Source organism: Ranitomeya variabilis, chromosome 2 (assembly GCF_051348905.1).
Source record: "Ranitomeya variabilis isolate aRanVar5 chromosome 2, aRanVar5.hap1, whole genome shotgun sequence".
NCBI lineage: Eukaryota > Metazoa > Chordata > Amphibia > Anura > Dendrobatidae > Ranitomeya > Ranitomeya variabilis.
In genome coordinates, this window is record NC_135233.1 from 633,821,363 (window position 1) to 634,398,078 (window position 576,716).

Sequence of the window (576,716 nt, forward strand, 5' to 3'; positions counted from 1 at the left end):
TTTATGTCTCTAAGTACACCATCTATTTTTGGTCTGTATAAGGTTATTCAAATCTTTATTTCTGTGATGGGCAAACTCCAACTCCCGGTGGGTAGGAGGATGAATAATTTCTTTGTTTTCTGTCAGCTTAAAATGTTTGAGGGGACGTGTAGTCCTAAGGACACTATTGAGATTGATTTAGAAGGGGCTCAGGAGTTTGAAGTAGAGCAAGTTTTGTGTTCCAGACGTGTCACACGCCAGCTGCAGTACTCTATTAAGTGGAAGGGTCACTGCCTGGAGGACAAGTCCTTGGTTAACGTGGAAGATCTGTATGTGGATCGTCTGATAAGAGTCCTGGCAGCAATGTTAGGTATTGGGCATCTCCGGCGGGTCCAGCAGCCCCTCAGAGGGCCTGATTTAACCATTTGTCTACCATAAGCATAACAAACTCTTCTCTATTTTATTGATGCTGTTCACTCACCAGTGTGTAATTGTAATGCCTCTGGATTTGATCTGGGGGTCCAGTGCTCTTCTATCCGAGTCTCTGTCCGCTGAACCACTGCAGGCGCTGTCACTGTCTGGCTGCTGATTTACCTTTTGCAGTTTTACATTCCTTTCAGACAGCAGGTGTTTTTGATTTGTTATCTACTCCTCCCCATTGATGGTCTCCTATACTGGTGCTACTCTTTAGTGGATTCTGCTCGGAGTTCTGTTCATACTTCTGGCTACCTAGGCCAGTCAGATAAGTTTACTACTGGGGTTTCTTTCTAATGCTGCATTCTTCCCCGGTTCTTTAGGAGGTATGAGATGCACTCAACAACCTTTCAGGGAGTCAAGTCTGAGTGGTCATCTATAGTTTTACCTGCAGGAGTTATCCAGGTTGCGCTGAAGCCGCTAGTCCTACTCACTGTTCCATCGCCTTCTGTCCTTGTTGCTCACTCTGACCTGCTAATTAGAGAATACACCGCACCAGGTGAGCCCATAATATATTGATTACATGAATTTGAATAGCTGTCAAATAAGTTTACATTTCTTCTGTGACAGTTGTTCAATTAATGAGAACCTACATTTCGGGGGACTGTGTACAGTATAAATATGTATTGTTTATGATGGTAGCTATTTCAGCTGTTCATATCTTGTAATATGCCCATTTACATGAATCAAATTAAATGTATCTTTTACATTCTAAAATAATATCAATATAGCAACGAAATAAAGTTGTTTTTGACAACCACATGCAATGTTGATCTGTTAAATAAAAAGAAGGAAGTGGAGCTGTGAAATATATGGTGAAAAGGGCCAACAGGAAATGTTAGTACCATTAACTTGAGTAAATGTCATAACAGAAAAAAACAATGTAATGTTAAAGCATACTACAGATATTGCAAATTCAGTTTATTTTCTGAGTTGCTCATCCTGAAACATAATTGTGGTGAAACCTTTACTCATACAGGTGGCCCACTTATCATTGCAGGCCTAGCCATAAACATATCATTAGAAAGATCTGTGTAGCGTCTATTCATATATTTGTACACTGTTATTGGAGCATCCCTAAGGCTGGTTTCACATTTGCGGTTGTGTCCGCAGCGTTTGTGCCGCAATTTTCCACATGCGTTGTGTATTCCTATCTTTAACATTAGGGACACAGGTGTCTGCGATTGGTTGTGTTTTGCCGCATTTGACGACGCATGCGGCATTTCATCGTCTGCGGTTTGGCGCGGTAAACGGTGCATGTAGTAATTTTAGAGACGTCAATTTGCCGCCTAGAAACGTATGCGATTGTTAGCGCTAGGAATGCAGCAAAAAAACGCATTACTGTCTATGGGAACGCATGCGTACACATGTCTTTGCGTACGCATGCGTTTGATGCGCTTGCATACTTCGGACTGCGCATGTCCAGGAACTGATTTAAACCTGCCCATTAAAGACACACCCTCCTGGAAATATCAAACGCATGTGCATAAAAAGCGCAAACACATGTAAAAACGCATGCAAACGCTGCGGTTTTTTTAACCATCATGTGTAAGCTGATGTGGATAAAAAACGCTGCGTTATTAGACATATGCATGCGTTTTTGCATGCGTTTGCGGTAGCGGACAATACGCTGCGGACTTAACTGCAAATGTGAAACTAGCCTAAGCTGTCTTGATTTAACTGAATATCAAGTTTAATTAAATGCCTTGGTACTGCAATCTAACCATTCCTTTAATTACCTTTGGTGTCCTGCTCTTCACCTGCTCTTGTTCTGTTATGACATTATTGCTGGTGCCCAACATTGTAGTGTACCAAGTGTACTTTGAATAGTGATTTGTAGGAAAAACTATGTTCTATTTTTTTTAATTTGTCTCAAGGATTTGAATTTGGCAGCAGGAGCCTGGGACTGGTCACGAAAGTTGAGTTTACTGTTCACTACTATCCCCAAGTGTTTTCCAAGGACATTTTCCCCTGTTTTACTATTTAAATGGGAGCCTGTACGTTTATTTACTGTTCCCAAACCGCCGGCAGTATGAATCAGAACCTGGCTTCACAATTGCAGCCAGGTATGTCTACGCCCCGATGTTTGTCGAACATACCCGAACTCCATTTAATTCAATGGGAGGCAAAGCCAAACACATAGACAACACCTTTAGGGGGCTAAAAAGCTGTTAAAACAGCTCAAATTAGGGGCACACACCAGGAAAAGTGGCATTGATGCATGGGACAGTGCCTGAGATAGGGCTTGTACCAGCAGTTCTAGCTGAAACATTGATCAATAACAGGTGAATGAGTGATAGGTGTAGGCCTGGTGCTCTTAGAGGCCTGCCAAATTCAGACAACACACATGATGGAGACCCAACTTGGAATCCAAACATTTCCAAAAATTAGGGGCAGATACCGGGAAAAATGGCATCAATTGACCACAGTAGAAATTTGACTGGGCCAGCATTTACAGCTTTGAATTTCAGTTCAAATTAGGAGGTGGGTGAGAGATCATTGTAAGTCTGCTTTGCTGGGAGCTCAGATACCTCATGCAACAGCTGAAACTGTTTTTTTGCTCAGCTAAACTCAGGTGGCACAAATAGCAGCAGTCAGCCATGGCCCATGCATGAGGTATCAGGGTCTGGGCCAGAATCTATAACTTTGAATTTAAGTTTAAATTAAGATGAGGTGGGTGAGGGACTGGTGTAAGCCTGCTTTTCTGGGTGCCCTGATACCTCATGCAACAGCTCAAAGCTTTTTTGCTCAGCCACACTACGGTAGCACAAATATCAGCTTTGTAGACTACTATTGTTAGAAACATTTATGGATAGTAACACAGGTTGTTGAGTGAATGTATGTGCAGGTTTGCTGGTCTGGAAATCCAACTGCTACAGGCAGCACACATAAAGGAGACCCAACTTGGAGTGCAAACATTTCCAATAATTAGGGGCAGACACCACTAAAGTGGCATCTATTTCAACAGAGTAAATAAAGCATAATGGGGCTCTGACACCCCTTCCCCTACGGGCAATCAACCAAATAAAGACACAATTTCGAGTCATCACATTTCAAAAAATTGTTTGTAACATCAGCAGCAGTGTAAGGAGCAGGCACAGAAGCAACAACAAAGAGTCACAGGCTGTAATAACGCAAGATCAATGCAGCACACAAAAAAAACTACACTATTGACCAGTCTGCCCAGTCTGCGACTGGGGTACAAAAGTCATTGGAGATCTTTGACTTGTTCATCTTGATAAGAGTTAGGTGGTCTACACTTTTAGGGGACATCCGGATTTGCTTATCTCTCAGGACACCACCAGCAGCACTGAATAGACATTCTGAGAAAACGCTGGATGTCGGGCATGACAAAACCTCCAAGGTGTGACAGGCGAGCTCAGGCCACTCTTCCATTTTTGAAGACCAAAATACAAAAGGGTCCAAGCCACCCCCCCGATGGGCTTGATACTGAAATTGAGATATGCCTGCACCATCCTCTCTATTTGTTCACAACGTGTCAGACTTGTACTCTGTTCTTCTGGGGCATGCGCTGGACTAAAAAATGTGTGAAACAACTCACTGCTGTTGCTGTTAATGTTTTTGCATTGACAACTCGATTTTCCCAGGGTGGAAGCCTATAACTGCGATGCACACTGTCTTCCTCATTGCTGTCTTGGGGAAAACCACTGTTAAGCTTGCCTACAAGCATGTTTCGATAATCCAGCATGCATGCATCCCTTTCCAGGTGAGAAGCATCTGGCAAAATTTATTCTTGTACTGTGGATCTAACAGAGTGGCAACCCAGTAGTCAGCACTATTTCTAATCCTAACAAAACAGACATCATGTTGCAGATAGTGCAGCAAGAAAGTGCTCATGTGTCGGGTGCTTCTGTGAGGTCCAAGTCCATGGTGTGTTGGTGGCTGGATAAAACTCAAGATTGCTTCCTCCATCCCCTCCCGCCAACCATGGACAACAGATAGGTGAACACTATCATCTTCATCTCCTGACTGTTGCATGCCTATCACCTCTTCAGCCTTGTCCTCCTGAATTTGTTCCTTGGCTTCTTCACCTTCCTTAACAGTTTGTCTGGTACCTTGAGACCACCTTGATCACTGTAATCCACCCTACCATGGCATCCGACTGTGCGACAGTTCGGAACTTAGAGATATTGATATCCCTTACGCATCTTCCTCTGCTTCCACCTCTTCCTCTGGGACCACCTCCTCCCGCAGACTATTCAAAGTGTGCTCCAGCATGTAGATGACTGGAGTAGTGATGCTGAGGACAGCATTGTCTGTGCTAATCATCTTAGTAGCCATTTCGAAATTGTGCAGAAGAGTGGCGAGGTTCTTGATCTGTGCACACTCTGCAAGCCTATGAAAAAAGACAAACTGCAACAGGGCTCATTGTTGCTGCAACATGTGCAGAGTGGAATTCAAACCTTGTCAGCACATTGCATATCAAACGATTAACCGGTAGGCCGAAAGACCCCTGTAGCGATGCAAGTTGATTACCTGCGGGGTGCAAATGGCCGAACTGTCCATACAGCTTTCTTCAGCAGCACATCCAGGCTGGTATAGTGGCGGAGAAATTGCTGTATCACAAGGTTGAGCCATGGAAAGCACGTGTGTGAAGTTGCCCATAGGCCGCCATCAGGTTTGCACCGTTATCGCACACGGCCTTCCCTGGTTCCAGGTTCAGTGGAGACAGCCATTTCTCAAACTCGACCTGGATAGCTGTCCACAATGCTTGAGCTGTGTGACTGCGCTTTCCAAGGCATATTAATTTAAACACAACCTGATTAAGGTGAGCCCTGCCTGCGCAGTATGGAGGAGTGGGCATTCTTAATGCACTGTGGAAATGCATGTCTCATTAACGGAGATAATATTAGTACAAACAATTTAAATTAGGACATATGCCCTCCTGCCTGCACCACTATATGAGCACAAACGATTTAGATTAGGATATGTGGCCTCCTGCCTGCCCCACAATATTAGCACAAATGATTTTGATTAGGAAATGTGGCCTCCTGCCTGCATCACAGTATCAGCCCAAACTATTTAGATTAGGACATGTGGCCTCCTACCTGCACCACACTATTGGTGTTAGATGCTGGAAGGTCGATTTCACACAAGATCTTATCTAGCTGAAGTAGCTGACAATAAACTGCTTATTTAACTATCTGACAACTTGCAGGAGCAGGCTCTCTGCACTGTTAAGGCCCCGTCTCACATAGCGATTTACCAACGATCACGACCAGCGATACGACCTGGCCGTGATCGTTGGTAAGTCGTTGTGTGGTCACTGGGGAGCTGTCACACAGACAGCTCTCTCCAGCAACCAACGATCAGGGGAACGACTTCGGCATCGTTGAAACTGTCTTCAACGATGCCGAAGTCCCCCTGCAGCACCCGGGTAACCAGGGTAAACATCGGGTTACTAAGCGCAGGGCCGCGCTTAGTAACCCGATGTTTACCCTGGTTACCAAAAAAAACAAACAGTACATACTCGCCTTTCGGTGTCCGTCAGGTCCCTTGCCGTCTACTTCCTGCTCTGACTGAGTGCCGCCGTACAGTGAGAGCAGAGCGCAGCGGTGACGTCACTGCTGTGCTGTGCTCTCACTGTACGGCGGCACTCAGTCAGAGCAGGAAGCGGACGGCAAGGGACCTGACGGACATCAGATGGTGAGTATGTACTGTTTTTTTTTTTTTACATTTACGCTGGTAACCAGGGTAAACATCGGGTTACTAAGCGCGGCCCTGCGCTTAGTAACCCGATGTTTACCCTGGTTACCAGTGAAGACATCGCTGGATCGGTGTCACACACACCGATTCAGCGATGTCAGCGGGACCTCAACGACCAAAAAAAGGTCCAGGCCATTCCGACACTACCAGCGATCTCACAGCAGGGGCCTGGTCGCTGGTACGTGTCACACATAGCGAGATCGCTACTGAGGTCGCTGTTGCGTCACCAAACTTGTGACTCAGCAGCGATCTCGCTAGCGATCTCGCTATGTGAGACGGGGCCTTTACACACAAAATGGCTCCACTAAAACAACATGTCCACTTTTTATATGGAATTGGGCATGTGACAATGGCAGCTAATGACAGAAGCCCTTGTATCTGGACATTGTGGATGGTTTCTGCAGCCTGATTGGCTACAGGAATCTCAACACTTTAAGTTATTAAGAAAAAATAATAATTTACCGAACTATGCCCAAATTTTGCCAACTTTGAGGGAAAATGCTTGGGAATCTGAACACGAATCCAAATGAGCTAAGTTCGTGCTGAATTTGAGATTGTCAAAAGTTTTCCGAATAAGTTCACTCATTTCTAGTCCTATAATAGAAGTTATGTTTTATATTGTACCATTTCTTTATTAGGGCTTTTTTAAATGTAAGTATTTGGAAAGTATTTTGCATCAGTGTTTGTATGCCAAAACCAGGAGTGGAACTTAAGGTACCGTCACATTAAGCGACGCTGCAGCGATATCGACAACAATGCCGATCGCTGCAGCGTCGCTGTGTGGTCGCTGGAGAGCTGTCACACAGACCGCTCTCCAGCGACCAACGATGCCGAAGTCCCCGGGTAACCAGGGCAAACATCGGGTTACTAAGCACAGGGCCATGCTTAGTAACCCGATGTTTACCCTGGTTACCAGTGTAAATGTAAAAAAAAAAAACACTACATACTTACATTGCCGTGTCTGTCGCGTCCCTCGCCTTCAGCTTCCCTGCACTGTGTAAGCGCCGGCCCTGACACATTCAGTGCAGGAAGCTCTGAGCAGCAGCGCGGACGCCGGGGGGACGTGACAGACATCAGAGGGTGAGTATGTAGTGTTTTTTTTTTAACTTTTACAATGGTAACCAGGGTAAATATCGGGTTACTAAGCGCGGCCCTGCGCTTACTAACCCGATATTTACCCTGGTTACCATTGTAAAACATTGCTGGCATCGTTGCTTTTGCTGTCAAACACGACGATACACGCCGATCTGAGACTTTCAGCAACGACCAGCGATCTCACAGCGGGATCCTGATCGCTGCTGCGTGTCAGACACAACGATATCGCTATCCAGGACGCTGCAACGTCACGGATCGTTGTCGTTCTCGTTGCAAAGTCGTTTAGTGTGAAGGTACCTTTACTCTAAAGGTACCTTCACACTAAGCGACTTTACAACGATAACGATAGCGATCCGTGACGTTGCAGCGTCCTGGATAGCGATATCGTTGTGTCTGACACGCAGCAGCGATCAGGATCCCGCTGTGAGATCGCTGGTCGTTGCTGAAAGTCCAGAACTTTATTTCGTCGCTGGATCTCCCGCTGACAACGCTGAATCGGTGTGTGTGACACCGATCCAGCGATGTCTTCACTGGTAACCAGGGTAAACATCGGGTTACTAAGCGCAGGGCCGTGCTTAGTAACCCGATGTTTACCCTGGTTACCAGTGTAAATGTAAAAAAAACCCACATACTCACATTCGGGTGCTCGGCGTCCGCTTCCCTGCACTCCTCCTGCATCCTGTGTAAGTGCCGGCCGTAAAGCAGAGCGGTGACGTCACCGCTCTGCTCTGTGGGAGATGCCGGAGATGTTCGGCGCTGACACAGGATGCAGGCGGAGTGCTGGGAAGCGGACGCCGGGCACCGGAATGTGAGTATGTGTTTTTTTTTAAACTTTTACAATGGTAACCAGGGTAAACATCGGGTTACTAAGCGCGGCCCTGCGCTTAGTAACCCGATGTTTACCCTGGTTACCAGGGGACTTCGGCATCGTTGGGCGCTGGAGAGCCGTCTGTGTGACAGCTCTCCAGCGACCACACAACGACTAAACAGCGACGCTGCAGCGATCGGCATCGTTGTCTGTATCGCTGCAGCGTCGCTTAGTGTGAAGGTACCCTTAGTTCACACTAGAGTATCTGTGCACAGGGTATCATCTGCATAATAAAACACCTCCAGTAAAGGTACCTTCACACTGAACAACTTAACAACGATAACGATAGCGATCCGTGACGTTGCAGCGTCCTGGATAGCGATATCGTTGTGTTTGACACGCAGCAGCGATCAGGATCCTGCTGTGATGTCGTTGGTCGGAGCTAGAAGGCCAGCACCTTATTTCGTCGCTGGATCTCCCGCAGACATCGCTGGATCGGCGTGTGTGACACCGATCCAGCGATGTTTTCACTGGTAACCAGGGTAAACATCGGGTTACTAAGCGCAGGGCCGAGCTTAGTAACCCGATATTTACCTTGGTTACCAGCGTAAAAGTAAAAAAAAACAAACACTACATACTTACATTCCGCTGTCTGTCCCCCGGCGCTGTGCTTCTCTGCACTGTGTAAGTGCCAGCCGGAAAGCAGGGCACAGCGGTGACGTCACCGCTGTGCTTTCCGGCCGCTGTGCTTACACAGTGCAGAGAAGCAGAACGCCGGGGGACAGACAGCGGAAGGTAAGTATGTAGTGTTTTTTTTTTTTAACTTTTACGCTGGTAACCAAGGTAAATATCGGGTTTCTAAGCGCGGCCCTGCGCTTAGCAACCCGATGTTTACCCTGGTTACCCGGGGACCTCGGCATCGTTGGTCGCTGGAGAGCGGTCTGTGTGACAGCTCTCCAGCGACCAAACAGCGACGCTGCAGCGATCGGGATCGTTGTCTGGATCGCTGCAGCGATCGGGATCGTTGTCTGGATCGCTGCAGCGTCGCTAAATGTGACGGTACCCTTAAACACCCATTACAACTTAACTCAAGAATACAATACACATGTGTGTTTTCACATAAAGACACAAAGAAAACACAGGGATTGTGCAAACAAAATACAAATTTTATTTAACAACAACCATAACCATCTGTTTATTTTGCATTAAACAACAATTGGTTTTATGTTCGGGGTCTGTATGACGGTGAGATACTGTGGACCTTGGGGGTGTGGAGCTGTGATGAATGGATAGCATTCAATGATGAAGGGGTTACAGGGGAAGGGACAATAAATTGAAGGATTGGCTCCTGGACTGGACACATTGGGAGTAGACAACAGGAGTTGAACTGTGGAAAGGGATAGACAAATTGGAAAGGATAGAACCAAGGGAAGGTAGTGACATATTAGACAACATAGACACATTGGGAAGTCAGGGTGGATGCTGCTTGTTGCAGGGATGCTGCACTCTGGAGTATGGTGGATGCTTCTTGCTGCAGGGGTGCTGCACTCTGGAGCGTTGTGGATGCTGCTTGCTGCAGGGCTGCTGCACTCTGGAGCGTGGTGTAGCTGTGAACTGTAGGAACAGGCCGGTGATGCTGTGCTTGTTGATGCTGGTAAAATCCGTCCTGCGGCTGATAGCTTCGGGGCTGCTGCTGTAATGCCTGGCTGTAAGCAGCCTAGTAGGCCTGCCTGACGTTCAGCTGAAATTCAGGCATAAGGTTTTCCAATATGCCCAGCTCTATTGCTGAAAAAAAGTCTCGCCGGTCTCTGAAGGTCAGCTTCCAGGCAGTCAAGGCGTCTGTGGACATCCTGGAAAAGTGTGTTCACCTGAGTGAACCCACTGTCCAGTCTATCTCCAATCACGTTCATCCCATCCTGGAAGACTGAGCTTAAGTGAATAAACTCGGGCATGATTGACCTCTCCCAGGCCCTCTGCCGCTGATGAGAAGTCCCAACAAAAGCAGTGGCAGAGGGCTGGGAGAGGGGAGTACCTGATGGATCGGCTGCCTGTTCCACAGCCTGTGAAGCCTGCCTGGTTGATATATCGCTGGTGGATGATTGGGACAGTTCGCTGGCTGGTCGATGAGGGGCCACTCCAACAGAGGAAGATCCAGGTTTTATAGTGCTGCTCCAGGCTCTGTGTGGAAAATAAAAGAAAAACATTACTAAATTTTTTTTTATAGTTTATATAAGACAACAGAAAAGATACTCACGTTCGCTGAGCAATGGCAGGCCTCAGAAAAGAAAGCATATGGTTGTATTTATACACTCACCGGCCACTTTATTAGGTACACCTGTCCAACTTCTTGTTAACACTTAATTTCTAATCAGCCAATCACATGGCGGCAACTCAGTGCATTTAGGCATGTAGACATGGTCAAGACAATCTCCTGCAGTTCAAACCGAGCATCAGTATGGGGAAGAAAGGTGATTTGAGTGCCTTTGAACGTGGCATGGTTGTTGGTGCCAGAAGGGCTGGTCTGAGTATTTCAGAAACTGCTGATCTACTGGGATTTTCACGCACAACCATCTCTAGGGTTTACAGAGAATGGTCCGAAAAAGAAAAAAAATCCAGTGAGCGGCAGTTCTGTGGGCGGAAATGCCTTGTTGATGCCAGAGGTCAGAGGAGAATGGGCAGACTGGTTCGAGCTGATAGAAAGGCAACAGTGACTCAAATCGCCACCCGTTACAACCAAGGTAGGCCTAAGAGCATCTCTGAACGCACAGTGCGTCGAACTTTGAGGCAGATGGGCTACAGCAGCAGAAGACCACACCGGGTACCACTCCTTTCAGCTAAGAACAGGAAACTGAGGCTACAATTTGTACAAGCTCATCGAAATTGGACAGTAGAAGATTGGAAAAACGTTGCTTGGTCTGATGAGTCTCGATTTCTGCTGCGACATTCGGATGGTAGGGTCAGAATTTGGCGTAAACAACATGAAAGCATGGATCCATCCTGCCTTGTATGGAGCATCTTTGGGATGTGCAGCCGACAAATCTGCGGCAACTGTGTGATGCCATCATGTCAATATGGACCAAAATCTCTGAGGAATGCTTCCAGCACCTTGTTGAATCTATGCCACGAAGAATTGAGGCAGTTCTGAAGGCAAAAGGGGGTCCAACCCGTTACTAGCATGGTGTACCTAATAAAGTGGCCGGTGAGTGTATTTCGAGAGCTTTGGAGCCGCACCACTTTTAATCCGAATCTCCTGTCTGATATCCTTATTGAAGCGATCCTTCATCGAACGCCAATATACTTTTACTCTCTTCATTGTGAAGGGGGAAGAAAAAAAAATAATTGTAAAAAAAGATACCAACTGTAACGGGGTCTACCGTGCTGGAGTACCTCTTTCAGTACCACCCCGTGTTTCAGGTGGTCCACTCTGCTTTGGCTGGAGTCTGAATGAAGGACGCTGGCTGGAATTACTTGGTTACATGGATGCATATAAAAGATCACTGCTTCTCCACGTATTTCCAGTGTGACAACACTTTACTCACAGGACGCAGAATATATCACACAGATACAGAGGGCGGGCCCATTGAAAAGCGGCAGGCCAGACATACATTATAATAGCCGCAGGTGGCCGGAGCCTGCCGATATTTACTGTGGGAATTACAAAGGTGGGGGAGGTCAGAAGGGGGATATCTTGTCCCCTCTGCCCATGGGCACAGCCTCACATAGTATATAGCACAGCTCACATAATATATAGCACAGCTACGTAGTATCTAACACAGCCCATGTATCATATAGCACAGCTCACGTAGTATATAGCACAGCCACATAGTATGTAACACAGCCCACATAGTATATCGCACAGCCCACATAGTATATAGCACAGCCACATAGTATATAGCACAGCCACGCAGTATATAGCACAACCACATAGTATATAACACAGCCTACATAGTATATAGCACAGCCACGTAGTATATAACACAGCCACATAGTATATAACACAGCCATGTAGTATATAACAGCCCACGTATTATATAGCACAGCCACATAGTATATAGCACAGCTCACATAGTATATAGCACAGCTACGTAGTATCTAACACAGCCCATGTAGCATATAGCACAGCTCACGTAGTATATAGCACAGCCACATAGTATGTAACACAGCCCACGTAGTATATCGCACAGCCCACATAGTATATAGCACAGCCACATAGTATATAGCACAGCCACGCAGTATATAGCACAACCACCTAGTATATAACACAGCCTACATAGTATATAGCACAGCCACGTAGTATATAACACAGCCACATAGTATATAACACAGCCATGTAGTATATAACAGCCCACGTAGTATATAGCACAGCCATGTAGTATATAACACAGCCATGTAGTATATAACACAGCCCATGTAGTATATAGCACAGCCACATAGCATATAGCACAGCCACGTAGTATATAACACAGTCATGTAGTGTATCGCACAGCCCAAATAGTATATAGCATAGTCACAAAGTAACCAACACAGCCCACATAGTACATAGCACAGCCACGTAGTATATAGCACAGCCCATGTAGTATATAGCACAGCCACATAGTATATAGCACAGCCCATGTAGTATATAGCACAGCCATGTAGTATATAACAGCCCACGTAATATATAGCACAGCCATGTAGCATATAGCACAGCCACATAGTATATAACACAGCCACGTAGTATATAGCACAGCAACGTAGTATATAACACAGCCCACGTAGTATATAGCACAGCCTTGTAGTATATAGCACAGCCACGTAGTATATAACACAGCTATGTAGTATATAACACAGCTCACATAGTATATAGCACAGCCACGTAGTATATAACACAGCTGTGTAGTATATAACACAGCCCACATAGTATATAGCACAGCCACGTAGCATATAGCACAGCCATGTTGTATATAACACAGCCACGTAATGTATAGCACAGCCCCATAGTATATAGCACAGCCACGTAGTAAAAACCACAGCCACATAGTATATAGCACTGCCACGTAGTGCTGACACCGGCCCTGAGAGCAGGAATTTTATAGGTGGTGAAATCATTTACTAGACATGATTAGTGTGAAACACGCATGCATATCGAACGCATGCGTACGCATGTCCTTGTGTACCAATGCGATCCCATAGACAGTAATGCGTTGTTTTGACGTACTCATCCGCATGCATATGTCTGTGCTAAATTGACACCTCAAAAAATGCAGCATGTTGCGTTCGCCACACACCGTGAAATGACGCATGCGTACACATCCGCAGGCGAACTGATGCTAACGCATGTCCCTGCATACACAATGTCACATACACTGCTTAAAAAAATAAAGGGAACACTTAAGCAGAATATAACTCCAAGTAAATCAAACTTCTGTGAAATCAAACTGTCCACTTAGGAAGCAACACTGTTTGACAATCATTTTCACATGCTGTTGTGCAAATGGAATAGACAACAGATGGAAATTATTGGCAATTATCAAAACACACTCAATAAAGGAGTGATTCTGCAGGTGGGAACCACAGACCACATCTCAGTACCAATGCTTTCTGGCTGATGTTTTGGTAACTATTGAATGTTGGTTGTACTTTCACACTCGTGGTAGCATGAGACGGACTCTACAACCCACACAAGTGGCTCAGGTAGTGCAGCTCATCCAGGATGGCACATCAATGCGAGCTGTGGCAAGAAGGTTTGCTGTGTCTGTCAGCTTAGTGTCCAGAGGCTGGAGGTGCTACCAGGAGACAGGCCAGTACATCAGGAGATGTGAAGGGGGCTGTAGGAGGGCAACAACCCAGCAGCAGGACCCTTACCTTAACCTTTGTGCAAGGAGGAACAGGAGGAGCACTGCCAGAGCCCTACAGCAGGCCACAAATGTGCATGTGTCTGCATAAATGGTTAGAAACTGACTCCATGAGGATGGTCTGAGTGCCCGACATCCACAGATGTGGGTTGTGCTCACAGCACAACACCATGCAGGATGCTTAGCATTTGCCACAGAACACCAGGATTGGTAAATTCGCCACTGGCACCCTGTGCTCTTCACAGATGAAAGCAGGTTCACACTGCACACATGTGACAGATGTGACAGAGTCTGGAGACGCCTCGGAGAGCAATCTGCTGCCTGCAACATCCTTCAGCATGACTGGTTTGGCAGTGGGTCAGTAATGGTGTTGGGTGGCATTTCTTTGGAGGGCCACACAGCCCCCCATATGCTTCCCAGAGGTAGCCTGACTGCCATTATGTACCGAGATGAGATCCCCAGACCCCTTGTGAGACCATATACTGGTGCGGATGGCCCTGGGTTCCTACTAATGCAGGACAATGCCAGACCCCATGTGGCTGGAGTGTGTCAGCAGTTCCTGCAAGATGAAGGCATTGAAGCTATGGACTGGCCCGCCTATTCCCCAGGCCTGAATCCGATTGAACACATCTGGGACATCATGTCTCGCACCATCTACCGACGTCACATTGCACCACAGACTGTCCAGGAGTTGGTGGATGCTTTAGTCCAGGTCTGGGAGGAGATCCCTCAGGAGACCATCCGCTGCCTCATCAGGAGCATGCCCAGGCATTGTAGGGAGATCGTACAGGCACGTGGAGGCCACACACACTACTGAGCATCATTTCCTTGTCTTGAGGCATTTCTACTGAAGTTGGATCAGCCTGTAACTTCATTTTCCACTTTGATTTTGAGCATCATTCCGACTCCAGACCTCCGTGGGATATTAGTTGCGATTTACATTGATCATTTTTAGGTTTTAGTGTTTTCAACACATTCCACTATGTAATAAATAAAGATTTACAACTGGAATATTTCATTGAGTGATATCTAGAATGTGGGATTTTAGTGTTCCCTTTTTCTTTGAGCAGTGTATATGTACGCAAGACGCATGAAGATCGGTATGAAGGTATACGCCGCACACACATATGCTAATGTGAACCCGGCCTTACAGAGGAAATCTATAATTGGAAGATTGCTACATGTTCTGTGTTTTGCAGACACTCCTGGTTTTGGCATACAAATACTGATAAAATACTTATAGAAAATACTGTGTGAATAAAGCCTTAAAGATGTTTCAACTTAGTCTGTTTAATGTTTTGGGTCTACACCATGGTGAATTTGTTAGTGAACTACTGCTAGTTTTTTATTATACTTTTTGAGGTGCATTCTCTGTGTGAACACTGCCGCATGCAGATTATCTGTTTGCACTGGTGTGCCAAATGGCCAATCCCTGATTGTAGGCTGGCTGTCTCATTTGGTATTACCGCACCTGTGTAGTCGCCATCTTTACTTGGGTGTGTGGCACCATGATAGTGCATTTGATTTGAGGCCTAGACAGGTAAGCATCTTTGCCTGTTTTTTGGTGTTTTCTCTAGAATAGTGGATTTGTATTCCCCTTTTTTCCTCCATTTGTTTTTTTTTGCTGTTAGAGTAGGACTGGCAAGTATGAAGACCTTTGATGTGGATTGCCAGCTTATGTACTGTGGCCATAATATTAAATAATACCTTACATATTTTGATATGTTCTTGTGCATTTTGTTTATTTTTACTTTTTGAGGTGCAGTTGGGCCAAGATGGCTTTGTAAGTTGTGGCCTCTGTTCGCACAGGACGCAGTACAGTTAGCACTCAGCAGCCTGCCACAGGGCAATTATTAATAGGCTATGATCCAGATGCTGTGCATACTCTGTGTGAACACTGCCACATGTAGATTATCTGTTTGCACTGGTGTGCCAAATGGCCAATCCCTGATTGTAGGCTGGCTGTCTCATTTGATATTACCACACCTGTGTAGTCGCCATCTTTACTTGGATGCGTGGCACTATGATAGCGCATTTGATTTGAGGCCTAGACAGGTAAGCATCTTTGCCTGTTTTTTTGGTGTTTTCTCTACTTTTTTTTATTGGTAATGTCCAGGTTCTACAACTAGTTATAATATAATGATACTATACTAGTTTTATTGTAAGGTTATTTTATCACAGTTATAGTATTGAACTATAGAATCTTCTGCTAACTTGGCCACTAAACAATGTAAGGAGATGCAGAGTTACGCTCTATACATTGCTTATCTCCACCTGTTTCTGGAGCAAAAAATGATCTCCTTCGTGGGGTTACTGGATGTTGGCCACCCACTGATGTCATGTTGATGATCTACTCTGTGGGTGGCTCTTCAATATGTTAGTCACAGAGAGTCCTTTAAGCCATTCTTCCATGGGTGGCAACTACCTGCTATTTATTTGTTTCAGCTGCTTGGTTTCTCTAATTTTACATTGCAAAAATATAGTCATGGTCAGCTAGTCAGGAAATCGAATGTAGCCTGAAACATTTTCCCTTTCATCAGTGGTAAGACTGATGTTCTGCACTGTGTTCAGAATTATTAGGCAAGTTGTATTTTGATCACATGATACTTTTTATACATGTTGTCCTACTCCAAGCTGTTCAGGCTTGAGAGCCAACTACGAATTTAATAAATCAGGTGATGTGCATCTCTGTAAAGAGATATGTTGTCTAATGACATCAAAACACTATATAAAATGTCTTGTCTTGCAGAGGGATGTAGAAGTCTTGAAATTGACAAACTTTTGAAGCGTGATCACCGAACAATCAAGTGTTTCATGGCAAATAGCCAACAGGGTCGCAAGAAGCGTGCTGGTCAAAAAGGCGCAAAATAACTGCCCATGAATTGAGGAAAATGAAGCGTGAAGCTGCCAAGATGCCACTTGCCACCAGTTTTGCCCTATTTCAGAGCTGCAACGTTACTGGAGTAACAAAAAGCACAAGGTGTGCGATACTCAGGGACATGGCCAAGGTAAGGAAGGCTGAAAAACGACCACCTTTGAACAAACTTAAGATAAAACATCAAGACTGGGCCAAGAAATATCTGAAGACTGACTTTTCAAAGGTTTTATGGACTGATGAAATGAGAGTGACTCCTGATGGGCCAGGTGGATGGGCCAGAGGTTGGATCAGTAAAGGGCAGAGAGCTCCACTCCGACTCAGACGCCAGCAAGGTGGAGGTGGGGTACTGGTATGGGCTGGTATCATCAAAGAATAACTTGTGGGACCTTTTCGGGTTGAGGATGGAGTGAAGCTCAACTCCCAGAACTACTGCCAGTTTCTGGAAGACAACTTCTTCAAGCAGTGGTACAGGAAGAAGTTGGTATGGTTCAAGAAAAACATGATTTTCATGCAGGACAATGCTCCATCACATGCCTCCAACTACTCCACAGTGTGGCTGGCCAGTAAAGGTCTCAAAGAAGAAAAAAATGACATGGCCCCCTTGTTCACCTGATCTGAACCCAATAGAGAACCTGTGGTCCCTCATAAAATGTGAGATCTACAGGGAGGGAAAACAGTCCACCTCTCGGAACAGTGTCTGGGAGGCTGTGGTGGCTGCTGCACGCAATGTTGATCGTAAACAGATCAAGCAACTGACAGAATCTATGGATGGAAGGCTGTTAGTGTCATCATAAAGAAAGGTGGCTATATTGGTCACTAATTTTTTGGGTTTTGTTTTTGCATGTCAGAAATGTTTATTTCTACATTTTGTACAGTTATATTGGTTTACCTGGTGAAAATAAACAAGTGAGATGAGAATATATTTGGTTTTTATTAAGTTGCCTAATAATTCTGCACAGTAATAGTTACCTGCACAAATAGATATCCTCCTAAGATAGCCAAATCTAAAAAAAAAAACACTCCATCTTCCAAAAATATTAAGCTTTGATATTTATGAGTCTTTTGGGTTGATTGAGGACATAGTTGTTGATCAATAATAAAAATTATCCTCTAAAACACAACTTGCCTAATAATCCTGCACACAGTGTATCCTTCATACTTTACACTACAGCGTTATATGCTCAGCTTTTTAAGACAAAAGCTACAGTATCCAGGAGTTTCTTCTTCAGCAGCCCTCTGATCTATTATATTTCCTTTCTCTCATAGACAATAAGGTCAATTATTCTAGAGGAAGAAATATGTGGCATATTAACGTGATAAATATAATTGTGCATCTACTTTTTGAAGGGAATCTGTCACTTGTTTTTTTTCTTTATCATCTGAAAGCAGCATGATGTTGAGGCAGAGACCCTGATTCCGGTGATATGCTACTTACTGGGCTGCTTGCTGTAGTTTTGATAAAAATGTTTTATCTGCTGAGTTATGTACAACTCTGCCCACACCACTTGACAACTAACGGTGTATGCTGTGCATAGGCAGAAAGCTGTTAATTAGTGGTGAAACAGTATTATACAGATCTTGTGAATATGATGGACTACATGGCAGCAGGTTTTAGTGATAATCTCCTGCTTAAAAATCAGAGATTTTATTTATACAGCAAGCAGCCGTATAAGTAAGACATTACTGGAATCAGTATCTCTGTCTTTATTGTATGCTGCTCTCAGATGAGGTAGAATAAAAGCCCAGTGACAAAATCACTTTAACAGTCTTGAGGCTAAGCATAGACTTTGTTTCAGTTCCCCTCTTTTTACATTAGGTAACATTTAGGTTTAGACTCTGTGACAATGATTTTTAGAAAGTGACGTATTGGCTAAATCTACATAGCGTGCACATGCTGCTTTCCTCTTAAGCAATCTTTGTAATGTAACCAGCTTGTGAAAGGTTTCCTGTCACTGAGATGTTTGCAGTGGATTGTACAACTTGATTCTTGCTGGTGCGAACAGCTTCAGGGTATGTAATTTATTGTGTTTTGTTACTTATGGTCTTTTAAGCGCTAACATGATATTTAAATTACAGGTTTTGTTATTTGTCTTCCTACTATCATCTCAAATTGGCTGTTAAATGCTGCGCACACATTTGCTGAATAGGAGGAACAACTCACGTTTATTATCTAGCTCAGAAACTGAACATTTCCATTCTGCTAAAATGTAAAGCTACAGGCTCCTTCCGTTATCTTATCTTATGTTTGTTTGAGCTTAAAGCAAATTTATCCAACAGGAAATAGGTGCGCTTTATAATGTAAAATATGAGATATACTTACATTTAATGTTTTCCAACATACTTGGAATAATTTAAAGGGAACCTGTCACCAGGTTTTCCTTGTATAAACTATATCCACTGCCTTCAAGTCATCTTTCCTAGCACTCCAGCACCCTGTTTATGAGAGCCCAGCTCCCTAAAACAACATTTATAATCCTCCCATGCCATACAAAATAGGCCGATGAGTATTGCTGTTCTGTGCTCTGTTCCTCCTCTATTCCCACAATCGCCGATCTTACTGCCTTGGTTGACAATCGCTGACATCTCTTACGTCATCCACAATCTGTTGTGCCTGCACAGCTCCTATTCTCTACTGTGCAAGCACAAGAGTTGATCAGACTGTGGATTACATAGAGGTTGGTCCACACATCGACTTACACTCAACTAAATACTTCAGTCCATGAGCCAATGTATAAAGCAAAGCTATTCATGTATCAGGGCCGACCCGAAAGTATAGGCGAACTAGGCGGCCGCCTAGGGCGCAGACCCTAAGGGGGCGCCAGAGAAAAAATAGAAAAAATTATAAAAAATCTTTTCGAAAGGCAAAAGGTGTATGGAGCGGAGCTGAATGTGTATGAGGTGTATGGAGCGGAGCCGTGTGTGTATGAGGTGTACGGAGCGGAGTCGTGTGTGTATGAGGTGTATGGAGCGGAGCTAAATGTGTACGAGGTGTATGGAGCGGAGCGCGTGTGTACGGAGCACAGCCGCGTGTGTAGGAGTAGCTATGTGTGGCCATTATACGGTACGAAGTATCATGTGCGGCCAATATACAGTATGGAGCATCATGTGTGGCCATTATACAGTATGGAGCATCATGTGTGGCCATTATACAGTATGGAGCATCATGTGTGCCCATTATATAGTATGGAGCATCATGTGTGGTCATTATACAATATGGAGCATCATGTGTGCCCATTATACAGTATGGAGCACTGTGTGGCCATAATTTTTTGTTTATAATTATTCTTTAGGAAACAGTGTGATCAGCAGTGCTAAATGGGTGTGGTTGGGACGTGGATATGGGTGTGGCTAGTTATGAATGGGTGTGGTCAGAGGTGTGGCCTAAAACTTTGTCCCTCTTTCCCATCTTCAAAAGTTGGGAGGTATGTTAAAAGTATGTTGTGGATTCTGTTTTTGGGCTCCCTCTGGTGGTTACAGCTGGTACTGGGTGACTTTGGTGGGTTGCGGTCTCTGGTTTCCACCTGTCCATCAGAGGCTGGGTGTTTCCTATTTAACCTGGCTTTCCTGTCATTCCCTTGCCGGCTATCAATGTATCAGTGTGTCTCTGTTACCTTTGCTACCTGCTCCTAGGCCTTCAAGACAAGCTAAGTCTGGATTTCCCTGTTTCATGTTTGCTTTCATGTTTTTAGTCCAGCTTGCAGATATGTAATTCTCTGCTGCTGGTTGCTCTAGTGGGCTGAAATTACCACTCATGTACCATGAGTTGGCACATGAGTTCAAGTAATTTCAGGATGGTATTTTGAAGGGTTTTAAGCTGACCGCGCAGTTCACCTTTTGTATCCTCTGCTATCTAGCTTAAGCGGGCCTCATTTTGCTGAATCTGTTTTCATAACTACGTTTGTGCCTTCCTCTCATTTCACCGTCATTATATGTGGGGGGCTGCTATTTCTGTGGGAATATTTCTCTGGAGGCAAGATAGGTCTGTGATTCTTCTGATAGGGGTAGCTAGATCTCCGGCTGGCACGAGACGTCTAGAGTCCCCCCAGGAACGTTCCCCGGCTGCTGTTAGTTGAGTGTTGAGGTTCAGGATCGCGGTCAGCTCAGGTTCCATCACCCTAGAGCTCGTCCTGTTTTTGCCCATGTTATGTGTTTAATTCCCTGCCATTGGGAACATGACAGTATAGCCGGCCCACAAAGTGTTAATTGTTTGGGCTGAAGCAGGAGAAAAAGAAGTGTTGAAGGGAATTTTTTTTTTTTTCCCTCAGAGTTTTGCTGCCTAGCCCTTAATTGCTGTCTAGCTGCTTCTTACCTCCTCTTAACCCTTGAATGGCTCTGACCTTAGCTGTTTAACATGGATGTCCAGAGTTTGGCTTCCAGCCTGAATAATCTTGCTGCAAAAGTTCAAAACATACAGGATTTTGTTGTTCACACTCCTATGTCTGAACCTAGAATTCCTATTCCAGAGTTTTTTTCTGGAGATAGATCTACCTTCCTGAATTTCAGGAACAATTGCAAATTGTTTCTTTCTTTGAAATCTCGCTCCTCTGGAGACCCTGCTCAGCAGGTCAAGATTGTAATATCTTTCCTGCGGGGCGACCCTCAGAATTGGGCATTTGCATTGGCACCAGGGGATCCTGCATTGCTCAGTGTGGATGCGTTTTTTCTGGCACTGGGATTGCTTTATGAGGAACCTAACCTGGAGATTCAGGCTGAAAAGGCTTTATTAGCCCTCTCTCAGGGGCATGATGAAGCGGAAGTATATTGTCAAAAATTTCGGAAATGGTCGGTGCTTACTCAATGGAATGAGTGCGCCCTGGCTGCAAACTTCAGAGATGGTCTTTCTGAGGCCATTAAGGATATTATGGTGGGGTTCCCTGCGCCTACAGGTCTGAATGAGTCTATGGCTATGGCCATTCAGATTGATCGGCGTTTACGGGAGCGCAAACCTGTGCACCAGTTGGCGGTGTCTTCTGAACAGGCACCTGAGACTATGCAATGTGATAGAATTCAGTCCAGAAGTGAACGGCAAAATTATAGGCGGAAAAATGGATTGTGTTTTTATTGTGGTGATTCAGCTCATGTTATATCAGCATGCTCTAAACGCACAAAAAAGGTTGATAAATCTTTTGCCATTAGTACTCTGCAGTCTAAGTTCATTTTGTCTGTAACTCTGGTTTGTTCACTGTCATCCATTTCCGTCGATGCCTATGTGGATTCAGGCGCTGCCCTGAGTCTTATGGATTGGTCATTTGCCAAACGCTGCGGTTTTAGTCTGGAGCCTCTGGAAGTTCCTATTCCTTTGAAGGGAATTGACTCTACACCATTGGCTATGAATAAACCGCAGTACTGGACACAAGTGACCATGCGCATGACTCCCGTTCATCAGGAGGTGATTCGCTTCCTTGTACTGTATAATTTACATGATGTACTAGTGCTTGGTCTGCCATGGTTATAAACTCATAATCCAGTCCTGGATTGGAAAACAATGTCTGTGTTAAGCTGGGGATGTCAGGGGGTTCATGATGATGCACCTCTGATTTCAATCGCTTCATCTACTCCTTCTGAGGTCCCTGCGTTTTTGTCTGACTATCGGGATGTTTTTGAGGAGCCTAAGCTCAATTCGCTCCCTCCTCATAGGGATTGTGACTGTGCTATAGAATTAATTCCTGGCAGTAAGTTCCCTAAGGGTCGTTTATTTAATTTGTCAGTGCCAGAGCATACTGCTATGCGGAATTATATTAAGGAGTCCTTGGAAAAGGGACATATTCGTCCATCTTCGTCCCCTCTGGGAGCAGGTTTTTTTTTCGTGGCAAAAAAAGATGGTTCCCTGAGGCCTTGTATAGATTATCGCCTTCTGAATAAGATTACAGTCAAATATCAGTATCCATTGCCATTATTGACTGATTTGTTTGCTCGCATTAAGGGGGCTAGGTGGTTCACTAAGATAGATCTTCGCGGTGCGTATAATCTTGTGCGGATAAAGCAGGGTGATGAGTGGAAAACCGCATTTAATACGCCTGAGGGCCATTTTGAGTATTTGGTAATGCCTTTTGGACTTTCTAATGCTCCTTCAGTCTTTCAGTCCTTTATGCACAATATTTTCCGTGAATATCTGGATAAGTTTATGATTGTGTATTTGGATGATATTTTGGTGTTTTCTGATGACTGGGAGTCTCATGTTCTACAGGTCAGGAAGGTGTTTCAGGTTTTGCGGGCCAATTCTCTGTTTGTGAAGGGCTCAAAATGTCTCTTCGGAGTCCAGAAGATTTCTTTTTTGGGGTACATTTTTTCTCCTTCTACTATTGAGATGGATCCCGTCAAGGTTCAGGCGATTTGTGACTGGACACAACCTACATCTGTTAAGAGTCTTCAGAAGTTCTTGGGTTTTGCTAATTTTTATCGTCGGTTCATTACTAATTTTTCCAGTGTTGTTAAACCTTTGACTGATTTGACTAAAAAGGGTGCTGATGTTGCTAATTGGTCTCCTACGGCTGTGGAGGCCTTTCAGGAACTTAAGCACCGGTTTTCTTCTGCTCCTGTGTTATGTCAACCAGATGTTTCACTTCCTTTTCAGGTTGAGGTTGATGCTTCCGAGATTGGAGCTTGGGCGGTTTTGTCACAGAGAAGTTCCGATGGCTCGGTGATGAAGCCATGTGCGTTCTTTTCTAGAAAATTCTCGCCCGCCGAGCGCAATTATGATGTGGGTAATCGGGAGCTTTTGGCCATGAAGTGGGCATTTGAGGAGTGGCGTCATTGGCTTGAGGGTGCTAGACATCGTGTGGTGGTCTTGACTGATCACAAAAATCTGATTTACCTTGAGTCTGCCAGGCGTCTGAATCCTAGACAGGCTCGTTGGTCGTTGTTTTTTTCTCGTTTCAATTTTGTGGTTTCATACCTGCCAGGTTCAAAGAATGTGAAGGCAGATGCTCTTTCCAGGAGTTTTGTGCCTGACTCTCCTGGAGACTCTGGGCCTACTGGTATCCTTAGGGATGGGGTAATATTGTCCGCCGTCTCCCCAGACTTGCGACGTGCATTGCAGGAGTTTCAGGCGGATAAACCTGATCGTTGTCCACCAGAAAGACGGTTTGTTCCGGATGATTGGACCAGTAGAGTCATCTCCGAGGTCCATTCTTCTGTGTTGGCTGGTCATCCTGGAATATTTGGTACTAGAGACTTGGTGGCCAGGTCTTTTTGGTGGCCTTCCTTGTCAAGGGATGTGCGCACCTTTGTGCAGTCTTGTGAAGTGTGTGCTCGGGCTAAGCCTTGCTGTTCTCGGGCCAGTGGGTTGTTGTTATCCTTGCCTATCCCGAAGAGGCCTTGGACGCACATTTCCATGGATTTTATTTCAGATCTCCCTGTCTCACAGAAAATGTCCGTTATCTGGGTTGTGTGTGACCGCTTTTCTAAGATGGTTCATTTGGTGCCCTTGCCTAAGTTGCCTTCCTCCTCTGAGTTGGTCCCTTTATTTTTTCAGAACGTGGTTCGTTTGCATGGGATTCCGGAGAATATCGTTTCTGACAGGGGATCCCAGTTTGTGTCTAGATTTTGGCGGACGTTTTGTGCTAAGATGGGCATTGATTTGTCTTTCTTGTCTGCATTCCATCCTCAGACGAATGGCCAGACGGAGCGAACTAATCAGACCTTGGAAACTTATTTAAGGTGTTTTGTTTCTGCTGATCAAGATGACTGGGTTGCCTTTTTGCCACTGGCCGAATTTGCCCTTAATAATCGGGCTAGTTCTGCTACTTTGGTTTCTCCTTTCTTTTGTAATTCGGGGTTTCATCCTCGTTTTTCCTCTGGTCAGGTGGAGCCTTCGGATTGTCCTGGAGTGGACGTGGTGGTGGACAGGCTACATCAGATTTGGAATCAGGTGGTGGACAATTTGAAGTTGTCTCAGGAGAAGACTCAGCAGTTTGCTAATCGCCGTCGCCGCGTGGGTCCCCGACTTCTTGTTGGGGACTTGGTGTGGTTGTCTTCTCGTTTTGTCCCTATGAAGGTCTCTTCTCCTAAGTTCAAGCCTCGGTTCATCGGTCCTTATAAGATCTTGGAGATTCTTAACCCTGTATCTTTTCGTTTGGATCTCCCAGCATCGTTTGCTATTCATAATGTGTTCCATCGGTCGTTATTGCGGAGGTATGAGGTGCCCGTTGTTCCTTCGGTTGAGCCTCCTGCTCCGGTGCTGGTGGAGGGAGAATTGGAGTATGTTGTTGAAAAGATCTTGGATTCTCGTGTTTCCAGACGTAAACTCCAGTATTTGGTTAAGTGGAAGGGTTATGGTCAGGAGGATAATTCCTGGGTGGTCGCCTCTGATGTTCATGCGACTGATTTGGTCCGCGCCTTCCATAGGGCTCATCCTGATCGCCCTGGGGGTTCTCGTGAGGGTTCGGTGACCCCTCCTCAAGGGGGGGTACTGTTGTGGATTCTGTTTTTGGGCTCCCTCTGGTGGTTACAGCTGGTACTGGGTGACTTTGGTGGGTTGCGGTCTCTGGTTTCCACTTGTCCATCAGAGGCTGGGTGTTTCCTATTTAACCTGGCTTTCCTGTCATTCCCTTGCCGGCTATCAATGTATCAGTGTGTCTCTGTTACCTTTGCTACCTGCTCCTAGGCCTTCAAGACAAGCTAAGTCTGGATTTCCCTGTTTCATGTTTGCTTTCATGTTTTTAGTCCAGCTTGCAGATATGTAATTCTCTGCTGCTGGTTGCTCTAGTGGGCTGAAATTACCACTCATGTACCATGAGTTGGCACATGAGTTCAAGTAATTTCAGGATGGTATTTTGAAGGGTTTTAAGCTGACCGCGCAGTTCACCTTTTGTATCCTCTGCTATCTAGCTTAAGCGGGCCTCATTTTGCTGAATCTGTTTTCATAACTACGTTTGTGCCTTCCTCTCATTTCACCGTCATTATATGTGGGGGGCTGCTATTTCTGTGGGAATATTTCTCTGGAGGCAAGATAGGTCTGTGATTCTTCTGATAGGGGTAGCTAGATCTCCGGCTGGCGCGAGACGTCTAGAGTCCCCCCAGGAACGTTCCCCGGCTGCTGTTAGTTGAGTGTTGAGGTTCAGGATCGCGGTCAGCTCAGGTTCCATCACCCTAGAGCTCGTCCTGTTTTTGCCCGTGTTATGTGTTTAATTCCCTGCCATTGGGAACATGACAAAGTAGTAGGGGCGCAACAAAATAGTTTCGCCTAGGGCGCCGTAATCTCTCGGGCCGGCCCTGTCATGTATAACTCTCACTCCTAAACAGGGGACCCCAGAGTCCAGTTCTTAAAAATTACCAATTAGCAGCCTGGACCCTTTTTATTTAATAAGAAAGTGGACAGCCTCAAATTGATGATTTTTCTAAATATGATCTATTAACATATGTGCTCAAAAATAACTTTAAATCTCCTGTCACGGGGTTACTGCAACAGAAAGGAGCCAGAAGACCACAGTGTCTGATTGCTCCTACTCCTGCGCTGAAAAGAAGCTCTTCACCTTCTTTTTAAGTGGTGTTAATTTCTTTTGGCAGAACATGGGTTAATCGGCCATGTTGGAGACTCTGGGAGTATGACCTTCCAGCTGAGCTTGGTTAGCCAGTCGCATCCCCTTTATAATCTGGGTCCTGATTTAAACCCATGTCAGAGCTAGCTTTTGCTGCATGGCTTGGAGGAGAGGTGTTTATATGAGAAGGCATTTTGGAGGAGTTATCTGTGACTGTTGTGTGGTTTGTAAGTGTGATAATTCCCTTCCCTCCTCTTACTTTGTTTATTCACCTGTTCTTCACTCCCCGGTACATTCCTCTGTTATATGAGAGTAAATATTTGTATGCTTGCTATTTTAAGTTACCTTTGTCCGTGTTGTCTTTTTGTTAGTAGGGTTGATCTACTGCGGTGCACAGTAGTGTGCCTCTTCCTTTGGTGTGGGAAGTGAACAAACTGAGGGCTGAATCAGGAGATAAGGCGAGGGTGGAGGCCCCGGCATCTTCACCTTCAGAAGTATCCTGGGGAATAAGGCGAGTTAGGGTGCCTCCTAATGGTAAGGACCGGGAAGCTGCCCCTGGTCCCAGGTCACCCAACAGCTGGGTCGTGACACCCCTCCTTTTAGCAAAAGTCAGGACCAATCTTCTGGGTTATAGGATCCTAACATGCAGAGGGAAAGCCAACAACTCTGCAACCCCTCTGACAGTGAGAGAGCAAGATCTTGAACTAACACAGCTCTGCCGCATACTTTACTAAGCTGTTACCAAATAGTAAGAGATCTAATGATGTTACCATTCAATAACAGACTGGTAAAGTATATGGCAGCGACAAGTTAATGAAAAGAATGAGGTCTCATGAAATCTCACTGTGAGAGTGGCCACAAAGTTGTGGGTTCCCACTCTGCATGCCAGGGACCCACAACTCAGAAGTTTGGATCTGGCTTTTAGTAAAAAGTGGGATATTAGGGTTACATCTGAACACTTTTGTTAAAAAAGGTTGTACTAACTTTGTGCTAAGATAGCTGACTGCAGCATTTGGCTGGTCTTTGGCACTCCCATTCAGAATTAAGGGTCCGATGGTGTGCATAATTGACCACCAATCAATTCACAGGGGGCTCTTTAGAACCTTGGTTCTCGGGATCAGTGGGGGTCCCTATGGTCAGACCCCAAGTGATCAGGAAGTTATCCCCTACCCTATGGACAATGGGTAACTTCCATACTTAAAACAACCCATTTAATAGAGGATATTTAAAAAAAAATCACCAACCTGGGGCTGCTCACTCTGTTATTAAATGAAAATGTCAGCCCTTTTATTGATGATGGGTACTCTTTAAAATCGGTGGAGGTTCCAGCAGTTTGACTCCCATCAATTAAAAATATTTGTCCAACACAAACTATAGAGACTTAAAAATTATACGGAGAATAGGTGATAAATCGTTATGGTTGGCCAATCTCTTTAATACCTCTCTGTCAATTTCATATCTATCTCATTACTAATATTTAAACATTTTCATGTCATTTTAATTGTAGTCAAATAGCCATCTTTAGTCATATTAAGAAATAGGAGGTGGCACCCTTATAGAGATGAGCCTGCAACATGCCACAGTAATTATACTTCATCTATTGCTGTAAAAATGTTCTAAGAAACATTTTCAGTGTGCAAAAATCATTGCTTCATTCAAGAAACCATATAGCCTATACTATACCATAAACACTATTATTATAAAACTTTTCTTCACATGCTATTATTTGTCTACTACGCCACCCACACTAGACTAAATGCGGCCTGTGACTACATATTCCAATAAGATGACACTCATACGCCCACAAAATTCTTTTTGCTAGAACTGTGTGCAGTGCACAGACCCTGCGTTGTGGATAGTCTGATTTTACTCATTGCAGTTAGCACCTATTTTAAACAATTATTCTCTTTTTAAATGCACAATTGGTGGAAAAAGGTTGAATTTGATGGACTTAGGTCCTTCTTCAATTCATGTAGCTAATAGGTATGAGCGAACCCAAACACAGTTTGGGGTTCGTACCGGACACCTATTATTCAGTACACAACCCTGAACACTGACTTAACAGGATATCCGGTTTAATGTTCGGGTTCAGATGCCTAATAAAGTTTGCTGAAAGGCTGTAGTGCCTGAACCTGTATAAATGCCAGATCACAAGTGCTGCAGCCATTCTACTCAGATTAGTTTAGGGACAGGATGCAGTTGAAGTGAGGGACGGAATTACACTGCACACTCTGCAAAAAAAGCCACTGTGTGTATTTTGCACATGCCCAAGTGGGAGTACTGTGCCAAAATGCCACTGTCTACTCTGCACCCCTGCCTGCGGGAGGACTGTGCCAAAAAGCTGCTGTCTGAACTCTGCACGTGTCTCAGTGGGAGTACTGTGTCAAAAAGCTGCTGTGTGTACACTGCACCCCCGCCTGTGGGAGTACCATGATAAAAAGCTGCTGTGTGTACTCTGCACCCCCATCTGTGGGAGTACCATGATGAAAAGCTGCTGTGTGTACACTGCACCCCCGCCTGTGGGAGTACCATGATAAAAAGCTGCTGTGTGTACTCTGCACCCCCATCTGTGGGAGTACCATGATAAAAAGCTGCTGTGTGTACACTGCACCCCCGCCTGTGGGAGTACCATGATGAAAAGCTGCTGTGTGTACTCTGCACCCCCATCTGTGGGAGTACTGTGCTAACAAGCAGCCGTGTCTTCTCTGCACCCCCGTCTGTGGGAGTACTGTGCCTATTTAAATGTAATGTCCAGCTCAAAGAAAGAGAGATCACACCATCACCTGCACATAATGTAGAAACTTGAAACTAAATAGGTAAAAATTAACTGGAGTGTAAGTTGGTATGCATGCAAAATAGGAGCATGTTCACACTGGCCACAAAACACACAGCCAAACAGCATGTGGTGAGCTTTTTAAATGTAATGTCGGTTTAGTTTCAAGTTTCTGCATCATCTGCAGGTGAGGGTGTAGTCTCTCTTTCTTTAAGTTGGACAGTACATTTAAATAACTTCCCACTATCTGTGTGTCCATGTTTGGGACCCGAGCCTGCTCAGCCCTTATTCACACACGATGTCACTATGACACCTGGTAAGGTTTTAATACTGAAGGTTAGGACCATCCTGAATTTGGGTACACTTTGAAGTTATTATAAACCAAAAATATCCCCAGTATATATGCGGGGAAAAAAAAAAGAGGCATAAGCTATGGTTACAAATCCATAAAAGATATTTCTTTAATAAATCAATTAAAATATAGAATGTACACAACAGGGAAATACTCATAGTACATATAGACTGGGAACAAAGGTCCAAACCAAATGGAGCCACAATATAAATAGCAGTCCTATACCAATAGCAGCAACAATCAGCAATAGCAAATTCAATGTAATATAACTCAACCTCAGTAAAATATTGCACAAATAACCATGGAAAAAAATTCCTAAGGTACTGCATCTAGTCAAGACTGAGTGGTCTACTCTGACCTATAAAGTGCATAGTGCATAAATAAACGCTGACGTCTCCAATGCAAGTTAAAAAATGTAAGCTTACATGACTGATTCTCCTGGAATGGATTGTTCCACAGCGACCCTGACAGCGCCGTTTCGCCTGACTGGCTTCCTCAAATAGGGGGCATATGTGCCTATGTCTAACTACTCTGTCCTTATATATGCTAAAAACAGCTGAGGTACGCGTCGGTGTGATTGGTCTGCAACAGCGCATGCGTCGATCCATAGGCTTCCCAATGTAAATGTGACTTCCGATGCTCTGCGCCTGGAACGCAAGCGTGAAACGCTTCGCCTCCCCATGTGCGCAGACCCGGAAGTCACTAGGCCGTCACTGACCGGCGCATGCGCAAACCAAACCACCGAGGCTGCAGCAAAGTGTATGGATGCGATGGCAATTTGAGAGCGTGATAGAACTAAGGACAGATGGCCCCATATGACTAGACATGCCACCGCCTAATATATAAAAAAGGGAAAGGGGACCGCAGCAACCAACTACCAATTGAAAAAATATGTTTAAACTAGTGAACCTAATTAGCACTAAAATAAATGTGGATACATAATTATTATTATAAAAATATATATAAATATGCAATAATTCTGATCATATAAAGTGAATTGTGTAGTAAAATAACCATAATTCAGTGTATTTACAATAATATAAATAAACACGTGACTATGCATAGCACAATAAATTAGAAATATGAATACAAATATAAATATACAAATATATAATAAACATATTAATGTGAAGTGCACAGAAAAAAAATAAATAAAACAAATATGATATATCCAATAGTGATAATATATAGGGTAATCTTCCTTAGTATATTTTCTTCTGAAAGTTATTCAAAGATGCAGTTTCACCAACATCCAACGATCCAAAGGTAAGTTGTCACTCACATGATTCATAATCACTAAATAAAAAATATATATATAAAAAATTAGTAAACATATAGACACACACAAAATTAAAATATTTAAAACAAGAAAACAGGAAACTAGTAAATAGACTAAGGACTAAAGATCAAAAGAAATTAGTAATAAATGGATAGAAACTAACCAAACAGAGAGCACACATGGTATTACAATCAAGGGGCTACAAAGAGGGGCACACCAGAAGATGGACCCTCATGCATATTTACAAAAAAACCAACCACAACAACTAGAAACATGACCAGCCAAAAGAGTGTATCTACACAAGAGATCAATATAAATAGCCTTTATTAAGGTGAAAGTGGCACAACAAAAATATATAATTATTTTATATCAATTAAAAAGATGTAGTACTCGAAATTATGACAGGAACATTTATAAAAAAATCTTAATATAGAAATATCATAACTGATATTGGTGACCCCAGTATAGAAAATGCCAACTAAGTGCAAAACATAGGGAAAGCGAAAGATAAAAAAAGGAATTAATGAGATGCCTGTAGTAAAAAAAATAATTATATATGTGAGACTAGTGCTAAGAATAAATACACTCAATAAAAAACTCCGCAACTACTGCAAGGATTAGTGCAGGAAAAAATTAATTCATATAGGTGTGGAGCCGCAATATACAAATCAGACCTGCGGGCCCAGTGAGAAATAACTATAAAGTGCAGAGTGCAAAGTGGCAGAAACCCATTGAGGGAGGCACTTCTGTCTGCAGTATACCTTTTAAGGGTCACCAAGTCCCATCAGCCGCGCACCCCTCAATGGGTTTCTGCCACTTTGCACTCTGCACTTTATAGTTATTTCTCACTGGGCCCGCAGGTCTGATTTGTATATTGCAGCTCCACACCTATACACAATTCACTTTATATGATCAGAATTATTGCATATTTAAATATATTTTTATAATAATAATTATGTATCCACATTTATTTTAGTGCTAATTAGATTCACTAGTTTAAACATATTTTTTCAATTGGTAGTTGGTTGCTGCGGTCCCCTTTCCCTTTTTTATATATTAGGCGGTGGCATGTCGAGTCATATGGGGCCGTCTGTCCTTAGTTCTATCACGCTCTCAAATTGCCATCGCATCCATACACTTTGCTGCAGCCTCAGTGGTTTGGTTTGCGCATGCGCCGGTCAGTGATGGCCTAGTGACTTCCGGGTCTGCGCACATGGGGAGGTGAAGCTTTTCACGCTTGCGTTCCAGGCGCGGAGCATCGGAAGTCACTTTTACATTGGGAAGTCCATGGATCGACGCATGCGCTGTTGCAGACCAATCACGCCGACGCTTGCCTCAGCTGTTTTTAGCATATATAAGGACAGAGTTGTTAGACATAGGCACATATGCCCCCTATTTGAGGAAGCCAGTCAGGCGAAACGGCGCTGTCGGGGTTGCTGTGGAACAATCCATTCCAGGAGAATCAGTCATGTAAGCTTACATTTTTGTACATGCATTGGAGACGTCAGCGTTTATTTATGCACTATGCACTTTATAGGTCAGAGTAGACCACTCAGTCTTGACTAGATGCAGTACCTTAGGAAATTATTCATGACTCTAATCGGCGGCCCCACGTGACCGCATACAGTAGAAGGTGCCGCCAGGACAGGAAGCAGCGACAGCCAACGAGGGAGCCGGGTGAGTATTTTCGGAACAGCGGGGGGGGCGCACAGGGGGTGGGAGGGCGGCGGACAGATAGATCTTTCTTTTAAACACTATTATTCATATCTTCTATGCAGCAAACGCTGCTGCACAGAAGATATGAATCGCGGCTTCAGCACCATGTGGGGGGGACAGCGCTTACTGTAGCGCTGTCTCCTGCACGCCACACGGACTGCACACGGAGAAGGTCCGTGTGCGGTCCGTGTTTTACACGGACCCATTGACTTTAATGGGTCCCTGTAATACGTGCGCTCCCATGAACACTGACATGTCTCCGTGTTTGGCACACGGAGACACGTTCCGCAAAAAATCAATGACATCTGCACAGATGCATTGATTTTAATGGGTCTACGTGTGTCAGTGTCTCCGGTACGTGAGGAAACTGTCACCTCATGTACCGGAGCCACTGACGTGTGAAACCGGCCTCACCCTGCAAAGTCTGTGTGGATACTCTGCAATACACCTTTTTCTTCTTTTTTTGTGGTTTTATTTTAATTTGGGGAGGCCCCAAAACTTTATGAATGGAAAATAGAACAAACAAACTGTGGTGGAGTCTAACATTGGATGGGTACGGCTGGTATAATTCTATATTCAGCAAAAGGTACGGACAAGTCCTGTGAGATTCACGCCTGGTTGATTTTAATGAATGTGAGTTTGCCCATGCTGTCTGTTGACAGGTGCATGCTCCTATCTGTGATCACATCTCCTGCCATGCTAAACTCACATTCAGACAGTACACTTTCCACAGGGCTGACCAGTACCTACAAGGGCAAGCTCAGGCCATGTGAACAATTTGGAGACCCAGAAGTTAAGTGGGCCACAGCCTACGACCAGTATGTGGAGACATGTGGACGCATACTCTTCCACCAAGTTGTTGAAACTGTTATGCTCATGGATTTGATCACTTTAGTTTGTGTTTTGTTTGTGGCTTCTTTTTCTACCAAGCCATAGGAGACACACCTTTTTTTATGAGTGTTTGGGTTCTGTTTTCTAGCTGCAATCTTTGTAGCGATCACAGAAGATTTCATATGTCCACCCATCACCTTTTGGGTGCAGCTTTACATTCTGTCCCTCAGGGGGTGTTTCCTGCTGGTGATAGATTACTTTAGGTGGTCTTACATTGTTTTGATGTTTGGAGACAGTCTGAGCTGTGAGCTAAAGATTTTCACCTTGTTGTTTTTTTGCTATACTTTGCACCTTTCTTCTGTTTAACTTTAGTAAGGTGGCTGTATTTTTATTAAGAGTAATGGCTTTTTCTTGTTCGGTATTTAGTCTTATACTTTACTCTGAGATCTTTTCCTTGTTCAGCACACTTCTCCTCTTGCAGTTAATTCACACTCTGCTCTGCTTCTTTAGAAGGAATGTGAAGCAACTCGACGACCGTTTAAGAAGTTTAAGTCTGAGTTGCCATCTAATAGTTCTTTAGCTAGACAAAAGAAATTGCACAATTGCAATGCACTAAGCACTTCACTATATTAAGGATGTGGCACTATCTGGCTGGCATACCGTTATCTACCTGACTTTCTTGCTGAACATGTATCGCTATTGTTGTTCTACTATATGTATTTTATTGTAAATATCTATGTAATAAATTTATACCTTTTTACTATTTTTTGGACTTGAGCTCCATATTTTCTTTTGTTTAAAATATTCACATTCGGAGTGTCCTTTTGTTGGTGTTCTGCCTGCTGCTTCCTCAAATGATGTGGAGCATGTGTGGCAGTTTTGTATCAGTTCCTGTTTTGGTCTGTATTTATCTAGTTCTTTAGTTAGGGCTATCTTTGTACCCATCAGAGACTGCGGTGTCAGAATATCTAGTCTGTACATGCACCAGCAGGCTCAGTTGTTTTTTTTTAGTGTCTAACCTATTAATCCTGAGTGAATTGCTAAACTGGCATAAGCTAAATGCTGCCTCCTGTGCTGAGATAGGGCTTCCACATGTCTGCCATGCTAACCCTCCCTTCCAAGGTGGTGGTGGTGACTAAGTCCTCTTCTGCCTTGTGCTTCCACTGAGCCTCTGCTTTTAGGTTAGGATTCCGTCAGTAGTGCGTCTATGTAAAGGGCTGGCTGATGGTACCCCTGTGCCAAACCCCAAGGAAGACCTGGAGGGGCATGACTAGGAGTCTCACCCAATCTGATCACGGACATGCAGCAGCTAATGACACAGATGTCCATGGAGCGACAAGGGAGGTGATCCAGGTGCTACTCCAGAACTGACCTTGGGTAGATAGCAGCTGACCCCTAGGAATGGGTAGCTGGGATGGCCCAGGGGAATGTCCAAAAGATGCAGGCAGGCAGAGAAGATGACAGGAACCGCAGGTGCAGGCAGGACAGTCTGGCAGAGAGATGAGCACTGGCAGGTGCAGCTGGCTCAGCTACCATTGAGGTGAGCACTGGCGGGTGTAGCTAGCTCGGCTGCCATTGAGGTGAGCACTGGCAGGTGCAGCTGGCTCGGCTGTTGTTGAGGTGAGCACTGGCGAGTGCAGCTGGCTCGGCTGCCATTGAGGTGAGCACTGGCGGGTGCAGCTGGCTTGGCTGCCATTGGGGTGAGCACTAGCAGGTGCAGCTGACTCAGCTGCCATTGAGGTGAGCACTGGGGGGTGCAGCTGGCTCGACTGCCATTGATGAAAGCACTGGCGGGTGCAGCAGACTCAGCTGCTGTAGAAGAAAGCACTAGCGGGTGCAGCAGGCTAGGATACACGTTCTGGGACCTGAGAACTGACAAGCATGTTAGGAACAAACACAACATTTCACAGGCACCTTCAAGTTGGAGGAGGAGCTTTAAATAGTAAGAGACCTCCAGGTAATGGCTGGGGTCCCTTTAGAGGAATGCGCGCAGCCCCATTAAGAAAGAGGAAGTGTGCACGTGCTCTAAGTACAGTGCCTGGACACCTGCTAGGAGTGCACACACCCCGGGCAGCAGCAGACCCGGAAAGAGCAAGACAGGAGCCTCGGCAGTGAGTACGCTGATGTCTCTGCAGGAAGAGAAGGACTGCAGGCAGAGATGCGGGTGCTACGGTCTACCAGCTTGCTCAAACAGGAGAGCAGCATCGCGATGATTATGCACAAAGCCCCACACAGACTGCCTGCACTTTTAACAGCAACTCTGACATATCTTTGTAATTTTTAAAGTAGCTCTGCACCACCAAATTCAGCACATGGAACAGGCAAGTGATGAATGTCAAACTGGCCAGGCCCAGAGTTGCTAAGAGATTTCGACCGTTATTGCACACCATCAGGCCGGGCTTGAAGTTTAGTAGCACCAACCACACATCTGTCTGTTCTTTGATCCCCACACACAGCTCCTGTGCAGTGTAGGATTTTTCCTTCAAATAGATGAGTTTCAGAACAGCCGGCTGTAGTTTATACCCTGGTTGTGCTGAAATTGATGATGCAGGTGTTATGCTGACTAGATGAGGAGGTGTTTGAGGAAATGGAGTAGGAGCAGGATGCAACATAGACAGAGAAACATCCCAAAAACATCCAGCAATCCTCTGTGGTGGTAGGACATGCACCAAAGCGCTTTCTGCCTTAGGCCAAGCTAGCACATTTACACAGTGGGCAGTTAGAGATATAACGCCACTGCCCCTGCTTACTGGTCCATGTATCTGTGGTTATGTGGACTTTTACAGTGATGGTGTTGCACAGTGCATACCTGTTTTTATCCACAATATGTTTGTGCAGGGCAGGGATGGCCTGCCTGGAAATGTGCTGGCTGTGAAAAACGTACCGTGGTTTCAACTATCACAACATATTGTTAGACCTTTAGAAATCGCTCTTGAGGCCACATGTAGAATATGGGATCCCGTGTTTTGGGGAATGTACAGCTCAATGCTTCAATGGGATGGTGTGAGTATGCTCGGTGACACTGCTGGTGGTGCTGTCATCAAATCCTCTTTGTGGGGAGCCAGGTGGCCCTGTTGCTTGGGAGGGGGAGAAAGAGGCCAAGACCGCAGCAGAAGAGGCAGCAGTAGGAGGCTCAGATCTCTCCTGGTTTTTCAGATGTGCACTTCTCCGCTGCTTGTGCTTTGCATTAAAATGCCTCATCATGCTCAGGTTAAGAAAATTTATGCTGCTCTTCAGTCTCTGACATCACAGCACAGCATGCAAACCACCTGTTTATTGTCCGGGAGCTTCTTTGAACTGGCTTTGGTGTGCTCAGTTCATCAGCTTGGTAGCCAGTTGTAGCCCACATACTGGTTAGGGGCTGCCCACGGTACTTTTTCACCCTGCTCCCTCTTTTGCTGCGCAGCTGGGGCACCATGACCACCATCTTTTCCTCCAAACTGCCCATGTCACTGGGATATCCGTGACTCTATGTGGGGTCTAGGACCTCAACATCTCCCATTGCTCCTCTCTGGTATGTCCTGGACTCTGCTGCTCTACTTATCCATTTCTATCCTCACTGTTGCTCTGCTTAACCCCTCTAAAAATTCCTTAATTGTCTCCCAGTTCCCTAAAGTATCCATTTACACCTACTAACCCTGACTTGTAAAGATGTCGATAATCAGTGTCCCCATATATCTCTAAACTAATCTTCCTTCTCTTCCTGCTGTGACAGCACCTGACCCATCATTGCCTGAAGTGTAAGCGTTTTTTCAAGGAAGCATAGAAATTGGATAGTAATGCTGATGATGGCGTCATCAGCGCTGGCGGCCATGTGTGTGGAGTACTTGAAGCAGCGCAACACGCACACATGTCCCACATGTAGTTTCACGCGTTGGTCTTGAAGTAGTGTTGTTCCGGAGAGCTACTCACACGTGCTTTCTGCAGCTGAAACTCCATTGATGTGTGCTGCTGCTCGCACAGTCTCTCCAGCATATGCAAGGTGGAATTCCACCTTGTGGGTGTGTAAGGGATTACCAGGACTGTCTTGTACCCCTTCCCTTTTACTAGTTAATGTAATGTAAGTATTGACATTTTCCTGTATGCTGCTAGGTGTAATGTGATGTATATATATTTGTATGTTATTTGGCTAGGGAAAGCGTAGTTAACTAACAGGTCCACTAGAGGGAGCACTTTATAGTTTAGCAGCCACTACCCTGTTAATAGTTAATTTAGGAGGGGCCACTGTGGGATAAGAGGTAAAGCATTTCCTGATTTTGGGAGAGAGGCGCCAGGTAGCTGAACAGCTCAGGAGAGACTGAGTGCCTAGAAAGTCCCGATGGGCTTAATGCCCGGGACCGCACAGTGACCACATAACATTGCTAAGGGAGAATCCCAGCCATCCAGGGCAAATTGGCCAGATCAGCAGCAGAACAGCAACAGTGACAGCGTTAGTAAGAAATGGAGCTGCAGGAGAAGTCACAGCAGTAATGAAGGGCAGGTTGCTCACCATGTGGCAGATTATCGCATGGGCTGAGAGTCTGAACAGGGAGGACACTGAAGAACCGTATGATGCAGTCTGTTCCAGGCACATGCTGTGTGAGAAGTACAGGGAAAGAGAAAGAAATGTGCATTGTGGAATCTGTTGTTGAAGCTGTAACGAATATGGGTGTGCAATGAAATCAAGAGAGTAAAGTTTTGCATTAGATGTTGGAAACAGACTCTGTGTCTTTGTGTGCAACAATGGCAGCAGTGGATCTTCAGCCAGCCCCATGGGACCCTGACGGTACAGAAGATGAAGCGGAAGGTATGCTGCAGAGGGGACACTATTTTCATGTGAAGGGAGACCAGGACGTGTTAAAGTATAGAAACTCAGCCATGACTATGGCCCTGGCCCTCCCTCACACTTGGCATAGTTGGCTGGATCCCGCAACCGTGCCGTGTGGGAATGCCGTAGAAGTTGATGTGACCAGAAAGAGTAAAGTTGAAGATATTGCTGATGTTACTGAAAAACCAGATGTGACTGATATACTGGACTTGTCTAGAACCTCGAATGTGACTGACAGTATGGTGGCCAAGATGGTGGCTCTAAAGATGGCCAAGTTTGGTGCCAACAAGGAGAACAAAAACTATGACTTGACCCTTCGTGGGCATGACCCCCCAGTTATGTCAAGAAAATCTGTCCCACCACATCCCTCACCGCACCCATGGATGGTGCGCCACAGGAGGAGAAGGCCTTTCCCTTATACACACGCTACTAGGAAATGGGTGGAGTGGCCGGAATTGACCCCACCCTGGAATGAGTGGGGCCCACAAGAAAACCCTGCGTGCTGTTGCAAAGTGCCATTACAAGACATGGCACCGGCAACAATGCACCACTCCTGCGCTCATCACTGCAGGGACATAGGCCACATAGATGGAAGTGGTGGCAGGAGGAAGAGAGGGCCTGACCCGGGCAACAGAGACGATGCTGCTGAAATGTTCCCGGTATCTGTGGAGGAGAGTCCCTGGCGGCTGCCGGGGCTGGAACACCGTCCTTGGGAGCCATCGCCGGAAGCGAAGGCCAAGCCGGAGCCACGGGTCATGGAGCCGGAACTTCAATGATGACCGGATCAGGAATATCACCAGCAGGAACTAAAGCATCGGGAAGCATAACCCCTTCGCTCAGAGCCAGTTCTCCACCATCAGCGCGGACCAGAACCAGTGACAGCCCCGGAGCAGCCTGAACCGGAAGTGATGGTCCAGCCGGGATATCATTATCAGTAGCCATAGTGCGCAGCAGCTTCCGCGGAGGGATACACCAATCGTGGGATGGGCACGGCCGGACCACGTAAGACAACAGCGGTGAGTGCACCTCGGCCCTTGACCCCAGAGGGTTGGTCCCTACCATGGCCTTCTACCCCACCAGGCTGGTCTGTCCATTGATATCCTATCTCAGGGAGTGAGTCTCTTGATCCGTCTTGCAGCCATCAGGAGCGGGAAACTAGACCCACGTCCAGTACAGGCTCAGCGCTGGCACTTCCCATTTCCACAAGACAGTGGAGGGCCCATTCCCATCCCCCGGTCAGTCCTCCTGGATTACAGGTGTTATTGAGCAAAAGAAACAGCGAGAGAAGGAAATCTGGGCCCAGATGCGTCAACAAGGTGAAGGCGCTATGGCCTGGCACCATACTCACGGGAAGTTGGTCTACACCAACAATGACCAAGGATACGGCTTCATACGAGAGGCAGGAACTAGTGATAAGGTTCATGTCATTGCCGCCTCCATCAAGTTTGGGAGACCCCTAGTAGAAGGGAACTGGGTCTCCTACTTCAAAGAGGGCTGCCCCAGGGGCTATTTTGCTGTGACGATGACACTGTGTACGGAGGATGATGACTCAGAACTGTACGCAGGCCTGAGTTATGAAAAATCAGTACCCCATGCTTGTAGTCCTCTACAACTCGCATAGACTAGTTGTGACAGAGTGGCACGGGACACGTGCCGTTACACTAAGACTGTGCTGGATGAAAGAACTTTGTGCTCATTGCACTGTACTAAATTTCGGGACTGTTCCACATCCCTATGGGCAGATGGCGCCCTGAAGCACCCCCAGAGATGGGTGTGATGTGGCCGGATGGCCAGAAGTGAACGTTGATTTTTTTCTTTGTTTGTTACGCCTGTTGCACCCCTTCTTCTGGAAAGCAGGAATATGCCCCTGGGACTGTGACATGGACTGTGTGCAACTGCAGCAAAAGACTGTTCCTAGGACAGGCAGTGCACCTAACATTCAAGGGCAGTACTCAGTTTTAAAGGGAGGGAGACGCCTCTCTTAAGTACAAGAAACTGTTGACCTTTCAGAAAAGGTCAAATGCTTGTAAATACGTTGATTTTCATACTCGGGTGACATCTGGAGGACTGTGTGCCAGGCTCTCGATTTCAAGGAAGTGGATATTCTCTTCAAATGGACTTGGCTCACGTTGAGCTTCTATGGACTACCTCGTTTAACCGTTTACCTCCTTGCATGGAGTATTATCTGTACATACTAAAGCACTATATGGTCAGGAATGACCATAATTAAAGGAAGGGGAAATGAAAGGGGTGTACCAGGACTGTCTTGTACCCTTCCCTTTTACTAGTTAATGTAATGTAAGTATTGTCATTTTCCTGTATGCTGCTAGGTGTAATGTGATGTATACATATTTGTATGTTATTTGGCTAGGGAAAGTGTAGGTAACTAACAGGTCCACTAGAGGAAGCACCTTATAGTTTAGCAGCCAGTACCCTGTTATTAGTTAATTTATCAGGGGCCACTGTGGGATAAGAGGTAAAGCATTTCCTGATTTTGGGAGATAGGAGCCAGGGAGCTCAACATCTCAGGAGAACCTGAGTGCCCAGACAGTCCCGATGGGCTTAATGCCTGGGACCGCACAGTGACCACGTAACGTTGCCAAGGGAGAAGCCCAGCCATCCAGAGCCAGTTGGCTAGATCAGAAGCAGAACAGCAGCAGTGACAGCGTTAGTAAGAATTGGAGCTGCAGGAGAAGTCACAGCAGTAACGAAGGGCAGTTCACCGCATGGGCTGATGCCCTCATATCCGGTGCAAAATGGCTGAAGGAATCCCCAAGCACAGAGTGTCTGAACAGGGAGGATGCTGAGTAACCGTATGATTTGGTCTGTCCCGGGCATGTGCTGTGGGAAAAGGAGAGAAGTACAGGGAAAGAGAAAGAAATTTGCATTATGGAATTTGTTGTTTAAGCTGTAACGAATATGGATGTGCTGCGAAATCAAGAGTAAAGTTTTGCATTTGAAGTTTGAAACAGACTCTGTGTCTTTGTGTGCAACAATGGCAGCAATGGATCTTCAGCCAGCCCAATGGGACCCTGACGGTACAGAAGGTGAAGCAGAAGGTATGCTGTAGGGGGGACAGTATTTTCATGTGACCGGAGACCAGGGCATGTTAAAGTATAGAAACTCATGACTACGGCCCTGGCCTTCCCTAACAGGTGCATCGCATATGGGGCAGGGAGCAGGAATCAGAAATGATGCTGAAATGCAGAAAGGTGAGCAGCAGCAGGGTGAGAACGCCAAAAGCGTGCACAGTCAGCCCCACTTTCTGACCGGATTTGAGATAGTGGAGGAAGCAGAGTAGGAGGAGGAGGCAACATGGACAGAAAAGCCTATGGGCCACCCGCAGTGAGCAGTAGCAGCCAACTTAATGGCTAGGGGCTGGCGTCTGCGCTATTGCATTCATTTGCTGTGCAGCTGGGACAGCGTTACCACCACCTCTTCCTCCGCACTGTCCACATCACTGGGATGGCCTTGACTCCATGTGGGGTCTAGGACCTCATTATCTCTATTGCATCATCACACCTCTCCAAGCTGTCTGTATCTTTGCTGCTTTACTAATCCACTTTAATACACTTTTTGTGAATACACTTTACTAATACACTAATACACTTCTGTCCTCGCTACTCCACTCCTCCTTTCGGCAAATCTCTTCATTGTCTCCCAATTCCACAATGTATTTACTTCAAGCTACTAACAGTGACCTACAAAGCTGTAGATAACCTGTCTCCCCCATATATCTGTGAACCAATCTCCTGATATCTCCCACCACTTAATCTCTGGTCCTCTTAAGACCTCCTTCTCTCCTCCACAATTGTACTTTTCTTATTCAATCCATCCTGTAGAATTCTGTGACCTAACACATCCTATTATCCTCTATATTCGGAACATGCAAGTGAAACTTGAAAACCCATGTATTCAGAATAGCTTACAGTGGGTACGGAAAGTATTCAGACCCCTTTAAATTTTCCACTCCTTGTTTCATTGCAGCCATTTGGTAAATTAAAAAAAGTTCAATTTTTTTTTCACATTAATGTATACTCTGCACCCAATCTTCACTGAAAAGAAACAAAAGAAACAGAAATGTAGAAATTTTTGCAAATTTAATAAAAACGAAAAACTGAATGATCACATGGTCATAAGTATTCAGACCCTTTGCTCAGACACTCATATTTAAGACACATGCTGTCCATTTCCTTGTGATCCTCCTTGAGATGGTTCTACTCCTTCATTGGAGTCCAATTGTGTTTAATTAAACTGATAGGACTTGATTTGGAAAGGCACACACATGTCTATATCTGACCTCACAGCTCACGGTGGATGTGAAACCAAATGACAATCATGAGGTCAAAGGAACTGGCCAAGGAGCTCAGAGACAGAATTGTGGCAAGGCACAGATCTGGCCAAGGTTACAACAGAATTTCTGCAGTACTCAAGGTTCCTAAGAGCACAGTGACCTCCATAATCCTAAATGGAAGAAGTTTGGGACCACCAGAAGTCTTCCTAGATTTGGACGTCCAGCCAAACTGAGCAATCGTTGGAGAAGAGCCTTGGTGAGAGAGGTAAAGAAGAACCCCAAGATCACTGTGGCTGTGCTCCAGAGATGCAGTAGGGAGATGGGAGAAAGTTCCACAAAGTCAACTATCACTGCAGCCCTCCACCAGTCAGGCCTTTATAGCGGAAGCCTCTCCTCAGTGCAAGACATATGAAAGTCCACACAGAGCTTGCTAAAAAAACACATGAAGGACTCCCAGACTATGAGAAATAAGATTCTCTGGTCTGATGAGACGAAGATAGACATTTTGGTGATAATTCTAAGCTGTATGTGTGGAGAAAACCAGGCACTGCTCATCACCTGCCCAATACAATCCCAACAGTGAAATATGGTGGTGGCAGCATCAAGTTATGGGGTGCTTTTCAGCTGCGGGGACAGGATGACTGATTGTCATTGAAGGAAACATGAATGCAGCCAAATACAGATATATCCTGGATGAAAACCTCTTCCAGAGTGCTCTGGACCTCAGACCAAAGGTTCGCCTTCCAACAAGACAATGACCCTAAGCACACAGCTAAAATAACAGAGTGGCTTCAGAACAACTCTGTGACCATTCTTGACTGGCCTAGTCAGAGCCTTGACCTAAACCCAATTGAGCATCTCTGGAGAGACCTGAAAATGGCTGTCCACAAATATTCACCATCCAACCTGACGGAACTGGAGAGGATCTGCAAGGAAGAATGGCAGAGGATCCCCAAATCCAGGTGTGAAAAACTTGCATCATTCCCAAGAAAACTCATGGCTGTACTAGCTTAAAAGGGTGCTTCTACTCAATAATGAGCAAAGGGTCTGAATACTTATGACCATGTAATATTTCAGTTTTTCTTTTTTAATAAATTTGCAAAAATTACATTTCTGTTTTTTTAAGATGGGGCAGAGTGTACATTAATGAGAAAAAAAATGAACTTTTTTGAATTTACCAAATGGCTGCAATGAAACTGTAACAAGGTGGCACGGGGTGGTAGTCATGGGCGAGTCCACTAGGTTACAGTCAGTGAGCACCCCTGCCCCTTGCACATGAAAAGGAAGATAAAGTCCTAGCCCTGTGGCACAGTTAGTTACCTCTGACACACGATTGCTCTCCACACTGGAACGGCATCCTCTGGATGCACCACATGTCACATTTTGGTAACAACAGTGGCAATCTTTTAATAACGATGAGATAAAAGAGATAACACTTCCTGCGCTTACCCTATCCAGATATTCAGGATCGTTGGCTTCCATCCGGTTCCTGGGAGAACACAGTCCTTTGGGGGTACTTACACAGTTCCAGTGCCTGTTCCCACTGCCCGGCAGTCCTTGGCAGCACTTTCTCCTCCAGGGGATATACTATGCTCCCAACAAAGTAGCATGTCCTGCCTCAGGCAAGACTGCCTGGGCTTTGCACCAGAAGCAGGAAATTACTGCTTTTTCAGCCTACTGGGCCAACCCCCTTTCTTTAATTAACCATTTCTGTCCCTAATCTTAAAACATGCAATAGACAATATACACAGTACACACTGATACAGCACATTACATTAATAAAACAGTAATACATAACATTATCTTACAGGTAAACCCTCAGGATACCGCACGGGGCACACATGCTCGGCATATAGGAGAGAGGAGACAAATTAGTGTCTCCACCATCTCCTTACACCACTCCCTCCTAAAATATTGTTGTTCCCCACCATAATTGCCCCTGAAACAGTAAAATAACATAGTCCATTAAAATGAACGCAGTCTCTGTCTGCTGCCGATGGATCGAACGGGCGCAACTAAAACTTGGGGGAGGGGAAAACAAAATTTTTCCACTGTAACCATATTGGCTACCACTGGCACCTAGCCCTTGGAGCGATATAGGGCCCTCTGCCCTTTTAGAGATGCAGAACAGTCTCTGTGACTTAGCAGGTGCAACTGGCACAATCTTTTCAAGGGGCCGCATCAATCAATGCATGGCCGTTGGTTGGTATAGTGGGCCGCATGTGGACCCTGCACCACGATTTATGTATGGGATGAGGATCTGCTGCAGGAGAAGTCTCTACTATTTCTTCTGCTCTGCACCCCTCCAGCGGTAGCCCCATGGCTCCCAGAGCTACCGGCTCTGGTGATTCATCTGCGGCCGCCTCTCTTTCCCGGCGATGCTTCCTCCTGCCTAGCTGCAGGAACTGAGACCATTGCAGTCAGCCGCTCATAACAATGAGCCTCCTGTGGTGGTCTTTCCTCCTGATTGAAGGCCATCCTCACTGCCACAGCATATGTCCCTCGGGGTCCTTGCTCCTTGATGATGGTGACACTGTCCCTTAACTGAAGAGGGCCGTTAAAAGTAATGGACCCCACATTAACAGACTTTATCCCCAGTACCGGTCTCCAGGATAAAGCCATAACCCCTCCTGGGGTCCAAGTGCCAGATCCTACTGCTGGTCATCCGTCCAGCCAGAGCTCTCCCACCGGGGCACTGTAGTTGTCTGACAATGCTGCGCTCTTGCCACTTCTTTGATCACATTTTGGATCCACAGAGCCTCTCCAGCAGTGGGCTCCAAGTTCTTCTCCAAGTACACGTCGCTGGTGCCAGACAGAACAGGCGTGGGCTGAGAGGATGCAGGTGTCACCAACAGTGGGGATGACGGTGGAATCGGGAGATGGGATGTGACCGGGAAGGATGGCGGGGCCACAAGAGGTGAAGGAGCAGGGGTTGAGGTGACAGGTCGGTTGGCAGGAACTCCCTACTCGCCGCCTCTGCATCCGGTGACAACCCTCTTGAGTGGCTGCGGGAGTCGGTGATCACAGTCATGACAATCCCCCTCAGGGCAGCCTCCAGCATCTACTGGGCCCCCTCTGATCCAGTTTGGGTGTTGCCTGTCCTGCTAGCTCCTCATTCTCCACCAGCTGCTGGTTTGGCTGCTGGAAAGGGTGCCACACCTCTAGCTCTTCCATTCACCAGGCCTCGAAGCGCAGGCCCGTCGCCAACCGGGCCACAGATTGCCTCCTGTCCTGGCAGCCGATGCCGTCATGGAATGACATGCTGCTCCTCTAAATACCGTATTTTTCGGACTATAAGACTCACCGGTTGATAGGACGCACCCCAAATTTTCAGAATAAAAATAAGGAAAAAAAAAATGTTTCAAATGGGGGTACGTCTTACAGTCCGAATTCAGCTTACCAGTGAAGGGATCGCCACAGGTGGAGAAGTGGTCACAGGGGCCTTTCGGTGGTCCAGGCTGGTGCGTTGGCCTCCAGGAAATCCCATCCCAGGCTGGTGCTCTGTGCTTGGTCAGGGGTGAAGGCTCTGTGTCCGGGGCAGGGGCTGTGCTCCGCTCCAGAACAGTGGCTGGGCTCCGGGGCACAGGCTGGGCTCTGGGGCACAAGCTGTGCTGCGGGCAGTGGCTGGGCTCTGGGGCACAGGCTGGGCTCTGGGGCACAAGCTGTGCTGCGGGCAGTGGCTGGGCTTTGGGGCACAGGCTGGGCTCTGGGGCACAAGCTGTGCTGCAGGCAGTGGCTGGGCTCTGGGGCACAGGCTGGGCTCCGGGGCACAAGCTGTGCTGCGGGCAGTGGCTGGGCTCCTGGACACAGGCTGTGCTGTGGGCAGTGGCTGGGCTCTGGGGCATAGGCTGGGCTCCGGGGCACAGGCTGGGCTCCGGGGCACAGGCTGGGCTCCGGGGCACAGGCTGGGCTCCGGGGCACAGGCTGGGCTCCGGGGCTGTGGCAGCAGCTCTCTGGGCTCAGTGGGGGCTCCGACGGCATTTCTTCAAAGCCCGGAGGCCCCCCGCTCATCCGGCATGTTGCGGTGGCCTCCGAGAACATGGGCGCCAGGAAAATGGCCACCGGGCTGGCGCACGCTCAGATTCAGATCTTGTTGCCGAGATTTCGCCCCGAGATCTTAGGAGACGAGATCTCGTTGACGAGATTTGAATCTGAGCGTGCGCCCACCCGGCGGCCATTTTCCTGGCGCCTATGTTCTCGGAGGCCACTGCAACATGCCGGATGAGCGGGGGGCCTCCAGGCTTTGAAGAAATGCCGTCGGAGCCCCCACTGAGCCCAGAGAGCCGCTGCCACAGCCCCACAGCACAGCCCCTGCCTGCAGCACAGCCCCTGCCTGCAGCACAGCCACAGCTGCACCAGCATGGGAAGGGAGGCTGCATCGGGACCGCCGCCGCTGCCGCTGCCACATAATTTGTAAGTATATTCCGACTACCAGACGCACCCCCATTTTCCCCTTACATTTTTGGGGAAAAAAGTGCGTCTTGTAGTCCGAAAAATACGGTAATATACAGCAATGGCGCCTCTTCTTCTGACATGCTGTCTTGCTTGGTCGGGCTCCTCCAGTTCATGGGCAGAACCTCTTCCGGCTGTTCCACCCATTTCCTTACACTCTGTTGCATGGGCGGCAGCCTTTCCTTTGCCCGCACCCATTTTGGGTGGGCCTTGCTCACAGTGGGACGTGGCATCTTTCCTTCTGGCGACACGTTGTTGTGAATTAGACTTTTTTGGCTCCCTCTTGTGGTCACTAGTGATATGACTCTGGGATTGTCTTTCCTCAGTTTGGCACCCACCTGGGCCGTTAGTCCAGGGGTGTTGCTATATAAACTTCCTGGATTCTCAGTCCAGTGCCTGGCATCGTTGTAATCAGTTCCTTTCTGTTTGCTCCTGTCTGCTGGTCCTGGATCTTGCAAAATTAAGCTAAGTCTTGCTTCCTTGTTTTTTGGTTATTTGCATTGCTATTATTTTTTGTCCAGCTTGTACTAAATGTGATTCCTGATTCTGCTGGAAGCTCTAGGGGGCTGGTGTTCTCCCCCCGGGCCATTAGACGGTTCGGGGGTTCTTGAATATCCAGCGTGGAAATTTTGATAGGGTTTTTGCTGACCGTATAAGTCATCTTACTATATTCTGCTATTAGTCAGTGGGCCTCTCTTTGCTAAATATCTAGTTCATTCTTACGTTTGTCTTTTCTCCTTACCTCACCATTATTATTTGTTGGGGGCTTGTATCCAACTTTTGGGGTATTTTCTCTGGAGGCAAGAAAGGTCTATCTTTTCCCTTCTAGGGTTAGTTAGTTCTCCGGCTGGCGCGAGACGTCTAGAACCAACGTAGGCACGTTCCCCGGCTGCTGCTATTTGTGGTGCTAGGATTAGATATATGGTCAGCCCAGTTACCACTGCCCTATGAGCTGTTTTTTTGTGTTTGCAGACTTGGTATGTATTTTTGAGACCCTCTGCCATTGGGGTCATAACAGTATGCCAGGCCAAGGTTGAATGTCCAGACTTTGATTACAAGTGTGGATCAGCTTGCTGCTCGTGTGCAGGGTATACAAGATTTTGTTACCAGTAGTCCAATGTCTGAACCTAAAATACCTATTCCTGAGCTGTTCTCTGGAGATCGATTTAAGTTTAGGAATTTCAGGAATAATTGTAAATTGTTTCTATCTCTGAGACCCCGTTCATCTGGAGATTCAGCTCAGCAAGTAAAAATTGTTATCTCTTTCTTACGGGGCGACCCTCAGGATTGGGCCTTCTCGCTAGCGCCAGGAGATCCGGCATTGGCAAATGGTGATGCGTTTTTTCTGGCGCTCGGATTGCTTTCTGAGGAACCCAATCTTGAAATTCAGGCAGAAAAAGCCTTGTTGGCTATTTCTCAGGGGCAGGATGAAGCTGAAGTGTATTGCCAAAAATTTCGGAAATGGTCCGTGCTTACTCAGTGGAATGAGTGTGCTCTGACCGCAAATTTCAGAAATGGCCTTTCTGAAGCCATTAAGAATGTGATGGTGGGTTTCTCCATTCCTACAGGTCTGAATGATTCCATGGCGCTGGCTATTCAAATTGACCGGCGTTTGCGGGAGTGCAAGGCTGCGAATCCTCTGGTGGTGTTGTCTGAACAAACACCTGATTTAATGCAATGTGGTAGAATTCAGACTAGAAATGAACGGAAAAATCATAGACGTCAGAATGGGTTGTGTTTTTACTGTGGTGATTCTACACAAGTTATATCAGCATGCTCTAAACGCCTAACTAGGGTTGTTAGTCCTGTCGCCATTGGTAATTTGCAACCTAAATTTATTTTGTCTGTGACTTTAATTTGCTCATTGTCCTCCTACCCTGTTATGGCGTTTGTGGATTCAGGTGCTGCCCTGAGTCTTATGGATCTGTCGTTTGCCAAGCGTTGTGGTTTTGTTCTTGAGCCATTGGTAAATCCTATCCCTCTTAGAGGTATTGATGCTACGCCATTGGCGGAAAATAAACCGCAGTTTTGGACACAGGTAACCATTTGCATGACTCCTGAACATCGGGAGGTGATTCGTTTTCTTGTTCTGCATAAAATGCATGATTTGGTCGTTTTGGGTCTGCCATGGTTACAGACCCATAATCCAGTCTTGGATTGGAAGGCAATGTCTGTGTCAAGTTGGGGCTGTCAGGGAATTCATGGTGACTCCCCGCCGGTGTCTATTGCTTCCTCTACTCCTTCAGAAGTTCCTGAGTATTTGTCTGATTACCAGGATGTATTCAGCGAGTCCGGCTCCAGTGCTCTTCCTCCTCATAGGGACTGTGACTGCGCTATAGATTTGATTCCAGGTAGTAAATTTCCTAAGGGAAGATTATTTAATCTGTCTGTACCTGAGCATACCGCAATGCGTTCGTATATCAAGGAATCTCTGGAGAAGGGGCATATCCATCCATCCTCTTCCCCTCTTGGTGCGGGATTCTTTTTTGTGGCCAAGAAGGACGGATCTTTGAGACCTTGTATTGACTATCGGCTTCTGAATAAAATCACTGTTAAATTTCAGTATCCTTTGCCTCTGTTGTCGGACTTGTTTGCCCGGATTAAAGGTGCCAAGTGGTTCACCAAGATAGATCTTCGTGGTGCGTACAACCTTGTGCGCATTAAGCAAGGAGATGAATGGAAAACTGCATTTAATACGCCCGAAGGTCATTTTGAGTACTTGGTGATGCCTTTCGGGCTCTCTAATGCTCCTTCAGTGTTTCAGTCCTTTATGCATGATATTTTCCGGAAGTATCTGGATAAATTTATGATTGTTTATCTGGATGATATTTTGGTTTTTTCTGATGATTGGGACTCGCATGTAGAGCAGGTCAGGATGGTGTTTCAGGTTTTGCGTGAGAATGCTTTGTTTGTTAAGGGCTCAAAGTGTCTCTTTGGAGTACAGAAGGTTCCCTTTTTGGGTTTTATTTTTTCCCCTTCTGCGGTGGAGATGGACCCAGTCAAGGTCCGAGCTATTCATGATTGGACTCAACCCACGTCAGTTAAGAGTCTTCAGAAGTTCTTGGGTTTTGCTAACTTCTACCGTCGTTTTATCGCTAATTTTTCTAGCGTTGTTAAACCTTTGACGGATATGACCAAGAAAGGTTCTGATGTTGCTAACTGGGCTCCTGCAGCCGTGGAAGCTTTTCAAGAGTTGAAGCGTCGGTTTACTTCAGCGCCTGTTTTGTGCCAGCCTGATGTCTCACTTCCCTTTCAGGTTGAAGTGGATGCTTCTGAGATTGGGGCAGGGGCCGTTTTGTCGCAGAGAGGCCCTGGTTGCTCTGTAATGAGACGATGTGCTTTCTTCTCTAGGAAGTTTTCGCCTGCTGAGTGGAATTATGATGTTGGCAATCGGGAGTTGCTGGCCATGAAGTGGGCATTTGAGGAGTGGCGTCATTGGCTCGAGGGTGCTAAGTATCGTGTGGTGGTTTTGACTGATCACAAGAATCTGATGTATCTCGAGTCTGCTAAACGCCTGAATCCTAGACAGGCCCGTTGGTCATTGTTTTTCTCCCGTTTTGACTTTGTGGTCTCGTATTTACCAGGTTCAAAGAATGTGAAGGCTGATGCTCTTTCAAGGAGCTTTGTGCCTGACTCTCCTGGAGTCGCAGAACCAGTTGGTATTCTTAAAGAGGGAGTAATCTTGTCAGCCATTTCTCCGGATTTGCGACGTGTGTTGCAGAGATTTCAGGCTGGTAGACCTGACTCTTGTCCACCTGACAGACTGTTTGTTCCTGATAAGTGGACCAGCAGAGTCATTTCCGAGGTTCATTCCTCGGTATTGGCAGGGCATCCGGGAATTTTTGGCACCAGAGATCTGGTGGCTAGGTCCTTTTGGTGGCCTTCCTTGTCACGGGATGTGCGGTCATTTGTGCAGTCCTGTGGGACTTGTGCTCGGGCTAAGCCTTGCTGTTCTCGTGCCAGCGGCTTGCTCTTGCCCTTGCCTGTCCCGAAGAGGCCTTGGACACACATTTCCATGGATTTAATTTCAGATCTTCCGGTGTCTTAAGGTATGTCTGTCATCTGGGTGGTATGTGATCGCTTTTCCAAGATGGTCCATTTGGTATCTTTGCCTAAACTGCCTTCCTCTTCCGATCTGGTTCCCTTGTTCTTTCAGAATGTGGTTCGTTTACACGGCATTCCTGAGAATATCGTGTCTGACAGAGGATCCCAGTTTGTTTCCAGGTTCTGGCGATCCTTTTGTGCTAAGATGGGCATTGATTTGTCGTTTTCGTCTGCCTTTCATCCTCAAACTAATGGACAAACGGAGCAAACTAATCAGACTCTGGAGGCTTATTTGAGGTGTTTTGTTTCTGCAGATCAGGATGATTGGGTGACCTTCTTGCCGTTGGCTGAGTTTGCCCTTAATAATCGGGCTAGTTCCGCTACTTTGGTTTCGCCTTTTTTTTGCAACTCTGGTTTCCATCCTCGTTTTTCCTCGGGACATGTGGAGCCTTCTGACTGTCCTGGGGTAGATTCCGTGGTGGATAGGTTGCAGCAGATCTGGAATCATGTGGTGGACAACTTGAAGTTGTCACAGGAGAAGGCTCAGCGTTTTGCCAACCGCCGCCGCGGTGTGGGTCCCCGACTTCATGTTGGGGATTTGGTATGGCTGTCTTCTCGATTTGTTCCTATGAAGGTCTCCTCTCCTAAATTTAAGCCTCGCTTCATCGCTTCCTTACAAGATATTGGAAATCCTTAATCCTGTGTTCTTTCGCTTGGATCTTCCGGTGTCGTTTGCCATTCACAACGTGTTCCATAGGTCTTTGTTGCGGCGGTACGTTGTACCTGTGGTTCCTTCTGTTGAGCCTCCTGCTCCGGTGTTGGTTGAGGGCGAGTTGGAGTACGTGGTGGAGAAGATCTTGGATTCTCGTCTCTCCAGGTGGAGGCTTCAGTATCTGGTCAAGTGGAAGGGCTATGGTCAGGAGGATAATTCCTGGGTGGTTGCCTCTGATGTGCATGCGGCCGATTTAGTTCGTGCCTTTCACGCTGCTCATCCTGATCGCCCTGGTGGTCTTCGTGAGGGTTCGGTGACCCCTCCTTAAAGGGGGGGTACTGTTGTGAATTAGACTTTTTTGGCTCCCTCTTGTGGTCACTAGTGATATGACTCTGGGATTGTCTTTCCTCAGTTTGGCACCCACCTGGGCCGTTAGTCCAGGGGTGTTGCTATATAAACTTCCTGGATTCTCAGTCCAGTGCCTGGCATCGTTGTAATCAGTTCCTTTCTGTTTGCTCCTGTCTGCTGGTCCTGGATCTTGCAAAATTAAGCTAAGTCTTGCTTCCTTGTTTTTTGGTTATTTGCATTGCTATTATTTTTTGTCCAGCTTGTACTAAATGTGATTCCTGATTCTGCTGGAAGCTCTAGGGGGCTGGTGTTCTCCCCCCGGGCCGTTAGACGGTTCAGGGGTTCTTGAATATCCAGCATGGAAATTTTGATAGGGTTTTTGCTGACCGTATAAGTCATCTTACTATATTCTGCTATTAGTCAGTGGGCCTCTCTTTGCTAAATATCTAGTTCATTCTTACGTTTGTCTTTTCTCCTTACCTCACCGTTATTATTTGTTGGGGGCTTGTATCCAACTTTTGGGGTATTTTCTCTGGAGGCAAGAAAGGTCTATCTTTTCCCTTCTAGGGTTAGTTAGTTCTCCGGCTGGCGCGAGACGTCTAGAACCAACGTAGGCACGTTCCCCGGCTGCTGCTATTTGTGGTGCTAGGATTAGATATATGGTCAGCCCAGTTACCACTGCCCTATGAGCTGGTTTTTTGTGTTTGCAGACTTGGTATGTATTTTTGAGACCCTCTGCCATTGGGGTCATAACACACGTTTCCTCCATGACACCCACAAAAGGCGGCACCATCCTCAGCTTTCATGCCAACGGCCACCATCTTCTTGGCAGCAGTTGGCGCCATCTTTAAATCATCAACAGCTGCTATCTTTGACTCTTTCATGGCGGTAAACAATCCACAAATCCCGGGGATCCTCTCTGTCAATCTTGCAGTTGCAGGGCTGCTGGGGTTGATCCTGCCAACTACGACAAATGTAACAAGGTGGAATGGGGTGGTAGCCATGGACGAGTCCACTTGGTCACAGTCAGTGAGCACCCCGGCCCCTTGCACATGAAAAGGCAGATAAAATCCCAGCCTTGTGGCATAGTTGCATACCTCTGACACACGTTTGCTCTCCACACTGAAACGGCGTCCTCTGGGTGCGCCACACGTCACACTTCAGTACCAACAGTGGAAAACTTTTAATAATGATGAGATAAAGAAGATAAAACTTCCTGCACTTTCCCTATCCAGATATTCAGCATCATTGGCTTCCATCCGGTTCCTGGGAGCACACAGTCCTTTGGGGGCACTTCCACAGTTCTAGTGCCCATTCCCACTGCCCGGCAGTCCTTGGAAGCACTTTCTATCCCAGGGGATATACTCTGCTCCCAACAGTGGAGCACGTCCTGCCTCAGGCAAGCCTGCCCAGGCTCTGCTCTGGAAGCAAGAAATTGCAGCTTTTCAGCATGCTTGGCCAACCCCCTTTCTTTACTTAACCATTTCTGTCCCTAACCTTAACACACACAATAGACAATATATACAGTACACACAAACACAGCACATTACATTAACCCCTTAGTGACAGAGCCAATTTGGTACTTAATGACCGAGCCAATTTTTACAATTCTGACCAGTGTCACTTTATGAGGTTATAACTCTGGAACGCTTTATCGGATCCCGCTGATTCTGAGATTGTTTTTTCGTGACATGTTGTACTTCAAGTTAGTGGTAACATTTCTTCGATATTACTTGCGATTATTTATGAAAAAAATGGAAATATGGCGAAAATTTTTAAAATTTTGCAATTTTCAAACTTTGTATTTTTATGCCCTTAAATCAGAGAGATATGTCACAAAAAATAGTTAATAAATAACATTTCTCACATGTCTACTTTACATCAGCACAATTTTGGAAACAATTTTTTTTTTTGTTAGGGAGTTATAAGGGTTAAAAGTTGACCAGCAATTTCTCATTTTTACAACACCATGTTTTTTTTAGGGACCACATCACCTTTGAAGTGATTTTGAGGGGTCTATATGATAGAAAATAACCAAGTGTGACACCATTCTAAAAACTGCACCCCTCAAGCTGCTCAAAACCACATTCAAGAAGTTTATTAACCCTTTACGTACTTCACAGGAACTAAAACAATGTGGAAGAAAAAAATGAACATTTTACTTTTTTTTGCAAACATTTTACTTCAGAACCATTTTTTTAAATTTTCACAAGTGTAAAAACAGAAATTTAACCACAAATTTTGTTGTGCAATTTTTCCTGAGTACACCGATACCCCATATGTGGAGGTAAACCACTGTTTTGGCGCACCGCAGAGCTTGGAAGTGAAGGAGCACCGTTTGACTGTTTCAATGCAGAATTGGCTGGAATTGAGATCGGACGCCATGTCGCGTTTGGAGAGCCCCTAATGTGCCTAAACAGTGGAAACCACCCACAAGTGACACCATTTTGGAAACTAGACCCCCCAAGGAACTTATCTAGATGTGTGGTGAGCACTTTGAACCCCCAAGTGCTTCACAGAAGTTTATAACGTAGAGCCGTGAAAATAAAAAATCTCATTTTTTCTACAAAAATGATATTTTTGCCCCCAAATTTTTATTTTCACAAGGGTAACAGGAGAAATTAGACCACAAAAGTTGTTGTGCAATTTCTCCTGAGTACGTCGATACCCCATATGTGGAGGTAAACCACTGTTTGGGCGCACCGCAGAGCTTGGAATTGAAGGAGCACCGTTTGACTTTTTCAATGCAGAATTGGCTGGAATTGAGATCGGATGCCATGTCGCGTTTGGAGAGTCCCTGATGTGCCTAAACAGTGGAAACACCCCACAAGTGATACCATTTTGGAAACTAGACCCCTTAAGGAACTTATCTAGATGTGTGGTGAGCACTTTGAACCCCCAAGTGCTTCACAGAAGTTTATAACGTAGAGCCGTGAAAATAAAAAATCTCATTTTTTCTACAAAAATGATATTTTTGCCCCCAAATTTTTATTTTCACAAGGGTAACAGGAGAAATTAGACCACAAAAGTTGTTGTGCAATTTCTCCTGAGTACGTCGATACCCCATATATGGGGGTAAACCACTGTTTGGGCGCACCGCAGAGCTTGGAAGAGAAGGAGTGTCGTTTTACTTTTTCAATGTAGAATTGGCTGGAATTGAGATCGGACGCCATGTCACGTTTGGAGAGCCGCTGATGTGCCTAAACAGTAGAGACCCCCCACATATGACACCATTTTGGAAACTAGACCCCTTAAGGAACTTATCTAGATGTGTGGTGAGCACTTTAAACCCCCAGGTGCTTCACAGAAGTTTATAACGTAGAGCCGTGAAAATAAAAAAATCGCATTTTTTCTACAAAAATGATCTTTTTGCCTCCAAATTTTTATTTTACCAAGGGTAACAGGAGAAAATGGACCCCAGAAGCTGTTGTACAATTTGTCTTGAGTACGCCGACACCCTATATGTGGGGGTAAACCACTGTTTGGGCGCATGGCTGAGCTCGGAAGCAAAGGAGCGCCATTTGACTTTTCAATGCAAAATTGACTGGAATTGAGATCGGACGCCATGTCGTGTTTGGAGAGCCCCTGATGTGCCTAAACAGCAGAAACCCCCCAAAAGTGACCCCATTTTGGAAACTAGACCCCCCATGGAACTTATCTAGATGTGTAGTGAGAACTTTGAATGCCCAAGTGCATCACAGAAGTTTATAATGCAGAGTCGTGAAAATAAAAAATATATATTTTTTAACAATAAAGATTTTTTAGCCCCCAAGTTTTTATTTTCACAAGGGTAACAAGAGAAATTGTACCCCAAAAGTTGTTGTCCAATTTGTCCTGAGTATGCTGGTACCCCATATGTGGGGGTAAACCACTGTTTGGGCGCACGGCAGAGCTCGGAAGGGAAGGAGCGCCATTTTGGAATGCAGACTTTGATAGAATTGTCTGCGGGCGTTATGTTGCGTTTGCAGACCCCTAATGTACCTAAACTGTAGAAACCCCCAACAAGTGACCCCATTTTGGAAAATAGACCCCCCAAGGAACTTATCTAGATATGTGGTGAGAACTTTGAATGCCCAAGTGCTTCACAGAAGTTTATAATGCAGAGTAGTGAAAATAAAAAATATTTTTTTTCCCACAAAAAAGATTTTTTTAGCCCCCAAATTTTTATTTTCACAAGGGTAACAAGAGAAATTGGACCCCAAAAGTTGTTGTCCAATTTGTCCTGAGTATGCTGGTACCCCATATGTGGGGGTAAACCACTGTTTGGGCGCTCGGCAGAGCTCGGAAGGGAAGGAGTGCCATTTTGGAATGCAGACTTTGATAGAATTGTCTGCGGGCGTTATGTTGCGTTTGCAGACCCCTAATGTACCTAAACAGTAGAAACCCCCAACAAGTGACCCCATTTTGGAAAATAGACCCCCCAAGGAACTTATCTAGATATGTGGTGAGAACTTTGAATGCCCAAGTGCTTCACAGAAGTTTATAATGCAGAGTAGTGAAAATAAAAAATATTTTTTTTCCCACAAAAAAGATTTTTTTAGCCCCCAAATTTTTATTTTCACAAGGGTAACAAGAGAAATTGGACCCCAAAAGTTGTTGTCCAATTTGTCCTGAGTATGCTGGTACCCCATATGTGGGGGTAAACCACTGTTTGGGCGCACGGCAGAGCTCGGAAGGGAAGGAGCGCCATTTTGGAATGCAGACTTTGATAGAATTGTCTGCGGGCGTTATGTTGCGTTTGCAGACCCCTAATGTACCTAAACAGTAGAAACCCCCACAAGTGACCAAATTTTGGAAACTAGACCCCCTAAGGAACTTATCTAGATATGTGGTGAGAACTTTGAAAGCTCAAGTGCTTCACAGAAATTTATAATGCAGAGTAGTGAAAATAAAAAAATATATTTTTTTCCAACAAAAAAGATTTTTAGCCCCCAAGTTTTTATTTTCACAAGGGTAACAGGAGAAATTGGACCCCAAAAGTTGTTGTCCAATTTATCCCGAGTACGCTGATGCCCCATATGTGGGGGTAAACCACTGTTTGGGCGCACGGCAGAGCTCAGAAGGGAGGGAGTACCATTTGACTTTTTTAGCGCAAAATTGGCTGTCGTGTTTGGAGACCCCCTGATGTACCTAAACAGTGGAAACCCCCCAATTCTAACTCCAACCCTAACCCCAACACAGCCCTAACCCTAATCTCAACCCGATCCATAATCCTAATCACAACCCTAACGATAATCACAACCCTAACCCCAAAACAGCCCTAATCTCAACCCTAACCATAACCCTAATCAAAACCCTAAATCCAACACACCCCTAACCCTAATCCCAACCCTAACCCTAATCCCAACCCTAATCCCAAACGTAACACTAATCCCAACCCTAATCCAAACGCTAACCCTAATCCCAACTCTAACCCTAACTTTAGCCCCAACCCTAACTTTAGCCCCAACCCTAACCATAACTTTAGCCCCCGTCGTCACAAAAAAAGTTCAATGTAACCTTTTTTTTGTACGTCGCGTCCGCCATTTCCGCGGATGCGTGGCCGTAACTCTGCCCCCTCCTCCCCAGGACATAGACTGGGCAGCGGATGCGTTGAAAAACTGCATCCGCTGCCCACGTTGTGCACAATTTTCACAACGTGCGTCGGTACATCGGGCCGACGCATTGCGACCGCCCCGTACCGACGCAAGTGTGAAAGAAGCCTAAGGCTACTTTCACACTAGCGTCGTACTCGGCCCATCGCAGTGTGTCGGGCCGACGTACCGACGCTAGCGTTGTAAGCGCCGCACAACGGGTGCAGCGGATGCTGTTTTTTCAACGCATCCGCTGCCCCATTGTGAGGTGCGGGGAGGCGGGGGCGGAGTTCCGGCCACGCATGCGCGGTCGGAAATGGCGGACACGTCGCACAAAAAAGTTACATGTAGTTTTTTTTGTGTCGACGGTCCGCCGAAGCACGACGCATCCGTCGCACGACGGATGCGACATGTGGCAATCCGTCGCAATGCGTCGCTAATGCAAGCCAATGGAGAAAAAACGCATCCTGCAAGCACTTTTGCAGGATGCGTTTTTTCTCCAACGACGCATTGCGACGGAAGCCAAAAAACGCTAGTGTGAAAGTAGCCTAACTCTAACCCTAGCCCTAACCCTAAATTTAGCCCCAACCCTAACCCTAACCCTAACTCTAACCCTAACTCTAACCCTAACCCTAACCCTAACCCTAACCCTAACCCTAACTCTAACCCTAACCCTAACCCTAACTCTAACCCTAACCCTAACTCTAACCCTAACCCTAACCCTAACCCTAACTCTAACCCTAACCCTAACCCTAACTCTAACCCTAACCCTAACCCTAACCCTAATTTTAGCCCCAACTTGTCTTCTCCTGCCGGCCGGCAGATGGCAGCAGATGGCGGGCGCACTGCGCATGCGCCCGCCATGATGAAAAAGCCGGCTGGCAGGAGAAGACAGAAGAGGACCCAGGGACCCCGGGTGAGTATGATAGGGTCCCCGAATCCCCCTATTTCTCTGTCCTCTGATGTGCGATCACATCAGAGGACAGAGAAATAACTGATCGGTTTGTTTTTTTTTTTTTTGCGGTCGCCGGTAAACTGTTAATTACCGGCGATCGCAAAGCAGGGGTCGGTGCAAACCGACCCCGATCATGTTCTTTGGGGTCTCGGCTATCCCCGGCAGCCGAGACCCCAAAGAACATCCGGGTGCCGGGCGGCGGGCGCACTGCGCGTGCGCCCGCCATTTTTTCCCGGAAAAAAGATGGCGGCGCCCATGGGGAGACACGAGGAGCACCGGGGGAGGTAGGTAAGTATTGGGGGGCTAATGGGGGCCATCGGGGACCACATTTCTCTGTCCTCCGATGTGCGATCACATCGGAGGACAGAGAAATTAAACGGCAAATCGCGTTTTGTTTTTTTTTGTTGCGACCGCCGGTAAACGGTTAATTACCGGCGATCGCAACTCGGGGGTCGGTAAAAACCCCCCGAATCATGTTCTCTGGGGTCTCGGCTACCCTCGGCAACCGAGACCCCAGAGAAAATCCGACTCTGGGGGGCGCTATTCACTTTTTCCACAGCGCCGTTAATTAACGGCGCTGTGGATTAAGTACCCTTAGCGGCCGCCGTTAAAAGGCGTATCGGCGGTCGTTAAGGGGTTAATAAAACCATAATACATAACATTAGCAAGCAGGTAAACCCTCAGGATACCGAAAGGGGCACACATGCCCGGCATATAGGAGAGAGGAGACAAATGAGGGTCTGCGCCACCTCCTTACAAAAGAGTGAAAAATTTTAAGGAGTATGAATACTTTCTGTACCCACTGTACATGACAAAGAGGTGGAAAGCCATTTTAATGACTGCAGTCTGCCAGTGTACCTGCATCTTTCTCCTGTCCAAGATAATTGCTGGTCAGTATCTAGTAACAGCCCATAGTCTGAAACGTTTACTGGTAATGATATGGCGCAAGTGTGTGCATACAATAAATATTTGCTATAGACATTTCTGCACCAAATCCGTATCTCTTGGCAGGAAAATCGCTTTGATATTGCTGCGTTTTTTATGAGATTTTTTCCCATTCTTTAGAATGTGTGAAAAATGTTGCAAAAATGCTGAAAGAATAAATGTTACAGACAGGAAACTGCTTCAAATCTGCAAGGAAAAAATAAGCTGATTTTCCATGAGATTTCAGATCTCTTGTTCACTCTTCGGGCTCATTCCCACTTGCGATAAAATCGGACGAATGCAATCCACTTAAAAATCAGATTGCATTTGGACCAATTTTATTCTATCATTGTGTGTTCATCTGCGTTTTCTTTTCCAGCTCGGATCGGATCACGTTCGGACTGGAAAAAACTCGCAGCATGCTGCAATTGTAATCGGAAATCGGATCGTATCCCGCAAGATTAGTCAATGGGTGTGAGAAAAAAATTGCACACGACTTGGACCATGTGAGTGCTGTCCGATTTTTACACACCAATCTCCTTGGAAAAGCTGGAAATTCATGTACCGCGTACAGTAACATCACAGGTTACAGGTTAGAATAGAATAGATAGATATATTCACATAGAAAACATAGATATATAGATGTCAGTGACACACACATATACAAAATTAGAATTTCATCAAAAACTTGCCTGTGAACTCCTATTCCCTGTCTGAGGGCACTGCGAGAGTGAGAAAGTTCTCCTGCTCGCCGGTACCATCAGACAGGTCCTGTGAGTTTACAGCCAATGAACGCACTTCACCTTCATAAAAGGACTCTAAAGGTGAACCTGGAAATTATAGGCCAGTAAGTCTAACCTCTATTGTTGGTAAATATTTGAATATTCTGAGGGATGTTATTCTGGATTTTCTCAATGAGAATAACTATTTAACTCCATATCAGCATGGATTTGTGAGGAATCGCTGCTGTCAAACCAATCTAATCAGTTTTTATGAAGAGGTAAGCTATAGACTGGACCAAGGTGAGTCATTGGACGTGGTATATCTTGATTTTTCCAAAGCGTTTGATATCATACCACACAAGAGGTTGGTACACAAAATGAGAATGCTGGGTCTGGGGGAAATTTTGTGTAAATGGGTAAGTAACTGGCTTAGTGATAGAAAGCAGAGGGTGTTTATAAATAGTATATTCTCTAATTGGGTCTCTGTGACCAGTGGGGTACCGCAGAGGTCGGTTTAGGGACCTATTCTCTTCAACATATTTATTAACGATCTGGTAGAAAGTTTACACAGTAAAATATCAATATTTGCAGATGATACAAAACTATGTAAAGCAGCCAATACAAGAGAAAATAGTATTCTGCTACAGATGGATCTGGATAAGTTGGAAACTTGGGCTGATAGGTGGCAGATGCAGTTTAACAATGACAAATGTAAGGTTATACACATGGGAAGAAGGAATCAATATTACCATTACACACTGAATGGGAAACCACTGGATAAATCTGACATGAGGAAGGACTTGGGGATCCTAGTTAATGATAAACTTACCTGGAGCAGCCAGTGCCAGGCAGCGGCTGCAAGGCAAACAGGATCATGGGGTGCATTAAAAGAAGTCTGGATACACATGATGAGAGCATAATACTGCCTCTGTACAAATCCCTGGTTAGACTGCACATGGAGTAATGTGTACAGTTTTGGGCATCGGTGCTCAGGAAGGATATAATGGAACTAGAGTGAGTACAAAGGAGGGCAACAAAATTAATAAAGGGGATTAGGGAACTACAATACCCAGAGAGATTATAAAAATTAGGATTATTTAGTCTAGAAAAAAGATGACTGAGGGGTGATCTAATAACCATGTATAAGTATATAAGGAGACCATACAAATAAAAAAGAAAGCGGATTGGCACATACCATCCCGTGCAACAAAATCCTTTATTGTGGCATCATCATACCAACAGCAGGCAGATAAAACAGTGGAGCAAATACAGACGACGATCGTTTCACGCTTACATTGCGCTTCAACAGGTCACAAGGGGGCATTCTCTGTGTCTGGAGGAGAGAAGGTTTTCCACCAACATAGAAGAGGATTCTTTACTGTTAGGGCAGTGAGAATCTGGAATTTCTTGCCTGAGGAGGTGGTGATGGCGAACTTAGTCAAAGGGTTCAAGAGAGGCCTGGATGTCTTCCTGGAACGTAATAATATTGTATCTTACAGTTATTAGGTTCTTTAGAAGGACGTAGATCTGGGGATTTATTCTGATGGAATGAACGCTGAACTGGATAGACAAATGTCTTTTTTTGGCCTTGCTAACTATGTTACTATGTTACCATTCTGACATCAGCATGAGCACAGTGGGAAATTTTCCCACGGCACTCACGCTGACCTCAGAAAGGTGAAGTGATTTCATTGGCTGTGATCTCGCAGGACTTGTCTGAGCACACCACGACCTGGAGAACTTTCTCACTCTAGCAAGTGCCCTCAGACAGGGAATAGTAGTTCACATGGAGACACTGAGCACATGGTTCTCAGTGTCTTTGCTGGATGACAGGCTGTTTGGTCGCATCATGTGACCATGCAGCCTGCTATCTAGATGTAGCAGAGCTGGACCCGTCGTGGGATGAATGGATTAGCAGTATCTCTGTGGAAAGGTGAGGAATAATGTTGTTTTTTATTTTTAACTCTTTTGCAGATGACAAGGGCATCGAGGGAATGGGTGAGGTCATAAGCATGATTCAATTAAGATTTATTAAAGGAGTCTGTGTCATTCTTTCACTTAAAGGACTTTATTCTGTGTGTGTGTGTTTTCATGCAATGTGACTATGGGGGTGGTAATGGGGGTGTCTTATTGACGCCTCATCATTACTAACCTTGGGGCTTGATGTCACCTGTCAATACAAAGGTGTCATCAACCACTCCAACTATCACCCCACTTGCCACCGCTACAGGGAAAGTGGGAAGAGCGAGGAAGAGCCGTGACATCATCTAAGGCCCTGAAAGCGCTCATTCTTAGGAAGGAAGGCTGCCGGAAAGAAGCCGAGGGTGAGTTTATTCCTATTAGGTATATACTCACCCTCGGACGCGCCCTGCTTCTTTCCGGCAGCCTTCCTTTTTAAGAATGAGCGCGTGAAGGGCCTTAGATGACGTCTCGGCTTGTGATTGGTCGCGGCCGCCCATGTGACCGCTCACGCGACCAATCACAAGCCGTGACGTAATTCTCAGGTCCTAAATTCCTAGAATTAGGAATTTAGGACCTGAGAATTACGTCACGGCTTGTGATTGGTCGCGTGGCGGTCACATGAGCGGCACGCGACCAATCAGAAGCCGTGACGTCATGGAAGGCCGTAAATGCGCTCATTTTAAGCAAAGAAGGCTGCCGGTTACCAGCGGCGATGTCCAGGGGCCTCCGGAGAGGTCAGTATATCAATATTTTTTATTTTAATTCTTTATTTTACACTTAAATGTGGATTCCGATACCGATTTCCGATATCGCAAACATATCAGAACTCGGTATCGGAATTCCGATACCAGATTCAGAAGATTGCCGACCTCATGGCCGACCCCACACAGGGGTCGGGTCGGGTTTCATGAAACCCGACTTTGCCAAAAGTCGGCGACTTCTGAAAATGGTCGACCCGTTTCGCTCAACCCTAGTGGTAGCAAAACAAAGTTACTTATCTGCCGCTCGTGTTCGCTTGCCAGTTCCTGTGTGGCTTCTGCGAGCGCCGTCCCGGCCGGTGACGGGAGCTTGCGCGATCAGGGATCCTTGCGCAATGTTCAGCAGGACCTTCCTGTTATTCGGTTCATGTGATCAGCAGTCACATGGTGCCCCTGAAGAAAGTACGGATCGTAGTGGGAGCCAATAACCTACGAGTTTTGGAATTACAGCGGATTCCTTCATCAGGGTTGGCTCCCCCTGTGCTGAGTAGCCTTAAATACCTGCTGCCCATCCTGCATAATTTATTCAACAGCAAACAACTCCACCTCATTGTTCAGACCTTTCGGTCTCAATGTGTCCAACTCAAAAATGTACTGGGTTTCTTCACGAGACATTAGTTTTATAAAATCCCCATTTCTCCAGTCCTTTTGGACCACTTTAATACCAGTTACCTTAACTCCTTGTACTGATCCCTTATGATAAATTGAGAAATGTTTGGACAAGGGGTGTTCGTCGTATTTGTTACGTATATTACATAAGTGCTCGTTTATCCTTTTACATAGGGGGCGTTTGGTGCGTCCTACGTATTGTTTTTTACACGGACACTCAATAACATAGATAACCCTCTGTGCATGTTATAACATCCGTAATGTCAATTTGTGTGCCATTGTGAGATAGCACAAATTTTTGTTTGGTCAAACTTAGTGATTTGCACATTTTACATTTTTTACATGGTAAGAAACCCTTTAGTGTCTGTTTGAAAGGTCCCTTTAAATTACTTTGTTGGTTAGGGTTCTTTACTGTTGGGGCAATGGACAAACCCAAATTGCGTGCTTTCCTTTAGACAAAACTCGGTCGCTTCGGTAATTTGTCCCCAATTATTTTGTCCTCCTTTAGAAGGTCCCAATGCTTATTTACAATCCTTTTCAATAACTGAGTATTCGAACTGTACTGGGTAATGATTAGTATCAAGATTTGATCCTGCTGATTGAGGGGGACTTCATTGTCTCTCTTACTATTCCCATCAGATAGGAGTTTTTCCCTAGGTATCTCCCTTATGTTGTTTCTTGTCTCAATCAGGAGTTTATGATCATACCCTTTGTTCAAAATTTTTTTAATCAGAAAGTCTGTCTCCCTAACATAATCTAAGGAGCTGATGCAGTTACAGTTTGACCTAACAAATTGACTGTGTGAGCATAAAAAGAGCGCATTCCTTAATAAAATTCACCTTCTCTGGGCAAAACTGATCTGACACATTTAAAAAGTGACCCATTGCTTCTGTTCCTTTATATCCAGTGTACCCAGAATATAGTGGTCTTGCAATTGTAATTTGTCTAACAGCTGTAAAATATGCTTACTCTTTTTAAGATAAGCTGGTAAAGAGGGCACTATTCTTTGTAGGAAACAATCTACATAGTGAGATAAATTTGAGGTTAAATTCCCAATCCCTGAGACAATGGGTCAACTAGGTGGATTTATAAGGTCCTTGTGGATTTTGGGTAAATGATAGAATACAGCCATTCTAGGGTATGGTGTATAAATATATTCAAATTCCTGTTTATTTATTAATCCACTATCTAGGCCCCTAATCAGTAGATTTTTTAGTTCATCTATAAATTTGGTTGAGGGGTCACTAGGCAGTTTCTTTTATGTCCCTGTATCATTCAGGAGGTGTAGTGACTCTTCTTCATACTGGGACCGGTCTAGAATAACAATACCCCCACCCCCCTTACTTGGTTGCAACTCACTATGTTCTGTTGGTGATCTCTCACCGATCGGGTTTTTTTTGAGAAAGTGCTCCTTTATTGCTAATTTACGCACGAATTGTTTGATACCTACAAATGCTTGAAGTGTATTACATTTGGATGCCGGAGCAAATTTTAATCCTTTCTTCAATAGAGTCACTTCATCCTCTTTAAGTACATGTGTGCTAAGGTTAAAAATGTTTGGTTTTCATTGTTTACCTCTTTGTATTTTTTCTTCTTTTGGGAGAGTCCCCCCCCCCCCCCCCCCCCGCAACCCCTATGGTGCTTTTTTTTTTTTGCCTAACTAAAAAAACGTCCACCTGGTCGACCCATTGTCTCAGGGATTGGGAATTTAACTTCAAATTTCTCTCACTATGTAGATTGTTTCCTACAAAGAATAGTGCCCTCTTTACCAGCTTAGGCTACTTTCACATTGGCGTCGTGCACTGCATTGCGTTGACACATACTGACGTTGACGTTGCATTGCACTGACACATACTGTGCAAGCGCCGCACAACGGGGGCAGCAGATGCTGTTTTTCTACGCATCTGCTGCCCCATTGTGAGGTGCGGGGAAGCGGGGGCGGAGTTCCGGCCGCCCATGCGCGATCGGAAATTCTGCAGACGACGCACCAAAAAACGTTACATACAACTTTTTTTGGTGGCGACGGTCCGACGCAACACGACGCAACCGTCGAACGACGGTTGCGACGTGTGGCAATGCATCGCACTGCGTCACTAATAAAAGTCTATGGAGAAAAAACGCATCCTGCAAGCAATTTTGCAGGATGCGTTTTTTCTGCAAAACGACGCATAGCGACGTGCAGTGCACAACGCTAGTGTGAAAGAGGCCTATCTTAAAGATAGTAAGCATATTTTACAGCTGTTAGACACATTACAATGGCAAGACCACTATATTCTGTGTACACTGGACATCACATCATTATATACAGTAATCCAACATGATAAAGGAACAGAAGCAATGGGTCACTTTTTAAATGTGTCAGATCCGTTTTCCCCAGAGAAGGTGAATTTTATTAAGGAATGCGCTCTTTTTATCCTCACACACAATTTTTTTTAAATATGGGGAAAACTACTACACCCAGCAGTGGGGTACAGCCATGGGAACCAGATTTGCGCCCAGCTACACAAATCTCTATGTGGGTAGATGGGAGGATATCCACATCTACCAGGGAGGCGTGCTGCGCGTGGGTCTGGCCCTATGGCTACGTTTTATTGATGAGATCTGTTTTTTTGGGGAAGGGAATGAGGATTCTTTAAAACAGTTTTTAACCCTTTTACCCCCAAGGGTGGTTTGCATGTTAATGACCGGGCCAATTTTTACAATTCTGACCACTGTCTCTTTATGAGGTTATAACTCTGGAATGCTTCAACAGATCTTAGCGATTCTGACATTGTTTTCTCGTGACATATTGTACTTCATGATAGTGGTAACATTTTTTCGATATATCTTGCGTTTATTTGTGAAAAAAACAGAAATTTGGCGAAAATTTAGAAAATTTCGCAATTTTCCAACTTTGAATTTTTATGCCCTTAAATCACAGAGATATGTCACGCAAAATACTTAATAAGTAACATTTCCCACATGTCTACTATACATCAGCACAATTTTGGAACCAACATTTTTTTTTGTTAGGGAGTTATAAGGGTTAAAAGTTGACCAGCAATTTCTCATTTTTACAACACCATTTTTTTTAGGGACCACATCTCATTTGAAGTCATTTTGAGGGGTCTTGTTATGATCCGGTGGTAGGATCTCAAAACTGACCTGACACATATAACCAGAATGATAGGACAAGTTCTGGGGATGTGGAAGCTATACTGACCGCAATCCTGAACCTATCCAACACACTAAAGGCAGCCGTGGAGCGTTACCTAAAAACCTAGACGCCTCTTCACAGCCTGAGAAACTGACTGCCCCTAGAGAGAAAGCAAAGACCTCACTTGCCTCAGAGAAATAACCCCAAAGTTATAGACAGCCCCCCACAAATAATAACGGTGAGTTAAGGGGAAAATACAAACGTAGAAATGAAACAGGTTTAGCAAATGAGGCCCGCTAACACTAGATAGACAGAAAATAGATAGGAATCTGTGCGGTCAGTACAAAAACTATCAAAAATAAACCACGCAGAGAATACAAGAACCCCCACACCGACTCACGATGTGAGGGGTGTCCTCTGCACCCCAGAACTAACCAGCAAGCAAAAAATCACATAAAAGCGAGCTGGACTAAACTCATCATATACTGAGAAACGTTTTCAAGGAAATAATGAGCAAAATGAACAAGCAAACTTAGCTTCTCCAGCAGGAGACTGGTCACAAGGAATATTCAGGAGAGCTCAGAATCAGGACTGAATACACCGACAGCAGGCAACAAATGAAGGTCCAGGTGAGTTAAATAGGCCCAGCATAGAAGGAAATGCAGCAGCTGAGCCCAGCCATATCGCTAAAGGCCACAAGAGGGAGCCCAAGAACAAACTCACACAGTACCACTCATGACCACAGGAGGGAGCCCGAGAACGGAATTCACAACAGTACCCCCCCTTGAGGAGGGGTCACCGAACCCTCACCAGAGCTCCCAGGCCGATCAGGACGAGCCGAATGAAAGGCACGAACCAAATCGGCCGCATGGACATCGGAGGCGACAACCCAGGAATTATTCTCCTGACCATAGCCCTTCCATTTAATTAAGTACTGTAGCTTCCGTCTCGAAATACGAGAATCCAAGATCTTCTCCACCACATACTCCAACTCCCCCTCGACCAAGACAGGAGCAGGAGGATCAACAGAAGGAACCACAGGCACCACATATCTCCGCAACAATGACCTATGGAACACATTATGAATGGCAAACGATGTTGGGAGGTCCAAACGAAATGACACAGGGTTGAGGATTTCCAAAATCTTATAAGGACCGATGAAACGAGGCTTGAACTTAGGAGAGGAAACCTTCATCGGGACATAACGAGAAGACAACCACACCAAATCCCCAACACGAAGTCGGGGACCCACACAGCGACGGCGGTTAGCAAAGCGCTGAGCCTTCTCTTGGGACAACGTCAAATTGTCCACCACATGGTTCCAAATCTGCTGCAACCTATCCACCACAGAATCCACCCCAGGACAGTCAGAGGGTTCAACCTGACCCGAGGAAAAACGAGTATGAAAACCAGAATTGCAAAAGAAAGATGAAACCAAAGTAGCAGAACTAGCCCGATTATTGAGGGCGAACTCAGCCAATGGCAAAAAAGTCACCCAATCATCCTGATCAGCAGAAACTAAACATCTCAAATAAGTTTCCAAGGTCTGATTAGTTCGTTCGGTTTGGCCATTCATCTGAGGATGGAAGGCCGACGAAAAAGACAATTCAATGCCCATCTTAGCACAAAAGGACCGCCAAAATCTGGACACAAACTGGGATCCTCTGTCAGACACAATGTTCTCCGGAATACCATGTAAACGAACCACATTCTGAAAAAACAGTGGCACCAAATCGGAGGAGGAAGGCAGCTTAGGCAAAGGTACCAAATGGACCATTTTAGAAAAACGATCACAAACCACCCAGATGACAGACATCCTCTGAGAGACAGGAAGCTCCAAAATAAAATCCATGGAAATATGCGTCCAAGGCCTCTTCGGGACAGGCAAAGGCAAAAGCAATCCACTGGCACGAGAACAGCAAGGCTTGGCCCGAGCACAAATCCCACAGGACTGCACAAAGGAACGCACATCCCGCGACAAGGAAGGCCACCAAAAGGACCTCGCCACCAAATCCCTGGTACCAAAAATCCCAGGATGACCTGCCAACACCGAAGAATGAACCTCGGAAATAACTCTACTGGTCCATCTGTCCGGGACAAACAGTCTCTCCGGTGGACAACGGTCAGGTCTATTGGCATGAAACTCCTGCAACACCCGTCGCAGATCAGGAGAGATGGCAGACAAAATCACCCCCTCTTTGAGGACACCAGTCGGTTCAGAAACTTCCGGGGAGTCAGGTGCAAAACTCCTAGAAAGGGCATCAGCCTTCACGTTTTTCGAACCCGGAAGATATGAAACCACGAAATTGAAACGAGAGAAAAACAGCGACCATCGAGCCTGTCTCGGATTCAACCGTTTGGCAGACTCGAGATAAGTCAAATTCTTGTGATCCGTCAAGACCACCACACGATGCTTGGCTCCCTCAAGCCAATGTCGCCACTCCTCAAATGCCCACTTCATTGCCAACAACTCACGATTACCAACATCATAATTCCGCTCGGCAGGCGAAAACTTTCTAGAAAAGAAAGCACATGGTCTCATCACAGAGCCATCAGAGCTTCTCTGCGACAAGACAGCCCCTGCTCCAATCTCAGAAGCATCAACCTCGACCTGAAAGGGAAGAGAGACATCGGGCTGGCGCAAGACAGGTGCCGAAGAAAATCGACGTTTCAGCTCCTGAAAGGCCTCCACGGCCGCAGGAGACCAATTCGTCACATCAGAACCCTTCTTAGTCAAATCCGTCAAAGGCTTAACCACACTAGAAAAATTAGTGATGAAGCGACGGTAAAAATTAGCAAAACCCAAGAACTTCTGAAGACTCTTCACAGATGTAGGTTGAGTCCAGTCATAAATAGCCTGGACCTTGACTGGATCCATCTCAATAGTAGAAGGAGAAAAAATAAAGCCCAAAAAGGAAACCTTCTGGACTCCGAAGAGACATTTAGAGCCCTTCACAAACAAGGCATTGGCATGCAGGACCTGAAATACCATCCTGACCTGCTTCACATGAGACTCCCAATCATCAGAAAAGACCAAAATATCATCCAGGTACACAATCATAAATCTATCCAGATACTCTCGGAAGATGTCATGCATGAAGGACTGAAACACAGAGGGGGCATTAGAAAGCCCAAAAGGCATCACCAAGTACTCAAAATGGCCTTTGGGCGTATTAAATGCTGTTTTCCATTCATCGCCCTGCTTTATGCGCACAAGATTATACGCTCCTCGAAGATCTATCTTGGTGAACCAACTGGCCCCCCTAATCCGGGCAAACAGATCGGACAACAGTGACAAGGGGTACTGAAATTTGACCGTGATGTTATTTAGAAGGCGATAATCTATACAGGGTCTCAGAGAACCATCCTTCTTGGCCACAAAAAAGAACCCCGCACCTAAAGGGGACGAGGACGGGCGAATATGCCCCTTCTCCAAGGACTCCTTTATATAACTCCGCATAGCGGCATGTTCTGGTACAGATAAATTAAAAAGTCGTCCCTTAGGGAACTTACTACCAGGAATCAGATTTATAGCACAATCACAATCCCTATGAGGAGGTAGAGCACTAGATTTGGGCTCATCAAATACATCCTGGTAGTCCGACAAAAATTCAGGGACTTCAGAAGGAGTAGAAGAAGCAATTGACACCAAAGGAGCATCGCCATGAATTCCCTGGCAACCCCAACTTGACACAGACATTGCTTTCCAATCCAGGACTGGATTATGAGCCTGCAGCCATGGCAGACCCAACACGACAACATCATGCAAATTATGTAGCACAAGAAAGCGAATCACCTCCTGATGTGCAGGAGCCATGCACATGGTCACTTGGGTCCAGTATGAGGTTTATTCTTGGCCAATGGCGTAGCATCAATTCCCTTTAGTGGGATAGGGAACTGTAAAGGCTCCAAGATAAAACCACAGCGCCTGGCAAATGACAAATCCATCAAATTCAGGGCGGCACCTGAATCCACAAAAGCCATAACTGAGTAGGATGACAGAGAGCAAATCAAAGTAACAGACAAAATGAATTTAGGTTGTACAGTACCAATGGTGACAGACTTGGCGAACCTTTTTGTGCGCTTAGAACACTCTGAGATAACATGAGTAGAATCACCACAGTAAAAGCACAACCTATTCTGACGTCTGTGGTTTTGCCGTTCAACTCTGGTCAGAATCCTGTCGCATTGCATAGGCTCAGGTTTCTGCTCAGAAAATACCGCCAGATGGTGCACAGGTTTGCGCCCCCGCAGACGCCGATCTATCTGAATGGCCAAAGACATAGACTCATTCAGACCCACCGGCGTGGGGAACCCCACCATAACATCTTTAAGGGTTTCAGAAAGACCCTTTCTGAAAATCGCCGCCAGGGCGCACTCATTCCATTGAGTGAGCACAGACCACTTCCTAAACTTCTGACAGAAAACCTCTGCTTCATCTTGACCCTGAGAGAGAGCCAGCAAAACCTTCTCTGCTTGGTCTACCAGATTAGGTTCCTCATAAAGCACTCCAAGCGCCAGAAAAAACGCATCCACATTTAGCAATGCAGGATCTCCTGGCGCCAGAGAGAATGCCCAATCTTGAGGGTCACCACACAACAAAGAAATAACAATTTTAACTTGCTGAACAGAATCACCAGAGGAGCGAGGTCTCAGAGAAAGGAATAACTTACAATTATTCTTAAAGTTCAAAAACCTAGATCTATCTCCGGAGAACAGCTCAGGAATTGGTATTTTAGGCTCTGACATAGGACGGCAGACTACATAATCCTGAATGCCCTGTACCCTTGCAGTGAGATGATCCACACTAGAAGACAGACTCTGAATGTCCATATCTGCAGCTGAGTTCAGAACCACCCAGAGATTAAGGGGAGGAGAGAGACTAAACACAGTGCAGAGAAAGAAAAAAAATGACTTCAGGATTTCTCTTCTCCCTCTTCTGCTGCATTAACACTTTGTGGCCTGCTGTACTGTTATGATCCGGTGGTAGGATCTCAAAACTGACCTGACACATATAACCAGAATGATAGGACAAGTTCTGGGGATGTGGAAGCTATACTGACTGCAATCCTGAACCTATCCAACACACTAAAGGCAGCCGTGGAGCGTTACCTAAAAACCTAGACGCCTCTTCACAGCCTGAGAAACTGACTGCCCCTAGAGAGAAAGCAAAGACCTCACTTGCCTCAGAGAAATAACCCCAAAGTTATAGACAGCCCCCCACAAATAATAACGGTGAGTTAAGGGGAAAATACAAACGTAGAAATGAAACAGGTTTAGCAAATGAGGCCCGCTAACACTAGATAGACAGAAAATAGATAGGAATCTGTGCGGTCAGTACAAAAACTATCAAAAATAAACCACGCAGAGAATACAAGAACCCCCACACCGACTCACGATGTGAGGGGTGTCATCTGCACCCCAGAACTAACCAGCAAGCAAAAAATCACATAAAAGCGAGCTGGACTAAACTTATCATATACTGAGAAACGTTTTCAAGGAAATAATGAGCAAAATGAACAAGCAAACTTAGCTTCTCCAGCAGGAGACTGGTCACAAGGAATATTCAGGAGAGCTCAGAATCAGGGCTGAATACACCGACAGCAGGCAACAAATGAAGGTCCAGGTGAGTTAAATAGGCCCAGCATAGAAGGAAATGAAGCAGCTGAGCCCAGCCATATCGCTAAAGGCCACAAGAGGGAGCCCAAGAACAAACTCACACAGTAGCACTCATGACCACTGGAGGGAGCCCGAGAACGGAATTCACAACAGGGTCTATATGATAGAAAATACCCAAGTGTGACACCATTCTAAAAACTGCACCCCTCAAGGTGCTCAAAACCACATTCAAAAGTTTATTAACCCTTCAGGTGTTTCACAGGAATTTTTGGAATGTTTAAATAAAAATGAACATTTAACTTTTTTTCACACAAAATTTATTTCAGCTCCAATTTGTGTTATTTTACCAAGGGTAACAGGAGAAAATGGACCACAAAAGTTGTTGTACAATTTGTCCTGAGTACGCTGATACCCCATATGTGGGGGTAAACCACTGTTTGGGCGCATGGCAGAGCTCGGAAGGAAAGGAGCGCCATTTTACTTTTCAATGCAAAATTGACTGGAATTGAGATGGGACGCCATGTTGCGTTTGGAGAGCCCCTGATGTGCCTAAACATTGAAACCCCCCACAAGTGACACCATTTTGGAAAGTAGACCCCCTAAGGAACTTATCTAGATGTGTGGTGACCACTTTGACCCATCAAGTGCTTCACAGAAGTTTATAATGCAGAGCCGTAAAAATAAAAAATCATATTTTTTCACAAAAATGATCTTTTCGCCCCCAATGTTTTATTTTCCCAAGGGTAAGAGAAGAAATTGGGCCCCAAACGTTGTTGTGCAATTTGTCCTGAGTACGCTGATACCCAGTATGTGGGGGTAAACGACTGTTTGGGCGCATGGCAGAGCTCGGAAGGGAAGGAGCGCCGTTTGAAATGCAAAATTGACTGGAATTGAGATGGGACACCATGTCGCGTTTGGAGAGCCCCTGATGTGCCTAAACATTAAAACCCCCCACAAGTGACACCATTTTGGAAAGTAGACCCCCTAAGGAACTTATCTAGATGTGCTGTGAGAACTTTGAACCCCCAAGTGTTTCACTACAGTTTATAACGCAGAGCCGTGAAAATAAAAAATCCTTTTCCCACAAAAATAATTTTTAGCCCCAAAATTTTTATTTTCCAAAGGATAACAAGAGAACTTGGACCCCAAAAGTTGTTGTGCAATTTGTCCCGAGTACGCTGATACCCCATATGTTGGGTAAACCCCTGTTTGGGCGCACGGGAGAGCTCGGAAGGGAAGGAGCACTGTTTTACTATTCCAACGCAGAATTGGCTGGAAATGAGATCGGACGCCATGTAGCCCCTGATGTGCCTGAACAGTGGAAACTCCCCAATTCTACCTGAAACCCTAATCCAAACACACCCCTAACCCTAATCCCAACGGTAACCCTAACCACACCCCTAACCCTGACACACCCCTAGCTCTAATCCCAACCCTAATCCCAACCGTAAATGTAATCCAAACCCTAACTTTAGCCCCAACCCTAACTTTAGCCCCAACCCTAACCCTAACTTTAGCCCCAACCCTAACTTTAGCCCCAACCCTAACCCTAACTTTAGCCCCAACACTAACCCTAACTTTAGCCCCAACACTAACCCTAACTTTAGCCCCAACACTAACCCTAACTTTAGCCCCAACACTAACCCTAACTTTAGCCCTAACCCTAGCCCCAACCCTAACCCTAGCCCTAACCCTAACCCTAATGGGAAAATGGAAATAAATACATTTTTTTAATTTTATTATTTTTCCCCAACTAAGGGGGTGATGAAGGGGGGTTTGGTTTACTTTGATAGCGTTTTTTATAGCGGATTTTTATGATTGGCAGCTGTCACACACTAAAAGACGCTTTTTATAGCAAAAAAGTTTTTGCGTCTCAACATTTTGAGACCTATAATTTTTCCATATTTTGGTCCACAGAGTCATGTGAGGTCTTGTTTTTTGCGGGACGAGTTGACGTTTTTATTGGTATCATTTTTGGACATGTGACAGTTTTTCATCGCTTTTTATTCCGATTTTTGTGAGGCAGAATGACCAAAAACCAGCTATTCATGAATTTCTTTTGGGGGAGGCGTTTATACCATTCCACATTTGGTAAAATTGATAAAGCAGTTTTATTCTTCGGGTCAGTACGATTACAGCGATAGCTCATTTATATCTTTTTTTATGTTTCGCGCTTTTATACGATAAAAGCTATTTTATAGAAAAAATAATTATTTTGGCATCGCTTTATTCTGAGGACTATAACTTTTTTATTTTTTTGCTTATGATGCTGTTTTGTGGCTCGTTTTTTGAGGGACAAGATGATGTTTTCAGCGGTACCATGTTTATTTAAATCCGTCTTTTTGATCGCGTGTTATTCCACTTTTTGTTCGGTGGTATGATAATAAAGCATTGTTTTTTGCCTCTTTTTTTTTTTTTCTTACGGTGTTCACCGAAGGGGTTAACTAGTGGGACAGTTTTATAGGTTGGGTCGTTACCGGTGATACTAAATATGTGTACTTTTATTTAGGTTTTTTTTAGTTAGATAAAGAAATGTATTTATGGGAATAATATTTTTTTTTTGTCTTTATTTAGGAATTTTTTTTTTTTTTTTTTACACATGTAGAATTTTTTTTTTTAACTTTTTTACTTTGTCCCGGGGGGACATCACAGATCGGTGATCTGACAGTTTGCACAGCACTTTGTCAGATCGGCGATCTGACATACAGCCGTGCAGGCTTACCAGCGCCTGCTGTGGACCCGGAAGTAGTCCCTGCAGGACCCGGATGCAGCCCCACGGCCATTTTGGTTGCTCTGGGGGTCTCAGGGAAGCACGCAGGGAGCCCCCTCCCTGCGCGATGCTTCCCTGTACTGCCGGAACACTGCGATCATGTTTGATCGCAGTGTGCCAGGGGTTAATGTGCCGGGGGCGGTCCGTGACCGCTCCTGGCACATAGTGCTAGATGTCAGCTGCGATAGTCAGCTGACACCCGGCCGCGATCGCTATGACGTACTATCCCGTCGAGGGTCAGATAGGCCCAGGTCACCTCGACGGGATAGTACGTCTAAGGTCAGAGAGGGGTTAATAGATATAAATAAAAATGAGTATTATTTACAATTTTTGGCTACAACTAGTAAGGAGAATGTACATTTTTTAGATTTCAATATTTCTGTTAATGAGGGCAAAATACAAACATGCACCTATATAAAACATACAGACTCCAACAGTTTCATTTCTATGAGTAGCTGTCACCTACCAAGATGGTTACTCAATGTCCTCCATAGTCAATTTGTTAGGTTAACCCCTAACTGCACCAGCACCTTAGATTATGGAGTTAGGGAGACAGACGTTCTAATTCAAAAAATTTTGAACAAAGAGTATGATCATAAACTCCTGACTGAGACATGAAACAACGTAAAGGAGATACCTTTGGAAAAACTCCTATCTGATGGGAATAGTAAGAGACAATGAAGTCCCCCTCAATCAGCAGGATCAAATCTAGGAGGGGGTAGGAGTAGGCACGGCTCAATGTAGGCCCCCCATGACTGTGCTTGGCCATAGGCATTATTTGAAACTGTGCTTGAATAGGATGATTGGCTAAAAGGGAGCGTAGGGAGGGGTTTTGTAGTGGGGGGGCGTGGGTATATAAGGGAAAAAGTGTGGGAAAGGTGTCACTTGACACCGGAAAAAGCCAGAGTAAAGAGAGAGAGAGAAGCCCCCCTCACCACACAGCCTGTCGGATCACCTGTTTTCTGTGATGGAGTCAGTGGATGACTTGGTGGGGAGCCTGAGAGACGTCGCTAGGTCCAGAAGGGGAGGATGGTTGGAGGAGCAGCTCGCTTCGCTGCTCGGTAATGCAGGAGGCCAGGACACCAGCAGCAGGCGTGGCAGACGGAGGAGGCCACCTCAGAGACTCTCACCGGAAGTGAGCACGTGCGGCAGGCGCAGGCCCAGGAGCCCCTCCGGGGACCCTGCGGAGGCTGGGTGCAGCGGTGCGGCGTCCCCCCGCTGTGCCCCCTCTGGCAGGAATCCTCCTCGCCGGCCGGTTGGCGCAGGTCCCTGGAGCGCAGCACTGGAGAGGGCTGCGCAGGAAGCAAGGGCCGCACCGGAAGTGAGGCCTGTGGCACCTCGGCAGGCCGCATTGAGGACCCGGGGAGCTGCTGGGAGGAGACCGGACTCCAGGAGTGGCACCGCTGCACCGCTGTCAGGCAGACGCACGCCTGGAGCGGCAGACACCGGGCACATTGGCACCAGAGCGGCGTGCCCCAGCAGCGCGACCGCAGCATCGGGGCCTGTCAGCAGGAGCGCGGGCAGGAGGACTCCGGCGGGCACAGTGGTACAGGGGACGTCCCGACAGCAAGGTTTAGATGATGGGCACCGGACGGGAGGCGTGGCGGGCAGTGGGGCCCCACTGCCTGGCAGATGCAGAGGACGAGAGCCGGACAGGGATCCACGGCCTGCGGAACAAGCGCGGTCCAGATCCAGGATGAGGTCGGTCGGAAGAGGCACGGCAGACGCTCCGGTCCCCCCTGGTGACGTGGAGGCCAGGGGTGCGGGCCAGGAGCAGCGCAGTGGTGCTGAAGACTTTTTCTGACAATGATCCAGAGGTTGATGGGGAGCGGCAGGATTCGGGATGTACGGCTGGCAGGGACAGCACCTGCGCAGCTCGGTGAGTATCAATCCATGTTTAGTTTGTTGCCCATGGGGGTTTTAGCACCCGAGGATAGGGGTCATCAGGCATCGAGTGGGATGGTGTCGGATTTAGGAGGCACCGGTGGGTCGGTTGAGCCCCGGCTGCGAGACGTCTTGGTTAGTGTGTCACAACTTTTGAGCAGATTGCAGAGCGGGGCAGCAAGGGAGGCGGTGGCACCACCGGTCGGGGCTTGGCTCCCGGGGGCGGGGATTACGGCGCAGCTGACAACTGAACAAGATAGACCGGTAGTGATTGAGCAGTCGCCGTCGGTGTCCGGTGTGTCCGTATCCGTGCAAATGGAAAAAGATAAAGGGGACACAGTGAAGTTGGATGATAGAGGTAAGGGTGAGGTGTATGTATGTTTTGAAGGGCCGTTAGGGGCTCATTTGAAGAAGGAGGTTAAGGAAAAAATTTGGCGCGACGACTATGTGGAGATTTTTTCCCTACTCCCATTAGAGAAGTTTAATCTGGACAAGGGAAAAAGGATGACAGCAAGAAGGATTATGAGGGAAAGAGGAGGTGGCGGCTTATCCCACAGACGTTTATTAATTGGTTGCAAGCGTTTGCAATCCTAGCGAGTGTAATAGGCAAGAAGTCTCCTGAAAATTATTCAGGCTTATTCTGTTATCTTGATGCGATTGGAGAAGCGCACCGTACTTATGGCGGGCAGGCCTGGTTGCGTTATGATGAACAGTTTAGGCAGAGGAAGGCGGTCAGGCGTGAGATACGGTGGGACCAAAAAGATATAGGACTTTGGTTACAAGTGATGGCGCCGGTTAGGTATGGGCAGTCCTTTCACGGGAGCAGGGGGAGTGGCACCCAGCAGGCAGGCCATGGCAGTAGTGGTCAGGGGTCACAGGGAGCAAAGGAAAAATCAGGAATGTGCTGGCAATTTAACGAGGGCCAGTGCAAATATGGAAATACCTGCAAGTTCAAACATGTGTGCTCCCACTGTAATGGAAGTTCCCATGGGGCCTCTAAATGCTTTAAGAAAGTGAGAGGTAAGCTGGCAGTGGGTGCCAGTCAAGGGGGAGACGCCAGTGAGGCTTCAAAAGATGGCCCCCTTTCTAAGTAGGTACCCTCATCGTGACAAGGCGGGAGTTATTAGTAAGGGTTTTGCGGAAGGTTTTCACATCCCCCCCCTGACCATGCGGTTCCGTCTTAGGTTAAGAATTTGAGGTCGGCTGCGTTACATGCAGCAGTGGTTAGTGAAAAGTTAAAAAAGGAGGTGGAGTTAGGGAGAATGGCTGGTCCGTTTTCAGGTTTACCTGTTGAAGGGATGATTGTTTCACCGTTGGGGGTGGTCCCGAAAAAGGAACCGAATAAATTTTGTCTAATTCAGCACTTGTCGTACCCGAAGGGGTTGTCTGTTAACGATGGCATTTCGCAGGAATTATGCTCGATGGTCTATACGTCTTTTGATATGGTGGTGCACTGGGTGCGCAGTTACGGCACGGGAGCTTTGTTGGCAAAGACGGATGTGGAGTCGGCCTTTAGATTACTTCCGATTCACCCGGAAAGTATTCCGTTGTTGGGTTGTTTTTGGAATGACGGTTATTATCTAGACAGATGTCTGCCGATGGGTTGTGCCATTTCATGTTCCTTCTTCGAGACGTTTAGTACCTTTCTAGAATGGGTGGTCAGAGAGGTGGCTGGTGTTCCATCCGTCATTCATTACTTGAATGATTTTTTGTTTATAGGTCCTCCCGATTCTAATGTGTGTAGCAATACTTTGGCCGCCATGGAATGGGTGGCGGAGCTTTTTGGTGTCCCCTTGGCTAAGGAAAAAACTGAGGGCCCTTGCATGGTTTTAAGTTTTCTGGGTATTCTGATAGACTCTGAAAAAATGGAATGTCGGTTGCCAGAGGAGAAACTGTTGTTTTTGAAACAGGAGGTCAGTCGCATTGTCAGGCTCAAAAAGGTGACTTTGAAAGAGTTGCAGTCTTTGCTCGGTCGCTTGAATTTTGCGTGTAGGATTATGCCCATGGGACAAATTTTTTGCCGTAGGTTGTCCAACGCGATGGCGGGGGTACGGGCCCCGCATCATTTCATTCGACTGCGTCAAGAACATAAGGACGATTTGTTGGTGTGGCAGAGTTTTTTGGTACACTATAATGGTCGCTCTCTGATACAGCAGCAGTTGGTGAACAATTTTGATTGTGAGATTTACACGGACGCAGCAGGCAGCGTCGGTTACGGGGCCTATTGCGCAGGCCGATGGAGCATTGGAACCTGGCCGGACGGTTGGAATAAGAGCGGTCTCACAAAAAACCTTGCTTTGTTGGAGTTGTTTCCCATTGTGGTGGCTGTTTTAATTTGGGGTGACGTGTTTGCGAATCGCAGAATTAGGTTCCATTGCGACAATATGAGCGTGGTGTCGGTGATCAACACGCTGTCAGCATCATCGCCTCCCGTGATAAAGTTGGTGAGAGAACTTGTCTTACGATGTTTGGAGATCAATGCATGGATTTCAGCGGTGCATGTACCTGGCGTGCAAAATTCGTTAGCAGATGCCTTATCTCGTTTACAGTGGGAGCGTTTCTGGGAGCTGGCACCAGAAGCAGACGCAGCAGGAGCGGTATGCCCTTCGCACTTGTGGGAGATTCCTACGGAGGAGCGGGACGGTTGATTCGGGCCTCAGTTACAAGTCAGACTTGGGCGGCATATGAAGCATCATGGAATATTTGGCAGAGTTCGGTGTTCCAGTGGGGTGCGTTAGGGTCTGAGGAAGACAAGTTGTTAGCCGTTTTGTGTTTGGTTGGTAGGGCGGCAGATTCAGGCTGGTCTATCTCTAAGGTGAACAAATTTGTGGCCGGATTAGCTTTTGGTTTTAAGCTAGAGGGCTCAGTGGATGTGACAAAAATTTTTTGGGTACGGCAAGCATGGAAAGGTTTTCGGAGGGGTAATGGGAGCGTTGACGGACGCCGGCCTATATCGTTTAATGTCCTTGAACGTTTAGGTGGCATATTGGATGGTATTTCCTGCTTTCATTTTGAAATGGTATTGTTTCGTTTGGCTTTTTCTTTGGCCTTTTTTGGGGCTTTATGAATAGGGGAGTTGGTGTCTCATAGCAGAGTTAGTGCGGGTGGATTATTGGCTCAAGACGTTGATTTTTGGACTGGTGGTATCGTGTTCTGGATCCGGCGTTCCAAGACGGATCAAGCTGGGGTGGGAAAACGGGTAGTGTTGGGCAGAGTTGCGGGGTCATTGATGTGCCCGGAACAGTGTTTAAAGGCTTATTGGAGTTTGTGGTCCAGTTGGGCGGGCCCATTGTTGTGCCATCAAGATGGGGTTTTCCTGTCCCGTTTTCAGTTTATTGCAATTCTTCACAAAAGTTTAAGGGTTTTGGGTTTTTCACAGGACGAATTCAGGTCGCATTCGTTCAGGATCGGGGCAGCGTCGGAGGCTGATAGCCTTGGCCTGGGGTCGGAAGTGATCAAGCGGATCGGACGCTGGAGCTCAGGCTGTTATTTGTCTTATGTACTGCACTAATTGCGGTAGCTTTGTAGTGTAATGGTCCTTGCTTAACGGTTACTGTTGTTATTATATTTCAGGTCGGGGCCCATACCTTGCCTGGATTTTTGGACATTCGTTTGTCTATTGGGGGCGCTTCGGGCGGATGCCAGGCCGGACGGTAGGCAGTTGGGTTTCCGTAGAGAGCAAGTTGTTGTTCGATGGCTCGGTTTTTGGGGAATGGTTACACGTGCCCTCCGTTCTACAAACGACCTAAGACTAGCATCCCCCATAATCCGAACCTCACACCTCCGTCTCCAAGACTTCTCTCGTGCTGCGCCAGCTCTCTGGAATGCACTTCCCCAGACGATCAGACTGATACCTAGCCCCGACCTATTCAAGCGCGCTCTAAAAACCCATCTCTTCAAACAAGCCTACTACATCAACTACTCAGTAAACTAACTTTGCCCTGTTCCCTCCTTCCAAATATCACTCTAAATCTGCACCCTACTATTCATCTGTCTCCACACCCTCTATGCACACGATAACTGCACTTGATACTTGACTATTGCACTTAAACACACGGGCTGATGACCGGATCATGCAGCTTTATACGAAAATCCCTATGTATTATAATTGCCAGACCTGAAATAACAAGCACTTTTCACCTATTGTGTCCCCCCATTGCCTTGTAGATTGTAAGCTTGCGAGCAGGGACCTCACTCCTAATGTCACTGTTTAAATTGTCTTAACCTGTATTGAATTTATTGTTTGTACATGCCCCCGCTTAATTGTAAAGTGCTGCGGAATATGTTGGCGCTATATAAATAAAAATTATTATTATTATTATTATTAATGGTTTGGAGCAGGGTGATTCCTTATTTTTCACATGCTGCCCATTTGGATAGAGCACCCGATATTCTGGTGGTTCATTTGGGAGGGAACGACTTAGGCTACAAACCAGTCAGAGACTTGATAAGAGACATTCGATTTGATTTTCTCCGGTTGTGGAGGGCATTCCCGGGGGTGTTAACAGTCTGGTCGGATATTGTTCCTCGTAAGAAGTGGAGGTTAGCGCGATCTTTTAAGGGGATCAATAGAGCTAGGGTGACGTTGAACAGGGCGGTAGCAAAGTTTGTATCCAGGAATGGGGGTATAAGTGTGTGGCATTTTGATTTGGAAGCGGGTGTTGGTAATTATTGGAGGGGAGACGGGGTTCACCTGAATGAGATTGGTGTTGACTTGTGGGCCCTGTCAATACAGGAAGGAATTGAGAGAGCTGTGGTGGCGTTGGGGCACTCACAAGCCTGAGGTGTTCAGGGCTGTGAGTTTGTGGCGGGGGGTGGGGTTCTTGGAGTTGATGCGGATTAAGCGGGGAAGGAATTTGAAGGAAATTTCGGACAGTTAAATGGCAGGGCAGAGCTTCAGTTCCAGTCCTACCCTGCCTATGACTGAACCATAAGGAGCCTCAATAGGTAGGGTTTGCAAGAAACAAGAAGAGCAAGCAAATAATACAGGTGCTTCTTACAAAATTAGAATATGATTAAAAAGTTAATTTATTTAGTTCTTCCTTACAAAAAGTAAAACTCATATGAGTCATTACAAACATATATTTTTGTGTTCAAGTCCCAGTAGCCAACAGGACTTTTTTTCTAATTAATTAGAAATCAATATAAGATGTCGGATGTCAAAGACAGTTCTCCAAAAGGGTATTTCCCCTCAAGCTGACATTATTCTGATATTTGACTGTGATATCTGATCATGTCCTAAAAATGACACTGTAGAATTGCTTGCTATGGCTGACAATGTTTGTATTAGAACATATTGCTGGTAGTAGCTGCTGGTATACTGAAAAATTATGGATTCAGAAGAGTTTTGCTTGCATTTGTAACCAATTTTTGTTTATCATAGATGCTTTTTTAAAGTATATTTTTAATGTGTGTAAAGTACCTTTTGGTAATTCATTACTGTCGCTTTAAGCTAAATTAATAGTCATTGTCAAATAGATTAAAATATAATAAACATTTCTTATTTCAAATTTTTAATTTCAAGTTTTTCATGACGAGCAATCATGTTAGAATACTGTGGAATTTTTTAAAATGGGATCTCAGTACATTTTATTCTAACCAGCAAAAAAAAAAATAATGACATGGAATGTTATTTAGTTCTTTTCAAATTGTGACAGGAGAACCTTTCATGCATTTTAAGTCTTTTCAAGTTATTACTTTTAGATTGACAATTTAATAATAATAGTATGAGATGGAGTGGGAGGACAGTAAAAGATTTCACATAAGAATGTTGATAATAGACAGTATTAACTCTGCCATTCTTACTTTACCTGTGGCATTTCTGATGTATTTATTTATTTATTTATGATATTATAAATCATTTACAACAGATATCTGAAATATTTCTTTCCTTCAAATGCAATGCTTTAAATTCTTGTAAAGGTACTTGTGCCAAAATTCTGGAATGAAACACATAAATAGTCACAATATGTTTGCACAACTGTGAAGTTGCACAAAAATATTTTGCGACATTTGTTGTTTGCACACCAATCTCAGTTCTCTATGTCAATATGGGTGTAGCATGCTATGCTGATTTAGTGGTGGAACTCACTCCAGAAATGTACTTTTGTACATGACAGTAGGACATTTGCATGTCACTTAACAAAATGACAGTATTAATGTATTGACTGAGTCTTTATGTAAAAAATGGTTTAATTAGCATTGCAAATGATTATAAATAATGACAGTCCTTTTTTATATAATCTTATGACCAGAGCAACCAGCAAGAATTCCGGGGCCCCATACAGTCAAAAGTTCAGTGTTCCTGCCTCTCCTAGTAAATTTTGAGACAGTAACAAACTAGATAGCAGGTTGGAGAGGGCTGTGCAAGCAGACACAGACTCTGGCTGAGAGTGTTCAGTAGTTAGATTCTAAGTGAGGAGTTAACTCCTAACATACCAGACAGCTCTCTTGAATCCATTTCTATACATCAGTTAGCTGTTCAGCTCCCTTCACCTACTTTTCAGTTCATGACAAGCTGCTGTTTTAAATCCAGCATAACAGAAAATAAGTAACCTTCCTTATCGACACTAAGTCACAATACCGAAGCATTACAGGATGCAGAAGACCCCTATGGTAAAGATGGGGGCAGCAGAGATGCAAAATAGTGATCAAACAAACACAAACCTACCATTCATAGAAGGGGTGGTTGCTTAGTATTACAAATGCACACTGATGAGTAGGGTTGAGCGACTTTTATTTTTATAGGATCGGGTCGGGTTTCACGAAACCCGACTTTCTCAATAGTCGGGTCGAGTGAAATCGGCCGATCCTATAAAAAAGTCGGGGTCGGGGTCGGCCGAAACATGAAACCCAATGCAGTGCAATGGGATACTATGGTTCCCAGGGTCTGAAGGAGAGGAAACTCTCCTTCAGGCCCTGGGATCCATATTAATGTGTAAAATAAAGAATTAAAATAAAAAATATTGATATACTCACCTCTCCGACGCAGCCTGGACCTTACCGCTGGTAACCGGCAGCCTTCTTTGCTTAAAATGAGCGCGTTCAGGGCCTTCTATGACGTCACGGCTTCTGATTGGTCGCGGCCGCCCATGTGACCGCCACGCGACCAATCACAAGCCGTGACGTAATTCTCAGGTCCTAAATTCCTAATTCTAGGAATTTAGGACCTGAGAATTACGTCACAGCTTGTGATTGGTCGCGTGGCGGTCACATGGGCAGTCGCGACCAATCAGAAGCCGTGACGTCATGGAAGGCCCTGAACGCGCTCATTTTAAGCAAAGAAGGCTGCCGGTTAAAAGCGGCGATGTCCAGGGGCCTCCGGAGAGGTGAGTATATCAATATTTTTTATTTTAATTCTTTATTTTACACTTAAATGTGGATTCCGATACCGATTTCCGATATCGCAAACATATCGGAACTCGGTATCGGAATTCCGATACCAGATTCAGAAGATCGCCGACCTCATGGCCGACCCCACAAAGGGGTCGGGTCGGGTTTCATGAAACCCGACTTTGCCAAAAGTCGGCGACTTCTGAAAATGGCCGACCCGTTTCGCTCAACCTTACTGATGAGGCTTGCATAGAGCACCAGCCACACAGGTTCGTGTGATGCACAGTGTCTGGCTTACAGCCTATCAATGATACCCATATTATCAGATCAGGGGTTCGCTGCATCTTGTAGTGCTTTGGTTTTGTGGTTTTGTGTCGGTAAGGAAGGCTTCTTTTTTTTCTATGATGTTTTAGTGTCCCACTACCTCCTCTTATCTGTTGCAAAATATAGTTGTTGGGTGGTTACCAAAAACCTATGTCCTGATATGTGGTTTATTTGATAATTGTCCTATACTGCCATCTACTGTCCAAAGTGTAGATGTGCAAGAGTTTGGTCACATGACACTTTCTCAGCCCGAATTCCTGCATAAGCCTCTAGAAGTTGCTGAGGGAGGATTTAGGGGGGAATTCCTCTCCTTCCTGTGAGGAGCAAAGGAAAAAAAACAGCCTGAGTGACATGGGGAGAGGTTTACTTCTTAGGCTGCTCTGCCTGCAGCCTAGGTCCCGCTTCCCTTAAACGTCAATTGGCCGGGAATCTGTGAATCTATTTTTTCATAAAAAAAATTTACTTTAGACTCAAACTTTTTTATTTTCTCAAGGCTATCAGGAGAAAATGGACTACAAAATTTGTTGTGCCATTTCTCCAGAGTACGCCGATACCCCGTATGTGGGGAAAAGCCAATGTTTGGGCGTGTAGCAGGGCTTTTAAGGGACGGAGCACAGTTTTACTTTTTGAAGTAAAAATTGTCTGGACTCAAAGGTGGTCACCATTTCACATTTGGAGACCCCCTGATATACCTAAACAATGGAAACCCACCCAGTCTTAACTCCTACCCTAACACAGCCCTTCTCCTTACCCTAATCACAACCCAAACTCCAACACCATCCTAACCCCAACACCCCAACTGTAACCTCAACACATCCCTAACCCCAACATCACAATCGTAACCCCAACACCACAACCATAACCCCAACCATAACCTCAACACAACCCTAACCCTAACACAACCCTAGCCCCAACCCTAACTCTAACCCCAACCCTAGCCCAAATCTAACTCTTACCCCAGCCCTATCCCTAGCCCCAACCTTAACCTTAACTGCAAAGAATAGAAAAAATACATTTTTTTATTTTATTATTTTTTACCTAAGAAGGTGATGAAAGGAGGTTTGATTTACTATTTTTTTATGTTGATCACTTTGATAGGGGTTCCGATGTTAAAAAGCAGCTCTGAGGAATAAGTACCCTTAACTGCCGCTGTTAAAAGGCATATCAGTGGTGGCTAAGGGGTTAATTAAACCAGTATTAACAAGAATACCACCTCATAAGTGATTGCTACTACTATCATACCATTCCCACATAAAATTACCACAAAGTGACAAAATAATAACACCATGCTGATTAATATAAAAAAAGTACTGTATTGAAGGAAACCTGACTGCTGACACTGCCCAAGACAAAAGCAAAATAAGCAAATACCTTGAAGTAAATGAATAGCAATAATGCATGACAATAATATAGCATAATATCATCAAAAATGAAAACATATTGAAAATCATAACTATATCTTAAGGTCCTATGACTCAATTAACAGGACCTTACATAGTAACCATAAGGACGCTCCTATACTGATGTGAATACAAAAAGCTTGGAGTGTGTAGTCCAGATTATAGTTCAAAAAATTTTATTAAACATTCAAAGACATACTGTATATACAAATAAAAAGACATGTATCAGTTCAAAGTCATTTAACCCCTTCCCGACCTGTGACACAGCGTATGCGTCATGAAAGTCGGTGCCAATCTGACCTGTGACGCATATGCTGTGTCACAGAATGATCGCGTCCCTGCAGATCGGGTGAAAGGGTTAACTCCTATTTCACCCGATCTGCAGGGACAGGGGGAGTGGTACTTAAGCCCAGGGGGGGTGGCTTCACCCCCCGTGGCTACGATCGCTCTGATTGGCTGTTGAAAGTGAAACTGCCAATCAGAGCGATTTGTAATATTTCACCTATGAAAATGGTGAAATATTACAATCCAGCCATGGCCGATGCTGCAATATCATCGGCCATGGCTGGAAACACTAATGTGCCCCCACCCCACCCCACCGATTGACCCCCAGTCGTCCTTTCTGCCCAGATCTCCTGTCCGCTCCCCTCCTCCCTCCTGTCCGCTCCCCCGGTCCTCCTGTCCGCTCCCCCGGTCCTCCGATCCAACCCCCGTGTTCCGATCCCACCCCCCATACTTACCTAGCTCCGATGTCCCTCCCGGTGTCCGGCCGTCTTCTCCATGGGCGCCGCCATCTTGGAAAATGGCGGGCGCATGCGCAGTGCGCCCGCCGAATCTGCCAGCCGGCAGATTCGTTACTGTACATTTTGGTCGCTGTGATAAGTTCTATCACAGTGATCAAAATAAAAAAAATAGTAAATAAACCCCCCCTTTATCACCCCCATAGGTAGGGACAATAATAAAATACAGAAAATATAATTATTTTTGTTTTTCCATTAGGGTTAGGAGTAGGGGTAGGGTTAGTGTTAGGGGTAGGGTTAGGGGTAGGGTTAGGGGTAGGGTTAGGGGTAGGGTTAGGGGTAGGGTTGCACTTAGGGTTGCACTTAGGGTTGCACTTAGGGCTAGGGTTGCACTTAGGGTTGCACTTAGGGTTGCACTTAGGGTTAGGGTTGCACTTAGGGTTGCACTTAGGGTTGCACTTAGGGTTGCACTTAGGGCTAGGGTTGCACTTAGGGCTAGGGTTGCACTTAGGGTTGCACTTAGGGTTGCACTTAGGGCTAGGGTTGCTGTTGTGAATTTGGATTCTGGGCTCCCCCGGTGGCTACTGGTGGAATTGAACTTGTGACATCATCTTCCCTGTTCACCTGTTCTGATTAGATCTGGGTGTCGCTATATAACCTGGCTTCTCTGTTAGATGCTTGCCGGTCAACAATGTTATCAGAAGCCTCTCTGTGCTTGTTCCTGCTCCCAGACATCTACTAGATAAGTTGGACATTCGTCCATGTTTTGTTTTTGTATTTTGGTTCCAGTTCACAGCTGCAGTTTCGTTACTGTGTCTGGAAAGCTCTTGTTGATCAGGAATTGCCACTCTGGTATTATGAGTTAATGCCAGAGTCCTAAAGTAATTTCTGGATGTGTTTTGTTAGGGTTTTCTACTGACCATGAAAGTATGCTTTCTGTCTTCTGCTATCTAGAAAGCGGACCTCAAATTTGCTAAAACTATTTTCCTGCTGCGTTTGTTGTTTCATCTCATATCACCGCCAATATATGTGGGGGGCTTCTGTCTCCTTTTGGGTATTTCTCTAGAGGTGAGTCAGGTCTTATATTTCCCTCTGCTAGCATTATTTAGTTCTCCGGCCGGCGCTGGGCATATAGGGATAAAAAGTAGGACATGCTACCTGGCTACTTCTAGATGATGCGGTAGGTTTAGTTCATGGTCAGTACAGTTACATCTTCCAAGAGCTTGTTCCTATTGAGGCTTATGCTAGTTCTCTGGCCATGGAGATCATGACAGTTTGACCGGCCCACTAAAGGGTTAAAATCCTTGGCTGAGAAAGGAGAGAAATAAGAAGTCTGCTGAAAATTTTTTTTTTTTTTTTTTTTCTCTAGTAGTTAGTGTGCTCTTAATTGGATCACTTGCCAGTCTGTCTATGCTGCAGTCTTTCTTTTTTTTCTCTCTCCTTCTAATCTTTGAATGGCTCTATGTTCACCTGTCTATAATGGATCTACAGAGTGTAACTGCAGGTTTGAATAATCTCGCCACGAAAGTACAAAGTTTGCAAGATTTTGTTGTTCATGCTCCGGTATCAGAGCCGAGAATTCCTTTGCCGGAATTCTTCTCAGGGAATAGATCTAGCTTTCAGAATTTTAGAAATAATTGTAAGTTATTTTTGTCCCTGAAATCTCGTTCTGCTGGAGACCCTGCACAGCAGGTTGGGATTGTGATTTCCTTGCTCCGCGGCGACCCTCAAGATTGGGCTTTTGCATTGGCACCAGGGGATCCTGCGTTGCGCAATGTGGATGCGTTTTTTCTGGCCTTGGGCTTGCTGTATGAGGAACCTCATTTGGAACTTCAGGCAGAAAAAACTTTGATGTCCCTATCGCAGGGGCAAGATGAAGCTGAAATTTACTGCCAAAAATTCCGTAAATGGTCTGTGCTTACTCAGTGGAATGAGTGTGCCTTGGCGGCTACTTTCAGAGAGGGTCTTTCTGATGCCATTAAGGATGTTATGGTGGGGTTCCCTGTGCCTGCAAGTCTGAATGAGTCCATGACAATGGCCATTCAGATCGATAGGCGTCTGCGGGAGCGCAAACCAGTGCACCATCTGGCGGTGTCCACTGAGAAGACGCCAGAAAACATGCAGTGTGATAGAATTCTGTCCAGAAGCGAGCGGCAGAATTTTAGACGGAAAAATGGGTTGTGTTTCTATTGTGGGGATTCTACTCATGTTATATCAGCATGCTTTAAGCGTACTAAAAAGCTTGATAAATCCGTTCCCATTGGCACTTTACAGTCTAAATTTATTTTGTCTGTGACCCTGATTTGCTCTTTGTCATCTATTACTACGGACGCCTATATCGACTCTGGCGCCGCTTTGAGTCTTATGGATTGGTCCTTTGCCAATCGTTGTGGGTATGATTTAGAGCCTTTGGAGACTCTTATTCCTCTGAAGGGGATTGACTCCACCCCATTGGCTAATAATAAACCACAATACTGGACACAAGTGACTATGTGTATTAATCCGGATCACCAGGAGACTATTCGTTTTCTGGTGCTGTATAATCTACATGATGATTTGGTGCTGGGATTGCCATGGCTGCAGTCTCACAACCCAGTCCTTGACTGGAGAGCTATGTCTGTGTTGAGCTGGGGATGTAAGGGGACTCATGGGGACGTACCTTTGGTGTCCATTTCATCATCTATTCCCTCTGAAATCCCTGAGTTCCTGTCTGATTATCGTGACGTCTTTGAAGAACCCAAGCTGGGTTCACTACCTCCGCACCGTGAGTGCGATTGTGCTATAGATTTAATTCCGGGTAGTAAATACCCAAAGGGTCGTTTATTTAATCTGTCTGTGCCTGAACATACTGCTATGCGAGAATATATAAAGGAGTCCTTGGAAAAGGGACATATTCGTCCATCGTCATCTCCCTTAGGAGCCGGTTTTTTCTTTGTGTCAAAAAAAGACGGCTCTTTGAGACCATGTATTGATTATCGGCTTTTGAATAAAATCACGGTTAAATATCAATACCCATTGCCGTTGCTGACTGATTTGTTTGCTCGCATAAAGGGGGCCAAGTGGTTCTCTAAGATTGATCTCCGTGGGGCGTATAATTTGGTGCGGATCAGGCAGGGGGATGAGTGGAAAACCGCATTTAATACGCCCGAGGGCCACTTTGAGTATTTGGTGATGCCTTTTGGTCTTTCTAATGCCCCTTCAGTCTTCCAGTCCTTTATGCATGATATTTTCCGCGATTTTTTGGATAAATTTATGATAGTGTATCTGGATGATATTCTGATTTTTTCGGATGATTGGGACTCTCATGTCCGGCAAGTTAAGAGGGTTTTTCAGGTTTTGCGGTCTAATTCTCTGTGTGTCAAGGGTTCTAAGTGCGTTTTTGGGGTTCAGAGAATTTCCTTTTTGGGATATATTTTTTCTCCCTCTTCCATTGAGATGGATCCTGTCAAGGTTCAAGCTATTTGTGATTGGACGCAGCCCTCTTCTCTTAAAAGTCTTCAGAAATTTTTGGGCTTTGCCAACTTTTATCGTCGATTTATTTCTGGTTTTTCGGATGTCGTTAAGCCATTGACCGATTTGACTAGACAGGGTGCTGATGTTGCTAATTGGTCCCCTGATGCTGTGGAGGCCTTTCAGGAGCTTAAGCGCCGTTTTTCTTCTGCCCCTGTGTTGCGTCAGCCTGATGTGACTCTTCCTTTTCAGGTTGAGGTCGACGCTTCTGAGATCGGGGCTGGGGCAGTGTTGTCGCAGAAAAGTTCTGACTGCGCCGTGATGAGGCCTTGTGCCTTCTTTTCCCGTAAATTTTCGCCCGCTGAGCGGAATTATGATGTTGGGAATCGGGAGCTTTTGGCCATGAAGTGGGCGTTTGAGGAGTGGCGCCATTGGCTCGAGGGGGCCAGACATCAGGTGGTGGTATTGACTGACCACAAAAATTTGATCTATCTTGAGACCGCCAGGCGCCTGAATCCTAGACAGGCGCGCTGGTCATTATTTTTCTCTCGGTTTAATTTTGTGGTATCGTACCTACCGGGTTCTAAGAATGTTAAGGCGGATGCCCTTTCTAGGAGTTTTGAGCCTGATTCACCCGGCAACTCTGACCCCACAGGTATTCTTAAGGAGGGAGTTATCTTGTCAGCCGTTTCTCCAGACCTGCGGCGGGCCTTGCAGGAGTTTCAGGCGGATAGACCGGATCGTTGTCCGCCTGATAGGTTGTTTGTTCCTGATGATTGGACCAGTAGAGTCATCTCTGAGGTACATTCTTCTGCATTGGCAGGTCATCCTGGAATTTTTGGTACCAGGGATTTGGTGGCAAGATCCTTCTGGTGGCCTTCCCTGTCACGAGATGTGCGAGGCTTTGTGCAGTCTTGTGACGTTTGTGCTCGGGCCAAGCCTTGTTGTTCTCGGGCTAGTGGATTATTGTTGCCCTTGCCTATTCCTAAGAGGCCTTGGACACACATCTCGATGGATTTTATTTCAGATCTGCCTGTTTCTCAGAAGATGTCTGTCATCTGGGTGGTGTGTGACCGTTTTTCTAAGATGGTCCATTTGGTTCCCCTGCCCAAATTGCCTTCTTCTTCCGAGTTGGTGCCCCTGTTTTTTCAAAATGTTGTTCGTTTGCATGGTATTCCTGAGAATATCGTTTCTGACAGAGGAACCCAATTTGTGTCTAGATTTTGGCGGGCATTCTGTGCTAGGATGGGCATAGATTTGTCTTTTTCGTCTGCTTTTCACCCTCAGACTAATGGCCAGACCGAGCGGACTAATCAGACCCTGGAGACATATCTGAGGTGTTTTGTGTCTGCTGACCAGGATGATTGGGTTGCTTTTTTGCCATTGGCGGAGTTCGCCCTCAATAATCGGGCCAGCTCTGCCACTTTGGTGTCCCCGTTTTTCTGTAATTCGGGGTTCCACCCTCGATTTTCCTCCGGTCAGATGGAATCCTCGGATTGTCCTGGAGTGGATGCGGTGGTGGAGAGATTGCATCATATCTGGGGGCAGGTGATGGACAATTTAAAGTTGTCCCAGGAGAAGACTCAGCTTTTTGCCAACCGTCACCGTCGTGTTGGTCCTCGGCTTTGTGTTGGAGATTTGGTGTGGTTGTCTTCTCGTTTTGTCCCTATGAGGGTCTCATCTCCTAAGTTTAAGCCTCGGTTCATCGGTCCGTATAAAATATTGGAGATTCTTAACCCTGTTTCCTTCCGTTTGGACCTCCCTGCATCCTTTTCTATTCATAACGTTTTTCATCGGTCGTTATTGCGCAGGTATGAGGCACCGATTGTGCCTTCCGTTGAGCCTCCTGCTCCGGTGTTGGTTGAGGGTGAGTTGGAGTACGTTGTGGAAAAAATCCTAGACTCCCGTGTTTCCAGACGGAGACTCCAGTATCTGGTCAAGTGGAAGGGATACGGCCAGGAGGACAATTCTTGGGTCACTGCATCTGATGTTCATGCCTCTGATCTGGTTCGTGCCTTTCATAGGGCCCATCCTGATCGCCCTGGTGGTTCTGGTGAGGGTTCGGTGCCCCCTCCTTGAGGGGGGGGTACTGTTGTGAATTTGGATTCTGGGCTCCCCCGGTGGCTACTGGTGGAATTGAACTTGTGACATCATCTTCCCTGTTCACCTGTTCTGATTAGATCTGGGTGTCGCTATATAACCTGGCTTCTCTGTTAGATGCTTGCCGGTCAACAATGTTATCAGAAGCCTCTCTGTGCTTGTTCCTGCTCCCAGACATCTACTAGATAAGTTGGACATTCGTCCATGTTTTGTTTTTGTATTTTGGTTCCAGTTCACAGCTGCAGTTTCGTTACTGTGTCTGGAAAGCTCTTGTTGATCAGGAATTGCCACTCTGGTATTATGAGTTAATGCCAGAGTCCTAAAGTAATTTCTGGATGTGTTTTGTTAGGGTTTTCTACTGACCATGAAAGTATGCTTTCTGTCTTCTGCTATCTAGAAAGCGGACCTCAAATTTGCTAAAACTATTTTCCTGCTGCGTTTGTTGTTTCATCTCATATCACCGCCAATATATGTGGGGGGCTTCTGTCTCCTTTTGGGTATTTCTCTAGAGGTGAGTCAGGTCTTATATTTCCCTCTGCTAGCATTATTTAGTTCTCCGGCCGGCGCTGGGCATATAGGGATAAAAAGTAGGACATGCTACCTGGCTACTTCTAGATGATGCGGTAGGTTTAGTTCATGGTCAGTACAGTTACATCTTCCAAGAGCTTGTTCCTATTGAGGCTTATGCTAGTTCTCTGGCCATGGAGATCATGACAGGTTGCACTTAGGGCTAGGGTTGCACTTAGGGTTGCACTTAGGGTTGCACTTAGGGCTAGGGTTGCACTTAGGGCTAGGGTTGCACTTAGGGCTAGGGTTGCACTTAGGGCTAGGGTTGCACTTAGGGCTAGGGTTGCACTTAGGGTTGCACTTAGGGTTGCACTTAGGGCTAGGGTTGCACTTAGGGCTAGGGTTGCACTTAGGGCTAGGGTTGCATCTAGGGTTGCACTTAGGGTTGCACTTAGGGTTAGGGTTGCACTTAGGGTTGCACTTAGGGTTGCACTTAGGGCTAGGGTTGCACTTAGGGTTGCACTTAGGGCTAGGGTTGCACTTAGGGCTAGGGTTGCACTTAGGGCTAGGGTTAGAATTAGGGTTAGGGTTAGAATTAGGGTTGCAATTAGGGTTAGGGTTGGAATTAGGGTTAGAATTAGGCTATGTGCACACGGTGCGGATTTGGCTGCGGATCCGCAGCGGATTGGTCGCTGCGGATTCGTATCAGTTTTCCATCACGTTTACAGTACCACGTAAACCTATGGATAACCGAATCCGCTGTGCCCATGGTGCAGAAAATACAGCGCGGAAACGCTGCTTTGTATTTTCCGCAGCATGTCAATTCTTTGTGCGGATTCCGCAGCGTTTTACACCTGCTCCATAATAGGAATCTGCAAGTGAAATCCACACAAAAAACACTGGAAATCCGCGGTAAATCCGCAGGTAAAGCGCAGTGCATTTTACCTGCAGATTTTTCAAAAACTGTGCGGAAAAATCCACACACAAATCCGCAACGTGAGCACATAGCCTTAGGGTTAGGGTTGGAATTAGGGTTAAGACTAGGGTTAGGGGTGTGTTGGGGTTAGGGTTGTGGTTAGGGTTGGGATTAGGGGTGTGTTGGGGTTAGTGTTGGAGTTAGAATTGAGGGGTTTCCACTTTTTAGGCACATCAGGGGGTCTCCAAACGCGACACGGCGCCACCATTGATTCCAGCCAATCTTGCGTTGAAAAAGTCAAATGGTGCTCTCTCCCTTCCGAGCCCCGACGTGTGCCCAAACAGTGGTTTACCCCCACATATGGGGTACCAGCGTACTCAGGAGAAACTGAACAACAACTTTTGGGGTCCAATTTCTCCTGTAACCCTTGGGAAAATAAAAAATTGTGGGCTAAAAAATTATTTTTGGGGAAAGAAAAATGATTTTTTATTTTCACGGCTCTGCGTTATAAACTTCTGTGAAGCACTTGGGGTTCAAAGTGCTCACCACACATCTAGATAAGTTCCCTTGGGGGTTTAGTTTCCAAAATGGGGTCACTTGTGGGGGGTTTCTACTGTTTAGGCACATCAGGGTCTCTGCAAACGCAATGTGACGCCCGCAGAGCATTCCATCAAAGTCTGCATTTCAACACATCACTACTTCACTTCCAAGCCCCGGCATGTGCCCACACAGTGGTTTACCCCCACATATGGGGTATCAGCGTACTCAGGAGAAACTGGAAAACAAATCTTGGGGTCAAATTTCTCCTGTTACCCTTGGGAAAATAAAAAATTCAGGGCTAAAAAATTATTTTTGAGGAAAGAAAACGTATTTATTATTTTCACGGCTCTGTGTTATAAACTTCTGTGAAGCACTTAGGGGTTCAAAGTGCTCACCACACATCTAGATAAGTTCCTTTGGGGGTCTAGTTTCCAAAATAGGGTCACTTGTGGGGAGTTTCTACTGTTTAGGCATATCAGGGGCTCTGCAAACGCAACATGACGCCCGCAGAGCATTCCATCAAAGTCTGCATTTCAAAACGTCACTACTTCCCTTCCGAACCCCGACGTGAGCCCAAACAGTGGTTTACCCCCACATATGGGGTATCAGCGTACTCAGGAGAAACTGGACAACAACTTTTGCGGTCAAATTTCTCCTGTTACCCTTGGGAAAATAAAAAATTCAGGGCTAAAAATTTTTTTTGAGAAAACAAAAATTATTTTTTATTTTCATGGCTCTGCATTATAAACTTCTGTGAAGCACTTGGGGGTTCAAAGTGCTCACCACACATTTAGATTAGTTCCTTGGGAGGTCTAGTTTCCAAAATGGGGTCACATATGGGGAAGCTCCAATGTTTATGCACACAGGGGCTCTCCAAATGCGCCATGGTGTCCGCTAATGATTGGAGCTAATTTTCCATTCAAAAGCCAAATGGCGTGCCTTCCCTTCCAAGCCCTGCCATGCACCCAAACAGTGGTTTACCCCCATATATGGGGTATCATCGTACTCAGGACAAACTGGACAACAACATTTGGGGTCCAATTTCTCCTGTTACCCTTGGGAAAATAAAAAATTCTGGGCTAAAAATCATTTTTGAGGAAAGAAAAATTATTTTTTATTTTCACGGCTCTGCGTTATAAACTTCTGTGAAGCACTTGTTGGTTTAAAGTTCTCACTATGCATCTAGATAAGTTCCTTGGGGGTCTAGTTTCCAAAATGGAATCACTTGTGGGGGAGATCCAATGTTTAGGCACACGGGGACTCTCCAAACGCGACATGGTGTCCGCTTAAGATTGGAGCCAATTTTTCATTCAAAAAGTCAAATGGCGCTCCTTCCCTTCCGAGTTCTGCCGTGTGCCCAAACAGTGGTTTACCCCCACATATGAGGTATCGGCGTACTCAGGAGAAATTGCCCAACAAATTTTAGGATCCATTTTATCCTGTTGCCCATGTGAAAATGAAAAAATTGAGGCTAAAAGAAATTTTGTGTGAAAAAATAGTACTTTTTCATTTTTACGGATCAATTTGTGAAGCACCTGGGGGTTTAAAGTGCTCACTATGCTTCTAGATAAGTTCCTTGGGGGTCTAGTTTCCAAAATGGGGTCACTTGTGGGGGAGCTCCAATGTTTAGGCACACGGGGGCTCTCCAAACGCGACATGGTGTCCGCTAAAGATTGGAGCCAATTTTTCATTCAAAAAAGTCAAATGGCGCTCCTTCCCTTCCGAGCCCTGCCGTGCGCCCAAACAGTGGTTTACCCCCACATATGAGGTATCAGCGTACTCAGGACAAATTGGACAACAACGTTCGTGGTCCAGTTTCTCCTTTTACCCTTGGGAAAATAAAAAAATTGTTGCTAAAAGATAATTTTTGTGACTAAAAAGTTAAATGTTCATTTTTTCCTTCCATGTTGCTTCTGCTGCTGTGAAACACCTGAAGGGTTAATAAACTTCTTGAATGTGGTTTTGAGCACCTTGAGGGGTGCAGTTTTTAGAATGGTGTCACTTTTAGGTATTTTCAGCCATATAGAACCCTCAAATTGACTTCAAATGTGAGGTGGTCCCTAAAAAAAAGGTTTTGTAAATTTTGTTGTAAAAATGAGAAATCACTGGTCAAATTTTAACCCTTATAACTTCCTAGCAAATAAAAATGTTGTTTCCAAAATTGTGCTGATGTAAAGTAGACATGTGGGAAATGTTATTTATTAACTATTTTGTGTCACATAACTCTCTGGTTTGACAGAATAAAAACTCAAAATGTGAAAATTGCAAAATTTTCAAAATTTTCGCCAAATTTCCATTTTTTTCACAAATAAACGCAGAAATTATCGACCTAAATTTACCACTAACATGAAGCCCAATATGTCACGAAAAAACAATCTCAGAATCGCTAGGATCCGTTGAAGCGTTCCTGAGTTATTACCTCATAAAGGGACACTGGTCAGAATTGCAAAAAATGGCGAGGTCATTAAGGCCAAAATAGGCTGGGTCATGAATGGGTTAAAGCAAATGATTGGGTAGAAAAGCGTATGTGTCACATATAGGCAGAGGGAGCTTCTGGACAGGAAGTGATATGTGCTCATGCCTCTGACATCTTGTGTACTGGAGCATCACTGACAGTGCCTGATCATGACGCGTGTGGGTCAATGACACCATCAGGGAGTTCACCATGACCCGCATCGTCATGGGGCAGCTGGATGTGATGTAATTTGAAATGCGACACATGCACCACTCGCAAGATACTGCGGTGGGGATTATATAATGAGTAGCTGGGATGCACATCTATCTATGACCCCCTGAGGAAGCCATTGAGAAACGCGTGTTAGGGCTGCTGGCGTGGGAATAATGGCTGAGTCTATAGTAGATGTATTTATGGATGCAATAGTTATGTTAACTATGACACATTTTATAGGTGTATATACACACATGGTCAAAATTGTTGGTACCCCTAGTTTAATGACAGAAAAACCCACAATGGTCACAGAAATAACTTGAATCTGACAAAAGTAATAATAAATAAAAGATCTATGAAAATGAACAAATGAAAGTCAGACATTGCTTTTCAACCATGCTTCCACATAATTTTATTAAAAATAAAACTCATGAAATAGGCCTGGACGGAAATGATGGTACCCCTGAAAATAAAATGACAAAAGGGACATGTTAAATCAAGGTGTGTCCACTAACTAGCATCACAGGTGTCTACAATCTTGGAATCAATGAGTGGGCCTGTATATAGGGCTACAGATAATCACTATGCTGTTTGGTGACATGGTGTGTATCACAATCAACAAGGACCAGAGGAAGCAAAAGAAAGAGTTGTCTCAGGAGATTAGAAAGAAAATTATAGACAAACATGCTGAAGTTGAAAGTTATAATACGATCTCCAAGCAGCTCGATGTTCCTGTGATTACAGTTGCACATATTATTCAGAAATTTAAGATCCATGGGACTGTAGCCAACCTCCCTGGACATGGCCGCAGGAGGAAAATTGATGACAAATCAAAGAGACTGATAATACGAATGGTAACAAAAGAGCCCAGAAAAACTTCTTGTCATGGTTAGGACATGGCTAACATCCTGTTCTCTCAGGGTTAATTTTGCTGGCCTCCCTTTGGATCTGGGAGGGGTATTTATACTCACTTCCGACTAGGATTCCCGGTCAGCTATAATGTCACGACTCCCAGTTATTACCTCTGCAGGGAGAGCTGCACACAGCAGCAAGGGAGCTGAGCAAAGCGCCAGGTTACTAACCAGGTAACTAACAGGACCTGAACCATGTTACAGTGGGAGGTGATCGGAGGAGATGATACACACAGGAGAGTAGTCAAAGAAGCTAAGATCAGAACCAGGAGATCACGAGGTACCAAAGGGGTGAGACAGGGGATGGTCAGAAAGGAAGCCAGAAGTCAGAAATCCAAAAGAACTACAAAGCAGAGTAACACACAGAGAGCAAGGAAAACAATTGCAAATTGGGCACACACTCCAGGGGTCAGGCACACAGACTAGAACGAAAGTATAGCTGACCGGGAATCCTAGTCTGGAGTGAATATAAATACCCCTCCCAGATCCAAAGGGAGGCCAGCAAAATTAACTGAGAGAACAGGACATTAACCATGTCTTAACCATGACAGCAGCACCTTTTAATGGTGGGCCACGGGACCCCCAGGCTTCTCAGGGTATCTGGCATGAAAAGCCCGCACCAGTCGATCAGCGTGCACAGAACTGGCCAGAACCAATGACTGATCCTCAATGGAATATCCCTTCCAGTGGATTAGGTACTGAAGCCCTCGGTGCACCCACTGTACTCTAGCTGACCCTCTATCAACACTGGGAGAACATTTATCTCCGCAAGATAAATAGACACGCTGCAGTCTATAAAGACGCGCCACATGTGCGTATACGCCACCTGCGTCTTTGTACACTTAGTGGCTATGGGATTTCATAAAATTCCCTCCACTATGCTGTAACATCTGGATGCTGTGGATTGGATGCTGCGGCTGTACGCAGCGTCCAATCAGCAGCAAATATGCCACATGGAAACATACCCTTAGAATCTGGTGCAGCCAGCGTTTTTTGTTCACAATGGGAGCACCATGAAAAATATGTTATCACATCTATTAACTAAGCACACAACATGGATTTAATCTCTTAATGACCACTGATATACATTAAATTGTTTTAAGCAAATAAAATCAGAATCGGGAATAAGGTTATAGTTCCCTCTCTCCCCCCCATGTATTGGAAAGTCTCTAGGGTTTCAGCTACCGGGCTAGCTTAAACTCTGGAGGAACATGATCAGGACCTGTTTTTCCAGTCCTCGATCACGTGATTGCCATATTCAATGAAAAACGGTGATCACGTAAAAAAAGCGTGCCATTCATCAAAAACATTTCTCTTTCTTCTGACATGATATACATGTCAGAGGAGACAGAAGTGAGGTCCCCAAGCTCCCGATACTTCTGCTTTCCCTCGGTCCCTCCAGCTTTATCCATTCTCTGAGACGTCTTCCTGAAAAAAATGCGCATTGCAACTGCCAAGATCTGCCGTTCGGCAGCCAGCAACAGCAGGGATTTTTACTAATGGTTCATTTTGATTACTTTGATAGACCCTATCACAGCAATCAAAAGTCTGTAATTAGTATGTCATTCCCACCTGTGCCATCCCCTTAGTCATGTTATATGTTTTTTATGTTATAATTTTTATTTATTTCATTCTTTGCATTAAGACTTAGGGTTAGGGTAGTTTTAGGGTTGGGCTAGTGTTAAGGGTTTATTGTTGGGCTAGAGTTAAGTTTAGCATTGAGGTTAGGGTTTTTTAAAAAGTAAAAAATGATCACGATTTGACGACTAGTGTTGAGCCCAAGTGCTCTCTATTCATGTTTGCATCGGGGTTGCTCGAGCACCCACAATACTTGGTGCATACTGGAGCACCCTGCTGCAATTCAAACAGTCAAACGGTTCTTCCCTTCCGAGCATTGCCGTGTGCCCAAACTGTGATATTTCCCCATATATGGGGTATCGGCGTACTCCGGAGAAATTGCACAACAAATTTTAGGGTCTATTTTCTCCTGTTATCCTTGTGCAAGTAAACATTTTAGGCAGAAAGCAAAATATTTGTGAAACAAAGGAAAATGTTAATTTTTTTCTTCCACACTCCAATAATTCCTGTGAAGCACCTGAAGGGATAATAAACATCTTGAATATAGTTTTGAGGACTTTGAGGGGTGCAATTGTTAGTATGGTATCACTTTTGGATATTTTCGGTCATATAGGCTCCTCAAAGTCACTTCAAATGTGATATGGTCTCTAAAAATGGTTTTGTGAATTTTGCTGGAAAATTGAGAAATTACTGATAAACTTTGAACCCTTCTAACTTCCGAACAAAAAAAAAGTATGTTTTAAAAATTATGCTGATGTAAAGTAGACATGTGGTAAACGTTATCGATTAGTTATTTTGTGTGGTATAGCTATATGATTTAAGGGCATAAAAATTTAAAGTTCGAAAATGGCGAAATTTTCTAATTTTGTTGTTAAATTTTAGATATTTTCATAAATATATGCAAATCATATCAACCAAAATTTACCACTGTCATAAAGTACAATATGTTACAGTAAAATAAACACAGAATCACTGGGATCCTTGGAAGCGTTCCAGAGTTATTACCACATAAAGTGACATTGGTCAGATTTAAAAAAAAATGGTCATGGCCCTGGTCTTTAAAGCTGAAAATGAGCTCCGTCACTGAGGTGTTAATGTTGCAAGAAACTAAAATATTCTATGACAAGATCAAGACCACGTGTACCAATGTGCCAACTTGTAAACAATGGTCATGTGCAGTTACCTCCAAGGCCTGAATAGACATCTTTAGATTTTTATGTCTTTCTTCCATATATTCAGTGAGGATGAACTCAGATCATCCTCCAAATCTCAAGATGCATCACAAACTTTGAGTTATTACTTCAAAAGCTCAGCAAAAAGACTCCATGTGTGCACACAGCCTCATTTTCAGTGCCAAAACTAGAGTCTGATAAAACCTGGTGCAAAATTTAAACCTAGACCCCTCTGTATGCTGCTCAGATGTATAGGACCTTGTAATGTTCTAAATCCTATAGAGATATACGTATCCACCCCCCTTTTTCATGATGTAGTAATGTCCCCTATCTTGGTATATATGCATCACACCCTGATATATATATATGTCCCCCATCCTGGGTCCCTTGCTTAAATATATGTCCCCCATCCTGGTATATATGCCCCCATTCCTAGTATATATGTCTCTTTTTTAGTATATGTCCCCTATCCTGAGCCCATCCTGTTGTGTATATGCCCCAATCGCTGGTTGATGTCCATCTTCTTGTTATATACGACCTCCATCCTGGTTTATATGTCCCATATCCTGGACTATATGTCTCCTCTCCTGGGCCCATCTTGGTGTATATGTCCCCCATCCTGGTATATATGTCTCCCTTCCTCCCTTCCTGGGTCACTGCCTGGTATATATATGTCCCCCCTCCTGGACCCATCCTGGTATATACGTCTCCCATCATGGTATATATGTCTCCCATCCATGAAAAATATGTCCCCCATCCTTGTATATACAGGTGCTTCTTACAAAATTAGAATATGATCAAAAAGTTAATTATTTAGTTATTCAATGCAAAAAGTGAAACTCATATTATATAGTCATTACAAGAGTCATTAATTGACAAAAAAAACCTGCAAAGGCTTCCTAAGAGTTTAAAAAGGTCCCTTAGTCTGTTTCAGTAGGTTCCACAATCATGGGGAAGACTGCTGACTTGACAGATGTCCACTAGGCAGTCATTGACACACTCCGTAAGGAGGGTAAGCCACAAAAGTTCATTGCTAAAGAAGCTGGCTGCTCAGAGAGTGCTGTATCCAAGCATATTAATGGAAAGTTGAGTGGAAGGAAAGAGTGTTGTAGAAAAAGGTGCACAAGCAACCGAGATAACAGCATCCTTGAAATGATTGTTAAGAAAAGGCCATTCTAAAATTTGGGAGAGATTCACAATGGAGTAGACTGATGCTGGAGTCATTGCTTCAAGAGCCACCACATACAGACGTATCCAGGATATGGGCTACAAGTGTCGCATTTCTTTTGTCAAGCCACTCATGACCAATAGACAACGCCAGAAGCGTCTTACCTGGGCCAAGGAGAAAAAGAACTGGACTGTTGCTCACTGGTCCAAGGTGTTGTTTTCAGATGAAAGTACATTTTGCATTTCATGTGGAAATCAAGGTCCCAGAGTCTGGAGGATGATTGGAGAAGCACACAATCCAAGCTGTTTGAGGTTTCCACAATCAGGGATGGTTTGGAGAGCCATATCATCTACTGGTGTAGGTCCACTGTACTTTATCAAGACCAAAGTCAGCGCAGCAGTTTACCAGGAAATTTTAGAGCACTTCATGCTTCCCTCTGCCGACAAGCTTTTTGGAGATGGAAATTTCAATCTCCAGCAGGACTTGGCACCTGCCCACACTGAGAAAATTGCCAATACCTGGTGTAAAAAAAACAGTATCACTGTGCTTGATTGTCCAGCAAAGTCACCTGACCTTAATCACATAGTTAATCTATGGGGCATTGTCAAGAGGAAGATGAGAAACACCAGACCTAACAATGTAGATGAGCTGAAGGCTGCTATCAAAGCATATCATAGCATCTCAGCAGTGCCACAGGCTGATCGCCTCCATGCCACGCCAACATTGATGCAAAAGGAGCTTCAACAAAGTATTGAGTGCATTTACTGAACATACATTTCAGTAGGCCAATATTTTGAATTTTAAAATCATTTTTCAAGCTAGTGTTATAAAGTATTCTAATTTACTGAGATAATGACTTTTGGGTTTCTTTGGCTGTAAGCCATAATCATTAACATTAACAGAAATAAACACTTGAAATAGCTTACTCTGTTTGTAATGACTCTGTATAATATATGTTACACTTTTTGCATTGAAGAACTGAAATAAATTAACTTTTTGATGATATTCTAGTTTTGTAAGAAGGACCTGTATGTCCACTATCCTGGGCCCCTTTCTGGTATACATGTTCCCCTTTCTGCTTAAAAAAACAAACAAACAAGAAAAATGTTCTCAATTCCGCCACTCCCTCTACGTGCAGTGTCCTCTTTGTTCTGCTCTTCAGGGCCCATGCTGAATGGGGGCCCATCGACTCTAGTGTCTGCTTCAGCTGGATGTGCTGCGAGAATGCACATCCAGCTGAAGTGTATTGCTGCGTGGGGATTCTACGGCTCCCTGTGCTACAATACATGCTGCCAGTCAATCAGAGGCCAGAAGCTGACATTGGCCGGCCAGCTATGGTGACCCATGATGTGACCCATGCCATGAGATGCCAATAACAAAATAGGAAAAAAAACATCACCCCCATGGAACTCCAAGGAAAACTTCAGGTCGGTTTCTGGGCAATGAGAGTCATGGATGGAAGAAGAAAAAAAAATTCAGCAACCTCAGAAAAATATCGCAAAAAGTATATATTAAAACATTACATATACTGTATTTGTTATGTTAAAACCAGTGATAAAAATAAAAAGGTCAGGACTTAGGGTATGTGCACACGTTGCGGATTCTCTGCGGATCTGCAGTGTTTTTGCAGTGCAGAAACGCTGCAGATCCGCAATTGATTTACAGTACAATGTAAATCAATGAGAAAAAAAAACCGGCGGAAACGCTGCTGTTTTAAAGAAATAGCATGTCAATTCTTTTTTGTGAATCTGCAGCGTTTTTGTACCCATTCCATTATAGAAAACCGCAGGGGTAAAAAAAGCAGCAAATCCGCAAGAAAACCGCAGCAAAAATGCACAAAAAAACACTGTGGAACCGCACAAGAAACCGCAGGTGCGTTTTCTGCCAGGAGACACAGAATCCGCACCAGAAATTCCTAAGCCGAATCTGCAACGTGTGCACATAGCCTAAGAGTTAGTAGCTCGAAATGCGTAGACCTGATGTCTTTTGTCTCCTTTCATATGGTTTTATTTTTATCCCTTGTTTTAGCGTATCAAATGAATGTGATGTTTTAATATACACTATTTTCTATTTTTTTTTGCAGTTGCTAGATTTTATTTTCTCTTCCTTTCATGAGATGCCAATACCTTGCATGCCGACACCGGCTGCCGGACTCTGATTAGCTGGTGCTATGTAATGCAGTGCAGGGAAGCCAAAGGTCAATGTGCTGCAATACATTTCAGCTGAATGTGCATCCTTGCATGTAAATTCAGCTGAAGCAGGCACGAGTCCAGTCGTGTTCACACCCTCTGCAACCGCGATTGCTAAGCCCCTGTTCATATTGATTAGTGAATCTGTCACCAGTTTGTGCTATCCCATCTGAGAGCAGAACGATGGGGCAGAGACCTATTTTCTATTTATGTTTCACTTACTGGGTTAATTGTTGCAGTTTTGATAAAATCAGTCTTTTATCTGCTGCAGATCTTCCAGTTCTCCGATACTGAGCTGTTTTACCATGCCCACAGCACTGATTGACAGCTATCGGTGTACACTGAGGGTGTTATTATACAAAACTCATGAATATGGAGGACTACCTGGCAGCAGGTTTACTAGTCCTCTAGTGATAATCTCCTCCTGATATTCATGAGATTTAAGGTCTCTGCTCTCAGATTAGGTGGTAAAACCTGGTGACAGATTTCCTTTAAAGTCTGTTTTAATATAAAAATAATACTTATTGTGTTCTACTAGTGTATGGTGGTCATTTTGGAAGTATATGTATGTAGAACCAAAAACATTTTAAAAATCATAAATGCAGTTTAAATAGCTGCTATTCATTTTGTTTTATTGCAGGTGTAATGATGGCTTCAGCGGGGACTGAAGAGGTGAGCGAGACAATGCTGTATATTTACATACATGCTTGCAATTAGTTATATAGCATTCGCTTCCAAACTTTTCTGCTCAGAGCATAGTCAACAAAAAATGGCAATTTCTAGCTGAAGGATAATTATCATTGCCACACAGAGGTACTTTAGTGGGTGTAATTCTTTGTTTTCTTTTTTAATACAGTTAATAGGGACCTGTCCACAGCCCTTGCCCACCTAAACTGCAACCATCTCTCTCCTCCACCCTATTTCTACATTTTACCAAGCTTTCTTATTCCTTTACGATTACTCTTTAATTGTAAAATCAACTTTTAATTCTTACTTTCATTATGAAAATTGGTGAGAACTAGGTTGGCAGAGCATTCATTCCCCAGGATTAATCCTCCCTTCATCCTGTAAGTAAGCCACCCCCAACAGGATTGATTGACATGAACTGAAAGCGCAACGTCATCGTTGTATTTTTTCTGTAAATTTCACGCATGAGCAATGTTTTGCCTCCCTGGGAATGAGCAATGAAGCTGGGTGGGCAAAATATCGCACACATGCACAAGATTTCCAAAACGCCACCGGTGATATCGCTCTTACATATCTTAGCAATCACACCCCACAAGATTGGAGGGAGGATTAGTCAAGCCCAACCAGACTACTCCTAACAGTTTTGTATATCAGTCTATTTGGATCAGGTAGAATGATAGGTTACTGTTATGACCTGGTGGTTAGGAGCACCCGAAGTGACCTGATGGTTAAAACAGAAAACCTGGGACAAGCTCTGAGGAAGTGGTAGCTCTACTGACCGCAATCCCTAATCCTATCACACACACTAGAAATAGCCGTGGAGCGTACCTAACTCTCCCTAGATGCCTCTTCACAGCCTAAGAGCTAACTACCCCTAAAGATAGAAATAGTAGCCTACCTTGCCTCAGAGAAATTCCCCAAAGTAAAGGTAGCCCCCACAAATATTAACTGTGAGTTAAGAGGGAAGTGACAAACACAGGAATGAAACAGATTTTTAGCAAAGGAGGCCGAATCTTCTCTAGAAAGACAGAGGATAGGAAAGGGAACTATGCGGTCAGTATAAAAAACTACAAAAACCACGCAGAGTGTGCAAAAAGACCTCCACACCGACTCACGGTGTGGAGGTGCAGCTCTGCACCCCCAGAGCTTCCAGCTAGCAAGGAAATATCATAATAGCAGGCTGGACTGAAACATAGCATGTACTGAAAAATATATTCAAAAACCAATGAACAGCAAATGACTAGCAAGGACTTAGCTTCTGCTGGAGTAGTCAGGTCATCTGAGAATTCCAAGAGAGATCTGAACCAGTACTGAGACATTGACAGCTGGCATGAACTAACGACCTGGGCAGAGTTAAATAGGGAAGCGAGCAGAAGCAATAAACGAGGGCAGCTGAGAAAGCCAACCTCAAAGATCAGCAGTTCCACTCAAAGCCACCAGAGGGTGTCCAAGGACAGAACTCACCAAAGTACCATTCACGACCACAGGAGGGAGCCCGAGAACGGAATTCACAACAGGTTACATCCTATCTTCATTATTAGAAATGTTTTACAGAGACTTTTCCATATTGTATTAAGTTAAAGGAAAACTAAATAAATGTAGAGTGAGCCTTTAGCTGCTTAAAAAAGAGCAGATCTAGTCATTTACACATAGATGAAAATGATTAGAAAAGCTCTCAGAACTTTTACATGTGAAATAAATAGTGCCATTTTTCTGCACTTTCTATTAATTCAAATCCCCTGGGTAATTTCAAAGCTGTGGGAAACAAAGCATTAAACTGGAATTATGTATGACATAAATCGGGCATAATGCTTAGTCTACTCTCACACATCTTTCTACTTTTACATTCATGTAAAACAGTCCATTTTTCTCTTCTTTTATACACAAGATTTGGACTTACATTCCAATGGCCGATGTAGTAAGCAAAGGTTAGATATAAAATTAAATTTTATTAATCATAATTAAAAATACGTATAGGTTAAAAGAGTGCTCAGAAGGGGGGAAAAAAACACCATCCTGCCACTAGTTTTTTATATATACATTTGATATTTAGTTGCCTGGGATATTTTCAGTTTTTTTTGCAAACTTACTAGTGAGACATATGGTAGGCATATTAGCACATATTCAATATTTATTAATTATTATTTATCAATTTGATTGGCCATCTGATTTCACTGTATCTTTGCAACTTTTTCAGATCCCTCATATTGTCTCATTTGGTCCCTTATATGAACTGTTATTGCTAGGATTATTGTTATGATCCTTAGTGGCTGAGGATCACGAATAGACCAGCAAGTGAATAAACTAAGGACAAGCTCTAGGGAGATGGTAACTGGACTGATCACAAATCTGAACCTATCCAAAACAACTAGAGGTAGCCGGTGAACGTGCCTAAAAAATTCCTAGACGTCTCGAGCCAGCCTGAGGAACTAGCTACCCCTAAAGAGAAAGAAAGACCTCGCTTGCCTCCAGAGAAATAATCCCCAAAGATATAGAAGCCCCCAACAAATATTAACGGTGAAGTAAGAAGAAGGCACATACGTAGGGATGAAATCAGATTCAGCAAAAGAGGCCCACTAGTACTAGAAAGCAGAAAATAGAGCAGGGGTCTATGCGATCAATAAAAAACCCTTACAAAATATCCATCCTGAAATTTCAAGAACCCACGCACCAACTAATGGTGTGTGGGGAGAAACTCAGTCCACTAGAGCATCCAGCAAGCGAGGGAATCACATTTTAGCAAGCTGGACAAGAAAACATGATAAACACTGCTGATCAAAAAAATGAGCAAACAAAACTTAGCTTGTCCTGGATGGACTGGGAGCAAGGTAGTCAGAAGGAATCTGAGTAGCACTGATTACATCGACAGCCGGCAACAAGTGGAAGTAAAACAGAGCTATATAGGAACCTCCCAGAGGATAACGAACCAGCTGATAGCCAGAGACCAGCAGGATAACAAACAAAGCCACCAGGGGGAGCCCAAAGCAAAAGTCACACCATACCACCAGTGACCACAAGAGGGAGCCCAAAAACAGAGTTCACAACAGTACCCCCCCCTTAAGGAGGGGTCACCGAACCCTCATGAAAACCCCCAGGGTGATCAGGATGAGCCACATGGAAGGCACGAACCAAATCGGCCGCATGAACATCAGAGGCGACAACCCAAGAATTATCCTCCTGACCATAGCCCTTCCACTTGACCAAATACTGGAGCCTCCGTCTAGAAACACGAGAATCCAAGATCTTCTCCACCACGTATTCCAATTCTCCCTCAACCAGCACTGGGGCAGGAGGCTCAACCGGAGGAACCACAGGTACAACATACCTCCGCAACAACGAGCGATGGAACACATTATGAATAGCAAATGATGCCGGGAGGTCCAGACAGAATGACACAGGGCCAAGGACTTCCAGAATCTTATAAGGACCGATAAACCGAGGCTTGAACTTAGGAGAGGAGACCTTCATAGGAACGAAGCGAGAAGACAACCACACCAAGTCCCCAACGCGAAGTCGGGGACCCACACAGCGACGGCGGTTGGCAAAGAGCTGAGCCTTCTCTTGTGACAACTTCAAATTGTCCACCACATGATTCCAAATCTGATGCAACCTATCCACCACAACATCCACTCCAGGACAGTCAGAAGGCTCCACCTGACCCGAGGAAAAACGAGGATGAAACCCTGAATTACAAAAAAAAGGAGAAACCAAAGTAGCAGAACTAGCCCGATTATTAAGGGCAAACTCGGCCAACGGCAAAAAAGTAACCCAGTCGTCCTGGTCAGCAGAAACAAAACATCTTAAATAAGTCTCCAAGGTCTGATTAGTTCGCTCGGTTTGGCCATTCGTCTGAGGATGGAAGGCCGACGAAAAAGACAATTCAATGCCCAACTTAGCACAAAAGGTCCGCCAAAATCTAGACACAAACTGGGATCCTCTGTCAGAAACAATGTTCTCAGGAATCCCGTGCAAACGAACCACATTTTGAAAAAACAGTGGAACCAACTCGGAGTAGGAAGGCAACTTAGGCAAGGGCACCAAATGGACCATCTTAGAAAAACGATCACACACCACCCAGATGACAGACATTCTCTGAGAGACAGGGAGATCTGAAATAAAATCCATAGAAATGTGCGTCCAAGGCCTCTTCGGGACAGGCAAAGGTAACAGCAAACCACTGGCACGAGAACAGCAAGACTTCGCCCGAGCACAAATTCCACAAGACTGCACAAAGGAACGCACATCCCGTGACAAGGAAGGCCACCAAAAAGACCTGGCCACCAAGTCTCTGGTACCAAATATTCCAGGATGGCCCGCCAACACCGAAGAATGAACCTCGGAGATGACTCTGTTGGTCCATCTATCCGGGACAAACAGTCTCTCCGGTGGACAGCGGTCAGGTCTATCCGCCTGAAACTCTTGCAGCACACGTCGCAAATCTGGGGAGATGGCAGACGAAATCACCCCTTCTCTAAGGATACCAGCCGGCTCTGAATCTCCAGGAGAGTCAGGCACAAAACTCCTAGAAAGAGCATCAGCCTTCACATTCTTCGAACCCGGCAGGTACGAGACCATGAAATCAAAACGAGAGAAAAACAACGACCAATGAGCCTGTCTGGGATTCAGCCGCTTGGCCTACTCGAGATAAATCAAATTCTTGTGGTCAGTCAAGACCACCACACGATGTTTAGCTCCCTCGAGCCAATGTCGCCACTCCTCAAATGCCCACTTCATAGCCAACAGCTCCCGATTACCGACATCATAATTCCGCTCGGCAGGCGAAAACTTTCTTGAAAAGAAAGCACATGGCTTCATCACAGAGCCATCGGGGCTTCTCTGCGACAAAACAGCCCCCGCTCCAATCTCGGAAGCATCAACCTCCACCTGGAAGGGAAGTGAGACATCTGGCTGACACAAGACCGGAGCCGAAGAAAACCGACGCTTCAGCTCCCGAAAGGCCTCCACAGCTGCAGAAGACCAATTAGTCACATCAGAACCCTTCTTGGTCAAATCCGTCAAAGGCTTAACAACGCCAGAAAAATTAGCTATGAAGCGACGGTAAAAATTAGCAAAACCCAAGAACTTCTGAAGGCTCTTAACAGATGTAGGCTGCGTCCAGTCATGAATAGCCTGAACCTTGACTGGGTCCATCTCAATAGTAGAAGGAGAAAAAATGAAACCCAAAAAAGAAATCTTCTGGACTCCAAAAAGACATTTTGAGCCCTTCACAAATAAAGCATTGTTACGTAGGACCTGAAAGACCATCCTGACCTGCTTAACATGAGACTCCCAATCATCCTAAAAAAACAGAATATCATCCAGATACACAATCATAAACTTATCCAGATATTCACGGAAGATGTCGTGCATAAAGGACTGAAAAACTGAAGGAGCATTAGAAAGTCCAAAAGGCATCACCAAGTACTCAAAATGGCCTTCAGGCGTATTAAATGCAGTTTTCCATTCATCACCCTGTTTTATACGCACAAGGTTATACGCACCACGAAGATCTATCTTGGTGAACCAACTAGACCCCCTAATGCGAGCAAACAAATCAGTTAACAATGGCAAAGGATACTGAAATTTGACCGTGATTTTATTCAAAAGGCGATAATCAATACAGGGTCTCAGGGAACCATCCTTTTTAGCCACAAAAAAGAATCCTGCACCAAGAGGGGATGAGGACGGGCGAATATGTTCCTTCTCTAAAGACTCCTTTATATAACTCCGCATGGCAGCATGCTCCGGCACAGATAAATTGAAAAGTCGTCCCTTAGGAAACTTACTACCAGGAATCAAATTTATAGCACAATCACAGTCCCTATGAGGAGGTAGAGAATTGAGTTTGGGCTCCTCAAATACATCCTGGTAGTCTGACAAAAACGTAGGGACTTCAGAAGGAGTGGACGAAGCAATTGACACCACAGGAGCGTCACCATGAATTCCCTGACAACCCCAACTTGACACCGACATAGCTTTCCAATCCAGGACTGGATTATGAGTCTGCAACCATGGTAGACCCAACACGACGACATCGTGCAAGTTATGCAGTACAAGAAAGCGAATCACCTCCTGATGAACAGGAGTCATGCACATGGTCACTTGTGTCCAGTACTGAGGTCTATTCGTAGCCAATGGTGTAGAATCAATACCCCTTTGTGGAATAGGGAATTGCAAAGGCTCCAAATCAAAACCACAGCGCCTGGCAAATGACCAATCCATCAGACTCAGGGCGGCACCTGAATCTGCAAAAGCATTAACCGGGTAAGAAGACAGGGAACAAATCAGGGTAACAGACAAAATGAACTTAGGCTGTAAAGTACCAATGGTGACAGATTTATCAACCTTTTTTTTGCGCTTAGAGCATGCTGAGATAACATGAGCTGAGTCACCACAGTAAAAGCACAACCCATTTTGCCGTCTATAATTTTGCCGTTCACTTCTGGTCAGAATTCTGTCACATTGCATAGATTCAGGTGTCTGTTCAGAAGACACCGCCAAATGGTGCACAGGTTTGCGCTCCCGCAAACGCCAATCAATCTGAATGGCCAGAGTCATTGACTCATTCAGACCTGCAGGCGTAGGGAACCCCACCATGAAATTCTTAATGGCTTCAGAAAGACCTTCTCTGAAATTTGCAGCCAGGGCACACTCTTTCCACTGAGTAAGCACCGACCATTTCCGAAATTTCTGGCAGTACACCTCTGCTTCATCTTGCCCCTGCGAGAGGGCCAATAACATTTTTTCAGCCTGGTTCTCAAGATTAGGTTCCTCATAGAGCAATCAAAGGGCTAGAAAAAACGCATCTACACTAAGCAATGCAGGATCCCCTGGCGCCAATGCGAAGGCCCAATCTTGGGGGTCACCACGCAAAAAGGAAATGATAATCTTAACTTGCTGAACGGCATCACCAGAGGAACGAGGTTTCAAAGAAAGAAACAACTTACAATTGTTCCTAAAATTCAGGAACCTAGATCTATCTCCAGAAAACAACTCCGGAATAGGTATTCTAGGCTCTGACATAGGACTGTGAACAACAAAATCCTGAATACTTTGAACCCTAGCAGCAAGATGATCCAGACTGGAAGCCAAGCTCTGGACATCTATGTCAGCAGCTGAACTCAGAGCCACACCAAGATTAAGAGGAGAGAAGCTAGCCACAGCAGCTAGACACACGGCAACAAAAAAAAAAAAAATTCTCAAGGCTTCTTTTCTCCTGCTTCTGCCATGCAATTAACACTTTACTGGCTGTAAAGGAGTTTCCTCTCCTTCAGACCCTGGGAACCATCCAGGATACCTTCCGATACTTGAGTCCCATTGACTTGTATTGGTATCGGGTATCGGTATCGGCGATATCCGATATTTTTCGGGTATCGGCCGATACTATCGATACCGATACTTTTAAGTATCGGAAGGTATCGCTCAACACTAGTCACATGGATTTATGTCTTTTTACATTAACTAAGGAACTTGCCCATCAGACCATGTGGGGTCATCACAACAGAGACCCTAATCACAGGACAATAAAACAATCCTTATCTAAGAATTGGCCCAATATTTATGGACGTAACTGTTTATCACCCATGGTAATTCTGCTTCATGTCACCTGGCTTATCCATGGTTTTTTCCCCTCTTTTTTTTTCTCTATACTATGTTGTGCATAAATATGTGATTCTTCAGAATTTGTTTTAGTCTTTGCCTGATGAAGAGACGTACACTCACCGGCCACTTTATTAGGTACACCTGTCCAACTTCTTGTTAACACTTAATTTCTAATCAGCCAATCACATGGCGGCAACTCAGTGCATTTAGGCATGTAGACATGGTCAAGACAATCTCCTGCAGTTCAAACCGAGCATCAGTATGGGGAGGAAAGGTGATTTGAGTGCCTTTGAACGTGGCATGGTTGTTGGTGCCAGAAAGGCTGGTCTGAGTATTTCAGAAACTGCTGATCTACTGGGATTTTCACGCACAACCATCTCTAGGATTTACAGAGAATGGTCCGAAAAAGAAAAAAAATCCAGTGAGCGGCAGTTCTGTGGGCGGAAATGCCTTGTTGATGCCAGAGGTCAGAGGAGAATGGGCAGACTGGTTCGAGCTGATAGAAAGGCAACAGTGACTCAAATCGCCACCCGTTACCACCAAGGTAGGCCTAAGAGCATCTCTGAACGCACAGTGCGTCGAACTTTGAGGCAGATGGGCTACAGCAGCAGAAGACCACACCGGGTACCACTCCTTTCAGCTAAGAACAGGAAACTGAGGCTACAATTTGTACAAGCTCATCGAAATTGGACAGTAGAAGATTGGAAAAACGTTGCTTGGTCTGATGAGTCTCGATTTCTGCTGCGACATTCGGATGGTAGGGTCAGAATTTGGCGTAAACAACATGAAAGCATGGATCCATCCTGCCTTGTATGGAGCATCTTTGGGATGTGCAGCCGACAAATCTGCGGCAACTGTGTGATGCCATCATGTCAATATGGACCAAAATCTCTGAGGAATGCTTCCAGCACCTTGTTGAATCTATGCCACGAAGAATTGAGGCAGTTCTGAAGGCAAAAGGGGGTCCAACCCGTTACTAGCATGGTGTACCTAATAAAGTGGCCGGTGAGTGTATGTAGTCTCGAAAGCTTGCAATTTGTTACCATCTTTTCAGTTAGCCATTAAAAGGTATCAACCACTGAGGACTCTCAATTCTAAATATTTTCCTTGTAGGTTAATTGTACATGAAGGAAAACAACTAAGAATACTGTAGGATGTTTGGGGGAGGTGGAGGAGACATTAAAGGCATAGAGGTTTAGCCCAATCAAATGGAATAGCAGGAATTATTATTATTTTTTTTAAGACGTTCGGAGTTACAAAGATATTGACTATGTTAAGATTTTTTATATTTTGTCAGATATTTATGTTTCACTACTTCCATGCTCTTCACCTTCTTTTTTACTTCTCCCACACTTTCTTCTTCATCATCCTCAGCAGCAGCATCTTTTCCATCAACTTCTCCTTCACCTTATTCATCTTCTTCTTCTTCACCTTCTTCCTATTATTCTTTTACATTCTTCATATTCTTTTTATTCAACTATTATTCTTCTTCATATTCTACTTCTTCATCTTCTTCATATTCTTCTTCTTCATCATCATATTCTTATTTGTGACAGGCATTCCTGTAGTTGTTATCTATCAAAGTTTCAAGATTACACCTTCCGTTCTGACTGTCACAAAAGATTTACAACAGGATTTGTCCATGTTCAGTTTGGCCTGCAGCAGCAGGTATTTTCCAGGGGCACCACGAGGAGGAAAGAACTCACCCCCATACACTACTTAGTCTTCTTCTGCTTATAATTTAGATAATATCTTTTGCTCTGATTTTTAGTCTTATGCTTAATGTTCTTCTGCTTTTTGTTCTGCAGCTTCTTGTTCTTCTGCTTCTTGGTCTTCAGGGTCGTCGTTTCCAGGGTCGTCGTCTCCAGGGTCGTCGTCTTCTTCAGTGTGGTCTTCAGGGTGGTCGTCTCCGGGGTCGTCATCTTCTTTGGGGTGGTCTTCAGGGTGGTCGTCAGGGAGATCCAGAGTGATTAGCAAAAACCAGTTCCAAAAGCTTGAACTTGGAAATGTAGCAGAAGGTACAAAGAGGCTGAGGAACTGCTGAGAACCAGCTGACGGTACTGGAACTCGGTTACTAAGCAGGAGGTACCCATGCCAGAAAGCACTACCAAAGGCCACCAGATGTTGGTGGAACTCGGATACCCAGAAGGAGGCACCTAAGCCAAAGGCTCTGCCTGGAACTAGCTGACGGTACTGGAACCAGGATGGGGAGCAGAAGGTACAAGAGCCAATGGAACTACCGAGGACCAGCTGACGGTACTGGAAACCGGTTACTAAGCAGGAGGTACCTGTGCCAGAAAGCACTACCAAGGACCACCAGACGTTGGTGGAACTCGGATACCCAGAAGGAGGTACCTAAGCCAAAGGCTTTGCCTGGAACCAGCTGACGGTACTGGAACCAGGAGGACCTATTCAAGATTGTCTTCCAAAGAACCAGCTAATGGTGCTGGAACTCAGATAGGCAGCAGAAGGTCCACTTGAAAAAAAATTGCTTGGCCACGAGCCAGCCGGAGTTACTGAAAACCCACAGTCCTACAGGTGGAGCTTGTCCTATTGGCACTACAGAACCAGCCTTGATTGCCAGTTCCCGCAGGCCACATAGGAAGCACCTAAACTGCAGGCACCATAGAGTTGGCTAACCCGACCGCAACCCAACAGGATAACGTATTGGAGGCAAAGTGACCTTGACACTACCCGGAAACAGCTGGTGTGCTGAAACCAGGCTGGGCAGGAGTGAGTACCCCTGCCAAAGACACTTCTGAGCAGCAACTGGCGGTATTGGAGCCCAGGGATTACAGGAGAAACAGAGTGTAGGCTGAGGCCTAATTGGAGCCAGTTGAAAGGGGACCTTTAACACCCCCCAGGCGTTTGTAACTAAAAGAGCCACCTTGTGCAGCACTAATGCTGCACAAGGAAAAGGAACTTATGCTCCTTTGAAACGCTGAAGTTAACAATTATAAAATGTGCCCCCTCATACCGTGAAACCGTCCCTGAGGCGGGACTTTCCTTCCTAATCAGACGTGGCACAGCTGTCATTCATACCCCCTTGGCACCCTGCGCCGCCTCCTAAACGTCGTTTGAATCTGTCCTGGAACCTGCGCTATCCCTTGGCCATGTGCAGTTAGCGCTGCCCGTCTTCTGACATCATTTGATGTCAGGCTTACTGTGCCTGTGCGGACGCACTGCCCGAGATCCCGCCCCGCAGTGTCTTCTGATTTATTCACACTGCGGGGCTGGGATTCATGGGCATGCGCTGTGCATATCTTCGCCTCTCACTCATCTCCTTCTGCCTTCTTCAGACTGTGCGGCGTCAGCTGATCCCTAAGCACATGCGACGGTCTGTTAGTACACCACCTGTGGCACTAAAGACGCATTCAGATAATACACTAGCAGCAGGGCAAGCCAACACCTCCAATGCATACTGGCTAAGCTCTGGCCATGTATCCAGCTTAGAAACCCAAAACTTGAAGGGGGAAGAGCCATCTGGGAGTACACTGAGAGGGCAAGACATGTAGTCTGTCACCATCTGACGGAAGCGTTGCCTCCTGCTGACCGGAGCCGTCTGTGATGGTGTAGACATGTGTGGCGGGCACACAAAACTTTGCCACAGTTGGGCCATACTGGTCTTGCCTTGTGCTGAGGCACTGCTTCTGCTCCCTGTTTGTGCAGAGCTTCCTCCACTGCCTCGATGCACTGAGCTGCTTTGTAAAGCACTAGCAGCACTGCTCTTGGTTGTACTGGAGAAGATGATGGAACGCACCAGTGTGTCTTGGTACTCCCGCATTTTACGCTCCTGATTCAACGGTGTTATGAGGCTTTGTAAGTTGTCCCGGTAGCGAGGATCTAGGAGGGTGTACACCCAATGATCAGCCGTGTTGAGAATGTGGGCGATGTGGCGGTCGTTTCTCAGGCACTGCAGCATGAAATCAACCATGTGCTGCAGACTGCCAACTGGCCAAGAAATGCTATCCCCTGCTTGAGGCATGATCTCTGCCTGCTCTGCATAACCCCACCCTTGCTCTACATACTGACTACTGGAGCATTGTGTAACTCCCCCCTCTGGACAGATGTCTTCCTCCTCCATTGACTCCTCCTCATCCTCCTCACAAAGTGTCCCCTGCCTAGGCCTTTGTGAGGAACCACGTTGCGCAGACTGTCCAGAAGCAGATGGCATTTGTGACTCCTCATCCTCCACCTCTTCTACAACCTCATCCCTTAGCGCTTGCAGGGATTTTGAAGCAGGCAGATAATGGGGATAGTCATGCTGACTAGTGCATCATCTGCACTCGCCATCCTTGTGGAATCATCGAAGGCACGCAAAACCTGGCAGATGTCCTTCATAGTGGCCCACTCAGTGGTTGTGAAGTCTGAATGGCGCGCAGTGCGACTTCTTTGCGCCTTATGCAGCTGGTACTCCATTACTGCTGCCTGCTGCTCACACAACCGCTCCAACATATGTAACGTTGAATTCCACCTGGTGGGTAGGTCACATATGATGCGATGTTCTGAAAGGCGGAGTTGGCACTGCAGAGCTGCAATGCGCGATCTTCCCATGCTGGAACGCTGCAAATGAGCACACTCTAGGCGGACCTTGTGCAGCAATGCATCAAGATCCGGATAGTCCCTCAAAAAACTCTGCACGACCAAGTTGAGCACATGTGCCAGACATGGGATGTGAGTGAGGTTGCCTAGGGCAAGAGCTGCCACAAGATTTTGGCCATTGTCACACACTACCATGCCTGGCTGGAGATTCGCTGGCACAAACCACACGTCGCTCTCCTGCTTGATGGCATTCCAGAGCTCCTGTGCTGTGTGGCTTCGATTCCCCAAAGAAATTAAATTTCAATACGGCCTGTTGACGTTTGGCCACGGCTGTGCTCATTTCGGTGGGAACAGGTAAGCGTTCACGGGTCTATGTGGAGGTGGACTGTGACGGCTCCTGCAGGGCTGATTCAGAGGAACTCGAGTATGAAAGCAAAGCAAGACACAGAGTGCAGAGCCCAGAGAAAAGTAACAGAATGTAGAGCAAGGAGCAAAGCAAGGTCGCAGAGAGCAGAGCCAAAAGCAGAGCAAAGCTAGACACAGAGTACGCACAGCAGGGAAAGGAAACCAAGGCAGGGATATAAACGGACACAGGAACAGGACTAGGCTAAGACAAAGTCAGGAACAGGACAAGGCACAGAGACATGGACGCAAGCCAGGGTACGACGCCCCTCTGGGTGGCTACACAAGGACACAGGCCAGGGTGCTAAGCCCCACTGGGTGGCGACACAGGACACAGACCAGGGTACAATGCCCCCCTGGGTGGCAGACACGAGAGTAACAGAGACAGGGCCTGGTACCTCAGCAGCAAAGAACCGACCAAGGGAGCAAGCCGCACAGGCCCCCAACAACGGGCGGGGAATTCTTAAATACAGGAAGCCTCATGACAATTGACCGGGGACACCCTAGCAAGGGGCACACAGTCTGAATAAGACACAGGAGTTGCCAGCGCCGCCCCCTATGCACACAGACAGAGCATGCACAGAGCAAGCAGCAGACATGAGGCACACAGCATGGAGCCGGCAGCAGAGAGAAGTCACAACAAGGCCCAGAGAAGCAATTGAGTTTGAGTGTAATGCAGGTGGGAGATGGGAGGCCATGCAGTGATGCCAGCAGGGTTGTTACACCCCATTGCTGCTGGGTTTTTCTTTGCAAAGAAGAAAGATGGGATTTATGACCCTCCCTAGATTTCATGAACTCAATCAGATCACGGTCCATGATCCGTATCTGCTCCCTCTCATCACGGGCCTCTAATCAGATTGTAGGAGCAAAATGGTTTTTTAAACTGGATCTCAGGGGGTGTATAATCTCATTCGTAATAAAGAGGGGGATGAGTGGAAAACAGCATTTTATACGCCTGAGGGACACTATGAGAACCTTGTGATGCAGGTTGAGTTGATGAATGCTTCCGCCATCTTTCAGAACTTCGTAAATTACATCTTTAGTCACTAGGTAGGTAGATTTGTGGTAATCTATCTTGATAACATACTAATTTATTCACCTGAACTTGAGTCACATCAGGCACATGTCAGGCAGGTCTTACAGATACTAGGAGACAATTTATTTGTCAAACCAGAGAAATTAATACTCTCGGTGGAGGAGATCCCTTTTCTAGGATATGTTTTATCGTCCACTGCTTTTCGCATGGATCTGACGAAAATCCGGGTTGTACTGGATTGATATAGTCCTGAGTTTTTTAAAGGGTTACAAAGGTAATTGGGTTTCACCAACTACTACCCTAAGTGCATCAAAAACTTTTCGATAGTGGCCAAACTTCTGACAGATATGATCAAGGAAGGGACAGACTTTTCCAAGTGGTCTAGTCCGGCCAGGGAAGCATTCAATACCTTGAAGGAGTGTTTTGCATTTGCTCTGATTTTCATGCAGCCTGGCGTCACTCAGCCTTTTATTATAGAAGTTGACATGTCTGAAGTGGCAGCTTTAATGTAGCAGGATGCATTTCCTGGTAACTGGCATCCACATGCATACTTTTCTAAAAAAAAAAAAAAACCTGTCAACTGAGGAAAGTATGACATTGGCCACAGGGAACTCTTGGCTTTTAAGTGGGACCTTGAAGAGTGGCATCATTTTCTGGATTGGGCAGTTCATTCGATTAGGGTAATCACGGTTCACAAAAATCTTGTATATCTAGAGTCTGCGAAAAGACAGGCAAGATGGGCATTGCTCTTCACCAGTTTAACTTTTTTGTTACATATAGGCCAGGGAACAAGAATATTAAGGCAGAGATGCCTTATCTCGTTGTTTTCCTGGGGGTGGAGAATGACCTTCCCTTCCAGGTGAGAGGCTAATCCCCCCACCTTTCATTGAAACATCCCAATTAAACCACCTGGTGCTTCTCATGCTGCGCTCTTCCATGTTTATTGTCTTACAAGATTAGTGTGAGGTCCGTGGACAAAAAATATCCAAGACCATCTTCATGTGCATAAGATATCCGCTCGCTGAGTTCCCCAGCTAGTCACACCTTTCCAGAAGCAGGAACGAGTCGAATGCTCTCAGGCTCTATTGACGATGTGCCATGGAAACCAGGAGGACTTTTTCAACAGACTGATCACACAGGATGAAAGCTGGGTCCAACACTATGATCCTGAGACTAAAGTCTAGTCGATGCAATGGAAGCATCATGATTCATCACCTCCAATGAAGGCACATGACCAACCCTAGGTAGGCAAGGTCATGCTAACAGTATTTTGAGACCAGCACGCAGTAGTATTAATGGATTTCCTAGCAAAAGGGTACCATGATCACTGAGACATACTATGCTTCACTGCTGTGGAAATTGAGGGAGGCCATCAAAACCAAGAGATGTGGCATGCTCACCAAAAGTTTCCGCCTTCTGCAAGACAATGCACCAGTTCACAACTCACATGTTGACCAAATGGAAGCATGCTCCTATTGCTTTGAAATTCTACCACATCACCCTTATTCTCCCAACCTCACACTATCGGACTTCCACCTCTTTCCAACAATGAAGTTATTTTTGAAGGGCAAGCATTTTCCACATGATGAGATTCTGATTTCCGAAGTCACAGCGTGGCTTTTGGGGCAACATGTCGACTTCTACAAGTGAGGTGTTTACAGTTGCTTAAAGGGAACCTGTCACCCCCCCAGGCGTTTTTAACTAAAAGAGCCACCTTGTGGAGCAGTAATGCTGCATTCTGACAAGGTGTCTCTTTTAGTTCTGGTTGCTGTAACTGCTGAAATAATCAGTTTTGTAATTTGTCCTAAATACCTTTTCTTCAGTCAAGGAGGCAGGCCTTTCCCCCCTGCTGCAGACGCCACACAGCCATCACTCAAATCCTCTTGGCGCCGGGCGCCACCTCCTCGTCGCTGTTTTGAAATGAGCCGGCGCCTGCGCTCTTTTCTCCTGCCTTGGGCAGGCGCAGTGAGCGCTGCCTGTCCTCTGTGCTCATATGCAGTCTAGCTGACTGCGCCTGTGTGGCCACCCTGCCTGTGAATCCCAGCCCCGCAGTACGAATAAATCAGAAGACACTGCGGGGCGTGGATTCACAGGCAGGGCGGCCGCACAGGCGCAGTCAGCTAGACTGCATATGAGGACAGACAGGCAGCGCTCACTGCGCCTGCCCAAGGCAGGAGAAAAGAGCGCAGGCGCCGGCTCATTTCAAAACAGCAGTGAGGAGGGGGCCAAGAAGATTTGAGTGACGGCTGTGTGGCGTCTGCAGCAGGGGGGAAAGGCCTGCCTCCCTTTAAAGAGATGGGAGAAGTGTGTGTCCCTAGGTGGCACCTATGTAGAGAAGAACTAATAACTGTATGAAGTTTCATTGCTCTCAGTCCACAGGAAGTGGTTCAGGGGAACTCTTTCATGAATGCTCCTCGTACCTCTAGATGAATTTGAGGTAAATAATCATTGTCATGAGTATACTGGTAAGTTCCCATTTTTCGGGGTATACAGGTTTCTTCCTCAGTTCAGCTCATTTAATAGGCATTGTTCTTGTGGAATACAACAACGACTGACTACAACTGACTCTTTTTTGATTTGCGTTCTTGTGGAATACCTAAAGAGGAACTAATTGCATCATTAATTATGTCTGTGTGGCAAGGGGTTATTTATAATTTGAGGGAGATGGGGTCCAAATTTAAGAGTGTGGCTGATCGGAGACATTTGGTGGGTCCAGAATTGTGTGTTGGTAACTTGGTGTGGTTGTCCTCAAGGAACATTTAGTTGAAGGTTCCCTCTTGGAAACGTGGTCTCAGGTTCATCGGTTCTTATAAGATTATAGTCATCATCAATCCCGTACCATTCTGGCTTGCTTTGCCACCCACTTTTAGAATTCATAATGTGTTTCATCGATCTCTACTCAAAAAACACGTGTTGTCATCTGTACCTTCACCGCTACCACCATCTCCAGTCATGGAGCAAAAATAATTGATTCTCAGTTAGTTGGTCGCTTCAGTATCTGGTACATAGGAAGGGATACTAGCTTTACAAGTCTTGGGGTACTGTCACACAGTGGCACTTTTGTCGCTACGACGGTACGATTCGTGACGTTCCAGCGATATCCATACGATATCGCTGTGTCTGACACGCAGCAGCGATCAGGGACCCTGCTGAGAATCGTACGTCGTAGCAGATCGTTTGGAACTTTCTTTTGTCGCTGGATCTCCCGCTGTCATCGCTGGATCGTTGTGTGTGACAGCGATCCAGCGATGCGTTCGCTTGTAACCAGGGTAAACATCGGGTTCTAAGCGCAGGGCCGCGCTTAGTAACCCGATGTTTACCGTGGTTACCAGCGTAAAAGTAAAAAAAACCAAACAGTACATACTTACATTCCGGTGTCTGTCCCCCGGCGTTCTGCTTCTCTGCACTGTGAGCGCCTGCCGGCCGGAAAGCGAGCACAGCGGTGACGTCACCGCTGTGCTTTCCGGCTGGCGCAGACACAGTGGAGAGAAGCAGAACGCCGGGGGACAGACACCGGAATGTAAGTATGTACGGTTTTTTTTTTTTTACTTTTACGCTGGTAACCACGGTAAACATCGGGTTACTAAGCGCGGCCCTGCGCTTAGTAACCCGATGTTTACCCTGGTTACCCGGGGCCTTCGGCATCATTGGTCGCTGGAGAGCTGACTGTGTGACAGCTCCCCAGCGACCACACAACCACTTACCAACGATCACGGCCAGGTCGTATCGCTGGTCGTGATCGTTGGTAAATCGTTTAGTGTGACAGTACCCTTGGAGTCCCACTGCTTCCAAATGGGGAAAACAAAATTTCTGAGGCAATCTTCTACATGTATTTCAGGATATATTGCAATCACTTAGGCTGGTTTCACACTTGCGTTTTGATCTGCAGCGTTTGTACAGAAAAAAACGCATGTGTTTTTTTCCCCTATGTTTAACATTAAAAACGCATGCTTTTTTTTGTATGCGTTTGGCCGCGTTTAACGACGCATGCGTTTTTTTGCTGCATGCATTCTGTCGCAGAAATGCAACATGTAGTAATTTCTAGAGGCGTTTTTTTGCCGCAAAAAAACATATTGTTGTCTATGTAAACGCATGCGTTTTAAAGCACATGCGTTTGCTTGCGTTAAAAACGCATACGTTTTTATAGAAAAAAACAAGAATACACCCTGATAAGCCACCCCCCACCATCAAGGTGATAAAGGGATCCTACCCCTAACCCTAACCCTACCCCTAACAATATGACAGTGAATACTCTACAAGTTAATATTTTTAGTACTCTATAGCAATACCGTATATCTTGGGGTGTCCACATTGAACAAAGCTTTTTATTTGAAGAATGTCCTGGTCACCAGGTCAACATAATAGCCAATCCCTATGGATCACTAGGATCCCTAGGGTTAGGGGTAGGGTTAGGGTTTGGATCCCTAGGGTTAGGGTTAGGGTTAGGGTTTGGATCCCTTTATCACCTTGATGGTGGGGGGTGGCTTATCAATGACCTGGTGACCAGGACATTCTTCTAATAAAAAGCTACCCCTAACCCTAACCCTAACCCTAGGGATCCTAACCCTACCCCTAACACTAACCCTAACCCTAACCCTAACCCTAACCCTAACCCTAACCCTAACCCTAGCTATTTCTATTTATAGTGGGTTTTCTAGTTGATTTTGATGATTGGCAGCTGTCACACACTTCTCAGCATGTGTTTCAAAAATGCAAACGCATGAAAAAACGCATGTAAATGCGTCAAAACGCCGTATTTTTTTTACCGCATGCAAAAACGCATGCGTCTAAAAAACGCAGCGTTTGTACGCGTTTACATGCGTTTTTTCACCACCTGCGTTTTTTTTAAAAAAACGCTGCATTTAGAAACGCAAATGTGAAACCAGCCTTATTTCAATTTTTGATAAGCCTTGCAATTAGTGAATAGGTATAACCAGTCTAGGAGTCCCACTCCTTAGAAATGAGCACAAAATTAAGAAATCTCATGTACACGATCTCTTATTGCTTTTTTATTTTCGTTACTGAAATGGAGAACTGCTGATTTTTTTTTTAAAAAAAGGAGCATGTCAATTCTGTCATCATTTTTGCAGCTTTTTTTTACCATTGAAAGCAATGAGAAAGTGGAAAAATGCAGCAAAATGCTATGTGTTAACATAGGCAGAGGGGTAGAGAATGCATTTTTTTAACCCCTTCATGACCGTGGGATTTTTTGTTTTTCCATGTTTGTTTTTCACTCCCCTCCTTCCCAGAGACATAACTTTTTTATTTTTCCGTCAATTTGGCCATGTGAGGGCTTATTTTTTGCGGGACAAGTTGTACTTTTGAACGACATCATTGGTTTTACCATGTCGTGTACCAGAAAATGGGAAAAAAATTCCAAGTGCGGTGAAATTGCAAAAAAAAGTGCAATCCCACACTTGTTTTTTGCTTGGTGTTTTTGCTAGGTTCACTAAATGCTAAAACTAACCTGTCATTATGATTGTCCAGGTCATTACGAGTTCATAGACACCTAACATGACTAGGTTATTTTTTACCTAAGTGGTGAAAAAAAATTCCAAACTTTGCTAAAGAAAAAAAAAAAATTGCGTCATTTTCCGATACTCGTAGCGTCTCCATTTTTCATGAACTGGGGTCGGTTGAGGGCTTATTTTTTGCGTGCCGAGCTGGCGTTTTTAATTATTTAAATTCGGTGCAGATACGTTCTTTTAATCGCCCGTTATTGCATTTTAATGCAATGTCGCGGCGACCAAAAAAACTTAATTCTGGCGTTTCGATTTTTTACTCGTTACGCCGTTTAGCAATCAGGTTAATGCTTTTCTTTTATTGATAGATCGGGCGATTCTGAACGTGGCGATACCAAATATGTGTAGATTTGATTTTTTTTATTGATTTATTTTGATTGGGGCGAAAGGGGGGTGATTTAAACTTTTATATTTTTTTTATTTTTTTCACATTTTTTTAACTTTTTTTTAAACTTTTGCCATGCTTCAATAGCCTCCATGGGAGGCTAGAAGCAGGCACAGCACGATCGCCTCTGCTACATAGCAGCGATCATAAGATCGCTGCTATGTAGCAGAAATGCAGGTGTGCTGTGAGCGCCGACCACAGGGTGGCGCTCACAGCTACCGGTGATCAGTAACCATAGAGGTCTCAAGGACCTCTAAGGTTACTGTCCTGACACATCGCCGACCCCCGATCATGTGACGGGGGTCGGCGATGACGTCATTTCCGGCCGCCCGGCCGGATGCGGTAGTTAAATGCCGCTGTCTGCGTTTGACAGCGGCATTTAACTAGTTAATAGCGGCGGGCGAATCGCGATTTCACCCGCCACTATTGCGGGCACATGTCAGCTGTTCAAAACAGCTGACATGTCCCGGCTTTGATGCGGGCTCACCGCGGAGCCCTGCATCAAAGCAGGGGAGCTGACATCGGACGAACTATACCGTCCGATGTCAGTAAGGGGTTAATTTCTCTCTTTATTTTTTATGAACAAAAAAAATATTTAATAACTGTTTCCCCTGTAAAATCCATTTTATCTTCGGTTTGGTATGTTTTATTGTCAGCCCATAAAAGTGACGCAATACTCTAAAAACATTGTTCCAGCAGCGACCTGGGAGTCAGAGATGCGTCCAGGCATCTTCCTCTTGCTTTTTCTTTTCAGTGCGGTTTCTATCCATTTGTGCGGTTTCCTGAAAGGGTTTGTGCATATGTTGCAGATTTTGCTGCGCATCCGCAGCCGATTGGCCACTGCGGTTTTGCAGCAGTTTTCCCTGAGTTTACAGTACTATGTAAACCTATGGAAAACAAAATCCGCAGTGCACATGCTGCAGAAAAAAAACACGTGGAAATGTAGCGCTGTTTATTCCGCAGCATGTCAATTCTTTGTGCGGATTCTGCAGCGGTTTACACCTGCTCCATAATAGGAAGCCGCAGGTGGAATCCACACAAAATCCACAAAAAAAAAAAAAATTGCGGTAATTCCGCAGTGCGGTTTACCTGCGGATTTACCAAAATCAGTCCGGAAAAATCCGCAGAGTAAGCCGCAGCGTGTGCACGTACCCAAAGACATCCCGGGTGGGTCTGCTATAAAAATGATCAAGTTTCTCATTGACTTCCAATATGCTCATTACTTGAGTCGAGCACCACAATCTGCTCATTAAGGCTGCCGTCACACTAGCAGTATTTGGTCAGTATTTTACATCAGTATTTGTAAGCCAAAACCAGGAGTGGGTGATAAATACAGAAGTGGTGCATATGTTTCTATTATACTTTTCCTCTGATTGTTCCACTCCTGGTTTTGGCTTACAAATACTGATGTAAAATACTGACCAAATCCTGATAGTGTGACAGCAGCCTAACGAGTATCTGAGCATTTTAGCGCCCGCCTGTCACCACTATCTACACATCTCACCATGTTCTTATAGCTAGGGGATAGTTCAGGGAAAGAAAAGTCCCTCTATAGTGACTATCTGTTAAGAGTCTGGCGCCGTATATCACGGATGACAATCGCAATGCTTGCACTGACCAGTGGATCTCCTGACCTGAGCATGACGGCTTCACATGTTTTTATTCAGCTCTCACGCTCAGGTCAGGAGAGCCGTGTGTTATAAGGCTTTCTGACTATGCCCCAACAGGTGGTCATCCATGTGGTTCATTTTTATTTTTTTTTTGCTTTATGACTCTCTTTAAACTTCTGCAAAGGCTCTCCTACTAATAAGCAAGAAGTCATTTTCACTTCCCTAAAAGAAAAGTGTATACTGTCCAAAATTAACTTGACACTCCAAATTGTGTGTCAGGAACATAGCGGCTGCTAAGCTAAGCACCTAATTCATTTATCCCCGTCGTGTCATAAACGCAATTAACCTTTTCATTGTACGTGGGATTATATAATCTGGTTTACTGAATAAACTGGTCATGTTTTCCTATGTAGAAGTAAACATAAATTGTCTGTTTCACTGCAAATCAAGTTTTTATGAAAATGTCACTCACCACCCAAAATGCTTGATTCATGAAGAACCAGAACTGATCTGCAAGTAAAGCATTTCAGTGTAGCTTCCCCATTTGCCTGTGGAAGTGTGTACAACATAGACTGTCCTTCTCATAGACCCTCCTTTTCTTTTACTCCAGCCTCTTCCATCACAAGCACAATAAGAAATTTCCTTTCTAACTTGCTGTCCATTTCCTGCAGGTTTCCTTGCGGTTGAAGCAAAAGAGGAAATCTAGAGGTAAGGCTCAAGCTGTGATATTTTCTTATATGCATAGATTTGTAATTGTCCATTGCCACTTAGGTAGTGTGTGATTCAGCATTGGAGTTTAGCACAGATCTGTATAAAAAAGAAAACTAATTGCTGGTTTCATGTGTGTAGCCCTGTACTGTTAGCATTGCCCATGTATAGTGATTAGTGAGTGCATGATTTTTGTGTTGTGTTTGTACAACTAACTCCATAGAGATAATTAGTCACGACCTATTAACATAGAGCAACGTTCACATACATAAACAGCTTGTGGGTTACACAGTCATATCAACACTAACATTATATTTATACTTTTAGTACTAAGTAGTTTAATTACAAACAGGCTTGATTAGGTCATACCATTTTAATTACGAATATTGTTAATGTGCTCATATTTGACATGGATTTTTTGTACACCCTTGCATTCCTAAAATATTTTTTTTTTCTATGTTTGTTGAACAGTCAGTATATTCAAAATGAGTCGAAGAAGAATCTCATGCAAAGAGTTAGGAGATGCCGATTGTCAGGGATGGTTGTATAAAAAAAAAGAAAAATCATTTCTCGGCAACAAGTGGAAAAAGATTTGGGCAGTTTTAAAGGGGTCATGTTTGTACTGGTATACTGGACACATGGTAAGCGAACAATTATTATTCTATTTTTTATGTTTGAGGTTTATTAACAAATTAATATTAATTTAACCCCTTAATGACCACCAATACATCTTTTTACTGACCTGCGGTATAAGAGACTAGCATTTCCATACAGGTGACAATCCAGCAGCTGCCGGCTGTACACTATAGCTGACAACTTGCTGTATCAGCCACGATCAGTGTTGGCACCGTCCATATCTGTTTAACCCCTTAGATGCTGTGGTCAATAGTGACTACTTCATATAAATGGTTAACAGAGTCTGGGAGCTCCCTCTTTAACCCCATCGGCACCCTAAGATCATGATTGTGTGGTCCTGATGTTTGCCTTGGCAATTTACAGCCAAATAGCGACCCTAGTGTCTCCCGGCTATAGTGACCTGTTCAGAAAGTCAGCGACATTTAAATGGTAAAAATACATTTTTTTCATTCCGGTCATGCCACTTTGTATTCATTCATTAACATCACCCGAAGGGTTATTAAACTACCTCACAGCAGATTTCAATATGTCGGGGGTACTGTTTTTAAAATGGTATCACTTTTGGAGGTTTTCCCAATATCCACGACCCCAAAAGTTACTTAAAAAAAATAAGTTTTGTAAATTTCCTTGAGAAAATGAAAAATTACTGTTACATTTTTCAACCTCCTAAAAGGCTAACAAAATAAAACAACATTTTACAAATGGTGCTGATGTAAAGCCGACATGTGGGAAATGTTGTTCATTAATGGTTTTCTATGATATCACCATCTGGATTAGGCCGGGGTCACACTTGCAAGTTCAGTGCGAGAAACTCGCGCAACAAGTCCCGGCACTGCCATCGGCATATATGCAGCCGCAAACTCCTGTCCCAAGTGGCAGTGCCGGCTATTGATGTGCGAGTTTCTCACATTGAACTCACAAGTGTGACTCCGGCCTTAAAGGGATAATCATTCAAAGTTTGAAAATTGTAATTTTTTTTTTTTACACTTTTGTCAAATTTCTGATATTTTTTTTATAAACACAAAACATATAGACAAAAATTTACCATTAACAAAGTACATGTCATGAAAAACAGTCTCAAAATCATTGGGATCTGTTGAAGCATTCCAGAGTTTTTACCCCATAAAGGGACACTCGTTGCATTTATTCAAAAGCGATTTTTATGATTGTTACTAACATTTAGAATACATGACCATGTCTAAAGTGTATAGAATATACAGTTGCGTGAAAGTGTTTGCCCCTTTCCTGATTTTCTATTCTTTTGCATGTTCGTCCACTTAATTGTTTCAAATCACCAAATTTAAATATCATGGGTTTACCACGACAGAGAGGAGTCAGACCACCGCAGTGTCTGATATCTTCTACTCCTGCACTGATTAGAAGCACTTCACCTTCATATTAAACAGTGTAAATTTCTTTTAGTAGTGCAGGGGTTAATCTACTCAGTTGAGATCTCCAAGAGCAGTAAGGCTCTCAGCTGCGCACTGTTAGCCACTTCCATCCCCCCATATAAAGAGGGTCCTTGCTGGCACTCATTGTCTGAGTAGCTAATGCTGCATGGCTGGAGGTTATTGTTGGTTATTATTGGAGAAGGTGTTTGGTGGATTTATCTGTAACTGTTGCTAGGTTTTGAGTGTGTGATAATTCCCTTTCTTATCCTACTTTGGTTTAACCCCATCCTCCACTCCCTGGTGCATTCCTCTGTTATATGTGTGAGTATGTTTGTATTTTTCATTACCCCTATTCGTACTACTACTCCCCTTCTTCCCTGGATCCTGCTGCATAACCCAAGTGCACTTCAGCTTGAGGTCACAAACAGATGGCCAAACATTCTTCTTTAGGACATTTTGGTACATATCGGGATTCATGTTTCCATTTACCATAGCAAGTCTTCCAGGTCATGAAGCAGCAAAACAGCTCCAGACCATCACACTAACACCATATTTTATGAGGTTCCTTTTATGAAATGCTGTGCATCGGGCCCCGTCTCATCTGCCCATCGAGTCCGGGCCCCAGCAGCAGGCTTCTGATGGTACACTGAACCTGCATTTGAGATGCAGGTTCAGTGTCCTCTATTGCCTTTGAGGGCCCACAGGCAATAGTTAAAGCTGCCAGTCAATCGGAGGCTGGCAGCTGATGGCAGTGCGCACTTCGCTGGCGTATGACGTCATTGTCATTTGCCGACGACTCCGCGCTGAAATGCCTGGAATGGACGTCGGCGCTGGACAGCGGCCAGGTAAGAAAGATGTTTTTTTTTATTTTTACTGAATGCAGGCAAGCCTGGGGCATGATGAGGGCAGGAATGAAAACAACACTGGGGGCAGGAATGAAAACAACACAGGGGGCAGGATGTGAGACACAGGGGGCAGGATGTGAGACACAGGGCAAAATGGAGACACAGGGGGCATGATTGGAGACACGGGCATGATTGGAGACACAGGGCAGAATGGAGACACAGGGGGCAGAATGGAGACACGGGACAGAATGGAGACACAGGGGGCATGATTGGGGACACGGGGCATGATTGGAGACACAGGGGGCAGAATGTGAGACACAGGGGGCATGATTAGAGACACGGAAAAATGGAGACACAGGGGGCATGATTGGAGACAGGGCAGAATGGAGACACGGGGCATGATTGGAAACACAGGGGAAGAATGGAGACACGGGGCAGAATGGAGACACAGGGGGCAGGATTGTAGACACGGGGCAGGATTGCAGACACTGGGCACATGATTGGAGACACGGGCAGAATGAAACATATGGGGCAGGATGGGAGATATGGTGGCAGGATGAAAGATATGGGGGCATCATGGGAGACATGGTGGCAGGATGAAAGATATGGGGGCATGATTGGAGACACGGCAGAAGGGAGACGCGGGGCATGATTGGAGACACAGGGGGCATGATTGGAGACACAGGGGGCATGATTGGAGACACAGGGGGCAGAATGGAGACACAGGGGGCAGAATGGAGACACAGGGCAGTATTGGAGACATGGGGCACATGATTGGAGACACAGAGGCAGAATGAAACATGGGGGCAGGATGAAAGATATGGGGGCAGGATGGGAGATATGGGGGCAGGATGAAAGATATGGGGCAGGATGGGAGATATGGTGGTAGGATGAAAGATATGGGGGCAGGATTGGAGACATTGTGCAGGATGGAGACAGATCGTGCAGGATGGAGACAGATCGGGCAGGATGGAAACAGATGGTGCGGGTTCATGGGGCAGGATCATGGGACTGATGGGGCAGTATCATGGGACAGATGGGGCAGGATCATGGGACAGATGGGGCAGGATGGGGAGACCATATGGGGCAGAATGGATTCTCATGAGGGCCGCATGTGCATGGGAGAACATATGGCTGGAGCCAGGAATGAGACACACGATGGTCAGGATGGAAGATATTACCATAGGGGCTAATTAAAGGATATTATTACTGCAGTGATGTATTTATTTTATTTTTTTAAGATACTGTTTTAAATGGGGAGGCGGTCCTGTTACTGTGCAGAGTGACACTATGTTGCCTTTTTTCTTCGTTTGGTGTAGTGTACAAGTTGGGGGAAACAAAAGTAATGTGTTCTGCAAGCGGTGCTCTAGATAACTGTGTTATTTCCTGCAGAGATGTGTCCTGGCTGGAAGAAGTGACGTCGATGTGTCGCTGTGCTGGATGAAGAAGAAAGACTTCACCTAGAGGCGTCACTGGTGAGTCAGTGTGTTACCTATACACTGACACTATACACTGTATTATATATACAGCGGTCCTGTGTATAATATCACCAGTGATCACTGCATTACCTTTACACTGACACTGCATACTAAGTACAGATCTCCCGTGTATAATGACACATATGGTGATATTAGTATTGTGTTTTTGTTTTTTTTTTATTACTGATCAGTTTTGTAGTATTCAGTCACAAAGTGGTGGTAATATGTTGTCCGGCCATGGTGTGGTGGTATTTGTTCTTTGAATGTGGTATTATTGGTCACCATGTGGTGGTAATATGTGATCTGGTCATGTTACGGTGGTATTTGTCCCTTGTGTGTGATATTATTGGTGATTTTAAAGATTTAAAAATACACCTAAATTGCATTGCATATTTTAACAAATGTTTAGAGTAGAGTAGGGCCCGGCCAAAAGAGTCTACCATGTCATGGTGGCTGCTTAAAACATCTTTTGGCCAAAACAAAGGCTGCTGGTTATATGTGTGATCTGGTGATGGGAACTGTTAATGTGTGATTGGTGAGAAGTGGAGTTTTTCCAAGAGAGCGGTGGGGCTGTGGACAGTTCGAGGGGTGGAGGCGGGGCTGGGGTGGAGCCTGGGTGGAAAATTTTACCAGTATGGGGCCCCGAAATTCCTAGTGGCAACCCTGTGTGGGAAGCCCCACAAGTATCGCTTCAGAGCTTCCCCTGACGAAGCTGCGCTCTACAGCGATACGCGTGGGGTTCCCACATCACACTGGTCCCAGGATTACTGTTCTCTTGACTTTTAGACCCTTGACGCCCTGCAGTGGACTGCCTGATATGGTGATATGATCGCTATCTCAGCCTTCTTGTTTAACCCCTTGGTACATGCTTTCCTCCTCACTGCTGTATATGGCAGCTCCCTCTCTAACTTCATGCCTTAAGGGAGATTATTTTCTTCTTACTTCAATGGGATATCCATGTTTTCCCACAGCATTATATAGGCTTATTATGGCCTTTCAGAAGGGTTTTTTCCCATTATCTGGTTTTCTGGGACGCCCAGAACAGGGTTGTGTCTATTTCATGTGGAACTATTGCATGTATATGGGGTGTCTTTTTTTAGGTATGTTTCTGTCATTTGAATATGATATTGTATACGCAATAGTGTCATGGGACTACAAGTGATGTGTTTTGTCTTTTAAATGTTTTTATTGTGGGTTTGTCTACCAATAAAATTTGCTTATATTTTTCTCAATATTTCGGGTGTGCGCCTAATATGCATGGTTCTTTCCTTTTTTGGTGCATTGCTTTAACCTGTGTGTGTGTGTGTGTGTGTGTATGTATGTATGTATGTGTATATATATATATATATATATATATATATATATATATATATATATATACACACACTAGATGGTGGCCCGATTCTACTGCATCGGGTATTCTGGAATATGCATGGCCACATAGTATATTGCCCATTGACGTAGTATATTGCACAGCCACGTAGTATATTGCCCAGTGACGTAGTATATTGCCCAGTGACGTAGTATACAGCCACTTAGTATATTGCCCAGCACAGAGCCACGTAGTATATTGCCCAGTTACGTAGTATACAGCACAGAGCCACGTAGTATATTGCACAGCGACGTAGTATACAGCCACATAGTATATTGTCCAGGCACGTAGTATATTGCCCAGGCACGTAGTATATTGCCCAGTGACGTAGAATACAGCACACAGCGACGTAGTATAAAGCACAGAGCCATGTAGTATATTGCCCAGCCACATAGTATATTGCCCAGCCACGTATGTCACAGGTTAAAAAATAAACATATACTCACCTTCCGAGGGGCCCCTTGTAGTTCTGTCGGTTCAGGCGGCAGCTTCCGGTCCGAGGGTGTGATGATGTCACGGTCACATGACCATGACGTCACGGCAGGTCCTTCTGGCGCAGGGCCTGCGATGTCATTGTGGTCACATGACCGTGACATCATGGCAGGTCCTTGTCGCACACCAACCTTAGCACCGGAAACTGCTGCTTGCATGGACCGGTCACCGGAGCTTCGGAAAGGCGGTGGAAGGTGAGTATATAATGATTTGTTATTTTTTTTGTATTATTTTTAACATTAGATGTTTTTACTATTGAGGCTGCATAGGCAGCCTCAATAGTAAAAACTTGGTCAAATAAGGGTTAATTGCGGCGGTAACGGAGTGAGTTACCCGTGGCATAACATGGTCCGTTCCCGCTGGCATTATGTGTGAGCCATGACTACGGGGAGTATGGAGTAGGGAGGGACTAATCGGACTGTGCCCGTCGCTGATTGGTCACGGCAGCCATGACAGGCAGCTGGCGAGACCAATCAGTGAATGAATATCCGTGACGGAAGTTGCCGACAGAAAGACAGACAGACGGAAGTACCCCTTAGACAATTATATATATATATATATATATATATATATATATATATATATATATATATATATATATATATATATATATATATATATATATAATAGACTCCAGCTATTTTTATGCCCATTAGCGGTGCTCCCTGTTTCTCTTTATCTACTGCAACATGTAGGAAAAGCTAAGAGCAACATGAAAGGGTAAGGGAACCAAACACTAGGGAAGGGGGGAGGCCCTTAGACAAACCTAACGTCACCCTGTCTGCCCTATCATCCCTATATAGGTTCCGCACCTATCACTGAGCAGGATCCCTGCCTGACACTGGCGATAAGCCCTGCCCCGGAAGGACAGGGTGTGCGCTAGTCAATTCCCCATTACTGCTAAGGACAGATGGGATACAACAAACAAGGGGGAACACTTAGCTTGAGTAGACTTAGGGTACCGTCACACAGTGAAATTTTCATCGCTACGACGGCACGATTCGTGACGTTCTAGCGATATCGTTACGATATCGCTGTGTCTGACACGCTACTGCGATCAGACATCACGCTGAGAATCGTATGTCGTAGCAGATCGTTTGGAACTTTCTTTTGTCGCTTGATCACCCGCTGACATCGCTGGATCGTTGTGTGTGACACCGATCCAGCGATGTGTTCGCTTGTAACCAGGGTAAACATCGGGTAACTAAGCGCAGGGCCGCGCTTAGTAACCCGATGTTTACCCTGGTTACCAGCGTAAATGTAAAAAAAAAAAACACTACATACTTACATTCCGGTGTCAGTCCTCCGGCGTCTCAGCTTCTCTGCACTGTGAGCGCCTGCCGGCCGGAAAGCGAGCACAGCGGTGACGTCACCGCTCTGCTTTCCGGCTATGGTGCTTACACAGTGCAGAGAAGCACAGCGCCGGGGACAGACACCGGAATGTAAGTATGTACTGTTTGGTTTTTTTACGTTTACGCTGGTGACCAGGGTAAACATCGGGTTACTAAGCGTGGCCCTGCGCTTAGTAACCCGATGTTTACCCTGGTTACCCGGGGACTTCGGCATCGCTCCAGCGCCGTGATTGCAAAGTGTGACCGCAGTCTACGACGCTGGAGCGATAATCATATGACGCTGCGACGTCACGGATCGTGCCGTCGTAGCGATGAAAATGGCACTGTGTGACGGTACCCTTAGAGAGAAACACGGACGTTCTCCAAACACCAGAGAGAAACATAGCTGACTGCTATAGCTCCAAGCCGCAACATGGAACTGGAAATATTAATTGCACCTTCCAGCAGCAACCTGAGAGTTATATACACCCCGGTTCAGGTGTGTCAACTAGAGCCATGGGAGGTTGCCACTGGGTCCTAAAGTTAGAAGGCCCAAGAAGAAGTCTGCAAATCAAATTTTTGAGACCTTCTGCAGTCAGTTACAGAGTGATGGTCTGCAGCCTGTGACAATTCTTCCAAAAGTCTTTGGGATCTTCAACATGTTTTCTGGCAAAACTGAGATGAACCTTTGTTATTGCTCAGCAGTGGTTTTCGCCTTTGAACTCTGCTATGCAGACCATTTTTGCCCAGTATCTTTGTTATGGTGGAGTCAAGAATACTGACCTTAACTGAGGCAAGTGAGACCTGCAGTTCTCTGGATGTTGTTGTGGGGTCCTTTGTGACCTCTTGGATGAGTCATTGCTGTGCTCTTGGGGTAACTTTGGTCATCTGGCCTCTCCTGGGAAGATTTAACACTGTTCCATGTTTTTGCCTTTTGTGGATAATGGCTCTCACTGTGGTTCGCTGGAGTTCCAAAGCATGAGAAATTGCTTTTTAACCTTTTCCAAACTGATAGCTGTCAATTACTTTGTTTCACATTTATTCCAGAATTTCTTTGTATTGCAGGCATGATGTCTAACTTTTGGGGACCTTTTGATCTACTTCACTTTGTCACACAGGTCCTATTTACATGACTTCTTGATTGAGAACAGGTGTGGCAGTAATCGGGCCTGGGTATGGCTAGGGAATTTGAACCCCGTTTCCAAAGATGTGATAAAACATTGTTAATTTATGTTTTAAGGGGGGTTCATACAAATCTGTGGGCAAAAAATAAAAAGTTATAGCTATCAGAATGTGGTAATGCTAAAAATAGTTAAATAAATTTAGTTTTATTATGCAAAAATAGCAAAACCAAAAAACAAAAACCTAGTATTGGTGACTGACCCAAAGAACAAACCTGTGCTATCACTTTTACCACATAGGAAATGGCATAAAAAATAAAACCAATTAATGAATTGTTGATTTTTGTTCACTCTGCTCTCAAAAATGTTATGCAATACAAAATGATAAACGTTAGCCACTTCAACTCATCTCTTAAAAATACAAATGTTATAATTCTCAGAATATGATGATGCAAAATCAAATATATTATTGTAAAAAGTGTTTTTATTGTACAAAAATAGAAAAATGTAAAAATACTATATTAGGCTTTATTCACATGTCAGTGTTTAACGCCCTAGCGTACAAGAGATATTTTTGGTTTTGCATTTTCATTTTTTCTCCCCTTCTTCCCAGAACCATAATTTTTTTTTATTTTTTTGTCAAAATTGCCATTTGAAGGCTTGTTTTTTTTGCAGGATAAGTTGTAGTTTTGAATTACACCATTGGTTTTACCATGTCATGTACTCCAAAACGGGAAAATAAATCCATGTGCTGTGAAATTGCAAAAAAAGTGCAACCCCACAGTTGTTTTTTTTTTTCATTTTGTTACCATGTTCACTTAATGCTAAAACTGACCTGCCATTATGATTCTTCCGGTGATTACGAGTTCATAGACACTAAACATGTATAGGTTCTTTTTTATTTAAGTGGTGAAAAAAAATTCCAAATTTTGTTAAAAAAAAAAAAATTACGCTATTTTCTGATACCCATGGCGTCTCCATTTTTCGTGATCTTTGGTTGGATGAGGGCTAATTTTTTGCGTGCCGAGCTGACGTTTTTAATGATACCATTTTGTTGCACATACAACATTTTAATGTAATGTCACAGCGACCACAAACACATAATTCTGGCATTTTGACTTTTTTTCTCGCTACGCTGTGAAGCAATCAGGTTATTCCTTTTTTTTATAGAATGGACGATTCCGAATGCGGCGATACCAAATATGTGTATGTTTGATTTTATTTTATTTTGATTGGGGCAAAAGGATTGTGATTTGAACTTTTATATTTAAAAAAAAAAAAACATTTTATTTTTGGCATGCTTCAATAGTCTCCATAGGAGACTAGAAGCTGCCACAACCCGGTCGGCTCTGCTACATAGAGGTGATGATCAGTTTACCTCTATATAGCAGATTTACTCACTTGCTATGAGTGCCGACCACTGGGTGGTACAGATGCCATACGGATAATACACGGATAATTTTTGGAGAAAAAAAATTGCATCATCGCATTGAATACGGATCACTGTTCAGGAACTTTTCTGCGTATCTCGGCCGTAAAAAATGGACCGTATTTTTATACGTTAGGTGTGACCCCGGCCTCAGGCTAAAAATTAGGGTTAAAAACCGCATAAATTAAATGACAGTAAATCGTATATAGAACAGGAAGTTTTCAACTAAGACAAATATTATTAAAATCTATGCTTTATTAGGACTAATATAAAATCATGCACATGAAATTAAAAAAAGTGCCTCAAACCAAAACAGACAGAGGACAGAATATCCGGCAAGTAAGTAACAGTTAAGTGTAAATTCTCTTATAAATGCAGTGACCATATATAAATCAACCAATGCGCATATATAAAATGGTATATTTGAACATGCAAGGTACTAAACATAAATTATAATCATGAATGCAGAGATTCAATAAAGTTACCACTAGAGCAGCCAAATATCAATCAACAAATAAATATTTTTCTGGAAATACAGACAAATTATCTGATTAAGAAAATGGTATTATAGATGTTGGGAGTGAATGAATAAATGGTTGTTTGAGCTTAATTGGATCAAGGTATTCAACCAAGTATAGACAATGAAAGCAGACATGGAAAATTACTGTTGAACATGTATAGGTACACCCATGGCCACATTTGCCACTAGGCACTTGAGGGCACGTGCCTAGGGCACCAGGATGCGGGGTGTTATGATCACCTGGTGGTTAGGAGCACTAGGAATGACCTGATGAGCAAACTAGTAATACAGGACAAGCTCTGGGAAGTGGGAGCTCTGCTGACCGCAACCCCTAATCCTATCACAACAACTAGAAATAGCCGTGGAGCGTACCTGACTCTGCCTAGACGCCTCTTCACAGCCTAAGAGCTAACTACCCCTAAAGATAGAAAATAAGGCCTAACTTGCCTCAGAGAAATTCCCCAAAGAAAAGGGCAGCCCCCCACACATATTGACTGTGAGTTAAGATGGAAGTCACAAACACAGGAATGAAATAGGTTTCAGCAAAGGAGGCCAGACTTAACTAAACAGACTTGAGGATAGAAAAGGTATCTTTGCGGTCAGCATAAAAAAACTACCAAAAAACCACGCAGAGTGTGCAAAAGAGACCCCACACCGACTCACGGTGTGGAGGTGCCACTCTGCATCCCAGAGCTTCCAGCTAGCAAGGCAAAATCATGATAGCAAGCTGGACAAGAAAACAGTGGTAAACAAATAAGCTAGCAGGGACTTAGCTTTTGCTGGAGTAGACAGGTCATCTGAAAGATCCAAGAGAGAACTGAACCAGTGCTAGGACATTGACAGCTGGCATCAGGTAACGATCTAAGTGGAGTTAAATAGAGCAGCCAGCCTAGGACTAAACGAGGTCAGCTGAGGAAGGAACCTCAGAACCAGCAGCTCCACTCACAGCCACCAGAGGGAGTCCATGGACAGAACTCGCCGAAGTACCATTCACAACCACCGGAGGGAGTTCGAGAACAGAATTCACAACAGCGGGGGCGGCACCTGAGCAAGTTCTTTTTTTTTAAAGTCCGGGGTTAAGAGCAGGACAGGATGGGGGAACCACACATACCAGGAATGAGGGGACAATACATATCCAGCTTATACTCGCGTCAATAAGCTTACCTAGTTTTCCGTGGCAAAAGTAGGTGCCTCAGCTTATACTCGGGTCAGCTTATACTCAAGTATATATGGTATGTAATATATATATACACATGTATGTGTGTGTGTGGCTATATATATATATATATATATATATATATATATTAAAAATTTATCGCCATAAAAGGAGGGGGCCCAGACAAATTCCTTGCACAGGGGCCCCAAGCTGTCAGTGTCCACCCCTGCCCAGGGATCAATTGTACTCGCATCTTACAGACGTGAGTACAATTCAGGCTCTGACTGCCGGGTCAGAGCAACGTGAGCATCATGATCAGATCATGCTGCTGACGTCGCTCACTCGTGCTGCAGAGGCAAACACTGGTGGTAAGTGGTACAGTGGAGCTGAAGACACTGAAGATTAAGTGTACGAGGAAACAGTATGGGGGAATGAGGGCATGTATGAGGAAACAGTACTGGGGAATGGGGGGCATGTACGAGGAAACAGTATAGGGGAATGAGGACATGTATGAGGAAACAATATGGGGGAATGGGGGCATATATGAGGAAACAGTATGGGGGATGGGTGCAGACAGTATGGGGAGCGAATGGGGGAATGTATGTGGACACAGTATGAGTAGCGATGTGCAAAATGTATGTGGATAGAGTACGGGGAGTGAGGGTGATGGGATGTGTGCAGACACAGTATGGGGAGTCAGGTGAGCAGGCAGTATAGAAAGTGAGGGTGTAAATATATGAGGAGACAGTATGGTGAACAGGGGGGATGTGAGAGGAGACAGTATGAGGAGGGAGGGAAATAGTGTGAGGAGACAGTATGGGGGGAGAAAAGTGAGTGGGCACAAAATAGAAACTGAGTAGTGGGGGCGTAGCATGGAGGGACAGTATAAGCACACAGCCAGGAGGGGACAGTCTACCAAGGAGGGAGAGTGTGATGAGAGTACAGTATAAATACTGGGCCTTATAGGGGGGACACAGTATGAGAGGACAGTGTTAAGAGGCTACCGGTATGGAAAGGAGAGGGACAGTGTGGGGGTCATATTTTGTGCAGACAATATAGTGAGGGGCAATTTTTTATTCAGGAGCATTATAATGACACTTATATCTTTAAGGGCATCATGTGGAGATTATCTGCAAAAGAGCGGAGAAGATGGAAGTCTGCAGAGATGAGCTGTGGATGAGAAAACTCATCATGGGGTCTGGACAAGATGAAGAAAAGAAGGAGAACGAACTCCAGAGACAACTTCATCTATAAGGTACCAGGTGTCATGCCCACGCCCTGACTGGTGGGCGTGAGCCAGGGGGTTTGTGGACCCACTGTGCCACAAACCAGACTACCCTGGAAGGGGCATGACTAGGACAGCTGCCTTGGTTTTCACTGGAGCCTCTGATGATGAGGTCAGGCTTGTGCGGCAGGCAGCTGCCAGGTGCCACTCCAGGGCGGTGTCTGGCTGTGGCTGCTGATACCACTTGGGAGACAGGAACACTTGGACAGGTGCGGGCGACAGGCAGGACTGGCAGATGAGCACTGCTGAAACTTGGAGAAGTAGGCTGGCAGGCACGGCAGAGACACAGGGCTGCCAGGCACGGCAGAGAAACAGGGCTGCCAGGCATGGCAGAGACACAGGGCTGCCAGGCATGGCAGAGACACTAGGCTGCCAGGTGCGGCAGAGACACTGGGCTGCCAGGTGCGGCAGAGACACTGGGCTGCCAGGTGCGGCAGAGACACAGGGCTGGCAGGAATGGCAGAGACACAGGGCAGAAGTGGTGTATAAATTAGATAGGATCCTGTTATGACCTGGTGGTTAAGAGGCCACACTGATATGACCTGGTGGCTAAAACGCAACATGGGACGAGCTCTGAGGAGGTGGTATCTCTACTGACCGCAGTCCCTAATCCTAACAACAACACTAGTAATAGCCGTGGGATGTTCCTGACTCTCCCTAGACACCTCTTCACAGCCTAAGAACTAACTACCCCCAAAGAAGGAAATAGAAATCTATCTTGCCTCAGAGAAAACCCCCAAAGGAAAGATAGCCCCCCACAAATATTGACTGTGAGTGGAGAGGGAAATGACGTACACAGAAATGAAATCAGATTTCAGCAAAGGAGGCCAATACTAAACTTGATAGACAGAGAGAAAAGGATACTGTGCGGTCAGTATTAAAAACTACAAAATCCACGCAGAGTTTACAAAAATGAACTCCACACCGACTCACGGTGTGGAGGGGCAAATCTGCTTCCTCAGAGCATCCAGCTAGCCTGAATATGACATAGTAACAAGCTGGACAAAAAGAGACATATTTGCAGAGCAATAGAGTCCAAAGCAAATGGACAAACAAGAACTAGCAAAGACTTCTCTTTTGCTGACAAGGACAGGCCATATGAGAATTCCAAGGAGAGAACCAAATCCAACCAAGAACATTGACAGCTGGCATGAACTAAAGCCCAGAGCAGGTTTAAATAACAAACCCAGGCAAGGCGATTAGTGAAGGCAGCTGCTACAGCTACCTAAAGGAGCAGCAGTTCCACTCGAAACCACCAGAGGGAGCCCAAGGGCAGAACTCACAAAAATACCATTAGCAACCACAGGAGGGAGCTCCAGAACGGAATTCACAACAATACCCCCTTGAGGAGGGGTCACTGAACCCTCACCAGAGCTCCCAGGCTGATCAGGACGAGCCAAATGGAAAGCATGAACCAAATCGGCAGCATGAACATCGGAGGCAACAACCCAAGAATTATCCTCCTGGCCATAACCCTTCCACTTGACCAGATACTGAAGCTTCCGCCTCGAAAAACGAGAATCCAAAATCTTCTCCACCACATATTCCAACTCCCCCTCAACCAACACCGGAGCAGGAGGATCAACGGAGGGAACCATAGGTACCACATATCTCCGCAACAAGGATCTATGGAACACATTATGAATGGAAAAGGAAGCTGGAAGGGCCAAGCGAAAAGACACCTGTTGTGAATTAGACTTTTTGGCTCCCTCTTGTGGTCACTAGTGGTATGACTCTGGGATTGTCTTTTTTCTGTTTGGCACTCACCTGGGTCGTTAGTCCAGGGGTGTCGCTATATTAACTTCCTGGATCCTTAGTCCAGTGCCTGGCATCGTTGTAATCAGATCCTTCTGTTGCTCCTGTCTGCTGGTCCTGGCTCTTGCAAAATTAAGCTAAGTCTTGCTTCTTTGTTTTTTGAGTTACTTGCTTTGTTTTTTGAGTTACTTGCTTTGCTACTATTTTTGTCCAGCTTGTACTAAATGTGATTTCTGACGTTGCTGGAAGCTCTGGGGGGCTGGTGTTCTCCCCCCGGCCGTTAGACGGTTCGGGGGTTCTTGAATATCCAGCGTGGATATTTTAATAGGGTTTTTGCTGACCATATAAGTCATCTTACTATATTCTGCTATTAGCTAGTGGGCCTCTCTTTGCTAAATACCTAGCTCATTCTTATGTTTGTCTTTTCCTCTTACCTCACCGTTATTATTTGTTGGGGGCTTGTATCCAACTTTTGGGGTCTTTTCTCTGGAGGCAAGAAAGGTCTTTCTTTTCCCTTCTAGGGTTAGTTAGTTCTCCGGCTGGCGCGAGACGTCTAGAACCAACGTAGGCACGTTCCCCGGCTACTTCTATTTGTGGTGCTAGGATTAGATATATGGTCAGCCCAGTTACCACTGCCCTATGAGCTGGTTTTTTGTGTTTGCAGACTTGGTATTTATTCCTGAGACCCTCTGCCATTGGGGTCATAACAGACACCGGATTGATAATTTCAGAAATCTTATAAGGCCCAATAAAGCGAGGCTTGAACTTAGGGGAAGAAACCTTCATAGGAACATGACGAGAAGACAACCAGACCAAATCCCCAACACGAAGCCGGGGACCAACACACCGACGACGGTTAGCAAAACGTTGAGCCTTTTCCTGAGACAACGTCAAATTGTCCACCACATGAGTCCAAATTTGCTGCAACCTGTCCACCACAGAATCCACACCAGGACAGTCAGAAGGCTCAAGCTGCCCCGAAGAAAAATGAGGATGAAAACCAAAGTTACAAAAGAAAGGCGAAACCAAGGTAGCCGAACTAGCCCGATTATTAAGGGCAAACTCGGCCAACGGCAAAAAGGTCACCCAATCATCCTGATCAGCAGACACGAAGCATCTCAAATAGGTTTCCAAGGTCTGATTGGTTTGCTCCGTTTGGCCATTTGTCTGAGGATGGAATGCTGAAGAAAAAGACAAATCAATGCCCATTCTAGAACAAAAGGACCGCCAAAACCTAGAAACGAACTGGGAACCTCTGTCAGACACAATATTCTCCGGAATACCATGCAAACGAACCACATGCTGAAAAAATAATGGAACCAAATCAGAGGAGGAAGGCAACTTAGGCAACGGTACCAAATGGACCATCTTAGAAAACCGGTCACAAACCACCCAGATGACAGACATCTTCTGAGAAACAGGAAGATCAGAAATAAAATCCATGGAAATATGCGTCCAGGGCCTCTCAGGAATAGGCAAAGGCAAAAGCAACCCACTGGCACGGGAACAGCAAGGCTTAGCCCGAGCACAGGTGCCACAGGACTGCACAAACGAACGCACATCCCGCGACAAGGAAGGCCACCAAAAGGACCTAGCCACCAAATCTCTGGTACCGAAAATCCCAGGGTGACAAGCCAACACTGAACAATGAACCTCAGAAATTACCCTGCTAGTCCATCTATCAGGAACAAACAGTTTCCCCACTGGACAACGGTCAGGTTTATCAGTCTGAAACTCCTGAAGTACCCGCCGCAAATCAGGGGAGATGGCAGAAAGAATCACCCCCTCCTTGAGGATCCCAGCCGGCTCAAGAACTCCCGGAGAATCAGGCAAAAAACTCCTAGAAAGGGCATCAGCCTTCACATTCTTAGATCCCGGAATATACGAGACCACAAAATCAAAACAGGAGAAAAACAGAGACCACCGAGCTTGTCTAGGATTCAACCGCTTAGCAGACTCGAGGTAAATCAGATTCTTATGATCAGTCAAGACCACGACGCGATGCTTGGCTCCCTCAAGCCAATGTCGCCACTCCTCAAATGCCCACTTCATAGCCAACAACTCCCGATTGCCGACATCATAATTACGCTCAGCAGGCGAAAACTTTCTGGAGAAGAAAGCACATGGTTTCATCAAAGAACCATCAGAATTTCTCTGAGACAAAACGGCCCCGGCCCCAATCTCAGAAGCATCAACCTCAACCTGAAAAGGGAGAGAAACATCTGGCTGACGCAACACAGGGGCAGAAGTAAAACGACATTTAAGCTCCTGAAAGGCCTCAACAGCCGCAGAGGACCAATTCATCACATCAGCGCCCTTCCTCGTCAAATCGGTCAGAGGCTTCACCACACTAGAAAAATTAGCAATAAAGCGGCGATAAAAATTAGCAAAGCCCAAAAATTTCTGAAGGCTCTTTACAGATGTGGGTTGAGTCCAATCATGAATGGCCTGGACTTTAACAGGGTCCATTTCAATAGCCGAGGGAGAAAAAATTAAACCCAAAAAAGAAACCTTCTGAACTCCAAAGAGGCACTTAGACCCCTTCACAAACAACGCATTAGCACGAAGGACCTGAAAAACCTTCCTAACCTGCTTCACATGAGACTCCCAATCATTGGAAAACACCAAAATATCATCCAAATACACAATCATGAATTTATCCAGATAATTCCGGAAGATATCATGCATAAAGGACTGAAATACCGATGGAGCATTAGAGAGCCCGAATGGCATCACAAGATATTCGAAATGGCCTTCGGGCGTATTAAATGCTGTTTTCCATTCATCACCTTGTTTAATACGCACGAGATTATACGCCCCTCGAAGGTCGATTTTAGTAAACCAACTGGCACCCTTAATCCGAGCAAACAAATCAGAAAGTAAAGGTAAAGGGTACTGGAATTTGACAGTGATCTTATTGAGAGGGTGATAATCTATACAGGGTCTCAAGGAGCCATCCTTCTTGGCAACAAAAAAAATCCAACTCCCAGCGGTGACGAAGACGGGCGAATATGCCCCTTCTCCAAGGACTCCTTTACATAACTCCGCATAGCGGCATGCTCTGGCACAGACAGATTGAAAAGTCAGCCCTTAGGGAACTTACAGCCAGGAATCAAGTTAATAGCACAATCACAGTCCCTATGAGGAGGTAGGGAACTGGACTTGGGCTCATCAAATACATCCTGGAAATCCGACAAAATCTCAGGAACTTCAGAAGAAGGGGACGAGGAAATGGACATCAAAGGAATATCACTATGTATCCCCTGACAACCCCAACCAGTTACAGACATAGATCTCCAATCCAGCACTGGATTATGTACCTGTAACCATGGAAAACCCAGCACAACAACATCATGCAAATTATGCAACACCAAAAAGCGAATATTTTCCTGATGTGCTGGAGCCATGTACATGGTTAACTGTGTCCAGTACTGAGGTTTATTCTTGGCCAATGGCGTAGCATCAATCCCCCTTAAGGGAATAGGGCTCTGCAAAGGCTCCAAGGAAAAACCACAGCGCTTGGCAAATTCTAAGTCCATTAAGTTCAGGGCAGCGCCAGAATCCACAAATGCCATAACAGAAAAGGACGACAATGAGCAAATCAGGGTAACAGACAAGAGAAATTTAGGCTGTACAGTACTAATGGTAACAGACCCTCTTTGTACGCTTAGGGCAATCAGAAATAGCATGAGCAGAATCACCACAGTAAAAACACAGGCCATTCTGACGTCTGAATTTCTGCCTTTCTGCTCTAGTCAAAATCCTATCACATTGCATAGGCTCAAGACTCTGCTCAGAGGACACTGCCATATGGTGCACCACCTTGCGCTCGCGCAGGCGCCGATCAATCTGAATGGCCAAAGACATTGACTCATTCAGACCAGCAGGCGTGGGAAACCCCACCATAACATCTTTAAGGGCTTCAGAAAGACCCTTTCTGAAAATCGCTGCCAGGGCATACTCATTCCATTTTGTGAGCACAGACCACTTTCTAAATTTCTGGCAGTATACTTCTGCTGCTTCCTGACCCTGACACCGAGCCAGCAAAGTTTTTTCTGCCTGATCCACAGAATTAGGCTCGTCATACAGCAATCCGAGCGCTTGAAAAAATGCGTCAATATTGAGCAATGCAGGATTTCCTGGCTCAAGGGAGAATGCCCAGTCCTTCGGGTCACCACGCAGCAAAGAAATAACAATCTTCACCTGCTGAATGGGGTCACCAGAGGAACGGGGTCTCAGAGCAAAAAACAATCTGCAATTATTTTTAAAGTTCAAAAATTTAGATCTATCCCCAGAAAATAAATCAGGAATAGGAATTCTAGGCTCTAATACCGGAGTCTGGACAACATAATCTTGGATACTCTGTACCCTTGCAGCGAGTTGATCCACGCGCAAGGACAGACCCTGAACCTCCATATCAGCACCAAAATCCTGAACCACCCAGAGATTAAGGGGAAAAAAAGACAAAACAAGCTGCAAAGGAAAAAAAAATGACTCAGAACTTTCTTTTCCCTCTTTTGAGATGCACTTAACACATTGTGGGCCAGCTGTACTGTTATGACCTGGTGGTTAAGAGGCCACACTGATATGACCTGGTGGCTAAAACGCAACATGGGACGAGCTCTGAGGAGGTGGTATCTCTACTGACCGCAGTCCCTAATCCTAACAACAACACTAGTAATAGCCGTGGGATGTTCCTGACTCTCCCTAGACACCTCTTCACAGCCTAAGAACTAACTACCCCTAAAGAAGGAAATAGAAAGCTATCTTGCCTCAGAGAAAACCCCCAAAGGAAATATAGCCCCCCACAAATATTTACTGTGAGTGGAGAGGGAAATGACGTACACAGAAATGAAATCAGATTTCAGCAAAGGAGGCCAATACTAAACTTGATAGACCGAGAGAAAAGGATACTGTGCGATCAGTATTAAAAACTACAAAATCCACGCAGAGTTTACAAAAATGAACTCCACACCGACTCACGGTGTGGAGGGGCAAATCTGCTTCCTCAGAGCATCCAGCTAGCCTGAATATGACATAGTAACAAGCTGGACAAAAAGAGACATATTTGCAGAGCAATAGAGTCCAAAGCACATAAACAAACAAGAACTAGCAAAGACTTATCTTTTGCTGACAAGGACAGGCCATATGAGAATTCCAAGGAGAGAACCAAATCCAACCAAGAACATTGACAGCTGGCATGAACTAAAGCCCAGAGCAGGTTTAAATAACAAACCCAGGCAAGGCGATTAGTGAAGGCAGCTGCTACAGCTACCTAAAGGAGCAGCAGTTCCACTCGAAACCACCAGAGGGAGCCCAAGGCAGAACTCACAAAAATACCATTAGCAACCACAGGAGGGAGCTCCAGAACGGAATTCACAACAGGATCCTGTACACACAGCGGGTGCAGGTGCTGGTTCTGATAGGAAGAAATGGTGTATGGAGGAACAAGTAGGATCCAATACACACAGTGGATGCAGGTACTGGTTCTGATAGGAAGGAATGGTGTATGGAGGAACAGGTAGGATCCTGTACACACAGTGGGTGCAGGTACTGGTTCTGATAGGAAGGAATGGTGTGTGGAGAAACACGTAGAGACCTGTTCACACAGGAGGAGAACCGCAAGGCTGCGGAGAAGAGCTGTAGAACAGCAAGAGGTTCTGCAGAAGCAGGAGAAAAGCAGAGCTGAAAGAGAACAGAACTGCAGGTAAAGCTGCAAGAGAGCGGAGCCCAGGCAAAGAGAGAGGAGGCAAGGCAACTGAGTTTAGACATTGCACAGGCCCAGTCCACAGGTTGGAGCTGTCCTAAATACTGAAGGCCTCTTGGTAATTGGTCAGGAACACATTAGACAGGTGCAGGGAGAATCCTGAGGCCAGCGTCACCCTAGTGAGTTTAACGGACGTATGAGCACAGAAAATACGTCCAGAAAATACGCATTGCACACGGCCCAATGATTCTCTATGGGGCAGCTCCTATCTGCCGTATATTACGCATCCGTAATATACGGTATGTTACGGGCATAGAAAATTGCAGCATGCTGCGTTTGTCAGCGTATTGCGCAAAAAGTCCGCCAAAATGAATTCTTGCCCCAGGTGCCAGAAAACCTAGATACACCTCTGCCAGTATGCTACTGCAACGGTGGAGGGATGTCTGTGCACAGTGCAGCACAGGAAGTGAGGCAGGGACTGAGGGTGTGCACAGAGAGAGAATGGAAACAGTATTGCAGGACCAACTGAAGAATGTGAAGTGGCTTTTCCTGTGGCCATCCAGTACCTGGGTTCAAAGGCTTATTGGGGTGCATATCACTTGATAGCAGGGCAGGCCTTGCATTCAATGCAACATTTTTTCAGGAAGCCCTCCTGTACCTCTCGTGAAAGGGGTATTGAGGTGCGCTGTAATTGTTGGCAGCCCAGCCACTAACTGCATAGGCAATAACAGCATAGGAGACCCACTGTTTAATAATGGCCCTTTAACCCCTTCACCCCAAAGCCTGTTTTCACCTAAGTGACACGGCCAATTTTTAGAATTCTGACCACTGTCATTTTATGAGGTCATAACTCTAAAATGCTTCAACGGATCCTGGTGATTCTGAAATTGTTTTCTCGTGACATATTGTACTTCATGATAGTGGTAAAACTTCTTCGATATGACTTGCATTTATTTGTGAAAAAAACAAAAATTTGTCGAAAATTATGAAAATTTAGCAATTTTCAAACTTTTAGTTTTTATGCCATTAAATTAGAGAGTTATATCTCATAATATAGTTAATAAACAACATTTCCCACATGTCTGCTTTAGATCAGCACAATTTTGGAAACATAATTTTTTTTTGTTAGGGAGTTATAAGGGTTAAAAGTTGACCAGTGATTTCTCATTTTTGCAACAAAATTTGCAAAACCATTTTTTTTACGGACCACCTCACACTTGAAGTGACTTTGAGGGGTCTATATGACAGAAAATGCCCAAAAGTGGCACCAATCTAAAAACTGCACCCCCCAAGGTACTCAAAACCATATTCAAAAGTTTATTAACCCTTCAGGTGCTTCACAGGAATTTTTGGAATGTTTAAAAAAAATTGAACATTCAACTTTTTTTTTCACAAAATTTTTACTTCAGATCCAATTTGTTTTATTTTACCAAGGGTAACAGGAGAAATTGGACCAAAAAAGTCGTTGTACAATTTGTCCTGAGTACGCCAATACCCCACATGTTGGGGTAAACCATTGAATGGGCACATGGCAGAGCTCGGAAGGGAAGAAGCGCCATTTGACTTTTCAATGCAAGATTTGCTGGAATTGAGATCGGAACCCATGTCGCAATTGGAGAGCCCTGATGTGCCTAAACAGTGGAAACCCCCACAAGTGACACCATTTTGGAAAGTAGACCCTCTAAGGAACTAATCTAGATGTGTGGTGAGCACTTTGAACCTCCAAGTGCTTCACAGAAGTTTATAATGTAGAGCCGTAAAAAAAAATTCATATTAATTTTCACAAAAAATGATCTTTTTGCCCCAAATTCTTTATTTTCCCAAGGGTAACAGGATAAATTGGACCCCAAAAGTTGTTGTGCAATTTTTCCTGAGTACGCTGATATTTCATATATGGGGATAAACCACTGTTTGGGCGCATGGCAGAGCTCGGAAGGGAAGGAGCGCCATTTGACTTTTCAATGCAAAATTGGCTGGAATTGAGATCGGAACCCATGTCATGTTTGGAGAGCCCCTGACGTGCCTAAACAGTGGAAACCCCCACAAGTGACACCATTTTGGAAAGAAGACCCCCTAAGGAACTTATCTAGATGTGTGGTGAGCACTTTTAACCCCCAATTGTTTCACTAAAGTTTAGAATGTAGCGCTGTGAAAATTAAAAAATCATTTTTTCTTTCCACAAAATGATGTTTTAGCCCGCAATTTTTTTTCCCAAGGGTAACAGGAGAAATTGGACCACAAACGTTATTGTCCAATTTGTCCTGAGTACGCTGATACCCCATACATTGGGGGGAACCACTGTTTGGGCGCACGGCAGAGCTCGGAAGGGAAGGAGCGCCGTTTGAAATGCAGACTTAGATGGATTGGTCTGCAGGTGTCATGTTGCATTTGCAGAGCCCCTGATGAACCTAAACAGTAGAAACCCCCCACAAGTGAACCCATATTGGAAACTAGACCCCCGGAGGAACTTATCTAGATGTGTTGTGAGAACTTTGAACCAACAAGTGTTTCACTACAGTTTATCTCGCAGAGCCGCGAAAATAATAATTATTTTTTTTTTCCACGAAAATGATATTTTAGCCCCCACGTTTTTATTTTCCCAAGGGTAACAGGACAAATTGGACCCCAAAAGTTGTTGTCCAACTTGTCCTGAGTACGCTGATACCCCATATGTTGGGGGGAACCACTGTTTGGACGCACAGGAGAACTCGGAAGGGAAGGAGCACTGTTTTAGTTTTTCAAAGCAGAATTGGCTGGAATTGAGATCGGACGCCATGTCGCGTTTGGAGAGCCCCTGATGTGCCTAAACAGTGAAAACTCCCCAATTCTAACTGAAACCCTAACCCCAACCCTAACCCCAGCCCTAACCCTAGCCCTAACCCCAACCCTAGCCCTAACCCTAGTCCTAACCCTAGCGCTACTTTCACACTAGCGTTTTTTGCATACGTCGCAATGCGTCGTTTTGGCGAAAAAACGCATCCTGCAAAGTCATCTGCAGGATGCGTTTTTTCCCCATAGACAAACATTAGCGACGCATTGCGACGTATTGACACACGTCGCAAACCATCGTGCGACGGTTGCGTCGTGTTGTGGCGGACCGCCGGCAGCAAAAAACGTTACATGTAACTTTTTTTGTGCCGACGGTCCACCATTTCCGACCACGCATGCGCGGTTGGAACTCCGCCCCCACCTCCCTGCACCTCAAAATGGGGCAGCGGATGCGTGGAAAAACAGCATCCGCTGCCCCCGTTGTGTGGCGCTTGCACAGTATGCGTCGGTATGTCGGGCCGACGCAGCGCGACGGCCCCGTACCGACGCTAGTGTGAAAGTAGCCTAACAGGAAAATGGAAATAAATATATTTTTTAAAATTTTATTATTTTTCCCTAACTAAGGGGGTGATGAAGGGGGATTTGATTTACTTTTATAGCGTTTTTTAGTGGATTTTTATGGTTGGCAGCCGTCACACACTAAAAGACGCTTTTTATTGCAAAAAATAGTTTTTGCATCACCACATTTTGAGAGCTATAATTTTTCCATATTTTGGTCCACAGAGTCATGTGAGATCTTGTTTTTTGCGGGACGAGTTGACGTTTTTATTGATACCATTTTCGGGCACATGACATTTTTTGATCACTTTTTATTCCGATTTTTGGGAGGCGGAATGAACAAAAACCAGCAATTCCTGAAATTCTTTTAGAGGGGGCGTTTATACCGTTCCACGTTTGGTAAAAAGGATAAAGCAGTTTTAGTCTTCGGGTCAGTACGATTACAGTGATACCTCATTTATGTAATTTTTTTATGTTTTGGCGCTTTTACACAATAAAAACTATTTTATATAAAAAAATAATTGTTTTTGCATCGCTTTATTCTGAGAGCTATAACTTTTTTATTTTTCTGCTGATGATGCTGTATGGCGGCTTTTTTTTTGCGGGACAAGATGACATTTTCAGCGGTACCATGGTTATTTATATCTGTCTTTTTGATCGCGTGTTATTCCACTTTTTGTTTGGTGGTATGAGAATAAAGCGTTGTTTTTTGCCTCGTTTTTTTTTTTTTTTTACGGTGTTCACTGAAGGGGTTAACTAGTGATATAGTTTTATAGGCGGGGTCGTTACGGACACGGCGATACCAAATATATGTACTTTTATTGTGTGATTTTTTTTTTTTATTTAGATAAAGAAATGTATTTATGGGAATATTTATTTATTTTTTTCTTTATTTAGGAATTTTTTTTTTCTTTTTTTTTTTTTACACATGTGGAAATTTTTTTTTTTTACTTTGTCCCAGGGGGGGACATCACAGATCGGTGATCTGACAGTGTGCACAGCACTCTGTCAGATCACCGATCTGACAGGCACATTGCAGAGGCTTGCCGGCGCCTGCTATGAGGAATTCTCAGCAGACGCCGGCAAGCAGGGTCATCTCATGACCCGGAAGGAGTCCCGCGGCCATCTTAGATCTTCCGGTGGGAGAGCGCAGGGAGCCCCCGTCCCTGCGCGATCCCCCTCTATGCCGCTGTCACTATTGACAGCGGCATCAGAGGGGTTAAATGCCCGCGATCGGCGATAGTGCCGATCGTGGGCATTGCTGCGGGGTGTCAGCTGTCATATACAGCTGACACCCGCACCCGATCACCGCGGCGCTCAGCGTGAGACCGCGGTGATCGGGGCGCCGTACTAGTACTGCGGCTGGCACTATTGCAGTGCCGGCAGCGCAGTACTAGTACGGCGCATGTCGGGAAGGGTGGTTTGCACGTTAATGACCAGGCCAATTTTTACAACTCTGACCACTGTCCCTTTATGAGGTTATAACTCTGGAAATCTTCAACGGATTCCAGTGATTCTGACATTGTTTTCTCATAACATATTGTACTTCATGTTAGAGGTAACATTTCTTTGATATTACCTGCGTTTATTTGTGAAAAAAATGGAAATTTGGCGAAAATTTTGAAAATGTAGCAATTTTCAAATTTTGAATTTTTATTCTGTTAAACCAGAGAGTTATGTGACACAAAATAGTTAATAAATAACATTTCCCACATGTTTACTTTACATAAGCACAATTTTGGAACCACATTTTTTTTTGCTAGAGAGTTATAAGGGTTGAAAGTTAACCAGTGATTTCTCATTTTTCCAACAAAATTTTCAAAACCATTTTTTTAGGGACCATCTCACATTTGAAGTCACTTTGAGGGGTCTATATGGTAGGAAAAACCCCAAAGTGACACCATTCTAAAAACTGCACCCCTGAAGGTACTCAAAACCACATTCAAGAAGTTTATTAACCCTTCAGGTGTTTGACAGGCGCAGAAGAACCGTGGAAGGAAAAAATGAACATTTTACTTTTTAGTCACAAAAATGTTATTTCAGCAACAATTTTTTTATTTTCCCAAGGGTAAAACGAGAAAATGGACCTCAAAAGGTGTTTTCCAATTTGTCCTGAGTCCACTGATACCCTGAATGTGGGGGGGAACCACTATTGGGGCGCTCAGAAGGAAAGGAGAGCCATTTGACTTTTTCAAGCTAAATTTGGCTGGAATTGAGATCGGACGCCATGTCACGTTTGCAGAGCCCCTGATGTGCCTAAACAGTGGAAACCCCACACAAGTGACCCCATTTTGGAAACTAGACCCCCAAAGGAACTTATCTAGTTTTGTGGTGAGCACTTTTATCCCCAAAGTGCTTCACAGAAGTTTATAACGCCCTGGCGTGAAAAAAAAAATCCTATTTTTTCCACAAACATGATGGTTTAGTCCCCAATTTTTTATTTTCACAAGGGTAACAGAATAAATTGGACCACAAAAGTTGTAGTCCAATTTGTCCTGAGTACACCGATACCCCATATGTGGGGGGGAACCACTGTTTGGGCACACGGCAGGGCTCAGAAGGAAGGAGCGCCATTTGACTTTTTCAAGCTAAAATTAGCTGGAATTGAGATCGGACGCCATGTCGCGTTTGGTGAGCCCCTGATGTGCCTAAACAGTGGAAACTCCCCACAAGTGACCCCATTTTGGAAACTAGACCCCCTAAGGAACATACCTAGATGTGTGATGAGCACTTTTATCCCCCAAGTGCTTCACAGAAGTTTATAACGCCCGGGCGTGAAAATAAAAAATCCTATTTTTTCCACACAAAAATGATCTTTTAGTCCCCAATTTTTAATTTTCCCAAGGGTAACAGGAGAAATTGGACCCCAAAAGCTGTTGTCCAGTTTGTCCTGAGCATGCTGGTACTCCACATGTGGAAGAAAACTAATGTTTTGGCATACGTTGGGGCTCGAAAGGGAAGTAGTGACGTTTTGGAATGCAGACTTTGATGGAATGTTCTGCAGGCATCATGTTCCATTTGCAGAGCCCCTGATGTGCCTAAACAGTAGAAACCCCCCACAAGTGACCCCATTTTGGAAACTGCACCCCCTAAGGAACTTATCTAGGTGTGTGGTGAGAATTTTGAACCCCCAAGTGCTTCACTAAAGTTTATAATGCCCAGGCATGAAAATAAAAAATCCTATTTTTTCCCACAAAAATGATCTTTTAGTCCCCAATTTTTAATTTTCCCAAGGGTAACAGGAGAAATTGAACATCAAAAGTTGTTGTCCAAATTGTCCTGATTACGCTGGTATGCCATATGTGGGAAAAAACTGTTTAGGCATACGTTGGGGCTCGAAAGGGAAGTAGTGACGTTTTGAAATGCAGACTTTGATGAAATGGTCTGAGGTCGTAATGCTCCGTTTGCAGAGCCCCTGATGTGCCTAAACAGTAAAAAAAAAAACACAAGTGACATTATTTTGGAACCTAGACCCCCAAGGAACCTATCTAGATGTGCCCCCTTTTTGGAACTAATGTACGGTTTCCTGTGAAGTAAATTAGTAGTGCATGGAGGTGTGGTACAATTTGATGCAATCCTTCATACACAGGCCAGGTTTTTCGTGGCAGGTGTCACATTGATAAATGGTGTCCTTGCGTATTCCCCTTTTGTAACACACTCGGCACCTTTTTTGCTGCTTACCTTTTCTGCCAGTTGGCGGGACCACCCCCGGAAAATGCTGGCCTGGTACGATACGAGCACCTTCAGTTCCGGAAGTACTGGGGCCCTCTCCTTCCGGAGTGCCAAATATCAGGGCCTTAACCACTACCTCCTGGAACTGAAGGTATGACGTATCGGTGTGGCGTGCACATCATGACAGCAGGAAAGCGTTGAGCATTGCCATTTGTACAATGTGCACAGCCAGCTTTTTGTACCGCACCTTGGCCTTTCTCAAAGCACTGTACGGTTGGAGGAGTTGATCAGAGAGATCAACGCCCCCCATGCTTTTGTTGTACCCCAGTACACAGTCCGGTTTGAAGATCTGTGTGGAGGTACCCCGTACAGTGCTGAGGGCGCTGCCATCACCGTGTATGGTGGTCAAGAGAAGGACATCCCTCTTGTCCTTGAACTTGACCACCAGCAGGTGGTCGCTACATTGGGCTTAGCTCTCACCTTTTCTGAGCATCTGCCCAAGTAACATCTTTGGGAGGCCTCTCTGATTTTTGCGGATAGTACCGCAGGCTGGGGTACCTCGCGCAGGGAGAGATTTGTAGAGTTGGATGCTGGTATAAAAATTATCGGTATAGAGGTGATAACCTTTATCCAGCAGTGGGTGCACCAAATCCCACACAATCTTCCCACTCACTCCCAGGACAGGAGGACACTCAGGGGGTTCAATCCTTCCCTTCATGCACTCTAAACCTGTGGATGTACCCTGAGGTACTCTCACACAGCTTGTAGAGTTTGATTCCGTACCTGGCCCTCTTGTTGGGCAGGCATTGATGGAATCCGAGCCACCCCTTAAAATGGACCAAGGACTCATCCACGCAGATGTCCCTTTTGGGCACGTACACTTCAAAAAACTTTTTGTTGAAGTGTTCGATGACCGGCCGAACTTTGAACAGACGGTCAAAGTTGGGGTCATCTCGTGCGGGACACTGTGCATTATCGGAATAATGCAGGAACTTATGGATGGCCTCAAAACGCTTCCGAACCATGACCATTCGTAGAGTGTTATATAAAATATCTACACTCCAATATTGCCGAATTTCTGGCTTCTTCACAATCCCCATGTGGAGGACCAGGCCCCAAAACTGCATCATTTCAACTGCATCTACAGGAGACCAGTTGGAAAATGATGAACCGGGGTTTCGCTCCAAAAATTGAAGAGCATACAAATTAGTTTGCTCCACTATGAGGTTAATAAAATCCTCAGAGAAAAAGACTTTGAAAAAGTCTGTTTCTGTGAGGCCGGCGGTGTCAAACTTGACTCCTGATTCTGCCACAAAATCAGGAATCAGTGGCTCGTAATTTTCAGGGGGCGAGGTCCATATGGGGTCCGCAGTGGGGAGCGCTGGTTCAGGAATGGTGGGCGCTGCCTCATCTTCTGTCTTGGGGCGTCTGCGTGGCGGTTCCGCAGGACCCGAGGAGGAAGATGAGGAGGAGGAAGAAGAAGAGGATGAGGATGAAGAATCAGAAAAGTGGGATCCTCTCCCTCGCTATCAGTGTCGGAGGCAAGGGAAGAATATGCCTCCTCCAATGAATAGCGCTGTTGGGATGAACGGGACGAGCGGGACATTTTTGTGTGAATATGGTGCTTGGGTGCACTTTATTGATAACTGTATGTGTATGTGTGGGGGGATAGTGATTTGTGCAAACTATTATCTGAAAAGAAAACGCTAAAAGGAGAATAAAAACCTGAGAAAAGAAAAGTCTAAAACAGCGGGCCCTAGCTCTGATAAGTGAACTTGCGTCACTTATCAAAAGTCTGCGGCTGCGGGACGTGTGCACGGAAATGACAAAAAAAGTAAGTGTCTAAAACAGCAGGCACAGCTCTCATAAGTGAAAAAAAAGGAAAATGGCAGGCACAAACTCTGATAAGTGAACTGCGTCACTTATCAAAGTTTGGCGGCTGCGGGATGTGTGTACGGATGTTGCGCAAAGGGGCTGAGGAAAAAAAAGCGAGTGTGAGAGTTGATCGGTGAACTACTTCACCAATGAACGCTCGGCGGCTGTTAAATGGGTGCACGGAAGGAGGTGCAAAGGGGGGTAAAAAGAGGGGGATGGGGGTGGATGTGGGGATAGGGCAGGGGTTTGTGATCAAAACGTACGGTTGTAGTCAGGTGGCGCAAAGGGGGGTGAAAAAAAAAAAAGGAAAACGACAGGCACAAACTCTGATAAGTGAACTGCGTCACTTATCAAAGTTTGGCGGCTGCGGGATGTGAGTACGGAGTTGGCGCAAAGGGGCTGAGGAAAAAAAAGCGAGCACGAGCGTCGATCGGTGAACTGCGTCACCAATCAACGCTCGGCGGCTACTAAATGTGCGCACAGAGGCGGCGCAAATGGGGGTGGAGGGGGGTAAAAAGAAGGGGAATTGGGGGGATGTGGGGATTGGGGTGGATGAAGGGGGATTGGGCAGGGATCAGGGATAAAACTTACGTTTAGTTGTCTTCTTTCTTTAGCAGGGATTGTGGTGCTATAGGCTGCTGTGGCACCACAATACCCAGCACAGCAGGGAGATCCAGCAGGGAGATCCACGCGCAAGATCCAGCAGGGAGATCCAGCAGTATGACCGCTTTGTAGGAATCCTCAGCTAGAGTGAGGACCCCTGCAGTGCGGTCATACACAGGTCAGGCAGGTGACGAGACAGGTCACAGAACGGTCATAGTGCTGCTGTGAACTGTCATTGGTGGGATCGACCATAACATCGATCCCACCAATCAGAGCATTCCTCGTCACCCTGGCAACTGCTGGTGACCTGGCTGTGACCTGCCTGGATCGGAGCTGTTAGCTCCGATCCTAGGCAGGTCACAGCCAGGTCACCTGCAGGGCACAGAGCGGTCACCGTGTGACCGCCGCAGTGCCCTGTGATTGGCGCGATCGACGATGACATCGATCGCGACAATCAGCTCCTGCAGGCCCTGTAATACCGCGCTGTGCCCTGCGATTGGCGCGATTGGCGATCGCGCCAATCCGGAGTGTTTTTCCGGAGTACATCGGTACTCGATCCTAGCCTGTGACCTCATTGTTTCAGCCGCTCCGATTGGCTGAAACAATGAGAATGGCTGTGATTGGCTGTTCAGAATTGAACAGCCAATCACAGCGATCGGGAGGCTGGGTGGGTGGTGACAATGCCCTGGATGCCGACACCATCTTCCCTAAGGTAAGATGGTGTCGGAATTTTAATGCGATCACCGCGACTTAAGTCGCGGTATCGCATTAAAGGGCATGACGTACTATCCCGCCGAGGGTCAGATAGGCCCAGGTCACCTCGACGGGATAGTACGTCTAATGTCAGAGAGGGGTTAATGCCACCTGATTCCCCTCTAAAAATAGGCTTTGAGGCTTTAAGACGGAGTCCCTCTTTCATAAATAAAACAAGATGGTCTCCTTATGTGTCACACACCACATGGCCAGCTGGGGTTGTTAAATCTTACAATGACATTTCCCAGTGAATGCATTTGTAGTGGTTGAAAGCAATGTTAAAGTTGAAAAATGCATCAAAAACACTGCGTGTGAACATAGCCCAAGTGGTGGAGGAACATTTTGGTCTGGGGTTAATTATTTTGCCTTATATACAAGTCATTACCCGGGAAAGTATGAACCTCAACATAATTCCCAGCAAAATCCATTTTTGTTTCGTTTTTGTATGTTTTTTGGTGCACCTGTAAAAATGGCGAGAAATTCTGACAACATTGCTTACAGCTGTGACCTTGAAGTCACAAATGCTTCCATGGGCGATCCCCATGATGTTCCCATGTCATTTGAGCAGTGTTTCCATCATTTTCAGACGTTTTTATACCTTAAAAGGACCCTCTGGGGGGATCGCGGTAAAAATACTCGGGATTCCCATTGACTTACATTGGGCTCTTTGCTCGGGTCAAGTACCCGAGTATTCCAATTTGCTCGACCCAAGCAACAAGCACCTGAGCATTTTAGTGCTCGCTCATCACTAGTGGCGATATCAAATATGTGTTTTGTATTTTTATTTTGAATGGGGCAAAAGGGGGTGATTTGAACTTTTATATTTTTTTATTTTTTTATATTTTTTAAAACTTTTTTTTCACTTTTCAAATGCTTAAATAGTCTCCATGGAAGACTAGAAACTGTGATCATCTGATCACTTGTACTACACAGAGCAGGGCTTTAGCCCTGCTCTGTCTAGCAGAAATTCTCTTCTGCTATGACAGCCGGCCATCGGGTGGCACTCATAGTGGAGCGCCCCCAGACGCAGGGCCGCGGGGCACTCGGTACCGGGCTCCTCTGTCTCAGCTCTGGGGTTGTCACGGTGGCTAGACCCGGTCCGTGACCCTGCAAGTGCAAGTCGCGATGAATAACGAGGACACAGGGTTGCAGTCTCTTTACCTCTTTACTGAAGGCTTCAAGGTCCTCAATCCGGAGTACGGTTAACAGGGCTGCAAGAGACCGGCTGGTCCGATGGCACCTCCAGAGTTCCCTTTGCAGGTGGAAATCTGTGCCTACCTTCTAGCGCCTGTGTGTTGTAGTACTTCCCTGCTGAGCACCACGGGATAGTCCTCACAACTGTTGTGTCTGCTTCTGATGTTATTACCCACAACTTATGTCTGTTCTGATGTTCTTCTCCGTCCCCCAGATGATATGGATAGGACGCACCCGTATGACGGGAAGGCCTGGAGTTCTTCCGGGACCCTAGTGTCGCCCCTCTCCCACAGTTGCCCCCTATGTCTTCTTAGGTGATTTTGGTGAGACAGCCAACCTAAAATCAACTGTCCTGCCTCTGTTTGAAGTATTGCTTGGAGCCTAATACTTCCTCGGCGTTCTGGCCACCGGCTACGCGCCTCAATAGGATGTTAAAGAAAAAAGGAATGTAGTCAGCTTACCGGTCTTAGACGAAATCCCCAGACCTGCCAACGCCCAGCACGGTTCGGGGTGAGCGCCCACAGCAAATGAAGACAAACAGAGAAATGATCCAGCTGGATCATTTCTCTGTTTGTCTTCAATAGGATGTTGCCTCGATCTTACAGCACGACTCCTATTGGTATTATCTCCTTGTTGCTGTGATCTCGTTTCTCACTGCTTCACAATAAACCTCGCTTCTTGTCCTTTCTTGAGATACCGCCGCGATGTAGTGCAGGCGCGGTTCCTTAACGTTCTTTTCTGTTCGCTAGGCCTCTGTCAGAATCCCACTCCTGACAGGGACCCCCCTGAATCTTCCCCTGCAACACCCTCTGCCACATGATGTTGCTTGGTTCCAACCCAGTCAGCTTTCTTCCTAACTTCCTATCTAACCCCCAGTTTTACCAGATTGTGAGGCGTGGCCTAATACATAGCGCCCTTAGCTCCCCCTGGAGGCCAGACTGTGAAGTGTATTGGTGCCTGTGATACCTGGTCAGGTGAACTCCTTCAGTGCCATCAGACGTACCATCACTCCCCTTAGCGGCGGAGCATCAGTACTGCAACGACCAGGACTCTGGGGTGCTGCAATAGCATTCTGGCAATGACAACCTGCAGACCCTGGTTGTCATGCCAATCCATCGGCGCCCAGCGATCATCTGACAGGGGCGCCAATGGGCATAGTTTTTGATGTGTTTTCGGTGCGTGCATGCTAAATGTTGCTGTCAGAGATTGACAGTGGCATTTAACATGTTAAGAGCCTTGGGTGGATCATGATTGCACGCGCGGCTGTTAGGGGCACATGTTAGCTGACGTAATCAGCTGACATGTGCAAGAAAAGATGCGGGCTTAGTGCCGGAGCCCACATCAAAGGGGGAGACCCGACATGCGCCATACATGTATGGGGCATGTCAGGAAGGGGTTAAATTAATTTACAAAGATAGAGTGGTATGTACGGAAACAAGGAAATATCTTAGCAAAACGTTTGTGATGTTATTTATCTAATTGAAAAAGCCATTGATCAAGGATAACAATGTATCTATCGATAAGTAACAGTGCACCTCTGTAGTTATACACATTCAGTTCTGAATAAAAGTGTTTTCTTTGTACTAGGTGACTACTATTACATAATTGTCATAAATGGTGGTTTCTGGACACTAAATGTAATTATTGACAGAAGGGACCGAAATAAACATGTAAAATAATTTTAAAGTATTATTACATTTATTTGGAGTCACATGAACTATATAAAACTGAAAGCGGGTTTTTTTTAGTGCCGCTGGTGGAATTATAACAGATAAGCGCATTCGCCTGTCAACTGAAAATGCTGATAGGCTGACTTTTGTAAAAAAGGAACAAGGACTGGATCAGGAAAGACTTCTGTACACCACCAAGTGAAAACAGCGAAGCATAACCTCTAATACATTCTCTGTTTTGGGGAAGTGTATTCTCATGCACCTCTTCACAACCACACATGGGTACACGCTTCCAGATTTGGTCTCTTTGTTGTTATCCTCCTCATTATCCTCATCCTCATCATCCGCAACCAGTAGAACACCAGGGTGAACAGATTCCATGATGCCAAAGTCACAACTTTTTTTGTGCAAGGGTATTTTAATGATGCCAGTTTCTAATTGGAAACCAAAACAAATGTTACTCCCACAGGGGAAAATGTCATGAAAAAGAGATGTAAGTCTATTTTACCCATTTATTCTTATATTATCCATTTTCCCTATTTGTGGACAGTCCTCTAATGAGGTATTGTATACCTCTACAATAGAAAATTATTCAAAGACGTTTATATTATATTTTTATTTATAGCCCTGTCTCTGAGCTGTTGCCAGGGACAAACATATCTCGTTGGACACATTCTGGCTTCAAATCTATGAACCTGTGTTCGCCCCTCCCTTTTTGTTATTTATTTTCATCGGTGAATTCACATTTTTTATTTATTCATTTGATTTAATTATGATTTATCTTTATGTCTCCTCATTCTCCACCACTAGATCACAAGGCTTAACGTCTTCTGTGCCGCTACAGGCAGTCCAAGTTTTGGGAAAGGGTGTCTATGATGCCCATAGTATACTTTTAAAAAATGTATCCCCCTTGGGGAAATGTTTGTCAGCCCAAGCACTGCGTGTATAGGCATAACAAGTCTAGGAAACACACTCCTTTACATTGGGCCTAGTTTTAATGAGGCCTTCAGCAATGTCTCCTCATTCTCCACCACTGGCTCACCAGGCTACAGGCAGTCCATTTTTGGCAAGGGTGTCTATGATGCCCATAGTATACTTTTAAAAAATGTATGATTGTCAGTCCAAGCACAGCGTGTATGGGCATTACAGGTCTAGGAGACACACTCCTCTATATTGGGCCATTTTTTTCATGAGGCCTTCAGCAATGTCTCCTCATTCTCCACCACTCTCACCATGCTTAACGTGTTCTGTGATGCTACAGGCAGTGCAATTTTTGCCAAGCCTGTCTTTGATGTCCATAAAAGATTTTTAAAAAAGGTACCCCCATGGTGAAATGTTTCTCAGCCCATGCACTTCATGTATAGTCGTTACAAGCCTAGTAGATGCACTCATCATTGAGCCTAGTTTTTAATGAAGCCTTCCTCCACCTTTCATCATTTTCCACCACTGAATCACCAGGGTTCACGTGTTCTGTGCTGCTACAGACAGTCATTTTTTTGGCAAGGGTGTCTCTGATCCCAATTAAATATTTTTTTTTACAAATGTATCCCCCATGGGGAAATGTTCGTCAGCCCATACACTTAGTGTATGTTCATTACAAGTCTAGGACACACGCTCCTTACATTGGGCCTAGTTTTTAATAAGGCCTTCCTACACATATCATAATTCTCCGCCACTAGAACACCATGGTGAACGTGTTCTGTGCTGCTACAGCCATTCCATTTTTGGCCAAGGGTGTCTATGATCCCCAGAAATAATTGTTTAAAAATGTAACAACAATGGGGAAATGTTTGTCAGCCCATACACTTAGTGTATGGGCATTACAAGTCTAAGAGACAATCTTCTTTGTAAAGGGACAGTTTTTTTTATGAGGCCCTCCTCCGTGTTTCTTCCAAAGGGGATTGGAGTGCGTGCAAATTTGGGTCATGACGGAACTTGAATTCAATGCATAAGGAAACAGTATGGCAGGACAAACTAAAGAATGTGAAGTGGCTTTTCCTGTGGCCATCCAGTACCTGGGTTCAGAGGCTTATTGGGGTGCATATAACTTGATAGCAGGGCAGGCCTTGCATTCAATGCAACATTTTTTCAGGAAGTCCTCCTGTACCTCTCGTGAAAGGGGTATTGGGGTGCGTTGTAATCCTTGGCAGCCCAGCCACTCACTGCATAGGCAATAACAGCATAGTAGACCCACTGTTTAATAATGGCCCTTTAAGAATATTAATACCGCCTGATGCACCTCTAAAAATAGCCTTTGTCACTTTGAGTCCCTCCTTCATAAATGAAACAAGATGTGTCTCCTTATGTGTCACACACCACATGGCTAGCATTTATAGTGGTTGAAAGCAATGTTAAAGTTGAAAAACGCATCAAAAACGCTGCCTGTGAACATAGCCCAGGTCACCTCGACGGGATAGTGCGTCTAAGGTCAGAGAGGGGTTAATGCCACCTGATTCCCCTCTAAAAATAGGCTTTGAGGCTTTAAGACGGAGTCCCTCTTTCATAAATAAAACAAGATGGTCTCCTTCTGTGTCACACACCACATGGCCAGCTGGGGTTGTTAAATCTTACAATGACATTTCCCAGTGAATGCATTTGTAGTGGTTGAAAGCAATGTTAAAGTTGAAAAATGCATCAAAAACGCTGCGTGTGAACATAGCCCAAGTGGTGGAGGAACATTTTGGTCTGGGGTTATTTATTTTGCCTTATATACAAGTCATTACCCGGGAAAGTATGAACCTTAACATATTTCTCAGCAAAATCCATTTTTGTTTCATTTTTGTATGTTTTTTGGCACCTGTAAAAATGGCGAGAAATTCTGACAACATTGCTTACAGCTGTGACCTTGGAGTCATTTGAGCAGTGTTTCCATCATTTTCAGACTTTTTTGTACCTTAAAAGGACCCTCCGGGAGGATCGTGGTAAAAATGCTCAGGTTTCCCATAGACTTACATTGGGCTCTTTGCTCGGGTCAAGTACCCAAGTATTCCAATTTGCTCGACCCAAGCAACGAGCACCCGAGCATTTTAGTGCTCGCTCATCACTAGTGGCGATATCAAATATGTGTTTTGTTTTTTTTTATTTTATTTTTAATGGGGCAAAAGGGGGTGATTTGAACTTTTATATTTTTTTATATTTTTTAACACTTTTTTTCACTTTTCAAATGCTTAAATAGTCTCCATGGAAGACTAGAAACTGTGATCATCTGATCGCTTGTACTACACAAAGCAGGGCTTTAGCCCTGCTCTGTCTAGCAGAAATTCTCTTCTGCTATGACAGCTGGCCATCGGGCGGCACTCATAGCATTCTGGCAATGACAACCTGCAGACCCCGGTTGTCATGCCAACCCATCGGCGCCCCTGTCAGATGATCGCTGGGCGCCGATGGGTTGGCATGTGTTTTCGGTGCATGCATGTTAAATGTTGCTGTCAGAGATTGACAGCGGCATTTAACATGTTAAGAGCCTTGGGTGGATCACGATTGCACGCGTGGCTGTTAGGGGCACATGGTAGCTGACATAATCAGCTGACATGTGCAAGAAAAGATGTGGGCTTAGTGCCTGAGCCCACATCAAAGTGGGAGACCTGACATGCACCATACATGTACGGCGCATATCAGGAAGGGGTTAAATTAATTTACAAAGATAGAGTGGTATCTATGGAAACAAGGAAATATCTTAGCAAAAAGTTTGTGATGTTATTTATCTAATTGAAAAAGCCATTGATCAAGGATAACAATGTATCTATTGATAAGTAACAGTGCACCTCTGTAGTTATACACATTCAGTTCTCAATAAAAGTGTTTTCTTTGTACTAGGTGACTACTACTATTACATAATTGTCATAAATGGTGGTTTCTGGACACTAAATGTAATTATTGGCAGGAGGGACCGAAATAAACATGTAAAATAATTTTAAAGTATTATTACATTTATTTGGAGTCACATGAACTATATAAAACTGAAATTGCCCAGAGATGCAAACAATGAGCTCTATTCATCGTCTGCAATTAATTGAAGTCACTTTATGCCTTGTTATATTTGCTGATGTTTTTCGCAACAAATTTTTAAAAATGCTATTTTAAAAGTCACAAAAGTGATAACACCTAAAAGCTTATCCAAAACCCCTTCTCTGTGGAGGGGGTGGGGGATTGAAGTAAGATGTTCCCCAAAATTGTTACATTAGGTAAGTCACATTTCATGAATTTGATTAAAACATCAAGATAAGCAAAGCTGTTGAGGAAAAATAAAAAGGTTTAAACCCTCCCTTCCCCCCCCCAAAAAAAAAAACTGGTGCAAATCGTATGGTAAGGTGCAAGCGCAAAATCTATTAAATTAAATCACTCCAGAAACTTGGAGCAATGATCAATTAGGGCCGATATCTGCACAATTTATTGTGGCAGGTGCTTTGCCATCAATGGGCTGTTATATAATATAGAATTTTGTCCTTTTATTGGACACATTATAAAGAAAATAATACTCTAATTACATAAATGTAGTATTATTCTCCTTTTTTCTAACTTTGCATAGTGTCCCTGATGCAAAGTATTTTGTGTGTAACACAACACAGCTGCTTGCTAGCATCACTTAGTTACGCCTCACATATTGTTATTGATCCAAGAAAGAAACACCCCTTAGTTTTAGTGCACCCGGACTTACATATTCTTTTAATTTGAAGTGCATTGCAGAACATTTCTGGAATGTTGGGGAAATTCTGTATTAATTTTCTGTGACATCGTGTTAGGTTAATTTTGTTTGTGATCTCAATTTATTAATCTCTGATTTAAACTTCTATCTGATAGAAAATATCTTCATTTACTATATTACTAGCTGTTTCCAGCCAGCTAATGCTCGGCACGCTCAGGAGCCTCGTGTGGTAATGTGCGGGGACAGAGCCTCGTGTGGTAACGTGTGGGACGGAGCTTCGTGTGGTAACGTGGGGGGACGAAGCATCATGTGGTAATGTGGGTGAACGAAGCCTCGTGTGGTAATGGTGGTAATGTGCAGGGACTGAGCCTCGTGTGGTAATGTGTGGGGACGGAGCCTCGTGTGGTAATGTGGGGGAACGGAGCCTCGTGTGGTAATGTGTGGGGACTGAGCCTCGTGTGGTAATGTGTGGGGATGGAGCCTCATGTGGTAATGTGGGGGAATGGAGCCTCGTGTGGTAATGTGTGGGGACTGAGCCTCGTGTGGTAATGTGTGGGGACGGAGCCTCATGTGGTAATGTGGGGGGCAGGATTATGTGTGGTAATGTGGTGGGGGGCGGGATTATGTGTGGTGATGTGGTGGGGCGGGATTATGTGTGGTGATGTGTTGGGGGTGGGATTATGTGTGGTGATGTGGTGGGGGGTGGGATTATTTGTGGTGATGTGGTGGGGGCGGGATTGTGTGTGGTGATGTGGTGGGGGGCGGGATTGTGTGTGGTATTGTGGTGGGTGCGGAGCTACTGTGCAGGGGGCGGGATTAGCGAGTAATCACGATGCCTCTTATATATATAGATTGCCAGAAAGGAATTGTCACGGGGTTACCGCGATAGTGTGGAGCCAGAAGAATGCAGCGTCTGATTGCTCCTACTCCAGCACTGAGAAGAAGCAATTCTCCTTCATTTTAAATGTTTATTCCTTTTGGCAGAACAGGGATTAATTGGCCATGTTGGAAATCCCTGTGTTCACAGCTGAGCTCAGTTAGCCACTCCTTTCCCCTTTGTAATCTGGGCTCCGTTACTAATCCTTGTCAGAGCTAGCATTTGTTGCTTGGTTTTGTATGTGTGGTAATTCCTTATCCTTCTCTATTTTGGTTTATTCCCCTACACCCATGCCCAATGCATTCCTCTGTTATATGTGAGTGAATATTTTGTATGCCTGGAGTTTTCTGTTAACCCTTGATTGTGTTGCCTTGTTTGTCGGGTTGGAGTACTATGGTGCACAGTAGCTCCCCTCTTCCCTGGGTGGGGGAAGAGAACAAAGGACTAACTCAGGACATAAGGCAAGGGTGGAGGCCCCGTCACTTTCACCTTCAGAAGTATCCCGGGGAGTAGGATGAGCTAAGGTGCTCCCTAGTGTTAATGACAGGGAAGGAGCTCCAGGACAGCTGTGCCGTGACAGAAATATAATTAACAGCAGAGAACATTTCTTCAGCCACACACAACTTTAAGATAAATTCACATTTGAGGCATATTTGAAAATTGTATTTATTTTACTCACTTATATAGTGCCATTGACTCCACAGCGCTTTATCGACACTGTCCCCATTGGGGCTCACAATCTAAATTCCCTATCAGTATGCCTTTGGACTGCGGGAGGAAGCTGGAGAACCCAGAGGAAACCCACGCAAACCCACGGAGAGAACATACAAACTCCTTGCAGATGTCCTTGGTGGGATTTGAACCCAGAACCCCATAACAACAGTGCTAACCACTGAGCCACCGTTATAAATACAGTTTTGAATTATATCAATTAAAGGGAATATGTCAATAAGTTTTTGTTGTGTAATCTGAGAACAGCATGAAGTAAGTAAAAACACTTAATTCATCAATGTGTCACTTATCAAGCTGTGTGCTGTTTACTTGCCATGAAGGTTTTATAACTAGGACATTATCATTGCTTGTGCTTGCTAACCCGACTCTGCCCCTCCTGCGATAAATAGCTCACTGTCAAAAGACTATGTACATGAAGAGCCTGGTGTGGGCGGAGTTAGCTTTCTCAGCTCTGCTACATGCTGCGTTTAAAAACTCTAGTTATGTCACAACTGATGCACCCAGCAAACTAAGTGATATATCGTTATATTCAGTGTCTCTTTGCTTACATGATGCTGCTCACAGATGATGTAGCAAAAACCTGCTGACAGATTCTCTTAAAGGGCTTGGGACATTTGAACACTGGTAGTGTCTCCCTATGTGAGCAAAAAGTGAAATGGTCAAGAAAATGTTTCCCACATGCTCCTTTTTAGCACCGTGGTGCTAAACTAAAGGTGATAAAGGGACCTCAAAAGCCCAGACACTGTAACTCCTCAGCTGCAGGGAACCCACATGAGTTCATAGACACCAAACATATCTAGGTTCTTTTTTATTTAAGTTGTGAAAAAAATCCAAAATTTGTTGAAAAAAAAAATGGCACCATTTTCTGAGACCTGTGGAGACTCCATTTTTCATGATCTGGGGCTGGGTGAGGGCTTATTTTTTTGTGTGCCAAGCTGACATTTTCATTGATACAATTTTGGTGGAGATAAGATGCTTTGATCATCCATTATTGGATTTTATTGCAATGCAGCGGCCACCAAAAAAACATAATTCTGTAGCTTTTAATTTTTTTGTCATTACGTCGTTTAGCAATCAGGTTAATTCTTTCTTTATATTGATAGATCGAGCGATTCTGAACACAGCAATAGCAAATATGTTTATATTAGATTTTTTTTTATTGTTTTATTTTGATTGTGGCGAAAGTGGGGTGATTTGAACTTTTATATTTTTTTATATTTTTTTTATATATTTTTTTTTTTACTTTTTGAATGCTTCAATAGTCTCCATAAAAACTGTTGGAGGAAAATAGCACAATAGGGTTTTATCCGAGATTAAGCAGTAAATGCAAGGTAAAAGCACTCACCGGACGTAGCTTAAGACAAGCATTGGAAAGATTCACGGATCCACGAGGGACCGGCCATTGAGAATACAATGTAGGAGAGCATGGTCAAATTCTGTGATGCTGAATCATGTAGTCCAAAAGTATTATTAAAAGTGGTCTTTATTCAACGCGTTTCTGAGTTTCAAAGAACTCCTTCATCAGGAAGGGCCACATAAAAATCATGTGGCATTTCCTGATGAAGGAGTTCTTTGAAAACTCAGAAACACGTTGAATAAAGACCACTTTTAATAATACTTTTGGACTACATGATTCAGCAGTGCAGAATTTTACCACGCTCTCCTACATTGTTTTCTCAATAGTTTCCATGGGAGACTAGAAGCTGCAGTACTTTGATTGCCTCTGCTACACACAGTCAATTATCAGATGATACATATAATAAACTTCGGCACTCCAATTTGCAAGTAAATGAAAGTTTATGTATAAGCTTGAATCACAGTTATTCAAATTAAGCCGTTTCGGCCTGTATGTGGCCTTTTTCGAGGTTAGTCTGTAGGTGCTGTGATAAGGCTTCAGGATATGTGGATGCCGTGTGAGGACTCAGAACCTGTCCTCCATACAGCTCTGCTGTGGACCTCTGGTTGTTATGCCGACCCATCGGTGACCCGCGATGATGTGACAGGTTAGCGATGGTCGGTATTAGTTATGCACTTCCTGTAACCACGAATTAAATGCCACTGTCAGAGATTGACAGTGGCTTTTAACTAGATAACAGCTGTGGGTGGATTGCGATTCCACCCACGGCTGTTGCGGGCACATGTCAGCTGTATAGATCAGCCGTCATGTGCCCGGAAAGGTGTTGGTTCACCGTCGGAGCTTGCACCAAACAGGGCGAGTCTGACATGTGCGTACTGTTATAGCACATGTCGGAAAGGAGTGAATACAAGTTTGTCACCTGCACAGCGAATGGGTTGGTGTGTTTGACAGATATGTAACCCAAGATGATTGAAATGCACATTAATTATGTTCAAACAAGAGAAGATGCTTAAATTTCAAATATTGTAGAGGAATGTATATGTGATATTTGGAAATACATCATCAGAAAAAATACTGCAACTTAGTTTGCAAGATAATACTGCTAACAGGTTTACAAACACCTGCTATAGACCTCCAAATAATTAAAACTACTTTATAATGTATTTAGACATATGAGTATCACATAACAGTTCTACTTATAAGGCTCATATGAAAGAACCAGCCATAGAAGTTCACATGGGATAGAAATAGCTATATAAATACCTATTTTATAAGTACAAACGTTGCCTAATACAGTCCTCATGTAAATCTTGCACCAATGGTGTTGTTCCAGATTCAGCGGAGTCACGGACGGGAAAAGAACCAATTTCACACAGTCCACTTTCTGTAACTAATTTACTTAGAGATTAAATTATTCCTACTCCATTGTGATAGCCACACCAAGAAAACACATCAAACAAATATTTCACCAGAATGCTATTTCCTCTGTGCTGAACAGCTCGGCACCCAAGAGAACTGTTTCTGTTATATTCTATATGTAAATTTACCTATGGTGTGCCCACCTGAACCGGCCAATGTTACCTTATTACACCCTGAGAGAAGCTGGTTTAATTAAATTTTTGCAAAGCACGGGCTTGTCTGCGGTTCAGCACAGTGATTCACAATCCTAAGGATATATACTTCTATACCTAATTCCCAATCAAATATTCCCCACCTGTTCTGGTGTAATCTCAAGAAAACTAGAGGATAAGTCCATCCTTGACTATATTAAGAATATTCCAAAATTAACCATATTTACATACATATCAGAAAAGGTGCCGTGGACAAAGTCTGTTGGAGCTGAACCACTGCTCCATTTTATATCGTTCCACAGAGACTCCTCTTCCAGCAGACAAATAGGAAACACGAGTCTTTTCAGGGGTTCGCTGCGTGCTGTGTCTGCACCAAAGAGTAGCATAGAATATTCAGTCACTGAACTGCAAAAGAACGTGGTCCATAAAGTCAATATACCTAACTAACTATAGGCCTTGTAACTCTTGGAGCCAAAAATATATTATGATGCATGCACGTTTACTTTAGGGCTTTAGAGTCCTTTCGCCGGCTCTGCTGCGAACAAAATAATCAGCACACGCAGGCGGAGCGCCTCCAGCCGGTGACCAATACCAAAGATGCCTGTGGTGTGACTCATGGGGCATAGCATCTCTCTCCAGGTCCCAGTCCCTTCTGTTCCTTAACAGCTTGTATACCAGGAATTCCCTCGCATCAGAACAGGTTCGGATCCCAGACCAGCTCAGCTCCAATGTGCCGCTGCTTCTAACTCAGAGGTGTGCTGTCATGAGAGGATATAATTGGATCTTTCTCCAGCACAGCCTCACTCACCCCTCATTCCTGCAGATGCAGAACAAGATGGCTGCGCTTCCTTTTTCTGTGTTCCATTTTATATAACCCTCCTAAAACATCTTATATGCATAACACAGTCTCTTAACCATGTTCAACAACAGCGACATATTGTGGCCAGTTAACAAAATCTAATATATAATTGCCTAGAATACTACTTCCTGCAATTTGTGCCAACTTCCGTGGCTTTGTCCGGAGCTAATGTCCGGAGATAATGTCCGGAGCTAATGTCCGGAGCTAATGTCCGGAGATAAGTGACGTCACCAGTGTCCTACACCCAGGCAGAGCACAGGGGCCCCAGGCAGCATATGGGGCCCCAGGCAGAGCACAGTGGTCCCAGGCAGAGCACAGGGGCCCCAGGCAGCCTATGGGGCCCCAGGCAGAGCACAGTGGCCCCAGGCAGAGCACAGGGGCCCCAGGCAGCATATGGGGCCCCAGGCAGAGCACAGGGGCCCCAGGCAGCATATGGGGCCCCAGGCAGAGCACAGTGGCCCCAGGCAGAGCACAGGGGCCCCAGGCAGAACATGGGGCCCCAGGCAGAGCACAGGGGCCCCAGGCAGAGCACAGGGGCCCCAGGCAGCATATGGGGCCCCAGGCAGAGCACAGGGCCCCCAGGCAGAGCACAGGGGCCCCAGGCAGCATATGGGGCCCCAGGCAGAGCACAGGGGCCCCAGGCAGCATATGGGGCCCCAGGCAGAGCACAGTGGCCCCAGGCAGAGCACAGGGGCCCCAGGCAGAGCACAGGGGCCCCAGGCAGAGCACAGGGGCCCCAGGCAGCATATGGGGCCCCAGGCAGAGCACAGGGGCCCCAGGCAGCATATGGGGCCCCAGGCAGAGCACAGTGGCCCCAGGCAGCATATGGGGCCCCAGGCAGAGCACAGTGGCCCCAAGCAGCATATGGGGCCCCAGGCAGAGCACAGTGGCCCCACGCAGAGCACAGGGGCCCCAGGCAGCATATGGGGCCCCAGGCAGAGCACAGGGGCCCCAGGCAGCATATGGGGCCCCAGGCAGAGCACAGTGGCCCCAGGCAGAGCACACACCAAATCGGAGGCCGAGGGGCCCCGCCAACCAAATCGGAGGCCGAGGGGCCCCGACCACCACATCGGAGGCCGAGGGTCCCCGCCCACCAAATCGGAGGCCGAGGGTCCCCGCCCACCAAATCGGAGGCCGAGGGTCCCCGCCCACCAAATCGGAGGCCGAGGGTCCCCGCCCACAAAATCGGAGGCCGAGGGTCCCTGCCCACCAAATCGGAGGCCGAGGGTCCCCGCCCACCAAATCGGAGGCCGAGGGTCCCCGCCTACCAAATCGGAGGCCGAGGGTCCCCGCCCACCAAATCGGAGGCCGAGGGTCCCCGCCCACCAAATCAGAGGCCGAGGGTCCCCGCCCACCAAATCGGAGGCCGGGGGTCCCCGCCCTCCAAATCGGAGGCCGAGGGGCCCCGCCCACCACATCGGAGGCCGAGGGTCCCCGCCCACCAAATCGGAGGCCGAGGGTCCCCGCCCACCAAATCGGAGGCCGAGGGTCCCCGCCCACCAAATCGGAGGCCGAGGGTCCCCGCCCACCAAATCGGAGGCCGAGGGTCCCCGCCCACCAAATCGGAGGCCGAGGGTCCACACCATCCAAATCGGAGGCCGAGGGGCCCCACCCACCAAATCGGAGGCCGACGGGCCCCACCCACCAAAGGGGAGGCCGAGGGTCCCCGCCCACCAAATCGGAGGCCGAGGGTCCCCGCCCACCAAATCGGAGGCCGAGGGTCCCCGCCCACCAAATCGGAGGCCGAGGGTCCCCACCAACCAAATCGGAGGCCGAGGAGCCCCGCCCACCAAATCGAAGGTCGAGGGGCCCCACCCACGAAAGCGGAGGCCGAGGGTCCCCGACCACCAAATCGGAGGCCGAGGGTCCCCGACCACCAAATCAGAGGCTGAGGGTCCCCGACCACCAAATCTGAGGCCGAGGGTCCCTGCCCACCAAATCTGAGGCCGAGGGTCCCTGCCCACCAAATCTGAGGCCGAGGGTCCCCGCCCACCAAATCGGAGGCCGAGGGTCCCCGCCCACCAAATCGGAGGCCGAGGGTCCCCGCCCACCAAATCGGAGGCCGAGGGGCTTCGCCAACCAAATCGGAGGCCGAGGAGCCCCGCCCACCAAATCGAAGGCCGAGCGGCCCCGCCCACCAAAGCGGAGGCCGAGGGGCCTGGCCCCGCCCACCAAAGCGGAGGCCGAGGGGCCCCGCCCACCACATCGGAGGCCGAGGGGCCCCGCCCACCACATCGGAGGCCGAGGGGCCCCGCCCACCAAATCAGAGGCCGAGGGGCCCCGCCCACCAAATCGGAGGCCGAGGGTCCCCGCCCACCAAATTGGAGGCCGAGGGTCCCCGCCCACCAAATTGGAGGCCGAGGGTCCCCGCCCACCAAATCGGAGGCTGAGGGTCCCCGCCCACCAAATCGGAGGACGAGGGGCCCCACCTGTGAAAATTTTACTGTGAAAATACCTGATGGGCACACAAGTATGCGCCAGTATGGGTACTAAGAGCTTTTCCACATAATAATGAAATATTTTAAAATGTCATAGAACATACCAATATACATAGTTATTGATACATATTATTTATTATTTACATTATTGTTCTTAAGCAAAGAACCGTTGTTGTGGCATTTGCCACAACACGCAAAGTTGTTGTCTGATGTCTTTCATCACTCCCCTCATAAGCATGTTCATGGATCCTGTGTAACTGTACCTTAAATAACAAGAATTGTCAAGAGCTGGTGAGTGCAGCCATTTTTGTTCTTTCTTACTATTATTTATTAATTGTATTATTCTTACATTTGAATAAATAAAGTATATATGGATTCTAGACTCCCGATTCTTTAGAATCGTGCTGCCATCTAGTTAACTATAAAGAAACAAATATATTTACAGCAAGTATAGGGATTATTCAGGCGTGTGTTCAAGTATCCTCAATTATACCGCTTTGGTGGGCCGACACACATCTCACACTCGCACAACAGTGACTGCTGAATATCTCCCATAAAAGTAAGCCAACTATTCAATTAAGATATAAACATCTGTAGTTTGAAGACTGATCACCTCAAACTGCACTTCTTGGTGCCCCCCCACCAAGCACATATGAGATGTGTACACTTAGTTACATGCCGATGAGCTGCTCTTCCTAATTCAATGTTCAGTGAAGACCTGAGAGAAGCAGAAGAGAAACTTGTTGTCACATAACACCGTAAGTATGAAAATCACATGACTGAAGCGGCCATGCGATGACTGCTGGAACCTGCAGAGCTGAATTATGACAGTGCGTATATTTCAGGCTGTTAGGATTGGCTACAGGGCTTCATTTTATAATTAAAGGGTGCGTTCTGGCTTGAGATGACAGTTTACAGTCATGTAGGTAGCTGTCGGCTTCTGAATTCTCACAGTGCATGCACTGCACACTTTTAGGATTCTCCCTTGCACAAGTATGCGATTTATATACTTCTGACCACATTCATTTTCATTGAGTGAGGCCACGCATGTCTAGTCGGCATGTGACCTGATGTATGCAAATCGCCGGCATGAGAGAATCCTGACACTGACAGCGTGCAGTGCCCACTGTGAGAATTCAGAAGTCTGCAGTCACATAGAATGACTGCGGACTCATCACAAACCTGGACAATCCCTTAAATATTCTTAACATAAATAAAAATGTGGGAATTAGTCAGTATCACAAAAAACATTTACATGCAGGTACCTTATAGATGACTTTGTCTCTAGAGTTATTCTCTTGTTTTTCTTCTTCATCTTGTCCCTACTACATGAGTTCTCATCCACTGCCAACTCTGTGGACTTCCATCTTCTCCGGTCCTCTGCAGCACATCCCCATAAGACACCCTTAAAGATAGCAGTGTAATTATAATGCTCCCAAACTAAAATATCTGCCCTATGCTGAGCCCCTGAATAAATGATAGCCCCTCATTAAAATCCCTACAAAAAATATGACTCACACATTGTCCCTCTTATGGTACATGCTCTCCACACTGCCCCCTCTTTTCCATACAGGGCTACTTCTTCACACTGTTCTCTCACACTGAGTCCCCCCTATAGGGCCGAGTCTCTAAACTGTGCCGCCGCATTACACACACCCTCCTGGCTGTGCCCTTACACTGTTCCCCCATGCTACAGTCCCCATGCTACTCAGTCTCTATTCTGTGTCCACTCACACTTTTTTCCCCCCATACTGTTTCCTTGCACTATTCTCATCAATAGTCTCCTCACACATTTCCCCCTCCCTCCTGATACATTTACCCTCTCACTTTCCAAACTGCCTCCATCTCTGCACAAGTTATGTGCCACTGCAAAAGTCTATAATGGGAGGAGGAGCAGAGCAACTGGGTCAGGAGTTTGAGGGGATTGATAATGCAGGGACAAGATACTTCCTGTTTCTAAATAGAGCAGAGAAAAGAGAAGCAATTGTAAGTATGAGGGGCGTTCATTAAATATTTCCTCTGACCCACTTCCTGTGGACTGAGAGCAATGAAATTTGGCAGAGTTATTTGTCCTTCTCTACATAGGTGCCACAAAGGAACACACACTTCTCCCATCTCTTTAAGCAACTGTAAACACCTCACTTATAGAAGTCGACAGGTTGCTCCAAAAGCCACGTTTTGACTTTGGAAATCAGGGTCTCATCATCTGGAAGATGCTTGCCCTTCAATAATAACTTCATTGTTGGAAAGAGGTAGAAGTCCGATGGTACGAGGTTGGATGATTAAGGGGGATGGGGTAGAATTTTAAAGCCACAGGAGCATACTTCCATTTAAGCTTCATGTGAGTTGTGAACTGGTGCACTGTCTTGCAGAAGGTGGACATCTTTGGTGAGCATGCTGTTGTGAGCTCTGTTTTCAGGCTCCCTCTTGTGGTCACTGGTGGTATGGTGTGACTTTTGCTTTGGGCTCCCCCTGGTGGCTTTGTCTGTTATCCTGCTGGTCTCTGGCTATCAGCTGGTTCGTTATCCTCTGGGAGGTTTCTATATAGCTCTGTTTTACTTTCACTTGTTGCCGGCTGTCGATGTAATCAGTGCTACTCAGATTCCTTCTGACTACCTTGCTCCCAGTCCATCCAGGATAAGCTAAGTTTTGTTTGCTCATTTTTTGATCAGCAGTGTTTATCATGTTTTCTTGTCCAGCTTGCTAAAATGTAATTCCCTCGCTTGCTGGTTGCTTTAGTGGGCTGAGTTTCTCCCCACACACCGTTAGTTGGTGTGTGGGTTCTTGAAATCTCAGGATGGATATTTTGTAAGGGTTTTTTATTGATCGCATAGACCCTTGCTCTATTTTCTGCTTTCTAGTACTAGTAGGCCTCTTTTGCTGAATCTGATTTCATCCCTATGTATGTGCCTTCTTCTTACTTCACCGTTAATATTTGTTGGGGGCTTCTATATCTTTGGGGATTATTTCTCTGGAGGCAAGCGAGGTCTTTCTTTCTCTTTAGGGGTAGCTAGTTCCTCAGGCTGGCTCGAGACGTCTAGGAATTTTTTAGGCACGTTCACCGGCTACCTCTAGTTGTGTTGGATAGGTTCAGATTTGCGATCAGTCCAGTTACCATCTCCCTAGAGCTCGTCCTTAGTTTATTCACTTGCTGGTCTATTTGTGATCCTCAGCCATTAAGGATCAAAACAGCATGCCATGTCTCTTGGTTTTGATGGCCTCCCGCAATTTCCATAGCTGTGAAGCACAGTATGTCCCAGTGTTCAAAGTACCCTTTAATAGGAAATCCATCAGTAGTACTACTCTGTGCTGGTCCCAAAATACTGTGAGCATGACCTTGCCTGCCAAGGGTTGGGCACGTGCCTTCTTTTGAGATGGTGAGTCATGATGGTTCCAATTTCATTGACTGGACTTTAGTCTCAGGATCATAGTAATGGACTAAGATTTCATCCTGTGTGATCAGTCTGTTGAAAAAGTCCTCCTGGATTCCATGGAACATCATCAATAGAGCCTGAGAGAATTCGACTCGTTCCTGCTTCTGGAAAGGTGTGAGCAGCCAGGGAACCCAGCGAGCCGATACCTTATACATGTGAAGATGGTCTTGGATTATTTTTTCCATGGACCCCACACTAATCTTGACATTTTGGGCTAGGTGGTGAATGGTTATGCAGTGATTTTTCCAAAATGGTGACCTCCACTTACTCGATGGTGTGTTCATCAACAGCAGAGTGGGGTCGCCCAGGAATTGGAGCACATAGTGCTATATAATATGATGACTGCAATATATTTAGAAGATAAATACTTTGATTAGAGCAGTGCTTATTTAGGACACAAAGTGGCTCAATTTCATATTAACGACCATGTTTTTGTAATAAGATATCCAAATAGCTTACATAAATATGATTGTCAGGAATCATATACTTTTTTTTAGTAGAAAGATCTCTTTGTAGTCTCAAGAGCCTTCAGTCTCTTGAAAATCATATTAAGAAGTTATCTAGCATTTTGCAGTGAGCATAACAGTACCACTTACTGTATCTGGTACTACTAGTAGTGGGTGTGTAAGCAGGTTGCGGGATGCAGTGACAGACAGAAGGCAGAGCAAGGGTTAACCAAATGTAACAGTTTAATAGAACAGGATATTCACTCCTTGCAGGGAAGTTAGGCTACTTTCACACTAGCGTCGTGCACTGCACGTCGCTATGCTCCGTTTTGTAGAAAAAAAGCATCCTGCAAAAGTTCTTGCAGGATGCGTTTTTTCACCATTGACTTGCATTAGCGACGCAGTGCGACGCATTGCCACACGTCGCAACCGTCGTGTGACGGTTGCGTCGTGTTGCGTCGGACCGTCGCCACCAAAAAACATTGCATGTAACGTTTTTTGGTGCGTCGTGTCCAGCATTTCCGACCGCGCATGCGCGGCTGGAACTCCGCCCCCTCCTCCCCGCACCTCACAATGGGGCAGCGGATGTGTTGAAAAACAGCATCCGCTGCCCCCGTTGTGCGGCGCTTCCACAGTATGTGTTGGTGCACCGCAACGTCGCATTGCGACGTGCAGTGCACGACGCTAATGTGAAAGTAGCCTAAACTGTTAAAGAATGGTTAATAAGAATAATGAAAGTAAAACAATAACCATCCAGTTAACCCCTTAATCCCGTATGACGTACTATCCCGTCAAGGTGACCTGGGACTTAATTCCGGGTGACGGGATAGTACGTCATACGCGATCGGCCGCGCTCACGGGGGGAGCGCGGCCGATCGCGGCCGGGTGTCGGCTGCATATCGCAGCTGACATCCGGCACTATGTGCCAGGAGCGGTCACGGACCGCCCCCGGCACATTAACCCCCGGCACACCGCGATCAAACATGATCGCGGTGTACCGGCGGTACAGGGAAGCATCGCGCAGGGAGGGGGCTCCCTGCGGGCTTCCCTGAGACGATCGGTACAAGGTGATGTACTCACCTCGTACCGAACGTCTTCTCCCTGCAGGCCCCGGATCCAAAATGGCCGAGGGGCTGTATCCGGGTCCTGCAGGGAGCACTTCCGGGTCGGAGCAGGCTGCAGATGAAAGCTGCAGCCTGCTCCGATGAAAGGATGATCGCAGATCTAATAGAGTGCTGTGCACACTATCAGATCTGCGATCTGTGATGTCCCCCCCTGGGACAAAGTAAAAAAGTAAAAAAAAAAATTTCCACATGTGTAAAAAAAATAAAAAAAAATTCCTAAATAAATAATAATAAAAAAAAAAATATTATTCCCATAAATACATTTCTTTATCTAAAAAAAACAAACAAAAACAATAAAAGTACACATATTTAGTATCGCCGCGTCCGTAACGACCCAACCTATAAAACTGGCCCACTAGTTAACCCCTTCAGTAAACACCGTAAGAAAAAAAAAAAAAAAACGAGGCAAAAAACAACGCTTTATTACCATACCGCCGAACAAAAAGTGGAATAACACGCGATCAAAAAGACGGATATAAATAACCATGTTACCGCTGAAAACGTCATCTTGTCCCGCAAAAAACGAGCCGCCATACAGCATCATCAGCAAAAAAATAAAAAAGTTATAGTCCTCAGAATAAAGCGATGCCAAAATAATTATTTTTTCTATAAAATAGTTTTTATCGTATAAAAGCGTCAAAACATAAAAAAATGATATAAATGAGGTATCGCTGTAATCGTACTGACCCGACGAATAAAACTGCTTTATCAATTTTACCAAGCGCAGAACGGTATAAACGCCTCCCCCAAAAGAAATTCATGAATAGCTGGTTTTTGGTTATTCTGCCTCACAAAAATCGGAATAAAAAGTGCTAAAAAATGGTCACGTGTCCGAAAATGTTACCAATAAAAACGTCAACTCGTCCCGCAAAAAACAAGACCTCACATGACTCTGTGGACCAAAATGTGGAAAAATTATAGGTCTCAAAATGTGGAGACGCAAAAACTTTTTTGCTATAAAAAGCGTCTTTTAGTCTGGTTTCACACTTGCGTTTTTATCTGCATGCGTTTTTAAAAAAAACCGCATGTGTGAAAAAATGCATGTAAACGCGGTAAAACGCATGCGTTTTTATAGAAAAACACAAGAAAACAAGAAAAAAACAAAAAACCCTAACCCTACCCCTAACCCTACCCCTAACCTGAAATACGTGGCACTGAAATACGTGGCACTGAAATATACATTTATATACGTATATAAGTGCCACGATATTTCAGTGGCCACGTATATAAGTGCCACGTATTTAAGTGCCACGTATTTAAGTGCCACGTATTTAAGTGCCACGTATTTAAGTGCCACGTATTTAAGTGCCACGTATTTAAGTGCCACGTATTTACGTGCCACGTATTTACGTGCCACGTATTTTTCAGTGCCTGAAATACGTGGCACTGAAATACGTGGCACTGAAATATCGTGGCACTGAAATATCGTGGCACTGAAATACGTGGCACTTAAATACGTGGCACTTAAATACGTGGCTCTTAAATATGTGGCACTTATATACGTGGCACTTATATATGTGGCACTTATATACGTGGCACTTATATACGTGGCACTTATGACTGTCAGAAAATGTTCAGTAAACGGTTAGGGGTAGGGTTTCAGGTAGAATTGGGGAGTTTCCACTGTTCAGGCACATCAGGGGCTCTCCAAACGCGACATGGCGTCCAATCTCAATTCCAGCCAATTCTGCGTTGAAAAAGTAAAACAGTCTTCCTTCCCTTCCGAGCTCTCCCGTGCGTCCAAAAAGGGGTTTACCCCAACATATGGGGTATCAGCGTACTAGGGACAAATTGAACAACAACTTCTGGGGTCCAAGTTCTCTTGTTATCCTTGGGAAAATAAAAATTTGGGGGGCTAAAAATCATTTTTGTGGGAAAAAAAATATGTTTTATTTTCACGGCTCTGCGTTGTAAACTGTAGTGAAACACTTGGGGGTTCAAAGTTCTCACAACACATCTAGATAAGTTCCTTGGGAGGTCTAGTTTCCAATATGGGGTCACTTGTGGGGGGTTTGTACTATTTGGGTACATCAGGGGCTCTGCAAATGCAACGTGACGCCTGCAGACCAATCCATTTAAGTCTGCAGTCCAAATGGCACTCCTTCCCTTCCGAGCTCTGTCATGCGCCCAAACAGTGGTTCCCCCCCACATAGGGGGTATCAGCGTACTCAGGACAAATTGGACAACAACTTTTAGGGTCCAATTTATCCTGATACCCTTGTGAAAATACAAAACTGGGGGCTAAATTTCATTTTTGTGAAAAAAAAAAAAAAATTATTTTCACGGCTCTGCGTTATAAACTGTAGTGAAACACTTGGGGGTTCAAAGTTCTCACAACACATCTAGATAAGTTCCTTGGGGGGTCTAGTTTCCAATATGGGGTCACTTGTGGGGGGTTTGTACTGTTTGGGTACATCAGGGGCTCTGCAAATGCAACGTGACGCCTGCAGACCAATCCATTTAAGTCTGCATTCCAAATGGCGCTCCTTCCCTTCCGAGCTCTGTCATGCGCCCAAACAGTGGTCCCTCCCCACAAATGGGGTATCAGCGTACTCCAGACAAATTGGACAACAACTTTTGGGGTCCAATTTATCCTGATACCCTTGTGAAAATACAAAACTGGGGGCTAAAAAATAATTTTTGTGAAAAAAAAAATAATTTTTATTTTCACGGCTCTGCGTTATAAACTGTAGTGAAACACTTGGGGGTTCAAAGCTCTCAAAACACATCTAGATAAGTTCCTTAGGGGGTCTACTTTCCAAAATGGTGTCACTTGTGGGGTTTTTTAATGTTTAGGCACATCAGGGGCTCTCCAAATGCAACATGGCATCCCATCTTAATTCCAGTCAATTTTGCATTGAAAAGTCAAATAGCGCTCCTTCCCTTCCGAGCTCTGCTATGCACCCAAACAGTGGTTTACCCCCACATATGGGGTATCGTCGTACTCAGGACAAATTGCACAACAACTTTTGTGGTCTAATTTCTTCTCTTACCCTTGGGGAAATAAAAAAATGGGGGTGAAAAGATCATTTTTGTGAAAAAATATGATTTTTTATTTTTACGGCTCTGCATTATAAACTTCTGTGAAGCACTTGTTGGGTCAAAGTGCTCAACACACATCTAGATAAGTTCCTTAAGGGGTCTACTTTCCAAAATGGTGTCACTCGTGGGGGGTTTCAATGTTTAGGCACATTAGGGGCTCTCCAAACGCAACATGGCGTCCCATCTCAATTCCAGTCAATTTTGCATTGAAAAGTCAAATGGCGCTCCTTCCCTTCTGAGCTCTGCCCTGCGCCCAAACAATGGTTTACACCCACATATGGGGTATCAGTGTACTCAGGACAAACTGCACAACAATTTTTGGGGTCCAATTTCTTCTCTTACCCTTGGGAAAATAAAAAATTGGGGGTGAAAAGATCATTTTTGTGAAAAAATATGATTTTTTATTTTTACGGCTCTGCATTATAAACTTCTGTGAAGCACTTGTTGGGTCAAAGTGCTCAACACACATCTAGATAAGTTCCTTAAGGGGTCTACTTTCCAAAATGGTGTCACTCGTGGGGGGTTTCAATGTTTAGGCACATCAAGGGCTCTCTAAATGCAACATGGCGTCCCATCTCAATTCCAGTCAATTTTGCATTGAAAAGTCAAATGGCGCTCCTTCCCTTCCGAGCTCTGCCCTGCGCCCAAACAATGGTTTACACCCACATATGGGGTATCAGCGTACTCAGGACAAATTGCACAACAATTTTTGGGGTCCAATTTCTTCTCTCACCCTTGGGAAAATAAAAAATTGGGGGTGAAAAGATAATTTTTGTGAAAAAATATGATTTTTTATTTTTACGGCTCTGCATTATAAACTTCTGTAAAGCACTTGTTGGGTCAAAGTGCTCACCACACATCTAGATAAGTTCCTTAGGGGGTCTACTTTCCAAAATGGTGTCACTTGTTAGGGGTTTCAATGTTTAGGCATATCAGGGGCTCTCCAAATGCAACATGGCGTCCCATCTCAATTCCAGTCAATTTTGCATTGAAAAGTCAAATGGCGCTCCTTTGCTTCCAAGCTCTGCCATGCGCCCAAACTGTGGTTTACCCCCACATATGGGGTATCAGCGTACTCAGGACAAATTGTACAACAACTTTTGGGGTCTATTTTCTCCTGTTACCCTTGGTAAAATAAAACAAATTGGAGCTGAAATAAATTTTGTGTGAAAAAAAGTTAAATGTTCATTTTTATTTAAACATTCCAAAAATTCCTGTGAAACACCTGAAGGGTTAATAAACTTCTTGAAAGTGGTTTTGAGTACCTTGAGGGGTGCAGTTTTTAGAATGGTGTCACACTTGGGTATTTTCTATCATATAGACCCGTCAAAATGACTTCAAATGAGATGTGGTCCCTAAAAAAAAATGGTGTTGTAAAAATGAGAAATTGCTGGTCAACTTTTAACCCTTATAACTCCGTCACAAAAAAAAATTTTGGTTCCAAAATTGTGCTGATGTAAAGTAGACATGTGGGAAATGTTATTTATTAAGCATTTTGTGTGACATATGTCTGTGATTTAAGGGCATAAAAATTCAAAGTTGGAAAATTGCGAAATTTTCAAAATTTTCGCCAAATATTCGTTTTTTTCACAAATAAACACAAGTTATATCGAAGAAATTTTACCACTAACATGAAGTACAATATGTCACAAGAAAACAATGTCAGAATCGCCAAGATCCGTTGAAGCGTTCCAGAGTTATAACCTCATAAAGGGACAGTGGTCAGAATTGTAAAAATTGGCCCGGTCATTAACGTGCAAACCACCCTCGGGGCTTAAGGGGTTAAGGAACTTATTGTGTCCTTTATGCTTCTTAGCAGGTGATCCCGCAAGGTTGTAACATCGGGAGCGTCCTCAGATGGGGTCCTTTAAACGATGGTCCGTCTTCTGGCGGCAGCGGTCAGTCTCCGGTACCTTCCGCTGAGTCCCTAGTCCATAAACACGCGTTCCTGAAGCAAACAACGCCGCAGCACTTCCAGTGTCAAACGGGAATGGGCGCAAAGTCACTGGCAGGGAAGGCCGCACGATGCTGTCCGGTGCTCGGCTCTCTCTCCTCTGCTTGTGCTCGGTACTCTCAGTCACTGAGCGCATGGTACTTCTCTCCTCAGCGGCCCCGCTGGAGATGATGGGGACCAACCAAAGCAGCCTGTCACGGCACCGTTACTCAGGGGACGGAGCACGCTTCTCACCCGGCTGCGCGCTGCTGCTAGCTCATGCCAAACTGCTGGCTACTCCTCGCTCTTTTGCTTTTACCTTGCCTCACCTACCCAGCTCATGAGGTTGATCTGGCCCTCATTCTTTCCCCCAGGCAACAAGAGAGGCAGCCTCAAAAGTTCCAGACCCGGCTCGGTACAGGTACCCGCAGCCTGATCTTCCTCCTTACAGGTGTACCATATACAGTGGGGGAAATAAGTATTTGATCCATTGCTGATTTTGTAAGTTTGACCACTGACAAAGACATTAACAGTCTATAATTTTAAGGGTAGGTTAATTTTAACATTGAAAGATAGAGTATCAAAAATAAAATCCAGAAAATCACATTGTATAAGTTATATAAATTTATTTGCAGTGAGAAATAAGTTTTTGATCCCCTACCAACCATTAAGGCCGGCCTCACACTCAGCGTATAAAAATACGGTCCGTGTTTTATGGCCGTAATACGCAGAAAAGTCCCCAAAATAGTGGTCCGTATGTCATCCGTAGGCAGGGTGTGTCAGCGTATTTTGCGCATGGCATCCTCCGTATGTAATCCGTATGGCATCCGTGCTGCGATATTTTCTCGCAGGCTTGCAAAACCGACATCTAATGGATTTATGTGCTCAAATGTTCGTTAAAAAATATATACAGTGTATGTATATATATATATATATATATATATATATATATATATATATATGTCATTGAGACACATATATATATTCTGTATTTATATTTAATTCAGCGCGATATATGTGAAAAGCCGGTAATTCAATTGCAGGCTTCTCATTTCTCCTTCCCAAACCCGACAGCATATGAGACATGGTTTACTGTTATGACCCCAATGGCAGGGGGTCTCAAAGACAAATAGCGAAGTCTGCAAACATAAAACCCAGCTCATAGGGCAGTGGTAACTGGGCTGACCATATACCTGAACCTAGCACACAAATAACAGCAGCCGGGGAACGTACCTACGTTGATTCTAGACGTCTCGCGCCAGCCGGAGAACTAACTAACCCTAGCAGGGAAAAGAAAGACCTTTCTTGCCTCCAGAGGAAATACCCCAAAAAGTAGGATACAAGCCCCCAACAAATAATAACGGTGAGGTAAGAAGAAAAGACAAACGCAAGAAATGAACTAGGTTTTTAGCAAAGAGAGGCCCACTAACTAATAGCAGAATATAGGAAGATGACTTATATGGTCAGCAAAAACCCTCACAAAAACTCCACGCGGAATATTCAAGAACCCCCGAACCGTCTAACTGCACGGGGGGAGAACATCCGCCCCCTAGAGCTTCCAGCAGTATCAGGAATCACATTTAGTACAAGCTGGACAAAAATAAGAGCACAGTAAATAACCAAAAACAAGAAAGCAGGACTTAGCTTAATTTTGCAAAGAACCAGGACCAGCAGAAAGGAGCAAACAGAAGGATCTGATTACAACGATGCCAGGCACCAGACTGAAAATCCAGGAAGTTCAAATAGCGACACCCCTGGACTAACGAGGCCAGGTGGGTACCAAGCAAGGGAAGGAATATCAAAGTGTAATATCACTAGTGACCACAAGAGGGAGCCAAAAAGTCTAATTCACAACAGTTTACATACAGTAAACCATCTCATATCCCCCTTTTTTTTGCAGATTCCACACTACTAATGTTAGTAGTGTGTATGTGCAAAATTTGGGTGCTGTAGCTGCTAAAATAAAGGGTTAAATGGCGGAAAAAATTGGCATGGGCTCCTGCGCAATTTTCTCCGCCAGAGTGGTAAAGCCAGTGACTGAGGGCAGATATTAATAGCCTAGAGAGGGTCCATGGTTATTAGCCCCCCCGGCTACAAACATCTGCCCCCAGCCACCCCAGAAAAGGCACATCTGGAAGATGCGCCTATTCTGGCACTTGGCCACTCTCTTCCCACTCCCGTGTAGCGGTGGGATATGGGGTAATGAAGGGTTAATGTCACCTTGCGTCAATTATGTCACCTATCCATTATTAATTCAATTGTATGAAAGGGTTAAAAAACACACACACACATTATTAAAAATTATTTTAATGAAATAAACACACAGGTTGTTTTAATATTTTATTGCTCCTTCAATCCACCTGAAGACCCTCGCTTGGCAAAATAATAAACCAACAATATACATACCTTCTGATGAACTGTCACGTCCCACGAAGTAAATCCATCTGAAGGGGTTAAATCAATTTACAGGCAGGAGCTGTGCTAAAGAACTCGCTCGTACCTGTAAACCCCGGGTGCTGAAAGGAAAGCTGGGTGATCTGTACTTACATTGAGTCGCGGTGAGGCGCCCTCTGCAGGATGAACTCACATGAACTCGAGCGTGGGAACTTTTCCAAGGCTGCAGTTCATGAGAACATCCAGACGTATGAGCGCATAAACTACGTCCGTAAAACTCGCTAGTGTGAGGCCGGCCTAAGAGCTCTGGCTCCTACAGACCAAACCATCTCCTAATCAACTCGTTACCTGCATTAAAGACAGCTGTCTTACATATTTACCTTTATAAAATACCCCTGTCCACAGACTAAATTAATCAGACTCTAACCTCTGTAACATGGGCAAGACCAAAGAGCTTTATTAAGATGTCAGGGACAAGATCATAGACCTGCAAAAAGCTGGAGGGGGCTACAATACCGTACGTAAGACGCTGGGTGAGAAGGAGACCACTGGTGCTGCAATAGTAAGAAAATGGAAGCAATACAAAATGACTGTCAATCAACATCGATCTGGGTCACCATGCAAAATCTCACCTTGTGGGGTATCCTTGATCATGAAGAAGGTTAGAGATCAGCCAAAAACTACATGGGGGAACTTGTTAATGATCTCAAGGCAGCTGGGACCACAGTCACCAAGAAAACCATTGGTAACACATTACACCGTAAAGGTTTAACCCCTTCATGCCGCAGCCCTTTTTTGTTTTTGCGTTTTCGTTTTTCGCTCCCTTCTTTCCCAGAGCCATAACTTTTTTATTTTTCCATCAGTATGGCCATGTGAGAGCTTATTTTTTGCGGGACGAGTTGTACTTTTGAACAACACCATTGGTTTTACCATGTCTTGTACTAGAAAACAGGAAAAAAATTCCAAGTGTGGTGAAACTTGTTTTTTGTTTGGCTTTTTTGCTAGGTTCACTAAATGCTAAAACATTGTGATTTTCTAGGTCATTACGAGTTCATAGACACCTAACATGTCTAGGTTATTTTTTATCTAAGTGGTGAAAAAAAAAAATTTGCTAAAAAAAAAAAATTGCCATTTTCCCATACCCGTAGCTAGGGTTGAGCGACTTTCATTTTTTTAAGATCGAGTAGGGTTTTGGGAAACCCGATTTTGTCCAGAGTCGAGTCGAGTGCAGTCGGCCGATTATCGCTAAAAGTCGGGGATCGACCGAAACACGAAACCCAATGCAAGTCAATGGGGAAGCATAGTCGGCAGTGAGTGGAGGCCAGGAAAACACCTACAGTGCCCATTTTAATGCCAAAAACATCCATTCTTGTTTCTGAAGCTTGCCAATCTTAATTAACTGTATAATAATAGTTGGGCATAGGGAATTGGGGGAAAGTTGTGGGGGGAGTAGGGCTGGCTCAAGTTTTTCGTGGGCCCAGGAAATGCGGACTACGTCACGGCGGTGTTGCAGGGAAAGGTAAGTATTTAAAAGTTGCAAGTGCTGTGATCCTGAGCAAGCAGGGGGGGGCCCACTCGTTCGCATTGCCACTGGCACAGGGCCCCTCAAAGTACGGCGGTGTGTTTGCATGGCGGGGGCGCCTCCCACCAGCAGCGACACTTTTGCGTACTCTGAGGGGCCCTGTGCCAGTGACGTCGCCAACGAGTATGCCCCCCCACCTGATGAAGGAACCTGCACTTTCATCTGCACCTTCCTCTTTGTCCCTGTGTAAGGTGGTATAACATGCGGGAAGGGGAACCTTACTTTCAGCAGGGACAGATTCTGGCTGTGTAGAGTACAAGGGGAATGTAGTGGTCTAGGTCAATGTACCAGCAGACTCATTTAGCAGTGGCTGGGCAATGGGCAGGATGAGGAGGAAACAGATATAGGGCCAAAGAATAAAGTAGGCTACATGCAGTTCAAAATTGGTAACAGGACTAAACAGGCGGCATTGCTTTGTTCAGTGGAGTAGCAAACCCAAGAGCAGCAGACACTGTTTCAAGGGCCTAACCACACTAGTAGGCCAAATGCAGTTTAATATCTGATAGTATAGGGCGAAAGCCAGAATGTGGAAGCTCAGCTTTGTTCAGTTGAGGACAACACCAGGGAGGGGCAGACACCTTTAGTAGGCCGGAAAAGCCTATTGCATTTTTTAAAATGGTAATTTGGAGCAGAAGGTTGAAGCTCAGCTTTATTTAGTTGAGGGCAACACCAGGGAGGGGCAGAAGCCGTTAGTAGGCCCTAACCACCATTTTTTTTTTAAAACCACTTAATGAGAGCCGGAAGGTTGAAGCTCAGCTTTATTTAGTTGAGGACAACACCAGGCAGGGGCACACAGACAGACACCTTTAGTAGGCCGGAAAAGCCTATTGCATTTTTCAAAATGGTAATTTGGAGCAGAAGGTTGAAGCTCAGCTTTATTTAGTTGAGGGCAACACCAGGCAGGGGCACACAGACAGACACCTTTAGTAGGCCGGAAAAGCCTATTGAATTTTTTAAAATGGTAATTTGGAGCAGAAGGTTGAAGCTCAGCTTTATTTAGTTGAGGACAACACCAGGGAGGGGCAGAAGCCGTTAGTAGGCCCTAACCACCATTTTTTTTTTTAAAACCACTTAATGAGAGCCGGAAGGTTGAAGCTCAGCTTTATTTAGTTGAGGACAACACCAGGGAGGGGCAGAAGCCGTTAGTAGGCCCTAACCACCATTTTTTTTTTTAAAAACCACTTAATGAGAGCCGGAAGGTTGAAGCTCAGCTTTATTTAGTTGAGGACAACACCAGGCAGGGGCACACAGACAGACACCTTTAGTAGGCCGGAAAAGCCTATTGCATTTTTCAAAATGGTAATTTGGAGCAGAAGGTTGAAGCTCAGCTTTATTTAGTTGAGGGCAACACCAGGCAGGGGCACACAGACAGACACCTTTAGTAGGCCGGAAAAGCCTATTGAATTTTTTAAAATGGTAATTTGGAGCAGAAGGTTGAAGCTCAGCTTTATTTAGTTGAGGACAACACCAGGGAGGGGCAGAAGCCGTTAGTAGGCCCTAACCACCATTTTTTTTTTTTTAAAACCACTTAATGAGAGCCGGAAGGTTGAAGCTCAGCTTTATTTAGTTGAGGACAACACCAGGGAGGGGCAGAAGCCGTTAGTAGGCCCTAACCACCATTTTTTTTTTTTAAACCACTTAATGAGAGCCGGAAGGTTGAAGCTCAGCTTTATTTAGTTGAGGACAACACCAGGGAGGGGCAGAAGCCGTTAGTAGGCCCTAACCACCATTTTTTTTTTTAAAACCACTTAATGAGAGCCGGAAGGTTGAAGCTCAGCTTTATTTAGTTGAGGACAACACCAGGGAGGGGCAGAAGCCGTTAGTAGGCCCTAACCACCATTTTTTTTTTTTAAAACCACTTAATGAGAGCCGGAAGGTTGAAGCTCAGCTTTATTTAGTTGAGGACAACACCAGGGAGGGGCAGAAGCCGTTAGTAGGCCCTAACCACTATTTTTTTTTTTAAAACCACTTAATGAGAGCCGGAAGGTTGAAGCTCAGCTTTATTTAGTTGAGGACAACACCAGGGAGGGGCAGAAGCCGTTAGTAGGCCCTAACCACCATTTTTTTTTTTTAAAACCACTTAATGAGAGCCGGAAGGTTGAAGCTCAGCTTTATTTAGTTGAGGACAACACCAGGCAGGGGCACACAGACAGACACCTTTAGTAGGCCGGAAAAGCCTATTGCATTTTTCAAAATGGTAATTTGGAGCAGAAGGTTGAAGCTCAGCTTTATTTAGTTGAGGGCAACACCAGGCAGGGGCACACAGACAGACACCTTTAGTAGGCCGGAAAAGCCTATTGAATTTTTTAAAATGGTAATTTGGAGCAGAAGGTTGAAGCTCAGCTTTATTTAGTTGAGGACAACACCAGGGAGGGGCAGAAGCCGTTAGTAGGCCCTAACCACCATTTTTTTTTTTTAAAACCACTTAATGAGAGCCGGAAGGTTGAAGCTCAGCTTTATTTAGTTGAGGACAACACCAGGCAGGGGCACACAGACAGACACCTTTAGTAGGCCGGAAAAGCCTATTGCATTTTTCAAAATGGTAATTTGGAGCAGAAGGTTGAAGCTCAGCTTTATTTAGTTGAGGGCAACACCAGGCAGGGGCACACAGACAGACACCTTTAGTAGGCCGGAAAAGCCTATTGAATTTTTTAAAATGGTAATTTGGAGCAGAAGGTTGAAGCTCAGCTTTATTTAGTTGAGGACAACACCAGGGAGGGGCAGAAGCCGTTAGTAGGCCCTAACCACCATTTTTTTTTTTTTAAAACCACTTAATGAGAGCCGGAAGGTTGAAGCTCAGCTTTATTTAGTTGAGGACAACACCAGGGAGGGGCAGAAGCCGTTAGTAGGCCCTAACCACCATTTTTTTTTTTAAAACCACTTAATGAGAGCCGGAAGGTTGAAGCTCAGCTTTATTTAGTTGAGGACAACACCAGGGAGGGGCAGAAGCCGTTAGTAGGCCCTAATCACCATTTTTTTTTTTAAAACCACTTAATGAGAGCCGGAAGGTTGAAGCTCAGCTTTATTTAGTTGAGGACAACACCAGGGAGGGGCAGAAGCCGTTAGTAGGCCCTAACCACCATTTTTTTTTTTTAAAACCACTTAATGAGAGCCGGAAGGTTGAAGCTCAGCTTTATTTAGTTGAGGACAACACCAGGGAGGGGCAGAAGCCGTTAGTAGGCCCTAACCACCATTTTTTTTTTTAAAACCACTTAATGAGAGCCGGAAGGTTGAAGCTCAGCTTTATTTAGTTGAGGACAACACCAGGGAGGGGCAGAAGCCGTTAGTAGGCCCTAACCACCATTTTTTTTTTTAAAACCACTTAATGAGAGCCGGAAGGTTGAAGCTCAGCTTTATTTAGTTGAGGACAACACCAGGCAGGGGCACACAGACAGACACCTTTAGTAGGCCGGAAAAGCCTATTGCATTTTTCAAAATGGTAATTTGGAGCAGAAGGTTGAAGCTCAGCTTTATTTAGTTGAGGGCAACACCAGGGAGGGGCAGAAGCCGTTAGTAGGCCCTAACCAAAGTTGAAGGCCAAATGCAGTTTAATTTCTGATACTATAGGCCGAAAGCCAGAAGGTGGAAGCTCCGATTTAGACAGTGGAGGACAATTTGAATTAGGGACTGCAGACAGACTTAGTAGGCTGTCCCCTGTGGACCATGCATCCACCACATTAACCCATTGCGCCGTAATGGACACGTAATCTTCCGTGGCCATGCCTACAGGTCCATGCGTCTGTTGTCAGGTGCACCTTTGTACTCACAGATTGCCAGAGTGCATGGACAATGCGGTCTTCTACATGCTGGTGGAGGGTTGGGATGGCTTTTCTCGCAAAAGAAGTGTCGACTGGTTAGCTTGTAGCGTGGTACAGCGTAGTCCATCATGGCCTTATTAATAGTAAATAAAATATATAACTAGGCTCTATGAACTTTTAAATAGGTTCCAGGGGTACACGGGCAGCATTGGTGTGGTCAGTGGAGGAGTATTGCAAGTAGGGGCCGCAGACAGGCTATCAAAGGCCTAAAATAACAAACAATAGGCTCATGGCAGTTTTACAGCGGTTACATGGATACATGGGCAGGCAACTTGGTGGTGGTGAGTGGAGGAGTATTTAAAGTAGGGACCGCAGACAGGCTATCAAAGGCCTAAAATAACAAACAATAGGCTCATGGCAGTTTTACAGCGGTTACATGGATACACGGGCAGGCAGCTTGGTGGTCAGTGGAGGAGTATTTAAAGTAGGGACCGCAGACAGGCTTCAAAGGCCTAACATAAGAAAATGGGCTGGCTGTAGGCACTTTATAATTGGTTCCAGGGGTACACGGGCAGCAGTGGTCTGGTCAGTGGAGGAGTATTGCAAGTAGGGGCTGCAGACAGGCTATCAAAGGCCTAAAATAACAAACAGTAGGCAGTCATGGCAGTTTTACATCGGTTACATGGATACACAGGCAGGCACTCCAGGCAGCATTGTGGTCAGTGGAGGAGTATTGCAAGTAGGGGCCGCAGACAGGCTATCAAAGGCCTAAAATAACAAACAATAGGCTCATGGCAGTTTTACAGCGGTTACATGGATACACGGGCAGGCAACTTGGTGGTGGTGAGTGGAGGAGTATTTAAAGTAGGGACCGCAGACAGGCTATCAAAGGCCTAAAATAACAAACAATAGGCTCATGGCAGTTTTACAGCGGTTACATGGATACACGGGCAGGCAGCTTGGTGGTCAGTGGAGGAGTATTTAAAGTAGGGACCGCAGACAGGCTTCAAAGGCCTAACATAAGAAAATGGGCTGGCTGTAGGCACTTTATAATTGGTTCCAGGGGTACACGGGCAGCAGTGGTCTGGTCAGTGGAGGACTAGTGGAAGGAGGGACCGCAGACAGGCTTCAAAGGCCTAAAATAACAAACAATAGGCTCATGGCAGTTTTACAGCGGTTACATGGATACACGGGCAGGCAGCTTGGTGGTCAGTGGAGGAGTATTTAAAGTAGGGACCGCAGACAGGCTTCAAAGGCCTAACATAAGAAAATGGGCTGGCTGTAGGCACTTTATAATTGGTTCCAGGGGTACACGGGCAGCAGTGGTCTGGTCAGTGGAGGACTAGTGGAAGGAGGGACCGCAGACAGGCTTCAAAGGCCTAAAATAACAAACAATAGGCTCATGGCAGTTTTACAGCGGTTACATGGATACACGGGCAGGCAGCTTGGTGGTCAGTGGAGGAGTATTTAAAGTAGGGACCGCAGACAGGCTATCAAAGGCCTAACATAACAAACAATAGGCTCATGGCAGTTTTACAGCGGTTACATGGATACACGGGCAGGCAGCTTGGTGGTGGTGAGTGGAGGAGTATTTAAAGTAGGGACCGCAGACAGGATATCAAAGGCCTAAAATAACAAACAATAGGCTTATGGCAGTTTTACAGCGGTTACATGGGTACACGGGCAGGCAGCTTGGTGGTGGTGAGTGGAGGAGTATTTAAAGTAGGGACCGCAGACAGGCTATCAAAGGCCTAAAATAACAAACAATAGGCTTATGGCAGTTTTACAGCGCTTACATGGATACACAGGCAGCTTGGTGGTGAGTGGAGGAGTAGTGCAAGGAGTGTCTGTCCCAGTACTCCCAAAATATAAATAGATGTTAATGTCTCGCAAAACAACCACAACAAAAAAAAAGGTGGCATACTTAGGTACAGGGGTGGGCTCATCTACTGAGTTTCTGACATAGTAATTTTGCAGTAACTATTTAATGGTGCCAATATAGGACACAGACACAGACTACTTTAAGTTGCATCATAGATGTCTACAAATTTGTATTGTCAGTGCCAGACATTGAATGATGTCAGCGAATAGACTAAAGATTGGTGGAGCTGTGCGACATAATTTTGGACGTGGTAGAGCACATTTTGAGCTGGGGTAGGGGGGAACTCTCTTGAGGCCGGCGGGACCGCCCCAGGGCCCCTCATGTTACAACGGTGTGTCTGACGTTGGGTGCGCACCACCACCGCCAGAGACACTACATTGTACTATGAGGGACCCAGTAGCAATGCCGTCAACCAAAAGCGAGCACACCCACCTCTTCAGACAAACAGCAGTCTCACGGGTGCTTGCGCCAAGTCGCGATACCACGGCCCCGTGTGGGGAGTTTTGCCATTTAGGGAGGTGTAAACATGTCGTATGCTGTACAATCAGCTGCAGCAAATTAGACATTAGAAAAGTAATTCACAGGCAAGAGCTTTTCATAGGAAAGCTAGGTGTCGGCCGGGCAAGGTGGGGCAAAAGATTTCGAAATCCAGTTGTGGTTCATTTTAATGAATGTTAGATCGTCAACATTTTGGGTAGCCAGACGAGTCCTTTTTTCGGTTAATATTGAACCTGCAGCACTGAATACTCTTTCTGATAGGACACTTGCTGCCGGGCAAGCAAGCTCCTGCAATGCATATTCTGCCAATTCTGGCCAGGTGTCTAATTTGGAGGCCCAGTAATCAAATGGGAATGACGGTTGAGGGAGAACATCGATAAGGGATGAAAAATAGTTAGTAACCATACTGGACAAATGTTGTCTCCTGTCACTTTCAATTGATGCAGCAGTACCTGTCCTGTCTGCGGTCATAGCAAAATCACTCCACAACCTGGTCAGAAAACCCCTCTGTCCAACGCCACTTCTGATGTGTGCACCCCTAACACTCCTAGTCTGCTGCCCCCTGGAGCTCGTGTGAGAACGATCACGTGCGCTGTGTGCTGGGAATGCCTGAAGCAAACGGTCAACAAGAGTTGATTGTTTGGTTGCTAATATTAGTTCCAAGTTCTCATGTGGCATAATATTTTGCAATTTGCCTTTATAGCGTGGATCAAGGAGGCAGGCCAACCAGTAATCGTCATCGTTCATCATTTTCGTAATGCGTGTGTCCCTTTTTAGGATACGTAAGGCATAATCCGCCATGTGGGCCAAAGTTCCAGTTGTCAAATCTCCGGTTGTGATTGGTTGAGGGGCAGTTGCAGGCAAATCTACGTCACTTGTGTCCCTCAAAAAACCAGAACCCGGCCGTGACACGCAACCAATTTCCTGTGCCCCCGGGAAAGGTTCGGCATTAAAAATATACTCATCCCCATCATCCTCCTCGTCCTCCACCTCCTCTTCACCCGCTACCTCGTCCTGTACACTGCCCTGACCAGACAATGGCTGACTGTCATCAAGGCTTTCCTCTTCCTCTGGTGCAGACGCCTGCTCCTTTATGTGCGTCAAACTTTGCATCAGCAGACGCATTAGGGGGATGCTCATGCTTATTACGGCGTTGTCTGCACTAACCAGCCGTGTGCATTCCTCAAAACACTGAAGGACTTGACACATGTCTTGTATCTTAGACCACTGCACACCTGACAACTCCATGTCTGCCATCCTACTGCCTGCCCGTGTATCCTCCCACAAATAAATAACAGCACGCCTCTGTTCGCACAGTCTCTGAAGCATGTGCAGTGTTGAGTTCCACCTTGTTGCAACGTCTATGATTAGGCGATGCTGGGGAAGGTTCAAAGACCGCTGATAGGTCTGCATACGGCTGGCGTGTACAGGCGAACGTCGGATATGTGAGCAAAGTGCACGCACTTTGAGGAGCAGGTCGGAGAACCCAGGATAAGTTTTCAATAAGCACTGCACCACCAGGTTTAAGGTGTGAGCCAGGCAAGGAATGTGTTTCAGTTGGGAAAGGGAGATGGCAGCCATGAAATTCCTTCCGTTATCACTCACTACCTTGCCTGCCTCAAGATCTACTGTGCCCAGCCACGACTGCGTTTCTTGTTGCAAGAACTCGGACAGAACTTCCGCGGTGTGTCTGTTGTCGCCCAAGCACTTCATAGCCAATACAGCCTGCTGACGCTTGGCAGTAGCTGGCCCATAATGGGACAACTGGTGTGCAACAGTGTCATCTGCCGATGGAGTGGTTGGCAGACTGCGTTCTGTGGAAGAGCTGTAGCTTCTGCAGGAGGACGAGGAGGAGGAGGAGGAGGGGGTGCGAACGCCTACAGCCAACTGTTTCCTAGACCGTGGGCTAGGCACAACTGTCCCTAAATTGATGTCGCCTGTGGACCCTGCATCCACCACATTCACCCAGTGTGCCGTGATGGACACATAACGTCCCTGGCCATGCCTACTGGTCCATGCATCTGTAGTCAGGTGCACCTTTGTACTCACAGATTGCCTGAGTGCATGGACGATGCGCTGTTTAACATGCTGGTGCAGGGCTGGGATGGCTTTTCTGGAAAAAAAGTGTCGACTGGGTAGCTCGTATCGTGGTTCAGCGTACTCCATCAGGGCTTTGAAAGCTTCGCTTTCAACTAACCGGTAGGGCATCATCTCTAACGAGATTAGTCTAGCTATGTGGGCGTTAAAACACTGTGTACGCGGATGCGAGGATAAGTACTTCCTTTTTCTAACCAGAGTCTCATGTAGGGTGAGCTGGACTGGAGAGCTGGAGATCGTGGAACTTTCGGGTGTGCCGGTGTACATGGCAGACTGAGAGACGGTTGGAGACGGTATTGTTTCCGCCGGTGCCCTAGATGCAATATTTCCTCCTACAAAACTGGTGATTCCCTGACCCTGACTGCTTTTGGCTGGCAAAGAAACCTGCACAGATACTGCCGGTGGTGCGGAAAATGGTGGCCTTACAGTGACGGAAGGGATGTTGCGTTGCTGACTAGCTTCATTGGCCGAGGGTGCTACAACCTTGAGGGACGTTTGGTAGTTAGTCCAGGCTTGAAAATGCATGGTGGTTAAGTGTCTATGCATGCAACTAGTATTTAGACTTTTCAGATTCTGACCTCTGCTTAAGCTAGTTGAACATTTTTGACAGATGACTTTGCGCTGATCAGTTGGATGTTGTTTAAAAAAATGCCAGACTGCACTCTTCCTAGACTCGGATCCCTTTTCAGGGATTGCAGACTGAGCTTTAACCGGATGGCAACGCTGTGCTCCAACAGGTTTTGGCTTTGACACGCGTTTTGGGCCAGATACGGGCCCGGCAGATGGAACCTGTTGCGATGTTGATGCCTGCTGCGGCCCCTCCTCCACCTCCGCTTCTGAACTACTGCCGCCTGCACCCTGTTCCCCCAATGGCTGCCAATCGGGGTCAATAACTGGGTCATCTATTACCTCCTCTTCGAGCTCGTGTGCAACTTCGTCTGTGTCACTGTGTCGGTCGGTGGTATAGCGTTCGTGGCGGGGCAACATAGTCTCATCAGGGTCTGATTGTGGATCTGTACCCTGAGAGGGCAATGTGGTGGTCTGAGTCAAAGGAGCAGCATAGTACTCTGGCTGTGGCTGTGCATCAGTGCACTCCATGTCAGAATCTACTTGTAATGGGCATGGCCTGTTAAATGTTTCACTTTCTAAGCCAGGGACGGTATGTGTAAAGAGCTCCATGGAGTGACCCGTTGTGTCGCCTGCTGCATCCTTCTCTCTTGTTGTAGTTTTTGCTGAGGAGGACAAGGAAGCGACTTGTCCCTGACCGTGAACATCCACAAGCGACGCGCTGCTTTTACATTTACCAGTTTCGGAAGAGGAGGCAAAAGAGCTAGAGGCTGAGTCTGCAATGTAAGCCAAAACTTGCTGTTGCTGCTCCGCCTTTAAAAGCGGTTTTCCTACTCCCAGAAAAGAGAGCGTTCGAGGCCTTGTGTAGCCTGACGACGAAACTGGCTCCACAGCTCCAGACTTAGGTGGAATATTTTTATCCCCACGACCACCTGATGCTCCACTACCACTACCATCATTACCAGCTGACAATGAACGCCCACGACGACCTCTTGCACCAGACTTCCTCATTGTTTTAAAATCTTAACCAAAGTAACTTTATTTGTTGCTGTCAAACAACTTACACGGTGAGCTATAACTTCAGTATGATTTCAATATCCCTTAACAGGTTGGTGAGACCACAAGGAAAATCAGGCACAATGTTACACACTCTGTTTTCTGTGGCACAAAATCACAGAGATGACACACACGCAGGACTGTCACTCAAGCACTAATGTCAATATTAATCTCCCACCTAATTTATGTATTTTTTTTTTTCAGGGAGACTTTAGAAACCAAATAATAAGAAAATAAATAAATAAATAAATAGGCTTTCTATAGCCCACTGAATGAGAGATAGCACACACAGCAGTGGCACACAAGCCCTGACTGAGGCCAATATTTTTCTCCCACTGATTGATGTAGTGTTTTTGTGTTGAGGTAGAATTTAGAACACAAATCACGGGAAAAATAAATAGGCTTTCTATGGCCCACTGAATGAAAGGGAGAGAGGTGGCACACCCAGGAGTCAAGACTGGCACACAAGCTGAAAGGGCAATATTACTCTCCCACTGTTTTTTTATGTATTTTTTGTTTTTTAAGGGAGACTTTAGAAACCCAATAATATTTAAAAAAAAAAATAAATAGGCTTTCTATGGCCCACTGAATGAGAGGGAGAGAGGTGGCACACCCAGGAGTCAAGACTGGCACACAAGCTGAAAGGGCAATATTACTCTCCCACTGTTTTTTTAGGTTTTTTTTTTTTTTTCAGGGAGACTTTAGAAACCAAATAATATTAAAAAAAAATAAAAAATAAATAGGCTTTCTATAGCCCACTGAATGAGAGATAGCACACACAGCAGTGGCACACAAGCCCTGACTGAGGCCAATATTTTTCTCCCACTGATTGATGTAGTGTTTTTGTGTTGAGGTAGAATTTAGAACACAAATCACGGGAAAAATAAATAGGCTTTCTATGGCCCACTGAATGAAAGGGAGAGAGGTGGCACACCCAGGAGTCAAGACTGGCACACAAGCTGAAAGGGCAATATTACTCTCCCACTGTTTTTTTAGGTATTTTTTTTTTTTCAGGGAGACTTTAGAAACCAAATAATATTAAAAAAAAATAAAAAATAAATAGGCTTTCTATAGCCCACTGAATGAGAGATAGCACACACAGCAGTGGCACACAAGCCCTGACTGAGGCCAATATTTTTCTCCCACTGATTGATGTAGTGTTTTTGTGTTGAGGTAGAATTTAGAACACAAATCACGGGAAAAATAAATAGGCTTTCTATGGCCCACTGAATGAAAGGGAGAGAGGTGGCACACCCAGGAGTCAAGACTGGCACACAAGCTGAAAGGGCAATATTACTCTCCCACTGTTTTTTTATGTATTTTTTGTTTTTTAAGGGAGACTTTAGAAACCCAATAATATTTAAAAAAAAAAATAAATAGGCTTTCTATGGCCCACTGAATGAGAGGGAGAGAGGTGGCACACCCAGGAGTCAAGACTGGCACACAAGCTGAAAGGGCAATATTACTCTCCCACTGTTTTTTGTATGTTTTTTTTTTTTTTTCAGGGAGACTTTAGAAACCAAATAATATTAAAAAAACAAAAAAAAAATAGCCTTTCTATGGCCCACTGAATGAGAGAGAGAGGTGGCACACCCAGGAGTCAAGACTGGCACACAAGCTGAAAGGGCAATATTACTCTCCCACTGTTTTTTTATGTATTTTTTGTTTTTTAAGGGAGACTTTAGAAACCCAATAATATTTTAAAAAAAAAATAAATAGGCTTTCTATGGCCCACTGAATGAGAGGGAGAGAGGTGGCACACCCAGGAGTCAAGACTGGCACACAAGCTGAAAGGGCAATATTACTCTCCCACTGTTTTTTTAGGTTTTTTTTTTTTTTTCAGGGAGACTTTAGAAACCAAATAATATTAAAAAAACCAAAAAAAAAATAGCCTTTCTATGGCCCACTGAATGAGAGAGAGAGGTGGCACACCCAGGAGTCAAGACTGGCACACAAGCTGAAAGGGCAATATTACTCTCCCACTGTTTTTTTATGTATTTTTTGTTTTTTAAGGGAGACTTTAGAAACCCAATAATATTTAAAAAAAAAAATAAATAGGCTTTCTATGGCCCACTGAATGAGAGGGAGAGAGGTGGCACACCCAGGAGTCAAGACTGGCACACAAGCTGAAAGGGCAATATTACTCTCCCACTGTTTTTTTTAGGTTTTTTTTTTTTTTCAGGGAGACTTTAGAAACCAAATAATATTAAAAAAAAAAAAAAAAAAATAGGCTTGCTATAGCCCACTGAATGAGAGATAGCACACACAGCAGTGGCACACAAGCCCTGACTGAGGCCAATATTTTTCTCCCACTGATTGATGTAGTGTTTTTGTGTTGAGGTAGAATTTAGAACACAAATCACGGAAAAAATAAATAGGCTTTCTATGGCCCACTGAATGAAAGGGAGAGAGGTGGCACACCCAGGAGTCAAGACTGGCACACAAGCTGAAAGGGCAATATTACTCTCCCACTGTTTTTTTATGTATTTTTTGTTTTTTAAGGGAGACTTTAGAAACCCAATAATATTTAAAAAAATAAATAAATAGGCTTTCTATGGCCCACTGAATGAGAGGGAGAGAGGTGGCACACCCAGGAGTCAAGACTGGCACACAAGCTGAAAGGGCAATATTACTCTCCCACTGTTTTTTTAGGTTTTTTTTTTTTTTTCAGGGAGACTTTAGAAACCAAATAATATTAAAAAAAAAAAAAAAAAAAATAGGCTTGCTATAGCCCACTGAATGAGAGATAGCACACACAGCAGTGGCACACAAGCCCTGACTGAGGCCAATAATTTTCTCCCACTGATTGATGTAGTGTTTTTGTGTTGAGGTAGAATTTAGAACACAAATCACGGAAAAAATAAATAGGCTTTCTATGGCCCACTGAATGAAAGGGAGAGAGGTGGCACACCCAGGAGTCAAGACTGGCACACAAGCTGAAAGGGCAATATTACTCTCCCACTGTTTTTTTAGGTTTTTTTTTTTTTTTTCAGGGAGACTTTAGAAACCAAATAATATTAAAAAAAAAAAAAAAAAAATAGGCTTGCTATAGCCCACTGAATGAGAGATAGCACACACAGCAGTGGCACACAAGCCCTGACTGAGGCCAATATTTTTCTCCCACTGATTGATGTAGTGTTTTTGTGTTGAGGTAGATTTTAGAACACAAATCACGGAAAAAATAAATAGGCTTTCTATGGCCCACTCAGTGAGAGATGGCACACACAGGGATGGCACTGTAGCAGAAATGCCAATCTTAATCTCCCACAAAAAAAAAAAAAAAAAAAAAAAAAAATGTCCTACAATTACTATCTCCCTGCAGTAATGTAAGCCAGGTATGGCAGGCAGCAATAGGAGTGGACTGATGCACAAATTAAATAAAAAGTGTGGACAAACAAAAAAGATAGCTGTGCAGAAAGGAAGGAACAAGAGGATATGTGCTTTGAAAAAAGCAGTTGGTTTCCACAGTGGCGTACACACAGCAATACAGCTATCACGGAGCCTTCTAGGGCAGCCCAATGAGCTACAGCGCTGAGGGGAAAAAAAAAAAAAATAGCTTCCACAGTCCCTGCACACCGAAGGTGGTGTTGGACAGTGGAAATCGCTGCAGCACAAGCGGTTTGGTGGTTAGTGGACCCTGCCTAACGCTCTCCCTGCTTCTGACGAAGCGGCAGCAACCTGTCCCTAAGCTCAGATCAGCAGCAGTAAGATGGCGGTCGGCGGGAACGCCCCTTTATAGCCCCTGTGACGCCGCAGACAGCAAGCCAATCACTGCAATGCCCTTCTCTAAGATGGTGGGGACCAGGATCTATGTCATCACGCTGCCCACACTCTGCGTTCACCTTCATTGGCTGAGAAATGGCGCTTTTCGCGTCATTGAAACGCGACTTTGGCGCGAAAGTCGCGTACCGCATGGCCGACAAGCACAGGGGTCGGATCGGGTTTCATGAGACGCCGACTTAGCCAAAAGTCGGCGACTTTTGAAAATGATCGACCCGTTTCGCTCAACCCTACCCGTAGCATCTCCATTTTTTTTCGAGATCTGGGGTCGGGTGAGGGCTTATTTTTTGCGTGCCGAGCTGACGTTTTTAACGATACCACATTTGTGCAGATACGTTCTTTTGATCCCCCGTTATTGCATTTTAATGCAATGTCACGGCGACCAAAAAAAGTAATTCTGGCGTTTTGAATTTTATTCTCGCTACGCTGTTTAGCAATCAGGTTAATGCTTTTTTTTATTGATAGATAGGGCGATTCTGAATGCGGCGATACCAAATATGTGTATGTTTGATTTTTATTTAATTGTTTTATTTTGGATCGGGCGAAAGGGGGATGATTTAAACTTTTATTTTTTTTTTTTTTTTCATATTTTTTTAAACTTTTTTTTAACTTTTGCCATGCTTCAATAGCCTCCATGGGAGGCTAGAAGCTGGTACAAATTCATCGGCTCTGCTACATAGCAGCGATCATCAAATCGCTGCTATGTAGCTGAATTGCAGGCTTGCTATGAGCGCCGACCACAGGGTGGCGCTCACAGCTAGCCGGCATCAGTAACCATAGAGGTCCCAAGGACCTCTATGGTTACTATCCTGATGCATCGCTGACCCCCGATCATGTGACGGAGGTCGGCGATGCGCTCATTTCCGGCCGCACAGCCAGAAGCGGTAGTTAAATGCCGCTGTCAGAGTTTGACAGCGGCATTTAACTGGTTAACAGCTGACATGTCATGACTTTGATGTGGGCTCAGCGCCAGAGCCCACATCAAAGTGGGAGACACAACATGCGCCGTACTAGTACGGGGCATGTCATGGAGGGGTTAAAATCCTGCAGTGCCTGCAAGGTCCCCCTGCTCAAGAAGGCGCATGTGCATGCCCATCTGAAGTTTGCCAATGAACACCTGGATAATTCCGTGAGTGATTGGGAGAAGGTGCTGTGGTCAGATGAGACAAATATTGATCTCTTTGGCATTAACTCAACTCGCTGTGTTTGGAGGAAGAGTAATGTTGCCTATGACCCAAAGAACACCATCCCCACTGTCAAGCATGGAGGTGGAAATATATTTTGGGGGTGTTTCTCTGCTAAGGGCACAGGACTACTTTACCGCATCAAAGGGAGAATGGATGGAGCCATGTACAGTAAAATCCTGAGTGACAACCTCCTTCCCTCCAGGACATTAAAAATGGGTCGTGGCTGGGTCTTCCAGCAAGACAATGACCCAAAACATACAGCCAAGACAACAAAGGAGTGGCTCAAGAAGAATTACATTAAGGTCATGGAGTGACCTAGCCAGTCTCCAGACCTTAATCCCATAATATACTTATGGAGGGAGTTGAAGCTCAGAGTTGCCAAGCGACAGCCTCAAAATCTTAATGATTTAGAGATAATCTGCAAAGAGGAGTGGACCAAAATTCCTTCTGACATGTGCGCAAACCTCATCATCAACTACAAAAAACATCTGACTGCTGTGCTTGCCAACAAGGGTTTTGCCACCAAGTAATGTCTTCTTTGCCAGAGGGATCAAATACTTATTTCTCACTGTAAAATGCAATTAAATTTATATAAATTTATACAATGTGATTTTCTGGATTTTATTTTTGATATTCTATCTCTCAATGTTAAAATTAACCTACCCTTAAAACTATAGACTGTTCATCTGTTTGTCAGTGGGCAAACTTACAAAATCAGCAAGGGATCAAGTATGTATTTCCCCCACTGTATAACCTCACCTGTTTATTTACAGTTATATGAAAAAGTTTGGGCACCCCTATTAATCTTAAGCTTAATGTTTTATAAAAATTGTTTTTTTTGCAACAGCTATTTCAGTTTCATATATCTAATAACTGTTGGACACAGTAATATTTCTGCCTTGAAATGAGGTTTATTGTAATAACAGAAAATGTACAATCTGCATCCAAACAAAATTCGACAGGTGCATAAGTATGGGCACCTCACCAGAAAAGTGACATTAATATTTAGTAGATCCTCCTTTTGCAAAAATAACAGCCTCTAGTCGCTTCCTGTAGCTTTCAGTGAGTTCCTGGATCCTGGATGAAGGTATTTTTGACCATTTCTCTTTACAAAACAATTCCAGTTCAGTTAAGTTTGATGGTCGCCGAGCATGGACAGCCCTCTTCAAATGATCCCACAGATGTTCAATGATATTCAGGTCTGGGGACTGGGATGGCCATTCCAGAACAGTGTATTTGTTCCTCTGCATGAATGCCTGAGTAGATTTGGAGCGGTGTTTTGGATCATTGTCTTGCTGAAAGATCCATCCCCTGCGTAACTTCAACTTTGTCACTGATTCATGAACATTATTGTCAAGAATCTGCTGATACTGAAAGGAATCCATGCGTCCCTCAACTTTAACAAGATTCCCGGTGACGGCATTGGCCACCCAGCCCCAAAGCATGATGGAACCTCCACCAAATTTTACTGTGGGTAGCAAGTGTTTTTCTTGGAATGCTGTGTTTTTTTGCCGCCATGCATAACGCCTTTTTGTATGACCAAACAACTCAATCTTGGTTTCATCAGTCCACAGGACCTTCTTCCAAAGAGAAATTGGCTTCTCCAAATGTGCTTTTGCATACCTCAGCCGACTCTGTTTGTGGCGTGCTTGCAGAAACGGCTTCTTTCGCATCACTCTCCCATACAGCTTCTCCTTGTGCAAAGTGCGTTGTATAGTTGACCGATGCACAGTGACACCATGTGCAGCAAGTTGATGCTGCAGCTCTCTGGAGGTGGTCTGAGGATTGTCCTTGACTGATCTCACCATTCTTCTTCTCTGCCTTTCTGATGTTTTTCTTGTCCTGCCACTTCTGGCCTTAACAAGAACTGTACCTGTGTTCTTCCATTTCCTTACTATGTTCCTCACAGTGGAAATTGACAGGTTAAATCTCTTAGACAGCTTTTTGTATGCTTCCCCTGAACAACTATGTTAAATAATCTTTGTTTTCAGATCATTTGACAGTTGTTTTGAGGAGCCCATGATGCCACTCTTCAGAGGAGATTCAAACAGGAGAACAACTTGCAAGTGGCCACTTTAAGTAGCTTTTCTCATGATTGCATACACCTGGCTATGAAGTTCAAAGCTCAACGAGGTTACAAAACCAAAAAAAAGTGCTTTAGTAAGTCAGTAAAAGTAGGTAGGAGTATTTAAAACAAGAAAATGATAAGGGTGCCCATACTTATGCACCTGTCAAATTTTGTTTGAATGCAGATAGCACATTTTCTGTACAATAAACCTCATTTCAAGGCAGAAACATTACTGTGTCCAACAGTTATTAGATATATGAAACTGAAATAGCTGTTGCAAAAAAAACAATTTTTATAAAACATTAAGCTTAAGATTAATAAGGGTGCCCAAACTTTTTCATATAACTGTATATGTACATACATTTGATTTACAGTTCTTGATGTGCAGGCTACGTAAAGTCAATCTTCAAAATTGATGAAAATGTGAAGCTTTATACAAAACAAACAAAAAAAGTGTACACAGAAATAAATCTGTGATGTGTGTGTGTGTGTGTGTGTGTGTTCAGTGTATAGAGGTCATAAAATTGCCTTCAGTAAAACACTTTAGTCTGTATGGAAAAAGTGATTTTGTTGCCAAGTAACTGACATTAAGGATTATATTATGGTGAAGGTAAAGTTACAAACCTGGCATTAGGGACTACAGTCATTGCACATATCAGATTTTTTTTTCCTGTGCATTTTTTAATGTTTGTCATAGAAAGACCTTTCCCAGGAAGCAGCCTCGATCAGCTTAGTGATAAGAGTAGAATGTACAGGGGTAACAACATTTGTCTTTTTCACTGGAACATTGTTGCTATCCGAGGCTAGCGGGTAACCACAAAACACTGGTCCAAGAGTGGCAGGGTTCATCCTTAAGTTTAAGTCGCATGTAGCATTTGGTCCTTGAAGCGTGTTTTGGAGATGTGACTACTTACAACTTATTTCATAAATTTTACACGTGCTTTCGACAGTACCATTATAAAATAATGACAAATTTACAAATGGTTTACTTTACTTTGTGCAAAGTCATACTGCCATTAACAATAAGTAAATCATTTTCACTTAATTTCTATAGTGAAAATATGTTGTAAATAGAATCCATTTCTCTACCACTCCCCCTCCATCCCCCCAATCACGATCATTTATCCCTTAAGGCAGGGGTGAGGAACCTGAAGCCTGTCGGCAGATGCCCTTTTTAGCAGATTCCAGGGGACCGCAGTATTTGGGTCGGCTGGCGCGTTTTGCCAGCCATAGGTCCTTTAAAGGGAACCTGTCACCCCCAAAATCAATGGTGAGGTAAGCTCACCGGCATCAGGGGCTTATCTACAGCATTCTGTAATGCTGTAGATAAGCCCCCGATGTTACCTGAAAGATGAGAAAAAGACATTAGATTATACTCGCCCAGGGGCGGTCCAGCTCCGATGGGCGTCTCAGGTCCGGTACAGCGCCTCCCATCTTCTTACGATGGCGTCCTCTTCTGGTCTTCACGCCACGGTTCCGGCGCAGGCGTACTTTGTCTGCCCTGTTGAGGGCCGAGCAAAGTACTGCAGTGCGCAGGCGCCGGTTAGGTCAGAGAGGCCCAGCACCTGAGCACTGCAGTACTTTGCTCTGCCCTCAACAGGGCAGACAAAGTACGCCTGCGCCGAAGCCGCGGCACGGAGACCAGAAGAGGACGTTATGGAATGAAGATAGGAGGCGCCGGAACGGACCTGAGACACCCATCGGAGCGGATCTGAGACACCCATCGGACCGGACCGCAGCAGGACCACCCCTTGGTGAGTATAATCTAACCTCTTTTTCTCCTCTTTCAGGTAACATCGGGGGCTTATCTACAGCATTACAGAATGCTGTAGATAAGCCCCTGATGATGGTGAGCTTACCTCACCATCGATTTTGGGGGTGACAGGTTCCCTTTAATTGCTCTTCGCAATGAGATCTGCACTGGGTAGCATGGTGGCTCGGTGGTTAGCACAGTTGCTTTGCAGTTGTGCGTTCAAATCCCAACAAGGACATCTGCAAGAATATTGTATGTTGTATATGAGTTTCTTCCTACACTTCAAAGACAAACTTCTAGGGAATTTAGATTGTGGGCCCCATTGGGGACCGTGATGATAATGTTTTTAAAATGCTGTGGAATATGATGGTGCTATTTAAGCAAAGCATAATAAATTAATAAATCACTCCCCCTGATAACATCATATTCCCTTACAGTGATCATTTGTACTACAGTATAATACAGAGGTGTCAAACTGCATTCCTCGAGTGCCGCCAACAGGTCATGTTTTCAGGATTTCCTTAGCATTCCACAAGGTGCTGGAACCATTCTGTGCAGGTGATTAAATTATCACCTGTGCAATACAAGGAAATCCTGAAAACATGACCTGTTGGTGGCCCTCGAGGAATGCAGTTTGACACCTCTGGTATAATAAGTAAGGTGGTAATTGGCATCCCTTCCCACAAATTATAATCACACACCTCATGTGCATGTGGTATAATCATTAATCAACCCCCACACCATGCACCCCTTTTGTATAAATATATAAAATCTATACATTTCACCAAAATCAATCACAATATCTGCCATCCCAGAAGATACAGAGCATTGCTTGCGCTACTTTGCCAAATTAAATTTATAACGTTCAGTGGCACACAGCAGAGCTCAACAACCTGACTCCTACTGTACAAATGAATGATCTCACTTATTGTCGCTACCTTGGAGACTGGCATCTCCTGGCCCATAAGCACTTCTGTCCTGCAGGTAACATGAACAGACATTCCCGCAGATCGCGGTATACAGTACATATGACGTGATGATTGCATGGGCTCTCGCTGAGCTCCACCACAATCAAATGTGGGTGACAGCTCTATATGAGAGCAGACACCCTGCAGCAATGCCCACAATCAATGAACGCACTGATCGCGAGCATTTAACCCCTCTGATGCCGCTGTCAATAGTGATAACGACATTGCGGGGTATCTCTGAGGGAGGATGCAAACAAACGAAATTCAGCAAATTCAGCTTTCCCAAATCTAAATGTCCCCTTCCCTTCTGAGCCCTACAGTGTGTCTAAACCACATTTAGCGTCCACATGTCTAGCATTTCTGTAGAGATGACTGCCCGCCTAATTTACGAGTAGGTGTTTCCAGAAACATAAGCTGGACACCACAACGAACTGATGGCTACAACATATTGGACATTACAACGTACTTGTGGCTACAACTTATGGGGCATTAACACGTATGGGCAATGCAATGGCAATTTGCAATTTTCACTCGGCAACATCCACTACTGCTTATTTTTGGAAAACACCCATGAAGTCAAAATTGTCATTACACTTCTAGATAAACTCCCAAAGGGGTATAATTTCCAAAATGGGGTCACTTGAGGAGAATTCTGCTCTTCTAGCACTTAGGAACTCTGTATATGCAGTCCACAAGCTTTTCTAGCAAAAGCTGTGCTCCAGGAGGGAAATAGTTCTCCGCCTCTCCTGAGTCTTACCATGTAGGTAAGCAGTACTGTACAACCAGATATTGGGTATTTCTACCTTCCGCAAAAATTGTGGGACACATTTTTGGGCCATTATTACTCATTTCCCTTGTGAAAATGTAAAATCTGTGGCTAAAACAAAATTTTGGTGGTAAAAATGTAATTATTTTTTTCTTCACTGCCTAATGGCATAAAATTCTGTGACACACCTGTTTTGTCAATATGATCACTGCACCCCTAGAAGAATTCATTGAGTGTAGTTTGTAAAATGGGGTCACTAATTGGGGAGGGGGTTCTACTGTTCTGGCACCTCAGGGGCTCTACCAATGTGATACGGCACCATCAAACCAGTCCAGCAAAATTTGAACTCCAATATAGTGCTTATTCCCTTGTGATCTTTGCACTGTGCCTGAAAAGTAGTTTTTTGACTACATATGAGGTATTGCTGTACTCAGGAGTAATTGCACAATAATATTTGGGATCCATTTTCTCCTGTCATTTGTGAGTGGTTTCCACTGTTTAGGCACATTATGGGCCCTCCAAACATGACATTGTGTCAGCTAATTATTCCAGCAAATTTTGCATTAAAAAAAATCAAATGGCACTCCTTACTTTCCGAGCTGTGCATTGATCACAAACAGATTTTTCCCTACACATGGGGTATCCGCATGCTCAGGAGAAATTGCACAACAAATTTTGGTGAATATTTTTTCCTGGTAACCTTGCAAAAAAAATAATTTTAAAATGGGTCTAAAGTAAAATGCTTGTGAAAAAAGTTAAATGTAATTTTTTTCCTCCTACATTACATTAATCCCTTTGAAGCACCCGAAGGGTTAATAAACTTCTTGAATGTTATTTTGAATACCTTGTGGGGTATAGTTTTTACAATGGTGTCAGTTTTGGCAATTTCCTGTCATATTGGCCACTCAAACTCACTTAAAATGTAATGTGGTCCCTAAAAAAAAAAAAAAAAAATTGTAAATTTTCTTTGAAAATTGAGAAATTGCTGGTCAACTTTTAACTCTTACAATTTCCTAACAAAAAAAGTTATGTTTCAAAATTGTGCTCATGTAAAATATACATATGGGAAATGTTTTGTATTAACTATTTTGTGTGACATAACTCTCTGATCTAAGGGCATACAAATGAAAATTTGAAAATTGCTAAATTTTCCAAATTTTTTACAAATTTCTGATATTTTTACAAATAAATGCAAGTCATATCAAACAAGTTTTGCCACTAGCATAAAGTACAATATGTCATGAGAAAACTCAGAATCACTGGAATCTGTTGAAGCATTTCAGAGTTATTACCACATAAACTGACACTAGTCAGTATTGTAAAATTCGGCCAAGTCAGGAAGGTGAAAACAAGCTTCATGGTGAAGGGGTTAAATACAATATTTGGTTGTCCTCTCAAAAAAGTTTCACTGTATTTTATCTATTGATTCCACTTATATATGTCCATATTCCAAATTGGGCTAGAAAACTCCTTTCACTTTTGCAAACAAAAACATTAGCCAATTAATCTATTATTTTATTTTTCAGCGTGGCAGGAAAACCAAGTAACTGATAAAACCATGTAAACACAAGCAGTACATTCAAGGTCTTTACTATGTTAAGGTACCGTCACATTAAGCGACGCTGCAGCGATAGCGACAGCGATGCCGATCGCTGCAGCGTCGCTGTGTGGTCGCTGGAGAGCTGTCACACAGACCGCTCTCCAGCGACCAACGATGCCGAGGTCCCCGGGTAACCAGGGTAAGCATCGGGTTGCTAAGCGCAGGGCCGCGCTTAGTAACCCGATGTTTACCCTGGTTACCAGCGTAAAAGTTAAAAAAAACAAACAGCACATACTCACCAGCGCGTCCCCCAGCCTCTGCTTCCTGACACTGACTGAGCTCCGGCCCTAACAGCACAGCGGTGACGTCACCGCTGTGCTTTCACTTTCAGTTTAGGGCCGGCGCTCAGTCAGTGTCAGGAAGCAGAGGCTGGGGGACGCGCAGGTGAGCATGTACTGTTTGTTTTTTTTAACTTTTACGCTGGTAACCAGGGTAAACATCGGGTTACTAAGCGCGGCCCTGCGCTTAGTAACCCGATGTTTACCCTGGTTACCAGTGTAAAATATCGCTGGTATCCTTGCTTTTGCTGTCAAACACGGCGATACACGGCGACCTAGCGACCAAATAAAGTGCAGACCTTCTAGCAGCGACCAGCAATTTCACAGCGGGATCCAGATCGCTGCTGCGTGTCAAATACAGCGATATCGCTATCCAGGTCGCTGCAACGTCACGGATCGCTGGCGATATCGCCTAGTGTGACGGTACCTTTAGACAAGGCTATCTCATAGAGCAACATTGGGAGCGTGCAAGTATAGACCAACAAATGTGTGTGTTGCTGCTTGGCTGAACTATGAGTCAAAGAGGAGCAGCCAGACACCAGGAAATTGTGATCCTAGGGAGTAGTGCATCCCTAAGGCCTGTTTCACACGTCAGTGGCTCCGGTACGTGTGGTGACAGTTTCCTCACGTACCGGAGACACTGACACACATAGACACATTAAAATGAATGTGTCTCTGCACATGTCAGTGATTTTTCGCGGACCATGTGTCCATGTGCAAAACACGGAGACATGTCTACGTTTCTCAGGCAGCACGGTCCGCAAAGCATTTCGCACACGTGCACACGGAGAACAGTGTGCACTCTCCTCCGTGTGCATGTACCACCGCAGGAGAAACAGCGCTAGAGTTAAGCGCTGTCCTCTGCTTTTGGTGCTGAAGCCGGCATTCATTCCTTCTCCCCAGCAGCGTTCGCTGGAGAGAAGGAATGAAAAATCAAGGTTTTTTTATGGTTAAAATAAAGTTCGAGGAGGGGTGGAGTTCGTAGGGGTGGAGCTGCATATTCATCACTGTAATGAGCAGTACCAAGTGACCGCTCACACAGGACAAACTGCCGGCACTGAGAGGAGGCATCGCGGGAGCTGGGTGAGTATTTTAATGCAAGCGGGCGGGCGCACAGGGGGTGGGAGGCGGGAGGTGACCACGAACTTTGTTTTAAACATAAAAAAAATAAAAAAAACCCTTGATTTTTCATTCCTTCTCTCCAGCGAATGCTGCTGGGGAGAAGGAATGAATGCCGGCTTCAGCACCAAAAGCAGGGGACAGCGCTTAACTCTAGTGCTGGCTCCTGCATGGTCTGTGTGGTCCTCAGTCGGTACACGGGCGGCACACGGCTGCCACACGTGTGCCACACTGGTGTGCCACGTGAGCACACGGACACGGATAACTCCGGTACCGATTTTTCCGGTACCAGAATTATCTGGTGAGACTGGCCTAAGATATATGTTGAGATAATCCCTTTAAACTAAAAAATGTTTTTGCCTTGTTTCTTTGCGTTTATATGTCAGTACAACTAAATTACGTAATCTTCACAATACTTTGCTGCTTTATAAATATGTTATGAGAATGCTTAAATAAATTAGCTGCTTTTATAGATTTATTTAGTATATTTCAATCATATTTTAACAAATGAAATAATTACTGAAATATATGTACACTTTGCGAATAATAAAAAATAACATTAACAAAATACCAGCAATGATAACATCTAAAGTTCTCCATTTCAGGCTGAAAAAGCTGAAGGTTTCATCAATCTTCCTGAGTTCATTGTGAATCCTGCCATTGAATGCAAAAAAAAATAGTGAGTTGGCAAACATTATATATTGAATTTATGTGTTTTTGTACTTAGATACAATATTATCCTGATGGATAAAATGCCAAACTGACTCTGTATTGGGGCTCAGCTGTCAGTCAGGGCCAGGGATGACATTACAGCTTTCTGTATACTTGGAGTGGTGACTAAATCCATGCCAGCACCGCCCTTGTGGCTGAAACCTGAATTCTGTCAGGGACAAAAAAGTTCATTTTCTCCCCACAGCGTTCGAGTAAGTGCGGGTGCCGGGCAGGTTAATAACGCTATTAACCTGCAGATTAACCCTATAACTTCAGGTTAATAGCATTTTTTGTTGTGACAAGTTCCCTTTAAATAGATGAATTCAGCCCACAGCTTTGTAGAAAGAAGATTGATCAGGGCCCAGGCCACTATCCCTTGTTTTATTAGTTTGTTTGTCACTATGTTTATTAATCCCTTTCCCACCTGAAAGGTATCCATACATCCCTGTGACCTGGGTTTATTGACCTGGGAAGTATGAATACGTCCCGGAGATTTTGCGCCCTCTGAGGCTGTGCTCACATCATCGCTGCCTGGTGTCAGCTGATTCTAACAGCTGACACCCAGCACCAGGAACGGTTCCGCTCTGTTCCCGACACTTTAACCCCCTAAATGCTCCAACTGAACTCTATCGCAACATTTCAGGAGCAGGCAGAGGGAAGACAGCCCGTCTGCCCTTGGATCGGAGACCCTGCAATGTCATCGCAGGGTCCCAGTCGTTGCCATGGTGGCCCGATGTCGTCATGACGACATCCGGGTCACCAGAGCTAAGAAAAATTGCTTGATCATGCTCAGAGCATTATCAGCAACTTTGTCTATCAGTGCAACCCTGACAGATTGCATAGCATAGGGATGCATCCCCATCCTATACAAGCGATCAACCTGCAAGAAAAATGAATGTCCCATAGTGGAACAAAGTAAAAAAGTTTATAAAAAAAAAAAAAATAATAAAATGAACAAAATATAATGAACCCATGAATGAATATTTTTATGAAAAAAAAAATATAAACAATAAAAACACACACATTTGGTATTGCCGCACCCGGAATGACCCAACCTATAAAACTGTCCCACTAGTTAACCCATGTACTGAACACCGTAAAAAAAATAACCAAACAAGGCAAAGAAAGTTTTTTCTATAAAATAGTTTTTACTGTGTACAAGGACCAAAACCTAAAGAAATAATATAAATGAGGTATCACTGTAATCGTACTGACCTGAAGAATAAAGCTGCCTTATCAATTTTACCACTCGTGGAATGACATAAAACCCCTCCAAAAAATTCCTTGAATTGCTGGTTTTTATTCATTCTGCCTCCCAAAAATCAGAATAGAAAGCAATCAAAAATGTAATGTCTGAAAATGGTTCTAATAAAAACATTAACTCATCCTGCAAAAAGCAATCCTTCAAATAACTCTCGAAATATGGAAACATGATAGCTCTCAAAATATGATGATGCAAAAACTAGTTTCTGCAATAAAAAGCGTCTTTTAGTGTGTGACTATCGCTGAAATAGCACCGACCTGAAGAATAAAGTAATCTAATCACTTAAAATGCACAAGAAACGGCATAAGAAATAAATACAACCAATTCTTCACCTAATGTTTTCTTCATTCTGCTTCCCAAAGACGGCATTAAGGCTTGGCGCACATATATTCTGGGCTGAGCGGTTGCATCGGAGTTTCCGTGTAAATCTCTGAAATACATGATTCCGATGGACCCCCTGTCAGAAGATTCACTATTATGAGTCAGATGGTGGCACTGTAGATGCCATAGGACCTGCGATCCGGAGGTGTCTGTCTTTTTTGGATTGCATAAAAGAGCCATCGGTCACAGTTTGGTGCACTTCTGAAAAGAAGGACAACGCTGAACAGAGGCCAATCGGAGTCCAGAGTAACTCTGCTGCCTCATTATAGTAAATGGATCCCTTGGGGATTTCATTTGACTCACGTCACTTGGAGAATTAGATGGAAACCCCAGAGTAAGTGGTCAGTGTAGGGCGCCAGATAAATGTGATCCCAAACGTTATGTAAAATGTTCCCAATAAAAGCTTCAATTCAGTCTACAAAAATAGCAAGTTTCCACTCAGATACGCCATTTGTTAATGGTGTAGGGGTTGTACTCACTCAGGTGTGACAGGAGGAAAACAGGAGGCACATTCCATTAAAAGTTCATGTGGGTTTATTTTCTCCATAAACCCAGAAGCACCAACAAAAGGTAAACAGCCTTTAGAGCAGGCAAAAACAAAGCAAGAATGTCCATAGCAGAGCTCTGCTCTGCCAGGCCTGTGGGCACAAAGGCTGGGTAATGTCCAGCACACAGGCTCATTCTGGAGCCACACACACAGGAGTTCTTCTCCCTCCCAACACACAGACCATGTGCCAAACAGCCTCCATTACATAAGGTGTAACCACACCCAGAGGTGAGGTATGTGGGTAGCCAGAGCCACCCATCTCTCATAGCTACCCACAACCCGGGCCCAGGTGCACCAAACAACATCTTAGTGCTTACGTGCACTAAAGAAAATAATCCTGGTTACATCACAGAGAGCAGCCATCTCTGTGACACATACCTCCCTTTGAGTATGTGGCCATTACCCTCCTTACAATGGAAATATAGTGGGATTCCACATTACTGGTAGTACAAAGGCTCTGGAAAAGAGAAATAGCTCCTCACCCCTCAAAAGAAATTCAGCAAATTTTGTGCTCCCAAATCCAAATGTCCCCCTCCCTTCTGAGCCCCACAGTGTGCCTAAACCACATATAGTGTCCACATTTGGCATTTCTGAAGCAATGAGAGCCTGCCTAACTTACGGGTACATGTCTCCAGAAGAATGAGCTGAGCATAATGTACTGGTGACTGCAACATACTGGACACTGCAATATACTGGTCACTACAACGGCAGTTTGCAACTTTCACTCGGCAACATTCATAGCTGCTTGTTTCTAGAAAACACCCATGGAGTCAAAAACGTCACTACACCTGTAGATAAATTCCCAAAGGGGTATAATTTCCAAAATGGGGTCAATTGAGAAGGAATTCTGCTCCTTTTCTGCTCCGTATATAGAGTCCGCAAACTGTTCTAGGAAAAGCTACGCTCCAGGAGGCAAATAGCGCCGTGTTTCTCCCGAGTCTCTCCGTTTGGCTAACCAGAACTGTACAGCCACATATTATTATTGTTATTATCATTATTATTTATTATTATAGCGCCATTTATTCCATGGCGCTTTACATGGGAGGAGGGGTATACATAATAAAAACAAGTACTGTAATCTTAAGCAATACAAGTCACGACTGGTACATTAGGAGAGAGGACCCTGCCCGTGAGGGCTCACAATCTACAAGGGACGGGTGAGAATACAGTAGGTGAGGGTAGAGCTGGTCGTGCAGCAGTTTGGTCAATCGGTGGTTACTGCAGGTTGTAAGTATTGCCACATTCAATAGAAATTGTGGGACAAATTATGGTGCCATTTTTACCCACTTTTGTATGAAAATGTAAAATCTGTGGCTAGAACAAAATTTTGGTAATAAAAAGGTAGTTATTTTTTCTTTACTGACCAATGGTATAAAATTCTGTGACACACCCATGGTGTCAATATAATCACTAAAACCTTAGATGAATTCATTGAGAGATGTGGTTTGTAAAATGGGGTAATTTGTGACGGGTGCTGCTGTTCTGGCAACTCAGGGCCTCTCCCAGTGGGTCTTGGTACCCACAAACCATAACAGCAAAATCTGCACTATAGTATGGCTCCTTCCTTTCTGAGCTTTGTACTGTGCCTGAAAAATATTTCCTGATAACATGTAGGGTATTGGAGCACTCAGGAAATAATGGACCTCAGTTTGTTGTAAAAAAAATTCCCACTAGCCCTTAGAAAAACTAAAAACTTGGGGCTAAAACAACATTTTGGTGCTAAAAATTTAATTTATTCTTTCTTCACTGCTCAATGGTATAAAAGTCTGTGAGTCACATGTGGTGTTAATAGTATGTAATGTAGTTTGTAAAATGACTTCACAAATTGGGGGTTTCTGGCACCTCGGGGGCTCTGCCAATGTGACATAGCATCATCAAACCATTCCAGCAAAATCTGAACTCCTATATGGCGCCTCTTCCTCTTCCCTTCTGAGCTTTGCACTGTGCCTCAGAAGTAGTATTCCCATACATTTTGGGTATTGGCATACTCAGGAGACATTGCACAGCAAATTGTGTGGTGCAATTTCTCTTACCCTTATGAAAATAAAAAATTTGGGGCTCAAATAGCATTTTTGTGGGGAAAATGTGATTTTTCTTTTTTCACTGCTCAACGTTATAAACTTCTGTGAAACGCTTGGGGGTTCAAGGTTTTCACCACACATCTAAATACATTCCTTGAGGGGTCTAGTTTCCGAAATGGGGTAACTCAAGGGGGGTTTCCACTTTTTAAGCACATCAGGGGCTAATGATTCCAGCAAATTTCACATTCAAAAAGTCAAATGACGCTCCTTTCTTTCCGAGCCCTGCCATGCTCCCAAACAGTAGTTATCTCCCTCATATCGGGTATCAGAGTACTCAGGAGTAATTGCACTACAAACTGTGTGGTGTAATTTCTTCTGTTGCCCTTATGAAAAGGCAAAATTTGGGACTAAAATATGTTTTTTAGGGAAAATGTGATTTTTTTTTATTATTATTTTCATAGCTAAAAGTTATAAACTTCTGTGAAGCACCTGAGGGTTCAATGTGCCCACCACACATCTAGATCAGTTCCCTGAGGGATCTAGTTTCCAAAATGGCACCAATTGTGGGAGATTTTCATTGTTTAGGCAAATCAGTGGCTCTCCAAACGTGACATAGCGTCCGCTAGTTGTTGCAGCAAATTTTGCATTCAAAAAGTCAAATGGTGTGCCTTTCATTACGAGCTCTACGCCCAAACAGTGTTTCCCCCCCCCCCAACAAATTTTGAGGTTTCTGTTACCCTTATGAAAATTAAAAAAGGGTGTAAATAATTTTTTTGTGGAAAAGAGTTGAATGTTATTTGTTTTCTATATTCCAAAAATTCCTGTGGAGTACCTGAAGGGCTATTAACCTTCTTGAATGTGGTTTTGAGCACTTGAGAGGTGAAGTTTTTAGAATGGTGTCACTTTGAGGTATTTTCTATCAGGTAGAAAATATCTTATTTAGTTGGAAAAAGGAGAGATCTCTTGACAAGTTTTAACCTTTTGTGACAAAGTCACTGGTAAAGTGCTGGAGGGGAGATATGTTTCACTGCTCTTAATAGCTCAGTGATATAAAACCCACAGATTTTCCTACAGCACACTAAGTGCAGTGAGGGGTTAACTGCTAATTTGCATAATGACTCAGTTTTATTTGGACATCCATAGAGCGGGTGGGAGGATCTCCACCTTATTATCTCCACTCAAGGGTATAGACTGGGGCTTAAGTAGCTGGCCTCCAGAGGCAGTAAGGGTTCAGTGTCTGGAGAGGAACACGCCAGAGAAGTGTTTGTGTTGGAACCAACCTGCACCATGTGTGTTCTGTGAACGGTGAGCAGAAGGAACCCCACTCTCAGAAGGACTGTGCTTTGTGCTACCATTTTGTTTTGTTTTCCTGTTTTGCACAGAGGGCCGTGTTTGTTTCAGTACACCTTGGTTTATGCTGCCTATAATAAACTGAAGGATGTTCTTAAAGAGACAGTGTTCCCGTGTCTACCTCCGTGTACCTCTGAGTGGGTTGATCTACCACAGGTGGAGTTAAAAGTGCGGGCCGCATTCCCCGTGAACATGTGCGATGGCCACAAGCCAGCGTATAACATCAGGCAAAATGGAGGACCTGCTCAAACATCTGGTACAAGAGCAGCAGCAACAGCATCAGCAGCAATCACAGCAGCAACAGATGTCGCAACAGGAAACAAATAAGCTGCTTATATAGCAGATGTAATGACAGCAGCAGATTTACTTGCTCAGAGAAGCAGTTCGAGGAACACCGGAAGCCCCTCTCCCAAGTCCAGATGACGACACATACGTCCAGAAGGTGGTAAGACAAACAATGAAAAAATGACGCCGGGTGATGATGTGGAAGCATATTGGACTGTGTTTAGCGAATAGCAGAGCATGAGAACCTACCACCAGAGCAGAGGGTGGAGGTGCTGGCCCCCTATCTAAATGTCGAGCCTCAAAAGGCTTATTATGATTTGGAATTACAGGATGCAAAAATTAAAAAAATGAGTGTGCCAAATTAAAAACTTAAATTTTGGCATCTGCAGGAGTGACTATATCGGTCAGAGCACAAAGGGTTCACCACTGGGCATATTATGGGGACAATCCGCCTTGATCCCAAATGTTTGATCTACTGCATCTTATGCAAAAATGGATGCAGCCGGAATCCTCCATTCCAGCCCAGATGGTCAAGCAGGTTGTCATGGACAGATTAGGGATTGCTCAGGGAGATCCCCGGAATGTGGATGAACTGTTGGGCATGGTGGAACTGTACCTGGTGGTCGAAAGGTCCCTAAGAAAGCCAGGGTGGTGCATTCCCATACTGGGATACCCAGCGGGAGCATGAGTCCTAAAAGAGGGGTAGTAGAGCCACCACTGGGGGAGTCCAAAATTCCAAGGGGTTGCTGAGGGGCTGTCAAGGGCCATTGGTAAAGACTTGCACTGCTGGAGATGCCGCCGTCCGGGACATATAGCCATATGATGTCCTTTGTCCTCCGAGGAAATGGACTGCAGCCTAGGGAGGCGCTGCTCGCACTATGCCTATTTTGCTTGCAGTGTGAACTACAAGCCCGGTGAGGGGCCAGAGGCATGTCCTGTGACAATAAATGGGATTGTCACGATACGGAAAATATGACGCTCACTTAGCTTACGCTCCCATGCCGCCAGGCAACAACGATGTGGGGTGCGCATCCCAGGTGGTAATAGAATGTGGACCCACTGGACCACAGGGGGGACCCGGGCCTACCAAGACTAGGGAAAGGCAGTGATCAGGGTCTGTAGCAGCTGAGCATGTGGGCAAGATGGTGACATGCAGGACTAGATGACACAGCACAACTCAGGTAGGAATAAACTGAAAGTTTAATACATAAAGTCAGCATACAGTGCACAAGACATAACAATGTAGGCTCCCGATTCCGCAACTCAAGGAAGTGTGCACATCACAGGTCAGCAGATGTCAGACGATGTCAAGAGGTCATCACGGGTTGAGGCAGTCCAGGGTCATCTGGCATGGGCATATCAGGAGAACCTCTCTCTCAGACCTCAGGGATAGCACAGGCACAGCAGGAAAACATCAGACAGTGACCTCAGACAGATGTCATCATGGGGATGGTCCCCAGGGCACAGGCAGGACATCGGGACACAGGCAGAACATGGACAGCACAGGTCCAGGAACAACGACATGGAAGCTCAAGACATCAGCTGATCAGATCCAGGACACACAGGCAGAGCTGTCATGATGGAAACAAGACTGGAGACTCCCCAGGAACACGGAAGAGGAGCCTGTTCTGGAACACAAACAGACTGGAGACTCCTCAGAAACACAGAGGAGGAGCCCAACCAGGAACATGAATAGACTGGAGACTCCCCAGGAACATGAGTGGGACCGACTCTGAAACACCGGCTAGACCACCAGGACTATGGACTGGATATCTGGACACAGGATGGACATCTAGGACAAAGGCAGGACATCTGGACTCCAAACAAAAGACACGGCTCCAGGCAGGACATCAGGGAAGACTTCAGGCACCAGATGATGGTCATCAGACTCCAGGCGACGGCATCAGGCAACAGGCACCAGGTAACGGTCATCAAACTCCTGGCACCAGACAGCGGTCGTCGGGCTCCAGGCACCAGGGAGCATTCATTCTGCACCTGTCATCGGGCTCCAGGCACGAGGCAGCAGTCGTCGGGCACCAGGCAGCGGTTGCCGGGCTCCAGGCACCAGGCAGCGGACATCAGGCTCCATGCACCAGACAGCGGTCACCAGACTCCGGACATCGGACATAACCTAGAGGAACTCAAGTGGTATGGTGCAAACACTGCAGCATCAGACCAGAGCTGGATGGAGCTAGCACCGTATAGTTGACTCCATCAGAGTATGAACCAGGTTTATTTTCAAGACTCAGGTAACAGGACACTCAGTCACTGGGTACATAAAGGACTTCAAGAATATCACACAGCAGGAATCCACATTCAAGGCAAGGACTTTGGTACCAACACATAGACAGATGGGTCCAGGGACAAAGACATCAGCTTTCCTAGAACTCATAGCAGGCAGAACAGGAGCTGAAGAACAGGCAGACCAGGAGCAACATGGAGGACCAAACACACATGGTTAGGTTAAGAAACCTAATGAGAAGCTCTGGTAACGCCCAACAGGGAAGAGGAACTTTAAATAGGAGCTGCCCCTCAGCAGTAGGCTGGGGACAGCAATTCAAGCACACACATGTAAGGAGGAAGAGCGGGCCGTGGGTACTGTTCAATCAGTAAAAATGCAAACCTAGTCAGGGACTGATATGTGAGGTTAGTCCCAGAGTATGCAAAATAACCTCCCTACAAAAAACAACCCACAATATATCTTTAAGGTACATATAGTGCCCCACAAATCTGGGGAAAGATTGGACCACATAAATCCCTGTATACAGGTTATATATAAGATTGCATGGTATGGAGGTTATGGAGCAATAAAGAGATTATAATCAAAAATGGTGATCACAAGAATTTATGTGTATGTGGAGCGCCCCCAGATGCAGGGCCGTGGGGTACTCGGTACTGGGCCTCTCTGTCTCGGTCCTGGGGTTGTCACGGTGGCTAGACCTGGTCCGTGACCCTGCTAAGGGGCATCCAATGAAAGGGGTGATGGTGGTGCGTGGTGCAAGTCGCGATGAAATACGAGGACACAGGGTTGCAGTCTCTTTACCTCTTTACTGAAGGCTTCAGGATCCGCAATCCAGAGCACTGCTAACAGGGCTGGCTGAGACCGGCCGGTCCGAAGGCGCATCCAGAGTTCCCTTTGCAGGTGGAAATCAGTGCCTACCTTCTAGTGCCTGTGTGTTGTAGTACCTCCCTGCTGAGCACCACGGGATAGTCCTCACAACTGTTGTGTCTGTGTCTGATGTTCTTTCTCTCTCCGTCCCCCAGATGATATGGCTAGGACGCACCCGTATGACTGGGTAGGCCTGCGTTGTCTTCGTTAGGTGTAAAAGGGTGAGACAACCAACCTGAAGTTAACTGTCCTGCCGTAGTTCGAAGTAATGCGTAGAGTCTGTTACTTCCTCGGTGCCCCGGCCACCGGCTATGCGCCTCAGTAGGATGTTGCCACGATCTTAAGGCACGACTCCTACTGGTTTTATTCTCCTTTGTACTGTGATCTCGCTTCTCACTTCTCCACAATAAACCTCGCTTCGTGTCCTTTCTAAGAAGCCTGCCGCTATATCACTCAAGCACGGCTCCGTAACGATCTGTCCTTTTCGCTAGGCCGCTGTCAGGATCCCACCCCTGACAGGTCCTCTCCCGAACTCTCCTGGGCTGCTTTCTTTCTAACTACCTGTCCAACCCCCAGTTTTACCAGAGCGTGAGGAGTGGCCTACTAGATAGAACCACTCCCCCTGGTGGCCGGAGTGTGAAATGTAGTGTGTGTGTGATACCTGGTCAGGTGAACTCCTTTAGTGCAATCAGACGTAACATTACTCCCCTTAGTGGCAGAGCAACATTACTGCAATGACCAGGACTCTGGGGCGCTGCATATGCATCAAGAGGGAGGTAAAAGACTTTGGTAGGAAAAAAGCCAGTATAGGCAGAAGTATCAGCAGGCATATCTACCTTGTTGCATGTGGAGGATGCTGAGACACTGCCATAATGGGCAGTCAAAATGAAAAGAAAAGGTGCAGGGAAGAGCCCACGCGTATCGCTATACAAGTTGGCTTCATCAGGGAAGTATGTCCCAGATCCAAACAATAGCATATATATAACCAAAGTGATGTCCGGCTCCTGAATGGAATATGCTGTATTGCTGCGCACGCTGCAAGTCAAGGGAAGTGTGCAATGAGCATAGCAAGGGCGGAAATCCAAGTGTGGTTATAAAAGGCAGAGCCAGGGCTGTAGACATGGTTGAGGATTACTGATTAAGCGTGCCCTGGACCCCAGTTACATACAAGCAATGTCCCTTCTGCAGCATACCTTTCGCTTCACCTTCTGCACCATCTGGATCCCATCGGGCTGGCTGAAGTTCCGCTGCTTCTGTTGTACAATAAGAGACAGAGTTCTTTTCAAACTTAAAACAATGAACTTTACTATTTGCTTGTCACAGCACATTCTTGTCAGTTACATCATCAGCATTAGGTTCCATACAGTTCACGTTCTCCACTCTCCCTACACTTTCTCCCACATCCTGCAGTACATTACGGGGTCGTATCGCCTCTTGTGATAACAGTGTCCTCTCTGTTTCACAGCGGTACAGAGGGCGTCAGCCCAAGCAATGATCTGCCACATGGTGAGCGACCTGTGTCCCTGTACTGGTCCAGGACCACTTCTCAAGCTCCTGTCCCAAACCGCTGTAATGCTGCTGCCTCAGCTGTACTTCTGTCCATCCGGACTCTGCATGGCTGGGTATCAGACTTAAGGTTGTGGAGCTGTCCGCCCAACATGGGCACTAGGTCCCTCCTGAATCTAAACAGGAAGACACTTTCCTCTTAACACGGCCAATCCATCCTAAATAACTATGTATAACAGCTTTATTATCATTGTGGGTCATTGCCATAGGGCAATGATATCTACATTTCAGTATATGTAAGTTTCACTTATTTATTTATTTATTTGAGGATATTTTTATATTGTGTATACTACATGCAGTAATTGGTTTTCTAAAAAAAAGAGTCCCTAATGTACCTAAACAGTAGAAACCCCCCACAAATGACCCCATATTGGAAACTAGACCCCCAAGGAACTTATCTAGATGTGTTGTGAGAGCTTTAAACCCCCATATGTTTCACAACAGTTTATAACGTAGAGCCGTGAAAATAAAACATCATTTATTTCCCACAAAAAGGGTATTTTAGCACCCAGTTTTGTATTTTCCCAAGGGTAACAGGAGAAATTGGACCCCAAAAGTTGTTGTCCAATTTGTCCTGAGTACGCTGATACCCCATATGTTGGGTTAAACCACTGTTTGGGCGCACGGGAGAGCTTGGAAGGGAAGGAGCACTGTTTTACTTTTTCAACTCAGAATTGGCTGGAATTGAGATTGGACGCCATGTTGTGTTTGGAGAGCCCTTGATGTGCCTAAACAGTGGAAACCCCCAATTCTAACTGAAACCCTAACCCAAACACACCCCTAACCCAAACACACCCCTAACCCTAACCCCAACTCTAACCATAACCCTAACCACACCCCTAACCCGAACATGCCCCTAACCCTATTCCCAACCACACCCCTAACTCCAACACACCCCTAACCCTAATCCCAACCCTAACCACACCCCTAAATCCAACATACCCCTAACACTAATGCCAACCATAACCCTAACCACACCCCTAACCCTGACACACCCCTAACCCTAATCCCAACCGTAAATGTAATCCAAACCCTAACCCTAACTTTAGCCCCAACCCTAAATTTAGCCCCAACCCTAACTGTAGCCCTAACCCCAACCCCAACTCTAGCCCTAACCATAGCCCTAACCCTAGCCCCAACCTTTACCCTAACCCTAACCCCAACCCTAATCCTAACCCTAGTCCTAACCCTAGCCCCAACCCTAGCCCAAACCCTAGCCCCAACCCTAAATCTAGCCCCAACCCTAGCCCAACCCTAGCTCCAACCCTAACCCCAATCCTAGCCCTAAACTTAGCCCCAACCCTAACCCCTACCCTAGCCTTAAACCTAGCCCTAACCCTAACCCTAATGGGAAAATGGAAATACATTTATACATTTTTTTAATTTTATTATTTTTCCCTAACTAACAGGGTTATGAAGGGGGTTTCATTTACTTTTATAGCGTGTTTTTTAGCGGATTTTTATGATTGGCAGCTGTCAGACACCAAAAGACACTTTTTATTGCAAAAAATAGTTTTTGCGTCTCCACATTTTGAGAGCTATAATATTTCCATACTTTGGTCCACAGAGTCATGTGAGGTCTTGTTTTTTGCGGGACAAGTTGATTTTTTTTTGGTACCTTTTTTGGGCATGTGACATTCTTTGATAGCTTTTTATTCCGATTTTTGTGAAGCAGAATGACCAAAAACCAGCTATTCAAGAATTTCTTTTGGGGGGGGCGTTTATACCGTTCCGCGTTTCATAAAATTGATAAAGCAGATTTACTGTTCGGGTTAGTACGATTACAGCGATACCCCATTTATATAATATTTTTACGTTTTGGCGCTTTTATACGATAAAAACTATTTTATATAAAAATAATTATTTTTGCATCGCTTTATTCTGAGGACTATAACTTTTTTATTTTTCCGCTGATGATGCTGTATGGCAGCTCATTTTTTACGGGACAATATGACGTTTTCAGCGGTACCATGGCTATTTATATCCATCTTTTTGATTGTGTGTTATTCCACTTTTTGTTTGGCGGTAGGATAATAAAGCGTTGTTTTTTGCCTCTTTTTTTATGGTGTTCACTGAAGGGGTTAACTAGTGGGAAAGTTTTATAGGTCGCGTTGCTACGGACGCGGTGATACTAAATATGTGTACTTTTATTGTTTTTTTTAATTTAGATAAAGAAATGTATTTATGGGAACAATATTTTTTTTCTTTATTTAGGATTTTTTTTTTTTTTTTTTACACATCTGAATATTTTTTCTTTTACACTATAACTTTGCCCCCGGGGGCATCATGCTATAGGGTCAGATCGCTGATCTGACACTTTGCACAGCATTGTGTCAGATCAGCGATCTGATGTGCACTGCTGCAGGCTTACCAGCGCCTGCTCTGAGCAGGCGCTGGTAAGCCACCTCCCTGCAGGAACCAGAAGCAGCCCCGCGGCCATTTTGGATCCGGGGCCTGCAGGGAGAAGCAGGTAGGAGACCCTCGGAGCAACGCGATCACATCGCGTTGCTCCGAGGGTCTCAGGGAAGCACGCAGGGAGCCCCCTCCCTGTGCGATGATTCCCTATATCGCTGGAATGCTGCGATCATGTTTGATGACGGTGTTCTGGGGGTCAATGTGCCAGGGGCGGTCCGTGACCGCTCCTGGCACATAGTGCCAGATGTTAGCTGCAATAGTCAGCTGATACCCAGCCACGATCGGCCGCACTCCCCCCCGTGAGCGCGGCCGATTTCATATGACGTACTATCCCGTCCGTGGTCATACGGGCCCACCCCACCTCGACGGGATAGTACGTCATATGTCAGAAAGGGGTTAAAATTATAGACTGTTCATGTCTTTGTCAGTGGGCCAACTTACAAAATCAGCATGGGATCAAATGAGTATTTCCTTCACTGTATGTTTTTGTGCCTATTTGAGTTACTTGGCCTTCTTCCATGTTGAAGGTATGGATTTTTGGCTGCAATTTTTTCATGCAGACCAAAGTTGGTAGGTCTTCTCTGAACAGTTAATGAGTGTAGCTGAGTTTCACTGGTTACTGCCAGTTTTGAGCTGATGGCAGTGTTAGACATTTTCCAATTTTTAAGAGAAGTAAGCATGATATATTTTTCATCTGCTGTTCTAACATTCCTTGGATGACTACAGCCTACAGTCCTCAACATTGCCCATTTCTTCTTGTCCTCAATGCTGAGAAATACTGACAGATACTTATCCATTATGCAATACCATCAGATAAGGATTTGATTGGTTTCAAATTTATTCTGCAATGGGACAAAGATGGACGAAATGCTATTTGCCTCCTTGAGCTCAGATTTTCCTAGAATAGTTTGCGGATTCCATATACGGAGCCCCTAAGTGCTAGAAGAGCATAATCCCCCCTCAAGTGACCCCATTTTGGAAATTATACTCTTTTGGGAATTTATCTACAGGTGTAGTGATGATTTTAACTCCATGGGTGTTTTCCAGTAAGAAGTAGCATTGGATGTTGCTGAATGAAAATTGCAAACTGCCGTTATAGTGACCATCGGCTCTCATCGCTACAGAAATGCCAAACATGTTTATGGTAACTGCAGTTTAGGCATACTATGGTGGTCAGAAGGGAGGGGGCATTTGGATTTGGGAGTGCAGAATGCACTGGATTTCTTTTGGGGGGCAAGGAGCCATAGCGTTTTCCGGAACCTTTGGGCTACCATTAACATGGAAGCCCCTAAATTTCCATTGACAGATGACGGACCTGAGTGTGGACTTGCTTTTTTTGTGGATTGATTTGAAGCTTTTGTTAGGGAACATTTTACATAATGTTTGGGATCATACTTATCCAGCCCTCTACGCTGAGCACTCATATCTAAGCATATCATAGCCGCTCACTATAATGAGGCAGCAAAGTTTCTCTGGCTTCTGTTAGCGCTGTCCTTCTTTTCAGAAGTGCGTGCCTAAAAAAGTGGACACCGCCAGATCATAGGCCAGACGATGTCCACACTGCCTCCATCTGCCTCATTATAGGGAATACTCCTTCAGGGGTTGCATCTGAGTCCCGTATTTCAGAGATTTACTTGGAAACCCTGTTGTAAGTGATCAGCGTAGAGCGCATTATAAATGTGAGCTGAGCCTTACTGAGATCTGTGGAAAGCAGAATGAACAAATCAACAGCAGGTGAAGAATTGATTTTATTTTTTATGCCCTTCCTTGTATGGTAAAAGTGTTTACACAACTATATTTTTATTGTCTGTGTGATCACAGTGATATCAGATTTATATAGTTTTCTTCATGTTTACAACTGTCGCACACTAAATGACCCTTTTTTCCAAAAACTACTTTTTGCATAGCCATGTTTTAAAAGCTATAATTTTTCCATATTTCAGCTAACAGAGTCATGGGAGGACTTATTTTTTGCAGGATGAGTTCACATTTTTATTGGTATCATTATCAGGTACATGATATTTTGTGATCACTTTCTATTCCAATTTTTGTGAGGCAGAATAAACAAACACCAACAATTCAGGAATTAGTTTTTTGCTTATGCCATTCCGCGTGTGGTAAAATTGATAAGGCAGCTTTATTTTTCGGGTTAGTACAATTACAGCAATACCCCATTTATATTGTTTTTTATGTTTTAGCGCTTTTATGCAGTAATAACTGTTTTATAGAAAAATAAGTATTTTTGCATCGCCTTATTCTGAGAGCTATAACTTTTTTATTTTTCAGCTGATTGAGCTGTATGGTGTCTTTTTATTGCTGAACAAGATGACGTTTTCATAGGTTTCAAATTCATTTACATTTGTCTTTTTGATCATGTGTTATTCCATTTGTTGTTTGGTGGTATGATAATAAAGCATCGTTTTTTGAATTGTTTTTTTTTTTATTTTTTTTTTTATGGTGTTCACTAAAGGGGTTAACCAGTTGGACAGTTTTATAGGTCGGGTTGTTCCAGAAGTGTCGATACCAAATATGTGTACTTTTTTGTTTGTTTATTTATTTTTTCATAAAAATATTTAATAATGGGTACAATACAATTTTTTTTCACTTTTTTTTTTACTTTTGTACTTTGTCCCACTATGGGACTTTCACTTTTTGCAGGCTGATTGCTTGTAAAGCAAGGGAGTGCAGGAGCTGCACTGACAGACAAACTTGTTAGATCATGGGCTAATCAAGATCTAGCAAGTTTGCTAGCTCTGGAGACCCAGACATGATGACATCGGGGGAGCTCATCCAATGGCAGAGGGGGCTTCCTCCCGCTGCCTGCTTTCTAAATACTGCAATCGATTTAGATAGCAGAATATAGGGGGTTAATGTCCCCAGAGCGGTGCTGCACCGCTCCACCATCTTCAGCTATTCCAGGCACTGCTCCTGTCAGTCCCCAGTAGTTTGAGACCTAAGTCACAACTCAATGTAACTCAAAAAGAGCCAGAAAGTCTCATAGACTGACATAATGATACAGCCCCACAGGACCCCGATCTCAATATTATTGAGTCGGTCTGGGAATTTATGAAGAGATAGAAGTATTTGCACAAGCCTACATCCACAAAAGAGCTGTGGTTAGTTCTCCAAGATGTTTGGAACAACCTCCCTGCTGAGTTCCTTCAAAACCTGCATACAAATGTATGAAGAAGAATTGATGTTTTGAAGGCAAAGATTGGTTACCCCAAATATTGGTATGATTTTAGATCTCTGTCTTGTTCATTCACTTTGTATTTCGTTAATCGATAAAAACTACACAGGTCTGCAATTGTTTGAAAAGTAATAGGTGATTTTTATGTACTATTGATCGCTGAACTCAGTAAAAAATATTGAAAAAATTCCATCATGTACAGTCTTTTCACAAACACTGATTATAAAGGCTTTTTCTTGCACCATACGTTGATTCATTTGCATGACCTTCAGTGGATAATTTTTGTGTCATTAGATTGGTTACGTAAGGGAAGAAATAGAGCTATGTTTTTGCTTGCCTATGACCTGTAGAGAACGACAATCTCATAGTGATGACTGCTACTTTTGGAAGTGCTAAAGGAGGGATTCAACCTTAAAAATAGGAAGGAAATTATATACTCGGACCTCCCGTTAGCAATTTCCCCTGTGCCTCATGCTCCAGAAATACCTGTCCCTTCACCTCCATAGAAACTTGAAGATACACATGATTCAGAAGATGAAGAACATGAAGAGCAGGATTCTAACGATTACTTTCATGCTAATCCCAGCAAGCCATAGTTTTTTTTCACTGCTCAAACTAAATTATTCAGGAACTCTAACCTTCCTAAATATTCTACAGAAATTTTAGGCCCTAGGCTAAAAGAAAACAACCTACTAACTTCTGGTACCTGTTTTTCATGGTACAGAAGCAGAAAAAAGGAATTCCTTCCATATCTTTCTCAAGACGGTAATCTAGTATATTACAGTGATATATTCAATGGTGGTGTGGACATGTCACGTTTTTCACGTCCGTGAACATGTGAAAAAACAGCAGACGTCCTTTTTTTTTTCAAGCATCATGGATAAAATGCATGCTACGCACATGCACACGGATGACTTCGGTGTGTCATCAGTGTGACACTAACTGGTACCTGGGAAAAAGCAGTACAGTTATTGCTGCTCCTAAACGCTGGATGCTGACATAAACTGATAATTGTCACCTGGTCTCCCAGGTGACTCTGAGTTGGAGTCAGCACCCGCAGTCTGTGTATATCGTGTATTAAAAATATATAAATTTAAAACAAAAACGTTGAGGGGTCCCCCTACCTAACCAGCTGAGGGAAAGCCGACAGAGGCTGGGGGCTGATATTAATATTCTGGGAAGGGGCCAATAGCTATTAAGGTTCCCAGCATATTAATAAGCTGCTTGCTTAGCCCTTACCGGTTATTATAGGAAGAACCTCCCAATAAATGATGATGGATCCCCATATATTTACTAACCAGCAAAGGCTAAACACACAACTGCGTGATGATATTAATATGCTGGGACGGGGCCATTGATATTGCCCCCTCTCAGACTGAGAACATCAGCCCTAAACTGCCTCAGAAATGGCGCATCCATTAGATGTGCAAATTGTGGCGCTTAGCCTCTGCTCTTCCCACTTGCACTGGTGAGGTGGCAAGTGGGGTAATAGTTGTGGGTTTGATGTCAGCTGTTTCATGTCCGCTGACATCAAGCCCAGGGGTCAGTAATGGAGAGGTGATTATAAGACATCCCCATTACTAACCCCATAATCAAATTTAATAACAACACTGAGTAAAGTCCTTTAATTGAAATAAACAATCCCGACCCTCTTTTACCCATTTATTAACCAAAAAATAAAAATAAAGCAAAGTTTACTCACCTATCTGCCGATAATCCATAATGCTCATGTCTCACGAAGATCCCCAACATGGCTATATCCAGATGGTGTGGTTAGTGGTGATGCCACTGCTCACCAAGCCAGCCAGAACACACTGAGCTGAGCTTGGGAATCGCTGCTTGTGACTGGAGGTAACCTTAATGACATCACCACAGATCATAGGCAGCCGCATGATAACACAAGACCCACTTAACTAAAATAAAAACACAACAACTTAGTTATGGAATATAATGGCTGTGGCGTTTTATTTTGGGTTACCTTTAATAAATTAATCATTCATATAATAATAAATAATAAAACCATCAACTGAATTGAAATATGACCAAGACATCCAATCCACTCGGAAAACCGGGCGATTTTCCCACAAATTAAACGACACGACATAAAATAAATAGGGTGGGAGGGCGGGATCTTCTTTCTTCCTGACAGGAATGACTCTGACCATTAGAAACAGCTGCTATTTATAAACAAATTTTTTCCCACATTTTTTGTCTCTGCCAATCAGAATCAAAGAAAAAAGGCGGCAAGCCATCTGACAAAAACCAGTTTGAGCCTGCTCGTGCCTAGCACAGCTTACTCAGGAACTAAATTAACCATTTCAGAAAAGACCTTGTAACATCATGAATCCATATAACATAAATTAATTTTTATATTAATCCATAGGGGTCTGTGTTCTCATGAGACCCCCCTTGTATTTGCAAGGGCTGGGCTTCCATTCTCACGCTCAGTGTGTTCTGGCTGGCATGGTGAGCTGTTACATCACTGATGTCACCGACCTCCAAAGCATCCAGATCTTCATAGGACATGGGCATTAATAGATTATCGGCAGAAAAATGAGGATTACTTTGCTTTTTTAATTTTATTTTTTGGTTAATTAATGGGATATGGGATAACGTGTTTTAGGGAGTGTTAATTTAAATTAAAGGACTTTACTCCGTGTCTTTATTAAAATCGACTATGAGGCTATGTTACGCCCGCAGGTGTGGCACATATGGTTCGTGGACCCACTGTGTCACAGGGCCGGGCCTTCCTAGGAAGGGGTGTAGCTAAGCGGCTATCTGGTGTTCACTGGAGCTCCTGTTGATGGAGACAGGCTGAGCTGCAGGATGCTGCTAAGTACCATTCCTAGGCAGAATGTGGTAATGCACCTGTTAGCTGACACTGATTAAGGACTAGGGCTACGTTTAGACTTGTAAGCATTGGCTCCTCTACAGAACAGTTACTGACACATATTCTGGCTACATTCAGAATGGACCGATTTGGAGACTGTGTTTAGCAGACCGGATAGAAGCGTATCAAGAGACGAGGGCTTAGGCCCTTACCGCACATTGAACAGGGGACTAGGTTCAGACACTAGCTGCTGGCTGTACATGGACTAGGGGAGCAAGTTCAGGCACTGGTCACACATGGACCAGGGGAGCAGGTTCAAGTACTAGCCACACACAGACCATGGAAGCAGATTTAGGTACATTGGAACCAGGAATTCAGGTTCAGGATAGTGGCTACACCTGAATCAGCGATTTTTGTTCAGGACCAGGGAACCTCACAAGTCACTAGCAGGAGAAACTACATGCTAATGAATATTGTTACTTCGGCAGCTCACTAAGGTGAAGGGAGTCTTTTTTTCCTTTTATTGCAATTCGCGGGGAACCATCTTGGAGGTGTACTATTAGTGATGATGATGCTCTTGTGCTATCTAAGTATCTTAGGCATACTCAAATAATATGGTCAAGTACTTGTGGCTGGCTGGCTGCATCTTTTGTGGCTGTTAGAGATCTGCAACACATGCGGAGATTACAAGTTAGTAAAGGGGGTGTCTGATAGACACCTCTCCATTACCTAACCCCTAGAATTGATGTCAGCTGACATTACAAACCTAACATCAGCCCCACAACTATTGCTCCACTTGCCACCACACCAAGGCAAATTGGAAGAGCGAATGCTAAGTGCCAGAATTGGCGTATCCATTGGATGCGTCATTTTTTAAGCTGCTGAGGGCTGATGTTCTTACTCTGGGAGGGGGCCAATATCCATGTCCCTGACCCAGCCTAACAATATCAGTCTGAAGCTGTCTGTTTAACTTTTGCTGGTTAGTAAAAATAGGGGGATCCACATACTTTTTTGAGAGATTCTCCCCTATAATAACCAGTAAAAGACTAAGCAAAAAGCTGTGATTTGTTATTAATACACTGGGAACCTTTATGTCTATTGGCCAAATCCCAGAAGATTAACATCAGCCCTCAGTTTTCCCTCAGCTGGTTAGGAAAAGAAAGGGGGAGCCCATGATATTTTTTAATGTATTTATTTAATACTCAATATACACACACTGTGGGTGCTGACTCCAACTTCCATCAGCGTCGCCTGGTCACGCTGATCGCAGGGAGACCAGGCAACAATAGTGCATCACAATGGTGCGGCACACAGATGCCACACATATGGTACACACAAAGATGGATAGCACCGGTACTGTTTTTTTCGGTACCAGTAATATTAAGACATGTGAAGTCGGCTTAGGGGAGAGGCCATATGACTATATGTATATTTAAGGCCTGCTTCTTATGTCCTGATGATAACTGTACTGGAAAAAACAGTACTGGTGAGATTCATCGTCCGTATGTGATATCCGCGTGACCGTGTGCTGACAGTGTGCAGCATAGAAATGAAAGAGTTTTATGCACTAAAGATGTTCAAATATAGAGATAAATAGTGATGAAGAACATAGATGGATAGATAGATGATAGATAGAAATATGTCAGTGTGATTCCTAATCAGTGCTTTGCATGCTTATTTTTCTGTACTTGTAATTATTATTTAAATAAATTACAAAAAAATGCCTTGGGGTCCCCCTTAATTTTCATTACCAGCTGAGGAAAAGCCGACAGCTCAGGAATGATGTTAATATTCTGGGAAGGGGCCATGGATATTGAAGAAGGAGGTGACCGGCAGTAACCTTAATGACGTCAGAACCACTCACAGGCAGCCGCGTTATCACATTCAGCTCAGTGTATTCAGGCTGGCGTGATAAGAAGTTTCATCACTGATTTGACCGTTCACCAAACCATCCAGATCCTCATCTTCCCACCGATAATCCATTAATGCCCATGTCCCACAATGATCCAAATGCTTTGGTGAGTGGTGACATCAGTAATGCAACCGCTCACCATGCCAGCCAGAACACACTGAGCTAAGTGTGAGAATGTGGCTGCATTTGACCGGTAATGATGTCATTAAGATTACCGCCAGTCACAGGCAGCGGTTCTCATGCTCAGCTCAGTGTGTTCTGGCTGGCTTGGTGAGTGGTGGCATCACCGCTCACCACACCATCGGGATATAGACGAGTTGGGGATCTTTGTGATACATGAGCATTATGGATTATCAGCAGAAAGGCGAATAAACTTTGCTTTTTTATTTTTTGGTGAATAAATGGGTAAAAGATGGTCGGTGAGTGTTTATTTTGATTAAAGGACTTTACACTGTGTCTTTATTAAATTTGACTATGGAGTTAGTAATGGGATGTCTGATAGATGCCTCTCCATTGCTAGCCCCTGGGCTTCATGTCAGCGAACATAAAACAGCTGACATCAATCCCACAACTATTACCCCACTTGCCACCACACCAGGACAATTGAGAAGAACAGAAGCTAAATTGCAGATATGGCACAGCTAATGTATTTGCCATTTCTGGGGCGGCTGAGGGCTGATATTCTTAGTCTGGGAATAGGCCAATATCCATGGATTTTTACTAGACAATATCAGCCCACAGCTGTCTGTTTAGTCTTTGCTGGTTAGTAAATATAGGGGGGGTCCCACATCATTTTTGGGGGTCTCCCCTATAATAACCAGTAAAGGGTAAGCAAACAGCTTTGAACTGATAATAATAGCCTGGGAACTTTTTGGCTATTGGCCTCTTCCAGAATATTAACATCAGCCCCCCCACTGATGTCTTTCCTTCTGCTAGTTAGGAAAAAGAAGGGGGACCCTAGGCCATTAAAAAATATATATATTTAATACAAGCTATACACAAACGGTGGGTGCTGACTCCAACTCCTATCAGAGTTGACTCGTCTCCTTGATTGCAGGGAGACCAGGAGACTTTGATGGGAGCGGCATTCAGTACCCAGCACCTGGAAACAGAGCTAATTGTACTGCTTTTCTCAGTCACCGATACTTATCACACTGATGACACACGGATGTCATCCGTTTGTCATCAGTGTGCATGTGTGCAGCAAGCATTTTGTCTGTGGTGCATGAAAAAAAAGGACATATCTGCGGGCTTTACACAGGTATGCTCAGTCCGTGTGAAAAACCTGACGTGCGCACTACCATTAAATAAAATGGGTGTGCATGTGTCAGTATTTGCGGTTGTTAAAAAATGAACCACATACGAACATAAAAACAGAAAGGGGAAGAAGGCCCAAATCGTGCCTATGAGTAAAAGCGCTAGAGTTTGTTTTTGTGTGTGTATCCAGATTTACTCAAAAAAGGGTATGTAACTTTGCCAGTTATACACCTTTATATTTATTGCATTTTTTTTAAAACAATTGAAATAGATATATTTTTCTGATGTAAGCAAATGTAGATTATACAAATATAACCCTGAATGTTTTAATATGCTTGCCTTTAAATTCAATTTATATATTATGTATACAGCACTTTGTAGATAGTGACTTTAGTTCTGTTACCGTATCTGTGTAGTAAGTATGATTCTGTTATTGTATCTCTGTAGTAGGTTTTTCTCTGTTAAGGTATCTATGAAGTAAGCTTGATTCTGTATCTGTTTCTTTGGTTTACCTCTTACTGATGTAGGATGTAATGGTACATCCTACATTAGTATATGTAGCGAGCTCAAAAACCTAGCCTTTATCATAGATTGCTGCCATTTAGAAGCTACTGTTAATCTCTGATTAGACTGGTCCATATTAAACCCCTCCCCATAACACCCTTTAGGGTGCCAATGGGTTGACATGGTAGCCAGAGGCCTGCTGTAGGCCCCTATAGTTGCCCTCTTGGTTCTTTTATGAAGTCTGTGCAATACACTAGTATTTCAATAAATAGTATATGCAATCAGATGATTGCAGGTTCAAGTCCCCTAACAAAACTACAAAATACAATAAAAAAAAAAGCTTTTAAAAAAAAAAACAATTCACACACTTTCCCCCCTAAAATTTATAAAAAAAAGAAAAGCTTAAAATCAGAGTTGTTTAAAGTTGTATCTGTAGGGATTTATGCTCTCAGGTAGGCAGTAGGTAGCTTTCACATAGGCAATAAAGTTTGGTCCAAACAAAATGGTTATCGTCCAAAGAAACCACTGATACTTGCAGTTTGGTGCACACAGCCTGTGCAGACTTTTCTCAGAGAAAGATTCTGGATTGCCTTGCTCTCCAACTCTAATAAAATTCCACTCTGGTCAGCCCACCCCCCAACTCACCCTACCCCTATGTTGCCTAAAATAAACACCTAGCAGGGTCATATGCAGAGCCAGCAAGGTGCAAATATTCAGAGCCTGTAGTGCTACGATTTAACTCTAGCCTACCTGACTTTGCTACATAGCATGTACTTGTCATTAAATACAATGTTTTAACCCCTTCCCGACATGTGACGGTATAGTACGTCACATGTCGGGACCCCCGCTTTGATGTGCGCTCCCCCGGTGAGCGCACATCAAAGTCGGGACATGTCAGCTGTTTTTTACAGCTGACATGTGCGCGCAATAGCGGCGGGTGAAATCGCGATCACCCGCCGCCATTAACTAGTTAAATGCCGCTGTCAAACGCAGACAGCGGCATTTAACTACCGCATCCGGCCGTGCGGCCGGATATGAGCGCATCGCCGACCCCCGTCACATGATCGGGGGTCGGCGATGCTTGTACATTGTAACCATAGAGGTCCTGGAGACCTCTATGGTTACTGATCGCCGGTGGCTGTGAGCGCCCCCCTGTGGTCGGCGCTCACAGCACACCTGCATTTTAGCTACATAACAGCGATCTGATGATCGCTGTTATGTAGCAGAGCCGATCGGGCTGTGCCTGCTTCTAGCCTCCCATGGAGGCTATAGAAGCATGGTAAAAGTTAAAAAAAAAAAGTAAAAAAAAATGTGAAAAAAATAAAAAAAATATAAAAGTTTAAATCACCCCCCTTTCGCCCCAATCAAAATAAATCAATAAAAAAAAACCCCAACCTACACATATTTGGTATCGCCGCGTTCAGAATCGCCCGATCTATCAATAAAAAAAAGCATTAACCTGATCGCTAAACGGCGTAATGAGAAAAAAAATCGAAACGCCAGATTTACGTTTTTTTGGTCGCCACGACATTGCATTAAAATGCAATAACGGGCGATCAAAAGAACGTATCTGCACCAAAATGCTATCATTAAAAATGCCAGCTCGGCACGCAAAAAATAAGCCCTCACCTGACCCCAGATCACGAAAAATGGAGACGCTACGAGTATCGGAAAATGGCGCAATTTTGTTTTGTTTTGTTTTGTTTTTTGCAAAGTTTGGAATTTTTTTTCACCACTTAGGTGAAAAATAACCTAGTCATGTTAGGTGTCTATGAACTCGTACTGACCTGGAGAATCATAATGGCAGGTCAGTTTTAGCATTTAGTGAACCTAGCAAAATAGGCAAGCAAAAAACAAGTGTGGGATTGCACTTTTTTTGCAATTTCACTGCACTTGGAATTTTTTTCCCGTTTTCTAGTACACGACATGGTAAAACCAATGATGTCGTTCAAAAGTACAACTCATCCCGCAAAAAATAAGCCCTCACATGGCCAAATTGACGGAAAAATAAAAAAGTTATGGCTCTGGGAAGGAGGGGAGCGAAAAACGAAAACGGAAAAACGGAAAAAGCTCCGGGGGTGAAGGGGTTAAAACAAAAAGATAAACTCACATAATCTATATATATAATTGTCTAAGGGTTTTTCCATCTGTCTGTCTGTCTGTCCTGGAAATTCCGCGTCTCTGGTCGAGGCCTGGCGGCCTCGACCAATCAATCAGCGACAGGCACAGCATGGCGACGATGATGTCATAAAGGTTGCCTCGACCAATCAGCGACGGGCACAGTCTGCTGCGAATTCGCCTCGACCAATCAGAGACGGGCACAGTATCGACGTAGATGTCATAATGGTTGCCATGGTGACGATGATGTCATAAAGGTTGCCTCGACCAATCAGCGACGGGCACAGTCTGCCGCGAATTCGCCTCGACCAATCAGAGACGGGCACAGTATCGACGTAGATGTCATAATGGTTGCCATGGCGACGATGATGTCATAAAGGTTGCCTCGACCAATCAGCGACGGGCACAGTCTGCCGCGAATTCGCCTCGACCAATCAGAGACGGGCACAGTATCGACGTAGATGTCATAATGGTTGCCATGGCGACGATGATGTCATAAAGGTTGCCTCGACCAATCAGCGACGGGCACAGTCTGACGCGAATTCTGGAATCATCATTGTCCATATACTACGGGGACATGCATATTCTAGAATACCCGATGCGTTAGAATCGGGCCACAATCTAGTCTATATATATAATTGTGTAAGGGTTTTTCTGTCTGTCTGTCTGTCCTGGAAATCCCGCGTCTCTGATTGGTCGAGGCCGCCAGGGTTAGAATCGGGCCACAATCTAGTTATACTGAATTGTGTAAATTGTGTCTGTGAATGACCAATTCATTTGTTACACTTACATTTACTTTGTTTGCTTCTTTTAAAGTGCTATAAAGATCAGTCATTCAAAGACAAAGAGCTTTTATTTTGCTGCTGAAAATAGAGAGGAGATGAATAAGTAAGTATCAAAATGAACTGTATCTAAACAATTATGTATCCTTTACCCTAATTTTAATTCCATGTCAGAAAACCCAGTTCTGCGGGTGCTGCCCTGCCTCTAGGCACCAGCTGCAGCATTGATTGGACATCATTTACTCACAGCCTAACAATTCGGCCTAGTTGGATTTCTGTATGTAGGAGATATGCAGCTGTATATTATCAACCAAATCCTTAGCATGGATGAGGGTCACTAGGTTTACATTGTCTTCCTCTTTGTCACATTATGTTTTTTGGGGTATCCTAAATAAAAATTATTTAACTAGGGGCTTAATAAATATTGGTTAAAGATCTTTACGTATCACTGCAGATCTTCATCTTGTTTGTACCACAGGAATGAGTACATTTCTTGAATCATTTCCTTCTTTTAGCGTCATTTTTGGCAAATTGGCTGAAGGAATCGTGACAATCACATTCAGTATCTCTCAGTGAATGATTGCTATGCTGTTCTGTGGAAACTGTCTTGCTGATCTGTCTGTATCTTGATTGATAGCTTAGCTAGCCAATACTGTGGTGGGCTTGCTGGCCTGTCAGTTCCTTAATTAACAGTCCATTCTGTGACTGGGACGTGCGGGACATTCTGCAGGTGTTCAGTGTTCTGCATAGCAACTTAATTGAGCTGTGTGCCCCAGATCCCTGCCAGACCTAGTTTGTGCTTCTAGGTGAGTGTTAGGCTGGGTTCACATTGTGTTGGTGCAGTCCGTTCAACGCATGCGTTAAACGGACTGCACCAACGCTAGTGCCTTTTAAAGATGCTCCACCTACACTATCGGTAATGGACTCGGAAACGCTGCAGACCACGTCCGAGGGTCCGTCAATGGCAGTCAATGGGTGCGCTAACGCATCCATTACATAGCGTTAGTGCCGCTGTGTAACGGATGCCATCGGCGCATTGATGCAATGTGAACCTGCCTTAGCCTGATTTTGTTGCTCTGAGTTCAGTTCTTCTGCTGCCTGACCCTATGGACCGTGTTCTGACTATCCCTTTGTCTTGTCCTTTGGTTTTATCTCTTGTTATTAACCCTGGACTGTGACCTGACTTACGCCTTTGTCTTTTCCTTTGGTTATCTATATACTTTCTTGATATTGACCCCGGAACTACTGACTCTTCTGCCTCACGGCCTGTCCATGAGTAGTGACTAGCATCACAGTGAGACTACATTTTTTTTTATCAATTATTGATGTCCAAGAAGATGATTTTAGAGAACTTTTCCATTCTTTGTCTCATGGAAATTGGATACTGTATATGCAATGCTTTTATTGGATTTCTCATACTGTTGCGTTCTATTAGCTATTCACTTTTGTAGCCCACAGGAGACTCTTCCATTTCTTTTTTTTGTTTTGCAAATTAGCTTGTTTTCAACACTTCCTAACAAGAGATTTAATACTGCCCCATGATAAAAACTAATATTGCGATGCCAATATATTGTACTCCTCAACATTGAAATTGTAACAATAAGAAGAAAGACTTGTGCTAGTATCAAAACCACAGGATTGACAGACTTGTTAATTATATGCAATTAATAAACTAAACTAAGTGTATGCATTTCTCAATACTGAGTAAGTTTAAATGCTTTGAAAATGTTCTTTCCACTTTTTCTACTACAGAGCATTAACATGTCTAACGATCCTGTGATTTTCATAATTTCAGGAATTTTCGGTTTTTGGTGTTGCAATTTCAGTGTTGAGGAGTGTATAATTATACACTGAAATCTTCTACAATTTCAGACAAAAAAAACTAACTAGTAATAACTGTGATTACAACAGAGTCTTTGGTTTTTAGCTGGGGAGATAAATAAATAATTTATCCACATAGCACAAGAATACATAACAGATTAACAACAGGAGACAAAGGTACAGTCACCATGGAAATGCTCAGATTGTGTATATATATATATATGTATGTACATATATATATATATATATATATATATATATATATATATATATATATATATATATATATATATATATATATATATATATATATATATATATATATATATATATATATATATATATATATATATATACACAGTGGCATGTAAAAGTTTAGGCACCCGTGGTCAAAATTACTTTTATTGTAAACAGTTAAGCAAGTTGAAGATGAAATGATCTCTAAAAGGTCTAAAGTTAAATATAATACATTTTCTTTGCATTTTAGGCCATAAAAGTTAGATATATTTTCATATTTTATATTTTAACAATTACAAAAAGAAAAATGGGCCTATGCAATAGTTTGGGCACCCTGAATGGTTAGTACCTAGTAGCCCCCTTTTTGAAAGTATCACATCTTGTAAATGCTTTTTGTAGCCAGATAAGAGTCTTTAAAATTCTAGTTTGAGGGATTTCCATCCATTCTTCCAAGGAAAATTCTTCCAGTTTTGTGAGATTCCTGGGTCATCTTGCATGCACTGCTACTTTGAGGTCACAGACTTTCAATGATGTTCAGATCAGAGGACTGTGAGGACCATTGTAAAACTTTCAGCTTTCACCTTTTGAGATAGTCTATTATGGATTTTGACCTGTTTTTAGAATCATTATCCATTTGTAGAAGCCATCCTGTTTTCAACTTCAGCTTTTTTTTTTTACAGATAGTGTTATGTTTGCATCAATAATTTGTTGAAATTTCATTGAATCCATTCTTCCCTCTGCCCGTGAAATGTTCCTCATGCCATTGGCTGTAACACAACCCCAAAGCATTTATCCACCCTCATTCTTAATGGTTGGAGAGATGTTCTTTTCCTGAAATTATGTACTTTTTTTTCTTCACATATACCTTTGATCATTGTGGCCAAAGAGGTTTATTTTAACCTAATCGGTCCACTGGACTTGTTTCCAAAATACTTCTGGCTTGTTTAGATGTTCCTTTCCATACTTCTGATGCTGAATCTTATGGTGAGGACGCAGGAGAGGTTTTCTTCTAATGACTCTTGCATGAAGGCCATACTTTTACGGGTGTCTCTGAACAGTAGAACAATGTACCACAACTCCAGAGTCTGCTAAATCTTTCTAAAGGTATTTTGGAGTCAAGTGGGGGTTCTGTTTTGCCTCCCTATCAATCCTACAAGCAGCTCTCACTGAAATTTAGCTAGGTCTTCCAGACCTTATCTTGACCTCCACTGTTCCTTTTAACTGCCATTTCTTAATTACATTTTGAAACGAGGAAAGGTCAACTTGAAATGCTTTTGCTATCTTCTTAAAGCCTTTTCCTGCTTTATGGGCCTCCACCATTTTCATTTTCAGAGTGCTAGGCAGCTGCCTAGAAGAACCCATGGCTGCTGTTATATGGCATGAGGATAGATGAGGCTGGGTTTTTATAAAGCTGGGAAATTTGCATCACCTGGCATTTCTTAATGATGATAGTGAACAAGCCATAACCATAACAGGCTAATTACGGTCTGAAACCTTAGTCAAAGTTATCTGAGCACACAAATCTCTAAGGGTGCCCAAATATCTGCATCGGCATATTTTCTTTTTTGCAATTTTTAAAATGAAAAAAAAAAAGACTATATATATATATATATATATATATATATATATATATATATATATATATATATATATATATATATATATATATATATATATATATTATACAAAGGAAATGTGTCATCTTTAACTTCAGGCCTTTTAGAGATCATTTCATCTTCAACTTGCTTAACTTTTCACAATAATAGACATTTTGATCAGGGTGCCCAAACTTTACTTGCCACTGTATACTGTGTGTATATATGTGTGTATATATATATATATATATATATATATATATATATATATATATATATTATACACACTGTTAAAAAAATAAAGGGAGCACTTAAACAACAGAATATATCTCCAAGTAAATCAAACTTCTGTGAAGTCAAACTGTCCACTTAGGAAGCAACACTGTTTGACAATCCATTTCACATACTGTTGTGTAAATTGAATAGACAACAGATGGAAATTATTGGCAATTATCAAGACACACTCAATAAAGGAGTGGTTCTGCAGGTGGGGACCACAGACCACATATCAGAACCAATGCTTTCTGGCCTCCCTACAATGCCTGGGCATGCTCCTGATGAGGCGGCAGATATTCTCCTGAGGGATCTCCTCCCAGACCTGGACTAAAGCATCTGCTAACTCCTGGACAGTCTGTGGTGCAACGTGACGTTAGTCCATAGCATCAATGCTTTCATCTTGCAGGAACTGCTGACACACTCCAGCCACATGAGGTCTGGCATTGTCCTGCATTAGGCGGAACCCAGGGTCAAACGCACCAGCATATGGTCTCACAAGGGGTCTGAGGATCTCATCTCGGTACCTAATGGCAGTCAAGCTACCTCTGGCGAGCACATGGAGGGCTGTGCGCCCCTCCAAAGAAATGCCACCCCACACCATTACTGACCCACTGCCAACCGGCCATGCTGAAGGATTTTGCAGGCAGCAGATCGCTCTCCACAGCATCTCCAGACTCGTCTCCAGAACACGTCTGTTACATGTGCTCAGTGTGAACCTGCTTGTATCTGTGAAAAGCACAGGGCGCCAGTGGCGAGTTTGCCAATCCTGGTGTTCTGTGGCAAATGCCAAGCATCCTGCAAGGTGTTGGGCTGTGAGCACAACCCCCATCTGTGGATGTCGGGCACTCAGACCATCCTCATGGAGTCGGTTTCTAACCGTTTGTGCAGACACATGCAAATTTGTGGCCTGCTGGAGGTCATTTTGCAGGGCTCTGGCAGTGCTCCTCCTGTTCCTCCTTGCAGAAAGGATGAGGTAGCTGTCCTGATGCTGGGTTGTTACCCTCCTACGGCCCCCTCCATGTCTCCTGGTGTACTGGCCTGTCTCCTGGTAGAGCCTCCAGCCTCTAGACACTACACTGACAGACACAGCAAACCTTCCTGCCACTCCACTTGGAGTTATATTCTGTCATTTAAGTGTTCCCTTTATTTTTTTGAGCAGTATATATAATATATATTTATATATATATATATATATATATATATATATATAATTCACAAAGCCTCTGCACAAAATTCTCAATGCTACAATGCTATCTACAGAGGTCCCACTTTTAATTACTAAATTATAGGATATTCCCTATATGGCAGAAGAGCGTAGTACTGTACTTCAAACAGTGAGAAAGATACAAAACTGCTGCATCATAATATTCGTTTGTGGACATAAATACAATGTTTCATAGCAGATAACGATATACTGTATATGTCATAATGTTGTACTTTTTAAGTTATTAAAACATGCATACAACTGCCAAATATTTATTTTTATATTTTTATTACAGATGGCTGAATAAACTAAGCCTTGCTGTAATAACCCATCCAATAAAAGATAAAAAAGAAGAAGGTAATGCTGCAATAATGTATTTTGGTTAAATCTAAGATAATTTGTTTTGTTTTATTACTACATTGGGTTTGATCTAGATCACCATATTTAGATTAAAACAATGACTAGAGGTTTATGAAGTCTTAAAGTCAGAATATGACAGAATTATGAATGCAATATATAAATAAAGAGATTATTGTTATAATGCAATCGTGACAGTTTTCTCATGAGGCAGCATAGAACAAAATAGTGCTACATTTGTTACATCATAGGTACACCCTAATTTTCATATACTAGAACAAAATAGTGCTTGACATAATAATCACACTGTTGTCATATACATATATGTATGTCAAGGTGCTTCTCACAAAATTAGAATATCATCAAAAAGTTAATTTACTTCAGTTCTTCAATACAAAAAGTGAAAATTATATATTATATAGAGTCATTACAAACATAGTGATCTATTTCAAGTTCTTATTTCTGCTAGGCTATGTGCACACGTTTGGTTTTGCTCAGGAAATTTCTGCAAGAAATCCGCATGCGTTTTTTTCACGTTTTTGACGCTTTTTTTGTGCGTTTTTTTCTTCGCTCTTTTTTCCAGAGCTTCCCAATGCATTAAATAGTGGAAAAAACGCGAAAAATCCGTAAAATTAATGAACATGCTGCGTTTGTTACCGCAATTTTTTTTTTTTTGCAGAAAAAAAACGCATCATGTGCACAAAAATTGTGGAATGCATTCTAAATGATGGGATGCATAATGTATGCATTCTTTATGCATTTTTATAGCGAAAAAACGTGAAATAAAACACGAAAAAAACACACGTGTGCACACAGCCTTAATGTTGATGATTATGGCTTACAGCCAATGAAAACCCAAAACTCATTATCTCAGTAAATTAGAGTAATTAACAAAAAACACCTGCAAAGGCTTCCTAAGCATTTAAAAAGGACCATTAGTCAATTTCAGTACACTCCACAATCATGGGGAAGACTGCTGACTTCACAGATGTCCTGAAGGCAGTCATTGACACACTCCACAAGGAGGGTAAACCACAAAAGGTCATTGCTAAAGAAGCTGGCTGTTCACAGAGTGCTGTATCCAAGCATATTAATGGTAAGTTGAGTGGAAGGAAAAAGTGTGGTAGAAAAAGCTGAACAAGCAACCGGGATAACCACAGCATTGAAAGGATTGTTAAGTAATGGTCATTCAATGCCCCCAGCTAATGGGGGTGCTCCCAGTACCATTGGGTTTTCTCTAAAAACCTGATATCCCTGGTCTGGAACTATAAGATCTTTCACTGAAGCACATTGACTCTGTTCACTTTTGTGAATTGTTCTTGGGAACTAATTGCTGCCACATATTAACATAATGTGGGCAGTTATGCACAGCATTCCCATTTTTAAAATGGTGTTTGTAAAATCTTAATGCTTGTGGAGCATGCGTGACTTTTTTGCATTGAACTCTGGTATTTTGTCCTCCCGGCGCAATCATATAGACATCACTAAGATGTCAACGGAGGCTTCAGATGATAACCGCGCATGAGCGGAAGTTTGAATATGTTATGTGGTTTGGACATTTCCTGATATGCGCAATAATGCAACAAGGACACCGTATATCGGCATGAGTTTTGTAATGTTAATGGGGTGAGTCATACCCTAAATTAATTTGAAATCGATAATATACAGCTGTCACTTATCACCAAGTATGAAAATAATGGTCATATCTATTCATATGTATGTATGTGTGTCTTATTCCACATTATAGCACTTTTTACACATAATGTATGATTGCATCATGGTGATGCTTTTGTCTTATTATGATATGATATCATATGTAATTATGATAATTGTCACTAAAATGTTTGTACAATCTGTTTCCTATAAATTGCCATGCACTTACACTTTTGGGACTGCTTGAGAAAGGTCCACACTTGGGACCGAAACAATGCACATGGGCCAATAAACCGCACGTGAATTTTCAGCTATTGGTGTGCTGCCGTCATCATTTTTTGAATTTATATATATATATATATATATATATATACTGTACATATATACATATCTACTATATAATTGTCTAATGGTCACTTCTGTCTTTTTGTCTGTCTTTCTGTCTGTCTGTCTTTCTGTCTGTCTTTCTGTCGTTCACGGAAATCCCAAGTCGCTGATTGGTTGCGGCAAAACGGCGACGACCAATCAGCGATGGGCACAGTCCGGCGGCAAAATGGCCGCTCCTTACTCCTCGCAGTCAGTGCTCACAAAGGGTTAATGGCAGCGTTAACAGACCGCGTTATGCCGCGGTGTAATGCACTCCGTTAACGCTGCTATTAACCCTGTGTGACCAACTTTTTACTATTGATGCTGACTATGCAGCATCAATAGTAAAAAGATCTAATGTTAAAAATAATAATAAAAATAAAAAATCATTATATACTCACCCTCCGTTGGCCCCCCGCATCCAGCCGAGGCCTTTCCCGCTCGTCACGACGCTCCGGTGACCGGTCCATGCATTGCGGTCTCGCGAGATGATAAGGTAGCGGTCTCGCGAGACCACTACGTCATCATCTCGCAAGACCGCAATGCACTCTTTGGACTGGAGCGTCACGAGGAGCATCGGTAAATGCCTCAGCTGGATCCGGGGGCCCGACGGAGGGTGAGTATAAAACTATTTTTTATTTTAATTCTTTTTTTAACAGGGATATGGTGCCCACATTGCTATATACTACATGGGCTGTGTTAGATACTGCATGGGCTGTGGTATATACTACATCTCTGTGCTATATACTATGTGGGCTGTGCTATATACTACGTGGCTGTGGTATATATTACGTGGCTGGGCAATATACTACATTGCTGTGCTCTATACTACGTGGCCTGGGTTATATACTGCATGGGCAGTGTTATATACTACATCTATGTGCTATATACTATGTGGCTGTGCTATATACTACGTGGCTGTGCAATATATTACGTGGCTGTGCAATATGCTACATGGCTGTGCAATATATTATGTGGCTGGGCAATATACTACGTGTCTTTGCTATATACTACGTGTCTGTACTATATACTACATTGTTGTGCTATATACTACGTGGCCTGTGTTATATACAGCATGGGCTGTGTTATATAGTACATCTCTGCTATATAATATGTGGCTGTGCTATATACTACGTGGCTGTGGTATATACTACGTGGCTGTGCTATATACTACGTGGCTGTGCTATATACTACGTGGCTGGGCAATATACTACATGGTTGGGCAATATACTACATAGCTGGGCAATATACTACGTGGCAATTTGAACCACGCTTCGCTAATTAGTCGCGGCCGGCCGGCCAAATCCTGTGTGTAAATTGAATTATTCTGAAAACTTCATAAATAACCTACATACAGATTCTAGAATACCCGGTGCTTTAGAATCGGGCCACCATCTAGTGTATGTATATATATATACACTCACTGGCCACTTTATTAGGTACACCTGTCCAACTTCTTGTTAACACTTAATTTCTAATCAGCCAATCACATGGCGGCAACTCAGTGCATTTAGGCATGTAGACATGGTCAAGACAATCTCCTGCAGTTCAAACCGAGCATCAGTATGGGGAAGAAAGGTGATTTGAGTGCCTTTGAACGTGGCATGGTTGTTGGTGCCAGAAGGGCTGGTCTGAGTATTTCAGAAACTGCTGATCTACTGGGATTTTCACGCACAACCATCTCTAGGGTTTACAGAGAATGGTCCGAAAAAGAAAAAAAATCCAGTGAGCGGCAGTTCTGTGGGCGGAAATGCCTTGTTGATGCCAGAGGTCAGAGGAGAATGGGCAGACTGGTTCGAGCTGATAGAAAGGCAACAGTGACTCAAATCGCCACCCGTTACAACCAAGGTAGGCCTAAGAGCATCTCTGAACGCACAGTGCGTCGAACTTTGAGGCAGATGGGCTACAGCAGCAGAAGACCACACCGGGTACCACTCCTTTCAGCTAAGAACAGGAAACTGAGGCTACAATTTGTTCAAGCTCATCGAAATTGGACAGTAGAAGATTGGAAAAACGTTGCTTGGTCTGATGAGTCTCGATTTCTGCTGCGACATTCGGATGGTAGGGTCAGAATTTGGCGTAAACAACATGAAAGCATGGATCCATCCTGCCTTGTATGGAGCATCTTTGGGATGTGCAGCCGACAAATCTGCGGCAACTGTGTGATGCCATCATGTCAATATGGACCAAAATCTCTGAGGAATGCTTCCAGCACCTTGTTGAATCTATGCCACGAAGAATTGAGGCAGTTCTGAAGGCAAAAGGGGGTCCAACCCGTTACTAGCATGGTGTACCTAATAAAGTGGCCGGTGAGTGTATATATATATATAAAATCTCAAAAAAGAAAAAATAAGAACAGTACAGATAAGAGCTATTTGGGTGCAGGCTCACCCCAGATATTTACCAAACCTTCACTATAAGTCCAGAGATTTGAGGCAGCCCACCATTCAAGTGAAAAAAGCTTCCTATTTAACGGCACAACATGGCGCCATGTCAGTTCCTTAGTAAGTACCGTTCTCCTTAAGGAACCAAAACACTTTGTATACTTGAATGGTGTGTTGCCCCAATCTCTGGATATATATATATATATATATATATATATATATATATATATATATATATATGTATATATATATATATATATATATATATATATATATATATATATACACGTATATATACAGTTAGGTCCATATATATTTGGACAGAGACGACATTTTTCTAATTTTGGTTATAGACATTACCACAATGAATTTTAAGCAAAACAATTCAGATGCAGTTGAAGTTCAGACTTTCAGCTTTCATTTGAGGGTATCCACATTAAAATTGGATGAAGGGTTTAGGAGTTTCAGCTCCTTAACATGTGCCACCCTGTTTTTAAAGGGACCAAAAGTAATTGGACAATTGACTCCAAGGCTATTTCATGGACAGGTGTGGGCAGTCCCTTCGTTATGTCATTCTAAATTAAGCAGATAAAAGGCCTGGAGTTGATTTGAGGTGTGGTGCTTGCATTTGGAAGGTTTTGCTGTGAAGTAAACATGCGGTCAAAGGAGCTCTCCATGCAGGTGAAACAAGCCATCCTTAAGCTGTGAAAACAGAAAAAAAAAACATCCGAGAAATTGCTACAATATTAGGAGTGGCAAAATCTACAGTTTGGTGAATCCTGAGAAAGAAAGAAAGCACTGGTGAACTCATCAATGCAAAAAGACCTGGGCGCCCACGGAAGACAACAGTGGTGGATGATCGCAGAATAATCTCCATGGTGAAGAGAAATCTCTTCTCTTCAGCCAACCAAGTGAACAACACTCTCCAGGAGGTAGGCGTATCAATATCCAAATCTACTATAAAGAGAAAACTGCATGAAAGTAACTACAGAGGGTTCACTGCACGGTGCAAGCCACTCATAAGCATCAAGAATAAAAAGGCTAGACTGGACTTTGCTTAAAAAAACAACTAAAAAAGCCAGCACAGTTCTGGAAGAACATTCTTTGGACAGATGAAACCAAGATCATCCTCTACCAGAATGATGGAAAGAGAAAAGTATGGCGAAGGCGTGGTACAGCTCATGATCCAAAGCATACCACATCATCTGTAAAACACAGCGGAGGCAGTGTGATGGCTTGGGCATGCATGGCTGCCAGTGGCACTGGGTCACTAGTGTTTATTGATGATGTGACACAGGACTGAAGCAGCCGAATGAATTCTGAGGTATTCAGACCCACACTGTGTGCTCAGATCCAGCCAAATGCAGCCAAACTGATTGGTCGTCATTTCATACTACAGATGGACAACGACTCAAAACATAAAGCCAAAGCAACCCAGGAGTTTATTAAAGCAAAGAAGTGGAATATTCTTGAATGGCCAAGTCAGTCACCTGATCTCAACCCAATTGAGCATGCATTTCACTTGTTAAAGACTAAACTTCAGACAGAAAGGCCCACAAACAAACAGCAACTGAAAACCACCGCAGTGAAGGCCTGGCAGAGCATCAAAAAGGAGGAAACACAGCATCTGGTGATGTCCATGAGTTCAAGACTTCAGGCGGTTCATTGCCAACAAAGGGTTTTCAACCAAGTACTAGAAATGAACATTTTATTTAAAATTATTTAATCTGTCCAATTACTTTTGGTCCCTTTAAAAACAGGGAGGCACATGTTAAGGAGTTGAAACTCCTAAACCCTTCATCTAATTTTAATGTGGATACCCCCAAATGAAAGCTGAAAGTCTGAACTTCAACTGCATCGGAATTGTTTTGTTTAAAATTCATTGTGGTAATGTCTATAACCAAAATTAGAAAAATGTTGTCTGTGTCCAAATATATATGGACCTAACTGTATATATATATTTATTTAATTATTTATATACCATATCTTTTGGATTATTTTGGGGGAAAATGGGGGTGCGTCTTAAAATGCGGATATACTTTACCAATACTGTTGCTGCAGGCTGGGATGCGGGGGTCTCTGGCGCTGCGGGGGTCTCCGGTGCTGCTCAGGGGGTTTCTGGAAAAATGGCGGTTGGGGGGCGGCACATGCGCAGATGGAGATCTCGGCACCAAGATCTCGGGAGATGAGATTTCAGCCCTGAGATTTCATCTCCCGAGATCTTGGTGCCGAGATCTCCATCTGTGCATGTGCCACTCCAAGGTGGCCATTTTCCCGTAGTCCACCGCATCGGAAACCATGGAACTGTGGGGGCTCTGGCCTATCACAAAATGTCAGCAGGGCCCCCGCAGCAGCACCAGACACCCGAAGCAACACCGGACACCCGAAGCAGCACCAGACACTTGCAGCGGCGCACCGAACATCGGAACACCCCCTCATCCCAGCCCGCAGCATCATCCCACTCCTGCCTCCTCCAGCAGCAACCCTGGGACCCCCTTCACCACAGCCACACCACCCCCGGTAAGCAATAAGATGCATGGATTATAAGAAGCATCACCATTTTATTCAATTTTTTCCTATTGTTCTACTCAAAATTTGGGGAGCGTCTTATGATAATCCGGAGCATCTCATAATCTGAAAAATACGGTATGTATATATGCTTTGCACACTCTTGACATTCTCTTTATGAGCTTCAAGAGGTAGTCACCGGGAATTGTCTTCCAACAATCTTGAAGAAGTTCCCAGAGATGCTTAGCACTTGTTGGCCCTTTTGCCTTCACTCTGCGGTTCAGCTCACCCCAAACCATCTTCTATTGGGTTCAGGTCTGGTGACTGTGGAGGCCAGGTCATCTGGCGTAGCACCCCATCACTCTCCTTCTTGGTCAAATAGCCCTTACACAGCCTGGAGGTGTGTTTGGGGTCATTGTCCTGTTGAAAAATAAATGATGGTCCAACTAAACGCAAACCAGATGGAATAGCATGCCGCTGCAAGATGCTGTGGTAGCCATGCTGGTTCAGTATGCCTTCAATTTTGAATAAATCCCCAACAGTGTCACCAGCAAAGCACCCCCACACCATCACACCTCCTCCTCCATGCTTCACGGTGGGAACCAGGCATGTAGAGTCTATCCGTTCACCTTTTCTGCGTTGCACAAAGACACGGTGGTTGGAACCAAAGATCTCAAATTTGGACTCATCAGACCAAAGCACAGATTTCCACTGGTCTAATGTCCATTCCTTGTGTTCTTTAGCCCAAACAAGTCTCTTCTGCTTGTTGCCTGTCCTTAGCAGTGGTTTCCTAGCAGCTATTTTACCATGAAGGCCTGCTGCACAAAGTCTCCTCTTAAGGCCGGAGTCACACTACAGCCAGATACGGCCGAGTCTCGCAGGTTAAAACCAAGCTCTGGCACCAGCACTCCGGAGCAGAGCGTGCGGCTCCATGTATTGCTATGTGGCCGCATGCTCCGCTCTGAAGTGCCAAAGGCAGAGCTTGGTTTTAACCTGCGAGACTCGGCCGTATCTCGCTGTCGCTATCTGTGATCCCGGCCTAACAGTTGTTGTAGAAATGTGTCTGCTGCTAGAACTCTGTGTGGCATTAATCTGGTCTCTAATCTGAGCTGCTGTTACGTTTAACCTGCGATTTCTGAGGCTGGTGACTCGGATAAACTTATCCTCAGAAGCAGAGGTGACTCTTGGTCTTCCTTTCCTGGGGCAGTCCTTTTGTGAGCCAGTTTCTTTGTAGCGCTTGATGGTTTTTGCAACTGCACTTGGGGACACTTTTGAAAGTTTTCCCAATTTTTCAGACTCACTGACCTTCATTTCTTAAAGTAATGATGGCCACTCGTTTTTCTTTACTTAGCTGCCATAATACAAATTCTAACAGTCTATGCAGTAGGACTATCAGCTGTGTATCCACCAGACTTCTGCACAACACAACTGATGGTCCTAACCCCATTTATAAGGCAAGAAATCTCACTTATTAAACCTGACAGGGCACACCTGTGAATTAGAACCATTCCCGGTGACTACCTCTTGAGGCTCATCAAGAGAATGCCAGGAGTGTGCAAAGCAGTCATCAAAGCAAAAGGTGGCTACTTTGAAGAACCTAGAATATAAGACATAATTTCAGTTGTTTCACACTTTTTTGTTAAGTATATAATTCCACATGTGTTAATTCATAGTTTTGATGCCTTCAGTGTGAATGTACAATTTTCATAGTCATGAAAATACAGAAAAATCTTTAAATAAGAAGGTGTGTCCAAACTTTTGGTCTGTACTGTATACACACACACACACACACACACACACACACACACACACACACACACACACACACACACACACACACACACACACATATATATACAGCTCTGCATGAAAGCTGTGATTAAAAATCATAGTCATTCCACAAAATATTGATTTCTGAACTCTTCTTGACTTAAAACATTAGCATTGTTGTTTCTAAATTATTATAAACTTGTTTTCTTTGCATTATTTGATGTTTGAAAGCCCTGTTTTTTTTTTTTAATTTTGACAATTTGTCTTTGTCAGAGAGAAAATACAAAAAATAGTGGTCTCTTAATTTTTGCCAGAGCTGTATATTAATATTTATATATATATATATATATATATGTGTGTGTGTGTGTGTCTGTATGTGTATCTCTCTATATATATCAATCAGACACACACACATGCACATGCATCTGTAGCCGCATGTAAAAGTTTGGGCACCCCACATCAAAATTACTATTGATGTGAACAGCAAAGCAAGTTGAAGATGAAAGGATCTCTAAAAGGCCTAAAGTTAAAGATGGCACATTTCCTGTGTATTTTAGACAAATAAAAAATATTTTGTCATTTTTAACATTTTAAAAATTACAAAAAGTTTGGGAACCCTCAGAGATTTGGGTGGTCAGATAACTTTGACCAATGTTTCAGACCTTAATTAACCTGTTAGGGTTATGGTTTGTTCACTATCATTAGGAAAGGCCAGGTGATGCAAATTTCCCAGCTTTACAAAAACTCAGCCTCCTATAACCTTGTGTCAAAAAACACATGCCATGGGTTCTTCTAAACAGCTGCCTAGCACTCTGAAAATGAAAATGATGGAGGCCCACAAAGCAGAAGGCTCTAGGAAGATATCAAAACTTTTTCTAGTTGCCGTTGCCTCAATTTAAAATGTAATTAGGAAATGGCAGTTAACAGGAACAGGGGAGGTCAAGATAAGATCTGGAAGACCAAGCAACATTTCAGTAAAGGTACCTTCACATTAAGCGACGCTGCAGCGATAGCGACAACGATGCCGATCGCTGCAGCGTCGCTGTTTGATCGCTGGAGAGCTGTCACACAGACCACTCTCCAGCGACCAACGATGCCCAGGTCCCTGGGTAACCAGGGTAAACATCGGGTTACTAAGCGCAGGGCCGCGCTTAGTAACCCGATGTTTACCCTGGTTACCAGCGTAAAATGTAAAAAAAACAAACAGTACATACTTACATTCGCGTCCCCCGGCATCCGCTTCCTGCACTGACTGAGCGCCGGCCCTAACAGCAGAGCGGTGACGTCACCGCTGTGCTGTACTTTCACTTTCACTTTACGGCGCTCAGTCAGTGTGGGAAGCGGACGCCGGGGGACGCGAAGGTGAGTATGTACTGTTTGTTTTTTTTACATTTTACACTGGTAACCAGGGTAAACATCGGGTTACTAAGCGCGGCCCTGCGCTTAGTAACCCGATGTTTACCCTGGTTACCAGTGTAAAACATCGCTGGTATCGTTGCTTTTGGTGTCAAACACGACGATACACGCCAGTCTGACGACCAAATAAAGTTCTGAACTTTGTTCAAAGACCAGCGACATCACAGCAGGATCCTGATCGCTGCTGCGTGTCAAACTAAACGATATCGCTAGCCAGGATGCTGCAACGTCACGGATCGCTAGCGATATCGTTTAGTGTGAAGGTACCTTAAGAGCTGTTCACATGATTGATAGTGAGGCAAATCGGAATCCCCGCTTGACTGCAAAAGACGATCAAGAAAATGTAGCAGACTCTGGAGTTGTTCTTCTGTTCAGAGACACCTGCACAAATATGGCCTTCATTGAAGAGTCTTCAGAAGATAATATTTGCTGTGTGCTCACCATAAAATGCAGCTTCAAAAGCATGCAAAAGAACATCTAAACAAGTCTGATACATTTTGAAAATTAAATGAGGTTAAAATTAGAGATGAGCAAACTTTTCTAGGTTCGGTTCGGATTGGCAAACATTCCACCAAACATTCCGCCGAACAGTTCATCGAACATGTTCGATCCCGATTGTGAAGAAACCAGATTGTATCTTAATTTCCCAGAAAACCATGATTTTGCAAACCAAGAAGAATTGACTTTATATCTGTATATTGTCTTGTGGATTTAAGTGTTTATGTCTGGTGGGTCAAGAAGACAGACTTGCAAACTGATATACCATTTAACATACTGTGTAAAGGTACCTTCACACGAAGCGACGCTGCAGCGATAGCGACAACGATGCCGATCGCTGCAGCGTCGCTGTTTGATCGCTGGGGAGCTGTCACACAGACCGCTCTCCAGCGACCAACGATGCCGAGGTCCCCGGGTAACCAGGGTAAACATTGGGTTGCTAAGCGCAGGGCCGCGCTTAGTAACCCGATGTTTACCCTGGTTACCAGCGTAAAAGTAAAAAAAACAAACAGTACATACTTACCTGCGCGTCCCCCAGCATCTGCTTCCTGACACTGACTGAGCTCCGGCCCTAACAGCACAGCGGTGACGTCACCGCTGTGCTTTCACTTTCACTTTCGGGCCGGCGCTCAGTAAGTGTCAAGAAGCAGACGCTGGGGGACGCCCAGGTGAGTATGTACTGTTTGTTTTTTTTACTTTTACGCTGGTAACCAGGGTAAACATCGGGTTACTAAGCGCGGCCCTGCGCTTGGTAACCCGATGTTTACCCTGGTTACCAGTGTAAAACATCGCTGGTATCGTTGCTTTTGCTTTCAAACACAACGATACACGGCGATCGGACGACCAAATAAAGTTCTGGACTTTATTCAGCGACCAGCGACATCACAGCAGGATCCTGATCGCTGCTGCGTGTCAAACTAAACGATATCGCTAGCGAGGATGCTGCAACGTCACGGATCGCTAGCGATATCGTTACAAAGTCGTTTCGTGTGCAGGTACCTTAAGTCTGTAATAGTGACTTGTACATAGTGTGTGTTTATCTTTGTTTATTGTGTGCTGATATGCTAATTGTGTATTGTATTCTATAACCAGTTTGTTGACTTTGAAGGTAGATAGGGAAAGGCTGTGAGGGGACTAAATGGACACTGGGTAATTCTAAAAATAGATCACCTGTCTCGGTATAAAAGAGAATTCTTTCCTTCTAGTTGGGGTCACTCTTCAGGATCTCAGCTGAGGGTACATCGGACCCGGCTGAAAAAACAGAGGACTGCTCTTGGTTATCTCCCCACGCTTGTCATTACCTCCTCTCTGCGTGTGTATCACAGGTGGTGTAGCGACACTGAGAGCGCGGACATAAAATCTACCATTATCCCGGCGAGTCAGCGGAAGAATGAGACCCCGTAATGTGCACCATCTTGGGGTAATTGCTGGGATTGTTCTGTTTGCTATTGGGTGTTGTGGTTCAATAAAGTAATGCCACACTGTTTTACCCTAACCCTGTGTTGGCTGTGTAGTGTATTGCCCACTGGGAGATAGAGCGGGCGTTCAGTGGCATGAGCCCTGGTCCATGCATTCTTGCTAATGGCAGCCGGGCCAGCGGACGAGAGCACCCACTGACCCCGTTTCTTCACACCGATTAAGTTCAATGGGATGCAAAACCAAATGCATAGAAAACACCTTCAGGGGGCCAAAAAGCTGGCTAAACAGCTCAAATTAGGGGCAGACAGCAGGAAAAGTGGAATCAATTGACAAAGAGTACAAACAGTATATTTGCACAGCATGGATGCATGAGACAGGGCCTGGGACTGGGCTTGGACCTGCATTTCTAGCTTAAACATTGATCAGTTACACGACGATGAGTGACAGGTGTATGCCTGGTGCTCTGAGAGCCCTGCCACATTCAGGCAACACACATGAAAGAGACCCAACTTGGAGTACAAACATTTACAAACATTAGAACAGACACCAGGAAAAGTGGTATCAATTGACTCACAGTAGAAGTTTTATAATGGCATAGCAGTAGTCAGGAATGGACAATTTATGAGCCAGGATCTGGGCCAGCATTTACAGCTTTGAATCTAAGTTTAAATTAAGATGAGATGGGTGAAGGACCAGTGTCAGCCTGGTGTACTGGTAGCCCTGATACTTCATACAACAGCTCAAACTGTTTTTATGCTCAGCCACACTCAAGTGGCACAAACATCTGTTTCATTGACTACTATTGGTAGAAAAAATTAAGAATAGTAACACAGGTAGTTGACTGAAAATAAGTGCAGGCCTACTGATCTGGGAGCCCTACTGCTACAGGCAGCACACATGAAGGAGACCCAACTTGAAGTCCCCACATTTAAAAAAAAAAATTGCCACACACTACTAAAGTGGCATCAGTTTCCCCAGAGAGGACATAGCAAAATAGATCAGCATTTTGACTACTTCTGTTACTGGACGGGCTACTCGACTCTCTTTTTTTGGAAGCTGCATAGCGGTATTTTTATTATTATTTATTGCTATAGCGCCATTTTTTCCATGGTGCTTTACATGTGAAAAGGGGTATACATATTAAAAACAAGTACAATTATCTTAAACAATGCAAGTCACCGACTGGTACAGGAAGAGAGAGGACCCTGCTCGTGAGTTCTCACAATCTACAGGCAATGGGTGAGGATACAAAAGGTGAGGGTACTTGGTGAGTTTAGAGCTGGTCGTGCAGCGGTATGGTGGAACAATGGTTAGTGGAGGTTGTAGGCTTGTTGGAAGAGGTGGTTCTTCAAGTTCCTTTTGGAAACCTCCACGGTAGGCGAGAGTCTGGCATGTTGGGGTAGAGAGTACCAGAATAGAGGGGATGCATGGGAGAAATCTTGTATGTGATTGTGGGAAGAGGAGATAAGCGAGGAGTAGAGACCGAGATCTTGTAAGGATCGGCGTTTTCGTGCAGCTAAGTACCAGGAAACTAGGTCTCAGATTTATGGAGGAGACAGGTTGTGGATGGCTTTGTATTGCATGGTTAGGGTATTGAACTGGAGTCTCTGGGTAAGGAAGAGCCAGTGAAGGGATTGACAGAGATGAGAGGCCAGGCAATAGCAGGGGGAATAGGTGGAATAGTCAGGTAGCAGAGTTTAGGCTAGATTGGAGGGGTGTGAGACTGTTAGAAGGGAGGATGATGAGTGCATGGACTAGGGTTTTTACAGATTCTTGATTGAGGAATGAATGAATCAGGGAAATGCTTTTGAGTTGTAGTTGGCAGGAAGTGGAAAAGGCATGGATATGTGTTTTGAAGAAGTGATCAGAGTCCAGAGTTATCCCAAGGAAACCTACTTATGGGATGCCCTCATCTATGCCTTGTAGATGAGGGACAGAAAAAACTTGTGCTCCAGTGGATGGCCAGTGTTGCATCAAGTTACCTCTCCTCCTCTTCATCCACCTTAACATCACACACAGTACAGTCCTCAGAGGTGGCACCTCAATTAACCTTGTTTCCCCCAGTATCACAACTCTTCGACCACCCAACTGACTGTGGGGAACCACAGATGGGTGAGTCTGCAGAGCTATTCACACAATTTATTCCATGGGCATCAGAGTTCGGCTCCAAATATTCACAGACTCAGAAGAGGAAAGCATCTACTCCCATGCTCAATTTTTTTTTCAGTTGGATCTGAGGCCGGATGAAGTAGGGTCCAAGCAGAATCCAGACCCTCATCACCAGATGCGAACCCTCGGGGATGGAGGTGATCTTGATGAGACTCAAATTCCTGAGGTGCACGAGGACTGTACTCTCCTAACAGGGGAGGAGGAGGTTGACTCTTAGGGCGGGGAATTGGAGAACAGAGAGGATGATGATGAGGTTGTAAATCCCATTTGGTGTGAACCCTAGAGGCACGGAGCTGAGTAGCTCAGCAGAGGAGGAGAAGAAAGACGAGGAGGTTTACGTTGCAGCATCCCGCACAGAAACGGAGTGATGCAACCATGACAAGCACTGTATTAGCCACAACTCTGGTTGTGGCCAGCAGCAGTCGGGGGTCTTCAGTTTGCATAGGCGGCAAGGGTTGCTTAGCCTGGGCCTTTTTATAGACCAAAAAGTGTTACAACTCATGTTATCTGCCAACTTTTTAAAAAAAAAGTCTCAGTAGAGGCAAAAATTCCAATAATTTGACTACTACATGCATGAAATGATACATGTGCGATCAACATGCAATTAGTCTGGTAATCTCACTGTGCTAAAATACGGCCTAGCGGACCTCTCCAACCACCAGCCACCCCATCAACCGCATATGCTGCTTATTGCTCCTTTGTCACTGGTAAATGTTCTCACACAGGTCTCCAGCCGCAGAACCTCCACTTGTTTACCACCCACAGTTGGGGTGAGTGAGAGCATGTCAGCTGTTACAGAAGTATACATGCCTGCTGTTTTTGACCAATCTCAAACACTGAGCACATCACATCTTTCTCAATTCACCATAACATCTCCTCCTGCTACATCTCATTCACAGTCCAACAGTTTGTCGCGTTGACCCTAATTCACCCTCTCTTAGCACAGCAGCCAGCCCTCCGTCCCACAGTTGTGGTCACGTAAAAGAATGTTTCCTCATTCATATGCCAAAGCTAAGTGCTTGAACTTCACCATCTCCAATCTGTTGGTCACAGAAATGCTGCGTTTCTGCCTGGTGTATACAGATGCTTTCCGAAAGTTGATGGCGTTCGCAGTCCCCCAGTACAAGTTGCACAATCGCAATTACTTCTCTAAGAAAGATGCGCCTGTACTACACCAGGATTTCACAGACAACATCACCTGTTTCTTGAAAAAATCTGTCTTCCAGGGTGCATTTCACCACTAACACCTGAATGAGCAAGCATGGCCATAGGTGTTACATGTTTGTGACTTGGCGACTCTGGTGGCTGTGGGGGCAGGCAGGGAAGGAGCTGCTCTACAAGTCTTGGAATCTCAAAGGCATACAGGACACTTGAGGATGGAGAGCTAAATGACTATGTAACACACAGGTGCTTGGATGCAGTGACACAGATGTGCAGAGCAGGTGTTAACTATTATTTAATTATTCAAAAACAATGAACTCGCAGGGAGATAAAAGGGGAAAAGGGATGCAAAATGAAGTGTATAACAGTTGTTTAGCTAGACAGTCTTTTGTTATCTGATCCAACTTATCATGACTCCGCTGTCCGTAACTCTCTGGAGATCTAACAGGTGAAGGGGTGCTGGCGGCGTTCGGTGCAGCGTCTTCAGGCCTCTTCGCCCAACACACGATCTCACTTCAGCCAGCAGCTGTCGGTCACTGGTTTTGCCCACTGAGCCCCCAGTCCATTTAACTGCAGAGCAGAAGAGTAAAGCTCTCTGTAAGATTTCACTCAGCACATGTCTCTCTGAGCAGCCGCTGTCACATGAATGGCCACACTGCAATGCTCTGCCAGGCGCGTGCCTCTCTGTGTGCCAGCTGATACCCTGACATCCATACTGCGATGCTCTGTCCAGCTACCCCGCACGCCTGCTGATATGGGTCTCGAACGCGGCCGCTCTCAATCTGCGCGATGCAGCCTATCGCTCTCCTTCCTCCAGCCGCTTTCCGCACCCGCTCAGTGCTCTGGCGGGAAGCCCGCTTCAGTTTCACGGGCAACTCCTTTTAACCCACTCACTCTGGCTCTGTCCCCTTCACTCAGGTTACCGGCTTGCTCCTAAATACCTATATAGAAAAGAAATACCATAAATATATAAACTATAAAAAACTAAGAATACCAAACACAATATATTACCCAAAAAAGTATTCAAAGCTATTCAAAAAATGTATCACTTTATTGATAGTTATAAAAACATGATTACACAAAACAACAAAAAATAAATATAATATAAAATAATATATACATACAACACATTCAAGAAAGAATTGATGTCACAAAAGAACCTTTATTAAAAAATAGCATAAAAATAACGTAAAAAATTAATGTGTAGCAGGGGACAAGGAATAGTAGACTGTGTGGTAAAGAATTACCGTATTTTCCGGCGTATAAGACGACTGGGCGTATAAGACGACCCCCCAACTTTACCAGTTAAAAAATAAAATCTTCTTAAAAGTCGGGGGTCTTCTTATACACCCTATGTCGTCTTATAGGGCCGGTGAATATGTGCCTTTTGGGGGGGGGGGGAGTGATCCTGATGAGGACGAGGGGGCGTCTCACAGGAAAGTGAGTATCCCCCATTACCTTATCATAGCGCTGCAGCGTGGGGTCTCTGTGCTGGGAGCGGCGGCTGCTGTGCTGTGCTGTGCTGTGGCGGCTCCTCTTCTGCAGTGTGGGGCCTCTGGTGCTGTGGGGCGGTGGCGGCGGCGTATCTTCATACAGTCGGGGCTCCTCCGGCATCTCAAAGACTGGAAGCCCCGCCGGCAACTCCATGGGTACAATGCGGTCAGGTGGCCTCCGGGAAAATGGCCGCTGCTCAGATTCAGATCTCGTCCCGAGATCTCGGGAGACGAGATCTGAATCTGAGCAGTGGCCATTTTCCCGGAGGCAGCTCAATAGGTGCGATGCGGTGGCCCGGCCGCTGGGGGCTGCGCATGCTCAGATTCAGATCTCAACGAGATCTGAATCTAAGCAGCGGCCATTTTCCCGGAGGCCAGCGCATTGTACCGATGGAGTTGCCGGCGGGGCTTCCAGGCTGAGATGCCGGAGGAGCCCCGACTGCATGAAGATACGCCGCCGCCGCCACCGCCCCACAGCACCAGAGGCCCCACACTGCAGAAGAGGAGCCGCCACAGCACAGCAGCCGCCGCCGCTCCCAGCACAGAGACCCCACGCTGCAGCGCTATGATAAGGTAATGGGGGATACTCACTTTTCTGTGAGACGCCCCCTCGTCGTCATCAGGATCACTCCCCCCCCCACCCACCATATACACCCGGCGTACAAGGCGATTCCCGGCGTACAAGACGACCCCCGACTTTTAAGAAGATTTTCAGGGGTTAAAAAGTCGTCTTGTACGCCGGAAAATACGGTATATACGGTGTGTATATATATATATATATATATATATATATACTGTGTATATGTATATATATATATATATATATATATGTACAGTATATATACTTGAGTATAAGCCGAGAATTTCAGCCCATTTTTTGAGGCTGAAATTGCCCCTCTCGGCTTATACTTGATTCATTCCCAGGGGTCGGCAGGGAAGGGGGAGTGTTATGATCCTTAATGGCTGAGGATCGCAAATAGACCAGCAAGTGAATAAACTAAGGATGAGCTCTAGGGAGATGGTAACTGGACTGATCGCAAATCTAAACCTATCCAACACAACTAGAGGTAGCCGGTGAACGTGCCTAAAAAATTCCTAGACGTCTCGAGCCAGCCTGAGGAACTAGCTACCCCTAAAGAGAAAGAAAGACCTCGCTTGCCTCCAGAGAAATAATACCCAAAGATATGGAAGCCCCCAACAAATATTAACGGTGAAGTAAGAAGAAGGCATATACATAGGGATGAAATCAGATTCAGCAAAAGAGGCCCACTAGTACTAGAAAGCAGAAAATAGAGCAGGGGTCTATGCGATCAATAAAAACCCTTACAAAATATCCATCCTGAGATTTCAAGAACCCACACACCAACTAACGGTGTGTGGGGAGAAACTCAGCCCACTAGAGCAACCAGCAAGCGAGGGCATTACATTTTAGCAAGCTGGACAAGAAAACATGATAAACACTGCTGATCAAAAATGAGCAAACAAAACTTAGCTTATCCTGGATGGACTGGGAGCAAGGTAGTCAGAAGGAATCTGAGTAGCACTGATTACATCGACAGCCGGCAACAAGTGGAAGTAAAACAGAGCTATATAGGAACCTCCCAGAGGATAACGAACCAGCTGATAGCCAGAGACCAGCAGGATAACAGACAAAGCCACCAGGGGGAGCCCAAAGCAAAAGTCACACCATACCACCAGTGACCACAAGAGGGAGCCTGAAAACAGAGCTCACAACAGTACCCCCACCTTGAGGAGGGGTCACCGAACCCTTATGAAAACCACCAGGGCGATCAGGATGAGCCACATGGAAGGCACGAACCAAATCGGCCGCATGAACATCAGAGGCGACAACCCAAGAATTATCCTCCTGACCATAGCCCTTCCATTTAACCAAATACTGGAGCCTCCGTCTAGAAATACGAGAATCCAAGATCTTCTCCACCACGTATTCCAATTCTCCCTCAACCAGCACCGGGGCAGGAGGCTCAACCGGAGGAACCACAGGCACCACATACCTCCGCAACAACGAGCGATGGAACACATTATGAATAGCAAATGATGCCGGGAGGTCCAGACGAAATGACACAGGGCCAAGGACTTCCAGAATCCTATAAGGACCGATAAACCGAGGCTTGAACTTAGGAGAGGAGACCTTCATAGGAACGAAGCGAGAAGACAACCACACCAAGTCCCCAACGCGAAGTCGGGGACCCACACAGCGACGGCGGTTGGCAAAGAGCTGAGCCTTCTCTTGAGACAGCTTCAAATTGTCCACCACATGATTCCAAATCTGATACAACCTATCAACCACAACATCCACTCCAGGACAGTCAGAAGGCTTCACCTGACCCGAGGAAAAACGAGGATGAAACCCCGAATTACAAAAAAAAGGAGAAACCAAAGTAGCAGAACTAGCCCGATTATTAAGGGCAAACTCGGCCAACGGCAAAAAAGTAACCCAGTCGTCCTGATCAGCAGAAACAAAACATCTTAAATAAGTCTCCAAGGTCTGATTAGTTCGCTCGGTTTGGCCATTCGTCTGAGGATGGAAGGCCGACGAAAAAGACAAATCAATGCCCAATTTAGCACAAAAGGTCCGCCAAAATCTAGACACAAACTGGGATCCTCTGTCAGAAACAATGTTCTCAGGAATCCCGTGCAAACGAACCACATTTTGAAAAAACAGTGGAACCAACTCGGAGGAGGAAGGCAACTTAGGCAAGGGCACTGTTGTGAATTTGCTTTTTGCTCCCTCTAGTGGTTACTAGTTTTTTGACTCTGGTTTTTCTGTCATTCCTTTTATCCGCACCTGGGTCGTTAGTTAGGGGTGTTGCTATATAAGCTCCCTAGACCTTCAGTTCAATGCCTGGCAACGTAGTTTTCAGAGCTAGTCTGCTGTGCTCTTGTCTACTGATCCTGGTTCCAGTTATATCAGCTAAGTCTGCCTTTTGCTTTTTGCTATTTGTTTTGGTTTTGTATTTTTGTCCAGCTTGTTCCAAATCTATATCCTGACCTTTGCTGGAAGCTCTAGGGGGCTGGTGTTCTCCCCCCGGACCGTTAGACGGTTCGGGGGTTCTTGAATTTCCAGTGTGGATTTTGATAGGGTTTTTGTTGACCATATAAGTTACCTTTCTTTATTCTGCTATCAGTAAGCGGGCCTCTCTGTGCTAAACCTGGTTCATTTCTGTGTTTGTCATTTCCTCTTACCTCACCGTTATTATTTGTGGGGGGCTTCTATCCAGCTTTGGGGTCCCCTTCTCTGGAGGCAAGAAAGGTCTTTTGTTTTCCTCTACTAGGGGTAGCTAGATTCTCCGGCTGGAGCGTGTCATCTAGAATCAACGTAGGTATGATCCCCGGCTACTTCTAGTGTTGGCGTTAGGAGTAGATATATGGTCAACCCAGTTACCACTGCCCTATGAGCTGGATTTTTGTATTCTGCAGACTTCCACGTACCTCTGAGACCCTCGCCATTGGGGTCATAACAGTTTGCCAGGCCAGTATTAAATGTTTAATGCGTTGCAGAAGAGGGATTATAAGAAAGAAGATTCTGAGTTTTTTTTTTTTTCTTTCTTCTTCCCCTTTACCTCAGAGTGGCTATGCTTGCTGCAGACATGAATGTCCAGACCTTGATTACAAGTGTGGACCAGCTGGCTACTCGTGTGCAGGGCATACAAGACTATGTTATCAGAAATCCTAGGTCAGAACCTAAAATACCGATTCCTGAACTGTTTTCCGGAGACAGGTTTAAGTTTAGGAATTTTGTGAATAATTGTAAATTGTTTTTGTCCCTGAGACCCTGTTCATCTGGAGACTCTGCTCAGCAAGTAAAAATTGTTATTTCGTTCTTACGGGGCGACCCTCAGGATTGGGCTTTTTCGCTGGCGCCAGGAGATCCGGCATTGGCTGATATTGATGCGTTTTTTCTGGCGCTCGGTTTACTTTATGAGGAACCCAATCTTGAGATTCAGGCAGAAAAGGCCTTGCTGGCTATGTCTCAGGGGCAGGACGAGGCTGAAGTGTATTGCCAAAAATTTCGGAAATGGTCCGTGCTGACACATTGGAACGAGTGTGCACTGGCCGCTAATTTTAGAAATGGCCTATCTGAAGCCATTAAGAATGTTATGGTGGGTTTTCCCATTCCCACAGGTCTCAATGATACTATGGCACTGGCTATTCAAATTGACCGGCGGTTGCGGGAGCGCAAAACCGCAAATTCCCTCATGGTGTTGTCTGAACAGACACCTAATTCGGTGCAATGTGATAGAAAAACCGCAAATTCCCTCATGGTGTTGTCTGAACAGACACCTGATTTAATGCAATGTGATAGAATCCTGACTAGAAATGAGCGGAAAATTCATAGACGCCGGAATGGCTTGTGCTACTACTGTGGTGATTCTACACATGTTATCTCAGCATGCTCTAAACGTATAGCTAAGGTTGTTAGTCCTGTCACCGTTGGTAATTTGCAACCTAAATTTATTCTGTCTGTAACTTTGATTTGCTCACTGTCGTCTTATCCTGTCATGGCGTTTGTAGATTCAGGTGCTGCCCTGAGTCTTATGGATCTGTCATTTGCTAAGCACTGTGGTTTTACTCTTGAACCATTAGAAAATCCTATTCCTCTTAGGGGTATTGATGCTACGCCATTGGCAGCAAATAAACCGCAGTATTGGACACAGGTTATCATGTGCATGACTCCTGAACACCGCGAGGTGATACGTTTCCTGGTTTTACATAAAATGCATGATTTGGTTGTTTTAGGGCTGCCATGGTTACAGACCCATAATCCAGTCCTGGACTGGAAGGCTATGTCAGTCTCAAGTTGGGGCTGTCGTGGTATTCATGGGGATTCCCTGCCTGTGTCTATTGCTTCTTCTACGCCTTCGGAAGTTCCGGAGTATTTGTCTGATTATCAGGATGTCTTCAGTGAGTCTGAGTCCAGTGCACTGCCTCCTCATAGGGACTGTGACTGTGCTATAGATTTGATCCCAGGCAGTAAGTTTCCTAAGGGAAGACTGTTTAATCTGTCGGTACCTGAACATACCGCTATGCGTTCATATATCAGGGAGTCTCTGGAGAAAGGACATATTCGTCCGTCTTCTTCCCCCCTTGGTGCGGGATTCTTTTTTGTGGCAAAAAAGGACGGATCTTTGAGACCTTGTATTGATTATCGGCTTTTAAATAAGATCACTGTCAAATTTCAGTATCCTTTACCGCTGTTGTCTGACTTGTTTGCCCGGATTAAAGGTGCCAAGTGGTTCACCAAGATAGACCTTCGTGGTGCGTACAACCTTGTGCGCATTAAGCAAGGTGATGAATGGAAAACCGCATTCAATACGCCCGAAGGTCATTTTGAGTACTTGGTGATGCCTTTTGGGCTCTCCAATGCGCCTTCAGTTTTTCAGTCCTTTATGCATGACATTTTCCGGAAGTATCTGGATAAATTTTTGATTGTTTATCTGGATGATATTTTGGTTTTTTCTGATGATTGGGATTCGCATGTGGAGCAGGTCAGGTTGGTCTTTAAAATTTTGCGTGAAAATTCTTTGTTTGTCAAGGGCTCAAAGTGTCTCTTTGGTGTACAGAAGGTTCCCTTTTTGGGGTTCATTTTTTCCCCTTCTGCTGTGGAGATGGACCCAGTCAAGGTCCGAGCTATTCTTGATTGGACTCAGCCCTCGTCGGTTAAGAGTCTTCAGAAGTTCTTGGGTTTCGCTAACTTCTACCGTCGTTTTATCGCTAATTTTTCTAGCATTGTGAAACCGTTGACGGATATGACCAAGAAGGGCTCCGATGTAGCTAACTGGGCTCCTGCTGCCGTGGAAGCTTTCCAGGAGTTGAAGCGCCGGTTTACTTCGGCGCCTGTTTTGTGCCAGCCCGATGTCTCACTTCCCTTTCAGGTTGAGGTGGATGCTTCAGAGATTGGAGCAGGGGCCGTTTTGTCGCAGAGAGGCCCTGGTTGCTCTGTTATGAAACCTTGTGCCTTTTTCTCCAGGAAGTTTTCGCCTGCCGAGCGAAATTATGATGTGGGCAATCGGGAGTTGTTGGCCATGAAATGGGCATTTGAGGAGTGGCGTCATTGGCTCGAGGGTGCTAAGCATCGTGTGGTGGTCTTGACTGATCACAAAAATCTGATGTATCTCGAGTCTGCTAAACGCCTTAATCCGAGACAGGCCCGCTGGTCATTGTTTTTCTCCCGCTTTGATTTTGTTGTCTCGTATTTACCAGGTTCAAAGAATGTGAAGGCCGATGCTCTTTCTAGGAGCTTTGTGCCTGATGCTCCTGGAGTCGCTGATCCTGTTGGTATTCTTAAAGATGGAGTTATCTTGTCAGCTATTTCTCCGGATCTGCGACGTGTGTTGCAGAGATTTCAGGCTGATAGGCCTGAGTCTTGTCCACCTGACAGACTGTTTGTCCCGGATAAATGGACCAGCAGAGTCATTTCCGAGGTTCATTCCTCGGTGTTGGCAGGTCACCCGGGAATTTTTGGCACCAGAGATCTGGTGGCCAGGTCCTTTTGGTGGCCTTCCTTGTCAAGGGATGTGCGGTCATTTGTGCAGTCCTGTGGGACTTGTGCTCGAGCTAAGCCTTGCTGTTCTCGTGCCAGCGGTTTGCTCTTGCCCTTGCCTGTCCCGAAGAGACCTTGGACACATATCTCCATGGATTTCATTTCTGATCTTCCGCTATCTCAGGGCATGTCCGTTATCTGGGTGATATGTGATCGCTTCTCCAAGATGGTCCATTTGGTTCCTTTGCCTAAGCTGCCTTCCTCTTCCGATCTGGTTCCTGTGTTTTTCCAGAACGTGGTTCGTTTGCACGGCATCCCTGAGAATATTGTGTCAGACAGAGGATCCCAGTTCGTTTCTAGGTTCTGGCGATCCTTTTGTAGTAGGATGGGCATTGATTTGTCGTTTTCGTCTGCTTTCCATCCTCAGACTAATGGACAGACGGAGCGAACCAATCAGACTTTGGAGGCTTATTTGAGGTGTTTTGTCTCTGCTGATCAGGACGATTGGGTGACATTCTTGCCGTTGGCTGAGTTTGCCCTTAATAATCGGGCTAGTTCCGCCACCTTGGTTTCGCCTTTTTTCTGCAACTCTGGTTTCCATCCTCGCTTTTCTTCGGGTCATGTGGAGCCTTCTGACTGTCCTGGGGTGGATTCTGTGGTAGATAGGTTGCAGCGGATCTGGAATCATGTGGTGGACAACTTGAAGTTGTCACAGGAGAGGGCTCAGCGCTTTGCCAACCGCCGCCGCGGTGTGGGTCCCCGACTACGCGTTGGGGATTTGGTATGGCTTTCTTCCCGCTTTGTTCCTATGAAGGTCTCCTCTCCCAAATTTAAACCTCGTTTTATTGGGCCTTACAAGATATTGGAAATCCTTAATCCTGTATCTTTTCGTCTGGATCTTCCTGTGTCGTTTGCTATTCACAATGTATTTCATAGGTCCTTGTTGCGGCGGTACATTGTGCCTGTAGTTCCTTCTGCTGAGCCTCCTGCTCCGGTGTTGGTTGAGGGCGAGTTGGAGTACGTGGTGGAGAAGATCTTGGATTCTCGCCTCTCCAGGCGGAGGCTTCAGTACCTGGTCAAGTGGAAGGGCTATGGTCAGGAGGATAATTCCTGGGTGGTCACCTCTGATGTTCATGCGGCCAATTTAGTTCGTGCCTTTCATGCCGCTCATCCTGATCGCCCTGGTGGTCGTGGTGAGGGTTCGGTGACCCCTCACTAAGGGGGGGGTACTGTTGTGAATTTGCTTTTTGCTCCCTCTAGTGGTTACTAGTTTTTTGACTCTGGTTTTTCTGTCATTCCTTTTATCCGCACCTGGGTCGTTAGTTAGGGGTGTTGCTATATAAGCTCCCTAGACCTTCAGTTCAATGCCTGGCAACGTAGTTTTCAGAGCTAGTCTGCTGTGCTCTTGTCTACTGATCCTGGTTCCAGTTATATCAGCTAAGTCTGCCTTTTGCTTTTTGCTATTTGTTTTGGTTTTGTATTTTTGTCCAGCTTGTTCCAAATCTATATCCTGACCTTTGCTGGAAGCTCTAGGGGGCTGGTGTTCTCCCCCCGGACCGTTAGACGGTTCGGGGGTTCTTGAATTTCCAGTGTGGATTTTGATAGGGTTTTTGTTGACCATATAAGTTACCTTTCTTTATTCTGCTATCAGTAAGCGGGCCTCTCTGTGCTAAACCTGGTTCATTTCTGTGTTTGTCATTTCCTCTTACCTCACCGTTATTATTTGTGGGGGGCTTCTATCCAGCTTTGGGGTCCCCTTCTCTGGAGGCAAGAAAGGTCTTTTGTTTTCCTCTACTAGGGGTAGCTAGATTCTCCGGCTGGAGCGTGTCATCTAGAATCAACGTAGGTATGATCCCCGGCTACTTCTAGTGTTGGCGTTAGGAGTAGATATATGGTCAACCCAGTTACCACTGCCCTATGAGCTGGATTTTTGTATTCTGCAGACTTCCACGTACCTCTGAGACCCTCGCCATTGGGGTCATAACAGGGCACCAAATGGACCATCTTAGAAAAACGATCACACACCACCCAGATGACAGACATTCTCTGAGAGACAGGGAGATCTGAAATAAAATCCATGGAAATGTGTGTCCAAGGCCTCTTCGGGACAGGCAAAGGTAACAGCAAACCACTGGCTCGAGAACAGCAAGGCTTAGCCCGAGCACAAATTCCACAAGACTGCACAAAGGAACGCACATCCCGCGACAAGGAAGGCCACCAAAAAGACCTGGCCACCAAGTCTCTGGTACCAAATATTCCAGGATGGCCCGCCAACACCGAAGAATGAACCTCGAAGATGACTCTGTTGGTCCATTTATCCGGGACAAACAGTCTCTCCGGTGGACAGCGATCAGGTCTATCCGCCTGAAACTCTTGCAGCACACGTCGCAAATCTGGGGAGATGGCAGACAAAATCACCCCTTCTCTAAGGATACCAGCCGGCTCTGAATCTCCAGGAGAGTCAGGCACAAAACTCCTAGAAAGAGCATCAGCCTTCACATTCTTCGAACCAGGCAGGTATGAAACCACAAAATCAAAACGAGAGAAAAACAACGACCAACGAGCCTGTCTGGGATTCAGCCGCTTGGCCGACTCGAGGTAAATCAAATTCTTGTGATCAGTCAAGACCACCACACGATGCTTAGCTCCCTCGAGCCAATGTCGCCACTCCTCAAATGCCCACTTCATAGCCAACAACTCCCGATTACCGACATCATAATTCCGCTCGGCAGGCGAAAACTTTCTTGAAAAGAAAGCACATGGCTTCATCACAGAGTCATCGGAGCTTCTCTGCGACAAAACAGCCCCCGCTCCAATCTCGGAAGCATCAACCTCCACCTGGAAAGGAAGTGAGACATCTGGCTGACATAAGACCGGAGCCGAAGAAAACCGGCGCTTCAGCTCCCGAAAGGCCTCCACAGCCGCAGAGGACCAATTAGTCACATCAGAACCTTTCTTGGTCAAATCCGTCAAAGGCTTAACAACACCAGAAAAATTAGCTATGAAGCGACGGTAAAAATTAGCAAAACCCAAGAACTTCTGAAGACTCTTAACAGATGTAGGCTGCGTCCAGTCATGAATAGCCTGAACCTTGACTGGGTCCATCTCAATAGTAGAAGGAGAAAAAATGAAACCTAAAAAAGAAATCTTCTGGACTCCAAAAAGACATTTTGAGCCCTTCACAAATAAAGCATTGTCACGCAGGACCTGAAAGACCATCCTGACCTGCTTAACATGAGACTCCCAATCATCCGAAAAAACCAGAATATCATCCAGATACACAATCATAAACTTATCCAGATATTCACGGAAGATGTCATGCATAAAGGACTGAAAGACTGAAGGAGCATTAGAAAGTCCAAAAGGCATCACCAGGTACTCAAAATGGCCTTCAGGCGTATTAAATGCAGTTTTCCATTCATCACCCTGTTTTATACGCACAAGGTTACACGCACCACGATGATCTATCTTGGTGAACCAACTAGACCCCCTAATGCGAGCAAACAAATCAGTTAACAATGGCAAAGGATACTGAAATTTGACCGTGATTTTATTCAAAAGGCGATAATCAATACAAGGTCTCAGGGAACCATCCTTCTTAGCCACAAAAAAGAATCCTGCACCAAGAGGGGAAGAGGATGGGCGAATATGTCCCTTCTCCAAAGACTCCTTTATATAACTCCGCATGGCAGCATGCTCCGGCACAGATAAATTGAAAAGTCGTCCCTTAGGAAACTTACTACCAGGAATCAAATTTATAGCACAATCACAGTCCCTATGAGGAGGTAGAGAATTGAGTTTGGGCTCCTCAAATACATCCTGGTAGTCTGACAAAAACGTAGGGACTTCAGAAGGAGTGGACGAAGCAATTGACACCACAGGAGCGTCACCATGAATTCCCTGACAACCCCAACTTGACACAGACATAGCTTTCCAATCCAGGACTGGATTATGAGTCTGCAACCATGGTAGACCCAACACGACGACATCATGCAAATTATGCAATACAAGAAAGCGAATCACCTCCTGATGAACAGGAGTCATGCACATGGTCACTTGTGTCCAGTACTGAGGTCTATTCGTAGCCAATGGTGTAGAGTCAATTCCCCTTAGTGGAATAGGGAATTTTAAAGGCTCCAAATCAAAACCACAGCGCCTGGCAAATGACCAATCCATCAGACTCAGGGCAGCACCTGAATCTACAAAGGCATTAACAGGGTAAGATGAAAGGGAACAAATCAGGGTAACAGACAAAATGAACTTAGGCTGTAAAGTACCAATGGTGACAGATTTATCAACCTTTTTTTTGCGCTTAGAGCATGCTGAGATAACATGAGCTGAGTCACCACAGCAAAAGCACAACCCATTTTGCCGTCTATAATTTTGCCGTTCACTTCTGGTCAGAATTCTGTCACATTGCATAGATTCAGGTGTCTGTTCAGAAGACACCGCCAAATGGTGCACAGGTTTACGCTCCTGCAACCGCCGATCAATCTGAATGGCCATAGTCATTGACTCATTCAGACCTGCAGGCGTAGGGAACCCCACCATGACATTCTTAATGGCTTCAGAAAGACCTTCTCTGAAATTAGCAGCCAGGGCACACTCATTCCACTGAGTAAGCACCGACCATTTCCGAAATTTCTGGCAGTACACCTCTGCTTCATCTTGCCCCTGCGAGAGGGCCAATAATGCTTTTTCAGCCTGGTTCTCAAGATTAGGTTCATCATAGAGCAATCCAAGGGCCAGAAAAAACGCATCTACACTAAGCAATGCAGGATCCCCTGGCGCCAATGCGAAGGCCCAATCTTGTGGGTCACCACGCAAAAAGGAAATGATAATCTTAACTTGCTGAACGGCATCACCAGAGGAACGAGGTTTCAAAGAAAGAAACAACTTACAATTGTTCTTAAAATTCAGGAACCTAGATCTATCTCCAGAAAACAACTCCGGAATAGGTATTCTAGGCTCAGACATAGGACTGTGAACAACAAAATCCTGAATACTTTGAACCCTAGCAGCAAGATGATCCAGACTGGAAGCCAAGCTCTGGACATCCATGTCAGCAGCTGAACTCAGAGCCACACCAAGATTAAGAGGAGGAGAGAAGCTAGCACAGCAGCTAGACACACGGCAACAACAAGAGAAAAAAAAAAATTCTCAAGACTTCTTTTCTCCTGCTTCTGCCATGCAATTAACACTTTGCGGGCCGGCTGTACTGTTATGATCCTTAATGGCTGAGGATCACAAATAGACCAGCAAGTGAATAAACTAAGGACGAGCTCTAGGGAGATGGTAACTGGACTGATCGCAAATCTAAACCTATCCAACACAACTAGAGGTAGCCGGTGAACGTGCCTAAAAAATTCCTAGACGTCTCGAGCCAGCCTGAGGAACTAGCTACCCCTAAAGAGAAAGAAAGACCTCGCTTGCCTCCAGAGAAATAATACCCAAAGATATGGAAGCCCCCAACAAATATTAACGGTGAAGTAAGAAGAAGGCACATACATAGGGATGAAATCAGATTCAGCAAAAGAGGCCCACTAGTACTAGAAAGCAGAAAATAGAGCAGGGGTCTATGCGATCAATAAAAACCCTTACAACATATCCATCCTGAGATTTCAAGAACCCACACACCAACTAACGGTGTGTGGGGAGAAACTCAGCCCACTAGAGCAACCAGCAAGCGAGGGCATTACATTTTAGCAAGCTGGACAAGAAAACATGATAAACACTGCTGATCAAAAAATGAGCAAACAAAACTTAGCTTATCCTGGATGGACTGGGAGCAAGGTAGTCAGAAGGAATCTGAGTAACACTGATTACATCGACAGTCGGCAACAAGTGGAAGTAAAACAGAGCTATATAGGAACCTCCCAGAGGATAACGAACCAGCTGATAGCCAGAGACCAGCAGGATAACAGACAAAGCCACCAGGGGGAGCCCAAAGCAAAAGTCACACCATACCACCAGTGACCACAAGAGGGAGCCTGAAAACAGAGCTCACAACAGGGGAGTGGCAGTTGTCTAATAATACTTACCTGCTCCTGGAGCGGTCCCTGCAGGTCCCTGGTTCTCCTGGAGCTGACAGCGTCTTCCTGTATTGAGCGGTCACATGGTACCGCTCATTTCAGTAATGAATATGGACTCCCATAGGGGTGGAGCCACATATTCATTACAGTAATGAGCGGTACCATGTGACCACTCACTACAGGAAGAAGCTGTCAGCGCCCGGAGAACCAGGGACCTGCAGGGACCGCGCCAGGAGCAGGTAAGTATAACGGGGCATAGTCACTTGTCCCGCATTCCACCGTCGGCGCTGTCCTCTGCAGTGACACTCAGGTCAGAGGGCGCGATGATGCGATTAGTGTGCACGCCGCCCTCTGCCTGAACAGTCAGTGCAGAAGATGCGGAAGACACAACGGCGCTCGTCGGTGGAATGCGGGACAGGTGAATATAGCAAGTGCCGGGGGCCTGAGCGACGAGAGGTGAGTATGTGATTTTTTTCATCGCAGCAACAGCATATGGGGCAAATATCTCTATGGAGCATCTTATGGGGCCATGTGCAGCATTATATGGGGCAAATATCTCTATGGAGCATCTTATGGGGCAATGTACAGCATTATATGGGGGCAAATATCTCTATGGAGCATCTTATGGGGCCATGTGCAGCATCATATGGGGCAAATATCTCTATGGAGCATCTTATGGGGCCATGTGCAGCATTATATGGGGGCAAATATCTCTATGGAGCATCTTATGGGGCTATGTGCAGCGTTATATGGGGCAAATATTTCTATGGAGCATCTTATGGAGCCATGTGCAGCATTATATGGGGCAAATATTTCTATGGAGCATCTTATGGGGCCATGTGCAGCATTATATGGGGCAAATATCTCTATGGAGCATCTTATGGGGCCATGTGCAGCATTATATGGGGCAAATATTTCTATGGAGCATCTTATGGGGCCATGTGCAGCATTATGTGGGGGCAAATATCTCTATGGAGCATCTTATGGGGCCATAATCAGCATTTGTGCAGCATTATACAGGGCAAATGTGTCTATGGAGCATCTTATGGGGCCATAATAAACATTTGTGCAACATTATATGAGGCAAATGTGTCTATGGAGCATCTTATGGGGCTATAATCAGCATTTGTGCAGCAATATATGGGGTAAATGTCTGTATGGAGCATCTTATGGGGCCATAATCAGCATTTGTGCAGCATTATATGGGGCAAATGTGTCTATGGAGCATCTTATGGGGTCATAATCAACATTTGTGCCTCATTATATGGGGCATATTTTAATATGGAGCATCTTATGGGGCCCATCATGAACTGTATGGAGCATTATATGGGTCTCCTGATTCAATACGGATATTCAAAAACACTTAACCTACTGATGTCTCAATTAATTTTACGTTTATTGGTATCTATTTTTATTTTTGACATTTACCGGTAGCTGCTGCATTTTCCACCCTAGGCTTATACTCGAGTCATTAAGTTTTCCTAGTTTTTTTTGTGGCAAAATTAGGGGTCTCGGCTTATGCTCGACTATATACGGTACATACAAAATATTGCACTAATATGACCACTATAACTATTCCATGTGGGACATAAAAAAGTATGTGAAAACAAAGTGTATGAAAAATGTATAAAACATAGTGATAAATACCAAGTGGTAATTAATATTAAATAGTAAGCGTATACAACACCATATACAATGAAAAATAAAATAATCAATAAGGAAACCCATGCAATGAATTAAAATTAATGTCCGTACATAGTAGTTATAGTGCACATTTGCCCAAGATAAATAAAACAGTTGATAAATGGAAACATGCCATAAGGTGATGAAAATTAATAACCATGCATAATAGCTATAGTGCACATTTAAATAACCATGTGATCAGCCAGCGTGAATCCAAAAGTGCAGTTAGTACAAGTGTATGAGACAAATCATACCAACCAGTCTGAAACTTCACTGCACACACCACTCCAACGCGCGTTTCGCTACTGCTTCGTCAGGGAGATACTCTCTTGCTCTGTCTGCAATTTCATTCCCTCCAGCAACAGGAGGTTCAGCCCCAGCAGTTCCAGACCCAATGCTTCAGCAGCACTCGCAGCCCGGTCCTCTCTTCTACAACTGCACACCATAAGATTGAGAACTAAACTACTAAACACCTAGGATTGGATAACTAAACCACTACACACCTGAAGATGGATAACTAAACTATTAGACAACCTGTGTTTGAAGAACTAAGCTACTAAACACCTAGTTTTGGAGAACTAAACCACTACACACCAGGGGATGGAGAACTAAACCACCACACACCAGGGGATGGAGAATTAACTGCTACACCAGCATGTCGCAGACAATATCACTAGTGATGAGCGAGTATACTCGTTGCTTGGGTTTTCCCTAGCATGCTTGGGTGGTCTCCAGAGTATTTGTGAATGCTCGGAGATTTAGTTTTTGTTGATGCAGCTGCATGATTTACAGCTGCTAGCCAGCCTGAATACATGTGAAGAATGCCTGGTTGCTAGGGAATCCCCACATGTATTCAAGCTGTCTAGCAGCTGCAAATCATGCAGCTGCAGCGAGGAAAACTAAATCTCCGAGTACTCACAAATCTCCGAGTACTCTCAATTACTCAGAGACCACCCAGCGTGCTCGGAAAAACCCGAGCAACGAGTATACTCGCTCATCACTAAACATCACCCATTCCCTGAAAAAATCTATGTCTGCCTGGATGAATTTCATCACTGACACCTGGACAAGGAAACATGGGCAGGGGCGTTGCATCTCACTGACTGGCCACTAGGTGACTGTGGGGGCAGGGGCTGCTCCACAAGTCTTGAAATTCTCAAGTCTTGCAGGGTGCTTGGGGATGGAGATCTAAACCACTACACAGGAGAGGATGGAGAAGTAAACTACTAAACACCTAGGGTTGGATAACTAAACCACCACACACCAAGGGATGGTGAACTAAACTACTAGATACCAAGGGATGGAGAACTAAACTACTAGACACCAGAAGATGGAGAACTAAACTACTAGACAATAGGGGTTGGAGAATTAAACTACTGAACACCTAGAGTTGGAGAACTAAACCACTACACTTCAAGTGATGGTGAACTAAACCACTATACACACAGTTTTGGAATCCCCAAGACTCTGTATTTAACACTTCCTCCCCTGTTTCTGCCTCCTCTAGCACCTCTAGGGTTTCCACCTGCTTCCACAACCTCTCCCTTAATGAGACACATGTTCCAACAGTGCAGAGAGAATCCCCCCTCACCTGTACTGCGCAGCCAGGGGTCAGTGGAATCAGGCAGTGTTTAAATTAATATAATAAAAACATACCACCAAGAACCATAGTAATTTTGATCTCCTATACCTATGCATAGTATGACATAGGAAATTTAGTAATCGTATAGGAGATCAGAATGAATCACTAAAGGACACTCCAAAAGCATACATATAAACTGAAGAGACAATACGGAGTTAGAGTCCCATTTTAGGAATGCAAAATACAATTTTTATTAATCAGATAATACATAACAATAAATAACAACATATAACTGAAGACAGTGAAAAGACCTTCATGGAACACTGAAAAATAACAGCAGTGAAACCCACTCAAACACTGGCAGTATTACTCGTAAAGTGCTGTTAGTGCATATTTTGGGTAGAGAAGCCCACCATATTACCTCACTAGTGTGTGGGGATGTGCCTGGACCCAACCAAGGAATCCATTAGCCCAATCAGCTTATATAGCATCCAGCATGGTAGGTATAACTCTTACCCATAAAAGAGCCGGTGTTGGGGGAATCACCGCCGCAGCCCCAACGCACGTTTCGCGTCGGCTTGCTTCTTCAGGGGGCAGTGAAGTGCTCTGTATTGGACCCAAAATATATAGTGTCCATGATACCGGATCATGTGCGCCTAATTGCGGCGCATGTAGCTCGTCATCCACGCCAGGAGTTGCATGGTGTTCGGCGCCCAAGATGGCGCTGCGGTTCACAGTCACGTCCTGATGACGTCACTGGACCGCACACGTCACTGTCAGGGCGCCGCCCACAATGCCCCGGCGATTGGCCACGAGGGACATGCGCACTAGGCATGGAAGAACATGGAGATAAACGTGACGTTGAAGCGTCGAAAAAAGAACGCTACACCGCAATATAATATGACGCAAAACAGGACGCTCAAGCGCACCGAAAACAACGGATTTTTTTTTTTTTTTTTTTTTTTTTTGTATGGCTTGCAGCATTAAGTAATGATCACATTATCTTTATCTTTATTATTATTTTTTATATTTTTTCATTATGAATATTTTGGTTTTCGGTATATATTTATAAAATCATATACTTCATTTTTTGTATATATATACACTTTATCCCCTGGTTGTTTATTGGGTTTTATGTTTATATTTTATTATGATTCCAGGGTGATTTTTCTCATATATATACGTGATAGGCACTGTTTTTATTCACTGGCAGTTTGTCTGCGTTTATCACATTATTATGGCTTGTATTATGCTTATTATATTGTGATTTGTAGTATAATGCACATCCATTCTTGTTATTTGTCCTTTTTATTTTTCTGCACTTATGAAAATTTGTTATTATTGGGGTCTGTGCGTTCTTCCTTTTTTTCTTCACGTCTGTGCTGTAGCTGATGATTTAAAAAAAAAAAAAAAAAAAAAAAAAAAAAATCCGTTGTTTTCGGTGCGCTTGAGCGTCCTGTTTTGCGTCATATTATATTGCGGTGTAGCGTTCTTTTTTCGACGCTTCAACGTCACGTTTATCTCCATGTTCTTCCATGCCTAGTGCGCATGTCCCTCGTGGCCAATCGCCGGGGCATTGTGGGCGGCGCCCTGACAGTGACGTGTGCGGTCCAGTGACGTCATCAGGACGTGACTGTGAACCGCAGCGCCATCTTGGGCGCCGAACACCATGCAACTCCTGGCGTGGATGACGAGCTACATGCGCCGCAATTAGGCGCACATGATCCGGTATCATGGACACTATATATTTTGGGTCCAATACAGAGCACTTCACTGCCCCCTGAAGAAGCAAGCCGACGCGAAACGTGCGTTGGGGCTGCGGCGGTGATTCCCCCAACACCGGCTCTTTTATGGGTAAGAGTTATACCTACCATGCTGGATGCTATATAAGCTGATTGGGCTAATGGATTCCTTGGTTGGGTCCAGGCACATCCCCACACACTAGTGAGGTAATATGGTGGGCTTCTCTACCCAAAATATGCACTAACAGCACTTTACGAGTAATACTGCCAGTGTTTGAGTGGGTTTCACTGCTGTTATTTTTCAGTGTTCCATGAAGGTCTTTTCACTGTCTTCAGTTATATGTTGTTATTTATTGTTATGTATTATCTGATTAATAAAAATTGTATTTTGCATTCCTAAAATGGGACTCTAACTCCGTATTGTCTCTTCAGTTTATATGTATGCTTTTGGAGTGTCCTTTAGTGATTCATTCTGATCTCCTATACGATTACTAAATTTCCTATGTCATACTATGCATAGGTATAGGAGATCAAAATTACTATGGTTCTTGGTGGTATGTTTTTATTGTATCTATTTCTGTGTTTTCACAGCAACCACTGTGGAACAAATGGACTTTCTTGCACGCGAAAAAGCGTGGCTGACTCAGCTGGATAAAGTTTTCAGTGAGGGATCTGGGAACACTGTTGATTTTAATAATGGAGACTCAAGTATCTTGACGTCTAAATATAAGGAACTTCTTAATAAACGTACCCGCTTATGGTGGAACAGAGCCTTTCTGCAACGTTATTTGGGATGTGGCCTCATACCTAGAGGATTGAGGGTTCAAGTTTTTCCCTCGTTTATAGTGGATGATCCCGAGTTTGTTAGACAGTGGGAGGAGGCAGCTTCTGCATGCTCCAGGAAATTCATGGAACTTTTGTCTAAATCCAACGATAGTCAACTAAAGGAGTTAGATATTGAACTTAAGAAAATACAGGATGAGATCAATAAATGTCTGACAGGCGACATGGTGGTAAAATTTAAAAATGAGGTGGACGGAGCCCTAAAAAAATGGGAAACAGAACTAGTACAAAATAAAACAAAAAAGTATCAACGTGACCTAGGGGATCGACAGCAGGACCGGGTCTACAAGTGGCATAAACGTATTCCATATAATAGGCAACATTCTAGAAATCGTTCCACCTCAGTGTCATCAGCATCCTCAGCTGAAGAAAGAATAAGTAACAGAGATAGTTCCACACCATATTGGGAGAGGAGAGATCATGTGAGAAACAATGAATGGAGAAGTGGACGGTCCAAAAACAAAAGAAAAATGACGTCCTCCCCACAAGCAGATAAAAAAACCAAAACTAATAACTTAGAGGTAATAAATTTGTCCTCACATGATCTCTCTGGACCACAACGGGAGGTTTTAGAGCTGGGTTTGTCGTTTTCCCCATCTAACAATTTCGATTTTTTTGTAGCCCTGAAGGACCTCCAACTGTTTTCTAGAAAAATCATTCTTAAAAAATTACATCTACAACCCTCTTCTTCAACTTCCGGAATAACTGACCCAATTGAAATGGAAGCCCTACAAAATCTCGAGGAACTGGAGCGAGAATCGACTGATACTGTGGTGAGTACCTCTCCACCTAACATCTCAGCCAGGTGTACTACGTTTCCCCCCCTGTCTTCGTGTCCTCAGGTGGAAATTTTCACGAAATTAGTAACGGAAGAATTTAAAAGAATTAGTAATTATAAAAAAAGAGATAATCTAACTAAAGAGCAGAGACACGCACTACAGGAAATTAAACAATGGGATGACGTTGTTATAAAACCTGCGGACAAGGGGGGCAACGTGGTCATCTGGCCTGTGGAGAGGTACGAACGAGAAGCATTTAGGCAGTTAAAAAATAAAGACACCTATATGCAATTGGCACAGAACCCTCTCCCAAAGTTCCAGAATCAACTCCAGAATATCTTGGAGCTGGCCTTTGAGAGAGGTCTGATAACCAAAAAAATTTTGGGTGGTCTCTTGCCCCAGGATCCGGTGATACCTACCTTTTACCTTCTCCCCAAGGTCCATAAAGACCCAATTTCACCACCCGGACGTCCGATTGTCTCTGGCATGGGAGGGCTGTGTGATATGACGTGTAAGTTCATTGAACACTATCTGAGGCCAGAGGTCGAGACGCTGCCCTCCTATGTCAGGGACACGACGGACGTCCTTAAACGGGTTGATGGCCTGATCGTGGAGGGTGATATGTTGCTGGTAACAGCTGATATCGAGGCTCTTTACACGAGTATTCGGCACGTGGATGGCATGAGGGCGGTGAGGTTTTTTCTTGAATCAAGTAATTTGGATATTGATCTTCGTGAGCTGATATTGGAGTTATTGGATTTTGTTTTGACACACAATTTTTTTGTATTTAAAGATCGATTTTTTCTTCAGAGACAGGGCACCGCCATGGGGGCGGCCTGTGCACCATCTTATGCAAATTTGTTTTTGGGTTTCTGGGAGAGAGAAATCTTCTCCAGTGAGGCACAGGCCGTCCCCCAAATACTTGGCTGGTACCGTTATATCGATGACGTGCTGTTCATATGGCACGGCCCTGTCTCTGAACTAGTTAATTTTATGGCTCAGCTCAATCTCAATGACTCCAATATCAAGCTCACCTACACGTATCATAAAAAAGAAATTCCCTTTTTGGATATTATGTTGAGAGTACAGGAGGATGGGACAATTTATACTGATATGTATAGAAAAGAGACCTCTGTAAACGCCCTTCTGCACTCCACTTCCTCACATCCGCCCTCCACGATCAGGGCTATTCCGATTGGACAATTCCTTCGGGCCCGGAGGATTTGTACCTCTGACTCAATGTTTGAAAGTCAGGCGGTGGACCTTGGGGAGAGGTTTAGGGCACGTGGTTATAGCGGCCACGCCATTAAAAAGGGTTATCGGAGAGCAAAATGGACCAGACGAAACGATTTATTAGCAGTAGGGAAGAAGGATAATCAAAAGAAGAGAGAGGGTGATGGACAACCAAGGTTCGTGTCAACCTACAACCACAAATGGGATGTGATGAGGTCCATTATGAATAAGCATTGGTCTGTTTTATTAACAGACCCAGTATTACGTAAGCATCTGTCGGACCGACCTCTGATGACGGCACGGAGGAGCACCAATATACGCGACATGGTGGTACATAGCCACTATGTCGCCAAAACCCCGAATCCTTTTGGAGCAGGACAACCACGAAAGGGTTTTTTTCCATGTGGGAGTTGTCTTGCGTGCAAAAATTTGGTGCGGTCCACATCGTTCACGTCATCCAATGGTAGAACTTTCCAAATTAGGGAGCACATTACATGTAGCTCCACTTTCGTGGTGTACTACGCAATATGTACATGTAAATTGATATATGTAGGATTAACCACACGTGAACTACGTGTACGCGTCCGTGAACATATACGGGATATCATGGGAGCAGGTGACGTGGACGATGTGGACAGTCTTAAACCAATACCCAGACATTTTCGCCTGCACCATCAATGCAACCCGAAACATCTAAAGGTCTGGGGTATTGATAAGGTGCGTGCCGGCATCAGAGGAGGTGATCTGAAACGTAAACTTGCCCAATGTGAATGCAGATGGATAACTCTGTTGGATACCATCTCCCCATTAGGGCTTAATGAACATCTCAGCTTTAGTTCCTTTTTATAATAATATACTTTGTCTCCTTTTTTATGTTCATTTTTTAGTTGTTCACTTATGTGTTTGTGTTTTGTATGGGTTATTAATTTATATTTTGTATTATACCTTCATCTAGTTTTGTATATACTTTTCATCGTATATGGGTCCATGTATGGAGTAGTCCGTGAGTGGCTCCGTGGAAGAATATGGAATGACTCTGGATCAAGATACCAATAGTGGGACTATGTTCGTGACCAACATATAACGTGTCATCGGGATCGTATTGCGCGCAGTAATATTATGCCTCTGTCAGGATGTTTATATTACGTGTTGCCAGAATTGTATGGCTTGCAGCATTAAGTAATGATCACATTATCTTTATCTTTATTATTATTTTTTATATTTTTTCATTATGAATATTTTGGTTTTCGGTATATATTTATAAAATCATATACTTCATTTTTTGTATATATATACACTTTATCCCCTGGTTGTTTATTGGGTTTTATGTTTATATTTTATTATGATTCCAGGGTGATTTTTCTCATATATATACGTGATAGGCACTGTTTTTATTCACTGGCAGTTTGTCTGCGTTTATCACATTATTATGGCTTGTATTATGCTTATTATATTGTGATTTGTAGTATAATGCACATCCATTCTTGTTATTTGTCCTTTTTATTTTTCTGCACTTATGAAAATTTGTTATTATTGGGGTCTGTGCGTTCTTCCTTTTTTTCTTCACGTCTGTGCTGTAGCTGATGATTTAAAAAAAAAAAAAAAAAAAAAAAAAAAAAAAATCCGTTGTTTTCGGTGCGCTTGAGCGTCCTGTTTTGCGTCATATTATATTGCGGTGTAGCGTTCTTTTTTCGACGCTTCAACGTCACGTTTATCTCCATGTTCTTCCATGCCTAGTGCGCATGTCCCTCGTGGCCAATCGCCGGGGCATTGTGGGCGGCGCCCTGACAGTGACGTGTGCGGTCCAGTGACGTCATCAGGACGTGACTGTGAACCGCAGCGCCATCTTGGGCGCCGAACACCATGCAACTCCTGGCGTGGATGACGAGCTACATGCGCCGCAATTAGGCGCACATGATCCGGTATCATGGACACTATATATTTTGGGTCCAATACAGAGCACTTCACTGCCCCCTGAAGAAGCAAGCCGACGCGAAACGTGCGTTGGGGCTGCGGCGGTGATTCCCCCAACACCGGCTCTTTTATGGGTAAGAGTTATACCTACCATGCTGGATGCTATATAAGCTGATTGGGCTAATGGATTCCTTGGTTGGGTCCAGGCACATCCCCACACACTAGTGAGGTAATATGGTGGGCTTCTCTACCCAAAATATGCACTAACAGCACTTTACGAGTAATACTGCCAGTGTTTGAGTGGGTTTCACTGCTGTTATTTTTCAGTGTTCCATGAAGGTCTTTTCACTGTCTTCAGTTATATGTTGTTATTTATTGTTATGTATTATCTGATTAATAAAAATTGTATTTTGCATTCCTAAAATGGGACTCTAACTCCGTATTGTCTCTTCAGTTTAAGTGTTTAAATTAATATGCCTTCGACAGCTTAAGAGTTGTGGACAGCTACCTAGGCCGAGCTTGAGCGATGGCTGTCTCCACTGCACCTTGAGGCGAACTTGGTGGCGACCCTACACCGGGGCAACCTCACACATGTGCCTTGCATGGCTCGCATCCTCAATGTGATGGTACAGCAATTTCTCTGCCACTATCCCAGCCTATATGCGCTGATGTAGAAAGCGCAGTTGTTGTGTGCTCACTTCTGCCGTTCACACCCCGCGGGTCATCAACTTGCATTGCTACAGAGGTCTTTTGGGTTACCGGTTAAGCAGTTGATATGCAATGTGCCGACATGGTGGAAGTCCACTCTACAAATGTTGCAGCGACTGTGTTAGCAGCGACGAGCCCTGGTGCAGTATGTTATTTTGTTGGTGAGTGCCATGGGAGAGAGGATTACAGCTATCAAGGGGGGACTCATGTTACCAAACTTTTAGTGAAGGTGCAGGAGCCAAGGAACAAATGTAGAAGGATGAGGAGGAAAAGGTGATGGGCATGCAACAGTCAGGAAATGAAGAGGATAATGATCCCCTCTCTGTTGTCCGTGTATGACGAGAGGGAACTGAGGAAGCAATGTACCTGCAATTTCCCTCTAAAAACCTGACACATGAGTACCTTCTTGCTGCACTACCTGGAACATGGTGCCTGTGTTGTTAGGATTAGAAATAGTGCTGACTACTGGGATGCCACTCTGTTAGATCCACGGTAGAAGAGTAAATTTAGCCAGATGCTTTGCCTCCCTGGAAAGGAATGCAAGCATGCTTTAGTATCAAAACACACAGACAATCTTAAGAGTGGTGTTCCCCAAGATCACAGTGAGACACACAGTCTGCATCACAGTTATAGACTTCCAACCCTTGGAACATCGTGTTGTCAATGCAAAAACATTAGCAGCAGCAGGGTAAGTAGAATAAGCATTTTCTGTAAGTCATTTCACACATTTTTTAGATCGGCCCCTGTGCCAGCATAACAGAGCACAAGTCTGACACTTTGTGAATGACTGGAGAGAATGGTGCAGAAGTATCTCGAGCTCATTCTCAAAGCTATCAGGGGGTTTAGACCCTTTTGCTTTTTGGTCTTCAAAAAACGAAGAGTGGCCTGAGCTAACCGGTCATTCCTTAGAGATTTTGCCATTCACGGCAGCCAGCGTTCTTTCAGAACATTTCTTCAGTGCTGCTGATGGTCTCCTGATGGCTCCGTACACCCGCTGTCCCCTGAGAGTGTAGACCACCTAACTTTCATCAAGATGAGCAAGTCATGGATCTCCTATGATTTTTGCACCCCAGTCGAAGACTGGGCAGACGAGGAGATGGTGTAGTTTTTAGTGCTTTTAGTGCTGCAGGGATCTTGCATTTTTGCAGCTTTTAACACCTTTGTTGTGGCATCTGTGCCTGCTGTTGATGTTACTAACATTTTTTTGAAATGTGGATACTCCAAGTTGTGTCTCAGTCTGGTGGGTTGCCTGTGGTGGAAGGGGTTCCTGAGCCCCATTATACTATTTATACTCTGGGAAAATTGATGCCACTTTAGTGGTGTCTGCCCCTAATTTTTAGAAATGTTTGGACTTCAAGTTTGGTCTGCTTCATGTGAGTTGCCTGTAGCAGTCGGGCTCCCAGACCGGCAGGTCTGCACTTGCTTTCAGTTTACTATCCAGTTACTAAATTAATTAAACAATAGCAGTCTATGAACCTGAAACTTGTGCCACCTGAGTGTGAGCAGAAAAGCAGTTTGAGCTGTTGCATGAAGTATCAGGGCTCCCAGCACAGCAGGCCTACACTAGTCCCTCATCCAGCTGTTCATTTGAACTTAAATTCAAGGCTGTGAATGCTGGCCCAGATCCTGACTCATATGTGGCCCATGCCTCACTGCTGCTGTGCCATTATAAAACTTCTACTGTGGGTCAATTTATGCCACTTTTCCTGGTGTCTGCCCCTAATTTGTAAATGTTTGGACTCCAACTTGGGTATCCTTCATGTTGCCTGAATTTGATAGGGCTCTCATAAAACCAGGCCTACACCTGTCACTTATCCATCTGTTTCTGATCAATGTCTAAGTTAGAAATGCTTGTCCAAGCCCTGTCCCAGGCCTTGTCCCATGCATCCAAGCTGCGCAGTCATACTATTTGTACTCTGGGTTAGATCAGCAGTTGGAGAGTTGTGGCACGGGGAGAAACATGGGTAATTGGGGTGTTTCCTCCTGAGGACTGTGTTGCGTGTGATCTTAAGGTGGAGGAAGAGGAGAAGAGGTCACTTGATACAGTGGTTGACATCCACTGGAGCACATGACCCTCATCTACAAGGGAGTTGATTAGCCCGTTCAGTAAAAAGAAGTTGTCAGTTGTCTTTGGATAGGACGAATTGGTGTTTGTTCTGTTGAGCTTTTAGTAACATTACCACTTAACCCACTTACATCTCGAACACCATATCTATTCTCCATTCCACCATGACCTCACTTTTTCACAACCCTAGGCCCACATGTGTTAGTCGCCTGTCAGTAAATTAACAATTTGTATTTATTTGCTGAGGCATTGTGGCTGGACCACAGGATTAGCGCAAAGTATTAAAGGTACCTTCACACGAAACGACTTTGTAACGATATCGCTAGCGATCCGTGACGTTGCAGCGTCCTGGCTAGCGATATCGTTTAGTTTGACACGCAGCAGCGATCTGGATCCTGCTGTGATATCGCTGGTCGCTGAATAAAGTTCAGAACTTTATTTGGTCGTCAGATCGCCGTGTATCGTTGTGTTTGACAGCAAAAGCAACGATACCAGCGATATTTTACACTGGTAACCAGGGTAAACATCGGGTTACTAAGCGCAGGGCCGCGCTTAGTAACCCGATGTTTACCCTGGTTACCAGCGTAAACGTAAAAAAAAACAAACAGTACATACTCACCATATGATGTCCGTCAGGTCCCTTGCCGTCTGCTTCCTGCTCTGACTGAGCGCCGCAAAGTGAAAGTGAAAGTACAGCACAGCGGTGACGTCACCGCTGTGCTCTGCTCTCACTGTACGGCGGCACTCAGTCAGAGCAGGAAGCAGACGGCAAGGGACCTGATGGACATCAGATGGTGAGAATGTAGTGTTTGTTTTTTTTTACTTTCACGATGGTAACCAGGGTAAACATCGGGTTACTAAGCGCGGCCCTGTGCTTAGTAACCCGATGTTTACCCTGGTTACCCGGGGACCTTGGCATCGTTGGTCGCTGGAGAGCGGTCTGTGTGACAGCTCTCCAGCGACCAAACAGCAACGCTGCAGCGATCGGCATCGTTGTCGCTATCGCTGCAGCGTCGCTTCGTGTGAAGGTACCTTTAGATGCTGAATTGTGGACTGATGTCTGGACCACACAATTAGCACAAAGGATTTAGATGCTGAAATGTATACTGCTGGCTGCACCCCACAATTTGCACAAAGGATTTAAATTCTGAAATGTGGACTCCTGGCTGGACCACACTATTAGCACAAATGATTTAAATTCTGAAATGTGGCCTGGTGTTTGGACCACACTATTAGCAGCAGAAAGGATTTAGATTCAGAAATGTGGCATGGTGTCTGGACCACACTACTAGCAGAAGGATTTAAGCTACAAAATGTGGCCTGGTGTCTGCACCACACTATTATCAGCAGAAAGGATTTAGATTCAGAAATGTGGCATGGTGTCTGGACCACACTACTAGCAGAAGGATTTAAGCTACAAAATGTGGCCTGGTGTCTGCACCACACTATTAGCAGAAAGGATTTGAATTAAAAAATGTGGTCTGGTGACTGGACCACACTATTAGAAGAAAGGATTTAGATTCTGAAATGTGGACTCCTGGCTGCACCATACTATTAGCACAAACTATTTATATTCTCAAATGTTGACTACTGGCTGCACCACACTATCAGCACAACCGTCTTAGATTCTGAAATGTGGACTACTGACTGCACCACACTATTAGCACAAATGATTTATATGCTGAAATCTGGTCTCCTGGCTGTACCACATACAATTTAGATGCTAGAAGGTCCATTTGACACCAGATCCTATGTAGCTGAGCTACCTGACCATAAACCGCCTAGCTAACTATCTGACTGATTGCAATAGCAGAAGGAGCAGCCTTTCTGTGCTATTACATTGACAAAATGGTGCAAAAACATGTCCACTTTTTATATGGAGAGGGACATGTGACTTCGGCAGCCAATGACAGAAACCATTGTGTCTGGACGTTGTGGATGGTTTCTGCTCCCTGATTGGTTGCCGTAATCTCCATACATTAAGTTAATAAAAAAATTAGAAAATACAGTCCGTCACTACTCTAACATCTCACCACCCTTCCCCTCTTCAAACACATCCCTCACTGCTCATCATACAGTACCACTAACCTAGCCAAAGTCCTACCAAAAGCATTAGTGAAAAATCGATGATTTATCAAGCTTTGGCCTAATTTTGCCGATTTTGAGGAAAAGTTCTTGGGAATCTGAACACAAATGTGCAATGATCGTGCGGAATTTGAGATTGGCAAATGTTTCCCCTAACAAGTTCACTCATCTCTAGTTACAATAGAACTTTTTGGCCATAATGAGCAAAGGTATGTGTGGAGAAAAAAGGGAACAGAATTGCAGGAAAAGAACATTTCGCCAAACATTAAGCATGGGGATGGATCAATCATGTTTTGGGGTTGTGTTGCAGCTAGTGGCATTGGGAACATTTCACAGATAGAGGGATGTGAATACTTTTCTGCCCAATGATGACAAAAGTATTCTCGGAGTGATACCTTTATACCTTTACAGATAGAGGGAAGAATGTATTTGTTAAATATGCTTATTTCGCACATTTATTTAATCAGGACTCTTTACCAGGTGCATTACTCTTAAAGAAAAAATGTCATGATATTCTCATAAAAAATATAGTGGTTTATTGGATTGTCCACAGAAAAAAACACATTGCAGCAAAGCATAAAATAAGTGAAATAGTTACGAACAGATTGTCCATTTGTTCCTATCAGCGTTTGTTCCACATCTTTCCCAAAGTTCTGAATAGTAAAAGCCATCTGTCTGTGTGAAGTCTGAAGTCATCATGGCTACCAGTTGTTCATTCCCTCTGTGACTTGTCTGATGTCCATGGAGAATGATGGTGAAGGCAGGAGGTGACAGCCCCCACCCTCCTAAGAGACGTAGTATATATGTCCCACAAAACCACGTGTTCTCTCTATATGGTGTTAACTAATACTCTGAGCTATATATACAGAAATAGCTTTTGTAATGTCAGTGAAAGGCAATGTGCTCAGTACAGAATTGAGAATAAGAATAATAATTAATAATTAATATTTAACAATTCCCCCTTTTGAGGGTGACAGACATTGATTGGAACCCTCAAAGTAAATATATTAATAAGATCTTGTTTTCTTCTTCTTCGCCAAAATAATTTAATGTTCATAATAATAATATTATTGTTACACGTACTCAATAACATAATGATATGTAAATTTGTTATGGTAAGCCATGACTAATATTCATATTATATTTCCCTATATCTACTTGAAGCATCTCAGGTCTGATGTCATCTGGTCTTCATCTTGAGGTCGTCTTCTTGGTTCTTTTTTTAAAACAATCTTTATTATAATTCTTTTGAAATAGATAATAGCATGTAGATATTGTAGAGACCGTGTGTCATGTGTCAATCAAAGTCCATAAATTCAAATGTTGATAAGAAAACAAAGTCCATAGTTGAAATGTAGCTTTAATATCTGTGCAGTGTCACCTTTAGAGACCTGGACTTACATTGGCTTGCCTTGGAAATCATCTGGAATCCTTCCATATCATCCGTACTGGTCTCAGAACAGGTGTGATGTCTTTGGTCGGCACAGCAAGGGTTAAATTGACTCTTCCTTGCTAAACATAGCACAATAACCATTCCTTAATGCACAGGACACATGTCAGGATTGTAGTGTCCTGACAATTACCTGATTGTTCACCTGCTTTCATGGAAGTCTTATAGGTGATAGGAAACCACTGGAACATGATAAAACGTAATAACACAGTTCATCTTGGCATCATAGGATCATCGTCCTCTCCAATTGTGGTTGTCAGTTTAGATAATGCAGTTATGGTTGTCAGTGATGGATTCTGCAGTTGTGATTGTCAGTGGTGACAAGAATTGCAATTGACACAGTCTATATTATTCAGAAACCATATAGCATTGTTACCTTGTGGAATTTCTGGATAGCAACCTTTTCTTCTTGCAACTTTTAAGAATCAATTGAATTTAGAAATATGAAAAGTCTTTATTAACATAACTGCAGCATCTTGCTTGAAGTCATCATTCCCTATTCTATACCAAATCTGGTAATTTTCCTATCCTGTAATATCACAGCATACCATAGCAATCAAAAATATCCATATCATTATTATCAGAATATTAATATGGAATTTATATTTGGAAAAATAAAATATTACATTATTAACCATATTCTTCATGTGATAAAACATTTTTATGTCATAGGTGTAATTTATTTTTGAACCCATAGATGTCAGCGTGTCTTTTTATGTAACAAGTGTTTCCATCTTTATTACTAAAACGTTATTAATAAACTATATTTATTAGACCAATAATATTTAAGAATGTATAGCCATGAACCAAAATAAGAATATATATGAATGAATGAGAGAAAGAATTGTTGTATTTAACTCAGAATTGAAACTTCTTATAGTGAAACCATATGATCACTATATTTAATGAAGCAATATTCTTGTACTAGACATTACTTTATTAAATATTGATTTTTTCTTGAGATAAAACATAAAAATTAAGAAGAAAAATTTAAAAAGAAAAAATGAAAAATGAAAAATAAAAATTAGAATAAAAATAAGGCCTTTATATGTTGATTATAAATGCAGAGGTTATGTCTCAGTAACACATTCCCTTTAATATTTCCATTATCTAGATGTTGTCATAACCTTGGATTACCAAAATATTGAAATTATGCAACTTTGTTACAACCGATGTTATTGTACCCAATAATACCTTATTAATATTTCTTCTTTATTAAAATGTGTGAAAAAGAGATATTGATTAAATGTGATGATGTAATCAGGATCAAAAACACATTTCCCCCTTATTACCAGAAATTATTATTTTATGAAAAAATCAATTTGTAAAAACCAAAATTAATAATTAATAATAATAATTTTTATTTATATAGCGCCAACATATTCAACAGCACTTTACAATTAAGCGGGGACATGTACAGACAATAAATTCAGTACAAGTTAAGACAATTTAAACAGTGACATTAGGGGTGAGTTCCCTGCTCGCAAGCTTACAATCTACAAGGAAATTAAAAACAATTAATTATTTTATAACGTTCATATCAGTTTGTGCCATATATTTGTTTGAAGATGTGTACCCATCTATGTAACCATTAAAAAAAAACACTGAATACCATAAAATTATCATTTGGAAAAAATGTTCTAAATGTAGATTTTCTTGATAAACCATATTGATGTGTGATTGCACTTATTCACTATTAATTAAATCAAGAAATAATAATTACTAAAGAAATATAGAAATATATGTTGAGTAAATAATATTTCATAGAATACCATGAGGCCTCTCTCACACTGTGCATACACATTCCACGCTATTCACTCTTGCATTACGTTCACTCTTAGCAGCTGCTCATACACTCATCTGTTATCTGTCACTCAGACTGTGATTCACATATATAAGTTGAAACTACATATTTCACATACAAAGGTAAGAATACATGTTGTTAACCCAAATTATTTTATTCTAATTATCAATGCGCATTGTAAACTATTAAATTTAATATTTTAATATTTCTTTGAATATTCCCCAAATACACATTACTTAACACTTTGTAAAACATCTATAGATAGAAAAACTAATAAGAACTTGGCCTTTGACTTGTAAAGGCTAAGGGGCTTCAAAGGCTTCTTCTTACTAAGGTTGCCAGCTTTAAATTGAAACTGGGGTATATGGTATCCTTATTATTCAGATGCAACCTGTTTCAGATGTCACTTGCTGTGACATGTCAAACGCCATGCAGTAAAAATATATTATTACCATGCAAAGGAAAAAAACAAGTTTTAGATTGTTACAGAAAAAAGTTAACAGCACACAAATTTTAGATTGTTAGTTATGTCTTTTTTCTTTTAAGTGTTAAATATATAAAATGATGCAGTTATTATAACTTCCCGTGTAAATAAAGACATAAATCCAAGTAAGAGGTTTTTTGTTTAATTCCTGCTTTGAAATTAAAATTCTAAGGAGAAATAAAAGATAAAATTTAAATATCAAATTCATACAGAAAGAAAACAATTTAAATATGTTATACATATGTATATATTTAATATATGTATATAATAATTTTTATTTATATAGCGCCAACATATTCCGCAGCGCTTTACAAATTATAGAGGGGACTTGTACAGACAATAGACATTACAGCATAACAGAAATCACAGTTCAAAATAGATACCAGTGGATTACAAAAAAAAATTGTCAGCGTTTGGCTTTAGATATAACATATTTTCAGCCTTCCAAAATTCTCTCACATTTTCTTGCCAAATTTAATATAGTCCTGTCATACAGCATTACTTAATAAGTCCAGGACAGAAATGGCAGAACGTTTCTACCCAGTAGCAGTACTTGAAAATCAGTGAACTAACAGACTCTCTCTTTTGCCTCTCTTGTAGATTGCTGGAGTGAAAGTGAACATGATGATCATGACGTAGGAGCAGAGACACCTCCCTTAGTATGTATGGCACTGAAAAATGTTAAGATTTATTATGCTAAACTAATTGACCTGTCATTCTGTTATTGCAGAATTTTCATATCCTGCAAGAACTTTCTTGAAGTTTTGAAGCAGGCCATCAAATATTTGTAATTAAGTATGCAGAAATGTAAGGGTTGTCTGAGTGTAGGTATTTGATACATAAATATGAAATATCTGCAAGATAGTGAATCAATGGTAGATTAGTGGGGATCTGATTCGAATTGCCCACACCAAATGGCTGTTTTATGCTCCAACAATGTCTGAATGTAGACACTCCGAATGGAGCTGCAGAGATCAGCTCTTTTTAAAGTGTAGCAGCCTCTGCTGGCTACTGTAGTACAGCTTCTTCAAAAAAGCTCCCACAGCTTCTGCAATAGCCATCAAAGGCCAGCATTGACCACTACACTTTAAACAGAGCCGTGGAGCAATGCTTCTTTCAATGTGTTTTTTTTTGGCAATGCAAAAAACATCTGATCGGTGTGGGTGACAGGTATTGGACCCTGACCGATGTGATATTGATAAAATAATCCTGTAGGTAATTACATACCTATGCCCGAACTTACCTTTTAAGTTCTTGTGAAAAGAGTTTTGCAGTTCATTGCGATCAATTTTTTCCAATGTTTCTCTAAATTTCTTTCAGACTTAACACTTAAGGCTATGTGCACACGTTGCGGATTTTGCTGCGGATCCGCACGGATTTGACGCTGTGGATCTGCAGCTGTTTTGAGTTGTACAGTACCATGTAAATGTATGGAAAACAACATCCTCAATGCATATGCTGCGGAAAATACCGCGTGGAAACGCAGCGGTGTTTTTTCCGCAGCATGTCAATTCTTTGCGCGGATTCCACAGCGGTTTACACCTGCTCCTCAATAGGAATCCGCAGGTGTAAAACTGCAGGTGGAATCCTCTTAAAACCGCGGTAAATCCGCAGCAAATCCGCGGGTAATCCACAGTGCGGTTTACCTGCGGATTTTGCAAAAACAGTGTGGAAAAATCCAAGCACCAATCCGCAACGTGTGCACATAGCCTAAGAGGACTGCAGGAAAGGCGAGAAGTGAGTATAGTTTTTTTCTTACTAAAAGTTTTTATTTAGAAAAAAAATTGTTGCAAATCAAATGTAGACCCCAGAAAAGTTCCCCACACATAAGTGCATTAGTAGTCTTATGCATATTAATTATGACTGTTTATATGAAGCAGTTTATATAAAACAGAGTACAATCTTTATACTAAAGACAACGTAATAAGTATTTCGATTAACACTATAATACCGATTTTCCAATGCACCCCATACATAGTATTATGTCCACTGCAGACCCCCATAAATAGTATGATGTTCAAAACAGCCCACATGTATACTATGATGCACCCTAAACAAAAGTATGGCCCACAAACACCCCAAGCAGTATGATATTCCTCACAGCCCCCTATCCAGTATGGTCATCACAGCTCCCAGTATAATTACCTCCACAGACCCATATACAGTATAGTCACCACCGTTCCTCACATACTTTGCTATCCCCCTTCATGGCCCCTGTATAACCGCTCATTTCATGCCCCCTTCACAGTCCCTCAGTATATTCCCTTCATCTGCACAGCCCCACATTTTATCCCTCTTCTTTCCAGCCACTCATTTCCCCCTCTACACAGCCCCTCAGCTTATTCCCTCATCTGCAAAGCCCATCAGTTTATTCCCACATCTGCACAGCCCTTCTGTTTACTCACCCCCATCTGTACAGCCACTCATGTTATTCCCCCTCCTCTGCATGTTTTACTCTCATCAGCACAGACCTCAGTTTATTAACCCCCATCTCCACCTCCCCTGCCCTCAATTTATTTCCCCTATCAGTGCAGCCCCTTCCCTCATTTTATCCCACCATCTGCACAGACCCTCATTTTATGCCCAGTAAGATAAGAATTAAATTTTTTAAAAAAGCTCATACTCACATAATCCAGGCTCCTTGTCCTTAGTCTCCTCTTCTGTGAAGTGCAGCAGTGAACACTGGATGGTGCAATGACATCACTCCATAGTGCCACCCCATGTCCCCTGCTTGCACATTCTCCAACAAGGCACAGGCTAGAAGTGGCTTTTGCTTGCTTAAGTTACTGGCGGAGCAGGGAAGATGATAACTCCTCTGCTCCTGTCCCGGGTGGCATCCACAGCAATTGTATTCGCTTCTGACAGACGCCAATACAATTGAGTATGGGGAGGGAGCAACAGCAGGGTCACAGGACAATGAGAGGGATAAACAGTGTCAGTGACATCACTTACCTTGCTGCCTGGGCCCTGGCCTTCACTGTGCTGAATGTCTGTGACCACAGGAAGACGTTGGGTGACCGCAGACATTCAGCTTTTTTTTTAAGTGCACCAACCTCAGATAGGCAGGAGGTAGCACTCTAGGCCCTTGTCTCAGCCCTGTTTAACATTAATTTCTAATCATTACTCAATTATTTTATGTTTGAGTGCAGTCTGTGGAAAAAACTGACATTACTTTGACGACACTCAGATCAATGTTAATCAATTGGGCAGTTCAGATGACAGTTTTTTTACGTGGACTGAATGTTCTTGTGAAAAAAAAATCGCAGTATGCACCATTCTATTTAGTATTTCAGATGAGATTCACCTATTCAAGTCTATTCAAGTTTAGGGGTGCCAAAAAAAAAATCTGATTTTTACAGATACGTTGCAGTACTTTACACAGGAATCTGTATGTTATTCATTGAATAAGAATCAATACCATGTGGATGTAAAAACAGGCATACAGATTGCATATGGATAACAAGACAGATGAAAAATTTTGTGATTTTGAAATGCAATTTCAGAAAGATACAACTCTAAACCCCATAAAGATTAATTTCATAAAATAAAGAGGCGTTTCAGCCATATAAAATAGTACATTTTGAGAACTCAGTAGAGATGCTTAATCTGAACAACACTGACTTGAATTCAGTTATTCCTTGAAAATATGTGTTTCTATTAAAGAAATCACATTTTTTATCCTCTTTGTATAGTGCAGTTGTGGTGCCCCTGGAGTCCAGTTGCCACAGAGACACTGCACCTCACCCAGAGGTGTGGTGTCCCACTCTCAGGTAAGGAGGGAGCACTACCCAGGACTCTAACACTCACATCCAGCACACACACACCAGTTTAGTTGGGGTACCTGGGCGTTCTCTTAGGGAGGAAGGCCTCATCCCAGGCTGGATAAGAATGGGTGTTGGGAGTGGATGGGGTAGGTACAGTGGGGAGGAGCTAATTAGGAGGGAAAGTGAGAGACGGAGGGAGGAAGTGGAGCTGAGCAGATGTGCAGGTCTGCAGCTCCTGATGGACAGAACAGAAGAAGTGGAAATAAAGACAGAAAGAAGCTCCCAGAATAACAGAAGGGGTCCTAGGGGCACGGGAAGTGCAGAAGCCACCCATGGGCCCGCATCCAGATGTGGAAGGACCAAGTTGCAGCAAGGGGACCGGCCCCAACTTAGTGAGAAACTTCAAGTCTAGCTAAGAAACCGGAGGCTATGGCTTCTGCAAGAGTCACAGCCACATCCACCCATACTTTGCCAAAAAGGCAGCTGTAGAGAATCCAGGGGACTGAGAGAACATCGCGCGACCAGGTTCGTGGCTACTGGCTTGGGACATTGTGGGTAAGGCGCTGGGCAGGAGAAGAGGAAAGCCAGCGTAGAGAGACGGCTAAAGGTAGGCATATGAAAGGAGTTCTGGAAGGGTGCATCCCAAACTACCTAGGAGTTTGCTGGGCCACAGACCTAGAGGACACAGCACACTCGGCTGGGTGCCATAAAGAACTGTAAGCAACAGTCTGGAAACTAGACCTTGCTGTGTCCTTTGCATTTTTCCAATCGCACCTGCCTGGCATAACCACCACCGCCATCTTATATCCTCTACACTACATCTGCCCTGGGGTTAGCTCTACTCATGGAGAGCTGCACCAACTCTGCTGCATCACCATCTACCCCAGAGGATCTGAACTGCTGCATCGGCCACCACCTCATTGCCGAACACCACGGGTGGTGTCACGAACATTTCCCCTTCTCCCCATAAACTTTATTCCTATTTCCCATTTTCCATTTACCACAAAAATATCACTTTATTATTGAACGCCCAGGGCCACGGACCAGGTCACTGCTGCCGTGACCTTCCCCTTTAAGAACTGCCATGTCAGACCCAATACCGAGTAACCCCTCCGCCCCATGGGGCACTCCAACATGGCTTCACAAACTTTATACCTATTTACCACAAAAACAACGCTTTATTATTGGATGCCCAGGGCCACGGACCGGATAACTGCTGCCGTGACCTGCCCCTTTAGGAACTGCCATGTCGGACCCGGTACCAAGTAACCCGCTCATAGTCATCATAATATATAGCACTGTGTACTTAAAATTGCTTACTTTACCATGCCTCTCAGTTGATTGTTCTGTTTTTTCTGCTCTATGTAGAGACAGTAAATCTCTTGTCCTTGCATCACATGATGCTTGCAATAGTTGTTTATTTACATATGTATTATACATTAGGTCTATTTAGTTTCTAAATAATGATTAAGATTGCACTAATTTCATTGCTATATTTAATTACCAGTACTTTAATTTTGCTTTTTGCCTGCAGACAAAACACAATTCACCATCAATTTCTTCAGAGCTTGCATTACCATTATATGGGAGTTGTCTAGTCCACAATTCTGGATCATCACTGTGCCTTATGGATTATCGAGAAAAAGTCTCACTTCATCATATGACAAACAGTTCATCAGCTCCAGAACTTGAGAAATTGTTTGTAGAAAAGAATTTACATCTAAAAAAAGATAGTGAAATTTTAGGTGCTGACTTTAGGACACATTCTGTTTTCAAAGACAAGGAACCATCATCAAACATAGCTTTACCTTCCATAATTACAGAAGGACTACACATGAAAGTTAAAGGTAAGCACTACAGATAAGTGAAAGTACTTGTTAGGAAAATGTTCACCAATCTCAAAGAGGTGGTATATGGCAGTGTATGGAGCAGTGTTGGAACCCCTCAGGATACAGTGCTGTCGTCCTTCCTCTTCACATTGTATACAGCGGACTTTCAGTATAAATCAGATTTTTGTCACCTCCAAAAATTCTCAGATGACTCAGTGATTGTAGGGGGCATTGTGGGGGACCGCAGGGAGGAGGAATATAGAAGGGTGGTTTCTGACTTTGTGGATTGGTGCCGAACTAACTGTCTAGAACTAAATGAAAAGAAAACCAAGGAGTTGGTGGTGAGTTACAGAAGGAAAAAGGAGGATTACTTACCGATCAATATTGCTGGCCAGGAGGTTGAGATTGTTGAGAGCTACAAATATTTGGGGGTTTACCTTGGCAGTAAACTAGATTGGAGGTGTCATCCAGAAAATGTTTACAAGAAGGGAATGAGCAGTCTGTACTTACTTTGGAAGCTCAGGTCGTTCAATGTGTGCAGTAAAATGCTGGAAATGTTCTACCAGTCCATTGTGGCAAGCGCCATTTTTATGTTATCATATGCTGGGGCAGTAGTGTGCGAGTATCTGAGGCTAATAAGCTCAACAAACTTATCAAGAAGGCAAGCGTGGCTGTTGTCCTCCATCTGGACTCTTTTGAGCAGGTATTGGAGGATAGGATTCAGAAGAAGTGTAGGGCTATAATGATCAATAAGGCTGGTTTCACACTTGCGTTTTGATCCGCAGCGTTTTAGCGCTAAAAAAGCATGCGTTTTTTTCCTATACTTAACATTAAAAACGCATGCGTTTTTTAGCATGCGTTTTGACGCGTTTTCGGCAATGCATGCGCTTTTTGACGCGTGCGTTCATTCGCAGAAATGCAACCTGTAGTAATTTCTAGCTGCGTTTTTTTGCCGCAAAAAAAACGCATGCGTTTATTCACGGCAAAAATATGCATTGCTGTCTATGTAAACGCATGCGTTTTTAAGCACATGCGTTTGCATGCGTTTTTATAGAAAAACACAAGAAAACAAAAGAAAAAACAAGAAAATCCTAACCCTAACCCTAAACACAAGAAAAAACAAGAAAACCTTAACCCTACCCCTACCCCTAACCCTAACCCTGACAAGCCACCCCCCACCATCAAGGTGATAAACGGACCCAAACCCTAACCCTAACCCTACCCCTAACCCTAACCCTATATGACAGTCCATACTCTACGAGTTTATATTTTTAGTACTCTATAGCAATACCGTATATCTTGGGGTGTCCACATTGAACAAAGCTTTTTATTAGAAGAATGTCCTGGTCACCAGGTCAACATAATAGCCAATTCCTATGGATCCCTAGGATCCCTAGGGTTAGGGTTAGGGTTTGGATCCCTTTATCACCTTGATGGTGGGGGGTGGCTTGTCAGGGTTAGGGTTAGGGTTTGGATCCCTTTATCACCTTGATGGTGGGGGGTGGCTTGTCAGGGTTAGGGTTAGGGTTTGGATCCCTTTATCACCTTGATGGTGGGGGGTGGCTTGTCAGGGTTAGGGTTAGGGTTTGGATCCCTTTATCACCTTGATGGTGGGGGTGGCTTGTCAGGGTTAGGGTTAGGGGTAGGGTTAGGGTTTGGATCCCTTTATCACCTTGATGGTGGGGGGTGGCTTGTCAGGGTTAGGGTTAGGATTAGGGGTAGGGTTAGGGTTTGGATCCCTTTATCACCTTGATGGTGGGGGGTGGCTTGTCAGGGTTAGGGTTAGAGTTAGGGGTAGGGTTAGGATCCCTTTATCACCTTGATGGTGGATGGTGGCTTGTCAGGGTTAGGGTTAGGGTTTGGATCCCTTTATCACCTTGATGGTGGGGGGTGGCTTATCAGTGACCTGGTGACCAGGACATTCTAATAAAAAGCTACCCCTAACCCTAACCCTAGGGATCCTAACCCTATCCATAACCCTAACCCTAACCCTAGCTATTTCTATTTATAGTGGGTTTTCTAGTTGATTTTGATGATTGGCAGCTGTCACACACTTCTCAGCATGCGTCTAAAAAACGCAGCGTTTTGCCGCGTTTACATGCGTTTTTTCACCACATGCGTTTTTTTAAAAAACGCTGCAGATCAAAACGCAAGTGTGAATCCAGCCTAATACACACCCACTATACGAGCTGGTCTTGAAGCAGAAGAGTACATTCAGCAGCCGCCTAATCCTACTAAGGTGTAAGAAGGAGAAATTCAGGAAATCGTTTGTACCTACTGCTATGGGGATGTATAATAATTTCCTAAGGGTGGCAGAAAACAATGACTGATTGCAGGTGTACTACTGTCAATTAACAGTAACTTATATACCAGAACTACCCAAATTTATTTGTTATGTAATGTTGGTACACTTGTGCAATATTTGTGTCCTAATATTTTATGTACTGCTGTTTGTATTGCTGCTGTAATACCGTAATTTCCCCCGGGATCCATAAAGTGTATCGTATCGTAATTTTGGCACGAACGTAGCTCATTCAGATTCATGTTCGGATTCCCGAGCATTTTCCCTCAAAGTCATCAAAATTCAGGCACAGTTTGCTAAATGATCGTATTTCCACTAATGCTTTTGTTAGGACTTTGGCTAGGATGGTGGTGTTGTATCATGAGTGGGGGGATGTGTCTGATGAGGGGAGGGAGTTGGGAGAGGTAAGAGGAGCAGCAGACTGTTACACTTTTTTTTTTAATTAAGTTAATGTCTGGAGATTCCAGCAGTCAGTCAGGGTGCAGAACCTATCCACAACGTACAGACAAAAGGGCTTCTGTCATTGGCTGCCGAAGTCACATGTCCCTCTCCATATGAAAAGCGGACATGTTGTTTTGGTGACGCCATTTTGTCAGTGCAACTCGAGAGAGAGGTTGCTCCTGCAAGTAGTCAGATCTGCTGTTTAATGTCAGTTAGTTCAGCTAGATAGAATCCGGTGTGAAATTGACCTTCCAGAATCTAACTCGTTTGTGCTAATACTGTGGTTCATGCAGGAGTCCACATTTCCTAATCAAAATCGTTTGTGCTAATATTGTAGTGCTGGAAGGAGGTTACATTTCCTAATGTAAATCCTTTTCTGCTAATAGTGTGGTTCAGACATACTAGCTCCGCAAATAAATAGTGATAGGGTTGTGAAACAGCTGGTTAAAAGAAGGGTACATACAACATGAGTGGGAAAAAGCAAGGTCGTGGTGGAAGGGGGAATAGGCTTGGTGTTCAAGGTGTACATGGGTTGAGCGGTAAAGTTATTTAAAGCTTTACTGAACAAACATTGTATCATCCTACCCAAAGAAATGTAATAACATCTGTTACTAGATGGGCTACTCGACTCCCTTTCTTTGGCAGCTGCACAGCGGTACACCTTGTAGATAAGGGCCAGAAAGAGCATGTGCTCCAGTGGATGGCAAGCGCTATATCAAGTGACCTCTCCTCCTCTTTCTCCACCTTAACATCACACACAGTACAGTCCTCAGAGGTGGCACCCCAATCACCCTGGTTTCCCCCCACATCACATCTCTCCAACCGCCCAACTGACTGTGGAGAACCACAGATGAACAAGTCTGCAGAGCTGTTCACACATTCTATTCCATGGGCATCAGAGGCCTGTTCAATAGATTCTCAAAATCAAGAAAAGGAAAGCATCTGCACCGATGCCCAAATTATTTTTTTCGTTGGATCTGGGGCTGGATGATGTAGGGTCTGAGCAAAATCCAATCCCTCATCTCCAGATGTTAACCCCTGGGGTGGAGGTGATCCTGAATTGGGTCATCCTTTGAGGTTTCAAAAAAGGCCCAGCCTAGGCAACCCTTGCCATCCCTGCAAACTATAGACCTGCGTCTGCTGCTGGCCACAGCCAGAGTTGTGGCTGAGGATGCAGTTCTTGTTGTAGTCACCAGTTGCATCACTGCATGTCTGTGCGTCAATTCGTAGCATAATTTCCTCCTGCTCCACTTCCTCTGCTGAACTACTCAGCTGCATGCACCTGGGTTCACACCAAGTGGGATCTACAACTTTATTGTCATCCTCTTTGTTTCCCCAAACATTGCCCAGAGAGTCACTCTCCTCCTCTCCCTGCTCTGCCTGCACAGTACATTCAGCATGTTCCTCATCTTTTATCTCATTTTTCTCATCAGGTTATCTGCTAACTTTGGAAAAAACTACTTAGTAGAGGAAAAAATTGCAATAATTTGACTGCAACCTGCATGAACCGGCACATGTGCAATCAACATGCATTAGTCTGGGAATCTCACTGTTCTAAAACGTGGCCTAGGGAGCCTCCCCAACCACCGGCCACCCCATCAATCATATCTGCTGCTTCTTCCTCCTCTGTCATTGGGGCAAGTGTTGTAATGAAGGTCTACGGCCGCAGAACCTTCACTTGTATACCACTTACAGTCTGTGTGAGTGACTGTCCATCAGCTGTTATGGAAGTGGAGATGCCTGCTGTTTTTGTTTCACTGAGCACACCACATCTTTCTCAATCAAACATAATATATCTGCTTACTCCTCACTCACAGTCCAGCAGTTTGTTGTGTTCACCCTAATACACCCTATCTCAGCACAGCAGCCAGCCCTGAGTCCTGCAGTTGTGGTCATGTAAAAGAATGTTTCCTACTACACATGCCGAAACTAAGAGGTTGAACTCCACCATCTCCAATCTGTTGGCCACAGAAATGCTGCCTTTCTGCAACAGAATGTTGCAGATGACATCACCCATTCTCTAAAGAAATCTATGTCTGCTGGAGTGTATTTCACCACTGACACCTGGATTAGCAAACATGGCCAGGGGTGTTACATCTGACTGACTGGGCACTGTGTGACTCTGGTGGCTGTTTGCAAAGGGCTGCTGCACAAGTCTTGGAATCCCCAAGGCTTGCCGGAAAAACCTCTGCATCTAACATGTTCTTCAGTGCTTTTGCCTCCACCTCCTCTAGAGTCTCCACCTGCGCCATCAACCTTCCATAATGAGATACCTGTTCCAATGGTGCAGAAAGAATCCCCCCACCTCCATATTGCGCAGCCACGGTTCAATGCAATCGGGCAGTGTTTAAATTATTATTCCTTGGAGATCGCAGTCACACAGCTCAGTTGTGGACAGCTAGTTTTTGCAATGGCGGTCACCACTGAATCTAGAGTTGGAGAACGCTGTGTGCAATAACTTTGCGAACCTGGTGGCGACCCTAGGCCAGGTCAACATCACACATGTGCCTTGCATGGCTTATGTCCTCAAACAGGTAGTACAAAAATTTATCCTCCACTATCCCGACAAGGATGTGCTGTTGCAGAAAGTAGGGTCGCTGTGTGCTCACTTCCATTTTTCGCAACCCGAAGGTGGGGACTTGCATAGCTACAGAGGCCTTTCGGCCTACCGGTTAATCGTTTGATATGCAATGTGCCAACACAGTGGAATTCCACTCATGTTGCTGTGACTGTGTCAGCAGCGATGAGCCCTGGTGCACTACGTCCTTTTGCATAGCCTGGGCCAACGCAATACAAACTGGTGCAATCAAATCAGTTCCATGAAGTTTGAGGATTGTTGGCTTACATTGTCTGACCACAGTTCTTGGAATACATCCTGGAAGACCATGGCTCCCCATCCCTTTCTGCTGGTGTCATGGATCCGAGAACTGACATGGCACACCTTATTGGCACTACCTTCTTGCTTAGCAGTATGTTTATCCTTGATCTTAACAAGATTTGTTTTTGTTTGGACAAAACGAATGTTTGTCTTTGAGAGTCTAGCAAAACCCCCAGGAATGTTTTTATTGTTGAGGGAACCATATCCGATTTTTTTTTTTTGTGGTTCACTATCCAACTCAGGGATGACAGGATCTGAGTTGTTATCTGCGGGTGTTCCTGGAGTATCGGTACTGAAGGAGCCACCAGCAGATAGTCGTTGAGGTATGGAACTATGCATGTTGTCTGATGTTGCCATGACTTCGGACATGATCTTTGTGAAGATCTGTGGTGCAGATGATATACTGAAAGGGAGAAAATTGAACTGATAATGTGCTGTCTGTTTTCCCTGGACGACAGCAGACTTTAGAAACTTTCAATAAGTTGGATGAATTGGAATGTGGTAGTATACATCCTGTAGATCGATCATCGCCATGATGAAATCTTGACCTATCAGAGGTACCATTGACCTGATGGATTCCATCTTGAACTTCCTATATACTATGTACTGGTTTAGGGGTTTCAAGCTGATTATGACCCAATGTGATCTGTTTGGTTTCCTTATTAGGAAGAGATTGGAATAATGTCCTCTGTTTCTTTCCCTTTCTGGGACTAGGGAGACTACCTTTGAGGATAATAGGTTTCTTACTCCTGCTACCAAGGTGGATTGTAGCTCTGGAAAGGAGAGTTGTGTTGTTTTTACTCTTTGTGGGGAATAGGAGGAGAATTCTATCTTTATTCCTTCCCTGACTGATGTTAGGGTCTGAGAAGACCTTGTGCTACTGAGGAAGGAACCCTGAGATGCGACCCCTACTATGTTGGCATCATGTTTTATTCTACCTCTGAGTGTGGGGAAGAAAAAGATTTCTGCCTTTTCCACCTTTCGGGTAGTTCCATTGACCCAACTTGCCTTTCCCTCTGTACTGAGGAGTTGGCTCCTGAGGAGGGCAAAAGGATCTTTTCCTAGCACCTCTAGGTTCAGGCTGGATCTTCTTTTTGTCCGAAGTTTTTTCTAATAGGTCATCAAGGGCTATTTCCCTTTAAAGGGATAGATCATAACTCAATCTTCGAAGTTACGTCCCCACTCAAGGATCTTAGCCAGAGTGCTCGTCTTACCTACTTTGACAAGCCTGATTAACTTGCTGCAACTCTTACAGATTCTGCAGAGGTGTCTGCCAGGAACCTTATTGCCTTCTGGAGGAGAGGTAAAGAAGCCAGAATGTCCTCCCTAGGAGTACCCATAGAAAGCTGTTCTTCCAGCTGTCCAAGCTAATGGTACATGGACTGAGACACACAGGTAGAGATGGCATTGGTATTTAGTAAAGTCGCTGAGGTCCCTCAGAATTTTCTTAACAGACCATCCATCTTGCGTTCCAGAGGGACCTTCAGCTGTGAGGAGTCCCCAAATAGCAGGGTAGTCTTTTGGCTACCCGTGCAATCTGGATGTCAACTTTTGGGATTTCTGACCAGCATGCAAGTGCAGCGCCCCAGAGTCCTGGTCGTTGCAGTACTGTGGCTCCGCCACTAAGGGGAGCTATGGTACGTCTGATGGCACTGAAGGAGTTCACCTGACCAGGTATCACAGACACCAATACATTTCACAGCCGGGCCTCCAGGGGGAGCTAAGGGTTCTATTCATTAGGCCACTCCTCACATACTGGTAAAACTGGGGGTCAGGCAGGAAGTTAGAGAGAAAGCTGACTGGGTTGGAACCAGGCAACACCTTGTGGCAGAGGGTGTTGTGGGGGAAGATTCGGTAGGGCCCGTGTCGGGGGTGGGATCCTGACAGAGGTCTGGCAACTTGAGAGAACGTCACGGGACCGTGCCGGCTCAGCATAGCGGCGGTGCCCAAGGAAGGATTAGAAGCGAGATAGATTGTGCTGAGTGAGAAACGAGATCAAAGCAACAAGGAGAATACCAGTAGGAGTCGTGCTGTGAGACCGAGGCAACATCCTACTGAGGCGCACAACCGGCGGCCAGAACGCCGAGGAAGTATTCATACATCTAGCTTCAAGCAATACTTCAAACCAACGGCAGGACAGTCAGTCATAGGCGGGCTGTCTCACCTAAATCACCTACGAAGACATAGGGGGCAACTTGTGGAGAGGGGCGACTCTAGGGTCCCGGAAGAGCTCCGAGCCTACCCGTCATACGGGTGCCGTCCTAACCGTAACATCAGGGAGGGACGGAAGATTAGCAGAACATCATCTAATCGAGTTGTGAGGGAACTTAAGAAACAGACACAACAGTTGTGGGGACTTTCCGTAAGCACAGCAGGGAAGGACCACAACACATAGCGCTAGCAGGAAGGCACAGATTTCCACCTGCAAAGAGAACTCTGGAGGTGCCATTGGACCGTCCGGACTTGCGCAGCCTGGTTAACCGTATTCCGGATTGAGGACCCAGAGATCTTCAGTAAAGAGGTAAAGAGACTGCAACCTGGTGTCCTCGTTATTTACTGCACCGCACCACAACCACCATCCACATCTATCACTGTACGCCCCTCAGCAGGGTCACGGACCGGGCCTAGCCACCGTGACAACCCCAGAGCAGAGACTCAGAGGCCCGGTACCGGGTACCCCTCGGCCCTGCGGCAGTGGGGGCGCTACAACTTGGCGTCACGAACAGGATCTACTTAAGCCTGAGGAATCGGGTCATGTGTGCCTTGGAACTGTGATTTATTGTGCTTGGACTGTACTTTATTGCAAAGACTGTGTGTTGCCACTTGCCGCCAGAAGTTCCCGCCAAAACCGCCGCCATTACAGCGCTAAGGAGAGCGCAGGAGAAGAAGAAGAGCATGGAAGTGGGCGTAAACAAGCTGAAGAGCGCGAAAGACAATGGCCGCCCAGTCTAAGTATTTCTGCCCCTTGAGGACGTGTCCGTCAGCAGCTGAGGTCCGCCTCCTGATCCTCAATGGTGGGCAGAGACAAAGAAAACGAAACCGCCCACGAAGGAGAGAGCGGGAAAAGGACCAGGAAGAAGAAGTCAGCGACATGGAGGACGCCATGGCCAGCCGCCCGGAGCCGGAGCGTGGGGTCGGAGCCGAGGACTCCCCCAGCTACCCGGAGAGGCACCGCAGCCAGACCTCCACAGTTGACGCTGACCTCCTGCAGACGGGAGCGGACGAGCTGATCCACCAACTCCTGCGGACGCCGCTGAGCACTGAGGCCGGGTGGAAGAAGACCATCAACGGGAGCCTCACCAGACATCTGTCGGCAGCCTCGTCTGGTCCGGAGCAAGAAAGAAGTTCCAGCGCTCCGAAGCCAGAAAGCAAGGCCCTGCCGGAAAGCGAGATGCTGCAAACGGAGATGACAGCGCCGCAGCGCAAGGCCCTGCAACCAGCGTTCCAGACCCCAGCGGAGACGGAGCATATCAGCACCAGAGGGACCGCATCTGAAGCAGGTATGAAGGACGACCCTGCCCTGACGACCGACACTACTCCAGTGACTGTTAGTGCCACAGCTGCTGACTCCGTTCCAGTGACTGATCTTGCAGCAGCCGCTACCCCTGTTGCAGCGAATGTCCATACTCAAGCTGCGCAGACCTCCATCGCTGCGCATGATTTTGCCGTACATGAAAGACGGATTAACGGCGTTTGTCCAGCACTGGGTGTAACTCTGGACCTCACTCTTCCCAGGCCAAGAGGGGTTAAGTGCCAGGTGCAGCCCTGGAAGCCGTCCAACTAAACCTCGGAAACCTGAACATGTAAATAGTTAACTGTTTCTACTGTTCTGCTTTGCTAAAACCCGTCCAGGGTTAACTCTTAAAGGGATCCCTTTGTTGACCCGGGATCCCTATTGTTTCTTATTTTTGTTTGTTTTCAACGTTTGCACAAGTTATCAAAGAACTGCTGAATCATGAACAATGCATGATACAAACTCCTTGTACATAGTTGCACCTTCTTAAAGGTGCTCTCTACTGGTTTTATATAAAAGACGGACTCTTTGCGAAGATACGGTTATTGGAACTTGTACTGGAGTCCTTGCTGCATACGGACTTGCAGCTTGAAAAGTTGCACCACCTCATAGAGACTTGGTCCCCTCTTAAAGGGGATGTTCACTTGTTTCACTTAAAGAATGGTATTGCTTTAAGACAGATAGATAGCAATAATGTCTTGACAAAAAGAAAGTGATGATGATGATGCTTACATGTAAAAGTTATATGTATCCAACTAGTTGATTGTAAGAAGTGATTGATAACGTTGATAGAAAAATGAGGACAGAGAGTGAACCCATACGGGGTTAGTCAGTGAGTCCTCTTAGGAGCCATGTAAGGATGGCTCAGTGATATCAAACCGAAAGTAGATGTTATGTTCTATACTGTGTATAGTAGTTGAAAAGGCAGTAGGCCCGGGCTGAAAGGGGCGGTCCTGTAAAGAAAGGAGAGGCAGTAGGCCTGGAGCAGTTAGGACAGGCGGTCCTGCAGATTTAACGAAGGAGAATGAAAGAGAAAGAGTTCAGAATAATTCTTTAGTGGGTTTAGTCTGTACGCCCTTGAAGAAGAAGTTAGTTTCATAATGTTTTATAAGTAATGTCTTTAGTGGATAGGAAGTGTACGTCCTTAAGGACAATGTTAACTTATTATTCAAAAGTTTGCACTGAGTAGAATACCCGGTTGGGTAACAGGAGTTGTTTACAGCCTGTAATTTATAATGTTTAACTATGTTTGTAACGTTCAAGTGTCCTCACCTCCCATAAAGGGAAGCTCTGTTCAAGCTTACTTATTGTTGTTGCATTTTCAAAATTGTATGTCTTTTTGCTAACCTGTATTGTTGTTTTCTTCCCAGTCCAGGAGTACTGGATTTAACCGGGGGGGAGTGCAGCGCCCCAGAGTCCTGGTCGTTGCAGTACTGTGGCTCCGCCACTAAGGGGAGCTATGGTACGTCTGATGGCACTGAAGGAGTTCACCTGACCAGGTATCACAGACACCAATACATTTCACAGCCGGGCCTCCAGGGGGAGCTAAGGGTTCTATTCATTAGGCCACTCCTCACATACTGGTAAAACTGGGGGTCAGGCAGGAAGTTAGAGAGAAAGCTGACTGGGTTGGAACCAGGCAACACCTTGTGGCAGAGGGTGTTGTGGGGGAAGATTCGGTAGGGCCCGTGTCGGGGGTGGGATCCTGACAGAGGTCTGGCAACTTGAGAGAACGTCACGGGACCGTGCCGGCTCAGCATAGCGGCGGTGCCCAAGGAAGGATTAGAAGCAAGATAGATTGTGCTGAGTGAGAAACGAGATCAAAGCAACAAGGAGAATACCAGTAGGAGTCGTGCTGTGAGACCGAGGCAACATCCTACTGAGGCGCACAACCGGCGGCCGGAACGCCGAGGAAGTATTCATACATCTAGCTTCAAGCAATACTTCAAACCAACGGCAGGACAGTCAGTCATAGGCGGGCTGTCTCACCTAAATCACCTACGAAGACATAGGGGGCAACTTGTGGAGAGGGGCGACTCTAGGGTCCCGGAAGAGCTCCGAGCCTACCCGTCATACGGGTGCCGTCCTAACCGTAACATCAGGGAGGGACGGAAGATTAGCAGAACATCATCTAATCGAGTTGTGAGGGAACTTAAGAAACAGACACAACAGTTGTGGGGACTTTCCGTAAGCACAGCAGGGAAGGACCACAACACATAGCGCTAGCAGGAAGGCACAGATTTCCACCTGCAAAGAGAACTCTGGAGGTGCCATTGGACCGGCCAGACTTGCGCAGCCTGGTTAACCGTATTCTGGATTGAGGACCCAGAGATCTTCAGTAAAGAGGTAAAGAGACTGCAACCTGGTGTCCTCGTTATTTACTGCACCGCACCACCACCACCATCCACATCTATCACTGTACGCCCCTCAGCAGGGTCACGGACCGGGCCTAGCCACCGTGACAACCCCAGAGCAGAGACTCAGAGGCCCGGTACCGGGTACCCCTCGGCCCTGCGGCAGTGGGGGCGCTACACAGCCATCTCATCGTCTACGGGGAATCAATTTCTCAGCGAGAGTGGTCAGCCTTTTTTCTGAGTATTCCCACTCCTCTAGTACCAGGTCCCGAATGTTCTATGGATAGGAAATACTTTTTTCTTCCTTTATCGGAGTCTGCTGAACATTTCTTTCTGTACTGTCTGAAAAGTTCTCTCCTTCTCTACTTCCATAGTTCTCCTTACTGCCATAAGGAGTTATTTTATATTTTCTGAGGAGAAGTAGTATCTCTCCTGTTGGGAGGTTTGCGGGTCTAGAACTAGTTCGCCTTCCTCCAAAAGTTCTTCTGGTATGGACATTTCATCCTGAGAGTCACTGTCCCCTTCCTCTTCCATGCTAAGCTTATGCTGGGGGAGGGTGTGGGCTGGGAAAAAGCATCCAGGGAGATTTTTATCTAATGGCAGACTAAGCCCTTAATCTCTTCCATTAAGGTAGGTTGTTCCTCCCTGATGATCTTCTCAGCGCACTCTCTACATAAGATTTTTTATGTGAAGAATCCAGTTTCTTTGCACAGACTGCACATTTGCGTGAAGTGTTGGATTTGCATACTTACCGAGACCAGAAAGGTGCTGGGATCTGCAGAAGCAGAGCGGCAAGAGCCTGGCACCTCCATGATAACACAAACAGCGTATCATACCGTACTGTACCTTGAAGTGTCTTTTTTTTGTTATCCAGGGCTCTTATATGGGCGACCGGATACAGCACCTGCCCTGTCATTAGAGGACCTCCTCGCCCTGATATCCAGGTGTGGGGGCCGGGTCCAACACCTATTTACACCAAAACGCTATCCCCATAGCCTGTTATGCGATGTGTTCCAGTGGAGAACACAAGGACCTTCCGTGTCATCATGCTGAGACCGACGTCTGACGTCACTTCCGGCTGTCGGCATCTCAGACCCGGAAGTTTGCGCATGCTCCAGTGCGATGTGTCACGCTTCTCTGGCAACCGATGGGAGGAGGAGGGGGGCTGGAGAGCTCAGTGAGGCCTCCAGCCCAAAGAACCCCTAAGACCTTGCCCGAAAGTGCGGACTGAAAGGGATTCCTGAGTCCTTCCTGGAGATGGGAGCAGCGTTCGGGGTGGAGAGGTAAGCCTGCCCAATCCCCTGCTGCCCAGCTATTGTACATTTTTCCCCGGGTGTCTGCCGCCGGCACAGCACACCATCGGATGACTTCTTCATCCCTAATAGGGACAGGAAAAAACACAGAGGGGAGGATGTGGGAGGGGGATACTTAACCTCTTTCATATTTCCTGTCCCTATTAGGAAAGGAGTAACCTCCTCTGGTATGCTGTCATGGGGGGGGTATTAGAGAAACCCTAGAAGCAGCAGAGTAAGTGGCAGAAACAGTTTTTGTGCATCATTTCACACATTTTTTAGACCAACCCCTGCACTAGCATAGCAGAGTACAAGTCTGACACGTGATGAACGACTAGAGAGGGTGGTGCAGAAGTATCTGAAGCTCAATATCAATGCCATCAGGGGGGTGCGAGGGGGTTTGGACCCTTTTGCATTTTGGTCTTCAAAAATGGAAGAATGGTCTGAGCTCACTTGTCACACCTTGTAGGTTTTGTAATGCCTGGCATGCTGGTGGTGTCCTGACTAGTGTTGAGCGATACCTTTCGATATTCAAAAGTATCGGTATCGGATTGGATCGGCCGATATCCAAAAAATATCGGATATCGCCGATACCGATACCCGATACCAATACAAGTCAATGGGACACAAATACCGGAAGCTATCCTGGATGGTTCCCAGGGTCTGAAGGAGAGGAAACTCTCCTTCAGGCCCTGGGATCCATATTCATGTAAAAAATAAAGAATAAAAATAAAAAATATGCATATACTCACCCCTCCGACGGACCCTGGCTCTCACCGGTGCAAGCGTCTGCCTCCGTTCCTAAGAATGCAGTGAGTGAAGGACCTTCGATGACGTCGCAGTCACATGAGCGGTCACGCGACCAATCACAAGACCGCGACGTCATCGCAGGTCCTACACTCACTGCATTCTTAGGAACGGAGGTTGCCGGTTGCACCGCTGAGAGCCAGGGTCCGTCGGAGGGGTGAGTATATCCATATTTTTTTTTTTTATTCTTTCTTTTTTACATGAATATGGATCCCACGGCCCGAAGGAGAGTTTCCTCTCCTCCAGACCCTGGGAACCATACGCACCGCACACGCCTGGGAACTTTTATAGGAACTTCCGATTCCGATTTCCGATATCACAAAAATATCGGAACTCGGTATCGGAATTCCGATACAGCGAATATCGGCCGATATCCGATATTTGCAGTATCGGAATGCTCAACACTAGTCCTGACGGATAAACGCATCCGGCTGTTCCCTGAAAGTGTAGACCGCTTAACTTTCATTAAACAGAACAAATTGTGGATCTCCAAAGACTTTTGCACCCCAGTCGCAGACTGGGAAAACTAGGCAATGGTGTTGTTTTTAGTATCATGCATTGATCTCACGTTATTGTAGTCTGTGACACCTTTGTCATGGCTTCTGTGCCTCCTGTGGCTACTGCTTCTGTTACGAACAATTTTTAAAAATGTGGAGACTTGACTTTCTGCTGCCTGTAGTAGAAGGTGTGTCAGAGGCATATCATACGGTTTCTACTCTGTGGAAATTGATGCCACTTTAGTGGTGAGTGACAATAATTTTTTGAAATTTGGAGACTGCAAGTTGGGTCTCCATCTGGTGAGTTTCCTGTGTAAGTAGGGCTACCAGACAGGCAGGCTTGCACTTACTTTCACTCATCTACTTGTGTTACTTTCCTTACATTTTTCTACCAATAGTACTGTATAGTACTATTGGTAGAAAAAAATAGTACTGATGTTTGTGCCATCTGTGTGTGGCTGGGAAAAAAATTGGAGGTGTTGCATGAGGTATCATGGCTCTCAGCTAAGAAGGCTTATACCATTCTCTTAATCACCAGGTCCTCATTGAAAATTCAAATCAAAGCTGTAAATGCTGGCCCAGACATGATACCTCATGCATGGCCTATGGTTGACTGCTGCTGTGCTATTTGCAAATTTCTACTGTGGGTCAATTGATGCCATTTTTCATAGTGTCTGCCACAAATTTTAGCTGTTTGGTAAGCTTTTTGTCACTCCTTAAGGTGTTGTGTATACGTTTGGTTTGGCCGACCATTGAATTTAATGGCGATCGGGTACGTTCGTTGAACGTCAGCACATTGCATATCAATCGGTTAAGTGGTAGCCCGAAAGACCAAGTGATGCAAGTAGATGACCCGCGGGGTGTGAACTGTGGAAGTGAGCACACAGCAACCATGCTTTCTGCAGCAGCGCATCCAGGCCAGGATAGTGGCAGAGAAATTGCTGTACCACCAGGTTGAGGATGTGAGCCATGTAAGGCACATGTGCGAGATTGCCTCAGTGTAGGGCCACCACCAGATTAGCACCGTTATTGCACATGGCCTTTCCTGGCTCCAGTTTCAGTGGAGACAGCCATTGCTCAAACTTGGCCTGGATAGCGCTTGAGCTGTGTTACTGTGATCTCCAAGGCATATTAATTTAAACACTGCCTGTTTGCTGTTAGCCCTGATTGTGCAGTACTGATGTGGGGGATTCTCTTTTGTTAGGACCCCAATGGCAGAGGGTCTCAGGAATAAATACCAAGTCTGCAAACATAAAAAACCAGCTCATAGGGCAGTGGTAACTGGGCCATATATCTAATCCTAGCACCACAAATAGAAGTAGCCGGGGAACGTGCCTACGTTGGTTCTAGACGTCTCGCGCCAGCCGGAGAACTAACTAACCCTAGAAGGGAAAAGAAAAGACCTTTCTTGCCTCCAGAGAAAAGACCCCCAAAGTTGGATACAAGCCCCCAACAAATAATAACGGTGAGACAAGAGGGAAAAGACAAACATAAGAATGAGCTAGGTATTTAGCAAAGAGAGGCCCACTACCTAATAGCAGAATATAGTAAGATGACTTATATGGTCAGCAAAAACCCTATCAAAATATCCACGCTGGATATTCAAGAACCCCCGAACCGTCTAACGGCCGGGGGGAGAACACCAGCCCCCTAGAGCTTCCAGCAAAGTCAGAAATCACATTTAGTACAAGCTGGACAAAAATAGAAGCAAAGCAAGTAACTCAAAAAACAAAGAAGCAGGACTTAGCTAAATTTTGCAAGAGCCCGGACCAGCAGACAGGAGCAACAGAAGGATCTGATTACAACGATGCCAGGCACTGGACTAAGGATCCAGGAAGTTTATATAGCGACACCCCTGGACTAACGACCCAGGTGAGTGCCAAACTGAAGAAAGACAATCCCAGAGTCATATCACTAGTGACCACAAGAGGGAGCCAAAAAGTCTAATTCACAACAGTACCCCCCCCTTAAGGAGGGGTCACCGAACCCTCACCAAGACCACCAGGACGATCAGGATGAGCAGCGTGAAAGGCACAAACTAAATCGGCCGCATGCACATCAGAGGCAACCACCCAGGAATTATCCTCCTGACCATAGCCCTTCCACTTGACCAGATACTGAAGCCTCCACCTGGAGAGACGAGAATCCAACATCTTCTCCACCACGTACTCCAACTCGCCCTCAACCAACACCGGAGCAGGAGGCTCAACAGAAGGAACCACAGGTACAACGTACCGCCGCAACAAAGACCTATGGAACACGTTGTGAATGGCAAACGACACCGGAAGATCCAAGCGAAAGGACACAGGATTAAGGATTTCCAATATCTTGTAAGGACCGATGAAGCGAGGCTTAAATTTAGGAGAGGAGACCTTCATAGGAACAAATCGAGAAGACAGCCATACCAAATCCCCAACACGAAGTCGGGAACCCACACCGCGGCGGCGGTTGGCAAAACGCTGAGCCTTCTCTTGTGACAACTTTAAGTTGTCCACCACATGATTCCAGATCTGCTGCAACCTATCCACCACAGAATCCACCCCAGGACAGTCAGAAGGCTCCACATGTCCCGAGGAAAAACGAGGATGGAAGCCAGAGTTACAGAAAAATGGCGAAACCAATGTAGCGGAACTAGCCCGATTAAGGGCAAACTCAGCCAACGGCAAGAAGGTCACCCAATCATCCTGATCCGCAGAAACAAAACACCTCAAATTAGCCTCCAGAGTCTGATTAGTTCGCTCCGTTTGTCCATTAGTCTGAGGATGAAAGGCAGACGAAAACGACAACTCAATGCCCATCCTAGCACAAAAGGATCGCCAGAACCTGGAAACAAACTGGGATCCTCTGTCAGACACAATATTCTCAGAAATGCCGTGTAAACAAACCACATTCTGAAAGAACACAGGAACCAAATCGGAAGAGGAAGGCAGCTTAGGCAAAGGCACCAAATGGACCATCTTAGAAAAGCGATCACATACCACCCAGATGACAGACATGCCCTGAGACACCGGGAGATCTGAAATGAAATCCATGGAAATGTGTGTCCAAGGCCTCTTCGGGACAGGCAAGGGCAAGAGCAACCCGCTGGCACGAGAACAGCAAGGCTTAGCTCGAGCACAAGTCCCACAGGACTGCACAAACGACCGCACATCCCGTGACAAGGAAGGCCACCAAAAGGACCTAGCCACCAGATCTCTGGTGCCAAAAATTCCCGGATGCCCTGCCAACACCGAGGAATGAACCTCGGAAATGACTCTGCTGGTCCACTTATCAGGAACAAACAGTCTGTCAGGTGGACAAGAGTCAGGTCTACCAGCCTGAAATCTCTGCAACACACGTCGCAAATCCGGAGAAATGGCTGACAAGATAACTCCCTCTTTAAGAATACCAACCGGTTCTGCGACTCCCGGAGAGTCAGGCACAAAGCTTCTTGAAAGAGCATCAGCCTTCACATTCTTTGAACCTGGTAAATACGAGACTACAAAGTCAAAACGGGAGAAAAACAATGACCAGCGGGCCTGTCTAGGATTCAGGCGTTTAGCAGACTCGAGATACATCAAATTTTTGTGATCAGTCAAGACCACCACACGATGCTTAGCACCCTCGAGCCAATGACGCCACTCCTCAAATGCCCACTTCATGGCCAACAACTCCCGATTGCCAACATCATAATTCCGCTCAGCAGGCGAAAACTTCCTCGAGAAAAAGGCACAAGGTCTCATCACAGCGCAACCAGGACCTCTCTGCGACAAAACGGCCCCTGCCCCAATCTCAGAAGCATCCACTTCAACCTGAAAGGGAAGTGAGACATCAGGCTGGTACAAAACAGGCGCCGAAGTAAACCAGCGCTTCAACTCCTGGAAAGCCTCCACGGCTGCAGGAGCCCAGTTAGCAACATCAGAACCTTTCTTGGTCATATCCGTCAAAGGTTTAACAATGCTAGAAAAATTAGCAATAAAACGACGGTAGAAGTTAGCAAAACCCAAGAACTTCTGAAGACTCTTAACTGACGTGGGTTGAGTCCAATCATGAATAGCTCGGACCTTGACTGGGTCCATCTCCACCGCAGAAGGGGAAAAAATAAAACCCAAAAAGGGAACCTTCTGTACTCCAAAGAGACACTTTGAGCCCTTAACAAATAAAGCATTCTCACGCAAAACCTGAAACACCATCCTGACCTGCTCTACATGCGAGTCCCAGTCATCAGAAAAAAACAGAATATCATCCAGATAAACGATCATAAATTTATCCAGATACTTCCGGAAAATATCATGCATAAAGGACTGAAACACTGAAGGAGCATTAGAGAGCCCAAAAGGCATCACCAAGTACTCAAAATGACCTTCGGGCGTATTAAATGCGGTTTTCCATTCATCTCCTCGCTTAATGCGCACAAGGTTGTACGCACCATGAAGATCTATCTTGGTGAACCACTTGGCACCTTTAATTCGGGCAAACAAGTCCGACAACAGAGGCAAAGGATACTGAAATTTAACAGTGATTTTATTCAAAAGCCGATAGTCAATACAAGGTCTCAAAGATCCGTCCTTCTTGGCCACAAAAAAAAATCCCGCACCAAGAGGGGAAGAGGAAGGACGGATATGCCCCTTCTCCAGAGATTCCTTGATATACGAACGCATTGCGGTATGCTCAGGTACAGACAGATTAAATAGTCTTCCCTTAGGAAATTTGCTACCTGGAATCAAATCTATGGCACAGTCACAGTCCCTATGAGGAGGCAAAGCACTGGACCTGGACTCGCTGAACACATCCTGATAATCAGACAAATACTCGGGAACTTCCGAAGGAGTAGAGGAAGCAATAGACACCGGCGGGGAATCACCATGAATACCCTGACAGCCCCAACTTGACACAGACATTGCCTTCCAATCCAAGACTGGATTATGAGTCTGTAACCATGGCAAACCCAAAACGACCAAATCATGCATCTTATGCAGAACAAGAAAACGAATCACCTCCCGATGTTCAGGAGTCATGCACATGGTTACCTGTGTCCAAAACTGCGGTTTGTTTTCCGCCAATGGCGTAGCATCAATACCCCTCAGAGGGATAGGATTAACCAACGGCTCAAGAACAAAACCACAGCGCTTGGCAAATGACAGATCCATAAGACTCAGGGCAGCACCTGAATCCACAAACGCCATAACAGGGTAAGAGGATAATGAGCAAATTAAAGTCACAGACAAAATAAATTTAGGTTGCAAATTACCAATGGCGACAGGACTAACAACCCTTGTTAGGCGTTTAGAGCATGCTGATATAACATGTGTAGAATCACCACAGTAAAAACACAACCCATTCTGACGTCTATGATTTTTCCGCTCATTTCTGGTCTGAATTTTATCACATTGCATCAAATCAGGTGCTTGTTTAGACAACACTACCAGAGGATTAGCGGTTTTGCGCTCCCGCAAACGCCGGTCAATTTGAATAGCCAGCGCCATGGAATCATTCAGACTTGTAGGAATGGAGAAACCCACCATCACATTCTTAATGGCTTCAGAAAGGCCATTTCTGAAATTTGCGGCCAGAGCACACTCATTCCACTGAGTAAGCACGGACCATTTCCGAAATTTTTGGCAATACACTTCAGCTTCATCCTGGCCCTGAGAAATAGCCAGCAAGGCTTTTTCTGCCTGAACCTCAAGATTGGGTTCCTCGTACAGCAATCCGAGCGCCAGAAAAAACGCATCAATATTTGCCAATGCCGGATCTCCTGGCGCTAGCGAGAAAGCCCAATCCTGCGGGTCGCCCCGTAAAAAAGAGATAACAATTTTAACTTGCTGAGCTGAGTCTCCAGATGAACGGGGTCTCAGAGATAGAAACAATTTACAATTATCCCTGAAATTCCTAAACTTAAATCGCTCTCCAGAAAACAGTTCAGGAATAGGTATTTTAGGTTCAGACATAGAACTGCTGGTAACAAAATCTTGTATGCTTTGCACACGAGCTGCAAGCTGGTCCACACTTGTAATCAAGGTCTGGACATTCATGTCTGCAGCAAGCTCAAGCCACTCAGAGGTAAAGGGGAGGAAGAGAGGAAAAAAAAAAAAAAAAAACCTCAGAATTTCCTTTCTTATTATCCCACTTCTGCAATGCATTAAACATTCAATATAGGCCTGGCATACTGTTAGGACCCCAATGGCAGAGGGTCTCAGGAATAAATACCAAGTCTGCAAACATAAAAAACCAGCTCATAGGGCAGTGGTAACTGGGCTGACCATATATCTAATCCTAGCACCACAAATAGAAGTAGCCGGGGAACGTCCCTACGTTGGTTCTAGACGTCTCGCGCCAGCCGGAGAACTAACTAACCCTAGAAGGGAAAAGAAAAGACCTTTCTTGCCTCCAGAGAAAAGACCCCCAAAGTTGGATACAAGCCCCCAACAAATAATAACGGTGAGGCAAGAGGGAAAAGACAAACATAAGAATGAGCTAGGTATTTAGCAAAGAGAGGCCCACTAGCTAATAGCAGAATATAGTAAGATGACTTATATGGTCAGCAAAAACCCTATCAAAATATCCACGCTGGATATTCAAGAACCCCCGAACCGTCTAACGGCCGGGGGGAGAACACCAGCCCCCTAGAGCTTCCAGCAAAGTCAGAAATCACATTTAGTACAAGCTGGACAAAAATAGAAGCAAAGCAAGTAACTCAAAAAACAAAGAAGCAGGACTTAGCTTAATTTTGCAAGAGCCCGGACCAGCAGACAGGAGCAACAGAAGGATCTGATTACAACGATGCCAGGCACTGGACTAAGGATCCAGGAAGTTTATATAGCGACACCCCTGGACTAACGACCCAGGTGAGTGCCAAACTGAAGAAAGACAATCCCAGAGTCATATCACTAGTGACCACAAGAGGGAGCCAAAAAGTCTAATTCACAACACTCTTTGCACTGTTGGAACGCATGTCTGATTATTGGAGAGAATGAGGGTGCAGGTGGCAGCCCTAGAGTAGATGGAGGAGGCACAAGCAGTGGAGGAAGTGTAAGATACAGAGGCTTGTCCCGCAAGTCATGGGGATTCCAAGACTTGGTGTCTAGTGACACCTTGATGTCTAGTGGTTTAATTCTCCAACCCCAGGTGTGTAGAGGTTTAGTTCTCCATTCCCAAGTGCCCTGCAAGCCTTGGGGATCCCAAGATTTGTTGAGCAGACCCTTCCCCGCCTGCCCCCACAGCCATCAGAGACAACCAGTGCCCAGTCACTAAGATGTAATGATCCGGCCATGTTTTCTTGTTCTGGTGTCAGTGGTGAAATGCACCCTGGCAGACATAGATTTTTTTCAAGGAACGGGTGATGTTGTCTGTGACATGCTGGAGTGGTGCAGGCACATCTTTCTTAGAGAAGTAATGGCGACTGGGCAACTGGTACTGGGGGACTATGACGGCCATCAGCTTATGGAAAGTGTCTGTATACACCAAGCAGAGAGGCAGCATTTCTGTAACCAACATATTGGAGAAGGCGAAGTTCAAGCCCTTTGCTATGGCTTGTGTAGGAGGAAACAATCTGCAGGACTGAGGGCTGGCTGCTGTGCTGAGAGTGTGGAGTAGAGCGCACACAACAAACTGCTATGCTGTGAGTGAGGTGCAGGCAGACATGTTATGATAGATTGAGAAAGATGTGAAGTGCTCAATGTCTGAGATTAATCAAAAGCAGCAGACATGTCAATTTCTGTAACCGATGACGGGCAATAAACTCACCCCGACTCTTGCAGATAAACAAGTTGAGGTTCTGCGGCTGGAGAACCTGTGTGAGAACACATGCCATGGTGAGGCAGGAAGAAGAAGCAGCAGATGCAGTTAATGGGACAGCTGGTGGTTGACGAGGCTAGCTAGGCCGCATTTTAGCACAGTGAAATTCCCAGACTAACGCATGTTGATCGCGTATATGTCGGTACATGCATGTACTAGTCAAACTATTGGAATTTTTGCCTCTACTGAGACTTTTCTTAAAATGTTTGCAGATAACATGAGTTGGGTCATCCTTTTCGATCTCAAAAAGGCCCAGGCTTGGCAACCCTTACCGCCCAAGTGACCTGCAGACCCACGACTGCTGCTGGTCACAGCCAGAGTTGTGGCTGAGGATGCAGGGCTTGTTGTGGTTGCATCACTGCATGTCTGTGTGGGAATCCGCAATGTAACCTCCTCGTCTTCCTCCTCCTCCACCTCTTCTGCTGAAATACTGAGCTGAGTTTCCAATGTGGACTAGGTGTGCGCGGCTGAGATGAATATTGGGCTGATTTTATTTTGGTGAGTGAAAGGGATCTCATAGTGACCACATATGAATCTGCTAATTATGTACTGGTTTATTAATGGTTTTCATGTGACTAAAGGTTGCTAGGACCAAAAGAAATGTAATTTGCGTGAGCTCTGCGGGCAATGAAAAGTGGGTCCCTGAGCAGTATATGGGTCCTTGAATGAGCTTAGTGAACGGAGTATCATTCCTTGGAGATGAGCCCAGTGAACAAAGAAAGGATGAACCCAGCAGACTCTACTTCTTTATCATAGCTGAATTTCCCTTTGAGCTAGGTGTAGATGGCTGAGGAATCCCAGGGTGCTCTCAATGAACAGTTCGATACGTCCCTGGGGATGAACCCAATGAACTCTACTACTGCATCACACCCAGATTTTCCCCTTGAGCCAGGCGTTTGTCTGAGGGAAATGGTGTGCTGGCTGTACTACTTCGTCAGACCGAGACTTTGGGATCCTTTAAGGCAGTGAGGTGCTGTTGAGGGGACTGGGTGTTGGCCCCACTCCTTGTCAGACTTGGATTTCCCCTTAGGGCTTGTTTCCACTTGCAAGAATCACGTCCGTGTCTCACATGTGGAAACCAAGCTGTGGTGCCGGCACTCCAGAGCAGAGCGTGCGGCTGCATAGGAACACATGGAGCTGCACGCTCCGCTCCAAAGTGCCGGCGCCAGAGCTTGGTTTCCACATGCAAGACACGGACGTGATTCTCGCAAGTGGAAACAAGCCCTTAAGCTAAGAGTATGCGACTGAGGACAATAGTATGCTAGCTCTACACAAAACAACCGGATTCTGGTAATGTTACTAATGATTTTGTTAATGATTTAATGAATGAAGGTATTAATGAATTTGAGGAATGAAGGTTGCTGGGTCCAATTTTGATTCTTTTTAGTCAAGGGGAGTAATTACAGAAAGTAATCATATGCCTTATAAATAAGAGCAATTTTGGAATTTATTTTTACCACTTAGATATAAGAGAACCTAGACATATTTGGTGTCTATGAACTCCTAATGACCTGGAAAATCAAAATGGCAGGTCAGTTTTAGCATTTAGTGAACCTAGCTAAAAAGCCAAACAAAAAACATTTGTGGGATTGCACTTTTTTTTGCAATTTCATCGCACTTGGAACTTTTTTCCCATTTTCTGTTACACAACATGGTAAAACCAATGGTATTGTTTAAAAGTACAACTTGTCCTGCAAAAAATAAGCCCTCACACGGGCATATTGACGGAAAAATAAAAAAGTTATGGCTCTGGAAAGAAGGGGAGCGAAAAAACGAAAAAAGCTTTGGGGGTTAGGCTGCCGTCACACTAGCAGTATTTGGTCAGTATTTTACATCAGTATTTGTAAGCCAAAACCAGGAGTGGGTGAGAAATGCAGAAGTGGTGCATATGTTTCTATTATACTTTTCCTCTCTTTGTTCCACTCCTGGTTCTGGCTTACAAATACTGATGTAAAATACTGACCAAATACTGCTAGTGTGATGGCAACCTTAGGAGGCCGGTTTCACACGTCAGTGGCTCCGGTACGTGTGGTGACAGTTTTCTCACGCACCGGAGACACTGACTCACGTAGACACATTAAAATCAATGTATCTCTGCACATGTCAGCGTGTTTTCACGGACCGTGTGTCCGTTTGAAAAACATGGAGACCTGTCAGTGTTCGTGGGAGCGCACGGATCACATGGACCCATTAAAGTCAATGGGTCCGTGTAAACACGTACCGTACACGGATGCTGTCCATGTGCCGCCCGTGTGCCGACTGAGAAGGAATGAAAAATCAATTTTTTCAATTATTGTTGTGTTTAAAATAAAGATCCTTGTCACCTGCCGCCGCCCCATAGGGGTGGAGCCGCATATTCATCACTGAAATGAGCTGCACCACGTGACCGCTCACTCAGGACAAGCTGCGGCGCTGAGAGGAAGCATCGAGGGAGCTGGGTGAGTATTTTAATGCCAGCGGGCGGGCGCTCAGGGGTGGGAGGCGGCAGGTGACAAGGATCTTTATTTTAAACACAAAAATAATAGAAAAACATTGATTTTTCATTCCTTCTCTCCAGCGAACGCTGCTGGGGAGAAGAAATGAATGGCGGCTTCAGCACCACACGCTGGGGGGACAGCGCTTACTGTAGCACTGTCTCCTGCACGGTCCGTGTGGTACTCAGTCGGCACACGGGCAGCACACGGCTGCCGCACGTGTGCCACACTGATGTGCCACGTGAGCTCATGGACACACGGACACGGATAACTCCGGAACCAATTTTTCCGGTACCGGAATTATCTGGACGTGTGAGACTGGCCTTAAGAATTTCTGAAACTTTGGAAAAAAAAACGTCCTAACATCTTCAGCTGTTTGGCCATAGTGTCCTCTTCATATTCACTAGGGCTTCTGAACCCGAAGCTTTGACACTTGATTATATTCTGACACCGAACCTGAATGCATTAAATAACTTTATTTCATAGTTTTTGGCCCAGATGAATTCTCAGAAGAGAGGGAAGGAGGGTGGAGAAATAATTGTGAATTTATTCCGAAACATCTGTCTTAGTTTTTGTATCAGTAATGAATGTTCCTTTTTTAAATGTTATAGAGGTGCACATCTGACACAACTGTTTATTATATGCAGGGGGAAGCTTTTTGGAATGGATAGCACACTTTCATCCCAATTTCTTCATCATAACACAAGAAAAGACTTGTAAATGACTAATAAAATATTCCCCTCTTGAAAAAAGCAGCATAATTTTCATACCAGGGTCATTTACTGGGATTTGGTTTTGCTAGGCAGCTAATGAGTGATATGTGTCACCTACAGTACTGAAGACTTGGTGCAGGCAGAGAACAAGACAGTCTGAGTGAAAATGATGATGACTATGTTACTGGCCATGACAACCAACAGTCACAGTGGGGTTACGACAACGAAGCAAAGGAGCCCTATGTTGTATTGTTGGGCATGGCAAGCTGTATGCTGCAATACTTGTGGGAGGACAAGCGCAATAGCAACAACTAAAATGATTACTTTCGGATAGCCACACCTTTTAACCCTCACTATAAAAGCAAACTAAAGGTACCGTCACATTAAGCGACGCTGCAGCGATATCGTCAACGATGCCGAAGTCCCTGGGTAACCAGGGTAAACATCGGGTTACTAAGCGCAGGGCCGCGCTTAGTAACCCGATGTTTACCCTGGTTACCAGTGTAAATGTAAAAAAAACCAAACACTACATACTTACACTGACGTGTCTGTCGCGTCCCTCGCCTTCAGCTTCCCTGCACTGTGTGAGCGCCGGCCCTAAGCACAGCGGTGATGTCACCGCTGTGCTTTGCTTTACGGCCGGCACTGACACATTCAGTGCAGGAAGCTCTGAGCAGCAGTGCGGACGCCGGGGGACGTGACAGACATCAGAGGGTGAGTATGTAGTGTTTTTTTTTTTTACTTTTACAATGGTAAGCAGGGTAAATATCGGGTTACTAAGCGCGGCCCTGCGCTTAGTAACCCGATATTTACCCTGGTTACCATTGTAAAACATTGCTGGCATCGTTGCTTTTGCTGTCAAACACGACGACACACGCCGATCTGACGACCAAATAAAGTTCTGGACTTTCAGCAATGACCAGCGATATCACAGCGGGATCCAGATCGCTGCTGCGTGTCAAACACAACGATATCGCTATCCAGGACGCTGCAACGTCACGGATCGTCGTCGTTCTTGTTGCAAAGTCGTTTAGTGTGAAGGTACCTTTAGGGACAGTATTTCAGCTTCTGAGAGGGAGTCCAAATCTGTTTACTTTCAGGGTAAGCTATTTTACCTACTTTGCAAATCTTTCATTGAGTAAACGCTTTCCACACAACTAGTCAGCAGGCACCTCTGTGATCCATGCTGACACAACGTTCCTCCTCCTGTGCCAGTGTTAGGTTTCAACAAGTAACCCAGGTGGGATCAGCAGTAACATCTACAGTATATTTGACATGATGCACCAGATGTTATTCCTGCTATCATGACAACTTAACACTCTTCAGTAAATTGACACACACCATAGGATTGCCAGGTTGAGTCATATCTAAACTTTGTCCTATCTCTGTCAGATACACTAATCCCCGATCCCTTGGATTTGTGGGTCAACAAATTGTACCATTGGCAGGAACTGACCTAGTTTGCTATTGGATTACTGTCCTGTTTAGCCTCCAGTGTCCTGTCAGAGAGGGCATTTGGAGTGGCTAGAGGATTTTTCACACCAAAGCTGACCAGTGGAAAAACATAACATTTGTGAAAATTAATCAGGCATTGAACTTGAAGACTTTCATGAACCAACAACTGATGCCAATAATCACATAGTTTGGCCTATCTGTCTGCCTGCCAGTCTGTTGACTGTCCTATACACCTGTTCTGCTGTCGCCAGAGTGGACTACACATTGCCGGTCGTCAACTTCCTTTCCATCAAGTCATCTATACTGTAGTATTGCTAGGGCTGTTGTTACCGACCCTAAACCTGCCCCTTGTTAATGCTGTCCTGCTGCTGCAGCAGCAAACACGCATCCACGCCAGCCACAAACCTCCTAGCTGCGCATTGTATTTGATAATACTAAACTTTATTGCTGCTGCCATTACTGCTCCTAAACTGCCACACATCTGCTTTCCTAACACATCTTAACTCTCTATTGTGGTGGTCCTGCTACAGCCATGCTAGTCACAGATCTTTTGGCTGCCCATTGTGTTTTATAATGCTAGACAGTACTACTGTTGCTGGGAAACATACGCTAATGTTTTTGCACCATTAAGAAACAGTTCCTAAATAGGGCTAATATTTGAGAAGGCTTGGTGAAAAAAAGCCATGACTTTCTCACATTAAAAACAGTTGAACTGTTTAGGCACCAGAAACAAGGGGATCATTTTTAGACACCTAGATAAAAAAAAAACCTTGGTAACTGCCTAAACATTTTGTGATTAGCAAACCAGTTGTGGATCCCAAAAAATGATTTTTTTTATTAGTTCTAGCTGAGAGATCATTACTTCTTCACATTCAAAACAGTACAATAGACCTGTTTTGTCTCTCTAATTATCAGGATAATTTTTTATGGCTCACGAATAAGCTATCGCTTCTTTATTTAGCAAAGCTCTTTATATTCCTCACAGAGGAGAGGTTGTTGCATCCATTAGAACCACGGGCACTGACAATGGGGGACATTGTCTCCTGGTGACTGGAGGGAATGGAAATCTAAACCACTGGCCCTCTGACCCATTGAGATCTCTCTTTACAAATGGTCCCCTGATGAGCTCTAGGGCAGAGGATGGAAATGCGGTGGGGAAAATGGATCTGACATCTAAGCGCTGACTAGTTGTGGTTCTTGAGGAAAGTATTGGTATGGGTACTTTGTCTGTGAAGGTGCACTTCGGAATATGTGCATGTATAGTTGAACCTTTGAAATTATATAGCAGAAGGCAGGACTGATTACTGGTATGATAATACATTGTGACATCTGTATGTACCCACCATCTTCACAGATTGGGTTACCCACATCCGAGATTCTCAGGAAAATTGTATATAACAAAGCAGATTATATATTTGTATATTCTATATTGCCTAGCATAGGGGACAATATGGTTTTCAGGGACTGTCGACGTTGAAAAGGGCACCATGCTGACTATTTTTGGTGCCAACCTCTGTGGTCAGGTAGGCTTAACAGTTCTATAGGGCCAAATAGGGTCTGTTAGCAATAATGCATTCTTTCCTCGAAACACTTTAATGTCCTCCATTTTAAGAGTGTTGTATATATTAGTTTACTTTTAAGTGATTAACATTAGTGATGAGCGAGTATACTCGTTGCTCGGGTTTTCCCGACCAGGCTCCGGTGATTTCCAAGTATTTGTGAGTGCTCGGAGATTTAGTTTTCGTTGCCTCAGCTGCATAATTTACAGCTTGAATACATGTGGGGATTCCCTAGCAACCAGGCAACCCCCACATGTACTCAGGCTGGCTAGCAGCCAAAAATCATGCAGCTGCGTTAACAAAAACTAAATCTCCGAGCAGTTACAAATACTCAGAGACCACTCGAACGTGCTCGGGAAAACCCGAGCAATGAGTACACTCGCTCATCACTAATTAACATTAAAAGTTATTTTTTAAGAGTTTTTTTTCTTTCGTTTGGTTCTCACTCTTGGAGGACCTCATATGATATTTTGACTTAATTGGTTTTTCTTTATTTGTTGACCCCAACCATATGAAAATGGCACGGCTTCTTCTGTTTGCACCACCTGTCTAAACACAACAGTAAATGCATGCATCTGCCCCAAAAGGGATAATATATAGCATGTTTATACAATTTAGGTAGCCTAAAAAAGCCTTATTGTATAGTGTCTTGTAAAGCATGCTGTTGGTTACCTCTGATTACCATACATTTTCTCCTAGCCAGATAGGCTGAAGTCATTTGTACATTAAAAAGTCTGTGTTTGCATTATAGAGCTCAAAAGGTGTTCAGTTTACTCCAGGGGAACTCAGTGTTCTAGGCATCTCTTCTAACAAATTAGATACTTTTTAATAATGTGAATCTCGTAAGTTTATTCCCTGCAAATTTAATTTTTAGGGGCATAGCGTCAAAGCTGGCAAATTCAAATTTCCAAAGAGCCACTCGTCTTTATAATATACCACACTGATTCCACTAGTGAGAATGTGACTTGCTCAGAGAGAGGAGCATGCATCTCTTGTCCCACCCAAAGCCCCCTGCAAGCAGTATAGGTAGCTGTCGTCTCAAGCATCTACTATGAAAACTCTAGAGCACTCCATATGTGTGAAAATAGAAAATATTACAAACAAAAAAGTCACACATATTTTGAAGATGAATCCAAGAATATAATTCAAATGTTATTATTACACAAGCACCATAGTATTAAAAAAAAACAACTATTTCTGGTACATTAGCACATCCAGCACTGCTACTTAAATAAAGCAAGACTTAAAATATGATGTACTTTATCCAAAAATGTCCACAATTTACAATATGCCCGTCATTAATGGGCTGCACTTCTTTAGCCAATATATGAAGAACAAGATGTGTTCTTGATATGATAGTCAAGAACAAAAATAGAAGTGACTACGAAGTTGATTGAAACATGATATTTATTAAATTATGAATAAAAACATTAAAAAATATATTTTTCAGCAATGGATACTGGAATGAGAAGGCATGAATACTAACAACAATTATGAGTAGCATGGAAGTATCCCAATAGTTTTCATTACAAAACATTTATGAATTTCAGACATATAGTCAAATAATTTACAAAAAAATACCTAAAAAGTTATAGTGTGCTAATGCATTCAAAACCAATGTCAAACAAGATCAAAATTATTTTGAATTAATCACAGAGGATTCTCTATATCTCAATGAGAAAAAGTCCTGTAGTGTCACTATGTGTCATTGTAGTGGTTGGCCACTAGATGGCTCTAATATACTAACCTGTCACCCCCAAAATCGAAGGTGAGCTAAGCCCACTGGCATCAGGGGCTTATCTACAGCATTCTGTAATGCTGTAGATAAGCCCCCGATGTATCCTGAAAGATGAGAAAAAGTGGTTAGATTATACTCACCCAGGGGCGGTCCCCATTCTGTTCTGGTCCAATGGGCATCACAGTCCGGTCTGGGGCCTTCCATCTTCTTATGATGATGTCCTCTTCTTGTCTTCATGCTGCGGCTCCGGCGCAGGCGTACTTTGTCTGCCCTGTTGAGGGCAGAGCAAAGTACTGCAGTGCGCAAGCACCGGGAAAGGTCAGAGAGGCCCGGCGCCTGTGCACTGCAGTACTTTGCTCTGCTCTCAACAGGGCAGACAAAGTACGACTGCGCCGGAGCGTGAAGACAAGAAGAGGATGTCATCCTATGAAGATAAGAAGAGGACGTCATCCTATGAAGATGGGAGGCCCCGGACCGCACTGTGATGCTTGAAAGTTTGTGAACCCTTCAGAATTTCCCATATTTCTACATAAATTTGATTTGAAACTACATCAGATTTTCAGATAAGACCTAAAAGTAGGTAAAGAGAACCAAACTAAACAAATGAGTTAAAAATATTAGACTTTTTCATTCGTTTTTTTTTGAGGAAATGATCCAAAATCAAATATCTGTGAGTAGTAATAGTATTGAACCTTTGCACTGTGTATCTGATATGATGGCCTTGTGCAGAAATTACTGCATCCAAATGTTTTTGGTAACTGTTGATTTGTCCTGCACATCAGGTTGAAGGAATTTTAGCCCATTCTTCTCTTAAAACCCTCCATGTTTTGTTGATGGGTTTCCTCCCATGAACAACTCACTTCAGTTCCTTCCACAACATTTCTGTAGGGCTCCGGTCAGGACTTTAACATTTCAAAATTTTAACTTCATTCTTCAGATTCAGTTCATGTACAGATGTTCTCAATCTTTCTTTTAGAATTTGCTGATAAACTTCTGAATTGTTCCATTAATGATGACAAGCTGTCCTGTCTCATATGCAGCAAAAAGGCCCAACCTATGATGCTACCATCATTGTGTATCACAGATGGAATGAGGTTTTTATGCTTATTAATACTTTTTTTTTTCTCCAAACAACATTTCTCATTTAGACCAAAAATCTTTATTTTTAATCTCACCTGTCCACAAAACAATGTTCCAATAGCCTTCTAGTTTGTGCAGGTTCTCTTCAGCAAACTGCAGATAGACTGTAACACCATCTTTCTTCAGTGTCCTCCTGAAAGTAGAACATTAACATTAGCTAATGTGAGAAAGGCCTTTGTTTTCTTAGAGATTTACCTTGAGGTCCTCTATGACCTTGTGAACTATCATACAATTTGCTCTTGTTTAAATCTTTGTTGATTGGCCACTCCTGTGGAGGGCAATAACTTGAGTGGGCGACCTAATTGAAATTCATAACCTCTTGTCATCCCATTGGTTGAAAATAGCAGACTTTCATTCCATCTTCAAATTATCTGCTAATACTAAAGGTTAACATATTTTTGATTTTCACAGACACATGATATTGGATGATTTTCTTCATCCTGATTTTTCTTCTTGTGGATATTTTTAACTCATTTGATTTTCATTAAAGGAAACCTGTCACCAGGTTTGGCCAATAAGAGATATGGCCATCAGCTTTCAGGTTCTATCTACAGCATTCTATAATGCATATCTGCCCCCAACCCGACCTGCAAGAGAAGAAAAATAACTTTTATTGTACTCACTTGCGGGGTGGTCTGGTCCAATGGGCATCGCTGGTCTTGGTCCGGTGCCTCCCTTCTTCATGCGATGCCACCCTCCAGCTTGCATTGTGTGGATGACGCGGCTCCTGCGCAGGCATACTTCTCTGCCCTATTGAGAGAAGAGCCAAGTACTGCAGTGCACAGGTGTCGGGAAAGGTCAAAGAGCCCCGGCACATGTGCACTGCAGTACTTTGCTCTGCCCTCAACAGAGCAGAGAAGTACGCCTGTGCAGGAGTGCTGTGCTGAGTAGACTGTGTGGATGATGAAGGGACGCGTCATCGACACAAAGCAAGCAGGAGGACGGGGATCGTAAGAAAATGGGAGGCACCAGACTAAGACCAGCAACGCCCATCGGACTGCCCTGCAGGTGAGTATAATAAAAGTTATTTTTCTTCTCTGAAAGGTTGGGTAAGGCTGCTTTCACACATCAGGTTTTTTGTTTCAGGCACAATCCGGCAATTTTTGAAAAAGACGGATCCTTTTTTTTACACGCCGGATCCGTTTTTTCCCATAGAGTTGTATTAGCGCCGGATTGTGCCTGAAGGACATGCGTTTCATCCGTTTTATCCCGGATCCGTCCCTTCAGGCTTTTTTGCCGGACACAAAAAACGTTCACTGCAACGTTTTTTCTGTGCGGCAAAAAAGTCCATCTCTCTCTCTCTCTCTCTCTCTCATCCCCACAATCAGGAAGTCAAAAATCCATGTGCAGTAAAGAGAGCCGGATCCAGCTAAAAAACGGATCCGGCACATCAGTTTTTCACAATTTACGCCGGATCCGTTTTTTTGTAAATTTGCCGGATTTAGCCTGAAACCAAAAACTTGATGTGTGAAAGTAGCCTTAGGAGCAGATATACAGCATTATAGAATGCTATATCAGCCCTGAAAGGTGGTGGCCGTATCTGTTGTTGGCCAAACCTGGTGACAAGTTCACTTTAACTACTTTTTGGATGTGTGTGAAAATTTCATGTGGTTTTAGATCAAATTTATGCAGAATTATGGGAAATTCTGAAAGGGTCACAAACTTTTAGCATATACTGTAACTGGAAATGAGACATACCTGGGAGGAAGGCTGGAGAGATGTGAAGCCACACACGACCTAGTCCAGATTGTACTCCTATGGATTAAAGGAGGACAGGTAAAGGACCTAATCTAAAAATGGGTAGAGTGCCAGATGTTAGAACATCGAAGAGGAATACCAAATTAACTTAAGTGGCAATGAGTAATTCTTTGGGGAGAACCCTTTTGTGCCAGATATACTGATCATCTCTAATAGTTAACCATTAATATGGGCAAGAAAACACTGGTGAAGGCAAGATAGGGAGTGGCTTTAACTTATGTATTCCTGCCATTCATAGGTCCAAAAGGCAAATCTTATGGTGCTGTTATTGAGATGAAAATAGAGAAAGAGATGGTAGTAGGTATTAAGTGTGTGCCAAAAGAATACTCTTTTGGCTTAGGCTAGTAGCATGTGGCCTATAAACAAGCTAGATTTGTATTCCTCCAACAAAAAGATGTCCTATACATTTTCTATACATATCAAGTGAACAGTTCAGTTTGAATTTTTGATTAACCATTATTTTGTAAAATTTCCTTTGAGCACCATTAGCATACTTCAGTAGAATGAAAATCATTTTCATTTTGTTATGAAAAGGTAAAATAGACAGGAGAAATAAGAGAATACCCTTTTTTCACTTGGAAAGTAGTTCTAAAACCCAGCTGTAGAAAACATGATTGCAATAAAGATTTTCTCAATTTTCAGAATTTGTGCTAATATAATAATAATGACAGGTTTAAGCCTAAATGTTTCTATTTGCTTCTGTAAGCTCAAGATGATGATGAAATGGAGAAATTATACAAATCAATAGAAGAAGCCAGTCTATCACCAATTGGAGATCGTCGTCCCTCATCTAAAATTGAACTGAGAAAGTCTTTTATTAAACGTTGCAAAAATCCTTCAATCAATGAAAAACTGCACAAAATTAGAACTTTGAACAGTACTCTGAAGGTAAGAGTGAATATTTTGTAATATTAGCTCACAAAAATTATCTTCTTAAAAACACAAGGTTTCTGAGCTTAACCTCTTCATATCTGACCCTGTTTTCACCTTCCTGACCAGTACAAATTTCTCAATTCTGTCTCTTTATGTGGTAATAACGCTGCACTGCTTTAATGTATCCCAGTGTTTCTGAGACTAGTTTTTCATGAGACAATGTACTTTATGTTAGTGGTAAATTTAGGCTAATATTTTTTTGACATTTGTTTGTAAAAGATTGGAATTTTGCTAAAATGTTGAAAATTTAGCAATTTTCAAACTTTAAATTTTGATGTCTTTAAACTAGATAGTCATCACACAAAATAATTAATAAATAACATTTACCACATGTCTAATTTACATCAGCATAATTTGAAAAACTTTTTTTTATTAGGAAGTTAGAAGGTTTCAAAGTTGATTAGAAATTTCATATTTTTTCCAACAAAATTTACAAAACCATTTTTTTGGGACCCCATCATATTGAATTGACTTTGAGGGGCTTATTTAAATGAAAATACACAAACTTGACACCATTTAAAAACATGCACCCCGGAAAGTGCTCAAAACCACATTCAATAAGTTTATTAACCTTTCATGTGATGTACTAGAATTAAAGCAATGTGGAAGGGAAAATGAAGATGTTATTTTTTTCCCCACAAGAATGTTACTTTAGCCCCAAATTTTGCATTTTCACAAGCAGTGAAATTGAACCATAGAATTTGTTGTTCAATTTCTCCTGAGTGCGACGATACCCCCTATGTGATGGAAAATGACTGTTTGGAGGCACGGCAGGGCTCAGAAGGTAAGTAGTACCATTTGACTTTTGAAATGCAAAACTGGCTAGAATCTAGCAGACACTATGTAGTGTTTGCATGGCTCCTCATGTGCCTAAACAGTGAAAATCCCCCACATGTGACCCAATTTTGGAAACTACACTCTTCAAGGAATTTATCTAGATGTGTGGTGGGTACCTTGAAACCCCAGGTGCTTCACAGAATTTTATAACGTTGAGCCGTGAAAATAAAAAAGTACATTTTCCCTCACAAATGTTGATTTTACCCCAAATTTTTAATTTTCACAAGGGGAACAGGAGAAAATGGACCCCAAAATATGTTGTACAATTTTTACCTCATGGTGGAAAACTACTGTTTGGGCAGATGACAGGGCTGAGAAGGCAAGGAGCACCAACTGAATTCTGGAGCTCAATGTTGGCTGAAATAGATTTGAGAGAATTTGAAGAACCCCTGACATGCAAAAAACAATAGAAACTCCCATGAGTGACCAATTTTGGGAACTACAGTACATCTCTTGAGGATTTCATCTAAGGGTGCAGTGAGCATTTTTAACCCTCATATGACTCACAGAATCGTATAAGATTGGGCTCAGTAAGTGGAAAATTAAAATGGTTTCCACTAAAATGTTGCTTTGGCCCCAAGTTTTTAATTTTAAAAAGGGATAATATGAGAAAATGAACAGTACAGTTTGTTACATAATTTCTCCTGAGTACATTAATACTCCATATGTGGTCCAAAAATACTTTTGAGGCACAGTGCAAAGCTCAAAAGGGAAGGAGGAGCATATAGGTGCAGATTCTGCAGTTATGGTTTGCTGGTGCCATGACCCACTGAAAGAGCCACTGAACTGCCAAAACAGCAGAACCCTCTGTAAGTGGCCCCATTTAACAAACTACAACCCCCAAGTAATTAATCTAGGTGTGCAATGAGCATGTTAAAGCCACATGTGCCCCACTTTATTTTATATCATTGGCCATTAAAAGAATAATTACATTTTTTCCACAAAAATTTTGGTTTAGCCCTAAATGTTATATTTTCACACTAGGGAATGGGTAAAAAGGCACCAAAACTTGTCACACAATTCCTCCTGCACGTGGCAATACCCCTTATGTGGCTGTACACAGGGCCAGTTTTAGGCAAAGTGGGGCCCTAGGCAAAAGTTTAAAATGGGGCCCTAAATGCTAACATATTGCACATCACACAGAAGCATTTCTGCTGTGTTTACTTGCGCAGAGTTCAGGCCGCTAAACGAGTGTGATCGACAATATTGAAGTTTTTCGCTTGTTTCCCGGCATCTTTACATCAACTGAGAAAGAGTGATGGGAACAGAACAGTCACTATTAGATCAATCTGTCCCCATACAGTATCATGTTATCAGCAGCACATCTACAGTTTACACCGGAGTAAATAAGCAGCATTTTGCTTACTTAGTATAATACACCCCATAGTCCTCCACATAATATATTGTGCACAAGAGTCTTCCATATTGTAAAATGCACACCACATAGTCCTCCATATAATATATTGTGCCCCATAGTGCTCCATATAGTATAGTACATTTCCTATAGTCCCCCATATATTAAAATACACTCCTCAGTCCTCCATATAGTATTATACACTAGGGTTGAGCGAAACGGGTCGATCATTTTCAAAAGTCGCCGACTTTTGGCTAAGTCGGCGTCTCATGAAACCCGATCCGACCCCTGTGCTTGTCGGCCATGCGGTACGCGACTTTCGCGCCAAAGTCGCGTTTCAATGACGCGAAAAGCGCCATTTCTCAGCCAATGAAGGTGAACGCAGAGTGTGGGCAGCGTGATGACATAGATCCTGGTCCCCACCATCTTAGAGAAGGGCATTGCAGTGATTGGCTTGCTGTCTGCGGCGTCACAGGGGCTATAAAGGGGCGTTCCCGCCGACCGCCATCTTACTGCTGCTGATCTGAGCTTAGGGACAGGTTGCTGCCGCTTCGTCAGAAGCAGGGAGAGCGTTAGGCAGGGTCCACTAACCACCAAACCGCTTGTGCTGCAGCGATTTCCACTGTCCAACACCACCTTCGGTGTGCAGGGACTGTGGAAGCTATTTTTTTTTTTTTTTCCCCTCAGCGCTGTAGCTCATTGGGCTGCCCTAGAAGGCTCCGTGATAGCTGTATTGCTGTGTGTACGCCACTGTGGAAACCAACTGCTTTTTTCAAAGCACATATCCTCTTGTTCCTTCCTTTCTGCACAGCTATCTTTTTTGTTTGTCCACACTTTTTATTTAATTTGTGCATCAGTCCACTCCTATTGCTGCCTGCCATACCTGGCTTACATTACTGCAGGGAGATAGTAATTGTAGGACAGTCCCTGTTTTTTTTTTGTTTTTTTTGTGGGAGATTAAGATTGGCATTTCTGCTACAGTGCCATCCCTGTGTGTGCCATCTCTCACTGAGTGGGCCATAGAAAGCCTATTTATTTTTTCCGTGATTTGTGTTCTAAATTCTACCTCAACACAAAAACACTACATCAATCAGTGGGAGAAAAATATTGGCCTCAGTCAGGGCTTGTGTGCCACTGCTGTGTGTGCTATCTCTCATTCAGTGGGCTATAGCAAGCCTATTTTTTTTTTTTTTTTTTTTAATATTATTTGGTTTCTAAAGTCTCCCTGAAAAAAAAAAAAAAACCTAAAAAAACAGTGGGAGAGTAATATTGCCCTTTCAGCTTGTGTGCCAGTCTTGACTCCTGGGTGTGCCACCTCTCTCCCTCTCATTCAGTGGGCCATAGAAAGCCTATTTATTTTTTTTTTTAAATATTATTGGGTTTCTAAAGTCTCCCTGAAAAAAAAAAAATACATAAAAAAACAGTGGGAGAGTAATATTGCCCTTTCAGCTTGTGTGCCAGTCTTGACTCCTGGGTGTGCCACCTCTCTCCCTCTCATTCAGTGGGCCATAGAAAGCATTTTTTTTTTTTCCTTGATTTGTGTTCTAAAATCTACCTCAACACAAAAACACTACATCAATCAGTGGGAGAAAAATATTGGCCTCAGTCAGGGCTTGTGTGCCACTGCTGTGTGTGCTATCTCTCATTCAGTGGGCTATAGAAAGCCTATTTATTTATTTATTTTTTTTCTTATTATTTGGTTTCTAAAGTCTCCCTGAAAAAAAATCAAAAAAACATAAAAAAACAGTGGGAGAGTAATATTGCCCTTTCAGCTTGTGTGCCAGTCTTGACTCCTGGGTGTGCCACCTCTCTCTCTCATTCAGTGGGCTATAGAAAGCCTATTTTTTTTTTTTTTTTTTTTTTTTTTTTTTTTATATTATTTGGTTTCTAAAGTCTCCCTGAAATAAAAAAAAAACTTAAAAAAACAGTGGGAGAGTAATATTGCCCTTTCAGCTTGTGCGCCAGTCTTGACTCCTGGGTGTGCCACCTCTCTCTCTCTAATTGTGGGCCATAGAAAGCCTTTTTTTTTTTTTTTTTTTTAATATTATTTGGTTTCTAAAGTCTCCCTGAGAAAAAAAAAAAATAAATTAGGTGGGAGTTTAATATTGACATTAGTGCTTGAGTGACAGTCCTGCGTGTGTGTCATCTCTGTGATTTTGTGCCACAGAAAACAGAGTGTGTAACATTGTGCCTGATTTTCCTTGTGGTCTCACCAACCTGTTAAGGGATATTGAAATCATACTGAAGTTATAGCTCACCGTGTAAGTTGTTTGACAGCAACAAATAAAGTTACTTTGGTTAAGATTTTAAAACAATGAGGAAGTCTGGTGCAAGAGGTCGTCGTGGGCGTTCATTGTCAGCTGGTAATGATGGTAGTGGTAGTGGAGCATCAGGTGGTCGTGGGGATAAAAATATTCCACCTAAGTCTGGAGCTGTGGAGCCAGTTTCGTCGTCAGGCTACACAAGGCCTCGAACGCTCTCTTTTCTGGGAGTAGGAAAACCGCTTTTAAAGGCGGAGCAGCAACAGCAAGTTTTGGCTTACATTGCAGACTCAGCCTCTAGCTCTTTTGCCTCCTCTTCCGAAACTGGTAAATGTAAAAGCAGCGCGTCGCTTGTGGATGTTCACGGTCAGGGACAAGTCGCTTCCTTGTCCTCCTCAGCAAAAACTACAACAAGAGAGAAGGATGCAGCAGGCGACACAACGGGTCACTCCATGGAGCTCTTTACACATACCGTCCCTGGCTTAGAAAGTGAAACATTTAACAGGCCATGCCCATTACAAGTATATTCTGACATGGAGTGCACTGATGCACAGCCACAGCCAGAGTACTATGCTGCTCCTTTGACTCAGACCACCACATTGCCCTCTCAGGGTACAGATCCACAATCAGACCCTGATGAGACTATGTTGCCCCGCCACGAACGCTATACCACCGACCGACACAGTGACACAGACGAAGTTGCACACGAGCTCGAAGAGGAGGTAATAGATGACCCAGTTATTGACCCCGATTGGCAGCCATTGGGGGAACAGGGTGCAGGCGGCAGTAGTTCAGAAGCGGAGGTGGAGGAGGGGCCGCAGCAGGCATCAACATCGCAACAGGTTCCATCTGCCGGGCCCGTATCTGGCCCAAAACGCGTGTCAAAGCCAAAACCTGTTGGAGCACAGCGTTGCCATCCGGTTAAAGCTCAGTCTGCAATCCCTGAAAAGGGATCCGAGTCTAGGAAGAGTGCAGTCTGGCATTTTTTTAAACAACATCCAACTGATCAGCGCAAAGTCATCTGTCAAAAATGTTCAACTAGCTTAAGCAGAGGTCAGAATCTGAAAAGTCTAAATACTAGTTGCATGCATAGACACTTAACCACCATGCATTTTCAAGCCTGGACTAACTACCAAACGTCCCTCAAGGTTGTAGCACCCTTGGCCAATGAAGCTAGTCAGCAACGCAACATCCCTTCCGTCACTGTAAGGCCACCATTTTCCGCACCACCGGCAGTATCTGTGCAGGTTTCTTTGCCAGCCAAAAGCAGTCAGGGTCAGGGAATCACCAGTTTTGTAGGAGGAAATATTGCATCTAGGGCACCGGCGGAAACAATACCGTCTCCAACCGTCTCTCAGTCTGCCATGTACACCGGCACACCCGAAAGTTCCACGATCTCCAGCTCTCCAGTCCAGCTCACCCTACATGAGACTCTGGTTAGAAAAAGGAAGTACTTATCCTCGCATCCGCGTACACAGTGTTTTAACGCCCACATAGCTAGACTAATCTCGTTAGAGATGATGCCCTACCGGTTAGTTGAAAGCGAAGCTTTCAAAGCCCTGATGGAGTACGCTGAACCACGATACGAGCTACCCAGTCGACACTTTTTTTCCAGAAAAGCCATCCCAGCCCTGCACCAGCATGTTAAACAGCGCATCGTCCATGCACTCAGGCAATCTGTGAGTACAAAGGTGCACCTGACTACAGATGCATGGACCAGTAGGCATGGCCAGGGACGTTATGTGTCCATCACGGCACACTGGGTGAATGTGGTGGATGCAGGGTCCACAGGCGACATCAATTTAGGGACAGTTGTGCCTAGCCCACGGTCTAGGAAACAGTTGGCTGTAGGCGTTCGCACCCCCTCCTCCTCCTCCTCCTCATCCTCCTGCAGAAGCTACAGCTCTTCCACAGAACGCAGTCTGCCAACCACTCCATCGGCAGATGACACTGTTGCACACCAGTTGTCCCATTATGGGCCAGCTACTGCCAAGCGTCAGCAGGCTGTATTGGCTATGAAGTGCTTGGGCGACAACAGACACACCGCGGAAGTTCTGTCCGAGTTCTTGCAACAAGAAACGCAGTCGTGGCTGGGCACAGTAGATCTTGAGGCAGGCAAGGTAGTGAGTGATAACGGAAGGAATTTCATGGCTGCCATCTCCCTTTCCCAACTGAAACACCTTAAACCTGGTGGTGCAGTGCTTATTGAAAACTTATCCTGGGTTCTCCGACCTGCTCCTCAAAGTGCGTGCACTTTGCTCACATATCCGACGTTCGCCTGTACACGCCAGCCGTATGCAGACCTATCAGCGGTCTTTGAACCTTCCCCAGCATCGCCTAATCATAGACGTTGCAACAAGGTGGAACTCAACACTGCACATGCTTCAGAGACTGTGCGAACAGAGGCGTGCTGTTATTTATTTGTGGGAGGATACACGGGCAGGCAGTAGGATGGCAGACATGGAGTTGTCAGGTGTGCAGTGGTCTAAGATACAAGACATGTGTCAAGTCCTTCAGTGTTTTGAGGAATGCACACGGCTGGTTAGTGCAGACAACGCCGTAATAAGCATGAGCATCCCCCTAATGCATCTGCTGATGCAAAGTTTGACGCACATAAAGGAGCAGGCGTCTGCACCAGAGGAAGAGGAAAGCCTTGATGACAGTCAGCCATTGTCTGGTCAGGGCAGTGTACAGGACGAGGTAGCGGGCGAAGAGGAGGTGGAGGACGAGGAGGATGATGGGGATGAGTATATTTTTAATGCCGAACCTTTCCCGGGGGCACAGGAAATTGGTTGCGTGTCACGGCCGGGTTCTGGTTTTTTGAGGGACACAAGTGACGTAGATTTGCCTGCAACTGCCCCTCAACCAATCACAACCGGAGATTTGACAACTGGAACTTTGGCCCACATGGCGGATTATGCCTTACGTATCCTAAAAAGGGACACACGCATTACGAAAATGATGAACGATGACGATTACTGGTTGGCCTGCCTCCTTGATCCACGCTATAAAGGCAAATTGCAAAATATTATGCCACATGAGAACTTGGAACTAATATTAGCAACCAAACAATCAACTCTTGTTGACCGTTTGCTTCAGGCATTCCCAGCACACAGCGCACGTGATCGTTCTCACACGAGCTCCAGGGGGCAGCAGACTAGGAGTGTTAGGGGTGCACACATCAGAAGTGGCGTTGGACAGAGGGGTTTTCTGACCAGGTTGTGGAGTGATTTTGCTATGACCGCAGACAGGACAGGTACTGCTGCATCAATTGAAAGTGACAGGAGACAACATTTGTCCAGTATGGTTACTAACTATTTTTCATCCCTTATCGATGTTCTCCCTCAACCGTCATTCCCATTTGATTACTGGGCCTCCAAATTAGACACCTGGCCAGAATTGGCAGAATATGCATTGCAGGAGCTTGCTTGCCCGGCAGCAAGTGTCCTATCAGAAAGAGTATTCAGTGCTGCAGGTTCAATATTAACCGAAAAAAGGACTCGTCTGGCTACCCAAAATGTTGACGATCTAACATTCATTAAAATGAACCACAACTGGATTTCGAAATCTTTTGCCCCACCTTGCCCGGCCGACACCTAGCTTTCCTATGAAAGGCTCTTGCCTGTGAATTACTTTTCTAATGTCTAATTTGCTGCAGCTGATTGTACAGCATACGACATGTTTACACCTCCCTAAATGGCCAAACTCCCCACACGGGGCCGTGGTATCGCGACTTGGCGCAAGCACCCGTGAGACTGCTGTTTGTCTGAAGAGGTGGGTGTGCTCGCTTTTGGTTGACGGCATTGCTACTGGGTCCCTCATAGTACAATGTAGTGTCTCTGGCGGTGGTGGTGCGCACCCAACGTCAGACACACCGTTGTAACATGAGGGGCCCTGGGGCGGTCCCGCCGGCCTCTAGAGAGTTCCCCCCTACCCCAGCTCAAAATGTGCTCTACCACATGCAAAATTATGTCGCACAGCTCCACCAATCTTTAGTCTATTCGCTGACATCATTCAATGTCTGGCACTGACAATACAAATTTGTAGACATCTACGATGCAACTTAAAGTAGTCTGTGTCTGTGTCCTATATTGGCACCATTAAATAGTTACTGCCATATTACTATGTCAGAAACTCAGCAGATGAGCCCACCCCTGTACCTAAGTATGCCACCTTTTTTTTTGTTTTGGTTGTTTTGCGAGACATTAACATCTATTTATATTTTGGGAGTACTGGGACAGACACTCCTTGCACTACTCCTCCACTCACCACCAAGCTGCCCGTGTATCCATGTAACCGCTGTAAAACTGCCATGAGCCTATTGTTTGTTATTTTAGGCCTTTGAAGCCTGTCTGCGGTCCCTCCTTCCACTAGTCCTCCACTGACCAGACCACTGCTGCCCGTGTACCCCTGGAACCAATTATAAAGTGCCTACAGCCAGCCCATTTTTTTATGTTAGGCCTTTGAAGCCTGTCTGCGGTTCCTCCTTCCACTAGTCCTCCACTGGCCAGACCACTGCTGCCCGTGTACCCCTGGAACCAATTATAAAGTGCCTACAGCCAGCCCATTTTCTTATGTTAGGCCTTTGAAGCCTGTCTGCGGTCCCTACTTTAAATACTCCTCCACTGACCACCAAGCTGCCTGCCCGTGTATCCATGTAACCGCTGTAAAACTGCCATGAGCCTATTGTTTGTTATGTTAGGCCTTTGAAGCCTGTCTGCGGTCCCTACTTTAAATACTCCTCCACTGACCACCAAGCTGCCTGCCCGTGTATCCATGTAACCGCTGTAAAACTGCCATGAGCCTATTGTTTGTTATTTTAGGCCTTTGAAGCCTGTCTGCGGTCCCTCCTTCCACTAGTCCTCCACTGACCAGACCACTGCTGCCCGTGTACCCCTGGAACCAATTATAAAGTGCCTACAGCCAGCCCATTTTCTTATGTTAGGCCTTTGAAGCCTGTCTGCGGTCCCTACTTTAAATACTCCTCCACTGACCACCAAGCTGCCTGCCCGTGTATCCATGTAACCGCTGTAAAACTGCCATGAGCCTATTGTTTGTTATTTTAGGCCTTTGAAGCCTGTCTGCGGTCCCTCCTTCCACTAGTCCTCCACTGACCAGACCACTGCTGCCCGTGTACCCCTGGAACCAATTATAAAGTGCCTACAGCCAGCCCATTTTTTTATGTTAGGCCTTTGAAGCCTGTCTGCGGTCCCTCCTTCCACTAGTCCTCCACTGACCAGACCACTGCTGCCCGTGTACCCCTGGAACCAATTATAAAGTGCCTACAGCCAGCCCATTTTCTTATGTTAGGCCTTTGAAGCCTGTCTGCGGTCCCTACTTTAAATACTCCTCCACTGACCACCAAGCTGCCTGCCCGTGTATCCATGTAACCGCTGTAAAACTGCCATGAGCCTATTGTTTGTTATTTTAGGCCTTTGAAGCCTGTCTGCGGTCCCTCCTTCCACTAGTCCTCCACTGACCAGACCACTGCTGCCCGTGTACCCCTGGAACCAATTATAAAGTGCCTACAGCCAGCCCATTTTTTTATGTTAGGCCTTTGAAGCCTGTCTGCGGTCCCTCCTTCCACTAGTCCTCCACTGACCAGACCACTGCTGCCCGTGTACCCCTGGAACCAATTATAAAGTGCCTACAGCCAGCCCATTTTCTTATGTTAGGCCTTTGAAGCCTGTCTGCGGTCCCTACTTTAAATACTCCTCCACTGACCACCAAGCTGCCTGCCCGTGTATCCATGTAACCGCTGTAAAACTGCCATGAGCCTATTGTTTGTTATTTTAGGCCTTTGAAGCCTGTCTGCGGTCCCTCCTTCCACTAGTCCTCCACTGGCCAGACCACTGCTGCCCGTGTACCCCTGGAACCAATTATAAAGTGCCTACAGCCAGCCCATTTTTTTATGTTAGGCCTTTGAAGCCTGTCTGCGGTCCCTCCTTCCACTAGTCCTCCACTGACCAGACCACTGCTGCCCGTGTACCCCTGGAACCAATTATAAAGTGCCTACAGCCAGCCCATTTTCTTATGTTAGGCCTTTGAAGCCTGTCTGCGGTCCCTCCTTCCACTAGTCCTCCACTGGCCAGACCACTGCTGCCCGTGTACCCCTGGAACCAATTATAAAGTGCCTACAGCCAGCCCATTTTCTTATGTTAGGCCTTTGAAGCCTGTCTGCGGTCCCTACTTTAAATACTCCTCCACTGACCACCAAGCTGCCTGCCCGTCTATCCATGTAACCGCTGTAAAACTGCAATGAGCCTATTGTTTGTTATTTTAGGCCTTTGATAGCCTGTCTGCGGCCCCTACTTGCAATACTCCTCCACTGACCACAATGCTGCCTGGAGTGCCTGCCTGTGTATCCATGTAACCGATGTAAAACTGCCATGACTGCCTACTGTTTGTTATTTTAGGCCTTTGATAGCCTGTCTGCAGCCCCTACTTGCAATACTCCTCCACTGACCACACCAATGCTGCCCGTGTTCCCCTGGAACCTATTTAAAAGTTCATAGAGCCTAGTTATATATTTTATTTACTATTAATAAGGCCATGATGGACTACGCTGTACCACGCTACAAGCTAACCAGTCGACACTTCTTTTGCGAGAAAAGCCATCCCAACCCTCCACCAGCATGTAGAAGACCGCATTGTCCATGCACTCTGGCAATCTGTGAGTACAAAGGTGCACCTGACAACAGACGCATGGACCTGTAGGCATGGCCACGGAAGATTACGTGTCCATTACGGCGCAATGGGTTAATGTGGTGGATGCATGGTCCACAGGGGACAGCCTACTAAGTCTGTCTGCAGTCCCTAATTCAAATTGTCCTCCACTGTCTAAATCGGAGCTTCCACCTTCTGGCTTTCGGCCTATAGTATCAGAAATTAAACTGCATTTGGCCTTCAACTTTGGTTAGGGCCTACTAACGGCTTCTGCCCCTCCCTGGTGTTGCCCTCAACTAAATAAAGCTGAGCTTCAACCTTCCGGCTCTCATTAAGTGGTTTTAAAAAAAAAAAATGGTGGTTAGGGCCTACTAACGGCTTCTGCCCCTCCCTGGTGTTGCCCTCAACTAAATAAAGCTGAGCTTCAACCTTCTGCTCCAAATTACCATTTTAAAAAATGCAATAGGCTTTTCCGGCCTACTAAAGGTGTCTGTCTGTGTGCCCCTGCCTGGTGTTGCCCTCAACTAAATAAAGCTGAGCTTCAACCTTCTGCTCCAAATTACCATTTTAAAAAATGCAATAGGCTTTTCCGGCCTACTAAAGGTGTCTGTCTGTGTGCCCCTGCCTGGTGTTGTCCTCAACTAAATAAAGCTGAGCTTCAACCTTCCGGCTCTCATTAAGTGGTTTTAAAAAAAAAAAAAGGTGGTTAGGGCCTACTAACGGCTTCTGCCCCTCCCTGGTGTTGCCCTCAACTAAATAAAGCTGAGCTTCAACCTTCTGCTCCAAATTACCATTTTAAAAAATGCAATAGGCTTTTCCGGCCTACTAAAGGTGTCTGTCTGTGTGCCCCTGCCTGGTGTTGTCCTCAACTAAATAAAGCTGAGCTTCAACCTTCTGCTCCAAATTACCATTTTAAAAAATGCAATAGGCTTTTCCGGCCTACTAAAGGTGTCTGTCTGTGTGCCCCTGCCTGGTGTTGTCCTCAACTAAATAAAGCTGAGCTTCAACCTTCCGGCTCTCATTAAGTGGTTTTAAAAAAAAAAAATGGTGGTTAGGGCCTACTAACGGCTTCTGCCCCTCCCTGGTGTTGCCCTCAACTAAATAAAGCTGAGCTTCAACCTTCTGCTCCAAATTACCATTTTAAAAAATGCAATAGGCTTTTCCGGCCTACTAAAGGTGTCTGTCTGTGTGCCCCTGCCTGGTGTTGTCCTCAACTAAATAAAGCTGAGCTTCAACCTTCTGCTCCAAATTACCATTTTAAAAAATGCAATAGGCTTTTCCGGCCTACTAAAGGTGTCTGTCTGTGTGCCCCTGCCTGGTGTTGTCCTCAACTAAATAAAGCTGAGCTTCAACCTTCCGGCTCTCATTAAGTGGTTTTAAAAAAAAAAATGGTGGTTAGGGCCTACTAACGGCTTCTGCCCCTCCCTGGTGTTGCCCTCAACTAAATAAAGCTGAGCTTCAACCTTCTGCTCCAAATTACCATTTTAAAAAATGCAATAGGCTTTTCCGGCCTACTAAAGGTGTCTGTCTGTGTGCCCCTGCCTGGTGTTGTCCTCAACTAAATAAAGCTGAGCTTCAACCTTCTGCTCCAAATTACCATTTTAAAAAATGCAATAGGCTTTTCCGGCCTACTAAAGGTGTCTGTCTGTGTGCCCCTGCCTGGTGTTGTCCTCAACTAAATAAAGCTGAGCTTCAACCTTCCGGCTCTCATTAAGTGGTTTTAAAAAAAAAAAAATGGTGGTTAGGGCCTACTAACGGCTTCTGCCCCTCCCTGGTGTTGCCCTCAACTAAATAAAGCTGAGCTTCAACCTTCTGCTCCAAATTACCATTTTAAAAAATGCAATAGGCTTTTCCGGCCTACTAAAGGTGTCTGTCTGTGTGCCCCTGCCTGGTGTTGTCCTCAACTAAATAAAGCTGAGCTTCAACCTTCTGCTCCAAATTACCATTTTAAAAAATGCAATAGGCTTTTCCGGCCTACTAAAGGTGTCTGTCTGTGTGCCCCTGCCTGGTGTTGTCCTCAACTAAATAAAGCTGAGCTTCAACCTTCCGGCTCTCATTAAGTGGTTTTTAAAAAAAAAAATGGTGGTTAGGGCCTACTAACGGCTTCTGCCCCTCCCTGGTGTTGCCCTAAACTAAATAAAGCTGAGCTTCAACCTTCTGCTCCAAATTACCATTTTAAAAAATGCAATAGGCTTTTCCGGCCTACTAAAGGTGTCTGTCTGTGTGCCCCTGCCTGGTGTTGTCCTCAACTAAATAAAGCTGAGCTTCAACCTTCTGCTCCAAATTACCATTTTAAAAAATGCAATAGGCTTTTCCGGCCTACTAAAGGTGTCTGTCTGTGTGCCCCTGCCTGGTGTTGTCCTCAACTAAATAAAGCTGAGCTTCAACCTTCCGGCTCTCATTAAGTGGTTTTAAAAAAAAAAAATGGTGGTTAGGGCCTACTAACGGCTTCTGCCCCTCCCTGGTGTTGCCCTCAACTAAATAAAGCTGAGCTTCAACCTTCTGCTCCAAATTACCATTTTAAAAAATGCAATAGGCTTTTCCGGCCTACTAAAGGTGTCTGCCCCTCCCTGGTGTTGTCCTCAACTGAACAAAGCTGAGCTTCCACATTCTGGCTTTCGCCCTATACTATCAGATATTAAACTGCATTTGGCCTACTAGTGTGGTTAGGCCCTTGAAACAGTGTCTGCTGCTCTTGGGTTTGCTACTCCACTGAACAAAGCAATGCCGCCTGTTTAGTCCTGTTACCAATTTTGAACTGCATGTAGCCTACTTTATTCTTTGGCCGTATATCTGTTTCCTCCTCATCCTGCCCATTGCCCAGCCACTGCTAAATGAGTCTGCTGGTACATTGACCTAGACCACTACATTCCCCTTGTACTCTACACAGCCAGAATCTGACCCTGCTGAAAGTAAGGTTCCCCTTCCCGCATGTTATACCACCTTACACAGGGACAAAGAGGAAGGTGCAGATGAAAGTGCAGGTTCCTTCATCAGGTGGGGGGGCATACTCGTTGGCGACGTCACTGGCACAGGGCCCCTCAGAGTACGCAAAAGTGTCGCTGCTGGTGGGAGGCGCCCCCGCCATGCAAACACACCGCCGTACTTTGAGGGGCCCTGTGCCAGTGGCAATGCGAACGAGTGGGCCCCCCCCTGCTTGCTCAGGATCACAGCACTTGCAACTTTTAAATACTTACCTTTCCCTGCAACACCGCCGTGACGTAGTCCGCATTTCCTGGGCCCACGAAAAACTTGAGCCAGCCCTACTCCCCCCACAACTTTCCCCCAATTCCCTATGCCCAACTATTATTATACAGTTAATTAAGATTGGCAAGCTTCAGAAACAAGAATGGATGTTTTGGCATTAAAATGGGCACTGTAGGTGTTTTCCTGGCCTCCACTCACTGCCGACTATGCTTCCCCATTGACTTGCATTGGGTTTCGTGTTTCGGTCGATCCCCGACTTTTAGCGATAATCGGCCGACTGCACTCGACTCGACTCTGGACAAAATCGGGTTTCCCAAAACCCTACTCGATCTTAAAAAAATGAAAGTCGCTCAACCCTATTATACACTACTCATAGTCCTCCATATAGTATAATACACTCATCATAGTCCTTCATATATTAAAATACACTCCTCAGTCCTCAATATAGTATAGTACACTCCTCATAGTCCTTCATATATTAAAATACACTCCTCAGTTCTCCTTATATTAAAATACACTCCTCAGTCCTCCATATAGTATATTACACTCCTCAGTCCTCCATATAGTATAATACACTCCTCAGTCCTCCATATAGTATAAGACACTCCTCCTAGTCCTCCATATATTAAATTACACTCCTCAGTCCTCCATATAGTATAATCACTCCTCAGTCTTCCATATAATAGAATACACTCCTCAGTCCTCCATATACTATAATACATTCCTCAGTCCTCCATATAGTATAATACACTCCTCAGTCCTCCATATAGTATAATACACTCCACATAGTCCTCCATATATTAAAATACACTGTTCAGTCCTCCATATAGTAGAATACACTCCTCATAGTGCTCCATATAGTTTAATGCACCGCCATAGTCATCCATGTAGTACAATTCACTTCCCATAGTATAATGCACCCCATAGTTTTTTTTTCATATAGTATAATGTATTCCCCTCAATACAGTATAATGCAGCCCACATGTAGTATAATGCTGCCACCCCAGAGTATAATGCAGCCACCACACAGAATAATGTATCTCCCTGAGTATAATGCAGCCCTGCCATACAATATAATGTAACCCCCCATAGAATATAATGCAGCCACCTCATATAGTATAATGCAGCCCCTCCATAGAATATATGGTAGCCCTCTCATAGAGTATAATGCAGCCCCTATAGAATATAATGTAGCCCCCTCATAGAGTATGAAGCAATCACCCCTCATAGAATATAATAAATTTAATACATAGAATAAATTTGATACATACAGTAAAATATAATGTAGCCCCCCATAGAATATAATGCAGCCCACCTCCCCATAGAATATAATGTAGCCCCATAAAAGAGTATGATGCAATCCTCCCTCAGAGAATATAATACAGTCCCCCATAGAATATAAAGTAGCCCCCCAGAGAATATAATACAGCCCCCATAGAATATAATGTAGCCCCCAGAGAATATAATGTATATAATATAATGTAGCCTATTCTGCCTGCCACTAATGCCGGCCCTGGCGTGTGCACACCATAAACAAAACCTGTAATTGAAAGAAGAGTAGAATCCCACATCAAGTAACCCCATTTACAAAATTACAACCGTCATATCAAATTTTGGTTTCATTGTATTCCAGAAACAAGCAGCAGTGGATGTTGCCAAGTGAAAATTGCAAATTGTAGTGCTCAGTACATTATAGTGCCCAGTACACTATGCACAACTCGTGCTTCTGGAAACATGCACCTATAAACTAAACAGACTCTCATTGCTGCAGAAATGCTAAACATGTGGATGCTAAATGTGGTTTAGGTACATGTGGGGTTCAGAACAGGGAGGCATTTGGATTTGGGAGTACAGAATTTTGCTGGATATCTTTTGTAGCCATAGCGCTTTTTCAGATCATTTGTGCTACTAGTAACATGAAAATCCCCTATATTTTCATAGACAGTTGACGGACCTGAGTGGGGACTTGCTTTTTTTGTGGATTGAGTTGAAGCTTTTATTGGGAACTTTTTGCTTTACATTTTGGAGCACGTACATCACAATTTCCATCTAAATCTCTGAATTACTTGATTCAGATCAAATCCCTTAGGGATCCATTCACTATAATGAGGCAGCAGAGTTACTATGGACTCAATCTTGCCTTTGTTCAGTGGTATCCTTCTTTTCAGAGTTGCACAAAACTGAGGCTGACCTTGCTTTCATGCATGCTTAAAAGATGGACACTGCTGGATCATAGGCCAGATGACGTCCACATTGACTCCATCTGTCCTATTATAGGGATTCTTCTGTCTCAATCACATATTTCAGAGAGTTACTCAAAAACCCTGGTGTAAGGGTACAGCGTAGAGTACACGATAAATGTGAGCTGAGCCTTACATCAATCTTTGAGAGGCAGATTGAACAAATCAACAGCAAGTTGAGAATTGCTTTTATTTATTTTTTTTAAGTCATTAACCAAGCAGTACAAGTGATTACATGGCTTTATTCTTATGATCGGTGTGATTACAGCGATACCAGATTTATATCAGTTTTTTATGTTCCGCTTCTATCACACAGTATAAAATGCTCTTAAATGCAAAAAAAAGTTTTTGCATTGCTATATTTTGAAAGCTATAATTTTTCTATATTTCAGCCAGCAGTCATGTGAGTGATTGTTTTTTGTGGGACAAGTTGATGTTTTTATTGGTAATATTTTTGGACACATAATATTTTTTTATTGCATTCTATTCCGATTTTTAAGAGTATGTGCACACGCTGCGGAATGGTGTGCGTATTTTTCCGCACTGATTTTGATAAATCCGCAGGGCAAAAGCACTGCTTTTTTCCTGCGGATTTATTGTGGATTTACCGCGGATTTACCGTGGTTTTTGTGCAGATTCCACTGCAGTTTTACACCTGCGGTTTTCTATTATGGAGCAGGTGTAAAACTGCTGTGGATTCCGCTCAAAGAATTTACATGCTGCGGAAAATAAACTGCTGCATTTCTGCGCAGTTTTTTCCGCAACATGTGCACTGCGGATTGCGTTTCCCATAGGTTTACATTGTACTGTAAATGCATGGGAAACCGCTGCGGATCCGCAGCAAAATCCGCAGCGTGTGCACATGGCCTAAAAGAAAAATTCATAAAAAACAGCAATTTATGAATGTTTTTTGGGGATCTTTTTATGCCATTCACCATGTGGTAAAAGTGATAATACAGTTTTATTCCTTGGGTCAGTACGATTACAGTGATACCACATGTGTATAATTTTTTTTTTTATGTTTTGGCGCTTTTACACAATAAAAACTATTTTATAGAAAAACTAACTGCTTTTGCATCACTGTATTCTGGGAGCTATACATATAAACAGTATAAATGCCAGATCACAGGTGGCATCACCATTGTGCTCTGACTAGTGTAGGCAGGGCCGGTTCCAGGTTTTTGAGGGCCCCGGGCAAAAGTCTCAGTGGGCCCCCCTTTAACACATACCATGATTCATGATGCACAGATACAGCAGAGAAGTATAGGTATAGTACAATGCCAGATTTCACTTCTTAGATGAGTGATAGCTATTGTAAATTCTACAATACCATACAGCAGAGGAGCTTTATATAAGTCAACCCCTTATATGCCAATTTTTGTGACCTACTCACTCTTCCTCAGTTAGGCATTTTATTGTTAGCTGAACTTGCTGCAAAGAAAAACTGCATACATTGAATATGACAATTTTTTAATGGAAAACTTTTTAAAATAAACATTAGAAAGTATAAACGTAGAACATTTGTAAAAGTGCAAAATGGGTAGCATATAGCACAGCCACATAGTGTCACGGCGCCCGGGTATCAATGCTGCAGGGGAAGCTGAACATTGCAGCTGCGCAAGACGCCAAATTACTAACCTGAACCCACGGGACCTTTGACATGAAACAGAGTGTACAGGTAATGAACAGGACCTTAGACCATGTGACAGAGTGGGAGGAGGTAAGGGGGCGGAGCCAGATGCCAGGGAAACAGAGAAGGGACAAGCACTAAAGAATAATCAAACAAGCAGAGGTCGTAGCCAGGAGATTATGAGGTACCAAACAGAGAGACAGAGGATAGTCAGAAGCAAAGCCAGAGTTCAGTAAGCCAGGAATACAAACAGAGTAAAGCACAGAAAGCAAGATAACACTATGCAAGCGGGACACACACTCCAGAAGTCCCGCATACAGACAGAAACATAATCTATAGCTGACAGAGAAACCAGGTTAGGAGCGAGTATAGGTACCCCTCCTATTTTGAAAAAGAGGCTAGCAACATTAACCCTGAGAGCACAGGACATTAACCATGTCCTGACCATGACACATAGTATATACACAGCCACGTAGTATATAACACAGCCCACATAGCATATAACACAGCCCACATAGTATATAGCACAGCCATGTAGCATAACACAGCCCACATGGTATAAAACACAACCCATGTAGCATATAGCACAGCCATGTAGTATATAACACAGCCCATGTAGCATATAACACAGCCCATGTAGCATATAGCACAGCCCATGTAGCATATAGCACAGCCATGTAACATATAACACAGCCATGCAGTACATAACACAGCTGATGTAGTATATAGCACAGCCCACATAGTATATAATACAGCCCACGTAGCATATAGCACAGCCATGTAGGATATAGCACAGCCCACATCTCCCCCCCTAAGAATGGCCCCACAGTCCAGTACTCACTGTTATAGTAAAAGAAACAAAAAAGAACACACTCCTCACCTCTCCTCGTGCCCGCGCTGCTCTCTGCTCCTGTCTCAGCGGCTGTACTGCCTGGCACACAGTAAGTGTGCGATGAGGTCATCGCGCACCCACAGTGTCAGAGGCAGAGCGGGGAATGATGGGAGAGGGAGTATCAGCTGACATTCTCTCCTCCATCATTGCTTTGAACTGTACCTGCAGACACCGGTATAGTTCAATGCGGCAGCGGGGGGGTCAACGCTGGTGGCAGGCAGGCCCCCTTGCCTCACAGGGGCCCCAAAGTGGCTGTGTGATGTGCCGCTAGCTGAGGGCCCCTGGGAAGCAGGGGTCCTAGCCCTAGGCAGCTGCCTGCCTCTAACGCCAGCCCTGCCTGCAGGGGCCCCCCAGAGCCTCAGTGTACCATACCGTGAATGGGCCCCTCTGTCTCACCAGGGCCCTGGCACTTGCCCGGGTGCTGACGCTGGCCCTAGGTGTAGGGACAGTGTACAATAAATAAATAATTAAAAAAGGACATGGGGTCTCTTGTCTTTTTAATAACCATCCAAGGGAAAGCAGACAGCAGAGAGCTGATCTTGTTATGCTGGGAAGGGGCCAATACCCATGGACCTTCACAGCCTATTAATTTCAACCCCCAACTGTTTGTTTTGCCTTTGCAGATTATTAAAAATGGGGGGACCCAAATAAAATGACTAGTGTTCCCTCTATTTTTAATAACCAGCTCAGGCTAAGCAGACAGCTGAGGGTTGATATTATTAGGCTGGAAATCTCAATGGATATTGGCCCTTTCCCATCATATTTGGACCAGCCCACAGCTGTCTGCTTTCCCTTGGCTAATTATTAAGAATAGGGAGGACCCCACTTTGTTTTTTTTAATTTATTAACTAGTACAGTAAACTACACATGCAAGGCACTGCTCCACTGAGTTCTCCGCCTCAAGACTATTTTTTTTTTATTTTTCTCCTATGTTAATTCAAGTAAATTCCCTATCTACAGTTGTTTGCGAGGCAATTTTCCTGCTCTTACCCCAAACTGCTTTGTTTTGTTACATAGCATGTTACACCACACACTGTCACAGTTCAGCAGCCTGTAGTCACATGACTTTTCTCCCAAACCTGAATGACCTCTTTAATGCATGATGCATTTTGAGCTGTGAAATCTGATGACCGATCTTTTAATTATTAACAAAAAATATACAAAATATTGCATAAAAGTAAATCTATCTACTCAAAAAATGACTTGCCATACAATATTACTTACTTGCAAGTAAGGAGGATACAAAGAGGGTTATATACCCTCACCCTCAAAAGGAGGTGAAAGCTATGGTTGACATGAGAGATATTATCCACTAAGACTCTGATTCACCATGATGTTTACACCAAAATTCTGATGTAAAAAACCTTCAAATATTGGAAAAGTTTTGTGCATCTCAAAATTGCTTCAACTTTTATCTCTTGGATAACACTAGTGAAGACAGGATAGGTAATCAGTGCTGCCACTGGCAACATTTTCAGGCCTCCTTGAGACTCCGCCCAGGCTCCACCCCAGCTCTGCCTCCACATCTCGAACCTTCCAGAGTCCCACCGCCCGCTCTTGGAAAAACTCATCATCTGCACCACGTAATCACCAGTCTGATATTAACAGTTCCCAGCAGACACCAGATCACATACATAGCTAGCAGCTTTTATTTTGGCCAAAAGAATTTTTAAGCAGCCACCACAACAAGGTAGACTCTTTGTGCTGGGCCCTACTCTACTCTAACCTATTAAACATTTCTTAAAATATCCAATACTGTTTTTAGGTAAATTTTTATATATTTTTCTTTAAGAGAATGAGTCACAGATATTTTTTAGAATGATCATTAATACCACATACAAGGGACAAATACCATCACACCATGACCAGATGACATATTACCACCACATAGTGACAGAATAATACCACATACAAGGAACAAATACCTCCATACCATGACCAGATAACATATTACGTCACATAGTTACCAAATAATACCACATACAGAGAGAAATACCGCCACACCATAACCAGATCACATACTACCACCACATAGTGACCGAATACTACCATACTGATCATTAATTTAAAAAAAAACCACAACACTAATGCCATTATACACAGAAGCTCTGTATATAATGTCAGTGTACAGGTAATACAGTGATCATCAGTGACATTTTATACAGGAGCTCTGTGTATAGTGTGCAGTGAACAGGTAATAGAGTGCATAGTGTCATTGTACAGGTAACACACCGAGTCACCAGTGACATCTCTAGCTGAAGTCCTTCATCTTTGCTTTTCTTTTTCATGCAATGAAGACTGCCATCATTTCTTCCAGCCAGGACTCGTCGCTGCATAAAATAACATATAGTTACCTAGAGCCCCTATTCCAGAGCACATTCCCCACTTTTTTCCTTTCTTCTACACTACATGTCTGAATACAGACGTGCTCCCACCATTAATATGTAATTAGTTATTAATCCACCACTGTGCCCCCACCAACTATAAATTGCCATTTTCCCCACTTAATAAATATATACATTAATTAGCCCCTGTTCTTTTTCCCCCAATACATTACCAGTCACTGCATTCTCAACGCTCCCACTATATGCTATGGTGTTTCTTCTCCTTTTCTGCCAATTTTGTCTCTTTCCATGCATTATGCAGCACCCTTGTTTCTCTCTCATTCAATTAATTATTGAGTATTGCACCCTAATGCTGGAGTCACACCAGAGCATAATACGGACAAGTGCTATTCGATAAAAAATCGCATAGCACTCGGACCAATGTTAATCTATGGTGCAGCTCCCATCATCCAATATTTTCTCGGCCGTATTCAGTGTGAGAGCGAAATCGCAGCATGCTGAAATTGTCAGCGTATCTCGGCCAAGAATCGCTAATGTGACTTGCGAGAAATACGCACCGGTGTCCTTTAGAAAAGCCGGTAATTCAGTGCGGTGTACAGTAAAATCACACTGACAGGTTAGAATAGAATAGATAGAATAAATGTCTACGCATAGAATAGGTATATATACCTATAGGTATATTCTAGGTACTGTGTACCTAGAATAGGTACACAGTACAGACCAAACGTTTGAACGCACCTTCTCATTTAAAGATTCTTCTGTATTTTCATGGCAATGAAAATTGTACATTCACACTGAAGGCATCAAAACTATGAATCAACACATGTGGAAATATATACTTAGCAAATAAGTGAGAAACATATGAAATCATGTCTTATATTCTAGGTTCTTCAAAGTAGCCACCTTTTGCTTTGATGACTGCTTTGCACACTCTTGACATTCTCTTTATGAGCTTCAAGAGGTAGTCACCGGGAATTGTCTTCCAACAATCTTGAAGAAGTTCCCAGAGATGCTTAGCACTTGTTGGCCCTTTTGCCTTCACTCTGCGGTTCAGCTCACCCCAAACCATCTTCTATTGGGTTCAGGTCTGGTGACTGTGGAGGCCAGGTCATCTGGCGTAGCACGCCATCACTCTCCTTCTTGGTCAAATAGCCCTTACACAGCCTGGACGTGTGTTTGGGGTCATTGTCCTGTTGAAAAATAAATGATGGTCCAAATAAACGCAAACCAGATGGAATAGCATGCCGCTGCAAGATTCTGGTTCGGTATGCCTTCAATTTTGAATAAATCCCCAACAGAGTCACCAGCAAAGCACCCCCCCACCATCACACCTACTCCTCCATGCTTCACGTTGGGAAAAAGGCATGTAGAGTCCATCCGTTCACCTTTTTTGCGTCGCACAAAGACACGGTGGTTGGAACCAAAGATCTCAAATTTGGACTCATCAGACCAAAGAACAGATTTCCACTGGTCTAATGTCCATTCCTTGTGTTCTTTAGCCAAAACAAGTCTCTTCTGCTTGTTGCCTGTCCTTAGCAGTGGTTTCCCAGCAGCTATTTTACCATGAAGGTCTGCTGCACAAAGTCTCCTCTTAACAGTTGTTGTAGAGATGTGTCTGCTGCTAGAACTCTGTGTGGCATTGACCTGGTCTCTAATCTGAGCTGCTGTTAACCTGCGATTTCTGAGGCTGGTGACTCGGATAAACTTATCCTCAGAAGCAGAGGTGACTCTTGGTCTTCCTTTCCTGGGGCGGTCCTCATGTTAGCCAGTTTCTTTGTAGCGCTTGATGGTTTTTGCCACTGCACTTGGGGACACTTTCAAAGTTTTCCCAATTTTTCGGACTGACTGACCTTCATTTCTTAAAATAATGATGGCCACTCGTTTTTCTTTACTTAGCTGCTTTTTTCTTGCCATAATACAAATTCTAACAGTCTATTCAGTAGGACTATCAGCTGTGTATCTACCAGACGTCTGCACAACACAACTGATGGTCCCAACCCCATTTATAAGGCAAGAAATACCACTTATTAAACCTGACAGGGCACACCTGTGAAGTGAAAACCATTCCCGGTGAGTACCTCTTGAAGCTCTTCAAGAGAATATCAAGAGTGTGCAAAGCAGTCATCAAAGCAAAAGGTGGCTACTTTGAAGAACATAGAATATAAGACATAATTTCAGTTGTTTCACACTTTTTTGTTGAGTATATAATTCTACATGTGTAAATTCATAGTTTTGATGCCTTCAGTGTGAATGTACAATTTTCTTAGTCATGAAAATACATAGAAATCTTTAAATGAGGTGAGTCCAAACTTTTGGTCTGTACTGTATACAGACGGATATAAGTACAATAGTAGGAGAGGAATCCTATGATCTGCCTCACCTTCCCGACAGTAGAAGGCTGCTTGTTTTTTAAGGCCAGTGCCGGAGCGATTTCTGCTGGGTCCATGGTATATCCTTCTCTGGACACAATTTTCCCTAGAAATCAGACTTGCCTTTTGAACAGTTCGCACTACTTTGGGGTCTACTTAACCCTGCCGTGGAACCATGAAAAAAATCACTGCTTTGGTACCATGGGGTTTATATGACCCCAAGTTCAAAATTGTCATATTTCATTAAAATGAACATGCTGGCTGTTCAGAATAATCAAGTTTTATTCTGTCATCACTTCAGAACACAGTTATGTAATCAAACATAACTTTGAAGTGATTTATTTGTCATCAGCAAACACAAACTGAAATTTATACCAAAATGCTTTATTAATAACTAAAATTATTAAAATTCAATACAAAATGCACAATAACTGCAACTGTGTGGATTTTAGTAAAAACATAATGACAATTAGTGTCGCCAGTGTCAGACAGAATAGCACTTTGTTCGCTGTCTGAAGCCTATGCAGCATCGAGATCTGCTTCACTTTTGACCCAGCTCAAATTATCTTCCAAATTACCTTCAATATCAGTATTGACGTCACTAGAAGCATCTAAAGCTGCCACTATTTCTTCAGGAGTCATCACAGTTCGGCTAGCCATTGTTTATTTACTGTTATATTACAAAACCTCTGAATAAACAGAAAATATAAAAAAAAAATGTCAGACAATAAAGGTACTATGGGGTCAGGAGAGTCCCAAACACAGAAAATTGAAAATAACTTAGAAACAAAACTGAAAAACAAATTCAAAATATCATCAACATAAGCAGAAATATGTAACTTGAAAATACATAGAAGGTCAATGTCTGAGATTGACCAGTTTTAGAAATATTTCAAATTATTCAGCGCTGGGGTCTATATTACTCCATGGTTCCACAGCAGGGTTAACTCCGTGTTGTTGATATCGCTGAAGTATGGTCCTTACGTGTTCAGCATGCACTTGGAAAGTTTTGCTGTGCACCACATTGTCATCCAAGTACGGCTGACAGATATCACCCCTCAATCCTTCTAAACATGTCTCCAGTCTCCTCTGGAATTCTACTGGAGCTGAACTGAGCCCAAACTCTTATAATTCCCATGGTGTGAAAAATGCTGTCAAGGTCTACTGGACTCCTCAACAAACCCTTGGTGGTATGCCTTACCCTGATCGAGGACAGAGAACCAGGTACTTCATGAGAGGCTATCCAGCATATCTTGGATCTTTGGTATCGGGTGTCGATCAGCTACTGACTTTCGGTTTAGTTCCCGGTAATCACAGCAGAGTCTCAATATACCGTCCTTCTTCTTCTTCTTCCTATCACAGACAATAGGAGAGGAATAAGATGACTTCGACTTTTGAACCCAACCTCTGTTGATTAGATCTTGTAAATACTCCCTCACTTCACGGTGTTATGGTTTTGGCACCGACATGTAAATTTTGGTTACTGGGGTCGTGTCTTTCAAATTAATTTTCAACTGCAACTACGGAATACAGCCTACCACTAGATCCTCAGCACACAAGTGTTCCAGGGGTACTGGGGGATTCCAGGCTCCCCAGGTGGGTCATGCAATTTCCTCCCCTGGGCAACTCCTATTCCTTGGTAGGGGGACTAAATTCACAGTAGACCACTGGGCGGGTCTCACGCTGCCTGGATATACTGCTTTGACAGTTTCAATGTGACCTAACACAGTCTTTGGATCCAGTCTAATTTCATGTTTTGTGGTATTCCTCACTGGCACTGTCATTCAGGCAAACCCACCAGTAGGAATCGTAAGCACAGTCTCACCTAGAACTAGGCCTTCTGGAAATTCAGAGGAGTCTTTTGGCATGAACAGTCTATCCGGGACTTTTCTTCCCAGTTCCACCCAGACTCCACACCTCACTCCCACCATTTGGTTTGCAACGATGATGGTTGGGTGCAGGCCTACCTTGACTTCTTTCAGGTCCATTGTATTCTGTGCTTTCTTTGCTCTATGAATCATGTTTTCTGCCACAGCGTTGGGTATGGTGAACGATGTGCAGTTGCATCCACCATCAGTGTCCCTGACTTTTGTTTCGTGGTTACCTCATTGATTACATTATAACCCAGGATAGGATCCTCTGCCACATTCTGATCACTGGTAATGAGAAAAGGTACCAAATGCTTGATGGTGTTGCTGTTCTTCATTGCCCTGAGTTGGAAAGTCACTTCCACCCAGCCTTTGAAAGGAATTTTGGTCTGGTTGATGGCTTTGCTGTGGAGTTACACTGGTCCTAAGAGTTCCTTTAATGACCGAAGGCAGGTATGTGGCAGGTGGCGCCTTCTTCATATTTTCATTTAAAAGGCTCGCTTGAGCTCCTGTGTCCCACAGTGCTTTTACCAGGAGTCCATCTAGCTGGCACTGTATATAGCATCTTTCACCGATTAGGCTTAGGCTATCTTTACTGACCGAGGAATCTTCCTCCTAGGAGTATGACGTTAGACCTCCACACTGGGCATTAAGTAACTGATGCTCCATTGTCTCTTGCAGCTGTTGTAGATGAGAACATACTTGGGGATAGTGGTGATGCAGCTGTTTTACCTCATGCGCCGTTCTGGGGGTTGGTGGAATTTGGATTTGCTTCTGGGGCTTCCTCTGTGTTGCGGTTATCAGTTGCCCCGTACTGGCAACCTCCTTTTTTTTTCAACCCAAATGACCATGGCCATTGGCATTCCTTGGCATAATGTCCTTCCTCACCACATCTTAAACAGTGGACACATACCGCACTCTGGTTTGATGAACGGCACGCCTCACAAGCCGGGTATCTTCTGTTTTGGAACCCACTCCTGGGTCTGAGAGATACAGATTCTGGCCTGGAATGAATCAATGCTTTCACCTCCATCAGCTCAGCTCGCAGTTCTCCTATTACTTCTTCCCAATCAGCTCTGGCTGTCCTCCCTTTTGTTGGTGGTTTAAGGTTCACGCTCAGCAATGGTACTGGAGGGTCGTCATCATGATCTTTGCACTGGCAACCGGGGGTCTCCAACTTCAGCTGACTCATTTTGGTGGTTTTAGGAGCCGAGCCCTTCTTTAACTTTTGTTCGCTCTCTGACTCCAAACTAGCTGCCTCATTAATTTTTTCAATTAGGACTTCGTCCAGAATGCCAGGATCTTCTATGTACTGTTTCAGCTGTAATTTAATATCTTTGCTGATTAAGCCTATTCCCAGCAATCTCAAGAACTTCTTCTGGACTAGCCCAGCATCAAACTTCTCCTCTGCCCCTACATCTCTGCATGCAAGCAACAGTCTATCCTTACATTCAGTAACTGTGAGCAAGAAACTTTGGGGTGATTCATTATTGTTCTGTGAGATGTTAATGAGTCGATGGAATAATTCTGAAGGACTCTCTTCTTTATAGTGTCCTATTAAAATCATCTTCAACTGTGGTAGGGTCAATTGACTTTTCATCTCTAGCATATTGTGGAGGTTCTGTCCTGGGCTGATCACTTTCACCACCCCTTCAATGATCTCATCTGGCTGGTAGCCTTGAAATAATCATCCATTGATCTCGTGCAACAAGTTCATATAAGACAGTTTCTCTTTCTCCTCACACTCTCCAATCCCAGGATCTTGAACTCTTTCCTTATGGTGATTTGTGGTGTTGGAGAGTACTATTTTCCTGATTTATCAAACCCAAGCAGGTTAAAGGTTCTGTCAGAGTCTGTCTCACTTTCAGAGGGTTGGGTAGGTTTATGCAGGGCTGTTGTTAAGGCTTTGAATTGTTCTTTCAATTCCTGTAGTTCTGTCTGCGGAAGGAGATTCCCGCTCTTGGTAGTTGGTGCTGCCCCTCCATCTTCCAACTTCAAGCCAGTTAGAAACTCTGTTAGATCATGGAGGAACGTCCTAATGTCATCTTTAGCTTCTTTCTCCCCCAGCTCATCCATCGGTGTATTAATGGTAGCTACAAGCTGTCTGCAGTAGCGTGCTTTAGAGCTCTGTTCTTCTGACATCTTTATATGTTCTGATACTGCTCTTAGTTCTTCACATGTTAACTGAAGAAGCAGCTCACTGATCCTGTCCATTTGTATTTCCACATCCATTGCTGCTAGTGAGTTTTCTTTAGGGCTGGTCCCCTTTAACTGGTGTAGCAGAGTTGAGGTGCTGTTCTACTGTCTTTTCCAGTCACTTTGCCTCTTTTACCTCTACATGCTAATTCCCACTCAGAATTCCCTGTACCGGCCACCAATGTTACGTGTACGCCACTAGGTTCAGATAGGGGCGGGCCAGGTCTCATGGGGAACCGTTACTCAGGGCGACCATGTACTGCCGCTTCCTCAGGCACAAGATGGATCCACTTGCTCACAGAGATACAATTGATAGAGTCCTCGTGAACAGATGAACAGTGTAGTTTAATGTCACAGCACATTCAGTACAATTCAAATCTCTTAAGCACAGGCTGCATAAACAGTACAGTTGCATCTTAGAGGCACAGTGTTTAACAGTCTCTTTTGATAGCACAGTTCAGCACAGATCAAGACTCTACAAAAGCACAGCAGTCCAAAGCATTCCTTCTAGCACAGTGTAGGGGAGGAGGGTTTGCTGTTTCCTGAAGAAGATTATCCCTGTGACACAATTTCTTAAGAGTACTTATCTTGCTCTTGATAGACTTTCTCAACTAGCCATCCAGGGGTTAGCCCAGTTCCATTCTGTAATGGAATCCGGCGTCCCTATTGCTCACTTGCCTGAACGTTTTTGAGACGGATTACAGACACACACCACTAATCCCTTTGGCTGCTGCCAGAACAGTCAACAAGTTTCCCACAATCCTCCTGGGGCTCTACTATCAATTTCCTGTCTCCTGTGACTGTGTTAACCCCTCTAGTTGCTGGATGCTTTTGAAGCAACAGCAGTTAACACTACTTCTGCATGTCACATAAATACTTTTTCCCCACTGTATACTACACTAAGCATGGAGAACAGAAAGAGGAGAAGAGAACCATCTGTGGACATGAGAACCAAAATTTTTGAACAGTATCAGTAATCTCAAGGTTACAAGTCCATCTCCAGAGATCTTTAAGTTCCTTTGTCCACGTTATGCAACATAATCAAGAAGTTTACAACCCATGGCACTGTAGCTAATCTCCCTCGACGTGGACAGCAGAAAAAAAAAAATTGATGAAAGGTTACAATGCAGCATAGTATCTGGATGGTGGATAAGCATCCTCAATCAATTCCAAAGAAATTAAAGCTGTCACACAGGCTCAGGATGCATCTGTGTCAGCAAGAGCTATCCGTTGACATTTGAATGGAATTAAACGCTCTGGCAGGAGACCCAGAAGGATCCCACTTTTGATACAGAGGCATAGAAAAGCTAGACTGCAGTTTGGCAAAATGTACAAGAGGTAGCCAAAATCCTTCTGGGAAAGCATCTTGTGGATAGATGAGATAAAAAAAAGCATATAATTGGTAAAGTACATCATACTACTGTTTGCCGAAAACAGGATAAGGTCTAGAAAGAAAAGAATACAGTACCTACAGACAAATATGGTGGAGGTTCAAACATTTTTTAAGGTTGTTTTGCTGCCTTTGGGTGCCCTGGCTGTGTTTAAGGCATCATGAAATCTGAAGATTAAGAAAAGATTTTTGATCGCAATGTAGTGCTCACTGTCAGAAAGCTGGGTTTGTGTCCTAGGTCATGGGTCTTCCAGGAGGTTAATGACTAGTGATGAACGAACGTGCTCGCCACTACTCGTTACTCGCCCGAGTATCGCTATGCTCGGCGTACTCAGCGAGCAGCGAGCATTTCCAGGATTATTCGGCGGTAACTGCAGTCTCCACCCAGCAGTTTTGGCAGACTTTAGAGAACCAATCACGGTGCAGGGATTGTCTGCCAGGCCATGAAATGCCGCAGCCATCTTTGTTGTGGTCGTGCAGTGATTGGCTGGGCAGTACAGCATCATCCCGAGTATAAGAGACCAGGCGCCGCCCTGCTCGCCGCATTCTGTTCCTGTTTCAGAGAGAGTAGGGAGAGCTGCTGCCGAGATAGGGTCAGAATCGTGGTTTTAGAGATAGTGTAGGTCTGCAACTCTTACATCCACAACTCCTCAGAAACCAACAGTCCTTTTTAGGGCAAATTCGTGGGTCCCGATATTGCAGCGCTAGGCAGGCAGGGCACAGCATATCCACATCAGTGCAAGGCCTGCAGGCACTGTACGTGCGTCCATTGCTCCTACTGCATCCTTCCCAAAGCTCCATAACTCCCTCCTGCTGCTACAGCTTATTTACTGTCTATATACCATTTTTTTTCCAAAAAATACATTCTGCTCTGTCAGACTGAGACCTGATGAAAAGTGATAGTTTGTCAGGCATACGTAGCATAGTTGTGTGTGCTACCCTTGTGCCCCTTTTTTTTGTTTTTGTTTTAAATTCACTGAAAAAGGCCTCATATACCTCTGTGCTCCAAGTTTGGTCATTGGAGGCCGGAGTACTTATTTTGTGGCTGTGTGATTCTCAAATTATATACAGCGCTATTTAGCATCCCAAAAAATTGAAAGGCCTCAGATTTGCCAGTGAGGAATTTCTGTTACAGCCGTCATATATCTCTGTGCTCCAAGTTAGGTCTTTGAAGGCCGGTGTACTTACTTTGTGGCTGTGTGATACTCAAATTCTATACAGCGCTATTTAGCATCCCAAAAAATTGAATGGCCACAGATTTGCCAGTGTTATTTCTGTTACAGCCCTCATATATCTCTTCTCCAAGTTTTGGCACTGGAGGCCGATGGACTTATTTATTGGCTGTGTGAAACTCAAATTCTATACAGCGCTATTTAGCATCCAAAAAAAATGAAAGGCCACAGATTTGCCAGTGTGGTATTTCCGTTACAGCCGTCATATATCCCTGTGCTCTAAGTTTGGGCATTGGAGGCTGGTGTACTTACTTTGTGGCTGTGTGATACTCAAATTCTATACAGCGCTATTTAGCATCCCAAAAAATTCAAAGGCCACAGATTTACCAGTGTGGTATTTCCGTTACAGCCGTCAACCGTCATATATCTTTGTGCTCTAAGTTTGGACATTGGAGGCCGGTGTACTTATTTTTTGGCTGTGTGATACTCTAATTCTATACAGCGCTATTTAGCATAAATTAACTTAAAAAAAAATTGAATACAGTCTGATAGGTCAGGCTGAGGCCTGCCTGGTGTTTGGGTTTGAAAAATCGTAGATTTGCAGGCATACTGATCACATATTATTTCACTAGTAATAAAGACATTTGTGTTGAGCATTTGAAATAGTGCAGTAGTCCATTTAAAATGGTTAAGGCAAGGGGCAAGGGATGGGGAAGTGGATGTGATGCTGATGGTGCATCCAGAGGATGAGGCTGTAGGCAAGGTGAAAGTGGGCAACAACAAAGACCCACGTCTTCTCGTTCGACCTTCCTGTCCCAGTTTCTGGGGGACCCGCAGCACACCACTATTGAAGCCAGAGCAGTGTGAAACAGTTCTTGGTTGGATAGCGGATAATGCTTCCAGTCACTTAGCCACCACCACCTTGTCTTCCACACGGTCAAGTCTGAGTAGCTGTGAGTGTGGCCATGCCGAATGCCTTGAGACAACTGATCCAACACGTGGACACTCTGAAGAGCTGTTCAGTTTTTCATTTCAAGATTCAGAAATCTCTGCCGGTCAACTTGAAGTGGGGAAAGATGAGATCGCATATAGAGCTGCCCAAAGCTTTGACCAGCCCCAGTCACACGAAGGCGATGGTGAGAAAGTGTCAGAAGAGGTGGACAATGATGAGACACAATTGCCAGAAAGTCAGGAGGAGGAGGAGGGTATGGATGTGGAAGATGAGGTGGTGGATGACATAGTGACTGACCCAACTTGGCAGGAGGACATGCATAGCGAGGACAGCAGCACAAATGGGGAAGGAGGCATATCCCCCAACAGGCAGGAAGAAGCAGTGTGGTGGCCACAGACAGAAGGCGTGCATCTGTTCCCCATAACACCAACATGAGTGAAGTTGCCATTCCACCTGTGAGATCTTCCCAAGTCTGGCTATTTTTTAAAGACTCTGCCGATAACATCAAACAGGCCATTTGCAGCACCTGCCATGCCGCATCAGCAGGGGTAGCAAAACAACCAGCCTGACCACCACCACCAGCATGATTAGGCACATGCAAGCAAAGCACCTGACTTTGTGGGACGAACCCCAGGCTCCAGGACCACTGCCTGCTGGTCACACCACTGCTTCTTCCACTGTTTTGAGTAGAAGCCAATCTCCAGTACACTGTGCATGTGAAGATGCCTCTAGCCCTGCACCTGTTGTGGCCAACAGTCAAGCAGCACCATCAGCAAGCACGTCCACATCCTTGTCCCAGCACAGTGTTCAGTTGTCTATAACCCAGTCTTTGGAACGCCAGCAGAAGTACCCAACCAACGCCCCACAAGCCACAGTCCTCAATTCTAATATTTCTCTTCTGCTTGGACTAGAAATGCTGCCTTTAAGGCTTGTTGAGACGGAAGCTTTCCGCAACCTGATGGTGGCGGCCATCCCAAGGTACTCTGTCCCCAGTTGCCACTATTTCTCCTGATGTGCCGTACTGGCACTACACCAGCATGTGTCCCACAACATTACCCGTGCCCTCAACAATGCTGTTACCGGGAAATTCCACCTAACCACGGACACGTGGACAAGTGCTTGTGGGCAGGGACGGTACATCTCAGTGACGGCACACTGGGTTAACATAGTGGAAGCCAGGACCCAGTTGGACCTTGGGATGGAACACATCCTCCCCACGCCGAGGATTGCTGGCCCTGCGTCAATCAGGGTTGCCCCCACAGTCTACAGCTCCTTCACCTCCTCCTCATCCTCCATGTCTGAAATCAACACATCAGTCAGAAGCTGAAAGCACTGCAGCACTGCCTCAGCCAAGCGGCAACAGGCTGTGCTGAAGCTAATCTGCATAGGTGACAAACCGCACAATGCAGAAGAGTTGTGGACAGCGCTGAAAGAGCAGTCAGATGTTTGGATGACACCGCTGAACCTACAGTCAGGCATGGTCATGTGTGACAATGGCGTTAACCTGGTTGCGGCTCTGAGGCAGGGTGAACTCACACACGTACCTTGCTTGGCCCATGTGCTTAACCTCGTGGTTCAACATTTTCTGAAAAGCTACCCGGAGCTGCCGGATCTGCTAGTAAAAGTACGCCGTCTGTCTGCCCATTTCAGAAAGTCAGCTACAGCTTCAGCCGCCCTTGCCGTGCTTCAGCAGCGGTTTCAGCTTCCAGCTCACCGACTGTTGTGTGATGTCTCCACACACTGGAACTCTACGCTGCATATGTTGGAAAGGATTTGTGAGCAGAAGAGGGCCATAGTTGATTACCAACATCAACAAGGCTGTCGAATTTCAGGTCAGACTCCACACATAAGACCTCAGGAGTGGATATGGATGTCAGACATATGTAACATCCTCCCAAACTTTGAGGACTGCACCAAGATGGTGAGCGGTGATGATGCCATAATTAGCATCACCATCCCACTTCTCAGGATTCTGAAAAACTCTCTGCTCACAATCAAAGAGGATGCATTGCAGGCAGAGCATGAGGACATGGAGCAAGGAAACATACAGGAGGATTACACTCAGCCCAGCCTCATGTCTACTCAACGTGGATTGGTATGCAATGAGGAGGAGGAGGAAGAACAGGAGCTACTTTCATGCGCTATAGACGGTACTACAAACACATCTGTATTAGCTTCTGTTCAGCGGGGATGGCCTGAGAACAGGGAAGAGGAGGATGAGGAGGAGAACACAGCATGGTTAGTCGTCTTGTTGGTGAGGACACGAAAGTCTTGCCTGTTAGCAGTCTGGCACGCATGGCTGACTTTATGTTGTGCTGCATTTCACGTGGCCTTCGGATTATCAAAATTTTGGGTGAAACTCAATTACTGGTTGGTGACACTTCTAGACCCATGCTACAAGGAGAACTTTAAATCTCTTCTGCCTGAGGTAGAGAGGTGTACTAAAATGTTGCAGTGCCACAAGGCCCTTGTAGCAGAATTACTTAGAAAATTCCCATGTGAGAACGCTGGCAGTAGACGTCAGTTTGTTGTACAACTAAGGACTCCAAGCGAGAGTGATAGAAGCACAATCCAGCTCAGGCAGGGGAACAATGGCCAAGTTCTGGGACAGTTTTCTCAGACCCTCCCATCGTGTCGGCACAGAGGCATGGGGTGCTGTCACAAGAAGTGCAATGTTTGGGAAGATGGTGAGGGAGTACCTTGCAGATCGTACAAACGTCCTCCTTGATTCCTCTGTGCCTTTTAATTATTGGGTATCCAAGCTGGATATGTGGCATGAACTGGCTCTCTACGCTTCGGAGGTCTTGGCCTGCCCTGCTGCTAGCGTTCTGTCAGAGAGGGTTTTTAGTGCCGCTGGTGGAATTATAATAGATAAGCCCATCCGCCTGTCAATTGAAAATGCTGACAGGCTGACTCTAATCAAAATGAACAAGGCCTGGATTGGGAAAGACTTCTGTACACCACCAAGTGAAACCAGTGAAACATGACCTCAAATACATTCTCTCTTTTGGGGAGGTGTTTTCTCATGCACCTCTTAACAACCACACATGGGTATACGCTTCAAGATTTGATCTGTTTGTTTTTATCCTCCTCCTTATCCTCATCCACCTCATCCAGAACCACCGTATCACCAGGGTGAACGTGCTCTGTACGGTGCATGTTGGCCAAGGGGCCTGTGATGGCACTCTTTGATTTAAAAAAAAAAAAGGATTTTAAATTGGGGAATTGGGTATGACATTACATTGGGCCTACTTCTTAACTCTGTCTCCTGCAATCTGTCCTGTATCTGCCAGAAGATCACCAGGGTGAACGTGGTCTGTACCGTGCATTTTGGCCAAGGGTGCTGTGATGGCACTCTTTTATTTTTTTAAAAAAAGGACAACACATTGGGGAATATGGCATGGCATTCCATTGGGCTGACTTCTTACAGTTGTGGCCAAAAGTATTGACACCCTTGCAATTCTGTCAGATAATACTTTCTTCCTGAAAATGATTGCAATCACAAATTCTTTGGTATTATTTTCTTCATTTAATTTGTCTTAAATGAAAAAACACAAAAGAGAATGAAGCAAAAAGCAAAACATTGATCATTTCACACAAAACTCCAAAAATGGGCCAGACAAAAGTATTGGCACCCTCAGCCTAATACTTGGTTGCACAAGCTTTACCCAAAATAACTGCGATCAACCGCTTCCTGTAACCATTAATGAGTTTCTTACAATGCTCTTCTGGAATTTTAGACCATTCTTCTTTGGCAAACTGCTCCAGGTCCCTGATATTTGAAGGGTTCCTTCTCCAAACTGCCATTTTTAGATCTCTCCACAGGTGTTCTATGGGATTCAGGTCTGGACTCATTGCTGGCTACCTTAGAAGTCTCCAGTGCTTTCTCTCAAACCATTTTATAGTGCTTTTTGAAGTGTGTTTTGGGTCATTGCCCTGCTGGAAGACCCATGACCTCTGAGGGAGACCCAGCTTTCTCACACTGGGCCCTACATTATACTGCAAAATTTGTTGGTAGTCTTCAGACTTCATAATGCCATGCACACGGTCAAGCAGTCCAGTGCCAGAGGCAGCAAAGCAACCCCAAAACATCAGGGAACCTCCGCCATGTTTGACTGTAGGGACCGTGTTCTTTTCTTTGAATGCCTCTTTTTTTCTCCTGTAAACTCTATGTCGATGCCTTTGCCCAAAAAGCTCTACTTTTGTCTCATCTGACCAGAGAACATTCTTCCAAAATGTTTTAGGCTTTTTCACGTAAGTTTTGGCAAACTCCAGCCTGGCTTTTTTATGTCTCGGGGTAAGAAGTGGGGTCTTCCTGGGTCTCCTACCATACAGTCCCTTTTCATTCAGACGCCGACGGATAGTACGGGTTGACACTGTTGTACCCTCGGACTGCAGGGCAGCTTGAACTTGTTTAGATGTTTGTGCAGATGTTGGATAAAGAACCTCGACTATCTTGCATTGAAATCTCTTGTCAATTTTTCTTTTCCATCCACATCTAGGGAGGTTAGCCACAGTGCCATGGGCTTTAAACTTCTTGATGACACTGCACACGGTAGACACAGGAACATTGAGGTCTTTGGAGATGGACTTGTAGCCTTGAGATTGCTCATGCTTCCTCACAATTTGGTTTCTCAAGTCCTCAGACAGTTCTTTGGTCTTCTTTCTTTTCTCCATGCTCAATGTGGTACACACAAGGGCACAGGACAGAGGTGGAGTCAACTTTAATGCATGTCAACTGGCTGCAAGTGTGATTTAGTTATTGCCAACACTTGTTAGGTGCCACAGGTAAGTTACAGGTGCTGTTAATTACACAAATTAGAGAAGCATCACATGATTTTTCGAACAGTGCCAATACTTTTGTCCACCCCCTTTTTTATGTTTGGTGTGGAATTGTATCCAATTTGGCTTTAGAACAATTCTTTTTGTGTTTTTTGATTTAAGACAAATTAAATGAAGATAATAACAAAGAATTTGTGTTTGCAATCATTTTCAGGAAGAAACTGAGTATTATCTGACAGAATTGCAGGGGTGTCAATACTTTTGGCCACAACTGTAACTCAGTCTCCTGCAATCTGTCCTGTACCTGCCAGTAGATCACCAGGGTGAACGTGCTCTGTATAGTGCATGTTGACCAAGGGGCCTGTGATGGCACTCTTTGATTTAAAAAAAAAAGGACTGTAAATTGGGGAATTGGGTATGACATAACATTGGGCCTACTTCTTAACTCCGTCTCCTGCAATCTGTCCTGTACCTGCCAGTAGATCACCAGGGTGAACGAGCTCTGTACGGTGCATGTTGGCCAAGGGGCCTGTGATGGCACTCTTTTATTTTTTTAAAAATGGACCCCAGATTGGGGAATTGGGCATGACATTCCATTGTGCCGACTTCTTAACTCGTTCTCCTGCAATCTAAAATGTACCTGCCACTAGATCACCAGGGTGAACGTGCTCAGAACTGGTATAGGCCGTTGAAGTTTGGGCTAGGGGCATGCGATGGCACTAGTGTATTTTTAAAAAAGGTACCCCCATTGGGGAATTGTTTGGCAGATCATGCACTGCATTAAAAGTCTCTGAGACCCACACGACTACATTGGCCCTAATTCTTAACTCTGTCTCCTGCAATGTCTCTTCCTTATCTCCGACGACATGACCACGGTGCACGTGCTCAGTACCGTTATAGGCCGGTGATTTTTGGGCATGGGGGCTGTGAAGGCACTATTTTGTAAAAACAGGACCCCACATTGGGGAATTGGGCATTACATTACATTGGGCCTACTTCTTAAGTCTGTCTTCTGCATTGTGTCCTTTAACTGCCACTAGATGACCAGGGTGCACGTGCTCAGTACTGTTATAGGCCAGTGAATTTTGGGCAACTGGGCTGTGATGGCACTATATTTTTAAGTCCAAAAAGGACAACATATTGGGGAATTGGGCATGACATTTCTTTGAGACTACTTCTTAACTCGGTCTACTGCAATCTGTCCTGTACCTGCCAGTAGATCACCAGGGTGATTGTGGTCTGTACGGGGCATTTAGGTCTAGGGGGCTAAGATGGCACTATTTTAATCAGTCCAAAAAGGACCCCACATTGGGGAATTGGGCATGGCATTCCATTGGGCCTACTTCTTAACTCTGTCTCCTGCAATGTTATAGGCCAGTGAAGTTTGGACAAGGGGGGCTGTGTAGCACTAGTCTATTTTTACAAAAGGTACCCCCCATTGGACAAGATAAAGATCCCTAATTCACATCAGGACTACAAGATACCAGGTACTTTCAGCTGCATCACATCTAATGTGGTGTCCCTAATTATTTGTACTAAATGTCCAACTGGGGGTCTGTATGAAGGCGAGACATTGCAAAAACTGAGAACAAGGATGAACTCTCATCACCACACAATAACAGAAAAAAGAATAGATCTACCTGTGGTAATACATTTTTGTCTCCCTGATCACAGCACAATGGACATGAGATTACTTGTATTAAAGAGTAATTTCAAATCTCAGAGAGACAGAAGGATCTGGGAATATAAGCTGATGACGACCTTTGACACACTCAGTGCAGGAATGAATGTGTTGCATGGATTTATGTCTTTTTACATGAATTAAGGAATTTGCTCCTCAGACCGTGTGGGGGCATCTGTTATGACCTGGTGGTTTAGGAGCAACATAGGACGTGCTCTGGAGGAGGTGGTACCTGTACTGACCGCAATTCCTGAGCTTAACACACACACTAGAAGTAGCCGTGGGATGTTCCTGTCACTCCCTAGACACCTCGTCACAGCCGGAGGATTAACTACCCCTAAAGATAGAAACAGGAAAGCTATCTTGCCTCAGAGAAAATCCCCAAAGGTTAGAGAGCCCCCCACAAATATTGACACTGAGTGGAGAGGGAAATGACATACACAGAATGAAACCAGGATGTAGCAAAGGAGGCCAATCTCGCTAGATAGATAGAACAGGACAGAATACTGTGCGGTCAGTATTAAAAACTAGAAAAATCCACCAGAGTTTACAAAAATCTCCACACCTGACTAAAGGTGTGGAGGGTAAATCTGCTTCCCAGAGCTTCCAGCTTAACTGAAATAATCCATACTGACAAGCTGGACTAGAAAAAACATAGAAAGTGCAGAACGATTAAGTCCACAAAAAGTGGACTGCAAATGAACTAGGCTAGGACTTATCTTTGCTGAACTGGTCAGAATATCAGGGAAATCCAAGCAGAGATGTGAATCCAACCAGGAACCATTGACAACTGGCACAGGCTGAAAGATAGAGCCAGGTTAAATAGCCAAGCCAGAAAGACAATCAGTGGAAATAACTGCTGACAGCTAATTCCAAGGAGCAGCAGTACCACTTAAAACCACCGGAGGGAGCCCAAGAGCAGAACTCACAAAAGTGCCACTTACAACCACCGGAGGGAGCCCAAGAGCGGAATTCACAACAGTACCCCCCCTTGAGGAGGGGACACCGAACCCACACCAGAGCCTCCCGGCCGATCAGGGCGAGCCAAGTGAAAAGCACAAACCTAATCGGCGGCGTGAACATCGGAGGCAACAACCCAAGAATTATCCTCCTGGCCATAACCCTTCCCCTTGACAAGATACTGAAGCATCCGCCTCGAAAAACGAGAATCCAAAATTTTCTCAACCACATATTCCAACTCCCCCTCAACCAACACCGGGGCAGGAGGATCAACCGAGGGAACAACGGGCACCACATATCTCCGCAACAAGGATCTATGGAAAACATTATGGATGGCAAAAGAGGCTGGAAGGGCCAAACGAAAAGACACCGGATTGATAGTCTCAGAAATCTTATAAGGACCAATAAACCGAGGCTTGAATTTAGGGGAAGAAACCTTCATAGGAACATGACGAGAAGATAACCAGACTAAATCCCCCACCTGAAGCCGGGGACCAACACACTGACGGCGGTTAGCAAAACGTTGAGCCTTTTCCTGAGACAACGTCAAATTGTCCACCACATGAGTCCAAATCTGCTGCAACCTGTCCACCACAGAATCCACACCAGGACAATCAGAAGGCTCAACCTGCCCCGAAGAAAAACGAGGATGAAAACCAAAATTACAAAAGAAAGGCGAAACCAAAGTAGCCGAACTAGCCTGATTATTAAGGGTAAACTCGGCCAATGGCAAGAAAGCCACCCAATCATCCTGATAAGCAGACACAAAGCATCTCAAATAGGTTTCCAAGGTCTGATTAGTTCGCTCAGTTTGGCCATTTGTCTGAGGATGAAACGCCGAAGAAAAAGACAAATCAATGCCCATCCTAGCACAAAAGGCCCGCCAAAACCTAGAAACAAACTGGGAACCTCTGTCAGACACAATATTCTCCGGAATGCCATGCAAACGAACCACATGCTGAAAAAACAATGGAACCAAATCAGAGGAGGAAGGCAATTTAGGCAAAGGTACCAAATGGACCATTTTAGAGAACCGGTCACAAACCACCCAGATAACAGACATCTTCTGGGAAACAGGAAGATCCGAAATAAAATCCATGGAAATGTGCGTCCAGGGTCTCTCAGGGACCGGCAAAGGCAAAAGCAACCCACTAGCGCGGGAACAGCAAGGCTTGGCCCGGGCACAAGTCCCACAGGACTGCACAAAAGAACGCACATCCCGCGACAAGGAAGGCCACCAAAAGGACCTAGCAACCAAATCTCTGGTACCAAAAATCCCAGGATGACCAGCCAACACTGAACAATGAACCTCAGAAATTACCTTACTAGTCCATCTATCAGGAACAAACAGCTTCCCCACTGGACAGCGGTCAGGTTTATCAGCCTGAAATTCCTGAAGTACCCGCCGTAAATCAGGGGAGATGGCAGAAAGAATCACCCCTTCTTTAAGAATGCCAACCGGCTCAAGAACTCCAGGAGAATCAGGCAAAAAACTCCTAGAGAGGGCATCAGCCTTAACATTCTTAGATCCCGGAAGATACGAGACCACAAAATCAAAACAGGAGAAAAACAGGGACCATCGAGCCTGTCTAGGGTTCAGCCGCTTGGCCGACTTGAGGTAAATCAGATTCTTATGATCGGTCAAGACCACAACGCGGTGCTTGGCTCCCTCAAGCCAATGTCGCCACCCCTCAAATGCCCACTTCATAGCCAACAACTCCCGATTGCCAACGTCATAATTGCGCTCCGCAGGCGAAAACTTTCTGGAAAAAAAAGCACACGGTTTCATCAAAGAACCATCAGAATTCCTCTGAGACAAAACGGCCCCTGCCCCAATCTCAGAAGTGTCAACCTCAACCTGAAAAGGAAGAGAAACATCCGGCTGACGCAACACAGGGGCAGAAGTAAATCAGCGTTTAAGCTCCTGAAAGGCCTCTATAGCCGCAGAGGACCAATTCGTCACATCAGCACCTTTCTTCGTAAAATCGGTCAGGGGTTTAACCACACTGGAAAAGTTGGCAATGAAACGGCGATAAAAATTAGCAAAGCCCAAAAATTTCTGAAGGCTCTTCACCGATGTGGGTTGAATCCAGTCATGAATGGCTTGGACCTTAACAGGATCCATTTCTATAGACGAGGGAGAAAAAATAAAACCCAAAAAAGAGACGTTCTGAACTCCAAATAGGCACTTAGACCCCTTCACAAATAAAGCATTATCACGAAGGATCTGGAATACCATCCTGACCTGCTTCACATGAGACTCCCAATCATCGGAAAAAATCAAAATATCATCCAAATATACAATCATGAATTTATCAAGATAATTGCAGAAAATATCATGCATGAAGGACTGAAATACAGAAGGATCATTAGAAAGCCCGAAAGGCATCACAAGGTATTCAAAATGGCCTTCGGGCGTATTAAATGCAGTTTTCCATTCGTCACCCTGTTTAATACGAACAAGATTATATGCCCCTCGAAGGTCAATCTTAGTAAACCAACTAGCCCCCTTAATCTGAGCAAACAAGTCAGAAAGCAAAGGTAAAGGGTATTGGAATTTGACCGTGATCTTATTCAAGAGGCGATAATCAATACAGGGTCTCAAGGAGCCATCCTTCTTGGCAACAAAAAAGAATCCCGCTCCCAATGGTGACGAAGACGGCCGAATATGCCCCTTCTCCAAAGACTCCTTGACATAACTCCGCATGGCGGCATGCTCTGGCACAGACAAATTGAAAAGTCGGCCCTTAGGGAACTTACAGCCAGGAATCAAGTTAATAGCACAATCACAGTCCCTATGTGGAGGAAGGGAACTGGACTTGGGCTCATCAAATACATCCTGGAAATCCGACAAAAACTCAGGGACTTCAGAAGAGGGGGAAGAGGAAATTGACATCAAAGGAATGTCACTATGTACCCCTTGACAACCCCAACTAGTCACAGACATAGATTTCCAATCCAGCACCGGATTATGTTCCTGTAACCATGGAAAACCCAGTACAACAACATCATGCAAGTTATGCAACACCAGAAAACGGCAATCTTCCTGATGTGCTGGAGCCATGCACATGGTCAGCTGAGTCCAATACTGAGGTTTATTCTTGGCCAATGGTGTAGCATCAATGCCCCTCAAAGGAATAGGACTCTGCAAAGGCTGCAAGGAAAAACCACAGCGCCTGGCGAATTCCAAGTCCATCAAGTTCAGGGCAGCGCCTGAATCCACAAATGCCATGACAGAAAAGGACGATAATGAGCAAATCAGGGTCACAGATAAGAGAAATTTAGGCTGTACAGTACTGATGGTAACAGACCTAGCTACCCTCTTAGTATGCTTAGGGCAATCAGAAATAATATGAGCAGAATCACCACAGTAAAAACACAGCCTATTCTGACGTCTGAATCTCTGCCGTTCTGCTCTAGTCAAAATCCTATCACATTGCATAGGCTCAGGACTGCGCTCAGAGGACACTGCCATATGGTGCACAACTTTGCGCTCGCGCAGGCGCCGATCAATCTGAATGGCTGGAGACATAGATTCCCTCAAACCAGCAGGAGTGGGGAACCCCACCATAACATCTTTAAGGGCTTCAGAAAGACCCTTTCTGAAAATTGCTGCCAGAGCATCCTCATTCCATTTAGTGAGCACAGACCATTTTCTAAATTTCTGGCAGTATAATTCTGCTGCTTCCTGACCCTGACATAGGGCCAACAAGATTTTTTCTGCATGATCCACAGAATTAGGTTCGTCATACCATAATCCGAGCGCTAGAAAAAATGCGTCTACATTAAGCAATGCCGGATCCCCTGATTCAAGGGAGAATGCCCAGTCCTGAGGGTCACCACGCAGCAGAGAGATGACAATTTTAACCTGCTGAATGGGATCACCAGAGGAACGGGGTTTCAAAGCAAAAAACAATTTGCAGTTATTTTTAAAGTTCAAAAACTTGGATCTATCCCCAAAAAACACATCAGGAGTAGGAATTTTAGGCTCTAAAGCCTGAGTCTGGGCAACATAATCTTGGATACTCTGTACTCTTGCAGCAAGTTGATCCACACGAGAAAACAAACCCTGAATATCCATGCCAGCGCCAAAATCCTGAACCACCCAGAGATTAAGAGGAAAAAAAGACCAAACAGACTGCAGAAAAAAAAATGGCTCAGAATTTTTTTTTCCTTCTTTTGAGATGCATTTAATTCATTTGTGGCCAGTTGTACTGTTATGACCTGGTGGTTTAGGAGCAACATGGGACGTGCTCTGGAGGAGGTGGTACCTGTACTGACCGCAATTCCTGAGCTTAACACACACACTAGAAGTAGCCGTGGGATGTTCCTGTCACTCCCTAGACACCTCGTCACAGCCGGAGGATTAACTACCCCTAAAGATAGAAACAGGAAAGCTATCTTGCCTCAGAGAAAATCCCCAAAGGTTAGAGAGCCCCCCACAAATATTGACTGTGAGTGGAGAGGGAAATTACATATGCAGAATGAAACCAGGATGTAGCAAAGGAGGCCAATCTCGCTAGATAGATAGAACAGGACAGAATACTGTGCGGTCAGTATTAAAAACTAGAAAAATCCACCACAGAGTTTACAAAAATCTCCACACCTGACTAAAGGTGTGGAGGGTAAATCTGCTTCCCAGAGCTTCCAGCTTAACTGAAATAATCCATACTGACAAGCTGGACTAGAAAAAACATAGAAAGTGCAGAACGATTAAGTCCACAAAAAGTGGACTGCAAATGAACTAGGCTAGGACTTATCTTTGCTGAACTGGTCAGAATATCAGGGAAATCCAAGCAGAGATGTGAATCCAACCAGGAACCATTGACAACTGGCACAGGCTGAAAGATAGAGCCAGGTTAAATAGCCGAGCCAGAAAGACAATCAGTGGAAATAGCTGCTGACAGCTAATTCCAAGGAGCAGCAGTACCACTTAAAACCACCGGAGGGAGCCCAAGAGCGGAATTCACAACAGGCATCATAACAGAACCAGACCCCAGTCAGAGGACAATAAAGCATTCACACTCCTTATTTTTGAACTGTTCCAATATTTATGGACAAAACTGTTTATCACTTTCGCATAATGGTAGTTCTGCTTCACGTCACCTGTCTTTTCTATGACATTTTTTCTAGCCTGTATTGTGCATATATACAGTTATATGAAAAAGTTTGGGCACCCCTATTAATCTTAATGTTTTATAAAAATTGTTTTTTTTTTGCAACGGCTATTTCAGTTTCATATATCTAATAACTGTTGGACACAGTAATGTTTCTGCCTTGAAATTACGTTTATTATACTAACAGAAAATATGCAATCTGCATTCAAACAAAATTTGACAGGTGCATAAGTATGGGCACCTCACCAGAAAAGTGACATTAATATTTAGTAGATCCTCCTTTTGCAAAAATAACAGCCTCTAGTCGCTTTCTGTAGCTTTTAATGAGTTCCTGGATCCTGGATGAAGGTATTTTTGACCATTCCTCTTTACAAAACAATTCCAGTTCAGTTAAGTTTGATGGTCGCCGAGCATGGACAGCCCTCTTCAAATGATCCCACAGATGTTCAATGATATTCAGGTCTGGGGACTGGGATGGCCATTCCAGAACAGTGTAATTGTTCCTCTGCATGAATGCCTGAGTAGATTTGGAGCAGTGTTTTGGATCATTGTCTTGCTGAAAGATGCATCTCCTGCATAACTTCAACTTTGTCACTGATTCATGAACATTATTGTCAAGAATCTGCTGATACTGAGAGGAAGCCATGCGTTCCTCAACTTTAACAAGATTCCCGGTGCCAGCATTGGCCACACAGCCCCAAAGCATGATGGAACCTCCACCAAATTTTACTGTGGGTAGCAAGTGTTTTTCTTGGAATGCTGTGTTTTCTTGCCGCCATGCATAACGCCTTTTTGTATGACCAAACAACTCAATCTTGGTTTCATCAGTCCACAGGACCTTCTTCCAAAAAGAAGTTGGCTTCTCCAAATGTGCTTTTGCATACCTCAGCAGACTCTGTTTGTGGCGTGCTTGCAGAAATGGCTTCTTTCGCATCCCTCTCCCATACAGCTTCTCCTTGTGCAAAGTGCGTTGTATAGTTGACCGATGCACAGTGACACCATTTGCAGCAAGTTGATGCTGCAGCTCTCTGGAGGTGGTCTGAGGATTGACTGATCTCACCATTCTTCTTCTCTTTCTTTCTGATGTTTTTCTTGGCCTGCCACTTCTGGCCTTAACAAGAACTGTACCTGTGTTCTTCCATTTCCTTACTATGTTCCTCACAGTGGAAATTGACAGGTTAAATCTCTTAGACAGCTTTTTGTATCCTTCTCCTGAACAACTATGTTGAATAATCTTTGTTTTCAGATCATTTGACAGTTGTTTTGAGGAGCCCATGATGCCACTCTTCAGAGGAGATTCAAACAGGAGAACAACTTGCAAGTGGCCACTTTAAGTAGCTTTTCTCATGATTGCATACACCTGGCTATAAAGTTCAAAGCTCAATGAGGTTACAAAACAAAAAAAGTGCTTTAGTAAGTCAGTAAAAAGTAGGTAGGAGTATTTAAAACAAGAAAATGATAAGGGTGCCCATACTTATGCACCTGTCAAATTTTGTTTGAATGCAGACTGCACATTTTCTGTTAGTACAATAAACCTAATTTCAAGGCAGAAACATTACTGTGTCCAACAGTTATTAGATATATGAAACTGAAATAGCTGTTGCAAAAAAAAACAACAATTTTTATAAAACATTAAGATTAATAGGGGTGCCCAAACTTTTTCATATAACTGTATGTGAATCTTCATAATTTGCATTAGTCTATGCCTGATGAAGGGACCGGAGTAGTCTCGAAAGCTTGCAATTTGTTGCCATCTTTTCAGTTAGCCATTAAAAGGTATCAACCACTGAGGACTCTCAATTCTAAATATTTTTCTGTGCGTATAAATTGTAATTTATCTTCATAGAGGTCTTACTGTAGCAGAACTGCAATTGCTTGTTCATCCTCCTACAGCCATATAGAACCACGGTGAAATTCTGTGTGTTGGCAGCGACTATTAGAGAATGCTTACTGCATGTTTGGTTACAGTATAATGTATGACTAAAGAGAATCTATCAGCAGGATTTCACACATCAAACTATTTATATTCTTCTGCAGTTCATCCAAAAACCTCTGTCACTCCCCATAATTCACTAACTGCTACTTTGCCTGAAGTAATACAGCAATGAAGATGTCAGTGAAACAGGAAGAGGCAGCAATAGGTGCAGAATGGAGTCGGAGTGAATGAGGCTTCAGATCTACACTCACATTTATATATCAACTAGATGGTGGCCCGATTCTAATGCATCGGGTATTCTAGAATATGTATGTAACTTATTTATGAAGATTTGAGAATAATGCAAAGAACACACAGGGTTCGGCCGGCCGGGTGCGACCAATTAGCGAAGCGTGGTTCAAATCCCGTGGCAATTCGCGGCCGGACTGCACCTGTCACTGATTGTTCGTGGCTGGCCACGTAGTATATAGCACAGCTACATAGTATATAGCACAGCCACGTAGTATATAGCACAGCCACGTAGTATATAGCACAGGCCACGTAGTATATAACACAGGCCACGTAGTATAGAGCACAGCCCACGTAGTATATAGCACAGACCATGCAGTATATAACACAGGCCACGTAGTATATAACACAGCCATGTAGTATATAGCACACCCACGTAGTATATAGCACAGATCACGCAGTATGTAAGACAGGCCACCCAGTATATAACACAGCCACATAGTATAGAGCATAGCCACGTAGTATATAGCACAGCCCATGTAGTATATACCACAGGCCACATTGTATATAACACAGCCACGTAGTATATAACACAGCCACATAGTATATAGCACAGCCACATAGTATATTGCACAGCCATGTAGGATATAGCACAGCCCACATAGTATATAGCACAGCGAGGCAGTATATAACACCGCCCACGCAGTATATAACACAGCCCACGCAGTATATAACACAGCCCATGTAGTGTATAGCAATGTGGGCACCATATCCCTGTTAAAAAAAGAATTAAAATAAAAATTAGTTATATACTCACCTTCCGGCAGCCCTCGGATCCAGCCCAGACCTTTAGCGATGCTCGTTGCAATGCTCCGTTCCCAGTAATGCCTTGCGGCAATAACCTGTGATCATGTAGCGGTCTCGCAAGACCGCTACATCATCACGGTCATTGCCGCAATGCATTCTTGGGACCCTGAGCATCGCGAGGAGCGGGAAAGGATGGTGCGGATGACAGAGGGTGAGGATATAATGATTTTTTATTATTATTATTTTTAACATTGGCATAGGCAGCATCAATAGTAAAAAGTGAAGCGCTGTTTAAATCCCGCCCCAATATCGCTGATTGGTCGCGGCCTTCTGGCAGAGACTGGCACATTCTGGCTGCAGGTTGGCATGGGATTTGAACCATGCTTCACTGATTGGTCTTGCACTGTGTTTAAATCCCGTGCCAATGTCGCTGATTGGTTGTGGCCCACCAGGCACAACCAATCAGCGAAGCGTGGTTCAAATCGCTGATTGGTTACGCCCAGCCGGCCACGACCGATTAGTGATGCGAGAGACGCTCCGTTCCCAGTAATGCCTTGCGGCAATAACCCGTGCTGATGTAGCAGTCTCGCGAGACCGCTACGTGATCTGGGGTCATTGTCGCAATGCATTCTTGGGACCAGAGCATCGCGAGGAGTGGGAAAGGCTGGTGCGGATGCCAGAAGGTGAGAATATAATGGATTTTTTTGTTTTATTATTTTTAACATATATATTTACTATTGATGCTGCGTAGGCAGCATCAATAGTAAAAAGTAAAGCGGTGTTTAAATCCCGCCCCAATATCGCAGATTGGTCGCAGCCGGCCGGGCGCAACCAATCAGCGACGTGGGATTTCCATTACAGACGGAAGTTACAGACAAACAGACGGAAGTGGACCTTAGGCAATTATATATATACTAGATGGTAGCCCGATTCTAACGCATCAGGTATTCTAGAATATGTATGTAGTTTATTTATGAAGATTTTAGAATAATACATTGAATACACAGGATTCGGCCAACCGCGACCAATTAGCGAAGCGTGGTTCAAATCCAGTGCCAATTCGCGGCCGGACTGCGCCTGTCGCTGATTGTTCGCGGCCGGCCACGTAGTATATAGCACGGCCACGTAGTATATAACAGCCCACGTAGTAAATAGCACAGCCACGTAGTACATAGCACAGCCACGTAGTATATTGCACAGCCACATACTATATAGCACAGCCCACGGAGTATATAGCACAGCCACATAGTACATAACACAGCCCACATAGCATACAACACAGCCATGTAGTATATGACAGCCCACGTAGCATATAACACAGCTCACATAGTATATAACAGCCCACGCATGTAGTATATATCACAGCCCACGTAGTATATAGCACAGCCACGTAGTATATTGCACAGACACGTAGAATATTGCACAGCCACGTAGTATATAGCACAGCCACGTAGTATATAGCACAGCCCACGTAGTATATAGCACAGCCCATGTAGTAAATTGCACAGCCCACATAGTATATAGCACAGCCACGTAGTATATTGCACAGCCCACATAGTATATAGCACAGCCCATGTAGTATATTGCACAGCCCATGTAGTATATTGCACAGCCACATAGTATGTTGCACAGCCCCGCCACATAGTATATTGCACAGCCCACGTAGTATATTGCACAGCCCACTTAGTATATTGCACAGCCCACGTAGTATATAGCAATGTGGGCATCATATCCCTGTTAAAAAAAAGAATTAAAATAAAAAATAGTTATATACTCACCTTCCGTTGGCCCCCGGATCCAGGCGAAGCGTTTACCGATGCTCCTCGCGTGCTCCCGTCCCAAGGCTACGTCATCATCTTGCAAGATCGCAATGCATGGAGCGGTCACTTGGCGTCGCCAGGAGCGGTAAAGGCCTGTTCTGGATCCGAGGGGCCAACGGACGGTGAGTATATAACTATATTTTATTTTTGTAATTATTTTTAACATTAGATCTTTTTACTATTGATGCTGCCTATGTAAAAAGTTGGTCACACAGGGTTAATAGCAGCGTTAACAGAGTGCGTTACACCGCAGCATAACGCGGTCCATTAACGCTGCCATTAACCCTGTGTGAGCGCTGACTGGAGTGGAGTAGGGAGCGGGCACTGACTGCGGGGAGTAAGGAGCGGCCATTTTGCCGCCGGACTGTGCCCGTCGCTGATTGGTCGTAGCTGTTTTGCCGCGACCAATCAGCGACTTGGGATTTCCATTACAGACAGACAGACAGAAAGACAGACAGACAGAAAGACGGAAGTGACCCTTAGACAATTATATAGTAGATAGATTCAAACATTGATTTCTCAGTAACGGAAAAAGGGACTTCCCATTTAAAGGTATTGCTGAACTTGTCTTTGGAAGACCTACATGCACACATAATTAGTTTGGAAGTGAAATCCTGCTGACAGTTTCCATTTAAAAAGAAACAAATGCTCTTCTGATTTTAGTAGATCCATAATAGATTAGAATGCAAAAATTGGTTATATTAACACTAAGATTTATATTGATTTTTTTAAATTTTTTTAGTGCAAAGAACATGACTTGGCGATGATTAACCAACTCCTTGAAAGTGGTGAAATCACTAGAGAAAAATACAAAGAATGGAAAGATAGCAACATAATGTTGTTTCAAGACCTATACACACCACCTTGTCTTCAAGTCTGTGCTAACAATGCAACTCAAGAAACTACATGGAGTTGAACATTACTCTCAAGGATTACCCCTGTTCATATTAAAAAAAAAAAGTTGTAGGAATTTGCCCTCTTTTCAAAGATTTCTTGAACATCCAAATGAATGAATGAAGGCAGCAAAGGGACGTTCATTCTCTGCATACCCTATGTATGGAAATATTTCATGTTTTTACTGTCTGTTGCTTCACAGGCTAAAACCTCCAGTAAATAGTCTCAAAAAAACACAACCAGATATGGCATTTTCTCATTTCATTTGAGTGTCATGTCCATTTTCTGTACTACAATAAATGACTTACCGTAAATATTTCTGGGAAAAGTGAAAAGTTTTATCTAAATGGAGAGCATGTTGAAATTCAAGAGGAAACATGGTTTTCTGACACTTCATCTTAAGTCAAGACAAACAAAAGCGAATAATATTTGAGTGTCCCACACTTATTGTGATGTTTAATGTATCATTAAGCAGTCAGTCCCCCAACACTACCATTTACCTGCAACTATTGAGCATGGCAATGCATAAATTGTATCTTTCAATGCTTCTTTTGTCAAATTTCATGAATAAAATATTTTATTCAAAGTTATAAAACTTTTAAAGCAAGAACTGTCACCATTGTCAACGCAGTGTAAAAAGTCTAAAGTGACACTTCATCTTAAGTTACAGGCTATACGAAAACCCAGAGCTGAATTTACAACTCTGCTGGTTGTCATTGGAAACCGTTAACAATCTTTTCACAAGACACATGACAAACAATATAGGTACAGTGGGTACGGAAAGTATTCAGACCCCTTTAAATTTTTTACTCTTTGTTTCATTGCAGCCATTTGGAAAATTCAAAAAAGTTCATTCTTTTTTCTCATTAATGTACACTCTGCACCCCATCTTCACTGAAAAAAAACAGAAATGTAGAAATGCTTGCAAGTTTATTAAAAAAGAAAAACTGAAATATCACATGGTCATAAGTATTCAGACCCTTTGCTCAGACACTCATATTTAAGTCACATGCTGTCCATTTCATTGTGATCCTCCTTGAGATGGTTCTACTCCTTCATTGGAGTCCAGCTGTGTTTAATTAAACTGATAGGACTTGATTTGGAAAGGCACACACCAGTCTATATAAGACCTCACAGCTCACAGTGCATGTCAGACCAAATGAGAATCGTGAGGTCAAAGGAACTGGCCAAGGAGCTCAGAGACAGAATTGTGGCAAGGCACCGATCTGGTCAAGGTTACAAAAGAATTTCTGCAGTACTCAAGGTTCCTAGGAGCACAGTGGCCTCCATAATCCTTAAATGGAAGAAGTTTGGGTCGATCAGAAGTCTTCCTAGGCCTGGCCATCCTGCCAAGCTGAGCAATCGTGAGAGAAGAGCATTGGTGAGAGAGGTAAAGAAGAACCCCACGATCACTGTGGCTGAGCTCCAGAGATGCAGTAGGGAGAAGGGAGAAAGTTCCACAAAGTCAACTATCACTGCAGCCCTCCACCAGACAGGTCTTTATGGCAGAGTGGCCAGACGGAAACCTCTCCTCAGTGCAAGACATATGAAAGCCCGCATAAAGTTTGCTAAAAAAAACACATAAAGGACTCCCAGACTATGAGAAATAAGATTCTCTGGTCTGATGAGATGAAGAGAGACCTTATTAGCAATAATTCTAAGCAGTATGAATGAAGAAAACCAGGCACTGCTCATCACCTGCCCAATACAATCCCAACAGTGAAATATGGTGGTGACAGCATCATGCTATGTGTGTGTGTGTGGGGGGTTTTGGCTGCAGCAACAGGACGACTGGTTGCCATTGAAGAAAACATGAATGCGGCCAAGTACAGAGATACCCTGGATGAAAACCTTTTCCAGAGTGCTCTGGACCTCAGACTTGGCTGAAGGTTCACATTCCAACAAGACAATGACCCTAAGCACATAGCTAAAATAACAAAGGAGTGGCTTCAGAACAACTCTGTGGCCATTCTTGACAGTCCCAGTCAGAGCCCTGACATAAACCCAATTGAGCATCTCTCTAGAGCCCTGAAAATGGCTGTCCACCAACGTTCACCATCCAACCTGATGGAACTGGAGAGGATCTGCATGGAAGGATGGCAGAGGATACCCAAATCCAGGTGTGAAAAACTTGTTGCATCATTCCCAAGCAGATTCATGGCTGTAGTAGCTCAAAAGGGTGCTTCTACTCAATACTGAGCAAAGGGTCTGAATACTTATGACCATGTGATATTTCAGATTTTCTTTTTTAATAAATTTGCAAATATTTCTACATTTCTGGGGGTTGTTTCAGTAAAGATGGGGTGCAGAGTGTACATTAATGAGAAAAAATGAACTTTTTTGAATTGACCAAATGGCTGCAATGAAACAAAGAGTGAAAAATTTAAAGGGGTCTGAATGCTTTCCGTACCCACTGTAAGTGCTTATAATGTAGCGTGGCAGTGTTTTCTTGCAGATCAGGTAATGGCTCATTGCCAGGCTAAAGATGATACAGGTGCTTCTAACAAAATTAGAATATCATCAGAAAGTTGATTTATTTCAGTTCTTCAATACAAAAAGTCAAACTCATATATAGAGTCATTACAAACAGAGTGATTTATTTCAAGTGTTTATTTCTGTTTATGTTGATGATTATGGCTTACAGCCAATGAAAACCCGAAAGTCATTATCTCAGTAAATTAGAATAATTATCAAAACACCTGAAAGGATTCCTAAGTGTTTAAAAAGGTCCCTTAGGGTGTGTGCACACGTTGTGGATTTACTGCAGATCTGCAGCGTTTTTTTCCGCGCAGAAACGCTGCAGATCCGCAAAGTGATTTACAGTACAAAGTAAATCAATAGGACAAAATGTGCACTGAATCCGCAGTAAATCCACAGGAAAATCGCACAAATTCCGCAAGGAAAACACATCAAATCTGCACCTGTGATTTCTGCCAGGAGATGCAGATTTTGTGCAGAAAATTCTGCACCAAAATGTGTAACGCATGCACATACCCTTAGTCTGTTTCAGTAGACTCCACAATCATGGGGAAGAATGCTGACTTGACAGATGTCCAGAGGACAGTCACTCAGGCTAGGTTCACATTAGCGTTTCTGTGCTCAGCGTATCATCGGCATGCGCGAATGCATGCCAAAACGCATGCAAAAGCATGCTTACGCCTGCGCATCATCTTGCGCACGACGAAAACAAAAAAGCTGCATGTGCATGCTTTTAAATGCATTTTTTATGCGCATGGTGGAGGCGGTGACATAATTTTCTGGACATGTGCAGTCTAAAGTACGCATGCATATCGAACGCATGCGTACGCATGTCCTTGCGTACTAATTCGTTCCCATAGACAGTAATGCTTTTTTTTTATGCAATCATCTGCAATCGCAATATTTGACACCTCAAAAAATGCAACATGTTGTGTTGCCGACACCGCCGCACACACAGCGAAAGGATGCATCGGCATGCAAAAGCATGTCTCTGCGTACACCATGTTAAAGATATGTACGCATGATGCATGCAGATGTATGCAAATCATACGCTGCGCACAGAAATGCTAAAGTGAACCCAACCTGACATATGCTACAAGGAGGGTAAGCCACAAAAGGTCATTGCTAAAGAAGCTGGCTGTTCGCAGTATCCAAGCATATTAATGGAAAGTTGAGTGGAAGGAAAAAGTGTGGTAGAAAAAGGTGCACAATCAACCGGGATAACCGCAGGCTTGAAGGGATTGTTAAGAAATGGCCATTCAAAAATTTGAAGGAGATTCACAAGGAGTGGACTGCTGCTAGAGTCATTGCTTCAAGAGTCACCACACACAGAAGTATCCAGGACATGGGCTACAAGTGTCGCATTTCTTGTGTCAAGCCACTTATGACCAATACACAATGCCAGAAACGTCTTACCAGGGTCAAGGAGAAAAAGAACTGGATTATTGCTCTGTGGTCCATGGTGTTGTTTCAGATTAAAGTAAATTTTGCATTTCATGTGGAAATCAAGGTCCCAGAGTCTGGAGGAAGAGTGGAGAGGCACACAATCCAAGCTGCTTGAGGTCTAGTGTGAAGTTTCCCAATCAGTGATGGTTTTGAGAGCCATGTCATCTGCTAGTGTAGGTCCACTGTGTTTTATCAAGACCAAAGTCAACGCAGCCGCTTACCAGGAAATTTTAGAGCACTTCATACTTCCCTCTGTCGACAAGCTTTTTGGAGATGGAAATTTCATTCTCCAGCAGGACTTGGCACCTGTCCACCCTGCCAAAAGTACCAATACCTGGTTTAAAAACAACAGTATCACTGTGCTTGATTGGCCAGCAAACTCGCCTCACCTTAACCCCATAGAGAATCTATGGGGTATTGTCAAGAGGAAGATGACAGACACCAGGCCCAACAATGCTGACGAGCTGAAGGCTGCTATCAAAGCAACCTGGGCTTCCATAACACCTCAGCAGTGCCACAGGCTGATTGCCGCATTGATGCAGTAATTGATGCAAAAGGAGCCCCAACCAAGTATTGAGTGCATTTACTGAACATACAATTCAGTAGGCCAACATTTCGGACTTTAAAATCATTTTTCAAGCTGGTGTTATAAAGTATTCTAATTTACTGAGATAATGACTTTTGGGTTTTCATTTGCTGTAAGTCATAATCATCAAAATTAACAGAAGGAAACACTTGATATAGATCACTCTGTTTATAATGACTGTGTATAATATATGAGTTTCACTTTTTGCATTGAAGAACTGAAATTAATTTTTTGATGATATTCTAATTTTGTGACAAGCACCTGTACTTTCCAGAATGCAAGTCATCAAATAAAGCTATGTGCAGACACTGAGCAAGCAGGGGATACTGTGAGGTGCCTGCTTTGAGATGATTAGTGTGAATATCCCCTTTAAGAAATGTTCAATTTACAAAATAAGCATTGTATGTTCACTCTGAACAACATTACTTGGTTACGTAATGAAGGTACATTTGTACCTGCATGTATGTTTGTCAGTCATTTCTAGAACACAGTAGTCACTAATATAAATAATTATCTGCATTCATTTTATTTATTTCCCCGCTCTTCAAGATTTCTAGCATTTTAATTATATAGACTAAGTAGCATTCATTGTATATAGATAAGTATGTGTATTGTTTTCCATTTATTTTTTGGTAGCAACATAATGAATATCATATGTTCAGAATATTTACAACTACAAAAGATCTGAAATTTATACAAATTTAAAGGGAATATGTCATCTGACTCAAGCTGCCCATACTACGGGCAACATGAAAAAAAATTTGAGCTGTCTTGTAATGTTTTCATTTCCTGTTCTGTCCAGATGTCACCGTATCCCAGAATTCCAAGCGGAAGAAGTTCACCGACCGCCATATTGGGACCCCCATGTCATGGGTGTCTCAATATGGAAACTGCTGCTGGTACAAATCTATTGCGCAATACCACCAGAAGAACACCGTCGCACCACATACACACACTATATGCCATATGCACCACAAACTCACACGCTCACACACATACACACACACTCTCACACACATACACACACACACTTTCATACACACACTCACACACATATTCACACACTCACAAATTCACACACACACTAACAAACTCACGCAGCCTCTTGCGCGGTACCACCAGCGGAACACCGTAGCGAACACACCGCCGGGATCAGTCGAATGATTCACTGACTGCCTCATCTTTGTACAGGAGGAGTGCATGCACAGTTTTAATGTGACTGCTGCTATCTGTTTGCACATAAATGGCGGCGGTCTGATTTACTGTGCCTGCGTGAATTAGGAGCAGGTGCAGTGAATCATTCAGCTGATCCCGGAGACAGATGTGCAATGTGTCTACAGGCAGAAGAAGCCGATCACACTAAAGGGGTTTTCCCACAAACGAAAGTTTGTTTTAAAAATTTACTGTCTGACCGTGTAAGGAGCATACCGTATCTCCTGGGCAGGGGAGGAAGCAAAAGATAATACTGACATTACAGCAGGGGATCACAGTGGATTCATTTTGTGATGTAAAATATTTCACTGACTTTTTAAAAAATATTTTACCTCACAAAATGTTTCCTCTGCGATCCCCTGCTGCAATGTCAGTATTGTCTTTTGCTTACCTCCCTGCCCATGAGCTGTGTTATGTTCTGTACACGGTCAGACACAGGGGGTGAGTGTGTCTGATCGTGTACGGAGCATACCACATCTCCTGGGCAGGGGAGGAAGCAAAAGACAATACCGACATTACAGCAGGGGATCAGAGTGGATTCATTTTTACCTCCCCAAATGTGTCCTCTGCGATCTCCTGCTGTAATGTCAGTATTGTCTTTTGCTTCCTTCCCTGCACAAGAGCTGTGGTATGTTCGGTACACGGTCAGACACAGACAATTTTTAAAATTAACTTTTGTTCATGGGAAAACCCCTGTAAAAAGCAAATATCAACGCCAACATGGCTCCTCCTAAAAAGTACACAAATGACAATGAAAGTAAAGCAGCAAAGGCACAATGTCGAAAACAACAAAGGGCAAATGAGACTCTTGAAGAGCAACAGCATCGCTGGGACAAAAACAATGCATATAAGCGTAGGCGTCAAGCACATGACTCCCCTGATGCAAAAGTAATTAGATTGTCACAGGTTGCCATTAGGCAACAACCGCGCCGCATGCCTACCCCCATCGTGACATTACCGCCCTCCCAATGCGATTGCATCGGGCCTCCATCTAGTAAAAGTATATTTTCTCAGAAGCACCTGGACATTTCAGAGAAAAATAAACCTGGCTGCAGTCATGAAGCCTGGTTCTGACTCATGATGCCCACGGTTTGGCCAGCAAAAAACAATGACAGGTTCCCTTTTAAAGGGAACCTGTCACCCCGTTTTTTGAAGATGAGCTAAAAATACCGTTAAATAGGGGCAGAGCTGGGCGTTACATTAGTGTCTTTTGTGTGCCTTTATAACCTACCTAAGCTGCCGAAATACCTTTCTAAAGTCGCCGTTTTCTGCTGTCACTCACGCTGGTCTGGTCATATGGGCGTGGTGACAGCGCTGTTTCTCCCCCAGAAACCTGCTCATCATTACGTTGGTGGCGTAGTGGTGTGCGCATGTCCAAAGCGAAGATCCACTGCCCAGGAGATTCAAAACAGCGCGGTCTTCGCTATTCGCCGTTTACCGGTGGGCGCGGCCACCTTTCCTGTGGCCGCGCGTGCGCAGATGGAGCGCTCTGCTGCCCGGGGCTTCAGGAAAATGGACGCCGCGATCTCCATCTGCACACGCGCGGAATCCCGCGGCCATTTTCCTGAAGCCCCGGGCAGCAGAGCGCTCCATCTGCGCACGCGCGGCCACAGGAAAGATGGCCGCGCCCACCGGTAAACGGCGAATAGCGAAGACCGCGCTGTTTTGAATCTCCTGGGCAGTGGATCTTTGCTTTGGACATGCGCACACCACTACGCCACCAACGTAATGATGAGCAGGTTTCTGGGGGAGAAACAGCGCTGTCACCACGCCCATATGACCAGACCAGCGTGAGTGACAGCAGAAAACGGTGACTTTACAAAGGTATTTCGGCAGCTTAGGTAGGTTATAAAGGCACACAAAAGACACTAATGTAACGCCCAGCTCTGCCCCTATTTAACGGTATTTTTAGCTCATCTTCAAAAAACGGGGTGACAGGTTCCCTTTAAGCTCAATTGAAGTAATTATATGTACATAAAATGTATGTACCATGAACAAATAAAAATTTGAAACTAAGACACATCAAACACCGGATAGGTGATAAATGTATGATCGATGGGATTCTTAACACAAGGAGAATTGGGTTCAGTATTAAGCAGTAATGCCCTTGTGTGAACATTGCTCTATTCAATGCCATTTCGAGCACCAGTTTTATATGTATAGTGATGTTCCCATAGACAGAAGTAAAGCGGTGGTCATACATGCACTTCATGGCTCTTATCACATGATCACATCACTTATCCTGTGCATAGGTGTTAAATGTTGTTCAGGGGATACTCTCCTTATTATTTTAGTGCAGCAGCTTGGATGCTTCCATATTGGAGGCAGACATTTGGCAGGCATCACTAAAAGTCATTGTCTGACAATACCAGCAGAGTACATTAACGTGAAAGAGAAAACACTGATAAAGTTATGATGTTTCAACCATTACGCATGCCATGGTTTCTAAGCCACTTTCAAACAGCAAATTTTGGCATATATTTTGCGTTAGGCAAATGTGACGCCCCAGGGTCTTGGTCATCACAGTGGCATTGCTTTCCTCACGGGGAGAGTGATGTCACGCTTGGAAGCGATGAAGGATCTCTTCTATCAGGTAAACACAATACACACAACATGTTCACACTCCAGGCCAGAAGCGGGAGCTCTGAACCCAGATTAAGGGGAACTCCCCTATAAATACATTCTGGTCTGGAGGGAAAGGGAGATTTTGAGTCAGTCTGTCAGAGGACAGAGAAGAGAGCAGTCGGATAGTGAGTGTCAGAGAGACTGAAGGGGCCGTGTAGCCAGAGTCGCTACAGCTCCTGGAGAAAGAGAACTGAGAAAGAATGGACAGTTTGTGGAAAGTGTGCAGGAGAGCAGAGCACAGGAGAGTGATACCAAGGGAGCTTAGCACCTATTTGGCTACCTCCCTGGCTAGCGAAGACTCCAGTAGCTGGAAGACCGAGGCCGTGTCGGACTCTAAGAGGCACAGCAGAAACTGGCAGGACAGGTGGATTACACATCGCCTGCCTACCCTAATACCCAGGAGACACAGTGACACATAGAGCCTGGGTCATGATAGAGTCCCTGTAAAAAGGCTTGAGTCATCTGTCATATGGGTTTGTGTCCCATCTTTATGGGGAACAGAGAGGAACTGTGAGGACCTTATCAAAAGCCATAGGCAGTAAGGAACTACAACACCACTGTGCTTTGAGGAAGGCTTTCATCTCCACCTGTAAAAGGGACTTTGGATTTGCTTCCCAGCTGGCTGGACCCTGCCTGTACCTGTTATCTGGTGCCCTGGACTGCGGTTGCCTGAAGCCTACAGTAAACCAGGTAAAGAGACTGCAAACCTGTGCCCTCCATTTCTTACCGCACTATTCACCATCTTCATCTATACACCGAGAGCCCTGGGGACATACTTCACCTGTGGGAAGTTATACCATCTTAGCTGCCTTAACATCACCACAGTGGACCCCTTTAAGCAGCGTCGGTCCCTACTGACCGAACACCACAGGTGGCATCACGAACACAAACTTTATTCAAAACCCCTTTAAGGACATTACCTTTAACATGGGCGCCCAGGGCAACAGACCGGGTTCCCACCACCATGACATCCCCCTGTGAATACTGGACCCGGTACCGGGTACCCCACGGCCCTGGCGGGCGTTTCACAACGTCAAGAGAGGAACCTACAGAGCTCCTGTGTTGCAGATCCGTAACATTAAGTAAAGAAGTATATGTATGTCAAAGTTTAGATTCCTCAAAGTTACCCACCTTTTAACTCTGATGATAGTTTTACACACTCTTAGCATTCTCTCCCTATTTTGTAAATCTTTATTTCATAAATAAAGCTGTAAGTTTTAAAAATATGGAAACCAAGTGCTGGAGTCCTTCTTTTACAATACTTATAATTGTGAGTGAAGAGGGTGCTATGACCATACCTAGAAACTATGTGTAAAGTACGATGAACCTCCAAGACTACTCCCAAGTATCTTCCACCCTCTGGAATTCTGTGCCCAAACAAGTCTGATTATATTCGCCACAGAACTTGAAAACCCATCTCTTCAAGAAAGCTTAAAGCCTGCAATGACCACACTGCCACATCACCGCCAAAGAAGCTGCCGCACACCACCCAACCTATTGCCTCCTTCCCCATTATCCTGTAGACTGTAAGCCCACAAGGGCAGGGCCCTCTCCTATCTGTACCACTTTGTCATTGTTAGTTTATTATCTGTAATTTATATATTATATGTAACCCATTCTCATGTACAGCACCATTGAATCAATAGTTATCTAAAAGTAAATAATAATAACTTATTGATATCTGAAAAAATGTGTTCTATTAGAAAGTGTTAAAAGAGCATAAAACACCGAAGACCAGTAGGTCCTCAATATTAGTCACTTCTGAGTCTTTCCACCAGGAAGAGTGTTGAAAAAAAATAAACTGTTCTAAGCCTGCCATAAAGGAGATTTTGCCAAAAAGGTGGTTTCCATGTAATGATACAATTTTTTGTCTTCCACTCACACATTATTGGCCACTTTTTTGTATGGGATACAATTTATTTTTTTATATATCTGGAGGTTCCAATACTGACCCCAAGGACCCAATATCTAAATAATCTGGTAGATGCCTCTTGGCAGCTAAAACAACATCAAGGACGATTTATGGACCCAGATATTTACAGGAAAACTTTCAGGAAATTCATGCGGTCTGAACTATGGGCTGTATGAATCAGAAAATAGCTGTATTATTACAGTCGTATGTTTTACTTCTGAAATGCTGCTGCTCTTCTGGGAAAATATACTTCTGGGAAAATCTGTCCAGGGACCATGTGTCTTGGATGCCTAGTGCGAGGCTGGTGAAAGGCAGCTTCTCCCTGCACTGTTGCCCTAGACTGACAGGCCTCTTTCTATCCACACACATTGTGAGGGACCTGTCAGTGTAAGGGAGCCGGCTAGAGATAAGTCGCCAGCAACCTACTCCGGACTAGTCTCAAGAGGCGCATAGTCCCCAGCCACGTTGGAGTGTGGCCGTGTAAGATGTATGAAACTGAAGCGTACCGCCAACTGAGGAAACCAGCCTGCTACAAAAAACTTACCTATAACCCTATGTCATCATACAGGAAAAATTTAGGAAGGATACTTCAAGCAGCACTGGATAAGGAGATCATTACTCAGGAGATATGGAATCTTCTGTGGACAAAAAAATCCATCTGTCCCTACATTATACTTACTACCGAAAGTGCATAAGACACCAGAAACCCACCAGTTAAGCCCATTATATCTGGGATTGGGGGGTTAACAGAGAATGTGGGCAAATACATAGATTCTTTTTTGGAACCTTTGGTTGAAACGATTCCATCGTTTCTACGTGACACTTCTGATTTCTTGTGTAGAGTGGACTCCATACACATTGATGAGGACATGTTGCTCGTCATATGTGATGTGGAGTCCCTCTACACAAGTATCCGACATCGTGATGGACTAAAGGCTGTAGGACATTATCTCTCTATGACTAAGTTTTCTCAGGATGAGACTGAGTTCCTCTTACAACTTTTAGATTTTCTTTTGACTCATAATTTTTTAATTTTTAACTGGTACTTCTATCTGCAGCTCCAGGGAACAGCGATGGGGGCGGCCTGTGCACCCTCCTATGCCAATCTGTTCATGGGGCTGTGGGAGAGGGACCTGTTCTCGACAGATCAGTGTTCGTCGATGGACCGGGTTATCCTTTGAGCCCGGTACATCAACGGCATTTTCCTGATCTGGCTAGGGACACCTGTCGATTTGGAGGAATTTTTTCATGGCTTGAACAACAATGACTGTAACATCAGATTGACATAAAAATATCATGCCAGCCAGATTGAGTTCTTGGATGTCATGATTAAAAAAGATATTTCCAGTTTATTACGGATGGATATTTTCTGAAAAGAAACGGCTGTGAATACTATTTTGCATGCAACCTCGTCCCATCCAATGCATATTGTTAAATCCATTCCTGTCAGTCAGTTCTTGAGAATTCGACGAATTTGTTCAACGAACCTTGATTTTAGCTCAAAACTATAATGAAAATAATCACGCCTCTTCCATGTCTTGACTTATCCTTTTACTGATGCAAAATACTTATTGAAATGCTGCCGTGTATCGTACCCAAAGGCTAATTTAAAATGAGCATATGGCAGCCGCAAGTCCAGCATTACTTTGATCCTAATGCTCTGAACTACATCATAGGGATATTTGATGCTATTAAATTGGATCAATAGTAAGGTTTTGAGATTTGGAGGCTCTTTTACAATGCATTTTATTTTACGCTCTGTGGCCCTGACGGGGGCTTAAAGTCCAAACGCCCACCCCCGAAAAATGGAATTCAGACGTATGTGCCGATGTGACCATAGACTAAACTGGTGTGCCAACGGAGTGAACGTGTGCTCTCTCACGCATAATTTTTGGACACTATGGGTGTTCGCCAACAGTAGGCATAATTATGCTCAACAGAGCACACGTTCAGTCTGTTGACACCATTGTAGTCCATCGCTCGGTGCATACGTCCAAATTCCGTTTTGCAGGCGGAGTTCAGGCATGTGCCCAATGGGGCCCCCGAGCATGTGACAAAATGCAATGACAGTGGCCAGGTTGTGAAATTAAAATCACCGCAGACACTCTATGGGGCCTTACCCTTAGTCTCAAGGTGGAGGTTTTACTATTTACCAACAAACAGGGATAAGGTTAAGGCTAGGTTCACATTTGCGGTTGAGTCCGCCGCGTATCGTCCGCAAATGCATGCAAAAACGCATGATAACGCAGCGTTTTTTATCCGCATCAGCTAACGCATGACGGCAAAAAAACCCTACTTTTGCATGCGTTTTTGCATGCATTTGCGCTTTTTATGCTCATGCTTTTGATATTTCCAGGAGGGCGTGTCTCAATGGGCATGTCTAAGTCATGCCCATTCATTCAGTCATGCGCAGTCGAACGCATGCGTACGCAAAGACATGCGTATGCTTGCTTTCCCATAGACAGTAATGCGTTTTTTTTTTTAACATACTCATCCGCATGCCCGCACATATTTGATGGAAATTTGCCGCCTCAAAAATTGCAGCGTGGTGCGCTAGCTGCGCCCCGCTGCACACCGCGAAAAGACGCATGAGTAAGCAAACGCGGGGGAACGCATGCAAACCTACGTCTACAATGTTAAAGATAGGAAATCAAGACGCATGTGGATATATGCATCAGAAACGCTGCGGACACAACCGCAAATGTGAAACCAGCCTAAGAAAGGCCTAATCTGTATATGCTGTTAAAGGGAACCCGTCACCCCCCCCCCCCCAGGCGTTTTTAGCTAAAAGAGCCACCTTGTGCAGCAGTAATACTGCATTCTGACAAGGTGGCTCTTTTAGTTATTGGTGCTGTAACTGCCAAAATAATCAGTTTTGTTATTTGTCCAAAATAGCTTTTCTTCAGTCAAGGAGGCAGGCCTTTCCCCCCTGCTGCAGACGCCACACAGCCGTCAGTCATGTCTTCTTGGCGCCACCTCCTCACCGCTGTTTTGAAATCAGCCGGCGCCTGCGCTCTTTTCTCTAGCTTTGGGCAGGCGCAGTGAGCGCTGCCCATCCTCTCTCCTCATATGCAGTCTAACTGACTGTGCCTGTGCGGACACCCTGCCTGTGAATCGCAGCCCCGTAGTATGAATAAATCATAAGACACTGCAGGGCTGGGATTCACAGGCAGGGCGGCCGCACAGGCGCAGTCAACTAGACTGCATATGAGGAGGGAGGGTGGGCAGCGCTCACTGCGCCTGCCCAAGGCAGGAGAAAAGAGCGCAGGCGCCGGCTGATTTCAAAACAGCGGTGAGGAGGCGGCGCCCGGCGCCAAGAAGACATGACTGACGGCTGTGTGGCTTCTGCAGCAGGGAGGAAAGGCCTGCCTCCTTGACTGAAGAAAAGCTATTTTGGACAAATAACATGACTTTTGGATATGGGATGGACCCCACTCCTTCTTAAAACCACCATAACTACTGTAAACCTAGGTACTAAAATAAATACACAAAACACATTATTTTGGTTGTCAAAATGGCCACAGCTTTTATTCAAATCACAGGATTAAATAATCACAGTAGGAGTCAGGTGGAGTGGTAGTACATTGGGATTCACAAGTACTGCGATATCCCCAGCTGTCTGACATACAGCACCAGGACAGACAGCCATAAAGGGGTGGCACGCACTGGCTTGCCATTCAAGCAGAACCAGTAAACTTTCAGGGCACCAATGACCCTATTATCCTCACTCCTGTGCTTAACCACTGTGCCCGCCCGATTGATGTTACCATTACAACGTCCTTGAGGCTGGCCACCAAAGCCGAGCCTGCTCACCACCATGAGGTTTTACATCCTCTATTAGTTAAAATGAGTCCACCTTAACTTGTCTGCAACTTCCACCTGACTCCTAAACTGCAAAGCCGTGACGGGTTATAAATTCCAAGCCTCATTTGACACTTTTTTTTTTTTAATAATTAAATCATTTTTGTAAACTTAAAAACTAGAAGTCCCTGCAAAAGCATTAATGGGACTAAACTCGGCAAACCCCCGACTCACAAAGAGTCATCCTACAGCACTCAGGAGAGGAAAAAACCCCTGTGGAGTAAACCTCCAGGGAACCATGGCTGAAGGATTGCCCTTCCCTTGGGCTTAGAAGGTTACCACAAATAATAACTCTTTATAGCCAATATACAATTGAACATGGTACAAGATATACAATGACAAATTCAAAAATACAATAAAACATTTATCATTATACAAGCAATAATTAAAAAGTTTAAGGACAAAGATTATAAACAGGGCGGGTAATGTTTCCTCCTGTCCATCCTGTGAGAGAAAGAGGGAGAGCCAGAGTTGCCTTCCTTATATAAGCCCCACCCTCCTCACAGTAATACACCAGGCACAAACATCTAAACTTCCTTTAAACTTAAAGCAACAACACTCTTGTTTAAAATCTACACCGCAATACAAACAAAGGCTGCAGGAGTTCTTGGTCCACCCATCCCCAAGTCATGTCCACCTCCGTCTAGTCTCCGGTGGTTTCTAAACTGATTATTTCGGCAGTTACAGCACCCAGAACTAAAAGAGCCACCTTGTCAGAATGCAGCATTACTGCTGCACAAGGTGGCTCTTTTAGTTAAAAACGCCTGGGGGGGGGGGTGACAGGTTCCCTTTAAAAGAGGAAAGAAACAGAAAAACATGATGACACAAGGAAAAAACCTGCAGGAGTGATGAAGGAGGTGCCTAATAAAGATCTTCTTTGCAAGGCGAAGGTGCCTAAACACCTTAGACAGCTGTGGAATCTGCTGAAAGACATCTTTCGGTACAAGCTTAACGCCCAAGAGAACAACAGGATCGGATGTTCAAATTAAAAGTGCCCTATCCTTTTCGGTGACATCACAATCTGTCAGGGGGCCCATAAACATAAACTCATTTAGTTTCTCTACAGTGGCTGGTTTGAACAGCTTTAATCTAATATGTATGTGCGCCTTAAAAGGAATCTGTGAACAGATTTTCCTACTCCTTCTGAGAGCAGGATGATGTAGGGGCAGAGCCCATAATTCCAGTGATGGGTCACATTTTGGCCAGCTTGCTGTAATTTTGATAAAAATCACAGTTTTTCCTGCTGCAGATCTACCAGTTCTTTGAATACAAAGTTGTGCATAAGGCCGGGGTCACACTAGAGAGGAATACGGATGTATGAGAGGCGCAAAAACAACGCATTGCACACGGACCAATGTTTCTCTATGAGGCAGCACCTATCTGCCATATATTTCTCCACCGTATTTTACGGGTTGAGAAAATCGCAGCATGCTGCGTTTGTCAGTGTATTGCGCAAAAATCAGCCAATGAAAGTCTATGGAGGCGAGAAAACTACAGATTACACACAGATCATGCATGTGACTTGCGAGAAATGCGCACCGGCGTTCTATAGAAAAGCCAGTAATTCAGTGCGGTGCACAGAAAAATCACACTGACAGGTTAGAATAGAATAGATAAAATAAATGTCTACACATAGTATGGGGAGATATATATATATATATATATATATATATATATATATATATATATATATATATATATATATATATATATTTTTTTTTTAATACAGAGCTAGATAGCAAAAGCCGGCAATTGAATTTTCTGCTATCTCCTTATCAAACCCGACAGGATATGAGACATGGTTAACATACAGTAAACCATGTCATATCCCTTAATTTTTTACACATTCCTCACTAATAATGTTAGAAGTGTGTGTGTGTGCAAAATTTGGGAGCTCTAGGTGTTAAAATAAAGGGTTGAATCACAGAAAAAATGGTGGTGCTGTGCCCCCTGGCATAACCTCATATGAACTCAAGCGTGGGAATTTTTCAGAATATTTTCCCATGCTAGAGTTCATATGAAGTTATGCCAGCAGGGGGCGCAGCACCGCAAGTCTAGGTAGCTACGTTCCCCTGCATTCCATTCATTCCCCAGTTTTTACAGCCAGGGGCAGCGGCATTAGCAGGTTCCTGCTTGTAAAATTATTTAACCCCTTCAGATGGATTTACATCGTAGGACATGACTGTACGCCGGACAGGTATGGGATATTGCTTTTTTTTATTTTAACTCTTTTTCAGAAGACAAGGGTCGTCATTTGGATTGCGCGTATAATAAAGCTATTACAACCCCATGTGAATTTATTTCATTAAAATACTTTTTTCCTAATGTGTGTGTTTTTTTAACCCTTTATTAATATTGGATTAATAATGGATAGGGTGCGGATGTGGAAGACGAGGTGGTGGATGAGATAGTGACTGACCCAACCTGGCAGGAGGACATGTAGAGCGAGGACAGCAGCACACTTGGGGAACTAGGCATATTACCCCAACAGGTAGGAAGAAGCAGTGTGGTGGCCGCAGACAGAAGGCGTGCATCCGTTCCTCGTAACACCAACATGACGGAATTTGCCATTCCAACTGTTAGATCTTCCCGAGTCTGTATCAGGATCCTGTCAGCAGCGGCGCACTGCCACGGCTGAACAGGGTGACTCACCCACACTGCGGGAGAGCCTGGGATCAGATGCCGCAGGGAAAGCTCAGGCAGATGGGACCTGAGCAGCGTGCTGAGTATGACAGAGAACAGAAGGACCTACGATCATGTGACCATAGGGGGCGGGGCTTAGCGTCCTGCTGCTGGAGATGAGTGCAGGATTCTACAGGGAACCTGAAGTAGAGGAGAGGGGAACTCAGGTTGGACAGGCGGGGGTCATACACGGAGAGGGCGGCGCGGTACAGAAGCGGCGAGCAGAGAATAGTTAGAACGTAAGCAAGGAGTCATACACGGAGATAGCAGCGCAGTACAAGAGGAAAAGGCAAAACTCCAAACGGGGACAGAACCAGATCAGAACCAGACAAGCATGAAGTAGCACAAAGCACAGGCACAACAGGGTCACACACACTCGGCCAAGGATCAGAGTGTAAGCGACGAGGAATGAGCAAACAATGAGGCTATAAGAAGCCTCCCAGAATCCCATAGTGAGGCCGTCAAGATTAACCTCTGAACTACCTAATCCCACAAACTATGCAGATCATGACAGTAACCCCCTCTCAACGGGGGAACTCCAGACCCCCAGGTTTCCCAGGATGCCGGGCATGGAATGCACGAACCAGACGGTCAGCGTGTACCGATCTGGCTGCTACCCATGACCGATCTTCCGGACCATGCATACTCTGTCAGGCTCAACACATATGCGGCCCAAGGCTTCAAAGAAAGCATCGACAGTCATTCTCTCGGGGGCAGTGGGAGACAGAGAAAAAGCCCATGCTTGGGGGGCACCCCACAGTAAAGAAATAACAACCCCCACCCTCTGGAACTTGTCCCCAGGGGAACGGGGCCATAAAGAAAAAAAAAAGCTTACATCCCTCCCTGAAGGACCTAAACTCCTTTTTATCCCCTGAAAAGAAATCAGGTAATTTTACAGGAGATTCAGGGGATACCACAGATATGTCCCTCCTCCCAGAACCAGGATACCCTGCCGCAACAGCCCCATGCACTGTGTCCACCAACTGCTGTTGGGTATGGGCCATTGTGTGCTGTTCCATATTGAGCTTTTGGAACATTTGGGTTAAATGCTTGACCTGACCGGCCAAAGCCTGCAGGGGATCCATGCTGCTAATTTGCACAGAGAAAAAAAAACACACAACTTTCCCCAACCCTAAAAAATGTACGGTCGCTTGTAATATCAGGATCCTGTCAGCACCGGCGCACTGCCTCAGCTGAACAGCATGACTCACCCACACTGTGGGAGAGCCCGGGGTCAGATGCCGCAGGGAAACCTCAGGCAGACAGGACCTGAGCAGCGTGAGTATGACAGAGAACAGAAGGACCTACGATCATGTGACCACAGGGGGCGGGGCTTAGCATCTGCTGCTGGAGATGAGTGCAGGATTCTACAGGGAACCTGAAGTAGAGGAGAGGGGAACTCAGGTTGGACAGGCGAGTGTCATACACGGAGAGGGCGGCTCGGTACAGAAGGGGCGAGCAGAGAATAGTCAGAACGTAAGCAAGGAGTCATACACGGAGATAACAGCGCAGTACAAGAGGGACAGGCAGAACTCTAAATGAGGACAGAACCAGATCAGAACCAGACAAGCATAAAGTAGCACAGGCACAAAGCACAAACACAGGCACAACAGGGTCACACACACTTGGCCAAGGGTCAGAGTATAAGCGACGAGGACTGAGCAAACAATGAAGCCATAAGAAGCCTCCCAGAATACCATAGTGAGGCCGTTCAGATTAACCTCTGAACTGCCTAATCCCACAAACTATGCAGATCATGACAGTCTGGTTATTTTTTAAAGACTCTGCCGATAACCCCAAACAGGCCATTTGCAGCATCTGCCATGCCCGCATCAGCAGGGGTAGCAAAGCTACCAGCCTGACAACCACCAGCATAATCAGGCACATGGCAGCAAAGCACCCGACTTTGTGGGCCAAACTCCAAGCTCCAGGAACACTGTCTGCAGGTGACACCACTGCTTCTTCCACTGTTTTGCGTAGAAGCCAATTCCCAGTTCACTGTGCATGTGAAGATGCCTCATGCCCTGCACCTGTTGTTGCCCGCAGTCAACCAGCACCATCATCAAGTCCGTCCACGTCCTTGTCCCGGAGCAGCCTTCAGTTGTCTATACTCCAGTCATTGGAATGCAAGCGGTGTGCCATACCGGCATTACACCAGCACGTGTCTCACAACATTACCCGTGCCCTCAACAATGCTGTTACTGGGAAAGTCCACCTAACCACGGACACGTGGACAAGTGCTTGTGGGCAGGAATGGTACAACTCACTGATGGCACACTGGGTTAACATAGTGGAGGCTGGGACCCAGTCGGACCTTGGGATGGAACATATCCTCCCCATGCTGAGGATTGCAGGCCCTACATCAATCAGGGTTGCCCCCACAGTCTACAGCTCCTGGCTCCATCTCTGAAATGAGCACATCAGTCAGAAGCTGGAAGCACTGCAGCAATGCCTCAGCCAAGAGGCAACAGGCTGTGCTGAAGCTAATCTGCTTAGGTGACAAACCGCACAATGCTGAAGAGTTGTGGACAATGCTGAAAGAGCAGTCAGATTTTTGGATGACACTGCTGAACCTACAGCCAGGCATGGTCGTGTGTCAAAATGGTGGTGGCTCTGAGGCAAGGTGAGCTTACATATGTACCTTGCCTGGCCCATGTGCTTAACCTCATCATTCAACGTTTTCTCAAAAGCTACCTGGAGCTGCCAGATCTGCTAGTGAAATAAAACTGTCTATCTGCCGATTTTAGAAAGTCAGCAAGAGCTTCATCTGCCCTTGCCGTGCTTCAGCAGCGATTGCAGCTTCCGGCTCACCGGCTGGTGTGTGATGTCCACACGCATTGGAACTCTACACTGCATATGTTGGAAAGGATATATGAGCAGAAGAGGGCAGTTGTTGACTACCAGCATCAACAAGGCCGTTGTTATTCAGTTCAGACTCCACACATAAGACCTCAGGAGTGGACATGATTGTCAGACATATGTACCATCCTCAAAAACTTTGAGGACTGCACCAAGATGGTGAGCGGTGATGACACCATAATTAGCATCACCTTCCCGCTTCTCTGCATTCTGAAAACCTCTCTGCTCACAATTAAAGAGGATGCATTGCAGGCGGAGCACGAGGACATGGAGCAAGGAACCATACACGGTGATTACACGCAGCCCAGCCTCATGTCGTCCCAACGTGGATTGGTAGACAATAAGGAAGAGGAGGAGGTGGAAGAACAGGAGCTACTTTCATGCGCTATAGACGGTACTACAAGTACAGCTGTCATACCGTCTGTTCAGCGTGGATGGCCTGAGGACAGGGAGGAGGAAGAGGACAGCATGGTCAGTCATCCTGTTGGTGAGGACACGGAAGTCTTGCCTGTTAGCAGTCTGGCACGCATGGCTGATTATGTTGCGCTGCGTTTCCCATGACGCTAGCATTACTAAAATTTTCGATGACACTCATTACTGGTTGGTGACACTTCTAGACCCATGCTACAAGGAGAACTTTCAATGTCTTCTTCCAGAGGCAGACAGGTGTAGTAAAATGTTGCAGTACCAGAGGGTCCTTGTAGTGGAATTACTTAAAAAATTCCCATATGAAAATGTTGGCAGCAGACGTCAGAGTTTGTTGTCCAACCAAGGAGTTCAAGCGAGAGAGACAGAAGTACAATCCAGCTCAGACAGGGGAACAATGGCCAAGTTCTGGGACAGTTTTCTCAGACACTCCCATCGTGCCGGCACAGAGGCATGGGGTGCTGTCACAAGATGTGCGATGTTTGGGAAGATGCTGAGGGAGTACCTTGCTGATCGTACAAACGTCCTCCAGGATTCCTCTGGGCCTTTTAATTATTGGGTATCCAAGCTGGACACGTGTCAAGAACTGGCTCTCTACGCCTTTGAGGTCCTGGCCTGCCCTGCTGCTAGCGTTCTGTCAGAGCAGGTTTTTAGTGCCACTGGTGGAATTATAACAGACAAGCACATCCGTCTGTCAACTGAAAATGCTGACAGGCTGACTCTTATAAAAATGAACAAGGGCTGGATTTGGCAAGACTTCTGTACACCACCAAGTGAAAACAGCGAAACATAACCTCAAATACAATGTCTTTTTGTGGATGTGTATTCTCATGCACGTCTTCACCACCACACATGGGTATACGCTTCCTGATTTGGTCTGTTTGGTGTTATCCTCCTCCTTATACTCATCCTCAGCATCCACAACCATGCAAACATAAGGTTGAACGTATTCCGTGACTTATTTTTTTGTGCAAGTGTGTTTTTATGATGCCCGTTAATAATTTTAAACCCCCCAAGATTTTACTCCCCCAGGGGGAAATGTTTGTCAGCCCATACACTTAGTGTATGGGCATTAAAAGTGTAGGAGACCTGCTTCTTAACATTGGGCCTAGTTTTTCATAAGGCCTCCCTCCACATATCATCATTCTCCACCACTAGAACACCATGGTGAACATTTTGTATGCTGCTACAGTCATTCCATTTTTGGGCAAGGGTATCTATGATCCCCATAAATAATTTTTTTAAAATGTACCCCCCACAGGGAAATGTTTGTCAGCACATGCACTTAGTGTTTGGGCATTACAAGTCTAGGAGACACGCTCCTTTACATTGGGCCTAGTTTTTAACGAGGCCTTCCTCCACGTCTCATAATCCACCGCTAGTGATCACTGATGAGTAGTTTTGAGCATTCCGATACTTGAATATGAGGTATCGACCGATATTCATGGTATCGGAGTTCCGATACTGAGTTCCGATACTTTTAGTATCTCGAATACTGGAATCGGAAGTTCCCATAATGCAGTAAGCCAGTTTGATTTTATTCAGCCAATGAGGATCCTAAGAAGTGTGGGCACATCCTGTTAGGCATGTTAACTAATGGCATGGTTGTGATTGGCTGCTGAAATGATGTCATGATGCACTATGAAAGCCGCCGCCTTTTTGGGTTCACTCTGCTGTGAATTCAGTTAGGGACAGGACGCTGCTGTTCTGAGGGACAGTTTGAGCTAGCGATTTGCTTTATTGTGCTTTACCCAGGCTACTTTATCAACCGCTGCGTGAGAAGCTTTCTTTTGCCTTGCAGCGCTGTTCACAGCTGTCTGCGAGGTCTCTGTGTGTGAGTGCAGCTCACGCTGTAGTGTGTTCTGCTGCCACCTCCGGTTGTAGTCCGCTCTGCGTGCGTCACTGCCTCATACATTGTACTTTTTTGCATTAGTGCTGCTCATTTTTCCAGATTTCTCCTATTAGTGTGGTTCCATCCGTATCCAGCTAGATTGCTTGCAAAAAACTATATAGGAGTAGATAGAGGAGCCTTTCTGCAGCCTTGTGCCCTGCAGCCCCAGACAGATTAGTATTAGCCTATTTTTTGGACCCTCATCTATTGCATTGTAGGTTACCTTCCTGCATTGTAATAGCTACAAAAAGTTTGTTATGCTATCGGTTTTACATCTTTGGGCACATCCGGTGTCTTTTTGTGAAAAAAAAAACTTAATAAAGTTCACCAAACACTCCACTTTACAGTTGTGTAGGCCACATTAGCTCATATTAAAGTCTAGCCCACACTTTATAAAATTAGTGTTTCTTATACCTGTTAGCAGCTGTTCAGGAATAAGCACACTAAGCCCTTAGTAATTTACTGCCTATCTTTATCAGTCTACCAAGATGAAGAAGGCAGGGAGTAAGGCACGTGGTCGTGGTCGTGAGCGTGGAGTTTCTGCAGGGAGAGGACTTGGGGATTCTGTGCCTGCTGCGGGCACCAGTGACTCAGCATCCCCCAGTTTTACCAGGGAACAGTCCTTTATGCACAGCTTTGTAGGAGCTCGCCATACCCCACTGCTGTGGGAGGAACAAATTGAAGCCGTTGTCGGATGGATGGCAGATAACGCATCAGATTCAATTAGTTCCAGATCCTCTCAGGTCCAGAGCACTGAAGAGCACCCATCTGTCTCTTCACCACCTGCCAAATTGCCCAGGCAGTCAGAGAGCCCTGGACAGGAGCCATCTCTACTTTTGTTCTCTGAATCTCTTGGCTTGGAAAAGGAGGCCAGCCAAGCAGCATTCTAGAATTTGAAGAAAAGGTAGTATGCAGTGATGCGCAACAGCTTTGTCTCTCTGAATCTGAAGAGGCGGGTGGGCCAGTGCCTATGGTCAGCACACCTCAGTGCGCATCTGATGATGAGACTCAGGTGCCACTTTCTGGTGCGTACTGTGCTGTTGAGACTACCCAGGAGAAGCAGTTGTTTGAAGAGGGTAGTGTAGATGATGAGGTCCTTGACCCATCATGGCGTGAGGTACAGGAAGGTGGTGGGAGCAGCTCTGAGGAAGAGATTCCCCGAATGGCCCAAAAAGGAGGGAGAGGGAGGGGGCAGACTTGGTTGCCTGTAGCCTCCACTTCGGCACCCATTAGGAGCATGCATCTTCCAAAACCCAAAACAGGCGCTCCCAAGACTTGTAGTGCCTAGTTCTTTTTTTTTTTTTTTCAACAATAAATTTTTATTGAAATATTTTCAATTTTACATATGATGCGATAACAATGGTAGCATTACAAACTGTAAATACAATATGTGTACAAAAACATATAAACGAATAGCGCGCAATTCTTTGATCTAACAACTATATGGGATAGGGGGGAGACTGAGTAAGGCAAAAAGGGGAGAAAAAGGAAAAAAAGGGGGAGGGGGGGAGGGGGAAGGGGGGCCCGAGGGTGAATTAACATTGTATACAATAATTGCAAAGAGTCAATCTGAATCAGATAGTTCAGGGTTAGTTAGGTGAAGTGTAGGTATCGCAAAGGGAGTGCGATTAGTATATTCCGCCCAGGGAAGCCATACTCTTTCAAATTTACCAACTTTGTCCATGAGAATAGCCGACAGTTTTTCATTTATCATGTACCAGGAGAGGCGAGATTTGACTGCGGAGAAATCTATAGTTGTTTTCTTCGAGGCCAAAGCTATTGTTTGCTTAGTTGCTAAAAATATAAAAGATATAAGAGCCTGGGTGTGTTTGGGAATGTTGGGGATGCGTTTGTTAAGTAGGACCTCCCAAGGATTCTTTCTGAGGTTTACATTTGTGACAGAAAAAACTAAGTGGTAAATTCTAATCCATAGTCTCCTAACAGTTGGGCATAGCCACCAGATATGAAACATGTCTCCAGTGGAGTTACATCCTCTGAAGCAGTTCGGGGAATAGTTGGCCACTGCCTTAGCTACTCTCGCTGGGGTCAGGTACCAATGGGTTAACACTTTATAATTAGTTTCTAGCATAAGGGTATTTAGGATTCCTCCAGTTGAGGAGGACCAGATTTGGGACCATTCAGAGGGTAGACCCAATATCGGACTCCCAGCGAGAAATGTATTTTAGAAAATTCCTATGTGAGGGGGAGTTGATTTGTGAGTAGAGGAGTGATATAGTACCTGAGGCATGGGGGTTTTGATGGCATCTTTGTTCAAATGGGGTAAAGGAATATGGAGGAATAGAATTTTTCAATAAAGAGCTGACAAAGTTCTTAAGTTGCAAATATCGAAATATCTCTCCGGGGGGGAAACCGTATTTTTCTCTAAGGGCTGGGAATGGGATAATCCCGTCAACATTAAAGAGATGGTGAACTTTAGTTATCCCCGCTTCAACCCACTTATGAAAGTATCTAAGGGGACCCATACCTGGGGGAAATAGAGTGTTGCCCCAAATTGGGGCGAGGGGCAAAAAAGGTGAGATTATTTGTGAGGAATACTTGTGAGAATCCCAGATTGCGAGAGAATGTTTTATTATGGGGTTTGAAATATGTTTGCGTTGGGTTGGGAGAATCCATAATGTTGTATCTAGGGTATCGGGTTGTAGCTCGGCGGCTTCTAGAGATAGCCATAATAGGGGTTCAATGTAGGCATGATATAGGGTCAGTTGGCCTAATTGGGCTGCGCGGTAATATTTAGAAAGGTTGGGAACTCCCAACCCTACTTTTAGGCGGTGTTGGTAGAGAGTGGCTTTGTTAACTCTGGGGAGGCCTCCCCTCCAAACAAAGGCGTCTATTGATCTTTGAGCCATTTTAAGGAAGTGCGAGGGGATGGGGATTGGCAGGACACGAAATAAGTAAAGTAGCTTGGGAAGGATAGACATCTTTAGGGCACGCACACGGCCTAACCATGAGAGGTGCAATTTCTCCCAAGACTGTAGTAAAAGGTGAAGTTTTCGAAACATGGGAGGATAGTTGGCCGTGTAGAGGGAGTCTAGATTAGCCGTCAGTTTCACTCCTAAATAGTCCAAGTGTTTAGTAACCCACTGAAAAGGAAAATCGTTTTGGAGATTTGTTATGGTTGATTGTGGGAGGGATACATTCATAGCGTAAGATTTGGCGGTGTTTATTCGCAGACCGGATATTGCTCCAAAGTCTTGTAAGGTTTGGAGAAGGGCCGGCAGAGATTTCTGAGGGGACGATAGAAGGAGCAGGATGTCGTCTGCAAACATGAATAGTTTATGTGGGACCGCCGCTACATCTACCCCCTGTATATTGGAGTTGAGGCATAGCTGGATGGCTAGTGGTTCGAGCGCCAGGAGAAATAGTAGGGGTGAGAGAGGGCAACCTTGTCGGGTACCGCTGTTGATTGGGAAAAGTGTAGAAGAAAAGCCGTTATAGCGCACGTAGGCGGAAGGTGAACTGTAGAGAGCGTGGATCCAGGAGAGAAAGTGGTCGGGAAACTTCCATCTTCGCAGCACCGCAAACAGATAAGGCCACGATACAGAGTCGAAGGCTTTTTTAATGTCTAATGACAGTAACATACTTGATATATTGTGGTATTTGCAGAGGTGTAGTAGGTGGGTGACCCTCCGTATGTTGTCTGAGGCTTGTCGACGCGAGACGAAGCCTACTTGGTCTTTATGGATTAATGCACCTAAGCCTGAATTCAATCTTTGGGATAGAATTTTAGCTAATATTTTAAGGTCTATATTAACTACAGATATCGGTTTATAATTGGACCAAAATAGGTGATCTGTGTTGGGCTTAGGTATCATAGATATTGCAGCCATTAATGAGGCCGTGCCAGGTTTGTTACCGTCTCTCAGGGAGTTGAAGTAGTTGGTGAGGTGGGGGTCAGTACCGGGGCGTATTTCTTATAGTAAAGGGCCGTGAACCCGTCGGGGCCTGGTTTTTTGTTAGTTTTCAAATTTTTAATGGCTAGTTCAATTTCATTGGGAGTTACAGCTTGGTCAAGGAGTTCGATCATGTCGGGGCTAAGGGCTGGAAAGGGAACAGAGTCTAAAAAGTTCTCTAGGGTATCTATGTTTGTAGCAGTTGGGGCACTGTACAGCTGTCTGAGTTTTTGTTGAAATAAATGGACAATTTGTTGCGGGTTGGTTGTGACACCTGTTGAAGTGCGTATACGTATGGGGGGTCTAGGTAAGGGTTGGCATTTTAGGCGGCGAGCGAGGTTAGAGTTATTGTTATTGTTAAGGGCATAGAAGCATTGCTGTGACCAACGTATAGCTCGGTCAGCGTTCTCAGAGAGGTGCAGGTCTAGCTCCATCCGTGCATGGAGGAGGTCTCGATACATGGTGGGTAGAGGTATACTTTTCATCTGGGACTCCAAAGCCAACACCCTGCTCTCCAACTCCGCTATTTTCGCGTTTCTATCTTTTTTCTTGCGAGAGGCCTCTTGGATGCAGAAACCACTGAGAACTGCTTTGTGTGCTTCCCATAGGGAAACTGGCGAAGATGCTGATTGTTTGTTCAATGAGAAATATTCATCAATATGGTTTATCAGTTTTTGGGCGATGTCAGGATAGGAGAGCAGTGAGTCGTTAAGGGTCCAGCTGAATGAACGGGGCTGCAGGTGGAGAGTTGAGCATGTGATCAGGTATGGGGAATGGTCTGACCAAGGGGTAGATTGGATTGAGATGTTTGATACATTTGGAATAAAGGAAGGATGGACTAGGATATGGTCAATTCTGGTGTATACTAGGTGGCGTGCGGAGAAAAAGGTATAATCTCTTTCAGTGGGGTGAAGTTCCCTCCATAGGTCTATCCAGTGATATTGGGAGAAAAGTTTGTTGAGGGCGGTTGAATCAGCTGAAGGGTATGGCGGCGAAGGAGTAGGAAAATGAGGACTAGAGGACTTGTCTAGGTTAGCTTTGAGTATACAATTGGAATCTCCGCATAGAATCGTGGTGCCCTGGGCGTGTTCTGAAATCACTTCTAATAGTTGAGAGAAAAAGGCAGATTGGTGAATATTAGGGGCATAGTAGGAGACAAAAGTCACCAATTCGTCGGTTATTGTGCCCGTCACCATAATATAGCGACCTTTCTTATCAGCTACTGAAGATTTAAAAATGAACGGGACAGATTTCTTAAAGCAGATAGCTACACCTTTAGTTTTGTTTAGGGCATTTGCGGAGTAGAAGAGCGGGTTAGAAGCGGACAAGAATCTAGGACAGGATTTAGTTGAAAAGTGAGTTTCTTGGAGACATACCACATCTGCCTGCTGGGATCTATAGTAGCGGAAAGCCTTGGTGCGTTTGTGTGGGGAGTTGAGTCCCCTCACGTTGTGTGATAAGACTATGAGTGGCATTTTAGGAGGTTGTGAGGTGTGCTTATGGTAATTATTACTTGCGGTTTAACGGTAGGAGTGGAGCAGTGCCTGGTTCTTTTTTGACACAGTTGTAGATGACATTTGCTTTGTCAAATGCAAGCTGTGTAATCAGAAAGTGAAAAGAGGGAAAAGTGTCAGCAACCTCAATACCACAAATATGTGGAAACATATGCGGACCAAGCACGTGGTGGAGTTACAAAGACCCACTGAAGACCTAGGCCAACCTACAGCACCACCTACCACGTCTTCAGCTCGTGTTATGGCCTCTTTCTCCAGCTCACACACAGCTGGTTCGGCTTCCTCACAGGATCGCCATGGAAGAACCTCTGGCACTGTTGTACAGAGACACAGTGTCATTCCACCCACAGCACCACGTTCCCTGTCATCCTCACACTCCCAGCCCAGTCTACAGCCATCGGTAGCACAGGCATGGGAGAAAAGGCGCCCATACTCGGCAAACCACCCCCGAGCACAGGCTCTGAATGCTGGCATTGCAAAACTACTGTCCCTTAAAATGCTCTTATTCAGGCTGATGGAGACTGACACCTTCCGTAACTTCATGGCATTGGCAGTCCCACAATACAACGTGCCCAGCCGCTTTTATTTCAGCAGGCAAGCCGTCCCTGCCCTGCAAAAGCATGTGGAGGGAAAAATTAAACATGCGCTACTAAACGTCATCAGTAGCAAGGTCCACCTGACCACCGATGCTTGGACCAGTAACCATGGACAGGGACGATACCTTTCCCTCACTGCCCATTGGGTAAAAGTTGTGGAGCAGGGCACAGATCTTGAGAGTGGCACTGTACATGTTCTGCCAACTCCAAGGATTGCAGGAATCCAGTCTGTACACATTGACTCCTCCTCATACTCCAGTTCCTCTGAATCAGTGCTGACGGAACTGTCACAGTCTACCTCCACATGGACCCGTGAACGCTTACCTGTTATGACCGTTATGAGCACAGCTGTGGCCAAACATCAACAGGCTGTATTGAAATTAATTTCTTTGGGGAATCGAAGCCACACAGCGCAGGAGCTCTGGAATGCCATCAAGCAGCAAAGCGAGGTGTGGATTGTGCCAGTGAATCTCTAGCCAGGCATGGTAGTGTGTGACAATGGCCGAAATCTGATGGCAGCTCTGGGCCAAGGCAACCTCACTCACATCCCATGTCTGGCACATGTGCTCAACTTGGTCATGCAGAGTTTTTTGAGGGACTATCCGGATCTTGATGCACTGCTGCACAAGGTCCGCATAGAGTGTGTTCCAGCATGGCAAGATCACGCATTGCAGCTCTGCAGCGCCGATTCCGCCTTCCGGAACATCACATCATATGTGACCTACCCACCAGGTGGAATTCAACGTTACATATGTTGGAGAGGTTGTGTGAGCAGCAGGCAGCAGTAATGGAGTACCAGCTGCATCAAGTGCAAACAAGTCGCACTGCACGCCGTTCACACTTCACCACCACTGAGTGGGCCTCTATGAAGGACATCTGCCACGTTTTGCGTGCCTTCGATGATTCCACGCAGATGGCGAGTGCAGATGATGCACTAGTCAGCATGACTATCCCCTTTTTCTGCCTGCTTGAAAAAACACTGCAAGCACTAAGGGAGGAGGTTTTGGAAGAGGTGGAGGATGAGGAGTCACAAATGCCATCTGCTTCTGGACAGTCTGCGCAACGTGGCTCCTCACAAAGGCCTAGGCAGGGGACACTTTGTTAGGAGGATGAAGAGGAGTCAATGGAGGAGGAAGACATCTGTCCAGAGGAGGGAGGTATACAATGCTCTAGTAGTCAGTATGTAGAGCAAGGGTGGGGTGATGCAGAGCAGGCAGAGATGACGCCTCAAGCAGGGGACAGCATTTCTTGGCCAGTTGGCAGTCTGCAGCACATGGTTGATTTCATGCTGCAGTGCCTGAGAAACGACCGCCGCATCGCCACATTCTCAAAACGGCTGATTTTTGGGTGTCCACCCTCCTAGATCCTCGCTACCGGGACAACTTACAAAGCCTCATAACACCGTTGAACCCGGAGCATAAAATGCGGGAGTACCAAGGCATACTGGTGCTTTCCATCATGTTCTCCATTCCACCCGAGAGCAGTGCTGCTAGTGCTTTACAAAGCAGCTCAGTGCGTCGAGGCAGTGGAAGGTCTGCACAAAGAGGGAGCAGCACAAGGCAAGACCAGTATGGCCCAAATGTGGCAAAGATTTGTGTCCCCGCCACAAATATCTACACCATCACAGATGGCTCCAGTCAGCAGGAGGCAACGTTTCCGTCAGATGGTGACTGCACACTCAGTGTTCTCCCAGACAGCTCTTCCCCCTTCAAGTTTTGGTCTCTAAGCAGGATACATGGCCACAGCTTAGCCAGTATGCATTGGAGGTGCTGGCTTGCCCTTCTGCTAGTGTATTATCGGAACGCATCTTTTGTGCCGCAGGTGGTGTACTAACAGACCGTCGCATGCGACTATCCTCCGACAACGTTGACCGGCTTACTTTTCTGAAAATGAACAAGGCCTGGATCTCGCTGGAATTTGCCAGTCCTCTTCTAGATTAAATAATTGGTTGGCAACAGTATTCAGGTCTCCTGTTGTGTTCATGTTTCTCCCACCTGAACTGTAATCCCTGGGCTCCAACACCTCCAGTTGCTGCTCAGAAGTGCCGTCTGCACAGTCAACACATGCTCCAGTGTTATTGGGGTTCAGTAACGTCAGATGATCCCCTGCTGTGTGTCCGGCAATTTCTCCTGCTCTGTCCACATTCACACTACTACTGACTTTAAACTTGCTCCAATTAGGCGTCTGGCTACACTCTGTTTCTAGTATTTACCCTGGGCTCCAACACCGCCAGTTGCTGCTCAGAAGTGCCGTCTGCACAGTCAACACATGCTCCAGTGTTATTGGGGTTCAGTAATGTCAGCTGATCCCCTGCTGTGTGTCCGGCAATTTCTCCTGCTCTGTCCACAATCTCACTACTACTGATTTTAAACTTGCTCCAATTAGGCCTCTGGCTACACTCTGTTTCTAGTATTTACCCTGGGCTCCAACACCACCAGTTGCTGCTCAGAAGTGTCTTTGGCATGGGTACTCCCTCCTGCCCAGCCTGATTCCAGCACGCCAGCTGTTTCCGGGTAGTGTCAACGTCACTTTGCCTCCAATACGTTGTCCTGTCGGGTTGCGGTCGGGTTAGCCGATGCTATGGTGCCTGCAGTTTAGGTGCTTCCCATGTAGGCTGTGGGATCTGGCAATGAAGGCTGGTTCCGTAGTGCCAATAGGACAAGCACCCCCTGTAGGTCTGTGGGTTTCGGTAACTCCGGCCGGCTCGCGGCCTTGCAACTTTTTCTTCATGTGTACCTTCTGCTGCCTATTTGAGTTCCAGTACCATTAGTTGGTCCTTTGGAAGTCAATCTTGAATATGTCCCCCTGGGTTCCAGTAACATCAGCTGGTTCCAGGCAGAGCCTTTGGCTTAGGTGCCTCCTTCTCGGTGTCCGAGTTCCACCAATGTCTACTGGTCCTTGGTAGCGCTTTCTGGCACAGGTACCTCCTGCTTAGTAACCGAGTTCCAGTACCATCAGCTGGTCCTCGGTAGTTCCATTGTCTCGTGTACCTTCTGCTACCCATCTGGGTTCCAGTACCGTCAGCTGGTTCTCGGCAGTTCCTCAACCTTCTTGTACCTTCTGCTACATTTCCAAGTTCAAGCTTTTTGAAATGGTTTTTGGTAATCACTCTGGATCTCCCTGACGACCAGCCTGAAGACGACGACCCTGAAGACCACCACTGCTGTGTGTCTGGCAATTTCTCCTGCTCTGTCCACATTCACACTACTACTGATTTTAAACTTGCTCCAATTAGGCCTCTGGCTACACTCTGTTTCAAGTATTTACCCTGGGCTCCAACACCGCCAGTTGCTGCTCAGAAGTGTCTTTGGCACGGGTACTCCCTCCTGCCCAGCCTGGTTCCAGCACGCCAGCTGTTTCCGGGTAGTGTCAAAGTCACTTTGCCTCCAATACGTTGTCCTGTCGGGTTGCGGTCGGGTTAGCCGACTCTATGGTGCCTGCAGTTTAGGTGCTTCCTATGTGGGCTACGGGATCTGGCAATGAAGGCTGGTTCCATAGTGCCAATAGGACAAGCACCCCCTGTAGGACTGTGCATTTCAGTAACTCCAGCCGGCTCGTGACCTTGCAACTTTTTATTTCATGTGTACCTTCTGCTGCCTATTTGAGTTCCAGTACCATTAGCTGGTTCTTTGGAAGTCAATCTTGAATATGTCCCCCTGGGTTCCAGTAACATCAGCTGGTTCCAGGCAGAGCCTTTGGCTTAGGTGCCTCCTTCTCGGTATCCGAGTTCCACCAATGTCTGCTGGTCCTTGGTAGTGCTTTCTGGCACAGGTACCTCCTGCTTAGTAACCGGGTTCCAGTACCATCAGCTGGTCCTTGGTAGTTCCATTGGCTCTTGTACCTTCTGCTACCCATCTGGGTTCCAGTACCGTCAGCTGGTTCTCGGCAGTTCCTCAGCCTTCTTGTACCTTGTGCTACATTTCCAAGTTCAAGCTTTTTGAAATGGTTTTTGGTAATCACTCTGGATCTCCCTGACGACGACCCTGAAGACCACCCCGAAGAAGATGACGACCCCGAAGACGACGACCCTGAAGATGACCACCCTGAAGACCACCCCAAAGAAGACGACCCTGAAGACGACGACCCTGAAGACCACCCTGAAGAAGACCACCGCGAAGACGACGACCCTGAATATGACGACCCTGAAGACCACCCCAAAGAAGACCAAGAAGATGACCCTGAAGAAGATGACCAAAAGGGCAAAGAACAAGAAGACAACTACCAAGATACAGAAGAACAAGAGACAGAAGACTAAGAAGGAGAAGAACAAGAAGCTGCAGAACAAAAAGCAGAAGAACAGTAAGCATAAGACTAAAAATCAGAGCAAAAGATATTATCTAAATTATAAGCAGAAGACTACTAAGCAGTGTATGGGGGTAAGTCCTTTCCTCCTCGTGGTGCCCCTGGAAAATACCTGCTGCTGCAGGCCAAACTGAACGCAGACAAATCCTGTTGTAAATCTTTTGTGACAGGCAGAACGGAAGGTGTAATCTTCAAACTTTTATAGATAACAACTACAGGTATGCCTGTCACAAATAAGAATATGATGAAGAAGAATATGAAGAAAATGAAGAAGTAGAATATGAAGAAGAAGAATAGTTGAATAAAAAGAATATGAAGAATGTAAAAAAAAAGAATAATAGGAAGAAGGTGAAGAAGAAGAAGATGAATAGGGTAAAGAAGAAAAAAGATGCTGCTGCTGAGGATGATGAAGGAGAAAGTATGGGAGAAGTAAAAAAGTAGGTGAAGAGCATGGAAGTAGTGAAACATAAATATCTGACAAAATATAAAAAAGCTTAACATAGTCAATATCTTTGTAACTCCGAATGTCTTAAAAAAAAAACTTAATTCTTGCAATTCCATTTGATTGGGCTAAACATCTATGTCTTTAATGTCTCCTCCACCTCCCTCAATACATTCTACATTATTCTTAGTTGTTTTCCTTCATGTAGAATTAACCTACAAGGAAAGAAAGGGTTTATTTTCATTCCGATATTTGTGTCCCATTAATTTGCATTGGTTTCCGGTATCGGAATCGGCAATATCTGATATTTTTTGGGTATCGGTCCGATCCAATCCGATCCGATATACCCCGATATCGGAAGGTATCGCTCAACACTACTGATGAGCGAATGTGCTCGCCACTACTTGGTACTTGCCCTAGTGTCACTGTGCTTTACGTACTCGGCGAGCACCGAGCATTTCCGGAATTATTAGGCAGGAGCTTGTGTCTCCACCCTGCAATTTTGGCGCTCTTTACAGCATCAATGAACATGCAGGGATTGTCTGCCATGCACTGTATACCGCAGCCATCTTTGTTGTGGTATTACAGTGATTGGCTGACCGCAGAGCGGCAACAGGTCTTTAAGAGACCTGACACCGCACTGCTTGGCGCATTCTGCTCCAGATTCAGCTAGTGAAGGGAGAGCTACCACTGAGATAGAGTCAGATTTGTTTTTTTATTAGTTAGTGTGGATCTACTAGTGTTCAATCCACAAATCCTGATAAACCAACAGTACTTTTTAAGGCTATTTCGGGGTTATATAGATTATTGTGCTAGGTAGGCAGGGGAGTCTATGTGCACATATCCACATCACTGCAAGGCATGCAATCACTGTATGTGAGTCTATTGATCTTCCTGCATACATCAAAAAGCTCCATTAATATTTGCTGCTGTGTATGTTATATATACCTAGCTGCAGGTATCCGTGGCCAGGATTTTTTTTTTTGGTCACCTTACACCTGCTGGTTTTAGTACAAAGAAATCCAGAGCCCCATTTTTTTTCAACATTTATTTACTTGGTCACACTGCAGACTACAGCCAGGTAATTTTAATACAAGAGAGTTAAAATCTAACAATTTAAAAAGGTTGTTTTTGTCCCAGGCATCAGATGTGAGTGCGCATAAAATTTTGGCCTTTTTTTTGGTACTATATTTTTTTTTGGAGTGTCTTACAACATTTTTGGACAACATTTTGTTGCCCAAAAGATCTTTAGATGGCAAAAAAATATTTAGCTACAGTTCTTATATTTAGCACAGTGATTTGTACTCCACGCGCATCACTTATCATTGTGCTAAATATTGGACAATTTTAGTACTCCAAATTTTATATCTTAGTGTCATAGACTACATGTTGACACAATTTTGGTAGTCCCAAAAAATCAAGGCCACATTTTGATCAATCTGTTATCTCTGTCAGACGCACGGTGTATCTGTGGTGTCCAAATCCTCTCTTTGGAGGCATACATTGCATTTTTGGTCTGCTACCCTTGGTGTATACAGAATTTTGTGGGTTAAATTTTTTTTTAAAATACAGGTCACATATTGAAACAGTTTGTTATCTCAGTCAGACACCTGATGTATCTGTGGTGTCCAAATCTTGCTTTCAAGGTATAGATTGCAGTTTTTTTGTCTGCTACCCTTGGTGCATACAGTATTTTGTGGTTTAAAAATTTTAAAAAATACAGGTCACATATCGAAACAGTCTGTTATCTCAGTTAGATGCCTGGTCTATCTGTGGTATCCAAATCCTTGCTTTTCAGGCATACATTCCAGGTTTTGGTCTGCTACCCTTGGTGTATACAGTATTTTGTGGTTTTAAAAATTAAAAAAAAAGCAGGTCACATATCGAAACAGTCTGTTATCTCAGTCAGGCACCTTGTCTATCTATGGTGTCCAAATCTTTGCTTTTCAGGCATACATTCCAGTTTTTGGTCTGCTACCTTTGGTGTATACAGAATTTTGTGGTTTAAAAATTTTACAAAATACAGGCCACATATTGAAACAGTCTGTTATCTCAGTCAATAAACATAAGGGTGAATGACCTCGGGGAGATAAAAACATCCAACACCGTGGAGACACCATCACGTGTTTCTCAATGCAGTGATCCAGAACACTGCCCCCATCCCAAATGGGAAATATGCAAATGCATGTACAAAAGCCGTGGAGACACCATCACATGTTTCACAACGCAAGCAATGAATAGCCAGGTCTTTCACCGGGAAGGAACAACCACGGGAAGGGCAGCATCCAATAAAGGAAAACCACCTATGCCAAAACCTATGAGAAACACGTGATGGTGTCTCCGCGGTGTTGGATGTTTTGATCTCCCCAAGGTCATTCACCCTTATGTTTATAGTCTTTTTACCAGGCACTGCTCCTAATAGCCAGTTTCCTACTCCACACTGATGAGGGGCAAATACCCCGAAACAGCTGTCTGTGGATGGATACCATGTTTTGGCATAGGTGGTTTTCCTTTATTGGATGCTGCCTTTCCCGTGGTTGTTCCTTCCTGGTGAAAGACCTGGCTATTCTTTGCTTGCGTTGAGAAACACGTGATGGTGTCTCCGCGGCTTTTCTATATGCATTTGCATATTTCCCATTAGGGATGGGGGCAGTGTTATGGATCACTGCATTGAGAAACACGTGATGGTGTCTCCGCGGTGTTGGATATTTTGATCTCCCCGAGGTCATTCACCCTTATGTTTATAGTCTTTTTACCAGGCACTGCTCCTAATAGCCAGTTTCCTACTCCACACTGATGAGGGGCAAATACCCCGAAACAGCTGTCTGTGGATGGATACCATGTTTTGGCATAGGTGGTTTTCCTTTATTGGATGCTGCCCTTCCCATGGTTGTTCCTTCCCGGGGAAAGACCTGGCTATTTATTGCTTGCGTTGAGAAACACGTGATGGTGTCTCCGCGGCTTTTCTACATGTTATCTCAGTCAGACGCCTGGTCTGTCTGTGGTATCCAAATCCTTGCTTTTCAGGCATACATTCCAGTTTTTGGTCTGCTACCCTTCGTGTATACAGAATTTTTTGTTTTTCAAAATAAAAAAAAAACAGGCCACATATTGAAGCAGTCTGTTATCTTAGTCAGACGCCTTGTCTAACTGTGGTCTCCAAATCCTTGCTTTTCAGGCATACATTCCAGTTTTTGGTTTGCTACCCTTGGTGTATGCAGTATTTTGTGGTTTTAAATTTTTTTAAAAATACAGGCCACATATTGAAACAGTCTGTTATCTCTGTCCGACGCCTGTTCTATGTGTGGTCTAAAAATAGTTGTTTTTCAGGCATACATTCCAGTTTTTGGTCTGCTACCCTTGGTGTATACAGTATTTTGTGGTTTTAAATTTTTTTTAAAAATACAGGTCATGTATTGAAACAGTCTGTTATCTCCGTCTGACGCCCGTTCTATGTGTGGTCTAAAAATAGTTGTTTTTCATGCATACATTCCAATTTTTGGTCTGTCTAATACCCTAGGTCTATAGGGTCTATACACTATTTTGTAAAAAAAAAATATTAGTGTGGTAGTTTCGTGACATGCCTCATCTATCCATGGGCTACAAAGTGTGCTGTTTGAGGCTTCCATTCACCTATTTTTGCGGTGTGTTACCCTAGCTCTATACACTATTTAGCAGTAAAAAAATATATACAGGCGGCCACATACTGAAGAGTCTGGTATCTCAGTCAAACGCCATATGTATCTGTGGCCTACAAATTGTGGCATTTCAGGGCTACATTCCACTGTATTTGCTGTCTTTGACCTGACTTCTATACACTATTTTTGGGGCCAAAATAAAAACACAGGCCACATATCTAACAGTGTGGTATCTCCGTGACACGCCTCATGTATCTTTGGTCTACAAAGTGTGCTTTTCAGGCTTCCATTCACCTTTTTTTGCTGTGTGTTACCCTACCTCTAAACAGTACACACTAGTGTTGAGCATTCCGATACTGCAAGTATCGGGTATCAGCCGATATTTGCTGTATCGGAATTCCGATACCGAGATCCGATACTTTTGTGGTATCGGGAATCGGTATCGGGATCGATATTAATGTGTAAAATAAAGAATAAAAATAAAAAATATTGATATACTCACCCTCTGACGCGCCCTGGTTGTAACCGCCAGCCTCCGTTCATAAGAATGAGCGCTTGAAAGTCCTTAGATGACGTCGCGGCCTGTGATTGGTCGCGGAGCGGTTGACGTGACTGCAACGCGACCAATCACAAGCCGCGACGTCATCTAAGGTCTTTCAAGCGCTTGAAAGACCTTAAATGACGTCGCGGCTTGTGATTGGTCGCGTGGCGGTCACGTGACCGCTCCGCGACCAATCACAGGCCGCGACATCATCTAAGGACTTTCAAGCGCTTGAAAGACCTTAGATGACGTCACGGCTTGTGATTGGTCGCGTTGCGGTCACATGACCGCTCCGCGACCAATCACAGGCCGCGACATCATCTAAGGACTTTCAAGCGCTCATTCTTATGAACGGAGGCTGGCGGTTACAACCAGGGCGCGTCAGAGGGTGAGTATATCAATATTTTTTATTTTTATTCTTTATTTTACACATTAATATGGATCCCAGGGCCTGAAGGGGAGTTTCCTCTCCTTCAGACCCTGGGAACCATCAGGATACCTTCTGATACTTGGTGTCCCATTGACTTGTATTGGTATCGGGTATCGGTATCGGCGATATCTGATACTTTTCGGGTATCGGCCGATACTATCCGATACCGATACTTTCAAGTATCGGATGGTATCGCTCAACACTAGTCATAACATGCACAACCTATCTGTGGGGAAATTATTTCATTACCAAATTTTGAAGTATGAGGCTAGTGTTATCTTGTGGATTGATATGAGCCACAAAGTCCTTCAAAGTGAAACTGTTCTGGATGTAATGTACAATTTGCTAATTAAAATTATAACATGCATTCTATGATGCTTGCATTAACCCCTTCACGACCTTTGACGCATACGCTGCGTCATGAAAGTCGGTGCCAATGCGACCTATGACGCAGCGTATGCGTCATGGAATGATCGCGCTCCTGCAGATCGGGTGAAAGGGTTAACTCCAATCTCACCCGATCTGCAGAGACAGGGGGAGTGGTGCTTCAGCCCAGGGGGGGTGGCTACACCCCCCCGTGGCTACGATCGCTCTGATTGGCTGTTGAAAGTGAAACTGCCAATCAGAGCGATTTGTAATATTTCACCTAAAAAACAGGTGAAATATTACAATCCAGCCATGGCCGATGCTGCAATATCATCGGCCATGGCTGGAAATACTGATGTGAGCCCCCCCCACCCCACCGATCGCCCCCCCAGTCCTCCGTTATGGGGTCCGGTCCCCTCCGTCCTGTGCTGCGCTGCCCCGTGCTCCTGCCCGCTCCCCCGTCCTGCTGTCCGCTCCCCCCTGTGGTCCGATCACCCCCCCTGTGCTCCAATCCACCCCCCCACCACCCCTTCATACTTACCGATCCTCCCGGTGTCCGGCCGTCTCCTCGCTGGGCGCCGCCATCTTCCAAAATGGCGGGCGCATGCTCAGTACGCCCGCCAGCAGATTCCATTCAAGTACATTTTGATCGCTGTGGTAGGTTCTACCACAGCGATCAAAATAAAAAAATAATAAATAAACCCCCCCCTTTATCACCCCCATAGATAGGGATAATAATAAAATAAAGAAAATATATATATATTTTTTTTCCACTAGGGTTAGGGTTAGAACTAGGGTTAGGGTTAGAACTAGGGTTAGGGGTAGGGGTAGGGTTAGGGTTATGGCATGTGCGGATTTGGCTGCGGATCCGCAGCGGACTGGCCACGGATCCGCAGCGGATTGGCCGCGGATCCGCAGCGGATTGGATGCGGATCCGCAGCGGATTGGCCGCGGATCCGCAGCGGATTGGCCGCGGATCCGCAGCGGATTGGCCGCGGATCCGCAGCGGATTGGCCGCGGATCCGCAGCGGATTGGCCGCTGCGAATTCGTAGCAGTTTTCCATCAGGTTTACAGTACTGTGTACACCTTTGGAAAACCAAATCCGCTGTGCCCATGGTGCGGAAAATTCCGTGCAGAAACGCTGCGTTGTATTTTCCACAGCATGTCAATTCTTTGTGCGGATTCCGCAGCGTTTTACACCTGTTCCTCAATAGGAATCCGCAGGTGAAATCCGCACAAAAAAACACTGGAAATCTGCTGTAAATCCGCAGGTAAAACGCAGTGCCTTTTACTTGCAGATTTTTCAAAAGTCGTGCGGAAAAATCTCACACGAATCCGCTACGTGGGCACATACCCTTAGGGTTAGGGTTGGAATTAGGGCTAGGGTTGGAAATAGGGTTAAGATTAGGCTTGTGGTTAGGGTTACGGATAGGGTTAGGGGTGTGTTGGGGTTACAGTTGTGGTTAGGGTTGGGATTAGGGTTAGGGTTGGGATTAGGGTTAGGATTAGGGTTGGAATTAGGGTTACGGGTGTGTTGGGGTTAGGGTTGTGGTTAGGGGTGTGTTGGGGTTAGGGTTGGGATTAGGGTTATGGCTACAGTTGGGATTAGGATTAGGGGTGTGTTGGGGTTAGTGTTGAAGTTAGAAATGAGGGGTTTCCACTGTTTAGGCACATCAGGGGTCTCCAAACGCAACATGGCGCCACCATTGATTCCAGCCAATCTTGCATTCAAAAAGTCAAATGGTGCTCCCTCCCTTCCAAGCCCCGACGTGCGCCCAAACAGTGGTTTACCCCCACATTTGGGGTACCAGCGTACTCAGGACAAACTGGGCAACAACTGTTAGGGTCCAATTTCTCCTGTTACCCTTGCAAAAATAAAAAATTACTTGCTAAGACATAATTTTTGAGGAAAGAAGAATAATTTTTTATTTTCACGGCTCTGCGTTGTAAACTTCTGTGAAGCACTTGGGGGTTGAACGTGCTCATCACACATCTAGATAAGTTCCTTGGGGGGTCTAGTTTCCAAAATGGGGTCACTTGTGGGGTGTTTCTACTGTTTAGGCACATCAGGGGCTCTGCAAATGCAACGTGACGCCCGCAGACCATTCCATCAAAGTCTGCATTTCAAATGTCACTACTTCCCTTCCGAGCCCTGACGTGCACCCAAACAGTGGTTTACCCCCACATATGGGATATCACTGTACTCACAACAAACTGGGCAACAAACATTGGGGCCCAATTTCTCCTGTTACCCTTGTGAAAATAAAAAATTGCTTGCTAAAACATCTTTTTTGAGGAAAGAAAAATGATTTTTTATTTTCACGGCTCTGCGTTGTAAACTTCTATGAAGCACTTGGGGGTTGAACGTGCTCATCACACATCTAGATAAGTTCCTTGGGGGGTCTAGTTTCCAAAATGGGGTCACTTGTGGGGTGTTTCTACTGTTTAGGCACATCAGGGGCTCTGCAAATGCAACGTGACGCCCGCAGACCATTCCATCAAAGTCTGCATTCCAAAACGTCACTACTTCCCTTCCGAGCCCCGGCATGTGCCCAAACAGTGGTTTACCCCCACATATGGGGTATCAGCGTACTCAGGAGAAACTGGACAACAACTTTTGGGGTCCAATTTCTCCTGTTACCCTTGCAAAAATAAAAAATTCTGGGCTAAAAAAATATTTTTGAGGAAAGGAAACACATTTATTATTTTCACGGCTCTGCGTTATAAACTTCTGCGAAGCACTTGGGGGTTCAAAGTGCTCACCACACATCTAGATTAGTTCCTTGGGAGGTCTAGTTTCCAAAATGGGGTCACTTGTGCGGGAGCTCCAATGTTTAGGCACACAGGGGCTCTCCAAACGTGACATGGTGTCCGCTAATGATTGGAGCTAATTTTCCATTCAAAAAGCCAAATGGCGTGCCTTCCCGTCCGAGCCCTGCCGTGTGCCCAAACAGTGGTTTACCCCCACATATGGGGTATCATCGTACTCAGGACAAACTGGACAACAACATTTGGGGTCCAATTTCTCCTATTACCCTTGGAAAATTAAAAAATCCTGGGCTAAAAATCATTTTTGAGGAAAGAAAAATTATTTTTTTATTTTCACGGCTCTGCATTATAAACTTCTGTGAAGCACCTGGGGGTTATAAGTGCTCACTATGCATCTAGATAAGTTCCTTGGGGGGTCTAGTTTCCAAAATGGGGTCACTTGTAGGGGAGCTCCAATGTTTAGGCACACAGGGGCTCTCCAAACGCGACATGGTGTCCGCTAACGATTGGAGCTAATTTTCCATTCAAAAAGTCAAATGGCACGCCTCCCCTTCCGAGCCTTGTCGTGCACCCAAACAGTGGTTTACCCCCACATATGAGGTATCAACGTACTCAGCAGAAATTGCCCAACAAATTTTAGGATCCATTTTATCCTGTTGCCCATGTGAAAATGAAAAAATTGAGGCTAAAAGAAATTTTGTGTGAAAAAAAAGTACTTTTTCATTTTTACGGATCAATTTGTGAAGCACCTGAGAGTTTAAAGTGCTCACTATGCTTCTAGATAAGTTCCTTGGGGGGTCTAGTTTCCAAAATGGGGTCACTTGTGGGAGCGCTCCAATGTTTAGGCACACAGGGGCTCTCCAAACGCGACATGGTGTCCGCTAAAGATTGGAGCCAATTTTTCATTCAAAAAGTCAAATGGCGCTCCTTTCCTTCCAAGCCCTGCCGTATGCCCAAACAGTGGTTTACCCCCACATATGAGGTATCAGCGTACTCAGGACAAATTGGACAACATCGTTCGTGGTCCAGTTTCTCCTTTTACCCTTGGGAAAATAAAAAAATTGTTGCTAAAAGATCATTTTTGTGACTAAAAAGTTAAATGTTCATTTTTTCCTTCCATGTTGCTTCTGCTGCTGTGAAACACCTGAAGGGTTAATAAACTTCTTGAATGTGGTTTTGAGCACCTTGAGGGGTGCAGTTTTTAGAATGGTGTCACTTTTGGGTATTTTCAGCCATATAGAACCCTCAAACTGACTTCAAATGTGAGGTGGTCCCTAAAAAAAATGGTTTTGTAAATTTTGTTGTAAAAATGGGAAATCACTGGTCAAATTTTAACCCTTATAACTTCCTAGCAAAAAAAAAATTTGTTTCCAAAATTGTGCTGATGTAAAGTAGACATGTGGGAAACGTTATTTATTAACTATTTTGTGTCACATAACTCTCTGGTTTAACAGAATAAAAATTCAAAATGTGAAAATTGCGAAATTTTCTAAATTTTCGCCAAATATCCGTTTTTTTCACAAATAAACTCAGAAATTATCGACCTATATTTACCACTAACATGAAGCTCAATATGTCATGAAAAAACAATCTCAGAATCGCTAGGATCCGTTGAAGCGTTCCTGAGTTATTACCTCATAAAGGGACACTGGTCAGAATTGCAAAAAACGGCAAGGTCATTAAGGCCAAAATAGGCTGGGTCATGAAGGGGTTAAAGAATTGATTGGCCAGATATGTACGGACTCAGGATGACCGGGCTTCGGGTACCTGTTCTGCCCCGGGTCCAGAACTTTCAAGGCTGTGTCCCCTGTTTCCCGAGGAAGGAATAGGGGAACAGACAGGCCCCATTACCCAAGAAGAGGGGGAGTGTTTAGACAGGAAACCTCGCCGGAAGCTGAGAGAAAAAACACGCAAAGCTACCCGTCACCAGCAAGGGGGGCTGTGCACTACGCATCCGAAGCGCCGGCGCTGCGATAAACTGCAGCTGACATACCCGGTGACCTAGAGGCTGGAGGGCCAGCTTAAGAAAAAGCGTGCACAACAGCAGAAATTTTTGGCATGGACAAGCAGCGCATAGGAGGCTGAGTAGTGTGCTCCGTCCTTAGAGCACTGTCTCCGCAAAGGACAGTTCACGTTTGCTCACACAAACTGCCAGAGAGAGAGGCGCCATGTGCCCAGTGACCGCCATAGAGTGAGGCACCATGCGCTCCATGACCGTGAGTACATCGCACGTGCGCAGTAGAGAGAGCCAGTTCAAGCCGTGTGTTCAGGTTCGCTAGCCAATAATTATAAGTCACAGAGGAATGACAGAGGACGTTGATGCAGTCAGCAAGGTACTCCCTCAGCATCTTTGAAAACTTTTACCTCTTTGGGAGAGTCCCACACACATCAGGGTGATGGGAGGGTCTGATAAAACTCTCCCAGAACTTTGCGAGTGTTCCACTGACTGCTGGATTAGAGTTGTATCTCTGTCACCTGTACTCCTTGCTTAGGTAATGAACTGTGTCTGTGACCTCTGCTGCCAGCGCTTTCAGATGGGAATTTTTTTAATAATCCTGCAAGAAAGGCCCTCTGGTCCTCCAACATTTTAGTACACCTGTCTGCCTGTGGAATAAGAGATATAAAGTTCTCCTTGTGGCATGGGTCTAGACGTGTCACCAATCAGAATTGCCTGTCGCCCAAAAGTTTGAGAATGCAAGGGTGACAGGAAAGGCTGTGTAACATAAACTCAGCCATGAATGCAAGACTGCTAACAGTCAATACTTTTGTGTCCTCACCAAGAGGATGACTGACCATGCTCTCATCCTCCTCCTTGTCCTCAGGCCGACACAACTTTCAACTAACCTCAGTAATATCATTGTAAATACATAGTTGTAAATACACCCCTGTAGTTTTTATCTCCCCCACATCATTGTAGATTTTAAGTTGTGAGGAGCAGGATGTTTTTTTTGGTTAAATTTATTGTTATCATTGTTACTTACTGTAGATTGTAAGTTGTGACAAGCATGGTCGTTTTATTTGGGTTGAATTATTGTATTATTGTTATCGCTGTTACTTAGGACTGTTGTGTTTTAAAGTGTAAAACTGTAAATATATTTGCGCTATATAAATAAATATAAATATTATTATTAGAACACAGACAAGCAGTATGAAGACATTAATTATGGCGTCATTGCCTCTCAACATCTTTGTGGATTCCTCAAAGTTTTGGAGGATGGTGCATATGTCTGACATCCATGTCCACTACTACTTATGTGTGAAGTCAGAAATGAATACCGACAGCCTTGTTGATGCTTGTAGTCACCAACTGCCCTCTTCTGCTCACAAATCCTTTCAAACATCTACAGTGTAGAGTTCCAAAGCATGGGGACATCACATACCAGTCGGGGAGCCATAAGCTGCAAACACTGATGAAGCACAGCAAGGGCGGATGAAGCTCTAGCTGACTTTCTAAAATGGGTACACAGGGCGTTGTACTTTCCCTAGCAGATACGGCACCTCCGTGTTGCTTTTCCTAAACCATTGAACTATTAGGTTACGCACATAGGCCAGGCATGGCACGTGTGTGAGCTCGCCTCGCCTCAGAGCAGCCACCAGGTTCCGACCATTGTCACACATGACTATGCCTGGCTGTAGGTTCAGCGGTGTCAGCCACAGATCTGACTGCTCTTTCACAGCTGTCCACAACTATTCAGCATTGTGGGAGGACGTGCACCATCCCAAGGTTGAACTGATTCCCGGCTTACACTATGTTAACCCAGTGTGCCACCAGAGAGATGTAACATCTTTGCGCACAAGCACTTGTCCACGTGTCTGTGGTTAGGTAGACTTTACCAGTAACAGCATTGAAGAGGGCAAGGGTAATGTTGTGGGACACGTGCCTGTGTAATGCTGGGACAGCACACCGGGACAAATAGTCCCGCATGTTTGGGGCCTTAGGGTGATCCTCGACTTTGCCCTCTTTTTCAAGCTACATATCCAAGCACTTGCCTCCTCCTGTCCACTACAACTCAAAACATTTCCCAGATCCGTACATTCCAAGAAAATGCAAAAACATCTGTGCACGACCTCATCATCTCCCGCCTCGACTATCTACTCTCTGGCCTCCCCTCTAGCACTCTTGCACCACTCCAATCTATCCTAAACTCTGCTGCCCGAGTAATCCAAATGTCCATATTTTATTCCCCAGCCTCTCCTCTATGCCAGGCCATTCACTTCCTTCTTATTGCCCAGAGGCTACAGTTCAAAACCCTAACTATGACATACAAATCCTTCCACAACCTGTTTCCGCTATACATCTGTGACATGGTCTCCGAATGTCCGACTGGATCATGGCTTCCTCTACACTAACCCAGTGTGTCATCATCGAAATGTACCATCCCTGCCCACAAGCACTTGTCCATGTGTCCGTGGTTAGGTGCACTTTCCCAATAACAGCATTGTTGAGGGCCCGAGTACTGTTGTGGGACACGTGCTTGCTTGTGTAATGCCATGACGGCAGACCAGGAGAAATTGAGGCTGCTAGGTACCGAGTACCTTGTGACAGTCTCCACCATCAGGTTGCAGAAATCTTCCGTCTCCATTTCAAGTGCAAGCAGACGAGAAATGTGTGAATTTAGTACTGTGGCCAGTGTGTGATGTTGGCTGCGTATTTCCACTTGCGTTCCAAGGACTGGGGTATGGACAACTGAATGCTGCGCTGGGACAAGGACGTGGATGTGCTTGATGATGGTGGTAGTTGAGTTAGTGTGCAACTACAGATGCACGGCAGGAGGCATCTTTGCATACACCATGGACAGGGGATTGGCTTGCACACATAACAGCGTAAGAAGCAGTGGTATTACTAGCAGACACTGTTCATGGAGCCTGGTGTTCAGCCAACAAAGTCGGATGCTTTGCTGCCATGTTTGCTGGTGGTGCTTAGGCTGGTAGTTTTGCTACCCCTACTGATGCAGGCATGGCCGGTGGTGCAAATGGCCTTTTTGTGGTTATTGGAAGAGTCTTTAAAAAACAACCAGACTGTTACGGGGACATTCAGTGTCTTCAACTCACCCACCACCTCCTCAACTCGAACCCTGTCTTTCAGTGTTCCCCATGGCTCAGTTCTAGGACCCCTACTCTTCTCCATCTACACCTTCGGCCTGGGACAGCTCATGTAATGGCACGGGTTGCAATATCATCAGTACGCCAATGACACAAAGATCTACCTATCTGTACCTGACATCACCTCCTTACTGACCAAAATCACACTCTTCCCGCTATTTCATCCTTCTTGTCTGCTTGCTTTCAAAAAAATGGACATGGACAAAACGGAATACATCATCTTTCAACCATCTCACGCTAAATAGATATGAGAGCTTGACAAAGAGAAAATGATTTTCCAGACATTCACGGCCTTTTAAGCACGTTTTTTGCAGCCGTGATCTTCATCTACTTGGTGTGGATGTGGTAAATTTCAAAGTCGTCATCAATACCACCATCACCCGTATCTTGTAAAGAGGAAAGCTGGTGTTTCCCAGGGTTGTGGTTATCTACATTTAATAGGCATTCCTTTAACAGTGTTCGTTACACTAGAACAAATAATTTTCGACTGTGACATTTCAACATTATTGGTAATATGTATGGGTGAAGATGTAGAAGCTTGGGCCACGGTTGTGTTTATAGTTACGGATGGTGCACTCCTCTTTAAACTTAGTATTTCACAAACGTCCATCAGTTTGTTTGGTTTTCCCCCAACACTGATCTGCTTTCTCTAATTCAGCATGGCACAAACATGTTGCCAATCCAAAATTAAGAAAAGATGAGGGCACTCACCAATCTTCGAAAGATTCAAACTTTTATTGGCAACATCTTCAGATAAAATTAATGGCCGGGAATGAGGGAGCCGAAGCTCGTGTGAGCAGGGGAGAACAGGGACGACCGCCGTTTCGCACTGTGCTTGCGCTTCTATGGGTCCCACTTTGCCCTTTAGACAGAGACGTGCGTCTTTGGCACCATATTTTTGATGGCCATTTTTTAGGCCGAGTCTCATTCGCGCATCTATTACACCAATCTTCTGACGGACATGAAACACATTCTGGTAATTGGTTTGGTGGTGGGGTGGCTAAACGACTAATCATTGTAGGCTGTATCCCAGATCTCACACCTCCCATAGCCCCCACTGTTATTAATCATGTAAGTTCCCATTCCTGTCAGCACCATGGCCCATTTCCTGATCACTTCATCCAATGATTTGTCAGCCTTATTTTTACTAAAGTGAAAAAAGAAATAAAAAAAAACAGAATGGCACTAAGAAAAACGTTTATACTCACTGGTGGAAAAGGCAATTTCTGAGTCAGCGTCACCTTGCCCGGTGAATCCACGGTAGTGGGTGTGCTTGCTTAGAGACACATGTACAAAGATCCAAAGAAAAAAGAAAACAAGCCGCACCACTCAAACTTTCCGTATAGTTAAAAAACCTTTGTCCTTTATTTCTTTCAATGTGGTATGGACATGGTTACAGAGGGCAGTACGTTTGCAGAAAATGCCGGTACAAGGAGAGGACTACGGCCGTTTCAGGTATTACACGCTTCTACGTGTCCATGAGTAACAGATGGTATGTCATTTCCTTTTTCAGCCATCAACACTAGAGATGAGAAACCTCCCTAGTGTTCAGGCTCGGTTCGTCGAACAGGGAGATGTTTGACGAACTGTTCGTCGAACGTTCGACGAACACCGTCGAACCCCAATGAAACCAATGGCAGGCAAACACAGACACATACAAACACATGGAAAACACATAGAAAACACCTTAAAAGGTGACCAAAAGCTGACAAACTGCTCAGAAGATACAACAAACACATGGAAAAGTCACAACTACATATAGTCATGCGAAAAGAAAAGAGGTGGAGGAGTAAAAGAAGGAGGAGACACAGATATAGGCATGTCATGCCCTTCTAAAATCAAGAAAGGCTGGAGTAAAAATCTAAACTCACTCTACCAACACCCAGACGTCTTGACAAAAAAAATAAAAAAAATAAATATCTTTAGGTAGAATGGCAGCGGATCCATTCAGAACACTTTCCTTAGAAGACGCAGTGGTACCCCCATTGGGAGTTGTGCCAAAAAGTGAACCCAATACATTCAGACTAATCCACCATTTGTCATATCTAAGGAGCAGGTCAGTAAATGACAACATCGACGCGGAACCAAGTACAGTACTATGTACTGTACCTCCTTTGATGAGCCAATCAGGTGGGTCAAGAAGTTGGTAAGGGGCACCCTAATGGCCAAAACAGACATTGAGGGGTCGTTCCGGTTACTACCTGTGCCTCCGAATAGTGTCCTCCCATTGGGCTGCTTCTGTGAAGAAGCATACTACATAGATCGCTGTTTGCCCATGAGGTGCTCCATATCCTGCTCACTATTTGAGGCGTTTAGTTGCTTCCTCGAATGTGTCGTCATGGACGTTTGTAAGGCGGCACATATTATCCATTACCTCGACGACTTCTTATGCCTGGGCCCAAAAAATTCACCACAGTGTGAAAACACGCGGTAGTCCACCTGTGAGAAGGAGAGAGCTGGAGGACACCCCAGAGGACACCCCAGACCTGAGGGGTTCGCTTGAGAAAGAAAGAAGGCGGTGTAGCTTGCTTCATGGGTGGGGTACGCTGCTGAGTAGCACTAAATTCTACTAGGCCCAAAAGGATTTCCCGGGCTAGATGCCGTTACAAAATAGTAGTTAGGTAAACAGGCGGTGTAGCTTGCTTCATGGGTGGGGTACGCTGCTGAGTAGCACCAAATTCTACTAGGCCCAAAAGGATTTCCTGGGCTAGATGCTATTACAAAATAGTAGTTACGTAAACAGGCGGTGTACCTTTCTTCATGGGTGGGGTACGCTGCTGAGTAGCACTAAATTCTACTAGGCCCAAAAGGATTTCCTGGACTATATGCCGTTACAAAATAGTAGTTAGGTAAACAGGCAGTGTAGCTTTCTTCATGGGTGGGGTACGCTGCTGAGTAGCACTAAATTCTACTAGGCCCAACAGGATTTCCTAGGCTAGATGCCGTAACAAAATAGTAGTTAGGTAAACAGGCGGTGTAGTTTTCTTCATGGGTGGGGTACGCTGCTGAGTACCACTAAATTCTACTAGGCCCAAAAGGATTTCCTGGGCTAGATGCCGTTAAAAAATAGTACTTAGGTAAACAGGTGGTGTTGCTTGCTTCATGGGTGGGGTACTGTGCTGAGTAGCACAAAATGCTATTAGGTACAAAACGATTTCCAGGGCTAGATGCAGTTAAAAATTAGTAATTAGATCAACAGGCGGTGTAGCTTGCTTCATGGGTGGGGTACGCTGCTGAGTAGCACTAAATTCTACTAGGCCCAAAAGGATTTCCTGGGCTAGATGCCATTACAAAATAGTCCTTAGGTAAACAGGCGGTGTAGCTTGCTTCATGGGTGGGGTACGCTGCTGAGTAGCACTAAATTCTAGGGTTGAGCGACTTTTATTTTTATAGGATCGGGTCGGGTTTCACGAAACCCGACTTTCTCAAAAGTCGGGTCGAGCGAAATCGGCCGATCCTATAAAAAAGTCGGGGTCGGGGTCGGCCGAAACACGAAACCCAATGCAGTGCAATGGGATACTATGGTTCCCAGGGTCTGAAGGAGAGGAAACTCTCCTTCAGGCCCTGGGATCCATATTAATGTGTAAAATAAAGAATTAAAATAAAAAATATTGATATACTCACCCGTCCGGAGGCCCCTGGACATCACCGCTGGTAACCGGCAGCCTTCTTTGCTTAAAATGAGCGCATTCAGGGCCTTCCATGACGTCACGGCTTCTGATTGGTCGCGTGCCGCTCATGTGACCGCCACGCGACCAATCACAAGCCGTGACGTAATTCTCAGGTCCTAAATTCCTAATTCTAGGAATTTAGGACCTGAGAATTACGTCACGGCTTGTGATTGGTCGCGTGGTGGTCACATGGGCGGCCGCGACCAATCACAAGCCGTGACGTCATCTAAGGCCCTGAACGCGCTCATTCTTAGGAAGGAAGGCTGCCGGAAAGAAGCCGAGGGTGAGTATATTCCTATTAGGTATATACTCACCCTCGGACGCGCCCTGCTTCTTTCCGGCAGCCTGTTACCAGCGGCGATGTCCAGGGGCCTCCGGAGAGGTGAGTATATCAATATTTTTTATTTTAATTATTTATTTTACACTTAAATGTGGATTCCGATACCGATTTCCGATATCGCAAACATATCGGAACTCGGTATCGGAATTCCGATACCAGATTCAGAAGATCGCCGACCTCATGGCCGACCCCACACAGGGGTCGGGTCGGGTTTCATGAAACCCGACTTTGCCAAAAGTCGGCGACTTCTGAAAATGGCCGACCTGTTTTGCTCAACCCTACTAAATTCTACTAGGCCCAAAAGGATTTTCTGGGCTAGATGCCGTTACAAAATAGTAGTTAGGTAAACAGGCGGTGTAGTTTTCTTCATGGGTGGGGTACACTGCTGAGTAGCACCAAATTCCACTAGACCCAAAAGGATTTCCTGGGTCAGATGCCGTTAAAAAATAGTAGTTAGGTAAACAGGTGGTGTAGCTTGCTTCATGGGTGGGGTCCGCTGCTGAGTAGCACTAAATTCTACTAGGCCCAAAAGAATTTCCTGGGCCAGATGCCATTAAAAATAGTACTTAGGTAAACAGGCGGTGGGTGGCTAGGCTACTCTGCTGACTAGCAGACACTGAAGCTTTGGAGCAGACCTCTGATTCCCAGGCCATAGTATGAGTAAACAACTCTGCAGACGACCCCACCCACCTGGAATTGACGATGGCAACATCATGTAAAACTCAGCAAGGGGACTAAATAAAAGAGTCTCCATTTTTTCAAAAAAATTCGGCCACAGACACCACTTAAGTGGCATCAATTTCGCCAGAGTTTTTTAAAACGGTTGGTGAGGTGATTTTCAAAAATCATCAAGCTTTTAGTCTCCCCAAGATGACACAGGGGTAGAAAAGTCCTTGGGGATCCAGGATTTGTTCATCTTGATGAATGTTAGTCTGTCTACATTGTCACTGGACAGCCGCATGCGCTTATCTGTCAGCACACCACCAGCAGCGCTGAACACACGTTCAGAGAGAACGCTGGCTGCAGGGCACGACAAGATCTCCAAGGCGTGAGTGGCAAGCTCAGGCCATTTTTCAAGATTGGAAGCCCAAAATGAGCAAGGGTCCAGTTCCACAGTCATGGCATTGATGTTAATTTGTAGATACTCTTGTACCATCCTCTCTAGGCGTTGGCTGTGCATCAGACTTCTTGTCTCCTGTGGCCTTGCAAAGGATGGTCTAAAAAAATCTTGAAACGATTGGAAAAAATTGCTGTTACCACCAGATACGATGTTACTGTTACGGTTAGAGTGATGACTCGATAGTCCCACTGTTGGCAAGTTAGAACTCAGAGATTGACTACGTGCACCACTGGTGTTTTGTGGAAAAGCAGATGTTAGATTCTGTAACAGTCTCTGCTGACACTCCTGCATGCGTGAATCCCTTTCTATGGCAGGAATTATTTTGCCAAATTTGCATTTGTACCAGGGATCTAAGATTGTGGCAACCCAGTAGTCAGCTTTACTTCGGATTCTGACAATCCGAGGGTCATGTTGCAGGTAGTGCAGCAAGAAGGCACTCATGTGTCTTGCGCATCCAGGAGGACCAAGTCCTTGTTGTCTTGGTGGTGGCGAGGTGAGAATCATGCTTCCTTCGTCTGCCCTCTCCCCCAACCTCGCACAACAGAAATTTGATCAAGGTCTCCCTCATCTGATGAGTCTTCCATGCCCAGCGCCAGTTCGTCCTCCACTTCTTCCTCGCCTCCTGCACCTTCCACAACAGTTTGGCTGCTACCATGCGCCCTCGGTAATCCCTCTCCCCCAGCCTCCAATGCCAGCCACCTTGGTGCTGACAACCTTATTGACCTTGGAGATATGATCCCTTCCGCATACGACTCCTCCTGTTCCTCCTCCTCCTCTTGTTCCACCACCTGACTCCGGACACTGTGTAAGGTGTGCTCCAGCATGTAAATCACCGGAATGGTCATGCTGATAATGGCATCGTCAGCACTAAACATCTTTGTTGCTATTTCAAAACTGTGCAGAAGGGTGCATAGGTCCCTGATCTGAGACCACTCCTGCAGCGTGATTTGCCCCACCTCTTGATCTCGTTGGCCCAGGCTATACGTCATAACGTATTGCACCAGGGCTCGTCGGTGCTGCCACAGTCGCTGCAACATGTGCAGAGTTGAATTCCACCATGTGGGCACATCGCATTTCAGCCGGTGAACTGGCAGGCCCAATGACTTCTGTAGAGATGCAAGTCGTCGAGCTGCGGGATGCAAATGGTGGAGGTGAGCACACAGCGACCGTGCCCTCTGCAGAAGCCCATCTATTCCGGGATAGTGGGATAAAAATTGCTGGACAACCAGGTTCAAAACGTGAGCCATACAAGGCACGTGTGTGACATTGCCCCGGTGAAGGGCCGCACCCAGGTTTGCAGCATTGTCGCACACAGCCTTCCCTGGCTGCAGTTTGAGTGGAGACAACCATTGATGGAACTCGGTCTCCAGAGCTCACCACAACTCCTCAGCTGTGTGACTCACATTTCCCAGACATTTCAATGTAAACACTGCCTGATGCCGTTGAGCCCTGGTGACAGCATAGTGAGGAGGTGTGCAGGATTCCTTCTGCGCAGTTACAATGCGGGTGGCATTACCAGACAGGCTTTGGGTGCAGGTGGAAGGCCGAGAGGAGGTTGAGGAGGCAGAAGCAGTGTAGGAACTTCTAGATGCAGAGTAACGACGAGCAACTCATGGGGACGGCAAGACTTGGACAGCAGCCCCTGCTCCTGATGTCGCCGTAGTTACTCAGTGCCCAGTCACCGACATGTAACGCCCCTGTCCATATCTACTCATCCAAGTGTCTGTGGTGAAATGCACCCTGTCACACACAGAGTTTCTCAAGGAAGCAGTGATGTTGTGTGTGACATGCTGGTGTAGCGCAGGCACAGCTTTCTTTGAGAAGTAGTGGCGACTGGGCATCTGGTACTGGGGCACTGCGATGGACATAAGGTCTCGAAAATCCTCTGTTTCCACCAGGCAGAAAGGCAGCATTTCTGTAGCCAACAGCTTGCAGATGGAGAAATTCAACCTCTTAGCTTTGTCATGGCTAGGAGGAAATGGTCTTTTACTTGTCCACATCTGAGGGACTGAGGGCTGGCTGCCGTGCTTAGATGGAGTTGAGTAGGGTGTCCCCGGAAAACTGCTGGTCTGTGAAGAAGGTGCAGGCGGAGATGTTATGTTGCCTTGATCAAAATGTGGTGTCGGTGTCGGAGAGCGCTCAACGCCAGCAGGTGTTTCCACGTGCAAATGTCCTGACGACCTGAGAATCTCACTGGCTGTTGCGGGTAAAGAGGTGGAAGGTCTGCATCCAAAACCAAGTGCGACTGCTGTCCCCACAGTCACAGAGGATGAAGAGGATGCAGATGCACTTGATGGGGCAGACGGTGGTTGACCCGGCCCACTAGGCCCCATTGTAGCACAGTGAGCTTCCCACAGCAACTTATGCCTCATATCCATGTGACGGTTCATGCATGAAGTAGTCAAGCTACTGATTTTTTGGCCTCTACTGAGATTTTGTTGGCAAATCTTACAGACAACATGAGTTGGGTCATCCTTTGCGATGTCAAAAAATGCCCAGGCTATGCAAGGCTTAGAGCCCGTGTGACCTGAAGAGCCACCATGACTTCTGGTCTGAGGCACATTCGGGGTTGAGGATGCAGTTGATGACGTGCTTCCAGTACTCCGTCTCTGTCCAGGAAGGCGCATCGTTACCTCATCGTCAGACTCGTCACTAGCATCCTCCTCCACCTCCTCTGCTGACCTCATGGACTAGCAGACTGGGGGTTAACTGTAAGTGGGGTCTACATCCTCGTCATCATCATCCTGTGTGTTCTCACACCCGTCGTCCTCAGAGCCAACCTCTTCCTGCCCCAATCAAGTCAAGTTTTTGTTCCAATCAGGTATCTCAGTCTCATCATCATCTTCCTCATTGTCTCCACCAACAGGAATTACAGTTTGGGAACGAGGGTCTACATTATGCTCAGAACCTTCTTCATCTAAGCCTGGATCCGACTCACAAAGATTCTGGGCATCAGTGCAGATCATTTCCTCGTCTGGATTCACAGAAGCTCTGGGGCAGACCTCTGATTCCCAGGCTATAGTATGCGTAAACAGCTCTACAGACTCAACCATGTGTGTTACCCCATGCTCAGACGGGCAGCTGGAGACTTGGGAGCTGTGAGGAAGCAAGTGTGATTGGGGTGACAACTCTGAGGACTGGAGTAGTTGTGATGTGAAGTTGACATGGAGGAGAGCCCACTTGAATGAGCACTTGATATCTGTTCAAGCACCTGCTGTTTTTGTGCCTCATCTGGAATTTTTGGCGATGCTTGTAGCGATGGTCGTAAGAAAGGGATCATATCAGATTGTCCACGAAAAGAAGTAGACATCTTACTTTGGCTGGAAGATGGTCTTTCTTCTGCAGATGTTACTGTTGCTTTACCACCTACCCCACGGACACAACCTTTTTTTCCCTTTCCAACACGCCTATTCCCCTTTCCACCAGCAGCAGGCCTTTTGCCACTCATTTTAGTGCTTAACTAATCGGCAACTCTGTATCTGTAGTTGTTGGCACAACAACCGATGGATGAAAACCGAGCAGAACTGAGTGGCCAAACTGTGGTACTAGGCCCAAAACTATTAACTGGATTAGATGGTGAAAATAGAGATACACAGGCGGTGTAGTTAGTTTCACAGGCGGGCTACTCTGCTGACGTGCAAACACTGCTGCTAAGCCCAAAACCCCAAAATGATTTACGGGGTTTGATGGAGTAAAAATTTAGATACACAGGCGGTGTAGCTAGCTTCACAGGCGGGCTACTCTGCTGACGTGCAGACACTGCTACTAAGCCCAAAACCCCAAAACGATTTACTGGGTTAGATGCAGTAAAAATTGAGATACAAAGGCACTGTAGCTAGCTTCACAGGCGGGCTACTCTGCTGACGTGCAGACACTTCTACTAAGCCCAAAACCCCAAAACAATTTACTGGGTTAGATGCAGTAAAAATTGAGATACACAGGCGGTATAGCTAGGTTCACAGGTGGGCTACTCAGATGACTATCAGACACTGCTACTAAGCCCAAAACCCCAAAACGATTTACTGGGTTAGATGCAGTAAAAATTGAGATACACAGGCGGTGTAGCTAGCTTCACAGGCGGGCTACTCAGATGACAATCAGACAATGCTACTAGGCCCAAAACCCCAAAACGATTTACTGGGTTAGATGCAGTAAAAATTGAGATACACAGGCGATGTAGCTAGCTTCACAGGCGGGCTACTCTCCTGACTTGCAGACACTGCTACTAAGCCCAAAACCCCAAAATGATTTACTGGGTTAGATGCAGTAAAAATTGAGATACACAGGCGGTATAGTTAGCTTCACAGGCGGGCTACTCAGATGACTATCAGACACTGCTACTAAGCCCAAAACCCCAAAACAATTTACTGGGTTAGATGCAGTAAAATTTGAGATACACAGGCGGTGTAGCTAGCTTCACAGGTGGGCTACTCAGATGACTATCAGGCAATGCTGCTAGCCCAAAAGGATTGGCTGAGCTAGATTACTAGAAAAAAACAAAAATTTCCAGCTTGCTCTTGATAAAATATAAATGTTTAATCCAATAAGTTAAAATGACAATACAAGCTCCGTGGACCCACCATGAACCCCTGAGGGTGAGCGACGCGTTTCGACTGACAAGCAGTCTTTATCCAAGCTAATTTCCCCTATACAAACACCGTTATTTAAGGACCCAGCAACCAATACGAATTCCATGTGTGGATCACATGGTATAGTCAATCAATAGGTCCTGAAAAAATGTGTGTCACTAAAACACAAATACGACACATAAAATGTAAAAATTTGCATGTATATGCAAAAAATAAACATAACATATATACAGATATAGACATAATCAAAACTTTAGAAAAACGACGGATATCAATAGTGAAACATGATCTCATTTCTGCGGTTGAGTCCGTCAGGAAATCTTGTGCCCAGCATGAAAATCCAATATGCTTCACGGGTGAGTAAAGTTCTGTGTAAATCACCCCCACGATGAGGTTTGTTCACCTTTTCAATGCCAGAAACTCTGAAGGATGAAATATCCCGTGAATGATGGTCTATAAAATGTTTGGCTGCAGAGGAAATATTGCGATTGAAATTTCTTTCATTAGAGATATCGTGCAGATGTTCTGAAATCCGATTTTTTAGCTTCCGAATGGTGCAACCCACATAAGACTTATTACAAGCAACACAATCAATTTTATATATTACAGAACGGGTATTACAATTAATGAATTTATTTATGTAAAAAATATTAGAACCCGTATAATCAGTAAAGGATTTGGTAGTAATCATTTGTCTGCAGGTGGAACAATTACGGACATTGCATTTATTACTACCTTTACAGCTTAACCATGTAGGTTGCGGTTTCTCAGAAATAAATAAACTAGGTGATAAAATATTCCCAAGAGTAGGTGCTCTCCTGGCCACAACATTGCATCCACCTTGTAAAATTTTAAATAAAATTGGATCTTCATATAAAATTGGAATGAATTTATTAATAAGAGCTTTAATATTGTAAAATTGTGGACTATATTGTAAACAAACGAATGGTTTGTCAATCCTTTGATTATTAACCAATTCAATACCAGATGGAACATTTTTATTTGAATTAATATTCTTCAAAATTTTTCTTGAATTATCAATTCTATCAGAATTCAAATGAGTAGTAGGAGATGCAATGTTGAAAGCTCTGTTGAGCATCCAGTTGGGATAACCCCGTTTATTAAATTTAACACAGGACCTAGCAATATCCTGATTAAAAAAATTATTGTTGTTGCTATTTCTCTTTAATCTGATGAACTCACCAACTGGAACCGAACAAATAGTGTGTTTGGGATGGCTGCTTTTGGCATGCAAAATGGAATTCCCTGCCAATGGTTTAAAATAGGTTTGGGTAGATATTAATTCATTCGCCACTCCCGTGAGTTCTAAATCAAGAAATGAAATTTTAGATAAATCATGAACAAAAGTAAATCTAATGTTAAAATCATTGTTGTTAATATATGAAATGAACTCTGGTATGGCAGATACATCGCCCCTCCAAATGATGAGTATGTCGTCGATGTATCTGCCATACCAAGATATGTGGGAAGAAAAATGATTAGAATGGGAAAATAAAAAATGATGTTCCCAATACGCCATAACCAAATTTGCCAAAGAAGGTGAAAACTTAGCCCCCATTGCGACACCAGTACACTGCAAATAATAAACAGAATTAAAGGAAAAAAAATTATGGGTCAACAGAAAAAAAGTAACTTGCAACATATATTGAATTAAATCCTGTGAATAATGACAGTATAAATTTAAATGAAATTCCAACGCTTGCAGTGCTAAATTATGAGGAATACATGTATATAAAGAGATTACATCGCAACTGAGCCACGAAGAATCAGATAGCCAAGTTTTATGAGCCATGATATCAATTATGTCTCCAGTATCTCTAATGTGCCCTGGTAATCTCAAAACTAGTGGTTGTAGTAAAGAGTCCAACCACTGACCCATGCGTTCATTAATGGATCCTATGCTGGAAATTATCGGACGCATTGGGGGAAAGTCCTGGTTTTTATGAATTTTAGGCAAACCGTGCATTATTGGAGTTACAGGATGTAAAATTATCAAAAAATCCGCCTGTTTTTTAGATATAACACCTAGGGATAAACCCTCTTGTATTATGTTATCCATTTTTTCTTTAAATTTAGTTGTTGGGTCCGATTTTAATTTACTATAAGTGGTGGTATCTGATAGTAGGTCCATAATGGCATGTTCATTGTCATGAATCCCCAATGGCTAGGGATAGCACAGGACAAGCAAAGTACAAATAAATAACGGACGAGCTCTAGGGTGATGGAACCTGGGCTGACCGCTGCCCTACGCCTGACAAACGCAACTAGAGATAGCCAGGGAGCGTGCCTACGTTGGTTCTAGACGCCACGCACCAGCCTAAGAGCTAACTAGTACTGCAGAGAAAATAAGACCTCACTTGCCTCCAGAGGAATGAACCCCAAAAGATATAGTTGCCCCCTCACATGTATTGACGGTGAAATGAGAGGAAGGCACACACATAGAGATGATATATATTTTTTGCATATACATGCAAATTTTTACATTTTATGTGTCGTATTTGTGTTTTAGTGACACAAATTTTTTCAGGACCTATTGATTGACTATACCATGTGACCCACACATGGAATTCGTATTGGTTGCTGGGTCCTTAAATAACGGTGTTTGTATAGGGGAAATTAGCTTGGATAAAGACTGCTTGTCAGTCGAAACGCGTCGCTCACCCTCAGGGGTTCATGGTGGGTCCACGGAGCTTGTATTGTCATTTTAACTTATTGGATTAAACATTTATATTTTATCAAGAGCAAGCTGGAAATTTTTGTTTTTTTCTATTTATCTACGCTCCATTGGGACTGCTTCCGTGCTTCTCTCCAGGATCAGCGGGCTGGCTCCCTAGCTTTTTTCTTTTCATGTGACGCCAATTGCCGTGCACCTGATCCAAACTTTTCGGCTTCTCATTGTTGGACCCACCACCCCACCATTCCACGAGGGTAACGTACATCCTTGATCTTCATTCACCGTTGTTTTGGTTTTTGGTTTTTGTATTTCACCATTTATACATTTTCTATATTTTTTTTTTTTGCAATATGACGGAAACTGCAAGGAATCGTGCCCAAAAAGCTGCACAAGTATTTTCTGATGTGCCACATACCAATAGTGACTCTGTGGATGTTACAGATACTTTTGCTCGGTTACAAAAATCCATGATCCAAGAAACTAAGGTTTGGTGGGATTTAACTACGTTGCAAAATTATGTCTCAAAGGACATGGTTCACAGAGGCTTACGAATAAAGAAAAAATCCACCACAAACTTTAGTGAAACATTTTCAAATGAGTGGAATCTAATTTTAAGCACATGTTCACTCAATTTAATGCGTTTGATTATCAAGCATGAAGAATTGAAACTATCTGATATACAAAAAGACATTGACAGTGCTAAAATGGAACTTAACTCATTTGATATTGTATTGGATGAAAATATATGTTTCAAAAAAATTCAGGATGAACTAGTCAAGCTAGAGGATGACATTATGCTTAGAAAAAAGCGAAAATTTCAACGTGATTTGGAAGACTATACATCCAACAAAGTCTATGAATGGGATTCCTTTCCCAGAACTCCTAAATCTATCTTGAGACAAAACAGTTATAAAAGGAGGTATTCTAGGAGAAATGTCAGTTTTAGTTCTCATGAAGGAGACTCTGGTGATAACGGCTTTAATGTGTCAGATACGTCTTTAAATGATTCTGCTGCATGCAATTTTACCAAAAATAAGACTATTACAAAAAACGCAAAAGGCGTGGCGGCCGGAAACACAGAAGGCAGTTCTGGCATTCAAACACGCCAGAAGAAATTCACACTGAAATAAATTCCAATAATGTAGTAAATCTTTCTTCCCGTGAATTTCGGATGAACAGTTAAAATTGTTGTCTTATGGACTTAATTTTGTTCCAGATCATAATTTTAATTTATTTTCAACTCTACTAGACATCAATAAATGTGTCCGTAATCTAACGGTAAAAAAAACATTTTTGGGCTGATAATTCTGACACTTGTGAAAATCAGGATGTCACTGTAAAAAATGAATTTCATTTGCTTGATTTTCAGGATCAATTGACTTTATTAACATTGCAGGAATTGCAGGATCAGGACATTAATTCTAATCCTCCTATTAATCAATCCAATCAATTGAAATTAAAAAATCCCTTTTTCTATCCCTTTTTTCTTCAATCCAGGGCTGATTGCATGAATCGCTTTCAAGAGGTTCTCGAACGGGAACTTAAACAACTTAAACATGGAGAACCGGCATCTAATACTTCCAACCTGACAGCAAAACAAAGATGCATTATTAAACAGATACAGGACATGAAAGACATTACCATAAAAATGAGTGATAAGGGAGGAGTGGTGGTTATTATGGACTCCTTGGAGTATGAACATGCCATTATGGACCTACTATCAGATACCACCACTTATAGTAAATTAAAATCGGACCCAACAACTAAATTTAAAGAAAAAATGGATAACATAATACAAGAGGGTTTATCCCTAGGTGTTATATCTAAAAAACAGGCGGATTTTTTGATAATTTTACATCCTGTAACTCCAATAATGCACGGTTTGCCTAAAATTCATAAAAACCAGGACTTTCCCCCAATGCGTCCGATAATTTCCAGCATAGGATCCATTAATGAACGCATGGGTCAGTGGTTGGACTCTTTACTACAACCACTAGTTTTGAGATTACCAGGGCACATTAGAGATACTGGAGACATAATTGATATCATGGCTCATAAAACTTGGCTATCTGATTCTTCGTGGCTCAGTTGCGATGTAATCTCTTTATATACATGTATTCCTCATAATTTAGCACTTCAAGCGTTGGAATTTCATTTAAATTTATACAGTCATTATTCACAGGATTTAATTCAATATATGTTGCAAGTTACTTTTTTTCTGTTGACCCATAATTTTTTTTCCTTTAATTCTGTTTATTATTTGCAGTGTACTGGTGTCGCAATGGGGGCTAAGTTTTCACCTTCTTTGGCAAATTTGGTTATGGCGTATTGGGAACATCATTTTTTATTTTCCCATTCTAATCATTTTTCTTCCCACATATCTTGGTATGGCAGATACATCGACGACATACTCATCATTTGGAGGGGCGATGTATCTGCCATACCAGAGTTCATTTCATATATTAACAACAATGATTTTAACATTAGATTTACTTTTGTTCATGATTTATCTAAAATTTCATTTCTTGATTTAGAACTCACGGGAGTGGCGAATGAATTAATATCTACCCAAACCTATTTTAAACCATTGGCAGGGAATTTCATTTTGCATGCCAAAAGCAGCCATCCCAAACACACTATTTGTTCGGTTCCAGTTGGTGAGTTCATCAGATTAAAGAGAAATAGCAACAACAATAATTTTTTTAATCAGGATATTGCTAGGTCCTGTGTTAAATTTAATAAACGGGGTTATCCCAACTGGATGCTCAACAGAGCTTTCAACATTGCATCTCCTACTACTCATTTGAATTCTGATAGAATTGATAATTCAAGAAAAATTTTGAAGAATATTAATTCAAATAAAAATGTTCCATCTGGTATTGAATTGGTTAATAATCAAAGGATTGACAAACCATTCGTTTGTTTACAATATAGTCCACAATTTTACAATATTAAAGCTCTTATTAATAAATTCATTCCAATTTTATATGAAGATCCAATTTTATTTAAAATTTTACAAGGTGGATGCAATGTTGTGGCCAGGAGAGCACCTACTCTTGGGAATATTTTATCACCTAGTTTATTTATTTCTGAGAAACCGCAACCTACATGGTTAAGCTGTAAAGGTAGTTATAAATGCAATGTCCGTAATTGTTCCACCTGCAGACAAATGATTACTACCAAATCCTTTACTGATTATACGGGTTCTAATATTTTTTACATAAATAAATTCATTAATTGTAATACCCGTTCTGTAATATATAAAATTGATTGTGTTGCTTGTAATAAGTCTTATGTGGGTTGCACCATTCGGAAGCTAAAAAATCGGATTTCAGAACATCTGCACGATATCTCTAATGAAAGAAATTTCAATCGCAATATTTCCTCTGCAGCCAAACATTTTATAGACCATCATTCACGGGATATTTCATCCTTCAGAGTTTCTGGCATTGAAAAGGTGAACAAACCTCATCGTGGGGGTGATTTACACAGAACTTTACTCACCCATGAAGCACATTGGATTTTCATGCTGGGCACAAGATTTCCTGACGGACTCAACCGCAGAAATGAGATCATGTTTCACTATTGATATCCGTCGTTTTTCTAAAGTTTTGATTATGTCTATATCTGTATATATGTTATGTTTATTTTTTGCATATACATGCAAATTTTTACATTTTATGTGTCGTATTTGTGTTTTAGTGACACACATTTTTTCAGGACCTATTGATTGACTATACCATGTGATCCACACATGGAATTCGTATTGGTTGCTGGGTCCTTAAATAACGGTGTTTGTATAGGGGAAATTAGCTTGGATAAAGACTGCTTGTCAGTCGAAACGCGTCGCTCACCCTCAGGGGTTCATGGTGGGTCCACGGAGCTTGTATTGTCATTTTAACTTATTGGATTAAACATTTATATTTTATCAAGAGCAAGCTGGAAATTTTTGTTTTTTTCTATTTATCTACGCTCCATTGGGACTGCTTCCGTGCTTCTCTCCAGGATCAGCGGGCTGGCTCCCTAGCTTTTTTCTTTTCATGAGCTAGATTACACCAAATGCTGTTACTAGGGTTGAGCGACTTTCATTTTTTTAAGATCGAGTCGGGTTTTGCGAAACCCGACTTTGTCCAAAGTCGAGTCGAATGAAGTCGGCCGATTATTGCAAAAAGTCGGGGATCGACCGAAACATGAAACCCAATGCAAGTCAATGGGGAAGCATAGTCGGCAGTGAGTGGAGGCCAGGAAAACACCTACAGTGCCCATTTTAATGCCAAAAACATCCATTCTTGTTTCTGAAGCTTGTCAATCTTAATTAACTTTATAATAATAGTTGGGCATTGGAAATTGGGGGTCATTTGGCAAAAGTTGTGGGGGGTAGGGCTGGTTCAAGGTTTTAGTGGGCCCAGGAAACGTGGACTACGTCACGGCGGTGGAGCAGTGAGAGGTAAGTATTTCAACTTTGCAAGTGCTGTGATACTGAGCAAGCAGGGAGGCCCACTCGTTCGCATTGGCACTGGCACAGGGCCCCTCAAAGTACGGTGGTGTGTTTGCACGGCGGGGGCGCCTCCCACCGGCAGCGACACTTTTGCGTACTCTGAGGGGCCCTGTGCCTGTGACGTCGCCAACGAGTATGCCCCCCTACCTGTTGAAGAAACCTGCACTTTCATCTGCACCTTCCTCTTTGTCCCTGTGTAAGGTGGTATAGTATGCGGGAAGGGGAACCTGACTTTCAGCAGGGTCAGATTGTGGCTGTGTAGCGTGCAAGGGGAATGTAGTGGTCTGGGTCAAAGTACCACAAGACTCATCTAGCACCGGCTGGGCAATGGGCAGGATGAGGCGGAAACACTGATATAGGCCCAAATAATAAAGTGGGTAAAATGCAGGTCAAAATTGGTAACAGGACTAACCAGGTGGCATTGCTTAGTTCAGTGGAGTAGAAAACCCAGGAGCGGCAGACAGACACCATTAGTATGGCCGAACCACACTAGTAGGCCCTATGCAGTTTAATATTACAAATGAAGCCCGAAAGCCTGAAGATTAAAGGTCAGGAAAATAACACAGGACAACACCAAGGTGCGGCACACACCGTTACTAGGCCCAACCAAAGTAGTAGGCCAACTGCAGTTTAATTATTTAAAATGTAAGCCGAAAGCCTGAACATTGAAGGTCGGGACAACAAAACAGGAGAAAACCCAGTAGCGTCAGACACCGTTTTAAGGGCCCAACCACACATTTTAAAAACAACTACTTAACGAGAGCTTTAAGATTGAAGCTCAGCTTTATACAGTGGAGGACAACACCATGGAGCGGCACACACCGTTAGTAGGCACCAACCACCAATTTTTAAAAACAACTACTTAATGAGAGCCTGAAGGTTGAAGCTCAGATTTATACAGTGGAGGACAACACCAGGGAGCGGCAGACACCGTTAGTAGGCCCCAACCACCAATTTTACCAACAAATACTTAATGAGAGCCAGAAGGTTGAAGCTCAGCTTTATACAGTGGAGGACAACACCAGGGAGCGGCACACACCGTTAGTAGGCCCCAACCACCAATTTTTACCAACAAATACTTAATGAGAGCCAGAAGGATGAAGCTCAGCTTTATACAGTGGAGGACAACACCAGGGAGCGGCACACACCGTTAGTAGGGCCCAACCAAAGTTGAAGGCCAAATGCAGTTTAATATCTGCTACTATAGGCCGAAAGCCAAAAGGATAAAGCTCAGCTTTATACAGTGGAGGACAACACCAGGGAGCGGCAGACACCGTTAGTAGGCCCCAACCACCAATTTTTACCAACAAATACTTAATGAGAGCCTGAAGGTTGAAGCTCAGACAAGGAAACCTGGAGGAGAACACCAAGGAGGAGGAGAACACCAAGGAGGAGGAGAACACCGTTACTAGGCCCCAACCCAAGTAGTATGGCAACTGTAGTGTTACATTTAAAAATACTTAATGAGAGCCTGAAGGTTGAAGCTCAGACAAGGAAACCTGGAGGAGAACACCAAGGAGGAGGAGAACACCGTTACTAGGCCCAACCCAAGTAGTATGGCAACTGTAGTGTTACATTTAAAAATACTTAATGAGAGCCTGAAGGTTGAAGCTCAGACAAGGAAACCTGGAGGAGAACACCAAGGAGGAGCAGAACACCATTACTAGGCCCCAACCCAAGTAGTATGGCAACTGTAGTGTTACTTTTAAAAATACTTAATGAGAGCCTGAAGGTTGAAGCTCAGACAAGGAAACCTGGAGGAGAACACCAAGGAGGAGGAGAACACCCAGGAGGAGGAGAACACCGTTACTAGGCCCCAACCCAAGTAGTATGGCAACTGTAGTGTTACTTTTAAAAATACTTAATGAGAGCCTGAAGGTTGAAGCTCAGACAAGGAAACCTGGAGGAGAACACCAAGGAGGAGGAGAACACCAAGGAGGAGGAGAACACCGTTACTAGGCCCCAACCCAAGTAGTATGGCAACTGTAGTGTTACATTTAAAAATACTTAATGAGAGCCTGTAGGTTGAAGCTCAGACAAGGAAACCTGGAGGAGAACACCAAGGAGGAGGAGAACTGTTATGGACCTGGTGGTTAGGTGCACCAGAAATGACCTGATAGTTAAACACGGATTCGGGACAAGCTCTGGGGAAATGGGAACTCTGCTGACCGCAAACCCTACTACTATCAACACAACTAGAAATAGCCGTGGAGCGTGCCTGACTCTGCCTAGACGCCTCTTCACAGCCTAAGAGCTAACTTCCCCTAAAGAAAGGAAACAAAGCCTCACTTGCCTCAGAGAAATTTTCCCCAAAGGTAAAAGCAGCCCCCCACAAGTATTGACTGTGAGATAAGAGGAAATCACAAAAACAGGATGAGACAGGTTTCAGCAAAGAGAGGCAAGTCTAACTAAACAGATTGAGGATAGAAAAGGGATCTTTGCGGTCAACACAAAAAGCTACAAAAACCACGCAGAGTGTGCAAAAAATACCCCCGCACCGACTCACGATGCATTGGTGCCACTCTGCACCCCCAGAGCTTCCAGCTAGCCAGATAGTTTCATATAAGCAAGCTGGACTAGAACTTAGCAAGAAAAACCATATGTAACAAATGAACAAGCAGGAACTTAGCTTGTGCTGGAGTAGACAGGTCCACAGAAAGATCCAGGAGAGATCTGAACCAGTACTAGAACATTGACAGCTGGCATGGAGTAAAGATCTGAGTGGAGTTAAATAGAGAATCCAGCCTAGCCCAAAACGAGGGCAGCTGGAGAAGGAATCTCAGAACCAGCAGCTCCACTCACAGCCACCAGAGGGAGTCCACGGACAGAACTCACCGAAGTACCATTCATGACCACAGGAGGGAGCTCGAGAACGGAATTCACAACAGTACCCCCCCCTTGAGGAGGGGTCACCGAACCCTCACCAGAGCCCCCAGGCCGATCAGGACGAGCCAAATGAAAGGCACGAACTAAATCGGCAGCATGGACATCAGAGGCAACAACCCAGGAATTATCCTCCTGACCATAGCCCTTCCATTTGACCAAGTACTGAAGTTTTCGTCTCGAAATGCGAGAATCCAAAATCTTCTCCACCACATACTCCAACTCCCCCTCGACCAACACCGGAGCAGGAGGATCAACGGAGGGAACCATAGGCACCACATATCTCTGCAGCAACGACCTATGGAACACATTATGGATGGCAAAAGAAGCAGGAAGGGCCCAACGAAATGATACAGGATTAAGAATTTCAGAAATCTTATAAGGACCAATGAAACGAGGCTTAAACTTAGGAGAAGAAACCTTCATAGGAACATAACGAGATGATAACCAAACCAAATCACCAACACGAAGTCGGGGACCAACACGGCGACGGTGGTTAGCGAAACGTTGAGCCTTCTCTTGGGACAAGGTCAAATTGTCCACCACATGAGTCCAAATTTCTTGCAACCTGTCCACCACAGAATCCACACCTGGACAGTCCGAAGGCTCAACCTGCCCTGAAGAAAAACGAGGATGAAAACCAGAATTACAAAAAAAGGGCGAAACCAAAGTAGCCGAACTGGCCCGATTATTAAGGGCGAACTCAGCCAATGGCAAGAAGGTCACCCAATCATCCTGATCCGCAGAAACAAAGCATCTCAGATAAGTTTCCAAAGTCTGATTGGTTCGTTCGGTTTGGCCATTTGCCTGAGGATGGAAAGCCGAAGAAAAAGACAAATCAATGCCCATCTTAGCACAAAAGGACCGCCAAAACCTTGAAACAAACTGGGAACCTCTGTCAGACACGATGTTCTCCGGAATGCCATGCAAACGAACCACATGTTGGAAAAATAATTGAACCAAATCAGAGGAAGAAGGCAATTTAGGCAAGGGTACCAAATGGACCATTTTAGAGAAGCGATCGCAAACGACCCAGATGACCGACATCCTTTGAGAAACAGGTAGATCTGAAATAAAATCCATGGAAACATGCGTCCAAGGCCTTTTCGGGACGGGCAAGGGCAAAAGTAACCCACTGGCACGAGAACAGCAGGGCTTAGCCCGAGCACAAGTCCCACAAGACTGCACAAAAGAACGTACATCCCGCGACAAGGAAGGCCACCAAAAGGACCTAGCCACCAAATCTCTGGTACCAAAAATCCCAGGATGACCAGCCAACACAATGAACAATGAACCTCAGAGATAACTCTATTAGTCCATCTATCAGGGACAAACAATTTCTCCGCTGGACAACGGTCAGGTCTATCAGCCTGGAACTCCTGCAGCACCCGCCGCAAATCCGGGGAGATGGCAGACAGAACTACCCCCTCTCTGAGAATACCAGCCGGCTCAAGAACCCCAGGAGAATCAGGCACAAAACTCCTTGAAAGGGCATCAGCCTTCACATTCTTAGAACCCGGAAGGTACGAAACCACAAAATTGAAACGGGAGAAAAACAGCGACCAACGAGCCTGTCTAGGATTCAACCACTTGGCAGACTCGAGATAAGTCAGATTCTTGTGATCAGTCAAGACCACCACGCGATGCTTGGCTCCTTCAAGCCAATGTCACCACTCCTCGAATGCCCACTTCATAGCCAACAACTCCCGATTGCCAACATCAGAATTACGCTCAGCAGGCGAAAACTTTCTCGAAAAGAAAGCGCATGGCTTCATTACAGAGCAATCAGAACTTCTCTGAGACAAAACAGCCCCTGCTCCAATTTCAGAAGCATCAACCTCGACCTGAAAAGGGAGCGAAACATCTGGCTGACACAACACAGGAGCCGAAGAGAAACGACGTTTCAACTCCTGAAAAGCCTCAACGGCCGCAGAGGACCAATTCGCCACATCAGCACCCTTCTTGGTCAAATCAGTCAACGGTTTAACAACACTAGAAAAATTAGCGATGAAGCGACGGTAAAAATTGGCAAAGCCCAGAAATTTCTGAAGGCTCTTCACAGATGTAGGCCGAGTCCAATCATAAATAGCTTGGACTTTAACAGGATCCATCTCGATAGTAGAAGGGTAAAAAATGAAACCCAAAAAGGAAACCTTCTGAACTCCAAAAAGGCACTTAGATCTCTTCACAAACAAGGAATTAGCACGAAGGACCTGGAACACCATTCTGACCTGCTTCACATGGGACTCCCAATCATCCGAAAAGACCAAAATATCATCCAAATATACGATCATGAATCTATCCAGATACTTTCGGAAGATGTCATGCATAAAGGACTGAAACACAGAGGGAGCATTAGAAAGGCCGAATGGCATCACCAGGTACTCAAAATGGCCCTCGGGCGTATTAAATGCTGTTTTCCATTCATCGCCCTGTGTAATACGCATGAGATTATACGCCCCTCGAAGGTCTATCTTGGTGAACCAACTAGCCCCCTTAATCCGAGTAAATAAATCAGACAGTAGAGGCAAAGGGTACTGAAATTTGACCGTGATTTTATTAAGAAGGCGGTAATCTATACAAGGTCTCAGAGAACCATCCTTCTTGGCCACAAAAAAGAACCCTGCTCCCAATGGTGACGACGACGGGCGAATATGCCCTTTCTCCAAGGACTCCTTTATATAGTTCCGCATAGCGGCGTGTTCTGGCACAGACAAATTGAAAAGTCATCCCTTAGGGAACTTGCTACCAGGAATCAAATTAATAGCACAATCACAATCCCTATGAGGAGGTAGGGCACTAGACTTGGGCTCATCAAATACATCCCGGTAATCTGACAAAAACTCAGGGACTTCAGGAGTGGAGGAAGAAATTGACAATAATGAAACATCCCCATGTACCCCTTGACAACCCCAACTGGACACCGACATTGATTTCCAATCCAATACTGGATTATGGACCTGCAGCCATGGCAAACCCAACACGACCACATCATGCAGATTATGCAACACCAAAAAGCGAATATCCTCCTGATGCACAGGAGCCATGCACATGGTCAACTGGGTCCAGTACTGAGGCTTATTCTTGGCCAAAGACGTAGTGTTATGACCCCAATGGCAGAGAGTCTCAGAATTTATTACCAAGTCTGCAAACACAAAAAACCAGCTCATAGGGCAGTGGTAACTAGGCTGACCGTATACCTGAACCTAGCACCACAAATAGCAGCAGCCGGGGAACGTACCTACGTTGGTTCTAGACGTCTCGCGCCAGCCGGAGAACTAACTAACCCTAGAAGGGAAAAGATAGACCTTTCTTGCCTCCAGAGAAAAGACCCCAAAAGTTGGATACAAGCCCCCAACAAATAATAACGGTGAGGTAAGAAGAAAAGACAAACGTAAGGATGAACTAGGTTTTTAGCAAAGAGAGGCCCACTGACTAATAGCAGAATATAGGAAGATGACTTATACGGTCAGCAAAAAACCTATCAAAATTTCCACGCTGAATATTCAAGAACCCCCGAACCATCTAACGGCACAGGGGGGAGAATATCAGCCCCCTAGAGCTTCCAGCAATATCAGGAATCACATTTGGTACAAGCTGGACAGAAATAAGAGCAAAAGCAAATAACCAAAAAATAAGGAAGCAGGACTTAGCTTATTTTGCAAGAACCAGGACCAGCAGACAGGAGCAACAGAAAGGAACTGATTACAACAATGCCAGGCACCAGACTGAAAATCCAGGAAGCTTAAATAGCAACACCCCTGGACTAACGAGCCAGGTGGGTACCAAGCTAGAGAAAGAAGCTCAAAGTGTCATGTCGCTAGTGACCACAAGAGGGAGCCAAAAAGTCCAATTCACAACAGTACCCCCCCCTTAAGGAGGGGTCACCGAACCCTCACCAAGACCACCAGGACGATCAGGATGAGCAGCGTGAAAGGCACGAACTAAATCGGCCGCATGAACATCAGAGGCGACCACCCAGGAATTATCCTCCTGACCATAGCCCTTCCACTTGACCAGATACTGAAGCCTCCGTCTGGAGAGACGAGAATCCAAGATCTTCTCCACCACGTACTCCAACTCGCCCTCAACCAACACCGGAGCAGGAGGCTCAACAGAAGGAACCACAGGCACAACGTAACGCTGCAACAAAGACCTATGGAACACGTTGTGAATGGCAAACGACACCAGAAGATCCAAGCGAAAGGACACTGGATTAAGGATTTCCAAAATCTTATAAGGACCGATGAAGCGAGGCTTAAATTTAGGAGAGGAGACCTTCATAGGAACAAACCGAGAAGACAGCCACACCAAATCCCCAACACGAAGTCGGGGACCCACACCGCGGCGGCGGTTGGCAAAACGCTGAGCCTTCTCCTGTGACAACTTTAGGTTGTCCACCACATGATTCCAGATCCGCTGCAACCTATCCACCACAGAATCTACGCCAGGACAGTCAGAGGGCTCAACATGTCCCGAGGAAAAACGAGGATGAAAACCAGAGTTGCAGAAAAATGGCGAAACCAAAGTAGCGGAACTAGCCCGATTATTAAGGGCAAACTCAGCCAATGGCAAGAAGGTCACCCAATCATCCTGATCTGCAGAAACAAAACACCTCAAATAAGCCTCTAGAGTCTGATTTGTTCGCTCCGTCTGGCCATTAGTCTGAGGATGAAAGGCAGACGAAAATGACAAATCAATGCTCATCTTAGCACAAAAGGATCGCCAGAACCTGGAAACAAACTGGGATCCTCTGTCAGACACGATATTCTCAGGAATGCCGTCCAAGCGAACCACATTCTGAAAGAAATAAGGAACCAGATCGGAAGAGGAAGGCAGCTTAGGCAAAGACACCAAATGGACCATCTTGGAAAAGCGATCACATACCACCCAAATGACAGACATGCCCTGAGACACCGGAAGATCTGAAATGAAATCCATGGAAATGTGTGTCCAAGGCCTCTTCGGGACAGGTAAAGGCAAGAGCAACCCGCTGGCACGAGAACAGCAAGGCTTAGCTCGAGCACAAGTCCCACAGGACTGCACAAATGACCACACATCCCGTGACAAGGAAGGCCACCAAAAGGACCTAGCCACCAAATCTCTGGTGCCAAAAATTCACGGATGCCCTGCCAACACCGAGGAATGAACCTCGGAAATGACTCTGCTGGTCCATTTATCAGGAACAAACAGTCTGTCAGGTGGACAAGAGTCAGGTCTACCAGCCTGAAATCTCTGCAACACACGTCGCAAATCCGGAGAAATGGCTGACAAGACTACTCCCTCTTTAAGAATACCAGCTGGCTCTGAAACTCCAAGAGAGTCAGGCACAAAGCTCCTTGAAAGAGCATCAGCCTTCACATTCTTTGAACCTGGTAGATACGAGACCACAAAGTCAAAACGGGAGAAAAACAATGACCAACGGGCCTGTCTAGGATTCAGGCGTTTAGCAGACTCGAGATACATCAGATTCTTGTGATCAGTCAAGACCACCACACGATGCTTAGCACCCTCGAGCCAATGACGCCACTCCTCAAATGCCCACTTCATGGCCAACAACTCCCGATTGCCAACATCATAGTTCCGCTCAGCAGGCGAAAACTTCCCAGAAAAAAAAGCACATGGTCTCATTACAGAGCAACCAGGGCCTCTCTGCGACAAAACGGCCCCTGCCCCGATCTCAGAAGCATCCACTTCAACCTGAAAGGGAAGTGAGACATCAGGCTGGCACAAAACAGGCGCCGAAGTAAACCAGCGCTTCAGCTCTTGGAAAGCTTCCACGGCTGCAGGAGCCCAGTTAGCAACATCAGAACCTTTCTTGGTCATATCCGTCAAAGGTTTAACAACGCTAGAAAAGTTAGCGATAAAACGACGGTAGAAGTTAGCAAAACCCAAGAACTTCTGAAGACTCTTAACTGACGTGGGTTGAGTCCAATCATGAATAGCTCGGACCTTGACTGGGTCCATCTCCACCGCAGAAGGGGAAAAAATAAAACCCAAAAAGGGAACCTTCTGTACTCCAAAGAGACACTTTGAGCCCTTAACGAACAAAGCATTCTCACGCAAAACCTGAAACACCTGACCTGCTTAACATGGGAGTCCCAATCATCAGAAAAAACCAGAATATCATCCAGATAAACAATCATAAATTTATCCAGATACTTCCGGAAGATATCATGCATTAAGGACTGAAAAACTGAAGGAGCATTAGAGAGCCCAAAAGGCATCACCAAGTACTCAAAATGACCTTCAGGCGTATTAAATGCAGTTTTCCATTCATCTCCTTGCTTAATGCGCACAAGGTTGTACGCACCACGAAGATCTATCTTGGTGAACCACTTGGCACCCTTAATCCGGGCAAACAAGTCTGACAACAGAGGCAAAGGATACTGAAATTTAACAGTGATTTTATTCAGAAGCCGATAGTCTATACAAGGTCTCAAAGATCCGTCCTTCTTGGCCACAAAAAAGAATCCTGCACCAAGAGGGGAAGAGGATGGACGGATATGCCCCTTCTCCAGAGACTCCTTGATATACGAACGCATTGCGGTATGCTCAGGTACAGACAGATTAAATAATCTTCCCTTAGGAAATTTACTACCTGGAATCAAATCTATAGCGCAGTCACAATCCCTATGAGGAGGAAGAGCACTGGACCTGGACTCGCTGAAAACATCCTGATAATCAGACAAATACTCAGGAACTTCCGAAGGAGTAGAGGAAGCAATAGACACCGGCGGGGAATCACCATGAATTCCCTGACAGCCCCAAACTTGACACTGACATTGCCTTCCAATCCAAAACTGGATTATGGGTCTGTAACCATGGCAGACCCAAAACGACCAAATCATGCATTTTATGCAGAACCAGAAAACGAATCACCTCCCGATGCTCAGGAGTCATGCACATGGTTACCTGTGTCCAAAACTGCGGCTTATTTTCCACCAATGGCATAGCATCAATACCTCTAAGAGGGATAGGATTTACCAACGGCTCAAGTACAAAACCACAGCGCTTGGCAAATGACAGATCCATAAGACTCAGGGCAGCACCTGAATCCACAAACGCCATAGCAGGGTAGGAAGACAATGAGCAAATTAAAGTCACAGACAAAATACATTTAGGTTGCAGATTACCAATGGCGACAGGACTAACAACCCTTGTTAGGCGTTTAGAGCATGCTGATATAACATGTGTAGAATCACCACAGTAAAAACACAACCCATTCAGACGTCTATGATTTTTCCGTTCATTTCTAGTCTGAATTCTACCACATTGCATTAAATCAGGTGTTTGTTCAGACAACACCACCAGAGGATTAGCGGCTTTGCGCTCCCGCAAACGCCGGTCAATCTGAATAGCCAGCGCCATGGAATCATTTAGACTTGTAGGAATGGAGAAACCCACCATCACATTCTTAATGGCTTCAGAAAGGCCATTTCTGAAATTTGCGGCCAGAGCACACTCATTCCACTGAGTAAGCACGGACCATTTCCGAAATTTTTGGCAATACACTTCAGCTTCATCCTGGCCCTGAGAGATAGCCAGCAAGGCTTTTTCTGCCTGAATTTCAAGATTGGGTTCCTCGTAAAGCAACCCGAGCGCCAGAAAAAACGCATCAATATTTGCCAATGCTGGATCTCCTGGCGCTAACGAGAAAGCCCAATCCTGAGGGTCGCCCCGCAAGAAAGAGATAACAATTTTAACTTGCTGAGCTGAGTCTCCAGACGAACGGGGTCTCAGAGATAGAAACAATTTACAATTATTCCTGAAATTCCTAAATTTAAATCGGTCTCCAGAAAACAGTTCAGGTATAGGTATTTTAGGTTCTGACATAGGACTACTGGTAACAAAATCTTGAATACCCTGCACACGAGCAGCAAGCTGATCCACACTAGTAATCAAGGTCTGGACATTCATGTCTGCAGCAAGCTCAAGCCACTCTGAGGTAAAGGGGAGGAAGAAAGAGGAAGAAAAAAAAAAAAAAAAAAAAACTCAGAATTTCCTTTCTTCTTATCCCACTTCTGCAATGCATTAAACATTCACCTTAAGCCTGGCATACTGTTATGACCCCAATGGCAGAGAGTCTCAGAATTTATTACCAAGTCTGCAAACACAAAAAACCAGCTCATAGGGCAGTGGTAACTAGGCTGACCGTATACCTGAACCTAGCACCACAAATAGCAGCAGCCGGGGAACGTACCTACGTTGGTTCTAGACGTCTCGCGCCAGCCGGAGAACTAACTAACCCTAGAAGGGAAAAGATAGACCTTTCTTGCCTCCAGAGAAAAGACCCCAAAAGTTGGATACAAGCCCCCAACAAATAATAACGGTGAGGTAAGAAGAAAAGACAAACGTAAGGATGAACTAGGTTTTTAGCAAAGAGAGGCCCACTGACTAATAGCAGAATATAGGAAGATGACTTATACGGTCAGCAAAAAACCTATCAAAATTTCCACGCTGAATATTCAAGAACCCCCGAACCGTCTAACGGCACGGGGGGAGAATATCAGCCCCCTAGAGCTTCCAGCAATATCAGGAATCACATTTGGTACAAGCTGGACAGAAATAAGAGCAAAAGCAAATAACCAAAAAATAGGGAAGCAGGACTTAGCTTATTTTGCAAGAACCAGGACCAGCAGACAGGAGCAACAGAAAGGAACTGATTACAACGATGCCAGGCACCAGACTGAAAATCCAGGAAGCTTAAATAGCAACACCCCTGGACTAACGAGCCAGGTGGGTACCAAGCTAGAGAAAGAAGCTCAAAGTGTCATGTCGCTAGTGACCACAAGAGGGAGCCAAAAAGTCCAATTCACAACAGCGTAGCATCAATTCCCCTCAAAGGAATGGGATGCTGCAAGGGCTCCAAGAAAAAACCACAGCGCCTGGCAAACTCTAAGTCCATCAAATTCAGGGCAGCGCCTGAATCCACAAATGCCATAACAGAAAAGGATGACAAAGAGCAAATCAGAGTAACGGACAGAAGAAATTTAGGCTGTACAGTACCAATGGTGACGGACCTAGCGAACCGCTTAGTGCGCTTAGGACAATCAGAGATAGCATGAGTGGAGTCACCACAGTAAAAACACAGCCCATTCTGACGTCTATGTTCTTGCCGTTCAGCTCTGGTTAAAGTCCTATCACATTGCATAGGCTCAGGCCTCTGCTCAGAGGATACCGCCAAATGGTGCACAGTTTTGCGCTCACGTAAGCGCCGATCGATCTGTATGGCCAAGGACATTGATTCATTCAGACCAGCAGGCGTGGAGAACCCCACCATAACATCCTTAAGGGCTTCAGAAAGACCATTTCTGAAAATTGCTGCCAGGGCACACTCATTCCACTGAGTAAGCACCGACCACTTTCTGAACTTCTGGCAATATACCTCCGCTTCCTCCTGACCCTGACACAAAGCCAGCAAAATTTTCTCTGCCTGATCCACAGAATTCGGTTCATCATAAAGCAAACCCAGCGCCAGAAAAAACGCATCTACATTACGCAATGCAGGATCTCCTGGCGCCAGGGCGAATGCCCAGTCTTGAGGGTCGCCACGCAACAAAGAAATAATGATCCTTACTTGCTGAATAGGGTCACCAGAAGAGCGGGGTTTCAGAGCAAGAAACAGTTTACAATTGTTTTTGAAATTCTGAAATTTAGATCTATCCCCAGAAAATAACTCAGGAATTGGAATTCTAGGCTCCAACATAGGATTCTGAACTACATAATCTTGAATGTTTTGTACCCTTGCAGCGAGTTGATCTACACTAGAGGACAGACCTTGAATGTCCATATCCACACCTAAGTTCTGAACCACCCAGAGTTTAAGGGGAAAAGAAAGGCAAAACACACTGCAGAGAAAAAAAAAAATGGTCTCAGAACTTCTCTTTTCCCTCTATTGAGATGCATTAACACTTTGTGGGCCAGCTGTACTGTTATGGACCTGGTGGTTAGGTGCACCAGAAATGACCTGATAGTTAAACACGGAATCGGGACAAGCTCTGGGGAAATGGGAACTCTGCTGACCGCAAACCCTACTCCTATCAACACAACTAGAAATAGCCGTGGAGCGTGCCTGACTCTGCCTAGACGCCTCTTCACAGCCTAAGAGCTAACTTCCCCTAAAGAAAGGAAACAAAGCCTCACTTGCCTCAGAGAAATTTTCCCCAAAGGTAAAAGCAGCCCCCCACAAGTATTGACTGTGGGATAAGAGGAAATCACAAACACAGGATGAGACAGGTTTCAGCAAAGAGAGGCCAGTCTAACTAAACAGATTGAGGATAGAAAAGGGATCTTTGCGGTCAACACAAAAAGCCACTCTGCACCCCCATAGCTTCCAGCTAGCCAGATAGTTTCATATAAGCAAGCTGGACTAGAACTTAGCAAGAAAAACCATATGTAACAAATGAACAAGCAGGAACTTAGCTTGTGCTGGAGTAGACAGGTCCACAGAAAGATCCAGGAGAGATCTGAACCAGTACTAGAACATTGACAGCTGGCATGGAGTAAAGATCTGAGTGGAGTTAAATAGAGAATCCAGCCTAGCCCAAAACGAGGGCAGCTGGAGAAGGAATCTCAGAACCAGCAGCTCCACTCACAGCCACCAGAGGGAGTCCATGGACAGAACTCACCGAAGTACCATTCATGACCACAGGAGGGAGCTCGAGAACGGAATTCACAACAGAGAACACCAAGGAGTAGGAGAACACCAAGGAGGAGGAGAACACCGTTACTAGGCCCCAACCCAAGTAGTATGGCAACTGTAGTGTTACTTTTAAAAATACTTAATGAGAGCCTGAAGGTTGAAGCTCAGACAAGGAAACCTGGAGGAGAACACCAAGGAGGAGGAGAACACCAAGGAGGAAGAGAACACCGTTACTAGGCCCCAACCCAAGTAGTATGGCAACTGTAGTGTTACATTTAAAAATACTTAATGAGAGCCTGAAGGTTGAAGCTCAGACAAGGAAACCTGGAGGAGAACACCAAGGAGGAGGAGAACACCCAGGAGGAGGAGAACACCGTTACTAGGCCCCAACCCAAGTAGTATGGCAACTGTAGTGTTACTTTTAAAAATACTTAATGAGAGCCTGAAGGTTGAAGCTCAGACAAGGAAACCTGGAGGAGAACACCAATGAGGAGGAGAACACCCAGGAGGAGGAGAACACCGTTACTAGGCCCCAACCCAAGTAGTATGGCAACTGTAGTGTTACATTTAAAAATACTTAATGAGAGCCTGAAGGTTGAAGCTCAGGCAAGGAAACCTGGAGGAGAACACCCAGGAGGAGGAGAACACCGCTACTAGGCCCCAACCCAAGTAGTATGGCAACTGTAGTGTTACAATTAAAAATACTTAATGAGAGCCTGAAGGTTTAAGCTCAGACAAGGAAACCTGGAGGAGAACACCAAGGAGGAGGAGAACACCCAGGAGGAGGAGAACACCGTTACTAGGCCCCAACCCAAGTAGTATGGCAACTGTAGTGTTACTTTTAAAAATACTTAATGAGAGCCTGAAGGTTGAAGCTCAGACAAGGAAACCTGGAGGAGAACACCAAGGAGGAGGAGAACACCAAGGAGGAGGAGAACACCGTTACTAGGCCCCAACCCAAGTAGTATGGCAACTGTAGTGTTACTTTTAAAAATACTTAATGAGAGCCTGAAGGTTGAAGCTCAGACAAGGAAACCTGGAGGAGAACACCAAGGAGGAGGAGAACACCAAGGAGGAGGAGAACACCGTTACTAGGCCCCAACCCAAGTAGTATGGCAACTGTAGTGTTACTTTTAAAAATACTTAATGAGAGCCTGAAGGTTGAAGCTCAGACAAGGAAACCTGGAGGAGAACACCAAGGAGAAGGAGAACACCCAGGAGGAGGAGAACACCCAGGAGCGGCAGACATCACTAGTAGGCCCCAACCAAACTAGTAGCCCAAATGCAGTTTCCTATTTTTTAAAAAAGCCCGAAAACCTGAATTGAGGACAATTTTAATTAGGGACTGCAGACAGACTTAGTAGGCTGTCCCCTGTGGACCATGCATCCACCACATTAACCCATTGCGCCGTAATGGACACGTAACCTTCCGTGGCCATGCCTACAGGTCCATGCGTCTGTTGTCAGGTGCAACTTTGTACTCACAGATTGCCAGAGTGCATGGACAATGCGGTCTTTTACATGCTGGTGGAGGGTTGGGATGGCTTTTCTCGCAAAAGAAGTGTCGACTGGTTAGCTTGTAGCATGGTACAGCGTAGTCCATCATGGCTTTATTAATATTAAATAAAATATATAAATAGGCTCTATGAACTTTTAAATAGGTTTCAGGGGTACACGGGCAGCATTGGTGTAGTCAGCGGAGGACGATTGCAAGGAGGGACCGCAGACAGGCTTACTGGGCCTAAAATAAATAAAAATAGGCTCTATGCAGTTTTAAATAGGTTACATGGGTACACAGGCAGCATTGGTGTGGTCAGCGGAGGACGATTGCAAGGAGTGTCTGACACATTTAGTACTCCCAAAAAATAAATAGATGTTAATGTCTCGCAAAACAACAAAACAAAAAAACAAAAGTGTGGCATACTTAGGTACCGGGGTGGGCTCCTCTGCTGAGTTTCAGACATAGTAATTTGGCACTAAGTATTTACTAGTGTCAATATAGGACACTGACCCAGACTATTTTAACTAGCATCATAGATGTCAACAAATTGGTATTGTCAGTGCCAGGCATTGAATGATGTCAGCGCATAGACTAAACATTGGTGGAGCTGTGAGAGATAATTTTGCACGTGGTAGAGCACAGTTTGAGCTGGGGGGGTGATCTCTCTTGTGGCCGGCGGTACCGTCCCAGGGCCCCTCATGTTACAACGGTGTGTCTGACGTTGGGTGCGCGCCACCACCGCCAGAGACACTTTATTGTACTATGAGGGACCCAGTGGCAGTGCCGTCGACCAAAAGCGGGCAAACCCACCTCTTCAGACAAACGGCACTCTAACGGGTGCTTGCGCCAAGTGGCGAGACCACGGCCCCGTGGGGGGAGTTTTCCCATTGAGGGAGGTGTAAACATGTCGTATGCTGGACAAACAGCTGCTGAAAATTAAGAGATTGGAACACTCAGTAAGACCAGACCACAAGCAAGACCTTTTTATAGGAAAGCTAGGTGTCAGCCGGGAAAGGTGGGGCAAAATAATTTGAAATCCAGGAGTGGTTCATTTTAATGAAGGTTAGATCATCCACATTTTGGGTAGCCAGACGAGTCCTTTTTTCGGTTAATATTGAACCAGCAGCACTGAATACTCTTTCTGATAGCACACTAGCTGCTGGGCAAGCAAGCTCCTGCAATGCATATTCTGCCAATTCAGGCCAGGTGTCTAATTTGGATGCCCAGTAATCAAATGGGAATGACGGTTGAGGGAGAACATCGGTAAGGGATGAAAAATAGTTAGTAACCATACTGGACAAATGTTGTCTCCTGTCACTTTGAATAGATGCTGCAGTACCTGTCCTGTCTGCGGTCATTGCAAAATCACTCCACAACCTGGTCAGAAAACCCCTCTGTCCAACGCCACTTCTGATTTGTGCACCTCTAACACCTCTGCCCTGTAGCCCCCTGCAGCTTGTGTGAGAACCATCACCGGCGCTATGTGCTGGGAATGCCTGAATCAAACGGTCTACAAGAGTTGCTTGTTTGGTTACTAATATTTGTTCGAGATTCTCATGTGGCATAATATTTTGCAATTTGCCTTTATAGCGAGGGTCAAGGATGCAGGCCAACCAGTAATCATCATCGGTCATCATTTTAATAATGTGTGGGTCCCTTTTGAGGATACGTAAGGCATAATCCGCCATGTGGGCCAAAGTTCCAGTTGTCAAATCTGCGGTTGTGCTGGTTTGAGGGGCAGTTACAGGCAAATCTACGTCACTTGTCTCCCTTAAAAAAACAGAACCCGGCCTTGCAACGCCACTAATTTCTGTTGGCCCAGGAGAAGCTTCCTCATTAAAAAAGTACTCATCCCCATCATCCTCCTCGTCCTCCTCCTCCTCTTCGGCCGCTACCGCGTCCTCTACACGGCCCTGACCAGACAATGGCTGACTGTCATCAAGGCTTTCCTCTTCCTCGGCTGCAGACGCCTGCTCCTTTATGTGCGTCAAACTTTGCATCAGCAGACGCATTAGGGGGATGCTCATGCTTATTATGGCGTTGTCTGCAATAACCAGCCGTGTGCATTCCTCAAAACACTGAAGGACTTGACACAGGTCTTGTAGCTTCGACCACTGCACACCTGACAACTCCATGTCTGCCATCCAACTGCCTGCCCGTGTATCCTCCCACAAATACATAACAGTACGCCTCTGTTCGCACAGTCTCTGAAGCATGTGCAGTGTGGAGTTCCACCTTGTTGCAACGTCGATGATTAGGCGTTGCTGGGGAAGGTTCAAAGACCGCTGATAGTTCTGCATACGGCTGGAGTGTACGGGCGAACGGCGGATATGCGAGCAAAGTCTGCGCACTTTGAGGAGCAGGTCGGGTAACCCCGGATAACTTTTCAGGAAGCACTGCACCACCAGGTTTAAGGTGTGAGCCAGGCAAGGAATGTGTTTCAGTTGGCAAAGGGCTATGGCAGCCATGAAATTCCTTCCGTTATCACTCACTACCTTGCCTGCCTCAAGATGTACAGTGCCCAGCCATGACTGAGTTTCTTTCTGCAAGAACTCGGACAGAACTTCCGCGGTGTGTCTGTTGTCGCCCAAACACTTCATTGCCAATACAGCCTGCTGACACTTGCCACTAGCTGTCCCATAATGGAACACCTGGTGTGCAACAGTGGCAGCTGCGGATGGAGTGGTTGTGCGACTGCGGTCTGTGGACGAGCTCTCGCTTCTGCAGGAGGACGAGGAAGAGGAGGAGGGGGCGAACGCCTACAGCCAACTGTTTCCTTGACCGTGGGCTAGGCAGAACTGTCCCAATATTGCTGTCCCCTGTGGACCCTGCATCCACCACATTCACCCAGTGTGCCGTGATGGACACGTAACGTCCCTGGCCATGCCTACTGGTCCATGCATCTGTTGTCAGGTGCACCTTTGTAGTCACAGACTGCCTGAGTGCATGGACGATGCGGTCTTTAACATGCTGTTGGAGGGCTGGGATGGCTTTTCTAGAAAAGAAGTGTCGACTGGGTAGCTCGTAGCGTGGTACAGCGTAGTCCATCAGCGCTTTGAAAGCTTCGCTTTCAACTAACCGGTAGGGCATCATCTCTCATGAGATTAGTCTAGCAATGTGGGCATTCAAACCCTGTGTACGCGGATGCGAGGATGAGTACTTCCTTTTCCTAACAAGAGTCTCATGTAGGGTGAGCTGGACTGGAGAGCTGGAGATCGTGGAACTAGCGGTGGTGCCGGTGGACATGGCAGACAGAGAGGGTTGGAGATGGTATTCTTGCCGGTGCCCTACATGCAGTGTTTCCTACTACGAACCTGGTGATTCCCTGACTGCTTTGGCCTGGTGACGAAAGCTGCACAGATACTGCAAATGGTGCGGGAATTGGTGGGCTTACAATGAGGGAAGGGATGTAGCGTTGCTGACTAGCTTCATTGGCCGAGGGTGCTGCAACCTTTAGGGACGTTTGGTAGTTAGTCCAGGCTTGCAAATGCATGGTGGTTAAATGTCTATGCATGCAACTTGTATTTAGACTTTTAAGATTCTGACCTCTGCTTAAGGTAGTTGAACATTTTTGACAGATGACTTTGCGCTGATCATTTGGATGTTGTTTAAAAAAATGCCAGACTGCACTCTTTCTACTATCGGATACCTTTTCAGGCATTGCAGACTGAGCTTCTTTAACCGGATGGCCATGCTGTCCTCCAACTGGTTTTGGTTTTGCCACGCGTTTTTGGCCAGATACGGGCCCGGCAGATGGAACCTGTTGTGATGTTGATGCCTGCTGCGGCTCCTCCTCCTCCTCCTCCTCCTCCACTTCAGAACTACTGCCGCCTGCACCCTGTTCCCCCAATGGCTGCCAATCCGGGTCAACAACTGGGTCATCTATGACCTCCTCTTCTATCTTGTGTGCAACTTCGTCTGTGTCACCGTGTAAGCCAGTGGTATAGCGTTCGTGACAGGGCACCATAGTCTCAGCTGGGTTTGATTCTGGCTCAGTACACTGCGAGGGCAATGTTCTGGTCTGAGTCAAAGGAACAGCATAGTAATCTGGCTGTGGCTGTGCATCAGTGCACTCCATGTCCGATTCAACTTCTAATGGGCATGGCCTGTTAACTGTTTCACTGTCTAACCCAGGAACGTATGTGTAAAGAGCTCCATGGAGTAACCCGTTGTGTCTCCTGACGCATCCTTCTCTCTTGTTCTGGGTGAAGAAGACAAGGAAGCGACTTGTCCCTGACCGTGAACATCCACTAACGATGCGCTGCTTTTACATTTAGCACTTTCAGAAGAGGAGGCAAAAGAGCTAGAGGCTGAGTCAGCAACGAAAGCCAAAACTTGTTCTTGCTGCTCCGGCTTTAAAAGCGGTTTTCCTACTCCCAGAAAAGGGAGCGTTCGAGGCCTTGTGTAGCCAGACGACGAACCTGGCTCAACAACTCGAGACTTAGGTGCTGTACTGCTTTTACCACGACCACCTGATGCTCCACCACCACTACCATCATTACCAGCTGACAATGACCGCCCATGACCACGAACTCTTCCACCAGACTTCCTCATTGTTTGCAAAACGTAACCAAAGTAACAGTATTTGTTACTGTAAAACAACTTATAAGGTGAACTCAAACTTCTGTAGGATTTATATATACCTTTATAGGTGGCTGACACTGAAAGGAAAATCAGGCCCAATGTTACACACTAGGTTTTCTGTGCCCCAATAATTTGAGACAGATGGCACACACAGGACCGGCACTCAAGCAGAAATGCCAATATTAATCTCCCACAATTTTTTTTTCAGGGAGAATTTTAAAAAAAATAAAAAATTAACAGTATGACACACTAGGTTTTCTGTGCACCAATAATTTGAGACAGATGGCACACACACGACCGGCACTCAAGCAGAAATGCCAATCTTAATCTCCCACTATTTTTTTTTTTCAGGGAGAATAAAAAAAAAAAAAAAAAAAAAAATTAACAGTATGACACACTAGGTTTTCTGTGCCCCAATAATTTGAGACAGATGGCACACACAGGACCGGCACTCAAGCAGAAATGCCAATCTTAATCTCCCACTATTTTTTTTTTTCAGGGAGAATTAAAAAAAAAAAAAAAAAAAAATTAACAGTATGACACACTAGGTTTTCTGTGCACCAATAATTTGAGACAGATGGCACACACACGACCGGCACTCAAGCAGAAATGCCAATCTTAATCTCCCACTATTTTTTTTCAGGGAGAATTTAAAAAAATTCCCAGTATGACACACTAGGTTTTATGTGCCCCAATAATTTGAGACAGATGGCACACACAGGACCGGCACTCAAGCACAAATGCCAATCTTAATCTCCCACTATGTTTTTTTTGTCAGGGAGAATTTAAACAAAAATAAAAAAATTCCCAGTATGACACACTAGGTTTTATGTGCCCCAATAATTTGAGACAGATGGCACACACAAGACCGGCACTCAAGCACAAATGCCAATCTTAATCTCCCACTATGGTTTTTTTTGTCAGGGAGAGTTTAAAAAAAAAAAAAGGGACTGTCCTACAATTACTATCTCCCTGCAGTAATCTCAGCAAGGTATGGCAGGCAGCAATAACAAGGAGTAGACAGCTGCACAAAAAAAACAAAAGTGTGGACAAACAAACAAGATAGCTGTGCAGAAAGGAAGGAACAACAGGATTTGTGCTTTGAAAAAAGCAGTTGGTTTGCACAGCGGCGTACACACACAGCAACGCAGCTATCAGGGTCAGGGAGCCTTCTAGGGCAGCCCAATGAGCTACAGCGCTGAGGAAAAAAAATGTAGCTTCCACTATCCCTGCAAACAAAAGGTGGTGTTGGACAGTGGGAATCGCTACAGCACAAGCGGTTTGGGGCTTTATGTACCCTGCCTAACACTATCCCTGCTTCTGAAGAAGCGGCAGCAACCTCTCCCTACGCTCAGATCAGCAGCAGTAAGATGGCGGTCGGCGGGAACGCCCCTTTATAGCCCCTGTGACACCGCAGAAAGCAAGCCAATCACTGCAATGCCCTTCTCTAAGATGGTGGGGACTGAGATCTATGTCATCCACCTTCATTGGCTGAGAAATGGCGCTTTTAGCGTCATTGAAACGCGACTTTGGCGCGAAAGTCGCGTACCGCATGGCCGACCCCACACAGGGATCGGGTCGGGTTTCATGAGACGCCGACTTTGCCAAAAGTCGGCGACTTATGAAAATGACCGATCCGTTTCGCTTAACCCTAGCTGTGACTAACACTTGCACAGCACTGGCTCAGACCTGCCTGGCAAACAGTGCTATGAACTGCTGCTGTAACCTACCCTGAAAAGGGCTGATATTACAACTAGTCCCAACTCCCGACTCCCTAAACCTCTCAGAAAATTTGCTGGCAAAAAAAGACTCTTTGACTGTATAGCGCCCACAGCAGCAGCGGTGCCGTCTAACACTAAGCTGCAGCAGTGAGGAAATGGTGGCGACAGGGCAAATGGCTGGTTCTTATAGGGCAAGGACATGGGACATACACAGCCAATGATACATGCCCTTGCTTATGTGCATCACATGCACATTGCTGTGTGTGTGCGCACTGCTGATAGGCTGAGAGACTGCACCGCCCCTCTGTAAATGCGGGAAAGAAAAAAAAAAAAGGAGATCGGCGTTATTTCAGCACAGATCTATCCCCCGCCCACTATACACTGAAAGAGTCCATTAACAATGATAAACAGTTTTAATGTGCAAATCAAGCTAGGCTTTTGGTGAACGAACACTTATCGAACAGAAACTCGAACAGCCAAATTTTAAGCAAATTGTTCGGGTTCGTCGAACGACTCGAACACTGCCCAAAACAGCTCGAAATTGAAATTGGCGAACAGTTCGACTCGAACACCGCTCATCTCTAATCAACACCTGAGGCCATTTTATAATATTTTTTTTTAAACATGCACTAGTCATGAAAAAAAGTAAAAACAAAACCATTACATCTAATTTTCGTTGTTAATTAATATATATAAACTTCTATATACTACCATACTTCAAGAGGGAAAAAAGTTCTTTTAGGTTTGATTATAAAAAACAAGAAAGATCTAATCTTTCATTAAGTCCCAAAGGGCCCTGTGCATTGGTTTTTGTTATCCATTTTGCTTCTTGTTGTAGGAGGATTTTATTATGGTCGTCCCCATTTCTTGGAAATTTAACCATTTCTATGCCAGCGAAACCCAGGCATTGGGGGTTTGAACCATGTACCTCCTGAATGTGTTTTATAAATCTAGGTGAACCTTTGCCTGTTGAAATAGAGTGAAAATGTTCACGAAATCTTACAAACATTGATCTTATAGTTTTGACTATGTAATAAAATAAACAGGGGCAGAATATGATATATACCACGTTTTTGGTCTTAAATGTTATTAGATTATTAACCCTATGGTGAATATGTCCGATTTTTAGGAAAGAACCGGTTAGATGATATTGGCAGAAATTGTATTTTTTACATTTATAATTGCCTTTAGGGGATACTGCACTTAACCAATTATTTTGTGGATTCTCGATCCGATTTCGGACTAGCAAATCTGACAAATTGTTGGTTCGTTTGTATGCAAATCTGGGTTTGGTTGTTCCTTGTTTAATCAGATCATTATCTGTCTCTAGGACATGCCAGTTTTTTCGGATTTACACCTGAATTGTTTTTTCTAGTGGCGTATGTTTGAAACAGAAGTTGAAAATTTTTTCTTGGGGCACAGATTGAGATGACTTTTTGTTACCTTTACCATGCAGCAACTCTCTTTGTGTAATTTTTTTAACTTGTGTTTCCGCACTATTTAAAACCTCTAATGGGTAACCTCTATGAAGAAACCTCCCCTTTAACTCATCTACTTGTGTCTGAAAACAAGCCTCATTATTAATCAACTTTCTTAACTGTAACATTTGGCTAAATGGTAAACTTTTTTTAGTGCGCTCAGGGTGAGCAGAATAGTATCTTAATAAGGAATTTGATACTGTGACTTTCCTGTGTACTTTGGTAAGCAGGTTTCCTTCTACAATATTAATTTCTACATCCAGAAAGTTCAATTTGTCTTGCCCAAAACAGGCTGTAAACTGCATATTCTCATCATTAGTAATGTTCAGATATTCGACAAAATTTATGAACTCACTTTGGCCGCCATCCCATACAATGAACATATCGTCCACATAACGTATATAACACTTAATATGTTTCAGATTGGGGTTAACCATGCATGTGATGAATTTTTCTTCAAAAGCCGCTAAAAATAAATTTGCAAAAACGCATGCTACTGGTGTACCCTTAGCGGTACCTGTTACCTGCAAGTACCACTGATTTAGAAACGAGAACGCATTGTGGGTCATGAAAAAATTCAGACCTTCCACTATAAAAGTAACAAATTCAGGTGTTTTATGTTTTATGGGAATGCTCTAATATTTTTTTAATCGCATTAATACCCTGTTGGTGTGGTATCCTGGTATATAAATTTACCACATCTATTGATGCAAGAGCAAAACTAGGTTGCCATTCAATTGATTCCAATGCCAATAAAAAAAATCGCCCGAATCCTTTACAAAATGATGGGATTTTAGATAATAGTGGTTGTAAACACCAATCCAAATACTGCGAGAGTGGTTCCGTAACAGAATTTATCCCCGACACTATGTGGCTGGAAGGGATGGAAGAACTGGTTGAGGCTATAGTGCTTTGTTCCATGAGATCCTCAGTGTTGATGGCGTGTAATACGTGAAACTGCCGTAGTCCTCTCCTTGTACCGGCATTTTCTGCAAACGTTCTGCCCTCTGTAACCATGTCCATACCACATTGAAAGAATTAAAGGACAAAGGTTTTTTAACTATACGGAAAGGTTGAGTGGTGCGGCTTTTTATCTTTTTTTCTTTTATTTTTACTAAAGACATACACCTTTTGCAAGGCGTTTATGATGCCCGTTTATGATACACTTAGTGCATGGGCATTTCAAGTCTAGGAGACCCACTCTTTTAAATTGTGACTTTTTATTAATGAGGCCTTCCTCCACATCTCATCATCCACCGCCACTAGAAACCAGGGTGAATGTACCCACCATGGGGAAATGTTTGTCAGCCCATACACTTAGTGTATGGGCATTACGAGTCTAGGAGACCCGCTCCTTTGTAATGGGACATTTTTTTTATGAGGCCCTCCTCCATCTTTCTTCCAAGGGGGGATTGTGTTGCGTGCAAATTTGTGTCAATGTGGCCCTTGCATTCAATGCATAAGGAAACTGTATGGCAGGAGCAACTGAAGACTGTGAAGTGGGTGTTCCTGTGGCCATCCAGTACCTGGGTTCAAAGGCTTATTGGGGTGCATATGACTTGATAGCAGGGAAGGCCTTTTTTTCAGGAAGCCCCCCTGTACCTCTCGTGACGGGGGGGGGGGGGTGCGTTGTAATTCTTGGCAGCCCAGCCACTCACTGCATAGGCAATAACAGCATAGGAGACCCACTGTTTAATAATGGCCCTTTAAGAATATTAATGCCGCCTGATGCCCCTCTAAAAATAGACTTTGTGACTTTAAGAGTCCCTCCTTCATAAATAAACAAGATGTGTCTCCTTATGTGTCACACACCACATGGCCAGCTAGGGTTGTTAAATGTTACAATGACATTTCCCAGTGAATGTATTTGCATTGGTTGAAAGCAATGTTAAAATTGAAAAACGCTGCATGTGAACATAGCCCAAGTGGTGCAGGAACATTTTGGTCTGGGGTAAATTATTTTGCCTTATATACATGTCATTAGCCTGGAAAGGAGGTACCTTAACATATTTCCCAGCAAAATTCATTTTGGTTACGTTTTTGTATGTTTTTTGGTGCATCTGTAAAAATGGCGTGAAACTCTGACAACATTGCTTATAGCTGTAACCTAGGAGTCAGAAATGCTTCCAGGGGCCATCCCGATGATGTTTCTGTGTCATTTCAGCAGTGTTTCTGGATCGCTCCCATGGGGCCGTGGGGTACTCGTTACCGGGTCCTGCGGTTCACAGGGGGATGTCACGGTGGCTGACCCGGTCCGTGGCCCTGGGACGTCCGTGTAAAAGGGAAAGGTCTTTAAAGGGATAAAGTTTATGTTTGTGACGCCACCTGTGGTATCCGGTCAGGGTGACCGACGCTGCTTAGGGGTCCACTGGGGTGATGTTATGGCAGCTAGATGGTATACGTTCCCACAGGTGAAGTGTATCCCCAGGGCTTCCCGGTGTATAGATGGTGGATGGTGAGAGGTGCAGTGAAGAACGAGGACACAAGGTTGCAGTCTCTTTACCTTTACTGAAGACTTCAGCATCCACAGTCCAGAGCACCAGATCACAGGGCAGGCAGAGTCCGGCCGGCTTGGAGGCAAGTCCAGAATCCCTTTGTCCAGGTGGAAATCAGTAGCCTTCCCTTGCGCTGCAGTGTTGTAGTTCCTTACTGCCTAAGGCTTCACATAAGGTCCTCCCAGATGTAATGTCTCTCTCTCCCTGTCCCCCATATAGGATAAGACAAACCCGTATGACTGGTGGCTTGAGGCGGTTTATTGGGACTCTATCATGCCCTAGCCTCTAAGGGGTGCCACTGTCCCTCCTGGGTGTAGGGCGGACAAGTAACATTAAATTAGCTGTCCTGCCGGTCTCTGGAGCAAGGCGTAAAGGTTGTTACTCCCTCGGTGTTCCGGCTACCGGAATTCTGTGCCTCAGAAGGAGGCAGCCTATGTAGGGCTGGTCCCCTTCTGGTATCCTCTCCTTTGCTACGACTTCCTTCACACTCGCTGCAATACAGTTCTGCCTTCGATGTCTCTTGCTAGGAGCTGCAGCTCTGAGGGCTTGCACAGCTCCATGTCCTTCTCCTTCGTTCTCTGACAGGATCCCACCTCTGTTAGGGACCAACTCACTGAGCGGAGCTCAGCCAGCAACTGTCTAACTTTCCCTACAGGCGACCAGTTTTACCTATGTGGGGAGTGACCTAATAAATAGGAGCAAGAGCTCCCCCTGGTTGCCTGGAGTGTGAAATGTGTTGCATGTTTGTGATACCTGGATGCAGTTATCCTTCTTTGCCTCCAAACATAGCATCACTCTCCCCGAGAGGAAAGCAGTACCACTGCGACGACCAGGACCCTGGGGCGCCTCACTTTCCCCCCTGTTAAATCCAGTACTCCCGGACTGGTGGTTAGGAGCACCCGAAGTGACCTGATGGTTAAAACAGAAAACCTGGGACAAGCTCTGAGGAAGTGGTAACTCTACTGACCGCAATCCCTAATCCTATCACACACACTAGAAATAGCTGTGGAGCGTACCTAACTCTCCCTAGACGCCTCTTCACAGCCTAAGAGCTAACTACCCCTAAAGATAGAAATAGTAGCCTACCTTGCCTCAGAGAAATTCCCCAAAGTAAAGGTAGCCCCCCACAAATATTAACTGTGAGTTAAGAGGGAAGTGACAAACACAGGAATGAAACAGATTTTAGCAAAGGAGGCCGAATCTTCTCTAGAAAGACAGAGGATAGGAAAGGGAACTATGCTGTCAGTATAAAAAACTACAAAAACCACGCAGAGTGTGCAAAAAGACCTCCACACCGACTCACGGTGTGGAGGTGCAGCTCTGCACCCCCAGAGCTTCCAGCTAGCAAGGAAATATCATAATAGCAGGCTGGACTGAAACATAGCATGTACTGAAAAATATATTCAAAAACCAATGAACAGCAAATGACTAGCAAGGACTTAGCTTCTGCTGGAGTAGTCAGGTCATCTGAGAATTCCAAGAGAGATCTGAACCAGTACTGAGACATTGACAGCTGGCATGAACTAACGACCTGGGCAGAGTTAAATAGGGAAGCGAGCAGAAGCAATAAACGAGGGCAGCTGAGAAAGCCAACCTCAAAGATCAGCAGTTCCACTCAAAGCCACCAGAGGGTGTCCAAGGACAGAACTCACCAAAGTACCATTCACGACCACAGGAGGGAGCCAGAGAACGGAATTCACAACAATCGGCTGCTGACGGACACATCCTCAAGGTACAGAGGTATTTGGACTGGGAGGCCATTATTTTTCGCCCTTCTCAGTTGGTTCACGCCCATGATGGCATGCCCTTCTTCTCCGTTGGTTCTCGGTAATGGCGGCGGTTTTGGCGGGAATTTTTGGTGGCAAATCACAGTTCATCAATTACACAGTCTTTTAGCACAAATCATGGTTAGGCACAGTTCTTAGGCACACATGACCCGATTTTCAGGCTTTAGTAGATCCTGTTCGTGATGCCAAAATTGGATCGCCCCCATGAGGCCGTGGGGTATTCACAGGGGGATGTCACGGTGGCTGACCCGGTCCGTGGCCCTGGGACGTCCGTGTAAAAGGGAAAGGTATTTAAAGGGATAAAGTTTGTGTTCGTGACGCCACCTGTGGTATTCGGTCAGGGTGACCGACGCTGCTTTAAGGGGTCCACTGGGGTGATATTATGGCAGCTAGATGGTATACCTTCCCACAGGTGAAGTGTATCCCCAGGCATCATTTGCAGCACCACCCTCCATCATTGGTAGCACCCCCTCCATCATTGGCAGCCCCCCTTTCATCATTTGTAGCACCTCCCTCCATCATTGATAGTCCCCTCCATCATTTTCAGCCTCCCTCCATCATTGGCAGCCCCCTCCATCATTTGCAGCCTCCCTCTATCATTTGCAGCCTCCCTCCATCATTTGCAGCCTCTGTCCATCATTTGTAGCACCCCCACCATCATTGGCAGCCCCCCTCCATCATTTGCAGCACCCCTCCATCATTTGCAGCCTCCCTCCATCATTGGCAGCCCCACTCCATCATTTGCAGCACCCACTCCATCATTTGCAGCCCCCTCCATCATTTGCAGCACTCCCTCCATCATTTTCAGCACCCCCTTTCATCATTTGCAGCACCCCCTCCATCATTTGCAGCACCCCCTCCATCATTTGCAGCCTCCCTCCATCATTGGCAGCCCCCCTCCATCATTGACTGCCCCTCCATCATTTTGCAGCCCCCCTTTCATCATTTGCAGCCCCCCTCACCCATTTAATTCATTTCATAAAGAAAATACTTACCTCACAAGCGATCCCCAGCAGGCGCAGCTCCTCTTCTTAAGTTTTTAGAAATTTCAGCTCCTCTTCTTGTCACGGTAGATGCTATACCTGGAAGGAGCCCATACATTGTATCATTTTCAGCAGTGAATCAGCTAGAATGTATGGGCTGCTGAGAGGACCTGACAGGAGCCCATACATTCTAGCACATTCACTACTGACTCTGAGACATCTAGAATGTATGGGCTGTAGTCAGGACCTGCAAGGAGCCCATATATTCTAGCTACAACCATGTCACCTGACCTGCCCAGAAGTCCAGGGAGGGTGGAGGGAGTCGGAGCTGCGCAGCCATCAAGGTAAAAGACGGCCATGCACACAGCTCAGAGAAAGCTCCTGGGCCCCAGCGCCGACATGTGCACCTGGGGGAGCAGCTCTGGGCATTTGCCTCCCTGCCACCTGGCCCAGCCCGCCGCCTGGTATACCCACATACACTGCCTGCCTAGCACTGATATCTATATACACCTTGATTAGTCCTCAGAAGGACTGATGGTTAAGATGGATTTGTTTATTACAGATGGTATGCCCACACTAACTAATAAAATTGAAAATCTCTACCTATCTCAGCAGCAACTCTCCCTACACTGCCTGAGTCCGGAGCAGACTGTGACGAGCAGGGCGGCGTCCGGTCTACTATAGGCCTGATGACATTGTGCTGCCAGCCAATCACTGTAATACCACAACCAACATGGCTGCGGCATTACAGTGTGTGGCAGACAATCCCTGCATGTTGCCAAACATGCAGGGCAGGGACCCAAATTCACGCTGCGCAAAGCTGGAAATACTCGCCGAGCTCCGAGCATCGCAACCATTGCGATGCTTGCAGGGCCGGACTGGGACTAAAATTCAGCCCTGGCATTTGAAGTTACACAGGCCCACTTGCCACATGGTGACTGTATAATATCTTTGTACACTTGTAGGTTACAAGAAGTGAGGGGAGTGTAACACGACTATATAACATATAATCTCAGCTGTATCCAGCATTACAGCTCGGTCCTATTTATTGCTTTTAGTTGCAGTACCAAGAAAAGCCGCTACTTTACCTATATAACTGGATCTCGTAGATAATGAAGAGATTGAGACGAACAAAGGCTATGGAACCTCATTCTGATGCTCCATAAACTTTGCCTACAGCCACTTTTGGTTCTGCTGCGCAGCATGAGACCCAGTGACTCTGAAGAGCGGTGACATCAGTAACGTCACCGCTCTTCAGATATTCTGGGTCTTGCGCTGAGCTCGGCGACTGTGAAGAGCAGTATTGTTACTGCTATCACCGCTCTTCAGAGTCGCTGGGTCTCGCCAGGTCTGGGCTAGTAGTGGGGGTGTCTGATAGACACCTCTCCATTACTTACACCAGGGATTGATAGCAGCTGACATTACACAGCTGACATCAAACCTAAAAATCATTACACATACCAGAATTAAATGCTCTGGTCGCTGGGAAAAGCAGTAGAGTTAGCGCTATTCCCAGGCGCCGGGTGCTAACTACAACTGTCATCATCCTTGCCTGGTCTCCCTGCGAAGCATTTCTGCTGTATTTACATGCGCTGATCTCAGGCCACTAAACGAGTGTGATCAACAATAGTGAAGTCGTTCGCTTGTTTCCCGGAGTCTTTACACCAACTGGGAAAGAATGAAGGGAACAGAACAATCACAATTAGATCAATCTGTCCCCATACAGTATCATGTTATCAGCAGCACATATGCAGTTTACACCGGTGATGTGCTGCTGAGAACAAGGATTTCTGTTTCCACATAAACAATCCAATCACTCGATGAATAGGCAGCATTTTGCTTGTTTAGTATAATACACCCCATAGTCCTCCATATATTATAATATGCACCTCAGTCCTCCATATAGTATAATACACTCCTCAGTCCTCCATATAGTATAATACACTCCTCAGTTCTCCATATAGTATAATACACTCTTCAGTCCTCCATATAGTATAATACACTCCTCAGTCCTTCATATAGTATAATACACTTCTCAGTCCTTCATATAGTATTATACACTCTACATAGTCCTCCATAAAGTATAATACATTCCTCATAGACCTCCATATATTAAAAATCACTGCAATTCCTTCATATAGTATAATACACTCCTCAGTCCTCCAAATAGTATAATACATTCCTCAGTCCTCCAAATAGTATAATACATTCCTCATAGTGTTCCAAATAGTATAATGCCCCGCCATTGTCATCCATGTAGAACAATTCACTTCCCATAGTATAATGCACCCCATAGTTCTTCATATAGTATAATGTGAGGCGGCGCCCGGTGTGCACAGGCCCGGAGTGATGGCTGTGCTGCGTCTGATTAGGAAGGAAAGGGCACATTTTATAAACGTTTATTTCAGCGTGTGCAGGCATCATAACTAAAAGAGCCACCTTGTCAGAATGCAGCATTTGTGTGGCACAAGGTGGCTCTTTTAGTTACAAACGCCTGAGGGGGGTGACAGGTTCCCTTTAAACCTTAAATTAAACATTAGCTTCTTTTGCTGCTGTCCTGCTAATAGGTAAACATAGACTTTACCCTGAGTTATGTCAGCAGTTTTACAATTCTTTTACCTGTGATCACAGAATACTTGACTTGCTAGTAGCGCAGTTTGCAGCTCAAAGCAAAATCTTTCACTCGATATCATGGAAAATTGTACAAGTCAGAAGACAATTTCCATTGTCGGCGGTGGATTGGTAAGTAAACAATCAAAAAGAAAAATGAATTATGTCTTCTTTATTGGATTTTGTCTGTAGGAGACTGTGCACACATCTGGATACAAGTGTGACAAATTATGAGTTAAAAAAGAGCATTTTACATACACACTGGAGTATGCGCTCTTATACAAAAAAGGACCAAAAATCCCAGAAAGAACATAGGATTAAATGATAAAGTGATCGCTCACATGATTGTATGCATTGGACCAGGGCAATCCAATGTTTTATCAGGTAGCACTCAGACCAATGTTATTCTATGGGGCAGTGCTGGTCAGTGTTTTTTTCTCTTACTGATGTGACAGTCCAATTTCCACAGACTCACAGAATAGAGATGGAGAAATTTTGTTCTCCATCTTCTCCTGGGAGTGTGCTTTGATTCTCTCATCTGAAAGAATCAGTTCACACTAAGCTGACACTCTGATCAAACTCAGATCAGAGTTTGATTGGCATGTCATTAACATAATTGATCAGATTCTCTCTTGTGAGCGAACCCTAAAACACATGATATACTGAATCTTTTCTCAGAAAACTATATGTTAATCTACTTAGCTCCCCCTTCTCTATAACATGACATCTGCAGATTGGAATGCATTTTCATGGTGACATGTTCCCTTTAAACAAAATAATATATAAGTATATTAACAACATACAGCACACTGTATGTATTTAACCAAAATAATTATTAGCTAACATTCCAAATTAGCCTCATATTTTATGGACTTTATATTGTAAAATATTCTGAACATAAATATGTTTTATAGTACTAATTTTTTTATATTAAAATGTATTTTCATGTAATTTAATTATAATTGTATAGCAATTATTTTTATGCTAAAGTTCCATCCAAACATATCAGAAAAAAAGCATCGTTTACAGCGATCACTAATGTAACATAGAAACATAGTTAGCAAGGCCGAAAGAAGACATTTGTCCATCCAGTTCAGCCTATATTCCATCAGAATAAATCCCCAGAACTATGTCCTTCTAAAGAACCTAATATTGTTACGCTCCAGGAAGACATCCAAGCCTCTCTTGAAACCCTCAACTGAGTTCACCATCACCACCTCCTCAGGCAAGGAATTCCGGATTCTCACTGCACTAACAGTAAAGAATCCTCTTCTATGTTGGTGGAAAAACCTTCTCTCCTCCAGACACAGAGAATGCCCCTTTGTGACCATCACCTTCCTTGGTATAAATAGATCCTCGGAGAGATATTTATATTGTCCCCTTATATACTTATACATGGTTATTAGATCGCCCCTCAGTCGTCTTTTTTCTAGACTAAATAATCCTAATTTTGATAATCTCTCTGGGTATTGAAGTTCCCCATCCCCTTTATTAATTTTGTTGCCCTCTTTTGTACTCGCTCTAGTTCCATTATATCCTTTCTGAGCACCGGTGCCCAAAATTGAATGCAGTACTCCATGTGCGGTCTAACCAGAGATTTGTACAGAGGCAGTATAATGCTCTCATCATGTGTATCCAGTCCTCTTTTAATGCACCCCATGATCCTGTTTTCCTTAGCAGCTGCTGCCTGGCACTGGCTGCTCCAGGTAAGTTTATCATTAAGTAGGATCCCCAAGTTCTTCTCCATATCAGATTTACCCAGTGGTTTTTCGTTCAGTGTGTAATGGTTATATTGATTCCTTCTTCCCATGTGTATAACCTTACATTTATCATTGTTAAACTGCATCTGCCACCTTTCGGGACAAGTTTCCAACTTATCCAGATCCATCTGTAGCAGAATACTATCTTCTCTTGTATTGACTAGTGATGAGTAAGCATGCTCGGTAATGCTCGGAGCTCGCCCGAGCATCACAGTGCTCGCGATGCTCGATAAACGGAGAGAATTTCCGGGATTGTTTGGCAGGAGTTTGGGACACCGCCCTGCATGTTTGGCACTCTTTAGACCGCCAATCAACATTCAGGGATTGTCTGCCACGCAGTGTAATGCCACAGCCATGTTGGTTGTGGCATTACAGTGATTGGCTGGCCGCACAGCATCATCAAGTCTATAACAGACCTGGCGCCGCCCTGCTCGCCACACAGCTCTGGAATCAGCCAGTGTAGGGACAGTTGCTGCTGAGATAGGGAGAGAATTATAATTGTATTAGTTAGTGTGGGTATACCATTATTGAAATCCAGCTTAACCAACAGTCCTTCTACGGACTAATTACAGGGTATATAGATATCAGTGCTGGGTAGGAAAGCAATGTATGTGGCATACTTCATTGCATACAGCAAGAGGGTACATTACATTACTGTCTGCTGCTGCCTATTTCAGATATTGACCGTATATACATAGCCCCAGGTATCAGTGGCCAGGAATAATTTTTTTTGCTGCATCTTAATCCTGATTATTTTATTCAAAAGCAATCCAGAACACACTGTTTTTTTTCTCCATTTGCTTGTTGGCACTGCAGAATACAGCCAGATCCTTTCCATAGTACAGCCTGAAAATCCAGCTATTTTAAACAGGGGTTTGACCATCACAGCGATCGCATCTGAGTGCACAGAAAATTCTGCCCTTTTTGTGGTAGTGTAAAATTTTGTTGGCGTGTCTTATACAAGTTCTTGACACCAGTTTGCTGCAATAAAATTATTTACCTGCAGGGTATTGTCCGCCACATGGATCGCATATCATTGCGCTCTAAATTGTGCCATTTCAGGCCTCCGTTTAATTTTTTTTGTTGGGTCTTAGCCTATTTATTAACACCATTTTGCTGTCAAAAAAAGAATACAGGCCAGATTTTTTAAAGTGGGGTATCTGCGTCACTGGCATCACATATCATTGCGCTCAAAATAGTGCCATTTGAGCCCTCTGTTTAATTTTTTTTTTGCTGTGTCTTAGCCTAGTTGTGCACACCGGTTTGCTTCCCCCCCAAAAAAAATACAGGCCAGATATTTAAAAGTGGGGTATCTCCATCACACGCCTCACCTATCAGTGGGCTAAAAATTGTGGCATTGAGGCCTCAATTGAACTGATTTTGCTGTGTCTTAGCCTAGTTGTTGACACTATTTTGCTGTTTAAAAAAAAATACAGGCTAGTTATTTTAAAGTATGGTATCTCCGTCACACTCCTCACCTATCAGTGGGCTAAAAATTGTGGCATTTGTGGGCTCCATTGAATTGTTTTTGCTGTGCCTTAGCCTAGTTATTGACACTATTTTGTTGTAAAAAAAAAATACAGGCCAGATATTTTAAAGTGGTGTATCTCCATCACACGCCTCATCCATCAGTGGGCAGGATACTGCCAGATCCTTTCCATTTTGCAGTGTGAAAATCCAGCTATTTTAAACAGGGGTTTGGCCATCAGAGCGATCACATCTGAGTGCGCAGAAAATTCTGCCATTTTTGTGGTACTGTAACATTTTCTTGGAGTGTCTTAAACAAGTTCTTGACACCAGTTTGCTGCAAAAAAAAAATGTACCTACTGGGTTTTGTCCGCCACACGGATCGTATATCATTGCGCTGAAAATTGTGCCATTTCAGGCCTCCTTTTAATTTTTTTGTTGTGTCTTAGCCTATTTATTGACACCATTTTGCTGTAAAAATAAAGAATACTGGCCAGATATTTTAAAGTGGGGTATTTGCGTCACTGGCATCACATATCATTGCGCTCAAAATAGTGCCATTTGAGCCCCCCGTTAAATTATTTGTATCTCCGTCAAACGCCTCATCTATCAGTGGGCTAAAAATTGTGGCAGTTGAGGCCTCCTTTGAACTGTTTTTGCTGGGTCTTAGTCTAGTTATTGACAAACAGTTTGCTGAAAAAAAAATTGTTACCTCCAGGCCAGATATTTTAAACTGTGGTTTTCTTTCACCACGGATTTCATATAAGTTTGCTCCAAATTCAGGCATTTGTAGTGAAATGGGCAAGGCGCGTGGCAAGGAACGGGGAAGTGATGATGATGGTGCATGCCGAGGCCGTGGGCAAGCTGAAATTGTGCCACAACAAACACCCACATCTTCTCACCAGACCTTCCTGTCCCAGTTACCAGGGGACCGCAGCAGCACACCGCTATTTAGCCCAGAGCAATGTCAAAAGGTTGTTGGTTGGATAGTGGATAGTGCTTCCAGTCACTTTTCCGCCACCACCACCACCCTGTGTTCCACAAGGTCAAGTCTGAGTAGCCGTGAGTGTGGACTGCATATTCCTCACCCTGGCGATGGTGGGAACGTGTCACAAGAGATGGACGATGATGAGACGCAATTGTCAGAAAGTCAGGAGGAGGACCAGGGTGCAGAAGTGGAATAGGAGGTGGTGGATGATATAGTAACTGACCCAACCTGGCAGGAGGACATGCAGGGCGAGGACAGCAGCACACAGGGGGTGGAAGGCGTAGCACCCCAACAGGCAGGAAGAAGCAGTGTGGTGGATTCCGACAGAAGGCGGGCAACCGTTCCATGCAGCACCACCATGACGGTAGTTGCCAGTCAAACTGTAAGGTCTTCCCAAGTCTGGTTGTTTTTCAAAGACTTTCAAAGATAACCCCAAACAGGCCATTTGCACCAACCGCCATGCCCACATAAGCAAGGGTAGCAAAACTACCAGCCTGACCACCACCAGCATGGTTAGGCACATGGCAGCAAAGCACCCGACTTTGTGGGCTGAACCCCAGGGTCCAGGAACAGTGTCTGCACTTGACACCACTGCTTCTCCCCCGGTTGTGCGTGCAAACCAATCCCTTGTCCATGGTGCATGCGAAGATGCCTCGTGCCCTGAACCTGTCATTACACACTCAACTAGCACCATCATCAAGCACATACACGTCTTTGTCCCAGCGCAGCGTTCAGTTGTCCATACCCCAGTCCTTGGAACTCAAGCGGAAATAAGCTACCAACGCCCCACAGTCCACACATTTCTCATCTACTTGCGCTCAAAAAGTTGCCTTTTAGGCTCGTGGAGATGGAAGCTTTCCACAACCTGATGGCAGCAGCAGTCCCAAGGTACTCTGTCACCAGCCGCCACTATTTCTCCCATTGTGCCATCTGCGCATTACACGAGTACATGTCCCACAACATTAGCCATGTTCTAAACAATGCTGTTACTGGGAAAGTCCACCCAACCACAGACACGCTTGTGGGCAGGGACGGTACATCTCGCTGACGGCACACTGGGTTAACTGTTGTGAATTTGGTTTCTGGGCTCCCCCGGTGGTCACTGGTGGTACTGAACTTGTGTGCTTCATCTCCTCTGTTCACCTGTTTCCATCAGGATGTGGGAGTTTTCTATTTAACCTTGCTCCTCAGTCATTTCTATGCCGGCCAACAATGTTACCAGAAGCCTTTCTGTTGCATGTTCCTGCTCCTAGACTACTATCAGCTAAGTTGGACTTTTAGTCCTAAGTTTGTTTTGCATTTTTGTTCCAGTTCTCTGTGATTGAATATTTCTGAGGCTGGAAGCTCTTGTGAGCTGAAATTGCCACTCTGGTGTCATGAGTTGATATTAGAGTCTTAAAGTAATTTCAGGATGGTGTTTTGAAAGGGTTTTCAGCTGACTGTGTAGTTCCCTTTTCTGTCTTCCTACTATCTAGTAAGCGGACCTCAATTTGCTAAACCTATTTTCATACTTCGTATGTCAATTTCCTCTGAAATCACCGACAATATATGTGGGGGCTACTGTCTGCCTTTTGGGGAAAATTTCTCTAGAGGTAAGTCAGGTCTGTATTTTCCTCTGCTAGGGTCAGTCAGTCCTCCAGCTGGCGCTGGGCGTCTAGGGATAAAACGTAGGCACGCTACCCGGCCACTGTTAGTTGTGCGGTAGGTTTAGCTCACAGTCAGCTCGAGTTCCCATCTTCCAAGAGCTAGTCCTTTTGTATGCTTTACTACGTTCTCTTGCCATTGAGAACCATGACAGTTTGGCCGGCCGAGGGTTAAAATAATTTGCAGAAGAAAGGAGAGAAAAGTAGTCTGCAGAGATTTTTTTTTTTTTTTTTTCTGAGTTTGCTCATTAGTTGATTCACTTGCATCTCTGCTTACTGCAGCCTTCGTCTCTCTCTCCTTCTAATCCTTGAATGGTTCTGATTTCACCTGATAAAAATGGATCAGCAGAGTTTAGCTACAGGTTTGAATAATCTCGCTATGAAGGTTCAAAGTTTACAGGATTTTGTAATTCATGCTCCTATATCTGAACCTAGAATTCCTTTACCTGAATTTTTCTCCGGGGATAGATCTCGCTTCCAGAATTTCAAACATAATTGTAAATTATTTTTGTCTCTGAGATCTCGCTCCGCTGGAGATCCTGCACAGCAGGTCAGGATTGTAATTTCCTTGCTCCGGGGCGACCCTCAGGATTGGGCATTTGCTTTGGCACCAGGGGATCCTGCGTTGCTCAATGTGGATGCGTTTTTCCTGGCATTGGGGTTGCTTTATGAGGAACCTCATTTAGAGATTCAGGCTGAAAAAGCCTTGATGGCCCTGTCTCAGGGGCAAGATGAGGCTGAAATATACTGCCAAAAATTTCGCAAGTGGTCTGTGCTTACTCAGTGGAATGAGTGCGCCCTGGCGGCGAATTTCAGAGAGGGTCTCTCTGATGCCATTAAATATGTTATGGTGGGGTTCCCTGTGCCTACAGGTCTGAATGAGTCCATGACAATGGCCATTCAGATTGATCGGCGTTTGCGGGAGCGCAAACCTGTGCACCATTTGGCGGTGTCTACTGAGAAGGCGCCAGAGATTATGCAATGTGATAGAATTCTGTCCAGAAGCGAACGACAGAATTTTAGGCGAAAAAATGGGTTATGCTTCTATTGTGGTGATTCAACTCATGTTATATCAGCATGCTCTAAACGTACTAAGAAGGTTGATAAGTCTGTTTCAATTGGCACTTTACAGTCTAAGTTTATTCTATCTGTGACCCTGATTTTCTCTTTATCGTCTATTACCGCGGACGCCTATGTCGACTCTGGCGCCGCTTTGAGTCTTATGGATTGGTCCTTTGCCAAACGCTGTGGGTTTAATTTAGAGCCTCTGGAAGTTCCTATACCTCTGAAGGGTATTGACTCCACGCCATTGGCTAGTAATAAACCACAATACTGGACACAAGTAACTATGCGTATTAATCCGGATCACCAGGAGATTATTCGCTTCCTTGTGTTGTATAATCTACATGATGTGTTGGTGCTTGGATTGCCATGGCTGCAATCTCATAACCCAGTCCTCGACTGGAAGGCAATGTCTGTGTTAAGCTGGGGATGTCAGGGGACTCATGGGGACGTACCTTTGGTTTCCATTTCGTCATCTATTCCCTCTGAGATTCCGGAATTTTTATCTGATTATCGTGACGTTTTTGAGGAGCCTAAACTTGGTTCACTACCTCCGCACAGAGATTGCGATTGTACTATAGATCTGATTCCGGGCAGTAAGTTTCCAAAGGGTCGTTTATTTAATCTATCTGTGCCTGAACATGCTGCTATGCGGGAATATATTAAGGAGTCCTTGGAAAAGGGACATATTCGTCCTTCGTCATCTCCCTTAGGAGCCGGTTTTTTCTTTGTATCTAAAAAAGATGGCTCTTTGAGGCTGTGTATTGATTATCGGCTTTTGAATAAAATCACGGTTAAATATCAGTATCCTTTGCCACTGCTTACTGATTTGTTTGCTCGAATAAAGGGGGCCAAGTGGTTCTCTAAGATTGATCTTCGTGGGGCGTATAATTTAGTGCGAATTAAGCAGGGGGATGAGTGGAAAACCGCATTTAATACGCCTGAGGGCCATTTTGAGTATTTGGTAATGCCTTTTGGTCTTTCAAATGCCCCTTCAGTCTTTCAGTCTTTTATGCATGATATTTTCCGTGAATATTTGGATAAATTTATGATTGTGTATCTGGATGATATTTTGATTTTTTCGGATGACTGGGACTCTCATGTCCAACAGGTCAGGAGGGTTTTTCAGGTTTTGCGCTCTAATTCCTTGTGTGTAAAGGGTTCTAAGTGTGTTTTTGGGGTTCAAAAGATTTCGTTTTTGGGGTACATTTTTTCCCCCTCTTCCATTGAGATGGACCCTGTCAAGGTTCAGGCTATTTGTGATTGGACGCAACCCTCTTCTCTTAAGAGCCTTCAGAAGTTTTTGGGCTTTGCTAATTTTTATCGTCGATTTATAACTGGTTTTTCTGATGTTGCTAAGCCGTTGACTGATTTGACTAAGAAGGGTGCTGATGTTGCTGATTGGTCCCCTGCTGCTGTGGAGGCCTTTCGGGAGCTTAAGCGCCGCTTTTCTTCCGCCCCTGTATTGCGGCAGCCTGATGTTACTCTTCCTTTTCAGGTTGAGGTCGACGCTTCAGAAATCGGAGCTGGGGCGGTTTTGTCGCAGAAAAGTTCCGACTGCTCCGTGATGAGACCTTGCGCGTTCTTTTCTCGTAAATTTTCGCCCGCTGAGCGAAATTATGATATTGGTAATCGGGAGCTCTTGGCTATGAAGTGGGCTTTTGAGGAGTGGCGTCATTGGCTTGAGGGGGCTAGACATCAGGTGGTGGTATTGACCGACCACAAGAATTTGATTTATCTTGAGTCTGCCAGGCGCCTGAATCCTAGACAGGCGCGCTGGTCGTTATTTTTCTCTCGGTTTAATTTTGTGGTTTCTTACCTACCGGGTTCTAAAAATGTGAAGGCGGATGCCCTTTCTAGGAGTTTTGAGCCTGATTCCCCTGGTAATTCTGAACCTACAGGTATCCTTAAGGATGGAGTGATATTATCTGCTGTTTCCCCAGACTTGCGACGGGTCTTACAGGAGTTTCAGGCGGATAGACCTGATCGTTGCCCGCCTGGTAGACTGTTTGTTCCGGATGATTGGACCAGTAGAGTCATCTCGGAGGTCCATTCTTCTGCGTTAGCTGGTCATCCTGGAATCTTTGGTACCAGGGATTTGGTGGCTAGGTCCTTCTGGTGGCCTTCCCTGTCGCGAGATGTGCGAGGTTTTGTGCAGTCTTGTGATGTTTGTGCTCGGGCCAAGCCTTGTTGTTCTCGGGCTAGTGGATTGTTGTTATCTTTGCCTATTCCGAAGAGGCCTTGGACTCACATCTCCATGGATTTTATTTCTGATCTCCCTGTTTCTCAGAAGATGTCTGTCATCTGGGTGGTGTGTGACCGTTTCTCTAAGATGGTCCATTTGGTCCCCTTGCCTAAATTGCCTTCCTCATCCGAGCTGGTTCCTCTGTTTTTTCAAAATGTGGTTCGCTTGCATGGTATTCCGGAGAATATCGTTTCTGACAGGGGAACTCAATTCGTGTCTAGATTTTGGCGAGCATTCTGTGCTAGGATGGGCATTGATTTGTCTTTTTCATCTGCTTTCCATCCTCAGACTAATGGCCAGACCGAGCGAACTAATCAGACCTTGGAGACTTATTTGAGGTGTTTTGTGTCTGCGGATCAGGATGATTGGGTTGCCTTTTTGCCCTTGGCGGAGTTTGCCCTCAATAATCGGGCTAGTTCTGCCACCTTGGTTTCTCCTTTCTTCTGTAATTCGGGGTTTCATCCTCGTTTCTCTTCCGGTCAGGTGGTCTTCGGATTGTCCTGGAGTGGATGCTGTGGTGGAGAGGTTGCATCAGATTTGGGGGCATGTGGTGGACAATTTGAAGTTGTCCCAGGAGAAGACTCAGCAGTTTGCCAACCGCCGTCGTCGTGTTGGTCCTCGTCTTTGTGTTGGGGACTTGGTGTGGTTGTCTTCTCGTTTTGTCCCTATGAAGGTTTCTTCTCCTAAGTTTAAGCCTCGGTTCATCGGCCCGTACAAGATATTGGAGATTCTTAACCCTGTGTCCTTTCGTTTGGACCTCCCTGCATCTTTTTCTATTCATAATGTCTTCCATCGGTCATTGTTGCGCAGGTATGAGGTACCAGTTGTGCCTTCCGTTGAGCCTCCTGCTCCGGTGTTGGTTGAGGGTGAGTTGGAGTACGTTGTCGAGAAGATCTTGGACTCCCGTGTTTCCAGACGGAGACTTCAGTATCTGGTCAAGTGGAAGGGCTACGGTCAGGAGGATAATTCTTGGGTGACAGCCTCTGATGTTCATGCCTCCGATTTGGTCCGTGCCTTTCATAGGGCTCATCCTGATCGCCCTGGTGGTTCTGGTGAGGGTTCGGTGCCCCCTCCTTGAGGGGGGGGGGTACTGTTGTGAATTTGGTTTCTGGGCTCCCCCGGTGGTCACTGGTGGTACTGAACTTGTGTGCTTCATCTCCTCTGTTCACCTGTTTCCATCAGGATGTGGGAGTTTTCTATTTAACCTTGCTCCTCAGTCATTTCTATGCCGGCCAACAATGTTACCAGAAGCCTTTCTGTTGCATGTTCCTGCTCCTAGACTACTATCAGCTAAGTTGGACTTTTAGTCCTAAGTTTGTTTTGCATTTTTGTTCCAGTTCTCTGTGATTGAATATTTCTGAGGCTGGAAGCTCTTGTGAGTTGAAATTGCCACTCTGGTGTCATGAGTTGATATTAGAGTCTTAAAGTAATTTCAGGATGGTGTTTTGAAAGGGTTTTCAGCTGACTGTGTAGTTCCCTTTTCTGTCTTCCTACTATCTAGTAAGCGGACCTCAATTTGCTAAACCTATTTTCATACTTCGTATGTCAATTTCCTCTGAAATCACCGACAATATATGTGGGGGCTACTGTCTGCCTTTTGGGGAAAATTTCTCTAGAGGTAAGTCAGGTCTGTATTTTCCTCTGCTAGGGTCAGTCAGTCCTCCGGCTGGCGCTGGGCGTCTAGGGATAAAACGTAGGCACGCTACCCGGCCACTGTTAGTTGTGCGGTAGGTTTAGCTCACAGTCAGCTCGAGTTCCCATCTTCCAAAAGCTAGTCCTTTTGTATGCTTTACTATGTTCTCTTGCCATTGAGAACCATGACAGTTAACCTAGTGGAAGCCAGGACCCAGTCAGACCTTGGGATGGAACACGTCCTCCCGATGTCGTGGATTGCGGGCCCTACATCAATCAGGGTTGCCCCCATGGTATACAGCTCCTTCACCTCCTCCTTCTCCTCATCAGCCTCCATCTCTGAAATGAGCACATCAGTCACAAGCTGGAAGCACTGCAGCACTGCCTCAGCCAAGTGGCAACAGGCTGTGCTGAAACTTATATGCTTAGGTGACAAACCGCACAATCCTGAAGAGTTGTGGACAGCTCTGAAAGAGCAGGCAGATCTGTAGCTGACACCGCTGAACATACAACCAGACATGGTTGTGTGTGACAATGGCCGGAACCTGGTGGCGGTTGTCAGGTGAGGCGAGCTCACACATGTACTATGCCTGGCCCATGTGCTTAACCTGCTGGATCTGCTTGTCAAAGTATGCTGCCTGTGTGTCCATTTTAGAAAGTCAGCTACAGCTTCCACCGCCCTTGCCATGCTTCAGCAGCATTTGCAGCTTCCGGCTCACCAACTGTTGTGTGATGTCCTCACGCAGTGGAACTCTACACTGCAGATGCTGGAAAGGATTTGTGAGCAGAAGAGGGCAGTTGTTGACTACCAGCATCAACAAGGCCATTGATATTCAGTTCAAACTCCACACATAAGACCTCAGGAGTGGACATGGATGTCAGACATATGTACCATCCTTCAAAACTTTGAGGACTCCACCAAGATTGTGAGTGGCAATGATGCCATAATTAGCGTCACCATCCCACTTCTCTGTGTTCTGAAATGCTCTCTGCTCACAATCAAAGAGGATACATTGCAGCCGATGCAAGATGAGATGGAGCAAGGAACCATACAGGGTGATTACACACAGCCCAGCCTCATCTCATCCCAATATGGATTGGGTGACAATGAGGAAGATGAGAAGGAGGAAGAACAGGAGCTACTTTCATGCGCTATATACAGTACTACAAGCAAAACTGTCATACCGTCTGTTCAGCGTGGATGGCCTGAGGACATAGAGGAAGAGGAGGAGGAGAACATGGTCAGTCGTCCTCTTGGTGAGGACACAGAAGTCTTGCCTGTTAGGAATCTGGAACATGTGGCTAAGTTTATGCTACGCTGTATTTCCCGCTACCCTCGCATTCTCAAAATTTTGGGTGACAGACATTACTGGTTGGTGACACTTCTAGACCCACGCTACAAGGAGAACTTTCTATCTCTTATTCCAGAAGCAGACAGGTGTACTAAAATGGTGCAGTACTAGAGGGCCTTGTTGCCGAATTATTTAAAAATACTCCCATCTGAAAATGCTGGTGGCAGAGGTCACAGTTTATTGGACAACCAAGGAGTACAGATGAGAGAGACACAACTCCAGTCCAGCAGAGGCAGGGGAACACTGGCAAAGTTCTGGGAGACTTTTCTCAGACCCTGTCATTGCACTGGCCCTGAGGAATGGGGTACTCTCACAAGGAGTGCAAAGTTTTGGACGATGCTGAGGGAGTACCTTGCTTTCCGTACCAACGTCCTCCGTGATTCCTCTGTGGTTTTAAAATTATTGGGTATCGAAGCTGGACACGTGGCATGAACTGGGTCTCTACACCTTGGAGGTCCTGGCCTGCCCTGTCGCTAGCATTTTGTTAGAGCGGATATTTATTGCCGCTAGTGGAATTATGACTGATAAGCGCATCTGCCAGGCTGACTCATAAAAATCAACAAGGGTTGGATTGGCCCAGACTTCTCTACGCCACCGAATGATAGCAGCGAAACATAAACTCAAGTCCAGAGTCTTTTTTGGGAACTTTATTCCCATGCACCTCTTCACACCCACACGTGGGTATACCCTTCCTGATTTGGCCTATTTGCTGTTGTCGTCCTCCTCCTCATCATCCACCACCAGTAGATCACCATGGTGACCGTGGTCCGTGATGCAACACCCACGCTATTGTTTTTAAGGGTGTTTATGATGCCCGTAAACCAAATTTTTGGACAGTATGTTGCTGTATACTCCCTGGTGTAAATGTTTTTCAGCCCATACACTTACTGCATGGGCATTACAAGTATAGGAGACCCACTCCTTTGTAATGGGAAGAGATTTTTAGGAGGCCAGCTCCACGTCTCTTTCTCCACCACTAGATCATTGGGTAAACGTGGTCCGTAATGGAAGACCCACGTTATTGTTTATAAGGGTGTTTAAGATGCCCATAACCCACATTTTTTGACAGTATGCTGCTGTATACCCCCCAGGGGGAAATGTTTGTCAGCCCATACACTTACTGCATGGGCATTACAAGTTTAGGAGACCCGTTCCTTTGTAATGGGAAGAGATTTTTAGTAGGCCCTCCTCCACGTCTCTTCCAAGGGGTATTGGGGTGTATCCGAATTTGATGCTAGGCATTGCATTCACTGCATAGTCAAACAGTATAGGAGACCCACTTCCTAATAATGTCAACTTTGTTGGTTGGTCAGATTCGACAAGGCAATTCTCCACTGTCAGTTCTTCCTCCTCAACACTGCAATTATCCACTGCAGTTTCCTTGGCCTCAACACTGCAATTGTCCACTGCAGGTTCTTCAGGCTCAACACTGCAATTCTCCACTGCTGGTTCTTCAGGCTCAACACTTAAATGCTCCACTGCCCGGTGTTCAGCCTCAACACTGCAATTCTCCACTGCTGATTCTTTGGCCTCAACACTGCAATTCTCCTCTGCAGTTTCTTTGGCCTCAGTACTGCAATTGTCCACTGCAGGTTCTTCAGGCTCACCACTGCAATTCACCAATGCACGTTCTTCAGCCTCAACACTGCAATTCTCCACTGCAGTTTCTTCTGACTCAACACTGAAATTCTCCCCTGAAGGTTTTCCAGCCTCAACACTGACATTCTCCACTGCCGGGTCTTCATCCTCAACACTGCAATTCTCCAATGCATGTACTTCATACTCAATACTGAAATACTACACTGCCGGGTGTTTAGCCTCAAGACTGCAATGCTCCAATGCCGGGTCTTCATCCTCAACATTGACATTCTCCAATGCAGGTTCTTCTGGCTCAACAATTCACTACACAGGCAGACAGTATGGGAGTACCAAATTTCTAATAATGGGAACAATGCTTTCAGGTGGCCATTCAGAATATCTGTTCAAAGGGTTATTGGGGTGCGTGCAAATTTGGAGCAGGCCTTGAACTCACTTTGTGGGCAAACACTTTGGGAGTACACAATTAATAATAATGGGAACTTTTGTTTCATGTCGCCATCCAGGACATCTGTTCAAAGGGTTTTTGGGGGGCGTTTACCTTTGGGGCAGGGCAGGCCTTGCATTAAATGCATAGGCAAACAGTATGGGAGTACCAAATTTCTAATAATGGGAGCAATGCTTTCAGGTGGCCATACAGGATGTCTCTTCAAAGGGATATTGGTGTGTGTCTAAATTTGATCCAAGGCAGGCCTTGCATGCAATGCATAAGCAAACAGTATTATTATTATTTATTATTATAGCGCCATTTGTTCCATGGCGATTCACATGAGAAAAGGGGTATACATAACAAAAAAAAAAAAAGAGTACAGTAATCTTAAACAATACAAGTCATGACTGGTAGAGGAGGAGAGAGGACCCTGCCTGCGAGGGCTCACAATCTACAAGGGTTGAGTGAGGGTAGAGCTGGTCGTGCAGTGGCTTGGTCGACAGCGAGCTTGCGGGACTGTGGAGAGTGGGCAGCCATTTACTTTAATGGACAGAACCGCTGGGGGGGTCGAGTGGGATGGGGGATAGAAGATGCATCCTGTTTTGTCCATATTATGTTTTAGAAATCTAGCGGAGAAGAAGGATGCAATAGCAGACAGACATTGTGGGATTCTGGTTAGTAGGGAGGTGATATCTGGTCCAGAGATGTAGATCTGTGTGTCATCAGCATAGAGGTGATACTGAAAGCCGTGAGTATAGGAGTACCAACTTCCTAATAATGGGAACATTGCTTTCAGGTGGCCATCCTGTACGGCTCTTCAAAGGGGTATTTGGGTGGCTGTTCTAAGGGGTATTGGGGTGGCTGTTCTAAGGGGTATTGGCATGCATCTAAATTTGCTGCAGGCCTTGCATTCACTGCATAGGCTAGCAGTATGGGAGTACCAACTTCATAATAATGGGAACATTTGCTTTCAGGTGGCCCTCCTGTAAGTCTCATCAAAGGGGTATTAGGGTGCATCCAAAATTTGGGTAGCCCTGCCACTCACTGCATATGCAATAACATGATAAGAGACCCGCTGTTTAATAATGGGAACAGCAAAGCATAGCTGGCTGATGGCTCTCTAAGAATAGTGAGGGCCAACTGCTGGTTCTTTAAGAATAGTAAAGGCTGCCCGATTACCTTTTAAAAATAGGCTTTGTGACTTTCAGAGTCCCTCCTTCATAAATGCAACAGGATGTGTCCCACACCACATGGCCAGCTAAGGTTGTAAAATATTAAAATTACATTTCCCAGTGAATGCATTTGTCTTGGTTGAAAGCAATGCTAAAGTTGAAAAATGCATCAAAACGCTACGTGTGAACATAGCCCAAGGTGTGGAAGAGCATTTTTGTTTCTGGTTATTTATTTTGCCTTATATACGTATGTATGGTTTTTTGTGAGTCTGTAAAAGTGGCGTAAGCAGTGACCTGGGAGTCAGAAATGCTTCCAGGGGTCTTCCCCATGATGTTTCCATGTCATTTGAGCAATGTTCCAAACAATTTCCACTGTTTTTAGATCCTGTAAAGACCTCCTGGGGGGCCACAGCAAAAATGCTCGCGTTTCCCATAGACTTACATTGGACTCGTTGCTCGGGTCGAGCACCAAAGCATTCCAATTTGCTCTACCCGAGCTATGAGCACCTGAGCATTTTTGTGCTCGCTCATCACTAGTATTGACTGCTTTACATACCGTATTTTTCGGACTATAAGATGCACTTTTTTTCCTCCAAATTTGGGAGGAAAGTGTGGGTGCGTCTTATAGTACGGATATAGCATGTGGGGAGGGGGGCAGCAGTGAGTGGGATCGCAATGATATCCCACTTCAGGATGTCCCCGCTGCCCGGAATCAGCTGCTGGGGAAAGCACATGGCCCCGCTGATTAAGTGCAGTGAATATTTATTAGCTTCTCCCCGCTCACCGATCAGCTGAGCGGTGAGCCGGGAGCAGCAAATGAGTACTGCACTTATGCAGGGACACACAGTTTCCCCAGCACTGATTCCGGGGAGATTTGAGTGTCCTGGGGAGGAGGAGGCAGCAGCAGGGGCCAGGAGATCGCTGTGTACCTGCCTGCCATGCCTGGATGCCGAGTGTTGTGCACAAACAGGACCTGTGATGATGTCAGAAGTGGGCGGGCTGGAGCATCACATGGCAGATCAGAGCCCTCCCTCTTCCTGACATCATCACAGGTCCTTCAGGCTCCCCACTAGAATCTGCAGCTTCCTCATAACCTGTGCTGTGGAAAGGCAACAAGAGGGAGGGCTCTGTGTGTGCAGTCATGGGATGCTTGTACCTCACCACTGTGTGGCTGGCTGCCACAATTAAGAGGTCAGTCTTTACAAAACACAATAAAGCACTCTGCCACTCCTTTGGTGAACTATAACTCCCAGCATGTCATAGGATCTGCAGGACATGCTGGGAGTTATAGTTCTCCCATGGGATTTTAAAGCAGCACTCCAGTGCTATTTTGCAGTGCTGGAGTGGTGCTTTCAATATAAGCCCTGTGCCCCCATTCTTATACTCACCCTCCAGTGTCTTCATATCGTACTTCACAGACACCACACTGGTCCCGCAGCTTCCAACATAATAACATACTATTATATATAATAACACCACATATAATAGTATGTTATTTATGTTATTAAATATTTTACCACATTTTTTGCTTCAAATATTTTTTTTCCCTATTTTCCACCTCTAAAACCTGGGTGCGCCTTATAGTCCGGTGCGTCTTATAGTCCGAAAAATACGGTAGTTTTGTATCATCTGCACATATCGATATTCTACTGTGTAGACCTTCTACCAGATCGTTAATAAATATGTTAAACGGAATAGGTCCCAACACCGATCCCTGCGGTACCCCACTGGTCACAGCGACCCAGTTAGAGAATATACTGTACCATTTATAACCACCCTCTGCTTTCTATCACTAAGCCAGTTACATACCCATTTACACACATTTTCCCACAGACCCAGCATTCTCATTTTTGCACTAATCTCTTGTGTGGCACGGTATCAAACGCTTTGGAAAAATCAAGATATACCATGTCCAATGACTCACATTGATCCAGTCTATAGCTTACCTCTTCATTAAAACTGATTAGATTAGTTTGACAGGAGCGATTCCTCATAAACCCATGCTGATATGGAGTTAAACAGTTATTCGCATTGAGATAATCCAGAATAACATCCCTCAGAAACCCATCAAATATTTTACCAACAATAGAGGTTAGACTTACTGACCTATAATTTCCAGGTTCACTTTTAGAGCCCTTTTTGAATAATGGTACCACATTTGCTATGCTCCAGTCCTGTGGAACAGACCCCGTCGCTATAGAGTCCCTAAAAATAAGAAATAATGGTTTGTCTATTACATTACTTAGTTCTCTTAGTATTCGTGGGTGTATGCCATCTGGATCCGGAGATTTATCTATTTTAATCTTATTTAGCCGGTTTTGCACCTCTTCTTGGGTTAGTTTGGTGACCCTTAATATACGGTTTTCTTTGTCTCTCTGCATTTCACCTAGTATTTTATTTTCCACTGTGAATACCGTGGAGAAGAAGGTGTTTAATATATTAGCTTTTTCTTTGTCATCTACAACCATTCTTTCCTCACAATTTTTTAAGGAGCCTACACTTTCACTTTTGATTCTTTTACTATTGATATAGTTGAAGAACAGTTTGGGATTAGTTTTACTCTCCTTAGCAATGTGCTTCTCTGTTTCCTTTTTGGCAGCTTTAATTCTTTTTTTAGATAAATTATTTTTCTCCCTATAGTTTTTAGAGCTTCAACTGTGCCATCCTGCTTTAGTAGTTGAAATGCTTTCTTTTTACTGTTAATTGCCCCTCTTACTTCTTTGTTTAGCCACATTGGGTTTTTCCTATTTCTTCTTTTATTCCCACAAGGTATAAACCGCTTACAGTGCCTATTTAGGATGTTCTTAAACATTTCCCATTTATTATCTGTATTCTTATTTCTGAGGACATTGTCCCAGTCAACCAGATTAAGGGTATCTCTAAGCAGGTCAAACTTTGCCTTCCTAAAGTTCAGTGTTTTTGTGACTCCCTGACAAGTCCCCCTAGCGAAATACAAGTGGAACTGTACAATATTGTGTTCGTTATTTCCTAGATGCCCAATGACCTGCAGATTTGTTATTCTGTCAGTCTATTAGATAGTATTAGGTCTAAAAGTGCTGCTCCTCTGGTTAGATTCTGCACCAATTGTGAAAGATAATTTTTCTTGGTTATTAGCAGAAACCTGTTGCCTTTATAGGTTTCGCAGATCTCTGTTTCCCAGTTAATATCCAAGTAGTTAAAGTCCCCCATAACAAGGACCTCATTATGGGTTGCAGTTTCATCTGCCTTAGTAGTAGACTTTCCATGATTTCTATGATATACACTCACCGGCCACTTTATTAGGTACACCATGCTAGTAACGGGTTGGACCCCCTTTTGCCTTCAGAACTGCCTCAATTCTTCGTGGCATAGATTCAACAAGGTGCTGGAAGCATTCCTCAGAGATTTTGGTCCATATTGACATGATGGCATCACACAGTTGCCGCAGATTTGTCGGCTGCACATCCCAAAGATGCTCCATACAAGGCAGGATGGATCCATGCTTTCATGTTGTTTACGCCAAATTCTGACCCTACCATCCGAATGTCGCAGCAGAAATCGAGACTCATCAGACCAAGCAACGTTTTTCCAATCTTCTACTGTCCAATTTCGATGAGCTTGTACAAATTGTAGCCTCAGTTTCCTGTTCTTAGCTGAAAGGAGTGGTACCCGGTGTGGTCTTCTGCTGCTGTAGCCCATCTGCCTCAAAGTTCGACGCACTGTGCGTTCAGAGATGCTCTTAGGCCTACCTTGGTAGTAACGGGTGGCGATTTGAGTCACTGTTGCCTTTCTATCAGCTCGAACCAGTCTGCCCATTCTCCTCTGACCTCTGGCATCAACAAGGCATTTCCGCCCACAGAACTGCCGCTCACTGGATTTTTTTTCTTTTTCGGACCATTCTCTGTAAACCCTAGAGATGGTTGTGCGTGAAAATCCCAGTAGATCAGCAGTTTCTGAAATACTCAGACCAGCCCTTCTGGCACCAACAACCATGCCACGTTCAAAGGCACTCAAATCACCTTTCTTCCCCATACTGATGCTCGGTTTGAACTGCAGGAGATTGTCTTGACCATGTCTACATGCCTAAATGCACTGAGTTGCCGCCATGTGATTGGCTGATTAGAAATTAAGTGTTAACAAGAAGTTGGACAGGTGTACCTAATAAAGTGGCCAGTGAGTGTATGGGGGTTTGTAACAGACTCCAATGAGAATTTTATTACTTTTTTCCCTCCATGTATTTCGAACCATGTGGACTCGACATTCTCATTCCCTTCACTAATATCCTCCATTAAAGTGAACTTTAAACAAGATTTTTCTTAAAGACAAACCCCTCCTCCTCTCCAATTTTTATGATCCATTCTAAACAGACGGTCGCACCTGTGATGAGGCATTGACCCCTGTTACAGCTAGGGGCACTGTATATCTGTATATTCCCCTCAGAATACACACGGAGGCGTATTGAGGCCATGGGAGTGCATGGCAGTCACAGGAGTAACTGTGATAGTGAGACACTGACCGGCATCATTGTGAATGGTCGTACTGCGCTGTATGCCAGTAATGTTGTTGTTGTTGTTATTATTATTATTTATGTAGCACCATTGATTCCATGGTGCTGTACATTCTGGGACCTGTAGTCCCACAAGTGTTTGTGTAGTTGTAAAGAGAGGCTTACAGGGTTAGTCGGAGAGCTAAGCGGGTCTGACTGACCGCACACACCTCCCACCTATGGGGGTGGCTACAGTGATATAATGTGACTGAGGTCTGGTCATATGGAGGTTGTGTCAGGTCCTGTATGGCCTCTGTGTTGGAATATCCTGAGAGTAGGACTGGATTCCTGAAGAGCACGGGGTGAGGCCATGGTCCTGCAGAGCCTGTGATGGCTACTGTGTTCGGGAAGCTACCGTCCTTCTGTGGGCCTGGAACTGTCGGGTGGCTTGGTGAGCAAGGCATTGTCCAGGATTGTGATCCCAGTTAGGCAGCTTCCCTGGGAGAGAGGACTGACGAGGAGTCATCGTGTGGAGCAGGAGCTCCTGTAAAGTAACTCCAGATAAAGGGGGTTATGGGCAGATGGGTATCTGCCAGTGGAACAGACTGTTAGTGCCTATGATGTTCCATGGAAGTTAATGAACTGTGTGGTCTCCCATGGTAACTGGACGAAGTGAGGTCCGGCGTGTTTAGAGACTGCAACAGAATGTCATGTTATGTGAGTAGAGACATTGATATGGCGCACGGACACCCCTGGGAACTAGCCAGAGGAGGACTGGCGGGTGTAGTGTCTGAAAAGTGTTTGAAGCCGTGTACAATGAACTATATGTGTGATGTGTAACATGGCGGTTTATGATGTCTAAATAAACTGCATGGACAGTTTAATGGAGAAAATCATGCCTGTGTGACTGAATCCCGTTGCTAAGCGAGTGTCCCTCAACACATACAGTAAGCGCTATCTTACACACCTCACATCCTTCATCTAGTTTAACACCCTCCTGATGGGTGTAGTGACTTTTCTGGTGAATGTGTGTTTCCCAGGTTTGTAGAGGTGTAGTCCATCTCTGGCGAGGAGTCCGTCGTACAGGTAATTCACACCGTTGTCCAGGAATCTGAATCCTTGTTGTCTGCGCCATCGTCTTAGCCACTTGTTCGCATCAAGGATCCTATTCCATCTCCTGGTGCCATGCCCGTCTACTGGAAGGATAGAAGAAAAAATTACCTGTGCATCCAGTTCATTTACTTGAAGCTGGCATAACCTCATATTAACTCGAGCGTGAGAAAATATTCTGAAAAATTCCCACGCTAGAGTTCATATGAGTTTATGCCAGCAGGGGGCGCAGCACCGCAAGTCTAGGTAGATATGTTCCCCTGCTTTCCATTCATTCCCCAGTTTTTACAAGCAAGGGCAACAGCTGCATTAGCAGGCTCCTGGTTGTAAAATTATTTAACCCCTTCCCGACCTTTGACGCCACGTAGGCGTCATGAAAGTCGGTGCCAATCCGACCTGTGACACCTATGTGGCATCATGGAGGGATCGCATCCCTGCAGATCGGGTGGAAGGGTTAACTCCGATTTCACCTAATCTGCAGGGACAGGGGGAGGGGCGCTTCAGCCCAGGGGGGGGTGGCTTCACCCCCCCATGGCTACAATCACTCTGATTGGCTGTTGAAAGTGAAACAGCCAATCAGAGCAATCTGTAATATTTCACCTATGAAAATTGGTGAAATATTACAATCCAGCCATGGCCGATGCTGCAACAGCATCGGCCATGGCTGGAGACCCCAATCTGCCCCCCCACCACCGATCTCCTCCTCTCTGTCCTGTCATGCCCTCCATCCTCCTGTCCGCTCCCCCGTGCTCTGATCCCACCCCCGTGCTCCGATCCCACCGCCCCATACTTACCAAGCTCCGATGTCCCTCCCGGTGTCCGTCCGTCTTCTCCATGGGTGCCGCCATCTTCCAAAATGGCAGGCGCATGTGCAGTGCGCCCGCCGAATCTGCCGGCCGGCAGATTCTTTCCAGGTACATTTTGATCGCTGTGATAGGTTCTATCACAGCGATCAAAATAAAAAAATAGTAAATAAACCCCTCCTTTATCACCCCCATAGGCAGGGAACATAAAAAAATAAAGAAAATATATTTATTTTTATTTTTCCACTAGGTTAGGGTTAGGGCTAGGGTTGCACTTAGGGTTAGGGTTGCACTTAGGGTTAGGGTTGCACTTAGGGTTAGGGTTACACTTAGGGTTAGGGTTGCACTTAGGATTGCACTTAGGGTTGCACTTAGGGTTAGGGTTGCACTTAGGGTTAGGGTTGCACTTAGGGTTAGGGTTAGAATTAGGGTTAGGATTGCAATTAGGATTAGGGTTGCAATTAGGGTTAGGGTTGCAATTAGGGTTAGGGTTGCAATTAGGGTTAATTAGGGTTAGGGTTGCACTTAGGGTTAGGGTTAGAATTAGGTTTAGGGTTACAATTAGGGTTAGGGTTACAATTAGGGTTAGGGTTACAATTAGGGTTAGGGTTAGAATTAGGCTATGTGCACACGGTGTGGATTTGGCTGGGGATCCGCAGCGGATTGGTCGCTGCGGATTTGTAGCAGTTTTCCATCACGTTTACAGTACCACGTAAACCTATGGAAAACCAAATCCGCAGTGCCCATGGTGCGGAAAATACCGCGTGGAAATGCTGTGTTGTATTTTCCGCAGCATGTCAATTCTTTGTGCGGATTCCGCAGCGTTTTACACCTGCTCCATAATAGGAATCTGCAGGTGAAATCCGCACAAAAAAGACTGGAAATCCGCGGTAAATCCGCAGGTTAAGCGCAGTGCATTTTACCTGCAGATTTTTCAAAACCAGTGCGGAAAAATCCGCTCACAAATCCGCAACGTGGGCACATAGCCCTAGGGTTAGGGCTAGGCATGTGGTTAGGGTTATGGTTAGGGTTGGGATTAGGGTTAGGGGTGTGTTGTGGTTAGTAGTGTTGAGCGATACTTTCCGATATCGGAAAGTATCGGTATCGGAAAGTATCGGCCGATACCGTCAAAATATCGGATCCAATCCGATACCGATACCCGATCCCAATGCAAGTCAATGGGACGAAAATATCGGAATTAAAATAAACCCTTTATAAACTTGTAGGTTCATTCTACATGAAGGAAAACAACTAAGAATAATGTAGGATGTATTGGGGGACGTGGCGGAGATATTAAAGGGACAGAGGTTTAGCCCAATGTAATAGAATAGCAGGATTTTTAATTTTTTTTTATGAAGTTCGGCGTTAGAAAGAATTTGACTATGTTATTTTTTTTTTTTTTTATGTCAGATATTGATGTTTCACTACTTCCACGCCCTTCACCTTCTTTTTTACTTCTCCCACGCTTTCTTCTTAATTATCCTCATCATCAGCTTCTTTGACATCAACTTCTTCACCTTATTCATCTTCTTCTTCATCTTCTACCTATTATTTTTTGGGTTACATTGTTCATATTCTTTTTATTTTACTATTATCTTCATCATATTCAACTTCTTCATCATATTCTTATTTGTGACAGGCATTCCCGTAGTTGTTATCTATAAAAGTTTGAAGATTACACCTTCCGTTCTGCCTGTCACAAACCAGTTACATTTGTCCGCGTTCAGTTTGGCCTGCAGCATCAGGCTTTATCCAGGGGCACCACGAGGAGGAACGGACTCACCCCCATACACTGCTTAGTCTTCTTCTGCTTATAATTTACATAATATTTTTTTGCTCTGATATTTTGTGTTATGCTTAATGTCCTTCTGCTCTTTGTTCTGCAGCCTCTTGTTCTTCTGCTTCTCGGTCTTCCAGGTCGTCGTCGTCTCCAGGGTCGTCGTCTCCGGGGTCGTCGTCATCGGGGTGGTCTCCGGGGTCGTCGTCATCGGGGTGGTCTTCAGGGTCATCGTCTCCAGGGTCGTCGTCATCACGGTGGTTGTCGTCTCTGGTGTCGTCGTCATCTTAGGGGTGTTCTTCCGGGTCATCGTGTTTAGTCTCTTGAACTTGGAAATGTAGCAGAAGGTACAAGAAGGCTGAGAAAATGCCGAGAACCAGCTGATGGAACTGGAACTCGGATGGCTACCCGAAGGTCCAAGAGCCAATGGAACTACCGAGGACCAGCTGACGTTACTGGAACCCGGTTACTAAGCAGGAGGTACCCGTGCCTGAAAGCACTACCAAGGACCACCTGACGTTGGTGGAACTCGGATACCCAGAGGGAGGCACCTAAGCCAAAGGCTCTGCCCGGAACCAGCTGACGGTACTGGAACCAGGATGGGGAGCAGAAGGTACAAGAGCAAAAGACACTGCCGAGAACCAGCTGACGGTGCTGGAACCCGGATGGGTAGCCGAAGGTCCAAGAGCCAATGGAACTACCGAGGACCAGCTGACGTTACTGGAACCCGGTTACTAAGCAGGAGGTACCCGTGCCTGAAAGCACTACCAAGGACCACCTGACGTTGGTGGAACTCGGATACCCAGAGGGAGGCACCTAAGCCAAAGGCTCTGCCCGGAACCAGCTGACGGTACTGGAACCAGGATGGGGAGCAGAAGGTACAAGAGCAAGTGTCTGCGTGGCTTTTGCAGGACACGTTGCCGGCTGCACAGCAGGGGAACAGCTGGCGGTGCTGGACCCCACTGACACATTGGCGAGGTGTTTGGCTCTGTGCAGCCAGCACTTCCGGACAGCAACGAGCGGTGTTGTAGCCCGGGCTCTGCAGGGGGAGCAGAGTGTAGGCCGAAGCCTACTTGAACCAATTTCAAAGGTAACCTTTAACCCCCCCTCAGGGGTTAGAAAGTAGAAGAGCCACAGCTTATGCAGCAGTAGTGCTGCACAAGTCAAAGGTTGCTCTTTTAATTTCGCTCCTTGCACACGCTGAATGAAACACGTATAACATTTAGCCCTTTATACAGTCAAACTGTGTAATGGAGGCGAGAGTTCCCTTTGTAATGAGACGCAGCACAGGTGTCAAGAATCCCACCTTGGTGCTGGGTGCAGCCTCCCGAGCGTTGTTATTTGCTGTACAGGAGTCTGCGCTGTCGTGTTATCCCCTGGCCTAGCGCCGTTAGCGCTGCCCATGTTCTGGCATCATGTAATGTCGGCCGGTGCGGTTCGCGATGACCATGAATCCCAGCCCCGCAGTGTCTTAACATTGTTAAAACACTGCGGGGCTGGGATTCAGGGCCTGGCGCAGCACATATGTTCGCCTCTCACACTCGGGTCCTTACACCCGCTTCAGACTGTGCGGCGTCATCTGATCCCTTATCGCATGCCACGGCCATGAAGCCGCACAGTCCGAAGAAGGCGGAAGGAGAGGAGGGACAGGCGAACTGATGCACTGATCCTGCCCATCAATCACACCCTCGCAGTCCCAATAAATAAGACACCGAGGGGCGTTGTGCGGGTCAGGGCGGCCGCAGAGGCGCAGCCAGCCAAACAATGATGCCAGAAGACGGGCAGCGCTACCAAGGGGGTTGCAGCGTGTCATTACAAAGGAAAGTCACACCACCGGGACGGTTAAATGGTCACACAGAGGACACATTGCGGACGTGTTTTCAGTTCCACATGTGCGAGGAGAATACGTTTCTGAGCCACCTTGCACACATGCAGCATTACCGCTGTACAAGGTGGCTGGATAACGTAAAAACGCCTGGGGGAGGGGGGACAGGTTCCCTTCAATTTCAGTTCTTGTGTCTGCGTGGCTTTTGCAGGACACGTTGCCGGCTGCACAGCAGGGGAACAGCTGGCGGTGCTGGACCCCACTGACACATTGGCTGGTGTTTTTCTCTGTGCAGCTAGCACATCTGGGCAAAAACTGGCGGTGTGTTAGAGCCCAGGGACAGCAGGAGGAGGAGCAGGAGGAGGAGGAGCAGGGGGAGGGGAGTGTAGGCCGAAGCCTGCACAGGCGGCAGCTTTGGGTGTGTTGTGTCTGCGTGGCTTTTGCAGGACACGTTGCCGGCTACACAGCAGGGGAACAGCTGGCGGTGCTGGACCCCACTGACACATTGGCGAGGTGTTTGGCTCTGTGCAGCCAGCACTTCCGGACAGCAACTAGCGTTGTTGGAGCCCGGGCTCTGCAGGTGGAGCAGAGTGTAGGCCGAAGCCTAATTGAACCGATTTCAAAAGTCACCTTTAACCCCCCCTCAGGGGTTAGAAAGTAGAAGAGCCACAGCTTATGCAGCAGTAGTGCTGCACAAGTCAAAGGTTGCTCTTTTAATTTCGCTCCTTGCACACGCTGAATGAAACACGTATAACATTTAGCCCTTTATACAGTCAAACTGTGTAATGGAGGCGAGAGTTCCCTTTGTAATGAGACGCAGCACAGGTGTCAAGAATCCCACCTTGGTGCTGGGTGCAGCCTCCCGAGCGTTGTTATTTGCTGTACAGGAGTCTGCGCTGTCGTGTTATCCCCTGGCCTAGCGCCGTTAGCGCTGCCCATGTTCTGGCATCATGTAATGTCGGCCGGTGCGGTTCGCGATGACCATGAATCCCAGCCCCGCAGTGTCTTAACATTGTTAAAACACTGCGGGGCTGGGATTCAGGGCCTGGCGCAGCACATATGTTCGCCTCTCACACTCGGGTCCTTACACCCGCTTCAGACTGTGCGGCGTCATCTGATCCCTTATCGCATGCCACGGCCATGAAGCCGCACAGTCCGAAGAAGGCGGAAGGAGAGGAGGGACAGGCGAACTGATGCACTGATCCTGCCCATCAATCACACCCTCGCAGTCCCAATAAATAAGACACCGAGGGGCGTTGTGCGGGTCAGGGCGGCCGCAGAGGCGCAGCCAGCCAAACAATGATGCCAGAAGACGGGCAGCGCTACCAAGGGGGTTGCAGCGTGTCATTACAAAGGAAAGTCACACCACCGGGACGGTTAAATGGTCACACAGAGGACACATTGCGGACGTGTTTTCAGTTCCACATGTGCGAGGAGAATACGTTTCTGAGCCACCTTGCACACATGCAGCATTACCGCTGTACAAGGTGGCTGGATAACGTAAAAACGCCTGGGGGAGGGGGGACAGGTTCCCTTCAATTTCAGTTCTTGTGTCTGCGTGGCTTTTGCAGGACACGTTGCCGGCTGCACAGCAGGGGAACAGCTGGCGGTGCTGGACCCCATTGACACATTGGCTGGTGTTTTTCTCTGTGCAGCTAGCACATCTGGGCAAAAACTGGCGGTGTGTTAGAGCCCAGGGACAGCAGGAGGAGGAGCAGGAGGAGGAGGAGCAGGGGGAGGGGAGTGTAGGCCGAAGCCTGCACAGGCGGCAGCTTTGGGTGTGTTGTGTCTGCGTGGCTTTTGCAGGACACGTTGCCGGCTACACAGCAGGGGAACAGCTGGCGGTGCTGGACCCCACTGACACATTGGCGAGGTGTTTGGCTCTGTGCAGCCAGCACTTCCGGACAGCAACTAGCGTTGTTGGAGCCCGGGCTCTGCAGGTGGAGCAGAGTGTAGGCCGAAGCCTAATTGAACCGATTTCAAAAGTCACCTTTAACCCCCCCTCAGGGGTTAGAAAGTAGAAGAGCCACAGCTTATGCAGCAGTAGTGCTGCACAAGTCAAAGGTTGCTCTTTTAATTTCGCTCCTTGCACACGCTGAATGAAACACGTATAACATTTAGCCCTTTATACAGTCAAACTGTGTAATGGAGGCGAGAGTTCCCTTTGTAATGAGACGCAGCACAGGTGTCAAGAATCCCACCTTGGTGCTGGGTGCAGCCTCCCGAGCGTTGTTATTTGCTGTACAGGAGTCTGCGCTGTCGTGTTATCCCCTGGCCTAGCGCCGTTAGCGCTGCCCATGTTCTGGCATCATGTAATGTCGGCCGGTGCGGTTCGCGATGCCCATGAATCCCAGCCCCGCAGTGTCTTAACATTGTTAAAACACTGCGGGGCTGGGATTCAGGGCCTGGCGCAGCACATATGTTCGCCTCTCACACTCGGGTCCTTACACCCGCTTCAGACTGTGCGGCGTCATCTGATCCCTTATCGCATGCCACGGCCATGAAGCCGCACAGTCCGAAGAAGGTGGAAGGAGAGGAGGGACAGGCGAACTGATGCACTGATCCTGCCCATCAATCACACCCTCGCAGTCCCAATAAATAAGACACCGAGGGGCGTTGTGCGGGTCAGGGCGGCCGCAGAGGCGCAGCCAGCCAAACAATGATGCCAGAAGACGGGCAGCGCTACCAAGGGGGTTGCAGCGTGTCATTACAAAGGAAAGTCACACCACCGGGACGGTTAAATGGTCACACAGAGGACACATTGCGGACGTGTTTTCAGTTCCACATGTGCGAGGAGAATACGTTTCTGAGCCACCTTGCACACATGCAGCATTACCGCTGTACAAGGTGGCTGGATAACGTAAAAACGCCTGGGGGAGGGGGGACAGGTTCCCTTCAATTTCAGTTCTTGTGTCTGCGTGGCTTTTGCAGGACACGTTGCCGGCTGCACAGCAGGGGAACAGCTGGCGGTGCTGGACCCCACTGACACATTGGCTGGTGTTTTTCTCTGTGCAGCTAGCACATCTGGGCAAAAACTGGCGGTGTGTTAGAGCCCAGGGACAGCAGGAGGAGGAGCAGGAGGAGGAGGAGCAGGGGGAGGGGAGTGTAGGCCGAAGCCTGCACAGGCGGCAGCTTTGGGTGTGTTGTGTCTGCGTGGCTTTTGCAGGACACGTTGCCGGCTACACAGCAGGGGAACAGCTGGCGGTGCTGGACCCCACTGACACATTGGCGAGGTGTTTGGCTCTGTGCAGCCAGCACTTCCGGACAGCAACTAGCGTTGTTGGAGCCCGGGCTCTGCAGGTGGAGCAGAGTGTAGGCCGAAGCCTAATTGAACCGATTTCAAAAGTCACCTTTAACCCCCCCTCAGGGGTTAGAAAGTAGAAGAGCCACAGCTTATGCAGCAGTAGTGCTGCACAAGTCAAAGGTTGCTCTTTTAATTTCGCTCCTTGCACACGCTGAATGAAACACGTATAACATTTAGCCCTTTATACAGTCAAACTGTGTAATGGAGGCGAGAGTTCCCTTTGTAATGAGACGCAGCACAGGTGTCAAGAATCCCACCTTGGTGCTGGGTGCAGCCTCCCGAGCGTTGTTATTTGCTGTACAGGAGTCTGCGCTGTCGTGTTATCCCCTGGCCTAGCGCCGTTAGCGCTGCCCATGTTCTGGCATCATGTAATGTCGGCCGGTGCGGTTCGCGATGCCCATGAATCCCAGCCCCGCAGTGTCTTAACATTGTTAAAACACTGCGGGGCTGGGATTCAGGGCCTGGCGCAGCACATATGTTGGCCTCTCACACTCGGGTCCTTACACCCGCTTCAGACTGTGCGGCGTCATCTGATCCCTTATCGCATGCCACGGCCATGAAGCCGCACAGTCCGAAGAAGGCGGAAGGAGAGGAGGGACAGGCGAACTGATGCACTGATCCTGCCCATCAATCACACCCTCGCAGTCCCAATAAATAAGACACCGAGGGGCGTTGTGTGGGTCAGGGCGGCCGCAGAAGCGCAGCCAGCCAAACAATGATGCCAGAAGACGGGCAGCGTTACCAAGGAGCTTGTTGCGTGTGTCAATACAAAGTCAAATCACACCTGAGGGACGTTTTAATGGTCACAGAGGACACATTTTAGACGTGTTCACTTCAACATGGGCAAGGAGAATAAGTTTCTGAGCCACCTTGAACACATGCAGCATTACTGCTGTTCAAGGTAGCTGTAAAACATAGAAACACCTGGGGGAGGGGGGACAGGTTCCCTTCAATTTCAGTTCTTGTGTCTGCGTGGCGGTCGCAGGACACGTTGCCGGCTACACAGCAGGGGAACAGCTGGCGGTGCTGGACCCCACTGACACATTGGCTGGTGTTTTTCTCTGTGCAGCTAGCACATCTGGGCAAAAACTGGCGGTGTTAGAGCCCAGGGTCAGCAGGAGGAGCAGGGGGAGCGGAGTGTAGGCCGAAGCCTGCACTCGAGCAAGTTGAAAGGAAACCTTTAACCCCCCCCCCCCCCAGGCGTTTGTAGCTGAAAGAGCCATTGTGTACAGCACTAATGCTGGAAAAGGTAAACTTAGCTCTTTTAATTATGGTCCTTGTACATGCGGAACCTAACATTTATGAAATGTGTCCCCACACAGCGTTAAACCGTCCGGTAGGTGGAACTTTCCTTTGTCGTGTGACGCAGCACAGCCATCATTTTTACCCCCTTGTCGCCGTTCGCCCCCTCCTCAGCGTTGTTTGAATCTGTCCCGGAGCCTGCGCTGTTAGGTTAGCCCATGGCTATGCACACATGTTGCGCTGCCCGTCTTCTGACCTCATTTGGTGTCAGGCTGGCTGCGCCTGTGCGGGTGCGTTGGCCGAGATCCCGCCTCGCAGTGTCGTCTCATGTAATCCCACCGCGGGCCTGTGATCCGTGCCCGTGCGCAGTGCATATCCTCTCCTCTCACTCCCCTCCCTACGGCTTTTTCAGACTGTGCGGTGTCACGGCCGTGGCATGCTATTAGGGACCAGCTGACATCGCACAGTCTGAAGAAGCCGTAGGGAGGGGAGTGAGAGGAGAGGATATGCACTGCGCACGGGCACGGATCACAGGCCCGCGGTGGGATTACATTAGACGACACTGCGAGGCGGGATCTCGGCCAGCGCACCCGCACAGGCGCAGCCAGCCTGACACCAAATGAGGTCAGAAGACGGGCAGCGCAACATGTGTGCATGGCCAAGGGCTAACCTAACAGCGCAGGCTCCGGGACAGATTCAAACAACGCTGAGGAGGGGGCGCACGGCGCCAAGGGGGTAAAAATGATGGCTGTGCTGCGTCACACGACAAAGGAAAGTTCCACCTACCGGACGGTGTAACGCTGTGTGGGGACACATTTCATAAGTGTTTGGTTCAGCATGTGCAAGGAGCATCACGAAAAGAGGCACTTTTTCCCTTTGCATCATCATTACTGCTGCACAAGGTGGCTCCTTCAGTAACAAACGCCTGGGGGGGGGGGGGGGTCAGGTTCCCTTACATTTAACTTGTTGTGTCTGCGTGGCGGTCGCAGTACACGTTGCCGTATACACAGCAGGGGAACAGCTGGCGGTGCTGAACCCCACTAACACATTGGCGAGGTGTTTGGCTCTGTGCGTACAGCACTTCTGGACGGCAACTAGCGGTGTTGGAGCCCAGGGACACGTGGAGGAGGAGGAGGTTGGAGGAGGTAGGAGGAGGTAGGAGGGATTGCCACACACACAGCAGGGGAACAGCTGACGTTACTGAACCCCAATAACAGAGGAGGGACTGTTGACTGTGCGTACAGCACTTCTGGACGGCAACTGGCGGTGTTGGAGCCCAGGGACAGGTGGAGGAGGAGGAGGTTGGAGGAGGTAGGAGGGATTGCCACACACACAGCAGGGGAACAGCTGACGTTACTGAACCCCAATAACAGAGGAGCGACTGTTGACTGTGCGTACAGCACTTCTGGACGGCAACTGGCGGTGTTGGAGCCCAGGGACAGGTGGAGGAGGAGGAGGTTGGAGGAGGTAGGAGGAGGTAGGAGGGATTGCCACACACACAGCAGGGGAACAGCTGACGTTACTGAACCCCAATAACAGAGGAGGGACTGTTGACTGTGCGTACAGCACTTCTGGACGGCAACTGGCGGTGTTGGAGCCCAGGGACAGGTGGAGGAGGAGGAGGTTGGAGGAGGTAGGAGGAGGTAGGAGGGATTGCCACACACACAGCAGGGGAACAGCTGACGTTACTGAACCCCAATAACAGAGGAGGGACTGTTGACTGTGCGTACAGCACTTCTGGACGGCAACTGGCGGTGTTGGAGCCCAGGGACAGGTGGAGGAGGAGGAGGTTGGAGGAGGTAGGAGGGATTGCCACACACACAGCAGGGGAACAGCTGACGTTACTGAACCCCAATAACAGAGGAGCGACTGTTGACTGTGCGTACAGCACTTCTGGACGGCAACTGGCGGTGTTGGAGCCCAGGGACAGGTGGAGGAGGAGGAGGTTGGAGGAGGTAGGAGGAGGTAGGAGGGATTGCCACACACACAGCAGGGGAACAGCTGACGTTACTGAACCCCAATAACAGAGGAGGGACTGTTGACTGTGCGTACAGCACTTCTGGACGGCAACTGGCGGTGTTGGAGCCCAGGGACAGGTGGAGGAGGAGGAGGTTGGAGGAGGTAGGAGGGATTGCCACACACACAGCAGGGGAACAGCTGACGTTACTGAACCCCAATAACAGAGGAGCGACTGTTGACTGTGCGTACAGCACTTCTGGACGGCAACTGGCGGTGTTGGAGCCCAGGGACAGGTGGAGGAGGAGGAGGTTGGAGGAGGTAGGAGGGATTGCCACACACACAGCAGGGGAACAGCTGACGTTACTGAACCCCAATAACAGAGGAGGGACTGTTGACTGTGCGTACAGCACTTCTGGACGGCAACTGGCGGTGTTGGAGCCCAGGGACAGGTGGAGGAGGAGGAGGTTGGAGGAGGTAGGAGGAGGTAGGAGGGATTGCCACACACACAGCAGGGGAACAGCTGACGTTACTGAACCCCAATAACAGAGGAGGGACTGTTGACTGTGCGTACAGCACTTCTGGACGGCAACTGGCGGTGTTGGAGCCCAGGGACAGGTGGAGGAGGAGGAGGTTGGAGGAGGTAGGAGGGATTGCCACACACACAGCAGGGGAACAGCTGACGTTACTGAACCCCAATAACAGAGGAGCGACTGTTGACTGTGCGTACAGCACTTCTGGACGGCAACTGGCGGTGTTGGAGCCCAGGGACAGGTGGAGGAGGAGGAGGTTGGAGGAGGTAGGAGGGATTGCCACACACACAGCAGGGGAACAGCTGACGTTACTGAACCCCAATAACAGAGGAGGGACTGTTGACTGTGCGTACAGCACTTCTGGACGGCAACTGGCGGTGTTGGAGCCCAGGGACAGGTGGAGGAGGAGGAGGTTGGAGGAGGTAGGAGGGATTGCCACACACACAGCAGGGGAACAGCTGACGTTACTGAACCCCAATAACAGAGGAGCGACTGTTGACTGTGCGTACAGCACTTCTGGACGGCAACTGGCGGTGTTGGAGCCCAGGGACAGGTGGAGGAGGAGGAGGTTGGAGGAGGTAGGAGGGATTGCCACACACACAGCAGGGGAACAGCTGACGTTACTGAACCCCAATAACAGAGGAGGGACTGTTGACTGTGCGTACAGCACTTCTGGACGGCAACTGGCGGTGTTGGAGCCCAGGGACAGGTGGAGGAGGAGGAGGTTGGAGGAGGTAGGAGGAGGTAGGAGGGATTGCCACACACACAGCAGGGGAACAGCTGACGTTACTGAACCCCAATAACAGAGGAGGGACTGTTGACTGTGCGTACAGCACTTCTGGACGGCAACTGGCGGTGTTGGAGCCCAGGGACAGGTGGAGGAGGAGGAGGTTGGAGGAGGTAGGAGGGATTGCCACACACACAGCAGGGGAACAGCTGACGTTACTGAACCCCAATAACAGAGGAGCGACTGTTGGGACTGTGCGTACAGCACTTCTGGACGGCAACTGGCGGTGTTGGAGCCCAGGGACAGGTGGAGGAGGAGGAGGTTGGAGGAGGTAGGAGGAGGTAGGAGGGATTGCCACACACACAGCAGGGGAACAGCTGACGTTACTGAACCCCAATAACAGAGGACAGGTGGAAAAGCAGAGGAACACAATGTAGGCCGAAGCCTGAGAAAGTCGAAAGGGAACCTTTAACCCCCCCCCAAGGCGTTTGTAGCTGAAAGAGCCAGCTTGTGCAGCACAAAAGATGCAAAAGGAAAAGGTGGCTCTTTTCATCATGCTCCTTGCAAACACAGAACTAAACACTTATAAAATGTGTCCCCTGCAACCGTAAAACCGTCCCGGAGGTGGGACTTTCCTTCGTAATGTGACGCAGCCCAGCCGTCATTCCTACCCCCCCGGCGCCGCGCACCGGCTCCTCAGCGTTGTTTTATTCCGTCCAGGAGCCTGCGCTGTTATGTTATCCCGTGGCCAGGCACACTTAGCGCTGCCCGTCTTCTGGCATCATTTGGTGTCTGGATGCGCAGTGCATATCTGAACCTCCACCTCTCACTCATCTCCCTATGGCTTCTTCAGACTGTGCGGTGTCACGGCCGTGGCATGCTGTTAGGGACCAGCTGACACCGAACAGTCTGAAGAAGCCATAGGGAAATGAGTGAGAGGTGGAGGTTCAGATATGCACTGCGCATGTCCATGGATCCCAGGCCCCCAGTGGGATTAAATCAGAAGACACTGCGAGGCGGGCTCTCTGCCAGCGCGGCCGCACAGGCACAGCCATCCAGACACCAAATGATGCCAGAAGACGGGCAGCGCTAAGTGTGCCTGGCCACGGGATAACATAACAGCGCAGGCTCCTGGACGGAATAAAACAACGCTGAGGAGCCGGTGCGCGGCGCCGGGGGGGTAGGAATGACGGCTGGGCTGCATCACATTACGAAGGAAAGTCCCACCTCCGGGACGGTTTTACGGTATCAGTGGACACATTTTATAAGTGTTAAGTTCTGCGTGTGCAAGGAGCTAAACAAAAATAGCTACCTTTTCCTTGGGCAGCATTACTGCTGCACAAGGTGGCTCTTTCAGTAACAAACGCCTTGGGGGGGGGGGGGACAGATTCCCTTACATTTCAGTTGTTGTGTCAGCGTGGCGGTCGCATGACACATTGCCGGCTACACAGCTGGGGATCAGCTGACGTTACTGAAACCCAATAACACTGGGTCGTATGTTTTGACTGTGCAGACGGCACGTCTGAGCCTCAACTGGCGGTGTTGGAGCCCAGGAATTTAAGTTCAGGTGGTAGAAAGATGAACACAACAGGAGACCTGGATAACGTATACAGTGACCTAATTATTCAATCAGGAGGAGGAGTGGCAAATTCCGGCGAGATCCAGGCCTTGTTCATTTTCAGGAAAGTAAGCCGGTCAACGTTATCGGAGGATAGTCGCATGCGACGGTCAGTTAGTACACCACCTGCAGCACTAAAGACACGTTCCGATAATACACTGGCCGCAGGGCAAGACAGCACCTCCAATGCATACTGGCTTAGCTCTGGCCATGTATCCAGCTTTGAGACCCAAAACTTGAAAGGGGAAGAGCCGTCTGGGAGTACAGCAAGAGGGCAAGACATGTAGTCTGTCACCATCTGACGGAACCGTTGCCTCCTGCTGACTGGAGCCGTCTGTGATGGTGTAGACTTTTGTGGCGGGCACAGAAAACTGTGCCACAGTTCGGCCATACTGGTCTTGCCTTGGGCAGAGGCACTGCTTCTGCTCCCTCTTTGTGCAGAGCCTCCACCACGGCCTGGACGCACTGAGCTGCTTTGGAATGCACTAGCAGCACTTCTCTCAGTTGGAATGGAGAAGATGATGGAATTGACCAGTGTGTCTTGGTACTCCCGCATTTTTCGCTCCCGGTTCAACGGTGTGATGAGGCTTTCTACGTTGTCCCGGTAGCGAGGATCGAGGAGGGTGAACACCCAATAATCAGACATGTTGAGAATGTGGGCGATGCGGCGGTCGTTTCTCAGGCACTGCAGCATGTAATCCACCATGTGCTGCAGACTGCCAACTGCCCAAGAAACGCTGTCCCCTGCTGGAGGCGTGATCTCTGCCCGCTCGTCATCACCCCACCCTCGCTGTACACACTGACTACTGGACAATTGTGTAACTCCCTCCTCTGGACGGATGTCTTCCTCCTCCATTGACTCCTCCTCATCCTCCTCACAAACGGTCCCCTGCCTACGCGTTTGTGAGGAACCACGTGGCGCTGACTGTCCAGAAGATGATGGAAATGGTGAATCCTCATCCTCCACCTCTTCCACAACATCATCCCTTAGCGCTTGCAGTGATTTTTCAAGCAGGCAGATAAGGGGGACAGTCATGCTGACTAGTGCATCATCTGCACTCGCCATCCGCGTGGAATAATCAAAGGGACGCAAAACCTGGCAGACGTCATTCATAGTGGCCCACTCTGTGGTTGTGAAGTCTGTACGGCGCTGACTGCGACTTTTTTGCGCCTGAAGCAGCTGGTACTCCATTACAGCTTGCTGCTGCTCACACAACCGCTCCAACATATGTAACGTGGAATTCCACCTGGTAGGTAGGTCACATATGATGCGATGTTCCGGCAGGCGGTGTCGGCGCTGCAGAGCCGCAATGCGCGCTTTTGCCGTGCTGGAACGCCGCAAGTGAGCACACTCTAGGCGGACCTTGTGCAGCAGTGCATCAAGATCCGGATAGTCCCTCAAAAAGCTCTGCACGACCAAATTGAGCACATGTGCCAGACATGGGATGTGAGTGAGGTTGCCGAGGCCCAGAGCTGCCACCAGATTTCGGCCATTATCACACACTACCATGCCTGGCTGGAGATTCGCTGGCACAAACCACACATCGCTCTCCTGCTTGATGGCATTCCAGAGCTCCTGCGCTGTGTGGCTACGATTCCCCAAGAAAATTAATTTCAAGACGGCCTGTTGACGTTTGGCCACGGCTGTGCTCATGTCGGTCGTAACAGGTACACGTTCATCACGGGTCCATGTGGAGGTGGACTGTGACGGCTCCTGCAGCGATGATTCTGAGGAACTGGTGTAAGAGGAGGAGTCAATGCGTACAGAATGGATTCCTGCAATCCTTGGAGTGGGCAGGACACGTCCTGCGCCACTCGCACGGTCTGTACCCGGCTCAACGACATTAACCCAATGGGCAGTGAGGGAAAGGTATCGCCCCTGTCCATGTTGACTGGTCCACGCATCGGTGGTGAGGTGGACCTTGCTACTGACGGCGTTCAGTAGCGCGTGTTTTATGTGTCCCTCCACATGCTTCTGCAGGGCAGGGACGGCTTGCCTGCTGAAGTAAAAGCGGCTGGGCACATTGTACTGTGGGACTGCCAATGACATCAAGTCACGGAAGCTGTCAGTCTCCACCAGCCTGAATGACAGCATTTCCAGTGACAGAAGTTTGGCAATGCCTGCAGTCAGAGCCTGTGCTCGTGGGTGGTTTGACGAGAAAGGCCGCCTTTTCTCCCATGCCTGTACTACCGATGGCTGTAGACTGGGCTGGGAGTGTGTGGATGACTGGGAAAGTGGCGCTGCGGGTGGAATTACAGCGGGTCTCTGGACAACAGGGGCAGAGGTTCTTCCACGGCGATCCTGGGAGGACGCCGAACCAGCTGCGTGTGAGGTAGAGGAAGAGGCAACACGAGCTGAAGAGGTGGTAGCTGCCGCTGTTGGTTGGCCTACCTCTTCAGTGTGTTTTTCTAACTCCGCCGGGTGCCTGTTGCGCACATGTTTCCACATGTTGGAGGTATTGAGGTTGCTGACATTTTTCCCTCTTTTGACTTTTTGATGACACACGTTGCATCTGACATAGCAAATGTCATCTGCAACTGTGTCAAAAAAGGACCAGGCACTGCAAGTCTTGGGAGCGCCCTTTTTGGCTTTTGGAAGAGACATGCTCCTAACGGGTGCCAAAGCGGAGGCTGCAGGATCCGCAGTCTTCCCCCTCCCTCTCCCTCTTTGGGCCGTACGGGGAATCTCTTCCTCAGAGCTGCTCCCACCACCTTCCTGTCCCTCACGCCAAGATGGGTCGAGGACCTCATCATCTACACTACCCTCTGCCCCCAACTGCTCCTCCTGGGTAGTCTCAGCAGCAGAGCACGCACCAGTAAGTGGCACCTGAGTGTCATCATCAGCTGATGCGGCCTGCGATGTGGTGACCGGAGCCACTGGCCCACCCGCCTCTTCAGAGGAAGACAGAAAAAGCTGTTGGGCATCACTGCACCCTGCCTCTTCTTCCATTTCTCCAATGCTGCTTGGCTGGCCCCCTGTTTCCAAGCCAAGAGATTCAGAGAACAGAAGTAGAGACGGCTCCTGTCCTGGGCTCTCTGTCTGCCTGGGCAATTTGGCAGGTGGTGAAGAGACAGATGGCTGCTCTCCAGTGCTCTGTGTCTGAGAGGATGTGGCACTAATGGAAGTTGATGCATTAGCTGCCATCCATCCGACAACAGCTTCAATTTGTTCTTCACGCAGCAGCGGTGTACGGCGCTCGGACACAAAGCTTCGCATGAACGACTGTTGCCTGGTGAAAGTGGGTGCTGATGAGTCACCGGTGCCCGCAGCAGGCACAGAATCCCCACGTCCCCTCCCTGCTCTGCGCCCACGCCCACGCCCACGTGCCTTACTCACTGCCTTCTTCATCTTGGTTGACTGATAAAGATAAGCAGAAAAGTACTAACGGATTTGTGTGCTTATTCCTGAGCAACTCCTCCTAACAGGTATAAGAAGCACTAATTATCTAAAGTGTGGACTAGACTTTAATATGAGCTAATGTGGCCTACAGAAATGTAAAGTGGTGTAACTGGTGTGTTTGGTGAACTTTATTATTTATTTATTTTTTGGGGGCTGAACTGACAACAGATAGAGCTGCAGTCACACGGAGACCGTGCAGACAGACGTAAACGGCGCTACAAGGCCCAAAAACCCTCCTCTACTTTATCCTATGTAGTGTTTTTCCACAAATTAGCTGGAGACGGGTGGAAAGACACTAATAGGATTTTTTTGAATAAATTAGCAGCAGACTACACTATTTGGAAAAAAAAGAAAATTGATTTGGCGGTATGACGCAGTGAAAAACCCTGAGCTGGAGACAACCAGGCTATAGCTGCTCACAGATTACAGGGCGAGCTGCAGTCACACGGAGACCGTGCAGACAGCCGTAAACGGCGCTGCAAGGCCCAAAAACCCTCCTCTACTTTATCCTATGTAGTGTTTTTCCACAAATTAGCTGGAGACGGGTGGAAAGACACTAATAGGATTTTTTTAAATTAATTAGCAGCAGACTACACTACTTTGAAAAAAAAGAAAATTGATTTGGCGGTATGACGCAGTGAAAAACCCTGAGCTGGAGACAACCAGGCTATAGCTGCTCACAGATTACAGGGCGAGCTGCAGTCACACGGAGACCGTGCAGACAGCCGTAAACGGCGCTGCAAGGCCCAAAAACCCTCCTCTACTTTATCCTATATAGTGTTTTTCCACAAATTAGCTGGAGACGGGTGGAAAGACACTAATAGGATTTTTTTAAATTAATTAGCAGCAGACTACACTACTTTGAAAAAAAAGAAAATTGATTTGGCGGTATGACGCAGTGAAAAACCCTGAGCTGGAGACAACCAGGCTACAGCTGCTCACAGATTACAGGGCGAGCTGCAGTCACACGGAGACCGTGCAGACAGCCGTAAACGGCGCTGCAAGGCCCAAAAACCCTCCTCTACTTTATCCTATGTAGTGTTTTTCCACAAATTAGCTGGAGACGGGTGGAAAGACACTAATAGGATTTTTTAAAATTAATTAGCAGCAGACTACACTACTTTGAAAAAAAAGAAAATTGATTTGGCGGTATGACGCAGTGAAAAACCCTGAGCTGGAGACAACCAGGCTACAGCTGCTCACAGATTACAGGGCGAGCTGCAGTCACACGGAGACCGTGCAGACGGCCGTAAACGGCGCTGCAAGGCCCAAAAACCCTCCTCTACTTTATCCTATGTAGTGTTTTTCCACAAATTAGCTGGAGACGGGTGGAAAGACACTAATAGGATTTTTTTGAATAAATTAGCAGCAGACTACACTACTTGGGAAAAAAAAAAAAAAAGGAACAGTATGAGGCAATGAACCACCCTCCCTGAACTGAATACAACCAACTATGGATGGCCTATGTGGCTGCACTCAGACTGGAGACTGGGCTGCACTCACACACACACACACACAGACCCTGCAGATCGCTGTGAAAACAGCGCTACAAGGCAAAAGCAAGGTGAATAGTAGGTGAACACAGCGGTTGCTAAATTAGCCTTTGGAAAGCACAAAGAAGCAAATCGCTATCTCTAAACTGTCCCTCAGTCAGCAAACAGCGTCCTGTCACTAACTGAATTCACAGCAGAGTGATCGCAAAATGGCGCCAGCGACTTTTAAACTGCATCATGACATCATTACACCAGCCAATCACAGCCTTGCCAGTAGTTTCATGCCCTCCATGCTAAACAGGATGTGCCCACACTTGGAATCAATCTCATTGGCTGAATTTCTGCTTTTTGAATCTTAGAACTTCCGATTCCGGTATCCGATACGCGGCAAGTATCGGAATCCCGGTATCGGAATTCCGATACCGCAAGTATCGGCCGATACCCGATACTTGCGGTATCGGAATGCTCAACACTAGTGGTTAGGGTTGGGATTAGGGTTAGGGGTGTGTTGGGGTTAGGGTTGGAATTAGGGTTAAGTTAGGGTTAGGCTTGTGGTTAGGGTTATGGTTAGGGTTGGGATTAGGGTTAGGGGTGTGTTGGGGTTAGGGGTGTGTTGGGGTTAGGGTTGTGGTTAGAGTTTGGATTAGGGTTAGGGGTGTTTGGGGTTAGTGTTGGAGTTAGAATTGAGGGGTTTCCTCTGTTTAGGCACATCAGGGGGTCTCCAAACGCGAGATGGCGCCACCATTGATTCCAGCCAATCTTGCGTTGAAAAAGTCAAATGGTGCTCTCTCCCTTCCGAGCCCCGACGTGTGCCCAAACAGTGGTTTACCCCCACATATGGGGTACCAGCATACTCAGGACAAACTGGACAACAGCTTTTGGGGTCCAATTTCTCCTGTAACCCTTGGGAAAATAAAAAATTGCTGGCTAAAAATTTTTTTTGAGGAAAGAAAATTATTTTTTATTTTCACGGCTCTGCGTTATAAAACTTCCGTGAAGCAGTTGGGGGTTCAAAGTGCTCAACACACATCTAGATAGGTTCCTTTGGAGGTCTAGTTTCCAAAATGGGGTCACTTGTGGGGGGTTTCTACTGTTTAGGCACATCAAGGGCTCTGCAAACGCAACGTGATGCCCGCAGATCATTCTGTCAAAGTGGCTCTCCAAACGCGACATGGTGTCCGCTAAAGATTGGAGCCAATTTTTTATTCAAAAAGTTAAATGGTGCTCCTTTCCTTCTGAGCCCTGTCGTGCGCCCAAACAGTGGTTCCCCCCACATATGGGGTATCAGCGTACTCAGGACAAATTGGACAACAACTTTCGGGGTCCAGTTTCTCCTTTTACCCTTGGGAAAATAAAAAAATTGTTGCTAAAAGATCATTTTTGTGACTAAAAATTTAAATGTTCATTTTTTTCTTCCATGTTGCTTCTGCTGCTGTGAAACACCTGAAGGGTTAATAAACTTCTTGAATGTGGTTTTGAGCACCTTGAGTGGTGCAGTTTTTAGAATGGTGTCACTTTTGGGTATTTTCAGCCATATAGAACCCTCAAACTGACTTCAAAGGTGAGGTGGTCCCTAAAAAAATGGTTTTGTAAATTTTGTTGTAAAAATGAGAAATCACTGGTCAAATTTTAACCCTGATAACTTCCTAGCAAAAAAAAAATTTGTTTCCAAAATTGTGCTGATGTAAAGTAGACATGTGGGGAATGTTATTCATTAACTATTTTGTATCACATAACTCTCTGGTTTAACAGAATAAAAATTCAAATTTTGAAAATTGCGAAATTTTCAAAATTTTCGCCAAATTTCCATTTTTTTCTCAAATAAGCGCAAAAATTATCGACCTAAATTTACGACCATCATGAAGCCCAATATGTCACGAAAAAACAGTCTCAGAATCGCCAGGATCTGTTGAAGCGTTCCTGAGTTATTACCTCATAAAGAGACACTGGTCAGAATTGCAAAAAACGGCCAGGTCATTAAGGTCAAAATAGGCTGGGTCATCAAGGGGTTAATCCCTTCAGATGGATTTACAGTGTGGGACATGACTGAGCGCCAGAGAGGTATAGGATATTGTTGCTTTTTTCTTTTTTTCTTTTACAGAACGAGGTTCTTCAGGTGGATTAAGCGTACAACAAAGATTTTACACCCCCATATACTTTATTCTTCGTGTGTGTGTGTATTATTTACCATTTACTACTATTGGATTAATAATGGATAGGTATCTTATTTACATCTCTCCATTATTAACCAGGCTTAATGTCACCTTACATTAGCAAGGTGACATTAACCCATTATTACCCCATATCCCACCGCTACTCAGGAGTGGGAAGAGAGAGGCTAAGTTCCTAGAATAGGCGCATCTTACAGTTGTGCCTTTTCTGGGGTGGCTGGGGGCAGATGTTTTTAGCCGGGGGGGGCAATAACCATGGTCCCTCTCTAGGCTATTAATATCTGCCCTCAGTCACTGGCTTTCCCACTCTGGCGGAGAAAATTGCACGGGAGCCCACGCCAGTTTTTTCCGTGATTTAACCCTTTATTTTAACGGCTAGTGCCCCCCAAATTTTACACACACACTCTACTAACATCATTAGTGAGGAATATGTAAAAAAATAAGGGATATGAAATGATTTACTGTATGTAAACCATGTCTCATATCCTGCCGGGTTTGGGAAGGAGATAGCAAAAGCCGGCAATTGAATTACCGGCTTTTCTGCTATCTAGCTCTGTATTAAATAAATATATTTGTCTCATTGATATAGTATAGGTATATATATATATATATATATATATATATATATATATATATATATATATATATACTGTATATATAGACGTTTATTTGATCTATTCTATTCTATCCTGTCAGTGTGACTTACTGTACACCACACTGAATTGCCGGCTTTTCTATAGAACACCGCTGTGTATTTCTCGCTAGTCACACTGATGGTCCGTGTGTAATCCGTATTTTTCTTGCCCCCATAGACTCATTTCAGATTTTTTGCGCAATAAACTGACAAACGCAGCATGCTCCGATTTTCTACGCACGTAAAATACAGCTGTGAAATATACGGCAGATAGGAGCTGCCCCATAGAGAATCATTGGTCCGTGTGCAATGCGTAGTTTTTGTGCCTCTCATACGTCCGTAAAACTCTGTAGTGTGAAGCCAACCTAACTCTTCCATCTCGTTCTGTCATGAATTTTGAGTTCATTGGTGTTGTTCCTTAAATCATTAAATGCTCCATACAGAATAATGGGCCTTACATAGTGCCCCACACAGAATAATGGGCCCCATATAATGCCCCACACAGAATAATGGGCCCCATATAAAGCTCCATACAGAAAAGTAAAAAAAATATATGATTTTCATCCACCATTTTCTATTACCTTTATCTTATTTTTTATCCTGTCTACTGAGCTATTCCATACAGCTAAAAATGGAATAAACCTTAATGCATACCGCAAAAAGGAGCCTAAAATGACAACTGAGTTAATGGGTTGTGATTAGTGTTGAGCATTCCGATACTGCAATATCGGGTATCGGCCGATATTCGCGGTATCGGAGTTCCGATACTGAGTTCCGATACTTTTAGAATATCGAATACTGGAATCGGAAGTTCCCATAATGCAATGAGCCAGTTTGATTTTATTCAGCCAATGAGCAATCCTAAGAAGTGTGGGCACATCCTGTTATGCATATTAGGCATGTTAACTAATGGCATGGCTGTGATTGGCTGCTGAAATGATGTCATGATGAACTATAATGGAGTGTGGGCGGAGACTACGTGTCTGTGTGTACGGGCGGGGTCTGTGCGGGACCGTAGGGGGTCTGTGCGGGCCTGCCGTGGGTCTGTACGGGCCTCTCGGGGGTCTGTGCGGGCCTGCCGGGGGTCTTTGTGTTTGTGTGCAGGCATCGTCCGATGGGACTACAAGTCCCATCGGGCTATGCCTGCTACAATGACAGTGATTGACACATTAGCCAATGATGGGACAGTAGTAGTCCCATCATCCGGCTAATGTGTTGAATGTAAAAAAACAAAAAAACACAAACATACATACTACATACAACATACTACATACATACATACAACATACTAACTACATACAGTACATACAACCTACATACATACATACTACAACTACATACATACTACATGCATGCATACATACTGCATACATACTACATACACACATACTACATACACACATACTACATACATACTACATACATACATACTACATACAATACATTCATACATATAGACATACAGTACATATAACATAGAGTACATACTCACCATCACTTGTCACTTTGATCCCCGAAGCCAGTGTCATCTGTAAAAAATATTAAAATAACAAACAAACAATATACTCCCTGATCCGAAGAAATCCACGAGTGTCCCACGACGATCTCCCATGGAAAACAGCAGCATCAGCTGATGCGACCGCTCTCTAGGGGCCCCAGTAATACAATGACGGGAGGGAGGTATCCTTCCGCACTGTATTTCTCCGCCACTGTAAAAAAAAGTCCCTAGTCTTTCTCACACAGCAATGCCAAAAGTAAGTTCCCACGCAGCAATTGCCATAAAGTGAGACCAGTGAACTACAGTAACCTCTCAGTGATGCACTGCAGGAGCCATTGTCTCCTGTCAGTGTGTCACTGGAGGTTCTATAGAGCAGTGACATCAACCGATGTCACTGTTCTATAGGGGAGATCGTCGTGGGACACTCGTTATTAATTGGACTGCATCGGACAGGGAGTATACGGTTTATTATTTTACGTTTTTTGCAGGCGCTGAAGTATGGTAAGTATGGTTAAATTAAGAATAATAAAATACTTTTTTTCTGGCTGTGTCTTTATTTTGTTTTTAACTCTTTCACTACTCTAGGATTAATAATGGATAGGCGTCTTATTGACGCCTCTCAATTATTAACCCGGCTTAATGTCACCTTACAATAGCAAGGTGACATTAACCCCTTATTACCCCATATCCCACCACTACTCGGGAGTGGGAGGAGAGGGGCTAAGTGCCGGAATTGGCGCATCTTACAGATGCGCCATTTCTGGGGCGGCTGCAGGCTGGTATTATTAGCCGGGGGGGCAATATCCATGGCCCATATCTAGGCTATGAATATCAGCCCACAGCTGTCTATGTAGCTTTTCTGGCTATAAAATATAGGGGGACCTCACGTCATTTTTATTCAGTCGCCATGACAGCACTAAATGAGAGAGGGGATCCGCCCTTCAGGGACAGGAAACCTACAGAGATAAAAGGGCGGCACCTCTCTCCCACATCAGTTGGTTTCCTGTCCCTGACAGGGGACCCTACAGACATACCTTTGGAAGAGGTGAAGACGGAAGATTTGGACCCAGATCAGACATACCGATACAGGAGGTGGGAGCTCCCCTTCCTCGGGGCTGATCGAGGTTCTGGAGGTGCCACACCACAGAGGGCTGTGGGGGTAGGCAGCAGCAGAGCAGGGGGAGTGCTGTCTTTTCGGTGTCCCATCGTCGCAGGTATGGTGAGTATGGTATGGGAGGCCTTATCTTCCGGGACTGTGCGCGCCGGCGTTCCCTTCTGACCGAGAACTGTGTAGCTGTGACAGGTGGTGTGATCGGCGGCTTGGGGGTAGCAGGGTGCAGCGGAATGTAGAGGGAAGTCGCGCAGGCAAAAGTGGCGGCGCCCTGTGGAATGGCGGCGGAGTCTGGGAGCGGCGTGGTCAGAGTGCTGGAAGCAGCAGGGCTTTGGAGGTGACGAATGAGAAGGGGCGGAGCCTCGCGCGTCAGTGGTGATGTCAGATGACACACAGTGCATGCGCGGTAGAGTCGTACCAGTAAAGATGGCGGCGCCCTGGACGCTAAGCGATTTTTTGCTTTTTTTTCGCAGGGGGACCGGATAATTGAAATAAGGGAGCGGCGGTTTGGCTCGGGGGGCGAGGTGGGTGTTGGCGGTGGTATGGTCTCGGGGGGAGGGGCTTCCCATATACCGGGTACCTGACAGTTCACCAGGATTGGCCTGCTGACCCCATCCGGGGAAGGTACCTAAAAGAGGCCGGCTGCTTAAACATTCAGTTTGGGCTACCACATGCTTCATATCCATTTTACAATGGAGCCTCAGGAGCAGGAACTGTTGCAGTCTGAGCAACAGTGTCAACCCCTGGAGAAGCCCCAAGCAGCGAGCACCCAGTGACATTCTAGTGGCAGTGGTCATCCTGGAGGTGATAGAGCTGAACAATCTTCTAAAGCCGGAAAATCCTCAAGCCGTAAAGATATTACAACGGTTGAGAGGGTCCCCCCGCAATCTACGGTACCACTCAGTCATTATAGGTGTAAGTGATCGCCGAGAAAGTTCACTTAGTGATATGTGTCTCCCCTTATATTCCCTCTCTCCATATCTATCAGGGAAAAAAGCGGTCCTCTTAATCTAGACACAAGGAATGTGCGGAATGTGGTATTCCTCTCCCGGATGATTACATAAAGAAATTATGTGGACCGTGTATTCAACGGTTAATGGCAGAGGAGACGCCAGATTTCGCTACCAGCCTAAGGCAGATGGTCAGGCAAGAGATCAGGGGTTCAACAAAATCCCTCTCTCACGGTAGAGGATCTAGAGAAATAGATCCTAGATCCCCAAGTTCATTTGAGGACAGTGACTTAGGGGAGCCGAAGTCAGAGGCTTCTCACATGTCACCTTCTTCCCTAGAGACTGAGTACCGTCATTCATGTTTTTCCTTTGACCGGATAGACCGCCTCGTCAAGGCTGTAAACAACACGATAGGAATTGAACAGACTCCATCAGAAAAATCTATGCAGGATGTGATGTTCAAAGGATTAGACCGTAAATCCCGCAGATGTTTTCTGGTAGTAGATAAAGTAAGCTCACTCATTACTAGAGAATGGAATAAACCGGAAAGGAAAGGTTCTCTTACTCCATTGTTTAAGAGAAAGTATCCGTTCGAGGAGGCAGCATCAGCGACATGGGATAAGGCCCCAAAACTTGATGCAGCTGTGGCTAAGGCTTCTAAGAAATCCTCACTGCCGTTTGAGGATCTGGGAACTTTAAAGGACCCACTAGACAGGAGAGCGGATGTGTTTCTTAAGGGAGCCTGGGAAACTTCAGCAGGGGCTCTCAGACCGTCAATCGCAGCCACCTGTACAGCACACTCTATGATGGTCTGGCTAGACAGCCTGGAAGATCAGCTAAAAAATAAGACCCCGAGAAACGAGATCTTTTCCTCCCTCCCTATGATTCGGGGGGCTGCTGCTTATCTGGCAGATGCATCAGCAGATTCGGTTAAATTGGCAGCCAGGTCGGCGGCACTTTCTAATTCGGCCCGTAGAGCCAACTGGCAGAAATGTTGGCAGGGGGACATGCAAGCCAGATCAAAGTTATGCAGCATTCCGTGTGAAGGGGCGCATTTATTCGGTCCAGTTCTGGATGAGTTATTAGAAAAAGCGGGAGATAGTAAAAAACGATTCCCCTACCTGGGTAGACCCACTTACAGGCGGGGCACTAACAGAAGATGGTTTGACCGAACAAAGTCGAATAAAGAAAAACCCAGATATGACGCCAATAGGAAGAAAGGTAGAGGCTACATGTTCAACTCCTTTCGGGACAACAAAAAGCCACAATGACTGGCGGACCGGGTAGGAGGCAGGCTTTTAGCCTTCTATCCGGCTTGGCGTAAGATTTCCAATAGCCCATGGGTCCTGAACATTATTAAAGCTGGACTAAAGTTTGATTTTCAAAACACTCCTAATGACAAATTTCTAGTAACACCTGTGCGTTCTTCTCCTGCAGAACAACTAGCATTAGAGTCCAACAAAAGGGCGTATTGGTGGAGGTTCCTGAAGCGCAAAGGGGTAAAGGTTTCTATTCTCCCTTCTTTTTGATTAAAAAGCCAGACAATTTGTTTCGCACCATTATCAACCTTAAGGGCCTCAATAAGTTTTTGTGGATCCAATCATTTAAAATGGAGTCGGTCAAAACAGCAATAAAGCTATTGTTTGGCAAGTGTTTCATGGTCGTCCTAGATCTTAAAGACGCCTATTATCATGTCCCTATACACGCAGACCACCAGCGATATTTAAGGGTAGCAGTCTTACTAGATGGGACGGTTAAACACTTCCAATACAGGGCACTCCCCTTTGGTGTTGCAGTTGCTCCTCGTGTGTTCACAAAGATAATGGTGGAGGTCATGGCGCATCTTCATGAACAGAATATTCTGATAGTTCCATATCTGGATGACCTGTTAGTAATAGGGAACTCAAAATCTCACTGCTCGGCCCAACTAGATAAAGTAATTGCTGCTTTACAATGGTTGGGTTGGATAATTAATTTTAAAAAATCACGATTACAGCCTCTAGAGGTTCAAGAATTCCTGAGTCTCATATTGGACTCAAGGTTGCAGGAATGCCATCTACCAGATACAAAGGTAGAAAAAATTAAATGACAAATACTCAGCGTTGTGGGTAATCCATCGGTAACATTAAAAGGAGCGATGTCACTGTTAGGCTCACTCACGTCATGTATCCCGGCGGTTCTTTGGGCCCAGTACCGCACCAGAGTCCTGCAGTGGGATGTATTGTACAATACTCATCTATTAGAGGGCCACCTGGATAGTACTTTTTCCTTGTCTGTTGCCTCTATTCAGTCCTTACATTGGTGGTTACACACCCCAAACCTGCGTACAGGTGTTCCCTGGATAAACCATATCTTGTGTGGTGACCACAGATGCTAGCCCTAGGGGATGGGGAGCACATATGGGTGATATGTGGGTCCAGGGGTTTTGGTCAGGTTCCGAACAAAGTTTGTCCTCTAACCTTAAAGAGTTATTGGCAGTAGAACGAGCCCTGAGCCATTTCCTTATGTCCTAACAGGGCCATCACGTCAGGCTATTCTCAGACAATCAGGTAACTGTAGCTTACATTAACCATCAGGGGGGAACCCGGTCCAGATCTTTAATGGAAGTGGCGGGTCGTATCTTACAGATAGCCGAAACTCATCTATTGTCACTCACATCGCTTCATATAAAAGGAAAACACAACATCATGGCCGACTACCTAAGTCGCAGAAAACTCGGACAAGGAGATTGGGTTCTCAATCAGACCATCTTCGACCAGATGAGCCTTCTTTGAGGGTGTCCAGAGATAGACCTCTTCGCCAGCAAAGAGAACAAAAAGTGTCACCAGTTCTGCTTCCTAAACTCCAGAGACAATCCGTACGCGGTGCATGCCCTCCTAATTCCATGGCTTTTCAATATGGCCTATGCCTTTCCCCCATTGAACTTGATCCCGATTGTTCTGAGGAAGATTCGGGAGGACAGAACTCAAGTAATCCTGATAGCGCCATTCTGGCCCAGGAGGCCGTGGTTTCCATGGCTGATTATTAGGTTCTGTAGAAGGATGTAGATCTGGGGATTTATTATGATGGAATATAGGAATATAGGCTGAACTGGATGGACAAATGTCTTTTTTCGGCCTTACTTACTAACTATGAGGAAAATGTCCAATTCTCAGCCTTGGATTCTCCCAGAACTCCCAGACCTCCTCTCACAGGGTCCAATTCTCCATCCACGAGTGTCCAATTACATCTGACGGCGTGGGATTTGAAGGGTCACTACTAAGAAAAAGGGTTTTTTCACAAGGTCTTATTAATACTCTATTAAAAAGCAGGAAAGTTTCCACGACAAATATTTATGTTAGGGTCTGGAAAAAATTCATGTCTGTTTTACGTTCAGAGAGGTTCTGGAGTTCTTGCAGAGAGGTCTAGAGATGGGTCTAGCTACAAGCACCCTTAGAGTTCATGTATCGGCTTTAGGGGCGTTGTATAATTGTAATTTAGCTAACAATTATTGGATTGCTAGATTTATCAAAGCAACGGCTAGATCAAGACCAATTATTAAGAAAACATTGGCCCCATGGTACTTGAACTTGGTACTTACAGCTTTGACTGAAGCCCCCTTTGAATCTATAGAATCTGCTCCTATAAAAGTCCTGTCCTTAAAAACAGCTCTTTTGGTTGCTCTCACATCTGTGAGGAGAGTTAGTGACTTACAGGCTCTCTCCAGACAACCTCCATATATTCAGTTTAAAGAAGATAGGGTAATATTAAGAACTGACCCACTCTATCTTCCGAAGGTAGCGTCAAAGTTCCACAGACTTCAGGAAATAAATCTCCCCACTTTTTGTCCGAATCCTAAAAATCAAAAAGAACTCAAACTCCATTCGTTAGACGTCAAAAGATGTCTACTGACGTATATATCTTTAACAGACCCCTGGAAGAAAGATAGTTCTTTATTCATATCCTTTCAGGGAGTTAGGAAAGGGTTTAGGGTGTCCAAGAACACCTTAGGTAGATGGATTAGGGAGGCAATTTCTTTGTCTTATTCAGCAGGTGGCCTAGAAGTCCCGGAAGGCATAAGAGCTCATTCCACTCGGGCTATGTCGACTTCCTGGGCAGAGAAGTTGGAGGTATCCAATGACGATATAAGTAAGGCGGCCACATGGTCATCTCCATCTACTTTCTTTAAGCATTATAGATTATATTTGGGTGGCTCCAACAATCTCACGTTTGGTAGAAGGGTGCTGGAAGCAGTAGTCCCTCCCTAAGACTCTTTTCTCTGTAATTCTCTCGTTTAGTGCTGTCATGGTGACTGAATAAATACTCAAGCTACTTACCAGGTAGCGGTGTTTTTCAGGAGTCCATGACAGCACTCCTATATTCCCTCCCTTTATGCTGACATGGCTTATCACCACTTATTTATATAGATTTTCTAAGTTTAGTCACAGGGTGAATTGTGTAAATTATTTACACTCACCGGCCACTTTATTAGGTACACCATGCTAGTAACGGGTTGGACCCCCTTTTGCCTTCAGAACTGCCTCAATTCTTCGTGGCATAGATTCAACAAGGTGCTGGAAGCATTCCTCAGAGATTTTGGTCCATATTGACATGATGGCATCACACAGTTGCCGCAGATTTGTCGGCTGCACATGCCAAAGATGCTCCATACAAGGCAGGATGGATCCATGATTTCATGTTGTTTACGCCAAATTCTGACCTTACTATCCGAATGTCGCAGCAGAAATCGAGACTCATCAGACCAAGCAACGTTTTTCCAATCTTCTACTGTCCAATTTCGATGAGCTTGTACAAATTGTAGCCTCAGTTTCCTGTTCTTAGCTGAAAGGAGTGGTACCCGGTGTGGTCTTCTGCTGCTGTAGCCCATCTGCCTCAAAGTTCGACGCACTGTGCGTTCAGAGATGCTCTTAGGCCTACCTTGGTTGTAACGGGTGGCGATTTGAGTCACTGTTGCCTTTCTATCAGCTCGAACCAGTCTGCCCATTCTCCTCTGACCTCTGGCATCAACAAGGCATTTCCGCCCACAGAACTGCCGCTCACTGGATTTTTTTTCTTTTTCGGACCATTCTCTGTAAACCCTAGAGATGGTTGTGCGTGAAAATCCCAGTAGATCAGCAGTTTCTGAAATACTCAGACCAGCCCTTCTGGCACCAACAACCATGCCACGTTCAAAGGCACTCAAATCACCTTTCTTCCCCATACTGATGCTCGGTTTGAACTGCAGGAGATTGTCTTGACCATGTCTACATGCCTAAATGCACTGAGTTGCCGCCATGTGATTGGCTGATTAGAAATTAAGTGTTAACAAGAAGTTGGACAGGTGTACCTAATAAAGTGGCCAGTGAGTGTATGTGCTACTAACCAAGGAGGTCCTCTCATGCTCTGTAATCCAACTGATGCGGGAGAGAGGTGCCGCCCTTTTATCTCTGTAGGTTTCCTGTCCCTGAAGGGCGGATCCCCTCTCTCGTTTAGTGCTGTCATGGACTCCTGAAAAACACCGCTACCTGGTAAGTAGCTTGAGTATTTTTGGGGGGTCCCCCTATTTTAATAGCCAGTAAAGGCTACGCAGAAAGCTGCGGGCTGATATTCATAGCCTGGGAGGGGCCATGGGTATTTGCTGTCAAGCACAATCCGGCGAGGTTTGAAAAAAAAGATCCGTTTTTTTCTGCTGGATCCGTTTTTTCTCATAGAGTTGTATTAGCGCCGGATTGCACCTGATGGCCACATGTTTCATTTGTTTTTTGCCGGATCCATCAAAAAAGCTGTTAGGTGTCGAGTTCCCGCCTCTGCACAGGGGGAATCTCGAACCATCTCCGCTGCGGTCTTCCATTCTTCTCCAGCCACAGTGGAGTCTGCTCAGCAGAGATGTCGGTCCCAGCGTCTTGCTCAGTCTCACTCTGTGCATAGGGTTACTGCTGCTTTTCCAGCTTCTGCCATTGAAGCCAGTGCTGGGCAGCGGCGAGCAGACGCTTTTGGGACTAAGACCTGCTTTTCCCCGTCTGAGCATGCCCAGGGCAAGATCTCCCATTGGAGATCGAGGGTCACATGCTCAGATACTCCAGCAGATCCCATTGGTCCTCCAGGAAGGTCCTGAAGGTGCTCAACTTCTGTGGCAGCTTCCCATTGGTCCTTCTGGGAAGGTCTTGTACATGCTGCAGCTATAAAAAGTTCGCAAGACCGCACGGCCATGCGCTAGTGTACATTTGTATATGTGTGTGTGTTGATGAGTGCAAGTCGTCCTTAAATACCCCATCCCTATTGAATGACTGCTCGCGTAAGGTGGATGATTGATATCTAGCGCCTGACTTAGCCATCAGCATGTAACACACAAAACAGCGTCTATTGCTGTGACCGCCTGTGCGGCGCTGTGCGCTTTCAAAGCGCTTTCCTGACCCAAGCCTGGGTGGTTAGTGGCGTCCGCCAGTGCGGCACCGCATGCACTCTCGTGCATCGTTATTAATATTTATTAATATATATTTCAGACACCCCAGTTGCGGTGTCGAGTGCAAGAGGTCTATATGAACTCAAATCCTGTGTCTTGGGATTGGGTTCTGGGACTCCTTGCTTGCACTCTTGGTGTGGTACTGCAGCCCTGTGATGCAACAGGGTTCGCTTCCTCCACACAGGGTGAAGTTAACCCGTGTGTGTATCCACATTGTACCGCCATATAGTCCGTCATTACTTAGCAGCAGGTTCCATCTCTGCACGGTGGACCCCGGGCTGCGAACGCACCTTACTCTATCTTCCTAATTATTTGGTGCGTTCTGCTAGCCCTAACAAAAGCTGTTTCCGCCGGACGGAAAACACATACAGAGGAACGGTTTTTCTGTCCGGCGAAAAAACGCACAGCAACGGATCCAGCGAAAAACGTATGAAACTGAGATGTGAAATGATGAATCCGGCCTCCGAATCCTTTTTTCATGCATGTTTCCATTCAAATCATGCACATTTTCCGATTATTTATTTCCAAAAACTGCACCAAAAACTGCACCAAAAACTGCACCAAAAACTGCATCAAAACTGCATCAAAAACCGCACCAAAAAATGCATCAAAACTGCACCAAAAACTGCATCAAAACTGCGTCAAACAACGCATAAAAAAATGCATCAAAACTGCACCAAAAACTGCATCAAAAACTGCACCAAAAACTGCATCCAAAACTGCTTCAAAAACTGCATCAAAACTGCACCAAAACGGTTTTGGTGCAGTTTTTGGTGCAGTTTTTGGTGCAGTTTTGATGCAGTTTTTGGTGCAGTTATGATGCAGTTTTTGGTGCAGTTTAGGTGCAGTTTTTGGTGCAGATTTTGGTGCAGTTATGATGCAGTTTTGGTGCAGTTTTTGGTGCAGTTTTGATGCAGTTTTTGGTGCAGATTTTGGTGCAGTTATGATGCAGTTTTTGAAGCAGTTTATATGAAGTTTTGGTGCAGTTTTTGGTGTGGTTTTTTATGCGGTTTTTGGTGCAGTTTTGATGCATTTTTGGTGCAGTTTTTGGTGTGGTTTTTGATGCGGTTTTTGGTGCAGTTTTGATGCATTTTTGGTGCGGGTTTTGATGCAGTTTTTGGTTCAGTTTTTGATGCGGTTTTGATGCACTTTTGATGCAGTTTTAGGTGCAGTTATGAGGCAGTTTTTGAAGCAATTTTGAAGCAGTTTATATGCAGTTTTGGTGCAGTTTTTGGTGCGGTTTTTGGTGCAGTTTTTGATGCAGTTTTGATGCATTTTTTTTGTTTGGTTTTTGATGCAGTTTTGGTGCACATTTGATGTAGTTTTGGTGCAGTTTTGATGCAGTTTTTAGTTCAGTTTTTCATGCAGTTTTGATGCATTTTGGTGCAGTTTTTGATGTATTTTTGGTGCAGTTTTTGATGCATTTTTGGTGTGGTTTTAATGTAGTTTTGATGCAGTTTTTGGTGCAGTTATGATGCAGTTTTTGGTGCAGTTATGATGCAGTTTTTGGAAATAAATAAAGAAATGGAAAATGTGCATGATTTGAATGGAAACATGCATGAAAAAAAGGATTCAGAGACTGGATTCATCATTTCACATCTCAGTTTCATACGTTTTTCGCCGGATCCGTTGCTGTGCGTTTTTTCGCCGGATAGAAAAACCGTTCCTCTGTATGTGTTTTCCATCCTGCGGAAACAGCTTTTTTGACGGATCCGGCAAAAAACTGATGAAACGTGTGGCCATCAGGCGCAATCCGGCGCTAATAAAACTCAGAAAAAATGGATCCAGCAGAAAAAAACAGATCCTATTTTTCAAAACTCGCCGGATTGTGCCTGACGGCAAAAACCTGATGTATAAAATTAGCCAGAAAGATATATAGATGGATATGGATATGGATGAACATCTATGTATCTATAGATATATCTGTAGATAGATATATCCACAGATAGGCCGATGTTGATTAATGAACATAAAGAAAAAACCGGGAAAAAAATGGCGTGGGCTCCTGCAAAATTTTCTGCGCCAGAGGGGGAAAGCCGACAGCCGGGGGCCAATATTTGTAGCCTGGGAAGGGGGTAATACCCATGGCCCCTCCCAGGCTATGAATATCAGCCCGCAGCTGTCTGCGTAGCCTTTACTGGCTATTAAAATAGGGGGACCCCCCCAAAAAATGACGTGTTTTCCCCATATATTTTATAGCCAGAAAGGCTACGCAGACAGCTGTGGGCTGATATTCATACCCTAAAGATTGGCCATGGATATTGGCCCCCCCGGCTAAAAATACCAGCCTGCAGCCGCCCCAGAAATGGCACATCTGTAAGAAGCACCAATTCTGGCACTTAGTCCCTCTCTTCCCACTCCCAAGTAGCGGTGGGATATGGGGTAATAAGGGGTTAATGTCACCTTGCTATTGTAAGGTGACATTAAGCCGGGGTAATAATGGAGAGGCGTCAGTAAGACGCCTATACATTATTAATCCTAGAGTAGTGAAAGAGTTAAAAACAAAAAAACACACAGCCAGAAAAAAGTATTTTATTATTTTTAATTTAAACATACTTACCATCACTTCAGCGCCTGCAAAAAAACGTAAAATAATAAATCGTATACTCCCTGTCCGACGCAGTCCAATTAATAATGAGTGTCCCCCGGTGATCTCTCCTATAGAACAGTGACATCTGGTGATGTCACTGCTCTTTAGGACCTTCAGTGACACACTGACAGGAGACAATGGCTCCTGCAGTGCATCACTGAGAGGTTACCTTAGTTCACTGGTCTCACTTTATGGCAATTGCTGTGTGGGAACTTTCTCACACAGCAGTGCCAAAAGTGAGACTAGGGACTATTTTTTACAGTGGCGGAGGAATACTGTGCGGAAGGATACCTCCCTCCCATCATTGTATTCCTGGAGCCCCTAGAGAGCGGTCGCATCAGCTGATGCTACTGCTCTAAACGGGAGATCGTCGTGGGACACTCGTGGATTTCGGCGGATCAGGGAGTATATTGTTTGTTTGTTATTTTAATATTTTTAACAGATGACACTGGCTTCAGGGATCAAAGTGACAAGTGATGGTTAGTATGTACTCTGTTATATGCACTGTATGTATTGTATGTAATGTATGAATGTATTGTATGTAGTATGTATGTATGTATGTAGTATGTATGTAGTATGTTGTATGTACAGTACAGACCAAAAGTTTGGACACACCTTCTCATTTAAAGATTTTTCGGTATTTTCATGACTATGAAAATTGTAAATTCACACTGAAGGCATCTGAACTATGAATTAACACATGTGGAATTATATACTTAGCAAAAAAGTGTGAAACAACTGAAAATATGTCTTATATTCTAGGTTCTTCAAAGTAGCCACCTTTTGCTTTGATGACTGCTTTGCACACTGTTGGCATTCTCTTGATGAGCTTCAAGAGGTAGTCGCCAGAAATGGTCTTCCAACAGTCTTGAAGGAGTTAGCACTTGTTAGCCCTTTTGCCTTCACTCTGCAATCCAGCTCACCCCAAACCATCTCGTTTGGGTTCAGGTCTGGTGACTGTGGAGGCCAGGTCATATGGCATAGCACCCCATCACTCTCCTTCTTGGTCAAATAGCCCTTACACAGCCTGGAGGTGTGTTTGGGGTCATTGTCCTGTTGAAAAATAAATGATGGTCCAACTAAACGCAAACCGGATGGAATAGCATGCCGCTGCAAGATGCTGTGGTAGCCATGCTGGTTCAGTATGCCTTCAATTTTTAATAAATCCCCAACAGTGTCACCAGCAAAGTACCCCCACACCATCACGCCTCCTCCTCCATGCTTCACGGTGGGAACCAGGCATGTAGAGTCCAACCGTTCACCTTTTTCTGCGTCGCACAAAGACACGGTGGTTGGAACCAAAAATCTCAAATTTGGACTCATCAGACCAAAGCACAGATTTCCACTGGTCTAATGTCCATTCCTTGTGTTCTTTAGCCCAAACAAGTCTCTTCTGCTTGTTGCCTGTCCTTAGCAGTGTTTTCCTAGCAGCCATTTTACCATGAAGTCCTGCTGCACAAAGTCTCCTCTTAACAGTTGTTGTAGAGATGTGTCTGCTGCTAGAACTCTGTGTGGCATTGACCTGGTCTTTAATCTGAGCATCTGTTAACCTGCGATTTCTGAGGCTGGTGACTCAGATAAACTTATCCTCAGAAGCAGAGGTGACTCTTGGTCTTCCTTTCCTGGGGCGGTCCTCATGTGAGCCAGTTTCTTTGTAGCGCTTGATGGTTTTTGCAACTGCACTTGGGGACACTTTCAAAGTTTTCCCAATTTTTCGGACTGACTGACCTTCATTTCTTAAAGTAATGATGGCCACTTGTTTTTCTTTACTTAGCTGCTTTTTTCTTGCCATAATACAAATTCTAACAGTCTATTCAGTAGCACTATCAGCTGTGTATCCACCAGACTTCTGCTTAACCCCTTCACCCCCAAGGGTGGTTTGCACGTTAATGACCGGGCCAATTTTTACAATTCTGACCACTGTCCCTTTATGAAGTTATAACTCCGAAACGCTTCAACGGATCTTAGCGATTCTGAGATTGTTTTCTTGAAACATATTGTACTTCATGATAGTGGTAAAATTTCTTCGATATCACTTGCGTTTATTTGTGAAAAAAAGGAAAATTGGCGAAAATTTTGAAAATTTGGCAATTTTCCAACTTTGAATTTTTATTCTGTTAAACCAGAGAGTTATGTGACACAAAATAGTTAATAAATAACATTTCCCACATGTTTACTTTACATCAGCGCAATTTTGGAAACAAAATTTTTTTTTTTTAGGAAGTTATAAGGGTTAAAATTTGAACAGCAATTTCTCATTTTTACAACATAATTTACAAAACCATTTTTTTTAGGGACCACCTCACATTTGAAGTCATTTTGAGGGGTCTATATGGCAGAAAATACCAAAAAGTGACACTATTCTGAAAACTGCACCCCTCAAGCTGCTCAAAACCACATTCAAGAAGTTTATTAACCCTTCAGGTGTTTCACAGCAGCAGAAGCAACATGGAAGGAAAAAATTAACATTTTACTTTTTAGTCACAAAAATGATCTTTCAGCAATAATTTTTTTAATTTCCCAAGGGTAAAAAGAGAAAATGGACCTTAACCCCTTCCTGACATCCGACGTACTATCCCGTCGAGGTGGGGTGGGCCCGTATGACCGCCAACGGGATAGTACGTCCAGCGCGATCGGCGGCGCTCACGGGGGGAGCGCGGCCGATCGCGGCCGGGTGTCAGCTGCCTATCGCAGCTGACATCCGGCACTATGTGCCAGGAGCGGTCACGGACCGCTCCCGGCACATTAACCCCCGGCACACCGCGATCAAACATGATCGCGATGTGCCGACGGTGCAGGGAAGCATCGCGCAGGGAGGGGGCTCCCTGCGGGCTTCCCTGAGCCCCCCGCAGCAACGCGATGTGATCGCGTTACTGCGAGGGTCTTACCTCCCTCCTTGCCTGCTCCAGACCCGGATCCAAGATGGCCGCGGATCCGGGTCCTGCAGGGAGGGAGGTGGCTTCACAGAAGCCTGCTCAGAGCAGGCACTGTGAAGCAGCCTGCACTTCTCTCAGATCGGTGATCTGTCAGAGTGCTATGCAAACTGGCAGATCACCGATCTGTATTGTCCCCCCCTGGGGCAAAGTAAAAAAGTAAAAAAAAATTTTTCCAAATGTGTAAAAAAAAATAAAAAAAAATATTCCAAAATAATGAAAAAAAAAAATAAAATTATTCCCATAAATACATTTCTTTATCTAAATAAAAAAAAACAAAACAATAAAAGCACACATATTTAGTATAGCCGCGTCCGTAACGACCCTACCTATAAAACTGGCCCACTAGTTAACCCCTTCAGTAAACACCGTAAGAAAAAAAAAAAAAAACGAGGCAAAAAACAACGCTTTATTATCATACTGCCGAACAAAAAGTGGAATAACACGCGATCAAAAAGACAGATATAAATAACCATGGTACCGCTGAACGCGACATCTTGTCCCGCAAATAACGAGCCACCATACAGCATGATCAGCAAAAAAATAAAAAAGTTATAGTCCTGAGAATAAAGCGATGCAAAAATAATTATTTTTTCCATAAAATAGTTTTTATCGTATAAAAGCGCCAAAACATAAAAAAATAATATAAATGAGATATCGCTGTAATCGTACTGACCCGAAGAATAAAACTGCTTTATCAATTTTACCAAACGCGGAACAGTATAAACGCCTCTCCCAAAAGAAATTCATGAATAGCTGGTTTTTGGTCATTCTGCGTCACAAAAATCGGAATAAAAAGCTATCAAAAAATGTGACGTGCCCAAAAAGTTACCAATAAAAACGTCAACTCGTCCCGCAAAAAACAAGACCTCACATGACTCTGTGGACCAAAATATGGAAAATTTATAGCTCTCAAAATGTGGTAACGCAAAAAATATTTTTTTGCAATAAAAAGCGTCTTTCAGTGTGTGACGGCTGCCGATCATAAAAATCCGCTAAAAAACTCGATATAAAAGTAAATCAAACCCCCCTTCATCACCCCCTTAGTTAGGGAAAAATAAAAAAAATGTATTTATTTCCATTTTCCCATTAGGGTTAGGGCTAGGGTTGGGGCTAGGGTTAAGGCTACAGTTAGGGTTGGGGCTAAAGTTAGGGTTAGGGTTGGGGCTAAACTTACGGTTAGGGTTTAGATTACATTTACGGTTGGGAATAGGGTTGGGATTAGGGTTAGGGGGTGTGTCAGGGTTAGAGGTGTGGTTAGGGTTACTGTTGGGATTAGGGTTAGGGGTGTGTTTGGATTAGGGTTTCAGTTATAATTGGGGGGTTTCCACTGTTTCGGCACATCAGGGGCTCTCCAAACGCGACATGGCGTCCGATCTCAATTCCAGCCAATTCTGCGTTGAAAAAGTAAAACAGTGCTCCTTCCCTTCCGAGCTCTCCCGTGTGCCCAAATAGGGGTTTACCCCAACATATGGGGTATCAGCGTACTCAGGACAAATAGGACAACAACCTTTGGGGTCCAATTTCTCCTGTTACCCCTGGGAAAATACAAAACTGGGGGCTAAAAAATAATTTTTGTGGGAAAAAAAAGGATTTTTTATTTTCACGGCTCTGCGTTATAAACTGTAGTGAAACACTTGGGGGTTCAAAGTTCTTACAACACATCTAGATAAGTTCCTTGGGGGGTCTAGTTTCCAAAATGGGGTCACTTGTGCGGGGCTTCTACTGTTTAGGTACATTAGGGGCTCTGCAAACGCAATGTGACGCCTGCAGACCATTCCATCTAAGTCTGCATTCCAAATGGCGCTCCTTCCCTTCCGAGCCCTCCCATGCATCCAAACGGTGGTTCCCCCCCACATATGGGGTATCAGCGCACTCAGGACAAATTGGACAACAACTTTTGGGGTCCAATTTCTCCTGTTACCCTCGGGAAAATACAAAACTGGGGGTTGAAAAATAATTTTTGTGGGAAAAAATTTTTGTTTTATTTTTACGGCTCTGCATTATAAACTTCTGTGAAGCCCTTGGTGGGTCAAAGTGCTCACCACACATCTAGATAAGTTCCTTAGGGGGTCTACTTTCCAACATGGTGTCACTTGTGGGGGGTTTCTACTGTTTAGGTACATTAGGGGCTCTGCAAACGCAATGTGACGCCTGCAGACCATTCCATCTAAGTCTGCATTCCAAATGGCGCTCCTTCACTTCCGAGCCCTTCCATGCGTCCAAACGGTGGTTCCCCCCACATATGGGGTATCAGCGCACTCAGGACAAATTGGACAACAACTTTTGGGGTCCAATTTCTCCTGTTACCTTCGGGAAAATACAAAACTGGGGGTTGAAAAATAATTTTTGTGGGAAAAAATTTTTGTTTTATTTTTATGGCTCTGCATTATAAACTTCTGTGAAGCCCTTGGTGGGTCAAAGCACTCACCACACATCTAAATAAGTTCCTTAGGGGGTCTACTTTCCAACATGGTGTCACTTGTGGGGGGTTTCTACTGTTTAGGTACATTAGGGGCTCTGCAAACGCAATGTGACGCCTGCAGACCATTCCATCTAAGTCTGCATTCCAAATGGCGCTCCTTCACTTCCGAGCCCTTCCATGCGTCCAAACGGTGGTTCCCCCCACATATGGGGTATCAGCGCACTCAGGACAAATTGGACAACAACTTTTGGGGTCCAATTTCTCCTGTTACCCTCAGGAAAATACAAAACTGGGGGCTGAAAAATAATTTTTGTGGGAAAAAAATTTTGTTTTATTTTTACGGCTCTGCATTATAAACTTCTGTGAAGCCCTTGGTGGGTCAAAGCACTCACCACACATCTAGATAAGTTCCTTAGGGGGTCTACTTTCCAACATGGTGTCACTTGTGGGGGGTTTCTACTGTTTAGGTACATTAGGGGCTCTGCAAACGCAATGTGACGCCTGCAGACCATTCCATCTAAGTCTGCATTCCAAATGGCGCTCCTTCACTTCCGAGCCCTTCCATGCGTCCAAACGGTGGTTCCCCCCCCACATATGGGGTATCAGCGCACTCAGGACAAATTGGACAACAACTTTTGGGGTCCAATTTCTCCTGTTACCCTCGGGAAAATACAAAACTGGGGGCTGAAAAATAATTTTTGTGGGAAAAAATTTTTGTTTTATTTTTACGGCTCTGCATTATTAACTTCTGTGAAGCCCTTGGTGGGTCAAAGCGCTCAAAACACATCTAGATAAGTTCCTTAGGGGGTCTACTTTCCAAAATGGTGTCACTTGTGGGGGGTTTCAATGTTTAGGCACATCAGTGGCTCTCCAAACGCAACATGGCGTCCCATCTCAATTCCTGTCAATTTTGCATTGAAAAGTCAAACGGTGCTACTTCCCTTCCGAGCTCTCCCATGCGCCCAAACAGTGGTTTACCCCCACATATGGGGTATCAGCGTACTCAGGACAAATTGTACAACAACTTTTGGGGTCCAATTTCTTCTCTTACCCTTGGGAAAATATAAAATTGGGGGTAAAAAGATAATTTTTGTGAAAAAATATGATTTTTTATTTTTACGGTTCTGCATTATAAACTTCTGTGAAGCACTTGGTGGGTCAAAGTGCTCACCACACCTCTAGATAAGTTCCTTAGTGGGTCTACTTTCCAAAATGGTGTCACTTGTGGGGGGTTTCAATGTTTACGCACATCAGGGGCTCTCCAAACGCAACATGACGTCCCATCTCAATTCCTGTCAATTTTGCATTGAAAAGTCAAACGGCGCTCCTTCCCTTCCGAGGTCTCCCATGCGCCCAAACAGTGGTTTATCCCCACATATGGGGTATCAGCGTACTCAGGACAAATTGTACAACAACTTTTGGGGTCCAATTTCTTCTCTTACCCTTGGGAAAATAAAAAATTGGGGGCGAAAAATAATTTTTGTGAAAAAATATGATATTTTATTTTTACGGTTCTGCATTATAAACTTCTGTGAAGCACTTGGTGGGTCAAAGTGCTCACCACACCTCTAGATAAGTTCCTTAGGGGGTCTACTTTCCAAAATGGTGTCACTTGTGGGGGGTTTCAATGTTTAGGCACATCAGGGGCTCCCCAAACGCAACATGGCGTCCCATCTCAATTCCAGTAAATTTTGCATTGAAAAGTCAAATGGCGCTCCTTCGCTTCCGAGCTCTGTCATGCGCCCAAACAGTGGTTTACCCCCACATGTGGGGTATCGGCGTACTCAGGACAAATTGTACAACAACTTTTGGGGTCCATTTTCTCCTGTTACCCTTGGTAAAATAAAACAAATTGGAGCTGAATTAAATTTTTTGTGAAAAAAAGTTAAATGTTCATTTTTATTTAAACATTCCAAAAATTCCTGTGAAGCACCAGAAGGGTTAATAAACTTCTTGAATGTGGTTTTGAGCACCTTGAGGGGTGCAGTTTTTAGAATGGTGTCACACTTGGGTATTTTCTATCATATAGACCCCTCAAAATGACTTCAAATGAGATGTGGTCCCTAAAAAAAAATGGTGTTGTAAAAATGAGAAATTGCTGGTCAACTTTTAACCCTTATAACTCCCTAACAAAAAAAAATGTTGGTTCCAAAATTGTGCTGATGTAAAGTAGACATGTGGGAAATGTTACTTATTAAGTATTTTGTGTGACATATCTCTGTGATTTAAGGGCATAAAAATTCAAAGTTGGAAAATTGCAAAATTTTCAAAATTTTCGCCAAATTTCCATTTTTTTTGCAAATAAACGCAGGTAATATCAAAGAAATTTTACCACTATCATGAAGTACAATATGTCACGAGAAAACAGTGTCAGAATCGCCAAGATCCGTTGAAGCGTTCCAGAGTTATAACCTCATAAAGGGACAGTGGTCAGAATTGTAAAAATTGGCCCGGTCATTAACGTGCAAACCACCCTTGGGGGTGAAGGGGTTAAAAGTTGTTGCCCAATTTGTCCTGAGTACGCTGATACCCCACATGTGAGGGAGAACCACTTTTTGGGCGCACGGCAGAGCTCAGAAGGAAAGGAGCGTCGTTTGACATTTTCAAGCTAAAATTGGCTGCAATTGAAATCGGACGCCATGTCGTGTTTGGCCAGCCCCTGATGTGCCTAAACAGTGGAAACCCCCCATAAGTGACACCATTTTGGAAACTAGACCCCCTAAGGAACTTATCTAGATGTGTCGTGAGCACTTTTATCCCCCAAGTGCTTCACGAAAGTTTATAACGCCCGGGTGAGAAAATAAAAAATCCTATTTTTTCTACAAACATGATCGTTTAGTCCCCAATTTTTTATTTTCTCAAGGGTAGCAGGAAAAATTGGACCCCAAAAGTTGTTGTCCAATTTGTCCTGAGTAGGCTGATACCCCATATGTGGGGGGGAACCACTGTTTGGGCGCATGGCAGGGCTCAGAAGGAAAGGAGCGCCCTTTGACATTTTCAAGCTAAAATTGGCTGGAATTGAGATCGGATGTCATGTCGTGTTTGGCGAGCCCCTGATGTGCCTAAACAGTGGAAACCCCCCATAAGTGACACCATTTTGGAAACTAGACCCCCTAAGGAACTTATCTAGATGTGTCGTGAGCACTTTTATCCCCCAAGTGCTTCACGAAAGTTTATAACGCCCGGATGTGAAAATAAAAAATCCCATTTTTTCTACAAACATGATAGTTTAGTCCTCAATTTTTTATTTTCTCAAGGGTAGCAGGAAAAATTGGACCCCAAAAGTTGTTGTCCAATTTGTCCTGAGTAGGCTGATACCCCATATGTGGGGGGGAACCACTGTTTGGGCGCATGGCAGGGCTCAGAAGGATAGGAGCGCCCTTTGACATTTTCAAGCTAAAATTGGCTGGAATTGAGATCGGAGGCCATGTCGTGTTTGGCGAGCCCCTGATGTGCCTAAACAGTAGAAACCCCCCATAAGTGACCCCATTTTGGAAACTAGACCCCCTAAGGAACTTATCTAGATGTGTCGTGAGCACTTTTATCCCCCAAGTGCTTCACGAAAGTTTATAACGCCCGGGTGTGAAAATAAAAAATCCCATTTTTTCTACAAACATGATCGTTTAGTCCCCAATTTTTTATTTTCTCAAGGGTAGCAGGAGAAATTGGACCCCAAAAGTTGTTGTCCAATTTGTCCTGAGTATGCTGATACCCCATATGTGGGGGGAACCACTGTTTGGGCGCATGGCAGGGCTCAGAAGGAAAGGGGCGCCCTTTGACATTTTCAAGCTAAAATTGGCTGGAATTGAGATCGGATGTCATGTCGTGTTTGGCGAGCCCCTGATGTGCCTAAACAGTGGAAACTCCCCATAAGTGACCCCATTTTGGAAACTAGACCCCCTAAGGAACTTATCTAGATGTGTTGTGAGCACTTTTATCCCCCAAGTGCTTCACGAAAGTTTATAACGCCCGGGCGTGAAAATAAAAAATCCTATTTTTTCCCCACAAAAATGATCTTTCAGTCCCCAATTATTTATTTTCCCAAGGGTAACAGGAGAAATTGGACCCCAAAAGTTGTTGTCCAATTTGTCCTGGGTACGCTGGTACCACATATGTGGGAGAAAACTACTGTTTGGGCACACTTCGGGGCTCGGAAGGGAAGTAGTGACGTTTTTGGAATGCAGACTTTGATGGAATTGTCTGCGGGCATCATGTTCCATTTGGTGAGCCCCTGATGTGCCTAAACAGTAGAAACCCCCCATAAGTGACCCCATTTTGGAAACTAGACCCCCTAAGGAACTTATCTAGATGTGTCGTGAGCACTTTTATCCCCCAAGTGCTTCACGAAAGTTTATAACGCCCGGGCGTGAAAATAAAAAATCCTATTTTTCCCCACAAAAATGGTCTTTCAGTCCCCAATTTTTTATTTTCCCAAGGGTAACAGGAGAAATTGGACCCCAAAAGTTGTTGTCCAATTTGTCCTGGGTACGCTGGTACCACATATGTGGGAGAAAACTACTGTTTGGGCACACTTCGGGGCTCGGAAGGGAAGTAGTAACGTTTTTGGAATGCAGACTTTGATGGAATTGTCTGCGGGCATCATGTTCCATTTGGTGAGCCCCTAATGTGCCTAAACAGTAGAAACCCCCCATAAGTGACCCCATTTTGGAAACTAGACCCCCTAAGGAACTTATCTAGATGTGTCGTGAGCACTTTTATCCCCCAAGTGCTTCACGAAAGTTTATAACGCCCGGGCGTGAAAATAAAAAATCCTATTTTTTCCCCACAAAAATGATCTTTCAGTCCCCAATTTTTTATTTTCCCAAGGGTAACAAGAGAAATTGGACCCCAAAAGTTGCTGTCCATTTTGTTCTGAGTACGCTGGTACCCCATATGTGGGAAAAAACTGTTTGGGCACTTCGGGACTCAGAAGGGAAGCAGTGACGATTTGGAATGCAGACTTTGATGGACTGGTTCTGAGAGCGTCATGTTCCGTTTGCAGAGCCCCTGATGTGCCTAAACAGTAAAAAAAACCCACAAGTGACATCATTTTGGAACCTAGACCCCCATGGAACTTACTTAGATGTGCCCCCTCTTTGGAACTAATCTACTGGTTCCTAATTAGTAGTGCATGGAGGTGTGGTACAATTTGAAGCAGTCCTTCATACACAGGCCAGGTTTGTCGGGGCAGGTGTCGCATTGATAGATGGTGTCCTTGCGTACTCCTCGTTTGTAGCACACTCGGCACCTTTTTTGCGGCTTACCTTTTCTACCAGTTGGCGGGACCACCCCCGGAAAATGCTGACCTGGTACAATACGAGCACCCTCAGTTCCGGAAGTACTGGGGCCTGCTCCTTCCCTTGTGCCAAACATCAGGGCCTTAACCACTACCTCCTGGAACTGAAGGTACGTCGTATCGGTGTGGCGTGCACATCGTGACAGCAGGAAAGCGTTAAGCATTGCCATTTGTACGATGTACACCGACAGCTTTTTGTACCACACCTTGGCCTTCCTCAAAGCACTGTACGGTTGGAGGAGTTGATCGGAGAGATCAACGCCCCCCATGTTTTTGTTGTACCCCAGTACACAGTCCGGTTTGCAGACCTGTGTAGAGGTACCCCGTACAGTGCTGAGGGCGCTGCCATCACCGTGTATGGTGGTCAACAGAAGGACATCCCTCTTGTCCTTGTACTTGACCACCAGCAGGTGGTCGCTACATTGGGCTTTGCTCTCACCTTTTCTGAGCATCTGCCCAAGTAGCGTCTTCGGGAGGCCTCTCTGATTTTTGCGGACAGTACCGCAGGCTGCGGTACCTCGCGCAGAGAGGGATTTGTAGAGTGGGATGCTGGAATAAAAGTTATCGGTGTAGAGGTGATAACCTTTATCCAGCAGTGGGTGCACCAAATCCCACACTATTTTCCCACTCACTCCCAAGACAGGGGGACACTCAGGCGGTTCAATCCTGCTGTCCTTCCCTTCGTAAACTCTAAAGCTGTGGGTGTACCCTGAGGTACTCTCACACAGCTTGTAGAGTTTGATTCCGTACCTGGCCCTTTTGCTGGGCAGGTATTGACGGAATCTGAGCCGCCCCTTAAAATGAACCAAGGACTCATCCACACAGATGTCCCTTTTGGGCACGTACACTTCAGCAAACTTTTTGCTGAAGTGTTCGATGACCGGCCGAACTTTGAACAGACGGTCAAAATTGGGGTCATCTCGTGCGGGACACTGTGCATTATCGGAATAATGCAGGAATTTGTGGATGGCCTCAAAACGCGTCCGAGCCATGACCATTCGGCACACTGGAGTGTTATATAAAATATCCACACTCCAATATTGCCGAAGTTCTGGCTTCTTCACGATCCCCATGTGGAGGACCAGGCCCCAAAACTGCATCATTTCAACTGCGTCTACAGGAGACCAGTTAGAAAATGATGAACCGGGGTTTTGCTCCAAAAATTGCCAAGCATATAAATTAGTTTGCTCCACCATGAGGTTAACAAAATCCTCAGAGAAAAAGACTTTGAAAAAGTCTATTTCTGTGAGGTCGGTGGTGTCAAACCTGATTCCTGATTCTGCCACAAAATCAGGAATCAGTGGCTCGTAATATTCGGGGGGCGAGGTCCATATGGGGTCCGAAGAAGGGCGCGCTGGTTCATCTTCAGGAGTGGGTGCTGCGTCATCTTCTCTCCTGGGGCGTCTGCGAGGCGGTTCCGCAGGACCCGAGGAGGAGGAGGAAGAGGATGAAGAATCTGAAGAGTAAAGGAATGTGGGATCCTCTCCCTCGCTATCAGTGTCGGAGGCAAGAAAAGAATATGCCTCCTCTGCTGAATAGCGCTGCTGGGACGAATGGGACATTTTTTGTGTGAGTATGGTGCTTGGGTGCAATTTATTGGAACTATGTGTACGTGTGGGGGGGGGGTAGTGTTTGGTGCAAACTTCTGAAAAGTAAAAGCTAAAAGAAAAAAAGCAAATAGGGAAAAAAATACCTGTGAAAGGAAAAGTCTAAAACAGCAGGCCCTAGCTCTGATAAGTGAACTGCGTCACTTATCAAAGTTCGGCGCCTGCTGGGTGTGTGAATGGGGATGTGGAAAAAACGCCAGGCACGAGAGCTCTGATAAGTGAACCGAGTCACTTATCAAAGTTCGGCGGCGGCGGCTGGGTGCGCGGACGGGGATGTGGAAAAAAAAAAAAGAAACGAAAGGCACGGGTTCAGACGCAGCGGCGGGGTGCGTGCAAGGGGATGTGGAAAAAAAAAAAAAGAAACAAAAGGCACGGGTTCAGACGCAGCGGCGGGGTGTGCGCAAGGGGATGTGGAAAAAAAAACAAAAAACGAAAGGCACGGGTTCAGAGGCAGCGGCGGGGTGCGCGCAAGGGGATGTGGAAAAAAAAAAAGAAACGAAAGGCACGGGTTCAGACGCAGCGGCGGGGTGCGTGCAAGGGGATGTGGAAAAAAAAAAAAAGAAATGAAAGGCACGGGTTCAGACGCAGCGGCGGGGTGCGCGCAAGGGGATGTGGAAAAAAAAAAAGAAACGAAAGGCACGGGTTCAGACGCAGTGGCGGGGTGTGCGCAAGGGGATGTGGAGGAGAAAAGTGAGCACGAGTGTTGATCGGTGAAATGCGTCACCAATCAACGCTCGGCGGCACTAAGGGGGGTGAAAAAGAAAAGAGAGCACGAGTGTTGATCGGTGAACTGCGTCACCAATCAACGCTCGGCGGCTGCTAAATTTGGGCATGGACGGACGCGGCGCAAAGTGAGGGTGGAGGGGGAAGGGGGGATGGGGGGTAAGGGGGGATGGGGGGGTAAGGGGGGATGGGGGGGTAAGAAAGATCGGGCCGGGATCGGGGTATCAACACTTACGGTTGTAGTCTCTCTTCTTTCTTCTGTCTTCTTTCTTCTGTCTTCTTTCTTTTGTTTTTTTAGCGAGAATTATGGTGTCACAGGCTACTGTGGCACCACAAGTCTCAGCACAGGAGGGGGATCTGACAGCGTGACCGCTCTGCAGGAACCCTCACCAAGTGTGAGGATTCCTGCAGAGCAGTCAGACAGGTCAGGGACAGGTGAGACAGGTCACAGAGCGGTCACACCGCTGCTGTGACCTGTGATTGGTGGGATCGATGATCACATCGATCCCACCAATCAGGGGAGGCCCTGGTGATGCCGGTGTTGCTAGGCACCAGCCTATGATCGGAGCTCACAGCTCCGATCATAGGCAGGTCACCGGCAGGTCACCAGTAGGTGACCGGCAGGTGACCGGTAGGTCACCCCCAGGACACCATCAGGGCACAGCGCGGGCACACCGCTGCTGTGCCCTCTGATTGGCAGAGGATCCGGAGATGAGGCAGGGCACAGGCATTTATATTCAAGCAGGGCACAGCGCGGTAACACCGCCGCTGTGCCCCGCCATTGGCGCGATCGATGTGATCGTCGATCGCGCCAATGCGGCGGGTCTGTGCCCTGATTGACGCGATCGACGATCACATCGATCGCGCCAATCAGCTGCAGGATCCGGACCCATGAGGAGGCAGGGCAGGGCAGAGGGGGCGCCGGTCCAGGCAGGGCACAGCGCGGTAATACCGCCGCTGTGCCCTGCGATTGGCGCGATCGATGTGATCGTCGATCGCGCCAATCCGGGGGGTTTTGGCCGGTGCCTGGCGTTGCCAGGCACCGGCCCCAGGATCGAGTACATCGGTACTCGATCCTAGCCTGGGACCTCACTGTTTCAGCCAATCTGATTGGCTGAAACAGTGAGAAAGGCTGTGATTCGCTGTTCAGAATTGAACAGCCTATCACAGCGATCGGGAGGCCGGGGGGGCGGCGCCATACCCCGAAATACCGAGGCCATCTTCCCCCAGGTGAGATGGCGTCGGAATTTTAATGCGATCACCGCGACTTAAGTCGCGGTGTCGCATTAAAGGGCATGACGTACTATCCCGTCGGCGGTCATACGGGCCCACCCCACCTCGACGGGATAGTACGTCGGATGTCAGGAAGGGGTTAATACAACTGATGGTCCCAACCCCATTTATGAGGCAAGAAATCCCACTTATTAAACCTGACAGGGCACACCTGTGAAGTGAAAACCATTTCCGGTGACTACCTCTTGAAGCTCATCAAGAGAATGCCAAGAGTGTGCAAAGCAGTCATCAAAGCAAAAGGTGGCTACTTTGAAGAACCTAGAATATAAGACATATTTTCAGTTGTTTCACACTTTTTTTTGTTAAGTATATAATTCCACATGTGTTAATTCATAGTTTTGATGCCTGCAGTGTGAATTTACAATTTTCATAGTCATGAAAATACAGAAAAATCTTTAAATGAGAAGGTGTGTCCAAACTTTTGGTCTGTACTGTATATATATACTGGTCTGGAGGAGGAGTTAGTGAGTCCAGTGAAGGAGTTGAAGAAGTGAGGAGTAAGAGCAGAGAGTGGGGCCATGCAGCCATGTGTGGTGCTGCAGCTCCAGGAACAGAAGGGAACCAGAGGGGTTGCAGTGATAGTAAGCACTTGAGGTGAGAAACAAAGGAGAAGAAAGGAGTTTGGAGGGGAACTGTGACCAGGCACCCTCTGAGCTGAAACGCAGGAAGTGGGCACCGGGAGCCCGAGGCTGTGTCGTTTTTCACATCCCGCAGCAGAATCAGAAGGACAGAAGATTGTATGTCATCTATCCGCACCCACACCCAAAGGTTCAGCAGTACATAAAGCTCGGGTCATGATAGAGACCCTGTAAAAAGGCTCGCACTGCCCACCATATGGGATACTGTCCCAGGACAGGAGAGAGAGGAATTTGTTAGGGATCCACAGGCAGCAAGGACCTCGCATAAGAGCGTGAGCAGGAAGGCTTACAAACCTCACCTGTGAGAGGGATCCACCATTGCTTCCAGGCCAGCCGGACCACATCAACACCTGTTACTAGTACCCTGGACTGTGGCTTACTACAAACAGTAAACCAGGTAAAGAGACTGTAACCTTGTATCTTCCGTTTAATTCTGGCACCACACCATCCTTGCCAAACACACCGGGAGCCCTGGGGACCCCGCTTCATCATGTGCACCATATTTGCTGCAGCACCATCGCCCCCAGAGGACCCCTTTAAGCAGTCGGTCACTCCTGACCGAGTACCACAGGTGGCGTCACAAAGTTTTATTATTTTCACAACCCCTTTAAAGACTGTCCCTTTTACTTGGGCGCCCAGGGCCACCCCTTTAACGACGACTGGATCTGGTACCGAGTACTCCAGTGCCCAGGTGGGCGTTCCACAAGTTATATCGAAGAAAATTTACCACTAACATGAAGTACAATATATTACGAAAAAATATTCTCAGAATTAGTGGAATACGTTGACGTGTTCCAGAGCTATTACCTCATAAAGTGACAGTGGACAGAATTGCAAAAATTGGCTTGGTCATTAAGCACCAAATTGGCTCTGTCACTAAGGGGTTAAACGTGTGGCAGTCTAAGGCCGGCGTCACACTGGCGTGTTTTATGGACGTATAAGAGGCGCAGAAAATACGGATTGCATACGGTACCATGATTCTCTCTGGCCCTGCTCCTATCTGCCGTATTTTACTGATCCGTATTATACGGTCTTGTATGGCCGTAGAAAATCGCAGCATGCTGCGTTTGTTAGCGTATTGCGCAAAAAATCCGCAAATGAAAGTCTATGGGGGCGAGAAAATTACGGATTACACATGGACCATGCGTGTGACTTGCGAGAAATACGCAGCGGTGTTCTCTAGAAAAGCCGGCAATCACACTGACAGAATAAAATAGAATAGCTAAAATAAATGTGTACACATAGAATAGGGATATATATATATATATACACACCACCTCCTCCCCTCGCCCCTTGTCAGTCGGTGTTCCTCAAGGCTCTCTGTCGTGGGCTCCCGCGCAATTTTCTCCTCCAGAGTGGGAAAGCCAGTGAGTGAGGCCAGATATCAACCCCTTTCTGTCATTGGACGTACTATTCCGTCCATGTGGGGTGGGTCCTACTTCCCAAGGACGGAATAGTACGTCCAGCGCGATCAGCCGCGCTCACGGGGGGAGCGCGGCCGATCGCGGCCAGGTGTCAGCTGACTATTGCAGCTGACATCCGGCACTATGTGCATGGAGTGGTCACGGACCGCCCCCGGCACATTAACCCCCGGCACACTGCGATCAAACATGATCGCAGTGTTCCGGTGGTACAGGGAAGCATCACGCAGGGAGGGGGCTCCCTGCGGGCTTCCCTGAGACGATCGGAACAAGGCGATGTGCTCACCTTGTACCGAGCATCTCCTCCCTGCAAGCCCTGGATCAAAAATGGCCGCAGGGCTGCATCCAGGTCCTGCAGGGAGGTGGCTTCACAGCGCCTGCTCAGAGCAGGCACCGAGAAGCCTCCATCAGTGCACGTCAGATCGCCGATCTGACACAGTGCACAGCTAAGTGTCAGATCGGCAGTCTGTCACTTTACTGTGATGCCCCCCCCCCGGGGCAAAGTAAAAATGTAAAAAAAAAAAAATGACATGTGTAAAAAAATTAATAAATTAAAAAAAAATCCTAAATAAATAATAATAATAATAATAAAAATATTGTTCCAATAAATACATTCCTTTAGCTAAATAAAAAAACAATAAAAGTACACATATTTAGTATTGCCGCGTCCGTAACGACCCGACCTATAAAACTGTCCCACTAGTTAACCCCTTCAGTGAATACCGTAACAAAAACGAAGCAAAAAACAACGCTTCATTATCATACCGCCGAACAAAAAGTGGAATAACATGTGATCAAAAAGACGGAAATAAATGACCATGGTACCGCTGAAAACGTCATCTTGTCCTGCAAAAAGCGAGCCACCATACAGCATCATCAGCAAAAAATTTAAAAAGTTATAGTCCTCAGAATAAAGCGATGCAAAAATAATTATTTTTTCTATAAAATAGTTTTTATCGTATAAAAGCGCCAAAACATAAAAAAATGATATAAATGAGGTATCGCTGTAATTGTACTGACCCGAAGAATAAAACTGCTTTATCCATTTTACCAAACGCGGAACGGTATAAACGCCCCCCCAAACCCCAAAAGAAATTCATGAATAGCTGGTTTTTGGTCATTCTGCCTCACAAAAATCGGAATAAAAAGCTATCAAAAAATGGCACGTGCCCAAAAATGTTACCAATAAAAACCTCAACTCGTCCCGCAAAAAACAAGACCTCACATGACTCTGTGGACCAAAATATGGAAAAATTATAGCACTCAAAATGTGGTAACGCAAAAAACATTTTTTGCAATAAAAAGCGTCTTATAGTGTGTGACGGCTGCCAATCATAAAAATCCGCTAAAAAACCCACTAGAAATAGTAAATCAAACCCCCCTTTCATCACCCCCTTAGTTACGAAAAATTAAAAAATTTAAAAAAATGTATTTATTTCCATTTTCCCATTAGGGCTAGGGTTAGGGTTAGGGCTAGGGTTAGGTTTAGGGCTAGGGATAGGGTGAGGGTTAGGGTTAGGGCTAGGGTTCGGGTTGGAGCTAGGGTTAGGGCTACAGTTAGGGTTAGGGTTGGGGCTAAATTTAAGGTTGGGGCTAAAGTTAGGGTTGGGGTTTGGATTACATTTACGGTTGGAAATAGGGTTGGGATTAGGGTTAGGGGTGTGTCAGGGTTAGGGGTGTGGTTAGGGTTACAGTTGAGATTAGGGTTAGGGGTGTGTTTGGATTAGGGTTTCAGTTATAATTGGGGGGTTTCCACTGTTTAGGCACATCAGGGGCTCTCCAAATGCGACATTGCGTCCGATCTCAATTCCAGCCAATTCTGCATTGAAAAAGTAAAACAGTGCTCCTTCCCTTCCGAGCTCTCCCGTGTGCACAAACAGGGGTTTACCCCAACATATGGGGTATCAGCGTACTCAGGACACATTGTACAACAACTTTTGGGGTCCAATTTCTCCTGTTACCCTTGGGAAAATATAAAACTGGGGGCTAAAAAATAATTTTTGTGGAAAAAAAAGGATTTTTTATTTTCACGGCTCTGCGTTATAAACTGTAGTGAAACACTTGGGGGTTCAAAGTTCTCACAACACATCTAGGTAAGTTCCTTGGGGGTCTAGTTTCCAATATGGGGTCACTTGTGGGAAGTTTCTATGGTTTAGGTACATTAGGGGCTCTGCAAATGCAACGTGATGCCTGCAGACCATTCCATATAAGTCTGCATTCCAAATGGCGCTCCTTCCCTTCCGAGCTCTCCCGTGCGCCCAAACGGTGGTTCCCCCCACATATGGGGTATCAGCGTACTCAGGACAAATTAGACAACAACTTTTGGGGTCCAATTTCTCCTGTTACCCTTGGAAAAATACAAAACTGGGGGCTAAAAAATTATTTTTGTGGGGAAAAAAAAGAATTTTTATTTTCACGGCTCTGCGTTATAAACTGTAGTGAAACACTTGGGGGTTCAAAGCTCTCACAACATATCTAGATGAGTTCCTTAGGGGGTCTACTTTCCAAAATGGTGTCAATTGTGTGGGGTTTGTGTGGGATGTTTAGGCACATCAGTGGCTCTCCAAACGCAACACGGCGTCCCATCTCAATTCCAGTCAATTTTGCATTGAAAAGTCAAACGGCGCTCCTTCCTTTCCGAGCTCTGCCATGCGCCCAAACAGTGGTTTACCCCAACATATGAGGTATCAGCATACTCAGAACAAATTGCATAACAACTTTTGGGGTCCAATTTCTTCTCTTACCCTTGCGAAAAATAAAATATTGGGGGCGAAAAGATCATTTTTGTGAAAAAATAGGATTTTTTTATTTTTACGGCTCTGCATTATAAACGTCTGTGAATCACTTAATGGGTCAAAGTGCTCACCACACATCTAGATAAGTTCCTTAGGGGGTCTACTTTCCAAAATGGTGTCACTTGTGGGGGGTTTCAATGTTTAGGCACATCAGGGGCTCTCCAAACGCAACATGGCATCCGATCTGAATTCCAGTCAATTTTGCATTGAAAAGTCAAATGGCGCTCCTTCGCTTCGGAGCTCTGCCATGCGCCCAAACAGTGGTTTTCCCCCAACATATTGGGTATCGGCGTACTCAGGACAAATTGTACAACAACTTTTGGGGTGCATTTTCTCCTGTTACCCTTGGTAAAATAGAACAAATTGGAGCTGAAGTAAATTTTTTGTGTAAAAAAGTTAAATGTTCATTTTTATTTAAACATTCCAAAAATTCCTGTGAAACACCTGAAGGGTTAATAAACTTCTTGAATGTGGTTTTGAGCACCTTGAGGGGTGCAGTTTTTAGAATGGTGTCACACTTGGGTATTTTCTATCATATAGATCCCTCAAAATGACTTCAAATGAGATGTGGTCCCTAAAAAAAAGGTGTTGTAAAAATGAGAAATTGCTAGTCAACTTTTAACCCTTATAACTCCCTAACAAAAAAAAATTTGGTTCCAAAATTGTGCTGATGTAAAGTAGACATGTGGGAAATGTTACTTATTAAGTATTTTGTGTGACATATCTCTGTGATTTAATTGTATAAAAATTCAAATTTGGAAAATTGCAAAATTTTTAAAATTTTTGCCAAATTTCCATTTTTTTTCACAAATAAACACAGGTAATATCAAAGAATTGTTAACACTATAATGAAGTACAATATGTCACGAGAAAACAGTGTCAGAATTACCAGGATCCATTGAAGCGTTCCAGAGTTATAACCTCATAAATGGACAGTGGTCAGAATTGTAAAAATTGGCCCGGTCAGTAACGTGCAAACAACTCTTGGGGGTAAAGGGGTTAATAGCCTAGAGAGGGACCATGGTTATAGGACCCCCTGGCTAAAAACATCTGCCCCCAGCCACCCCAGAAAAGGCACATCTGGAAGATACGCCTATTCTGGCACTTAGCCTCTCTCTTCCCACTCTCGTGTAGTGGTGGGATATGGGGTAATGAAGGGTTCATGTCACCTTGCTATTGTAAGGTGACATTAAGCAAGGTTAATAATGGAGAGGCGTCAATTATGACACCTATCCATTATTAATCCAATAGCATGAAATGGTTAATAAAACACACACACACACATTATTAAAAAGTATTTTAATGAAATAAAGACACAATGTGTTTTAATATTTTATTAGACTCTCAATCCACCTGAAGACCCTTGTCATCTGAAATAAAGTTAAACAAAACAAACAACAATTTTCCATACCTTCCGTTGATCAGTCTTGTCCCACGCTGTAAATCCATCTGAAGGGGTTAAATCATTTTACAACCAGGAGCTCTGCTAATGCAGCTGTGCTCCTGTCTGTAAAATTTGGTGAATGAATGGAATGCAAGGGAATGTCCTATAGTTACCTCGAGTCGCGGTGATGCGCCCTCTGCTGGATGAACTCATATGAACACGACCGTGGGAACTTTTCAAAAAAGTTGCTGACCCTCAGAAGCTACCGCTTGTATTTCTTCCATTGGGTCTGTGAAAAGTTTTGCTGCCTGGTAATTCTTCTTTCTTCTGCCACGCAGAAGAAACACATAGGCAAAATTTGACTGCTTCTGAGAGGAAGGCACTCTCAGGGTTACAATCCAACACCTTGTTTGTAATTAAAACTGCAGAAAAAGGTGGCAATATAGTTCTGTGGCCTATTGATATGTATATTCACGAAGCAAGGACACAATTAAATAACCAGAATTATTATGCAAAGTTGCCATCTGATCCTACAGTCATTTTCAATCAAAAACTTGAGCGCCTACTTTTGGCGGCTTTGACTGAGGGCACTATTAATAAACAGGAAATGGATTACATCTTTGTAAGGAAACCAATCATACTGACTTTCTACCTCCTGCCCAAAGTGCATAAGGACCTCAATTGTCCTCCCGGTAGACCCATTGTGCCGGGATTGGGAGTCTTGGAGAGAGAGCCTGTATCTACTTGGACTTTTTTTTTTACAACCAATGGTGTTGACATTGCCATCCTATTTGAGGGACTCTTTGGACCTCATTCATAAATTGAGGAGTTTACACTTACCTGAGTCAGCTTTATTAGTGACAATTGATGTGGAATCGTTGTACACGAATATCATGCATCAACATGGACATGATGCTGTTATAATTGTTTTCTTTTGAGTCTATTGAAGTTTATTTTGACTCATAATTATTTTGTTTTTGATTTTTCTTTTTTTTAGTCAAATATCCGGCACGGCTATGGGCGCGCGTTGTTCTCCGTCTTTCGCCAACCTCTTTTTGGGGTGGTGGGAGGCAGAGCACGTGTTCCCCTTACCGGCATTTCAAACACATGTTTTTTCTTGGTTTCGTTTTATTGATGATGTTTTTTTATTTGGACAGGCACTCAAAATGAATGTGAGGATTTCATTACGTCATTAAATCAAAACTCATTTAACATTTGTTTGACTCATCATTAGTGTTGAGTGATACCTTCCGATGTCCGGAAATATCGGAATCGGATTGGATCGGCCGATATCCAAAAAATATCGGATATAGCCGATAACGATACCGGAAACCAATGCAAGTCAATGGGACACAAATATCGGAATGAAAATAAGCCCTTTCTGTCCTTGTACATCCTGTTCCGGAGGGGGGAAGAGTGTGGGCGGTGCGTGGGCTGAGACTGCGCATCTGTGTGGGACTGTGGGGGGTCTGTGCGGGCCTGCCAGGGGTCTGTATGGGCCTCTCGGGGGTCTGTGCGGGCTGCCGGGGTCTGTGTGGGCCTGCCAGGGGTCTGTACCGGCATCTCGGGGGTCTGTGCAGCCTGCCGGGGGTCTGTGCGGCCTGCCGGGGGTCTGTACGGGCCTCTTGGGGGTCTGTGCAGCCTGCCGGGGGTCTGTGCGGCCTGCTGGGGGTCTGTACAGGCCTCTTAAGGGTCTGTACGGACCTCTCGGGGGTCTGTGTTTATGTGCAATCATCGTCCGATGGGACTACAAGTCCCATCGGGCTATTTCTGCTACAATGGCAGTGATTGACACATTAGCCAATGATGGGACAGTAGTAGTCCCATCATCCGGCTAATATGTTGAATGTAGAAAAAAAAACATACTACATACATACTACATACATACTACATACAATACATTCATACATTACATACAATACAGTACATACATACAGACATACAGTACATATAACATAGATGACATACTCACCATCACTTGTCATTTTGTTTCCCCGAAACCAGTGTTATCTGTAAAAAATATTAAAATAACAAACAAACAATATACTCCCTGATCCGCAGATATCCACGAGTGTCCCACGACGATATCCCATGGAGAACGGCAGAATCAGCTGATGCGAGCGCTCTCTAGGGACTCCAGGAATACAATGACGGGAGGAAGGTATCCTTCCGCACTGTATTCTTCCGCCGCTGTAAAAAAATAGTTCCTAGTCTCACTTTTGGCATTGCTGTGTGAGAAATTTTCACACGCAGCAATTGCCATAAAGTGAGACTTTGAACTATAGTAACCTCTCAGTGATGCACTGCAGGAGCCATTGTCTCCTGTCAGTGTGTCACTGAAGGTCCTATAGAGCAGTGACATCACCCAATGTCACTGTTCTATAGGGGAGGTCGTCGTGGGACACTCGTTATTAATTGGACTATGGCAGACAGGTAGTATACGGTTTATTATTTTACGTTTTTTGCAGGCGCTGAAGTATGGAAAATATAGTTAAATGAAGAATATTAAAATCGTTTTTTCCTTAAGTGTGTGTGTTTTATTAACCATTTACTAGTATTGGATTAATAATGGATAGGCGTCTTATTGATGCCTTTCCATTATTAACCCGGCTTAATGTCACATTACAATAGCAAGGTGGCATTAACCCCTTATTACCCCATATCCCACCGCTACACGGGAGCAGGGCCGGCGTTAGGGGCAGGCAGACTAGGCAGCTGCCTGGGGCCCCCGCTGCCCTAGGGGCCCCCAGCCAGGGGCAGACATACTGTTGATGGCACTGCTCCAGGGCCCAGAGGTGGAGGGGGGCCCCTGCAGGCAGGCCCGGTATCATGCAGGGTCGGGCCCCTCTCACTCCCTCCTGTAATCATGGAACCGAGTGTCGGGGAGAGAGCGGGGCGCGAAGTGCAGGAGATCAAAAAGGGGGCGTGTCATGCAGGGAGAGACGCTGGCCAATGAACGCTTTCCTTACCTCACAGTGACCAGACTGAGGAGAGCGCTCACTGGCTGCCGTCTGTCCCCCTGCATGGAGCGTCCCACTCGTGAGTACTCGCCTACAGTCAGGGGCCCCGGCTGCACAGCACACAGGGACAGCAGTGGAGGAAGAGCAGGACTTACAGGGGGTCTTCTGCTCCCTCCACTGTTCTGTTCAGAGCAGGCTGCAGCGTCTCCTCACAGAGAAGAGATGGGGGAGGAGCTCACTGCAGGGACAGCACGGCAGCAAAATGTATGCTGTGAAGTGACCTGAAAAGTAATGTGCAGTTATAGTGCTCTTCATAACTTATCTCTTTATAATTTTAGTCATGGAACTTTTTGAATTTGAGTCTTTTCCTCCCTTACTGGGAATTTATCATCAGGTGCTGTCTGCTCTGTGCCCCATCCCCCACAGTGGGGTCTGCAGCCCTCTCCAGCTGAACTGACCTGCAGGGCTCATCTGATCACCTATACAAGATTAGTATGTATGTATGTATATGCTTGTATATGTATGTGTGCATCTGTGTGTATATGTGTATGTTTCTATCTGTGTGTGTGTATCTGTGTATGTACAGTATATGTGTGTATGTATGGTATAGTTGTATGGCTGTGTGTATGCATGTACAGTATGTGTGTATCTGTGTATGTGAAATAAATTTGTATGGATATATGGTATATATGTATGTTTATGTGCATGTACATACAGTATATGTGTATGTATATGTGTGTACGGTATGTGTATATACTGTATGTACGGTCCGTGTATGTGTATCTGTATGTTCGGTATATGTGTGTGTATGCATGTACGGTATATGTATGTATGTACGGTATGTGCATTTGGGTGTATTTTATATGTATGTACGGTATGTGTGTACTATATGTATATAACTGTATCTGTGTATGTACGGTATATGTGTGTGTATCTGTGTGTATGTACGGTATATGCATGTGTGTATGTACGGTATGTGTATGTATGATGGTATATGTATGTGTATCTGTGTGTATGTATGGTATATGTATGTGTTTGCATATACTGTATTTGTATGTGTATCTGTGTGTACGTACGTTGTATGTATGTGTATTTGTGTGTATGTATGGTATATGTATGTACGGTATGTGTATACTATCTGTGTATATAACTGTATGTGTGTATGCATGTAAGGTGTATGTCTGTGTATGTACGGTATGTGTATCTGTGTGTATGTACGGTGTATGTATGTACAGTATATGCCGGAACAAAAATCATTATTCTCATCAGCACATCGCCCAGTTAAAACTGCAGATATTCTGCTAAGATGATACTGTATGGGGACAGATTGATTTACTAGTGATCATTCTGTCCCCAGCCAGTGTAAAGAGGCTGGAAACAAGTGGCGAATGACTTCAATATTTTTGATCACGCTCGTTTAGTGGCCTGAAATCAGCGCATGTAGCTACAACCAAAATGTTTCTGTTGGTGCAATATGTTAGCATTTGGGGCCCCATTTTAAACTTTTGCCTAGGGCCGCACTTTGCCTAAAACCGGCCCTGCACGGGAGTGGGAAGAGAGGGGCTAAGTGCCGGAATTGGTGCATCCTACAGATGCACCATTTCTGGGGCGGCTGCGGACTGGTATTTGTAGCCAGGTGGGCAATATCCATTGCCCCTCTCTAGGCTATGAATATCAGCCCGCAGCTGTCTGCATAGCCTTTCTGGCTATAAAATATAGGGGGACCCCACGTCATTTTTTTGGGAGGTCCCCCTATTTTAATAGCCAGTAAAGGCTACGCAGACAGCTGCGGGCTGATATTCATAGCCTGGGAGGGGCCATGGGTATTACCCCCTTCCCATGCTATAAATATTGGCCCCCGGCTTTCCCCCTCTGGAGCTGTTTTTTTCTGTTTTTTTTTTTTTAAATTAAACGCTCATTAAGGCCTCTTTCACACTTGCGTCGGTACAGGTCCGTCGCTATGCATCGGGCCGACGTACCGACGCACGTTGTGAAATTTGTGCACGACATGGGCAATTCAGAGTCTCACTTTAAGGCATTTGCTGTGTGGGAAATTTCTCACACAGCAATGCCAAAAGAGAGACTAGGGACTATTTTTTTACATCAAGACCAAAAGTCCCTACATAAATTATTTAACCCATCAAAAACGGGCAACACTTCCAGAATACATAGACTACTTTTTATTTTTTTGTATAAACCTGTTATGACCTGGTGGTTAAGAGGCCACACTGAAATGACCTGGTGGCTAAAACGCAACATGGGACGAGCTCTGAGGAGGTGGTATCTCTACTGACCGCAATCCCTAATCCTAACAACAACACTAGTAATAGCCGTGGGATGTTCCTGACTCTCCCTAGACACCTCTTCACAGCCTAAGAATTAACTACCCCTAAAGAAAGAAATAGAAAACTATCTTGCCTCAGAGAAAACCCCAAAAGGAAAGACAGCCCCCCACAAATATTGACTGTGAGTGGAGAGGGAAATGACATACACAGAAATAAAATCAGTTTTCAGCAAAGGAGGCCAATACTAACTTGATAGACAGAGAGAAAAGGATACTGTGCGGTCAGTATTAAAAACTACAAAAATCCACGCAGAGTTTACAAAAATGATCTCCCCCCGACACACGGTGTGGAGGGGCAAATCTGCTACCCCAGAGCTTCCAGCTAGCCTGAATATGACATAGCGACAAGCTGGACAAAATGAGACATATTTGCAAAGCAATAGAGTACAAAGCAAATGGACAAACAAGAACTCAGAAACTTATCTTTTGCTGACAAGGACAGGCCATATGAGAAATCCAAGGAGAGAACAAAATCCAACCTAAGACAATGACAGCTGGCATGAACTAAAGCCCAGAGCAGGTTTAAATAACAAACCCAGGCAAGGCGATCAGTGAATGCAGCTGCTACAGCCAGCTAAAGGAGCAGCAGTTCCACTCGAAACCACCAGAGGGAGCCCAAGGGCAGAACTCACAAAAATACCATTAGCAGCCACAGGAGGGAGCTCCAGAACGGAATTCACAACATAAACCCCTTAAGGGTATGTGCACACTTTGCGGATTTTGCTGCGGATTTTTCCGCAGCGGATTTGGAAAATTCGCAGTGCAAAACCACTGCGGTTTTCACTGCGGATTTTCACGCGGTTTCTTCTGCGGATTCCTCTGCGGGTTTCCAACTGCACTTTCCTATTGGTGCAGGTTGAAAAAAGAGATAACATAGGTAATAATCACAAAAGTATCTAAAGAGTTAAGGGGTATAATTTACCAAGTTATTGTAGGGATCCAGTTAATACCGCTGGTGGGATATAGAAAACCTCGCGCCCGACGCGCGCGTTTCGCCCAGCTTCTTCCGGGGGCGAAATGCGTGTGTCAGGGAGCGAGGTTTTCTATATCCCACCAGCGGTATTAACTGGATCCCTACAATAACTTGGTAAATTATACCCCTTAACTCTTTAGATACTTTTGTGATTATTACCTATGTTATCTCTGATAGATTGTATCTTTATAAATATTATATTAGGATGAGATACTGATATACACTATATAACGGATTTTCTTTGAAATGTTTATTATGGTGACCTCATATCCTAATTTCTATAGAAAAAATATTTAATAAAAATAGAATTGATAGCATCTGTTCAAGTATTTAGTATTTTATAATAAATCTCATTCTGTGACATAGTAATTTGAATAATAGAGTAATAGCGCCATCTAGCGTCTGTTATAAGCATTACACTCTATATCTGCACTTTATTAGCACAAGGCACTTTCCTTGCTTTATTTAATCATGAAATGGATTTCAGATGGATTGATTATGAAAATTGACATATTTGTATAGATGCTATTTAGATTAAGGGATGGATAGTATATAGATTAACCTCGGTTTTTCCAGTACCTATTTTCTGAATTTTAAAAATATTACTGTTTTTGTATGAATTAATAAAAAAAATCTGTTTTCATAAGATGATTTTCTGTGTTGTCACTTCTATTGTATATTTTTTTTGTCCCCAATAGATGATATCTTAAGGGGTTTATACAAAAAAATAAAAAGTAGTCTAACTATTTTTTTACAGCGGCAGAGGAATACAGTGCGGAAGGATACCTTCCTCCTGTCATTGTGTTCCTGGAGCCCCTAGAGAGCGGTCGCATCAGCTGATGCTGCCGTTCTCCACGGGAGATCATCGTGGGACACTCGTGGATTTCTGCAGATCAGGGAGTATATTGTTTGTTTGTTATTTTCTTTTCATATTTTTTACAGATGACACTTGCTTCGGGGAACAAAGTGATAAGCGATGGTGAGTATGTAATCTGTTATATGTACTGTATGTCTATATGTACAGTATGTATTGTATGAATGTATTGTATGTAGTATGTATGTAGTATGTATGTATTGTATGAATGTATTGTATGTATGTAGTATGCAATGTAGTATGTTGTATGTATGTATGTAGTATGTATGTATGTAGGTAGTATGTATGTATGTAGTATGTATGTATGTAGTATGCAGTATGTATGTAGTGTGTAGTATGTATGTAGTATGTATGTATGTATGATGTATGTAGTATGTATGTACTATGAATGTACTATGTATGTATGTATGTAGTATGTATGTAGTATATATATATATATGTAGTATGCATGTATCTAGTATGTATGTAGTATGTATGTAGCATGTACTATGTAGTAGGTATGTTTGTGTTTTTGTTTTGTTTTTTACATTCAACACATTAGCCGGATGATGGGACTACTACTGTCCCATCATTGGCTAATGTGTCAATCACTGCCATTGTAGCAGGCATAGCTCGATGTGACTTGTAGTCCCATTGGACGATGCCTGCACACACACACAACCCCCGAGAGGCCCGCACAGACCCCCGGCAGCCTGCACAGACCCCCGGCAGGCCCGCACAGACCCCCAGCAGCCCGCACAGACCCCCGGCAGGCCCGCACAGACCCCCCCGGAGGGCCCGCACAGACCCCCGGCAGGCCCGCACAGACCCCCAGCAGGCCCACACAGACCCCTGGCAGGCCCGCACAGACCCCCCTCACGGTCACGCACAGACCCCGCCCGCACACACAGACATGCAGTCTCCGCCCACGCACCACCCACACTCCATTATAGTGCATCATCGCACTATGGGAACTTCCGATTCCGGTATTTGATATCGTAAAAGTATCGGAACTCAGTATTGGAACTCCGATACAGCGAATATCGGCCGATACCCGATATTTGCAGTATCGGAATGCTCAACACTACTGATAACATATACTGAGAAACAGGAGGAAATGGAACCATACCTTCACACAATTTTAGCTGGAATAGATTGCAGATGCCATGTTGCATTTGAAGAACCCCCAATGAGCCAAAACAGTGGTTACAGATTCCTACATAAAAGTGCATTTTTTAAACTACACCCCTCGGGGAATTCATCTAGGTGTGCAGTGACTATTTCGGATCAGCTGCTTTGCAAAAGTTTATAACATTGGCACTGAAAAAAAATATTTTTTATATTTTTTGGTTTTGATTTAGCTTCAAGTTTCACATTTTCATAAATGTTACAGAAAAAAATAGACCACACAACTTATTTTGCAATTACTCCTGAGTACACCGATACCTCATAAGTAGGGTTGAGCGACTTTCATTTTTTTACGGTCGAGTCGGGTTTTGTGAAACCCGTCTTTGTCCAGAGTCGAGTCGAGTGCAGTCGGCCGATTATCGCTAAAAGTCGGGGATCGACCGAAACACGAAACCCAATGCAAGTCAATGGGGAAGCATAGTCGGCAGTGAGTGGAGGCCAGGAAAACACCTACAGTGCCCATTTTAATGCCAAAAACATCCATTCTTGTTTCTGAAGCTTGTCAATCTTAATTAACTTTATAATAATAGTTGGGCATTGGAAATTGGGGTCATTTGGCAAAAGTTGTGGGGGGTAGGGCTGGTTCAAGGTTTTAGTGGGCACAGGAAACGTGGACTACGTCACGGCGGTGGAGCAGTGAGAGGTAAGTATGTCAAGTTTGCAAGTGCTGTGATCCTAAGCAAGCAGGGGGGCCCACTCGTTGGCATTGGCACTGGCACAGGGCCCCTCAAAGTACAGCGGTGTGTTTGCACGGCGGGGGTGCCTCCCACCGGCAGCGACACTTTTGCGTACTCTGAGGGGCCCTGTGCCAGTGACGTCGCCAACGAGTATGCCCCCCCCACCTGATGAAGGAACCTGCACTTTCATCTGCACCTTCCTCTTTGTCCCTGTGTAAGGTAGTATAACATGCGGGAAGGGGAACCTTACTTTCAGCAGGGTCAGATTCTGGCTGTGTAGAGTGCAAGGGGAATGTAGTGGTCTGGGTCAATGTACCAGCAGACTCATGTAGCAGTGGCTGGGCAATGGGCAGGATGAGGAGGAAACAGATATAGGGCCAAAGAATAAAGTAGGCTAAATGCAGTTCAAACTTGGTAACAGGACTAAACAGGCGGCACTGCTTTGTTCAGTGGAGTAGCAAACCCAAGAGCAGCAGACACTGTTTTAAGGGCCCAACCACACTAGTAGGCCAAATGCAGTTTAATATCTGATACTATAGGCCGAAAGCCAGAAGGTAGAAGCTCAGCTGTATTCAGTTGAGGGCAACACCAGGCAGGGGCAGACACCGTTAGTAGGCCGGAACCACCATTTTTTTTAAAAACAGCAGTTAATCAGAGCCAGAAGGTAGAAGCTCAGCTTTATTCAGTTGAGGACAAACACCAGGGAGCAGCAAACAGAGGTATTAGGCCCCATCCAGCAATTTAAAAAAAAAAAAAAAAAAAAAAGCTTAATCAGAGCCAGAAGGTAGAAGCTCAGCTTTATTCAGTTGAGGACAACACCAGGCAGGGGCAGACACCGTTAGTAGGCCGGAAACACCAATTTTTTTTAAAAACAGCAGTTAATCAGAGCCAGAAGGTAGAAGCTCAGCTTTATTCAGTTGAGGACAACACCAGGCAGGGGCAGACACCGTTAGTAGGCCAGAACCACCATTTTTTTTTAAAACAGCACTTAATCAGAGCCAGAAGGTAGAAGCTCAGCTTTATTCAGTTGAGGACAACACCAGGCAGGGGCAGACACCGTTAGTAGGCCGGAACCACCATTTTTTTTAAAAACAGCAGTTAATCAGAGCCAGAAGGTAGAAGCTCAGCTTTATTCAGTTGAGGACAACACCAGGCAGGGGCAGACACCGTTAGTAGGCCGGAACCACCAATTTTTTTAAAAACAGCAGTTAATCAGAGCCAGAAGGTAGAAGCTCAGCTTTATTCAGTTGAGGACAACACCAGGCAGGGGCAGACACCGTTAGTAGGCCAGAACCACCATTTTTTTAAAAAACAGCAGTTAATCAGAGCCAGAAGGTAGAAGCTCAGCTTTATTCAGTTGAGGACAACACCAGGCAGGGGCAGACACCGTTAGTAGGCCGGAACCACCATTTTTTTAAAAAACAGCAGTTAATCAGAGCCAGAAGGTAGAAGCTCAGCTTTATTCAGTTGAGGACAACACCAGGCAGGGGCAGACACCGTTAGTAGGCCGGAACCACCATTTTTTAAAAAAACAGCACTTAATCAGAGCCAGAAGGTAGAAGCTCAGCTTTATTCAGTTGAGGACAAACACCAGGGAGCAGCAAACAGAGGTATTAGGCCCCATCCAGCAATTAAAAAAAAAAAGAAAAAAAAAAGCTTAATCAGAGCCAGAAGGTAGAAGCTCAGCTTTATTCAGTTGAGGACAACACCAGGCAGGGGCAGACACCGTTAGTAGGCCGGAACCACCATTTTTTTTAAAAACAGCAGTTAATCAGAGCCAGAAGGTAGAAGCTCAGCTTTATTCAGTTGAGGACAACACCAGGCAGGGGCAGACACCGTTAGTAGGCCGGAACCACCAATTTTTTTAAAAACAGCAGTTAATCAGAGCCAGAAGGTAGAAGCTCAGCTTTATTCAGTTGAGGACAACACCAGGCAGGGGCAGACACCGTTAGTAGGCCGGAACCACCATTTTTTTTAAAAACAGCAGTTAATCAGAGCCAGAAGGTAGAAGCTCAGCTTTATTCAGTTGAGGACAACACCAGGCAGGGGCAGACACCGTTAGTAGGCCGGAACCACCAATTTTTTTAAAAACAGCAGTTAATCAGAGCCAGAAGGTAGAAGCTCAGCTTTATTCAGTTGAGGACAAACACCAGGGAGCAGCAAACAGAGGTATTAGGCCCCATCCAGCAATTAAAAAAAAAAAAAAAAAAAAAGCTTAATCAGAGCCAAAAGGTAGAAGCTCAGCTTTATTCAGTTGAGGACAACACCAGGCAGGGGCAGACACCGTTAGTAGGCCGGAACCACCAATTTTTTTAAAAACAGCAGTTAATCTGAGCCAGAAGGTAGAAGCTCAGATTTATTCATTTGAGGACAACTTGAATTAGGGACTGCAGACAGACTTACCAGGCTGTCCCCTGTGTGGACCATGCATGCAATACATTAACCCATTGCGCCACAAAGGACACGTAACCTTCCGTGGCCATGCCTTCCGCTCCATGTGTCTGTTGTCAGGTGTACCTTTGGACTCACAGATTGACAGAATGAAAGGACAATGTGGTCTTTAACATGCTGGTGGAGGGGTGGGATGGCTTTTCTCGCAAAAGAATTGTCAATTGGGTAGCTCATAGCGTGGTACAGCGTAGTCCATCATGGCTTTATTAATATTAAATAAAATAAAACAATAGGCTCTATGCACTGTAAAATAGGTTCCAGGGGTACACGGGCAGCAGTGGTCAGGTGAGTGGAGGCCTAGTGGAAGGAGGGACCGCAGACAGGCTTCGAAGGCCTAACACAATAAAATGGGCTGGCTGTAGGCACTTTATAATTGGTTCCAGGGGTACACGGGCAGCAGTGGTCTGGTCAGTGGAGGCCTAGTGGAAGGAGGGACCACAGACAGGCTTCGAAGGCCTAACACAATAAAATGGGCTGGCTGTAGGCACTTTATAATTGGTTCCAGGGGTACACGGGCAGACAGTGGTCTGGTCAGTGGAGGCCTAGTGGAAGGAGGGACCGCAGACAGGCTTCCAAGGCCTAACACAATAAAATGGGCTGGCTGTAGGCACTTTATAATTGGTTCCAGGGGTACACGGGCAGACAGTGGTCTGGTCAGTGGAGGCCTAGTGGAAGGAGGGACCGCAGACAGGCTTCGAAGGCCTAACACAATAAAATGGGCTGGCTGTAGGCACTTTATAATTGGTTCCAGGGGTACACGGGCAGCAGTGGTCTGGTCAGTGGAGGCCTAGTGGAAGGAGGGACCGCAGACAGGCTTCGAAGGCCTAACACAATAAAATGGGCTGGCTGTAGGCACTTTATAATTGGTTCCAGGGGTACACGGGCAGACAGTGGTCTGGTCAGTGGAGGCCTAGTGGAAGGAGGGACCGCAGACAGGCTTCGAAGGCCTAACACAATAAAATGGGCTGGCTGTAGGCACTTTATAATTGGTTCCAGGGGTACACGGGCAGCAGTGGTCTGGTCAGTGGAGGCCTAGTGGAAGGAGGGACCGCAGACAGGCTTCGAAGGCCTAACACAATAAAATGGGCTGGCTGTAGGCACTTTATAATTGGTTCCAGGGGTACACGGGCAGCAGTGGTCTGGTCAGTGGAGGCCTAGTGGAAGGAGGGACCGCAGACAGGCTTCCAAGGCCTAACATACTAAAATGGGCGGGCTGTAGGCACTGTAAAATAGGTTCCAGGGGTACACGGGCAGCAGTGGTCAGGTCAGTGGAGGCCTAGTGGAAGGAGGGACCGCAGACAGGCTTCGAAGGCCTAACACAATAAAATGGGCTGGCTGTAGGCACTTTATAATTGGTTCCAGGGGTACACGGGCAGCAGTGGTCTGGTCAGTGGAGGCCTAGTGGAAGGAGGGACCGCAGACAGGCTTCGAAGGCCTAACACAATAAAATGGGCTGGCTGTAGGCACTTTATAATTGGTTCCAGGGGTACACGGGCAGCAGTGGTCTGGTCAGTGGAGGCCTAGTGGAAGGAGGGACCGCAGACAGGCTTCCAAGGCCTAACACAATAAAATGGGCTGGCTGTAGGCACTTTATAATTGGTTCCAGGGGTACACGGGCAGACATTGGTCTGGTCAGTGGAGGCCTAGTGGAAGGAGGGACCGCAGACAGGCTTCGAAGGCCTAACACAATAAAATGGGCTGGCTGTAGGCACTTTATAATTGGTTCCAGGGGTACACGGGCAGCAGTGGTCTGGTTAGTGGAGGCCTAGTGGAAGGAGGGACCGCAGACAGGCTTCGAAGGCCTAACACAATAAAATGGGCTGGCTGTAGGCACTGTAAAATAGGTTCCAGGGGTACACGGGCAGCAGTGGTCTGGTCAGTGGAGGCCTAGTGGAAGGAGGGACCGCAGACAGGCTTCGAAGGCCTAACACAATAAAATGGGCTGGCTGTAGGCACTGTAAAATACGATCCAGGGGTACACGGGCAGCAGTGGTCTGGTCAACGGAGGCCGATTGTAATGAGTGTCTGCCAGTTAGTAGTCAAAAACAACAATTAAATGTGAATGTCTCACATTAAAACACAACAAAAACACTAAAGGGTGCAATCATTAGGTTCAGGGGTGGGATCCTCTGCGTTGTTTCAGACCTACTAATTTAGCGCAAAGTATTTACTGTGGTAAATAGAGGACACTGCCCCTGACTATGTTAAGTACCATCATACATGTCAACACAATGGTATTGTCAGTGGCAGGTATGGAAGGATGTCAGCGCATAGACTAAACATTGGTGGAAGTGTGAGAGATAACTGTGGAAGTGGTAGAGCAATGTTTGACCTGGGGGTGGGTGAACTCTCTTGTGGCCGGCGGTACAGGCCCAGGGCCCCTCATGTTACAACAGTGTGTCTGACGTTGGGTGCGCACCACCACCGCCAGAGACACTTTATTGTACTATGAGGGACCCAGTAGCAATGCCGTCGACCAAAAGCGAGCACACCCACCTATTCAGACAAACAGCAGTCTCACGGGTGCTTGCGCCAAGTCGCGATACCACGGCCCCGTGTGGGGAGTTTGGCTATTTAGGGAGGTGTAAACATGTCGTATGCTGGACAATCAGCTGCAGAAAATTAGACATTAGAAAAGTAATTCACAGTAGTCCACAGGCAAGAGCTTTTCATAGGAAAGCTAGGTGTCGGCCGGGCAAGGTGGGGCAAAAGATTTCGAAATCCAGTTGTGGTTCATTTTAATGAATGTTAGATCGTCAACATTTTGGGTAGCCAGACGAGTCCTTTTTTCGGTTAATATTGAACCTGCAGCACTGAATACTCTTTCTGATAGGACACTTGCTGCCGGGCAAGCAAGCTCCTGCAATGCATATTCTGCCAATTCTGGCCAGGTGTCTAATTTTGATGCCCAGTAATCAAATGGGAATGACGGTTGAGGGAGAACATCGATAAGGGATGAAAAATAGTTAGTAACCATACTGGACAAATGTTGTCGCCTGTCACTTTAAATTGATGCAGCAGTACCTGTCCTGCCTGCGGTCATAACAAAATCACTCCACAACCTGGTCAGAAAACCCCTCTGTCCAACGCCACTTCTGATGTGTGCACCCCTAACACTCCTAGTCTGCTGCCCCCTGGAGCTCATGTGAGAACGATCACGTGCGCTGTGTGCTGGGAATGCCTGAAGCAAACGGTCAACAAGAGTTGATTGGTTGCTAATATTAGTTCCAAGTTCTCATGTGGCATAATATTTTGCAATTTGCCTTTATAGCGTGGATCAAGGAGGCAGGCCAACCAATAATCGTCATCGTTCATCATTTTCGTAATGCGTATGTCCCTTTTTAGGATACGTAAGGCATAATCCGCCATGTGGGCCAAAGTTCCAGTTGTCAAATCTCCGGTTGTGATTGGTTGAGGGGCAGTTTCAGGCAAATCTACGTCACTTGTGTCCCTCAAAAAACCAGAACCCGGCCTTGCCACGCAACCAATTTCCAGTGCCCCCGGGAAAGCTTCCGCATTCAAAATATACTCATCCCCATCATCCTCCTTGTCCTCCACCTCCTCTTCGCCCGCTACCTCGTCCTGTACACTGCCCTGACCAGACAATGGCTGACTGTCATCAAGGCTTTCCTCTTCCTCTGGTGCAGACGCCTGATCCTTTATGTGCGTCAAACTTTGCATCAGCAGACGCATTAGGGGGATGCTCATGCTTATTATGGCGTTGTCTGCACTAACCAGCCGTGTGCATTCCTCAAAACACTGAAGGACTTGACACATGTCTTGTATCTTCGACCACTGCACACCTGACAACTCCATGTCTGCCATCCTACTGCCTGCCCGTGTATGTGTATCCTCCCACAAAAACATAACAGCCCGCCTCTGTTGGCACAGTCTCTGAAGCATGTGCAGTGTTGAGTTCCACCTTGTTGCAACGTCTATGATTAGGCGATGCTGGGGAAGGTTCAAAGACCGCCGATAGGTCTGAATACGGCTGGAGTGTACAGGCAAACGTCGGATATGTGAGCAAAGTCCACGCACTTTGAGGAGCAGGTCGGAGAACCCAGGATAAGTTTTCAATAAGCACTGCTCCACCAGGTTTAAGGTGTGAGCCAGGCAAGGAATGTGTTTCAGTTGGGAAAGGCAGATGGCAGCCATGAAATTCCTTCCGTTATCACTCACTACCTTGCCTGCCTCAAGATCTACTGTGCCCAGCCACGACTGCGTTTCTTGTTGCAAGAACTCGGACAGAACTTCCGCGGTGTGTCTGTTGTCGCCCAAACACTTCATAGCCAATACAGCCTGCTGACGCTTGCCAGTAGCTGGCCCATAATGGGACAACTGGTGTGCAACAGTGTCATCTGCCGATGGAGTGGTTGGCCGACTGCGGTCTGTGGAAGAGCTGTAGCTTCTGCAGGAGGACGAGGAGGAGGAGGAGGAGGGGGTGCGAACGCCTACAGCCAACTGTTTCCTAGACCGTGGGCTAGGCACAACTGTCCCGAAATTGATGTCCCCTGTGGACCCTGCATCCACCACATTCACCCAGTGTGCCGTGATGGACACATAACGTCCCTGGCCATGCCTACTGGTCCATGCATCTGTAGTCAGGTGCACCTTTGTACTCACAGATTGCCTGAGTGCATGGACGATGCGCTGTTTAACATGCTGGTGCAGGGCTGGGATGGCTTTTCTGGAAAAAAAGTGTCGACTGGGTAGCTCGTATCGTGGTTCAGCGTACTCCATCAGGGCTTTGAAAGCTTCGCTTTCAACTAACCGGTAGGGCATCATCTCTAACGAGATTAGTCTAGCTATGTGGGCGTTAAAACCCTGTGTACGCGGATGCGAGGATAAGTACTTCCTTTTTCTAACCAGAGTCTCATGTAGGGTGAGCTGGACTGGAGAGCTGGAGATCGTGGAACTTTCGGGTGTGCCGGTGTACATGGCAGACTGAGAGACGGTTGGAGACGGTATTGTTTCCGCCGGTGCCCTAGATGCAATATTTCCTCCTACAAAACTGGTGATTCCCTGACTCTGACTGCTTTTGGCTGGCAAAGAAACCTGCACAGATACTGCCGGTGGTGCGGAAAATGGTGGCCTTACAGTGACGGAAGGGATGTTGCGTTGCTGACTAGCTTCATTGGCCGAGGGTGCTACAACCTTAAGGGACGTTTGGTAGTTAGTCCAGGCTTGAAAATGCATGGTGGTTAAGTGTCTATGCATGCAACTAGTATTTAGACTTTTCAGATTCTGACCTCTGCTTAAGCTAGTTGAACATTTTTGACAGATGACTTTGCGCTGATCAATTGGATGTTGTTTAAAAAAATGCCAGACTGCACTCTTCCTAGCATCGGATCCCTTTTCAGGGATTGCAGACTGAGCTTTAACCGGATGGCCACGCTGTCCTCCAACAGGTTTTGGCTTTGACACGCGTTTTGGGCCAGATACGGGCCCGGCAGATGGAACCTGTTGCGATGTTGATGCCTGCTGCGGCCCCTCCTCCACCTCCGCTTCTGAACTACTGCCGCCTGCACCCTGTTCCCCCAATGGCTGCCAATCGGGGTCAACAACTGGGTCATCTATTACCTCCTCTTCGAGCTCGTGTGCAACTTCGTCTGTGTCACTGTGTCGGTCGGTGGTATAGCGTTCGTGGCGGGGCAACATAGTCTCATCAGGGTCTGATTGTGGATCAGTACCCTGAGAGGGCAATGTGGTGGTCTGAGTCAAAGGAGCAGCATAGTACTCTGGCTGTGGCTGTGCATCAGTGCACTCCATGTCAGAATCTACTTGTAATGGGCATGGCCTGTTAAGTGTTTCACTTTCTAAGCCAGGGACGGTATGTGTAAAGAGCTCCATGGAGTTACCCGTTGTGTCGCCTGCTGCATCCTTCTCTCTTGTTGTAGTTTTTGCTGAAGAGGACAATGAAGCGACTTGTCCCTGACCGTGAACATCCACAAGCGACGCGCTGCTTTTACATTTACCAGTTTCAGAAGAGGAGGCAAAAGAGCTAGAGGCTGAGTCTGCAATGTAAGCCAAAACTTGCTGTTGCTGCTCCGCCTTTAAAAGCGGTTTTCCTACTCCCAGAAAAGAGAGCGTTCGAGGCCCTGTGTAGCCAGGCGACAAAACTGGCTCCACAGCTCCAGACTTAGGTGGAATATTTTTATCCCCACGACCACCTGATGCTCCACTACCACTACCATCATTACCAGCTGACAATGAACGCCCACGGCCACGACGACCTCTTGCACCAGACTTCCTCATTGTTTTAAAAACTTAACCTAAGTAACTTTATTTGTTGCTGTCAAACAACTTACACGGTGAGCTATAACTTCAGTATGATTTCAATATTCCTTAACAGGTTGGTGAGACCACAAGGAAAATCAGGCACAATGTTACACACTCTGTTTTCTGTGGCACCAAATCACAGAGATGACACACACGCAGGACTGTCACTTAAGCACAAATGTCAATATTAAGCTCCCACTGTTTTATTATTTTTTTTTTTTTAAGGTAGATTTTAGAACCCAAATCAAGCAAAAAAATAAATAGGCTTTCTATGGCCCACTGAGTGAGAGATGGCACACACAGGAGTCAGGAGTGGCACACAAGCAGAAAGGGCAATATTAAGCTCCCACTGTTTTATTTATTTTTTTTTTTTCAGGGAGACTTTAGAAACCAAATAATAAAAAAAAAGGCTTTCTATGGCCCACTGAGTGAGAGATGGCACACACAGGAGTCAGGAGTGGCACACAAGCAGAAAGGGCAATATTAAGCTCCCACTGTTTTATTTATTTTTTTTTCAGGGAGACTTTAGAAACCAAATAATAAAAAAAAGGCTTTCTATGGCCCACTGAGTGAGAGATGGCACACACAGGAGTCAGGAGTGGCACACAAGCCCTGAGGCCAATATTTTTCTCCCACTGATTGATGTAGTGATTTTTTTTCAGGTAGATTTTAGAACCCAAATCAAGCAAAAAAATAAATAGGCTTTCTATGGCCCACTGAGTGAGAGATGGCACACACAGGAGTCAGGAGTGGCACACAAGCAGAAAGGGCAATATTAATCTCCCACTGTTTTTTTTTTTTTTTTTTTCAGGGAGACTTTAGAAACCAAATAATAAAAAATAAATAGGCTTTCTATGGCCCACTGAGTGAGAGATGGCACACACAGGAGTCAGGAGTGGCACACAAGCAGAAAGGGCAATATTAAGCTCCCACTGTTTTATTTTTTATTTTTTTTTCAGGGAGACTTTAGAAACCAAATAATAAAAAAAAAAGGCTTTCTATGGCCCACTGAGTGAGAGACGGCACACACAGGAGTCAGGAGTGGCACACAAGCCCTGAGGCCAATATTTTTCTCCCACTGATTGATGTAGTGATTTTTTTTCAGGTAGATTTTAGAACCCAAATCAAGCAAAAAAATAAATAGGCTTTCTATGGCCCACTGAGTGAGAGATGGCACACACAGGAGTCAGGAGTGGCACACAAGCCCTGAGGCCAATATTTTTCTCCCACTGATTGATGTAGTGATTTTTTTTAAGGTAGATTTTAGAACCCAAATCAAGCAAAAAAGTAAATAGGCTTTCTATGGCCCACTGAGTGAGAGATGGCACACACAGGAGTCAGGAGTGGCACACAAGCCCTGAGGCCAATATTTTTCTCCCACTGATTGATGTAGTGATTTTTTTTCAGGTAGATTTTAGAACCCAAATCAAGCAAAAAAATAAATAGGCTTTCTATGGCCCACTGAGTGAGAGATGGCACACACAGGGATGGCACTCTAGCAGAAATGCCAATCTTAATCTCCCACAAAAAAAAACAAAAAAAAAAACAGGGACTGTCCTACAATTACTATCTCCCTGCAGTAATCTCAGCCAGGTATGGCAGGCAGCAATAAGGAGTGGACTGATGCACAAATTAAATAAAAAGTGTGGACAAACAAAAAAGATAACTGTGCAGAAAGGAAGGAACAAGAGGATTTGTGCTTTGAAAAAAGCAGTTGGTTTGCACAGCGTCGTACACACACAGGCACAGCAACGCAGCTATCAGGGTCAGGGAGCCTTCTAGGGCAGCCCAATGAGCGACAGCGCTGAGGAAAAAAAAATTTAGCTTCCACTGTCCCTGCAAACAAAAGGTGGTGTTGGACAGTGGAAATCGCTACAGCACAAGCGGTTTGCAGCTTTATGTACCCTGCCTATCACTATCCCTGCTTCTGAAGAAGCGGCAGCAACCTCTCCCTACGCTCAGATCAGCAGCAGTAAGATGGCGGTCGGCGGGAACGCCCCTTTATAGCCCCTGTGACGCTGCAGAAAGCAAGCCAATCACTGCAATGCCCTTCTCTAAGATGGTGGGGACTGAGATCTATGTCATCACGCTGCCCACACTCTGCGTTCACCTTCATTGGCTGAGAAATGGCGCTTTTCGCGTCATTGAAACGCGACTTTGGCGCGAAAGTCGCGTACCGCATGGCCGATGCAACGCTGGGATCGGCTCGGTTTCATGAGACGCCGACTTTGCCAAAAGTCGGCGACTTTTGAAAATGAACGACCCGTTTCGCTCAACCCTACTCATAAGTGCTAAGAGACTGCTGTTTGGGCACACAGTGATGTTCGAAAGGAAAGGAGCACTATTTCACTTTAGACGCAATTAAGTTGGAATAGACTGCTAGCGTCATCTTGCATTTAAGGAGCCACTAAGGTAACAACACACCAGAAACCCCCTACAAGTGACCCAATTTTAGAAACTACACCTCTTGAAAAATTCACCTATGGGTGTTGTGAGCATCTTGAACTCATAGGGGTTTCACAAAATTTTTATAACATTGAGCCATGAAAATGAAAAAAATGCTTTTTGACCACTAAGATTATGTTTTGGCCTCTAATTTTACATTTTCAGAAGAATAACAGGAAAAAGTGGACCACACAATTTGTTGTGCAATTTCTCCTGAGTTACTCAAATATGGTTGAAAACTTCTGTTTGGGCACTCAGCAGGGCTCAGAAAAGAAGAAGCATTATTAAATGTTTGCCACATAATTTTGGCTACAAAAGATTGCAGACGTCCTGTTGCATTTAAAGAGCACCCGAGGTATCAAAACAGACGAAACTAAAGACTAATGAGCCCATTCAGAAAACTGCTCTCCTCAAGGAATTCAAGTTAGGAGTGTGGTAAATATCTTGAACCCATAGGTGATTTGCTGAATTTTCTAATAATTGACGGTGAAAATTTTCTACTAAAATGTTGCTTCAGCCCCATTTTGTGCATGTATTGCCTGTGAGGGTACAACTTGTTGCAGGAATTTCCTGTGAGTGTACAAGCTTATTCATAGGTCCGATTTTTACTGATCAAATTATCTCAACCTCTAAACTATCCTTGTCTTCCGGAAGCACCAGGAAAGGATTTTTATTTTTCTCATCACCATCAAGTCTGTCATCTGTTAACAAAAATACAGTATAAGGGGCTTCCACGTTACTGATAGCACAAAGGTTCTGGAAAAGCAAAATAGCTCCTCACCCACCAAAAGAAATTCAGCAAATTTTCCGCTCTCAAATCCCAATGCCCCCTCCCATCTGAGCCCCACAGTGTACCTAAACCATATATTGCATCCAATTTTGGCATTTCTGAAGTGATGAGAGCCCGCTTAACTTATTAGTGCATGTCTCCAGAAGCACGAGCTGGGCATAACGTACTGGTGACTGCAACGCACTGGTCACTACAGCGTACTGGTCACTACAATGGCAGTTCGCAATTTTCACTCGTCAACATTCATTGCTGCTTGTTTCTGGAAAATATCCATGGAGTCAAAATTGTCATTACACCTGTAGATAAATTCCCCCAGGGGTATAGTTTCCAAAATGGAGTCACTTGAGGGGGGTATTCTGCTCTTTTAGCAATTAGGGGCTCTGTATATATAGTCCGCAAACAGTTCTAGGAAAATCTGGGGTCCAGGAGCCAAATAGTGATCCATTCCTCCCTATTCTCTCCATATGGCTAATTAGTACTGTACAGCCACAAGTGGGGTATTGCCACATTCAGTAAAAATTGTGGGACCAATTTTGATGTTATTTTTACCCTCTTCTTGTGTGAAAATGTAAAATCTGGGGCTAAAGCAAAATTTTGATGGTAAAAATACTATTTTTTCTTCACTGCCCAATGTTATAAACTTCTATGACACACCCGTAGTGTCATTATGATCACTACACCCCTAGATAAATTTATTGAGAGGTGTAGTATGGAAAACTTACGGGGGGGGGGGGGTTCAACGCTTCTGGCACCTCCTGGGCTCTCCCTCTGGGTCATGGCAGCTGCAAACCATAACTGTAAAATCTAGTGCTCCTTGCCTTCTGAGCTTTGCACTGTGCCTGAAAAATATTTCCCAATTACTTCTGGGTATTGGGTCACTCAGGAAAAAATGGACTTCAGTTTGCTGTAAAAAATACTATAAGCCCTTAGAAAAATTAAAGACTTGAAGCGAAAACAACATTTCAATGGTAAAAATGTAATTTATTCTTTCTTCACCGCTCAGCGATATAAAATTCTGTGAGGTACATGTGATGGCATTATGATCACTGCACCGCTAGATTAATTCATTAGGGAGTTTAGTTTGTAAAATGAGTTCACATATAGGGGGTTTCTGTTGTTTTGGCACATGAGGGGCACTGCCAATGTGACATGGCACCCTCCAGCAAAATCTAAACTCCAATATGATGCATCTTCCCTTTTGAGCTTTGCACTGTGCTTCAAAAGTAGTATTCCCCCATATATGCGTAGTCAGGAGAAATTGCACAAAAAATTGTATTGTGCAATTTTTCCTGATACCTTAAAATGCAAAATTTGCGGCCAAAATACAATTACTGTGGGAAAAATATGATTTATTTTATTTTCACGGCTCAACGTTATAAACTTCTGTGAAGCACTTGGGGATTCAAGGTGCTCACCACCTATCTAAATAGATTCCTTGAGGGGTCTAGTTTCCAAAATGGGGTCACTTATGGGGGGTTTCTACTGTTTAGACACACCAGGGGCTTTCCAAATGGGACATGACGTCCGCTAATGATTCCAGGAAATTTTACATTCAGAAAGTCAAATGACGCTCCTTCCCTTCTGAGCCGTGTTGTGCGCCCAAACAGTAGTTTTCGCCCTCATATTGGGTATCAGCTTACTCAGGAGAAATTGCACTACAAATTGTATGATGCAATTTCTCCTGTTACTCTTATGAAAATGCAAAATTTTGGGCTACAAACATTTTTGTGAGGAAAATTATATATTTTTTTACGGCTCAACAATATAAACTTCTGTGAAGCATCTGGGGGTTCAATGTGCTCACCACACATCAAGATCAGTTCCCTGAAGGGTCTCCAAAATGGTCTCAGTTGTCGGGGATTTTCACTGTTTAGGCACATTAGAGGCTCTCCAAACACGACATGGCGTCCACCAATTGTTTCAGCAAATTTTGCATTCAAAAAGTCAAATGGCACTGTTTTTTTTAAAAAAAAATTTTTAATTCCTGTGAAGCACTAGAAGAGTTAATAAACTTCTTGAATGTGATTTTGAGCACCTTGAGGGGTAAAGTTTTTATAATGGTATCACTTTTGGATATCTTCTATCATATAGACCCCTCAAAGTGACTTCAAATGTGATGTGGTCCCTAAAAAAATGGTTTTGTACATTTGGTTCCAAAATTGTGCTGATGTAAACTAGACATGTGGGAAATATTATTTATTAACTATTTTGTTTTACATATCTCTGTGATTTAAGGGCATGAAAATTCAAAGTTGGAAAATTGCGAAACTTTCCAAATTTTCGCCTAATTTTTGTTTTTTTCACAAACAAAACACATAAAAGTCATAACGAAGAAATGTTACCACTATCATGAAGTACAATATGTCACGAAAAGACTGTCTCAGAATCACCAGGATCCACTGAGGCATTACAGAGTTATTACCTCACAAAGTAACAGTGGTCAGAATTGTAGAAAGTGGCCTGGTCATTAACGTGCAAACCACCTTCAGGGTTAAAGGGGTTAAGAGTAATTTGTCACCTCAACAAATGCTATTTACCTGCAGATATAGGGTAAATCTGTAGGTAAATAGCATTTAAAGCCTGGTTAGCCATCTTAATGGAAAAACGTTGGCTACAGGGAGAAAATTATGTTTTATTTTCTCTGTCGCCACTCCTGTCACTTCCTGTCATAGGGTCGATACAAGGAGGGAGATGTTACAGTCACTGCTCACTACAAAGTGAGTGTGCTGTAATAACATCCCAACACTTTAATTGTGATATCTTCCAAGGAGCCCATTTAAGGGCATTTAAATACTTAAAACAGCAGCAATCACGGTGAGCTCTTATCACTGCTGTTACAGGCAGATGGAGGCTATTAATCACATCTGACATCTGCCTGGTATGGAGCAAACTCCGCTTCTGAATCTGCTTGATGCAAACACATTCTAAAAGTGAAATAGTTATGTCAAGGTTAGCAGAGGGATTCATTCTGATAAATGGAATTGCCTAAAACATGTGAAAGTGCCATTAAAGATTTAGTAAATATGGGGGGCGTGGCTATGTAGTGAAGGAGAGAGGACGCACATTGAGAGAGCTCCTGAATCCTTCTATTATCCTACACTCAAGACCCCCAAACAAAGCGATATATTCGCTACCGCTGGACCCCCCTGATTACCAGCGGCTCTTCTGGACCCTGTGGGGAAACCTCTGTGACCGAGAGGCTCTGGGGACGGAGGACTTCGGAGCAGACCCATAGTGAGGAGGCGGCCATTTTCAGTGGAGCGTGCTTTGCTGGGAGGGCACGGTGCAGCTCCCCGCTGGAGACCGGACCTTGGCCTGATTCCTGGGTGGTCACCGGTGCCTGCGGTAGGTGCCGTGAGTCTGTCGTGCGACGGGAGTAGGGGAGACTCGTGTGGAGGCGGTGCCTGTGTGAAGTGGCTGTTACCTTCTGGGCGCGCGCTCCAGCATGTGGAGACGCGGCGCCATCTTCTTTGTCTCTGCTGCACTGTATGGGCGAGTGAGCAATATCCTGGACACACTGAGGGGACGCGTGGTGTGTGCTCTGAAAAATTGAGCCCAGCGCGCCTCATATTTTCAATAAGACACCCTGCCTATTGGTGCCATTACTTTGGAGGGCCCCTGGATCCCCCCTCCTGGCTGCTACCACTGCGGGCACGGTGAGTCCTCCCTGGTGCACAACACCTTAGTAGAACCCTGAGACCGCCATATTTATAACCTCTTGGTTCACTGCAGACACCACTCTGCCATAGCTCTGCTGTGTCTATACAATTTGCGACTCTGACCTTGTTAATCATGCAACGTTCCAAGGGCTCGGGAGCAGCTGATAAATTAAAAGAATTTGCCAGAGTTGACCCCTCTGATAATACACGAACCCTTAGAAATAACCCCTCTCAGGTGCAACATAAAAATCGTCTCTCTGATGGCGCTGAGGGAGGCGAACAGGAAGAATTAACGCGTCTGACCAATTAATGCAAGCTATCTCCCTAACCAGAACGTCCCTCAACGAAAAAATCGAAGATGTACATATTGAGGTGGGACGCCTCCGTCAAGATATGCAAACTATGAAGGGACGTATTACGGAAGTGGAGACGAGGGTATCCCTTGTAGAAGATACCATTGCACCCATGGAATCCAAGCTGACAAAAGTAGCTGGCTCTATAAATGCCTGGAAACAAAAGGCGGATGATCTAGAGAATAGATTGCGTCAGAATAATATTCGTATTATTGGTTTGCCAGAACGTACAGAGGGTCAACAGCCTGAGATATTTTTGGAGGGATGGCTCAAGTCTTCTCTGGGTGATGAATTTTCTTCAACGTTCGCTGTGGAAAGAGCCCATCGAGTATCCACAAAGCCTCTCCCGCCCGGGGCCCCACCTAGACCTTTTCTGGCACGGATTCTTAACTGCAAGGACAGAGATACGATTTTGCGACTGGCACGGCAAAAAAGCCCCATTAAATTTAATAATGCTGTGGTCTCGATCTTTCCGGATTTTTCCATGGAACTCCAGAAGCAAAGGGCCAGATTTATGGAGATCAAAAAGCAACTCAGAGACAGAAACATCATCTACTCAATGATCTACCCGGCCTGACTCCGAGTTGTCCATAAAGGTTCTTCTGTGTTCTTCACGGATCCAGCGGAGGTAGCTGAATGGTTACGATCTCATGGGGCGTCTTGTGCAAAGGATTCCTAAATGCATCTAGTCAAGTAAAATTCTTCTGATTACTAAATGTGAAGCTCTCTCAGGAAATGTCCAGATTACCAACAATACCGGACGCTGAATCCAGCGAGGGTATCCCCTTACTTTCTTGATAATAGGAGCACAGGACGTTGCTCCTATACTGTTTGGTTCTTGTTTAACTTTTCGTTTCCTATTGGTTTTCTTTGTTATTTAAGTAGAAACTGCCACCAACGATGTTCTTGTTTTCTATGTGCTACCTTTGCCTGAGTAACAACGCATACCATATTTGGATAAGTAAACATGGGATCTGAAATAGTATATATGACATGGAATGTACGAGGTATTAAGTCCCCCGAAAGAAAATTAAGGTTTTTTCGCAGATCAGACGCCATCACCCTCATATAGTAGCCTTGGTAGAGACACACCTGACCAGAGATACAGCCCGATGTGTGCAGAAACCATGGGTACAATGGTATATACACGCTTTCCACACTAGCTACTCGAGAGGAGAATCATTACTAATACATAGAGATGTCAGATGGGAGGCTAGAGAGGCCCGAAGGGATTCTGAAGGCCGGTTTGTTTTTGTGCATGCGCTAATTAATTCTAATGAATATGTAATTTTATGTATCTACAACCCTCCCCCGGCTAATATGTCAATCCTCCAGATGGCGATGAGCTTTGCTTTAAACTACCCAGACGCACAAGTCATTTGTATGGGAGATTTTAATTTAGTTATGGATAATAGCCTTGATAGATTGAGATTGGATGATGAGAGATCTGGGGAGCCCCCCTCTTTGATCCCGACTCAGCTGGCATCATTTATGGAGGGCAGTGGATGGTTGGACCTGTGGCGAATGCGTCACCCTGGAGTGAAAGGGTATACTTGCCACTCATCTACCAAACGGTCTCTGTCTCGCATAGACTACATATTTAGTTCCAGCGGGTTGGCGACGTGGGTGGATAGTGTGGAACATGGTAATAGGGGGATATCAGACCATAGCCCGATCATACTTAAACTCAAATTTGGGCAACCAAGGAGTGGTATGGTCTGGAAACTGAACCCCTTTTGGTTGAAACTAATGGATCATAATGACAGAACAGTGGACCAGTTGAACTGTTTCATCTCGTCCCACCCAGAACCCCAGAATGTCAAGGCATACTTGAGAGGATGTTTGTCTTCCACAATTTCATATATAAAGAGAGTCACTTCGAGAGAGGATGATGAGGTGGAACAGAGACTGAAAGATGCAGAGGCCGCATATATATCTAGCCAAACTAGTGGTAATAGAATTGAGTGGTTGACCTCACAGAGACTGTATACTCAGCACATGGACACCAAGTCTAAGCGTAAGCTATTCTTCGCACGTCAGTCATATTTTGAGTTGGGAAATCAAACTGGTAAATTTCTAGCCTATCTGGTGCATCAACATAATACATCTAATACAATACTGCAGATTCATGTGCCAGACGGTCTATTGATGTCCACAACACAAAGAATACTTCACTGTTTTTATGACTATTATGAGTCACTGTATAACTCCAAGAGTGGCCTCGGTGTTTCGCAATGTTTAGATTATCTGTCAGATGTAACATTTCCCACATTGAATCCCACTCAACGAGATTTTATGGATGCTAAATTTACATTGGAGGAAGTAGAATATACAATAATGGATATGTCCTCTGGGAAAGCTCCTGGGCCGGACGGGTTTCCCGTTGAGTTATACAAAAGATATCGGGATATACTAGCAGCACTCCTATTGAAAGTATTCCAGGGTATATGGGAGGGAGGATATATGCCCGAAACCTTCTATGAAGCACATATTGTCATACTCAAAAAAGAAGGGAAGGACCCTCTGGAATGTGGCTCCTATCGACCCATATCGACCCATATCGTTAGTTAATGTAGACTATAAAATCTTCACTAAAATCCTGGCCATTAGACTAAATTCCATTATTCTAGATGTTATTCATCCAGATCAGACTGGCTTTATGCCGGGAAAAAATACCTCTATTAACATCAGGCAAGTTCAATCAATAATTCAATATAGCTCTTTGGTGTCTGATAACAATTGGGCATTAGCATCCTTGGATGCGGCTAAGGCCTTTGATTCTCTCGAATGGCCCTTTTTGTCAGCATGTTTACAGAAGTATGGCTTTGGAGATAAGTTTCTAAGGTGGGTCAATGTATTATATATGAAACCTAAGGCGCGCATAATCATAAATGGTTCCATCTCTAAGTCCCTCTCATTATCTAGGGGAACTCACCAGGGGTGCCCCCTCTCGCCGGCTCTTTTTGCTCTTGCAATAGAGGCACTGGCAATACATATGAGATCCTCCCCTGATATCAAGGGCATAGATATAGCGGGTCGGGTGGACACCATCGGCCTATATGCCGACGATATGGTGATATTTATGGATAAGGCTGAGGAAACACTACCAAAAGTGATTGCTACCATAGATGTCTTTAGTAAATACTCCGGCCTGTATATAAACTGGGACAAATCTGCTCTATTGCCTCTCTCTTGTGCCCCAATGCCAAATCTTGAAACTCTGTCCTTACTACCTGTCGTATCCAATTTCAAATACTTGAGTATCTATATGTCTCAAAATAGTAACTCTGATCTGCGTCTCAATGTCTACCCATTACTAGATTTGGTCAAATCCAAATTTGCATCTCGGAGCAAACTTCCACTATCTGTTGCAGGCCGTATTAACCTAATAAAAATGATTTTACTCCCGAAACTTAGTTATTGCCTTCAACATAGTGCAGTACCGGTACCCAAGTCCCTCTTTACAAATTTAAATTCCCAAACTACTTCCTTTACATGGGGGAAATCTAGACCCAAACTTAGACTGTCTGTTTTGCAGAGGCCTAAACGGGGGGGGGGTGGAGCGGCATTACCGGATTTTTTTCTATATTACCTGTCTGGGCAGGCTAAAGCATTGGACATGTGGATGCCTGGTGGCTGTCTCCCTAACTCTGAACATCATCTGCTTCATTCTGCTCAGGTGGAGTGTCCATTGAGTTTTTTAGAATCAGAAAAAATGAGTACCCCTCACCCACTGCCCATGCTCCGATTGGCACGATTGGTCTGGAGACAAATTAAAAAAGTTGTGGGATTTACAGATATTATTGCTGAAATGCCCTTGTGGAAAAATAACTACTTTCCGGCGCTGCTAAACCACCCGTCCACTGATTTTTGGGTGATGCATGGTGTTATCTCGGTGGGGGATTTATATAACCAGGGAACCTTTGTGTCCTTTGAACAATTGCAGTCTAAGTACGATATTCCAAGATCCCAATTTTTTCGTTACTTACAATTAAGATCAGCTTTCCAATCATATATGAGGGGGGTGGACATAGGCCGCACAATTTCGTCTTTACCTCTGATAGGAATCCTCAAATCCCAGGGACCCCAGGGCCTTATTTCTTCCTTATGTACCTATATGTTCTTAGCAGGGACTGGATCAATTATAGGACTTATCAAAGGGAGGTGGGAGAGACTCATCCCTGATGTACAAGAAGAAGAATGGGAGGAAATTTTAGAGTCTCCACTTACAGTATCCCCATCGGTCATTAATAGAATGACACAATTATATATAATATATCCATCGTATTTGACTCCCATACGGCTTTTTAAGATGGGTCGACTTCACTCTTCGGAATGCCTGCGTTGTCATTCACCAGACGCAGATTTTATCCACATGATGTGGAGTTGTCCTATTATCCTTCAATATTGGAGGGAGGTGACATCACTACTTTCCTCCATAGTCCTATCTCCTATTCCTCTTGAACCATTAATTTGTTTATTTGGGGTATGGGACGAGGAGACTTGGGGTCATCATGTTGGGATTTTTTTACGGGAGTCACTCTTTATGGCAAGGAAGATGGTGGCAATGTGGTGGATGGGGGGTTCATGCCCCTCCCTCAGAGCCTGGGTTGAGTTGGTAAATTCGGTCATTCCATATGAACGTACGCTTTATCAAAACAGAGGATGTCCAAATAAATTTGAGAAAATTTGGAGCGGATGGAACTCCTCTCACCTCACTTTATAGACTTATGGTTAGTGTTGAGCGATACCGTCCGATACTTGAAAGTATCGGTATCGGAAAGTATCGGCCGATACCGGCAAAGTATCGGATCCAATCCGATACCGATACCCGATACCAATACAAGTCAATGGGACTCAGGTATCGGACGGTATTCCTGATGGTTCCCAGGGTCTGAAGGAGAGGAAACTCTCCTTCAGGCCCTGGGAACCATATTAATGTGTAAAAGAAAGAATTAAAATAAAAAATATCGCTATACTCACCTCTCCGACGCAGCCGGGACCTCAGCGAGGGAACCGGCAGCGTTGTT

At 45.0% G+C, this 576,716-nt stretch overlaps 2 protein-coding genes across 4 annotated transcripts in view; both read left to right on the forward strand.

The window, feature by feature from the left end:
* Positions 1 to 18,709: 18,709 nt before the first annotated feature.
* Positions 18,710 to 378,169, forward strand: IPCEF1 (interaction protein for cytohesin exchange factors 1). 3 transcript variants are annotated; one of them, XM_077289085.1, is made up of 11 exons: positions 18,732 to 18,805; positions 104,430 to 104,461; positions 126,247 to 126,283; positions 126,755 to 126,924; positions 210,312 to 210,385; positions 235,983 to 236,054; positions 241,377 to 241,438; positions 289,785 to 289,843; positions 294,483 to 294,795; positions 328,182 to 328,363; positions 377,861 to 378,169. In XM_077289085.1, the coding sequence occupies exons 2-11, from the start codon at positions 104,435 to 104,437 to the stop codon at positions 378,032 to 378,034; spliced, it is 1,170 nt and encodes a 389-aa protein (XP_077145200.1). In that variant the 5' UTR covers positions 18,732 to 18,805; positions 104,430 to 104,434; the 3' UTR covers positions 378,035 to 378,169. The 3 variants fall into 3 exon arrangements, with proteins under 3 accessions (XP_077145201.1, XP_077145200.1, XP_077145199.1); XM_077289084.1 differs by lacking the exon at positions 18,732 to 18,805 and adding an exon at positions 59,714 to 59,840; XM_077289086.1 differs by lacking the exon at positions 104,430 to 104,461 and having other exon boundaries at positions 18,710 to 18,805.
* Positions 378,170 to 471,188: 93,019 nt separating this feature from the next.
* KMO (kynurenine 3-monooxygenase) overlaps positions 471,189 to 576,716 on the forward strand; it is a 705,013-nt gene continuing 599,485 nt past the window's right edge. The window contains exon 1 of the mRNA XM_077292788.1: positions 471,189 to 471,335. Coding sequence (XP_077148903.1) covers positions 471,285 to 471,335 — 51 coding nt within the window. The 5' untranslated portion in view covers positions 471,189 to 471,284. The remainder of the gene's footprint in view (positions 471,336 to 576,716) is intronic.

Bases quoted from the DNA above. Each gene is read 5' to 3' on its own strand.
- IPCEF1 (XM_077289085.1), top strand. From the start codon at position 104,435: ATGATGGCTTCAGCGGGGACTGAAGAG. The intron at 126,925-210,311 runs GTAAGCGAACAA...TCTCCATTTCAG, and splicing joins ACTGGTATACTGGACACATG to GCTGAAAAAGCTGAAGGTTT. The intron at 236,055-241,376 runs GTAAGTATCAAA...TTTTTATTACAG, and splicing joins AATAGAGAGGAGATGAATAA to ATGGCTGAATAAACTAAGCC.